Source organism: Schistocerca piceifrons, chromosome 2 (assembly GCF_021461385.2).
Source record: "Schistocerca piceifrons isolate TAMUIC-IGC-003096 chromosome 2, iqSchPice1.1, whole genome shotgun sequence".
NCBI lineage: Eukaryota > Metazoa > Arthropoda > Insecta > Orthoptera > Acrididae > Schistocerca > Schistocerca piceifrons.
Window position 1 is genome coordinate 619,873,485 of NC_060139.1, and position 546,660 is coordinate 620,420,144.

At 43.1% G+C, this 546,660-nt stretch overlaps 3 protein-coding genes, 1 non-coding gene and 2 pseudogenes across 6 annotated transcripts; 1 reads left to right on the forward strand and 5 right to left on the reverse strand.

Moving 5' to 3' along the window:
* Positions 1-1,076: 1,076 nt before the first annotated feature.
* LOC124776425 (UPF0047 protein YjbQ) lies at positions 1,077-74,238 on the forward strand. Its single transcript, XM_047251419.1, has 5 exons — positions 1,077-1,635; positions 4,670-4,724; positions 39,268-39,307; positions 71,912-71,953; positions 72,278-74,238. Exons 1-5 carry the CDS (start codon positions 1,470-1,472, stop codon positions 72,491-72,493), a joined length of 519 nt encoding a protein of 172 aa, XP_047107375.1. The 5' UTR covers positions 1,077-1,469; the 3' UTR covers positions 72,494-74,238.
* A 35,315-nt stretch (positions 74,239-109,553) lies between these two features.
* Positions 109,554-409,497, reverse strand: LOC124776340 (myosin-7B). Of its 3 annotated transcripts, XM_047251287.1 has the most exons (8): positions 409,412-409,462; positions 274,492-274,545; positions 197,403-197,521; positions 175,549-175,780; positions 172,686-172,895; positions 163,553-163,870; positions 156,674-156,865; positions 109,554-110,705 (listed from the first exon to the last, which is right to left on the reverse strand). In XM_047251287.1, exons 3-8 carry the CDS (start codon positions 197,507-197,509, stop codon positions 110,199-110,201), a joined length of 1,566 nt encoding a protein of 521 aa, XP_047107243.1. In that variant the 5' UTR covers positions 197,510-197,521; positions 274,492-274,545; positions 409,412-409,462; the 3' UTR covers positions 109,554-110,198. The 3 variants fall into 3 exon arrangements, with proteins under 3 accessions (XP_047107243.1, XP_047107242.1, XP_047107244.1); XM_047251286.1 differs by lacking the exon at positions 274,492-274,545 and having other exon boundaries at positions 409,412-409,497; XM_047251288.1 differs by lacking the exon at positions 409,412-409,462 and having other exon boundaries at positions 274,507-274,525.
* Positions 261,555-261,672, reverse strand: LOC124778616 (annotated as a pseudogene).
* Trnas-gcu lies at positions 313,536-313,617 on the reverse strand. Its single transcript has one exon. It is a non-coding gene; the product is annotated as a tRNA-Ser (tRNA).
* On the reverse strand, positions 395,186-395,303 carry LOC124778303 (annotated as a pseudogene).
* A 37,160-nt stretch (positions 409,498-446,657) lies between the features above and the next one.
* On the reverse strand, positions 446,658-481,397 carry LOC124777756. Its single transcript, XM_047253258.1, has 4 exons — positions 481,296-481,397; positions 477,494-477,646; positions 465,258-465,369; positions 446,658-447,346 (listed from the first exon to the last, which is right to left on the reverse strand). Exons 1-4 carry the CDS (start codon positions 481,321-481,323, stop codon positions 447,295-447,297), a joined length of 345 nt encoding a protein of 114 aa, XP_047109214.1. The 5' UTR covers positions 481,324-481,397; the 3' UTR covers positions 446,658-447,294.
* Positions 481,398-546,660: the final 65,263 nt, after the last annotated feature.

Genomic DNA, 546,660 nt, shown 5'->3' on the forward strand with positions numbered 1-546,660 from the left:
TGTGGAGCGGCGGTCGAACCTCCCTGCGAGGGGTCTCCCGGCCACCAATGCCATACGCTCATTATTATACAAATTTATTTTAAGGATTACTGGACACATACACTGTATTTGACATGTCCGATACTATTGTACTGAATGTTTTGAGAACAATGAATAAGTAAATAACTAATCACCTAGGTCTCGTGTGAAAAGCGTGAGGCACACCCTGGTGCATTGCTAGGATACTGCAAAAATGCAGTTAGGTAGTCTACAAAGGGGATTGCTTGCGAAACACTACTGTGACATACTGTTCATCTGAGTGGATCCATAAGAAATAGGACTATCAGAATCAGAGGATACTGAAGAGTACAACGAAGGGCGGCGTAATGGTCATGTACTGGTTTGACTCACGGGAGGACGCCACCAAAATGCTGATGAAACTGAGCTGTCAGACGCTTGAAGACAGATGTAAACACTTTTGTTACTAGCGATTACAATAAGATGTATCACTTCCCGTTCTAATTCCTTTCCGGCTGACAATATCGCCTTTGAGAGCTTGAATTTAAGTACCGCTTCGGAATATCCTTACTAGCAATTACAGTCAAGCAATGAACAATGTTGCACTATTATCTCATTATGAAAGCTCCGTAGCGCCCTAAACCACTCTCAGTTCAAAGTCTTATTTCCGACGAGATGTAGAACAGTTAATATTCAAGTATTTTCTCATTGTCAGAGTTAAAAATAAAACCAATTTAGCTCAGGACCAGTGTACTTGGCAAACGTGGGTGACATGTGTGGGTTCTACATTAAGCATTTCATGAACAATACTTGGAAGGTAATGCAGTCCTGGTCAGCATATCGGTTATAGAAATGAAGAAAAGTTGTCTACATTTGCCTTTTCTCCTCCTCCAGCAAGCCTGAATGTAAACTTTCTCGGGGGGTTTTGACAGCTATTCTTGGAGAAATACCTCGCCGTAAACGTAGACTCTTTTTTTATTCTAGCGGAGATAAAATTCACTGACCGGCCACATAAATATGTAATAAACCAATATCTTTTGAGGAGACTCGCAGCACCAGAAGCTATTCTTTCTCGTACTTCAGCGATGAAATGGTTAGGGGATCGAATCAAAACAGATGGCAGCTCTAGTGCAAGTATGTGGGAGGTTTACTGACAAGCAAGGTTTCGATACCTATTTTAATGAAACGTAAACGATAAAAATGTGTTCTTGAGTGAAACGAGCTGATTGCCCACTGATGGAATAGTTATGAATCTAATACCTTGCAACGCGTGCTGCTTGGACTTTGATCTGCAGTAGTAGTGGGAGTTGGTGGGTTGTTGCGTCAGTGTAATGGTTAGAGCATGCAAGAAGTTGGTGGAAGTATGATGAAGAATCTGAAATGAATCTAAAAGAGAGCTGGAACATGCTGTCGACTTCATAGTATTCGTGATTGAAGTTACAGCGGCAAGTGTATGTAGTAGTGTGCTCAACATGGCTTCATCGAACAGAGGAATAGGATTGCAGATAGGTTCGGCTTGGTTTCAGAGAAAAATTAATCTCAGGCCACAACATAGAGGTGTACATCTAGTGACGGAAGAAATTTTAAGGCAAATGCCAGAAATATGTCAATTCTCAGTTGGACTGTTTCATGTACAGAGTAAGTGTAAAGCAAATTTCCAAACCAATTTACGTAATGTATGCTATTTCATTGTTACGGACTTGCGTAAATATTAGTGAAGCTGTAGCAAAGAAGTATGGGAACTGTGCGAGTGAACAAGAGCTGTGTTACAGACTGTAGTTATTGTTCGCGTTGGTCAGATAACCTCTGCAGTTGTGAAGGGCGCGCGAGTTGGTTGGCATTATTTCACTACTAGACGTATTTCTGTTTTACTGCTGGAGGCAATCGCCTGTAGCAGAATTAGAACGTCCTAATGTGATTGTTAGGTGTTACCTACAGTAGATCTCGTCGGTGAATGGAAAATGTGTAGTGTAAAATAGTCTTATATGATTGGGAACGTAATGTAAACATAACAGGTTTTGTTTTTACCTCAGTTTCCTGAGTTCTGTTGCACTGGCATGATTCTAATCATTGACTTGTTCATCCCAGATCAGTAGACTTTTGCAGTTGTATAGGACAATGTATCATAAATTGAAAGTACGATAAAAGTGACTCGTTTTTCTTATGTTCCCAGGACTTCATAAATTATCTGAAAAGCGTTTAGTGTTAGTGTCCTCCATTTAAGCTTGTTAAAACGTGGGCATAATTTTGCCAAATAAAGTCACCAGTTTTGTTCACTGATGTGTGTTAATTTGCTAATTAATAATTTTACTCTGTTGAGTTGATGACCCCTTCTTTTAAAGTTTCTTAGTAAGTCAGTAATGAGTTGTAAGCCATCAGGCAACATATTATGTAGTCAGTAACACAACTCCATACCAAAATAACATTTTTGTTGCTATAACAAATTTACACATGGAAAGTTGTATGTCTTATAACTTTTGATACTGTATTTACTTTAGTCATATTATTTCTTACCTACTTGTGAATTACTGTTTAATAATAGAACTGCAAATCAGTTTACCTTTATAATTTCAATCTATAATTATGTAAAGGAAAAAATTTATCCTGTCATCATTGACAGATTGATTGTCTAAAGATGTATTGGGGGGGGGGGGGGGGGGACTAGCAATTGGGCAACTGCAGCACACAGGGCCTGTCATAATATTGCACAAATTCATATCAGTTCAGAGTCATGTTTTCATTTTCTGGTTCATAATGGGTCAAAGATAGGCAAGTGACTGTTTAATTACTTCTTCTGTTATTGCTGATAATTCATCAAAATTTTCGTTTTCCTTTTATGTGTGTGGCTCAGTCACATTACTTAGTTTGGTGTAAACATTGGGAAATCAGCATTTCATGTAAATAAATGTTACTGGTTACTTTGGAGAAATTTTCTGTTTTTGTTATGAAGTCAACATTAAGATCTTTTTTGGGCTCAATTGGATATTTACTTGTGATTTTTTTTTTTATTTTGTTCAGGGAACATCAATAAGAATAATATTTCATGTCCTTGATTTTCTAATGGGATTTTCCTTCTTTGGTCCAATTGCATAAGAATCAATAAACTTTAGTGTAATAAATGACAGTTGCCATTATTTAAGTTAGACTTAAATATGACAGTTGATATTTAAAACAGTTTAAACATTTGCTTTATCTATATTTGATGTCGAATGTCGAATTTTTCCCATAGAATGTGTTACAAAAAGTTGAGAGGAAGTTGTCATTGTGTGTTGGAGCACAGTGTCAAATCTGCCTTGTGTTAATAATCTTGAACAGTTACCATTCTTACTGAACATCATTTGTCTTTAAAATTCTTCACCACAGAATGACTGTCATTTAGAGTTGTTGTATTTAAAATTACAATGAAAACTGTGATAACTTCCCCTTTCTATGCCTTTAAACTATGTTGACACTTGGTACAGTGCTTGGTGGGAGTGACTGTAAAGGCATTCCCAATTTGCAGTCACTCCCATAAGCCACCACCCGAATGTGAACATAGTTTGTGTATATAATGTATTCTTTTAGCTTGTCACATGATACTTCAGAGTTGTTCTGCCAAAAATAAATTCTAATTAAGGCCACAAAGTTAATTTTGAGTTAGGAAATAAATTTCCGAAGAACTACTTGTATGAAAATAAGTCATTACTAAGATATTGTCACTGCTTCTGTATGAAGTAGTTGACTTGTGCATTATTTCTACTGTCAAAACATTTTGAAAGTTGTTTTTTTATCATGGATTTAGATGAATTTAATTATTGATAAAGGATAATCTGACTATGCTACTATGTTTCAAATATGTTTGTGTAATATCAGTAAAATAGAAAAATTGGTCTGAGTATGGGTGTTATACTTGAACTATAAAGTTAATGCTTTCGTATTAGTAAGAAGTACAAAATATCAGCATAGTATTATCTACCTTTCTTTCTGAAACACTGAAATTTTTTAGCCAAGACAGTTACGCAATGCACTTCAGCTGGGACATTTTCTCTTTTAATGTGTGTCCGTTTCCATTACACTTCAGAACTCATGTCTGGTAGGTGGTTTAACTGTACTAATGATATTACCTGAAAAAATACACAGAAATACATAAGAGAGAAAACCGTATGCTTCTTTCTGCTCATAGTGCGGCTGGGTGCTACAGACCCTCCAGCTTCATCTCATCATTATAACAGAGCAGTTCAAAACACACACACACACACACACACACACACACACACACACACACAGAGAGAGAGAGAGAGAGAGAGAGAGAGAGAGAGAGAGAGAGAGAGTCAAAACTTTCACACACTTGATACTTTGTGATTGAGAGAAACATCTATCCCTGTTTTACTTTATTGTAAAAATAAGATCTAACTTATAAATTACCGTAAGGATTCTGATGGCAACTCACAAACAATTAAAAACTCAATTCCCAAAATGTAAACAGTGCAGGAAAGCAAGTACTAAATTTAAGTTTTTTTAAGGTCACTTTGGAGTACTCCGATCTTGCAATTAATTTCGTTTGAGGAGATTATTTTTACCAGGAGTTACAGGATGAAGTGCATTGCTACTTATGAAATGTTTTTCTTGGTTTTAATATGTAATTTTTGAGAATATTTCCTTGTTATGACTTTTTAATTTTAATTTGTTGCAGTTCTTCATACATCAGCTAGCTTAGCTCTTAATGAAAGTTGGGACCCTGATGTAAGGTAAGTATATAGAATAGCTGTAGTATATGGTATGAGAATGCTTATGTTTAGATCATTAAGTAGGAATGCTATGATATGGGTAATATTTTTTTGTAAAATCCAGGTCTCAAAACTCCAGATAAGAGACTAGAGTTAAAAGTTTATTAATGTTTCAATAAGATACTTTTGTGTATATCTATCATAAGTCTGAATTTAGAGCAGCTGCGTATCCATGCCAGTTCCAGAATTAGTACTTGTCACAAGTATTCATTAAATGATGACCTAAAAACATTTAATATTCAGAAACTGTGGGTTTTTGATACAAGTGATTCACTTGAGGGTTGTACCATTTTTTCCAAATTTTTTTTACCATTCTAATGTGTCAACTCTTATGCTGCAGAAGACAGACAAACTGCTATCACCTTCTTCTAGAGGAATTGCGTGTACCTTGACTTATTTTAATGACATGTAACTTATGACATCTTAGACTGTAAGTAGTTGACAGTGGTTTGTGTAAATTATTATGGTATTGCTTTGGGATCTCAGCACTCTGTCTGTCTGTCTGTCTTGTCTGTCTGTCTCTTCTGTACAATTAAGGGCAATAACAGTGCTTCATTGCTCATAACGGAAGGAACAAATATCTTTCTCAGTATCAGTATTTTGAAGAGCCATTTCATGATCATCACCTGTTACAGTGATTAATTCAATAAAAGTGCACTTACAGTGTTAGGGGCTCTTGTGTTGCGTGGCAGTGTTGGTAACACTTCACGTGATGAACGAAGGGAACTGAATGATGATTGATGAGTTGGTTGTCAGTAACCACTCAGAATACCTTTTCCTAATTTCCTATAGTTCATAAATAAAGTTAGCTGGTATTTTAATAATGTAGCAAAAGATAGATTGTTATTTACCTTAAAGATGACACTTAATGTTTCAGACAGAAACATTTAAAAGACACTTAGATAAGTTTTGGCCACAGCCTTCATCAGAAAAATAAACACACACACACACACACACACACACACACACACACATATGTGACCGCCAACTCGGGCAGCTCAGATCAGCTGTGGCCAAATGCTTGTGCGTACGTGTCTTGTAATTGTGCTTGTCTGCAACTTAACACGTCATCTTTATGGTAAGCAGTATCTTTTCCTACATTGTTGGTATTCCAGCCTGGACTTCCCATTGTTTGATTTAGCTGGTATTTCGTTATATTAGATTAGAATTTGACCACATCATCAGAATGTTCGGCAAAATAGGAAACAAGACACATAAATTGATCTTGCAATGACATACATATATCTTGGGCAATGCTGCACATCAATTTGTTGTGGCAGTCATGTTGTTGTGTTGAGATTTGGGCATTAGCTTCACCAACTCTCAAGCAGATTGTCACATTCCAACCTACAGGTCAATTAAGCACATCTGTTTTTATTTCCATTAATGTCAAAAACAAATGCAGTCGAGAAACATTAGATTCTGAAATCATTAGCCGCAGCAATTCTTATTGACTACTGCTTGCTATCGCCAGATTGGCTCTCATAGTCAACGAATTGCAAATACCAGTATGTAACACAAGAACTGTGGACACTGTAAGATCACTTTAGCAATTAATTGTTCAGGTACATTTATTGTTTTTTTTTAATTAAGTAATGGAAATAAAATAATTCAGCCAGTTAGGAGACATAGAGTATATTTTAAATGTGGCATTGTAAATAAGAAATGAATTTAGGTCCTGCCCTCTGACAAAATCAGATTCTTTTCACAATCTGCAGTCACTGACCTCATTCCACACCAAGTTTTTGCAGTTTTATATAGTGGTTTAGTGTTGTGATAGTCAGTAATGAATTTGGCAATGTAGTGTTTCATATGTGATGCTCTGCTCAACTTGCAAAAAATAGTTTATTTATAAAAGTAAGAATGCAAGTTGGTTGAAATGTGAAGTGAGGAACTTTGATTAATCAGAATATTATCACAATAAAACTGAAGAATTGCAACAAAGTTTCATGAAGGCAGTGTTTCTACACTTGCAGGAAGTCTAGGCTTTATTTGTGCTTACCATAAGAAGGATAAGTTTAAATTTTGTGAAATGTCGAAGTAAATAACACAGTGAAGCAGTGTTTCAGCCATCAGCTTTTGAGGCTTTTGGCATGATACACATTATGACATAACCACAAGAAAAAAGCTTCGGAATATTCTTTAGTTTATACACTTAGGAGTAGAAAAAAAAATTGCTTTTTATTGAGAGAACATTAAGGGTAGTATTTTGCATTAGAAAGGTAAAATGGTTAAATGTACTTCTAATCAGATTCTTTAAAAGAACTAGTCATTAATAACAGTTGCTCATATAGTATATATACATATAAGCTAAAATTTAGTTTATGAAGTCTGTTTTATAAAAAAAGATGAATATTACTGCTTTTCAGCATCACCCTTATAGACCACTAAAAGATCCTACCTGGGAAAAGGAAAATTGCTGGTAATGTTCTTACCGTATTTAAGTGTTAACTTGTTTCCCAGGCATGGTCTTATTTATGTTCTTGTTGAAGATGTATTGAAAGTTAAAAGTAGGGATACTAATTCATTGTTGTTACATAGAGTGCAGTTGCAGACACAATTAAAAAAATGTGGTAGGCCATACTGATTTTTTCATAGTGTTGGGAGTAGTTTGTCTACTAAACAATTGTTCACAAAATTTAAAGTGAATGTTACTGTTTGCGACTGGACTTCTCGGTTAGAACTAGCTATATTTTTGTAGGTAGCTATTTAACCAGTGTGTTTTTAAACCTCACTAAACATGATAGTTATTCTTTAAAAATAAACAAATTTTTATGTAGCATGTTGTGAAAAGCATAGGGTTCTCAAATATACATTCAGGAAACTGAGATGAAATTTCACTCATCTGATATGATAATTTGTGACAGTTTGGTAAGTGCTCATTAAGAAACAGAAGACTTTACACCTCATCACAAATGTCAAGTGCTCTTAAAAAACTGAACTTATGTATGTTGTGGAAAAAATTTATCGTAGATATAGAGCCTTTAAATGTCAGATAATGGAGTGATTTATCTTACAGAACCTGCTCTAAAATGCAAATTTCCTCCCAAATTTCACTAGAAATTAAGATGATGCAAAACATGTTTGTATGAGGCATCGTTATGAGTGAGTGTGTGAAGTATCAGTTGAAATGCTCGGAGGTATTGAGTATTGGAAAAGTGAGTTTTGTTCTTAAAAACTTGTCCATTATTATGCTATCACATCAAACTATGTCAGCATCGATAGAATGTAGACATAGACATATCTTCCTTCTTGTTAAGAATTAGGTAACCAATCATAAAGGACAAAAAGTGGTTTTGTTGAGGTTAACATTCCACCATTGTCATCATTGATGACCTCAGGAAATTAGTTTCTCTTCTGTTAATGAATACTCCTGTTTTGCTACAGCAAAGTGAGACATGTACTTCCACATCTACATGGCTGCTCTGCAGATCACACGTCTCTGTTATTCCACTCTCAAACAGTATGTGGGTGAAACTGACACCTATATCTTCCCATGCAAGCTCTAATTTCTCGTATTTTATTATGGTGATTGTTTCTACCTATGTAGGTCAGTGGCAACTAAATATTTTCACATTCGGAGGAGAAAGTTATTGACTGAAATTTTATGAGAGGATCCCACTGTAACGAAAAACACATTTGTTTTAATGATTTCCACACTGAATCCTGTATCATGTCCGTGGCACTTTCTCCCCAATTTCTCAATAAAACAAAATGTACTCCCCTTCTTTGAACCTTACAGTAGTGAATTAGTAAAACTTATTGTTTAGGATATATTTATTTATTATTTATTTGTCCTGTGGCCATTTGACACAGCAGTATAGAACATGTTGTATACAGGGCAGAAATAAAATATGTACTGCATATATAAACATGAAGTAGGATAGAATTAGGTGAGGAAAGAACAGAAAGTAGGTCATTACCTTATCAAGAAAACCACCCTAGCATTCACCTTAGCAACTTCCAGATACCATGAAAAACTTGGGTCAGGATGGCCTGACAGGGTACAAACCCCACTCCATCCAAATGTGCATCCAGTGCAATAACCATGATATAGCTATCTTTATCAGAATGTGATTTGCAAAGAAAACCACATGCACCTAGTTTACAAGGAACTTAAATCATACAGAAGTTATAAAATCAGTGATGAAGTAGAACATGAAACTTGGTTACACGTTTCTGAAAAATGTAGACACATGAACACATGTCAGTGTTGTATCCATCATAAATTTTCTTGCAACTGATTCCCTGCTCTGAGGAAATGTATTTTGCTGCATCTGAAATGGAAAACTGGAAACCAACGGCAGAAACATTGTTGTGCAAGGGTGCACAGATCATAGGTGGTACACCCTATAACAGATGACAAAATACTCAGCAGGAAACGAATGCCTAGTATTTCTGCAAGACAATGTATTCACTTACACTGCAGATACATTTCTTAAAATGAAATTTTTTTTAACTATGGCCTGAAAGCTGTTTCCTTCTTCAGCCTCGTCTTGTACATTAGCAGTGCATTATAAATAAATACACCAAGTAAGAGTTGTTTTTATTTGTTCTTCGTGGAAGGACCCACGTTTGCTGTTGGTTTACAGGTCATAAAGTTTAGCTTGTCATCGGCACACATTTATATATAGGGAAGCTACAGTAAGAGCACACAACTTTTCAAATAGGGGCTTGCGGAACTATGTGACAAAATTTGAATTGCCATTTTCTGTAATATAAACATTTCATTTAACTAACTATTAGTGTTACCTCAAAAACACTAGTCTGTAAACTATAAGGGGCTGAAAGCAACCAAAGTAAGCCATTGTAGCACCTTGTGAGGGGCATACTTTTAAAGTGATTTTCAGAGCAAAACATGCTGAACTGAGTCTCTGGGAGAGTTCTGCTAAATGATCTTTCTAGTTTGTCTGGATTAACATACATTTTTTAAAGTTTTATGCATCAAATTCTTTCTAACTCAGTTTCATAGAGTACCAGGTGGTTTTGATTCATTTTCCCAAGTTGAATGTAATGTAATTTGTTTCGTGCATATTAATGATTGGGGCATTGAACTATGAGTGTATGGCTTGAGAACTCGATCAGTTGTTGTAGGTGTTGACTTCTGAACATTGCTCATTATTTCAATAGTGTCACCTATAACCAACATGATTTTACTTGCAGTTTCTGAGGACTCAATATCATTTATATAAATAAGGAACAGAAGGCGGGCCTAACACACTGCCCTGAGGTACCCAGTATCTACTTTCTTTGCGTTTGATACAAATCTGATTTTCTGATTAGAATGAACCAGTGTGAGTTCTGCAACCTATGATCTATTGTACAAATAAAACTGAAACCACTTGTTTCTTATCCCTTTGACACCCATTGCTACCAGTTTTTTAGTAAGCATTTTGTGACTAACATAGTGTAAAGCTTTCCCATGACATGGTCTGTCATCATTTAAATCTGCTAGTGTTCCCCTAAATTACTCCCTGCAGATATCAGGCTTTCTATTTTTCTTCCAGTAAGGTCACATCTGATTTTCTGTTTGTGGCCTTGTCAAAACATACTCTCTAATTGATTAGCTGTTGATTATATATAAAAGTCTTTAGAAAATGTGACCACCTGTCAAAGGCGTGAATAACCCTTTTGCAGTGTGGACCATTTTGAGAATTACTGGAAGAGTATCTATGTGGTTGTGCAAGGTACCGATAGCAGTGTGGAGTCGTACCAACTCCAGTGCCGTGGCCAGCTGCTCAAGGTTTCTCGGACGAGTTTCTGCGGAATGAACAGTCCTATAGGGGTTCAGATTCATGATTGGGTTTAAATCTGGGGAGTTTGGTAGCCAGAGGAGTATGCTAAATTCATTGTGGGCTCTTCAAATCACAGACGTACGCTACAAGCTGAGAGACATGTTGCGTTGTCCTGCTGGTAGATGCCATCATGCTGAGGAAAAACACACTGTATGTAGGGGTGGACATGTTTCCCGAGATAGATATATACCTGTGTTGATCCATTGTACATTCCAGAATATTTAGATCACCCAGGGAATGCCACGAAAACATTACCCAAACCATAATGCTCCCTCCTTCAGCCTGGATCCTTCGAACCATCCAGCGGCCATCTGTCTGTTCAGCAGACACTGTTGGCAGCCCCTTAGTTCATCTGGATGGTCAGTTTGTCAACAGTTACTCATCAATTTGCCTGTACATTTCTCTGCAGTCGTTGTGCACCCATCAGCTGTTGCCCATGGTTCTTTCGGCACCAGTTTTGGATAGCACCACTTTGCCATGCATGGTACATTTTACCCACGTCAGCATGCAGCCAGTTTACAAATTTTGCCATTTTGAAAATGCTTCCGTCCTTGGCCCAAAAGCCAATTATTGTGCCCCTTTGAATGCCAGATAAATCACGACATTTCCAAATTACTGCACTGTTTTCAGATTCTCCCCTGACAAACTTTATATACACTCCACTGCTAGTGCTGCCACCTGTAAGTGGTTATGGCATGTTGATGTCAGAACATACATGGTGCTCACATTAAAGTGACTGGACAGTATAGCTTGCTTTTTTGATGTTTGAGGAACTTGAAGCATGGCTTGTGTGTATCAGTAAACTATGGAAGTTCAGTGCAGAATGTTATATGCAGAATTTGTGCCAGCTTTTGAGTTATGTCATTGTTGCCTTTGTTGTGGTCTTCAATCCTAAGACTGGTTTGATGCAGCTGTCCATGCTGCTCTATCTTATGTAAGCCTCTTCATCTCTGAACAAATGCTAAAGTATTCTGGTTGGTTGGTTGGTTGTTTCGGGGAAGGAGACCAGACAGCGATGTCATCGGTCTCATCGGATTAGGGAAGGACGGGGAAGGAAGTCGGCCATGCCCTTTGAAAGGAACCATCCCGGCATTTGCCTGGAGCGATTTAGGGAAATCACGGAAAACCTAAATCAGGATGGCCGGACGCGGGATTGAACCATCGTCCTCCCGAATGCGAGTCCAGTGTCTAACCACTGCGCCACCTCGTTCGGTACATTCTTCTGAATTTGCTTACTGTAGTCATGTCTACCTCTATGATTTATACCCCCACACTTCGCTCCGGTACTAAATTGGTGATCCCTTGATGTCTCAAGATTGTGACCAATAAATCTATCCCTTCTCCTAGTCAGGTTGTGCCACAAATTTCTTTTCTCCCCAATTCTATCCGGTAATTCCTCATTACTTTCATGATCTACCCATCTAATCTTCAGCATTCTTACATAGCACCACATTTCGAAAGCTTCTGTTCCCTTCTTGTCTAAACTGTTTATTGTCCATGTTTCACTTCCATTCATAGCTATACTCCATACAAATATTGTCAAAAAGGACAGCCGAACATGTAAATCTGTATTTGACCTCAACAAATCTCTCTTCCTCAGAAATGCTTTTCTAGCCGTTACCAGTCTCCTTTTTATACCCTTTCTACTTTGACCATAGTTATTTTGCTGTCCGAACAGCAGAACTCGTCTACTACTTTACGTGTCATTTCCTAATCTAATTCCTTCGACATCACCTGATTTAACTAGACTACATTCCATTATCCTCATTTCGCTTTTGTTGATGTTCATCTTATATCCTCCTTTCAAGACACTGGGCATTCCATTCAACTGTTCTTCCAAGTCCTTTGCTGTCTCTGGCAGAATTACAATGTCACTGGCAAAGCTCAAAATTTTTATTTCTTCTTTCTGGACTTTAATTCCTACTCCAAATTTTTTTTTTGGTTTCCTTTACTGCTTGCTCAATGTACAGATTGAATAGCATCGGGGATAGGGTACAATCCTGTCTCACTCCCTACTCAAACATCACTTCCCTTTGATGTCCCTCGACCCCTTACAACTGCCATCTGGTTCCTGTAGAAGCCATAAATAGCCTTTCACTCCATGTATTTTACACCTACTACCTTCAGAATTTGAGAGAGAGTATTCCAGTCAACTTTGTCAAAAGTTTTCTGTAAGCCTACAGATGCTATAAATGTAGGTTTGCCTTCCTTAAACGATATCCTAAGAGAGGTTGTAGGGTCATTGTTGTCTTGTGTGTTCCTACATTTGTCCAGAATCCAAATTGATGTTCCCTGAGGTTGGCTCCTATCAGTTTTTCCATTCTTCTTTAAAGAATTTGAGTTAGTATTTTGCAACCAGGATTATTAAACTGAAGGTTCGGTAATATTCACACCTGCCAGCACCTATTTTTTTTGGGGGGGATTGGAATTATTGTACTCTCCTTGATGTCTCAGGGTATTTCACCTATTTCATACATATTGCGCATCAGATGGAAGATTTTGCCATGGTTGGCTCTCCCAAGGCTATCAGTAGTTCTGATACAATGTCCTCTACTTTTGGGGCCTCGTTTCAACTTAGGTCTTTCAGTGCTCTGTCAGATTTGTCTCACAGTATCTTGTCTCCCATCTATCTCATCTTGATCTGTGACCTTTTCTGTTTCTATTATATTGCCTAAAAGTTTATCTCCCGTCTATAGACCCTCTGAATACTCCTTCCACCTTCTCAGCTTTTCCTTCTTTGCTTAGGACAGGTTTTCCATCTGGGCTCTTAAAGTTCATACATCTGCTTCTCTACAAAGGCCTATTAGTGAAATATGCTTCTAAATCCTTGCATTTGTCATCGAGCTATTCCTGCTTTGCCATTTTGCACTTCCTGTCAATCAGATTTTTTAGACATTTGTATTCCGTTTCAACTTCTTCGTTTACTGCGTTTTTATATTTTCTCCTGTCATCAGTTAAATTCAGTATCTCCTGTGTTATACAAGGATTTCTGCTTGGCCTCGCCTTTTGACCTATTTGATCTTCTATTGCCTTCAGTATTTCATCTGTCAGAGCTAACCATTCTTCTTCTACTGTATTCCTTTCCCCATGTTCTTGTCAAACACTGCCTATTACACCCTCTGAAATTCCCATAAACATCTGGTTCCTTCAACTTACCCAGGTGCCATCTCCTTAATTTCATACCTTTTTTTGCAATTTCTTCAGTTTTAATCTACAGTAAATAAATTTTGATAGGGGTTCACATCTGCCCCTGGAAACGTCTTAAAATTTAAAATTTTACCATTACATAATCAATTTGAAACCTTCCAATGTCTACAGGTCTCTTCCATGTGTACAACCTTCTTTCATGATTCATAAAATAGGTGTTAGTGATAATTAAACTGTTCTCTTTGCAAAGGTGATTTCCTTTTCATTCTTTTCACCCAGTCTATATTTATCAACTATTTTTTCCCTTCTCTTCCTTTTCCTACTGTTGAAATTCAGCCACCCATTACTATTACATTTTCATTTCCATTAAATAAATCTCTTCTTCATCAGTGGAGCTAGTTGGCATATAAACTTTACTACTGTGATGGCAGCTTACCCGAATTTGTATTTTCTCATTCATTATTAAACCTAGGCCTACTCCTGAATTTTCCCTATTTCACATTGTGTTTGTAACCCTGTATCCACCTGATGGGGAGTCCTGTTCCAGCTGCCACCGAGCTTCACTAATTCCCACAAAATGTAACTGTAACCTATCCTTTCTTTCTTTAAATTTTCTAACCAAGGTGCTTGATTAAGGGATCTGACATTCCACGATCTGTCGAACGCCAGTTTTGTATCTCCTAATGATGACATCCGCCTGAGTAGTCCCCACCCGGAGATCTGAATGGGGGACTATTTTACTTCCGGAATATTTTACCCAGTAGGATGCCTTCATCATATAGCCATACAGTAGAGCTGCATGCCCTCGGGAAAAATTATGGCTGTAGTTTCCCCCTACTTTCAGCTGTTTGCAGTAGCAGTACAGCAGCACCATTTTGGTTATGTTACGAGGCCAGATTAGTCAATCATCCAGACAGTTGTCCCTGCAACTGCTGAAAAGGCTGCTGCCTCTCTACAGGAGCCATGTGTTTGTCTGGCCTCTCAGCAGATAGCCCGCCTTCATGATTGTACCTATGGCACGGCTATCTGTATTGCTGAGACACGCAAGCCTCCCCACCAATGGCAAGAACTCTGAATAATGAATAAAATGAAAACAGACTTCACCTTCGTTGTGTCAGAAGTTTGTGAGAAACTTTTTCTATAAGTAAAGTGGTTCGTAGTAACTAAAGAAGACTCACACCCAGTTAGCTATGTGGCTCAAGTATATGAACTTACAACAGTGTGTATTATGACACTTTGGCAACATGGTGATTGTCCTTCTGCCACCACTCGGCACTTACAGACACTGACACCATTCATAACAACTTTGCAGCATGCTACAAGAAATCTTACGTTGAATGTCTGAGGTTTCACATTTTTTGCATGCAAAAATATAATCATGTCTCTAACTCTATAGTTGATGGAATTTGCAGGTACCATGTCTATTGGTTTGGTATCTTGCATGTTGCATGAAACAGTTGACAATATCAACTCAGCTAGACTTGTTTTACACATCACTGAACAAAGTGAACAAATTACCCTTCTGTTTTAAGCATTTGTATCTGTACACTGATGGCATCATAGGGATAATATGGCCTGTTACAATGCTATTAAGGGGTTGTACAGAGTTTTACATGAATGGGTGTAGAGCTATTCAGATATTTTGTCTGACTTATCTTTGAACTTTTTCAGAATAGACAACTGCGAAATGTTGTTATTGAAGGTTTTTGGCAGTGTGTGTTATACAACCAAGGCTTTTTCATTTGTTCAGTGTGTTTAATGTATTAAAAAGTCCTATAAAAATCTTTACCACAAATCTCCAGGCATAAGATCTTTGCAGAAAATTTTCAACAGTTAGTAGGCTTTTGTGGATTTGTGTTTCCTTATGATATTTCTTCTTTATCATGTCACCACACCTCAGATTAAGAAGTTCAGATCGTATGGCATGGTCTGGTGGATTTTAAAATACTAAACTTACTTCCACCCAGAAAATGCTGGCAGAAATATATTTTGAAAACATGAGACATATTCTCTATTGTCCACAAACTTGTGGCTAGGCCTGTTCCACTTTGTTTTCTACAGAATTAAAAATGCTTGGTACAGTTTTACATGCTTTATGACTTAAGTCACCAGTAGTAGTTGCCAAAATGACTTCACTGGTATATCAGTATCAATTTTATGTATAAACACAGTGTTTGTGGACAGTTAGTCTTCCCACATAGATAGAATGAAGGGTAGGCAATAATGATACCCAAAGTACCATACACAGTAATATGGCTTGTGGGGTATAAGCATTACTTAAGTTAAATCCATTAAGAAATTCTCTGACATCTGCAGAAAGAGATAATATACAAAGCGATTAAGCAGGTGATAATAGCGTTTGCAGCTAGATTATTTCATTAAGAATAATTTCTATTCCTGCTCTAAGACAGTAAGAATTAACGTAACTATGAGAGTTGGAATTTCACTTCAATACGCAGAAAATACAAAATACACAGAAAAAGCCTTTTGAACTGTCAGGATTTCCATGTTCTGACAAAAAAGTGCTTTGCTGACAATGGTTTACTCCAACTAAAAAAGTAAAGTTTGCAGGTAGCGCAAGTTTCACAGAATTTTTAAGTGTGTGAAACTGACCCTTTCTCCATTTTACATGTACTTTTACCACTCACAGTTGTAAAATAGTAGATGATTTTTGTTTTGATTGTTCTTTGTTAAAATTTCCTCAATTTACTTAAACAAAGAAATATTGGCAACTTCTTGGAACATCAGCAGTTTTTCTTCATATAAGAATAAGAAGTCACAGTGTAAGTCATAGTTCCTTATCTTTCTGTTTTTGGTGAGCAGCTTTGATTATCATAACCATTATCTGACAAAAATTAATTTGTCCAGATGATGTGAGGAGATGATGTCTTGAGCCATTGTGTGCCGCTGAAAGATAAGCTGTCACCAGCTGAGCAGTTGGTGATGGCTACATTGTAATCTGCCACCTTCAACAAATGTTTTTAAAAATTTTAAAGGTGTAGGGTGTATAGAAGACAAGTATGTCCAGAGTATTAATAGAGTACTGTACTTGCTGGGAGCAAATTAAGTTAGTGTGATCGGAATTGTGATTTTCTTGGGTGTTCTTTGGGTCTGTGTGATGTCTATTAATTAGTGACATTGAGTGCTTACTTTTTTTTTTGTTGGTTCCATATTAAACACAGTTACATTCTATAAGTCATTCGAGGGTATGGCAATACATTTTTCACACTTGGTAGTGTTACCACTTCGTCATATTTACAGTGCTGCTTCTGCTCTATATGACTTTTCTTTGGTTCCAAAAATGAAGACTTAACTGTAAGAATACGCAAGTAATTTATAATTTTTAAACATTTTTTTAAGTTCATTCACATAACAATTCTTAAACAGCAAATACTGTTACGAGCAGTTGAATAAGCGATTGCTGTTGTATTGAGAATTGTCCATTCCTGTTCCTACGGTGAATGAATAGCGTTGTGTGTCACATGAATGGAATCTATGTCTATTTATGGTACATACTCCACAAGGTACTTTTCAGTTATGGCAGAGCATACTTCATGCCCGTATTAATGATTATCTGTCCTAATACATTTGTATGGACATGAATGACAAAAATGACTCTCTGTGCCCCTGTACAAGCTGTAAACTCTCTTATCTTATTATATTTTCCTTTCATGAGGTAAACTGATCAACAAAAGGGCTGCACCATCCTCATGACTTGCATTGTTTGTGTTTTTGTGGTCAGAAACCCCTTTCTCAACCCTCATGTGACAACATAGCTGCTATGGTGAGAGAAAAACACAGAATTGATCTGCCTCATCATGGTCACCTCAGGTCTACACCACCAACTGATGACCATTGTCTACATATTGTAGCTCACAAATACCTCAAGTAGAATGCAACAGAACTGTGCATTGCCTTCATGGAGCCGAGTGGGAGGGCTGTGTCAATCCATTCAGTAAATAATTGCCTCCATGCAATCGATTTGCTTCTAGGTGCCCATTACGAATAACAGTTCAACCCACCTGTTCCCAGCAGTGTGGTGTGTGACTGTGGGCAAGGAAATGCCTGGAATGGAACCAGGCTCCATGGCTTTGGAATGTCTTCACCAATGAGGGCAGTATTTCTCTGATAGCTTATAATCATTGTAGAAGAGAGTGAAGGTGCCAAGGACCAATGCACATCTCAGGCATGCAGTTTCATGTGCTCACCAGGGAGATGAGTTAGTTATGTTCTGGAACAGTGCCATGTATGGATGATGGGTGCTTCTCAACATTAAGAGAATTTGAGGGCTATGTGGTATCAGGACAGGATCCTCCAATCTACTGGTAAGCCCTGTCATCAAAGGTCGGTTATTCTTCCAAAATAATGCACATGCACAGATCACCCATGTCATGAAAACTTTCCTTCAGGAGGCTGGAATGACCTGCAGTATCTGCTGACATAAATCTGGGTAATCACTCATGAGATATGTTGAAACTTCTGTGTATTGTCACAGGAACTCTCATCACCAACTGAATTATATAAGTAGGGCTGATATTGAAGAGTAAGACAGTTATGACCAGCAATGTCTTGACCATGTTGTGGTGACCATGCAAAGGAGGATCCAAGCATGTTACAGTGCATAGGGTGGAGCAACATGATATTGAATGTTCGCTATCAACAGACTTTGTGTGATAAATGACATTATTTGTATACCTAGACGAGTATAAGGCTGCTTGATTTTTATACTTTTATTTTTCCAGGTTAGCATCGATCTACACTGTGTCAGTGGTGTTTTATTTTCATGCCTTCACAGTATTTTTGCTTAGCCTCATATATACAATTACAAAGATATTCTGGAAACCAGATAAAATTAATAGAACATCTCCATAAACATCTGAAAACATTTTATGTGGGCATGAAAATAAAATAAAAGATCACTGATGATGAGTGTGTAGTTAAGTAATGTCAAAGAAAAATAAAAATATAAAAACAAGCTGCCTTGTCCTTGTTTATGTAGTTAATAAACATTATTTGTATATATAAAGTCTGCAGGATGCTGTGAATTCAAAACAGATTTTAATCCCATAGATGTCCTCTTTTGAACAGAGTGCCTTTATTTTGGCTATTTTTTGCAGTAAAGCTACTTTTTAGCATTGTGGTGATTATTAATGCAGTCTCTGCTACCCGTGACTCTTAAGCTTGCTCACATTCACAGATATGCAGGTGCTACAAAACTTATTTTGAGCAGTTTGCGTTTTTGTGGCATCAGAGTTGTCGCCCAGTCATTCTTAATGCTATTCATCATAAATGTACATGACAGGGTCCTGTAAGAGCTATGTTGTCTTTCTTCCAAATGTTTCCATTTATGTTCAGTCAGCATCTTTATTATACACTCTTAAGATAAAAACATCTTGCAACCATGAAGGAATTATCCTAAGCATATGCAGACAAGCAAATGATTAAATTTCAGAAAAAACTGCTGATTTATTCAAGAGGAAGAACTTCACAAATTGGGCAAGTTAATTATGCGCTGGTCCAACTATGACCCTTAGGCAAGCAGGTATTTGGCTTACCATTGATTGATGAAGTTGTTGGACATCCTCATGAGAGATATTGTGCAAAATTCTGCCCAATTGGAGCATTAAATTTTCAAAATCTCAAGCTGGTTGGTGACCCCTACCCATAATGCCCCAAATGTTCTCAGTTGGGCAGAGATCCAGCGACCTTGCTGGCCAATGTAGGACTTGACAAGCACGAAGACAAGAAGTAGAAACTCAGCTTGTGCTGGAGGTCATTATTTTGCTGAAATGTAAGCCCACAGGGCTTGCCATGTAGAACAACAAAACGGGTGTAGAATATTGTCAGTGTATCACTGGGCTGTACGGATGCTTGCTTTGCCGTAGGGGTGCCGCAGATGACAGCCAAAAGGATTATACTATGAAATGAAATAACACTCCAGACTAGTGGTTGGGCCCTATGGCAGGTGACAGTAGAGTTATTATCTCACCACTGTCCTGGGCATTCCCAGACATGTCTTCAGCTTGGAATTTCATTGACTGGAGTAGAATTGTCTTCAGTGAGTCTCGCTTCAAATTGGGCCTGATGACCAGGAAGAAGTGTCTGGAGATGCCTTGGATAGTGATGGAATGTCTACCTGACTGTCACCCTCTATAAAGTCCTACAATCAGGAATCGTCATCTAGGTGCCATTTCTTTTCATAGTAGTGCACCTTTGGTTGTCACCCGCACCACCCTTACAGCACAGCAGTATATTGACAATATTCTACACTCCATTTTTGTTGCCTTTCATGGCAGTCCATCCTGGGCTTATGCCCACCTGCACGCGACAAGAGTTTCTACAGCTTTTCTTTGTGCTTGCCAATCACTACCTTGGCCATCAAGGATCTCTTCCCAATTGAGAATGTGTGAAGCATTATGGGCAGGGCCCTCCAATCACCTCAGGAATTGATGATCTCACATGCCAGTTGGACAGCATTTCACATGATATCCCTCAGGAGGACATCCAACAACGCTTATCTGTCAATGCAGAGCCGAATAACTAAATGTATATGGGCCAGAGGTGTGTCAGTGCATTATTGACTGACTCAATTTGTGAAGTTAGTTCTCTTCAATAAATTACCCAATTTCTCTGAAATTATAATCATTTGTGTGTCTGTAGATGCATGCCACATCTAACAAGTTTAATGAAATTTGGATAATTCCATTGTGATGTGTCTTTGTTTTGTATCAGCTGTGCTGACATGTTCCCAGTTGTAACAGTGCGTCTCCGAAAACACTACCATTTTGTATGTATATTCCTTCACAGATGTACACACTTTCTCAGAACCCTGTCAACAGATGTAACTCTTCCATTAACTAACCCTACTACAAATTTCAGGGGCTCATCCCTTTACATATTGTTTCTTAGTATTACCTTGAAATATTTAAATGATTTGTCTTGTTAGATATTCACTGCTTATCTTGTAGTTGTATGCTACAAACAAACCTGGCAGTTTGTTGCAATTGCTTAATATATATAGGACTGAATATATGTCCTGATCTCCTCCTTTCCCATGTCTCCAACCATCTCCTCCTCTCCCATCTCTTTATGTCCTCCTCCTCCCTGTCTTCCTTATTAATGCCTCCTGCTGCCTCTCTCTGTGCATCACCTCCCACCTTATGCATCACCTTCCCCACTCCTTCTGTCCATTACCTTACTCTCTCCCTCCCCCCGCCGATCACTCCCCCCGCCGAATCACACTCCCCCCCCCCCCCCCCGTTACTCCCCCCCCCCAGTCACTCCCCTCCAACCTCTCTCCCCACATTCCCCCTCAACCTCTCTCCCCCCCATCGCCCCTCAACCTCCCCCTCCTCAATCTCTCTCTCCCTCCAGCCTATCTCCCCCCAACCTGTCTCTCTCCCCCCTGCCCCCTCCACCTCTCTCTTTCCCATTCCCCCCATCTGACACCCCCATCTCCCCCCCATCACTCACCCCCTGCCCCCTCCACCTCTCTCCATCCCCGCTCTCTCTGTCCCATACCCATTTTCCCTTGCTCCTATCACTGACATTGAGCCTTGTTTGTTGTTTACAGCCAGCGAATCCGTGATAGGGATTTGAAGTTGCTTAAAATAAATGGGTAAATTGGTTGCAATAATTGGTGATCAGGATATGAGAGACCTCTCCTGCTGCTGGATCTTTGAGGATAGTAGCTTCAGTGACAATATTTAACGTAGTTTCTATCTGCAAATGGGTAGAACTACAAATTATTGGACAACTCAGATTCCGTAGTAGTATTATAATCATAAACCCATAAGCCATAAATACAACTTTCAGGTTTTATGGTAAAACAGACTGTGAGGATAGGGATTTGAAGTTGCTTAAAATAAATGGGTAAATTGGTTGCAATAATTGGTGATCAGGATATGAGAGACCTCTCCTGCTGCTGGATTTTTGAGGATAGTAGCTTCAGTGACAATATTTAACGTAGTTTCTATCTGCAAATGGGTAGAACTACAAATTATTGGACAACTCAGATTCCGTAGTAGTATTATAATCATAAACCCATAAGCCATAAATACAACTTTCAGGTTTTATGGTAAAACAGACTGTGAGGATAGGGATTTGAAGTTGCTTAAAATAAATGGGTAAATTGGTTGCAATAATTGGTGATCAGGATATGAGAGACCTCTCCTGCTGCTGGATTTTTGAGGATAGTAGCTTCAGTGACAATATTTAACGTAGTTTCTATCTGCAAATGGGTAGAACTACAAATTATTGGACAACTCAGATTCCGTAGTAGTATTATAATCATAAACCCATAAGCCATAAATACAACTTTCAGGTTTTATGGTAAAACAGACTGTGAGGTAGAAAACAAACTTGTACATAATTTTGTACACAGTTTTTGTTTAAAGTTGTGTATAAGGAGAAAGAATATATGTGGGTGAAACAATTTGTGTAATGTTTTAAACATCCTGCTATCATGGTTAGAGCTGACACTGAGAAAGAAAACATAACCACATATTTTCACAGCACTGTATAGCATTTCTTTCTCACAGTCAGTTTTGACGGAAATATTATGCGTTGTTGTTTAAAAAAGTTTATAGCTTGTGTTCGTATGAATGTTTCTAAGAATGTTGTGTAAATTTTTAAGTAAATTGGTCTAGAATTTTTCAGGGTTTTTGGTAATTATGTTAAACATAGATTTATGTTTCTGATTCCAAAAATATATTTACATACTACATATATTTAAAAACTACTTAGCCTATATGTGTCTGAAGATTTATTAGAATATTTGTAAAAATTTGAAGTAAATCGGTCAAGTAATTTTCGAGATTTTTGCTGACATCATCAGATAACTTGTCTTTATGTAGTAATATAGATTGGGTTCTCTCTGTTTATGGTCATTGCCTTGCTTTTATTCACATTGAAAGAGATCTAACATTCTTAACGCCAAGTTTTACTTCTTTCCAATATTTCCAACATTAATACTTGCCTCGGCACATCACATCAGCAAACAGTATTACACTGCCGTGATCCTATCTGGAAAATTATTTATGTTTATTGAGAATGTTAGGTGATCCTATTGCACTTTCTTATGGCATATCCAATTTTACGTTCATGTCTGTTGCATATACCTCATCTAGAACATCATGTTAGGTTCTTCTAGTAACAAATTCATCAAGCCAGTTGCATATCTGAAGATACTCCATATGATGGTATCTTGGTTATTAATTGACAGTGTGGTAAAATGAAACATGGTGTATGCTTATTTCAGTATCTCCTGTTTATGAGTGTGTGTAGTGATCAAAGACTAATATGATAGTATCTTCGTGCTGCTCTTTAACACAAGAGTCGTGTGCATGGTGGTAAAGATGTATGATATCAGTACATTTAATCCTGCTCAAATTGTAGGTTGCAAATCCATGGGACACTCAATACGTAATGAGGTGGAGACAGAGCTTTTCAAGTCACCTTCTTATCGATGTATGATGATTACTAGGTGAACTGTGACCACGAAAGTGGACTGTTGTGGGGGCAACAGTGTGTTTATGACAGGGATAATCATCACCTGTCTTGGATTGTAACACTGGATTGGTAGAGCACAGTGCAGCAAATCATGTGCACCTATTGATCACTCGCTCATTCACTGCAAAACTGCCATTGAGCCAGCATAGTGCTATGTGTGTAAAAGCAGCTTCCAAACACCTCTTCTGTTCAGCACACATCACTGGGTACAGACATTAGTATGGATTCAGGAACACTGTCAAGGGCTGGTCAGAGTACTAGTAAATGTTGTCTGGACTGATGAGATATGCCTCACCTTGGTACATACTGACAGCAGGTTACCAAATGAAGTGGAATCATTCTGCTTGCCAACAGAGTAACATTTAGGCAGGTGGGTGAAGTATTTTCAAACGGGGCCATTGATACATTGGCAGTTGTATGTTACTGGGAAATGCAATAGAAACATATTGTACCGTAAATTCCATCTACATGTTCATCTAGAAAATGTAGCTGGCCACCTGTACCTTGTCAAGTCTGTGCACCATCTGATCATTTTCCAATTTTGCCTGAATGGTTTTGAGGGACATTCCACAGACATGATCTCAATCATATTGAGCATTGGGCGAGATCTGTGCGCCTTGGATCCAACTCCGACCAGTCTCTGTGAATTTTGGGCAGTGGAGAGTGATCTTGAATAAGCATGGATTTCAAATACTTTTGATATGTTGTAAAGACCATGCCTTGACACCACTCCACAGTTGTCAGAGCAGAAGGAAATGCTACATGTTGCTAGGCAGGTGCCTTAATTCATTTAGTCTGGAATGAATTTTTTTCATGTGTATAAATGCTACTGTTGAGCAACAGAAATGCAGAACATGATTTGTATGTTTAGGTGCTGAAAATGAAGCATTAGTTCTTCAAATTAATGTGAATAGGTAGTTGAGGTGATAAAAGGTAAGTGTGTCTCAGTGAAAGAGAGGGTCTGGGTAAAGAATACTATGAATACTGAAGATTGAAAAGTAGAAAGTTGGCACTATAAATGCCTTCGAAATTGACAGATAATATTTTATCTAATGAAGGAGTTTATTGAAGAATTGTCTTGCATAGATGTTGGAAATGATCATATATTAGAAGTCGATACAAGAAACGAAGTTTAATGTGGAGGTAAATGTTAGATGGTAGACAAACAATAATGAAGTTACTAAAACAGTTCAATAAGAAGAATATTAGAATATAAGTATAGAATATGCATCTTGGCGCTGAAGAAATGGCAGTAGGATTGTCACTTGTATGGGAAGGGTAGAGGAAAAAATTAGTCTGGAAAATGGAAATGTGTAGCTTCAGGAGAGATTCAAACAGATACAATGTTGCTGGGGTGACGTACAGAAAATGTGTAAAATTATTGGGATTGGCAGATGAGATAGACCGATTAAGTTTGATATGAAAGCATTAGAAGGAAGGTCAAGAAACTGAAGATTCTTTTAAGGCCAAGTGGAGAAGCAGGGCCAGGCCGAGAGCATTTTTCCACAGAAGCGAACTACCATTTGGCACCTCCACCTCCCCCCCCCCTTTCTTTCTCTTGTGCAGTTTCTCCTGTGTCAGTTTTTGCCAGTAATTGTGCACTTGGGATGTCCTCTAAACCTGGTGCCCTAAGCAGCCATTACTAATTGTGATACATCCTGTTTAGAAATCTGACACTTGTGTTACCTCTGGTGCCTCAAGTAGCGACTTCTCTGACATATTAGCCGTAAACTGGCCCCGTGAAAAAGAATGTGATGGAAGTCATTAAATGTTAACTACAAAGAGTAATGCATTACATGTGCGATGCTGGATTTGTGGCTTACCATGTAGCTTCTAATACTAGCGTGGGTGTTCATGTCCCATATTGACGTCATATGTTGAAAAAAGGGGGAAGAGGGTTTATACCTGGATTTGTTGCTTTGCCAGTCATGTGATTGTTGCATCTATAAATCTATAATACTGTTGATAGTAAAAATGTTTTCAGGCCTAATGACCACACATAAAAATGCATAATTGTGTAGCGTGTAAAACAAATCTTATAGAATATGTAACCAATGCTAAAGTTCCAAATGCTCATGATGTCATGTGGGATGGCTGTGGAGTGATGTAGCAGTATTTTGACAATTTCAGCATTGATAATGGCTTCAGTTGTGGAGCTTGATATGCAGCACATTTTTGGAAGATGCAAAAAATAATGTGTTCCTCCTCCTATCACATTGGATATGTGAGAGTTGTGTTGGATGTCTTATTTATCGATTGTTGGTGAGTGTAATGGAGAGGTGTATAATGTAGTGCTGTGTTTCCATTGTATTATGATGGTGATGGTGGTGGTGGTGATGATGATGGTGGTGGTGGTGGAAGGGAAAGGGTGAAACCCAGTGCTGGCACATAGTGTATTCTTCTCGATTAGTACCAAGCAGGCTCCGATCTTGATGTCTCCATCAGACAGACAGATCACTGTCAACATGTCACAGGTGCTCATTGTGCAGAGATTTGAAATTTAATCCAGGTAGTTGGTGCACTGATTGCTGGCATCTCTCCTGTCCTTGATGGCGAAATACTGGAAGTGAAAATTTCGTCCGCCACCAGAACTTGGATTGGCTTACCTCCTAGTTGAGCTTCACCACACAAACTTGTGTTAGTGACCTCCACATGGAGGTGAGTTACACAGGTGTATGTGGTTTGCATTAATAAACAAGTAACCCTTTGAGCTTCAAGATTAACAAGTTTATCTATGTTTACATTTGGAATGTAGCATTGGAAAGTTCTTCCCCTGACTTTTAATACTACTGTATTTTCTGTTTCTGAAATATAATCTACAAATTACAACAGTGTGGCTCTGTTAATGAAATTCATTCTTATGTTGTTGTTGAAGTAGAATATTTGGTGTCTTTTTGGGTCCTTTCATTTTTGGATCAAAATGCAGGTGTTCTGCAACTAGTATTTGTGCACTTGGTCCAAGCTCCCATTATACCCATGTGTACAAACTTATGCTAATCCTGTAACAAAATTTAAAGCCAGAACTGTCTGGATTGAAACATAGATGGCATGCAACTTTCATCTCTGTCTCAAATGCTTGCACTGAAAAGCTAAGAGTCTGCAAGTACATAAAGAACCTGAAATGGGTTGCAAGGCGTCATAGCCAAACCTTTGTGGCATATCTCCCCACTTCTATGAAAGGGCAAAGAACCATGTGTAACTCTCCCAAAAAAGAAAAAAAAAGCTTACTAAATATTTTCTGTATTTTTAGGGTATGTTTTTCAATTTTTCCTTTTAATATGCTGAAGAAGACTTCGGAAGTTCAAATTATGTAATATAACTTAGCCTAGAGATTTGAGTTGCATATAGGCACAACAAAAAAGACTGTCAGAAAGTGAGCCTTTGGCCGACAAGGCCTTTGTCGGAAATAGAGAAAACACACACACACACACACACACACACACACACACCTACCTCATGTGCAAGTGCAACTCATAGTATTACATTCCATCATTGTTTGATTTAGCATAGAGATTTAGTGGAAAAACGTGTGCAGAATTAGAATGGCCATTTCTCACAGGGTATTTAAATTAACGTTCAAGACTCGTGAATGAACTGGCCACGTTGTCATGAGCCCAGAGATAGCATAAATGGGAAAATTTGTTTAAAATTGTTACAGACAAGTGAAATCAATAAATATGAGGGAATAAATTGGATTTTATCGGTTGTATTGATTTTGAATTAAAGAGGTGCTTTTACAAAGTTATTTCAGCAGTGTTTCACTTTGCCTGTTGCATCACACTGATTGTTTTACATGTGTTCATTTGTGCGAGAGTGTAGTGGTGCGAGATTATTTCTATTCCCAAGCTTCCCTATTTTAAAGGCTTGCCAAAACGAAGCAGAGCTAGGTGTACATCAAAAGGTATACCATTGATACCTATTGAAAGTGGAAATTCCTTCACTTTGGGGGTACAGACAAAAGGGAAAGAAAAAAAAAAATTTATCGAGGAAGTGAGAATAATACATACTTCGGAGCTACAGTGCTAGGAAAGGCTAAGGTTAGAATGGTGCTTAATAGCTCATCCTGTCTTGTAGCATCTCCCTTGATCCAGAGACATGAATGATTTTTCTATTCAATTCCTGATAACGTCATTTTCCCCTTATTTTGGGAAAACAAACATTCCATTTCAGAAATGTAGTGAATGTGGCATCTTTTTTGTCGTATATTTATTGGCATCAATAAGTGCATAGAAAACTTCACGTAACTGAGTTGCTACCACTGATGTCTGTGTAGATCAGCTTTGACATTTTAAATCTGACACATGGGACACTATAGTGAAAAAAAGTTCTGCATTCCAACTTTGGTGCTCCTAGTTTAACTGTGGGGAAACATGTATCTGCAGTTGCCTCTCTTGCATCATAAACGACATGAAAATATAATTCTAAGATGTATTTCTCTGATTTCCTTATTTTGTGAGAGATTTCAGTGTCACTATTAAATATTTTATTATTTATTTTTTATTCACTATTCAATACTTGGTTTTTAAGGCTAAATGGAAGTATGAATTTAACATTTCTCACAACATTTTTATAATTATCTTATCAAAAACTTTATTCTCTATGATTAAACCAGCAGGCTGACGTTATTTGAGGAAAGAATGATTTCAGTGAAGTTATCTACACGTTCATTTCCAGATATGACAGCTTCTTCGTGAGTTGCATGATACATATCTATAATGATTTTTTTCTATTTGCAGTGAAGTATTTGAGAACCCTGAGCTTAGTAACACTTTAGCAACAGCTTTCATATGTAGAGTTAGGGTAGGAATCATCCCATGAGAGGCTGTGTGTTGTCTGGTTAGAAAACTTGTCATTTTCTTTAGATATAGGTGAAGTAGTGTTAGATGAACGTACTGTTGGAAATAACATTATTGATAGATTCTTTAATTTCAGAGGTCCTGTCAGTCTCAAATAGTGGTGCTGCATGGACAAATCTAATGCATGGATTCATTTAGTAATATACTAGTCCTAAATTTGTCATTATAGGTAATTGTTTGATGTATTTAAAGTACAGAAATACTAAGTTTATTGAAACTGAAAGAAAAATATTTTCAGTGGAGAGTATCTGCTGGGTTCTGTGTGTACAAGTATGTCTGAAGGCAAAAGATTTATCTATGTAATTAACACTTCTGCTTAGATATTTGTAAATTACTCATGGCATTCAGTACTTAAGTTGTAAAAAAGCAAAATGCTGTATGGTTATGCTGAATTCTATAGAGATTTTCAGGTTTCTTCTGTTAATTCATGCCATGTAGAAGAATTATTGAATGTTGTTTTTGTGTAATGTAAAACATCATGGTTTTGGTACTTTTTCACATAATGCTGCTGTGTTAGAATTAGTGCAGTAACAAAATGGAGAATGGAGTTCAGAATTATGTGAATAATTTTACCAAGAAATTTTTCTCTGAGGCAAGGCAGTTGTTATACTTACTGTTGAAGAAGTCGGAAATATCTTTATTTTTCATGTTATGGAAACCATTATTTATTTGTTACGTGAGGTAGCATTGCCAAGATATCTTTTTTCCCACAAGTTATACAGAAAATCACCTTATTAGAATGCAATGAAATATCTATCCATTTTTACCTCAATTGTTTGATTGTCTTATGGTATTGCTTGCCTCCCAGTGCAGTTCTTTTCATTATGCTTGAATCATTTAGATGCATTCTCCATCCTAATTTCATGACAGGAACTTACTTTTTAACTGTTCACATTGAGGAAGAAGAAATAGAGATCTACATTATAGGGAAATAATGACTGATGCACTGGCAAGAGTTTTCAACTTTGTAATTTACCTGTTGTTTATCTGAAACATACATAGAGTTGAAAGTTTGACTCTTTGTCACAATCACACGTTATATGTGTTACATGTGTACATACTAATATGTCAGTGGTTTCCTTAAGAAATTTACTTTTCTCAGTTTCTCTTTGTAGATTGTTGCTTCACTGTAAATTAAAGTTTGTCTTAAATGAAATTGTAATTTTCACAATAGAGCTCCAGTTAAATATGTTGTTAAGCAAAAGCCAGAGAATAATACTACTTTTCAAAGTGTAGTTACATGACATTAGCTTTTCAGTTTGTTAGCTGTCATAAAATTGGTGGTTTTATGGAATACCAAAATTTTGGAATTGTGGTTACATGGAAAATTAATTTACTTTCTTATTAACAGAGCCTGAAACAATACTGCTCAAACAAAATACCAGACACCTTTGTTAAATCAATGATGATAGAACATTTGTCTACTTCATTTTAATCTGAGAAGATATTAGTTTTCTTAAACATCCCAAATTTTGGGTCACTAAGCAGTAGATATAAATTTTGCTACACAGATCACAGATTAGGATCCCGTGTTACATTCTTATGCAGTTTACTTTCTTTTCAAGCCTATGTATCCAAACATCTAGGAAAAGAAAACAGAAAAGAGGATTGTTTTTTTAAATATTAAGATTTCACTGCACACTGCTGTTGATATTCATCCAAAGAACATGTGATTATAATTTAAGCTCTGTTTAAATTAATAATATTCCATCTGCAGTTCTCTCTGTCTTTCTGTTTGTCTAAAACTATGCACGCACACAATAATTGTCAAATAATTATAGAGATGCCAATCACACCTGCAAATACTGATTCACCTTTATAACTTCCCTTGTGGAATGTAGACTTTGAAGCACTGCAAAGATAATTATTTGTAAGGAAGTTCTTTTAATTAGTCTGTCCAGTGGATGTGCCATAGAATACATGTGTGTTCATGGCAGAAAATAATTGTTGCTACTGGATATCACAGGAATACAATTGTATGAACCACAAGCTGTACAGGAATAATTTTTCCATGTTGTAAAACAAAATTTGAAGGGTTTTTGCAGGTTCTCAGTTGCTGGCCATAGCAGAACTGAGCATTTATGCACGAGAGATAGACTTTAAAATGCTTCGTGGTTGGTTGTTTATCAGTTCTCATAGAAGTACATGGCAGTATGATCATCTGTAGATGATATTTGTTGTCTATACTTTGTAAATGTAGGCTAATTTGTACTGCTAGATAAATTCTTAAAGCAGTTCAGTGCATCTCTTGGAATTTCTTTTGAAGGAATGAATGTAGTATTTCATATGATTTTGTATAAAAAAAGGAGTGTATTTGGAGAAGATTACCAATTAGGCTGTGCTTAATAATTTTATGCTTGTTATATTTAACATATCAATGGAGCTGATAGCAATAATTCCACAATATTAATTGTATCATTCAGTAATTAGAGAGAGCTGCATAAAAAAAGTCCGTCTGTACAAAAACGTGTAATTTTTTCCCACCATAAGCTGTGCAATTCTGTTTGTATATTTTTTTTCTTTACTTGGTTCTTGAATATCATTCTGTCATCAGTGTCCATTAGAAAATCCAAACATGGTGAGCATTTGTTAGTAGCTGATTATATAGTTTTTCTAATTGAACTTCAACATGTAACATTTTCTTTTTAGATGCACAGAAATTTGTGAATTATTTTGCTAGCTTAAATGTGACATTATAATTTGTCCTAGAATGGAAAGAATATAACGATGAGGTGTAATAACTTGTCAATCATAAAAAAAGGAGGAGGAAAACATTATTCTAGGAAAATTGTAACTACTCCTTTGTGCTCCGTCATATAATGGAGAGGCACGTTTCCACAGTCCAGAGGAAGGATACAGTTCATGGTTAAAAAAAAGTCCCATCTAACAAGCCACAAAGAGTCATTTCTTGAAAATTCTCACACTAATTGGCCACAATGAATTCTTTGTTATGTAAGCACATATTTTGTAATCAAGATACTATACTGCAATATGTAATGGAATACATGCATAAATCAGAATAAATCAGAAGATATACAACACAAATGTTGCAGTATTTGCAAAAGTGTGGGTTTAGTGCAGTTAAAATATTATTGCAAGGAAACACATCTGATTAGCAGAGAACATAAAAATTAAATGTTAGCCGACCTCGGTAGCTAATGTGCATACAGTGTGAAGACTGATAAATTCATGTGTACATTAAGAAATAAGATTTTCTCTCTCTCTCTCTCTCTCTCTCTCTCTCTCTGCATTTGATAAAATTAGACTATTTTACAAGCGTATCTTGCACTAGTGGGTTTCTAGCTGTACTGACGTGACAAAAATTACATTAAATGTTGGGAGCCGGTTGAATAAATGATGCCAGTTATTTTATGTAATTGTTTTGTTTTCGTTACACCATGGTGACTGGTCATGGTAAGAGAATACAGACTTAAATGTCTGGTAAAGACAATCTTAGCATTTGATTTAGGAGCAGTGGCCTAGGTTACACTTTATTTTCCAACATCTCATGTGAATTTGAAGTGCAGATCTCAAGGATTTATTGTGACTGCTTAACATCCTTATTTGTAGTAATGTGTTGCTCTAATCCCAAGTGCTGGGCACTTCCTGATTTTTTTTTATTTTTTTTATTTTATTTTATTTTTTTTTTTATTCAGATGGTTCCTATTGATGTTTTGCTGGTATCTGTATTCCCAGTATTAAGGCTTTACTCCATCCTCATTCTTCTTAAAAAATGGAATGTTTTTGGTATCTCTCCAAATGTGACATGACAGTTGTGAGCATCGTTCATGAGTTTGGAATCTAAAGTTGGTGTTATATATGTTTTGCTCTAGCTGATTTACTGATACATTGTTAACAGTACTGTTATTGAGATCTTTTCTTTTTATTGTTCATATTGATATAATGTCACAGGCACAATCCATACAGCAATGTTTTATAAGATGCTTAATTCATTTTGGAAGACCATGGTAGACGTCAGTCTATCATTTTTCTTAAAAATGTAATGTGATTGGACAGATAAAAAAATATACTCACCAAGAGGTGTCAGCAGAACAACCACATAAAGATATTAAAGTTTGCAAGCTTTCGGATTCGGTGGCTCCTTCTTCTGGCAGAAGGGTGGAAGTGGGAGGAAGGGGGTGAAGGAAAAGGAAGTGAGGTTCGGGAAAAGTGGCAGAGTTCAGAAAAGTCACCCAAAACTCTGGGTCAGGGGAGACTCACGGGACTCATCCTGTCCAGTAAGTCTCTCCTGATGCGAGATTCTGAGTGACCTTTGCAAATTCTACGCCTTTTTGTAAACCTCACCAGTCCTTTCCCTTCACTCCTCCTCCTTCCCCTTCAACCCTTGTGCCAGGAGGAGGAGGAGGAGCCACTGTCTCCAAAAGCTTGCAAACTTTAATACCTTTACAAGTGTGTTCTCCTGCTGCTGCTTGGTGCGTAGATTTTTTTATCTGTCCAGTTACACTATATTTTCAAAATTTTATTAACTTCATTCCTGTATCATTTTCCTTGGTTTCAGTATTTGTTTTAATTGTATTTTAAATGCATTGTCCAAACAGTTCTTCTTTTTCATGAAAAAGAAAAGGCAGAGCTGTCTTTACATTCTTCACTTTCCTGTAAAAGTGATAATGTCTAACAATTTGCAGTTTAGTGGATGTCTAATAAGTTATTAGATTAACACCTTCTATATTTAATTATTTAATTTTTTGTCCTAGTAAATTGACAAATTTGTACTTGCAACTTGAAGCAATAGTTTTGTATAGTGAGGAACTCTCTAATGCAAGAAATTATATCATATTTCTCAAAACAATTTTACAATAACAGCTGTAATACAGTAGTACTGATCATTGCTGTCTCTTAGTGAAACTAATTTGTAGGATCTGGTGGCTAACTCCACAAAATGTATTACCTTAATGAGCATAATTGTTTTCTGCCTGTGTAGTTCCATTCCACAAGTTTATTACACCAACAGAAATTCTAGGACTTAAAAAATAAACAAAAATTGGTAAAGATAACCGCTCACTTTTGTCTGATTTTATGTCTAAAGCCTCAAACACATAACAGTCATTAAAACATGCCGACCCCTCCCAAATCTCTCTCTCTCTCTCTCTCTCTCTCTCTCTCTCTCTCTCTCTCTCTCTCTCTGTGCTATTGTGTCTTTCCATACATATCAGTTTTATTTATTTTTATACAGTTTCAAAGCTTCAAGGAACTAAGCATATCTTAATTCTTCCACAATTTACATCTGACTCCAGCCCTTGTAATACCTCATCATCTGAAACAAACTAGTTGAACCCAATTAAGTTATGAAGCTTCACTGAAGCTTCATTTCATATGCTCCTAGAGAACGTTTTGCTCTCCAAAGCTAACAGCAATAGCCACTAGTCTCATTTTCTCATCAATTTGACCATTTATCTCATGGCAGATGGTTGTGATGTTGCTTGCTGCTCTTAATTGTAATGTCAGTTCTCTTTCAGTGGAGGGCAGAATGGCAGTGTTCACAGTTGAAAATGTGTTACTTGCATCAGCATACAGTGGCCAATAAATAAGAGCTAGTCCAGGAGTTATTTAAAACTCAATGTATCTTTATGGAATTTAAACCTATTATTGATGTACTTCATGTTGAATTACTGAAAACTCAAGTATATTTTGCTTAATGGGAAAGGTTCTTGTCTTGATATTCTATATGTGTAAAGGTGTATCCAGATAGTATCTCCTTACTTAGTGTAACATATAATAGTCAAAGGCCATTTACATAACAAAACTTTCACAGCAAAACGAGATGAACATGTGCAATTTAAAAACTATACATCCACATTGCTGAAGAGCTAGTACATTGTACGCATATTAGTCACTATGTTAATGACTTTTTCAGGGGTGGATGTAAGTAACGGTTGAATTCGAGATACGTATGACAACCTCAATTTTCTATGTAAAAAACATACTTTTTGTCACATGGAGTTGGAAGCATTGGGTAACATAGTTTTCCTTATAAAGGTGTTGCTTTGTGAGAAGGGATGAATCCTTATAAGTTGACACATAGTGAATTCTGACTGTTTCTGCAGAGATGTGTGTGTGTTCATTTTATATATGCTAAAAAAATTTCAGCTTCTTATCTTGCAGTTGCTCTCTGATGTTTACTTCAGTGGGTAGATATTAGTCAGACCTGCTGTTACACTGCATTCGTGTGTGTACATAGTGGATTTTCATTGGTACAGTTTTGTTGGTTTATGTAACATAACTGTAGTGATTTAAAAATGATATAAGTCAGTGCGAATGCGATCTCACCTATGCCTTGGCATTTTCTGTCACTTGTTTAAATGATCAGCTGTGAACTATTGCACCTCACCTGGTTCTCTTAAACATATACAGAGGACTCATTTCCGGAAAATGGACATTGCTACCTCACACATCTTATGTATGAGTTACCTAGTACTGAATCTCATGATTGTGAACGTAATAGTGGGAAAATTGTTTGTGCAAGGTTATAAGAAAAACATAGAGGAAATTTTTATTTGATTTTTTTATTAGACTATAAAATTGCTGTTGGAAGCAAAAGTTGTACTTCTTATAATATACAAAATGATATCAGGTATTCTCAAAACTTTGTGTATTGTTCATAAATTGCCCATGTAAACATTAATGTATGTTTGCACCACTTTTAACAAATTTCAAAGATGGTACTTGTTAATTCAAGTTGCATTATGTTTTATTCATTAAGTTGAGTGAAGTGGAGCTAACTGCACTTAGTTTACATTGTTTTCAGTTGAATGTTTATGTGATTCATTAATGTTGGCCTTGAACCTTTAAGCATTGTTCCAGAGTATTCTTAACAGAGAGTAGATATAGTTGTGTTGCTGATGCCAACTGCACATATTTTGTGTATAAGTAGGATAACTAGCAGTTCTATTACAGTAGCCATTCTGTTGCCTCTTTTAGAGTAAATCTTAACAAGTTGTGATTTTTCGAATGATTAGTTAGAACAAAAACCAGTGTCATGCTATCTCAGTTTGGTATTAAAATCTATCATGTGATTGTACACCATTAGAACATTGAACACTCTTTATGTGAATTATTCAGCAGCCACTTGTTACAGTTGTTATCTGTGCCACTAAAAGTGAAAGACTTTGAATTTGTAACCATTACTTTGTACACTATTGATATAAAAAAGATAATATGGAATTTTTTATTGTAATTCCAAGTGACTGCTGTGAAATGGACTGATTTTGTTTTGGAAAGTGAAAGCTTCTTTGTCTAGAGAGGTCACACACTATTCCTGTTGCAACAGAAAGAGAGGAAAAATTGGTTAATGTTCTCAAACAGGGAATAAACTATAAATTAGTATTGTTGTTGGTGCATTACAAAGCACATTATATGAATTATCACCTCATTGTTATTTTTGACAGAGTTCTGTAAAAGTGGTGTGGTAGTGCCTTTAATTTCATTATCCTCTCCTGGATTTCAGACTAGTGTTTTATGAAGTATGCATGTCTCATATTTACATGTAAGGAATTGTTAAGACATGAGTGTGCCCTTGAATGTCTTAAAATCTACTTACTATTCCAGAATCAGAAAATTATGCCAAAGTTTTCTGAGTCTCACACTATATGGACTATTTGATCTATAAATTTTTTTTCAATAATTGTAGTGGTACAATTAGCATTGAATGCTTCCTATTTTATACAGAAATGTTGAGTGTAAGATAGTGGAATGCCGCAATATAGCTAAAAGCCTACACTGTGGATTACTTTCACCTCTCTCACAGACAGGAATCAGATTTTCCAAAATTAAGAACATAATTACATTTCATGTAGAATGTGTTTTCCAGGCAAGATTTATGATCTGAAGACAAAGTTTGGCAGCCGGGAAAATCTTGAGGAAATAGGAAATATAAACACTTAACCTCCTAGTTCCCATTCAAATACTTTGTATAAAACATTTATCAGGCTATATACATTACAAAATGTTAGAGAATTTTTGATTTATGTTAAGTAAAATACCTTTATGCCTAAAATTCTTTTATATTTTTCTTCATTAATTGACTTTGGATATAGGATAACACCATTTAGAACATACCTTCAATGAAATGTTTTCCTTTGCCAGTTCTCAATAGTTACACGTCTTAATTTTTAAAACTCACCTTGTACTTATATATTTGTTCACAAGAATTTGACGTCTCTTTTCACCAGGAACACATTATGATTAAATCCCAGTAAGATATTATCTCTGTTAGCCAGTGATACAGTACTTCTTTCAAAAAAAAAAAAAAAAAAAAAAAAACTACTTCAAAAGTATTGGAGTTTTAGAGCATCAGTTCACTGCATGCACACATTGAGCTATTACGGCAAGAAAAGACATAAAATGCAGTATTCAGTCAGAAGTGATACATTGTGCATATCCTACATTACATTTACTTTGTAGCACTATATTTAAATAAACTGCAGATGAAAGAAATTTAATGAAGACATTATGCCTAGGTAGTAAAGAAAGTAGATCACTGCTTATCTTAAGCTTAGAGGGAAACATTCAAAAGAGTAAAACACAGCATTTAGTCTTCTCTATTTAAACAAAAGGGAAAAAGATGTCAGAAATTTACTTGCTGCCACCAAAAATTTTAATTGGAGTTGGTTTGCTGATTTTTAGTATGCACATTAATCAAATTTTCAGGTACCTCATAATGAATTCTGATAAAACAGAATGAAAATTGAATCCTAATTTTGCAAATATTGTCATTTAAAATGTGCTGGAAATAAGGGTAGATCAAATCCCACTTTTGCATACATTGCAGTTTTCAATCTCATGGGAGTAAGTTTAAATCAGAGCCCACTTTTGTATACAATTGCCATTTTGAATGTTATGGAAGTAAGGTTGTCTTGCAGTGTCCCAGCAAACTTGATTATTTTTATTTGTTTAATTAAGTGTTTCTTATTGGCCATACAAAACCAAATAGAGGTATAATAATTGTGATAACTGTGAACTGTAAGACAGTGTTCGCCAACATTCTTTATGCTGTCACAACTTACGAAGTTCTTACAGGCTGTGAACATAACAATACAAGTTTTTATGTGGAAAGATAGTCTGTGAAAAATTTTATTCATTAAATATTTTTGTAGTTCTCGTTTTGTGCTTTGGTATGGAAAAAGATGTGTTCACAGGGCATATGCAGTTAATCTGAAGGAAGGATTGAATTCTTCGAATTATGCTAAGACTGATATTGCCTGAAAGAACTGAATCTGTACCTGCTGTAGTAAAGATGAATGTTTACCTTTTTATTTATAAAAGTGGCATGACCTAAAATATGGAATGAGAAACTTGTTTTCACATGTGTGTTTAATTATTTGATATTTCTGGGATTAATGCACATTAATTAGAGTGGTAAAAACTTCTGGATTCATAAATTTATTAAATAAGAGAAAATATCACCTGTAAGTGTATAACATAGAGTTATAGTTTTTATGTTTACTATGACACGTTATTTCTTACCCATTGGCTTTCCATATCATTCAGATACATTTAGAAAGTTTTTCTTGCGTACTGGTTTGCCACTGAATGTGCAATAGTTTCTGAACGTGACGTCACAGGTGCTACTGTGTGGAAATCTTTTTCCCCTCTTCCCTTTTGAGACACAAATTACATTTATTTCAGTGAAGTACAGCAACATAGTTGGTGATAACTTATCTTACACTCAATATTGTAAATTAAATTTTTTAAAATAATTATTGTGATTCCCACCAGCTACTAAAGTACTAAATAATGAATTTCATAGCAGCTTTGTATCTGATGTATACTAGTACACACAGACACCTAAGGAAGTGCTTTAAGACAAAGTAAGGTAATCGCTACAATGTTATAACTGTACCTCATTTTGAAAGCAAAAAAAAAAAAAAAAAAAAAAAAGCAATTTCTCCTATGTTATTTATTTTTGTATTAGGATTCTCATATAGCTATGGTAACATTGTGATAAGCAGTTTAGTAATACTGTGCCTTTAACTCTGGACTTAGGTATTTTTAATTTGTGGCACTGATAGTATGTTTGTAGTACATCCATATCAAAGTTAAAAAGTATTGTTGTCAACACTGTTTAATGTGTGTAGTAATGGCAGTGTGGTTTCATCTGTACTCAGTAATATGTGGTTTTCTGATATTACTTAGCTTTTAAACGTCAATACATCTGTATGATATAGCTCGTGATCAGTATTCTTAAATGGCTGGTTGTTGTTGCTTAATCTTATATGTAATGCATTACTGGTTGCTTCTGTGTGTCATCTTTACTTTTAGTTATTCTGACAGTGTATCAGAACATAAACTGCTCAGTAAATATTTTGTTATAGTTGATTTCTTAGTTTGACTTCTGATAATACAGAATGTATTTATGTGGACATCCTAGAGTTTTTGTATACATTGCTTAAGGTGCAACATGAAAGTCATATACCACATTGTTCCTAATTAAACTATTATAGTGTATTCTGCAAAGAATACTTCATAATGTCAGATGTTATAAGATACAGCATAATTAAGATTGTAGATCACATGGCGGAAATTCAGGAAAGGAAATACAGAATTTATAGGCATCACTAATGGATGCTATGAAATTCATTGGGAACACAGTGAAATTCATTGGGAACACAGTCTTGTATTTAGTATTACATACCCTAAAATCCAGCATATACCTTCTTTAATTAATAGGTGATTGTACAAAAAATAAAAAGTAGCAAAATAATCAATTTCAGAAAACACAAAAAGAGAGGTGTGTTCTAGTCAAACTTTGGCTTGTTGAAAACAACTGCAGCAATTTTGTACACAATTGGTTTAATTTCTGGTGCCTGTGAAGCATTAATAACAGATTTCTTGATGTTTAATGTGTAACCTAATTATTTATTTTGTTAGCAACTAATTCTTAACATACAAAATTTGGTGCCTAACCTAAATATCTTTTGTGGGGAGCTGAATATAATACAAATTTGTATGGCTCGGAAAATATTTTTGTGAGGAGTCAATATGTAAATATTCTGCTAAAGTTCTTCCATTTATACAGTTAGCTTAATGATAATTTGTTTGTATATTTGAACAGCATTGTGTAGTGAATATTGTCCTCCCTTTTGTAAGTTGTACCTTTGTCAGGAATTCTGTAGTGTGCTTTTGAATGTTAATGTTGACATTATGTACATAGTGATTCGATTTTGCTTTCTTTTCTAGGGATGACATGGAAATGATGCTGAATAAAATTGTGCCTGAGGTAAGTCAGAATGAGTGTACAGCACTGTAAAATATCTTATCATTTGGGTTACTGTCATGTTTCACACAAGAACGTTGGGTTTTGGATTATATGTTTTATTTAGTTATTCATTTGTGTAATATGATATTTAATATAATAATGATTTTTTAGCTACATTAGAATATAATTTTCCATTTGTTTTTAATACTTTAATGAAAACTTATCTTATTAGCAAATAACATATTTGTCAATAGAAAAAATGTAGCAGATAAAGTGGTTTATTCATACCCATTGGTGGTATGGTACACTTACTGAAAGCTGTGGGTTTGATTGCAGATAGCTGGCCACCATGAAAGACAAATGTGAAACTCAAATTAAGCTCACTCATGCCTACTTTGTGGTAATTAGCTTGTCTGATCACAACTCACAGTTAATCACATTATGTAAAGTTGTGTATACAATTTACAAAAAAACACAAAGAAAAGAGTGAGACTGATTAATAATAGAACAAAAGCAAACTTAAGAGAGAGATGTAAAAAAATCTTGACCAGAATGATTTTAAAATGTTTTTAAATAAGGTTCTTTTAAATACAGTTTAAAACAAAAATATTAAATGCCACACTAGGTAGTCATCAAGGATACTCGGATCACTACAGATTCAAGAGGTCTCAAATGAAAAAGTGACATCTACAAATTGTCAGAAGGAGTAATGAACTGGAAGTAGGTTCACAGTATTATTACAGAAAATGCAGGTTTATGAAAGAATTTTCCGTTGTAGAGATATTTTTAAAAAATTACTGTTTAAAACATGCTGAAGAAATTGGTTAAAATTGTTCGGGAGATACAGCAGTGGAGTACAATGAAAAAGCCATACAGAGGAATCAAAATTTTTCACAAGCCTTCTAAAAATGAGATGCCCTATCATTAACATGAAAAAAGTTTATTTGGTGATTCACGGTATTTCCAATAAGATATGTAAAAGATGTGATCCTATTATATGTAACTTTTCCAACCACATGTATAATTACACCATTAATCTGTGCTGATTTCCCAGACAGATCAAAATATACCATTAGTAGGCCTCACTGAGAAGGGTGCTCAGACAGGTGTGGGTGACTACTGGACATTCATTTCCCAGATTATTTTGAGGCAGTAATGTACTAACATACTATCGACAAATTACATTAGTCAGTTCTAGACCTATTTTGAATTCTAAAATGTTTGCTTTACCAATACTGCTATTCATACACTAATTGTGCACAATATAAACATTTTACTTTAAATGGTGTGGAGTACTGAAAGTTGGTATCTTCTTTGACGTATCCAAAGTATATCAGCCATAGCATTGTATTAGAAAATCTACATTTTTGTTGCATTTGTGGTTTGGCATATGCCTAGGTTTGCTCCTGTGTATGAAACAGAATCTAGAAAGTTACAGTAAGGGATACAAGTAATTTGTAAAGACATTAGACAGCAGCCGCCAGGAGTAGGAATTACAATGGATGTTCTGCAGGATCTCCTTATACAGTTACATTTGTCTGGTTGAGTAAAAGGTAAACAACAAAGAAAATTTTTCTCATGTGCCCTTTCAAAATGAAACACACCATTAACCTACAAAGTAAAAGTTACTTTGGTGATTTGGAATATTTGCAGTAAGATGTGAAGTTACGTGACTCTGGTATATGTAACTTTTGCAACTACATTGTATGTTTGTGAAAATTATTAGACTGTTTTACAGAAATTGGCTTATGTTAAACTTGGGGTGGGGGGGGGATGATGTAATCACCAAATTCTATATTTGAAAACAAAAATCAGGTAATTTAGTGTTTCTACAAGAAATAGGAAACAGAGCAGAGAGTTGCTAGTATTTCAGCATGCATACTGATTACAAACAAAAATACCACATAGAGAGTTGCTCAAATGTTTAAAATCATTTGAATAAATCCAAAGAGTTGGAATTCATGTATAATGTTTGGGGGAATTTTCTGAGAAGGCAAAAAATATTTGTTTTCAAAAGATAAAAAATGAATTCTCTCTCTCTCTCTCTCAGCAACTGCACTGATATTGTGCATGTTATAATAGCCAACACTTCATCGGTACAAGGTGACCAGATATGATTGTCATAGTCGTGTAAGACAAAACTATTCTGTTTGCTAGGGGAACTGGATTGCTTTCTCCCTCTCCCCACCTCCCTCGCTCTCTCCCCACCTCCCTCGCTCTCTCCCCACCTCCCTCGCTCTCTCCCCACCTCCCTCGCTCTCTCCCCACCTCCCTCGCTCTCTCCCCACCTCCCTCGCTCTCTCCCCACCTCCCTCGCTCTCCCCCCACCTCCCTCGCTCTCCCCCACCTCCCTCGCTCTCCCCCCACCTCCCTCGCTCTCCCCCCCCTCCCTCGCTCTCCCCCCCCTCCCTCGCTCTCCCCCCCCACCTCCCTCGCTCTCCCCCCCACCTCCCTCGCTCTCCCCCCCCTCCCTCGCTATCCCCCCCTCCACCTCCCTCGCTCTCCCTCCCCTCGCTCAACCCCCCCTCGCTCTCCCCCCACCTCGCTCTCCCCCCCTCGCTCACCCCCCCACACCTCCCTCGCTCTCCCCCCCCCCACCTCCCTCGCTCTCCCCCCCCACCTCCCTCGCTCTCCCCCCCACCTCCCTCGCTCTCCCCCCCCCCACCTCCCTCGCTCTCCCCCCCCCCACCTCCCTCGCTCTCCCCCCCCCCCACCTCCCTCGCTCACCCACCCACCTCCCTCGCTCTCCCCCCCACCTCCCTCACTCTCCCCCCCACCTCCCTCGCTCTCCCCCCCACCTCCCTCGCTCTCCCCCCCCCCCACCTCACTCGCTCTCACCCCACCTCACTCGCTCTCACCCCACCTCACTCGCTCTCACCCCACCTCACTCGCTCTCACCCCACCTCACTCGCTCTCACCCCACCTCACTCGCTCTCACCCCACCTCACTCGCTCTCACCCCACCTCCCTCGCTCTCACCCCACCTCCCTCGCTCTCACCCCACCTCCCTCGCTCTCACCCCACCTCCCTCGCTCTCCCCCCCACCTCCCTCGCTCTCCCCCCACCTCCCTCGCTCTCCCCCCCAACCTCCCTCGCTCTCCCCCCCCACCTCCCTCGCTCTCCCCCCCCACCTCCCTCGCTCTCCCCCCCCACCTCCCTCGCTCTCCCCCCCCACCTCCCTCGCTCTCCCCCCCGCCTCCCTCGCTCTCCCCCCCGCCTCCCTCGCTCTCCCCCCCCGCCTCCCTCGCTCTCCCCCCCGCCTCCCTCGCTCTCCCCCCCGCCTCCCTCGCTCTCCCCCCCGCCTCCCTCGCTCTCCCCCCCGCCTCCCTCGCTCTCCCCACCACCTCCCTCGCTCTCCCCCCCACCTCCCTCGCTCTCCCCCCCACCTCCCTCGCTCTCCCCCCCCACCTCCCTCCCTCTCCCCACCACCTCCCTCGCTCTCCCCCCCCCCACCTCCCTCCCTCTCCCCCCCACCTCCCTCGCTCCCCCCCACCTCCCTCGCTCCCCCCCACCTCCCTCGCTCCCCCCCCCCCGCCCCCTTCCTCGCTCCCCCCTCCCTCGCTCCCCCCACCTCCCTCACTCCCCCCACCTCCCTCGCTCCCCCCACCTCGCTCGCTCCCCCCCTCACCTCCCCCGCTCCCCCCCCCCCACCACCTCCCTCGCTCTCCCCCCCGCCACCTCCCTCGCTCACTCCCCCCCCCCCCCCGCCACCTCCCTCGCTCTTTCCCCCTCCCGCCACCTCCCTCGCTCACTTCCCCCCCGCCACCTCCCTCGCTCTCCCCCGCCACCTCCCTCGCTCTCCCCCGCCACCTCCCTCGCTCTCCCCCGCCACCTCCCTCGCTCTCCCCCGATACCTCCCTCGCTCCCCCCACCTCCCTCGCTCTCCCCCCCCCCCCCCCCCGCCACCTCCCTCGCTCTCCCCCCCACCTCCTTCGCTCCCCTCCCCCCGCCTCCCTCGCTCACCCCCCCCCACCTCCCTCGCTCCCCCCCGCCTCCCTCGCACCCCCCCCCACCTCCCTCGCTCCCTCCCCCCACTCTCACTCGCCATCTCCCCCACCTCACTCGCCCTCTTGCTCCACCTCGACCTGTCCGGCCATCCTGTTTTAAGTTTTCCATGATTTCCCTAAATCGCTTCAGGCAAATGCCAGGATGGTTCCTGTGAAAGGGCATGGCTGACTTCTCCAAGCTTCCCTAATCCAATGAGGCCGATTACCTCGCTGCATCTACCCCTCCCCGAATCCTCTACCCCCCTTCTCCCCTACCCCCTAATCCTCTACCCCCCTTCTCCTCTACCCCATAATCCTCTACCCCCCTTCTCCTCTACCCCCCTTCTCTTCTACACCCCACCACCCCGTCTGCACCCCCATGCCCCGTCTGCACCCCCATGCCCCGTCTGCACCCCCATGCCCCGTCTGCACCCCCATGCCCCGTCTGCACCCCCATGCCCCGTCTGCACCCATGCCCCGACTGCCCTCCCCCCGCCGTGCCCCGTCTGCACCCATGCCCCGACTGCCCTCCCCCCGCAGTGCCCCGTCTGCACCCATGTCCCGCCGTGCCCTCCCCCCGCCGTGCCCCGTCTGCTGCCCCCCACCGTTCCCCGTCTGTCCCCCCCACCGTTCCCCGTCTGCCCTCCCCACCGTCCCCAATTCCCCCCCCCCCCCACCGTGCCCCATTTTCAACAACCCTCCCTGTCCTGCCTACACCTCCACCTGCCCTTCCACACCCTTTACCCTACACCTCCTACACACCCACCCACAATCGCCCACCCCCAATCCCTGACCCCCAACACCTCACCCTGTCTACACCTCCTAAACCCCCTCTCCCCTGCCTCGTCTACACCCCCCTCTCCCCTGCCTCGTCTACACCCCCCTCTCCACTGCCTCGTCTACACCCCCCTCTCCACTGCCTCGTCTACACCCCCCTCTCCACTGCCTCGTCTACACCCCCCTCTCCACTGCCTCGTCTACACCCCCCTCTCCACTGCCTCGTCTACACCCCCCTCTCCACTGCCTCGTCTACACCCCCCTCTCCACTGCCTCGTCTACACCCCCCTCTCCACTGCCTCGTCTACACCCCCCTCTCCACTGCCTCGTCTACACCCCCCTCTCCACTGCCTCGTCTACACCCCCCTCTCCACTGCCTCGTCTACACCCCCCTCTCCACTGCCTCGTCTACACCCCCCTCTCCACTGCCTCGTCTACACCCCCCTCTCCACTGCCTCGTCTACACCCCCCTCTCCACTGCCTCGTCTACACCCCCCTCTCCACTGCCTCGTCTACACCCCCCTCTCCACTGCCTCGTCTACACCCCCCTCTCCACTGCCTCGTCTACACCCCCCTCTCCACTGCCTCGTCTACACCCCCCTCTCCACTGCCTCGTCTACACCCCCCTCTCCACTGCCTCGTCTACACCCCCCTCTCCACTGCCTCGTCTACACCCCCCTCTCCACTGCCTCGTCTACACCCCCCTCTCCACTGCCTCGTCTACACCCCCCTCTCCACTGCCTCGTCTACACCCCCCTCTCCACTGCCTCGTCTACACCCCCCTCTCCACTGCCTCGTCTACACCCCCCTCTCCACTGCCTCGTCTACACCCCCCTCTCCACTGCCTCGTCTACACCCCCCTCTCCACTGCCTCGTCTACACCCCCCTCTCCACTGCCTCGTCTACACCCCCCTCTCCACTGCCTCGTCTACACCCCCCCTCTCCACTGCCTCGTCTACACCCCCCCTCTCCCCTGCCTCGTCTACACCCCCCCTCTCCCCTGCCCCGTCTACACCCCCCTCTCCACTGCCCCGTCTACACCCCCCTCTCCACTGCCCCGTCTACACCCCCCTCTCCACTGCCTCGTCTACACCCCCCTCTCCACTGCCTCGTCTACACCCCCCTCTCCACTGCCTCGTCTACACCCCCCTCTCCACTGCCTCGTCTACACCCCCCTCTCCACTGCCTCGTCTACACCCCCCTCTCCACTGCCTCGTCTACACCCCCCCTCTCCACTGCCTCGTCTACACCCCCCCTCTCCCCTGCCTCGTCTACACCCCCCCTCTCCCCTGCCCCGTCTACACCCCCCCTCTCCCCTGCCCCGTCTACACCCCCCCTCTCCCCTGCCCCGTCTACACCCCCCCTCTCCCCTGCCCCGTCTACACCCCCCCTCTCCCCTGCCCCGTCTACACCCCCCCTCTCCCCTGCCCCGTCTACACCCCCCCTCTCCCCTGCCCCGTCTACACCCCCCCTCTCCCCTGCCCCGTCTACACCCCCCCTCTCCCCTGCCCCGTCTACACCCCCCCTCTCCCCTGCCCCGTCTACACCCCCCCTCTCCCCTGCCCCGTCTACACCCCCCCTCTCCCCTGCCCCGTCTACACCCCCCCTCTCCCCTGCCCCGTCTACACCCCCCCTCTCCCCTGCCCCGTCTACACCCCCCCTCTCCCCTGCCCCGTCTACACCCCCCCTCTCCCCTGCCCCGTCTACACCCCCCCTCTCCCCTGCCCCGTCTACACCCCCCCCTCTCCCCTGCCCCGTCTACACCCCCCCTCTCCCCTGCCCCGTCTACACCCCCCCTCTCCCCTGCCCCCCCTGCGCACCCCCCCCCCCTCTCCCCTGCCCCCCCTGCGCACCCCCCCTCTTTCCTGCCCCGCCTGCGCCCCCCCCCCCTCTCCCCTGCCCCCCCTGCGCACCGCCCCTCTTTCCTGCCCCGCCTGCGCCCCCCTCCCCTCTCCGCTGCCCCCGCCTGCGCCCCCCTCCCCTCTCCGCTGCCCCCGCCTGCGCCCCCTCCCCTCTCCGCTGCCCCCGCCTGCGCCCCCCTCCCCTCTCCGCTGCCCCCGCCTGCGCCCCACTCCCCTCTCCGCTGCCCCCGCCTGCGCCCCCCTCCCCTCTCCGCTGCCCCCGCCTGCGCCCCCCTCCCCTCTCTGCTGCCCCCGCCTGCGCCCCCCTCCCCTCTCTGCTGCCCCCGCCTGCGCCCCCCTCCCCTCTCTGCTGCCCCCGCCTGCGCCCCCCTCCCCTCTCTGCTGCCCCCGCCTGCGCCCCCCTCCCCTCTCCGCTGCCCCCGCCTGCGCCCCCCTCCCCTCTCCGCTGCCCCCGCCTGCGCCCCCCTCCCCTCTCCGCTGCCCCCGCCTGCGCCCCCCTCCCCTCTCCGCTGCCCCCGCCTGCGCCCCCCTCCCCTCTCCGCTGCCCCCGCCTGCGCCCCCCTCCCCTCTCCGCTGCCCCCGCCTGCGCGCCCCTCCCCTCTCCGCTGCCCCCGCCTGCGCGCCCTCCCCTCTCCGCTGCCCCCGCCTGCGCGCCCTCCCCTCTCCGCTGCCCCCGCCTGCGCGCCCCTCCCCTCTCCGCTGCCCCCGCCTGCGCCCCCCTCCCCTCTCTGCTGCCCCCGCCTGCGCCCCCCTCCCCTCTCCGCTGGCCCGGCTGTGCCGCCCTCCGCTGCCCCCGCTGTGCCGCCCTCCGCTGACCCCGCCTGCGCCCCCCCTCCGCCCTCCGCCGCCCCCCCCTCCGCCGCCCCCGCCTGCGCCGCCCCCGCCTGCGCCCTCCCTCCGCCGCCCCCGCCTGCGCCCCCGCCTGCGCCCCCTCCTGCGCCCCCGCCTGCGCCCCCGCCTGTGCCCCCGCCTGTGCCCCCGCGTGCGCCCCCGCCTGCGCCCCCTCCGCCGCCCCCGCCTGCGCCCCCTCCGCCGCCCCCGCCTGCGCCCCCCTCCGCCGCCCCCGCCTGCGACCCCCACCTCCCTCCGCCGCCCCCGCCTGCGCCCCCCACCGCCCTCCGCCGCCCCCGCCTGCGCCCCCCACCGCCCTCCGCCGCCCCCGCCTGCGCCCCCCACCGCCCTCCGCCGCCCCCGCCTGCGCCCCCCACCGCCCTCCGCCGCCCCCGCCTGCGCCCCCCACCGCCCTCCGCCGCCCCCGCCTGCGCCCCCCACCGCCCTCCGCCGCCCCCGCCTGCGCCCCCCACCGCCCTCCGCCGCCCCCGCCTGCGCCCCCCACCGCCCTCCGCCGCCCCCGCCTGCGCCCCCCACCGCCCTCCGCCGCCCCCGCCTGCGCCCCCGCCTGCGCCCCCCACCGCCCTCCGCCGCCCCCGCCTGCGCCCCCCACCGCCCTCCGCCGCCCCCGCCTGCGCCCCCTCCGCCGCCCCCGCCTGCGCCCCCTCCGCCGCCCCCGCCTGCGCCCCCGCCTGCGCCCCCATCCGCCGCCCCCGCCTGCGCCCCCCTCCGCCGCCCCCGCCTGCGCCCCCCTCCGCCGCCCCCGCCTGCGCCCCCCTCCGCCGCCCCCGCCTGCGCCCCCCTCCGCCGCCCCCGCCTGCGCCCCCCTCCGCCGCCCCCGCCTGCGCCCCCCTCCGCCGCCCCCGCCTGCGCCCCCCTCCGCCGCCCCCGCCTGCGCCCCCCTCCGCCGCCCCCGCCTGCGCCCCCCTCCGCCGCCCCCGCCTGGGCCCCCCTCCGCCGCCCCCGCCTGGGCCCCCCTCCGCCGCCCCCGCCTGGGCCCCCCTCCGCCGCCCCCGCCTGGGCCCCCCTCCGCCGCCCCCGCCTGGGCCCCCCTCCGCCGCCCCCGCCTGGGCCCCCCTCCGCCGCCCCCGCCTGGGCCCCCCTCCGCCGCCCCCGCCTGGGCCCCCCTCCGCCGCCCCCGCCTGGGCCCCCCTCCGCCGCCCCCGCCTGGGCCCCCCTCCGGTGCCCCCGCCTGGGCCCCCCTCCGCTGCCCCCGCCTGGGCCCCCCTCCGCCGCCCCCGCCTGCCCCCCCCCCCCCCCCCCCCCCCCGCTGCCCCCCTCCGCCCTCAGCCGCCCCCGCCTGCCCCCCTCCGCCCTCAGCTGCCCCCTCCTGCCCCCTCCGCTGCCCCCCTCCCCCAACCGCTGCCCCCGCCTGCCCCCCCGCCTGCCCCCCCCGCTGCCCCCCCGCCTGCCCCCCCCGCTGCCCCCCCGCCTGCCCCCCCCGCTGCCCCCCTCCCCCCCGCCTGCCCCCCCCCGCTGCCCCCCTCCCCCCCGCTGCCCCCCTCCGCCCCCCGCTGCCCCGCCTGCGCCGCCCTCCGCTGCCCCGCCCTCCGCCTGCGCCGCCCTCCGCTGCGCCGCCCTCCGCTGCGCCGCCCTCCGCTGCGCCGCCCTCCGCTGCGCCACCCTCCGCTGCGCCGCCTGCGTCGTTCTCCGCTGCCCCGCCTGCGACGCCCTCCGCCCTCCGCTGCCCCGCCTGCGACGCCCTCCGCCCTCCGCTGCCCCACCTGTGCCCCCTCCCCCCTCCCCTGCCCCATTACCTACCCCATAACCTACCCCCGCCCCCTCCTCCTCTCCTCCCCCGCCTACAGCCCCCTCTCCCTTTTCCCGTTTACTCCCGCCCTTCACCCATCTCTCTCCCACCCTTACTCCTCCAACCCCAACAGAACGACCATCTATAATTTAATTGCTCATACTGCTCATGAGTATATTTATTTGTTATTCTCTAGTAAAAAGAAAAGAAAACGAATTTCTATGATGTGTGTTATAATTAATTTCTGGAAGTTGAAGATAGATAGCAGGTGGTTATAAAGTGAAGCTGCTCGCAGAGGTGCAGTGTGGGCTGCAATTATCATATCACAACAAAAATTGGTAGATATTCTAGTGTGTTAATGTGGAATTTATTTATGCTGGAAAAAATTAGGTCCAGTTTTGGCCACCTGGTGAAAATCTGGTGCTGTGTATGTCAGCCAGGACATTATGACTTCCTACCTTGTAGCCAGTATGTCCACCTTGGCACAGAAAACAGTGACAACATACCATGACATGGAAGCAGTGAGGCCTTTGTAAGTTACTGGAGGGACTTGACACCACATCTGCAATCACATGTCACCTAATTCCCATATATTAAGAGGGAGGGGTCAATGAACTCTGACACCATATTTTATCACATCCCAGATGTGTTTGATCTGATTCAGATCTGGTGAGTTGGGGCCAGCACAACAGTTTGAACTCGCTACTGTGTTCCTTGAACCACTTCATCACACAGCTGGCCTTGTGACATGGCACATTGCATTGTTGAAAAATTCACGACACATGATCGACATGAAGGAATGTCGTGGTCTGCACCCAAAGTAGGATACTCCTTGACAATTATGGTGTCTTGCATGAGCTCCACTGGACTCGGATGGCCAAGTGAATGTTCCCCAGAGCATAATGGAGCCGGTACCAGCTTGTCCTGTCCCACTGTAAAGGTATCAAGCTGCTGTTACCCTGGAAGATGACGGATTTGTGACCCCCATCGGCATGATGAAGATGGTATTGGGATTCATCTGACCATCAGTGCTCTGCCATTGTGCCGACGTCCAATGCCTATGGCAGCGTGCCCATTTCAGTTGTAGCTGCTGATGTCATGGTGTTAACATTGGCATATGCAAGGGTCATTGGCTGGGGAAGCCCATTGTTTGGAGTGTTCAGTGCACTGTGTGTTCAGACACAGTTGTACTCTGCCCAGCCATAAAGTCTGATGGTAGTTCCGCAAAGTTTGTGGCCTGAACTGTTTTACCAATGAGCCCAGCTACAATGAAGGATGGCCACCCAAACATAAGCTGTCTGGAAGTGGTTTCACTTTTGTTTTGCCATGTGAAGAAAACAATCACAACAGCACTCATCAAACAGCTGACAAGTTGTGCAGTTTCCGAAATGCTCATGCCCAACCTTGGGCCATCACAATCTGCCCTCAGCCAAACCCACATGGATTGCATGTCTTCCACTTTCTTCACACAGCACACTAACTGACACTACATGTGCCATTCGTGTGTCTGACTAGCAGTCATTCCTCACCAGGTGACATTGTCAGGGTGGGCTTATATTGATAGTAGGCTGGTGGTCATAATATTCTGCCTGATGAATGTAGAAATGTTTACATATGTAATAGATTAGGAAAGGGATGTGGACAGTAAAGCACAAATAAGTAAGGAAGGCATAATGTAGATTTTGTTCAGCATGAGCACCGGAGATGTTGTTGTGATGCTGCATTTGTAAGATGACATGATCAACAGTTGCTCACAGCAGTTATGGTGGAATCTGGGTGACATGTTCCTGATTACTGGCCTTCAGATCAGATAGAGACTGAATATATTCCTGCTAAACACGTTCTTTTACATATCCCCAGAGCCAAAAGTCACAGTGATTTAGATCAGGTGATACTGCAGGCCATCCATAGGGAAAACCTATGGAGGAGGAGGGTTGCATTAAGCAGATCATAGGGAGAGCAACATGAGGTGTCACTCAATCTTGCATGAAAACAGTGGTTTCCGCACTGTTGTGCTCTTCCAAAGCAGGAACCACATGCTATGCAAGGAGGTCTCACAAACATGCAGGCATCACAGCACACCTGACAGGCCCTCTGCGTGTATTCTCTACCAAAAAAGAAAGGACTGGGAATATAGGTATGTGAGAATCCACACTACTGTCACCTACAGCAAGTGCAGTGGCTCTTCATGCACATCATCACAACATGCGGTTTAACAGTATCCCAAATTTGATAGTTCTGTGTATTCACTTGACCCTTTGGGGTAAAATGTACCTCATCACCTCATAGAATATTGCCCTGTCACACGTCATCAACTTCGATCCGAACCAGAAACAGAGGAGCAAATTCAGAACATTGCTGCAGATTGTCTGGTTTCACTTGCTGCACCATTTGGATCTTTCACAGGTGCCAGGGTAAAACTGCAAAACTTTCTGTACTGTAGACTGTGGGATGGACAATTCTTGTGACTCTGCAAGTGAACAAGCGCTACCTGGGGTATGTGCTGCATGATCAGTTACAGCAACAGCTACCTCATCAATAACTTTCACTGTAATAGGATGTCTTCCTCTTCGAGATACTACACAAAGTTCACACATGTTTTGAATTTTATGATATCCTTTAAACCTTTTAATGGCATCAGGCCTCTGCTCAGACCTTTCAGTTCGGTGATACTCTCTCGAGGCAGTGCTGTAATTGCTGCCATTCACATAAAACAGTTTCACTAACAGTGCTCAGTCTCTCTTCTTGATAGCCACATGTTCACTCATGTTATCGCTTGTCAAATGTCAGCATGGATGTCCTACTACCATACAGTGTATAAAGCCAGATTTACAGCTCGTGGCCAAAATTAGATATAATTTTTTTGCAGTGTAAATCAGTTCCACGTTAACGGGTTAGTATGTCTACTGAGTTTCGCTTACAGCCCATACTGGACCTCTGTGAGTAACTGCACTTTTATTGCAACCACCAGGTATTTGTTAATCAGATGTATTCAAAAATTAAAATAAATGTATTAAAAATTGATTTATAACATTTCTGTATGTAGTAGGGATGATACCTTCAGCTGTATTTATAGGTCTTATTTGATTTACAATCAAATTTGCTTGCATCACTCTATCTTCAGGCTTATGTACAATACCAGGAGACCATGTGAATACCTGGTAATCATTATACGTCTTGTAGTGGGCACAAAAAAATCAGTGTCCGCTATGCAGAACCTTCTTTCCTGCTTGTGCTGTGTGAGTAGAGTCTGCTCGATTTTTTTGTCTGGTCTGCAAGATGTGTGATGATGATTACCTGGTATCTACATGTTGACCTGGTAACATAAAGTCTCCTGTAGATGGTGTATGTAAAACTGAAATGGATTGCAAATAAAGTGCTGCCTGTGAACACAGCTGAAGGTGTCATCCCTATTACATAAAAATCAGAAAATAGATATCCAGAGTTACACTGCCTGGTCAAAAGCATCTGGACACTCCTATGTAATGTGGCTCTGACCATTAGCTGTCGTGAGAGGTGGGCCCACCAGTATAAAACAAGGTGAGGTGTATTGTGTTGTCAGTGGAGATGCAGTAACAGCAGAAAGGGTAAGTCAGGAGAGCTCAGTGACTTTGAACGTGGACTAGACATTGGATGTCATCTGACATGCAAATGTATTGGGACATTTCAACTCTTCCAAAGATTCCCAAGGTGACTGCTAGTGATGTGATTGTGAAGTGGAAACATGAAGGAACAGTCACGGCTAAACCAAGATCAGACAGACCTCCACGTACTGACGGACAGGGACTGTCAAGCTTTACAGAGGGTTGGTGTATAAAATCACTTGAAATAACCATCAGTTCCAAAGTGCAACCAGCAATGCAGCTGCCACAGTGATTTTGTGTAAAGACTTTAAAAGGAATGGGATACAATGGTCAAGCAGCTCCTTATAAACCACACATTTCTGTGTCATTGCTAAGTGACACCCAAGGTGGTGTAAAGTAGTGATCTGAACAAGAAAATGAAAAGAATCAATTGACTCATTCAGTTGTAACTTTAGGTATCAGTTAATTAATTAATAAATTAATAAATCAATTCTTTTGAGTGAAATCATTCATGGGGCGCAGATGAATGAAAACAATCAATTCTATCAGCTGTAGCTTGTACATATCAGTTCGTCTATACATCCGTTCTTCTGATTGAAACCAATCTGTTGGTGCAACTCAATGAAAACAGTAATTTCGGGGGGGGGGGGGGGGGGGGGGGAGAATGCTTTAAGAAATTTGAATGAAAAGGTATTAATTATTTATTTACGTATAATTTTATAATGCAGCACCAGTACTTAATCTTTTAAAACCAACAAAAAATCTGTATCTGAAGTCAGAAGTGTGAAAAAATCATTTTCATGTAAATAAATACATAAATTTAGAAAATACATAATTTTAAAAAATATAGTTTTTACTCAACTATCCTTGAAATAATATGTGTTGTTTGACTCTAAAAAGATTATGGTTCATGTGTAACTGAAATGGCTGAAAAAGTATGGAAATGAAATCACTCAAATCCATTTGAGTGAAAAACTTATAGCTGACATGGCTGCAGAGACTAGTTCCATTTCATTCTTTCATTCAGCTGAAAAAATCAGCCTGTCAGTTTGTTTTAATTTCCTATCAGTAGTGCAAAGAGTGATGCCACTGGACAGAAGATGACTGGAAACAAGTGGTTTGAAGTGATGAATCACACTAGACCTTCTGACAATCTGATGAATGGTTTTGAGTTTGGTGAATGCCTGGCGAGTATTAGCTACCATAATGTGAAGTGCCAACAGTGAAGTATGGAGGAGGTAGTGTCATGATACGGGGGTGTCTTTAATGGTTAGGTTGTTGCCTACTTTTTGCACTTAAATGCTGTACTTAAAAAAATATGAACACATTACAGCATTGTGTACTGTGTACAGGAGAGGAAGGGTTCAAAGACGATGGTATCAACATGAGAACATGGTGTGTCATAAATTTGCATATGTGAAGCCACGGTTTGTGGACAGTAACATTCCTGAAATGGAATGGCCTGTCCAGAGTCCTGACCTGAACCCAGTGGAACACATTTGCGATGAGTTATAATGATGATTTTGCTCCAGACCCCAGTGTCAAGCATCGCCACCTTCTCTGGTTTTGGCTCTTTAGGAAGAATGAATGGAGAGTTCAAGCCTTCGTAAAGGAGAATGCCCACTTGGTGGTGTTGGGATATATTTGATAAGATAGTATATATACTATTAGCTAATGTAAATGAAATGACCGTGTTGTTTGAGCAATGAAATTTTACTTCACTTCATGTTGGGAACATATAACAGAATTTTTGTGTATTAGTAATCCATCATGGGTTGGGGAATAACATCATGAGTTAGTAGTGGAGGAAGTTGGTAACCAGCAACTTAGACAAGGAACTTGCCAAAATATGTTTACAGGGTTCGTTTATTGCCTCTGCAAACTCAGTTTTTGAGTATAAATTGATTATCTCATTGTAAAGGAGGAGCCAACAACAAGAAGATATGTAGAATGACGCAAGCATACACAATGTCGGTGTAAAGGAACATGGCAATTTCAGTAACACATTTAAACCACTTATGGTTGATGTAATCTGAAAACAATGGCCCAAAAAGGTTTTTAAAATCGGAGAGAATTTAGTGAGTTACACCAGTTAAGATGACTTAATAGGGGATTATGTTGAAGAAAATGTAACTGATTTCATTAGTTGAATAAAACCAGTGATATATTTGTGTTAGATGTCAATACCAATATGAATAAAAGCTGTTCGCATTTGCATGTTATTGGCAGCAAGGCACAGTGAGCGCTTTACCTTCAACAGTAAACTTTATTTCTGTCAAATGCTCACATAAATTTCTTAATGGTTAAACTGGTGTCGACTCAGTTGCCATTGCTGTACACCGATAACAAGTAAGGAATGGTATACAAGTGGACTTAGAGTGATGTTACACTGAAAATCTAAATAAATATTACTGAACTACTAAAATTTAAAAGTGATAACATAAGTACTTTTTGGCTCATGGTTATGTCAGAACATGAGAAGCCAAGATTTACAGTGGCTCATACTAGGGGGTTGACATCTGGTTAGCCATTGTAAGTCCTTACACAGCGAGACTTAGCTGTGGAAGCCATGACACTTTGGTCACGTTCATTAGCTGCCTAAGAATAAGTGATGAGAATAGGAAATTGGTGGCAAAAGTTCAGATTCTGTACTGTTGTTTTTAAATCGCTATTAAAAAAGTCCAAGGAAGTGTTACTTTATGACAGTAAGATGCTTTAGTTAACCTGAAATTGTCACACAACTATTCAGTGGAATTAGACAAGAGATGATACAGAATGATTTGAACTTCACATGAAAATCTGCCATTGACATTTCATTCACATACTGTCAACAAAATAGTTATGAATGCAGAGTTTCTGCAACATCATGTATTGTGTAGGTATTGCTTTAATGAATTTTAAGGTGTGTGTGTGTGTGTGTGTGTGTGTGTGTGTGTGTGTGTGTGTGTGTGTGTGTGTGTGTGTGTGTGTGTTTTCGCCCCTACACATCCTGCTCTGAGGAAGAACAAGAGTTTGAATGTCTACATCAGTGATTCCCGACCTTTGGAGTGTGCCCCACATGGGTGGGTGGGTGAGTGAGGGGGGGTTGTGAGAGATTTTATAGGATGAGGAGGGGGGAGGCAAGCAGAAACTTGTAGTCAGACAAGTCAGAAATTTTATATTCTTATTATTACATATAGTGAGTTCATTTTTTTGTAGTGTTGGCAACAGCAGCTTTGCGTCACGCATCACCAAATTATTGCTGAGACAACAAATTCTTCAGTTTGCATTGTGCATACTTAACCACGTATTATGCGTGTTGTGTTCCGTAGAAGTAAATAGTATTTTTATTGGTTTTGTACATTGAGTGAAAGTGTCTGCTAAATGGAGATTGAATAATGAAGAACATATCAAGTATGAATTCACATTTATTCAAAAAGACAATGTCCAACCACCACAGTGTGTAGTGTGTCATAATGCCCTCAGTAACAACTTGTAGTGGCCTGGAACATCACCTAACAACAGCTCATACGGTGTTGAAAAATAAACCAAAAGATATTTTTTGTTGGAAAAAGACATTCTTTAAGTCACATGAAACTGGACTCTGCTGGGATTACCCTTTGCAATTGATGTGCATGCACTTCCTTATGAATATGCACTTATATGCACTTCCTGATGAAATACTAGAGGATGTGGTTGAAATGAAATGTGATTAGGGTGCTAAAGAAGAGTTTCAACAAATGGGATTGGAAGAATTTTGGGACAGTTTCCTTTCTATTTATCCAGGAGTGGCAAAACAAGCCTTAAACATCCTCATGCAGTTCTCATCTCCATACCTATGTGGGACCAGTTTCTAGACAACAGCTGTTGTGAGGAGGGGGTGAACACTGCAGTTTTAATTTAGCTACCAAGTCTTTTGAAACACTAAAGTTTTGTACTACTCTGTATATGATAACCCTGTTTCTACTGATGTGTCAATTGCAGAGTGTCAAAGAAAATTTTCCGAAAGCAGCAAATAAATAAATAAAATAAATGCATGGGCATGAGATATTCTGGGGTTTTAAAGGTGGGCAGCAGATAGAAATAATTGGGAAACACTGTTCTACATAGTCACCACAACATTTTGTGCCTCTCACCTCTAAGACCTTCACAATAAAAACACATGCAAACAAATATTTTTGCTGGAGGTCTTGGGCTTCATGCCAGCATAAAATAATACAACGTGTAGATAGTTAAGGCACAGTATTTTGATTGTGTCTGGCACTGTATGTTGACTATAAGCAACAGTTTTTTGATTGTCTGATGCATTTATGTTAATAATGGAAAAATGTTTGAATACAGTAGGCAAGAGGAGCTGATACACAAGATGTGTAATAAAGTATCTTCAAACACATTGGTTGCTGCCATCTTCAGTAAAATGGTCACTATCAAAAATAGGTAATGCAGTATTTCTTTAGCATTCGAATTGTACAAGTTCGGTTACCTACTGCTGTAGTGAATGTGTCTCTTGCATAAAAAAATGACAACATTGCAATAATGGGGAAACTACTAGACACTGTATTCTGCTAACATTAAATGTGAGAATGCTTTATGATGATGTCTTTGAGTAGTACACCACAATAGAGCCACATAAAGTCAAGATGAAATCGGTAGCTGTCAGGTATTTCTGAAATTACAGTTTGGGAAACACTGTTATCTTGGGGTGAGGGGAGAGAGTGATCCTGAGCAGTTAGATGGTCAGTGGAGTCATACTGATGAAAGTGTACCAGTATTGCTTCAGCATATTCAGTAGTGTTGGAATTTCATCTCCCTACCTCCCACTGCATGAGAATTTCCATTTGTAAAAGATTTCATACCTTAATCTGGGGGTTCAGTTTTGGGATTCCAAGTGAAAACTAGTGCAAAACACCTTTGAGAGAGGGATATTCCCCTCCCCCCCCCTCCCCCCCCCCGAGAGGGATATTCCCCTCCCCCCCCTCCCCCCCCACTCCTTCTAGGATTCTTGTGTGTGTAGAAAGTTGTCTTGGTTGACTTAGTATTTATCTGTACAAATCGATTACACACTTGTACAGACTGTCTTCCAAACATAATTTTAAACCTTTGGTCAAGGCAGTAAGGTATGTTGTGTAGTATCCAACATCAGTTGGAAGAGCATGAAAAGACTCAAATACTTTCGGTTCCCATCACAGACTGAAATTTTGTTGGAGCACCAGAGGAATGTCCCACCCTAAACTTATCTCCAAATGCTTGTCACAAACTGACATCACTGTACATGTAACACACCCAGCCAATGTGGCATTTGTTCATATTGCATGCACACATTGATTGCTTTGACATAAATTAGGGGTTATTAGGAATGCAACTAGACAGTGTTACATGTTTTGATTTTGACCAGTGTGCACAAACTGTTCACTTGTTTCATAGATACATTGTTTGTTCATACTAGGAGGAAACTGAAAACAAGTTACACAGATGATAGGAATCAATCTTTTTAGAACTTGAGAAAATTAAGTTTGTGGACTATGTGATCTTAGTTCACAATATAAATATTGTGTTGTTTGTAAATTTATACAGACTTTACCTGTAATATATTCTAAGATTTATTGCTGTGCTGCAATTGGCTGAAGAGTGGGATAACAATGACTGCTGCATTTGTTGATTTGTACAAAACGTGTACACCTAAAATTATAAATAAAACACTGAAATAATGACACACTAATAAAGAGGCTAGTTTTTAATTAATATTGTAGTGAACAATTTACTAAATAAATAAGAATTATTTAGGAATAAAGGAGGCGACTCACCGAAAAACAGAAGCAGTGTGTCGTTGATAGTTACACAAACAAAAGGTACAGAATGTTGCTGGATTTCGGAATGGGCTTCCTTTTTCAAGCTGTAGGAAGAACGTGTGTGCATGCACACCCACACTATAGGGGTGGGGGTGGAGGGGGGGAGGAAGCGGTGCAGCGAGGCATCTTAGGTTTAGACCAGGAAGCTTATGGGAGCAGCAGATGTGCTGTAAGGATAGCTACCATCTGCACAGCTCAGAAAAGCTGGTGGTGGTGGTGGGGAGGATTCAGATGGCATGGGTTGCGAAGCAGTCATTGACATCTTGCATTTTGTGCTCTGTTGCCTATTGTGCCACTGGGTGTTCCACCTTGTTTTTGACAACAGCTTAGTGGTGGCCATTCATTCTAGTTGACAACTAGTTGGTTGTTGTACCAATGTAAAATGCTGTGTAGTTATTGAAGCAGAGCTGGCTTATAACATGGCTGCTTTCAGAGGTGGTCTGGTCTCTGGGGTAGGATAGGCCCATCACGGGATTGGAGTAGATGGTGCTGGGTGGGTGGATTGGGAAGGTCTTGCATCTGGGTCTTTCTCAGGGTTATGATCCCTGTGGAAGGGGTTTGAGGGTGGGTGTGGCATAGGGTTGAACTAGGATGTTGTGGAGGTTGGATCGGTGGCAGAACACTACTTTGGGAGGCGTTGGAAGTATTTTGGGTAGGATGTGCCTCATTTCTGGGCACGATGACACATAGTCAAAGCCCTGATGAAGGATGTGGTTCAGTCACTCCAGTAAAGGGTAGTATTGGGTGACAAAGGGGGGGGGGGGGTGCTTTTTGTGGTTGGTTCTTGGGATGGATGTGAAGATCAGGTGTGTGTGTGTGTGTGTGTGTGTGTGTGTGTGTGTGTGTGTGTGTGTGTGTGTGTGTGTATATGAAGTTACGGCATAGAAGATCTGCTTGTGACTTAGGTCTTGAGGTATAGCATGTTTGCAAAGACCACTTTGAGGCTTTCAGCATATTGGGTGAGGGAGTTTTCATCACTGGAGATACGTCTACCACGGGTGGTCAGGCTGTATGGGAGGGATTTTTGGTGTGGAAGGGGCAGCAGCTGTCAAAGTGCAGATGCTGCTGGTAATAGGTGGGTTTTATGTGGACCAAAGTGTAGATGGAGCCATCTGAGAGAAGATCAACACCTAGGAAGGTGGCATGATGGGTGGAGGAGGACCAGATGAAGTGGATGGGAGAGACGGTGTTGAGCTTTTGAAGGAATGAGGATAAGGGGTCCTGGCCTTGGTTCCAGACTATAAAGAGGTCATCAATAAACCTGAACCAGATCAGGGATTTGGGTTTCTGGGAAGCTAGGAATGTTCCTCTAGGTGGCCCTTGATGAGGTTGGCATAGGAGGGTGCCATGCGGGTGCCCATGGTTGTGCCACAAATTTGTTTGCGTACCTTCTCTTCAAAGGTGAAATAGTTATGGATTAGGGTGTAGCTGGTTAGGTGTACAAGGATGAAGTGGGGTCTGGAATCTGCAGAGTGATGCGAGAGGTAGTGTTCAACCATGGCAAGGTCATGTGCATGAGGGATGCTGGTGTATAGGGAGGTTGCGTCAACAGTGATGAGTAGGGATCCAGGAGGTAAGGGTGTGGGGATGGTTGAGAGCCGCTGCAGGAAGTGGTTGATATCTTTAATGTGAGAGGCTAGGTTTTGGACCATTGGTTGGAGATGTTGATGGACAAGGATCAAGATGCTTTTTGGTGGAAGCACTGTAAGCAGACACAATTGGGTGCCCAGGGTTGTTAGGGTTGTGGATTTTGGGGAGCATCTAGAAGATGGATGTGCTAGCTGTTGTTGAGTGATTAGGGAGATTGGATTCAGGGGCGAGTTTCTGGGAAGGGCCTAAGCATTTCAGCAGATTTTGGAGATTATGTTGGATTTCTGGGATATGGGGTCACTTTGGCAGAGCTTGTAGGTGGAGGTGTCGGACAACTGGCAGAAGCCCTCTGCCCAGTAGTCACTCCAGTTCATTGCAACAATGGTGGAATATTCGTCTGCCAGGAGGGTGATCAGGTCAGGATCCGTTTTTAGATTATTTAGAACAGTCCTCTCTTCTGTTGAAAGGTTTTTGTTCTTAGGGAGGGACCTGGGGAAGGATGGTGAGGCCAGGTTAGAAGTTATGATTTCCTGGAAGATGACCAGAGGATGGTTAGGTGGGAGTGTGGGAGGGTCATGTTTGGATGGTGGTATGAATTGGGACAGTCAGGGTTCGATGTTGGGATTGGTTTGGTTTTGGTTGGTGAGGTTCGTTACAAAGAAGTTTTTCCACCGTAGGGAGTGGAGGAAGGAGAGTAGGTCTTTCACAAGTCCAGCATGGTTAAACCTGGGAGTAGGGCTGAATGTGAGGCCTTTGGATATGGCTGAAACTTCTGTGGGACTGAAAACTTTGGTGGAAAGTCTAACAGCAGTTTCTGGGATTGTTTTGGATCTGGGTTTCATGGGGTGTTTGTAGGATTATTTGGAGGATGTGGTAGGTTGGAAAGGGCAGTTAGGCAGCATCTGGATTCTATGAAGGGTTGATGAGGAGGTACACTGTGGGTAGGATGGTGGTTGCACAGTAATAATAATAATAATAATAATAATAATAATAATAATAATAATAAAGATTTTATTGTCTTTAGGCCATTACAGCAATTGACAACGTCAAATGAAGTTACAATTTATAATACAGTGTGATAAGGTATTGACTACTGAAATATTTTAGCTTATATTGCAATAAATGTACAGTGGGTCATCTGTTGGATTACTGCATTTTACAGTTAAAGAATTCATTGATATCATAGAACAGGTGGGCAATAAACCATTCATGCAATCTTTCTTTGAATGTATGTTCAGGAAGATCCTGTATAGCATGTGGCAGCTTATTAAATAGTTTGTGCCCTGTGACTTCATAGCTATTTATTGATTTTGATAGTCTGTGGTAAGGCGTGTATATGTGTTTGATGCTTCTTGTGTTGTAACAATGTACATTTTCTCTACGTTTCACATCTTGTAGCTTCTTCTTTGTAAAGATTAAGACATTGTATATAGAGAGGTTTATTACTGTCATAATTTTTTGTTTAGTAAATAAGGGTTTGTAGTGAGCTTTATGTGAAGAATTTGTAATTATCCTAATGACTTTCTTCTGCAATAATAGGATGTCATGTATATGACTACAGTTACCCCACAAGATAATGCCATAGGATATTATACTTTGGAAAAATGCAAAATAAGATGATCTGATGTATGTTTCAGGTACACAATTTCTAAGTTGTCTTAATAAATAAATTACTCTAGATAGCTTACTACTAATATAGTTTACATGTTGGCCCCAGGATAACTTTTCGTCTAAATAAACTCCCAGGAATTTAACAGAACTAGGGTCATCAGATAGTGGCTTGTCTCTTAGAGTGAAGATTATCTGCTGAGTTTTATTTTCATTTAGCAGGAAACCATTTGCTCTGAACCAATATGCTGCATGAGTGAGTGTATTTTCAGCACAGGTTTTAAGATAATTAAGATTGTTACTGCTATGAAGAAAAGTCGTATCATCTGCATACAATACAGTGGTGGATCTAATAAACGAGGGGAGGTCATTGATCATTATCAGAAACAGGAAGGGCCCCAGTACAGATCCCTGAGGCACACCTACTTTAACATTTTCTATGTTTGACATTTCCTTACCAACACAAACTACCTGTTTACGGTTGTTGAGACTCATTCCTTTGATGCCATAGAATTCTAGTTTCTCTAGTAGTGGCGTGTGCTCAACACAGTCGAAGGCCTTGCTTATGTCACAGAATGAGAACTGAGCAAAGCCTTTGTTCTCAAAAACTTTGAGGATGTAACTGACTACCGTGTTGATTGCATCAATGGTCAGCAGATTCTTCCTAAACCCGTATTGTGTAGCATTAATTAGACCTAGATTCTCAAAGTGAGATGATAATTGTTGGTACATGATGCATTCTATTACCTTGGAGAATGCGGGTACTATTGAAATAGGCCTGTAACTAGTTGGAGAATCTTTATCTCCCTGTTTGTATACTGGGACGATCCTAGACAGTTTTAACTCATAGGAAAATATCCCTCAAGTAAGCACTTGTTTATGCAATGGGTTAAAGGGTACAGAATGCAATCACACACTTTTTTTAGCAGGTTGCAAGCTATCAGATGATTTCAGTTGTTTTATGACCCCTTGTACAAATCTAGGCGATACTTTGGAGAAGGTTAGCATGCTTGTATTTAGTGACTGTCTACCCCAAGGTGTCCCAAGGTGGGAGTTGGATGTCAGCAGGCTGGATGACTTGTGGAGGTGGTGTCTGGAATGTTCTTCTAGGTGTTGAAGTGTCAGAATTTCAATTTGGGTGATGAGGTGTAGGTAGTGAGGATTGCATAGTAACAGTATTTTGCGGTGGTAATGAAGGTGGTTCAGGAATGCCTGTGCCATAGAGATATGTTTGTATTGAATGAGGTGTGTGAGGGAAAGGGACAGGTAGAATCTGGAAAGATGGAGGTCGTTGCGGAAGGACAGGTGGGATTCAGAAATAACGATTTTGGCTAGGAATAGGGAAATTTTTCTGAACTGGTGCACATAAATAGAGCAGGGGTTCATTGTGGAGAGGTGGGAGGAGGGATAGTGCTGACGAAAGAAATTGGCATTGGAAGTGGTGAGTAAAGCTGTGAGGTGGTTGTAGGGAGGGTTGAGTAACTAACATTGATGGGTGTAACGAATAGAAGGAATTGTGTTGGGGGCAGGAGGTAGTATTGTGACTGGAGAACATCTGATCACATCCCCACAAGCTCCTCCCTGCCTGCTGCCTCTCTCCATCCCTCATCCTCATCCTCACCCTCACCCCCACCCCACCCCACCCCACCCCACCCCACCCCACCCCACCCCACCCCAGTACAGTACAGTACAGTACAGTACAGTCTCCATGGGCCAGAAAAGAGCAGTTGACTGAACACAATGTAGGGAAACAGGTATGTAAGTACGTGTGTGTGTGTGTGTGTGTGTGTGTGTGTGTGTGTGTGTGTGTGTGCCTGCCTGCATATTTTTCCTTCAAGCTTGAAAAAGGAAGCACATTCAGAAAGCCAGCCAAGGTGTGTACCTTTTCTTTTTGTACCTATTGACGACGCAGCGCTTCTGCCTTTCAGTGAGTCTTCTCCTTTATTCCTAAATATTATGTAATTCTCAGCCAGAACTGTCTGTACATTACAATTTAATAAACAGTTTGTAGAAATACTAGTTCCATTATTTTGGTTGTTAATATGGCACTAAAGTAAAGTTGTACAGTACTGTTGACTGGGAGACCCCAAAGGGTAGGTTCAGCTGTCTTATTGAAAAAGTTTTTCTTATCCTTTAACAGAGTGGCACCTTTCATTTTTGAAGTATGATAGTTGTTGTTTTAACTGTATTTGATAAGTGTGTGTGACTTACTGGTGTGTGTAGTGTTGTAATGATGATAATACATGGGAGAAGATGAAACTCAGTGCCAGCACATAGCTTTCTACTCTCAAATAGCAGCAAAGGGGGACTGAGCTTAGCATTTCCATCTGACTGATGGTCACCATCAGCGGCGTCACATGCCCTTACATTCAGACAGTGCCGAGAGGTTTGGAATTTAATCTAAGACGTTGGCGCAAAGATGGGGCTCAGCAACTCTATGCCATCACCACTCCTCCCGTTTGCTGCAGAGGCAAAGGCAAAGCAGCCAATAACACATGACATTCATTGGCAATTACCCATCCAAGTACTGCCCATGACTGAAGTTGCTTGACTTCAGTGATCTGATGAGAACTGGTGTATTCAATGAGGCTGCAATATGGCAGTAATAGATTGAGATTATGTGGCAGTTAGACTAGTTATGGTTAGCTTTCCAGCCTGTTCTATTACTGAATATGTAATCAGTCATCCTATTCATGTAAAATGTTTTAGTTTCATGCGAAGTATTGAGAGAAGTATTAGAAATTGTTGATAAGAATCAAATTCATATCCCTTCATTGAAGTGCACTTTTAGGTAGTTTTTTAGAGCACGCAGAGACTGGCAGGAAGAACAGTTTGATATTTTAAATAGTGACTCTTCTGATTGTATTGTCTTCTCTTTCCTTGACCCTTTGCACCCACAAGTGATGAAATTCCTGCTTAAATAATAGTTCATCTGACTGGTATTTAGTTTGAAATGAATAATGGAACAGTCCATATTTGGAAATAACTGAGCTATGGTAGATATGAAACAGTTTACCGATTACCATAAACAGTGCAATGCTGAAAAATAGTTACCACATTCAAATTTTACCTCCTTTTTTTTTTTTGCAAGTAGTTGACGCATGTGACTTCTGTTTCCTAGTACCTTATTTTGTTCATTTGTATTTAGGTCACAGCAATTGAGACTGTGAAATTAAAATTCTGATAACTCGTTACCAAGGGAGTGGTCACAGGAAATATATTTTTATTCTGGTTTCTGGAAGAAAATATTATTTGCCATTCATGAATTGTAATGATGTTGCAGTGCCACAATATACAATGAGGTGACAAAAGTTATGGCAAGAGCTGGTTGTAGGGTTAACAGTGTGACGCAGACCCCATGAAGCCATGGACCAAGTTGTCAACGAGGCAGTGTGCAATCTGGTGGTGGCTCCATAATGGTGTGGGTTATATTGTTGCAAAAGAAGCTGAGTAGTCACCTTGGTGTAGTGGATGTACGGAGGGTCGTGAGTTCAGAACTCACCTGAACTGCAAAATTTTAATTTCTGTATTCGGTTTGAGTACATTCTAAAAGTATCCACAAATGTCAAGAATCATTGTACTGGAATGTTCTGTAACTGTATATATACTGTATGTGTTCTGGCCGGAGGCAGTTCAATCCACACTCTTGTATGTGCAAGTGCTGAACAAACCTTCGTTAAGTGAAGTTAGTGTTTGTCATTCATCTAATTACACCTTCTTCTATGTGACATTATTCTGGTGGAGACGCTGCTTATTGGAACTTGTGATAGCGCACGTTATCGATGACACAGTGGCGAGAAACCTGAGTTCGAGCCATATTCAATAGATCGCAATCTATCGGAGACAGAAGAAGAAGAAGAAGAAGAAGAGGACGAAGAGGACGTTACAATGACAGCTACTGTGTGCCACCACATGAGACATACTTCCGGATTCTCTGGTGGCCAAGATTCAAACAAGTGGCTGAAGGTATATGAGCGTATTGCCAAATTTAACAAACGGGATGACACCATGTGTTTAGCTAACCTGTTTTTCTACTTGGAGGGCACTGCCAAGCAATGGTATGAGAACAACAAGGAGAAGTTCACAAGCTGGAAAGTATTGCAGGCGGAACTGTGCAAGGCTGAAGATAAAGTGTCCAGGAGAAACTACAGCATCCTACATTCAAGGTGTCTTGGAGCTGTGTAAAATAGTGAATCCTAGAATGGAGGAGGAACATAATGTTGCACACCTCATGAAGGGTGTTGCTGAGGACATGTCTCATGCCTTACTCCTGAAGAAGGTTTCGACAGCAGACGACTTCATAAAATGGTGCTACTATATTGAGACAATGCATCAAAAAAGAATTACATGCAAGAAGTTTGAACGCCTTCCAAACATCGTATTGATGTCTGTGATGGAGGAAGGAACTGATTTCACAAGTGTTCATCAGATAGAGAGAGAGGAAGTTCAGAAGGCACTGGGGTTGCACGACGAGCAAAAAACTGAGACTCTTCAGTAGGTCATAAGGGAGGAAGTGGAACAGACACCCAATCTCTTGTCCTTCATTTCCCTTTAAAACGGTGAAATACCAAGACCCAGGCAAAGTTATGTTCCTACAATGCCCCATGAGGAACCTGTTTGGGCAACAAGGAAGACTGCTGTCTGGAGGACCCAGGATAACCAACCAGTATGTTTCCACTGTGGACGACCGGGACATGTGGTGCGCTATTGTTGAGAAAGGCGGCAGATATTTGACGACGCTCGTAACAGAAGACAGCAGACTGATCTTAGCCGATGCCAACTCCAGGACGATGAAGATGAACAAGAAGATGGGGGTGCAGGATGACATAGGTCACCATCGCCGCAAGCTAGTCACTGGAGAGGACGCTCCCCAACACGCCGATTGAGGTCTCCATCGCCGTTTAGAAGCTCCAGCCAATCACCTAGCCGCTGCAACTTGGAAAACCTTCCTTGGAGGTGAGGCCGCTGAAGAGAAAGATCCTCCGCCGTCGATCACTACAAAAATGATAGGAAACTATGTCAATATCCTCAGGGATGGTTGATCAGCCCATGCTCTTGTGGGCTCTGGGGCATCATATTCAGTCATTTTGAAGAAGTACCGTCGCCAGTTGCAGAAAACCATATTTGTCAACAACAACAACATCTCTGCTGAAGGTGGCTAATGGGAAATATGTAAAACCTACAGGAAGATGTGTCATTTGTGTGGGTATAAGTGGCCATACACAGCCCTTAGAATTCATTGTATTACAAGAGTGTAGTCATGACGTCATTCTCAGATGGGACGTTTTGAAAGCTTCTGAGGCAATTATACATTGTAGTCACTGGAAGATTATGCTCGATGAGATGAGATACTGTGGACAGGAAGATGCGCATCCGAGTGTATGGAGACTGTGTGTGCTGGTTGAAGTGATGATTCCTGCAGTCAGCGCTAGAAAGGTAACTGTCATGTGCCATGCCATGCATCAACCCGTGGATCTTGTAGTGGAATGTAAGAGAAGCATAGCACTGAAGTATAACTTGGTCATCCCAGCCTCTGTCGTCTCGTTTAAGAATGGATTCAGTGAATTGTGGATAGTTAACGTTCGCCGAGAACCGCAGATCCTTCCAAGATGCATGTGTGTGGCAAACATTGAGCCACTAATTGCCAAACAGCTGAGTGTCATGGAAACCTCCCATGCTGAGTCTTTGGGCGAAATAGGCACTACTGTCATGAGACAAGATCGTCTAGCTCGACTATCACCAGATCTCACTAAGGAACAACAGAAGAAGCTACTTGTCATTCTTCAAGAGTTCTCTGAATGCTTCAGTCCACAGGTGAAGAGCAAATTAGACAAATTGACAGTGAACCTCCAGATTAGCACTGGAGACCATCAACTAATAAGCCAGAGAGCATACCGTATGTCAGCAATGAAACTTCGAATAATTCGCGACGAGGTAGAGAAAATGATGAAGAATGACATCATTCAGCCTTCGCAGAGTCCATGGGCGTCACCAGTGGTTCTCGTCAGGAAGAAGGATGGCAGTTGGTGCCTTTTGTTGATTACAGTACGATAACTAAAAAGGACGTTTACCCTCTTCCACGAATTGACGATACACTAGATTGTCTGAAGGGGGCTAAGTTTTTCTCAGCTATGGACATGTACTCGGGATACTGGCAAATCGAAGTAGATGAGGCTGATTGTGAGAAAACTGCATTCATCACCCCTGAGAGCCTGTACGAGTTTAAGGTAATGCCGTTTGGTTTGTGTAATGCACCAGCAACTTTTGAATGGATGATGGATAATCTTCTAAGTCACATGAAGTGGATGATGTGTCTTTGTTTGTTGTTGTTAGATGACATTATAGTGTTCTCAGAGACATGAACACGTAAAAAGACGGAGGGCCGTTCCTAAGTGTCTCCAACAAAGTGGACTGAAACTTAATCCAAGAAAGTGTCTCTTTGGAGCAAAAGAAATCAAAATACTTGGGCACCTTGTGTCAAACAAAGATCCTAAAAGTATTATAGATGTGAGAAGCTTTCTCGGATTATGTTCTTATTACTGTTATTTTATCAGACTTTTGTATCAAAGCCAGACCACTCCAAGAGTTGTTAAAAGCCAATGCTAAATTTATCTGGGGTGGTGCTCAACAAGATTCTTTCGATGTGCTGCGAAAAGCTCTAATGACTGACCCTTTACTTGGTCTGTATGATGAGAGAGCACCATTACTACACACAGATGCTGGTGGCTATGGGATCAGTGTTGTTCTGCTGCAAATTTCAGATGGAAAAGGGAAGGTTATAGCGTATGCTTCTAGGACACTTACAAAAGCCGAGAGAAACTACTTGACGACAGAAAGAGAATGTCTTATTGTGATCTGGGCCATGTGCAAATTTTGACAGTATCTCTATGGAAGGCCATTCACAGTTGTTGCAGAAAATCATTCACTCTGTTGGTTGACAGGTCTTGAGAATCCAACAGGACGACTCACCAGGTGGGCACTACGTCTTCAAGAGTATGACATTACCATAGTGGTATGACATTACCATAGTGTACAAAAGTGGAAGAAAACACCATGATGCCGACTGTCTCTCAAGAAACCCTGTGCGAGACCATCAAGACTTTGATTAAGATAGTGACTGTCTCGCAGCACTCCAGGACCTCTCTGCTGAGCACAAGAAGGATGCCAAGCTATCTCAAATGATGCTTGCCTTAAATCGGTCAGAGGATGTGAAAGGACAATTTAAGGTAATTAATGGATTACTTTGCAAGAAAAACTTTGATCCGTTTGGAAAGAGGAGGCTACCAGTGATTCCTGACCACATGCACTTAGATGTTCTACAGAAATTCCGTGTCACACCTCAGGCCGGACATTTGGGATTTATTAAGACATATGATAGAATCTGCAAGAAATTTTTCTGGCCAGGTTTATTTAGGAGTGTCCGTCACTGTGTCGCACTGTTGAGAGTGCCAGAGGAGAAAGGCAGTTCCTCAGAAACCACCTGGTCGACTCATACAAATTCCACCAGCCGAAACACCTTTTCAGTGTATTGGGATTGACCTCCTTGGACAATTTCCAGTGTCTGCTAGTGGCAATAGGTGGATTATTATTTGCACTGATTATCTGACGCACTATGCCATTACAAAAGCCGTGAAAACAGCCAAAGCATTCGAGGTAGCCAAATTCATTGTGGAAGACATTGTATAAAAACATGGTGCCCCAAGGTTGTTAATTACAGATTGAGGGAAAAGTTTTTCAATTGAATCTTGTGACAGAGATAAACCGTCGACACAACATTACTCATAACATGACTGCCTACCATCTGCAAACTAATGGGCTTACTGAATCCCTTAACAAGACCTTGGCCGACATGCTATCAATGTTCATCAGTGTTGAGCAGAGAAAGTGGGATGAGGTGCTACCTTTCATGATGTTTACCTGCACCACCACCAAACAAGACACCACAGGATTTTGCCATTTTTCCTGGTGCATGAGCATGGGGTGACTATGATGATGGACACTGTGTTTCCATTACATCCTGATGACGTGGATGACGACTACATTGGCCAGGTGTTAACCAGAGCTGAGGAAGCTTGGCAGTTAGCTCGACTCTGCACGTTGCAGGCTCAAGAAAACAATTGCCGAAGGTATGACACAAGCCATCACCCTACTGTCTTACCAGCCCAGTGACCTCATCTGGATCTTCACTCCTGTTTGGAAGGTTGGTCTCTCTGAGAAGTTCCTCAGGTGCTACTTTGGATCTTATAAGGTTGTAAAACAATTGTCTGATGTTACTTATGAAGTTGAAGATTTTGACCCCAACACAAGACAACGAAAGACCAGGGATATGGTCCACATCCTTTGAATGAGGCCCTATAAGGATCCTGCAACCCAGGGTAAATTCGAAGCTCTGGTGACAGGCAACAGGCGGAAAGGTGATGAAGAACATAACGGCAAAGGAAGTTCTAAGATCGCCGCCAGGGCAAACGTCAGTCATCGGGAGTCGGAGTATGCAGGAGAGACGACTCGTTCCTGGACTAGGAGGACGTAACACTGAGACTCTGTTCTCTTAAGGAGGGAGCAGTGTCGCAAAAGAAGTCGAGTAGCACAGTCACTGTGGTGTAGTGGTTATGATACTAAACTGTAGCATGGAGGGTCGTGAGTTCAAAACTCACCTGAACTGTAAAATTTTAATTTCTATATTCGGTTCCAATACATTCTAGAAGTACCCACAAATGTCAAGAATCATTGTACTGGAATGTTCTGTAACTGTACACATACATGTGTGTTCTGGCTGGAGGCAGTGCGCTCCGCGCTCTTGTATGTGCAAGTGTTGAATAAACCTTCATTAAGTGAGGTTAGTGTTTGTCATTCGTATAATTACATCTTCTTCTACGTGACATTATTTACATGGGCTGGAACAGATCATTGACTGGCAATGGTTACCTTTGTTTATGAGGAGACCATTTGCAGCTATTCATGGACTTCACGTTCCCAGACAGTAATGGAATTTTTATGGATGACAATGCTCCATGTCACTAGGACACAGTTGTTCGTAATTGGTTTGAAGGACATCCTGAAGAATTGAAGCGAATGATTTGGCCATGCAGATTGCCTGAAATGAATCCCATCAAACATTATGGGACATAATCAAGAGGTGAGTTTATGCATAAAATCTTGCACCGGGGACACTTTCGCAATTCTGGGCGTCTGTAGAGGCAGCATGGCTCAGTATTTCTGCAGAGGACTTCCAATGACTTATTGAGTCCATGCCACACGAGTTGCTGCTCTATGCCAAACAAAAGGTGGTCTGACGTGATGTTAGGAGGTACCCTTGACCTTTGTCACCATTGTGGTATGTTGACCTATGTTAAAACTGCAACATCATGATACAGTTATTTCTTTTATTAATCATTCTAGAGCACCATATAAACACTGTAAAAGTTGGAAATGTTTCTCTCATGGTAGTCTAATTTCATTTGCTTCCAACTTCATTACTACCACAATGTCATTTTTTCTTATTTTTTTCAATGTTACTGCATTGTGTTGAATTTAGCATGTATTGGCTGTATTTGTGGAAGAACTACCTGCTGTGTTGCTTCATTCCAGGCCTGCTTGTTAACTGGTACTGACAGCTGGACATCATTAATTTAGTTGTGAAATAGTTAAACCCTACAAATGTTGAAAGAGAAAGGTATGAAAAATTGCGATTTCGGGAAGCGGGCACTATCAGATGTAATTTGAAGACGACTTCCACATTCAGAGCATCGTAAAGTATAATATCGTATTGAAACGTAATGCCTGGCGGGTGCTGAATGATGAGGATTACTTCAAGTTGTAAACCCATTTTCAGTATAAAAAAGTTGCTTTTATTCACATGCCCATTGTCATAGTGGACATAAGTCAAATAAATAATTTGTAAGTGTGCCGTTTCACGCCGTCCTTAATGTAGCAGACACCTTAAAGTAATGAAAGTTTGAAAGACTCGTTGGTAGGCAACTCCTACTTTGTAGATGAATATCTTAACAGGGACTGTTAGATCAGCTTAATTAAAATTGACTGTTGCTTCATGACTAATATTAACTGAGAATCTTGGGGATAATGACTGTGGAGGCACTGATTGTATAGTGGAGACGAAGGGAGGTTGCAAGGTGTTTAAAACATTGGGCTTGCATTTAGGAGGAGTGGGGTTTAAATCTCTGTCTACCTATCCAAATTTAGGTTATTTCTCTAAATTGTTTAATGTGCTAGTTCCTACAGAAAGGATATGGCTGACTTCCTTTCTCATTCAAATAAAAATTATGCAGAACTCCTGTGGACCATTTGGTGAAATCCTTTTTCAATCTGAAGTACACATACAAATGCGTGTGTGAGAGCCCTCCACCCTCCCCCCCCCCCCCCCCCCCCGTCTCTCTCTCTCTCTCTCTCTCTCTCTCTCTCTCTGTCTGTCTGTCTGTGTGTGTGTGTGTGTGTGTGTGTGTGTGTGTGTGTGTGTGTGGGGGGGGGGGGCGCGCGCGCGCGGCATTTCTCATTAAATGTTGTAAATGTTGCTTAATCGTAATTTGTGGAAATGATTTTCAAAAACTATGCCCAACTTTAAGAGCAGTTGACTACCTTGTTGGAGAGGAACAAGGGATAGTTTAGAGGAGGAGGGCTAGTCCCGCAGACCACAGGTAGGGAGGGACCCACGAGCTTTGAGGATGAACTGTAGACAAGGATGAAGGGAGATGCATCAGAGAGATTTATTTTATGTAGGAGTAAGGGGGAGGAGAGTAGGTGATAGTCACACAAAATTATTGTGGAAATGATACAATTTTCATTTTGTTTACAGGGTTTGCCTTATAGACATTCCTGTGAAGGGCCTGACGACATGGTGAGTATTCCATTTACTTTTTGGCTCTAAATGATTATACTTCTATATAAGTTTATTTACCATTAGCCACATTCCATGTGGTGTATATCCATTATTTTTTCTAGGTTACTGCTATTGGCTTGTTTCATTTTCAAATTGTCAGTTTAGAGTAAATGACCTGTAATTGAACAGCTGTAAAATTTTTACTGTTAAACAGAGGTAAGCCTTGAAGCAATAGACCTAAATGTTGTTTAAAATAAGAATGTACATGTTCATGTAGTATGAAGTTTACTGCAGTTTATATATCATTATGAATATGTTCTGAAATGTATAATTTTGTTACAGCCAGCTCATGTAAAAGCCTGCTTCCTTGGCTCTTCACTTACAATACCAATAACGGATGGTAAATTAAATCTTGGTACATGGCAGGGTATCTGGCTGTGTGAACACCGAGACCACGCAGGCTCTCGCAAAGTGGTAATTACAGTTAATGGTTGCCTCAGAGACTCGAGTCGAAGCCCATTGAGCCCCGTTTCACCGATAGCATCTACAAGTAGTTAAGGGTTCAGGGAGAAGTATATGATGTGTGGGCCGTAGATTTAACATTCCATACTACAGAAGTGATTGATAATAATTTCATACATCTTCATTTATAATGAAGAGTGGTGTGATGGGAAGTTTAGGTGAGACAACGATGTTTCTTAGTTGCAAAACATTGTTAACAGGGAAGCAAGAAGAAAGTTGATAATGGCACAAGTGCAATTCTCTGATATGTTGTGTAAACATATGAAAAAGGCAGTTTTTGTGTGCTCAACTTGCTGCAACATTTCAGTGATCCTACGAATGTCACCCAGTTATCCCTCAGGGTACGAGTGTGTAAAAACACTACACTCACTTCGCCGATGAAGTTGTGAAGTTGAGAGTATTTAGTTAAGGAAACAGAGTTCATTCCTTGTTGTGCAAGGAACACACAGCAGATGGTAGTTTGGAAAGGAAAAAGATTTGGCCTTTCACTGCCACAGCACAAGAAGTATACTTTATTTTGTGAAACACAAATAACCACGTACGTGCTGTACCTGGGCTTTATGATATGACATGTACAGTTATATAGAAATAAACAAACTGGTCACTTATACATACATTAGTATCCTTCCACATATTTGCAAGAAAAAACACACAAATGTAAAAAAAAAAAAATAATCCCTAAATGTTTTCTACACTTGCATTATGGTTTCCTGAGTATTGCATCATACATGAAAATTTTAATTAACATTCCATTTATGATTACTGTTCCTTGTTTTTGTGAAATAATTATTTAAGACTCGTCCTTTAAGGGGCTTACGGTTTGGTATTATTGTTATAATTTGCTCACACTGCGGGTACTTTGAGTCTAAAAGCACATGTGTGACTGATGTTCGAGAGAGTTTCATATACAGGGTTTAGTTTGATTATTGTTAGCTTATTATAAACAAACGAATGATAAGAAATTCCTTCGTACCTGATACTTTATCCCAACGATGAGAAATAGATGTTTTGTAATGTTTTTCCAAGTCAGAATGTTGTTGACATGTATGTAAACCTTGTACACTCAATATTTTTTTAAAGGCCCAGGTGCCAGTGTGTGGAGGATGTAGAACCTCAGTGTGATGTCCCTACGTTTGGAGAACAGTGTGAGGAAAGTGTGGTAACTTCCAGTAAGCTAAATATTTTGTGACAGGTCCATTGAAAATCTTCACTTGTATTAATATGTTACCTTGGTTTATCTTGATGGTGTAATATTTCTCCTAAAAATTGTCACATTTGCTTTTTTTTTTTCTCTTGCAGTCATGTCACAAAGTAGGAGTCTTCCACATGAATGTTAATTATGTGTAGGTTTTATCAGGCTTGTAAAAGTTAAATGAAAATGCTCATGACATATCGAATTTTACTTCAGAATTGGAAATTTCTGTCTGTGCATTTCATTGTCACATGGTAGAGCAAGCACATCAGTATCAATGCTAGAAAGCTGTGTGTATTGGTACAATATTACTGATGTGTACAGAGTTTTGTTAATGTTATCTGAGAGATGTAAGTCTGTTGACTTTTTTTAGTATATGTGTAAGCACAGTTACACATAGAAATTTTCAGTGGTGTGAAAGTTGACTAACACATGGACAGTTCCATTGAGATGTTGTCATTCCTTTTGATGTTCCTTTCTACTTAAATGGCTGCACATAATAACAACCACAAAAATGGGTGGTGATGGAGGGAGCAGTGGATAATGCAGAGGCATTGATATTGGAAAATAAAAATAGTTGGAGCAGTTATAATGAGACTTGGTTTATTTAAACCCCTATTCCCTTCACACTGTGTAGTATTATTGTCTTTCATTTAGTCACTTCCAGAAGTTTATTTATTCATGATTGTGGGACATAGAACAACTTCATTTTTGTGGCAATATGTTAAAACACTAAAGTCTTTTAGATGACTCAACTGAAACAAGGACTGCATCTTTGATCATTAATTGCTATGATTACTTTTTTATAAAATTTTGCAACATTTTTTTCCAAGGAAATGTATCTCAAAGCTTTGACAATGATTTGGTCTTCTTTGGTATGTCATCCCTTAACTTTCTACAGGTTTTATTTACTCTGTGCTAATAATTATTACTAGACTTTGGCCCTGAATTTATCTCCCAGAATTACAAGTCATTATTCTGGTTGTTGCACTTAGTGCTGAATGTCTGATGTGTTTCTGTAATTAAATTATCGTCATAAATGAAATTGCAACAGAGAAAAGGTGTGGCAGCTAAACAAAAACATTCGAATTTGAGCTTGCTACTCACTATGGATGCTAGCTGGTGTTAAAGTGGCACGTGTGCACACACATACATCGATAAAGCAGTTATGAAGAATGAGTGACAGTTAACACAAATGAGTGTGGGCTGGAGCTGAAAAATTAAAAAATTATTATGTTTGAGAGTGTGAAGTTCTTTTGATTGCCTTAATTTGTCAGTTTAATGTGTGACCCTGGAAGTATCTATATTTTCAATTAATACAAGGCGCAATCCTGTGGTTTACTGAGCAACACAAAATTTGGAACCCGGATCATTACTAAAAAATCTTAGAGGTTTGATGGGAGCAATACTTGCATGCAAGCAGCTTGTGATATACCCAACATGTTTCACAAAGCGAGACATAAATATGAGGCAGAATGATGAGGTATTTGAAGTTTTGCAGAGAGAAATAATATTTTTGTATTAGCTAAATTACTTATTTATTTAACTGAAGTGGCGTCCTTTAGAATAACCGACTTCAGGCTATGAACACACAACAAACAAAGAGTAAATGCATGCACATCTCTGAAAACTAGGAACTTTACCTTTATGCACACTGAAACTATATGCAAGCACTTAAATCATTTTCAACACTCCCTGTGCTTTAGTGATTGCATTAAGTTTTGAACACAAATAAATAATTTTTTTGTATAAGATCACCTGCATAATCAGCATCAGAAAAATGCACTAGTTGTAGTTTGCTCATGTTGTTGGAGTGCTCTGTACCATTATCTTCTCTTTCAGTCAGTAATGAAAAAGTCCCTTAACCACTTGCCTACATGCCTTATTATGATCTACCGAAACCTATACTGTTTACTGAAAGTGAAGTATCTGATCACAAGATAATGGATAAAAAGTAAGTGGTCCTACAGCATTTTCTCAACCTCCGAGTCTTTTTCAAAAAAGTAGTAAATGGACATGAGAATCAGCCACAACACTCAAGACCATCTGCGTCACCCATTCCAAACTTTTAAATTTATTCTTCTTGTTTGTATGCACTGATTCATTAATATTTTCTCTTCTGCATGCTCTTTATTTCTGCCCTCATAAAACAATGACCATCTTAGATTGTAATACGAAACAATTCTTATAGTGATGTGACAACTTTACAAATCACTTTCCTCAATTTTGATGAAGCAATAAGTCCATCATCTCCAAATAATGACAACAAAAGAACTTCACCACTTGTTGGGGTAAGGAATATACATGAATCAGACTCATTTACTTCAAAATTAAACTGCAAAAGAAAATCTGTAAACTTCTTGTTTCAGAACTGAGGAACCTGCATGAGCAGCTACAAAGACTTCTCAAGCTTGCAAACAGCAGGATTCTTTGTGTCAGCAACCAATCCCTTAGTTATTTCCATATAGATTTCTTCTTCAAGAAGAATTGCAGTGCAGATTTGAAACTGTATCATCTTTGATTATTCATGTGTGTCAGCTGCCACGAAAGATCTGAAAACGTCATACCATATGACTGGTGAAAAGGTTTCATTACAGAGCGAGGTGGCACAGTGGTTAGCACACTCGACTTGCATTCGGGAGGGTGACGTTTCAAACCTGGGTCCGGCCATCCTGATTTAGGTTTCCCGTGATTTCCCTAAATCACTTCAGTCAAATGTCGGGATGGTTGAGGGCATGGCCGTCTGCCTTCCCCATCCTTTTCTAATCCGATGGGACCGATGACCTCGCTGTTTGGTCCCTCTCCCAAATCTGTCAACCAACCAACCAATCCTAGTGCTCCATATATTAGAGCAATAACAAGGTTTCATTGTAGTTGATGCTGTACTCGTGTTTGAGGCCTCTTGCATGAAGCTGTACTTTGAACCCAGTGATCTTTGCTGTTTGTGTCAAACAAGACCTTGAAGTGAATAACTTGCCAGCTGGTGGTTGGAGGAATGATCTTCCAAGTTTTGTTTCCTCATGAGCTTCCAGTTTCTCTGTGATTGCCTCCCTCAAATATTTAGAGTCTGTACTGGAAACTGCTTCCTTCAAGCTACTGAGAGTTTAATATGGGATGAAATGAGCTTCTTACCTTACTGGTTGATTAGGATGTACTGTCTCTTCCTGTACTTACAATGGCCTGATATGAACTTGCTTGTCATGATCCGCAAATTCTTTGTCATCTTTGATCTTTTAAGTTACATGTCATCATTTTGTTGTATTGCTGGCATTATGCTGCTACTCAGGTCAATGAATGTGACATCTTGTGATATGAAAACCTCTCAGTTTTCAGGGTAAAAAAGCCAATAACTTGTCGAGTGTCCTTGGTATTCAGCAGACATAATTTTTGGCTTTGGCTTTGAGGGTGCTTTGAAATTATGTTGGCACATGAGCAAAACCATTAGATTAAGAGATGTGGTGGTTTACAAGATACGGTTTTCGTAGGTTCTGTAACTCGTATGGAGTTCGCTTCAGTGTGTGCTTCATCAGACTCCTGTTTACTATGTAGAAGGCAGTGTTAATTGCTTATGCCCTTGAAAACTTTGGAAAAGTCTCACTTTTTTACAGGGTGTGTGTGCTTTCAACAATTGGTAGACTGTACCTCTTTAATCAACCATTCTGTTCTAGTGTGTATGGTGCATAGTCTCCAGCTGGAATCCAAGGTTTCTGACATGCTATTTCATGGCACAGTTAATAAACTTAGTTTCATTGTTCATGCACAGTGTTTTGATTCTTCGACCTAACATGTTCAACACAAGAGCACTGCATTTACGAAGTCAGTGACACCAGATTTGTGTATGAGAAAATAAAAAGGCCTGTGTCCTGTTGCATCATCTTTAAATGTGACAAAAAAAGCTTTGCACCACTGACAGATTCAAGTGATATCAGACCACGGACATATGAATGTATAAATTCAATTGATTTCGTAGAACAAATCATGTTTTTGTTGTTGAACTTCAGCAGATGTACCTTGTCTAGCTGACTTGACAGGGTGCCCCCCCCCCCCCCAAAAAAAACCCTACTTCTTTGATGATATTACGCTCAACGTACCCTTGGCGATCATTTGCTGATTTATCAGTTTATTGATGTGCTCCAGTCATTCATGTGACTTATTTCAGCTTATTCACTGCAACATTTACTTCATCTCGCTCTCTTGAGTCACACCTTCTGCTACAGTTTGTCATAAACTAAAGTAACTTGATTGTTTTTGAAGTACAGTAAATAATTTAGTTTGATAGCTGATTAGAATGTTGTTGAGACGTGCCACGCTCGTTTTCCATCTTATTATTTGTTGGGAGTGCCAGTTCCCCTCAAGGTGACATGGTATTCTTTATCATCACTATGTGATAAATGTTCTGCTCTCTGAAGCAAAACGTCCATGCTTTCTGCAGAACCTTTGGTTTTATGAGGTGAAATTACCTTTTTGTTTTGCTTTCTGATCACCATCACTGCAAATGCACCAACTTTTTCACTATCCATGACCAACTGGCACTCTTCTTGATGAGACGTCCATCAGCGTTTCCACATTTTGTTGACCATCTGACACACTGTCTCATGCTTCTTTGAACTTATATTACTTTGATGGCAATGGTGTGATGATTTTTGCCATTATGGCTACACCCAGGACATTTTTCCCAGTATTTTGAATCTGCAGTGCCAGCTTTTCAAGTTTAGCAATGTGTGCAATGACTGAATCATTCACATCCATTCAGTATTCATGAAAACACTGCATCAAGGTTAACTTAGATTACTCTGATCATTGCTCTTGTATAAATCTCAACTTTTTCCATATTCCATGTGCTGTTTCACAAATGAACAGATTTTGCATTTGATTTTGAAGTACTGACATGGAAATCAGGAACATGGGCTTGGTATTTTCACGTATCTCTGCTTGTTATGTCCTCACCATAAATTTTATGTGTTTGAATTCATGCATGTTCCAATTGTACAAGCTCACCATACAGGCCTTCAAGGCCCAAGTAATGTTGACTGGCCACTGGGTCATCTTCTGCGTTGTGATGTCTTGCAATTGCGGTATGGGTGTGCATGTGGTCAGCACAGTGCTGTCTTGGCCAATTTTCTAACTTTTCAGACTGTGGAGCTGTTGCTTTTCATGCAAGTACCTCCTCAACTGGCATCAAATGGCTGAGTGCATCCTGTACCAGGAATCAAACCTGGGTCCTTGGTATGGCAGTGATCTATGCTGGCCTGTCAGCTACGGAGGCACAATTACAACATTAAAAATTCAGTAGGCTTTGAGAATTGCAGGGCATGTAATTTCCAAGCTTGACACTTCATTTCATCTAATTTTGCAGTGTGCATAACAGAAATTTCTTTGGCAGTTGTAGATTAGTTTTAATTTGAGCACAATGTGATTGGGGTACTGAAACTTTGCTTAGTAACAATGGCCGACAACGATTTTTTTAACTTTTCATGGTATAACTTGTCCAGTTCTCTTTGACATATCATTCAGTGCCTGGGCCCATAACCTGATGAGGTATTTGAAGATTTGCAATGAGAAATTACATTTTGTATCAATTAAACACGTGTTTTATTTGAGTGAACTAATGTCCTTTACAGTGACTGACTTAAGCATAGTAATACCAAATACAAACATGTAAAACTTTTTCAACTTAGACTCTTATATGAAGTGTGATGCAAGTTGTCACTTACTGCAAGGCCATCTGAGAAGAAGGCTGTGTCACTACTTCCATGACATACATCAGTGTATGTGACAGAGACATAACCTCTTGCTGCACAGAGGCCATGGTGAGCACATAAAATGTAAAATTATTTCCCCTACTTTTTAACTGCTGTAGTAGGTATATGTAATGGTTTTACTTTGTCACTAAGAGATTTATGTCAGTTAGTATCCGATATGTAAATAGTTTGCTGTACCTCAAGAAACAATTTTTCAGATGCATTTAAAAATAGTACAGCAACTGTCCGATACTACATGGTTTTAACTTTTTCAAGCGCTAGATCTGTTAAAATTCTATAAATAAATTTGAAGCTTGGTAAACACCATTTCATGAAATAAGTTATTAAAGAAGAATGAATTTTGTTGACAGTAGGAATCAAAGGGAATTTTGAGTTTTTATCTCACAGTGTAATGTCATGCAATGTTACGTTTTGAATCTTTTACAGTTGGTAATATTTTTCTTTTGCAAAACATTATTATAGTGCGTATGTTAATTGAAGAATGAGCAGTGTGATGCCTTTCCAAGACAAATACTGCAACTGCCATACAACATGACTAAGAGTCAATGTCCTGCCACAGACTATAACTCTCTTTGAGTAATTATGTTGTAATAATTAGGTTTATGGAGCAATATACAGTGTGATTGACCATGGATTTTACACCGATTGCTTATGCAAGTGTTCCTTTCACTATTTTGTTACAAAAGTAATTGTACCAGTATATCTCTCTCTGCTCAGTCTGTATATTTATATTTCTTGAGACGGTTGCACAGCCTCAGTGAAAAGTGTCAAAAAAAAAAAAAAAATTTGAAGAATTTGTTGTAGTTGGGTCCTGAAACATGTTCCTTAACCTCTGCCCTTCCAGCAAAATTTTTACATTAACAACACTCCACCATTTGCACATAGTTTCAGTGAATAATGGGGCACTCAGTGGTACATGGAGCAATATTCACTAAGGGCAATATTAAAAATTTTGACAGCAAGTTTAACATTCTGTCTCTCCAATGAAGATAGCCATGAAAATATCAATATCAGTCCATTACCACACTTTAATAAGTTCCCTTTTTGGACCATTTGCCATGTTTTCAGAGAACTGGCAGCTACAGTGTCACTGGGATTCAGCTAGTCATTACATATGCATTTTAAGATGTGCATGCTTATACAAAAAAAAAAAAGGTTTGTAACTGAAATTTGCTACTAGCTTCAAGATGGGTGCTAAAAATTAAACTTCATCTCAGGAGGATTATTGAAATATGACACGACCTTTCTGTTAATTCTTCTGCTGTTGAAAATAGCTTCAATACGTCATGTCCTATTGCCTCCAAGTTAATGATGACCTGACTTTGTTTCTGAGTTCAAAAATAAGATGAAAAGACTTATCCTTAGTGCTTTTGTCTGGCAGGATGTGAGCCATGTTGTGGTTCTATACAAGCAAAATATGAATCATGAAGTGAAGCAGCATTGGGTGATCATTTAGCTCCAGAATGTGCTTGGCCAACAATATTACCACCCTTGTAGTGTAGCTGTGACTTAAAGCATATTTCGTCAAAAAGAAACGGCAGTTCCTCATCGTCTCCATTGAGAATTTGGGCTATTTTGTGCTAGTGGGGGGGGGGGGGGGGGGGGGCGGGCAAGGTAGCAAATATATTGGAGTCTTTTTTTCTGATATCACTCTTGTTGAAAGATTACTACACAGCTGTGACAGCTTTACATGACTGGGTCAAACTAACACAATGTAAAAGCCGGCCCCGAGTACTAGCCTGCTTCTTGTCAATCAACTGTTAAGTAATGATATACCTGCGCATTAGCTTAATAGATATTTTTTATTATCTAATTATTATGTGTTTATCTATTTGTTGTTGTATATTCTCAAGGTGGGTAACAATTTATGCATAATTGGCAAGCAGTCCGTACTTGAAGCTGTTTTTTTGGACGCTGCCGTGTAGACTAAAACAATAAACACACAATTGTTCACACACACACACACACACACACACACACACACACACACAAAATATTCTTCTTAACACTACAGCCATTCACCCAGCAAAGGTTATTGTGTGTTACATGAAACACTGAACTTAAATTAGTCAAATACTCAATTTTAACTGGAAGATTTGTACTTCCCACTCTCTTCATTTGCATATTGTTAAACTTAACACTTGGAAACAATCAACTATCAATAACAAAATGGCAGAAAACTTAAAGGTTCTGGACATCTTTCACAAGCAGGGGACCAGTGAGATTGTCATTCGTTTGAAGTAGCCCCTCACAGTGTATTTTACATTTCTATATCATCCCTTTCAGATCACATAATGTGGTGAATTATATATATTGTTCAAATACAAAATTACAGCACTTTTGAACAGGGAGTTCTCCAAGTGTGCCTGTGATCTGTAGCATCTCTCCCAGATGATGATTTAGATAGATCAGTAATGCAGCAAAATATCACAAAGATTTTTAAACTTCTTTGCTGTGAGTGAGTAACAGTAAATGCACTGCATCATGTAGCTCAAAATGTAGTTCACACACTTGTAAACACAACAAAGAAGTTAGAATTCATATTTGGCACACACTACTACTGGACTTTGGGACAATTTATGTTAAAATCCTCAACATCACACAATAAATGTTGTTTTCACACTACTTCCACTGCTAATAAATTGAAAGCCAAAGGAAGAACAAATAAAAATCAAACTTACTATGGACTGTTGTGTTCTGATGAAATTTTATCTGTGCATTTCTCTCATAACTTTTTAAATAATGGAAAGTCTGGATTAGGATATCGACAACATAATGAAAAGGCTCGAGTGCTGTTCACCTTTAAGACGACATGTTGAATTGCAAGCAGGCTCAATGAAAAAAAAGGCTGTTACATTTAAGTTTTCAGCCAAGGTATCTTTCAGAAAAGAGAAATGCACACAAGGAAGCACACCTCACGCTGCATGACTGCTCACTCCAGCCACTCTGGCCAGACTGCAACAAAAATGCGTTGAACGGAAGCGACGATCCGAAGTGGGGTGGATAAGGTGGAGGGACAGCAGGGTACGGGTGGGGGAGGAGGAATTGGTGTGGCCTGGCTAAGCATGGAGGGATTAGAGGGGCAGAGCATGAGTGACAGTCACAGCCTCGAGAGGCTGTGGGGGAGGGAGAGGAGGAGGGGGAACAGGAAGCAGAACTAGAGGAGCAGAGAAGGGGAATAGAATGGTGGATGCACTGGCAGAGAGCAGGGTAGAATGAGGGTGAGGGGAGCTGAATTCAGAGGAGATGACAGGGCAGAGGCTGGAAACAGTTGGGTGGCAGGTGTGGGAACAGAAGGTTACCGTAGGTTGAGGGCTGATGATTTTGGGAGTGGAGAATGCATTATAAGTATAACTCTCATCTGCACAGTTCAGAAAAGCTGGAGATGGAAGGAAGGATCCAGATGCCCCATGTTGTGAATCAAATGTTATGTACAGCTACATGTTGTGCCACAGGGTGGTTCACTTTGCTCTTGGCCACAGTTTGGTGGTTGCCTTTCATCTTCATAGACAGCCGATATAAAAAGCGGAACAATGATTGCAGAAGAGCTGGTATATAACAGGACTGCTTTCACAGGTGGCTCACCTCCTCCAGGGTGTTTTTGTTTACTACTGAATTAGAAAAGTTTGTTTCTTATATACCTGCAGACATGGCTGTTATCTAATTCTGATAGGTTGTTAAGGATGAAAGGGAGGGATGTTAGAAGTCTTTATTGGTGTTTTTATTATTTCTTTTCATTGGTGGAAACCCGACATTTTGATTGGTGTTTGCATTACTACTTGTGATTGGTGGAAATTGGCAAATTGAAAACCAGGCAGCAGTCGTGACGTGGTGGTGTTTCTTGCACCAGCTGAGGTGCACCAGTACTCTATGTACCTGCAGCTGCTGCGGTCCGCTGCATGCCTGTGTGTCTTGCTTCATGTGAGCTGTCGTCCTGTAGCACTGTTATTGCTGGCAGTCAAGTCATCAGAAGTCGTTACTGGTATTTACTGTTGGTGGGTCATTTGGCTATTTCTATTGCCTCTCTGATCTTCCTCCTGGAAGTAAGAGGCTATTTCACCACTACACGAGCTTCACCACTACACGAGCTTCGAATATTGCCCCATCTGTGGCATGCAGGAGCATGTGTGAAGGTGGTACTATGTGCACACCCTCTGCTAGAATGCATATTCGTGGAGTTAAAATTCATATCTCAAATTAATAAAATTAATTGTGGCAGGATGTGTCATTAGGCATAAAATGTTTTCTTTCTGAAGATATTTAAGAAATCACTGGTTCCCATGGCCTTATCCAGTTGAAGGTCATCATCATCATTAATAAGATCTTCTGCCAAATGTATTTCCACAGACTCCTTAATGACTGAATCCCAGAAGGATCTCAAAGCCAAGTTTTCCATGGGAGAATAATCTGTAGACTGTTCTGTTGAGATACATTGCTCAGCTATGGCTAACTTAGTGAGCTGTGAAGGATGAGTGTTGCACTTTTCATATAATGTGAGACTTTAAGGAGAGGGAACTTGACGTGGCAGAACCTAAACCAAAAGTCTTATGGTGGTATATTGATGATACTTTTGTGGTGTGGGCCCACAGTGAAAGAGAACTTCATGATTTTTGTGGTATCTGGATTCAATCCATCAGTATATTCTGTTTATGATGAAAGTGGAGAAAGGTGGCTGTGTGCTGTTTCTGGTTGTCTGGTCAGTCACTTCGTGACTGTGTCATTGCTTTGTTGTGTTTACCTTAAGCCTACACATATGGACCTGTATGTGCAAGCATCTGTCTGTCACAACCCTGCACAAACTAGGCATCCTTTGAACCTTGGTGCAGTGAGCATATGTTGTGTCTGATAGAGGTATCTTTACAAAGGAGCTGAAACACCTCAGTTTGTTTTCAAAGATAATGGATATTCTCCACATTGGACTGGTGTAGTTTTTAGAGGAAGAAACGTGACCACTCTCAAGATGAAGAGAAGAGAAGCTGTTCAAACCCAGGGCAGTACTCCTATTTGTCAGCAATATTTTGTTGAAATTGGGCAGTATCCTAAGGTAACATTATGTTGAAGTGATCATTCAGCCGCCTATGAAGACTTGTGCTCTTCTTGGTTCAGTAAAGGATGATGTGGGATTTTGGAAGACAGGAATCTACAGAATACATTGTTAGTGTGGCAAAGCCTACATTGGTTAGACCAAATTCACAGTATGCGAAAGATGCAATGAATATAATCACCACACTCACCTTTCACAGTCCAGCAAGTCAGCCATAGCTGAGTATTCTACCTCCACAGCACATTCTATGCATTAGTCTTCCTCAGAATCTTGGCCCTGGCCTGATCCTTTTAGGTTTAAGTTATTAAGGAATCGGTGGAAATATGTTTGCCAGAAGATAAGGTGTGAGATGCGGTGATTTCTTTAATAACTTCAGAAAGAAAGCATTTTATGTCTTATGGCATGTGTAGCCAGAATTAATTTTAATGCATTTTAACTCCTTGACACGTGTACCTGCACTCCAAAGATCTCCCATGCTCTTCAAATATAAAGAGGGTGCTACACTCTGCAAAGGGCACACATGTAGTGGCTGTGTATGCTCATACGTGTCTGCGAAAATCCATACATCTTATAAAATGGGTGTATGTATGTGTGTATGTTTCACATCTCCCAAACATCTGGGCCTGTTTCAACCAAACGTGGGACACACATTCCTTACTGTCAGACAACAGTCACTGTGGGGTAAGAACCACCTACTTATCATTATTCTGGAGATATGCTGTCATAAACAATGAGATGCATGAAAAATTGCCGCATCATGCATGATTGTGGAATTTATTACTTCTGGGCTACTAACACTATTCACAATGAATTTCGCAGACATTGCCACATATTCCACTTAATGCATCTACAGAATTATATAACGGTACCACACGCAGTTCAAGAGATAAGATGCCATAAACACTGAGACGTGTGAAAAAATGCAGCAACTTGCATAAAGTTTGAATACATTTATTCTTTACTACTAAGACACTCCTGCAGTTAAGTCAACTGAAGGAAATTCGTGACACCTGTCAGTGCTTTTGACAGCTTTCAACTGTGATGTGCAAATGGCTGTAGGCAAAAACATTAGCTGGTTGTAGAGTTATGAAGAGGTGTTGCCATAGAGATGTTTACAAAATCACGTAGACAGGCAAAGCAGGTGTGGCCAGCATACAGAAACTGTTTCATCATTTCAAAGATGTTTTTCATTTTTGATATTACACTACAAACACAGTTCATTTTTTGTTTTTTGTTTCTAATAGAAAATTGGCAAAATAAATACCCAGGCAATGCAGGGTGTGTGAGCTAGCTTTTAGTATAAAATTAGTGATGTGCACTAAAATACTCATCTAAAAATGGCTGAAGAGTTGTCAGGCAAATTATCATGGCAAGACGTTGATATCGTCTAGATGCAGTCCCGAAACTTCTGCAACACTCTTCACATTGGAACACTTCAAGATTCAAATAATTCAGGTGAGTGTAATGACATTGACCCAATGTAAATTTAATTGACTGTAGATAAAATCTGCAAATTTTGTGTATTGTAGTTTAAATTTTGTTTCTGACTACAGTTTAATAATTTAACAATAGCTGCTCAGCAAATCTAGGCAGTTGATGCTTCCTTTTTCTTTCTTAATATTAAGTGTTACTGCTTAGTTTCTGCATCAGCTTATTTCTTTGAAGATAAAGCTCATCACTGGTGATAGAGAAGTAACAGAATCTTATCGTTTGATCCAATATCTTATTTCCAAAAATAAACATAAGGAAATTGAATATAAATTATTGCTGCATTACTTTTTCAAATAAATCCCAAGTAATGAAAGTTTCACTTGGATTTTTAATTGCTAGACATGCAAGAGTATCATGATGAGGTAAGTGTGCAAGAGCTGACAAACTAAACAAGATAGTCGCAGTGTTATATCAATACAATTAATTACTGACTAACTTTATTTGGATTAGCAAAACCTGGCTGCATTTATGTAGGCAAACTCTGGTAATTATTTTATCCGTCATTAAAACCGCATTACTGTATTCGGAATAGGCGACACAATTATATTAGCAACAAGGTATTAATCATCTGTCATTATTGCAGTAAAAAATTTTATTCATGGCTTGGTACTCAGCACAGTATACATTTAGTAAATGCTGACAAATCATGCCACTGTTGTCTACATCCCAAAATAGTTGTGATTTCTCTGTTTGATGTGATTGCGGCACTAACTCCAGCCCATTGGACACTGGACTTGCATTCTGTAGGATCAGAATTCATTTCACTGTCTGCTCATTCAGTGTTAGGTTTTCTGGGACTTGCTTAAGTCAAATCCCAGAATCAGTCTTTCTTATGGATGGTTTTCTACCTTGCCATTCCTCACCCCCAAACAGGCTCAGTTTGTAATGACCTCTATGGGATGTTAAACCCCAGTCTTCCTTTTTTTCCTTTGAGGCCATTGTTGTGTTTTAAACATTCTTAGAAATCCTAAAGATAGTAGTGCAAAATACTAAAGATGAGCAGTGTGGTCTACATCTCGGTATCAAGCGACTAGTTGCTAGCATTACTGCATACACTTGTAAGTTTTGAACTAAGGGAAACCTCTCTTGAAGCCTGTATAAAATGAATAGAGTTGGACATTTACTAAAACACCATAATATAGTGTTATGTCAAGGCACTCCATTTCCATTTCTCGAAGTCCCTCCGAATAATTTACTATAACACTTTCAACAAGTCCGTTGCAACATGTTTTAGCAATTCCCTGTTAAAAATTAACAAACATGTCTTTGTTCGTGCTACTAATGAATTATAAAATTAAATTTTAATTTTATTAAATGGATAATTAGATCCAAAAAATTGTTAAATTTACAGAAAGATGGATGTGTTGGCCAGTGCTTACCTCAATGAGTTGCAGCTGCTAGTACTGTTAACAGAACCACACAAAACAAGATCTTGTATAGTTTCATTTGGTAAGGCTCAAGTTTTGGCTGGCAAATTCTTACAGTGGTTCCCTGTAAGCCAGCTGGTTTACCTTATCCGATTACATTTAATTTAGTGAATTCTGAAAAGCCCCTTTAACTTCAACCTTTCAATGAAAACATTCAGTAAGAGCAATAAATTCCTTTCCTCCCATATGTTACATTATATAACACATTTGGATGACTACCGGCAGGGTCAGGGATTTTCACCTTCCTCAAGATGATTGGTTGTTTGTATTGTCCTCATCATTTCACCATCATTATTGAAAGTGGCGAGAGTGGACTGACCAAAGGTTGGGAATTTGTACGGGAGCTGATAACCGTGCAGTTGAGCGCCCCACAAACCAAATATCATCATCATCTGGATGACTACACACAAGCAACTGCACACTGCATATTTGAAACTTACAGCAAATGTATTATGGGAAGTATGTCCAGTATCACTGATGCATGCTAGCTTCAACGAATTGCCGCTTTCATGTAATTTAACATTCTGCTCAAACTCTCCTCAAAAACTGAAATGTTTAATTTGGTTCTGAACTGTATTATACTTCAACTTCTTTCGTGAAGGCATTCCGAAAAACTGTATTTAGTAACTCCGTTTTAGTGGCACCATCATCGGTAACATTTTCATCGCTATCGCGCATTGACGGGATTGACTGTTTTTTTGCCACTGGTGTACTTAACATACGACCAGAATCTCTATGGGTTTTCTACCATATTTTGAGACAATATTTCATTGTCGAAACTATTAAAATCATCTCACATTGACGTCCGCACTAAATTTCAAGCTTCCATGAAACTTAGCCAGTCTTGAGGATTTTGCGTTCTTCTGAATTTGGCATGCTTTTTTCGTTGCTTCTGCAACAGTGTTCTGACGTGTTTTGTGTACCGTGGTGGATCAGTCCCGTCTCATATTAACTTATGCGGTATCTATTGCTGTCGACCAGGATTATTTGTGGCTATGAGGTCAAGAGTGTTTTCGCAACCATGAACTAATTGTTCAAAGTAATTCTCAGGCAAAGCATTACATCTTGAGTTATTGCGATACAGGGCAGTGTTTTGTAGTGGTGACATGTTGGAACCATTTTCAATAGTGAAACGACTGTACCGAGGGGCGATTAGAGGACCTGCTAGACAGCTGCGCTATGTGGGTTGCATTCGAATCAGGCGAAATGCAGTTCAGGTCGTTAGGATACTTTTGAGCATGACTGTACAGCGTGTGCAGGCACTATCAGCAGCTGATTGGCCTCCACGGGTACACTTCGGCGAATGGTTCATCCAACAATGTGTCAATCCTCATTTCAGTGCAAATGTTCTCTTTACGGATGAGGCTTCATTCCAACGTGATCAAATTGTAAATTTTCACAATCAACATGTGTGGGCTGACGAGAATCCGCACGCAATTGTGCAATCACGTCATCATCAGAGATTTTCTGTGAACGTTTGGGCAGGCATTGTTGGTGATGTCTTGACTGGGCCCCATGTTCTTCCACCTACGCTCAATGGAGCACGTTACCCACATAACATATTTTCTTTCTTTGTGTGTGAGGAATGTTTCCTGAAAGTTTGGCCGTACCTTTTTGTAACACCCTGTATAAGACGAATTCTGTATGTCAGTAAATTTCTGACAATTTATTTATACAAGGTGTTACAAAAAGATACGGCCAAACTTTCAGGAAACATTCCTCACACACAAAGAAAGAAAATATGTTATGTGGACATGTGTCCGGAAACGCTTACTTTCCATGTTAGAGCTCATTTTATTACTTCTCTTCAAATTACATTAATCATGGAATGGAAACACACAGCAACAGAACGTACCAGCACGACTTCAAACACTTTGTTACAGGAAGTGTTCAAAATGTCCTCCGCTAGCGAGGATGCATGCATCCACCCTCCGTCGCATGGAATCCCTGATGCGCTGATGCAGCCCTGGAGAATGGCGTATTGTATCACAGCCGTCCCCAATACGAGCACGAAGAGTCTCTACATTTGGTACCGGGGTTGCGTAGACAAGAGCTTTCAAATGCCCTCATAAATGAAAGTCAAGAGGGTTGAGGTCAGGAGAGCGTGGAGGCCATGGAATTGGTCCGCCTCTACCAATCCATCGCTCACCGAATCTGTTGTTGAGAAGCATACGAACACTTCGACTGAAATTTGCAGGAGCTCCATCGTGCATGAACCACATGTTGTGTCGTACTTGTAAAGGCACATGTTCTAGCAGCACAGGTAGAGTATCCCGTATGAAATCACGATAACGTGCTCCATTGAGCGTAGGTGGAAGAACATGGGGCCCAATCAAGGTATCACCAACAATGCCTGCCCAAACGTTCACAGAAAATCTGTGTTGATGACGTGATTGCACAATTGCGTGCGGATTCTCGTCAGCCCACACATGTTGATCGTGAAAATTTACAATTTGATCACGTTGGAATGAAGCCTCATCCGTAAAGAGAACATTTGCACTGAAATGAGGATTGACACATTGTTGGATGAACCATTCGCCGAAGTGTACCCGTGGAGGCCAATCAGCTGCTGATAGTGCCTGCACACGCTGTACATGGTACGGAAACAACTGGTTCTCCCGTAGCACTCTCCATACACTGACGTGGTCAACGTTACCTTGTACAGCAGCAACTTCTCTGACGCTGACATTAGTGTTATCGTCAACTGCACGAAGAATTGCCTCGTCCATTGCAGGTGTCCTCCTCGTTCTATGTCTTCCCAAGTCGCGAGTCATAGGCTGGAATGTTCCGTGCTCCCTAAGACGCCGATCAATTGCTTCGAACATCTTCCTGTCGGGACACCTTCGTTCTGGGAATCTGTCTCGATACAAACGTACCGCGCCACGGCTATTGCCCCGTGCTAATCCATACATCAAATGGGCATCTGCCAACTCCGCATTAGTAAACATTGCACTGACTGCAAAACCACGTTCGTGATGAACACTAACCTGTTGATGCTACGTACTGATGTGCTTGATGCTAGTACTATAGAGCAATGAGTCGCATGTCAACAGAAGCACCGAAGTCAACATTACCTTCCTTCAATTGGGCCAACTGGCGGTGAATCGAGGAAGTACAGTACATACTGACGAAACTAAAATGAGCTCTAACATGGAAATTAAGCGTTTCCGGACACATGTCCACATAACATCTTTTCTTTATTTGTGTGTGAGGAATGTTTCCTGAAAGTTTGGCCGTACCTTTTTGTAACACCGTGTACACAGAGGAAGTGACAGGGAGATTCTGGGTATGAAGGCTTAACTACAAAGAGAGAACAGGTAACATGATTTAGAATGTCCTGTGTTAAAAAGGGCGCTAATATGTTCGCATACGAAAAATTTTGGCAAAGAAGGTAAAATAAGGATTGAGGCAACTGGTTCCCCCGTTTTCTGTCAGAATCTTTTAAAGGGGAACATATTCGCCTTTTTTATGCTCTGACAGGACCATTCTTCCTCTTGTTGTTTTGATAGTGTACTAGACAGCTCTTTTATTGTTGCTGCCATCGGTTATCGTATGCACTGTTAGAATAAGTTTGAAGATGTCTCGGCAGAGTCCACCAGAACACGGTTGCATGAGTATCACTCCGTTTGTGGGTATCTTGCGTTATTAGTAAGTTTCTTTTTCGTGTGTGAACCGTGCCAGAGTTTAGGGAATTTTATTTTCTTGTGATTAATTGAAGCATACCACGAGTTCGAAAGCAGTACAATATGAATTCATTGTGCCATTTATTAGGTAAAAATTTGGAACGTGGGGTTAGGATGAAACTGAATGGACTTGGTGCGCCCACACCTGAGCTAAACACCAGTCATCAACAACAACAGGGTAAATCCAGGCAAGGGTATACACGCTATTTTAACAGAGCAATGTACAATTCAGTTGTGTGGTTGTGAATTTAAAAATTCATTACTCTGTTTTTCCTGTCTTGTGACAAAAAATAGCGATAACTTATGGACTGGGAATGGTATCAAAGACTTAAGAAATTTTCGCGCAAAGGTGAAAAAAGACAATTCCAGTGAAAAACATGTAAATGGTTTTATTGAATTTTCAATGCTAGGGAAGTGGGCATTACTTGCCAACTAGGGATTTCTTACTGCCCTAATACGGAGACGTACAATGAAAATGTGTTAAAACCCGATACATATTGAGTTAACTGATAGACTGCATTAAATTTTGCCGCAAATTTGTGCTTGGTTTAAGGGCCATGTCGAAACAGAAAATTCTAAGAATCTGGGAATTTTTCGAGGTCTAGTTGATCTGATATCAGAACTGAACTGCGTCTTGAAACAGCACATTTAAAAGTAGGCTTGTGCAAAACTATTTAAAATGAACTGCTGGAATCAGTTTATGAGGTATGCCTCAGTCTCATTAGGAGTGAACTCTCGAAGACAAATTTCCTCGCAGTCGAAGTTGATGAAACCACTGACTGTAATAATTCGGTATGAGCTACTGGGGAAAATAAACGAAATATTTATTTCCTTTGTCACTGCAGACGAACTAACTGTAACTGTTCTCAGCGATCCAGAGAAAATGAACATAAATGAAACACCTGAAAAACTGATAGGTCCATTGTTTCGACGGTGCTCCTGTTATGGGCAGCTACAAAAGTGAAGTTCAAATCAGAATTAAAGATCTGTATGGAAATGCTCACTTCATTCACTGCTACACACATCAGTAGAATTTAATTGTTGAACGTTGTATGACAGGCAGTAATCAAGCGCGGATCTTCTTCAGCAACTTGGAAGGCTTTTTTGCCTTTCCTTTCCAGTCTGCTAAACGCACAGCCGTCCTTGACGAGATAGTGAAGAAACGTATTCCTGCCTGTGCTCAGTTCATCACATGGAATTTCAAGCCACTATATACAAATATCAAAAGGTAATTGTTGAGTGCATGGAAATAAATATTGATGATGATACTAATGATTGCAGGACTATAAACAAGGCCGTGGGACTGAAGGGTTCTGTGCAAGACGTAATTGTCCTCTTCTGGTTACACCTTTTCTTTTTTTAATAAAGTTATGCCTCATTATGATTCAGCTCAATCAGCTATAGCAAAGAAATGCTGACGCAGTTAAAACTGTTGAATACATACCTCACTTTGCAGCTTCTGTCCAACACGTTAGGGCCTCACCTAACACCTATGATCACTGGAAATAGGAAGAACCAACTGCAAAACTGGGACGTGTCATGGAATCAAGAATGATGTGTGCGCAAGACGTCTGCAGCCGCATCATGACTCAGATCAGTAATCTATTCAGTTTTAATGATCAGTTGTCAAATGCACAATTGTTTGAACCGTTGTTTTTTTCGAAACATAAAATTATTTTCCCTGAAAAAGAAATGATATTAGCTATTAATATATTTAAATTACATTCTTCAGACTGACGTCGTGAACCGATTGTATATATAGCCGAAAGGAGTTTGTGACAGCGTCATGTGCTTTGACCTCGATAAAAACATTTTGGTAAAAGCTTTTTTTGAAAATGTTAAATTCCTACAGATAGTAGTTACTAGCATCAGACTTTAATGTTGGGGAGAGTATAAGCATGTCTGAAGACTCCTAACGATGGGCCTCCATAGCCGACGACCCACGCATGTTCTAATGTTAACACTACGACATCGGCAACTATTTTAGTACTGAAATGGCCACGTGACTATCGGCTTTGGTCGTTGGCGCAGTGGCAGAGCGTTTCATGGTCTGATGAATCCCGATACCTCCTCATCATGCCGACGGGAGGGCGCGAATCCGTCGTCTTCCAGGGTAACAGCTCCTTGACGCTTATACGGCGGAACGGGGACAAGCTGACGGCGGCTCCATTATGCTCTGGGTAGGTCCAGTGGAGCTCGTGCAAGGCACCATGACGGCCAAGGAGTATCGTATACTGGTTGCAGACCACGTATACCCCTTCAGTGGTGTTTTTCATCAAGATAATGCACCATGTCACAAGGCCAGAATTGTCATGGAGTGGTCCGAGGAACACATTGGCGAGTTGCAATTGATGTGCTGCTCTCCTCAACTCGCCAGGTCTGAACCCGATGTAACAAATGGCTCTGAGCACTATGGGACTTAACTTCTGAGGTCATCAGTCCCCTAGAACTTAGAACTACTTAAACCTAACTAACCTAAGGACATCACACACACCCATGCCCGAGGCAGGATTCGAACCTGCGACCGTAGCGGTCGATGTAACACATCTGGGATATGACTGAATGTAGTGTCAGAGCTCATCACCCTCCTCCTCAGAATTTACGGGAATTAGGTGATTTGTGCGTGCAGATATGTGTGCCAACTCCCTACCAGAGCCCATTGCTTGCATGCCACAACCCATCCCCGCTGTTATCCATGCCAAAGGTCGACACATCGGCTATTAGATAGTTGGTCATAATGTTTTGGCTGATCAGTGTAAAGTTCTAATGTTTAAAACCGAAAACACCAAAAAAATTAAGCATGGTACGGAAAGTAGACGTAGTATGTAAACGTTTGGCTGGAGTGTGATATTGCAACCTATCCCTGAAATCTTGGTTGTGGTGACAGACTGATCAGTAGCGTAGCCCGAGGTCTAAGTTACCTTTCCATCGATGTATGTCGCAGCCTTCCCCAGTATGGAAACCATGAGCTTCGCCTGCTCCGTGGCATGCTTTACCTATGCTCCTATGCATTACATACGCCGCTATTATCTGAGTCTCAACACATAGTTTGTTATAGAAGAAACCACTCTGTCTACCAGCAACGTTGTCGAAGACGAAAAAACTATCCTGATTCGTTGTGCTGACCACGTGCAAGCTTGAAAGAGCCAAGGCAGCTTTACTACAGTGGTTGAACAAATCACTGGAGCAGCAAATTTGTGAAGCTATATACCGAGTGATCAAAAAGTCAGTATAAATTTGAAAACTGAATAAATCACGGAACAATGTAGGTAGAGAGTTACAAATTGACACACATGCTTGGAATGACATGGGGTTTTATTAGAACCAAAAAAATACAAAAGTTCAAAAAATGTCCGACAGATGGCGCTTCATCTGATCTGAATAGCAATAATTAGCATAACAAAGTAAGACAAAGCAAAGATGATGTTCTTTACAGGAAATGCTCAACATGTCCACCTTCATTCCTCAACAATAGCTGTAGTCGAGGAATAATGTTGTGAACAGCACTGTAAAGCATGTCCGGAGTTATGGTGAGGCATTGGCGTCGGATGTTGTCTTTCGGCATCCCTAGAGATCACAGTACACTTTCGACTTCAGGTAACCCCAAAGCCAATAATCTCACGGACTGAGGTCTGGGGACCTGGGAGGCCAAGCATGACGAAAATGGCGGCTGAGCACACGATCATCACCAAACGACGCGCGCAAGAGATCTTTCACGCGTCTAGCAGTAGGGGGGGTGGAGCGCCATCCTGCATAAACATCGTACGTTCCAGCAAGTGTTTATCAGCCAGGCTTGGGATGATGCGATTCTGTAACATATCGGCGTACCTCTCACCCGTAGCAGTCACAAAACCAGAATCACGCATTTCCGCGAAGAAAAAAGGCCTGATAACGGTAGATGTGGTAAATTCAACCCATACCGTGACTTTCTCGTCGTGTAATGAAGTTTCCACGACAGTTCTAGGCTTTTTGGTAGCCCAAATTCTGCAGTTGTAGGCGTTGACAGACCCTCGGAGCGTGAAATGAGCTTCGTCGGTCCACAACACGTTTTACTCAACCAATCCTCATCTTCTGCCATCTTTTGAAACGCCCACACCGCAAATGCCCTCCGCTCCATTAAATCGCCAGGTAACAGTTCATGATGCCGATGGATTTTGTACGTATAGCATCGGAGGGTACGCGTCAGTGTCAACCAAACAGTAGTGTATGGAATGCCGGTGCGACGTGCGACTGCACGAGCGCTGACTTTCCCGTGCGTAGACGAACCCGCTACAGTCTCCATTTCTTCCTGAACTGTCTCAGCAGCATACGCCTTGTGCTCGTTCGGCCACTACGGGGTCTATCGTCTAAACAACCCGTGGCTTCGAACTTCGAAATCATTCTCGCCACATCTGCATTTGTCAACGGACCTTTACCCGTTGGAATCCCCTTCCTGTGGCGATAGGATCGTAACGCTGAACTAGCAAATTCCCCATTCTGATAATACAGTTTCACTAAAAGCGCCTTTTCAGGTAACGTCAACATGCTGCGACTGCTGGTGCATCTGATTTTCTCTCTCATTACAGCTCCTTTTATACACGATTGTCATGCGCAGTCACAGACGTTTTGCTGTCCAGTGCCATCTGTCGGACATTTTGTGAACTTTGTTTTTTTTTTTGGTTCTAATAAAACCCCATGTCATTCCAAGCATGTGTGTCAATTTTTACCTCTCTATCTACATTATTCCGTGGTTTATTAAGTTTTGAAATTTATACTGACTTTTTGATCACCCGGTACATAGAAAAATTGAGCAGCAGCATAACTTCCCAGTTCTGGCGTCATCTAAAGGAGTTAGTTGACTCTAAGCTTATGCCTGATGATGCTCTGGGGGTGATATGGATATGAAAGTTGTCCCCTCAAACCCAATTTCTTTGATTACTAACGAGAGCGACACGCACAATAATGATTTACAGATCGCCGACTAGTTTTTTGCACTGCAAGATACACGCCATTATTACCATGAGTAACAGGTGGTCTATGACAGGAACGGCTATATTACACCGCGACACAACAATCAGAAACCGGTAAGAGCCAAAGAAGTCCGGAGAAACATGACGCGTTCAACTGAGATCAACACTACTCGACTCTCAGATTTAACGTAGGGAATAGTTCACAACAGACGTACTGGTGATTCCATTCCTGGTGTTATCAGCCAACCACCAATATCTACTCTATCGATGTTGATAGACTCCTCTGCATCAGCAACTAAAGAACTTCAAGACTCATACCGGTCGCGTACTGAATAAATGGCTACTACAGCCCAGTGTACATAGACATGAAAATGGAACACGAAAAATTAGGGGAAGAAAATTTGGTGTTATACAAAACTTTACATGAGAAATGCCGCAAATTAGCTGAGGTCAAGCACCGACTATCACTATTAACGGTTAATGCAATTACTGACACCGAGCTTCATTTCCTCTTCTCCACACCACGTTACAAACCATTGAGAAATTAAATATTATGACAAGCAACTTTAGTGGATCACTTGAGGAATATGAAGAATATAAATACATGGACGAGAAACTCTCTCAAACCTTATTGGAACCAGATGCTGTGTACACTCGAGATAATGAGGACATAAAACGGTTATGTAAAGACGTAACAGTCACTAATGTATCACCTAGTTAGAATTGTCGGTGACTTCACTACACGTACTCTCCCCAACCATAGAGTCGACGCCGAAGCCACGGAGCAAATACAGGTCAGATTCACAGGTCACAGCCACTGTGACATCGGTGAATCTTCTCACCTTCCCAGTGTTACTTCCATTTCGTCCAGTGTTTATATATTATCAACTCAACGTGGCACTAGGATGGGAACCATCCACAGGATAAACATTTCTGAAGAACCCACAATCTTGCAGAAAGCACGACACCTAACTTCAGCTGAGATAAATGCCTTGAAAGCAGTTGTCACAGAATTATTAAATAAGGGTATCGTGCGACCATCAGATGGTGCATGGGCTCCACACACACACTTGGTGCCTAAGAAATCTGGCACATATACGAAGGATGTGCGGTGACTACATAGTATTGATCGCCAGAATGGTACCAGATGCGTATTCAATCCATTGTTCAGTCTCTGGTTGGCACTTCGACATTAAATGTTGACGACTGTGAAAACGTATACCTCCAGAGCCCAATGGCAACGGAAGACATTTCCAAGACCGCCATAATTACTCCTTTTGGATTAAGTGAATTCTTGTATATGTCATATGGGTTTAAAAAAACGCTGCCAAAACGTGGCAGCACTATTCAGTAGGGCTCTCAGTCACCCTCCAGTCTGTTTTCTGTACCTATACGATATACCGATTTCTTCTTTTTCCCCAAGAAATACCAAAAACTGGTTTTCTGGGCGCTAGGAAAATTTGGTGTTGTGGTAAGCGAGGAAAATTCCAATCACACAAGAAAGAGTTACATTCTTGGAAAACATGATGACATGAGATGGTATCAGACTGACACAAGTTTGCATAGAACTCATCCGTCAGACACCACACAGCTTTAATCGGCCAGGAAGTTGCAGTTACTATTTTGCTTAACGGAAAACCCTCAGTATGAGGACTAGCCCATCCACAAGAGGACCTTACATCCGCGTTTGGTACAGCCAGCTATGGTTTGCTGCCCCACTCCCCATCCCCTGTCAGGGAGACTGTTGTACAGACGTCATCACTTCGACAAAATGCCGACGCCTCTACCCTAGACACAGAGAGTGATTCATTGGCATCATCGCTTCGAGAGGATGCTGTCACCCCTCTTCACTCTTGCTACAACCAGCTCCTCAAGACCCCGCCTTCCTGCACGTACGTTAAGAATTAATGGTGCCTCCACCTTCCCTTTCTTCCGTGCTCTGCATTGAATAGGTGACTCTGTGGGGAGCATGAATTCAAAGGTCGATTCATTGACTGAAATGAAGACCAAGGAACGTAAGGTGCGTTTGTTTGAAAGTCTTTACCTTTGTAGCTCTTTGACCAGTCCGTTGACGGTAGGTGACTTTAATCAATATTCATTTCGGTGTCTCCCATTTTATACAAATGAAATGGACCAATCTTATTGTAACAATATGCGAGTGTTATTGCGTCTACTCACATACACGGAATTTCCAACAAACATTTAAGAACAGTTTTGATTCTGTCCAACAGTTGACAGCAGCCACTAGTTCGGCCATCTACCATCTTGAATACTGTATGTAAACCAAATTTATGCCACTTTATTTTGAGCTACTTTTTGTCACAAAAATGTGTAATTTACTACCGAAAAACTGTTTAAAATTAAGATGCATACCGTTTACTTATGTGTAGAAATTAGCTATTGACTAAACCATACCCACCATTGTAAGCAATACATTATTTATCACTCTGCCGTTGAAAACAGCCTTGTGAGTTATTTTGTGGCAAAACTGGACAACTTTACACCACTAAGAGGTTGGAGTAGAATATTCTTAGCTTATTTTAGAGTTGATTAAGCCTGGGATGAATCTCAATACATTCAAAAAGAATATTGCTCAGAGATTAATGATGTTTTACTTTGATGCAAATGTAAACAAAAGCCAGGAGCTTGCTGATACGCAGTTTATAGCACTGGAAACCTGGAAGACTGCTTAGAATTCATAAGAAATAGAACACTTGCTTGAAATGTTTCAAAATGTATTTGAGTCAGTGCTTGGCACTAGTAAATAACCTAAGAAGAGAAAAATCCAGACAGTGATCGATAATCCTAGTGACGAAGACATGTTCGGTGAACAAATTCTTCAGGAAAGTCGATAATAATCAGGCAAAAAAAAAAAGTCAGGCTGTGTCCCCTCAGAATGGAGAGCCTCAACCAAAACTACAAGAAGAAATAAAATCAACCAGCAAGCCAATTAGTGTGTTTGTGGTTATACATTACACCACTGTTACGGTATTGAAATTTAAATTATGACAATGTAACTAAATACCATGATGACATTCTTAAAAACCGGAAATGGCCTGTAAATGGAGATGTCGAAGGTTTAATGTCCCCCAAAGTTTTGAGCAAAAGAGGCATTTTCTCAATCCCAGAGCTGGTTGATTGTGATGAATATGTGTAAAATACTCGTATTTTCCCGTCACTTACATTTTGACACATGAACTAATTACACATTGGTGTTCTATTTGTTGCCAAAACATTACCAATTTTAGTTACTGTGCTATGCTTTTCTTACATGTCAAATAAAAAATGTTGGACTGTCATCCATTGTTATTATTTTTCGCTTTATTACCCAGAAAACAGCGAACTTACATGAAGTGTTGGGAACCCGTCCATGCATAAGGGATGTGATAAACTTTTTAGTTTCACATATAGTTTAGCTCTGTCATTACTTTATTTGTGAATTCATGTATGGCTTTCTATGTAGAGAATCTTTCTCAAGGCCAAACTGAGATGTGATTAATAAGCTACATCCTCAAAATTTACTCTGTGTTCTGTTGTAGATTGTTGTTGTTGTGCTCTTCAGTCCAGAGATTGGTTTGATGCAGCTCTCCATGCTGCTCTATTCTGTGCAAACTTCTTCATCTCCCAGTACTTACTGCGACCTATATCCTTCTGAATCTGCTTAGTGTATTCATCTCTTGGCCTCCCTCTACGGATTTTACCCTCCACGCTGCCCTCCAATGCTAAATTTGTGATCCCATGATGCCTCAGAACATGTCCTACCAACCGGTCCCTTCTTCTTGTCAAGTTGTGCCACAAACTCCTTTTCTCACCAATTCTGTTCAATACCTCCTCATTAGTTACGTGATCTACCCATCTAATCTTTAGCATTCTTCTGTGGCACCACATTTCGAAGCTTCTATTCTCTTCTTGTCCAAACTACTTATAGTCTATGTTTCACTTCCAGCATGGCTACACTACATACAAATACTTTCAGAAGCGGCTTTCTGACACTTAAATCTATACTCGATGTTAACAAATTTCTCTTTTTCAGAAACGCTTTCCTTGCCATTGCCAGTCTACATTTTGTATCCTCTCTACTTCGACCATCATCAGTTAATTTGCTCCCCTAATAGCAAAACTCCTTTACTACTTTAAGTGTCTCATTTCCTAATCCAGTTTCCTCAGCATCACCCGACTTAATTCAACTACATTCCATTATCCTCGTTTTGCTTTTGCTGATGTTCATCTTATATCATCCTTTCAAGACACTGCCCATTCTGTTCAACTGCTCTACCAAGTCCTTTGCTGTCTCTGACAGAATTACAATGTCATCGGCGAACCTCAAAGTTTATTTCTTCTCCATGGATTTTAATACCGCCTCCGAATTTTTCTTTTGTTTTCTTTACTGCTTGCTCAATATACAGATTTAATAACATCGGGGAGAGGCTACAACCCTGTCTGATTTCCTTCCCAACCACTGCTTCCCTTTCGTGCCCCCCGACTCTTATAACTGCCATCTGGTTTCTGTACAAATTGTAAATAGCCTTTCGCTCCCTGTATTTTACCCCTGCCACCTTTAGAATTTGAAAGAGAGTATTCCAGTCAACATTGTCAAAAGCTTTCTCTACGTCTACAAATTCTAGAAACGTAGGTTTGCCCTTTCTTAATCTTTCTTCTAAGATAAGTCGTAAGGTCAGTATTGCCTCACGTGTTCCAATATTTCTACGGAATCCAAACTGATCTTCCCCGAGATCGGCTTCTACCAGTTTTTCCATTCGTCTATAAAGAATTCGCGTTAGTATTTTGCAGCTGTGACTTATTAAACTGATAGTTCGGTAATTTTCACATCTGTCAACACCTGCTTTCTTTGGGAGTGGAATTATTATATTCTTCTTGAAGTCTGAGGGTATTTCGCCTGTCTCATACATCTTGCCCACCAGATGGTAGAGTTTTGTCAGGACTGGCTCGCCCAAGGCCGTCAGTAGTTCTATGGAATGTTGTCTACCCCCGGGGCCTTGTTTCGACTCAGGTCTTTCAGTGCTCTGTCAGACTCTTCACGCAGTACCGTATCTCCCATTTCATCTTCATCTACATCCTCTTCCATTTCCATAATATTGTCCTCGAGTACATCGCCCTTGTATAGACCCTCTATATACTCCCTCGACCTTTCTGCTTTCTCTTCTTTGCTTAGAACTGGGTTTCCATCTGAGCTCTTGATATTCATACAAGTGGTTCTCTTTTCTCCAAAGGTCTCTTTAACTTTCCGGTAGGCAGTATTCCTTTTTGTCTGCTTCATTTACTGCATTTTTATATTTTCTCCTTTCATCAATTGAATTCAATATTTCTTCTGTTACCCAAGGAGTTCTACTAGCCCTCGTCTTTTTACCTACTTGATCCTGTGCTGCCGTCACTACTTCATCCCTCAGAGCTACCAGTTCTTCTTCTACTGTATTTCTTTTCCCCATTCCTGTCAATTGTGCCCGTATGCTCTCCCTGAAACTGTGTACAACCTCTGGTTTAGTCAGTTTATACAGGTCCCATCTCCTTAAATTCCCATCTGTTTGCAGTTTCTTCAGTTTTAATCTACAGGCTGCTGCTGCCACTCTTCAGGAACCACACGTTTGTCTGGCCTCTCAAAGGCATGCAAGCCTCCACACCAACGGCAAGGTCCATGGTTCATTGGGGTGTGTGGGTGGGGGGGGGGGGGGGGGAGGGGGGTAGATAACTTTCTCAAATTTTTCGGAAAAGACAGGAAGGAATGAAACTGCTTTACAACTACAGGTCTCATTTTCATTAACAGTGTTCCTATTGCATATTTAAGTCTGGCAGGGAATATCAGTTAACACATTGATTGAATACAACGACAGCTCAGTGGTGGTCCTACCAAATCAATGCAAAATTTTGATACGCTTCATAGAAACACAAAACACAGATAACAATAACAGCATTGTGAGAAGGCTTCCGTTCCACTTCCATTTGTAACAGGTCTCCCCTGACATCAGTCTATGGCGACATATTTTCTACCAGCATGAACAACTACTACGTGGAGGTCTTCTGATCGAGGACATGATATACAGCTCTCTCTTCCAAAGAAGAGATAATTTAATCCCACGTGCTACCATCCTTGCCCCTATATCTGTTTATCGAAATTTGTTTACGAAGAAAACAGCATACCAATTCCTATAGAAATATACTTTCAAACAGTTAAAATTTTCAGCTACATTGCCAAATTTGTTCATCTCTTACCATTCTTTTTCCCTCGAGTTGTCCCTGAATTCTGCAATGACTCTGTTATACAAAATTCTGCTTCCATGATGTAAACGCAACTGGCGAGCACGTTTTATTGTTAAAATATGAACTTCTCGAGCAGCTAAGCCATTTACTATCAGTGTGACATTGCATATACTTGGGTTAAAAAAAAATTTTGACTGATTTTTACTTTGTTGTTTGGGTCAGATAATGAATATATCTGACATGGAAACTCAAATATTTATTACTGCAAGTTTTCATTACCGTGGAAATCTAATAGCTTCATACTAACAGGAAATTCCTAAATTAAAACTGAAGTACAGGCCATTAATGGTACATTTGATGTTTAGTGCTACTATATTTTACTTTTCCACTGCAATCATTCTTATAAATAGAGATTTTTCTTTCTTTGTATTTCTAATTACACTAATTATAAAACAGCTGGGAAATGAATTTTTTTTCTTTTGTTACAGGACACACACACATGTATCAAACTTCGGTTTTATAGCGCTGTTGTTAATGCCCTTCATTCTTCTACCTGCAACACGTACATCCTTGTTAAAATTTTCAACGTTTTAGTTAGAGGGTGAAATATTACATTTCAAAAGTATTGTAATCGCATTTATTCTGCTAGTAGAACTACCAAGGTTTATGTGATTTTCTACTGGTTGAACAGTTGCATTTTGAGTGCAATTCACCCTTGAATATGAAATTACTCTTATATGATAGGTCAGAAGAATAATTAAACACAATGAGAATTATATTTGCATGTCCTGGAATGCATTTTTGCAACAGGTTTTGGGCTTAGCGAACGTCAAACACTTTTTATTCAACAATGAGTTTTTGAACAGTCTGAAGACGTCGTGATGAGGAGTCCTTTGACTCCCCAAGAGACCAACCTTTTTATGGAAAATTTTGAGAAGAGGGCACTCAACTTAGAAGCTTTAAAACCAAAAGTATTTTGTTGATACATATATAATTTGATCTCTTGGTTCAGACAGCCTCCAAGAGTTCCACCAGCGCCTTAATTCCATATATGAAAATACAAGATTTGCTGTGGAGATGGAGAAAGAAGGTTGTTTGTAACTTTTTGATGTCTTAGTATATGATAAGAACAATGATGTACTTAGAAATGTGGGGTATCAAAGCCCACTCATACAGACCTGCATTTAGAGTCTGTCATAGACCGAAGCTGATATGCGTTTGTTGTGCCCTACCTTTCACATTGTTTTTGGGGGATATGCCGAAGCTGTAATTTTCATCTTTGGCATACTAGTGTAAAAGGGGAAGCAGCATCGTTAACTGGCAAAATCTATACAGTTCGCACTTCTGTTTACTTATAATTACGTTTATAAGCTGACTCCCAGCATTACCTTTGTCTTCGAATAAAATCACTGCATCACATAAATTTATTTGGAAAGCTTCGTTACAAAAACTTGATGTGTTTTTGTGCTAATTTTATCAAAACTCATGCGAGTACCATGATATTTAGTGTAGTATTGTTGTAATTTGTAAACATAGTATGTGATTTACGGTGAGGTGTTACAGACTGTTGTGTAATACTCGTATATTGTCAGCTGTGAACTCAACTTTGTTATCCAGCGCACAAAATGGGCGTTCTCAACACCTTGGGTCACTTTGTTCATAATGTAAGCTGCTAAAAACTTGCAGGCAGAGTTGGGACACCTCCAGACCATGTTCTTAGAAAATTGATATTCGTCTCGTCTCATCGCACACAGAGAGCACAAAGCGTCTAAATAGAAAAAGAGGAAGAGGATGAGACCTTCAAGACAACAGCTTACCTGCTATATACGGGAAAAGTTTCCGCAAAAATAGGCAGAGTACTAAGAAAATATTCGAATATGCTCCACAGTTTTGTTTCATTATAACTTAATGAATGACCAGTAGAATACCAAATTAAACGATGGCGGATTTACCAATTTGGAGAAGACCAGTATGTCGCTGCTGCTCCACAGTGTGCTCCCAAAGTTTATGCATGCACAGAGTCCTATTAACCGCTACCTTGTGCTGCTCTAAATCACGTTTGACCTATTCCACAAGTGCGGATATTTTTTGCTGGTGGACGAAAGCCAAGGTTAAAGCAGTAAACAGATAACATGACTCAGCACAATCGTCACTTGTAAAGCGAATTTTAGTTTTCCTTGATAGTTTCTCTGAAACAACTGTCTGTAGTTACTGTTCACTCAAATTTGTAACTCATTTATTTGATATCCACCATGATTACCAGCTGCTTTTGCTTTAATTTAAGTGTTAGCAATGCAGATAAAACTGAGTTAATATCCTTCTGTTTAACACTTAATGTTAAGCGATGTGTCACCCTGTTTTGCTTCATAAACTCTAACCATGAACTGTACAAATGGATAAAAGACTCACATGAAGTAATAAACACGTGCCAAAATGAAACTTACAAACCTGTGAAAGAAAAACTACAGAAAGATTTACTGTACAGGATGACAACGAAGTTCAACCCCCCCCCCCCCCCCCGCTATAAATGACATGAACAGTAGTTCTTTAGAGGAGTTTTCATGAGTTATGAACCTTGTAGAGCTGTCCGCGAGAGGCAGTTTACGTTACCGATGGCAACGTAAACTCTACCGCTTGCACAGCTACAGGTTCCGAGTTCGAGTCTCGGTCCGGCACACAGTTTTAATCTGCCAAGAAGTTTCATATCAGCGCACACTTCGCTGCAGAGTGAAAATTTCTTTCTGATAACGATACCTCTGTCTTTCAGGAGGACGAGGGAAAGACTATTGATGCAATTTAGATTTCACACGGAACAACCGAAGTGACTCTAGATAAAGAATTTTTTCGACCATGAAAAGTATTTTTAATAAATTGTCAGACAATATAATTTCCGACAGCTCTGTATCATTTGAGGTTTATCACGAGAACAGTGTTCTCAAATTTCAGTCATTTGTGCCTTATCGGTTTGCATCGGCACGTTTTACGAATTGCCTTGCGGCACAATAAGCAGAGCAACGGCCAGGATCATTTCTTACTCCAGCACAATTCTGTCTAAAAACTAATTACTGTGACGTGCCCGAAACCATTCATTTTTCTTTTGTCAGGTGTGCCTGGTATAAGAAAAATGTTTGTTTTCGTCATTCAAATGACACTTCGCTTTATTGTAATCACTATGGAGAATAAACAAGGAACGGTTTCATTGTATTAAAATACGCGTTACTCAGAAATTATCGTAAGAACTGTGCTACAGGAGTTGTTATAAAATGACGTAAGTGTGAGAAATATTTCATTTCAATAAATTAAAGTCACGATTGATGGAAGTCGTCTGCAACGTAACATCTTTGTAAGAATTACATATGCATCAGTTTAGCTGTCGATACGAATTGCCTCTTGTTCAAAACATAAATAATACGTGATATTCTTTAGGTGGTTTAGGAGTTTCACGTTCGCTTGCGCCGCACTTGCTAGCCGCGCGGTCTTGGGCGCCTTGCCACGGTTCGCCCGGCTCCCCCCGGCGGAGGTTCGAGTCGTGCCTCGGGTATGGGCGTGTGTGTTGTCCTTAGCGTAAGTTAGTTTAAGTTAGATTAAGTAGTGTGTAAGCCTAGGGACCGATGGCCTCAGCAGTTTGGTCCCATAGGAACTTACCACCGGCACATTCGCTTGTGTCATCCCGGATATTAGCACTATGTGGTGCTACGCTCTCTTGTCATTGCCGATCGCTCGCTGGGTAGCAAGGACTGTACAGTCCCCTGTGATAAGCGGTCCTTTGTGCGACAAAAACGAGTAACTAGAACAATTTTCAATACTACCAGTCAACCTTAGCAGCTAAAATTTTACCAGTTTCATTTCTTTCGTTGTATTCTTCCTGCTAAAATTCTGACAGTGCATTTCTTTTGTTGTATTTTTCCTGCATAAAAAATTTGAGCGTGGCTTTAGACATGCCGGACTGGACCATTCCCATGTCAGTGAGTACACCTGGTGCCTCATACAAAACGTTAAAGAGGCCATTCCCTCAGCCTTTGTGGGGACATGGTACATACAACCAACTGCACGTGGAGCACGTTGGAACAGATCATACCTCTTCGTCTGGGGTCTGACCTCACACATGGCTCATACCAGTGACTGGCAGAGAAGGTTGAGAAGACCAGTCTTATTCGTGGAGGATCAGTTACGTTCACATTTTCCAGCATTGTCCCCGGCCCTGAAGCAGAGACTTCGAAGATTCTATGAAAATCTAGCCTGCGTCTTCCTGGACTTGAGCCACTGGGTTGACAACTAGATGGTCCTCCTAAATGGGTCAGATGTGCACTATACATCAGAAGCTGCTTCCTAGGAATGTGTCTATGCCTCAAGCGTTCCGTTTTGGAAGTTTTGACTCTTGAATTCCTTCGTTGTAATATAGTTCACACTCTTTTATTTCTGTGTTTCATTTGTATGAGAGGTCTATGCGGCGTGTCGCCTGCTCAGACTATTCATCACAGAATATGAGTCGTGTGGTAAGAATATATTACGTAAGTAAATGCGATGAATAGTGAGAGCAGGCGAGATGCCGCATAGATCTCTCACAGAAATGAAAACAACAAATAAACGGGTGTGAACTATGTTACAACCAAGGAATTCTCGAGTCAAAAGTTCCAAAACGGAACGCAAAACGTAGCCTATAATATATGGTACCTATGTAGAGCAAATAGGAGATACGTTTATCAGGAGGTCCCTTCGTTACACGTCGCTGTTGCAAACTGACAGTACGCCATGACACATACACAAATTTTAATACAGCGAACAGACACGTCAATGACCTGACGGAAAGTCCATCACAACGACCACACAACCATGACACGACGAACATATACATCCCTTGACACTGCGCATATTTCATATGGACCGTTCACTGTTTCTGCTGTCCTTTTTTCCGCTGTTACAAGCCATTCATGTTTTCATGTTCGATCTGTGTTCAGTTCTGACGGGCTATCCAATGGGCCAACTTACCACTGAATCTGAGGGGAGTGCGATGGGGAGATCCCTTGTTGGAACAGGATGTTTAGAATCCGACTCACGATGTAAATATATCGGATCTAACAGCAAAAAATAGGCCTGACCTCTTGAAGTCTGTCCATAAAGACACTGGACTCAGTGGCCATGAGGCAGTTGTAGCAACAATGACTACCAAAGTACCAACTAAAATAAGTAAATGGATTCATATATTCAGCAAACTAGATAAGGAGGCAGTGGTGTCACATCTCAATAATACGGAAATCGAAACACTTGTCTCTGGAGAGGAACATTTTGAAGAACCGTGGCTCCGGTTTAGCTGGCTCGATAGATATGTTTCTAGTAGAACATTTCATAATGGGAGAGATCCCCCATGACAAACAGTCGCTGTAAAGAAACTTTTAAAGAAACAGGGACCGCTGCCTAATAGGAACAAAACAAAGCATAAGGATAGAGACAGAAGTTTAATGAAACGCGCTTGTCTGTCAAGAGGCAAAAGGTGAATCCTTCAGAGACTACCGTAACAAGGACTATTATAGAAAGATCTTTCACCAAACCCAAAGAAATTCTGGTAATGTGTAAAGGCTGTTAGTGCTACCAAAGAAGACAGGAACTGAAACTGACGGTAGCAAAGCTGAAGCAGAAATGCTGAACTCCGTTCTCAAATTTTCCTTTATAAATGAAAATCCAGAGTATTGCCCCAGTTTGATTGTCATGCCACCGCAAGATGGGTGATATAAATATTAGCGTCGGTGGTTTCGAGAAGAAGTTGACACTGCTAAAATTAAACAAAGCTCCATGAGACGACGGAATCGCTATTAGGTTCTTTACCGAATTTGTCGTTGAGTTAGCCCCTCTTTTAATCATGAACTATCATAGATACTTCGAAAAAATGTGACCAGTAGTTGCAAGAAAGCACACACCACAAGAAGGGTAGCAGGAGTGATCTTCAAAACTACCTTGCAATATCCTTGACATCTGTTTGTTGATGAATCTTAGAACAAGTTCTGGGCACAAACATAACGAGGTATCTTGAAAAGAATGACCTCCTCCATACAAGCCAGCATGGGTTCTGAAGATTTCGATCGTATGAAACCCAATGCGCATTTTTTTCACATGATGATGTGTAGGCTTTGGATCAAAGCAGTCAAATAGGTGCAATGTTTCTCATTTTCCGAAAAGCATTTGATTCAGTGACACACAGATGCTTATTATCAAAAGTACGGTCGTATGGGGTATCAAGCGGAATTTGTGACTTGATTAGAGATTTCTTGGTAGGGAGGACGCAGAATGTTATCTTGTCTGGAGAGTCATCGGCAGATGTAGAAGTAACATCAAGTGGTCCCCAGAGAAGTCTGTTGAGACCTTGCTGTTCGTGCTGTGTAGTAATGGCTTCACAGTCAGTATAGATAGTAATTGCAGAATTTTTGTTGGTGATGTAGTTATCTATAATGAAGTACTGTCTCAAAAAATTTGCACGAATATTCAGCCAGATGTTGATAAGATTTCAAAGTGGTATAGTGTTGCAGTGGCACAATTTGTAGTATGCTGCGTGCTATCTGTTTTTAGCCCATTTTTTGTTCCCACTATCTACTGTATTTGCGACAGGAATCTAAGAATTTCTCATTTCTTTGACAAAACTGCCTTGTAATGTATTCAAAAATGCAATTCAAAATCAGTCTATCTCACTAACACATCAAATGTAATAATTTCTTGTGACTCAGTGGCCTCGACCGGTGAAGGGGGACTTCAGTTCAATGTGGAATACGAACGTCGTGTTGTTTCTGGTGAATCTTCACATCACTGACACTAGAATACTAGTTTAAAAGCAAATTGAAAAACTCTGTGGATCGAGCGGGATTCCATCCCGCGACCTTCCTGTTTCCAGACACGTTCATTATCAGTTTCTTTTTTCTATCTATTTGAGTGTGGCCTGTCCCCTGACGGAAAATGCTGAGCTACCGTGCCGGTGCTGGTAGACCACCGCATAACTGCAAAAAGTGCACCTACAACAATGTCAGCTACTGTTAGTTATGTGTGTCACTTTGACAATTAGTAACAAACTTCTTAAACAATATTGTTATAGGATTTCCTTTTCGTTAATAAAGGTACGAAAACATGCAAGTAAAATGCAAATGCTCTAATTGAATTTTTGAGGACAATTAACTTGAAAGGAAAATCACATGTCAGAATTTTTGCTGGAAGAAGGTCAGTCTGATAACGCTGTGTTTATGAAGATTCATTGTATAGTCATTTTATAACAGGTCCGTTGTAGATCTGTTGGATTAGTTAACATTTTGGAAGATGTTTTTATTTGTTCCATAAATCATTACAAATAAATATGTCCAGTGGAGTTTATTTATCTCAGCTCAAATTGCACTGTACATGAAGTCTTGAAGCACAATTGTGGACAGAATATGTTATACAGATGAGCAGGGCTTTACAAATCACAAGCCATTCACATTTAGGACATCAGATATTATATAACTGCAGTGTTAGAATAATGAAGTCTTCTTCACAGTGCACCTGCACAGTGTTGACTGAGGTTAAGGCATCTCTGAGAGAATACAGAGACTAGAGCTGTTGCATGCTACAAAAAAGCAAAAGTCTTATCTCCTCCGAAATTATATGGTAAGTACAAACCAAAAATGGAATACTTACGGTTATAATAAGTTGCACCTGTTAACTATTTGTGAGTTCAATAAAAATTATTGTAAGAAATCTTGCCTGTTACTCTACATAAAGACAAGTCACATAAATATTTACAAAAATACTACGTTAAAGTTAGATTGCAGTGATACATGTGGCCCTACAGTGGAGTACTAACGTTGATATCTTCACAGGAGCTCCAAAGAGCCATTAATTCTGTGTCTGGTGGTAATTTTTCCTGACTTTGTTTCCGACAGTAAAAACCACCATTCATTCTTCAAGGTTACTACATGAAGTTGACTCAATGTTTGATGTCATAGTCATCATGTAGCAGTGTTACTTGGCATTTTGTTGACCGAGGTTCAGATTCCTATCCGGGATTTCATGGGGGCCTGGACTGAGTTCTTTTATCTTGTTCTGTGCTTCGAGGAAGCTCGACCTGATGTTTTCCAGAGCTTCCCCTAGCCCTTGTTTGACATCGTTGAACTCGGAGCCGACGAAAGCGAGTCTCTTGAGCAGGTAGTTGAGGTTGTCGTCGACGACGCTCATCCGGCTGGTGATCTCCCCGACTTTGCCCTCCATGCTGTCCATGGTGTGGAGGCTGCCGTTGACGTACTGCTCCGTCTGCTGCTGCAGCCGATCCAGCGCCGTGGTGGAGGCGGACAGCTGGTTGTACATGGTGCCGATCTGGCGCCACACCTGGCTGATCTCCTGCTCGATCTTTGAGCTCAGGTTCGCCAAAGCGCCTGTCTGGTTATCCAAGATTGTTGCCGAAATGTCATCGAAACGCCGATTGAAGGTGTTGTTCAGGTCTTTGGAATGGATCTTGACTGTATCTCCTACCTGAAAAATAGAGAGAAAGACTTCAGAATCAAATCGTCGTGGTGCACCAATCTCTCAAGACTGTAGGGAATGATAAGACATTAAGTCAACTGGGTCAATGCCAAAAATCTAAAATTGCCAACATTATTCTCATTGCTAATTTTGTTGCTATGTCTTACAAGGGGAGGCCGCCAATTGTGAAATTCAGATTCAATTCATACTGCGCATAATAAAAGCTCATGGCCAGAGGTGTAATGTGGCAAAGCACCAAGATGCACTTCTGAGCCGTTGTCGAGAAAATCGTCAGTTAAAAGAAACCGTTGCGGTGAAATACCCTCTACGATTAATGACTTTCTACAGCGTCATAGCGCAGCGGTAAGCGCTGGGGTTCGTAATCCGAAGGTCGCCGGATCGAATCTCGCGCCATGCAATATTTTTTTATTATTAGTTTTTTGCAATTCAAATATATATATATATATATATATATATATATATATATATATATATATATATATATATATATATAAACTATTAATGAATTGCTTATGCATGTTGGTGAAGGCGGATCGCTCTCCAATTGTACCGCCTCCATTTTTCCGTTTGTTTAACAGGGTGTACCAAAGCTGTCCGGTCCGCACTGATTTTCGACGATGTTATAAGTTGCGCTAGGGACCGCATCTACCTTCTTTCGAAGTTAGCAGGCAACTACGCTGTTATGGGGCGGCTCGTTTCGGCCCATTCAACATCTGTCCTTCAAGTGTAACGAGCGAGTAACGGAGTTTATATTTCATACCTGCCACAGCAAGTTTGTGTTCCTGGGGTCTCTATTCTAATTCGAACGTTTGACTTACGCTATACGTATTCGTTTCTACGTCTTCCGTTAACTATACGTGGTTAACATTATGAAGACAATTAATAACATTTGTGAAATACAACTTTGTTTGCGGAAAACATAATGATGTTCGAAGTCGCCAGTTTTTCCACGGCAAACGACTTTCAACAACTTCTTATATGCATAATTGTTGCAACTGATTGCCGGGAATATATATATATATATATATATATATATATATATATATATATATATATATATATATATTACAAAAAACAAATACTAAAAAAGTTGCACCGAGCGAGATTCGATCCGGCGACCTTCGGATTATGAGCCCCAGCGCTTACCGCTGCACCACCACGCTGTAGAAAACTACTACTCGTAGAGACTATTTCACCGCAACGGTTTCTTTTAACTGTCGATTTTCTCGACAACGGCTCAGAAGTGCATCTTGGTGCTTTGCCGCATTACACCTCTGGCCATGAGCTTTTATTATGGGCAGTATGAATCGAATCTGAATTTCACAATTGGCGGCCTCCCCTTGTTAATGAAAGTTGTTTGGTATTAGATGTCTCAACAGCGAAACAAGACTGAGGTGTCAGATACATAACTGCAATCAGTGGCTTACTGTGACACGTGTTTTGAAGTTAACGCTGTTTTTACGTCGTCACACTTGACTTTGGCAGCAAAAACGGACACAGCTTGCTTCTCCTGAAGAGCATGAAGGCAACAACAGACCATGTGTTCTCCATATTATAAGCAGTTTATCATCAAATATGTAGGTAAGGAGCGGTTAGAAATATAATTTATTTATTGCAAATTTTGAGATCTGAAAGGCAGCACTTAATGACATTATATTCCGGTTGCAGCATCATCTGAAGGGGCTTTTGATTTGATATGTCTGAATGAAACGTATATGAATCATTTGTGCTCTGCTGGCCGGTGTGGCCGAGCGGTTCTAGGCGCGTCAGTCTGGAACCGCGCGACCGCTACGGTCGCAGGTTCGAATCCTGCCTCGGGCATGGATGTGTGTGATGTCCTTGGGTTAGTTAGGTTTAAGTAGTTCTAAGTTTTAGGGGACTTATGACCTCAGATGTTAGGTCCCATAGTGCTCAGAGCCATTTGAACCATGTGTGCTCTCCAGTGTGTTTATCTCACCCTCTTGATTAGAAAGCACAATCCCAAGCTGAAAAGTGGAACCCGCCTTAGTTTGCTCCCTGACATAGTGAAAACTTGGCAGGGTGATAGGATGAAAATAAAAGGACAACCACTTTGGCTTAGGTACCAACAGGCAACAGTTTCCGAGAAACAGCCCTGCAGCCAAGCGACTAGCGCGAGGTTTGGTGTTCTCGTAAAGATAAGTTATTTTAGATTATAAAACACATAGATTAGTACTGATTACGTGGTAAATAAGTGTATTAGTGTGCCGTTTAAGTGTACCATTAAAGGTTTCATTTCTCTTTACGTAATATAGCAGAAAACGCGAAAAGACCGTACAGTCGTATTTTCTGTTTACGTTCTGCTGCAGCAAATCTATAGAATTTCGTTTAGTTGTTCCTTGCTCTCTCCAGCAATTTAACTCAACGTACCTCTTCATTATTTAACTAGCATTTCCGGAAAGTAGCGTAAAGTTTAACTTGTTGTTTCAGAAACTTTGCACTTTTGTTTTTGTTTACACACAGTTGCGTATAGGCCAAATTTGTGTAACCATATTTTCGTGTTTATCTGTAATTTAACTGACTTATTCTTAATAAATTATTACGTTTATCATGAGTGAAAAGTGCTTGACTTGCCGTAGAATTGTTAGGTCGGGGCTTTGGTGTGATGGGTGCTGTAGTTTTTTCCATGTGGGTGACTGTAATGGCGTGGGAATAGGGGAAGTAAATGAGACTCATCAGTGGTTTTGTAGGATTTGTAGTAGAGATAGGAAGATACTGGAACAGGAGGGGAAAATTGCTGCCCTTCAGGCTGAGTTAGACAAGGCCAGGGGAGATCTTGACAGGTTAAGGAGGGAGAAGGGTAAAGAGAGGTGGGAAGTGGCAACAGGCAACAGGAGGAACAGGCCTAGAACTTTGTCTGACAGCTTTATGGTGAATGTGGAAAATAGATTTGACCTGTTGCTTCAGTTAGAAGCTGGTGAGCCTCAAGCAGTTACAGGTGTAGACAGGGCACAACAAACTTTCAGCAGCAAATTGAAAAGTAAGAATGTAGGGAAATCAGTAAAGAGAAAGAAAGTGTTGTTGTTAGGTAGTTCCCATGGAAGAGGTGTTGGCCAACTCTTGCAGGATGAACTAGGATCAGAATACCAGGTCACCAATTTTTTTAAACCTAGTGCTGGTCTGGAGCAGGTGACAGAGGATTTAGGATCACTTTGCAAAGATTTCACTAAGGAAGACACCGTGGTTATAGTGGGTGGGGCAGGTAACAGTATTGACAGAGATCCTGGGTACAGCATAGAGTGTGACCTGGCGAAGATTGCATCAGCATCGAGGCATACCAGTGTTGAGTTTGTATCTGTTCTTGGGCGCCATGACCGACCTCATTTGAACTCTTCTGTCAAGAGAGTTAATTTGGAGCTGGAACGGCTGCTCATGTCGGGTGCGGGGTCACACATTGGTGTGGTTCATGTTGATTCTATCAGTAGGTGGGATTATACTAGGCATGGCCTTCACCTCAACAGGAAGGGGAAGGGTAAATTGGCTGGGGAAATAGCAAGAAAGTTAAAGGGGGGAGGCACTGTCATGAGTGGTAAAATACCAGTGGTTATAGGTTTCAGAAAAGACCCTTTTTTAGGGTAGGGAGGACAGAAAGAAAACAAATTTTAAGAGAGGTTAGAACTGAGACAAACCTTCAGTTTGAGAAAGAAATCAAAAAACATAATTCCAGCTTATTACATCAACATAAACAGCCATTGGTTAAGAATTTTCAACTGTCAGCAGATATTTTAACTCCACCCAATTTTAAGTCAGTCAATGTGAAATGTCAGCTATCTTTATTGCATCAAAATATTCGAGGACTGAGAAATAAAATTAATGAATTAACTATCTGCATAGATGAATTAGAGTCTTCAAACCCAGCTGACATAATCTGCCTCTCTGAACATCATGTGACCACTGGTATAGAACTTTTAAGTGTTACAGGGTTTAGGTTAGCATCTCACTTTTGTAGATCAGAAATGGAGAAAGGAGGAGTTGCCACATTCATCAGGAACTGTCATAAATTTAAGAACATAGACATTCATAAATTTTGCCTAGAACAGCATATGGAAGCATGTGCAACAGAATTAGATTTTCACAAAAAATCTTTCATAATATTAAGTGTATATCGAGCACCTGCAGGTAACTTTAATCTGTTTGTAAACCACCTTGAAGCTGTACTGGCCCATTTAACAACCAAAAACAAAGAAATAGTGGTTGCTGGTGATTTCAATGTAGATTTCCTTAAAGACTCTCCCAATAAGAACCTATTTGAGTTAGTAACACTATCATTCAACTTAATTCCCACAGTAAAGTTCCCCACTAGGATAACCACTTGCTCACAAACAGCCATTGATAATATCTTTATAGTAAAGTCAAATGAACAAAATTATATTACAAAACCAATAGTCAATGGCCTCTCAGACCATGACATGCAGTTCCTTCTGTTAAATGTTAATACTGAACAGGATATAAAATCTGTTAAATCTGAGCTCAAGAGGGTAATCAGTAAGCCAAAAATTGATTATTTTAGGACACTCCTCAGAGACATTCACTGGACTGATGTTTACAGTGCTCATGGCATGAATGAAAAATATAACATTTTTGCTAATAAAGTGCTTACCTTATTTGAACACTGCTTTCCCCCAAAACTTACCAAGGTTAGAGCAATGTCTACAAAGAAGCCATGGATTACTCGAGGAATAGGGGTATCTTGTAAAACAAAAAGAAAACTGTATCTGTCAATCCGAAACATTTCCAATGTTGATGCTATAGCACATTATAAGACATACTGCAAAATATTAAAGACTGTAATACGGATGTCAAAGCAAATATATTACAAGGAAAAGATAGTCATATCAGATAACAAAATAAAGACAATATGGGATATAGTGAAGGAGGAGACCGGTAGAACCAGACATGAAGAGGAACAAATAGCATTAAGAGTAAATGATGCATTGGTGACAGATGTGTATAGTGTTGCAGAACTTTTTAACAAACATTTTATAACTGTTACTGAAAAGATGGGGTTGTCAGGTTCGGTAGATGCTGCTATGGATTACCTTAGACCAGACATTTCAAGTAACTTCCATAATATGAATTTGACCCTCACTACCCCAACAGAAATAACGTCCATCATAAAATCTTTAAAATCAAAAACATCTAGTGGGTATGATGAAATATCAACAAAGTTAATTAAAGAATGTGATTCTGAGCTAAGTAACATATTAAGCTATCTGTGTAACCAGTCGTTTATCAGTGGAATATTTCCCGAATGGCTGAAATATGCTGAAGTTAAGCCACTGTTTAAGAAGGGAGATAAAGAAATAGCATCAAATTTCCGTCCAATTTCACTGTTGCCAGCATTCTCAAAAATTTTCGAAAAAGTAATGTACAGTCGTCTTTATAACCATCTTATCTCAAATAACATACTGTCAAAGTCACAGTTTGGATTTCTAAAAGGTTCTGATATTGAGAAGGCTATCTACACTTACAGTGAAAATGTACTTAATTCATTAGACAAAAAATTGCAGGCAACTGGTATATTTTGTGATCTGTCAAAGGCATTTGACTGTGTAAATCACAATATCCTTTTAAGTAAACTAGAATATTATAGTGTAACAGGAAATGCTGCAAAATGGTTCAAATCTTATATCTCTGGCAGGAAACAAAGGGTGTTATTAGGAAAGAGACATGTATCAAGCTATCAGGCATCATCCAACTGGGAACTAATTACATGTGGGGTCCCACAAGGTTCCATTTTGGGGCCCTTACTTTTTCTTGTGTATATCAATGACCTTTCATCAGTAACATTACCAGATGCCAAGTTTGTTTTGTTTGCTGATGATACAAACATTGCAATAAATAGCAAATCAAGTGAAGTCTTAGAAAGATCAGCCAATAAAATATTTGTGGACATTAATCACTGGTTCCTAGCCAATTCTTTGTCACTAAACTTTGAAAAAACACACTACATGCAGTTCAGAACTTGTAAGGGGTGTCCCAAGAGTATATGTCTAACATATGATGACAAGAAGATAGAAGAAGTGGACGGTGTTAAATTCTTGGGATTACAGCTTGATAATAAATTCAACTGGGAGGCGCACACCACAGAACTGCTGAAGCGTCTTAACAAATCTCTGTTTGCAATGCGAATTTTGTCAGACATAGGGGATATAAAAATGAAAAAGCTGGCATACTATGCTTACTTTCATTCCATAATGTCATATGGGATTATTTTCTGGGGTAATTCATCAAGCCAAGCTAAAGTTTTCCGGGCACAAAAACGTGCAGTAAGAATTATATGTGGTGTGAACTCAAGAACATCCTGCAGAAGCCTGTTTAGGGAACTAGGGATACTAACTACAGCTTCCCAATATATTTATTCCTTAATGAAATTTGTCATTAAAAATATATCACTTTTTCAAACCAACAGCTCAATTCATGGAATCAATACTAGAAATAAGAATAATCTTCACAAGGATTTAAAGTCACTTAGTCTTGTACAAAAAGGTGTGCATTATTCAGGAACACACATTTTCAATAACTTGCCAGCAGCCATAAAAAGCTTAACAACCAATGAAATTCAGTTTAAGAGAAGCCTAAAGGATTTATTGGTGGCCAACTCCTTCTACTCCATTGATGAATTTCTTAGGAAAACCAACTGATTTGTATATAAGTACAACATAACTTCTGCACAATTTCAGTGCAGTAATGTGTTCACTGAAAATTTGTGTGTGTGTGTGTGTGTGTGTGTGTGTGTGTGTGTGTGTGTGTGTGTGTGTGTGTGTGTGTGCTTGTGTGTGCTTGTGTGTGTGTAAGTATAATCTAACTTCTGCACCATTTCAGTGCAGTAATGTGTTCATTGTAAATAAGTATTACAGTAGTTGTATTACATGTTTCTTACCTTATAAATAAATAAAAAACTTTTTTATTTTAAATTCAGTGCAATAGTATTTGTAAAATGACTCTTAGTGTTCATTAAAAAATGACGATCATTCCACTTGGGACCTGTGGAATGGTACATTAGCTTATTTGTTTTAGTTGTAAATATTTGTCATGTATTGTTCTTTTTCTGACATGTTCCACATCCTGGAGGACCTCCTCACTACGGATCAATTGGAATGAAAGTAAATCTAATCTAATCTAATCTAAAAAATCTAATCAAAGCTTCCACGCGACCTCATCAGGCTACTCGCACGTCGTGAAGTCAGCTGCGTTGGTAGTGCAGTGACTAAGAGCACCGTTTCGAAATTTCACTATGCCTGTCCAAATCCAATCTTACGTTATGTGTTTCTTTTGTTTTGGTGGAAGTAAGTTATCACAATACCTTTTTTTGACATTGTGAAACACAATGACAAAAGAAATAATAGTCTGAAATCTTATTAAAATAGATTTTGTTCTCACAGTTGACACGGATTAACACTTTCTAGAAAACTGATACCATGTTTCCGCTTGTGGCAGGCAACAGTAAGGTTGGTATATCTCCACTTCCCAGGGCGTCTCCAGACACGTTTTCGTTGGTCATCTGGGCTCAGTTCGAAGTGGGACTTATCACTGAAGACAATTCTGCTCCAGTCAATGAGATTGCAGGTCGAAGACTTGTCTGGAAACGCCGTGAACAGCGATGGGATACCAAATTGATGATCGTCCACCATAGGGCCCGACATCCAGGAGTGATGGTCTGGGGTACCGTTTCTTTTCATAGCAGGACCCCCTTGATTGTCATCTGCGGCTTCCTTACAGAACAGTGGTACGATGTTGATACCTCGTTGCGTTTCATGGAAAGCCATCCTGAGCTCACATTTCAGCAAGACAATGCCAACCTGGACACTGCGAAATTTTTTACTGCCTTTCTTCGTGCTTGCCAAGCCCTACCTTGGCCAGCAAGGCTGCCGGATCTCTCCCCAGCTGAGATCGTTTGGAGCCTTACAGGTTCGGGATTTTAACGGTGTATCGCGCCGTTTCGACAGAACATGGCATGATATCCCTCAGGAAAACATCGAACAACTTTATCAACAAACGCCAACCCGAATGACTGCTTGCATAAGGGCCAGAGGTGGACCACTGCGTTATTGAGTTACCCGATTGTGAAGTTCTTCGTTTTGAATAAATCATTCAGTTTTTTCTGAAATTGTAATCATTTGTTTGTCTGGACATGTGCATCGTTTCTACCAGTTTCCGTCGTGTTCGGGTATTTCCTGCATGGTGCTGCGCTTTTCTTTTTTCTTGTTTGTCTTAGGGTGTGTTTACCCTGAAACAACTGATAGAACATAGAGCCTTAAAAACCAAAAGACAGTAGTGAACTTTGCGAAGGCTTATGAGTCCATCGACATATAGACTTTTGGAAGAATTCTGAAGAACACAGAACTAGAAGGCACTATATGAGAATTGACAGCGGGAATTCTAACAGCCGCAAAGGCAAGGGTTAGATCCGGAGGAGCATAATCGGAAGAGTTTGAGATCAAGACAGGCATTAAACAGGGAAATGGACTGTCACCAATTTTGTTCATAGCACTGGATAGAGTGAACAAGTAGTGCAGAGGAATACAAGAGGGACAAAAAGACGATAGAGCCTATAGGCACTGCTTAGTCTTTGTGGATGACACAGCAGAAGTGAGACAGAAGAAGTCGCGAAGATATAACTCGACAACCTAGGAAAGGCTCACCTAGAACAAGACAAAGACATTGTGTACCACTTGAAGTAGGAAAACGCCAGAAGACAAACTTAAATATTTGGTAGAACTTATATAACAGGAAGAACCGGGAGCTATGAGGGCCGCGCGGCCACTACGCCATGTCGCTGACTGAGCGGCCCATCCCGCCGGAGGTTCGAGTCCTCCCTCGGGCATGGATGTGTGTGTGTTGTTATTAGCATAAGTTACTTCAAGTAGTGTGTACGTCTAGGGAACGATGACCTCAGCAGTTTGGTCCTTTAGGAATTCACACACATTTCAACAACATATGAAGCTATGAGGGACTAAAGTCTGATTTAAAGTAGTCAGTCACTTGACGTATGCGCTGCGAAGTTGCGGCGTTTTCACGTCAAGCACAAGCTGGGGGCAGCCGCCTCAGCGCATCACTAGCCCCGGCGATAGAAAATCGTTTTAAAGCCTTTATCTTCTACAAAAAGTAAGTAAAAAATTTCAAACCCACATATGATGTATATCTCTACAATGTCTCTCAATCTGTCAAATATCTATTCTTAATTTAATTAGGACAAGAGTTACGTTAATTTGTTTGAAACCATTTAAATTCTCGTTTTCACAAACAGCTTCTAACTTATCAAGTCATTACTGAAAAACTATTGGTGTCATAGCAAAATATTTTTTTTCCATTCATTACCAAAATAATGCACTCGGCAAAGAATCCTTAAAAGTCTTCGTAGTGCATTACGTTTCCCGTATATAAATTTCTGAAAACAGCGTTTTTAAGCAACCCTATCAGTACTGAACTCGAAACAAGTATGACGTTTAAAATCTCTGTCTCCTATACAAATTATGTAAATATTTTGAAATTTACGTACAGTATCGGTCTCAGTGGTATCGATAAGCATATCAAATATCTTGTCTTAATTTTAATTACGGCCGTTGCTACATTAACTATTGAAGTGTGAGAAATTTTCGCGTCCGGAAAAGTTTTCTTCTTTGGATTGTAAATCTCGAAAACTATTACACACATTGAATAACATCTTGGTGTATATACAAAATGAAATAGAATTAAAATTCAGTCTAACTTACCGTAAGGAGGTGATGAGAGCTGGCCAAACAGTATTTTTTAGTCTCACAACAAGAATAAGAATTAATCGAAATAAATTCACAAACACAATATTTAATGGCAGTAAGTACACTACACACTAATCAGACAATGCGAAAACACCGCTTAATTCAGAGTCAGTGGAACTATCCGTGTCGCTGCTCGTATTGACAGATATAATCAAGTCTTCTACACTTTGTTGTTATTAAGATACCTTCATTCTTCCATGCGTCCTATATCACTCTTTCACGTGATGCACTACCTTTTGCCAGTCTTCCGATGTCACAATTTCAACTGCCTCTTTCAAAAGGAGTTCCACTCCGGTTAATGTGAATTTCTTATTTTCTGCCGTTTAACCCGAGCCCAAATCAGCTCTATTGCGTTGAAAGGGCAATGGTGAGGAGGCAATCTGAGCACTTTATGCCCGTACTTTTTTGCTACTTCATCCACAATGTAAATCGTGTTCTTTGGCTTGTGTTGCGATACAAGTTCTAATACTTCTGCCCTTGTCAGATTACTGTCGAACTTTACCATATGTTTCTGTAGCCAGCTAGCAATATCGTTTTTCCTCGTTGCCTTTGTGGATGCTTTATCTTGTATTACTGAGTGATAAGGAGCGTTATCCATAACAATGATAGGGTTTTTTGTTAAGTTCTGGAGCACACAGTCTTCAAACCATTTCGCAAAAGTATTGTGGTTCATCTCTTCGTGGTAGCCGGAGGTCTGAACTGAATAGCAGCAGATAATATGGAACGAAACCTTTTGAATTTCCGGCATGTGCTACAATTATCCTTTTTCCTCTGCCGATCTGAGCTGCCATACTGCTGCTGATGGTACCGTTTGTCCAGCCTTTTTTAAAACTGCGTCCTGCATTCACCCACGTTTCATCAAGCCAAACGATATCATCAAAATTTGTTCCCACTAATTCTCTAAGAAAGCGGCATCGCCAGGCTGCAATATCTTGGCGCTCCATTAGTAGCTTTCTGCCAGAGATGGATTTATAGCGGAATCCTAACTACCCTGAAACAGGTCAGCCGCTGTGAGGGTAGCATGTAGTTTTTTGAGTGTCAGATACTGCTTCCTCGAATAAAATGCCTATATTTGACGACGAATGGCATCTTCCTGAAAAGAGTCAAGTTTTGTGACCCTCTTCTCTAGTCGCCTCTTTTCCCCAGGTGTCTCCAATTTAGATGATTCACTTGAGCCTTCTTTCGTGAATTTCTCCTTGCAGATTCTTATTACTGATCGTTCGCTAACTTGCAGAGCAGCTGCAGTTCGCTCCACCACCTTATCCAAAGGAACGAGAGGCCCTCCTGCATCCCTCTCTTTCTCAAAATACTCCATTAAGGAACACACGTACTCACGCGCCTGCCTGCGTATAACGACGCCATGTCTTCCATTTTTTGGAGGTTACCGAGGAGTGTGCAACCTCGGCCTTCCTCTCTTGTGACTGCTTTCATCAGACATCGTAAACACGCGAAGCTACAAGTCACCCAAATCTCTCACCCGCACGCCTACAACGGCTCGCTGAGGACTGGCTGGCACAATGCCTTAGTCAGCTCAGCAGAGCGAAGTGGCAACGCATTGGCAGCCGACAGCGCCGGCTGCCATTGGTTTATTGGTGGCGGGAGCCCTGCAGCCCGTTGCCTGTCAAGTGACAACTAGTTTAAATAATAGTATAATACAGGACAACGAACATGAAGTCCGTCTTGTGCATGTCCAAAGATATATTCAATAAAAATAAAATATTAACAGATGCAAGGATAAGACATTAAAAGGCAGCTGTGAGGCATACAGTACTATATGAAGCTGAGGTGATAACACTAGGAAGAAATAATGCAGAACAACTGCAGGAAGAAGAGAGAGAAACACTGAGGAAAATACGAGGTCTTAATAGAGGTGGTGAGGGATGGATGCAAAAACCTAGGGAAGAACTATACCGGAGCGTGAGGACAGTATCAGGAGAATCAGGGGGAAAAGGGCAAGGATTGCTAGACATGTGATCGGGATGAATATGGATAGAATGACAAAAAGAATATGGGAAACTACGGACAGGATAAGAGGAAAGACAGGAACTAAGCGGGTTGTTGAAGAACTGGGCGAAATTGGGGATCAAGGTGCAAGTAAAGGAGAAGTGGAGAAGCAAGTACACACCGACCGATAAGCCAGCAATCGACAACAGAGGACAGATAGTTACCAGTGGAGAAGATAAGTGAAGAAGTTACTGAAGACGTCGAAAAGAGAGTGGGAGAGACGAAGAGAAAGGATAAAGATGTTCTGGGAGGAGAAGATAAAACTGCAACCCTTGAAGGGTCTGCCTGTCGTCCTAAAGCGACCAAAGGCAAGAAGAAGAAGAAGAAGAAGAAGAAGAAGAAGAAGCTGCAGCAAAAGGGGATTTATTGAAAAGTGTTTTAGTGGCAGTACAAGAAGGGAATACAGTAAATCAGTTTAGGGCTGAAATACGTCGAATTGCTCCACTATTGCAGGAACTCGTTTACAGGGAATATGGGAGAGAATAAGGTTCTCATGAGTCAGTTATTAAACACGTGCAGGGAGTCAGAGAAAGCGTATTCCTGTTGTGTTTACCATATCCTCAAAAACAAACTGTATAATACATTGTTAATCTTTTAAGGCTCATAGGTAGACAGAGAACTATTTTTTGTAAATTTCCTAACACTTTGTGCAGTTATATGACTTAGTGCAAAATATTCAAGCAATGAGGAGGGGGGAGGGGGGGGGGGGGGGAGGAAATTGTCATCGAGATAAAGAAAATGGAAGAAGTCTGAGTGGGAAGTGTTTTAGCTGTGGTAATACATATCATCAGTAGAGAGAGGATTGACTCTTATACTCAGAAGAAACGTAAGAAAAAAGTAACGTGCTAGGATTGTCGTGATACAGAATATAAGTAATAACTGCCTGCAGAAGGAATTGGGTCTGGAGTTTTGAGAACCACTGCAAAGAAAGCAGAATGAGGGAAAGGCAGTTTGCGCTGTGAGGACAGGTGAGCTGCAGAATTTAACTTTTGTTCGTTATGCTGTTAATAACGAACCAGTTTGTGCACTACTTCATTCAAACTGATTGTAAATGGGATAAGTTGAGACAAGAAGCAGTGCAGTATAAAGTGGCAAATCAATCTAATATTGGGGTAAAAGGGGTGGTTTTGGTAAAGGTTAGAATAAAAGTATTTATATGGGAAGTTAACATTTGTGGCATAATAATTTGGCAACTAATGGCACTTTGCGGTCCAATCTTATATCCAGAGCCAATCCAGTTACCAGCTGGAGTGATAGTAAGTAAATTTCCCTTTAAATTTAAGCCACGAAAGAGTTTTTGTTTTATAACCACAAATGTTGGGGTGCAGCGGTTATTGCAAGTAGTAAACAAGTACTTCTAATAATTTCCGGGTACGCAGCCGGATCCCGTCGACATTCTGCCACGATATTTCGGCCCAGAGACGTCCGGCCATCATCAAGTGAGTACACAACTACTGAAGAGCCCAGGTGCAGTCGCGGTTTTTATGCCGAATCTCGCGCAAGCGAAACGTACTCTGGGCCGAAATATCGTGGCAGAATGTCGACGGGATCCGGCTGCATACCCGGAAATTATTAGAAGGAGAAATACACCGGGAAAATTTCAGAAGTCACAGTTAACAAGTAGTTCTAACGTAAGGATAGGGAGAAGAAAATGTATTAGAAGAACAATTGGGGCACCTAAATATAGGAACTCAATCGGTATAAAAAGTCGAATGTGTTAACCCCAACCCCCGCCAGCCGCGGTGGCCGAGCGGTTCTAGGCGCTTCAGTCCGGAACCACGCGACTGCTACGGCCGCATGTGCGAATCCTGCCTCGGGCATGGATGTGTGTGATGTCCTTAGGTTAGTTTGGTTTAAGTAGTTCTAAGTTCTAGGGAACTGATGACCTCAGAAGTTAAGTCCCATAGTGCTCAGAGCCATTTGAACCATTTGTTAACCCCCCCCCCCCCCAAGTTAGGGATTACTATAATATTAGAATATAATACTGAACTGACTGATAATATTCCAGTTAAAAGACAACCCTGTAAGTTAGCCCATTCCAGAATGAAGGCATTAGAACAGTTGACTGACAGTATACTACTGCAAGGGATCATTCATCCTTCAAAATCACTATATGCCTCATGCATATTCCTGACACCAAAGCGAAATGGGGAAAATGTAGGCTATTTTATGCTCACGAGTAGAACACGGCAAGTGCCATAACCCAATTTATCAGAAACGTCGCTCAGTGGCTTATCCATAGGTATTCAGCCGTTTCTGAGAAAAAGACGGTCAAAGTTTTCCAAGTAATTTACGTGCCTTTTAACGAGGAATCAGTTCAATAGAAGCGGTGGCGCCGTGGCTTGCGCTTGTGGCTTCACAGCTTCGCGCTCCATGTTCGAAACCAGACTATTATTTTTATTTTTGTTTTTCATTTATCTACTCATATCCATAGAAGAATGTTTTCCAGTATATACCGAACTATCGTTGTTGCCCTTATTCGTCTACTAATTCTATCTCTGGTGAAGGAATTTAAAGAAAAGAGAAGAAGAAATAAAAATAAAGGAACGAAAAAATATTTGAAATTGTTTTCAGTGATATTTCTGTAGCGTATGTTTATTCATAAACAGTAGCAAGCGCCCGTTTTCGGAAAGGTGATACGTTATGCGTGGTGCACCGCAAAATTATTGCCAACGCGTGAAATCTTTGGCAAAGTTAACGAAGTTTCTTTCTCGAGTGAGAATCATACCAAGAAACGTAGCTGTGGCAAACCTGCCACCGCGCGATGCTTGTCGTGTTCATAATTTGTATGGTTCGAATGTTTCTACAATCGATATCATCCAAGGGAATGCAATAAATCTTCCTGACGAATAAACACAAGAAGAAAATTTAGGAATCAAGGATTGAAATATGAATGAAATACAAGAATATGAGAATTTTAAAAGTTTCTAATACATGATACCACACACATATATACTGTATAATAAATGTATGGCATTTATTGTGAAACCCAGTTGTAATTTTGCTATTAATATAATGCCCTTGCATCCGCTAACATGAAAAGGAATTTTCACATAGTAACCTTCTGTGGGCGTAGGTAGCTAAATGAAGAACATAAAATAAAATAAATAAAAACAATTATCGGGTTCCGAACATGGGACGCGAAAGTGAGAGCCCGCAACATTAGCCACCATGTCACCAGCTGGGCTGAACTTGTGGCGCACTAAAAGGCATCAAAATAGCGCCGAAAATCTACGACGGTCGTTTTCGTAGAAACGGTCGAGTATCTGCGGATAAGCTGAGACACAAGTTTGCTTATTTTGGCTCCTCTTCCACTGAGAAAGTTTTCTGGGAAATCGGGTTACGTGACATGCCGTCTTCTCCTCGTCAGTGTCTCTACCGGACCTACATTCCTGCTTCGTGTGGTTTCATGGAGCAAGGATATATACCAAATTGGATTTGGATCAGACTTACAATCAGATCCCCCTTCCTGAAATTTCAAAATCGATTACAGAGTTTGCCAAAACTGGAACATCTTTAAACCCTATAGAGTTCGTTTTGGACTCTCTACGGGCGCGTCTGTACTTTCTCAATTGATGGACAGCATATTTTCCGACATTAAGTTACAGTTTGTTTATCACTATACAGACAATTTAGTGGTTTATAGTCAGGGTGAGAATTTCCACCGTTTGTGTGAGTCTTTTAGAGAGTGAGGAGAGCCAGAATAATTGCGAATCCACGCAAGGTTAAGTCTGACGGCGCCTCTTAGAGCCGGGACTGAGGGCATAACCGTTGATCCAGATCGTGTTAAAGCTTTTTGTGAGTCGCCGGTCCCTAAGGATAGGAAGGCGGTTCCCAGGTTAACTCGTATGGCCAACTTATTTCGTTAATTTGTTCCGAGTTTTGCAGATAAGGCTCCACTATCGAACGAATTGTGCGGAAAAGGATGAACATTTGAACGGTGTCCCTCGAGAGAAGCATCTTTTACGGCGTTAAAGCAGGCATTAATGACAATACCTGTTCTGATTCCTACTGGTTTTAATCCGACATGTATATCCCAGACTGGTGCTCTGGCTGTAAGAATAGGGACTATTTTAAACAAAAAAGCAAAGAGAGAAGACGACCGATTGTTTATGTTTCTAGAATACTGAACGATTTCTATAGTGTTATTCTGTGTATAATTTGGATTTCAAGCGTTTGCAGACTGTTCGGAATCTAGAAATTCAAATACCATCTCGGACACACTCTATTTACTCTTTAAACCGACGACCTGGTTTTAAGTTGGGCCCGAAAGACAAGAAGAATCACGCTTGGTTTTTCAGTTTCAGTTGCATAATACTGAGAGATTGAATAATCTAATAATTGATGGACAGAGCCCAATGTTTGAGCGTGAATTAGATAGATAGTTAGCACACAATGAGCTCACTGTATCCGGGGAAATTCCACCTATCAGTTAAGTAATAACTGAGTTTCCACAATTGCTTAGAGACATTAGATAATATTAAAATATTGTTGAACATTCGGGAAAATCAAAGGTCTCTCGAACGGACACTGTGTGAAGCCTTATTTAATTAAAGATAACGTAGTTTGTTGTTGCATGCAGTGTGACAGATAGTGAATCTACCGGAATTGGTGACCTCTTTATTTATTTTCACGAACCACTGATTGAGGGGCATTTAGTTAGACGTTTACAAAACGAGGGTCAAAATCAGGCAACAATTCATTTGGAAAAGAACAAATAAAGACATTAAGACATGAATAGAGAATCTGAATGTGTCTACGATGTGCAGACCAACTGAAAATATCAGGGTAAGCTTATTTTCTTTGAAGCCAATTGATCGCCAATTCCTAAAGAGCTTTTTTTAACATTTTGTTGGCCCATAGTAGGTCAAGGTAGAGAACGGTTGGTGTGCGTGGACGCTTTGACGAGGTTCACTTGGCCTTTTCCGATCATGGTTGCTACCACACACTCTAAATTTATAATCTACAGAATATTTTTAGTGTTTTTGGGCCTCCCACAGTGAGTTATAAGAGACGATGCTACCTGGCCATTAAAATTGCTACACCAAGGAGAAACGCAGATGATAAACGGGTATTCATTGGACATATATATTATGCTAGAACTGACATGTGATTACATTTTCACGCAATTTGGATGCATAGATCCTGAGAAATCAGTACCCAGAACAACCACCTCTGGCCGTAATAACGGCCTTGATACGCCTGGGCATTGAGTCAAACAGAGCTTGGATGGCGTGTACAGGTACAGCTGTCCATGCAGCTTCAACACGATACCACAATTCATCAATAGTAGTGACTGGCGTATTGTGACGAGCCAGTTGCTCGGCCACCATTGACCAGACGTTTTCAATCGGTGAGAGATCTGGAGAATGTGCTGGCCAGGACAGCAGTCAAACATTTTCTGTATCCAGAAAGGCCCATACAGGACCTGCAACATGCGGGCGTGCATTATCCTGCTGAAATGTAGGGTAGGGCCACGGGTCGTAACACATCTGAAATGTAACGTCTACTGTACAAAGTGCCGTCAATGCGAACAAGACGTGACCGAGACGTGTAACCAATGGCACCCCATACCATCACGCCGGGTGATACGCCAGTATGGCGATGACGAATACTCGCTTCCAATGTGCGTTCACCGCGATGTCGCCAAACACGGATGCGACCATCATGATGCTGTAAACAGAACCTGGATTCATCCGAAAAAATGACGTTTTGCCATTCGTGCACCCAGGTTCGTCGTTGAGTACACCATCGCAGTCGCTCCTGTCTGTGATGCAGCGTCAAGGGTAACCGCAGCCATGGTCTCCGAGCTGATAGTCCATGCTGCTGGAAACGTCGTCGAACTGTTCGTGCAGATGGTTGTTGTCTTGCAAACGTCCCCATCTGTTGACTCAGGGATCGAGACGTCTCTGCACGATCCGTTACATCCATGTGAATAAGATGCCTGTCATCTCGACTGCTAGTGATATGAGGCCGTTGGGAGCCAGCACGGCGTTCCGTATTACGCTCCTGAACCCACCGATTCCACATTCTGCTAACAGTCATTGGATCTCGACCAACGCGAGCACCAATGTCGCGATACGATAAACCGCAATCGCGATAGGCTACAATCCGACCTTTATAAAAGTAGGAAACGTGATGGTACGCAATTCTCCTCCTTACACGAGGCATCACAACAACGTTTCACCAGGCAACGCCGGTCAACTGCTGTTTGTGTACGAGAAATCGGTTGGAAACTTTCCTCATGTCAGCACGTTGTAGGTGCCGCCACCGGCGCCAACCCTATGTGAGTGCTCTGCAAGGCAAATCATTTGCGTATCACAGCATCTTCTTCCCGTCGGTTAAATTTCGCGTCTGTAGCACGTCATCTTCGTGCTGTAGCAATTTTAATGGCCAGTAGTGTAGTTTACTTTCCATGGGTTCAAACAATTTTGTACGGGCATGGGGATTCAGCATCAGAATAAATCAGAACACATTCTGAGTTATAATATAATAAATTTCCTTGAGGCACGAAAGGTACTGTCCACAAATCAACACGGATTTAGTAGGCATCGCTTGTACGAAACGCAGCTTGCTCTTTTTTCACATGGTATCTTACAAATCATTGATGGTGGGCAACAGGTAGAGTCTATATTCTTAGATTTGCGTAAAGCCTTTGACACGGTGCCTCTCTGCAGACAGTTGGCGAAGGTCCAAGCATACTTAATAGATTCCCAGATATGTGGCTCGAAGACTTTTTAAGTCACAGAACCCAGTACGTTTTTCTCCATGACGAGTGTTCATCAGGACAAGGGTATCTGCGGTGTACGGGAAGGTGTCTTTGTTGAGTGACGTAGAGAAAATTTCTAGCTGTTATGATGACGGGCAGCTTGTTCTAAATGTAGAAAAACGTAAGTTAGTGCGGTCGAGAAGGAAAAACAATCCTGTAATGTTCGAATACAGCAATAGTGGTGTGCTACTTGACACACTCACATAGATTTTTTTTAGTTGGCGTAATTTGCAGAGCGATATGAAATGCAATGACCACGTCAGATTGGTAGTATGCTCGGCTTTGTTTTATTGGGAGAATTTTGGGAAAGTGTAACTCGTCCATAAAGGAGACGGCGTATAGAATGCTAGTGCGATCCATTCCTGAGTGCTGTTCTAGTGATTGGGATCCTCACTATTCCGGATTAAGGGGAGACATCGAAGGAATTCGAAGGCGTGTTACTAGACTTGTCACCGGTAGGTTTGATTAGCACGCAAGTATTACAGTGGCGCTTCGTTAACTCAAATGGGAATCTCTGGAGGGAAGATGACGCTCTTTTCGCAAGAAAATATTGCGGAAATTTAGAGAACCGGTGTTTGATGCCGACTGCAGAACGATCCTAATTCTCGCAGCGCACGTTTCACGTAAGGACCATAAAGATAAGACGCGAGAAATTATGGCTCGTGAGGATGCTTTTAGACAGCCGTTTTTCCCTCGCTCTATTTTCGATTGGAAAAGGAAAGGAAATAACTAGTACTAGTACTACAAGTAGTAGTGGTAGTAGTAGTACTAGTACGCGGACCCTCCACCATGCACTGTACGGTGGCATGCGGAGTATGTACGTAGATGTAGATGTACAACTCACTGCTATCCCAATACCTCCCACAGGTAAACATTAATAAGAATTTAAGGGCCACATTGACAGCCAATCATAGTAAGGATCAGAGGGGATGGAATCGTTTACTCCCTTGATAGAAATTAGCCTTTAAAACGCTAAGCATGAAAGCCATAAATCCAAACCTACCGAATTCCTCTTGAATTTTCGAATGACCACACCACTTGGTCTATTAATGATCTGTTGCCGAAGTGGATCGCATTACCTCAACTGACTGCCCAATGGAGGAAAACCAGAAGAAACATTAAAACAGCTCATCAATTTGAAATCAGAAATAATAAAACGCTGTAGCAAAACCCTAAAGTCCATATTACGCGGTGCATCTAAGGAGTACACGTCTGCAGCAACGCCCCAATCTTACATGTTTGGAATTACAGACTGGTCGCCCGATAATACGATACACGCAGGATGTTAACGGCGCGAATCCGCGCATGCGCGCTAGACAGAAATAAGACTTGAAATTCGAATGGGGATGTTTGATTTCTTGCAAAATGGTTCAAATGGCTCTGAGCACTATGGGACTTAACTGCTGAGGTCATCAGTCCCCTAGAACTTAGAACTACTTAAACCTAACTAACGTAAGGACATCACACACACCCACGCCCAAGGCAGGATTCGAACCTGCGACCGTAGCGTCAGCGCGGCTCCAGACTGTAGCGCCTAGAACCGCTCGGCCACTCCGGCCGGCGATTTCTTGTAAAGTCGTTCATTCGAATTAAAAATTTCTGAGCGCTCGAGATTCCTATTTATTACGAATAAATAGCTGTTGGTCTCTTATGTAGGTAGCTATCATGGAATTTCGTTATTACTGTCCTGAATTATGGACACAATTATTCCTTTTATATTATGACACTTTGTTGCACAAGTGTACGTTTAATTTATGTTTATACAAAATTTTGCATATGTAGGACAAGTTGTTTCTGGAACCATTGACCTGGCAATGTCTATAACCCACTGGCCGACCTTTGTGGCCGAGCGGTTCTAGGCGCTTCAGTCCGGAACCGCGCTGCTGCTACGGTCGCAGGTTCGAATCGTGCCTCTGACACGGATGTGTGTGATGTCTTTAGGTTAGTTAGATTTAAGTGGTTTTAAGTCCGGGGGATTGATGATCTCAGACGTTAAGTCCCATAGTGATCAGGGCCATATGATTTTTTCTATAACCCACAGGATTAGAAGGCGACGACGGTGAAGAGCCAGACGTTATTGAGCTCGCCGCTGGCTGGAAAGAAGCGACGAAAGCAGGAGCACATATTCCCTATTAATGATGGAACTCATGCCCAAAGATCCACAGGAATTTCTGAATTTCGTGAGAATGGACGTGGCTTGTTGATGATACAGGAAGGAATTTGCTGAAGTGACACAGTAATGTAGGAGGCAATTTCAACTAGTCGGAAGTAAGAATTAACCCATTCGTTTATTCATTGTATGAAGGAACTCTCTCACCAACTACTGCCACTTTCTCCCTCCTGGCATGCAATCAAATCAAACGTGAACTTTCGTCTATTAAGGCGCTACCTATACAAATTGAAAATCACACATGTAAAGTTTATTTACGTTTACTCAGAAATAAACGACTGCCAGCATGCCTTGTTGTGATAAAGAGGGTCGTGAGGATCAGACACCTATTTTCGACAGCCATAGGACGCTTAACACTTGTTTGGTTCATTCCATTTCTGGAATACGAAGTAATCAGTATTGGTGCTAAGAATGTTTTTTTGCAAACAGCTTGTGTAGAAGAAAGTCTACCGGCAAAAAATGTTGCTTTTCTTTAAATACTGCACTTATGAAAGTTTACTCGCTGAAAAACAAGTAAAAGCACCAATATGAGCACCTGAAGGTACGTGCTGGCCACAGATGTCAATAAGGACAGTAAAATGTGCACGCGCGGATTCAAGGCAGTTTAGAACTGCTGTCTCCTATCGCCAGATGGCTATCGCGGTGGACCTGTAACGTTTGTCCTATAATACTCCCTCTGATAGGTTGGAGATAAGGTGTTTGAAAAAAAAACAGATCTTTAGCTGATAAAATTACTAAAAACCTTATGTCTTTCTAAACTTTTATAAAACCGATTTTTTTAACTTTGTCAGGTCTGCAAAAAGTAAGGGGGATCCCTGGTCACCTCTCGCAGATTAACCCAGGCACCAATCCAGTAAGTAAAGAAGTCATGATCAGGAATTGAGGCGTGTGTGTGTGTGTGTGGGGGGGGGGGGGGGGCATATGTGCCATGGTTGACATTATCATACCTACACCCTTCATAACTTTCATAAGCATTATGTCAAAGATTCGAGCGAGATATTTGTCCTGGTTTGGGATACAGCGATATAGCGGCCAGTTGGAAAGGCAAGAAGTGGCGGTTCTTCCCCGCCAGTCATGATAGGTGCCCGGGATTCTAGTGTATGAAGTAGTAGTCATAATGTGTGCAAAGAAAAAAGAGCTATGTGCACATAGTGGTGTTCGACCCATCTGTCTGCGAGAAACAGTTTGTAATGGAGTCACGTAGCAACAGACGCAGGTATGTTGGTGTCTGCAGACAGTGCCTGATACTACATAGAACGGTAGGTGCCATTCTGCCTCTATTTATGGCTCTATTGTGCTGGTGTACGCTGGCGCCAGCACGCCATGTGGCATAGAGGTTACGAGAGTGTCGACAGAGGCCAACGACAAGACTCGCTGGAAATGCGATGCCAACGTCATCTCCGCCGCCAGTATTTAAGATAGCCGCTGTGGACCGAAGGGCCAGTTCGTTCGAGTTAGTCAGTTAGTTCGTTCCAGTTAGTTCAGTTAATTCGAGGCTGTATGCTGTATGAATTCCAGCGTGTCACCGAGACGGAGCCGCAGACTTGGCCTCTAGCACACAGACAGGCAGCACATAGCAAACTTATAGTGAACACAGCGGGCTCCTACTTCAACAGTATTGAGGCTACGTGGTCTATACAGAAGAGAGCTTGTACCACAGCACATGGAAACTCTCTTTTTTATGAATAAAGAACCCAGTTATTAATTGCATGCAGTTTGTGTTATGGAACGAGGATACCGGCCACCAACCAACATCCTCTCCTTGCTTCCCATGGTACAGCTCTACAGAGAATACAACATCTACACCATGCGTGAAGCATAGTATGTACTGCTGAATACTGAACTGCTCATTGACAGTAGAGTATACCCTCATTAAGCAATGAGGCTCCAGGTTGTGGCAAGCATATGCTTTCCCATGTTGAGTTAGATAATCTTGATTGAATTTTCTCATTCTGAGAGCATTGAAGGGCGATCTGTTTTAATTGTTAAAAACCATTCAAAAGCCATGATCGCACAAAATATTTTTTATTCAAGACAATCGGTTTCAACAGTCTTAGTTGTCTTCTTCAAGTTTTAAACATTTTTTGTTGCAAAACATGTTCATTTTACGCTGAACCTCATGCACAAGATTCAAGAGGATAAACTCAGCACATTATAAACGTTTGTCATCGGTAAAATATTTAAAAACTCACAGCACCTTGTCCAAAAGGCCATGTCTATATAGAGGATGACTATAATTAAAGTTAAACTTTCAAAACACTGTAGAAATAACACCACTGGTCAGAATGACGTCAAATTGCAACGGAATGTTATTGGAGAAGAGGGAAAACGTATGCCAGAAGAAAAAATATAGTGCGAAAATTGATCAATAGATGGCGCTGTATGTGTCAGAATACGTAAATGAAAACACCTGTCATGCGCACGATCCATTGATATTGCTATAAACACGCCGGGTTGTAAAGCTGGAAATGCATATCCTCCTATTTCCATCTATTGTACTATAAATTTTTTCCTTATTTTGTTACTTGAAGATATGACATTTCTGTGTCTTTATATATTGTAATTGTTTTACTATTTGTATATATATATTTATGCATTTATGTCGATGTATAATTGGTTTGTTTTGTAAATATTATTTGTAATTTTACGCTGGGTCTTGCCTAGGGAAAGCTATGCTATCGAACGATTACATCGATAGGTCGTGTGGAGAACCAAAGTGTTTAGGATCTTTGGTAGTGTTAACTCTGCCGTATGGAGCGCGGGCAGAGAGAGTCTGGCTGGAGTAGGGCAGTGGAGCAGGTGTGTTGTGTGACGCTCCCGCGAGTTGCCGCGCTTTCGGGGTTTGGCAGCATGTAATTGCGCTCGACTTACTAAGATAGTTTCTGACACGGTGTCGCGGACGGGAAGCATTAGCTGGCGCTCATCAAGAGCCCGTTTCGCCTGGTGACCGTGTCGAGAAGAAGGCGCGCCAACATCCAGCTTCTGCAACAGTGACGGCCGACAATGAGTGACTGTCGCCACCTCCTCGACCGACGACTTCAAACCTTCAATCAACCAACAAGGAAGACTGGAAGCACGTAAAGTTTTAGAACTGTATGGCAGACCTCAGCTTTTAAAATTGTTCCATTTGCCTCACATAATTACAGCAACTTAGCATGAACCTTTGTTGCTCATTGTCCCAATTGGATTACCAAGCATGGTCTCTTCCTTTTCCGGAATGAACCCGAGTGTCGTTGAAATTCAAACGCCAGCATTAAAGTAATATCATTCGATTTCACTGCTTTAATTTCAAAGTTCAGTTAAGGTATTCATAGCTGGCTACAATATTTAGATTACACAAGCACAAATTAAGAGTGCGAGTTTTGTTACCATATTTTAGCTTACCTGTGACTGCAGCTCAGCTTGGTATGTACTAAATTTTACTATTGTTAATTGTTCAGAATCATTTAATTCAAGTTCAAAGTTAAATCTCTTATTTCTAAATTGCGTAGATTCAAGTAGCTTTTGAAATGATTGTTGAGGTAGCCCAAGACCAACCTTATTTTACTGAATTTCGTAGTGCTTCAGAAACAAAGCTCACTATTAATTTCAGTCACTAAATTAACTTTCAATTTTCCGGTTTTATTAATTCTTTTGCTAAATTAAGTCAGAGTGTAGCGAAATTTATTACTTCTGACAAACATCCAGTTTTCACACAACATGTGTCAACCTTCAGTTCCCACGCTTTTAGTGCTAATTATATGTTCAATAACCTTTGGTTGGTTCAAATGGCTCTGAGCACTATGGGACTTAACGTCTGAGGTCATCAGTCCCCTAGAACTTAGAACTACTTAAACCTAACTAACCTAAGGACATCACACACATCCATGCCCGAGGCAGGATTCAAACCTGCGACCGTAGCGGTCGCGCGGTTCCAGGCTCTAGCGCCTAGAACCGCTCGGCCACCCGGGCCGGCTCAATAACCTTTCTTTTTCAGTTATTATAGTAGTTGTCCATAGGACTGGCGACCGTAATTTCCCCCAAAACTCAAATATCAAATTAACGCCAGTTAATTGTTAACGTAACGACCGCACATTTACTTTCTTTATTAATTTTACCCTCTTCTCAAAATTAATTTTTACCAATTTCATTTGCATTTTTCCTTTCATTTAGATGTAACCCTTTCCTCCCTCTTTACCGACAAATTAACTTCGGTGACGATTGCTTTTCCCAAATTTGCATTAGGTGGACGCGGTTTAATTTTTCACTGTCATTAAGGTCGATAAGTGAGGGGGAGGTTACAGGGTACGCGGCTTTTCCTCCTTACGCGTCTCCGGCGTTTGCCATGACTGTCTCAATGCAGGATCGCGCTCTGTTTGTAAAGCTGTATTACAAGAATGATGACTGTGCACACGTCACTCAGCAGAAGTTCCGGACACTGAAGGGGTTGAAAAAAGGCGTTGGTCCGATGACTGCCGTGGGTCTGGAGAAAATGATTCGGGAATTTGAAAACACAGTTTCTTTTGGTGTGCAACCTGGTAGAGGGGGGAAACAAATTGATTCGATGTCAGTGGAAATAGTGGCCACAGCAATGGAGGAAGAGGCGAGTAGTGGTGTGCAAAAGAGGTAGTGCGTGGAAAATTGCCCGAACATTGGACATATCCGTGATTACGGTGCGAAAAATCCCACGAAACATCCTTCTTTGCTACCTATTCAAAATTGCCGAGCGGTCTAGGCGCTGCAGTCATGGACTGTGCGGCTGGTCCCGGCGGAGGTTCGAGTCCTCCCTCGGGCATGTGTGTGTGTGTGTGTTTGTCCTTAGGATAATTTAGGTTAAGTAGTGTGTAAGCTTAGGGACTGATGACCTTAACAGTCCAGTCCCATAAGATTTCACACACATTTTAGCATTTTTTTTGCACGAGTTGCTTCCTATTGACCTGCCAGCAAGAGAGACCTTTGCTTTAGAATTTCTTGCTCGCATGGAAGTGGACAATGATTAACTGTGGAAGGTTTTGTGGGCAGACAAAGCCCACTTCCATCTGACAGGATATGTCAATACACAGAACTGTCGAATATGGGTAACGGAAAGTCCACAAGCAAATCAAACAGTATCACTTCATCCTGAAAAGGCCACTGTGTGGTGCGGGTTTACGGGCTTATTTATCATAGGGCCATATTTTTTCGAAGAGACAGGTGCTTCCGGTCCCATTACCTGTAGCATCACTGATAAGCGCTATGAGTGTCTTTTGCGCAACCACGTCAATCCGGCTCTTCAACAGCGTGTATGTGTGAATGGAATCATTTTTATGCAAGATGACGCACCTCCGCACGTTGCAAATCCAGTTAAGCAGCTGCTGAAGCGCCATTTCGGAAATGCTAGAGTTATCAGCCGCTATTTCCCTACAGCCTGGCCGTCCCGATCACCTGATCTTAATCAGTGTGACTTCTGGCCGTGGGACTATCTGAAAGCTGTTGCGTTCAGTGTTCTGACTGCAAACTTAGATGCATTGAAGGCACGCATTGCACAACACATTCTGAACGTGACCGCGGAAACACTTCAATCAGTTGTGGAACATGCTGTTTCTCGATTTCAACTTATTGCAAAAAACGGTGGACAGCCTACTGAACATGTTTTGCGCCAGTCACACGGAAATTAATAACCCAATTTGATTTTTATTTATGCTTTTTATGCGGTTTTTGGCCTCAGTACAATTAAAAACAGATTTTTCCCATCCGATGTTGTATGACCTTTCCGTGGTGGATGGGCTTACGGAACTAACAGTAACACACCTGTACACCAATGCACACTGAGTAGTACAGTTTGTTTAACGTCAAACGTTCACTTTAGGCATTGTTGTACGATTCATTTGTCATTTGCAGTCGACCACCATTAAATTATGATGCTTACAGCGCCATCTATCGCTACATTTTGTAACTATTTATTTTTCTTCTGCCATACGTTTTCCCCCTTCTCCGATAATATTCCGTTGCAATTTCACGTCATTCTGACCAGTGGTGTTATTTCTACAGCGTTCTGAGAGTTTAACTTTAATTATAATCACCCTTTACATATTGCTGACGGATGCTTGTTACATGGTACAAATACAGTACACAATAGCACATCTGTTTACCTATATTGGACACTTAATAAACAATCGTTTAGTCGGTTAACATCTGACGCTTCAAGGATCAGCTAGAGCAGCAACCATTTAAAACCATTCTTAAAATTAAGCAATTCTTTAGCAATATAAAAAACAGCTTAGAATAGGACAACTTTTCAAATTTATTATTGCTACTTAATAAATATTTTGGAAAAACTGTATCAAGTTTTTAAAAAGTTTCAATTTTGCGCTGTATGAATGTAGAGTTTTATTACTAAAATCAAATGTATTTATTGATATAAGCAGATTAAATAGTAGTTATACTCTTTTTCCGTCACAGTCAACTTGGATCACTAAGGAAAAGGTCCACTAGCGCCACCCTATAGCGCCAGCTATTTGTTACTATTTCTGCTGACACCTCGTTTATACTTGGTGCCTTTCCTCCTTTCATACTGCACAGTGCTGATTCTACTTCTTTTCCTTGTCGTTACTTATCTCCTCATTGGGCCTCTCCTCCTCACCTATCCAATCTAGATTTAAAACTGATTTGAAGTGATCTTTCCACATGACTTTCAATTTCTTCTTAACATTTACATCCGGAATAGTGAGATTGTCATTCACAACTTTCCTGTTTCCCGCCACTATCCCATGTAGTATTTCCTGTTGCTTTTGCTGTATTACTCCATCATCTCTGTCCATTTCCTCCTCTCCTCTGCCAATATCTTCGTGGCAGCCTCTGAGTCGTAAACATCCATTCAAACAGTCTATTACCCGCTTCGAGTGGTTGATGTGTATGCTAGGCTACTAGTTAAGTGACTTCCCCTCACTAAAAGGCGTCATGTGGCAGGGAAAATTTGTTTTCTAGCAATCTGTCATTGAATTCTGGGTGAATACGGTAGAGTACAGTACTGCGGCGAGCCGCAGTGCAACTGGGAGAGTGACTATATCAGTCTGTTCATCTGCGGCTCTCAAAGGACACGTCACAAGACAGAAAGTCTTTTGGGTAAAAAGGCCGATTTGGTTGCAGCTGTTCTCATCTACGGGTGTATCATGTTAGGAACACGTAGAAGTTCCCTAGGAGTACTGTGACAGATGCAATTTTTGGGAATGGTCTCTCACAACAGTATGTATTCTCTTTACATGATGCAAGTGGAACTGGTCTCCATCTGACTCTTGCTAATGCCCACCACACTGTGTTGCTTTATTGACACTCTTTCTCTCTCTCTCTCTCTCTCTCTCTCTCTCTCTCTCTGTGTGTGTGTGTGTGTGTGTGTGTGTGTGTGTGCGCGCGCGCGTGTTGAAAGGTGGCTACACTGAGCCACTGCGCCAGAGATTGCGCCAAAGAGTATTATTAAGCCGCCTACACAGTGCTTGGAAAGAACTCGTAGCAGTCAGTGCCTGTCGAGGACTCGGGGTAGTTTGTGGTGAGATGTTGTAGCAGAGAGTGTTTGTTGAGATGTGCTATTAGGCAGTGCTTGCTGAGATGTGATATTGGAGAGTTCTGGTTGAAATGTGATAGTAGAGAGTCAGTGTGACATATAATGTAAGGATTAGAGTGATTTTCATCAATATAAATGAGGTAATAAACTCCGTTTCTTTTTATTTCAGTATCCTAAATAATGCGTCATTACAGGTTCAGTCAACAAGCATCTGGCGTGTGTTCTTGTATTAGAGTTTCATTCTGCTTTCCTTACGCAATTGTAGTATTTGTAATTTTCTTTTATCACGTCAGTAAAATTGGTATTTAAAAATTCTTGTCTTGTTGAAGAAGAACCGTGCCAGATGTGCGTTGAGTCACACTCCCACATACAGAACAGTTATACTTGTGCTTTGGTTTAGTAGGTTTTATAGTTGCTGGGGACTTAATTAATTACCTGTGTTTACGAAAAATTTCATTTCATTCTTCGTTGTTGTTCTTTGCAGTCAGATAGCGTAATAATACTAGTCAGGGCCAACCGATTACGAGACACAGCGTAATCGGAGTTACAGCTACTAAAAACTAAAAATATGTTCAATCATATTTAATTAAGCCCCCATGCACGTGGCGACCGCTGCTTCGGATCGTCCCTTGGAATCTTCTGATTGTAAAAATAGTAGACAGTAGTATTGTTGTAGTAATTTGTAGTTTAGTAATTGTAGTCTATTTTGCATGTGTAGATTTGGTAATTGTCATTCTTCTAATGGAATTTTTTCTCAGAATTTGATTTGTTGTCTTGTATACGCGTTTGACAATTTAGTGCAATTATTTCAATTGTTCGTTTAATCGTGTTTGAGGGAAACATTTCATGTAAATGGGATTGTTGGAGATAGAGAGTCATTGTGTGTAATTTTCGTACAGTGACGAATTTTTTTATGTTTTGTAAATGATTACGCGGTCGAGGAAAAAGGCGAAAATGATGAATAGTGAGAATGACGAAATTGTTAACATGGCGAACTCGCCAACAGAGGAAAACAGTATGATGGATAATGAAGTGGAAAACAATGTAATAAGTCGGGAAAATAGTCCGGAACCATTTCAAAATTTTTCACAATCAAAAAATTTTGAGGATCCGAGATTAACGACAGAAGAATCTGGAATAGTATCGAACTCAGATAGCTTTGCAGCTATGACGAAGGAAAGTGGTTTCGTGGGAAATGTTAGGGGTGAAAAGAATTTTGAAACAGTTACCATGGAGCAGTTGATGAGTGCTATATTAAATGTGGGATCACAGTTACGATCTGAATTTAAAACAGAGATAGGAACAATTAAAACTGAGATAGGAACAATTAAAACTGAGATGGGAACAATTAAAACTGATATGGGAACAATGGAAGCACGGTTAGACTCATTGGGATCACAGTTAGGATCTGAATTAAAAACAGAGATAGGGACAATTAAAACTGAGATGGGAACAATGGAAACACGGTTAGACTCACGAATAGGGACATGTTTCAAAAACATGAAAGATGAATTAAAGAAAGAAATCAGAGAAGAAGTGCAACCAATTTTGAATGCTCACAATAATAGATTAATTGCAGTAGAAATCAGACAAAGGGAACAGGATAGAGAACAGGAAGAAAGAGCTCGCGTGATAGTACAGAAATTTTCAGAGTTAAATTTACAACGTGCAAAAGATAAGGAAGAAATATTTGAGAGAATCGAAGAATCCGTACCAAATGACAGATTAAATAATCTAACACAACAATATGAACAGTTAACTACCAAATGTGTCAATACTGAAACCCGAGTCACGACACTTACGGAAGACGTAAATAAACAGAAAGAACAATTAGGTGACTTATCGGAAAGAATTGAGGAAATTTCAGATAAATTGACAAATCTTAGTTTACATGGGGACAGAGATTCGGATGATACAGCTCCATTACCATTTGCAGAAACCGAATAGTACCAGAACATAAATAAGCATGTTGAAAATCAGGGAAAATTTAATGAACGCGTTAAAAGGGAAGTTGAGGCATTACGAAAGCAAGTCAAACAGATCGAAGGCGAAATTGTAGGAAAAGACAGCAAAAGAAATTTAGAATCACAGATATCAGAGGGGTTTGAAGAAAATAATCTGTTTCATTTACGGGATGAGACAAGAGAGCGCCAGGCGCGCGAATTTAACAATAATCGTCATTGGGACTGGGACAGACGCGGTAGGTCTTTGTCGCCACGAGGCGAAAACTTTGACTATAAACACTTTTTGACTGTTCGGAAATTTAAGATCTCCCGCAATTCTAAGAATGACATACATCCATGTGCATGGTTAGATCAATTTATGTACGCACTTCCACCAAATTGGCCACTAAGTCACAAACTGGAATTTATGTGTGGATATTTAGAAAACGAACCGGCGACGCGGATGCGCGCACTCATTAGAGATTGTAATAATCTAAATGATTTTTATCATGCATTTCTATCGGCATATTGGTCCGAAAACACACAAGACAGAGTCAAACATAGTCTGATTATGCAGCGTAATTTTAAACAGTCTGAGTTCCGCACGCCGGCAGAGTACTTTGAAGACATGATTCGAAAGAATCAGTTCCTGTCCAACCCTTATAGCCCGACTGAATTAATTCGCATTTGTTTAACTAAGCTGCCACAATCCATAAGACAAATTGCTTTAGCCGGAAGATGTAAAGACGACATTGAGACTTTTAAGACCTTGCTACAAGAACTCGAGTATGACAACGACGATGGGACTTCCTGTAATTTTTTCAGTAACAGTAATTACAATAGATTTTCAGAGAAAAGGGATAGTGATCGGAACGGGCGTTATATGGGTAATGTTGAGAATGACAGACGTAACAGACAGGACAATAGATACCAGCCCTATGACAATAAGAGACGTTCTAACAGAAATTACACAGACAATTATAATAGCGGTAATTCGTACCGGAATGATCAATCATACGGAAACAGTAATCGGTATCATCAGGACAGAAATTATTCATACAGTAATAGAAATTCTTACTACAGAAATAACCAGGGTAGTAGATACAACAATAATTTCAGAAGTGACAGTCGAAATTACACAAGAAGTAGTTATGCAGATAGACAGGAAAACAGAAATTTTAATAACAGACACAGCCAAGAATTTGCATCTAACAGACAGGAAGGACCTAATTGGCATCCTCCACGTGACAGAACTTCAGAGAGACAAGTGCAAATCGTAGAAATTGATCCGCGAAATGACACGAATACTCAAAGACGTGACGCAAACAATCGACAATGACTTGTAGCTTCGGCTTCTGGCAGCAATGTAGACGGTTCAGAAAGTAATGACACTACGACTTTACACTACGTACGCCTGGAAGACATGAGAGACATTTTGCTAGACGAAAAGGAAAATAATGTAGACGCGTTTTTACATCCTGTTATTGAAGTATGTGTGGGTAAGAATAAGTTCACTGCAGTTTTAGATTCTGGGAGCCCATTGAATGTCATTAGTGAATCAGTTTTTCGTATATGTGAAAGAACTATTGCCTGTCCTGTGTTGCCTATTTCTAAAACTACAATTCGAGGAGCGATTTCTGGAAAAAGTGTGGAGGTCAAACAACAGACCAATTTAAATTTCATTTGTCAAGGATACGAATTTTCTGCTGATTTTATTATTGTTCCATTACTCAGTACACAAATTATATTAGGTATGGAGTTTCTTAACGCACATAAGGCAATTTTGAACTTTAAAGAAGGAGGTGTGAATTTCACTGTTGCCGGAATGCCGATATGTTTGAAATTTTTCGAGTGTTAGGAAGATCTGAATCAGATACAAAATGTTTAAGGTTTCTTACTTCTGATGTTTTCGTTGAGCATTATGACGACAGTGTGTTTATTCATGACAATGACAATAGATACAGAGACACGATGGATGATATAATTAATAGCGAAGAATTAATTAATGAAAGCTGAAGTGCCAGATGACGTTGCAAGAGAAGAGCTGCACCACATTTTGACTTCACATGCTACGGTATTTAGTCATCATACAGGAACTATACAAGGCCTACAATATTTATTTAAAGTAAAAGAACATACACCATTTCGGGGGAAAACGTACGCTATTCCTTTGGCTTACAGAGACAAGGTTAAGAATGAACTTCAGTACATGTTAGATCAGGGCATTATTGAGCCTGCAGTCAGTCCTTATACCAGTCCATTACACGTTGTTCTTAAAAAGGATGGGTCAATTCGTTTGGTTCTGGATTCCAGACAGATAAATAATATCATCATTCCTGAAACTGACCGCCCACAAAATTTAGATGAACTTCTTCAACATTTCCATGGAATTAAAGTCTTATCCACGATTGATATGCGCGCAAGTTTTTGGCAAATAGAACTCCACCCTGATTGTAGAAAATACACGGCCTTTTTAGCCTTTGGTAACTGTTACCAGTTTCGGAAATTACCGTTTGGACTTACTGTATCTTCAGCAGCATTCATTCGTAGCTTAAATGAAATTTTACCTGTTTATCTTCGTGACAATATTACTTCATATGTTGCCGATATTCTTATTGCTAAACGTTCTTGGAGTGAGCACAACAAAATTTTGGATTCATTATTACGTATTTTTGCAAGAGTTGGCACTACAGTAAACTTAGAAAAATCTGAATTTGGTCGTTCACAGGTGAAATTTCTCGGTCACATTATTTGTACAGAAGGTATTCTTCCAGATCAAAAAAAAAAAATTATACGCTATTCGAAATTATGCTGTTCCTACTACAAAACGTGATGTTCGTAGTTTTCTTGGTGTATGTAATTTTCTTAGACGCTTTGTTAAATTGGACGATTTGGCCACACCTCGTTTATGTGAACTATCTGGAAAGAAATCTAATTGGTGTTGGGATGAGGAAGCTCAGTCAGAATTTGAACAGCTTCGTGATGCTTTAGTTGCTGCTCCACTTCTTTCACATCCGGATTTATCTAAAGATTTTTGTTTGGCGACGGACTCATCATACAAGGGCCTAGGTGCACATTTATTTCAAGAGATAGAAGAAAACGGCGTTGTAGTACAGAAGACTATTGCATTTGGAAGTCGTGTTCTTTCTAAATCAGAAAAGAATTATTCGATTACGGAACTTGAAGCTTTGGCTGTTGTTTGGGCTTTCACAAAATTTCGGACATTTTTGTTTGGCAGGCATACTAAGGTTTATACCGATCATCGAGCTCTGGAATTTCTTATGTCAACAAAATTAACTCACGGCAGATTGTCACGATGGGCGTTGTACCTACAGGAGTTTGGCTTTAGTATTGTTTACATACAGGGTTCTTCAAATATTGTTGCTGATGCTTTATCACGTGCACCTGTGGGTTTGAAACAAAGTGCTGAATAGGACTGCAAGGAAAACAATTATTGTTTGATGTATATTCAAGGTGTTGCGTTTGAGAACTTTATTTCGTCTTCGCTCCAGGACATCGCTAAGGAGCAAAATAAGGATCCAATCTGGAAGGACATTAAGGAGAAGTGGAGGAGAAAGGAAAGTGTAGCGATTAGACAGCATTATTTAGTCCGCAATGACATTCTTTTTAAACGAAAATCGGTCGACAACTCTGGTTAGTATGTATTCCTGATGAGTGGGTTAATAAGCTGATTTGGTATACGCATTTCAGTTATGCACACTTTGGTCCCAGAAAATGCTTTCATAAATTACTTCAGTAATATGGAAAAACGTATTCGATTTGTTCTGGCCAAATGCAAATTATGTCAAAAGGCTAAGCCGCCAACAGTTTCTCACAGAGCACCGTTGTTTCCTATCATTCCAGCGAAATTAAAGGAGATGGCTGCAGTCGATTTGTTCGGTCCAGTGGTTCGTTCTACTAATGGTTTTGCGTACATTTTCGTAGCAGTGGAGTTGACATCAAAATATGTGTGTTTTACACCTTTACGCAAAGCAAGAGCTCATTCAGTATCTAACGCTTTTATCAAACATTTTCTTAAAGAAGTTGGTCATGTTGATAAGGTTATATCAGATAATGGATCACAATTTCGTTCTAAAATTTGGCTTCATACTCTACAGCGTCGTAAAATTACACCAATTTTCATTTCACTTTTTCACCCTCAATCTAACGCTTCAGAGAGATGGATGAAGGAAATCAATAAATTGTGTCGACTTTATTGTCATCAGAATCACAGAACTTGGGATCAGTATCTTCATATTTTTCAAAACATTCTGAATGAACTCCCTAATGATTCAACTTCTTTACCGCCATTACTGATATTAAAAAACAAAGCTCCGACAAATCGCATATCTGAAATCGTTCCTTTTCCGCCTTCACGGAAACTGCGGCATTCTGAAGTTGTCAACCTGGCTCTGCAAAATATTGCATCTGCGGCTGCTAGAAGAGAGAAATCAGCTAAGCGTCCTGGTCGTTCAAAAATCTTGTCAGTTGGTCAAAAAGTGTTAATTAAGTCTCATCGTTTGTCGCACAAAGGAAAAGGCTTGTGTCGCAAATTTTTTCTCCTTTATAACGGTCCATATAGAATTCGTAAAATTATTCTGTCGAAGTAGAAACTCTTAAATCTCGACGCTCTAAAGGAATACATCATATATCTAACGTAAAAATTTTTGTGGAATGATATACTTTTAAAAAAAATTGTGGAATGACATACTTTAGAGAAACTCATAGCTACATGTAAACATGCGGAGAGTACAAGGATACCGCGCTGTGTTTTGGCGGCGGCACATACTCAAAGCAACAGTCAAGTCTGCGCGCCGCACAAAGCAGTCGTTGACCGCGAACAATTGCTTCCTACGTCACGCGCCTACAGCTGATTGAGCGCTCAGTGTGAATGCACTGACAGCCGTAAACAAATACACAGTTTAATTTCTCCGACTAAATTCAGTATACAGCTATAGTGACTTGATGAATTATGTTATTAACATTCAGTATTTTTCAGGATACGGTTCTATAAAATATTTAAGAACTTCAGGTAAATTCTGTGCGTGTCCGACGTTAAGACGACTTGCTATCGAGAAATTTTCAGGAAGAATGTAATTTCCAAGAAGAAACTAATAAACTAAAAAGGTAACTATTAATTGAGTTTATTTTTCAGGTAACATATTTCCACTTAGGTACGTACTTTAGATGCAGTTTGCTGCTCGCGATTACGTGATTCATACTTTGTGCTAAATTTCATGTTCTATGAAATTACTTGTGAAGCAACGTGCTTGCGTACGTTAACTGATTTTGACAATGATTATTAATGAACTGAGTTGTAACTTGTGTATATTATGCATCGCTTGGCTGCACTGCTTTTTCACTGATGTCATATTTTTTTTAATTATGTGCCTGCTGTGCTTATTTATTTAAATTATAATTGTCACCTGATTAATTGTGCTGTTGTGGTTAGGTATGTAAGTTATACTTTGTGATTTATCTGCTTGCGCCTTCATGTTTACTTATTAGGATGACATATGAACATTTATTTGCTTATGCTGATATGATGCTAATGACCTGTTTGCTGCTATGCGTATGGAGTGCATATTTATACATTTCTGTTTGTTGTCATAACTACTCTTTGATTTGGTGTATAGAAATGCTGATATACTGTGTATGAACATAGAGTTTAGGTCACACTATTGTATTAATTATAGATTGTTCGCTTGGCAGAGCCTCGTTGTAAGAATTGTGCTGCGTACACTTGTTGCATTCTGTTCTCTACTGGTATATTTATTCGCTATTGCTTGTTTTGCTTACGCTCAGTGCCTTATATTTTTAAGATAAGAAAATGAACTGCTATAATTCGACGAACGACATTGGTACAAAGAACTTCGTTGAGGTCACATGAGCTGGAGGTTTTATGGCAGCTGTATAATTTTATGCTAATAGGAAGGAAGCTAACGACATGACATACCATTACTAGGTTTAGACCATTAACAATTATTACACTGCATTTTTCGCGAGCAATTGAAATAGGAAGTGACACTTGACACAAGAAATACTCCACATGTTTGCTTTTGCCATAATTCTTGAAGTGGTGTACACACTGTGAAATATTATGATCATTCACATTCCGTAATCGTACTTAATTACTGAGAGTTATTCGAACTAAGTCTGTTAGAGGTCATGTATGCATTTATTTTGTTTATAATTCATAATGAGTAGAAGATTTGGGTCAGATGGATCACACAGAGGTTGTGTGTTGACAATGTGTCTTCGGATTGTATGGGATGATGAACTGAAGTTTGCACTAGGATTTTATCTGTACTTGTTCGAGGAGACTGACTAGAGGAAAGAGTTGTTATGAAAGTGAAATGATATTGGTAATAAGGTTTATATGTATCGACGCATTGAAGAGGTATTATTGAGATTGTGTGAAGTTGATGATTATTGGAGTTTTGGTGGATAAGAGGTAAAGTAAGTAAGGAGCATATATTGGCAATAAGGTTTATATGTATCGACGTATTGAAGAGGTATTATTGAGGTATTATTGAGATTGTGTGAAGTTGATTATTATTGGAGTTTTGGTGGATAAGAGGTAAAGTAAGTGAGATGCATATTTTTTTGTTGGTCTTATGGAACAAGGAGGATGAAGATAGCAGACTAGAACACTAAAGTAGAAGGAAGATAGTCTATACATACACTTTGTTAAATCACTAAGCAGTATATACTTTTTTTTGAAGAGAGGAAGTATTTGCATATCTTGGCTCACTGACAGTTGTTCAACAACAGTACATTTGATCTGGCTTGGCAAACATTGGTCTTGACATGATGACTATGACGTTGACTAACTATTATTGACTGTTATACATTGCTGCCACTACTACTTGATACACATGATGAACATCAGATTTTGGCAGAATTGCATTTACACAGTTAACACTATTCAATTACACAGTAGTACTTAATGTGGATGAAAGATGAGTGAGTGTGTTTTGTGTGTTTTCCTTTACTAATCCTACCCACCTATCTCGTAAATATTATTTTATTTGTTTGTAGTGGCTTGCACTGACACCCATAAATATTATAGGTTTACTGATATTTGAGTATTTGTAATAGTTAATATGACAATTATCTGACATCATTTGTGTGTTTGTTATGATTTGTATGTTTAGTGTAAAAGCATTTGTATGTGCATTCAAACTATTGTTCATGCCTGAACTGTCTGATTAGTGAAGGTAAATATTGTGAACCGTTACCTGCACTTTTTCAACATAATGTGTGACACTTAGGAATGATTAATTTCTGCTGATGAACTGTGTGATCAGGGATAGTGAATATTATGGACTGTTACTTGTACTTTTTCTACATGATTGGTGCCACTAGGACATGTTTAATTTGTGCTTATATACTCTGATGAACAGTGTGATCGGTGATAGTGAATATCATGGACTGCTCTCTGGACCTGCTCATCATTGCTAGGTGCAACTGATGGACTACTTGTATGGAAATGAAGTCACTTGTTGCTGTCTGCACCTACTCAACATTGCTGGGTGCCACTGATGGACTGCTTCTACTGAACTAATGTGACTTGTTGCTGTGTGTACCTCTTCAACTTTACTGGGTGCCACATATGGAAATGCTTCTACTGAAATGATGTCACTTGTCGGTGTCTGCACCTGCATTGCAGGGTGCAACTGATGGACTGCTTCTACTGAAATGAAGTCACTTGTTGCTGTCTGCACCTACTCAACATTGCTGGGTGCCACTGATGGACTGCTTCTACTGAACTAATGTGACTTGTTGCTGTGTGTACCTCTTCAACTTTACTGGGTGCCACAGATGGAAATGCTTCTACTGAAATGATGTCACTTGTCGGTGTCTGCACCTGCTCAACATTGCTGGGTTCAACTGATGCACTGCTTCTACTGAAATGATGTCACTTGTTGGTGTCTGCACTTGCTCAACATTGCTGGGTGCAACTGATGGACTGCTTCTACTGAAATGATGTCACTTGTAGGTGTCTGCACCTGCTCAACTTTACTGGGTGCCACAGATGGAACTGCTTCTACTGAAATGATGTCACTTGTTGGTGTCTGCACCTGCTCAACATTGCTGGGTGCAACTGATGGACTGCTTCTACTGAAATGATGTCACTTGTTGGTGTCTGCACCTGCTCAACATTGCAGGGTGCAACTGATGGACTGCTTCTACTGAAATGATGTCACTTGTCGGTGTCTGCACCTGCTCAACATTGCAGGGTGCAACTGATGGACTGCTTCTACTGAAATGATGTCACTTGTTGGTGTCTGCACCTGCTCAACATTGCAGGGTGCAACAGATGGAACTGCTTCTACTGAAATGATGTCACTTGTTGGTGTCTGCACCTGCTCAACATTGCTGGGTGCAACTGATGGACTGCTTCTACTGAAATGATGTCACTTGTTGGTGTCTGCACCTGCTCAACATTGCTGGGTGCAACTGATGAACTGTTTCTACTGAAATGAAGTCACTTGTTGCTGTCTGCACCTACTCAACATTGCTGGGTGCCTCTGATGGATTGCTTCTACTGAACTAATGTGACTTGTTGCTGGGTGTACCTGCTAAACTTTACTGGGTGCCACTGATGGACTGCTTCTACTGAAAAGATGTCACCTGTGTCTTTTTTTTGTATAAACTAATCATTGAAAGCATTTTATGTGAACATTTGCATAAACTGATTTTTTGTGTATTGTGTGAACTCTTATGTAAAGTCACATGTATGAAAAGAAGTTGTATTGCCTACTGTATTTTATATATTAGGTTATTGAAAGGTCAGTGCAAAGCCAAAATTTTAACTAATTATGTGATATTTAGGTATTAATATTATCTTTTATTTTTGTCTGTATTTTTGTGGACGAATTTGGTGGTATTTTCACCACCAATGCTGGCAAAAATACCATCTAATTCTGGCCTGTGGAGGAGGGGCATATGAAAGGTGGCTACAATGAGCCACTGCGCCAGAGATTGCGCCAAAGAGTATTATTAAGCCGCCTACACAGTGCTTGGAAAGAACTCGTAGCAGTCAGTGCCTGTTAAGAACTCGTAGCAGTCAGTGCCTGTCGAGGACTCGGGGTAGTTTGTGCTGAGATGTTGTAGCAGAGAGTGTTTGTTGAGATGTGCTATTAGGCAGTGCTTGCTGAGATGTGATATTGGAGAGTTCTGGTTGAAATGTGATAGTAGAGAGTCGGTGTGACATACAATGTAAGGATTAGAGTGATTTTCATCAATATAAATGAGGTAATAAACTCCGTTTCTTTTTATTTCAGTATCCTAAATAATGCGTCATTACAGGTTCAGTCAACAAGCATCTGGCGTGTGTTCTTGTATTAGAGTTTAATTCTGCTTTCCTTACGCAATTGTAGTATTTGTAATTTTCTTTTATCACGTCAGTAAAATTGGTATTTAAAAATTCTTGTCTTGTTGAAGAAGAACCGTGCCAGATGTGCGTTGAGTCACACTCCCACATACAGAACAGTTATACTTGTGCTTTGGTTTAGTAGGTTTTATAGTTGCTGGGGACTTAATTAATTAACTGTGTTTACGAAAAATTTCATTTCATTCTTTGTTGTTGTTCTTTGCAGTCAGATAGCGTAATAATACTAGTCAGGGCCAACCGATTACGAGACACAGCGTAATCGGAGTTACAGCTACTAAAAACTAAAAATATTTTCAATCATATTTAATTAAGCCCCCATGCAGTGTGTTTTGAGGACGAGTAGATGAACGTGAGAAACACGCGTCTTGAGGGCCTAGCAAGCTCTAGGATCTACATTCGATTGAAGAGGCATGGTCTATCAAAGAACCATTGCTGACCTCTAGAAGGTGTCTGTCCAGCAATGGTTAGCAGTACTGCAAGACGTGCTGGACGACTTCTTCTATGTTATGGGGAACCTTTGTGCATCCCGTACAGCCACGTGAAGATGTCAAGACTGTTATTGACATTATCTACGTTTTTGGCGAAAGGACTGCACACAATATAAACCCTACCCGAGAGGCACGACCAGTTTTCTGATAACTCTTGTATCCATATCACTATGTCACGTGTCGGAATGTTACGTAGGTACCTATTACTGACCAAATGCTCTCTACGGTTATGGACATGAATGTGGATTAATTCAACAAACGCCTGACATCGCTTTCATTAGCAGAATGATGCAAATTTAATCAAGGAATTTAATAACAACGAAGTTTTTCACGATGATGGCATCCTTATATAAAATCTTCTCGTAGTTGAGACTGCGTCAGATAGGAGGCAAAACTCGAGCTTTCAAAGATCACCACCATCTTTTTCGTCAGAAGATGAATGTCTGCTGGGAGCGAAGCGTTCAAGCTTCTTATTGGTTGGGTGACGCCGCCAGGAATTCGAATTTCTATTGGCTGTGTGACGTCGCCTGTAGGGTAGGATCTGTATGGGCAAATACAGGATATAGGCAATGTGGCAGAGAGCCCTCCCCCATTCACCGGGTCCCAACTGAAGAACGGAGGGGGAACTGAGACCAACCCCAGCATCACCTCTCCCCTTAAAAGCTACGATTTTGAGTGTATTTCTCTAAAGACTATCTCTTTTAACGGCTGGTCTCCAGGTAAAATTCAGTTTAAAACCTCCATCTCTGTTAAAGTTGTTATTGCACATTTTAATTTCAATCGGTCCTATTATTATTCTGGCAGTTGTCCCTGAAAGTAAATAAATTTAACATATGGCGCATTTGTAGAAAAAGAAACTCTACTATCAACGTAAAATCGCCGGAAACAGTAGCTACCGTAAAATATCTAGGAGTAGCTACCGAGAACGACTTTAAGTGGAATGATCACATAAAACAAATAGTAGGAAAAACAGATGCTAGACTGAGAGTCATAGGAAGAATCTTAAGAAAATTTAACTCATAAACGAAAGAAACGGCTTACAAGGAACTTGTTTGACCGATTCCTGACTACTGTTCACCAGTCTATTGATTACTTCCACATACATCTCATGAAATAACCACGATGAGAAAACTCGAGAAATTGAAGTTAAAACAGAGACTTAGCGACAATCGTTCTTCCGACGCGCCATTCACATGTGGAACAGGGAAGGGGGGATAAGTTAGTGATAACAGGAATATCCTCCACCAAATACCGTCAGGTGGCTTGCAGAGTATTGGTCTAGATGTAAATTACGGAATGCTAGTAAGTCGATACCTAACGCGCCCGGCTAGCCGCGCGGTCTAACGCACTGCTTCCCGAGCGGGAAGGCATGCCGGTCCCCGGCACGGGTCCGCCCGGCGGATTTGTGTCGAGGTCCGGTGTGCCGGCCAGCCTGTGGATGGTTTTTAAGGCGGTTTTCCATCTACCTCGGCGAATGCGGGCTGGTTCCCCTGAGTTACACTAAGTCGGTCGGTGATTGCTGCGCAAACACTGTCTCCACGTACGCGTACACCATAATTACTCTTCCACGCGAACATTTGGGGTTACACTCGTCTGGTATGAGACGTTCCTGGGGCGGGTCCACTGGAGGCCGAACCGCACAATAACCCTGGTGGGTTCGGCATGGGGCGGCAGTGGGGTGGGTTGACTGCTGTGGCCTATTATGGGGTTGTGAACCACTGAGGCCTACGGCGGGACGAAGCCTCTCCGTCGTTTCTAGGTCCCCAGTTTGCTACACAGTACACAAGTCGATACCTGGGAGAGGACTTTCGTTTCCTCAAAGTTTATCTTGTGCTCTTCTGTGAGGCTGTTCTGCTATCGCTGGAATCTCAATATTTCTGTTCTTGGTGTGCCATCTATTTTGATTGTGGGCTGTCCATTGACAATCAACACTCAGGACAGCAGGTACACTCGAATCCAGGCCGTCTTTCACTGGACGCATTAAGTCCTTTATTTTCAATGGAGGTCGGCATACTTGTCTAATACCACATAAACGAATATACTCCCAATCTTGCTTGAGGTGGCCCTGCAGAATGTTGTGGGTTTGCTTCCTTTCGTTGCTACCTAATGAGTTGTATAGACTTGTAAGCTCCAACTATCGCAGCAGATGCCGTTTTCAAAACTTCCGTAATGACAGAAGGCACCGTGCTGTTTCGAATAATATGAGCCCGTTTCATGCCTACTTATACCAGAGGGACGTGGCATCACATCTGAAACTCTAACTCCTCCATAATGCCCACCTGCAGTAGAGACAAAAAATATTTTGAAAAACACATTTTCATAAGAAAAACACCTTACTCAGCGGAAAATCTTTACAACTGTTATGTAGCTTGATTTACAGCGCAATTGCGCTAACATCACAAAACAAGGACCACTGTGTTCCATAACTGGCGACATCACAATAATTTCACAAAATTACAGTAGATTGTCAAAGTCATATTACATCTTACAAGACTTGCGGAAGTCAAATTGGTATACACAGCCATTAGTGCATGATTGCGTAACCTTTCGCTTTAATTACAACCGCTTAGCGCTACGATACGGAGTCATAGCGAGCAGCCAAATGACGCAGGGGGATTTTCTACGGTCTTTAACCAAAAATTGCTACAGCTGGTCGTGGCTGGGGAATTTTCGTTCCTTAGCCTTCGTTCGAATTCATCTCACAGATTCGGCGGAATACTGGCGTAGCCATTTGTTTCCCGACAATAAACCACAGTGTCAAAATACGTTTGGATGGACTACAACAGCACTGTCAGTGTTGTACTTACCGCCACTACGCTGAATCCTGATGCAAGTGTTTGTATGGATGCTTGCCATTGCACAGCCAGCCAAGACGGGCTGGATAGGCAGGAAAGCGCACGGCGCACACCCTTGCGGCGAAAATACTTATTGTCGCTACTGTAGATCTATAAACTCTTGGCCCAGTTCTTTGAAGCCTTCACCTAAAACGGCATTAAAAGCTCTCATATCTTTACCTCTCTTTGTAGCACATTTTGCTTTAATACTATTTCTCGTTACTGCCAGTAGATCGTTATTGCCGGTAGACCTGAAGGAGCTGTGTCAGTGTGGGATTTCTTACAACTAGTTTTCTTCAAACGAGTTGTTCACGACTGAAAACCCAAAAATGTTGAGCAGTTTATGCACGACACCTACCCAGTAGACTTGCGGTTTTCATTTAAAACCAACGGAAATATATATTTTTAATGCAGCTGCTTCCTCACAATTCGTGATTACAGTTAGAAGCGCTACGAATGGGGAATCTGTGCTGTTTGTAGCCACCTCTTTGCAGTCAAACATTACCAAGCCTCCGTTCATGTTTCCTATCCCGAGCCACTAGACCTGGTGCGGGTATCACATCCATTTCGGCTGTGCTCTCCCCGTCTCGCTTACTCGGTAATGCGAGACTCTAGCACGCGCCAAAAAGAGCCCCGCACCGCAAAAATTCGACAATTTCTTTAAAATGCTATTTTTGCATTTAGTTGTCGCAAAATTTCCTCTGGTAGGGCTCACAGCACGATCTTAGCCTAGGCATCTGCTCTCACTAAACGTACAAATAGGGTGAAGTCCATTAATTACTTGAGAGGTGTTCTTTAAAATTTGGACCGCGCCTCTCCTTTTGGTGAGATTTGGTTAGGTGTGGTAGGACACCCCTCCCCCCCCCCCCCCCCCAACACCCTCCTCGCTCCACCCCCACGTGAGAATAACACAGCAGTTGCTTAAAAATATGTAAAAATGAAATTTTCTTATTTATTTTAAATATTGATTAAAACCTTTAATAAAACGTTATTCTTATAAACGTGCCAATCAAGAGTAGTATTCGGACGGACAGACAGACAGCCAGAGACAGACAGGCAAAAAGGCTCTGTGTAAATAGTGTTAACCATTTGAATGGTCTCTAAAAAACTGTCCATTTACTAGCGTATTACATACATCAAATGTCACTGAACCTTGTTTGTACCTTCCTTTGATCGCTGTGTGTACGTGACTTTTCAGTTTCCTGATTTACACGACCAGTACGAGAATTCTGTCAATGAGCTTCAGCATAGCTTCCTACCACAAACAATTAAATTTCTGCTAACACGTGTTATTCAACTTGTCGGCTTGCCGCTTAACGTACGCTTCTAAAAGTTTTGATACAAATTGATGTCGAATGCAGTAATATCGAATTTATATGTGTTACAAGAATATCGCGACTGACTTACTGACTGGGACGTAGAGTTTTAGAGTGGCACGGCAGAGAAGTCCTCGAATTAAATCTGCCACTTGTGCGGCACTTGTTTCAAATCGGGGTATCCTGGGGACGAACATGTATAAGGCCCTCAATCCAGTACAGAGTGGCCATAAAGATTGCGGGCGCTTAATATTTTCTACGCTTGGGATTAATTTTATGAAACAAAATTTTAACCATTTTAGTAATGTATATTCTCTGAATGAAAAAGTTGATGTGAGATGATCATTGCTGCCCCCCCCCCCCCCCTCCCCGTGCCACACATTTAAATGAAGTTTGGTGAGAGTTTGCCGGGCACATCTCCCCTTCCGTACCCCCATTTTGAGCTAACGTATTTAATGGACGTCTCCTAACTTAACGCCTTTAGGCCTTTGAAACCGAATGAACACATCTTCAGCAACTTTGAGCACCTTTCAGCCCAGCATAAACATTACAATATTTTCACAAGCTGTGACATGGTCGCGAATTGAACATTGACCCGAATATAGAACACATTTCCTTTACCTGACGTTTATGGTCACAACTACTGGACAATTAATCATTCAAGAATGTGTGTACGCCTACGCTAACGACATCTGGCGAACTTGCAACACAAACATTTTGTGGCTACTGTACGGCAGTTTGTTTCGAACAGTAGTGTTGCTGACAAGATGACTATTGTATATACTATTATTTATAAATATATTTGACGATGCTGGGGCTGATTTTGTGTTTAGAATTTGACGATGACACTATGGTTCCAGCGCGTTAGGAAATGTTTTTATAAAACAGGTATGCCTCTTCATATTTAAAGCGCACACATGCACATATATATCAATAATACTTCTCATTGTGGTCTATTTTATTGTTTTAAGCTGTAGACAAACTGCTAGTGTATTTGTGTTTTTCCCAAGTTTTTCTGCAGATCTGAAGATGGTCATTATAGACCGAAACCGGTAGTCTGATGACACGAAATTTGTGACCATAGACGTGAAGTAAAGGAAACATTACAATAATTTGGGACATCTCTGTAGAACTGTACGAGCACTTAGGATATTTTACAAGAAATGTATTCGCAATTGCGTATATGGACAACCGTCAGCTGTATAAGGGATTGAGGACTCGAACCCGGATTTCCCGCTTATCGAGAGCGGTCGCGCTACCAGTTGGTTATCTGGGCGAGGCTCACGGCCATGCGTCGTGCTCCGATAACCAAAAGGTGAGGCGACAATTCTCGATAAAAGGGGAAACCCGGGTTCGAGTCCGGTCTGGCACAAATTTTCATCGTCCTCAATGCATTATACAGATGAAGGTTGTCCTTATTTGCAACTGCGAATACATTCATTGTATTTCATAACGGCTGTAGTCACCGCAGTGTGCATGTCCGAAGAAATTTTGCAGCGTAATTCGGAATAACACAGGCACTCAATATCGGTAGGGTATTTTGTATGACATGCAACAAAACGAAGTGTTGAAAAAACAGAGGTCTGGTTAGGTGGAGGTTAAGGTGAGGTAAGGTGTGATTCATGTAAAGCTTCAGAATAAAGAGTCCAGGTGAGATATGTTAGGTTAAACGGATGAGTAAAGGTAAGGTAACGTAAGGTAAGGGGGAGGTAGGTCTGGGAGCGGAGCACCCACCTGCAGCAGGATCTGATGGACGCCGTACTCAATGCGGCGCTTGGTGTCGAGCACGTTGTCGGCCGTCTGAATGAGCACCCTCTCCACCTTGGCGAGCGCCTGCACTTCGGAACGCAGCTGCTCGTAGCTGGCCGTCACGCCCGAGAAGAGCGTCTCAGCCGCCTGGTTGCCTTCGGACACGGCGCGCACCACCTGCACAGTAGCACGCTGTTCAGAGCCCCCCTGTCAAACTGTTGTCACCCAGGCAGCAGTAACTGCTACTCTCTGCTACTGCGTCACCTGGTGCATCTTCCTAACGTACTCACTAGAGCTGGACAAGATAATTTATGGACTTCTACATAGAGCAAGGCCACCTTTGACATCGAAGTCTGTCAGTGTCTTTCTGGAGATCATTGCATATAAATCCTGATTGGTAGTCAATAGGATCTTGTACCATTGCTGAAAAAAATGTGATTAGGACTCACGAACTGAGGGTTCCATACAAACTTAATCATGTATACAGACAGTTCTTCCAACCCGGGAATCGAGAATCTCAACGACTTTTTCCTGTCGGAATAGACAGGCCCCCTGGCTCAGCAGCTGTTGTGGCAGAACACCTGAAGGAAAATTTGGAAAATATTTCGAGTAGATTTCCTGACCATGTTATAGTTCTGGGTGGAGATTTTAATTTACCAGATACAGGCTGAGAGAATCAAACGTTTATAACGGGTGGCAGGGACAAAGATTGCAGTTGTGTCGCAGGGGAGTGTTGTAGGACCATTGCTATTCAAAATAAATGATCTTGTGGATAACGTCGGAAGTTCACTGAGGCTTTCTGCGGATGATGCTGTAGTATATCTAGAGGTTGTAACAATGGAAAATTATACTGAAATGCAGAAGGATCTGCAACGAATTGGCGCATGGTGCAGGGAATGGCAATTGAATCTCAATGTAGACAAGTGTAATGTGCTGCGAATACACAGAAAGAAGGATCCTTTATCATTTAGCTACAATATAGCAGGTCAGTAACTGGAAGCAGTTAATTCCATAAATTATCTGGAAGTAGGCATTAGGAGTGATTTAAAATGGAATGACCATATAAAATTAATCGTCGGTAAAGCAGATGCCAGACAGATTCATTGGAGAAATCCTAAGGAAATGCAGTCCGAAAACAAAGGAAGTAGGTTACAGTACATTTGTCCACCCACTGCTTGAATACTGCTCACCGGTGTGGGATCCGTACCAGACAGGGTTGATAGAAGAGATAGAGAAGATCCAATGGAGAGCAGCGCGCTTCGTTACAGAATCATTTAGTAATCTCGAAAGTGTTGCAGAGATGACAGATAAACTCCAGTGGAAGACTCTGCAAGAGAGACGCTCAGTAGATCGGTACGGGCTTTTGTTGAAGTTTCGAGAACATACCTTCACTGAGGAGTCAAGCAGTATATTGCTCCCTCCTACGTATATTTCGCGAAGAGACCACGAGGATAAAATCAGAGAGATTGGAGCCCACACAGGGGCATAGCGACAATCTTTCTTTCCACGAACAATACGAGACTGGAACAGAAGGGAGAAACAATAGAGGTACTCAAGGTACCCGCCGCCACACAACGTCAGGTGGCTTGCGGAGTATGGATGTAGATGTAGAAGATATTAATCCTGGAAATTCCAAGATCGTTTCGAAATATGTACAATAGGTCCTGAGACTAGCCCGTACATACAAAAGAAGCGACCTGGGATTCAGTTTCTATATTTAACGAAGTATTTTGTTTACTTACTAAAACATGACTACAACTAACAGTTAATGTTTGAATGAAGTAGTGTTTTTCTGTCATGCTTTTGACCGATGATGAATGCAGTATAAATTCCAATGGTAAAAACATATTTTTTATGTAATATAATTAAAATGTAACAATTTTTTATTTTATACCTTTACTTGTACTGTGAAACATTGTTTCTTGCCAAATCTCGTGATTCTAGATCACCGGGAAGTTGATGAGTGATTCTGCGAGTATCAAAACATGTGGCATAAACGACCGCATCTTTTGACTGCACTGATTTAAAAGTTTAAATGTTTTACCCCACCAAGGTGTCTTAGACTTTAGTGAGTGTCATAAATCAGAACTTGGTACTCCTTTCCGTTACTCAGAAAAAGGAGTCTTCAGACGGACCGTGAAATAGACGAAAAAATGACAATTTTTTTCACGTTATGACTGTTTGGAGCGCCATATTTTCGCCTGGTGGCAGAGAGTGGAACTGTCATTTTTTCAGCATACTTTGCGAATGCTTGGATTAATGAACGTACCTTCGATTCTTGGATTACCCATTAGTAAAGGTGTCAGTGTCTCATAAAGGAGTTCAATCCATATCAACAAAATTTTTCGATTTATTGCCCAGTAACATGAAATGTCTGAAAGGTAGCAAAGTAAGGTTTAAATTCAGCTTAAAAGCTTTTGTTCTGACAACTCCTCATTCCCACAGACGAAATTTTACCTAATTACCTGCAAGAGAAACCTGATTTTTAAATATCATAGCAAAAGTAGGTCAGTAAAATATTACATTCATTATTGTTAAAACTAATAACGTTTGTAAACTGACTTGTTCCACTTTATTTCGACAGAGAAATCGTCCAACTGTTCCATCGAACGTGTAATTAACTACTGTACGTAACTTTTCCCATTCACTTACTGTACTTGCTGCCCACTTAAGTCTTTGCCATCACACTTGAGTTCTATGCTGCTCGATTCTGTCTCGGGTTTGCTTTTTCGGCCGTGTTAGTTGCTTGCTGACAGTGATACACAGCACTGCGGACAGGTTTATTGATGTACAATACATCTAAGAGAACAATTCTGGCGCGACCCCTCCCGCCGGTGGTTCGAGTCCTCCCTCGGGCATGGGTCTGTGTGTTATTTTCACCGTAAGTTAGTTTAAGTAGTGTGTAAGTCTAGTGACCGATGACCTCAGCAGTTTGGTCCCTTAGAAATTCACACACATTTGAACATTTGAACAGAACACTTCTATATTTACTCATCATATAGTTTTGCAGCTATTGCAGTACCCATGTATCGGTGTTTGTAGACAAAATTACTGGATATCAGGTCTGCCTGTTATGAAAACAACTGTTTTTTGCGTTAATTCAAACATGTTTCAGTATCCTTGTGACATCGTCAGTGGATATTCTTTATTCAGTTCTTTAAAGTGTAAACATGTTTAAATAATAATTATTTAACGAAATGAAAACGAAAAAGAGTTTTTGTCTGTTGTTGTCATTTTGTATGTTACTTTTTCTACATTACTGGGTTGTTTAGGACCTTTGTACATCAATGGATATTGTTAACTTGGCAACCAAACTCACAATATTATCATTTAATTACAGATGACGAGCTAACCAATATCCAGTGTCTTATAGAAGGTCCGACATAATGTGATGATGATGTTTGGTTTGTGGAGCGCTCAACTGTGCGGTCATCAGCGCCCGACCGAATAATGTAGAAGAATAAACGTAATGTCAACAACAGACAAAAACTGTTTATAGGCCTAATGTCGTTAGAATAATTACAACTTAGAATATGTTTACATTTTACAGAACTGGGTAAAGAATATCCACTCACGGTGGCACAAAGATGCTGAAACGTGTTTCGATTTGTATAAAACACAGCTCTTCGTATGAGAGGCGGGCCTGATATTCAGTAATTAAATTCTGCATTTGTTATATAATGTACTGTACATCGACAGTACATTACGTATTTCCTGCATCACCCTTTGTTTTGTGTTGTACGCTTTGGTGATTGCTTATATAGGCATCTTCACTGTCGCAAAGGTATATTCAAAAAAACAAGGGCGATCGCCGTAACAAACCGAATAAATTATAATTACATTATTACCGTAACGATCCACTGAAGAGCACCAGTCCATTATGGCAAAACATTCCAGAGCAACCATCGCAATTTTGTCGGAGGAGTCTGCTTTCACTCATTATACAGCGTGGTTACAATTGAAATACAGCTATTCGCGGAGGTCCAAAGCGAGCTGTAATTATCGTGTGACAGCGAAACTTGGTAGATATGCTAATGCCGTAACGCGGATTCGATTTACGCTGGAAAAATGAGTTCCAATTTTGGTCACCAGGTGCAAATCTGGCGCTGTACACAGTTTGTTTGACGGTATGACACCCACTTTGTGATTTGACAGGCCACAGCGTGAGTGAACAGTATGGCTGTCGAGAAGAGAGACCGTGTGCTTTTAGTGAAATTGTTTTTAGCAAACGAGGTTGCTGTTGCTGTAACTGCCCATGCAGCAAGTGTCCCAGTCAGTGCTAGCGCTCGTGTAGTGTCACGAGAATTGTCCATCCCATGGTCAACAGTACGAAAAGTTTTGCGGTCCATTTTACGCTGATACCCGTATGAGATCCAGACGGTGCAACAACTGAAACCTCGTGATCCGCAGCAACGCGTTGAATTTGCTTTTCGGTTTCTGGCACGGATCGAAGTTGATGACATGTGGCCGGGCAATATTCTGTGGAGTGACGAGGCACATTTTACACTACAGGGTGGAGTGAATGCACAGAACTGCCCAATCTGGAGTACTGCTAAACAGCGTATTGTGCACGAACGGGCACTGCACTTGCCGTTTGTGACCGTGTGGTGTGGATTCACAGGCAGCTTTTTTTCACTATCATTTCTTCTTTGAAGAGAATATATCCAGAGGGCCTGCCAGTTGTACCGTGACGTCTGCACGTTATAGAGACCTCCTTGTGCAGCATGTGATTCCTGCTTTGGAAGACAGTAAGTGTGTGGAAACCACTGTTCTCATGCAAGATGAGGCGTCACCTCTTGTTGTTTACCCCGTAAAATTTCTGCTTAATGCAACCTTCCACGAACGTATTATCTCCCCAGATTTCTCAGGAGGTCTGCAAGATCATCTGATTTGAAGCCACGTGAAATTTGACTCTGCGCATTTCCAAAGGAACGCATTTACCAGGGATATGCTTGGGTTCTATATGATCTGACGGCCAGTTGCTCAGATTCCACGGGAACTGCTGTGAGCAACTGTTGATCGCGTCGTTTTACGTACGGATGAAGTAACTTGTCAATGTCTCTGGTGCTCATACTGAACAAACTGTATAAGCGGTGGTTAATAATAAAATCAACATCATGCCTTTCTCATTTGTTTGGCCTTTTCTGTGCACGTCCCGTTCCTAATCTAGTACATATGGAAAGATTTCCACGTGCCTTGTTTGAATTCACAGCGCCAGATTAGACCTAGTGGCCAAAACTGGAACTAATTTTTATTCAGCCCAAGCTGGTTCCACATTAACGCATTAGAATATCTACCAAGTTTCGCTGCTGTACGATAATTACAGTGAACACTAGAACTCTGTGAGTAGCTGCACTTTAAACATAACAATCTTGTACTATCACTGCTCTAGGAGAATTCGCAGCAGCTAGCACGTGGCGCCGACACTACAGTCTGATCAACATTTGGCCATTTACTACGCTGGTAATGAGGGATCCACTACTCGTGTTGGGCAGATTGTAAGTAGGCTGTTTAGGTTTTTACGTTGGTAACGCCACGTAGCGCTCTGTATGAAAATCACTGACTGTGCTGTGTGCAGTCTGTGGCTGGTTTGGATTGTTGGAATATTTGCTATTGTAGTGTTGGGCAGTTGGATGTGAACAGCGCGTAGCGTTGCGCAGTTCGAGGTGAGCCGCCAGCAGTGGTGGATGTGGGGAGAGAGATGGCGGAGTTTTGAGATGTTAATATGAGCAGACGATCTGGAAGTGTGTCCGTCAGAAAAAGGAAATTTGCCAAACTGGATGTCACAAATTATACATATATATTATGACTTTTGAACCCTATTAAGGTAAATACATTGTTTGTTCTCTATCAAAATCTTTCATTTGCTAACCATGTGCCTATCAGTAGTTAGTGCCTTCAGTAGTTAGAATCTTTTATTTAGCTGGCAGTATTGGCGCTCGCTGTATTGCAGCAGTTCGAGTAACGAGGATTTTTGTGAGGTAAGTGATTCATGAATGGTATAGGTTATTGTTGTTGTGGTCTTCAGTCCTGAGACTGGTTTGATGCACCTCTCCATGCTACTCTATCCTGTGCAAGCTTCTTCAACTCCCAGTACCTACTGCAGCCTACATCCTTCTGAATCTGCTTAGTGTTTTCATCTCTTGGCCTCCCTCTACAATTTTTACCCTCCACGCTGCGCTCCAGTACTAAATTGGTGATCCCTTGATGCCTCAGAACATGTCCTACCAACCGGTCCCTTCTCCTTGTCAAGTTGTGCTACAAACTCCTTTTCTCCCCAATTGCATTCAATAGCTCCTCATTAGTTATGTGATCTACCCATCTTCAGCATTCTTCTGTAGCACCACATTTCGAAAGCTTCTATTCTCTTCTTGTCCAAACTATTTGTCGTCCATGTTTCACTTCCTTACATGGCTATACTCAATACAAATACTTTCAGAAACGACTTCCTGACATTTAAATCTATACTCGATGTTAAGAAATTTTTCTTCTTCAGAAACGCTTTTCTTGCCATTGCCAGTCGACATTTTATATCCTCTCTACTTCGACCATCATCAGTTATTTTGCTCCCCAAATAGTTAGTCAGGGCAACTCTTTTGTAGGGATTATTGAAAGTCAGACTGCGTTGCGCTAAAAATATTGTGTGTCAGTTTAGTGAGATCAGAATAAGCAAAGAGAGAAATGTCTGAGTACGTTCAGTTTTGCTCAGCTGTTTGAAAATCAAATAACGTCAGAGGTTTATCAGCACAGTCATTTATAAAATTTTCTAAGGACGCGTTTCAACTTTCGTTCTGCCATGCTCATCGCCCCTCTGACCACAGTACAAAAGCTAGTCGAGCGGGAGTTCGTGGCTGCAGCACCTACCTCCTCGTGGTCCTGCGCGGCGGCGGCGCGCACGTCGGCCAGCTTGCCCTCCAGCACGCCGGCGGTCTTGTAGGTGACGGCGGCCAGCTCGCGGCGCACGTCCTCCAGGCGCTCCAGCGTCGCGTTGGCGGTCTTCTCCAGCTCGCGGTGGACGGCGTGCCGCGCCTCGCGCGCGCCTTCTGCCGCCGCGCCCGCCAGCCGCCGCGTCTCCTCCAGCGACGACCGCTGAGACTCCAGCGCCTGCAGCACCTCGGACCGCCACTCGGCGGGCACGGCCGCCGCCGCCGGCGCGCACGGGCGCTCCGTGGCCGCCTGCTCCTGCAACCGCCGCAGTCTTCACTCACTAACATGTACGGAGCGTCCCAAAATAACGATTCATTTTCATATAACGCATGTTTAATATACACAGTGTTTCAGATAAACTGTATTCCCCCTGTAACTTACAAAACAATAAGTGACTGGAATATTTATTGAGATAGGTCCATATAACAAAAATTATACTTCCTGTGGTGCTATGAACATAGTTTACCGACTTATTTTCCGGAGAGTTACAGTAACGAGATACAATTTTTTTAAATATGTGAGCGTGGGGTTGATCTGAGATTCTGTTATTCTGCGCAACGGATTAATCTGAGATGTACCCTTTACCCTGTGGCTCCTGCAAGATGCAATTTCCACCCCCACACTACTACAGAAGTCAGACAGGCGCTCCCAACGTTCTAAAGAGAAATGCCTGAAAAACTTTCAGCAATAAATATCTTCTGGAGTCGTCCGCTGTAAGGAAATGACACAAAAAATTCACAAAATTTCTTAAGTAACTAGTGGGATACTTGGGTACTGGAGTAGTGCTGCTTAGTGTAAGAAAAACATGAAACTAACGAAAGTTATTATTTATTTTGGAAAAATTCTGAGAAATCACAATGGCACTTTTAGTTATGAATTGAACAAGTTATATCCTGGTTCTTTTCGGTATGTGAAGTTACCTCTTAAGGGTAGGATTCATTAATGAAATTTCTATACAAAGTTTGACATTGTTATTGACTTGGCAGAATGGTTGAGAGGCGCGCCTACTCAACTTGAATAATTACCCTTTAGAATGTTGCTAGGTACAGTCGAGACTGTCACGTGTGAAATGCAGTGAAGTGTACTGTTGTGGAGGAAGTATGGGGCTCGCAATAGCTGTAGCGCACAATACCTTAAGCTGCGATGACTGCTGTCTGCGCCGCTCGCTGCTGACAAATAAGATAACTCTCGTTCTATCTGGATTGACCTTCGCCAATCAAACTCTCCCTACGCCTTGATGAAGTCAAGGATTCCTATTCGCCCCTAGTCTAACTATTGGCGTGGTACACCGGTCAGATAACCAGTCCAATGCAATGCCACTCAAAAATTCGCTCGCAGGCGTTTAACTATAGCTCTCTCCGTTCACACCGCACAATAAGTGTGTCGGCCAATACAGTGAACAACACTTAATCGCAAGGACTCAATATAGAGAGTCGCACTTCGATTCGCTCCCGACAGAGGTGCTCTCCCAGTGAAGTAGTGAGGAGAGACTTGTTCCTCGCTCCAAGAGTGACAACGGAATGGCGCCTCTCCATGCCAGACGTGAAGGGGTATATCTTTCGGTCTCTTCCATTACTCCTTCAGCTCAAGGCGTCAGAAATATCGTTTGCCAATCATCATTGCTCTTCTAAAACTGGAGAATGACGTTTCGTTTAAGGCGACCAATCCGGAAATCTGTAGTGTCAGTGTTTGGCGATTGCTGTCTCCCTGTGAAAATCTCTGAATCTGTGTGCTATGTGTAAAGAATGCGTAGGCTGGTCGCTCCCACACATCATCATCATCATCATAATCATTATCATCATCATCAGTGTTCTGCCTAAAGGCAGGTTTTCACATGGTAGTTCTCCGGGCTGTCCGGTCTTCTGCCATCCTCTTCAGATCTGCATAATTTCCTCTTCCCTTTATGTCGTCTATCACCTTGTATCTCCTTCTTCCTCTCAGTCTTCTCCCACAAACCAATCCTTCCAAAGCATACACAATGTAACGGAATTTGCTTTTAAGCCGAACACGGGGTCGTTCCTCCTTTCCCTCGAGCGAACGCTGTCCGCTCCACGGGCGGCCACTGGCCGACATAGATGGGTTGGGACTGGCCTGCTGGCGTGCGGTTGCCTCTCTCGAACTAAAAGTTCCTGTGACCGTCGTGTCTGGAATGTATGTGTGTACGCCAGCCTCGAGTATTTCAACCACGGTGTGCACTTGCGATTTATTAGTTATTTGCATATCGTTTACATGAATTCATACAACATTGACTTTATCTTATCGAGTTTGGGTTCGAATGAAGCGTCTTGATGTGCGGAATATGATTGTGAGGGCGGAATATGTAAGCAATGAAGGTCAGGAGACCCCAACGTCTTACAAATACAACATTAGTTTTTTACTCTGAAGCGCAAAGAAACTGGTATAGGCATGCGTATTCAAATACAGAGATGCGTAAACAGGCAGAATACGGCGCTGCGGTCGGCAACGCCTGTATATGGCAAGTGTCTGTTGCAGTTGTTAGATCGGTTACTGTTGCTATAATTGCAGGTTATCAAGATTTAAGTGAGTTCGAACGTGGAGTTATACTCGGCGCATGAGCGATGGGACACAGCAGCTCCGAGGTAGCGATGAAGTGGGGATTTTCCCGTACGATCGTTTCACGAGTGTACCGTGAATATCAGGAATCCGGTAAAAAATCAAATCTCATCGCTGCGACCAGAAAAAGATCCTGCGAAAATTGGACCAACGACGACCAAAGAGAATTGTTTAACGTAACAGAAGCGCAACACTTTCGCAAATTGTTGAAGATTTCAGTGGTGGGCCATCAACTAGCGTCAACGTGCGAACCATTCAACGAAACATCATCGATACGGGCTTTCGCAGCCGAAAACCCACTCGAGTACCCTTGATGACTGCACGACACTAAACTTTACGCCTCACCTGGACTCTTGATTAGTGGAAACATGTTGCCTGGTCGGACGAGTCTCGTTTCAAATTGTATCGAACAGGTGGACGTTTAGAGGTATGGAGAAAATCTGATGAATCCATGGACCCTGCATGTGAGCCGGGGACTGTTAAAGCTGGTCAAGCTCTGTAATGTTGTGGGGCGTGTACCGTTGGAGTGATATGGGACCCCTGATACGTCTAGATACGACTCTGACAGATAAGCATCCTGTTTGATCACCTTCATCCATTCATGTCCATTGTGCATTCCGACGGACTTTGGCAATTCCAGCGACACCCCACACGTCCAGAATTGCTACAGAGTGGGTCCAGGAACACTCTTCTGGGTTTAAACACTCCCGCTGGTCACCAAACTCCCCAGACATGAACATTATTGAGCATATCTGGGATGCCTTGCAAAGTGCTGTTCAGAAGAGATCTCCACCCCCTCGTACTCTTACGGATTTATGGACAGCCCTGTAGGATTCTTGGTGACAATACCCTCCAGCGCTACTTCAGACATTATTCGAGTCCATGCTGTCGTGTTGCGGTACTTCTGCGTGCTCATGGGGGCCCTACACGATATTAGGCAGGTGTACCAGTTTGTTTGTCTCTTCAGTGTATATCATGTAGCTGTGTAAAAATCAGTTCAGTACTTAAAAAAATTGTTCAAATCACTTTGGAAGCTAGAAACCCTCAAAATGTTAGGGGTGGATTCAACATATTGTGCATAATACTTGGATGCTTGCAGATGAATAGTCTGGTGGCGGAATTGTTAATGTAACTGAAGTGTTCAAATGTGTATCCATGTTCCTGATGCACAACGCAATGCGCCTTCTAAATAATCTGCAGACGTCGTCGGTGTCACAGAGCGACATGCTTCCTCGATGCCCTGTCTGAAGTCATCTAGTGTTTTGGGTTGACATAAACACGATTCTTTAGACATCCCCACAAAAATAATTCTACTGTGTTAAATCGGGAGACAATAACAACCATTCCGCAAGACCATAACGCTCTAATCGTCTTCCCAGAGGACCTCAATTTTCGACGATAAAAGCTCCATACGTCTTACTGGTCGGTGTACCTGCGAAGTAGTATGGACCGACCATTTTATCTCCAAAGATTCACACACACATTAATGGACTATCTCCGTTGACGAGCGACAGGATGTACCAACATAGAATTTTCTGTGACCCAGTAAAGATTATTATGACGGTCACTGACCATGATTTGTTAACGTCGGTTCGGAGAAGGCGTGCAGAGTGAAATTATGCACGGCCCACTCGCAGAAAGTAACTCTCCAATTGAAATCGTTCCCATTGAGCTCCCGTATCTGTGACAGGTGGTACGCCTGAAACCTGTAAGCCTGACTATACGCCACACAGATGAAAGGCTGATACCAGTAACTGCAGCAAACGTCTCGTAAGCTGACATGGGCATCGCGATGTGCTGCAGCTAAAACAAATTCCTTCATCTCTTCACTTCTTGCTGGTCTTCGTCTCGTACTTCCACGCCTACTGAAACTACTTGTTTTCGAAGTACTTGTTGAGCACGCAAGAACGTAATGGCTGTCAGAGAGAGCTCTTCAGCCAGGATATCTCGTGGCATACGCCATGGTTGCTTCATTGGCATCGTGTCGCCACTCGCCGAGCATCAGAAACATATCAGCGTACCCGTTGGATGTGTATGTCATGTTTATTCGACGTCAGTATCGCGGCACACCTCGTTTGTTTGTGAGGTCTGATCTTCCATGTATTTGGCGGTGTATGACAACGGTTGGCAGTCTAACGAAAGTGACATACACCGATGAGCTAAAACATTATGACCACCTGTTTAATAGCCTGTTTGTCCGTCTTTTGGCGAAATACCTCACTGATTATGCTTATCAGGGATCAGACAGTTTGTTGTTTGCTGGTAGATAAGTGGCATATGATGTCTACGCACAGGTCATGTAAATCGCGCAAATAACGGGACGCTGATTTTCGTACGCGGTGATGGCGTCCGATAGCGACGCAGATGGGTCCCATAGGATTCACATCAGGCGAGTTTGGTCGCCTAGACATCAATTCGAGTTCACTACACACATACCATCATACAGGGAGACATTCAGAGGTAGTGGTCCAGATTGCTGTAAACACGGTACCTCTAATACCCAGTAACACGTCCTCTTACATTGATGCATGCCTACATTCATCGTGGCATACTATCCACAAGTTCATCAAGCCACTGTTGGTCCAGATTGTCCCACTCCTCAGCGTTGATTCGCCGTAGATCCCTCAGAGTGGTTGGTGGGTCACGTCGTTCATAAACAGTCCTTTTCAATCTATCCCAGGCATGTTCGATAGGGTCCATGCTCGCCACTCTAGTCGAGCGATGTCGTTATCCTGAAAGAAGTCATACGCAAGATGTGCACGATCGGGGCGCGAATTGTCGTCCAAGAAGACTAATGCCTCACCAATATGCTGTCGATATGGTTGCACTATCGGTCGGAGGATGACATTCACGTCTCGTACAGCCTTTACGGCGCCTTCCATGACTACTAGCGACGTACCTTGGCCCCACATAATGCCACTTCAAAACAGCAGAGAACGTCCACCTTGCTGCACTCGCTGGACAGTGTGTGTAAGGCGTTCAGCACGGCCGGGTTGCCTCCAAACACGTCGCCGACGATTGTCTGGTTGAAGGCATATGCGACACTCATCGGTGAAGAGAACATGACGCCATTCCTGAGCGGTCCATTCGGAATACTGTAAGGCTCATCTGTACCGCACTGCGTGATGTCGTGGTTGCGAAGATGGACCTCGCCATGGACGTCGGGAGTGAAGTTGCGCATCACGCAGCCTATTTTGCACACAGTTTGAGTCGTAACACGGCGTCCTGTGGCTGCACGAAAAGCATTATTCAACACGTTGGCGTTGCTGTCAGGATTCCTCCGAGCCATAATCCGTAGGTAGCGGTCATCCACTGCAGTAGAAGCCCTTGGGCGGCCTGAGTGAAGCATGTCATCGACAGTTCCTTTCTCTCTGTATCTCCTCCATGTCCGAACAACATCGCTTTGGTTCATTCCGAGACGCATGGACTCTTCCCTTGTTGAGAGCCCTTCCTGGCACAAGGTAACAATGTGGACGCGATTGAACCGTGGTACTGACCGTCTAGGCTTGGTTGAACTACAGACAACACAACCTCCTTCCTGGTGGAATGACTGGAATTAATCGAGTGTTGGACCCTCTCCGTCTAATAGGCGCTACTCATGCATGGTTGTTTATATCATTTCGGTGGGTTTAGTGACATCTCTGAATGAAAGGGACTGTGTCTGTGATAGAATATCCAGTCAACGTCTATCTTCAGGAGTTCTGGGAACCGGAGTGATGTAAAACTTTTTTTATGTGTGTATAAATGTTCACCATTTTGATGGTAACGAAGACATCGAACATGTTGCAGCGAGCTTGTTGGAGCATCTGTCAGACGATTTCTTGACAGATGGACTAGAAAAACTGCAACATCAATGTTTAAGTGTATCAACCTGGCGTGGGGAGAATGTTGAATAGATGTGTACTGTCATAATACTGACACTATTCTGCTTTTCAGCAACCCAGTGTAGTGTAAGAAGTGGCTACTCAGCTGAAAATGATTGTTTATGATGGTAAACTATTTGATCAAAAGTAACCGCACACCCCTATGTGATGCAGAACTGACCACTAGAGCTCACGAGATGCGGATCCACCATACAAAATGAGGTGGGGAGTACTTTATCGTCAGCAGAGATGTAGTAACAGCAGAATAGCTCGGCCAGGAGACCTCAATAAGTACGAATGTGGAATCTTGAATTTCAGCTGAGTGACAAATCCATCACGGACACTTCAACCCGTATACAACTGCTCAATCGACTGTTGTTGATGTGACTGTGAAGCGGAAAAATTGAGGAACAGCCACACCTAAACTAAGAACGCGCAGACCTATCATGTACTGACGGACAGGGATCGTCGAGCACTGCAGCAGGTGTTTACAAAAATCGCATGAAATCAGCGGGAGGAACCACCAGAGAATTTCAAAGTGCTGCCAGTATTCCAGCCAGTACAATGACTGCCCAAAAGGCGTTAAAAAAAAGGGGGTACAATAGTGGGGCAGTAAGCCACACATTTTCGTAGTCAATGCTAAGCCACGCATATGGTGGCGCCAATAACAACGCCACTGGATTGTGGATGATAGAGACGAGTGATCTGGAGTGATGAATCACGCTACACCCTGTAGCAATCCGATGGAAGGGTTCGGGTTTGGCGAACGACTGGAGGACGTTACCCGTCATCATGTGTAGTGCCAAAAGTGAAATCCAAAGGAGGTGATGTTACAGTATGAGAGTATGTTTTCGTGGTTGGGGTTTGGTCCCCTTATTACGGTCAAAAAAACGCTAAATGCGGAAGCATGTGAACACGTTTGTGGTATCGATAGCTACGATGCCACAACATAGGTGCGCTCTGCTAGATTGGCACTACGACACCGACACCGGCGACAGTGCCCTCTAGCCGGTGCTGTGCAGCTCTACGAACGCTGCTCCGGATTCAGCCCATTTGATCCCGAGCAGACGACCAAGCAACATTGTTTTCTATTTCATAGTGGGCGAGCCACTACAGACTTTGCCTTTGTAACTTGATGTACGGCTTCGCACCTACGTGCTCATCTATAAGCCAAAGTTAAGTAAAATAGTAAAACCACTTTTAAATGCAGTACCGAAGCATTTCGCCTTTTCCTGCTCCTAATCACTTCCTACATTCGGCCTACCCTTCACTTTACAGGGGCAGGCTCACGCGCCGCCTTCCAGGCGGGATACAAAGCATTTTACAGCATTGTATACTACGATCGTTTGTGTGAGCATAACAATGCACCCTGTCATAAAGTAGCATCTTTGAGGCAACGGTTTGTGGTCAATAACATTTCTGAAATTGACTCACCTTTTCAGAGTCCCGACCTACATCCAATGGACAGCCTTTGAGACGAGTTGGAACGGCGACTCCTCTCCAGATCCTAGCATCCGACATCACTGTCTCCTCTGGTTTCAGCTCTTGAGGAAGGATGGGCTGTATTTATTCCTCGGCAGACTTTCAGATACCACTCTGAAAGTGTCCCCCTCATAAAGATGAAGGGTCGACACACGCCATGTAAATGTGCACTAACTGGTGTTGTTGTTGTCGTCTTCAGTCCTGAGACTCGTTTGATGCAGCTCTCCATGCTACTCTATCCTGTGCAAGCTTCTTCATCTCCCAGTACCTACTGCAGCCTACATCCTTCTGAATCTGCTTAGTGTATTCATCTCTTGGTCTCCCTCTACGATTTTTACCTTCCACGCTGCCCTCCAATACTAAATTGGTGATCCCTCGATGTCTCAGAACATTTACCACCAACCGATCCCTTCTTCTAGTCAAGTTGTGCCACAAGCTCCTCTTCTCTCCAATTCTATTCAATACCTCCTCATTAGTTACGTGATCTACCTATCTAATCTTCAGCATTCTTCTGTAGCACCACATTTCGAAAGCTTCTATTCTCTTCTTGTCCAAACTATTTATCGTCCACGTTTCACTTCCATACATGGCTACACTCCATACAAAAACTTTCAGAAACGACTTCCTGACATTTAAATCTATACTCGATGTTAACAAATTTTTCTTCTTCAGAAACGCTTTCGTTGCCATTGCCAGTCTACATTTTATATCCTCTCTACTTCGACCATCATCAGTTATTTTGTTCCCCAAATAGCAAAACTCCTTTATACTTTAAGTGTCTCATTTCCCAACCTAATTCCCTCAGCATCACCCGACTTAATTCGACTACATTCCATTATCCTCGTTTTGCTTTTGTTGATGTTCATCTTATACCATCCTTTCAAGACACTGTCCATTCCGTTCAACTGCTCTTCCAAGTCCTTTGCTGTCTCTGACAGAATTACAATGTCATCGGCGAACCTCAAAGTTTTTATTTCTTCTCCATGGATTTTAATACCTACTCCGAACTTTTCTTTTGTTTCCTTTATTGCTTGCTCACTAACTGGTGTCAGGATATATTCGTTCAGAAAGTACGTCTGCCTTGAGGAGAGGCAAAACGGGAAGCACAAAAGAAGAACACAATAAGGCGTGCAGTAAGAATGGAGAGTTACCATGGCGATGCGGGCCTCGAGACGGTCGACGGAGTGCGCGAGCCGCGCGGCGGCCTCCGCGGCTTTGGCGGCGGCCGGGCCGTCCTCCTCGGAAGAGGCCTGCACCTTGTTCTGAGAGCGCAGCGCCTCCTCCGCCACCTTCTGCCACGACTCCAGGCGCTCCAGGCCCGCCTGCAGCCGCCGCAGCTGCTCAGCCTGCCGCTCCTCGCGCTGGAACACGCCAACAGCCGTCTCTCTCTCTCTCCCACTCATACAAAACATGCGAGTATACATATATCGGACAAAACGTTATTTAAATTCAAGGAGGGATTACGCTTCACCGTGTAGCACAGTGTCTACTGTTGGTGACGTCCTCAATTCGGTGCAGATGTGAATGCACAAGTTTCTTCGAGTTTGAGTATCTAGTTGAAGTCACTCACTGATGATTACACCCTGTGGAATTACCAAACTGCGGGGATATTGACTGCTACGTTTCACCCACTACTCCGAGTAGATCTAAACATTTTCAATGGGATTATGACCGATCGATTTAGGGTGCCAGGTGAGACGCGATATGGTGTCTGAGTGTTCGTCAAACCAGGAACCTATACAAGCAGCCCTGTGAACACGGCTGTTGTCATCTTGACAAGCGGGAGTGTCCACGGCACATTCACCACAAAAATTTAGAAGAAAGGGCAAAACTTGTTGACCGAGCATTTGAAAAGAAACAAACTGGAGATTAATCGGTTCAGACCACGGCTGCTGTCCAGTTTCTGTTTTGTTCGACCGGCTGAAGAGGTGCAGCGCTATGAACCCCTCTGAGCAGTGGTCTATTGCCAGTTAGGAGACTCCCCCCTATGTGCCGTTCTCTTCGCAGTATTCGCTCGGAAACTGGTTGGCGTGCACTTACATTCACTGGAAATAACAATTCATGTCGGGATTGGAAGAGAGTGGCATTGACAATGCATCTTCTTTCAGCCACTGTTGTTACGCCCTGTTAGCTGGGAGCGACTGGTACATCATTTCTTGTGGACACGTTGTAACATCCCAACAAAAAATTCCGTAACCTACCAATAATACAATGCGACTAATTTCTCAATAAAATTGTGACTCACTTATAACCTTTCAATAATTGACTGTGAATTTAAACTGGTAAATTCTGGACGTCAGCAGTGCTGCGTCATGGCCCTGAAAGATCATACTGAATAGATTGAAATTCTTACCTCGATAAGGTCGCCGGATAACGCGTATGTATCTGCTCCTATAAGAAATTTTTCTGGCACAGCCCTGTGCAATGCTGGCCGATAGATTTGTCATGTATAAAAAGAAACAACTGATTTTTCTTTACAATAATCGGGATGATCATGGATTAGAGAAATTAGTAAGTTCTTTAAATTGAGATGAATGATTATCAAAAGTTTATTTTTTATAAGAAAGATTATTATTAAGAGATTTTTTTAAAAATATTTACATGGGGCTTGACATAACAATAGTACATATGCGCGAGGCTGCTTTTACCTTATACTACAACGCTCAGGTTCCGCCATCGCTCCCAACGACCGGCCCAGCCAACACGATACACCAGACTGATCGCTTGCAACAACTTACTCCTACTGCTGACAACACTGCTCTCTGGTCTGAGATTCTCTTATACCTCACATATCGCAGGCAGCGCGTGAGCAATCCATCGAAATTACATCTGCTCGAGTGCACTAGCAACAAATTCCTTAATCATGGACCTCTTACAACGCAGGATCCTCCCTGCTGATACCCAACAAATCAGACAACTTCATTCACAGTTTCGTAATAGGCACGTCCTAAAACCATCGCTCCTTTCCACCATTTTGCCACGTCTCCGCTTCGGGCCATTCTACTGCGTTGATTCTATACTTTGCACCACTGCCTGCCATTCCTTGTGTCAGCGACTGAGGGTCACAAGACTGCCTGGTACCAGGTCTACACCATCTATAGCGTTCTAAAGCGACCAGTGTGCTCTTTTGAGGAAGTGACCAGTATCTTGTTTAGTGAGTTTATTTTAACCCTGATTTGTGGGCGAAAGCGGGGCAGGTCACCCTTAAAAAGACAATGTGAGGGAGGCAAAATTTTGAGGAAAATTTTCGGAGCAAAAAGGGATGACATTAGCAGAGAGTGGCGAAAACTGCACAACGAAGAGGTTCACGAGCTCTATTCAAGCCCTGACTTAATCAGTATTATTAAATCACGTAGGCTGCGATGGGCGGGTCACGTAGCTCTCGAATGGATGAGGGCAGGGCAGCGCGCAGAGTACTGGTAGGGCACCTAGAAGGAAAACGTCCTGTGGGGAAACCGAGGCGTAGATGGGAGGACAATGTGAAGGCTGATTTGAGGAGCCTAGGTATTCAAGGTGAATGGAAGGAAATAGCCCAAGAGAGGGACAGATGGAGAAAATACGTTGCTGCGGTAATGGACTCTCGAGTCCAGTATGACCAGTGAGTAAGTAAGAGGGAGGCAGAAGTGCTGAGAATTGATACCGTCAGCCTACAAACGTTCTCTTGTTAACCGGGTGTGTAATATGTTGCATAATTACCGCACGTGGCTAGGAGGGCTTATATTATGACCACCAGCAATGTCGAGATTTCGTGCGACACTACGGCGTGTCTCAGGACGAGTCGAATGAACGTCTCACAGAATTTTTGACGTGCTACAGGTAACACATGCTCTGCTCTTACTCACCGCAAGTGCGCGAGAATCTTCGTGTGTCGCTTCCTGCCGCCAGGGCCGTATGAAGGCTGGCAGAACCGCTGTGTAATACCAACACGTGCGCGTGCACGCGACACACACACACACACACACACACACACACACACACACACACACACACACACACACACAGAGTGGTGCTCACCAGCCTGTCCTCCTGCTCCGACCTGCGCATGCGGTCGTCCAGGATGGCGATGGCTGAGGCGAGCGAGTCGAGCGCCGCGTCGGTGGAGACGGCGCGCTTGCCCAGGTTGGCCAGCGACTTCTTGAGCTGCTCGCCCAGCTGCCGCTCGCGGTACTCGTGCCGCTCCAGCTTGTCCCCCGTGTCGTGCATCACGCGCACCAGCGACACGATCGCGTCGCGCACGTAGTCCAACCTGCGGAAGACGACGGCGGTCACTCGACTACTATCTTTTGCGTAATATTTTTATTCCTTCTCCAACAGAAATGTCCATTATGTGAAGGTTCTTTGTGGTCTAGTTCAGAGTCTGTGCAGTATAAATGTTCCCAGAATGAGATTTTCACTCTGCAGCGGGGTGTGCGCTGATATGAAACTTTCCTGGCAGATTAAAACAGTGTGCCGGACCGAGACTCGAACTCGGGACCTTTGCCTTTCGCGTGCAAGTGCTCTACCATCTGAGCTACCCAAGCACGACTCACGAAGTTAGGAAAGTAGGAGACGAGGTACTGGCGGAAGTAAAGCTGTCAGGACGGCGCGTGAGTCGTGCTTGGGTAGCTCAGATGGCGCCGGCACGGTAGCTCAGCGTGTTCGGTCAGTGAGCTGGATGGCCTCTGTAATAAAATAACTGAGTGGAAGGATCAACAAACGAACTTAAACGGATGTCATGTGACGTCCGCAATGATCAAACCCAACGATCAACAACGAACAAAAATGCAAAAAAAAAAAAAAAAAAAAATGGTAGAGCACTAGCCCGCGAAAGGCAAAGGTCCCGAGTTCGAGTCTCGGTCCGGCACACTGTTTTAATATGCCAGGAAAGTTTCAGTAAAAATGTATTTATTATTTCTTTTCTTCATGACTGATGAGTCATAAGTGAAGTTCTTGATTCTGATACTAAAAGTGATGTTAAAACACAATAAAAACATTGAAATTTATTCTATCACTAAGAATAGGTCCTAAATGATAAAACCATTTTAAATATGGACCATAACCTGTCATAATCTTTATACGGGATGACCTTCATTGCGTCGTGTATTATCTTACGCCAGCCAGTGTGGCCGAGCGGTTATAGGCGCTTCAGGCTGGAACCGCGCGTCCGCTACGGTCGCAGGTTCGAATCCTGCTTCGGGCATGGATATGTGTGATGTCCTTAGGTTAGTTAGGTTTAAGTGGTTCTAAGTTCTAGGGGACTGATGACCTCAGATGTTAAGTCCCATAGTGCTCAGAGCCATTTGAACCATTTTTATTATCTTACGTTACTGACCGGTAGTGGCCTGCAGTCATTTTCGAATGCAGTTGTGTGGGTGATAAGTGCATCAGATTTAAATACTATTTAGCGCTACGTCCTTAAAGTTGTAAATAGTTTTTAAATACAACAAACTTAGAACGGAAACAACAGCATTCGAAAATGGCCACATGACGAAACTATCCAGTAATATAAGGTAATACACGATGCAGTTAAGGTCATCTTGTATGAAGAATGTGATAGCCTACGGTGAATAGTTAAAATGGTTCCATCATGCAGGAATTACGTTAAGCTGTGGATCCACACGTGAAGAAACTAAGAAAAGCACTTAAACGTATCAGAGAACTATTTGTGCCCGGATAATCAGACACACATGCAATTCACATCGCACACATTCATACTTCTACAAAGTTGGAGACAACTGAACTATTTTTTCGATACATTCATTGCTTTAGAAGTCTAACAATGTCGCTGGAAATACTATATTACTATGAATTACAAACCCTTCGAAAATGATAAAGGCACACCGAAAGAAATGAAAGATTCAGTTACATTAAAGGGATCATATACAAAACTCTGAATAACAAGGTGAGGAAATGAACCTTAATAAAGTCCTACAAAATAGTACCAGTCGCGTCTATACTTTTCGACATTGAGACCTAGCCAATAGCAGCTAGAAATTATCGGAAATAGAAGCTGCGGAAACATGGTTTTTGAGAAGAGTAGTATCAGATATGATAAGGGATACAATAATTAGAGAAGAATTAGCACTTACAACCATAACTGAACAGAACAAGGGCTATAGATACAATGCAGAGACCACGTCACAAAAATGAATGAAAATAGAATGCCCAAAATAATAATGAATTATTGGCCATAGGGAAAACATCAATAGGCAGATTAGGAAAGAGGCGGAGAAATAAACTGAAGCTAACCACATACAGTAAGAAGACGTAACATGCAAATGCCTAACACTTACAGCAAGAAGAATAAGAATAAGAAGTTATAATTTTCGTGTCAGTAAACTCTCAAGTTGTTGACAATATTTGCATTTCTACACATCGTAAACTCGAACTCAGTTGATGGCTAAGAATAAAGGGATCATTACCGTTATCAACAAGTTCTGTGAGTGACTCAAATATGTTAATTTCTAGGCTGGACACATGGCGCATTCCGTCGACATTTATAAAGTCGTGCAGCATGTTCAGAACAATATATTAACAAGGTAAGTGAGGGTAAAAACTCAGACGAAGTTATGAAATTCTATAACTATGCATCGGAGAGCACTTCATACTAAAGTATAAGGGGCGAGCAAAAAGTTTACGTTAAAAGGCCACACTATCTCCTTGCCTACCTGTCGGTGCTTATATACCAGCGTTGCATATACGCTGAAGCAAAGTCTTTAACGGAAAAATTTTGATTACCGCTTAGGTAATATTCCTGAAGAACACAAGAAACATTGTCGACGGAGTTAGTGTTCACCCAATTTACATTATTAACCTAGATCACCAGTTCAAGTACGAAACAAAAATTCTAAGGAACAGTTTTGGATCATGAGGAGAAGAAAACAGTCTTGGTTGTGACGTTGAAAATAATGTTTATTTATTCATCAATTTCGCGCGTTTCGGCCAATTCAAGGCATCTTCAGATTGGCTGATAAATGTTGATAAGCAAGTTATGGATATCGTTGATAAAAAATCGGCACAAATAAATTAGTCGAGGCGAATATACGCTCCCGTCATGTATTAAAATCAAAACACCCGATAATCTTGCCGGGACGCGTAATGTTTCATTCAATGAAAAAAATGTTTTTGCTGATTAATCTTCGACGGGGAAATGCTGCGCATTGTTGTGGCACGGTGCAGTGTCGTCTGTAGAATGACCAAATAAGGAAATGTTTCAGGGAACCTGCTGGTTGGTGGAGACAGTGCGAAGACCGATTTGAACTTTTGAAATAAAAGTGCCTTACACAGGGTGATTCAAAAGTAACTATTGACGTAATGTATACATAAAAAGTGGTTCAAATGGCTCTGAGCACTATGAGACTTAACATCTGAGCTCATCAGTCCCCTAGAACTTGGAACTACTTAAACCTAACTATCCTAAGGACATCACACACATCCATGCCAGACTGAAGAGCCTAGAACCGCTCGTCCACAGTGGTCGGCCTAATGTATGTATCAAAATGAGATTAAAATGTTAAGTAAAGTTTTGTCTGAAATTACTTTATTTCAGAGTTATGTAGTAGAGTAGGGACAAGTGCAATACAAACACTAAATAAATTATTTGCGGAAACAACAACGCGGAAGGATCCGAAATTTAATATAAGTGCGTACTGTACATTTGCCGCAGAATGTGTTCAAAAGGATGTCCACACAGACGAAGAACGTGACGTGCTCGACGTGTTGCTACTCTCGTAATGTAGCAGGCTCCGTTCACCTCACTGTGCACAGTTGCACAGCCATTTTCAATTTGCTGTTGTAGCTACGCTACTTCCTCATTGCAACACTATACGTTAGCTCCTTGAAACGATCCCAAAGACAGAAGTCCAAGTATTTAAGATCCGGAGATCTGGCTGGCCAAGCAATTTGTCCAGCACAACCTATCCGCTTATTTGGATAAACAATATTGAGATACTCTCCTGCCTCCCGACTGAAATGCGCAGCGGAACCGTCTTGCATAAACCATAAGTTGTTTTGTATATCGAGTGGGACATTATGAAGTAGACGAACCAGTTCATGTTCCAGAAACGGTCGATACACTCTGCCTCTCAGGCTCTGTAGAAGAACATGTGCGCAGAGTAACTAATTGTCTATTATACCACATCAAATGGTCACTGCAAAAGTATGATGATATCCTAGTATTGTAATTATGCGAGGGTTGACATGCGCCATCACGTACATGTTAAAAGCTTTCACGATAACCACACGGGTAAACAGGCTCCTGTGCCTTCTTCAGGTGAAATGGGTGGAATCGCTGTCTCCAAAGCAGGCGCCATGCAGTTGATTGCGAAACCCCTACAGCGGAGCGGGTGCATATGGTTGGATCTTCATCTACCAATTACAGAACCCATTCCATTCAAATTAGGTTGACATAACAGTGGAGCAACATGAATGCTATATTCACCGTCTGAGTGCCGTACACAACGACTGCAGTCTATAAACTACCGACAGAATGAATTTACGTAGTACCTCTGGTTCTGCTATAGCACAACAGCACGATAGATTACAACAGATAACACCGTAGTCAATACGTGCCATAAGGAACCAAACAGTACAGAGTGGTGTACTAAGCAACATCAGTCGACATGCTGACGAACGCGATACGCCAGAAGCCTGTACTGGCCCAGGATGTGATGCCTATCACAAATGACGTAATGCAGCACAACTCGGAAAAAAGCAATTTCAAACAGAACTTTGTTTAACGTTTTACTCTTTTTTGGATGTGTACATTACACCCACTAAGTGTTACTTTTGATTCACTCGGCATATTAAAATGGAAAGAAATTAACTAAACTAAAACGTAAAGTAAATGGAGTCAATGAAGATCTGTATATCATGTGTATGTCAGAAAAGATACAGATTATTAGAACATTTTCTGTTGAAAAGATATGTGTAGATGTCAGCCAGGGAAGGTAAGTGGAACAGCCATACGCCCTCTTTCGTCGTAGCGAGATAGGCAGGAGGACGGACAATGCGACTCCAGACGTGGGGTAGCCGACGTGGATGGCGGAAGCATTGGGTCGCAAGAACGGGTGCGGTGGCGGCGTAGCACAAACTTTTTTCGCAGTTAATGCGGTGATGTGGTCGTACCTGTGATCTGAGCATGAGTGAAGATGACTGGCTGTCTGGGATGAGGGCCGGAGGAGGGGCTACAAAATTCTGCCTCATCCGACTTAAATGCAGGCGATCTTGGCTAGGCGTACAGGGAAGGACTGAAACGTAGGCGTCTGAAATATCAAACGTAGACGTCCAGCAAAGGGACATACATAAACAACAATATCATTAAACCTGTGAACCAAATCGATTATAGAATCAATAGTATTCATACTATTTACCGTTTACATCTCAACAAAGTCTACAACTGCGTACGAGATCTATGTGGAAAGAGTGCTGGAATCTCGGATCAATAATAGCAATATTAATCATATTTGAAGTCTGAATTATTGTGACTGATCACCTGAGGGACTTATCCTCTTAGAATGAAAATAGAGGAAGATATTGCAAGCTATATTGGGTCTAAAATATCACAATAACATAAGACTGAATGACTCCAAATCAACGAAACGCATCTGCAGCATCTTCGACTCGAATCCAATAAAAAGATTACCCTGATGCCTACATGAACTTCAAAATAGCTCTAGAGGAAATAGACGTACAGGCAAAAGAAGCACAAAAGCGGAACATCTTTAGGACAGCAGTACTAACATTTGGGACTTTTCGGCGCCAGAACCGACCAAGAAATGAGTATTTTGGTATACTCAATAAATTAATAAAAAAACATCTAGCTTAAGAGAGAGCGTAATAACTGGGAACTGTCATGTTGGTATCAACAGCCACTATTCCGTCAATCGACCTACATCACTGTTTAAATACAATATTTGAACTAACTTCTCTACTACTAAATTCTCAGGTGAAATACTTTTTAGAAAGACATAACTATGCCTCACTGACTGTTCTAAAATTTGTTTCTGCTTATTTTTAACAGTAACTGATAGTTTCTATACTTTTGCGCTTGTTGACAGGTATGCACTCTAAGCGTTTGAAAATGACGTAAATTAAGATACTGTAACTCAGTTGGTAATATTGCCGTACGGTAAAATTGTAACTTCGTAAAGACAGCAGGCATGAAACGTTAAACTAAGATGAAGTGTATGACGTGGATGGATATGGCAATGATTGGCCTTTCAGAACAACTGCTCGAAGAAGGAAGGAATAATACCATCCAAATTCTGTACGTAAGGAAAGTTTAACATTTGAATGTACTTTGCTTGTGAGAAGACGGTGTTATACCTCGTATAAGAAATTTCTAGTTGCACCTGTCAGAATTTGAGAACGGCAGGATCATGACCCGCGTCTGTGAAAACTGCTTCTCACTTTGGCCGGAATCCCTCGTTTGTCACAGGAGGATCAGACTCAACGCCATGCAAGAGTTATATGGCACCGCGTTACTAGCGCCCAGGAGGACAGAATACTGTTCGCTCGGCTGTGAAATGTCGTACAGGCACGCCACATACCTGAGTCAATGAAGTTTTTTTTTCAGCAAGAATGATTTCAATACCGACAGTGTGGCGACGTCTGGGCTGGTAGCGCGCCGACCATAGTTGCGGTTCCCTTGACGTGGCAGGAGAGAGTAATGTATGGACAGTTATAAACCCAACAACGCAGGACACAGGAGTGGCGCCACGTCGTCTTTTCAGACGGTTCTGCATACATAGTCATGTTAGGCGCATCCTTGTGTGGAGGCTCTGAGGAGAATGAAAGTTGCCAAATTGAATTCGTGATCGTCTTACAGGCCCATGAGCTGGTGTGATGGTATGGGGTGCCACTGCGTGTACAACACGATCACCCCCGGTTCGCATAGCCTGTAGTTTGGACAGTAGATGCTACATTTATGACGTGTTAAGGCTGGTGGCTGCGCATTATCTTTGAAGTCGCTGTGACGTTACCTTTCTACAAGATAACTCGAGACTTCATGTTGCCTGTGCTGTTCTGACCTACCTCAAAGCAAGATCGTTCAACTGTTGCCCTTGTCAGCACATTATCAGAACTCTCACCACTGTTTTCCTTTGTGCTTGCGAAGATTAACTCTCGTCGCCACATAAACCATAGTCAGATGCGTCTTTGCTAGGGCTTACCGCAAAAGCAACTGTAACCAGTTACAAACACGGGGTGATCTGTTGGTGACGTTAGGAAAGTAAAACACTGTATACAAGAAATTATGCAAATTCATTGCTTTTTAACGGTATATACGCGTGTAGGAGAGTCTGCCGTTTGTGTCACAGCCAATTAGCACTCAACGTGTCCGCGATTGAGAATGCGGTATGTATCATACGTCGCGTCTATGTTGCGCCATGTGGTCCCTCAGCTTTTTTTGGAGTGATTTGCTGAAAGGCAGCTGTAATCTGCCTCCGTAGGTCGACTTGATTCTGTGGTTTTTGCACAAACATGGTTGACTTGACATATGCTCACCCAAAAAATCTGTAGGCGTTAGGTCGGGGCTATTAGGAGGCCATGGGATAGATCCAACACGGCTGCGCCAACGATAGTTGAGTATCTGGTTTAATCGTTCCGGCGCTATGACACCCCAATGTGGTGCAGCGCCGTCCTGTTGACAATGGTGCCTAGTACCCCATCTTGTAATTATTGGACCACATACTGCTCGATCATATCAAGGTAAGTGACGACACGAACAGTCTCCTCCGCAAAAAGGAATGGGCCGATAACATTGTAACGACGTCTGAGAGCTGTCTCGGTCCCCACTACACACGAAAACTTCGCATGCCCGAAGACACATTTAACATGAGCGCCTTGTTGCTGAACGTACTAACGTATGCCACCTACGAACATTAATTTAATAAATATAGCATTATACTTTTCTGACACCTCAAACGGAACACCCAGTAGTTCGCACTTTTGGTTTGAGTGATTAATTAAAATGAAGACGACAGTTAGATTTCACACTGAAGGATGTTTCAAAAGTTCTACGTTTTAATCTGGCGATTGCAGTAGCTGAACGACGTTATAAATAAAGTAATATATGAAGCGATCTAGACGGTTTCATTTACAAAATAACCACAATGGTCGTAGACTCCTTCTGGAAATTTGTTTCCTTTATCCATTTTCACGTACTGGAAACAGAAATTAAGTCGCCCACTTTATTCCATCTCTGCTTCATAATACTTCTTCTGCTACCTACCAGAACAAGATGAAAGAAACATTATATTTAAGAATAAATTTATATCTGATGCTGATCAGTCGATAGTAGTTGGGAACATTCTACTTAGACTGGGCAGAAAAAGAACTTGTTCCGAAGTACGAGTAATAGCAATTAGCTTTAGTTTAATCATAAACTGTTCATTCTTCCCTCTTTAGCGATGTGTCCGCAATTTGTCGTAATTTACCTGCCAGGCACGAAGCTGCTGCGCCGTGGGCAGTTCGGTGCCTAATGGCGCAACGCTGGAGGTACAGCGGCGGCTGCAGCCGTTTCTAATTACCGGCGACCGTCCCAATTGGACGCAAAGTGCTGCCGGCGATCGTTAGCCTGATGACTCTCCCGGGTGTTCGCGACTCTACGAAGCGTTTCCGCGTGGGGCGGTGTTTCGCGCTCGGCTCACGATTAGAGAAGGCTGCGACTCAAGCGTTCCATAGGTTGTGGAACATTATTTTCGTTCCGGTGTTCAAAAATAAACAACTCACTAATATTACTCTCAAATAATCTGTTACAATGCTTTTACTATAGCGGAGCGGGTGTCAACATTATTCGTCCCACTCTAATAATGTAGTGTTGGCAGAAGAGCCAACACTGTTTTCTAGAGGAGGCCGAAATGCACGCGTTTAATTACACGCTGACTGGCGTGAGGTCTGGAACAGGACAATATCTTGAGAATTGTAAATAAAGTACGTAGATGATGTAATACTTAACTTTAATCCACAGTTGTAGAACATCTCTCGTTACGGTACATGCTTCATAAAATTAATTATCAATTGAATACGGCGCCTTGCTAGGTCGTAGCAAATGTAGCTGAAGGCTATGCTAACTATCGTCTCGGCAAATGAGAGCGTATTTGTCAGTGAACCATTGCTATGAACGTCAGCTGTACAACTGGGGCGAGTGCCAGGACGTCTCTCTAGACCTGCCGTGTGGTGGCGGTCGGTCTGCAATTACTGACAGTGGCGACACGCGGGTCCGGCGTATACTAATGGACCGCGGCCGATTTAAAGGCTACCACCTAGCAAGTGTGGTGTCTGACGGTGACACCACAAATAACATTTTGTGTGTTATAATGACAGAGGGAAAGAGAATGTATCAAGGACAATACAAAGGGACTGAAGGCAATGTCGTAGAAAGGGAAGAGGAAGTAAATGAAGATAAGCTGGGAGATATAATAGTGCGGGAAGAATTTGACAAGACACTCAAAGACAAAAGTCGAAACAAGGGCCTTGGAGTACATGACATTCCATCAGAATTATCGAGATCCTTGGGAGAGCTAGCAACAACAAAATTGTTCCATCTGATGTGCAACACGTGTGAAACACGCGAGACACCCTCAGATATCAAAAAGAAAGTAATAACTCCAGTTCCAAAGAAGGCAGCTGCTGATAGGTGAGAATGTTACTCAAATATCAGTTTAATATGTTAATATTGGAAAATACTGACACCCATTATCTATAGAAAACTGGTAGAGACCGACCGCGGGGAAGATTAATTTGGGTTCCAGAAACATAGGAAGACTTCAAGCAAAACTAACTCGGCGAATTAGAAGATAGGTTAAAGAAATGCAAACCTATGTTTACAGCATTTGTTGATCTAGAGAAAGCTGTTGACATTGTTGACCGGAATACACTAAATTTATGAAGGTAGCTGGGATAAAGTACAAGAAGCGAAAGGTTGTTTAGGACTTGGCAGAAATCAAGACAGCAATAATAGTCGAAGGACACGAAAAGGAAGCAATGGTTGAGAAGGGAGTGAGACAGGGTCGTAGCCTGTCCGCGATGTTATTGGCTCTAGGCACTATGAGATCTGAGGTCATCAGTCCTCTAGAACTTAGAACTACTTAAACCTAACTAACCTAAGGGCATCACACACATCCATGGCCGAAGCAGGATTCGAACCTGCGACCGTAGCGGTCGCGCTGTTACAGACTGAAGGGCCTAAAACCGCTCGGCCACTAAGGCCAGCGCGATGTTATTCAATCTGTATACTGAGCAAGCAATAAATAAGATCAATAAAAAATATAAAAAGAGAATTAACGTTCAGAGGGAAGAAGTGAAACTTTGAGATTTCCCGATGACGCTGCAATTCTGTCAGAGACGGCAAAGGACCTGGAGGAGCAATTGAACGGAATGTTCAGTGTCTCGAAGAGGTTATAAGTTGAACATCAATAAAAGTAAAACAAGACTAATGGGATGCGTTCGAAGAAAAACAGTGATGCTGAGGGACTTAGATTGAAAAATGAGACACTAAACGTAGTAGATGAATTTTACAAAATAAGTTACGATTTTCAAAGAAGAGAGGATGTTAAATTCAGTATGTCTCTGGCAAGGAAAGCAATTCTGAAAATGACGAAGTTGTTAAGAATACAAATCTAGGAGTTAGGAAGTCTTTTCTGAAGGTATTTGTTTGGAGTGTAGCCTCGTACAGTAGTGAAAGTTACACAATAAGCAGTTCAGAAAAGAAGAGATTAGGAACTTTTGAAATGTGGTGCTGCAAAAGAATGCTGAAGATTAGGTGGATAGATCGAGTAACTAATGAGAATGAACTGAGTTAAGCTGGAGAAAAAATAATGATGCAACTTGATTAAAAGAAGTGATTAAGAGGAGACATACTGAGGTATGAAGGAATCGTCAATTTGCTAATGGAGGGAAGTGTGTGACGGTAAAACTGCAAAATGGTTCAAATGGCTCTGAGCACTATGGGACTCAACTGCTGAGGTCATTAGTCGCCCTAGAACTTAGAACTAGTTAAACCTAACTAACCTAAGGACATCACAAACATCCATGCCCGAGGCAGGATTCGAACCTGCGACCGTAGCGGTCTTGCGGTTCCAGACTGCAGCGCCTTTAACCGCACGACCACTTCGGCCGGCGGTAAAACTGCAGAGGGAGTCGAAGGAATGGAAACAATAAGCAGGTTCAATAGTTATTCGGATACAAAGAGGCTTCACATAGAAGATCACAACAACAACAGCGTTGAAAATCGGGTATTTCAGGATAATTTGTGTCTACCCTACCCAATGCGTAACAGGAGGTTCTTTCAGGACAAGTCTCTTTTTCTATGCGAAATATTTTAATATCTGAAAGGGTCCTCTACAGTTCATGTTCTTAAAATCACATTATTGTTCCCGTTGGAAAAATGTGAGTTGATGCGGATGAGTAGGAAGATCAAACCTATATGTTCGGTTACAGTATTACTTGTGTCCTGCTCGACACAGTCACGTCGTTTATATATCTGGGCGTAACGTTGCAAAGCGATATGGGATGGAACGAGCATGTGACAACTGTGATCGGGAAGAAGAATTGTCGTCTTCGGTTTATTGGGAGAATTTTAGGAGAGTGGTTCACCTGTAAAGGAGACTGCATATACGGCGCGGGTGCGACCTGTTATTGAGTACTGCTCTAGTGTTTGGATCTGTATCAGGTTGGATTGAAGGAAGACAACGAATCAATTCAGAGGCGGGCTGCTAGATTTGTTACCCGTAGATTCGAACAACACGTAAGTGTTGCGGAGATACTTCGGGCACTCATATGGGAATCCCTGGGGGAGGGGGGGAGGGGGGGAGAGAGGGGGGAAGGCGACGTTCTTCTCGAGAAACACTATTGAGAAAATTTAAAGAAACAGCATTTGAAGCTGAATGCCGAACGATTCTGCTGCCGCCAACATATTGAGCGTAAGGACCACGAGGATAAGATACAAGAAATTAGGGCTCATACGGAGGCATATAGATAGTCGTTTTTCCCTCGCTCTATTTGCGAGTGGAACAGGAAAGGAAATGACTAGTAGTGCTACAGGGTACGCCACGCACCGTACGGTGGCTTGCGGAGTATGTAATATATATTATGTTGATGTAGATGTAGATGTAAATATAGATGGAGATGTAGAAAATCGCAGTCATTGACTCGTTAGAAAGGGCTGCCTTTGTTATTATAACTACCACTAAGTATGAGTGAATATTTCCCGTGCTTTGGAGCGACGCTCTCATTCGGGAAGCGAATATTCCTTACTATATTGTTTAAACTTTACGCTACTGGGACATGATGCAAGCAAATAAAAAATTTTGGGAGGGTGAGGGATATGTCATCACTGTGATTTGATGCGGTCTACCATGATTTTCTATCCTGCGCCAATCTCTTCATTTCATTTTAGCACTTACATTCAGTCCATTCAGTTATATGTTCTATGTACTGTATTGCCAATCTCTGTCTTGCCTTACAATCTTTGCTCCCTACGTCTCCGTCTAGTTCCATGGAGGTTATTTATTAACGTCTTAACACATGTCCTATCATCTTGTCCCTTCTATTAATGTTTGCGACACATCCCTTTCGTCCTCAAATCGGCGGAGAACCTCCTCACACTCATCATGTCAGTCCACTTAAATTTCAGTATTCCTCTGTTGCTACTACATCTCAGACGCTTCGATTGTTTTTATTTTCCGGCTTTCTCACAGCCCATTATTCAATTCCAGCCGGCCGAAGTGGCCGTGCGGTTAAAGGCGCTACGGTCGCAGGTTCGAATCCTGCCTCGGGCATGGATGTTTGTGATGTCCTTAGGTTAGTTAGGTTTAACTAGTTCTAAGTTCTAGGGGACTAATGACCTCAGCAGTTGAGTCCCATAGTGCTCAGAACCATTTTGAACCATTTCAATTCCATACAAATCTGTGACCCAGATGTACATACAAATTTACGTCTATGTTTGAAGCTAGTAGACTTCTTTTAGACAGGAATGCCCTCTTTGCTAATGGTAGACTGCTTGTCATATCCTCCTTGCCTTGTCCATAATGCAGACAACTTTCTTCACTTCTTCTAATAAGATGTCAGTAATTTTAATGAGAAGTTCGTCACTAATTCCATTCTCGCTACTCCTCAATTCATTCACCTTTTTTTAGTTTACTCTCAGTCTATGTTCTGTACTCAGTAGAATGTCCACTCCGTTCAGCAGATCCTATAATTCTTACTCTGGTTCGCAGAGAATAGCAGTGCATTAATTTACCAGAAAAAGATGATTATTTTCATGCAGCAACTGATTTAGAACAATGGAGCCTCTTCTTGTTGACAGCTCTTTGTAGGGAAACAATCTAAGAAAGTGCTTTTCAAAGTTTGAGCGAGGCTGTGAACATTTTCTTAGCGATTCACAGCAGGACAGCGCAGTAATACGAACGTGGTGTCGTTATCAAGGCCACCATTTATTTTTGTACGGTTCGTCATGCTCCTGAAAAAAAGTGTCAGTGTATTTGTAAAGGTCACATTAGTCTAGTCAAATATAAACCTTAGGTAACCGCAACCACCGTAAAGCTGTGTGTACCTCTAGTCAAAACTGCACCCTGCGCAGACTCCATACCAGCACCATCCATTATACGGTCACTTGGGCAAGGAGACGGCCATCCTAGGCTGAAATCAAATTTGCGCGCTCCAATATCCGCAACAGCTAAGCCCGACCGTCTTGTAACAACTGGTTCCACTTACACATTCCCTGGACGAGTCCAAATATTGGAGTATCACAGACCCATTTCCCAGTGGCCACTTCTTCTACTTGTTCGGACTCACATGAAGATGATTTCGCGCCGACGATCTAGATTTCCATTAACTTTCACATTTCCACTTCGTCTGGCTACTCAATACGTGCCCATCTTGGCGCAACAATGATCTTTTCGGTCACTGGAGACTGCTGCTTCACTGTTTCCATTTTAATCGCTTAATACTAATACATTGTCCTACAGGTCATTCTTTCAGGATGCTGCAATTTTCAAGAAAGTAAGTGTAGAAAGAAAACAAACAGTTACAACTTGTAGCTACTTCTCGTGTTTCATAACAGCGTAAAAATATTTTGGGGCATTAAAGTGATGGTGTACCACCACGCTGCCCAGGGTCACCCTTCGGCATTATAGTGACTCTACCCCCCACCTCCCCCCTCCCCTCGCAACGTCTACTCAAGTAATGAACTGTTCGATACCATCTGAATTTTAGCCAGACTTGAGTTGACTTTATTACGTGAATTATTTATTTCTCATCTATGTACGGTTATAAACTTTTCTGTCAAACACAACTTTACCGTAAATATATTTGCCACTTGTATTTTGATATCACACCATGAAAATTAGTAGATACAATTCTAAAAGTATATAATATGAAAAGAAGTCTATCTTAACTACAATAATTTGTAATTTTCAGTGTTAACTTTAAACAAAATATCTGTTTCCATTTATAATTTCGTTAATTTTGCCATCGATAACGAAACTGATATAATGAAATGAGAGGAAGCTTCTATTTTTAATACGTTTGTTATTAACCATTCGGTCTATAAATCTTTACATAGGCCGGCCGAAGTGGCCGAGTGGTTCTAGGCGCTGCAGTCAGGAACCGCGCGACCGCTACGGTCGCGGGTTCGAATCCTGCCTCGGGCATGGATGTGTGTTATGTCCTTAGGTTAGTTAGATTTAAGTAGTTCTAAGTTCTAGGGGACTGATGACCACAGCAGTTATGTCCCATAGTGCTCAGTGCCATTTGAACCATTTGAACCAATCTTTACATAAATAATTATTTTCAGAAGACAATTTATAAATCAAAACCGACAAATAATGAAAGCCACCTTAATGTGAAATTTATTTTCGGTTCTAGAAGATTCTGGAACCTGAATGTATAATACACTCGTATACACAATTTTATACGGCAAGTGCGTCAGAGTGGGATTAGCATTTTTAGAATTTTGTTCACGTTGCTCTCAGCTTATGATCGGAAGGTTTTTCGGTGAAAGTCTTTGTGTTGTATGACTAAGGTACCTGTTGTTTCCGAAAAATATTTGTACAGTATTTGTGAGAATATGGGTGCTCAATTGAGAAGATAAAAAAGGAAACAGCTGTGGTAAACTGAAATTCTGAGTGAACGTAAAGCAACCGCCTCAGCTGCTGTAATGTTACACTTGGGTGGACAAGCCCCAGTCAACACACGACAAGCTTCCCTCCTAACCTCTTCCGCAGCCTCGGAAGGTGGTTTATGAATAGCCTGTTCAATAGAACTAACAAAATCAACGACTGATAAACTCTTAGGCGACGGTGTGAAATTCAAACCTTTCCCCAGCACAGACAAAGCTGCGTCGTCAAACGATTTCTCCGTGAGATTGATCACAGAACGTCGAGAATTAAAATTATTGTAATTCCCAGTCCAAGAGGCACCGTCCACCTAACTTCCAAGAAAATTCAGAAACATTAGACGCCATCATTAAATGAAGCTGAAATAATTCCTTAGAAACAAAATCTAATTGATGGCGAGTATAGTGGGTCCTTTCACGAACAAGAGCTAAACCAGCACGTTGCTTGATGCGATTGGCGGCAGGAGAATTAATATGATGCACAACCTTAGCAAACGTTGGAACCACACTATGATTTCGACACTTCAATAAAAACGATAATGCACATTCCAGCTTAACTCTACTGCTGCGAAGTTTATCTAACCTCCGCAAGCAACGATACATTTCCTCTCCGTAGAGGTAAACAATGTGAGACCTTAACTTTTCCCGGCGAATTGAATGTTCAAATAATTTACGGGTTTGCTGCCGGGTGACGTTGTCGACCACCGCCGATATTTCGGCAGGAGCACTGTGGAAGACCGGTGTATTGAACATAAGCGTCACGCTCGCTTACAACAGCCGAGCAAATCCGCTATTGCAGAACATTGCCTTGACACCGGTCATCCTATGGAATACAACACGAAGATTCTGGCTTGCACGTCCAGCTATTGGGATAGTGTCATTAAGGAAGCTGTTGAAATCAAACTATCAAGCAACCTTATAAACAGAGATGGTGGTTTTTGACTAAATTCTGCTTGGAATTCGGCTCTATCTCTCATCAAAAAACAGAGGGACAGAATTAGGGCTACCTCACCTGTTGACTAATAGTCACTATCGATATTTCTGATGTTGGTTATCTTTGGTTGTGTGTTGACTTTGCGGTTACTTGTTCTGTATGTGGTATCTTCCTTGTTTCTCCTCTGTGAACCACGGTATTAAATTCCCTTGCACATTACTTCATCCTTGCAGTTGTGACTTGAGAATGGCAAGGTGTGCTCCTTCCGAAATATCGGCGGTGGTCGACGACGTCACCCGGCAGCAAACCCGTAATCATTTGAACATTAAATTCGCCGGGAAAAGTTAAGGTCTCACATAGCTTACTTATTATTTCTTTACTGCCTAATTATTACATGTTTATCTCGTCTGCTCGTAGCGGTCATCAAATCGTGCGTAATTGGCATGCAGTCTGTACTCGGGGCCGGTTTTTCGTGCGCCACTTTTCACTGCGATCAGTTGGCTAAACGAAAAGTTTTGCAGAATCACGAAAATTACAAGTGTGTGATAATTCTGTTATGAATAAAAACTCAGTACTCGAGAGGGGGGGGGGGGGAATACCTTCCATCTTCAGTCACCTATACTACTAATTTTCAATTTTTCATAGGCACGACATACCAAGTAAAATGAACGGTGAATGAATAAAAATGAACTGTTCCCAAAAAAGAGCGATCACCAGTGAACTAGCGCCCAAGGATGAACGACTTTGCCCATCTGTAACCAAGACCGCTTGCACGCAGCGTAACATGGCCGTGGCGCGAGAATGAAGTGTTTGTTTGCTGTTGCTCTATATTGTTCATTTTAACTAAAGACATTGAAATATCGCGAAAACTACTCATCGGATTAAAAAAAAGGTTATAATTTATAATTCCAGTTTCTCTGTCTCGGAGGGGGACATCCAATGATACCACACTCGACCCGCCACCACACCTCGTGTGTGGGTGGCGGGGGACAACTTTGAAATCTTCAATGGGAACCCTGTTTTAATTTATTTAGTTTTTTGCAGATTACGATTCTACGGCAAAATTTACATGTTTTGTCTGAAGCATTTTCTTCGTTTCGCCACAGATGGTGCTGCAATCGGATGAATGGAAATGGGTAGGCAATCATAATTTATGTCATGCTACTCAATGGCCCCCTCTCTGCATTCTGCAAGGGTAGGACAGGCAAGAATTTCATAAATTCTCATTGGAAACCCCATTTGCGACATTGTATTCCTCCGACATGTCGGACAGGGGACTGACTACTGGACGCGCACTGTGACCGAGGCTCCAGGCGAACGCCACTCTACTCTTCCAATTAGAGAGAGTGTTCAAAAGTAGTACCACCAACTTAGTGATCTCCGTTTCAAATGACGGCCTGTTGGCACTTGTCGGTACATCTTTTCTTTTAAATACCCCACAGAAAGAAATCCGGCGGCGTCAAATACGACGACATAGCGAACCAATTAATAGGGCCCCCTTTGCCTATCCACTGACCAATGTAAATACGACCTAATACCTCCAGTATTTCAATCGCGTGACGCGCTTCGCAACCGTCATGCTGAAACAACATACTATGTCGAACGTCCACGGCAACATCCTGCAGCAGTACCGGTAGTTCCTGTTCCAAAGACGTTCGATATTTGCTTCCCTTCACTGTGCCGCCGATAAATACAGGGCAGTGAGTTTGTTCCCCACAATGCCACACCATACGTTAAACAACCAAGGACGTTGTTTCTCAACTTACCGCAAGCAATGGGGTGTGTTTACACTCGAGTAATACATGTTATCCCGGTTAACGCTACCATGATATGTAAAAGTAGACTCATCGGAAAATAGTACCTCGGCGAAGAACGTGGAGGGTAGTTTGCATTTGTTAATGTGCACGTTGACAAGACACTACCCAGTGTTGGCAGTCGGCGACGTGAAGTTCTCGAAGCGCTGTCGCGTGGTATGGATGATACTTATGACGATGCAGTATTGTGATTACACTACCTGCGGACAAACCGGATTTGCGGTGTAATTGCCAGGCGCTTGGCCGTACGGAGTGGTGCACTGCCGCTAGTACACCTATTTTACTATATTCTCCAGTAACTCGTTTGCTTCGTTTCCTTTTGCTGGTCTGTGCGCTGCCATCAAACATAAAGGAGCTCACAACGTTGTAAAAGAACGAACGAGAGCGAGATTTTTCTGGAAAACAGCAGCCTCAGCATTTCTTCTACATTCTCCGTAAATCAGGATAATTTCAGTTGTTTTTTCTGTGGTTACAATATTCATCATCCTCTTTCACGTCTGTTCTCCGGATGTTTAGAGCCAACATCTGTACTACGTCTGTACGGTACATGAGCTTCGGTCGCAGTGCACTGCCTGTTACGAGACTTCATATTTCGCTACACGGCCACAGTGACGCGTTGAGTAGTCCCCTGTTCGATATGTGGGAGGAATACAACGTTGCGAATGGGATTTACAATTAGAAGCAATGAAATACAGGGCTCTCCTACCCTCACACCATGGAGGTGATGTCCCACGTGCCATTGGATATTCAAGGGCCATTGAGTAAAATGTTGTAAATTACCATTGTGTACCCATTTCTATTCTTCCAATTACAGCACCACCTGTGGTGAAACGAAGAAAATGATTCAGACAAAACGTATGTAGATTTTGCCATAGAATCTCAATCTGCAATAAAAAAGAGGGTTCCCATTGAAGAATTTACAGTTGCTCCCACCACCCACGCACAGGATGGGGTGGCGGATCGAAGTGTGGTATCGGTGGATGCCTCCTTCCGAGACAAGCAAATTGGAATTATAGCTCTTTTGATGCAATGTGTTGTTTTCGACATATTTCAATGTCTCCAGTTAAAATGATCACCCTGTATGTTCATGAATATTTTGCCAAGAAATAAATGTCACCTCAACACGGCGGATTGTATATCGAGTTTGGATAGATCAACGAACTGTGCTCAGGTCCCAGTCTGGCAGACATTTAACCGGCTACGAACTTTCCAAATAACGCACACATCGCTATAGAGGAAAATGTTTATTCGGCGAAACCTTCCCAGGACGTCTTTTTTTCGTACACCTTTCTATCGCTTCTCCGTGAGAGGGGTATCACCGAAAGTGAAACGTTATAGTTTCTGCTCCATTTTCCATTTGCGCTGAGTGCCTGAATTCCTACCTCCCCCAGAACGGTGACAGAAGTGCCCTCATTGCCAGGCACTCCGTTCACTGGGCCACGCTTTAACAGGCAAGCTCGTTGTGTCACAATCTGTCGAGTGTCATTTGAACAGTGTTTTCTCTTCGTGATACAGAAAACAACCGAGTAAGAGAGGCAAATAGCAGAATTTTGCACTGAGCGTACAAACACTTGTTTTAAAATGTGTGAAACAAGGTTGTATATCAATAAAAGATATGAAGACAGCAGACGGTTTCAGATAGGCCAGATAATGGCAGTTCAGATTTCGAAAATAGCTGTTAAACTATAAAAACATTCCCAGGGGCAGGTGGGAACCCCAGCCATAAATTATTGGTTACGAAATGCAATTGAAAACTAAAAGATTTGGAGAAATGAAAGAGTTGAAAGATGTGAGATCTGAATAAATTGAAAGAACCGTTGGTAGTGGACAGTTTCAAACAGAGCGTTAGACAAAGATTGAAGCAACGGAAAACACTAGGACACAAACGGATGGCCTGGAGAGATGATGTGGAGAAGGAAACAGATGGAAAACAGGCAAAAAGATTAGGTGCAATGGGTATCCTTGGGCAGTTTAATTGCGAAAGAGAAAATATTAAGAAAAAGAATGGTTCAAATGGCTCTGAGCACAATGGGACTTAACTTCTGAGGTCATCAGTCCTCTAGAACTTAGAACTACTTAAACCTAACTAACCTTAGAACATCACACACGTCCATGCCCGAGGCAGGATTCGAACCTGCGACCGTAGCGGTCGCGCGGTTCCAGACTGTAGCGCCTAGAACCGCTCGTCCACCTCGGCCGGCTATTTTTAAAATGCAGCAAATTACGCAAACAAAAGGGCATACAGACGTTTAAAAATGAGAGCGACGGAAAGAAGAAAATGTCAAATCAGTAAAGGCTAGAGCAGAAATTCGAAGCTGTAGAACGTGCATGACTACGGAAAGGACAGGCGCGTCTGAATGAAAAGAAGGGCAGGTGTATGAGTACCATGAACTCTTATGCGAAACCAGCACTAAGTAAAGAAGTGAAGGCTGGGAGGAGCACATAGAAAAAAATAAACAACGGAAACGAACTTCAAGACAATATTATTGAGAGAGGCGAGGAAGTAGATGAAGATGAGATTGGAGACACGATAGTACGATAAGAATTTGACACAGCGCTGAAACATCGAAGTCTAAACAAGGCGGTGCAATAGACGACATTCCATCAGAATTACAGAAATCATTGGGAAAACATACCATGACACAAGTAGTCGTCCTGCTATGTGAGATACATGAAACAGGCAAAATGCCTACAGACTTCAAGAATAATAATTGCAAATTCAAAAAAATGCAGGTGGTGGAAGATGTGACTATTGCAGAAGTGTCAGTCATGGCTGTAAAATACTGACACGAATTACTTGCAGAAGATTGGAAAGACTGGTAGAAGTCGACCACAGGGAAGGTCAATTTGGGTTTCGAAGAAATGTAAGAACCCGCGAGGCGCTACTGACCCTACGACTAATATCAACAGACTGAAGAAAAGCACACCTGCTGTATAGCATCTACATATTTAGAGTAAGTTTTGGATCATGTTTACTGGAGGTGATAGGTGTAAAATACACAGCGTGAATGGTTATCTATAACTTGTCTGCACAAGACGTAGATAACCATTCGCTCCCTGTATTTTGTCCCTCTACCTCCAACGAAGGAAATGAAAGGGAGGCACTAGTGGAGAAGGGTGTCATAAAGAGTTGTAACCGTCCCCAGTATTATCCAATCTGTGTGGTGAGCAAGAAGTAAAGGAAACTACGGACGAAATTATAAATGAAATTATAGTTCAGGGAGCAGAAATAAAACTCTAAGGTTTGCTAATGACATTGTAATTCTGTCAGACATGGCAAGGAATTGCGAGATCATTTGAACAGAATGGAAAGAGGATGCAAGACGAATATAAAAAAAAAGGAAAACGAAGGAAAAGGAGTGTAGTCGAATTAGATCAGGCCATGCTGAGGGAATTAGATCAACAATCGAGTCACTAAAAGTAGTAGACGAGTTTTACTGTTTGGGCAGCAGAATAACTGACGATGGTCAAAATAGAGAGGATATAAAACGTAGACTGGCAACTGCAAGAAAATGTTACTTAAAACGAGAAATTTGTTGACATCGAATACAAATTTAATTGCTAGGAAGTATTTTCTGAATACATCTGGAGTGTAGACTTGTACAGAAGTGAAACATGGTGATGGACAGTTAAGGCAAGCAGAGTACAAAAGAGTTTGAAATTTGGTGCCACAGCGGAATGCAGTAGATTGGCTGAGCAGATGTGATAACTAATGAAGAGGCACTAAATTGAAAATAAATTTATTGCAATTCATTGAAAGAAGGGATCGGTTGACAGGGCGCATCCTGAAGCATCAAAAAATCGTCAGTTTGGTAGCTGAATGAAATTTTGGGATGGGGAGTAAAAATTGTAGAGGAAGACCAAGGCAGGTTCAAATGGATTGTAGGCTGTAGAAAGTATACAGATACGTGGAAGTGTAGACACGACAGAGTAGTGTGGAGGGCTGCATAAACGAGGACTACTAGAGCAACGGAATGAGAGTGTGGAGAGTGTACGATGGAAGGAGCGTGTTGTGAGTACTCACGTGTTGGCCGGGCCCCTCTGCGGCGGCGCGGCGTGCGCCCCCAAGCAGAGGAGTCCCACCCCCAGCCACAGCAACAGCAGACACGGCGCGCCCCCTGCGGTCTTCATGGCTCCACTCGCCTGCAACACAAGAAGCGCCTTGCCAAAGCTCTTTCGTCTCTTCACCATGGCTGACTTGGCTTATTAACGGAAAGACGAGACTTAGGGAAAAAACAATGACAGTTCTAATGAACTGAGTCATTATTTTGAATGAAATTATATCCTGTCAGAGGAGACACATGAATGACTTAATATAAACTTTAAATGTAGGAAACATAAAAACTATATATAAAAGCTACAATGAAACGCAAGAATGCAACAGTGACATTCATCAGTGAAGCCCTTGACTTATAGAATTCGAGGAAAATTTTAAAATCTACTTCAGTCCAACGTTTGTCTTTAAATTTAAAGATCTGGCGTGTTCTGCTTTGGTGTAAAGGGGACGCGCGCGTCTATGTACAGGGTGACTCACTTAAAACTTGCACCGCATATATTGCGGAAATTGAGTGCTATTGATGTGTAGTTTTCACAGAATAGATTGGTAGTCAGGGGTCCGTATTTTTAGTCAACAGATTATAATAATACTTACAAAGTTTATTTTTTGTGTACATATAGACTGTTTTAAATGGAACAATGACTATTGACATTAATATACTAAAATGCGGGTAACTAGAACGTCAGTGGTGTTTGTTAGACGAGTCTAGTGCGAGTCGTTTACGAGATAACGTATTACGAAAAATTTCCACACCGGCACTTGTTTGCGTCATTCAACATTCGTAGTTGCTAGATACGATGTTGTTATGTTTGTTTATAGTATGCTTTTATGTTCCTTGAGGGCACTGTCACTTGCTAGTTTGTTAGTGTGTGACAGTCTTAGCACTAGGTCGTCAACGGACGATGCGATTTACTATTTCAGAAAAAGCCGACATGCTCATGGTGTACGGAGAGTGTAGGAAGAATTCAATTTGTTATTGTACGGTGTATGTGGCAAGATATCCCAATAGACATCAACCATCTCGATAAATTTTTATCACCCTCTTCAGCCATTTACGTGAAAGTGGTAGTGCAACACCTAGACAAAGTAGCAGCAGAAAGCAAGTGACGAGACAAGAGGGGAACATTAATACTCTTGCTCATGTTCTAGTTGATCCGCACGCTAGCTGCCGCGCAGTCGCACGAGAAAGTGACGTGAGTCAGGTAAGTTTCCTACGCAATCCCCATCGACAGCTGCATCCCTGTCACATCTCTCGTCATATAGAGCTTCACAGAAACCATTATGAGAATCGGGTTTATTTGTGTACATGAGCATTAAGACACAATTGCTTATTGATGAAGCAATGGCCAGGTAAACCGCCGAAAAATGCACTGTTGGTCTGTTGAAAATCCCCGTTGGATTCATTAGGTAGAACGTCAGCTTCTATGTAGTGTAAACGTGTGGTGTGCGACATTGAACCATCAGCTTATAGGCCTGTTTTTCAAAGACGAAGCACTGAACGCGCACAAGTATCACGGCCTCGTAACCGACCATCTACCACGAATGCTAGAAGACTTTCCTGTGCAGATTACGGGACACCAGTGGCACCAGCATGATGGCTGTCCAGCCCATAATGCACCAAGTACTACAGCATGTCTTCACGAATTGTTTCCAAATCGTTGGACTAAAGTCAGAGGACCCGTACCTTGGCCCGCCTGTTCGCAGGATTTGACACCTATAGACTTTTTTCTGTGGGGAAAGCTGAAAGACGCTGTCTATAAGAACGCACCAACGACGAATTACTGCAGCCTGCTCGGACACCTCCACTGACATGCTAACACATGTGCCGCATTCGTTCAATACTAGAGTGGAAGCGTGTATTTGCGCTGCCGTTGTCATTTTGTAATAACATGTGATGGTCGATTGTCTCGTTACTGGTCAGAATCTATATAACTGGTGTGTGCAGTTACGTTGCAGGAAACGTACAAGTATCGGTGTTGGGGTTTTTCAAGACACGATGTCTCTTAAACGACCCACATTAGAATCCTGCAACAAACAGCACTGACATTGTAACTGACCCTACTTTGAGTTTGTTAATCTAAATAGGCATCGCTCCATTTAAAAAGTGCAGGTTTGCACAAAAAATATACTTTCCGAGTCTTATTACAATCTGTTTATTAGCTAACAAAACGAGGCCCTCACAAGCAGTCCGTTCTGCGAAAACCGCACATCGATAGCGCTTTTCATTTCCGCAATGTTTGCGGTGCTGGTGCTACTTTTAGGCGATTCGTTCTATATATATGGATATAAGTGCAGATATTTTTATATGTGGTGTCTTAATACGTACACACATCAGTGTGCTGGTTGTTTTTTCCTGCGTGTCTTCCCACAACACGCAAACTTTACGACCTGATGTTTCTGCACTGTTATAGCTCCCCCTCTCAGTGGACTACGCCAGTCGGTATAGACTTCAACAGCTGATCTGCTACCCAGGGGAAAAAGCATTAATGGCTTGCTTGTACCACGCATATATGGAGGTACTACTGAACCTAAAAACATACGTCTTGTAGTAACTGTAATTATTAACCTGCAAATGACATAAATACATCGTCCTCAGTGACCAATAGAAAAATCTATACTTATACCTGTTACACCATATATTAAAAAAAGGAAAGGAAAGAAGATTAGGTTTTGGCGTCCCATATATATAGTGCTTGCTTTGTAACAGTACGCACTGGTACCAAATACCGGTACTTCAACAAGAAAGTCAGAACCGCAGATTTTGTGGTGTGCTACGATAGAACATCCTTTTTTAAATTGTTTACTAGTACTAATTTTGTACTCACACTTTATGTATGTGTGCGTGTGTGCGTGTGCTTGAAAAAGAGGGGGAGAGAGAGAGAGAGGGAGAGAGAGAAGTGACGTAATTCACATATGAATACCGTTGGCATTTAATAGTTCGATGAAAGAGTCATGTTAAGGTGCAGTCAGCCGACAGTGCGCACCAAAACACCTATCGTCAGATCATGCAACGGCTCTTCAGAGTACTGATGGAGATTTTCTAATGCGTAATGACGGTAAAAATAAAATTCGTACGATAATATTTATACGGTTGATGCGTAATTGACCCTTGTTAACGAAGCTGCATTTGTATTCTTATAATTTTACTTTCGTGCAGGAGTTGAAGCGTCCAGATGAACTTTCGCGTGTTAAGTTATCCCGGTGATCTCTGACTCAAGTCGAATCAGAATTTTTGGGTCCTCAGTGTTTCTGCAGATGAGGTCTGGTTCAGCCTGTCATGGATGCGAACTCACTGAACATGCGCAATTACGAATTAGAAGATCACCTTCATTAATTCGAAGTGCCGTTGCATGATATCAAGATTGGTGTTCGCTGCGCAGTGTCTAGTGTGTCAGAAACTGTGTAATCCATGTGTGGATCAACTCACAGACATATCCGGCAATACGGAACAGCAGCACATGCCGCCCTGCCACTGAGCAGAGGCGGTGCAGACTCCTGGCCACCGTGAAAACCTGAACTCTCTCCCTTTTGACTTTTAGATTTGGAGCACATAGGAGGATCTGGCGTACTCAAATAATCCTCACAGGTTGCAAGAGCTACAGCAGAATACTGAAAACGCTATTGCTGCCATCTGTCCGGCAGGACTGCTGGTACGTCACATAGTGTAATTACTCGATAACAATGGTCTATCGACGTGGACAGTGCCCATGTGACCATGAAATTCATTAGCAATGGTCAATCCGAAACAGTGTTATCGAATTTATTTTCTGGATCTGCTTTATTTTGCACACACAATACTCATATAACATACAAATAGAAGTATTTTTAGATTCTAACGTATAAATATACGCTTTTCCTTCTTTTTGATTTGTAGATTCTGTAAATGGACAACGTATTACCAAAACTAGTAATCATATTCTGGAACTATTTCTAAAATTTGAAAGGTCTATCATTATTTTGCGCTTATTAAAAAAAAACTGTTACATACCATAACCTAATTTGTGGACACACGATAATAGCGCACCAGGCGTATCCTCCATGTGAGGTTCGCTTATGAATAAAAGTATTTTCCTGGGTTGCTTGAAGTAAGAAGATGTGCTTCACGATTTAGAGCTTGTATTCAGTCTCTTCTCCCCAATTCTATTCAGTTGGGGAGAAGAGAAATTTGTGACATAACTTGACTAGAAGAAGGGATCGGTTGGTAGGACATATTTTGAGGCATCAAGGGATCACCAATTTAGTACTGGAGGGTAGCGTGGAGGCCAAAAAAACGTAGAGGGAGACCAAGAGATGAATACACTAAGCAGATTCAGATGGATGTAGGTTATAGTAGGTACTGGGAGATGAAGAATCTTGCACAGGATAGAGTAGCTTGGAAAGCTGCATCAAACCAGTCTCTGGACAGAAGACCACAACAACAACAACAATGCAGTCTCTAAAAACATCTTCATGGACGGGAATTTAAATATTAATGTTCCTTCCTTCCTTCCTGCCACGATAACCTAACCTAGGCCTGTACATGTTATAAGGTGCAGTCAAATGAAAACGAGACAGCTGGCAAAAAGTAGGTAACCGTTTCTCGCTTCAGTGGTTCACGGGGGTGACTTCGGATGACATTATGAACTACTGAAGCAGTTAACGCAAAAGTCCCAAACAACACAAACTATTCAGTTTTTTCAAAAGTAATCGCCATAACTGTTAATACTCGTACATTTATCCTACTGTGAACCAATACAGTCGGTACCTTCATGTAAGAAAGCTTGCCGTCGCATGATTGCACCCGGACGTGCACCTCTTCCTCCGAAGCAAATCGACTGCCATGAATGTCTTTCTTCAGCGCTCAAAAACTATGGAAATCACACTGGGAGAGAAAGGGACTTACGGAGGATGTGTAAGGGCTTCACACAGAATCTTCTACAGCGTAATCACAACAAACTTGGCAACACGTGATCCCGCCCACATGTTTCGATTACGCTGCGGATGTTTCGCTGGGAAGCCCTTATACAAACTCCATACAGTTCCGATCTGTCCACATGCGATTTGAGTATTTTTGGAGCCCTGAAGAAGGACAACCGCGCCGTCGATTTGCTTTAGACGAAGGTCTGAGTACGATCATGGTTCCGCAGGCAACTACAAACTTTTTTCCATAAAAGCGTTGATCGTCTTGTCACACAATGGGATAAATGTGTAACAGTTACGTCAATAAATTTGGAATAATGAACAGTTTGTATTGTACTGTATTAAACCGGGGATCTAGAAACGACGGAGAGGCTTCGTTCCGCCAGAGCCCTCAGTTGTTCACAAGCCCTCAACAGGCCACAGCACTCTGCCCGCCCCACCGCCGCCCCACACCGCAGCCAGGGTTATTGTGCGGTTCGGCCCCCAGTGGACACCCCAGGATATTATTTTACAAGACGAATGTAGAATAATTATGGTGTACGCTCACGTGGAAATGGTGTTTGCGCAGCAATCGTCGACACAGTGTAACTTAGGCGGAATAAGGGGACCCAGCCCCCGAGGTAGATGGAAAACCATCCACAGGCTGGCCAGTGCACCGGACCTCGACACTAATCCGCCGGGCGGATCCGTGACGGGGACCAGCACGCCTTCCCGCTCGGGAAGCAGGGTATTAGACCGAACTGTTTACTTACATTTTCTTCCATACGTCTCGTTTTCATTTGACTCTATATACCGAATTAAACTACTGGCCGTTAAAACTGCAGCAACAGCAAGAATAGCAAGAAAAGAAATTTTACTTATTGTGCGTATGTATACGAAGAATACATTATTAAATATTTAGATGATTTCCGTGTACACAGGATGCCAAATTTATTACACAGAGCTCTCAATTCTGGTAGCACAACGTCTCTCACCATGCTGGGCATAATCTGAGCCTGGCTGAGAGATACTGGTTCGTCATTCCACGCTGCTTAACCTCTGCGCCAGAGTTCTTCAACTATAATGACCGGCGAATGACGGCATGCCGGTCTCACGGCAAACTGAGATAACCACATGTACCCTAGGAAACACAACTAAAGAGTCACTTTTTCAAGCCCATGCAAATGTCTCCTATTGCAAAGCAGGCGTTTGAAATTTGGCTTAAAGGTGCCTACATACTTCCTCTATAATAGTGCAGAAGCGTGGCGTCCTGAGATGTCACCCTCGGCTTGGCGACGCTTCAAACTCCGTGTGGACACGTACGAAGAAAACACCAGAGATCAGAAGCTTATGTGAGGTGTAATGTGGGAAAATGACGTCACATTGGCGCCAAATTTCACCACAATTCTGCCCGACGGCACCGTGGACATGTCACACGTCGGAGAGGTCGCCACAGCCCTCCTGTTGACACCTCTGTGATGGAAGTCAGAACCGTGACGTCCAGCGTTGAACTCAAGCAGTTTTCTTATTTCTTATGGGTGGCAGAGGAAAACATTTCAGACACGCTGCCTCTCAGATTAGACACTAAAAGGCCTCAGGGGGTGGCGTAAAAGGTGTAAATGAAACAACCCCTTCCTTTGGAACGTTGATTCCCACACATTACGAAATAGAAAACGACAGTTCGCAGTGCGATGAGCAACAGGACAACACTCTTGACAACCATTGACACTGCTGACACCCTCCGGATGATCCTATGCCCCTCTAAGAGCAATGAGCTCCTACTACCCACTGAATGTGATAGCATCCCTTTGGAACGTAGCACGATCGCAATATTTGCCCTGGTGTACAAAGTGGAACCACTCGGGACCGTGCAAAATCATTCGACGAAATTCGAACGTGGTTAGAAGCAACAGAGGGTGTTCATGCTTTTTCAGTCCCCCTGTTTCGCGCCTTCCTGTGGCGCGATCACGGGGGCGTGCGACATTGGTACGGAAAACGGTCCCACTAACATCACCGAGTTTGGCATCACCGTCGGTGCCACACGCGCACATTTGTTGGACACTTTAAACATATTCTTGTATACAGACAACTATCCACTGATTCCTAGGTACTGGCGTGACAGGCGCCGTATCAGCACACCTCAGCTGAATGGCTCTGTGTCACTGAAATAGCGCCTGCCGGTGGCATGCGAAATCTAACGGGACGAAATGGACGTCTATCTCACCGGCGCCTAGGAATCGCTGAGAAGTTGTCACTGCACAGGGCCATTGTTAAAGTGCCCAACAAAAGTGCGCAGTTGGCGCAGAGGGTGTTGCCGAACTCGGTGAGTCTTAGAGGGATCCTTTGCCACACCTGTATCAATGTAACACCTCGCCATGATCACGCCACATGAGGGCGCGATGCAGGAGGGCTGAAAAAGCATAAACACCCTTTGTTGCTTCTGATCATGTTCAAATTTCGTCGAAAGATTTTGAACGATCCCTAGCCGTTCCATTCCGTACACCTGAGGAGAATCTGCGGTCGTGTTTAACTCCAGTGGGGTGTGATCCCGTTCAGTGTGGTTGGAAGCCCGCGGTTTACGTTGAGAAGAGATGAATTGTCTGGGTGATGTCAGCAGTGTCAAAGGTTGTCAAGAATGTCGTCCTGTTGCCCATCGCAATGCGAACTATAGTTTTAGACTGCGAAATGTGTGGGCACGAACGCCCCAATGGAAGGCAAGGTCTCACTGACGCCCTTTACGCCACCCCCTGAGGCCTTATCGTGTCGATTCTCAGTGGCAGTGTGTTTGAAATGTTTTCCTCTGCCATTTATAAGAAAACTGCGTGCTGCAACGCTGGGCGTCACGGTTCTAACCTTCATTGCAGAGGCGTCAACAGAAGGGGTGAAAAATGAGTAAGAGCGATGTGGCCACTTTCTGTCCACGGTGCCATTGGGCAGAATTGTGGGGAAATTTGGTGCCGATGTGACATAACTAACCCACCTTACAGCTCACATGAACTTATAAGCGCAGGCCTTTTATTTCGCATGTGTGCATACCTTGTCGGCCGGAGTGGCCGAGCGGTTCTAGGCGCTACAGTCTGGAACCGCGCGACCGCTGCGGTCGCAGGTTCGAATCCTGCCTCGGGCATGGATGTGTGTGATGTCCTTAGGTTAGTTAGGTTTAAGTAGTTTTAAGTTCTAGAGGACTGATGACCTCAGAAGTTGAGTCCCATAGTGCTCAGAGCCATTTGAACCATTTGTGCATACATTGATGTCTGAAGCGTCGTCCAATTGGAAGGTGACCTTGCAAGACGCCACGCTTTTGCATCATTACAGGAAGGTTGTAGGCACCTTTGGGTCAAATTTCAAACTTCCACGTCACAATGGGAGACAGTTACGGGGTTTCGAAAAACTGACCCTTTAATTGTGTTGCACGGCGTAGATGTTTACAATGGGTACGTGGTCTAGAAAACTGGCTGATGTTGGCAGCAGTCTAATACCCTATGTATCGAGTGAGGTTAGAACAGCATGGACACTACACGATTTTGCGTTATCTTGTTGAGGGATAACATCATGAAGATCTCGAAGACAGGGCACGAGCACCGACCTTAACACGGCAAAAATTTAACGGCTGTTTTCCAAATTACCGGCTACGGGAGCAGAGATAATGATAATGTGCAACCAGGGGCACCATGGTGAGGCGACATGACGTTAACAAATGGTATCTGGCAAGGTTCATTATCTCATAGCCTTCATACAAACTTACATCCATTCAGAGGCCGTACACAGAAGCGGCACTCGTCTGAATATACACTACTGGCCATTAAAATTGCTACACCAAGAAGAAATGTAGACGATTAACGGGTATTCATTGGACAGATATATTATACTAGAACTGACATGTGATTACATTTTCACGCAAAAAAAATGGTTCAAATGGCTCTGAGCACTATGCGACTTCTGAGGTCATCAATCGCCTAGAACTTGGAACTAATTAAACCTAACTAACCTAAGGACATCACACACATCCATGCGTATTGTGATGAGCCAGTTGTTCGGTCACCATTGACCAAACGTTTTCAATTGCTGAGAGATCTGAATAATGTGCTGGCCAGGGCAGCAGTCGAACATTTTCTGTATCCAGAAAGACCCGTACAGGACCTGCAACATGCGGTCGTGCATTGCCCTACTGAAATGTAGGGTTTCGCAGGGATCGAATGAAGGGTAGAGCCACGGGTCGTAACACATCTGAAATGTAACGTCCACTGTTCAAAGTGTCGTCAATGCGACCAAGAGGTGACCGAGACGTGTAACTAATGGGACGTGTAACTAATGGCAACCCATACCATCACGCCGGGTGGTACGCCAGTGTGGCGATGAAGAATGCACGCTTCCAATGTGCGTTCACTGCGATGTCACCAAACGGGGATGGACCATCATGATGCTGTAAACAGAACCTGGATTCATCCGAAAAAAAAAAAAAAATACGTTTTGCCATTCGTGCACCCAGGTTCGTCGTTGAGTACACCATCGCAGGTGCTCCTGTCTGTGATGAAGCGTCAAGGGTAACCGTAGCCATGATCTCCGAGCTGATCGTCCATGCTGCTGCAAACGTCGTCGAACTATTCGTGCAGATGGTTGTTGTCTTGCAAACGTCCCCATCTGTTGACTCAGGGATCGAGACGTGACTGTACGATCCGTTACAGCCACGTGGATAAAATGCCTGTCATCTCGACTGCTAGTGATACGAGGCCGTTGGGATCCAGCACGGCATTCCGTATTACCCTCCTGAACCCACCCAGTCCATACTCTGCTTACAGTCATTGGATCTCGACCAACGCGTGCAGCAATGTCGCACCGCAATCGCGGTTTATCAAAGTCGGAAACGTGATGGTACGCATTTCTCCTCCTTTCGCGAGGCATCACAACAACGTTTCACCAGGCAACGCCGGTCAACTGCTGTTTGTGTTTGAGAAATCGGTTGGAAATTTTCCTCATGTCAGCACGGTCTAGGTTTCGCCACCGGCGCCAACATTGTGTGAATGCTCTGAAAAGCTAATCATTTGCGTATCACAGCATCTTCTTCCTGTCGGTTAAAGTTCACGTCTGTAGCACGTCATCTTCGTGGTGTAGCAGTTTTAATGGCCAGTACTGTACGACATAGTGTCGTCTATGGGAGCATCACTGTCATGGCGTAATTGCTGCCGCATCCAGGGAAGCTGCAATAATGGTCGCCGTGCCGACACTGCGTGGTGTCCCAGATATCGTGGCACTGTCCGTGTTAGTGCTTGCCTTGCTGTAAACAAGCCAGTTCCCTGACTGAACGTAGTTGGATCGTTTGTGCGACTGAATCTCTGTCCTCTCGAGCGCCAGTTAAGGCGAATCAGCCCCTCCTAAGCTCAATGATTTCACATTCGCACGACACTCGTGGGATCCTGACTAACGAAAGCAGCGATATCACTAGACAATAAATCGTAGTCTCGACAGGCCACGACCCTGCCACTGTCGAATGCCTACACTTTTTTCTCCATCTCACACGAGGCTTCACACGACCTTTTCACAAATATAAGGATATATATCTCAACTGGCGTAGCTTTCATCATCCAGCTCATAAGAGAGTTACGCTGAACATTCTAATACACAGTGCCAGGGCTATTTCGGACTAGGACCACTTCGACTCCGAAATTAATCACCTGACGACATCTTACGACAATCTTAAGAAGGGACGGGTATCATTCCGTGACATCAGATCTACTCTGTCGAGGAAATCAAGAGGCCATGTCGTTCAGCCAAGAGGTCCAGCACATAGCGTGGCTCCCATTCTGCAGCGCAATGTGAGTAAGACAAGTAAAGTCCTAAACAGGCGGCGAATCAGACCAGTGTTCCAGCCACCCATAAACATTAAAGAAATGTTACGACCCGCTAAATGGAATCTCGGCCTGAGAATACCAGGGATTTGTAGTATTTCTGATCTGGCAGTCGTTAGTGTAGAGTATGAACAACACAGACGCCAACAGACTTTCCTGGTGCACACATGAAGTTCTTCCACACCTGTAGATGACTCTCCATTCAAGGTAAAATGCTACACCATCCCTGCAAAGAAAACCTCAGTCCAGTCACAAATTTTGTTGATAGACGATGTAAGCGTACCCTTGTTACCAATCATTGATGTAATACAGAGTAAGTTGCATATGCCTCTACACTCACACCCTGTAAACCACTGTAATGAGCGTCTCAGAAGGCATTTCCCTTTGAACCAGTGGCTAGGGGTCTTTTCCCCCTTCCATTCATGTTTGGAACGCGGGAGAAAGATTGCTTAAACACCTCTGTACACACTGTTGTTAGTGTTATCTTCGCAATCCTTGTGGGAGAAATACGAAGGAGACTGTAGTATATTCCTCCATTCATCAGTTACAACTGGTTCTTCACACTTACGAAGTATGCTTTCGTGGGATACTTTTCGTCTATCTTTACGTGTTTACCAATTCTCTCAGTGCGTCCGTGATGCTCACACATGGGTCAAGTAGACCTGCTGCGATGCGTGCTGCCCTTCTTTGTATTCCCTGTTCATCATGTTTGGTACGCACGAGCAGTTGTAAGTAATCTCCTCTGTGGACTGCATTTCCCTGTTATTCTACCAATGAACCAAAGTCTGCCTTCTGATTTACCTACAACTGATCCAAAGAGATCGGTCCATTTCATATGCCTTCAAATTGTTACACCGAGTTTTTCCTATGAGTTGTTCATCGGTGTTGTTGTCATAGGATGCTAAGGTTTTCCTTTTGGTGAAGTGCTAGATTTTACATTTCTGAACTGTTGTGCAGCAGAATCATTTTATTGTACGTTTAAATCTTTTAAAAGTTCTACCAGGCGACGTCAGAGCAAAGCAAAGCAGAGCTCAGAGCGTGGCCGGTTTGCCAATCGGAATGTGAACAAGACGTACCGCCAGTGTAACAGACGTCAGGGAAAGAGGGGAGCACTGCCACACGATCTCAGAGTGAGGCCGGGAGCAACGAGAACGTTGCATTGTACATAACAAGGCAATGTGAGGTAACACTACGCAATTCAAAGCCCGAGTACCACCTCAAAATCCATAAAAAACACGTGAATAGGCCACGAATTAACGTGCTGCAACAGAAACTGTTTTGCAGAAGAAACGTTTTGCTGAGCTGCTCAAACAGCTAAGTTCAATAACATTTGGTTTTCGTACAATTGCTAGTTTGCGAACAACCATATCAACAAACTAACATATTTTGCACATTGCAGCATAGTACATATACCCACACAGTGTCCGTTGGAACAGCGATCAATACAACGAGAAAAAAAATTATTTGCTGTAGTCTATCGCCACACTTTTATTCTGCGTAATGCGATCGTAAATAATGGGCTCACTGTGTCCTCGTGGCAATATTGATTGCACTGTACCTCGCAGCCATGCATTATGAGACATTGTCAGAAAACAATGCAGATGTAGTACTTAAACACATATTGGACGGAAGACTACATATGCAGTTCAGACTCCATTCTAAAACTTGGAGAAATGCATAAATACACACTGTGCTGTCTTACAATACTCTTACTCAATACTAGTTTCGTTCATGGACCATCTTCACAGTAGAAAACTGTCTACTGCAACAACTTCACATGGCAGACATGCTATTTAACCAGGAAAGAATACACCATTTCTGACTTGAAAACGTAAGAAAACGCCCTAATACAAGCTTAACCACACAGGAAACAATGTTGAACACATGAAAATGTTGTCCATGATCGAAACCAGTAGTGAATAAATATATTTGTAAGACAATACATTATGTATCATGCATTTGTCCAAGTATATCGATCCTGTTAGATGCAGGAAAAAAAAATTGATCCATTCTAAAAGGTTCACAAATCTCATCCACGTAAGACAAGAATGCTAAGAATGCTCCTCCAGTTTATACACCCGCAGAGCTGAATCTGTCTGTAAGTTATTACAGTCGCGCATATGAACGGTTTAGCCTGACCATCAACATCCCAAACACTAAAGTACCCGCACAGAGAGACTGGTCCTGCCTATCCGGATTTCAATACCTCTATTTCCAGCGTAACATTGGAACAAGTAGATCACGCAGGTATTCGACTTGGCATTGATTGATACAGTTGTTACCGGCCGCGGTGGCCGTGCGGTTCTAGGCACTGCAGTCCGGAACCGCGTGACTGCTACGGTCGCAGGTTCGAATCCTTCCTCGGGCATGGACGTGTGTGATGTCCTTAGGTTAGTTAGGTTTAAGTAGTTCTAAGTTCTAGGGGACTGATGACCTCAGATGTTGAGTCCCATAGTGCTCAGACCCATTTGAACCATTTGATACAGTTGTTGGATGTCCCCTGAGGGATAACGAATCAACTTCTGTCCGTTTGGCGCGCTAGTTCGTAAAAATCCGGAGCTGTTTGGAGGGCCCTGCTCATAATGCTCCAAACGTTCTCAACTGAGGAGAGATCCCGCTAACTTGCTGGCCAAGGCAGGGCCAGCAAGCACGAAGACAGGCAGCAGAAACTCTCATCATGTGCGGGTCGGCATTATCTTGCTGATACGTAAGCTTAGGATGGCTTGCCATGAAGGACAACAAAACCGGGCGTACCGACGTACCGCTGTGTTGTAAGCGTGCCACAGATGACCACCAAAGTGGCCCTGCTATGAAAAAAAATGGCACACCAGACCATCAGTCCTGGATGTCGGGCTGTACGGCGGCTGACAATCTGGTTGGTATCCCACTGCTGTCCCGGGAGTATCCAGATACGTCTGCGCTGGTCATCGGTTCAAAACGGGACTCATCACTGAAGGTAATTCTAGTCCACTCAATGACATTACGGGCCTGAGGTGGTCCAATTCCGGTTTTTAAGGCTTTCGTTGTCGGACATCACAGAACCTATGTGAACCAGAGCGTTTAGTAACCCATCCCTTTCTGATGAGTGAAGACAGCTAGAGAAGTGAAGGTTACTTATAATCTGTCTTGATTGCAGAAATGTTTATTCACATGACCGGATTCGGTTCCTCTAGAACCATCTTCAGATCTGCAATTTCGGTTACAGAAGTAACCTGTCCATACACAGCAACCTTCACATGCTGCTGTGAAGGTTGCTGTGTGTGGATGGGTTACTCCTGTAACCGAAATTGCAGATCTGAAGATGGTTCTAGAGGAACCGAAACCGGTCATGCAAATAAACATTTTTGCAATCAAGACGGATTATAAGTAACATTGTATAACCAGTAATTGCGGTATCCCTTCAAACATTATGTCTATTTTTACAAAAAGTGAAGGTACTGTTCTGTGTGTGTGTGTGTGTGTTTTTTTTTTTTTCGATAGACACTGCGGCCCAATATTCCATACGGTTTTATCCGTGTGAGAACCTCCAAGAATGGCAGCTGACTACCCGTGGTGAACTGAATTTGATTGTGCGTAGAGTTCAGGTGTTGCAAGAAAACCTGAAGCTCATCGTTCCTGTGAGACCAAACGACGAACGTATAGTAAACATATCGGTAGAAAACTGCCGATTTTAATGGTGCTGCCTTGTTCTCAGAGTTCTCCATGTACATATTGATCATCACAGGTGAGGGAGGACCATCCATATGGACGCCATTAGTCTGTTCATAGTAATGTCCGTCAAAATGAAAATGTGTGGACGTGAGCACGAAACTGAAAATTTCGGAGAACGAGGGCTTAATTTCCTTTCCAATTGTTCCAGCAACTCCTTGAGTGAATATCTGGTGAAAAGTGACAACGTCGAAACTGACCATGAGATCTGAGATTGCCAGTCTGAGTTTCCCTAGACGTACCACGAAGTGAGCCGAGCTCTTGGTGTGGTGTTTACATTTGCCAACCAACGGACTCAAAAAGAACGTTAAGTATTTCGCAAGCTGGTTCGTTGACACTCCTGTTGTGCTCACTATTGCTCTAAGAGGTGTGCCCTCTTTGTGTACTTTTGGAAACCCGTAGAGCCTAGATGGTGTGGCATCACGTGGCCGAAGTTTCTTCGCTGTCTCTTTGTAAAAGTACTTCGAAGAAGTTCAATCGTCTTGTCGTGCATCTGGCCCGTTGGACCAGTTGCCATTATCTTGAAAGTCGCGTCGTGTAGGAGTTCGCACATTTTCTCTTTGCATTCGGTGACTCTTCCCCTTATCCACTGGGAGGACGACTACGTTTGGGTCGTCACGCAGAGAACGCAGCGCGGCTCTTTCCCGTCAGGACGCGCTGTGCTTCGGCGGCACGGACCTGGCGAGAGTGCGGCACGTTTCCCGCCGTATCTTCTCTGCCGTATCGGTAGTGGTGCTGCTGGTTTTGAGGCAAAGTGTAAACTTTTTTTCAAGGACAGACAACGAAGTGCCGTCGATGGTTTTCCCTCTAGGATTCATGACAGTTCGTGTGGTTTCTTGTTTTGACTGTTTTGATGTTAGTCACTGGAATTTTCAAGACTGTTTCACAGATGCATTTCGTTATGCAAGCTCTGCTTGCCCCGAAGATGAACATTCAGCCCACTCCCAGGTAATGGGGGCGAGCAAGGACGTCAGTTGTAGAAGTTGGGCAAGGAGCTTGTGTCCTACGGAGTCAAACTGGTGGCGTGTGACTCTGATCGGCTCAGGCACCCTTTCTAAAAGGCAAGTTCACTCAGAAGGCGTCGTTTCTTGTTTCGGAGCTTATCAAACTTAGTGCTTGCTGTAGCATTCCCTCCCCACAGAGGGAACTAATGTCCATTGGTAGGTTTTCCTGGCGAATATTCTGCTTGAAAGTTTCTTGGGCTTGTAGCCAGACTGATTGATCGCTGTAGAACGAATTTTTGACGGCGAACGTACCATCATCATCAGTTCTCTCCTTCTGACATCCTGGACCAGTGGGTACGATATATGTACCGGTCGTCTCCCCATCAACTGACACCGTATATGGACCGTCCGATGTGCTGCAGTGCCAGCATCGGTGTTGGGGGCTGCTTGTACTCAGTAGTCGAGTGACGGTCTCCAGTAAAAAATTAAGTGTTGCAAACCTCGCCGGAAAAATGACGATCGTTATACTAACGCCGAATAAGTTTTGTCTCCTTGAAACCCCGTGGTGGGAATCGAAGCAATGTTGCGAGCCATCGGGTCGTAGACAGTATGACATACAGAAGTTTGATTCGGTTCTGGAAGTGTGCTCGGATAGCTGACGTTGTTAAGGCAACCGCTCGCAACAAGCGGGAAATCCGTGCCTGACTCCTGGTACGGCACATGTTTTCAGGTGTCACCAATAGGTACTAACTTAATGCGTCTAACTTCAGAAAGATTCCGCAATTGCGAATAAATATCATAAATTTAGTACAGCTGCAAAATCGTCACCAATATCTGTTTCTTCAGACATTTACAAAAATAAGCTCAACGAATGGCTACAAGTCATAGGTGCGATAAACACCCCCCCCCCCCCTCTCCCAAACATCACAGAATCACCCTCTAACCTGAACGACAACTTCCACACACTGCAGGTTAAAGGCCTGATCGGGCCGTAGCAGCACTCAGTACCTCGCGTTATTTGAGAAGATGTCAGGTCTCAACTCGTCGGACCACATTACACGCCTCCAGTCAACTATTGCCTTGTTTCTGAGTTGTTTGGACACACAAGTTCGTTCCTTTCTGCTACTCTGTCAGCTAGCCACATCTACTTACCCTACTGCACTGATTCCATATAACTGACTGACACATACTCGTTTCTTCACTGCTCTGACATCGGTCACATGACTGCCTGTTGTGTCGCTGTCGAGCTGTTGCGTCGCTACTCAGTCTTTTAACAAAGGTGATAAGCCTTGTAAGAGAAGTAATAACAAGTAGTGGCAGGGATACTGTGAAGTACTGCATTAGCAGCCGCAGGCCGACAGCCACAGTGTTAGTGGAAGTTAGCGTCTGCAGACGGGAATTTGATTCGTCAATTTTATTGGAACAATAGGAATTTAAAGGACTGTATAATGGTTCGGATCCATTTGGATTGCAATCAATTACGACATATGTAGAGAAGCACTTACTATTGACAACAATCACACACAAGGAAAATATACATATTTCCCTTTTAGCAAACGAGACGCCGCCTGATCGAGTGTCCATTCACAACTGTCTCTCACTCTCGCCGTGGCGAGTGTCCCGTTAGCCGCCCTGGAGGGGTGGCGTCCACGCCAATGTCCTTCACGTACAAATAACTCCTGGAGAGTGGGCAACTCACCCACTTTCACTACGATTCCAGATGCCCACCAGATCTGTCTCCACAAAAACATACCTCTGGCCGCAACAACTGAAGTGGTGAACGCCCTTGACTCTGACCATAACCCTATTATCCTAAGATTCGAAGACGACCGAGATGGAGCAGAGGCGAGAAAGAGAGTTACGTATCATACCAACTGGGAGCGCTACAAGACGCTCATAGGTCAACACATACCCGATTTTGCCCCAGAGATGCCCCGAAAAAAGGACATAGACCGCGCTATACAGGAATTAACCCATATAGTGTCTTCCTGCAGCAAAATCTGAACGATTAAAATCACCCACGACCAAGGAAGAAGCGATTTACCACCCGACCTTGCCCAGCTCATTGAGGATAAGAAGGGAACCCGAAGAAGAGTTTGTCGCTACCTCACCAGGAAACTTCGGCAGAGGCATGTCACCTCCTTCGCCCTAGTCAGCGAACGTGCAGTTGGTGCTCTTTATCAGGCGAATCGGCAATTCCAAGCCCCTGGTCCCGATAGTAACAAACCTCCCTTCCTCAAAAACCTTCCCCAACCTGCCATATCACACCTCACAGCCATACTCAACAACTGCCTAAAAACAAATTATTTCCCTTCAGCCTGGAAGGTTGCTAAAATCATCTCAATCCCTAAACCCAACAAAAACCATCTATTCCCACAAAACCAACGGCATATCTCCCTACTAATGGTTTCAAATGGCTCTGAGCACTATGCGACTTAACTTCTGAGGTCATCAGTCGCCTAGAACTTAGAACTAATTAAACCTAACTAACCTAAGGACATCACACACATCCATGCCCGAGGCAGGATTCGAACCTGCGACCGTAGCGGTCGCTCGGCTCCAGACTGTAGCGCCTAGAACCGCACGGTCACTCCGGCCGGCTATCTCCCTACTAAACCACCTCTCTCAAATCCTGCAAATCCTAACACAGATCCCGCTGCTACACCAACTCCAAACAAACAACATCCTCTTCCCCGAGCAATTCGGATTTCGTGCAGGCCACAGCACCATATATCAGGCCATTCGCCTGATAGACCACATCTGTATGGAGAAATCCCAGGGACATAGCACGGCTGCAATATTTCTAGATATTGAAAAGGCGTTCGATCCTGTTTGGCATGGCGGCCTGCTCTACAGAATGTTCAAATTAAACATCCCAACCCACGTAGTACAAATTATTAAATCCTTCCTCACAAAAAGGAAGTTTTACTCCGCAATAGACGGTGCCGAAAGCACACTGAAAAAGACAGAGGTTGGGGTACCACAAGGCCTTGTGATTGGTCCCCTCCTATATCTCTTACGTACAAACGACATACCAAAAGCGCCAAGGGGAAATATAGCGCTGTACGCAGATGATACAGCGCTATACCACAGCGGCAGAAATCTGAACTACATTGTGACCAGCCTGCAACGCCATTTGGAAGATGTCATCAAATGGTGCAACGTCTGGAAGACAAAGATCAACCCAGACAAATGTCAGACGATAATATTTACAACAAAACGTAAGCCACCTCTCAGAAACTTAACAGTAAACAACGAACATATGCAGTGTAAAGAGGCAATCCAATACCTATGCTTAAAACTAGATAAACACCTGACGTTCAAACAACATATAAGCGAGGCATGCAACAAGGGATCCGCACGCCTCTACCAGCTGTACCCCCTGCTAAAAGGCAGGGGCCTCACAACTGCAACAAAAATCAAGACGTGGAAAACAATCATTCTGCCGGTCATACTATAGGGATCAAAGTTATGGAGTATGGCCGCAGATACAAATTTAACAAAAATCGAAACACTACAAAATAAAGCATTTCGATTCATAGCTGGTATAAATAGGTATACCAGCAACGAAGAAATCCGAACTATGTTAGGACACCCGACCATCTATCACATCATCCAACAAAAATCCATCAACTTCTACGAGTCTTCAAGGACACCACGCTATCATCTGATTAACACCCTTGGCAGGGAAATCCACCCCGAATAAAAACACCTTAAACAACCATCGACCGAATCTTTAGAATTTACGTACAAGTGCCACCTCCTTACAAACAACCTCATCAAAATCCCTTGCAAACAAATCCTACCTACATCACTCCCTAGGAATGGAGACCCCAAAACAATTGTCAAATAAATCCCAAGTTCCAAAACCCTAAGATAAAAAGAGGAGAAGACAGAGTGCAACTGGCACTGGTTCTTCTAAAACATGGGGTAACCCAGCTAATTCGAGTCGTGGCAGCACCATCCAGTGACTCAGCCGAGTGTAACGACTGAACACACTGTATGGTGACATGTGGATCAGAGTAACATACAGGTAAGGGGATTGGGAGATGAGGCTAGTCGCGCTCAGCGAAAAACTGCGCCACACAGCGGTAATGACTGCAGCAGGTGGGCTGATCTCACCATATCAGGGCGATTCCTACGTTACGGGCGACGTGACTAGGTGCCGGGGTTTAGTGACACAAAAACGCCTCTGAGCTGTATAAATATATCTAAATCTTGAGGCAGAGGCATTCTCGTCGTCAGGGCCATCCCAGAGAGCGAGATGACTGGGCACCACCAGCAGCAGCCGTGGGTTCGAGACCGGGCAGCGCCTACCTCCAGCAGTGAGTACCTCACGGGACCTAGTGCCACAGCCTACCAATCTGCCGTCCGCACCTGTGGCTGCCAGTACTGAGTGCGCTCCCCGCGACTTAGTACCGTAGTGGCAGGAGCTGTACAACTCCTGCCAGAGAGCAGCAGCTCGAGTTCTAAGCACGGCAGTCTGCACGTGCCACCGCGATGGCGACGTGCGGAACTGGGGGGTCGTTCCAGGGACCGTCACCGACTGAGCAGTAGCGCACCGATGACGGTGGTTTACAGAGGCCACCAATCGTCCACGGGCTCGCCGACATCACTGCGGATGGGACTACTGATATTTCTAAAAGTATCGGGAATCCGATATATCGATACTTAAGAAAGGTATGATTATCGGCCCTCGATATATGGAAAAAGTATTGATATCTCGATGTGTGACGGAAAAATATCGACGTATCGACCTACAAAAACATCAGCTGCACATTGTAAACATGCTGTCGGTTTTGGAAGATTATATACATGTATACATGTATAGGAGTATACATGTATAGGTGTTATGTACATCAACAAGTTAGCACCCTGCTGAAACACAGAGCAAGAATCGAAAGGAAATGATGCAGGTTCACGGTTGGCGATAACCACTTTGCTAACAATGGTAACTGCATGTAAGTGGCACAGTCAAAGGTGCCCGATGGGTCCGTCGTTCGATTTCGTCACATATTGGATTTGACTGGAACATTTCATGTCGACCCCTGTTTTTTCCATTTCTGCAAACGCCAGAAACCTAGCAGTTGCAGTATCAAAACTGCGCGGCGAAGTTAAACATTACTGTTTCTGTTAGCAGCGGCGATTACGTCCGCAATTCCCTTCACACGTCTCCGCCCACCGCAAGGACCAAGCCTGTCAATTCCATTTTTGTTCGTCATTTTATGCAAGTATTTTTGAAGAGTTACGATGTGAAGAAATAGCACACTAGTTACATAAAAGATTATTTGGTGTGCTATTTCTTCACATCGGAAATCTTGTGTTATTCTATTTCTATTCACTCCCCCCTCTCCACCTGCCAATGCAGTCGGGCTTCTTCTTTGTGCCACCTGTACTTGCTTCACACAATCAAAGAGAAAGACTGGACGTGATGAAAGCTCAAATACCAGTAACGCTCCTTCACACAGTGAAAATAAAATTATGTTCTACTACAATTTCAAAAGACCAGTTTCAAATATTAAACGAAAATTGTGAAAAAATATAACATAGAATAAAAATATCGGCTCTTGATATTGCGGTTTCGATCGCGATATATAGGAGAACAGGATATCACCAATATGTGTCGATGTTTGTAGCGTAAACGTCGACATATAGATGTTGTTGTTGTTGTGGTGTTCAGTCCTGAGACTGGTTTGATGGAGCTCTCCATGCTACTCTATCCGGTGCCAGCTTCTTCATCTCACAGTACCTACTGTAGCCTACATCCTTCTGAAACTGCTTAGTGTATTCATCTCATGGTCTCCCTCTACGATTTTTACCCTCCACGCTGCCCTCCAATACTAAATTGGTGATCCCTCGATGTCTCAGAACATGTCCTACCAACCGATCCCTTATTCTAGTCAAATTGTGTCACAAGCTCCTCTTCTCCCCAATTCTATTCAATAGTTCCTTATTAGTTATGTGATCTACCTATCTAATCTTCAGCATTCTTCTGTAGCAGCACATTTAGAAAGCTTCTATTCTCTTCTTGTCTAAACTATTTATCGTCCACGTTTCACTTCCATACATGGCTACACTCCATCCATATACTTTCCGAAACGACCTCCTGACATTTAAATGTATACTCGATGTTAACAAATTTTTCTTCTTCAGAAACGTTTCCTTGCCATTGCCATTCTACATTTTATATCCTCTCTACTTCGACCATCCTCAGTTATTTTGCTCCCCAAATAGCAAAACTCCTTTACTACTTTAAGCGTCTCATTTCCTAATCTAATTCCCCTCACCATCACCCGACTTAATTCGACTACATTCCATTATCCTTGTTTTGCTTTTGTTGATGTTCATCTTATACCCTCCTTTCAAGACACTGTCCATTCCGTTCAGCTGCTCTTCCAAGTCCTTTGCTGTCTCTGACAGAATTACAATGTCATCGGTGAACCTCAAAGTTTTTATTTCTTCTCCATGGATTTTAATACCTACTCCGAACTTTTCTTTTGTTTCCTTTATTCCCGGCTCAAAATACAGATTGAATAACATCGGGGAGAGGCTACAACCCTGTCTCACTCCTTTCCCAACCACTGCTTCCCTTTCATACCCCTCGACTCTTATAACTGCCATCTGGTTTCCGTACAAATTGTAAATAGCCTTTCGTTCCCTGTATTTTACCCCTGCCACCTTCAGAATTTGAAAGAGAGTATTCCAATCAACATTGCCAATAGCTTTCTCTAAGTCTACAAATGCTAGAAACGTAGGTTTGCCTTTCCTTAATCTTTCTTCTAAGATAAGTCGTAGGGTCAGTATTGCCTCACGTGTTCCAACATTTCTACGGAATCCAAACTGATCTGCCCCGAGGTCGGCTTCTATCAGTTTTTCCATTCGTCTGTAAAGAATTCGCGTTAGTATTTTGCAGCCGTGACTTATTAAACTGATAGTTCGGTAATTTTCAAATCTGTCAACACCTGCTTGCTTTGGGATTGGAATTATTATATTCTTCTTGAAGTCCGAGGGTATTTCGCCTGTCTCATACATCTTGCTCACCAGATGGTAGAGTTTTGTCAGGACTGGCTCTCCCAAGGCCATCAGTAGTTCTAATGGAATGTTGTCTACTCCGGGGGCCTTGTTTCGACTCAGGTCTTTCAGAGCTCTGTCAAACTCTTCACGCAGTGTCATATCTCCCATTTCATCTTCATCTACATCCTCTTCGATTTCTATAATATTGTCCTCAAGAACATCGCCCCTGTATAGACCCTCTATATACTCCATCCACCTTTCTGCTTTCCCTTCTTTGCTTAGAACTGGGTTTCCATCTGAGCTCTTGATATTCATACAAGTGGTTCTCTTTTCTCCAAAGGTCTCTTTAATTTTCCTGTAGGCAGTATCTATCTTGCCCCTAGTGAGATAAGCCTTTACATCCTTACATTTGTCCTCTAGCCATTCCTGCTTAGCCATTTTGCACTTCCTGTTGATCTCATTTTTGAGACGTTTGTATTCCTTTTTGCCTGTTTCATTTACTGCATTTTTATATTTTCTCCTTTCATCAATTAAATTCAATATTTCTTCTGTTACCCAAGGATTTCTACTAGCCCTCGTCTTTTTACCTACTTGATCCTCTGCTGCCTTCACTATTTCATCCCTCAAAGCTTCCCATTCTTCTTCTACAGTATTTCTTCCCCCATTCCTGTCAATTGTTCCCTTATGCTCTCCCTGAAACTCTGTACAACCTCTGGTTCTTTCAATTTATCCAGGTCCCATCTCCTTAAAGTCCCACCTTTTTACAGTTTCTTCAGTTTTAATCTACAGTTCATAACCAGTAGATTGTGGTCAGAGTCCACATCTACCCCTGGAAATGTCTTACAATTTAAAACCTGGTTCCTAAATCTCTGTTTTACCATTATATAATCTATCTGATACCTTTTAGTATATAGATGTATCGACATTTTATAAACATCCGTAATTGCGGAGCAGCAACGCAGCATGCTCTCACAAAGGCTGCAGCCTTTGTCAGCGCCGGCCAGGGTCAACCGCATGAGACGTGTTTTGCCTCACCAAGACACGGCAAATTTTGTACTTATACTGAACAAAAGCCTCTTTGTCAGCAGTTTTACCTCTGGACCCTCTGGCCCGTCACAGCCGCCTCTCACCGCTCCAAGTGCAACTGCAATCTGCAGAGTGCTACGCCATCAACAGCGCCCCACAGCGACCAGCGTGTTATTTTAAGGACGTGAAAAACATTTTGTTAGGTCGGTTCGGTTTACCGTAGGAAAACCGCGAATGCAGGTATTCTATAGTGTCTGTTAGTATGATAAGGCACTCTTCACACTCAAGAGCTGCTCAAGATAAACGATGCCAGACCATCAATTGTTGTCGTTTGTGACACAAGGAGAAAAAAACAAAAACAAAAAGAGGGGAAGCAGCCCGAGCGGGCCTGGCGAGGCCACGGCTGCAGGGCCCCGCGCTCATTTGGCCGCCTAGTCGAGCCGCCTACCTGTTGTCGCTAATGAGCACCGCTACGCGACAACGCGCTGCTGGCGCTCTTAATGAAGGGGTCGGCCCACTGTCCGGTGACGGGCGGCATCGCTTCAAATGCTAATAAACAAATGTTAATGCACCTACCGAAGGTACGGCACAAAGGGGCACTTTGGAAACCATTATTTCTGCATTTTGTCGCCACTGAACTGCGCGACTTTTGCTCGAGTATCTCTTGTTTTAAAGTTGAACGTATTTAAACAAGTGGTCTTAATGATCGTGGCAAGTGAAAGAAGAGGGTCTATAAAGAGGTTATTATCTACATCTACACTCCACGAACCAGTGTGAAGTGCATAACAGAAGCTATGTACCACTGTACCAGTTATTAGGACTTTTGCCCGTTCCACTCACGTATGGAGCGCGGGAAGAATTATTGTTTTATTGCCTGAATGCGCACTGCAACTAATCTAAGCTTGTCCTGGCTATCCATGTGGGAGCAATACATACAGGGTCATAGTATACGCGGTGATTCAAGAAGATACGCAAATATTTTAATATATTATTCTGCAAGTAAAACTAAAGAAAAAAGTTCGTATAAACATAAATCCGCAAATGTTTAGTTGCGGAGTTAGGGATAGTAAAAGATTTTACAGGAAATATAGCAACTTCGCTAATATGAAGCCATCGCAAAACAGTACGAGGTTGAAGTAAAGCAGGATTTCGATTTATTTTGTTGTTAGTGATCTGGTGACTCTAATAAAATATGTCTCAGGCGTGTATCTGCAGTAGTTTTCTAGATCATTCAGAGAAGTAAAGCAGAAATTTCGCAAAATTTTTAATTTATTAACTACTTGGTCCAATTTGTTTTTTTTTTTCTTTTTTTAAAATTACAGACAACAGCACAAAGCTTTCAACAGAAGTTGTAGAGAATTTAATTTTGGAAAAATGATGGTAATAACGTTAATTGAAACTGTGTGAATGTGTCAGATAATCTGCTTTTATTAATACGATAGCATACGTGAATTCATGTTAAACCGGAAAAAAACAAAACTCAGTGTTAAGCAAGTTGTACAGTGTAAATACAATTTCACTGAACAATGCAGAAAACTAACTTGTTTCAAGGTTAGGAAACGACTAAACAACTCACTAACGGTTGCCAACAATGACATAAACGTTTCTACATTCTTAATGGAAAGTAAACAAATTTACTTGTGTAATGACATCTTGGGTTGTCGGGTGTTCTGCCGGATATCAGCGTCGTACTTGCACGATATTTCGGTAGCGTAGCTCTTTACCTTCATCAGGTGCGACCTGAGACAGTCTCAGGTCACACCTGATGAAGGTAAAGAGCTACGCTACCGAAATATCGTGCAAGTACGATGCTGATATCCGGCAGATCACCCGACAACCCAAGATGTCATTAGATCGCCGGGAAAGCCTGAAGAATTATACTTGTATAATCTTTGCTTCTCTGAATGTTCTGGAAAACTACTGCAGATACGCGTATGGGACATGTTTTATTAGAGTCACTAGACCAATAACAACAAAATAAATGGAAATTGTGCTTTACTTCAACCTCGCACTGTTTTTCGATGGCTTCATATTAGCGAAGTTGCTAAATTTCAGGCAAAATCTTTTATTAGCCTAACTACGTAACCAATCATTTGCGGACCTATGTTTACATGATTTTTTTGTACTATTACTTGTAGAATAACATATTAGAATATTTTCATGTCTTCGTGAATCAGTCAGTATTCCTAGAGTCATCATTTAGAGGTGGTTTTTAAAATTTCCTTATCAGACTTTCTCGGGATGGCAGATTAGTTCTTTCATCATCTCTGGGACACACTCCCGCCGCGGTTCAAGCAAACCTGTGACCATTCGTGCCACCAATCTCTGTATAAGTTCAACATCCCCTGCTAGTACTATTTGGTCCCCCATGTCTGAGCATTATTCTATGATGGGTCGCACGAGTGATTTGTAAGCAATCTAATTTGTAGAGTCATTGCATTTCCCTAGTATTCTACTAATAACCCGAATTCTGCTACCTGTTTTACCCAAGACCGAGCCTATATGTTCGTTCCATTTCTTATCCCTACTGTAACACCCGGGAATTGGTGTGAGTTGACAGATTCCAGATGTGACTCACTAATATATTCATAGCACACTATGCTTTTTCGTTTTGTCAACTGCACAATTATAAATTTAAGAACATTTAAAGCATGATGTCAACTTTCGTACCACTTTGAAATATTATGAAGGTTTGACTCAATATTTGCATAATTTCGTTCAAACAGTACTTCGTTGTCGATAATTGCATCATCTGCGACTGGGAAAAGACATCAGTCCACCTGAGTGCATTTTAAAATCGTACCTTATTCAGCACTACTAGTTTCAAGCATGATCCATTTTCAAGTGCATCTATAAAAGATGTGGAACCATCGTCCCTGTCCCGTCATACAAAAGTCGAGTACCATGTGTAACTGTGCATAGCACGGTCGTCAAAGTGCATCATCTCGTGATTTAAAGCTATAAAACATACCAACAAATATTTCTTTACCATAAACAGATCCACAACCGTTACTAAATGTAATGCCAGAACCGCCGTTTATGCCAGCTCAGTATATGCAGGCTGTAAGGTGGATATAATTTCGCACCTTACAAGAACTCATCCATATACTGTGCCGTGATCTACAAACACAATTAGGTATCATATGACAGGTTGTACATCGTATATATGAATATATAAAGGAGATTGACATTGTCACTTACGTCTCGTAAATAATTGTTAACGCTTATTGGATGAAAGGTGACGGAGTGGCTTTATTATAAAAACGGTGTAATGAATTACTGCCTATACTAGAACGCCAGTGGCGATGAAATTGCAGGCAGAATTCATGCCCTGGGTGGAAGGCCCGCACAGGTGTTGGTCCTGCTTAAACACAGGAAGTAGCTAGGCAGACGTCGTGGCACCTGAGCTCTGGAGCACAATAGGGTGACGGCCGGCCGCTGTTGTAGTAAGGGCCGGAAGGATAACCGGATAACGCTGAAAATCTTGGAAGCGGTGAGAGGAACGAAGAAGCGGCACCTCGGAAACCACGCAGGCTGCGTTATTTCCAAGGATTTTTACTCAGAAGCGTACGATTGTACGAGTATAGGTTTTTCCTCGCAAACATTCCGCGCTGGACGATAAAAGACTATAATATGGTTGGTCGGCGTTCGGAAGAATCTGTAGAGAGGGAGAATATTCCGTGGTTTCGGGAATATGATTCGTTTCGGAATTAAGATGGTGGGGAGCCGAGCCTTGCTGGGAAGCCAGTGGTAGAGAGACGAGGTCTTCCGTTGTGAGCGCCCTTGTGTGACGGTCGCTCGATATCAGCTTTTGTTGGTACAGATGGACTTGCTGTCTTTGCTCTCAGTAGAGTTTATAGTAAGAACAGTTAGGAACTGTACTGGTGCGAACCTATACGATTCTGCACTTCACCTCCGGGTTGGAAATCGTCGTTTAGTATGCAGCCTATACCTACGTTGAGACGTTACCTGAACTCCGTTCTTGTGGTTGGGAGTTCGCGTTTCTCGTCTGTAGAAGACAGAGAGGAGAAGACAGTATTAGAGTATATTAGTCAGAGGACCGCCTTCTGCCGTCCTAGTGTTTGAAAGAGTTTATTTGTGGCTGGAGTTCTTCCATCGTCGCAGACGAGTACGAGAACCATCGCTTCGACGCACCGGACGCAGTACATACGGTGATATCGCAAATTGCTTAGGCTTATTAGGGCTATAAAAGCTAAACAGCTGTGATCGCGTTAGTTTATTTCCACTGAGGTTCTACACCACCTTCGATCATCTTTGAAAGTAGTGTCTTCTAGTGTTTGTTATGTAGATGATGTCAGTCATTACGCATTATTGATAGTAGACCGCGCAGTCATAATAAGGGGTAGAGTTGGGCAACTGATCAGTAATTTTACTTAGGAAATGTAAACTTTGTAGTATAAAGGTTTATTTTTAAATCTACAATTATTATATAAGCAGGAACAACGTTTATCATTTAGTAGGATTAGTTGCCTTCATCATTCATTTATGTTTAGATTGTAATTTATATGTTAAAGTCCGTTAAGAGATCCTAAGATCTGCTTCAGAGGGTAGTGAGACAGGGCCAAATCTTCATTTTAGCCTTTATTATTTACCGTTGCGCACATTCGTTTTACACCCGCCTGGAGTAGCATCTTGGAAGATAATAGCTCACTGTCTGTTACAGAAATGGAAGACAAACTCCACCTAGACCGTTAGAGAAGAAATGCTATTAGACGACCACAAGCCCCGGTATCGATCACGTCTTTTCTGAAGGACCCGTCTCGAAAAAGTTCTCTCTTTTCCCGAATGTGACTCAAATGTTTTAACCACTGCCGCACCTCGCTGAGTTACTTCAAAGAATAACATGGTGGAAATCTTTCGAAAATCATTTTCCATAGTACAGTTACTTCTGCACAATACGGTAAAAGAACTGTGTACACAAATTCTGCACTATACGGAATTAAGGTATTTCCCAAAAATTCTTATTTGACATCATACCGCTTCAAACAACGAAAGGAGTCCGCAATGAAAGTGTACTACATTTAAGGGGCAGTCAAATGACAACCGAACACCCGTCACAACGGAACGATGGAATGATTCCATTGAAAAGTAACTGCCACACGCGTTAAGATATTCATCCCACTGAAAGACGAAACGGCCAATTAATGTTTCACAGAACGCGGTCGGCCGCTGACGGATCCACAACCGCACCACTCTTGCAGTTCCTCGTCTGACTGACACAGACGTCCACGCATGTCTTTCTTCAGGTCGCCAAAGATGAGAAAATCACATGGTGAAACATCCGGGTTGTACGGAGGATGTTGCAGTGTATACCAACCAAATTACTGAAGCGCGGAGTGGCCTTCGTCCGTTTGTTAGTGTGGGGGCGGGCGTTATCTTGCAACAGGGTGATTTCGTCTGACAGCGTTCTTGGGCCTTTCGACTTAGAGGCGCAGTCTCTGCAAAGCGTCTTGTGGCGCTGCGTATCGATTCTGATTCAACGTTCGAGGAACTCGAAGAGCAGAGAGCCCCTGGAGTTGAAGAAAGATGTCATAATGAACTTGTGTGAAAAGATCTGTATTAGTTTGACGAGTGGGATGTTTCCACTATTGGCTTTGCCGTTTGCCCTCGGGCTCGCAGTGGTGGTGACCTGAAGAAGGACAGACGCGCACGTCGGTTGCAGTCGGACGAGGAAGGGCGAGAGCGGGTACAGTTGTGGATATGTCAGCGGCCGACCGCGTTCTATGAAACAAGGATTGATCATCTCGTTTCCCCGTGGGATAAATTTCTATATGCTCTAGTGATTACTGTTGAATGAAACCATTTCATGGTCCCCTTGTAACGGGTGTTCGGTTTTCTTTTGACTGTCCCTCATAGTATCTCTGACGTTTGTATGGAAAAGACTGAAACAAAATATAGACAGAAATAAATAAGCAACATTGCTACCAACATAAAGTATTGTCTTGTTTTGGTTACACTGGAACTATCCTAAGAAACACCTCGTCGATGGGTCTACAGAGAGGTAGAAAACTGATTGTGATATGGGAGCAAACCTGCTATTTCGTTCTTATGTCAGTCCTGCGACAAAGTACTGTAATTATTTCCTCTATTTTCGATATCCTCATTCAAATTGTGTCTAGTCCAATTTAATTTTTCCCTCTTAGATTTTTTTCTGCTACAGTTATGTAATATTTCATTGGTTTAAGATTTTAATAAAATTGTGTCCACAACCATACAAATATTGCGAATGATAACAGTCATTCATACTAGGAGTCAGTCATTCCATGCCAGGCTTTGGATATCGTACCTTTACTACAGTCTGCTCATACACGTCCCTGATTTTATGAGCTCCATTTCTAGTAGATAAGAATTTAATTGCTGAAACGTGTGATCCTATCCTATCAATAAATTTATATCAGAAGATTTCTTTTATTACCTACAGTCCGTCACATCCTCATTCATGTTCATCACTCTTTGATGCTATCTACATTTGATATCCATACTGTTGTATTATTAATCGGCTATATTATTTTTTGAGAAGAAACCTACGAATGAAAAACCTTAGGCGATGGGTGCAAAGTTACATCACTTTGATATCGGCAATAGGTTGTAACAGTAATGATTATACCTGACCAGAATAACGAAGTGGTTTATTGTTGAACATGGGAGCAACGGTGTTGTCGTTTCACGTTTGTCTGCGAACACAATATGGCTGCGGCAGCAATGGCGGGACGTTTTTGTTCTGGAGACATCCGTTGTTGGTGAGCAATATCAGGTACACTATGTGAGCAGAAGTATCCGGATACCCGGCTGAAAATGACTTACAAGTTCGTGGCGCCCTCCTCCGGTAATGCTGGAATTCAATGTGGTGTTGGCCCACCCTTATTCTTGATGACAGCTTCCACTCTCGCAGGCATACGTTCAATCAGGTGCTCGAAGGTTTCTTGGGAAATGGCTACCAATTCTTCACGGAGTGCTGCTCTGAGGAGAGGTATCGATGTCGGTCGGTGAGGCCTGGCACCAAGTCGGCGTGCCAAAACATCTCAAAGGAATTCTATAGGTTTCAGGTCAGGACTCTGTGCAGGCCAGTCCATTACAGGTATGTTATTATCGTGTAACCACTCCGCCACAGGCCGTGCATAATGAACAGGTGCTCGATCGTGTTGAAAGGTGCAATCGCCATCCCCGAATTGCTCTTCAACAGTGGGATGCAAGAAGGTGCTTAAAACATCAATGTAGGCCTATGCTGTGATAGTGCCACACGAAACATTAAGGAGTGCAGGCCCCCTCCATGAAAAACACGACCACAACATAACACCACCGTCTCCGAATTTTCTAATGGTTCAAATGGCTCTAAGCACTATAGGACTTAACATCTGAGGTCATCAGTCCCCTAGACTTAGAACTACTTAGACCTAACGACATCACACACATGCATGCCTGAGGCAGGATTCGAACCTGCGACCGTAGCAGCTGCGTGGTTCCGGACTGAAGCGCCTAGAACCGCTCGGTCACAGCGGCCGGCTCTCCGAATTTTACTGTTGGCACTACACACGCTGGCAGATGCCGTTCACCGGGCATTTGCCATACCCACACCCTGTCATCGGGTCGCCACATTGTGTACCGTGATTTTTAGGGCAGTGTGTTACGTAAAATAAACACACCGCCCAGAGAAACTATGCAGATAACGAAAACGAAACACAGTTGTTACGTCAGTGGATGCAAGTGTTTTCTGCAACTAACTGGCGACTGGGGCCTGAGATACCTAGTAGTGCGACTTAACAATGGTGAACGTAAAGAGCCCTACATATCCACTAACCAACCTACCGACAGACCGAGGAATTGGTCGTGTGCAGATGTTTTGGTCAGCTGACCGACCGACTTCTGTTCGTCTGATCCTGTTATACATATCTATCCGATATTAACAAGCAACTCTGATTATTTCAGTGAGTCTACAAGATGAACTATCGGCTGAAGTGAAACGCAGGTTAAGGTGTGACCAGATGAACAGATAACGTCACTTTAATAAAATGTATGCGCTTCACTTGCTGGCGCGAGCATTTCCACTGAACTTACCTCTGCTGCAGGCAACCCGCACACCTGTACAGTTCTCCAGGTTGCAGGCCGACAAGTGGTACCGAAACTAGAGTGCTGGAGAACGCGTTCCTGATATCGTAGTCTACAGGTAATTAGACATGAAATTATGCAATTTCAACATTTTGAAGTGGTTCAGTTTGATTTTGACTTACATAGTGGGCATGTGCATATTATGACATTATCTACCGTCACTGTGTGGTGCACGTGTTGCCAATTTTAGATCGTTGTCATTAAGATGAGGCACTTTCACTGCAGTCTCAGTAGATTAGGCCTGAGAATGAACCAGTCGCTTCGAAACTAGTCGCCAAAATATGTGTATGCTACTGCAATTGTGGCAGATTTGTAATAAAGTCTTCAGACGTAATATTATCAAAATTTTGCTTCGATACAGATGCCATGAGTTCTGCTTCCGAAATAATTTAATGCTCTTTTCTATTATAAGCAAATTGCCTGTGATTTACGTAATTGCAAGAGATAGGAACCAGTGGAGGACATTGGTTTGGCATGATATACTCCTTATTAATTAATAGTTTCACCTTATTAATTAATAGTTTCAAATTATTAACTACAGATAAAAGAAAAAGGTTTGTAATTAAGAGATGAGAACAGGCATTGTGTCTGTTATACAATTTTTATGTCATTCAACTGAAGTTTAACAGCTTGAGCAACGTAGCAGATTACCAATGGCAGTTACAGATTTGTTTAAACGTGGGTTCGCTTTAGATGAAGATAGTTAAGATGTCAATTGGCAAAACGATGAACAACTCTCGTAACATTATTAATCAGCCACAGAAGGCTTAGTAATGAATTCTTTCCTAGTTGCACAGCAGTTCGTACCAACCCAAAGTTGGCAGCAGAAAAAGTACAGACAAGGTAATTCCAAGTCCCATCCACCGTTTTTGCGCAATCGCTCGCCGACCTGTAATATCCTACAGTTCCATAGCGTGCTAGCTGCTACAATTCCTTTATTGGACCTAAACGACCTGTGTAGGCGGCAGTTGTATGAACCAATGGCACGCTAATGCCGCGTAAACCATCTTAGACGTGCGTTCGGTAGCGGTAGGTTCTTCATTATGCTACTTGGACGAAATGACGCTGTAGAAATGAGATGCTTTACCTACTACCCTTGCATCGATACTCTGCGGTTAGCTTTAGGTGTGTGCTCGATCTGTAATGACCTCGACGTCGACGATACGATAAGCCCTAAAGTTTCCTTACAGGAATTTATTTTAATAGTAACTAATTCTTATTATTTAGTCTAGTCACACAGTTTTGCTGTCACGGAAAGGCTTCTCGTATGTGGAAGATGGGAATACAAGGAGAAGAGGAACTTATGTACCTCTTCCAGTTTTTTATTTTTGACCTGGTTTTGCGCTTCCTCTGTGGCTACACCCTTGACGGGGGCCTACCTCGTCACCTTTGGTACGGCCATGCGCATGCAACATTCATACTACAGCGTAGAATTCATCCATTTGTAGTTTCTTATTCTTGATCCGTATGAGAATACACTTTTCACAGGCAAAACAAGGTACAATATCGTTGATTTTTTTCCTTGACATTAAAATCTAAACCCAATTACGCTCTAGCTGTCGACTTCAATCTGACTTCCTGCATTAGTGGAGAAGAAACTTAAGTCAGACGAGATAACCCACTGACTCAGGCCGCCGTCGCGTTCTCTCCAGGCGTCAAGCGTTGTCACATCAGCTGTTGATGTGACGCAGCGGGCAGGCGTTTCTTGCGATCCCCGCGTGACACATGGGGAGTTTGACCTTGACCGTTTGAGCTTCCTGCTGTGGAGACGGGGGCGGAGGTGGAGCAGGGCGTGAAGCAGAGCGCAGCAGAGCAGAGAGGCGGCGGCCGTGGGTTTTTTGTGGCGACCCCTGCCGGCTGTGTCGGTCGGGGCTGTTTGCACTGCGCCTCCCGTCTGGAGACACAACAGACGCCGACGCCATACGAGGCACGAATCCATCTGCCGCGGCACACCGCCTCCGAGCAAGGCTCAACCAGACCGCTGGCGAAACTCTTCCTGTCGTGTTAGTTGTTTTACGCTTCCGCTCATGCGTCAATGAAGAAATTTCCACTGCATGCAGAAAGCTGCATTCACCTTGTGACTCTGGACCACACCAACGATTATTAACGAAACTACGATCATGTGGTGTATCAAACGAAATTTATGATTTTGTTTACGATTTTTTAGCACGGAGGACGCAGCATGTTATCTTCGATGGAGGGACATTGACAGATGAACTGACTTCAAGGCGAAGTGTGTAGGGGCCAGAGTTGTAAAACTACCTTAGTGTACAGTAGACTATCATAAGTAAGCGGAGACTACTGTGGATTACCTAGTAGCTTTGGTCAGTAAGATCGTACCCGCGTTACCTGTTCGTTAAGTGTGTTGCATACGTATTGGGCGTTACCTCACATGACTTTGTTTGAGTATGCGACCAGTGTTTTCCTAGATTCCCCTAGAAACCGGAAGAAATGAAACGTCTAGAAACTGAATTACGATATATAAAGGGCCGCGTAACTTAGGGAACATCTTTATTCTATATAGTTTTCTTCCTGTCTATTACTTAAAAATAAACAGTATTTATAGCAACACTGAAACTGTCAATGATTAACTCAGGTTTTATTCGAAAATTGTTGATTAGTAACAAGAAATAGACAGATGTTGTGGTAAAAACAAAAAATACTGATTTATCACATAGCTCTCGAATATCAATTTCATGAAAAAAAACGTACAAATAAAAAAAGATGCATAACAAAACCACAGCAGACATCGCTTCCGTGCTTCGGGGAGCTTACATAAAACATATTTATGTTATTCATAAATTCATAACAACTTTCGTGTATAGTAACAGGAAACTCCTGTCTTTGGTCATGATGAAACCTTCTATTGAGTACAAAATAACAACAGTAATTATATAGATTTTTTATGATTGTGTATGTAAACTGTACTTTCATCAAAAGTAATTACTTTGGTTGCATAGAAAGCGCAGAATTTACGGATCAACTAATTTTTACCACCTGTGAAATGAAATTTATACACTGCAGCGCCAAAGAAAATGGTATAGGCAAGTGTATTCAAATACAATGTAAACAGGCAGAATAAGGCGCTGCGGTCGGGCTGGTGGAGGGGCGTGTGCCTGTATAAGACAAGTGTCTGGCGCAGTTGTTAGTTCGGTTACCGCTGCTGCAATGGCAGAGTATCAAGAATTAAGCGAGTTTGAACGTGGTGTTACCAGTTCCCGTGTTCACCACGTGAATATCAGGAATCCACTAAAACATTAAATCTCCGACATCGCTGCGGCCGGGAAAAGATCCTGCAAGAACGGGACCAACGACGACTGAAGAGAATCGTTCAACGTGACGGAAGTGCAACCCTTCCGCAAATTGTTGCAGCTTTCAATGCTGGGCCATCAACAAGTGTCAGCGTGCGAACCATTCAACGAAACATCACCGACACGGGCTTTCGGAGCCGAAGGTCCACTCGTGTACGCTTGATTACTGCACGACACAAAGCTATGTGTCTCGCCTGGGCCCGTCAACACCAACATTGGACTGTTGATGGCTGGAAACATGTTGTCTGGTCGGACGAGTCTTATTTCAAATTATATCGAGCGGGTGGTCGTGTACGGGTATGGAGACAACCTTATGAATCCATGGACCCTGCACGCTAGCAGGGGATTGTTCGAGCTGGTGGAGGGGCGTGTACAGTTGGAGTGATATGTGATCCCTGATACGTCTAGATACGACTCTGACGGGTGACACGTACATAAGCATCCTGTCTGATCACCTGCGTCCGTTCATGTCCATTGTGCATTCCAACGGACTTGGACAATTCCAGCGGTACAGTGCGACACCCCACACGTCCAGAACTGCTACAGTGCGGCTCCAGGAACAGTCTTCTGAGTTTAAACACTTCCGCTGTCCACCAAACTCCCCAGACATGAACATTATTGAGCATATCTGGGATACCTTGTAATCTTACGGATTTATGGACAGTCCTGCAGGTTTCATGGTGTCAATTCCCTCCAGCACCACTTCTGATATTAGTCGACTCCATGCTACATCGTGTTGCGGCACTTCTGCGTTGTCGCGGGGCCCTACACGATATTAGGCAGATGTACCAGTTTCTTTGGCTCTATAGTGTATTTTGTGTTCATATAAAAGTGGACAGTGGACTAACACTAAACGATGTGTGGTGCTAGTTACACGAAAAACAAACAAAAAACAGAGAGAAGTTGTTGGTTCCCAGTTTACCTCTCACACATTCATTTATGTTTCTTTGCGTACCAATGCTGTCAGTAATACCGGTAATCCTACCATTTACTGCTTCATTTATGTGTTATACCACAAATACATAACTGTAGTTTTGGTAGAGTGCAGCTCTAGTAGGGACCTACGCTGCTCATGTTGCATGTCAGTGACTTGGCAGATGATACTGATAGTAAACACATAGCTTTTGTAAACAGTGCAATCTACAGGATGTTCCAAAATGAACACAGGTTTCAAGGCTTTGTAGAATTTATTGCATTCAACTTGTAATTATAAATAATACATCAAATGAAAGAGCGGCTCAAACAGTTTTGTTTGTACATATTTCCGCAAAGGGAAGAGTATGGAACGACCAAGAGTGACGGAAGAATGTGTTGAACGAGTAAGAGTCTTTCCGCGAAGCCCCAAGTAATCAGTTCGGATACCTAATCGTGAAAAAGCAATTTCAGGGACGTCTATCTGGAGTCTTAAAAAGGTGCTTACTACTAGTCCTTATTGTTTGCAGTTGTTACAAGCTCTAAAGCATACAGACTACGGTTTAGTGCCATCTTTGTAAACGAAATGTTGCTGCACAACAACCAAGATTTTCGGGATCGTGTCGTCTTCAATGATGCATCGACATTTCACCCATGTGGAAACGTGAGCACAGATATCGGGGAGTCAGAAAATCCTCACGAGATAGTACAGCTGCCACGAGACCACCCCCCCCCCCCAAAAAAATTGAATCTTTTACCATATCCCGGCGCAAATTTATGGGCCTTTCTTCTTCGTTGAAGCAACTGGTGTGTGTTATCTTGATGCATTAGAACTACGTCCGCCCTTGGTAGCTGAATGGTCAGCGCGACGGAATGTCATACGTAACGGCCCGTGTTCGATTCCCGGCTGAGTCGGAGATTTTCTCCGCTCAGGGACTGGGTGTTGTGTTGTCTTTATCATCATAATTTCATTCCCATCGACACGCAAGTCGCCGAAGTGGCGTCTACTAGAAAGACTTGCGCCAGACGAACGGTCTACCCGACGGGCGGCCCTAGCCATACGGCATTTCCATTAGAACTACAGCTCTTTCCTCAATTGGAAGAAGCTGTACAACAGAACTTCATTTGGTAGCCAGATGGTGCGCCGCCTCAATGGCATAACTCAATGTGCGATTGGTTAACGACGTTTTACCCGACCGCTGGATTGGCCGCATAGCTTATTTTGCGTGACCCCCACATTAACATCCGAAGTGACACAAAGCGATTTTCACCTTTGGGGGTTCATAAAGGTTCATGTGCATGTGCTTCCGCTACCTGACTTCAGAAACAGCATTTTTGCAACAATTATTTCAGACACCCTGATCAAGGTCTGGGAAGAACTCGCCTATCGACTCGACGCGTGAGGAGCTGTGCTCACAATGAACACTTGTAATGTAACGGACTTACCTGTCTTATGTTACTATATGGTACACCTACTACTACTGATCGTTGTCGTTCTGTAAAATATTAATGAAGTCTGTATGTGCTTCCTCCTGTACTTTTTTTCCTTTTCTGCGTTAACGTAGCTTATCTTGGATTATAACCATTTTATACATACGGATGAAATGTAATGTATTATGATGTAGAATCAATATTATTTACGATGTAATGTTGTTCCCATATATTATGCAATTTCGTTGTAATTCGAGGAGCTTCGACACGTTAGAAAAGTTAATGTCTACAGAGAATGCTAAAAAGAGCAGCTGGGGAGCAATAGTGAGTGATCTTATGCTACAGTTGCGAGTAAAGCTGAACACTACGAGTGAGATAGACTGTCGTCATTTCAGACTGTCAGCCGTGTATGGTCAGATTCCGTACGCTCAAAACTGTATCTGAATATTATGTGAGGCTGAGTTGCTAAACAATTTAATTCTGACGTCGTGAAACATAAACGGGCGGACTGCACGCCAGGGTGAATATTCAGCCAGCCATCCACTGTTGTTTACTGGAAATCATCTTGTGTTCTTAATAAATTTACTCCATCTGCCTGCCCCGTCCTTCTGAAAAGGGAAAGGTTTATTATGAAGTATTTCGGCGGGTCAGTGAACGACGAGAAACGGACCATGGACGCCAGAGATCCTACAGCACTCGTCTCAGGTAGGAAGCTGCAGCATGCACAACTCTGCAATCACATTGCCGATTGTCAACCGATATTACACTGCTAAGAGTTGTCAACAGGAATGCCTTGTGATAAACATTATTAAAGTGCGTTAATAAATTCAAATCGATTCTCAATTTACCGTTCAACATTTCGTCTGCAGTAACATCTCGGATTAAATTTTCGTTATGTGCTGTAAAAGGCTATTTAAAATGCCAGAACTTTACGTAGTCGTCTTATAAAAAAGTGTGTTGATATGATTGTTCATGCTGAGCTCTTGATAATCAGTTTACTACTTTACATAATCAGTTCACTACTTTACATAATGTGTCTGTAAGGATTTATCAAAAATCCTTACAGACACATTATGTAAAGCCAGGTCATCACTCATTTTTTAGTGCTGACACTAACTTTATTCCTATCAGGGATCATATATTTGTTTGTTGATTGGTCTGCTTAATAATTAAGAAGTGACGTTCTGAATTCTAATAAATACAAATTGCTAATACACATTGCAATACAATTCATATTAACTGGCTTGGTGAAAATGTCCAGTCAGACGTTGAGCTCTGAATGCGGTACAATCATAGACAATTTGTTTTAAATGGTCAGAAATGTAAAACTGGGCACTTTACAAAAAGAAAAAAAGTAGTTTCCTTTTTTTGGTCATCAGTCTACTGACTGGTTTGATGCGGCCCGCCACGAATTCCTTTCCTGTGCTAACCTCTTCATCTCAGAGTAGCACTTGCAACCTACGTCCTCAATTATTTGCTTGACGTATTCCAATCTCTGTCTTCCTCTACAGTTTTTGCCCTCTACAGCTCCCTCTAGTACCATGGAAGTCATTCCCTCATGTCTTAGCAGATGTCCTATCATCCTGTCCCTTCTCCTTATCAGTGTTTTCCACATATTCCTTTCCTCTCCGATTCTGCGTAGAACCTCCTCATTCCTTACCTTATCAGTCCACCTAATTTTCAACATTCGTCTATAGCACCACATCTCAAATGCTTCGATTCTCTTCTGTTCCGGTTTTCCCACAGTCCATGCTGTACTCCAGACGTACATCCTCAGAAATTTCTTCCTCAAATTAAGGCCAGTATTTGATATTAGTAGACTTCTCTTGGCCAGAAATGCCTTTTTTGCCATAGCGAGTCTGCTTTTGATGTCCTCCTTGCTCCGTCCGTCATTGGTTATTTTACTGCCTAGGTAGCAGAATTCCTTAACTTCTTTGACTTCGTGACCATCAATCCTCATGTTAAGTTTCTCGCTGTTCTCATTTCTACTACTTCTCATTACCTTCGTCTTTCTCCGATTTACTCTCAAACCATACTGTGTACTCACATTAGACTGTTCATTCCGTTCAGCAGATCATTTAATTCTTCTTCACTTTCACTCAGGATAGCAATGTCATCAGCGAATGGTATCATTGATATCCTTTCACCTTGTATTTTAATTCCACTCCTGAACCTTTCTTTTATTTCCATCATTGCTTCCTCGATGTACAGATTGAAGAGTAGGGGCGAAAGGCTACCAGCCTTGTCTTACACCCTTCTTAATACGAGCACTTCGTTCTTGATCGTCCACTGTTATTATTCCCTCTTGGTTGTTGTACATATTGTATATGACCCGTCTCTCCCTATAGCTTACCCCTACTTTTTTCAGAATCTCGAACAGCTTGCACCATTTTATATTGTCGAACGCTTTTTCCAGGTCGACAAATCCTATGAAAGTGTCTTGATTTTTCTTTAGCCTTGCTTCCATTATTAGCTGTAACGTCAGAATTGCCTCCCTCGTCCCTTTACTTTTCCTAAAGCCAAACTGGTCGTCACCTAGCGCATTCTCAATTTTCTTTTCCATTCTTCTGTATATTATTCTTGTAAGCAGCTTCGATGCATGAGCTGTTAAGCTGATTGTGCGATAATTCTCGCACTTGTCAGCTCTTGCCGTCTTCGGAATTGTGTGGATGATGCTTTTCCGAAAGTCAGATGGTATGTCGCCAGACTCATCTATTCTACCCACCAACGTGAATAGTCGTTTTGTTGCCACTTCCCCCAATGATTTTAGAAATTCTGATGGAATGTTATCTATCCCTTCTGCCTTATTTGACCGCAAGTCCTCCAAAGCTCTTTTAAATTCCGATTCTAATACTGGTTCCCCTATCTCTTCTAAATCGACTCCTGTTTCTTCTTCTATCACATCAGACAAATCTTCACCCTCATAGAGGCTTTCAATGTATTCTTTCCACCTATCTGCTCTCTCCTCTGCATTTAACAGTGGAATTCCCGTTACACTCTTAATGTTACCACCGTTGCTTTTAATGTCACCAAAGGTTGTTTTGACTTTCCTGTATGCTGAGTCTGTCCTTCCGACAATCATATCTTTTTCGATGTCTTCACATTTTATCTGCGGCCATTTCGTCTTAGCTTCCCTGCACTTCCTATTTATTTTATTCCTCAGCGACTTGTATTTCTGTATTCCTGATTTTCCCGGAACATGTTTGTACTTCCTCCTTTCATCAATCAACTGAAGTATTTCTTCTGTTACCCATGGTTTCTTAGAAGCTACCTTCTTTGTACCTATGTTTTCCTTCCCAACTTCTGTGATGGCCCTTTTTAGAGATGTCCATTCCTCTTCAACTGTACTGCCTACTGCGCTATTCCTTATTGCTGTATCTATAGCGTTAGAGAACTTCAAACGTATCTCGTCATTCCTTAGTACTTCCGTATCCCACTTCTTTGCGTATTGATTCTTCCTGACTAATGTCTTGAACTTCAGCCTACTCTTCATCATTACTATATTGTGATTTGAGTCTATATCTGCTCCTGGGTACGCCTTACAATCCAGTATCTGATTTCGGAATCTCTGTCTGACCATGATGTAATCTAATTGAAATCTTCCCGTATCTCCCGGCCTTTTCCAAGTATACCTCCTCCTCTTGTGATTCTTGAACAGGGTATTCGCTATTACTAGCTGAAACTTGTTACAGAACTCAATTAGTCTTTCTCCTCTTTCATTCCTTGTCCCAAGCCCATATTCTCCTGTAACTTTTTCTTCTACTCCTTCCCCTACAACTGCATTCCAGTCGCCCATGACTATTAGATTTTCGTCCCCCTTTACATACTGCATTACCCTTTCAATATCCTCATACACTTCCTCTATCTGTTCATCTTCAGCTTGCGACGTCGGCATGTATACCTGAACTATCGTTGTCGGTGTTGGTCTGCTGTCGATTCTGATTAGAACAACCCGGTCACTGAACTGTTCACAGTAACACACCCGCTGCCCTACCTTCCTATTCATAACGAATCCTACACCTGTTATACCATTTTCTGCTGCTTTTGATATTACCCGATACTCATCTGACCAGAAATCCTTGTCTTCTTTCCACTTCAGTTCCTATGATTACACAATTGAAATCAGTCAAATCATGCAAAACTGGGTGTGACAATTTGCCAAGATATTAAAGCGAATGGTGACAAAGGCTAAATCGTACGTAAAGCAGGTGTCAGGTGTAAATTCATTGATAAAATAATGGTACAATGCAGTCCTTCTATAAAGGGAAGTAGTTCCAAAACACTCTTGTGCCCCGTCCAACAATATAGTTCAAGTATGTGATCGTAAAGGATGAGTCATGAAACTACTCGGAATGTAAACACTCTTCCGACGTCACAGTTATGTGGCACTCCGAGTGTGTGTAATCCAAGACTTTTCTATGATATATAACAGTGTAGTGCACTCCGGTTGCGTGAAAAGAAAGAATGTTTAACCACGTAAGGAACTTTATACATTAACATCAATTTTCCTCAGTCATTTGCTCCCACTGAAGTGTTGCTTAGGTAAAGGACCGCCAGAATGGTCATGTTTAATATCCCAAATTACACAGCATAAAATCGAAGAGCTTGTTCATCATTAGCTGTATTTCTCTTAGAATTGGGCCTGTGAGCACAGCTCTATAGACAATGGTATGCAGCCGGGATATGTTGTTTATTCCTGTAGTTTCCACCTACGTTTGGGAGCGCCAGCCTTCCTGTTACTGTTTTCTTAGTAAAAGTCTTGCTGTCGTTTCCCATCTCTACCAACAGACTTATGAATTGTGTCGGATTTGTTGCTGACAACAAGTAACCTAGGATGTGGGCCTTTCGTGGCTGGTATCTCCTCTTCTAGTGGTCAGGTCGCAAGCCCATCCATGTGAGGACCCAACAGAGAAATACCTTGTGTTAACTATAGCTTGTAATTTTTAGAATAGCTCGCCATTTCTGAGCCTTCCAATTTTCCTGCCACTATATTCTCCGGAAGTTAGCAGAGAAGTTTGGAAATTTATGTACATAAAAACGTAAAAGCTTTAGTTAAGTGTTCTTCTGAGGTGGGTCATGGTCCAACGATGCACCCTCGCCCCAACGCCTCTCCCTCCAGATCCCTTTCTGCACGATAGTTCCTCTTGGTAACAGGTGTGTCCACTTTACTATTCGCCTTCAAGCTTGCATTCAGTACTGTTAAGCTCATTCTTGGGTTTGTTTTACAAGAGTCTTACAAGGAACCCCTTGAGTGCGAGGTTGCTGGTTCAGTCTTTACTAAGGCTCATTTGAAAATCTTGTGTTGATAATTATGACACGAAAAATTTTAGCTGCTAATGACCCACCATGTGTATCAGGAGGGTGACAGAAAATCAGCGTCTGGAAGATGCAGAGATCAACCTTCTATGGGATGTATCTATTACACTTCACAATACAGACATGGTCGACATCCAAGAAATGTTCAAATCAAACCATTAACTTGCACCATGAAAACCGAATTAAAAATGGCGCGCCATAGTGATCGCAAAGATTCGCACCATCAAGATCGAAGGCGAACTCCTTGGGAGTTACAAAACGAGGAGGATTTTCAGCTAGTTATACAATCTTAAGGAATGTTTATAGAATCATATTGATGTATTGCAGGTGATGTGACGGCATGCGACCAAATGCGAAGCAGTCTGTCGTGGAGCTTATCGTGAAACTGGCTCTTCTTTAAGGTGTTGCTGCAGACAGGGCGATATGTTTTATAAGCACGGAAAAGACAAACATTCAAAAGCTGAATCTGTCCAGAGGTTCCAGGTGGTATAAATTGCAATGTCACACACTTTTCAGGAGGGATAGTTGAGCAAACTATCCCTAAAGGAGTATGCTATTTATATGCAGACCAGGGATCAAGCAAACGCAAGTTTTTTTGATCAGCTATTGGCCAAAAGCTGTGCTCATATCATAGTTACTATTTTCTAGCTCCCATTTTCCCAATCTTGCTTGCTATGACGTAAATATTTTCTAGTGCCTTTGCAGAGCACGTCCAGCTTCTCGGAGCACAGTAAATAACTTTACAGGCAGTTAACCATCAATCTAACATCCAGGTCAATAGTCGGCATAATTGTAAACAAATGTTGCGTTTGGTGTTTTATTATCGTTAGAGATGTAGCTTTCGCTCGGATTTGTGGTCATTGGAGGCGGAGGAAGCAACCATGGCCTCTTTAAGGAATCATCCCAGCATTTGCATGAAATGATCTGAGAAACAAAGGAAAACTAAATTTGCTATGGCCACAGAATTGAGCCCAAGTTTTCAAAACAATCAGATTTATCCAGGCTTTGGACAGGCTAAATGGCAAAAGTAAATTATTGACATTTAGGTGTGTTTAAAATCACCGTATAAGCAAAATCCATACATCTATTTTCAGTTTTTTATTTACAAGTTGCTATTCACATTTTGTACATTTTTCTATCTATATGCAGCTTCTGATAAATTTAGTCAGGTTTTTGTAGGTAGGAGATAGCTTCTAAGCAGGCCCTGATCTCACCACCCTCTTCGTACATTTTTACTACTTATTTCCAACCTTTTATCCCGTTTCATGTAGACTGTTTATTTTTCGTTTACGTTCCATACTCAGCTCTGCCCTCATTAACGCGCAAGATGAATTTTGATACACCTAATTATCTCATTGAGTTTAGGATTTGGTTTAGCAAGCATGTTATTAATTTTGTGGTGCCAGCCTTCTATAGCGTTGGTCGTTCGATAGCACCGTTTGTAGCAATTCCAAAGTCTGATAGGGTTTTCTTCATTTTCCAACCATCTATCTACAAAGTAGTAAAAAAATTCAGAAAGCCTGGGGATATCTGGTGTTTGTGAATGTATGTCGAGGCAGCCATCACATATATCTTCAGCCCGTAGAAACGCCAATGCATCACTTCCCTGTTTTCTTTGCATTCATGAGTAACTCCTAGATCTTGTATTTTTCTCCAGAGACACTTTTTCATGTGGGAATAACATCCATGCTCTTCCGTTGTCGATAGTTTAACTTTAAATGCAGAAATCGCTGCTGATTAGAAACCTACGGTCACGTTTGCTGGTTTCCACTCTGGAATAATTTCCACCAAATTTCGGAAAAGACGGATGTAAGTCTCCTTCGTTTTGTTTGGCAACAATGCGAAGGCAACTGGATAGATGTTTGTCTCTTTATCTGTGCTCCCAAAGACGGTCGTGAGTGCTGTATATTTGGGAATACTGTTTCTGCAGCACTTGAACTTGCCACCCGCAAAAGAGTTTTGTATACTTCTTCGAGTCTCTGTCTCTAATCTTCCGCTAAAATCTGTTATCCTTTCTCCTAATTTGTCGTTGCTTAACAGAAAACTGCTGCCATCATTCATTGCTACTAACTCTGCCTTGAAGCCAGTTTCGTCTCCTGTCTGCGGGTGTCTCTCATTTCCCCGTCGTTTTTCCCGCTGCTAGCATAAAGTTGTCTTCGTTGCTTGCTGCTCTGGCATTTCAGTGACAAAATCATACCCTCGATTACGCAGGCATCCCAGCTCCTCTGGATACATTTTTGAAATAGAAGTCTCTTCCCTCGAGGCCTTTTCTTCACCTGGTTCAAAGTCTTCTTTACTTCCAACCGAGCGTCATTCGGAGCTTCACACTGATGCTCTAGTGAAAAAAGCTTTCTGTCTTGAACAGCACCACGTCACAGACGCGTATTCTTTCGTTCTCTTCACCGTATAAGAATAACCTTCATAGCGGTAACATGGCTTACAGCGAATAGTCGTTGAAACTTCCATATCGAAAATGTGACAGGAATACACAAGTAGCACGATAGCAACTCTACGACAGCTAGTGCGGTACTAGGGTTGTTTGTGCAGATAGTCAGCTGCTGTGGTAGATGAGGTCTATCGGGTGGCGTTTTGGCCGTGTCTAGGAAGTGGGTAGTTTACGTAATTACTACAGTCCGGGCGCAGGTAGGCCGTGACACACAGGGACCAGGTGTTGGGCGCAGATTTCACAGGTTTCTGGTTGGGCTCAAATTTCACTGGGCGCAGTTTTCATGCATTCTTAGTGATCTCGCACTCAAGGGGTTCCTTGTTAAATGTTAATATGCAGTGATACACAACAGTGTGATAGGTTTACTGGTGTGAGGGCCAGTATTCGCCTCTTGGGTGGGTTCACTGAATACAATGGAAGAGCGGCGCAAGGACGCTACCCTGTGCTGTTCCCGCAGCCACGGCAGCTGCATCGCAGTGCTTCGGCATCTGCCCGAGGGTTGTTACATTATTTAGTGTTTCGTGTTCTACATTTTGGTGGTTGCATATTACAAGCCTTTAAGCTGTCGTGAACGTATTTTCGTAGAAACAAGGGTAACTGGGGTAACAAACAGAAAAAATCACGATTATACTAGCGACCTGCCCTGGCTTCGCGCGGCAAACGCTAACAAGGAGAGGGTGTGATATGTGGGCCACCGATTTTTATCAAGTTTTACAAGGACGTTCTTGTTTGAAAATAAAGAGACACATGTTTCGTCTTTTTGCTAGACACTCCCCAGATTTTGAAAAACATCTAGGTCAAAATTCATGGCGGAAAATTGTATTTTCTATTGTGTATATCGAATGATCGCCTGAAAACAAACATTTTTATTAATATAGTTTAGGGTCCAAAGTTAGTAATATTTGAGTTATTAACAGTTTAGTGTTTTCACGGTGCAGGTCGGTTGAACATCATCATCTACGAAAGTCCTATCTAGAGCGTCATGTATCGTGACGAAAATAACTATTAATACATTGTATATATTATTTGATTATTAATGACACACCTCCCAATGATTTACTTTTAAAAACGGCAAAGAAAAGTGTTCCGATTTTCAGAATATTATCATAAACACCTAAAAAAATGTAATAAAAGATTCTACGACCAAGAATCGAATACGATGTCGCTATGATAGACACCTTGAATGACGGTTACCCAAGCTACAGCATGAAAACACAAAAATGTTAATAACTCGAACGTTATTAACTTTGGATCCTAAATTATGTTAACAAAAAAATGTTAGTTTTTAGACGATCCTTCGATGTATAGCATCGAAAATACCGTTTTCCTTCATCATCTTCGACGTCAATTTTTTTCAAAACCTAGAAACGTGTAGCAAAACGCCGTAACTCGTGTCGCTTTATTTTCCGTACAGAACGTCCTTGCAAAACTTGATCAAAATCGATGACCCACTTGTCAAACCTTCCCCTTGTAAGTAACAACGGTCGAAACAGTTATCTGGCGTAAGGTATTAAATTATGTACACAAGTCCTCATCGTGAATCAGTCTTTCAATCCGCGAAAACCATATCAAAATCCTGAACAAACAGACAGAAACCACTGTGGGGGATGTTAATTTATAATACAATATATATATATATAGATTATTACTCTCTAACTAGCCATTGGACACCACAGATCCCTCATACAAAAATATTTAGTTTATATTCCTCAGAATTTCCGAAATTTCACCGGCAAGATTTCAGGTTCATCCTTTATATCAAATCCTTCAAGTGATGTTACACAAATTAGTTCACTATCGACAAATATGGTGTTTTTGGCGGTACTAGCACTCAGAAAATTAATTGTTGCCTGTACTTTGACGTCTAAGCTTACGTGTAGTGTATACTCTATCATCCCTGTTATAATGTCACGAGTTGTATCTCCGAAATATCCTTTCTTCTATGAGTGCTAGTCTCGTAAGTTTCGCAGGAGAACTTCTGTGAAGTTTGGAAGGTAAGAGACAAGGTGCTGTCGGAAGTAAAACTGAGGAGACTGCCTGAGGTGTACTTTGATAGTTTAGTCAGTAGAGCGCTTGTCTCAGAAAGGCAAAGGTCCCAAGATCGAGTCTCGGTCCGGCACATAGTTTTAATTTGCAAGGAAGTTTCATATCAGCGTCCACTCCGATGCAGAGTGAAAATTTCGTACTTGTATCAAGTAGTTCACTCGTCTTGAGTGGTATGGGCGATCGGTATTGATTACTCGAGCGTAGGTGAACTTCTTAGCCAAGATCGCTTGTAAACAACATTTATTGTCGATTACCGGTTTCTGTAAGCATGGTTACCATCTTCAGACCTCGATAAAAGATTATTACATGTCTCCTATATCAGCTGCACAAGTACTGTTTTTAAGACATTGCCAGGTATGTGAGGGACGAAATGGACGACGCACTGGCAAGTCAAGGTTAGAACCACGGTATACAGAGTAATTCGCCAAATGATGGTGTCCCATACCACAAGCTACCATGTACTTCATTGCAGCCAGGGCACCGCTGGAAAAAATGGCTCTGAGCACTATGGGACTTAACATCTGAGGTCATCAGTCCCCTGGACTTAGAACTACTTAAACTTAACAATCCTAAGGACATCATACACATCCACGGCCGGCCGGTGTGGCCGAGAGGTTCTAGGCGCTTCAGTCTGGAACCGCGCGACCGCTACGGTCGCAGGTTCGAATCCTGCCTCGGGCATGGATGTGTGTGATGTCCTTAGGTTAGTTAGGCTTAAGTAGTTCTAAGTTCTAGGGGACTGAAGACCTCTGATGTTAAGTCCCATAGTGCTCAGAGCCATATGAACCATTTGAACACACATCCATGCCCGAGGCAGGATTCGAACCTGCGACCGTAGCAGTCGCGCGGTTCCGGACTGAACCGCTCGGTCACAACGGCCGGCGCACCGCTACACAGTTCAGCTAGTATAAGAGACTTTTACTTAGATCTGAAGATGGTAACCATACTTACCGAAACCGATAATCGCCAGTGAAGGTTGTTTACAAGCGATCTTCACTAAGAAATGCACCTTCTCTCAAGTTGTATCAGATCCTTCAGCTGGTCTCTCCAATTCGGCAAGCAACCAGTTACAAAGAAAAATTAAAAAAATAAAGGGAGACTGTCGTCGTTATTACATACAGAAACTGGTTCATTTGCGAAAAAGGAGTAAATGGAAGTAGCCGGTTGAAGAAACTGCACCTCAAATAATTTCATCGAAGTGCAGAAAAGTAAATCGGTACTCCCGGACTGCATTTGATATCGCTGCTGCGTCACGATAAATTTACTTGCTGTTATTTCATTGATACTCATTGTTCGTGCTGCTTTCCCGGTGTGAAGCTTGGCGGCTAAATTGCGCCTCTTGCAGACGCTCCTGCAGCCACCGTGCTACAGGTGTCGGGTTCCCCGGTGCGGCTGCGACCCTCGCCGTCGCCATGGCAACGTGCAGTTCCCAGTCCCCTGCTGCCCAGGCTCGGCGCCTTACGCTGCAACCTCTGAGCTGCCACAACAAGTGATAGAGTACGCTGTGGTGGATCATTCACGAAATTGGAATTTGACGTAAACATTTACGAACAGAGGGTTCAGTATTTATTTATTATAAACCAAAACCCCAGGCCTATAACGTGACCCACTGAAATCCATCACGATCTTACGATTTGGACTGTTCGCAGTTTGTACGAAGCACTCAGAAAGCAGAAACTATGATACGTCTCGGCTGTGTGGCGGTTGTTACGTTTATCTGGAGCAACATGATTTCAGCCTTTAAGCACGCTGGGATATGAAGTGGAGTTCCTCTCTAGCCCACCTCCTCTAGCTCAGCCTGTGAGATCCTCCTGCAGTCGACCCCTTGATTCCTGTCACAAGTAAAAATTTGACTGATTAACCATGTGCCTATGTTTAATCTATATGTTGCATCACGGTGCGCTACCAAGCTCTTACTCAGGCTCCACCACTACTATCGATGCCCTCTGCAATTCTGTACCTGCAGACAGCTGTTTAACATACGGCTGGGTGCACTCTTAAATCATAGTGTCAGATCTCTGATAAATACTGCATTCTAAGCTCGTTAGGCATATATTAGTCGTTCCCATAAAAGAGCGAGTAGGTCGTTTAGGAGCAACTTTAACAGGTCTGGAACCGGTACCAGGCGGTCATGTGTCTCTTCACCATTGACTTAACTCATGGCAGTGAGGCGGTGTGTGTCCTCAGTCAGTTGTACGGAATCAGTGCAATAAGATGGGTCCACATGAGGACGTGGCACAATGACAGAAGCATTACATTTAGAGGTGTCCGTGACTACACTGTGTATGAAGTTGCCCGATTTGTTGGTATATCAACGTCGAATGTCCAATGTGTCTGCAAGCAATGGTGTACCACTTGCAGCCATGTAACACGTCGTAAGAACAGTGGTTGCGAAAACATCCTAATCGAGACGGACAAAAGACGAATGTCACGCCTGACCAAAGACACCCGGTTTCCAACTCGACAGGAACTGCAGCTGTTAATGAATGCAGGTCTGTCTAAAGCAGTTTCCGAGCATGTAATGGACTTTTTGAGTAACGTACCCCGCAAGAAGTCATTGGTCGCAATGGTACGTAAAGCTGCAAGTCTATAAAGGGTCACACGACACATAAACTGGATTGTAGCTGGATGGAGGCGTGTAGTATGGTGGAAAGAGTCGCGATTTTGCCTCTTTTTCAGTATCTGGAGTGTGTAGCTCCGGCAACATGTCCAATGTGCCTATGTTTCGATAAAAAAAGCACTGTTCATCAACGTTTTTCACAATATTTTACACTTTGTAAATGTCAATCCTCTGGGTGTCAAGATGTTCCGTTTTGACTAATTACGTCATGCGACGAACAAGTAATTGAGCAAACTGCGCAAATGGCTTGTCAAACACGTAGTAAGCGCTGGAAAACTTGCAGTGAGCGTCGGGATGATTATGTAGGAAATCGATACCGCTTTTTTCCGTGTGTGCCCTATAAATAATTTTTTTAATGTATATAGATTTCATTTGTTTCACTTAATCCTGTTCTGACTTACGACAACTTTCTTCAAAACAAGGTAATTGTCTTCGAGCCATCTTGGAACTTGGTGAGGAAGGAAACCGTTCCCTTCTCTTCAGCTTCCGAGGTCGTTCTGTGCGGTGAGCCAGACCGCAGGCTGGACCGGTAGCTTGGGACATCGACACCTGGCCGGACACCGGATACCGCCATTAACACTGCAGCAGCAGCGGCAGCCACGCGGGCTGCTTGCTCACTGGTCAGTCGGCCACCTCACCCACAGCCGGTGCCACCACGTTCTGGCCGGGCTGGTCCGGCGCGGCAGTCTACCACGTAACGAAGCCCGAACGCTGTTTCTACATCTAAACTCTCAACATAATTTTGAAGTGCGTGGCAGAGGGTGCTTTTTAATGAATGACACAGCAAGGTTTTTTTCCCATTCCCTTCTCGAGCGAACGTGATAAGATTGTTTGTTTATCTCCGTTTGTGTTGTTACTAGGCTGACCTTCTGTCCACTGTCCTACGAGCACATGGCAGGTGCAGTCCGTACTACTGTATTTCCAAAAGGCGCTCGACAGTGTACCACATTCTCGACAAATGGTTCAAATGGCTCTGAGCACTATGCGACTTAACTTCTGAGGTCATCAGTCGCCTAGAACTTAGAACTAATTAAACCTAACTAACCTAAGGACATCACACACATCCATGCCCGAGGCAGGATTCGAACCTGCGACCGCAGCGGTCGCTCGGGTGCAGACTGTAGCGCCTAGAACCGCACGGCCACTCCGGCCGGCTCATTCTCGACAGATGACAGATTTAATCGTACGCAATATTATGACAAGTATTTGCTTGCTTCCAAAATTTATTCTCTAACAGAACCCAGGATGCGCTACTGAGAGGGGCAAGTTCAGTCTAAACGACAATAACGTTAGGTATGCCCCAAGAAAGTATAACAGGACAGCAAATATTCACAGTATACAATAATAGTAAGTGCTGCTCTGAGATGAAGAGGTTAGAGAACGAGAGGAAATTACGGGAGGGTACGCATCAAACCACTACCAAGATTAAAAAAAGAAAAATTAAAGAAGGTCTCTAGTGATGTTCTATAGGGGAAGGCATCATCATTCTATTATCGTAACTGAATACGGAGCAACATTGGCTGCATTTCCACTTGATGTAGCGAAAATCAGCTCTTTTTAAATGTGGATAAATACTTGATAACGCTCAAAACAAGGAGAAGAACCCGACAGTATCTGATTAGAATATTAATGATACATTACACATACTGCCAGATCTGTCAAATATCTAGGACAGCGTGTAAAAAAAGATTTATCGCATATCTTAGGACTATATTTTGGCTTCTGGAGTGCATATGTAGACGCTGCTGCCTGTGCGCGCTTCGTACCGCTCACTCTGTCGAGAACGAAAACTACAGCAGAGTGGGACTCTGCAAGACATACTGTGGCCAGCCCAAAGTAACCCAGATTAAAAAAAAAAATGTTCGTTGATGGGATGAACTTCTCACAGAGAGACAGAGTAAAGCTTAGTTCGGCTCCGCAACACTTAAATCAAACTAAAAATAAAGATCGCATCCGTAAAACATAGTCCGTGAAGATGTTGCTATCCGTATCCTTCATCTAGGAGTATTGAGTTGATGAGAAACAAAGCGTCACTGCACCCTTTCGGACGTCCAAAGGCAATGTAGAGTAGTTTTTAATAGGGATTCACAACACAAGAGGACTATAATAAAAATGTGAAAACGTACAACCGGCATTTCATCATACGGTTTCATTCCTGGAATACATTCAAGTATCTGTATCGAAGTACAAGCATAACTGGTAATGCAGTTAGGTTATAACACTACAGAACTAATAACATCGCTTGAAAATATAATTAGTGTAGTGTTTGTTAGCGTGCTGGTTGAATGCAGCGGTGATGGTGAATACGAAAAAGACGGTTTCATCAAATAATTATACTTTTATTACCTGTTTACTTAGCTCCCAGTTTCACACTAAAATTTTGTAAATTTGTAAAAATAAATCTATAATTTATAAATGGGCCCAGTTTTCATAAGCAAGTGAATATGTAATTATGGCTTCATATACTATGAGATCAAAAGTATCCGGACACCCCCCAAAAAATACGTCTTTCATATTAGGTGCATAGTGCTGCCACCTGCTGCCAGGTACTCCATATTAGCGACCTCAGTAACTATTAGACATCGTGAGTGAGCAGAATGGGGCGGTCCGCAGCTCGTGGTCGTGCGGTAGCGTTCTCGCTTCACACGCCCGGGTTCCCGGGTTCGATTCCCGGCGGGGTCAGGGATTTTCTCTGCCTCGCGATGACTGGGTGTTGTGTGATGTCCTTAGGTTAGTTAGGTTTAAGTAGTTCTAAGTTCTAGGGGACTGATGACCATAGCTGTTAAGTCCCATAGTGCTCAGAGCCATCTGAACCAGAATGGGGCGCTCCGCGGAACTCACGGACTTCGAACGTGGTCAGGTGATTGGGTGTCACTTGTGGCATACGTTTGTACGCGAGATTTCCACACTCCTAAACAACCCTAGGTCCACTGTTTCCGATGCAGTAGTGAAGTGGAAACGTGAAGGGACACGTATCCAGACCATCACACAGGAAGTCCAAACTACATCAGGATCCACTGCAAGTACTATGGCAGTTAGGCGAGAGGTGAGAAAACTTGGATTTCATAGTCGAGTGGCTGTTCAGAAGCCACACATCAGGCAGGTAAATAACAAATGACGCCGCGCTTGGTGTAAGGAGCGTAAACAATGGATGACTGAACAGTGGAAAAACGTTGTGTGGAGTGACGAATCACGGTACAGAATGTGGCGATGCAATGGCAGGGTGAGGGTATAGCGAATGCCCGGTGAACGTCATCTGCCAGCGTGTGTAGCGGTGTTATGGTGCGGTCGTGTTTTTCCCGGAGGAGGCTTACATATCTTATTGTTATGCGTGGCACTATCACAGCACAGGCCTACATTGATGATTCAAATTCAAATGGCTCCAAGCACTATGGGACTTAATATCTGAGGACAGCAGTGCCCTAGACTTAGAACTACTTAAACCTAACTAACCTAAGGACTTCACACACATCCATGCCCGAGGCAGGATTCGAACCTGCGACCGTTGCGGTCGCGCGGTCCCATACTGTAGCGCATAGAACCGCTCGACGACAGCGGCCGGCACATTGATGTTTTAAGCACCTTCTTGTTTCCCACTGTTGAAGAGGAATTCGAGGCTGGCGATTGCATCTTACAACACGATCGAGCACCTGTTCATAATGCACGGCCTGTGGCGAAGTGGTTGCACGACAATAACATCCCTGCAATTGACTGGCCTGCACAGAGTCCGGACCTGAATCCTATAGAACACTTTTGGGATGTTTGGAAAGCCGACTTCGTGCCAGGCCTCGTCGACCGGCATCGATACCTCTCCTCAGCGCAGCACTGCTTCAAGAATGGGCTGACATTCCCCAAGAAACCTTCCAGCACCTGACTGAACGTATGCCTGCGAGAGTGGAAGCTGTCATTAAGCCTAAGGGTGGGCCAACACCATTTTGAATTCCAGCAATACCGTTGGAGGCCGCCACTAACTTGTAACCCATTTTCAGGCAGGTGTCCGGATACTTTTGATCACATAGTGTATATGGATGTTTCAAGAGGGAAAGTGCATAGGATGAGGTAGTCAAGACTAAATCGAATAAAACATTCCACATGAAACATCTAGAATGTCTATTGCTTACAAATTTGCTAGAACAAACTCATGGAAAGTGTTAAAGCAAAAGCAAATGACTATGTTCTAAGTTGGTTCTCATAAATTTATACTCCGACATGAATGTGATTTCGAATTATCTTGAGAACATTGCATGTAGCTCTTCTGAAGTCGTTTTGGAATTCTTTTATGAGGGCAGCATTGTTCATAAACCGAACGATCAATTCATCTCGTGTATTTCCTTATTGTACGTAGGCTTCGTCTTTCAACCATACTTACAGGCAAAAATCTAAAGGGGGTAAGGAACCGGGACCTGGGTGGCCAAAAAACGTAACCACTTCTGCCTATCCATCTTCCGCTTACATTTATACTCCTGGCCATTAAAATAACTACACCTCGAAGATGACGTGCTACAGACGCAAAAATTACCAGACAGGAAGAAGATGCTGTGATATGCAAATGATTAGTTTTTCAGACCATTCACACAAGGTTGGTGCCGGTGGCGACACCTACAACGTGCTGAAATGAGGAAAGTTTCCAACCGATTTCTCATACGCAAACAGCAGTTGACCGGCGTTGCCTGGTGAAACGTTGTTGTGGTGCCTCGTGTAAGGAGGAGAATTGCGTACCATCACGTTTCCGACTTTGGTAATGGTCGGATTGTAGCCTATCGCGATTGCGGTTTATCGTATCGCGACATTGCTGCTCGCGTTGCTCGAGATCCAATGACTGTTAGCAGAATATGGAATCGGTGGCTTCAGGAGGGTAATACGGAACGCAGTGTTGTATCCCAACGGCCTCGTATCACTAGCAGTCGAGATGACAGGCATCTTATCCGCATGGCTGTAACGGATCGTTCAGTCACGTCTCGATTCCTGAGTCAACAGATGGGGACGTTTGCAAGTCAACAACCGTCTGCACGAACAGTTCGACGACGTTTGCAACAGCATGGACTATCAGCTCGGAGACCATGGCTGCGGTTACCCTTGATGCTGCATCACAGACAGGAGCGCCTGTGATGGTGTACTCAACGACGAATCTGGGTGCACGAATGGCAAAACGTCATGTTTTCGGATGAATCCAGGTTCCGTTTACAGCGTCATGATGGTCTCATCCGTGTTTGGTGACATCGCGGTGGACGCACATTGGAAGCGTGTATTCGTCATCGTCATACTGGCGTATCACCCGGCGTGATGGTATGGGGTGCCATTGGTTACACGTCTCGGTCACCTCTTGTTTGCATTGACGGTACTTTCAATAGTGGACGTTACATTTCAGATGTGTTACGACCCGTGGCTCTACCCTTCATTCGATCCCTACATTTCAGCAGGATAATGCACGACCACATGTTGCAGGTCCTGTACGGGTCTTTCTGGATACAGAAAATGTTCGACTGCTGCCCTGGCCAGCACATTCTCCAGATCTCTCACCAATTTAAAACGTCTGGTCAATGGTGGCCGAGCAACTGGCTTGTCACAATACGCCAGTCACTGCTCTTGATGATCTGTGGTATCGTGTTGAAGCTGCAAGGGCAACTGTACCTGTACGCGCCATCCAATCCCTGTAAGACTCAATGCCCAGGCGTATCAAGGCCGTTATTACGGCCAGATGTGGTTGTTCTGGGTACTGATTTCTCAGGATCTATGCACCAAAATTGCGTGAAAATGTAATCACATGTCAGTTCTAGTATAATATATTTGTCTAATGAATATCCGTTTATCATCGGCATTTCTTCTTGGTGTAGCAATTTTAATGGCCAGTAGGGTAGATGATGTGTCACCTTACGACTAGACTGTCCAGGGGCCCATTCCTGCAGGTAGGACATACATATCATTAAAGTGAAAGCAACCTCTTCCATTAACGGTGTGTGCTCGTTTAAAAGGAAGTCTATTTAATGTGTCCCTGTAAGATGATGCGGTAACACAAAACACCGAAACAGACATGTACATAGAAGCATTGTTGCAAATGTATCTACAGAGAGGCATGTGAGCTTCCGTCGGCATACCGATGTGAGCTACGAGTGTTACTGATAGCATCACAAGTGAAACTGGCTTGATGAGTAAACAGTATTAATGGAACTACTCGGAAATTTGTAATCAGTCAATGAGAAAATTTCAATCGTCTACCTTTATTTCCATTTCGAAGGTGTTCGCCGAAAGTGGTAAGAATAGAGGCCGTGCATACCACATTCTTGTACGAGGGACGTTCAACAAGTAATGCAATAGATTTTTTTCTCGGCCAATTTCGGAGGAATAAATTCGGAATTTTTTGTGTGATATCGTGTAATATTCCAGCTTCAGCCCCTACAGTTTCACGAAGTTCCGGTTGGTCACGGCACTATACACCGATGAGTCAAAACATGACCACTGCCCACCGCGACGTTGAATGCCGCTTGGTGGCGTACGATCACGTGACGCGGTAACAAAAGTACGTAAGCGGAGCAGACGCGGACGGGGGCTTTACACTAGCGAAAATGTGGGTTTGCAAATGGGGAAATCCACTGAGATAAGTGACTTTGATAAAGGAGAGGTTATTATTACGCAGAGCCGGTGAACGAGTATCTCGGAAACGGCGAAGCTGGTCGGTCACGTGCGCCTCTACGGAAAGAGGTAGAAGGGCAGTGAAGCTACCATTAGGTGCTAAATGGTTGGACGTCCACGACCTTACACAGAACGTGGGGTTCGGAGGCTTATCTGCTCTGTAAATTAGGACAGGTGGTGATCTCTAACATCTGTGCCGAAAGAGCACAGTGCCGGTGCAAATGCAAGTGTATCGTAGCACACCGTTCCTCGCACACTGTTGAACAAGGATTCAGCAGCAGACCACCCCTACGTGTTCACGTGTTGAACCAACGAGGTCGTCAGTTACCATTGCAGTGGGCACGGGACCATCGGGACTCGACGGTCTATCGGAAACGTGTCGGCTCTTCGGGTGAATCACATTTTTGCAACGCTTGGCCATCGATGTGATCGGTGGCTCGGAACACGCGGTGCGCCACTGACGCAGGCTGGTGGGAGCAGTATTGTGCTGCGGTAGACATGCTCCTGCGCTTGCACGGGACCTGACAGCTGCGAACTACTCGCATCCCTTCGTGTTTGATGTCTTCCCCGACGGCGATGACGTCTTTCACCTGTTTAATTGTCCGTATCTTAGAGCCAGAACCGTGCTACTGTGCTTTGAGAAGCATTATAGTGAACTGACGTTGATGTTTCGGCGACCAAATTCGCCTGATGTAAATTCTATGGGACCCATTTGGGTCGCTACCATGCTACATCACGGCGTGCGTAAATCAGCGGCCTGTTATTTACGCGAATTACATGACCTTTGCGTAGACATCTAATGCCACATACTTCTACAAACCTACCAACAAATTGTCATATCATTGATGTGCAGAATCAGTGATGAATTTCGTTCCAAAAACGGACAAACGAGTTATTAAGCAGATGTTCATAATGCTTTGGCTCATCAGTGTACGTACAGTTCAAAAACACTTATCTCTGTAACCAAATGTTTCTCTGTAAACATAAAATCTGGATACAAGCTATATGGAATGTTTTATTTAAATTAGTCGTACCAACACCTACCAAAATATCTGCTATTCCTCCTAGAACAACCTACATAACGTAAAATACCTTGTAGATGCCACCACACAGAACTCTTTTATGACTGCTGATAGTAAAACTCATCATGTACTAACTTCTCAGTTTTATCTCGTACCAGCTAACCATCTGCAACGGCCTCGGTCCTAATTTTTCCCAGAACAAAAATACCCCGAGAAAATGATTTCCCACATGTTTAGTTCTTGTAGAAATTCCTAGAAAGTTCTGTTCGTTTCTAAAATTACTCAGCTTTATGTTCTATGTGTCATTTTGTATGATTAATCATAATGATATGGAGCGAGTCACTTTACATTCATGTTACACATTCATATATAAATATGACAACAAGCTATACACTTTCCTGTTTTTTACAGTTTTCTAGTAGATTAATCTCAGACTTAAATATCATCTGAACTACACCCCATCAGCCTAGTGATTCCGCAAACTGTACATTTCTTACTCGTATTGGCGTGTTTCGAGTACTCTTGCCCACCCCAACCGCCACATCTTAACGGTAAAATGTCATTGTGTCCGTCATCAATCACCTCAGAGATTTAATATAGGATATTATGAAATGTCTTCTTGTCACCTTCTTCTCACGCCCACTGCCTCTTATATGCCGCTAAATGTGCCTTATATCCTCAGAGCGTATGTACCAAGTTTGGTTGTAATTATATAGGCATTCTATAATTATGCCGCAAAATACACACATCTAGCGATAGGCGTTAAACAGAATTGTTACTGTTGTATATTACTGTTGCAACATGATATGCTGGCACTGAACTGGTTTAAGCTCATAGTTTTGTTTTCAGTTTACTACTTTGTAACGACAACAGTTATCTACTTGGCACTATTTATATTCGCATTGTGTCAGTGATAAATTGTGTCTTTGTTTATTCTGTTGTTAAAATGAACGGCTGCAATGATGTTTTGTTTATCTTTGCATATCAGTGGTGTAGAAATCCATATTCCTATTAACTATGGAGTGATGTTAATATAACCATAGCTATTGTTTTACTTACTTATGCATCGTAATTTTAGTACTTCTTGTAAAAAAAACAACTTCGCTCAGAAAAAACACAAAGGTGGAAAAGATACATACTTGATGTTGAAGTATGAAGCTTCGATAGAGATATTAGGTTAAATTATTTCGTGCTATGATGCAAAATTTTTTGCTTTTTACAATTGGGTTACATAGAAGTGGAAGGGCGAAGACACAGTTGATGTAGGAGAGTTGTAGCAGAAAGGTTAAAAGCAGCGTACAGCGAGGTCGTGATTGAAAACTTATCAATGAAGTTTATGTGCTTCCACAAGAGACATTGGACACAAATTATGCGCGGGGGACTTAGAAATCACTTAATGTTCCTGAATCACTGAGGTTAAACGTTTGTGACTAAAAACCATAATAAAAATTCAGTTGCAGAAGGCGAGTACAAACAGTCATTCTAACCTAAAAGATTGAGAGCAATCCTGAAGAGATTATCTTAATTGGAAGCGTGGTGAGCGTGTTTAAAAAAGGAATGAAAGACTAGAACTCTTATAGCAAAGCAATGATACAGATTTTTTTATCTTAATGTTTTTAATAAACTCTAACACAAAACAAAAATGACTCGCCACAAACAAATTAGACAGGACCTACATCTTCAGACAAACAAATAGTTCCAATTTCAGAAGAATTGGATGATTCATTCAAAAGAAAGAGGTTCACAGATTGAGCAAGTCAATAACGCCTTGGACCACCATTGGGCCTTATACAAGCAGTTATTCGGCTTGGCATTGATTAAAGAGTTGTTAGATGTCCACTCGAGAGATATCGGTCCACATCCTGTCCGATCAGAGCGTTAGATCGACACAATCCTGAATTGGTTGGAAGGCCCTGCCCATAATGCTCCAAACCATCTCAACTGCCAGACATCCGGCGACCCTGTTGGCCAACGTAGGGACTGGCAAGCACGAAGATAAGCAATGGAAACTCTCACCGTGTTCGGGCTTGTACTATCGTGCCCAAGATCACCATGAAGAGAGACATAAATGGGATAGAATGTCGTCGACGTACCGCTGTGTTGTTAAGGGCGCCGCGACTGACGACAAAAGGAGTTCTGCTATAAAATGGAGTGGCACCCCAGACCATCTCTCGTGGTTGTCGGGGCGTATGGCGAGCGAGAGACAATTGGATCTCCCACAACTGTCTGCGGCGTCTCAGACAGTTTTTAGCTGGTCATCGGGGCTTATTTCCAAGTGGGTCTCATCACTGAAGACTATTCTACTTCAGCAAATGAGATTCCAAGCCGAGTGTGCCCGACAACACTGCAAACTGGATTCTTGGTCTGCAGAGATGAATAGTAGTCGGCGAGAGGGGCGCCGTGAATCCAACCTCCATTCTTTACAGACGAATGGAAAAACTGGTAGAAGCCAACCTCGGGGAAGATCATTTTGGATTCTGTAGAAATATTGGAACACGTGAGGCAATACTGACTTAACGACTTATCTTAGAAGAAAGATTAAGGAAAGGCAAAACTACGTTTCTAGCATTTGTAGACTTACAGAAAGCTTTTGACAATGTTGACTGGAATACTCTCTTTCAAATTATAAAGGTGACATGGGTAAAATACAGGGAGCAAAATGCCATTTACAATTTTTGCAGAAACCAGATGGCAGTTATAAGAGTCATGGGCCATGAAGGGGAAGCAATGGCTGGGGAGAGAGTGAGATAGGGTTGTAGCCTATCCCCGATGTTATTCAATCTGTATATTTAGCAAGCAGTAATGAAAACAAAAGAAAAATTCGGAGTAGGAATTAAAATCCACGGAGAAGAAATAAAGACTTTGAGGTTCACCGATGACATTGTAATTCTGTCAAGAGACAGCAAAGGACCTGGAAGAGCAGCTGAACGGAATGGACAGTGTCTTGAAAGGAGGCTATAAGATGGACATCAACAGAAGCAATTCGAGGATAATAGAATGTAGTCGAATTTAGTCGGGTGATGCTGTGGAAATTAGATTAGGAAATGAGACGCTTAAAGTAATAAATGAGTTTTGCTATTTGGGGAGCAAAATAACAGATGATGGTCGAAGTAGAGAGGATGTAAAATGTAGACTGGCGATGGCAAGGAAAGCGTTTCTGAAGAAGAGAAATTTGTTAACATCGAGTATAGATATAAGTGTCAATAAGTCGTTTCTAAAATTATTTGTGTGGAGTGTAGCCATGTATGGAAGTGAAACATGGACGATAAATAGTTTAGACAAGAAGAGAATAGAAGCTTTCGAAATGTGGTGCTACAGAAGAATGCTGAAGATTGGATGGGTAGATCACATAACTAATGAGGAGGTACTGAATAGGATTGGGGAGAAGAGGAGGTTGTGGCACAACTTGACTAGAAGAAGGGATCGGTTGGTAGAACATGTTCTGAGGCATCAACGGATCACCAATTTAGTATTGTAGGGTAGCGTGGAGGGTAAAAATCGTAGAGAGAGACCAAGAGATGAATACACTAAGCAGATTCAGAAGGATGTAGGTTGCAGTGGGTACTGTGAGATGAAGAAGCCTGCACAGGATAGAGTAGCATGGAGAGCTGCATCAAACCAGTCTCAGGACTGAAGACCACAACAACAACAACATCCTGTGATCCATCTATTAATGATCCTTCTGGTCACTGAAGCACCAGTTGCATACCAGGTCAATGACAATGATGAATCCAGCACTCCGAGTGCTTCTCTGACGATTGCTCAGTCGTCATGCTCTACCGTCTCTCTAGGTCGACAGCTTCGGTATTCACCCTGTGTTGGCTATGGTTCACCAATCCCTGCCAACATCATTGAATTGTGGTATCGCTCCTCTTCAGATGTCGAGCGATTCGCCAATTACTCCAACTGTCTTCTTTGAGCCCAAGTATATGTCAGATGTCGAGCGATTCGCCAATTACTCCAACTTTCTTTGAGCCTATCTACATGTCCTCTTCCAAATGCTGACATCTGTGAATATTGTTGACGCATCTTTCTACGAGGTATGGTTATTGTCCACCTGAGTACACGGATAGATATTCGCAAAGACTTTATGGCCTGGTATCGACATGTCTTCTGTTTACTCTCCCTACCAGTTGCGCCGAGAAAAAGCGCTGCACCTTCACACGTTTAGACTATCCATCGGCAGCAAAAGCTAACAGTTTTGCATTTTTCGTCGATTCCTGTATGAATTTGCATGACTCCTTCGTGGTTTGCTTCTGGTTTTTTCCATTGGAGTGTACATTTCTCCTGTATGGTATCTAGATGCTTGTCTTCGATCACAAACAGTTGATAATTCAAACATCAGTTACGATAAGATGTTTATTTAGAATGGCAATTGTTTTGCAAGCAACAGTTAATGCCCTTAGTCTGTCTTGGTGTAGATGGGAGATGATGATGATGAGGCCCCATACCCCGAGGAGCGTAGGTGACGATGCGAGAGCCCCTCACCGCCCGGTCCTGGCGGAGGTGGTTTGCCATTGCGTTCCTTAAACCGTAATGGGGATGAATGATGAGGGTGAAGACGACACGATAACACCCAGTCATCTCGTGACAGGGAAAATCCCTGACTCCGCCGGGAATCGAACCTGGGACCCCGTGTGCAGGAAGCGAGAACGCTACCGCAAGACCACGAGCTGCAGCCGTACATGGGGTTCGAGGTTAATTACATTCATCGCCAGGACTGCTATTTGTGACTCAGACGTAAAGAAAATCTCGTTTAATGTCGTTTTCGAGGACAACTTGGTTATCAAAATTGCAAATGAGACGAATGTTCTCTGAGAAGTCGTACAAATATAAGTACGATTAAAATTCTGTGAGTGTTCGTGAAGCCACGACTGCGCCCGGCGTCGAATCTGGAAGAGACTTGGGGAGTCGCTCATTGTTTCTTTCGGCCCCGCGTCGCCGTAACTGTCCCGTGCAGTAATTTGTCGCGCTGTGGCCGAAATCCCAGCAAGACAGCGACTTAGTAACCGCGCTCACTAGTCAATGAGGCACTTTGTATGAAGTGGGCCGGAGCGCCACGGTACGCGAACAGTAAAAAGTCGCCGTATTCGCCAAGGCGACGGCGCCACAAAGGCAGCGTAATGTGCCAGCGACGCGGACGGCATCGCTGAGACGGCCGGCGCCCACGTGTAAATGCACCGGCCACAACTTTCTTCTGCCGTCCCGTTTCGGGGACACCCGGCCGCCCTTCTGTCAAGGCGAAGCTGTTCCCACGTTGTCACTCCCACAAAGAGCGAATTCCCACGTATGCTTCGACACTATCATACTGCTAATTTTGTATATTTTCTAGTTAAGCTGTCGTAGCCGGCCGCTGTGGCCGAGCGGTTCTAGGCGCTTCAGTTCGGAACCGCGCTGCTGCTGCGGTCACAGTTTCGAATTCTGCCTCCTTCACCGATGTGTGTGATGTTCTTAGGTTAGTTAGGTTTAAGTAGTTCTAAGTTCTAGGGGACTGATGACTCCCATAGTGCTTAGAGCTATTTGAACCATTTTTTAAGGCATCGTAGCAGAAATTACACTGACACAAATAAAAATTTCCAAGAAATAATGTGAAGTAATAAAATTTCGTAAATGCATTCGTCTAGGTAGAATATTTAAATGATTAACGTTGCAAGACCACACGTTAATGTAAGTGTGAAATAAGACATTGCAAATGTGAAATGCTGGTGCATTAATAACCGGTCTGACCCAAGAATGTTGAATGCAAGCGTGCAAACATGCATGCATTGTATCGTTCAGGTGCCGGATATCAGTTTGTGGGATGGAGTTCCACACCTGTTGCTTCTAGTCGGTCAATACAGGAACAGTTGATGCTGGTTGTGGATGATGCTGGCTAGAGTTATCGTCCGTAATGTCCCATACGTGCTCGTTTGGGGACAGGTCTGGTAACTGAGCAGGCCAAGACAACACGCCTTGGGCTACAGCAATGGAACGTGGGCGACTGGTATCCTATTGGAAAACACTCGTAGGAATGGGAGCACAACAAGCCGAATTACCAGACTGGCCTACAAATTTACAGTCAGAGTGCGTGGAGTAACAACGAGAGTGGTCCTGCTGTCATACGAAATCGCACCCCAGACCATAACAAGAGGTGTAGGGTCAGCGGGTCTAGGCTACAGACAGGTTGGGAGCAGGCCATCAAGTGGCCTGCTTCTAACCAACACACGGCCATCACTGGCCCGGAGGTGTGACCAGATTTCATCATAAAACTCAACAGACTTCCGCTCTGCCCTCCAGCGAGCTCTCACTTGACACCGCAGAGATCGCAAACGGCGGTGGTTTGGCGTCGGTGGAATGTACGCCATAGTGCGTCTGGCTCAGAGCTGTCCTCTAGGTAATCAATTTGTAACAGTTCGTTGTGTCACTGTGGTGCCAACTGCTACTCAGACTGCTGCTGCAGATGCAGTGCCCCAGAGCCATACGCCGAACACGATGGTTTTCCCTCTCGATATTGCAACGTACCCATCCGGAACCCGGTCTTCTTGCGATTGTGCATTCTCATGTCCACTGCTGCCATCAATCATGACAGTGGCTACATTCCTGCCAAGTCTTTCTGCAGTATCGCAAATGGAGCATCCAGTTTCTCGTAGCCCTATTACACGCACTCTGTCTTCAGGCCACAAGTAGCCCATCGGGACCATCCGACCGCCGTGTCATCCTCAGTGGAGAATGCGGATAGGAGGGGCGTGTGGTGAGCACACCGCTCTCCCGGTCGTTATGATGGTTTTCTTTGACCGGAGCCGCTACTGTTCGGTCGAGTAGCTCCTCAATTGGCATCACGAGGCTGAGTGTACCCCGAAAAATGACAACAGCACATGGCGGCCCGGATGGTCACCCATCCAAGTGCCGGCCACGCCCGACTGCGCTTAACTTCGGTGATCTGACGGGAACCGGTGTATCCACTGCGGCAAGGCCGTTGCTTTCCTATTACACGACCTCATACAAATTCAGTGAGGTGCTGATAATGGCATTTTTGACTGACATTGGACTAACCTCCAATGTCAAAGCTATTAACGCTCACGACCGTTGAAACGTGTATTTAAAGCAAACCTGGTTTTCATCGTCATAGAGGTGCTAGTAGCGTGACAAACACGGAATTTGAATAGAGATCATCTCCCAAATGTAGCTCGCTTCTACTGACTTTCGTTTACGTCGCACAACTTCTTCTTCGTGTTGCGATCTTCATCTGTCAGTGTATTTGTCATAATGTAGCTTAAATTACACAATTTCCGCTCCATAGGCCTCCAACGAATAGAGTCAAGTACGTATGAAACATATCGCACAAACAAAATTACTTATTAGACTTTTACATATGCTAATGCTCTTGTCAGAGATCCTAAATGAAATGCTCCCCAAGGAAGTGGAAAAAGTAAATACATACATACATACATATATATATATATATATATATATATATATATATATATATATATATATATAATTTAATGAATGAAAAATTAAAAGTTTGTGGCAGACTGAGATTCAGATCTGGATTTCCTACTTATGACAAACAATCTCTTTAGTCATTACGGCATCTTTCTTTTTCATTAAATTATATTTTCAGTTTTTACACAGAATAACATTAAAGTCATAAATAATAAATGCATACCGTCTTCATTAAGCTTTAAGAATTTTCTTGAGAGCCTAAATTACTCTTCCAAACACTGAGATCTTCTTGAGTACTAGATTTTCTTGAAAAATAAAATTTCTTCTGAGGACCTAAGTCGCCTTTGGAGGCTAAAAGTCGTCTTTTGAATAGAAAGTCTCTAAAGTAATGGTCGTCTTGAAATCTAACTGTCGTTCTGGTGATAGTGCTATGTGTAGGTAAGCCAAAAGTTTGTTTGTGCAGCTGTCTCCATTTCGTCGCTTCAACATCTAATCTTGCAGAAGAAGGAAGTATGGGAACTCTTCCAAGGTTGGGCTGTATTTTTGGTCTTCACAACGTAATTCGTAAAATGTCCGGGTGGCCAATTGTAATAATTGTATCTGACGTTGGGAGAGAGCTTCCAAGATATTTCATATTGATTTTAATTATTTGAGGTAGAGGTATGGCCTTCGTGATTAAGGCTTTCTCTTTTCTGGTCAAATTCTAAACTAAAATGGTTTCCTTGCATAGGAAGATATGAGGTACAGTAGCCTCCAAACTGAAAAAAAAATGAACTCGGAATCAGATGAAGCTTGTGGTTGTTGCCGGTACCGGAACTGTCTCAGTGACTACTTTGTAAAGAGAGCTCTGATATTTGTGGCCAGGATCGGAGATTGGAAAAAGATTCCTACTTGAGGTCAGTTTGTTCGTGGATACTTGACATGCATCATTAAACTTTTTTTAAACTAGATTTTAGATAGAAAGATCGCGACACGTGGGCACTCCACTGGTTGACATGTATTAGCTCTCTGGTCTCTGCCTCTAACTTTTGTAATAATTGATGTTTCCACTTAGGAGTTGAGAACAAAACTACGAGAGGCTGTCTCACGAGGCGTGTGGAAACAGAACGGGGAAATAGGGGGAACTCAGTCGGTCCAGGCCCTTGACGTATTTTACAAGTTAATTGAAAGCTTACCATAAATGCTTTCAAGTACTCACACTCCGAAGGCTTTTGAAGCCAAGCATCGTCAAAAACAGTTTCATAGATCACATTATTGCACTGAACCTGTGCCGCAGTCACGCATTACGTATGATGCATATCATGAGATATAGTTAAAGATACAATGTGTTAACTGCAAGCATGGCGATACCAAAGGAAATTGCGTGGAGCGGAGGAAGAAAGTCTGTTCGCCACATAGATCGCCACGGGATTGCTACGTTGTAAGTACATCATTTAGTTCTACTAAGAAATTCATCAGTGACTTAGGAGGAACAGATCAGTAACAAATCCCTTGGGCTCCTCTTAAAACTTTACCGAATGATACAAAGAGAAAGAACAGGTTTCAGTTTTTATTGCAAACTGTAATAGATAGATACATATTGTGCATCCCACTGTATAGAGGAAGGTCCAAAGCTTTGACACAGCTGCGCTTTTATTTGTTTGTAGCAACACGGCGACTACACCACAAGAGAAATAATTTCGTGTGTTGGAATTTGCTCGAAGTCAATCCATTGTTCAAGTGCAGCGCACATGGCGTCGTTGATTCACAAGAAGCCGCCTCAGTACAAGCACATTTATGAGTGGCACGTAAAATTCTTGGAAGTTGATTGCATACGAAAAGGGAAGAGTACTGGACGCTTACGCACGTCTGATGAAAATGTCGAGCGTATCCAATATGCGTCCACACAGAACCCTCGGATGTCCATAAGAAGGGCTGGCCATGAACTTCAGTTTCCTCAAACAACGGTGTGGCGTGTTCTGTAACAACGCCTGCATATGAAGCCTTACAAGCTGCAGTTAGTGGAATTGCGTCCCGGTGACCTTAACAGAAGGTACGAATTTTGCATCTCATTTCTCCTGGATGTGGCAGAGGACACTGTTTCCGAATGACTCTTTTTTCGGACGAATCGACGTTTCATCTACTGGGTAAAGCAAACCGCCCTAATGTAGGATTTTGGGAGTCACAAAATTCTGGCGTCATCGTAGAACTTGAAAGAGACTCGCTGAAAACGAATGTGTTTTGTTCCGTTTCTGTTCACAAAGTTTACGGACATTTCCTTTTTGAGGAGGAAACTGTGGCAGGAATGTCATACCTGGACGTGCAGCTAAATTGGTTGTTTCCTCAACTTCACGAAGAGCCCAATGATTTCGTTTTTATGCACGACAGCGGCGCGCCTCACTTTCACCATGAGATGCGGCGTTATCATAACAACACCATCCGAGAACTTTGGATTGGAAGAGGTGGAAAACATGATCTTTTTCATTGCTTTTGGCCAGCCAGGTCACCGGACTTCATACCCTGCGATATTTTTCTGTGGGTGTACATAAGAGAAAGGGTCTCTTCAAGAGCTGAGAAATCGGATCTGAAGCTGTCGATCAATAAACAGGGACCTGTTGGTTCGAGTGTGGAATGAAATGGACTACCGTTTCGATGTTTTTCCAGAGATACATGGTGCTGATGTTGAGTGCATGGTGTAGTGTCTGACCAGGGACAAAACTTTCCACCTTCATTCATCCAGTGACATGCGCAATGTGTTTCTATCTTTCATAGATTGTCTGCAACAGACAACTGAAATTTGTTCTTTCTTTTTGAATCACTCTGCACTTTATTAACAGCAAAACTATTTATGGTTGAAACTTCGCGACGGATTAAAACTGTGCGCTGGACCGACAGTCGAACACGAAACTTTGTCTTTCGCGAGCGATGTTCTTACTGACTGACCTATCCAGGCACAAATAAATCCATTTTCCTCATCGATTAAAGTACAATTTTAGGCCTATTGCTATGCCATCGGAGTTTGCAAAAGTTTTTGAACATGCTGCTTTCCAAGGGCAATTAATCATTTCAGTACACATAGTTTCCCGTCAAACGACTAGTTTGGTTTCAAAGGCTCAACAACTGAAAACGCTATATTCTCTTCTCTCAGTGAGGTACTGGATAGATTAAACAAAAATTTGCGAATACTAGGCATCTTCTTTTATTTAGGTAAGGCGTTTGATTGTGTGGATCACAAAACATTACTACAGAAATTGGCCCATGGTGGAATAAGAGGAGTAGTTCACAGTTTCTGTCTAGAAAAGGTCATTTTCACAGTAATGAGAACGGCTATGAAGGGGTGTCTGCCTCTTGGGGTAGCCGTGCGGTCTAGGGCGCCTCGTCACGGTCCGCTCGGTTCCCTCCGTCGGAGGTTCATGGGTGCGTGTATTGTCCTTAGCGTAAGTTAGTTTAAGTTAGATTAAATAGTGTGTAAGCTCAGGGATCGATGGCATCAGCAGTTTGGTCCCGTAAGATCTTACCACAAACTTCCAATTTCCAAGGGGCGTCTGATCGTGAGAAGGGTAAGTGGGGGGTGGGGGGTGGGATGGCGGGGAGGGGGGAAGAGTGCTTCAGGTGTCATTGTTGTGACCACTACTGTTTCTCATATACCGGGGATCTCTCTTAAGAGACGTCAGGAGAATTTTTTCTAGTGCTCTGGCAGATATTTGCAATTTTGTTTTTGCAACGTGCAGCTAGCGTCAGCCCAAACAAATGCTGCTCAGCACATGTTTGATGCGACGCTCAGCGTCGACGGAATGCATCGGTTTGTTTCCTGCTTCAAACAATATTTTTTAATCTGAATTTTAGATGCCCAATCGATAGAGCGCAACCAGATGAGTCTAGCACCAAATTCGTTTTACCGGTATGTATTAGCAGAAACAGTTAAATAAGAGGAATAACAAGTACTCCAGCAGCGACTGAGCAGCGCGCCTCTCCGAGGCGGCAGCAGTCAGGGCGGGCCAGGGCAGTGCTGTGGCTGCTGAATTACTCGTTATTCCTAATGTTTTACTGTGTCTGCTAATACATACCGGTAAAACGAATATCTCAGTACACTAATTTGAAGGTTCTCTGTAGAATGGACAAGTAACCTCCACCTTAAAAATCATTTTGTTTTGTAAAGGGAAACAAACCGACGCTCTTCATCGACGCTGGGCATCGCATGTAAAAGGAACGTGCTGAGCAGTATTTGTTTGGGCTGACTCCAGCTACGCGGGGTAAAAATTAATTTGCAAATACCTGCCGAAACACCAGAGAAAATCCACCTGACGACTCTAAACAGAGACCCGGTATATAATGATATTTCTTCTAAAATTGCAGACGATTCTAAAATATTTCTGTTTTCTGATGATTCCAGCTGCTGAATGGTGCAAAGGCAATGTATCAAATACTACAGTTGTAAGTTGATGTCTTCTAGGAAATAAATTGATGCTAAATCGCAGTAAGACTCACTTTTTGCAGTTTCTAACACACAATCTAACTAAAATTGGCATTTGGATTATACATGATGGTCATATGATCGGTGAGTCTGAACAATTAAAATTTCTGGGTGTTCAGATAATAAACTGTCATGGACTGCCCATGTTCAGGACCTTGTTCAAAAACTGAAAGTCGCTTTGTTCATCAATAGAACAGTAACTACAATAAGTGAGGGCCCAACACGAAAATTGGACTACTTTGCTTACTTTGATTCGCTTATAACATATGGCGTTATATTCTGACGTACCTCTTCCCATTCAGAAACGGTATTTTTAACTGGTGATCGTGCATTCGAGCAGTATGTGGTCTAAGCTCGCAGTTCGCTCGTTGAGCCCTGTTCAGGAGTCCGAGAATTCTGACATTGGCCATTGGATATCTACTTTCTTTAACGTCGCTTGTTGTTAATAATGTGACCTTATTGCCAAGAACAAGCAGCTTTCACTCAGTTAATACTAGGCAGAAGTATAGTCGTGGACAAAACGAGCGAGACCCCTCGCCTTTTCGTTATGCTGATCTGCACAGCTTTAGAATCTGCTACGCAGCATAACAGGCAAGACGACGAAGTGCTACCAACATACTATGCAGGTTCGCTGAGCGGATGTGCTGAGATAGCTAGCGCTGGAGAAACTCGCGCTTCGAAGACGCCACAGCATCGTCTGCCACCACTTCGTGGGAAATGAAATACCTCGAGTATAATCCAATGTGTTGTATTCGCATATCTGTGACTATGACTTGGATCTAAAGTGTGGTAATGGATAGTACGTAAGCTCAGATTGCGAATCTAACACCATGAATAAAGGCAAGGGGAAATGAATTAGGCGTCCTTCCTCTTCCGTAACATCAAATATATTTTAGTTATTCTTTTTTAAATGAACTGCACAGAAAATCATTCACCAGAAGTGAATAACTTTAGTAACACCAGATGATATTAACAACTTGCCGGCGCGGGTTAGTCGTGCGCTCAACGGCGTCATATCGCGAACCGCGCGGCTCCTTGCGCCGTCAGTTCGAATCCTGCCCCAGGCATGGATGTGTGTTAGGTTCGGTAGGTTGAAGTAGATCTAGGTCTAGGGGACTGATGACCTAAGCAGTTTGGTGGCTTAGTTCTTAGAGTCATTTTTTGACCTTTCGCGTAAATTTTCTTTACATAAACGGTCGTATCTTTAGATTGCGTTGACATAGCTCACTTTTTACACCACCAAGGGACCATATACCGCAGGAAGTGCGATACGTTTCCGCTTATTATGTCCACACGTACTCGAGGTAAACGGGTTTTAAGGGTTGGGTGGACAGATAGACGGTTAAGAAAGTGAGACTAGTTCCATTTTTACCGATTTTCGTGACGAAATCCTAACAACGAAAATAGTAACCACAGTTACCGAAGATGAGGGCCGCACAATAATTTCCCCTACTCTTTATTCGAAATGTTCCAGTTGCAGTCGATACATCAGTATACTAACCGTAGCTACGCTTTCTATCCAAATAACGTTTAAAGGAATGCAAATGAAATCCATTTGCCTATACACGTGGTAATTCAGATCCCACTATTAATGCCACCGCGTTTTAAATGTGCGAGCATTCCCATTATTAGCTACCTTAAGGAACACTTCGGCTAATGAACGTTTTCTGGCTGTGGCACGTCTAATTGAGAAATCGAAACATTGTAGAATACGTTTGGCAGCTACGTCGCCGTTTATTTCCTGGGGCGGTGCAGAATTATCTTACTAAATTTACTCGCTAATAACAGTTTTTTGTTCAAAATGGTTCAAATGGCTCTGAGCACTATGGGACTTAACTTCTGAGGTCATCAGTCCCCTAGAACTTAGTACTACTTAAACCTAACCAACCTAAGGACAGCACACACATCCATGCCCGAGGCAGGATTCGAGCCTGCGACAGTAGCGGTCGCGCGGCTCCAGACTGTAGCGCCTACAACCGCTCGGCCACTCCGGCCGGCACAGTTTTTTGATATTTCGGTATACATCCCGAATTATTTTCACATAAGCGGTGACATAAAGGTAGGCAATTCATGTTTTTGAGTCCAGAAAACTCTGTGCAACAGAAAATGCAGATCATTTTGCCATTGTCATTTCGAAATTGCCGGCTTATTCATGTCTGGGGCAATAATAGAGGGCCGTTTGCCTGGGTTGTCTGCTAGCGAAGTGAAAGGTGTTTGCTACTGCAAGGGAGGTCTGGTTTGTTTAGATTTCAATTTCGATGGAGGCAGATAGACTATCAGTAAAGGAATTTTAAGAGCCGGCCGAAGTGGCCGTGCGGTTAAAGGCGCTGCAGTCTGGAACCGAAAGACCGCTACGGTCGCAGGTTCGAATCCTGCCTCGGGCATGGATGTTTGTGATGTCCTTAGGTTAGTTAGGTTTAACTAGTTCTAAGTTCTAGGGGACTAATGACCTCAGCAGTTGAGTCCCATAGTGCTCAGAGCCATTTGAGCCATTTTTGAATTTTAAGAAAGTCTCGCGCCCCCCAATACGTTTTATTGCTACCTTTATTCTGTACTGGCGCTCTGTGGATGTCGACATGAAACTCTTGTAGAATTTCATACTTTTTACTGCCTACTTTTTCCGCTTCTTTCAATAATTGAATTGACTTATGTGTGGCACTGAATGATTTTTAACTAAATTTCGTTATGAATCTTCACGCATTGCTAAATTTGCACACTTTCATGGTAGGTCAGCAACGGTAATCCAGTATGATTGGTCTGAACGTTGACGCAGACCATTTCGGGGCCGAATGCGCGTAATATTTTGCTAATTCGTAACGATCTGGGGTACTTTGTCTTACCAAAACAGTTATGTTATCTCGATAAGCTGAAATTCATTTTTATTAGTACAGTTCATACTAATTAGCGTTTCTTCTTTCGTTTATATCTCATATTTAGATGTTGTGGTTAACATACTAATTAGTATTAATATAGTCTTACACATGATTGAAAACAGTCTGATAAATTTCGGATAGTTTTTCAATTTTGCGCCTGTGCATAGTATGTTGGTAGCACTTCGTCGCCTTGCCTGTTATGCTGTGTAGCAGACTTTAAAGCTGTGTGGATCAGCATAATGAAAAGGCGAGGGGTCTCGCTCGTTTTGTCCACGACTGTACATTATGCATTTGAATCGCACCCACTTGACTTTTGTGCAGAAAGGCGTGCAGTATACTGCTGCATCCATTTTCAACATACTCTCACAAGAATGTAAACGTCTTTGTAGAATACCTTATACATTCAAGTCTAGACTGAAGAATTTCTTCATGGATCACTCCTTCTGTTCTGTCGGGGAGCTCATGAAAAAAAAAAAGTTTATTCCTGTGCTATTTCGATGATTGTGGTAAAATGTACTCGCAGCTTGTCATATGCATGGAATTTGTCTACATTTTATTTTATCTGCGTTAGTTTCAAGTACTGACTCGTTCAGTGACCATAGAGATTTGCTGAATCTGTAGAACAAAAAAATAAATTTAAAAATCCTAAGACTAACCGAGGATCGAATCCAAGTCTTTTTGATCCACACTTTAGGACCTAACGAGTGATCTACCAAGACACACCGAGCGGCTCACGTATCCACATCCAACCATCCTGAATCTGTAAAACACAACAGGTGAATGGTAGGATGACGATTTCGCATTGTAGAACTGAAAATGAGCTCCATCCCGAGGTCAGAGTGTCATTAGACCATATCCCGCCGTCCTCTTTTTCTCGTGCAAAGGGCGATGAGTGTATTATTTGTTGGGGACGTTTTAATGATGGTACACGTTTCCTCATGAGGTGCCAGATACCTGAAATGGAACGGTTGTGTCGAAATATTGAACAACTATTTTTTGCCGTTACCCCAACTTCTTACTGAGACCCCAATATTACTAGCCCCCACTTCCAAGAACAGAGTTCCTAAGCCTACCGCCGCGCGGGATTAGCCGAGCGGTCAGGCGCTGCAGTCATGAACTGTGCGACTAGTCCCAGCGTAGGTTCGAGTCCTCCCTCGGGCATGGGTGTATGTGTGTGTCTGTCTTTAGGATAATTTAGGTTAAGTAGTGTGTAAGCTTAAGGACTGATGACCTTAGCAGTTAAGTCCCATAAGATATTACACACATTTGAACATTTTTAGTCTACCATACTCAGTATTAACTCTGTCACTGTCGTATTCACGAGTAACGATGTATTCTGGGTGGCTGGCGATGTCCCAGGATTAGAACCCAATGAAAATCACTGTGGTCGCGTCGATCAAGTGTACGACCAATTCCATTTCTGATTCGCGGTTGAACGCCTCTTGTTCCGCCTTCAGGCGGTATCAGCGTGACGGCGTCTGCGTAATACGCTTCATTCGTGCCTCTGATAAGGCTGGTCGGAGGCCGGCTGCATCTTTTTAATTGATTTGCCTTTTCACGTGCACTGCGAGGCGCGACCTCTCACGCTGCTGCTGTGTGCTCACCAGCGGGCTTTCGGCTGGACGAGCAAGTGAAATTGAAGAAACTTTTAATAGGCAAGATCACATTCGAAACTGTTTATTCCCAATGACCGGTTTCAACAGTTAAGTTTGTCGTCTCCTGATCTTCAAAAAACTTTTTATACGTCCTGTTCCGTTATGGTTCAAATGGCTCTGAGCACTATGGGACTTAACATCTGAGGTCATCAGTCCCCTAGAACTTAGAACTACTTAAACCTAACTAACCTAAGGACATCACACACACCCATGTCCGAGACAGGATTCGAACCTGCGACCGTAGCGGTCGTGCGGTTCCAGACTGAAGCGCCTAGAACCGCTTGGCCACCACGGCCGGCTGTTCCGTTATGACTGTATCCTACATGCCATGGTGGCATTAAAGTGGACTGTATGTAGCATACTCGACACAGGTTGCTAAACTATGGATGTACACATACACACACACACACACACACACACACACACACATACACACAAACACCTAACATTCCAGTGGTACTTGTTAGATGTTGAATTGTTAACAGTGCATATTTGTGCTTATGTTTACCTTTATATCATAAGTGAAATGCATCATAAAACCACATCGTTTGAAGTACACAGTCAGAAGCATTAATCGGCGACAATATTATTGCACCTGTGAGTGAGGGTGCTTTGGTCGGTTATCGTGATATTTCACGAGGACACACTGAACGCCGGCCGATGTGGCCGAGCGGTTCTAGGCGCTTCAGTCCGCTGCGGTCGCAGGTTCGAATCCTGCTTCGGGCATGGATGTGTGTGATGCCCATAGCTTGGTTAGGTTTAAGTATTTCTAAGTCTAGGGGACCGATGACCTCAGATGTCAAGTCCCATAGTGCCTAGAGCCATTAGAACCAATTGAACACGCTGAACCAGTTGGCTATCCTGAAAGCATTCACGGTGCAATGCGTTTTCCTTAGAGTCACCACTGTACTTGTTCACTGTAAGGTCATAGCGTGTTTCTGACTGCGGCGACGAAAGGCCAAGTGCAGTAATATCATGGTCGGGCAGAACTGTGAGTCGGCTATACTGTGTACTTTAAAAAATCTTGATCCGTGTTGTATTTAACTCGTCAACTAAAGGCAAAAATTGTGCACAAATGTTCAGTGTTACATATTTCAACATTTAACAGGTGTCAATCGAACGCTATTTTGTGGGAACCGTAGCTAGACAAGGCGCTTTTTAACTGCAATGTTTTTATTTGTACTGAGCGAGGTGGCGCACAGTGCTTAGCACACTGGACTCGCATTCGGGAGGGCGACGGTTCAAACCTGCCTCCAGCCATCCAGCTTTAGGTTTCCCGTGATTTCTCTAAATCGCTTCAGGCAAATGCCTGGATGGTACGCCGATTTTCTTCCCCATCCTTCTCTCATCCGCGCTTGTACTCTGTCTCTAATGACCTCGTTGTCGACGGGACGTTAAACACTAATCCCTCCTACACCTCCCCCTGTTTTTATTTGTAGCAAACCTGTTTTTGTTTGTAACAAACCTGTGTGAAATGTCCTACATACTACCCACTATTTCAGCATTGCATGTATGATAGTCATTATGGAACAGGACGTATAACACAAAGTTTTTTGAAGATCAGTAGATGACAGTCTTACCTGCTGCAAGCGGTCATCAGGAATAAATAGTGTTGAATGCGATCTTGGCTAATAAAATTTGCTTCAAAGCAAGTACAGATCGCTCCTTCCAATCTCTAATTATGAGAAACTGCAAACAACTGAAATGAATACAGTACAAGTGGCACTCGGCTGAAATCGGCTCATTAAAATATGGCGCAAAGTAAATATTAGGCTAAGCTTCAAGCCAATGTTACCACAACATTTTCCTTGAAATTTCATTGTTGTGCTCCTCAGTAAAGTATATGTTGTTACAAACATTTGTGGAAAGTTAAAACTGCGTAAATAATAATGTTTGGCGGATGATATATTCCACTAAACAGTAAAAACCCTGAGGCTATAGTTAAGTCTTGACTCTGAAACTTTCCCTTAGAAAAATTAATGAATTACTGTGCTGGTAAACATCTTACGTTATTTGATTTTCAAACAGCTGAGCAGAACTGAACGTACTCAGACATATCTCTCTTTACTTATTCTGTTCAACACTAAACTGACACACAATATTTTTAGCGCAACGCAATCTGACTTTCAATAATCCCTACAAAAGAATGGCCCTGACTAACAATAACCTATACCTTTCATGAATCACTTACCTCACAAAAATCTTCGTTATGCGAACTACTGCAATACAGCGACCGCCAATACTGCCAGCTAAATAAAAGATTCTAACTAGTGAAGGCACTAACTACTGATAGGCATAGTTAGCAAATGAAAGATTTTGATAGAGAACAAACAATGTATTTACCTTAATAGTGTTCAAAAGCCATAATATATGTATCAGTTCATGACATCCAGTCTTACAAATTTACTCTCTCTGATGGACACACGTCCAGATTGTGGTGTCACCGCCAGACACCACACTTGCTAGGTGGTAGCCTTTAAATCGGCCGCGGTCCGTTAGTATACGTCGGACCCGCGTGTCGCCACTGTCAGTAATTGCAGACCGAGTGCCGCCACACGGCAGGTCTAGAGAGACTTACTAGCACTCGCCCCAGTTGTACAACCGACATTGCTAGCGAAGCTACACTGACAAATACGCTCTCATTTGCCGAGACGATAGTTAGCATAGCCTTCAGCTACGTCATTTGCTACGACCTAGCAAGGCGCCATTACCAGTGTATATTGAAATGGAGATTATATCTGTACAAGAGCGATGTACACCGATTATGGATTAAAGTTAAGTATTACAAGATTTTCGTACTTTATTGCAATTCTCAAGACATTGTCCTGTTCCAGACCTCACGCCGGTCTGCGTGTATTGAAACGCGTGCATTTCGGCCTCCTCTAGCAACACGGTGTTGGCTCTTCTGCCAACACTTCACAGATCATCCGCTCTCAAAGCTCTGCCATCTCTCTCCCCACATCCACCACTGCTGGTGGCTCACCTCCAACTGCGCAACGCTACGCGCTCTTCACATCCAACTGCCCAACACTACAATAGCGACTATTCCAACAATGCCAGCCAGCCACAGACTTCACACAGCACAGTCAGTGATTTTCATACACAGCGCTACGTGGCGTTACCAACATAAAAACCTAAACAGCCTACTTCACTGTAGCCTTTCTACCAGAGATGTTTGCGCTGCCGCTCGCTTGGGCAGTCTCTTTTGAGTGACGGAGGCAAGGAGAGTGACTAGTGACATACAGTTTTAACTTATCACAAATGTTTTAAGAAACTACTTAGGTCTTAACGATGCATCCTCCTGAATCAACAGATATATTAAACCAGATGCATGAAAGTGCAGAAATGCTCACTACAAGTAAGGCGTTCATACTTTTTGTTGCTTGACCTGTATTGCTTCCTGCCGTAGAATCCGGACGTTTTCTTACTGCAAAAAAAGAAATAAGTGCTAAGTTTTCTTTAGATGATAGCAAACGAGTAAACTTATCAACAGGAAACAGAGTATGGAAGCTATGTTTTAGTCTATATATCTTCCATCACCATAGCATGACGCACATCAGCCTTTATAGTTTCTTGGTCCCAGGGCATAGCGCAGAACGCATTGCACGTCAATGAATGAAATACTGACTGACTTAATAACATGCGCCAATTGTATGGAATGAATTAGGGAGTTACCTGATTCTGTTCAAATATTAGAAATCAACTGAGACGACGAGATGCATCCCGTATTATCGTTTGACCTGCTTCATATGGCCTCCTACAACATGTGTGCAGTATTCGACAAGCGTTACTGTTGTGTATGACGACGGTATTTGGTGGCAGTTCAGAGTAGCGTCAGGTCTTTGTTTGTGAGAATTGTACGAGAAGAGGACAAAGGATGAAAGAACACACAGCCTACTTATTGCGGAGAACATCGGGAGAGATACCGATCTGAATGCTTCTTTCCATCTGAGGCAGCTATCGCCTTCACTTCTGTCTCTCATTAGTTTTCGGACTGGCTTCTTGTTATTAAAATATCCACTAAAACTTGAAGTCTTGCAGTACCTGACCGCACGCGCAGGCGTTCTAATGTTCTGGTACAAAAGGTAGCCGTATAATAATGCGAATATTATCTAGTCTTTCTTCTTTTGTTGCCATGTTATACCGGGTAGACAATGACTGACCTTGCCTTTCAATTCCTTCCTTCCCAATTAAGCGTGCTTCTGTTCTGAAACCATGTGCCGTTCACTTACGTACTCCTTTCCACGACATTCCAACATAATATGTCATCAAAAGAATTTTGGAATTGGTGTGTCCCAAACTACTGCAGACTTTGTTACCGCTTTGACAAAGATTTTATAAATTTCAGTAACGGCAGCTACAGTGGCCAGTGAATACGAACGATTTCAAAAAGCTGCACAGAAGACTGACGGGACATTAAATATCACTATTTTGACAAATCTGCTGTTGCCTAACACAGCATCATAAACATACGAAAGTGTTTAACGAAATTAATGTCTTAGCTCACGCATCTACGTGATAGGATTCTGTCATCAAGAAAGTTGTGGGAACAAGAGACCGACCAGTGAAGTGCATTGTTTATTCCTAGGGAGAGTAACTAATTATGACAGTTGGGTGTTTATTCTTTGTTTTTTATTTCTTTAGAGCTGGTACTTCCAACTGTAAGCTAACTAAATAAATTTCTCGAGTTACATGTGAGTTTGATCTTTGACATACATAACTGGTGAGCCCGAAATCAAGAACGGTTTAAGTCACAATAACATTTTTCGGGTTACATCTGTTAAGCATGGAAGACGCAATAAATTTTTTACAAACTTCTGGTGACGAGATCCGGCAGACTGTCTCATAACGGCATCACTATCACCTCAAACGGAGCTACCACTACTGGTAAAGGCATTCGTGACCATTGGCAAGGATGAGAGGACCACCAGCGTCCCGCCATGGGGAACATCAGGTTTTCGGGCAAAAAGCGTTGGCGGATTGCTCGAACGTCAGGTTGCGCACAGATGCCTTACGGGCTCCTCTAGAACCTCCTTATACCGGATCCTACCAGGTACTGCGATGTGATGCCGATACCACAAACAACTTGCAAAATCGAAAAACTGTCAGTGTGTCCAGTGAAAAAGTGAAACCAGCATGGATCTTACCAACGCCGATGCACGAAAGCACTACTACAGTTCAGGGTGACCTCGGGGCAGTCGAGCCAACACCCAGTCGAACGGAAGAAACAACGCCAAGATGCCAGACGACTGCGGAACAACCATTCACACGTGTGCTCATGCTGACACAACAACCGGTCGTCCGTATAAGAGCTAGACGACAAGTCAAATTCAAGTACCCCTGCATCTCAGGTGCTCCGCACATTTTAAGCGTGAGACCAACCAGTGAAGTGCACTGTTTATTCCTTGGAAGAGTAACTGATTTTGAGTGTTGGAATTTTATTCTTTGTTTTTTTTTGTGTAAAGCTGTTACTTCCGATTGCAAGCTAACTAAAATGACTCTGACCTACGAAGCTGCTGAAATCAGAATGTACAACAGCAACTACTTCAACTGGCTTATCAAAACTAGACATGGTTGTCTCACTGGCAATTCCGCGATCGTTCATTAAGTAAAATATGGCGTTTCAGTCTTCGATTGCTGTTCTTTATTTTCAATTACCGGTTTCGGGCTAGCTGCCCATCTTCAGATCTGTTAGACAATGTTAAAAATGTAATTAATAAGAGAGATACAGTTAGTGATAAAAATATCTTAGTTTACAAAAAGAAATTTTGGAACGTATGAAATGCCAACATACTATATGTTGTAGTTACAGAGTAACTTGTCCGTACAGAACACACAGTTCACTGTCATAAGTAAAGTAAATTTCAATCTGTTAAAACATTATATCGCAGTATTTAAGAGTAACCTGATTGGTAACAGTAAAAAGTGTCCTCTACCTATAACAATTGTGCATCTGTTATTATTTCGCCGTATATATTAATGGCGAATATTCTTTTTAATAAAACAATTTTTAAGGTAATAACATATGAATAAGCTTTTTGAGTGGACCATGAAAAAAATTTTTACATTAATTTAAAATTTCTTTATAAAGAAACATAAAATATAATTAAAATGTAGATATTCTTCCGAAAATGTGCGTTTGCTCTTCTTTGTTTTTGATTGGTGGTGGAGTGGATTTCCCTACGTCAGAACGTATACAACGCCACGCCGAGTCGTCTTGCGCCGCGCCCAATTCACCTCGCCGCCAGTACGCTGAGGGCCGTTCCGCTGCAGCTGGTTCTTACTGGGGCGTGCTGTTGCATTCAAGAGTAAGCCTAAAACAGGTCTTTAAAAATCTCATAATAATTCCTGTGCATAAAATCACTTTGCTCATTAAGTAGTAGGCCTGGGGTTTTTCTTCGATGTGCGTATATTTCAATCTCTTCGAGCACGTTGAGATAGCGACTTTTTGGAGCTTTATGTAGAACCTCCATTTGTTCATTTATATTACTCACTTCATGTCTGCTCTCTTTTACATGTGTTCCAAATGCTGTTAGATTGCTATGACTGCAATGTTCCCTGTATCGAATTTCAAAATTCCGCCCTGTTTGTCCTATATAATAACTGTCACATTCAGCACCTTTAATCTTATATACTCCGGAATTATTGTATTTCATTTGTTTCGTCGTTGCTGGTTTATGTCTTAATCTATGTGCCATTTGCCCTTCGTTCTGAAATGCCACTGCGATGTTTTTTGGAAAGCATTTAGCAGTTCTTTCCGACACACGCCCTTTGTGTGTCAGGGTGACAAACTTCTTCTTAACTTTAATTTTACTAGAATCGCTACTGATGCCCGCGGATTTGTTTTTGATCTTGTTAAACATACGTGTAACATCTTGTGTCCTGTATCCGTTAGCTGCTGCTACTTGCTTAATAATACCTAGTTCTTTCTGCAACTCATCTTCCTGTAGTGGCAATCTGAGGGCTCTGTTGCACATTGCATGAAAGTATGCTCTTTTATGCTGTGCCGGGTGGTGCGACGTCGCCACTATGATGTTGTCGGAGCAAGTGTCTTTTCTATAGACGCCGAAAACGTGCCTGCCTCCCTCCTTTCTGACGGTCAAATCTAAATAGTTAATCGCCCCATTGTTTTCCATTTCTAGTGTGAATTGAATTTTTGGATGCTGCTCGTTTAAAACTTTAGTCATTTCCTCTACGTCTTCTTTTTCCCCTTTGAATAATAAAATAGTGTCGTCAACATACCGTCTGTAATAAATTAACTTCTCCTTAATTTCTGGAAAAGAGCTAAAAACTTTGTTCTCAAAGTCATTCATAAAAATTTCAGCTAAAATGCCTGATAGACTGTTACCCATAGCTAAACCTTCATCTTGAATAAAAACTTTATCGTTTTTAGCTCTTTTCCAGAAATTAAGGAGAAGTTAATTTATTACAGACGGTATGTTGACGACACTATTTTATTATTCAAAGGGGAAAAAGACGACGTAGAGGAAATGACTAAAGTTTTAAACGAGCAGCATCCAAAAATTCAATTCACACTAGAAATGGAAAACAATGGGGCGATTAACTATTTAGATTTCACCGTCAGAAAGGAGGGAGGCAGGCACGTTTTTGGCGTCTATAGAAACGTGACGCGAAGCCATAAAACATTGAGTAAGGAGGAATGGAAGAAAATCATTTGGTCGAATGAGTTTCGTCTCACACTGTCTCTAACTTCAGGCCGAGTCAACGTCCCAAGCATGAAATATTGCGGAGGTTCGGTGATGATTTCGGCAGCCTTATTATGGTATACCATGAGTCCCGTGGATAATGCGGAAGGTTGCATTACTGTGAAGGATTATGTGACCATTCTGGTGGATCAGGTCCACCCCACTGTTCAATGTTTGTTCCCCAGTGGTGATGACGTGTTCCAAGACAACCAAGCCCCTGTTCACGCAGGTTCCTTCGTCAGGACTATAGTAGCTTCCTGAGCACGAGGATGAACTGGTCATCACAGTCACCAGATCTCAACGTTATTGAGCCTTTGTCGTCTACTTTGGGGACAGGGTGGGATGGCTGTCCACCTTCACTTGCCATTATTTTGCAGGAAGAGTGGAATAAGGTTCTCTTGAAAATCATTCAGGACCTGTATTTATCCATTCCGAGACCACTGGATATTGCTTTGAATGCCAACGTTTTTTCCTATACAATGTTAGACATGGCTACTCGTTGTCTTATTTGTGTTTCCATTTTTTGTCAAATCCCAATTTGTTCGACTAGCACTGTAGTGCTCAAGAGGACTGATATTAAACTTTGATATAACAGCGAAGTTTCCATCGGAATAGTAATCGATTCACACACTCGCTAACGACTCTTCTCCAACTCCATGTTATCAGTTTGTCCACAACAGTAGGCAGCATCAAGAATCAGATGGGGGATACACTGCTATGCATGTAGAGCAAAACATCGACTTCACCATGCTGTACACGCTTATACACAAACTATCTGAGGCAAATGCCCGTTCTGGCCAAGGTTTTCAGCAGGTGGCAAGGCAGATGCCGGGACTGGAAGTTGCGTTCCAAACATTTACGGTTGGGAAACCCAGCTGCCTCACTGCCAGCTCGTTGGGATGTACTTGAAAAGAACGAACCACTCTGCCAGGGAACGAAATGTACACTGCTGGTCGTCAAAATTGCAACGCCTGCAACACTAGCAAATAACGTTATATTACTTATTTTGCATAAACCATGTAAGGTAACAGATAATTAAATTTATTGGCGATTGGGGTTTCCAAGGTGCGGAATTTACTACACAGAGCTCATACATCTGGCACCAACAACGGCAAAAATCAGAGTGGGCTTCGATTCCAAATGAGCTTGGTTGAGAGATACGGATCCGTCATTTCATGCTGCTTCAACTCTAAGCAAGAATTTATAAATGGTAATAGCTGACGGCATGTGGCGGGCCACTGTTTTGCCAGCCGACGACCGGACAGTTTTAATGGGCGAGAGATCTGAAAACGCGCTGGCCACGTCAACAGTCGAACGCACTCTTTGTATCGATGTGAGTCTTTACAGCACGGCCAGCATCACAATCTCGTGTCGTATTGTTGGAAGATAACATACCGCAGACCTCGAAGGCAGTGCACAGCTACCGGCCTTAGTAGGTCAGAGAAATAGCGACTGCTGCCCAAATTACCGATTATGTGAAGCATAAGTGCTCGTGTTGCCTAACCAAAGATACCCCATAACACGCTAAGTGCAGAGCTCGTAGGGCGATGACGAATGCAATCTGGCACGTTCGTTCACCTCGTTGCCTCCAAACACTGATACCTCCATCGTGGCGCAGTGTGCGCAGATCAGGGACTCGCCTGAGAAGATGATGCGGTGCCGCTCCTGTCTGGAATGTTGTCGTTGGGAGCACCAGTTTTGGCGATCCTCTTCGCTGCTGCGTCAAGGGATATTGCAATGACGATTGCTTTGGTGACGGTACGTGGAGCTCCAGACGTTGTCGCACTGTCCATGTGGTTACTTGTCAAGCTTCTATAGCCCATTCCCTGACTGGAAGTAGGTGACATGGCTGTGCGATCTCACACGTCCTCTCAGGGGCTAGTCGCTTGGAGTCGTTGAGATGCCAACGCCTGCTTCGCGTTGAGTGCGGCTTTCCTCAACTCCTGAGTTCCATATTTTCACGACAGGCTTCCTGCTGAACGCGAGCGGCAATATCACAGAAAGTTAAAGCGAAGTCTCTTTAGGTCACAGTCCTGCTGTTTTCGAATTCCAACTCGGACTGTTTGTCGTGTCTCCTTCTTACGCGAGGCGGAAAACGATCATCTCGCAGCCAACATTCAAATGTGATTTCTAAATGAGGAACACACTGTGTACCTTTTCTTCATGCACAGAATGTATACAACATTACTCCTATCTACTTTGTTCAGTTGAGTAGAAATGTTTATTTTCGTGTCCGAGAATGTAGTACACTTCGTGCTAATTTTTCTTTTGTTGAATGCCGCCTTCGTGGAGAAATAACCCGCTCATATAGGATAACGCGTACTGGGGAGATGAGACACATCCGGATCATATATGCTCTGCTGATTAGCGACCGAGGGCTGATGCTCAGACCAGCCTGATTGTGCTTTCTAAGTAGTTTTCCACGTCCTTTGAGGCATATGCTGGTCTGGTGTCTAATCTTCAATCTCACAGGATACGATACACAAACATATGTTAACACACAGGACAAAAATTTACACGATCGCGGAAAGACGGCACACACAGCTGTGTGTTTAGTAAGGCATCCGGCTGCAAAGTTAAATCCATACATATCATAAAAATCGAAGTACGTATATATGTATGTATGTTCGACATCTCCTACTAAAGCAGCGGATCTATTTCAACGAAGCTTCGTAAAGAAGTCACTTACTGCCTGGAAATCATCGCTGTGGTGCTAAGAACCATCTACCTATCAAAGGCGTGAGGATGACGGTGAAAGAGCAGTGTAGCCCACGACACGCAAATTCCCTTACTTTCGTCACCCAGTATTTGAGAATAGGACCACTTAGAGCCACCCAACAATCTTTACACATATTTTCAAATCTTCTCGAAACTTTTTCTCGCTGATAAATGCCGCAAAATGACGAAAGGAAAAAAGTTTATCCCTTACTACATTTTCGTTGTTCGTGCAGTAAAACTGGCTCATGAAGCACGGCATTTCACTTTATTACTCTTGACGACTAACGGTGCTCGTGACACGTTTTGAAGACAGTGTTCATACATGGCACTGAATGTACCAGGAAAATCATATCATTGTACGACACATAGTTCAGGAGATTGACGTCAAACACAGGGATGAGTGAAAAACTGTCAAATCATGAATGACGTTTTAATTTATTAATTCTTTACTATTTACTCTATTCGCAATGAATTTCGCAGAGAGTATACATGTATATTGCTGAATGTACCTACAAAGATAAACAATTGTACGACATAAAAGTTTAGCATATATGACGTTAAATACTGAGATGTGTTTCATCTGTGACATCATCTATGACGTTTTAATTTCATGATTCTTTACTACCAACTCTTTTCACAAAACATTTTGCACGCAGTAGCCGCATCTACCACTGGATGTACCTGAAAAATCATATCATTGTTTAGCACGTAGTTCAGAGATATGGCATCATAAACATTGAGCTGCGTGAAAATGAAATACCCGAGCGAAATTCTCTAGAGATACAGGCGACATATATGTGTGAAATATGTTAAATATATGCAAAATTTATTTAACATTCGCATATGCGGGCAAAGCCACACGTAAAAAGCTAATCCTAAAAGCCTGGAACGATTTCAGCCGAATTTGGTACATGTATTAGTTATAATACTGCGCCTGTAAAAACCACCAGCCTCATATTGGACTGATCGTGATAGCTTGGAGAGAAAAAGATAGAGGAGGAGATGAACAGACAATGGAGGTGAATGGGCAGATTGGCACTGATATGGGTGAGAAGGAGATGGGCAGAGAGAAGTGGTGCGAAAAATGGATAGAGAGAGGAGAAAGGAAAAGATAGACAGAGAAAGGAAAGAGGAGGAGATAAACAGAGAGAGGGGAGGAGGAGGTAGGCAGAGAGAGGGGAGGGGGAAGATGAAGAGACAGAGGGGGAGGATGAAATGGAGAGATGAAGGGAAAAGATGGACAGAGAAAGGAGAGAGGAGGAGAGGACGAAATGGAGAGGTAAAGGGAAGAGGAGAAGATGGACAGAGAAAGAAGAGAGCAGACAGACACAGAAAGGAAAGAGGAGGAGATAAACAGAGACACGGGAGGAAGAGGTAGGCAGAGAGAGGGGAGGAGGAAGATGAAGAGACAGAGGGGGAGGACGATATGGAGAGATAAAGGGAAGGGGAGAAGATAGACAGAGAAAGGAGAGAGGAGGAGAGGACGAAATGCAGAGGTAAAGGGAAGAGGAGAAGATGGACGGAGAAAGGAGAGAGGAGGAGACGGACACGGAAAGGAAAGAGGAGGAGATTAATAGGAAGAGGAGCGAGGAGGAGATGGATAGAGGGAGGGGGAAGGAGGAGAAGGACTAATGGAAGATTGGAATCTGTGCATTTCCGTGAAATGGCAGGCACTCAGCTAGTAGAAAAACAAAATTTGTTATATCCTGATAAAGCTGATGCCTTGTTGGACGGGGTAAACGCTGCGGGGAAGAACGAAAGACAGGAAGAAAGAAAGAAGGTACAAAAGAAGTAGTCAGTTTTTGTAATGGGCAGAATGAAACAAATGGTTTGAAAAGGCAGAAACGCCTATCTGAAAATTACGTGGATTTTCACAGAGTACTTGCGAAACTAAGGAGCCTAATGACAGTGGAGTGTATCGGTGTATTTGCTCATGGCGCCTTTTCCCTACTTTCAAGACGGGTCATTGTGCTCCTGATGGAGCAGAGGCACGTAATAGTAGCACGCCACGTCACTTAGGGCGGCGCGTGTGGCCTGGGAGTCGCAAGTCGCACACGTGCAGGCGGTACGTGCTCCAGTAAGGCGGCAGCAGCCGGCCATCAGGAATGGCCGAGCTGTGCTCCCGTAAGGCGAGCCCAGAGTGCTGCTGAGTGCCGAGCCGCGGGCAGCGTGGCACGTGTCCGTCGGCGACAGAGAGCAGCCCTTATTGAATGGCCCGGCACGCACGCCAGTGACGCGTCGGTTCGCCTTTCATGTCCATAACTCTATATCGGGACATCAAAAGCGGCAGCACTCGTCTTTTCCTTGAGAGCTCTCTCTGCGCTGATGAAACGCGTCTATTTTAAAAGCGAGTGATTCACATGTTTCACTCGAACTTAAAGACGACGGGAACATAGGGTGTAAAGAACACTCACGAAACGCATTCGAGAGCTCTGCACTCTAGACGTCTTTTAGGTGTTGTGTTGGAGCATAGATATACCGGGTGATCAAAAAGTCAGTATAAATTTGAAAACTTAATAAACCACGGAATAATGTAGATAGAGAGGTAAAAATTGACACACATGCTTGGAATGACATGGGGTTTTATTAGAAACACCCCATATTCCTAGACGCGTGAAAGATCTCTTACGCTCGTCGTTCGGTGGTGATAGTTTGCTCAGCCGCCACTTTCGTCATGCTTGGCCTTGGAGGCCCCAGACCTCAGTTCGTGCGAGTATTGGTTTTGGGGTTGCCTGAAGTCGCAAGTGTATCGTGATCGACCGACATCTTTAGGGATGCTGAAAGACAACATCCGACGCCAATGCCTCGCCATAACTCCGGACATGCTTTACAGTGCTGTTCACAACATTATTCCTCGACTACAGCTATTGTTGAGGAATAATGGTGGACATATTGAGCAATTCCTGTAAAGAGCATCATTTTTGCTTTGTCTTACTTTGTTATGCTAGTTATTGCTATTCTGATCAGATGAAGCGCCATCTGTCGGACATTTTTGAACTCTTGTATTTTTTTGGTTCTAATAAAACCCCATGTCATTCCAAGCATGTGTGTCAATTTGTACCTCTCTATCTACATTATTCCGTGATTTATTCAGTTTTCAAATTTATACTGACTTTTTGATCACCCGGTACGTGTTCTTGATCGAAAGAGCTAATGTGTCCATCACTATATACACTGAAGCGCCAAATAAACTGGTTTAGGCATGCGTATTCAGATACAGAGATATGTAAAGGGTCAGAATACTGCGCTGCGGTAGGCAACGCCCACATAAGACAAAAGATGTCTGGCGCAGTTGTTAAACCGGTTGCTCCAGCTGCAATAGCAGATTATCAAGATTTAAATGAGTCTGAACGTGATATTATAGTTGGTGCACGAGCGATGGGACACAGCATCTCCGAGGCGGCGATGATGTGGGGATTTTCCCGTACGACCATTTCACGAGTGTACCGTGAATATCAGGAATCAGGTAAAGCATCAAATCTCCGACATCGCTGCGGCTGGAAAAAGATCCTGCAAGAACGGTACCAACAACGACTGAAGAGAATCGTTCAACGTGACACAAGTGCAGCTCTTCCGCAAACTGCTGCAGATTTCAATGCTGGGCCATCAACAAGTTTCAGCGTGCGAACCATTTAACGAAACATCATCGATATGGGCTTTCGGAGCCGAAGGCCCACGCATGTACCCTTGATAACTACACGAGACAAAGCTTTAAGCTTCGCCTGGACCCGTCAACACCGACATTGGACGGCTGATGACTGGAAACATGTTGCTTCGCCGTTTCAGATTGTATCGAGCGGATAGACGTGTAGGCATGGAGACAACCTCATGAATCCATGGACCCTGCATGTCAGAAGGGGACTTTAAAAAGCTGGTGGCGGCTCTATAATCGTGTGAGGCCTGTGCAGTTGGAGTGATATGAGACCCCTTATACGACTCTGACAGGGGACACGTACATAAGCAACCTGTCTGCTCACCTGGGTCCATTCATATCCATTGTGCATGCAGGATAATGCGACACCCTACACGTCCAGAATTCCTAGAGTGACTCCAGGAACGCTCTTCTGAGTTTAAATACTTCCACTGACCACCTATCTCCTCAGGATTGAATATTATTCAGCATATCTGGATTGTCTTGCAGTGTGCTATTCAGAAGAGATCACCTGCTCGTACGGATTTATGGACAGCCCTGCAGGATTCATGGTGTCGATTCCCTCCAGAACTACTTCAGACATTAGTTGAGTCCATGCCACGTCGTGTTGCGCCACTTCTGCGTGCTCGCGGGGGCCCTACACGATAGGCAGATGTATCAGTTTCTTTGACTCTTCAGTATATTTCAGTTAACTTCATTTCAAGCAATTTTTTTAAGAAATGTAGAAGACATTTGGAAATACCCATCAAACGAGTACACAGCAAGGTTAATTTTAAAACAGGCCGTGGGAAGAGAGCCGATTGATAGATTAGGATAGATTAATCCAAAAATATAATGGTAATGTCTAGAACAGTAGGAGACTACTATGAAAAAAAAAGAAGGAAGTCTAGTTTAACGTTGAGGGCAGTAGCGATGTAGAGTAAGCTCGCATTGGGTGAGAATGAGAAAGAAGTCGGAAATCGTTATTTTTCAGTATGCAATACACGAGCAGTTTTCTATTACTTGGAGGATGTTACCACACTGTTTCGAAACCACGTAAATGTCTCCCATAGCAACACGTAAGTTTGATATTTGGCTCAAAATGCCTACAATCTTCATCTGTAATGATGCAAAAGCGTGGTGGCGCCTTACGACAGCATCCTCGGACTCGGCGATGTTTCAAACAGCAAGGTACCGACACATACATATAAAAAGGGCCACAGCTCAGAAGTTAACACGAGGTGTACGGTGGGTTAATGATGGTTAGGCACCAAATTTCACCATAATTCCGCACAACGCCATCGTGGGCGTGTCTGACGGTGGGGATGTTGTCACACCTCCTCTTACCCAAGTTTCATCCCTTCTTTTGGTACGTCGGTGGTGGAAGTCAGCACTGCGACACCCAGGATTGAAATCAAGCGATTTTCTTATGGGTCGCCGAGGAAAACTATTCAGACACACCGTCACTCAGAATCGACACGAGAAACCCTTAGGAGCTGGCATAAACGCCATCAATGAAACCATCCTTTCCCTGGGAGCGTTGATTCCAACACATTTCGCGGCCGAAAACGACAGTTCACAGTCCGACGAGCTACAGGACGACGTTATTCACCACCTTTTCCACTGTTGCCACCTTCTGGGCGATGCAACGTACTTTACAGAAAATCATGGGACTGCAACCCCGCTGAACGTGATCGGACTCCTTTGGAGTGTAGTGTAACCATAATTTTTGCTCTGTGGAACCACTCGGGGCCATTCGAAAACTTTTTGACGAAATTTGAACATGAGAACTACAAACTAGCACTTGTAACACCAAACCCACTCTTCTATAACTGTCACATCAGAAAGCACATGGCAGCAACCAACTTTTCGCTCGAAGCTTCGCTGTGTTCCCTGAATCTGTGAAGCCAAACACCATACACTACTCAGGTTGGAACGACGCCCCGTGTTGGCAGCTAGTCACCACCAGCCTTAGCTGTCCATCCACCAGGCTGCCTCGTACATCTGCACCATTCGTCTTGCTTCTTTTTCCCAGGTGGCTGTTTATGTTCATCATGTTGCTAGTAATGATGGCTGTTCTGAACTCCTTGCTCCAGCCAAGTTGTCTGTAAACTGGATACCGTCTTAGAGCTTCCAGTGCTGGCCATGACTCAGACATCAACTTGCTCTCTAGCTTAATCACTGTGATTATGGTCAAGCTACAGGAGCGCAGATTGCTCAAATAAACTGATACACAGAACAAAACGCACAAATACACAAACAAGAAACTCATTAATCAGCTGACGTGACAGCCTTGTAATAACTGGCAAAGTGAGCTTAAACTGTTCAACCTGCGCAGGTTTTTCGACGTGCAGTCACGGCTCGATCCACAGAAGGATGTCACATACAACAAATGCTGAAACATGTGAGAAAAAGACGACATAGATTCCGGTTAATAATACTACGGATGCAGCAGAAGTGTTAGCGTCACCTGACAGGCAACTTGGATGACTCCGAGATTCGGTTGCGGTCATACTTTCGAGCTATCATCATAACATTTATTAATCAACTTGTCACGACAATTGAGCAATATGGTGCCTACAGGGTTTGTTCGTTAAAAAACCGGCAAGCTTCAGGGCTCAAACTGCTACAAACTATCATCCAAACTGTTGGCTCATGTGGCTCGGAGGATGACTGCACCTGCCCCAAAAAGTGCGTGATTACTTCTTCACAAAGATTTGAAAAGGGAACATGAGTGAGATACTGTTCGCGGAGGGAAGTGGGGAATTGGAGTGCTATTTAAAATCTCGACTCCCAACGAAAGCATCGGCAGTCCAAAGTCTAACTGCTTTTTATGGTCAACCTAATTATTTTTTGCAGCAGTTCCGAAAGTACTGCTCTTGAACATTAAGTTGGCAGGCACTAGCGTCTCCTAACGACCTGCTCCAACTTGCAGGTGTGTTCTTGTGCGTTAAAGCATTCAAGTTCTTTTAAAATCTTGGTTTTAATGAGAGACCATCTTGCCGAAAGTCAGTAACGTTTTCATACAACTAGGTATCAGGGGATGGCTAGAGGACAAATGTAAGGATTTAGAGGCCTATCTCACTAGGGGTAAGATAGATACCGCCTACAGGAAAATTAAAGAGACCTTTGGAGATAAGAGAACGACTTGTATGAATATCAAGAGCTCAGATGGAAACCCAGTTCTAAGCAAAGAAGGGAAAGCAGAAAGGTGGAAGGAGTATATAGAGGGTCTATACAAGGGCGATGTACTTGAGGACAATATTATGGAAATGGAAGAGGATGTAGATGAAGATGAAATGGGAGATACGATACTGCGTGAAGAGTTTGACAGAGCGCTGAAAGACCTCAGTCGAAACAAGGCCCCCGGAGTAGACAATATTCCATTGGAACTACTGACGGCCGTGGGAGAGCCAGTCCTGACAAAACTCTACCATCTGGTGAGCAAGATGTATGAAACAGGCGAAATACCCTCAGACTTCAAGAAGAATATAATAATTCCAATCCCAAAGAAAGCAGGTGTTGACAGATGTGAAAATTACCGAACTATCAGCTTAATAAGTCACAGCTGCAAAATACTAACACGAATTCTTTACAGACGAATGGAAAAACTAGTAGAAGCCAACCTCGGGGAAGATCAGTTTGGATTCCGTAGAAACACTGGAACACGTGAGGCAATACTGACCTTACGACTTATCTTAGAAGAAAGATTAAGGAAAGGCAAACCTACGTTTCTAGCATTTGTAGACTTAGAGAAAGCTTTTGACAACATTAACTGGAATACTCTCTTTCAAATTCTAAAGGTGGCAGGGGTAAAATACAGGGAGCGAAAGGCTATTTACAATTTGTACAGAAACCAGATGGCAGTTATAAGAGTCGAGGGACATGAAAGGGAAGCAGTGGTTGGGAAGGGAGTAAGACAGGGTTGTAGCCTCTCCCCGATGTTGTTCAATCTGTATATTGAGCAAGCAGTAAAGGAAACAAAAGAAAAATTCGGAGTAGGTATTAAAATTCATGGAGAAGAAATAAAAACTTTGAGGTTCGCCGATGACATTGTAATTCTGTCAGAGACAGCAAAGGACTTGGAAGAGCAGTTGAATGGAATGGACAGTGTCTTGAAAGGAGGATATAAGATGAACATCAACAAAAGCAAACCAAGGATAATGGAATGTAGTCTAATTAAGTCGGGTGATGCTGAGGGAATTAGATTAGGAAATGAGGCACTTAAAGTAGTAAAGGAGTTTTGCTATTTGGGGAGCAAAATAACTGATGATGGTCGAAGTAGAGAGGATATAAAATGTAGGCTGGCAATGGCAAGGAAAGCGATTCTGAAGAAGAGAAATTTGTTAACATCCAGTATAGATTTAAGTGTCAGGAAGTCATTTCTGAAAGTATTCGTATGGAGTGTAGCCATGTATGGAAGTGAAACATGGACGATAAATAGTTTGGACAAGAAGAGAATAGAAGCTTTCGAAATGTGGTGCTACAGAAGAATGCTGAACATTAGATGGGTAGATCACATAACTAATGAGGAGATATTGAATAGGATTGGGGAGAAGAGAAGTTTGTGGCACAACTTGACCAGAAGAAGGGATCGGTTGGTAGGACATGTTCTGAGGCATCAAGGGATCACCAATTTAGTATTGGAGGGCAGCGTGGAGGATAAAAATCGTAGAGGGAGACCAAGAGATGAATACACTAAGCAGATTCAGAAGGATGTAGGTTGCAGTAGGTACTGGGAGATGAAAAAGCTTGCACAGGATAGAGTAGCATGGAGAGCTGCATCAAACCAGTCTCAGGACTGAAGACCACAACAACAACAACAGGTATCAACTCCAAAACATCAGGGGTAAATAAGCTATCCTGGATATAATCATTAGCTATTTATCACCTCTCTGCTGCCCTCGCGTCACACATAATATTGATATTCAAATTTTACAACTTCTTGGTTCTAAAATAATATTTATTTTCAAGAGCGTCATTTCTTTTAAAACAAGTAAAGTTTTGTCACTCTCCATCAAGTTTGTTCCTTACATCTCCAAATAAATTACATTCCATCTAGTTCGTAATAATGGAGCCGGTCTTTGTGGCCGAGCGGTTCTAGGCGCTTCAATCCAGAACCGCACTGATGCTACGGTCGCAGGTTCGAATCCTGCCTCGGGCATGGATGTATGTGATGTCATTAGCTTAGTTAGGTTTAAGTAGTTCTAAGTTCTAGGGGACTGATGACCTCAGAAGTTAAGTCCCATAGTGCTCAGAGCCATTTGAACCATTTGAACCACAATAGCACAAGATATAGCTCACAGATACACTCTAAGACAAAACGCAACACTAAGGAATTATCCGACTGGGACGAGAATCTGTAGATGTGATACACATGTAAATACAAACAAATCAATACAGATTCGGAAAAATCGATGATTCATTCAGGCGAAAGAGCTTCACAAATTGGGCGAGTGAATGAGGTTTTTATCCACTCCTGGCCCTTATGCAAGCAGTTATTCAGCTTAGCATTGATTGTGTTCCTGAGGGATATCTTGCCAAATTCTCCCCAAGTAGAGCGTTAGATCGTCAAAACCCCGAGATGGTTCGAGAGCTCCGCCCGTAATACTCCAAACGTTCTCAGTTGGGCATAGATCTGGCGACCATGCTGGCACGGAGATAAGCGGTAGAAACTCTCGCCGTGTGCGGGCGAGAATTGCCTTGCTGAAATGTAAGCCCAGGATGGCTTACAATGAAGGCAACAAAACGGGGCGTAGAATATCGTCCACTTACCGCCATTCTGTACGGGTGTCGCGGATGGCAATCAAAGGGGTGCTGCTACGAAAAGAAGCGGCACCCCACACCATCACTCGTGGTTGTCGCGCCGTATGGCGGGCGACAGTCGGGTTGGTATCCCACTGCTATCTGAGGCGTCTTCGCTGCTCATAGGGGCTCAGTTCGAAACGGTCTCGTCACTGATGACAATTCTACCCCAGCCAACGATATTCCAGATCGAAGACATGTCTGGAAACGCCCCCGAGAACGCTACATGTATATCACGTCTACCGAGTTTCGTAATTCCTTACTTAAAAGTGTATCCAAACATACCAATAGACCTCGCATCCATCTCAGTCTTACATAAATGCGAATTACCAACAAACAAACAAACAAACAAATAACAAAAATTGCAGTAGGTAAACAGTAATTTCCGTGGAGCGTGACATTCGGTTCACGCTTTGAGGGTGAGCATCTGCAGACATTGCAGAGTGAGCAAAAGAGTTATAGGGTCTTTTGTAACAAATACCGACAAATATAAACTTCACAAACGCATGAGTGGAAATAGTTGCATCACATTCCCATCATGCAATTGCAGGCTCATTATTTACCCTCCCTCAAACTGTGATTCGTTCACATCTTCCTGGTTACTCCTTTACATACGTCACACTTATCCCTTGTTTGACTGTAAACTCACTACACGCAGCATGTCGGTAGCTCGCCCTGCACTTTGTTTGTTCGTCTGGTGATAAGATGTTTGCCCGTATGTACACTAGGAATCGCTCACCTCTGTTCGTGTTTGTTTGTTTGTACACTTAGATATGTAATTCTCCATTTCTTACATCCATATAGTCAAAAGTTTCAGACTACTAAACAAACTGTAATCTCGGTATCTTCAAACAAATAATTCTAAATCACAAACTAATAACCAAAAATTGTAACAATGGAAGACTAACACACTTACTTTGAAACAAACCGAATGTAATGAAGATAGAGAAAACTATCAAAAACGTTTTGGTTGCATAAGGAGCACTTAAGGCCGCCATACAAGCTGCCATCGACCATAAAAGGAAGGGATTGAAAAGTGCAAATAAATATATAGTCTACATACATACACAAAGAACTCCTAGAACACTTATAATTTCGTAGCGGTACTACCTACACTGATTCTGTACAAAGATTATTTTTGTGGGCGGACCAAAGAACTTAGGAGGAAATGACAGATATCTCAAAACATAATACCCCCAAAGTATGCTGAAATAGTACACACGTAAAATGGTCAGAATTTATTTATCACGACATTCAGCAGCTACAGAAGACTTCAAAAAGTGGAGCAGGGGTTCCGAGTGAGGTGAACAGCTTGCTGAGAGAGCAAGTGTGGATGTAAACGAGGCAGGAGATGGTGCAGATTAAATATCGGGCACTTGTTGAAGACTGTGGGCGACGCTTGACAAAGAAGCGCTGCGGCCGGCTAATTCATTGCTTGACGATAAAGAGAGATGACTATAACAAAACAGTAAAGGCCATCAGAAGCGTATTTGTAAGAATCTTATGGTAACGATATTGAGCTTTTGGGCTTCATTCCCGTGACGTGCTGGTACAGCCACCGTATCAGATAACAAGGCGGGCTGGCGCGCACTTCACCGTGGAGAGGAACAGAAGCCCTTTGATTAGTGCGTGTGTCGACGGCCAGCACGGGAGCTGGCGCCGGCGGCAGGCCTGTCAGCCAGGGGTCACGCCCCGCGGCCGGCAAGTTCATTAGCCCCGCGCAAAAACACGCGGCTGACAGGGCGCCTCTGTCGGGCGCCGGCCCTCGCCCGCACCGCCCGGTTCAAGGGTGGCCGCGGCAGCCGCCTACACGCACGCCAGCAGAGTCGCTTCTGATATTACATCAACAGCGATGCAGTCATCGATGCCGTTACATTAGGAAAAGGAACGCTCGACTGCCGGGAAGCAGCAACGTGACTTTACTTCGTTCAACGACGTGTTTCGATAGCTTCGAAATCACCATCGTCATATTGTCAGTGTAATTGAGTCATACTGGCTAACTATGGCGAGCTATTGTCATCATGTGCAATAAATCACTAAACGTTTCAAACATTACTGTATGTACGGGAGAGGCGGGCAAAGTGGACGGACTAACGTAATCCTGTTTTTAAGCGTAGTAGCAATAGAGGTAAATGCATAGAAATCACCGATTATAATCCATAACAATTGAAGCACAATATAGAATAGGTTAATCACCTTAAAATAAAATGAAGTACTTTAAACAATTCACAAAGTGACAAAACAGTCACTCTGCCATACATGAGCAGTGAAAAGTGACCATTAGGCTGTACACTCAAAAACAAGGGATAAAAACCTGTATTAACAAGGATCTAAACGTATCTTATTTGCGAAAGGTGATTCGAATTACAGTTTTCACAAGTAAAACTCAAACAGTGTTCCTCAACTCCTGTAGAGCTCTTGTTACCAGAGGGAGCACAGTCGACACTTAATCCACTGTTCTTATAGTCTTGAATTTGAAAATTTTTCTTCACAGTCGTCGTCGTCGTCGTCAAAAAGACTTCTTCTAGGATGCAGTTTCCTGCTCTCGGCAACTTTCTTTGTAATGCCTTTCTTCTCTTCGGCTGCTTTCCATTTTTCCTTCTTGTTACTTTCTTTTTCTTATCTTTCTTTATTTACTTCTTCTAGGTCTCTGTTATAACGACTTGCTGTACGTATCGCAGCGGAGGCTTCTTTCTGTCGTTGCCTTTACGTTTTATCCATACACAGAGTGGCCAGAAGACACCGCCGATATGGTTACCTTGCCCGCACTGACTCCTTTACACAAAAGCTGCGTACCCTCTAATGACCGAACTTCCAGTAACTAAGGTCAACATATTTGCAACACAATTTCATTAAAAACACGGTAAGTGACATTCACTCTCAATAATAAATACACAGTGTGTCCCCTTGAGTTACATCAGGATAACTAAAATCCACAAATATTGTTATAACTCCGAGAAACGGCACAGCAGACAGCTCAGGCTTGACGGGGTGACTGGGCTTCCAGGGACAATAAGTTGAGAGATTTTTCGCTCGATGTCAGCTCCCAGGCCCCCAATAGCCACTTTGCCAGGCATGGCCACTTTACCCGGTTCTCCTCTACCTACATAATTAGCATATTTTATAAAAATAGTTGAGAGTTTAGTGGCCGTTTGTTGACGTACTTGCCTGTTGGCTTTTGACTAGGGATCTTCTGCCGAAGTTTAGTTAATGGTGTGCTAGACTTGACACCATGCAAACTTTAGGTGTGGTACAGGTACGCTGACGACAGCTTAGCCACGTAGAGCCGGGGTGAGGAACAGCTCGGTGGCTATCTAGGACGTCTCAACAGTATCCATGCCAACAGCAGATTTAGTGTGGAAGTAATAAGCATCAACAGCCAATCTATCTAGATGTGCTAATTACGAGTAATAGTGAGAAACCCAACACACACAGACCTATGCTTGTGTGAACTTTCAGATTATCGCCAGAACAGAGGAATGATTAATACGCTTGTAATGAGCGCAGGACGAATGTGTGAGCGGCAGCAGCTGGGACGCGACGTGCAACATCTGGGGTGCCTTCTCAGGAGTTGTGTAAAAAAAATCACGAAATCTAAAATCCGGCGAAGTGACTCGCTGGAAGAAGAAATGTGCGCTATGGCCTTTTTTCCGAGAAGGACTGACACTCCCGCTTGTCGGGAGAAACCATAGAAATTCACAAAAATGAAAACATTTTCAACAAGCAAGGAGAACGCTCCAAAGTAAAAACATCGTGGATTGTTGTACTGCAGCAGCCGTCCATTGCCGGTAATAAGGGGAGAATCACAGTGGTAACGATCAGGGAAAGGTCCTCACACGTTGACACAGCAAGTGTGCGCGGTTCCATTCCAGTCCGCCATCAGAATGGAGAGTGAATCTTCGACAATGCTAGACACCAGTGCTGGCAAAAGTCAGAAAAATCTTTCACCAAAGACGGCCGAAGATCCCAAAACGAAAGCGAACAGGCTGTAAGAAAGTCTATCAAATATGTAAACTTTATAAAAGACAGGTTAACGTTTAAAAAATCAAAATACGTTTGATTATATTCTCACTATCAGGTGTCACAGTCATGTAGAATTGTCAAAATCATAACGTTTTCGTCATGTAACAATCATTTTTAGTTCCATTTGGACGCTACAACGATTTCAGCTCTGTTACTATTTTAAAATGTTTCATTATTCTTTTGAAATTGGTTACTGCATGTCGTATCATATGTCGAGAGCATTCTGTTCCTTATTTGAACATACAGGAATAGTCATGTAAACACCAGTTACATTACCTGATTAAAAGTATCTGGTCACTGCTACATAATGTGGAACTGACTGCTAGGTTTCACGAGAGAAGGACCCGTCAGTGTAAAAGGAGGCGGAAAGTGTTGTTAGTAGAGAAGCACTAAGAGCAGAGAGGGCCAACCCGGAGTGCTCATTAACTTCGAATGTGTACTAGCCACTGCACATCACCTGAGGTACAACCCTGTCAGGGCAATTCAACCCTACTAAAGCTCCCCACGTCGACTGTTGGTGACGTGATTGTGAGGTGGCAATCTGAAGGAACAACCACAGCTAAACCAAGACCACGCAGAACTTGCGTACTGGCGGACAGTGACTGTTGAGGACTGCGGAGGGAGGTTGTAAATCGCACGAAATCAGCGGAAGGAATCACTCGTGAGCACCAGAGTGCTATCAGCTGTCCAGCAAGTACAATAACAGTGCTTTGGGAGTTACGAAGAATGGAATGCAACAATCAAGTCGCTTCTCATAAGCCACACATTTCTGTACTCGAAGCTAAGGGACACTTGAGATAACGCCGCTGGATAAATCTCGACGTACCCTGTGGCAATTCAACGGAAGGGTTCGGGTTTGCCGAATCCCTGGAGAAAGCTACCTACCATCATGTGTAGTGTCAATAGTAAAGTACTGAGGACGTGGTGTTACGGTATGGGGGTGTTTTTCGTGGCTAGTGCGTGTCCCCTTGTTACGGTTACGAAAACGCTAAATGTGGAAGGACAGGAAGACATTTTACAACACTGTGTACTGAGTACAGAAGAGAAACAGTCCGGAGACGATGCCTGTTTGTATCCCGTATGACAATGCAACCTGTCATGAAGCAGCATCTGTGGGGCAGTGGTATGTGCTCAATAACTTTCCTGAAATGGACTGGCCTGTCCAGAGTCCCGACTTGAACCCAATGGAAAACCTCTGGGAGGAGTTAGAACGTTGGCTTCGCCCTACATCTCAGCATCCAACAAGACCATCTCCTTTAGTTTCGGCTCTTGAGGAAGCAAGGGCTGCCAATCCTCCATAGACATCCAGGCACCTCACTGAAAGTGCTCCCAACAGTTTCAACCTGTCATAATGGCGTCGGATGGGCACAGTCATTTTTAATATCCACTAGTAGATCTTAAAGCAGTGTTTGTCGTACGTAAAACATCAAAATGCGTCGGGTACGACAGTACCAAGCTACTGTGTTAACGCGGCCCAGCTATACATGTATAACTCTGCTGCGGAATGTGTGCAACCTTTTTTTTTAGATTTGTTTGCTGTCAACATTCGCGTAAGTTTTTAAATTTCAATTTTTTCGTTGCAAGGCAGTAAATATGCCCCGTTGTAAATCGAATGTGAGATGCTAGACTCATCGCTCTTCCGTACTAATGCGGAAGCAAATTATCCTGTGACTTCTTGCAGTGAAATTTTTGTTCGCAGTTTTACATGAGATGATACGTCGTTAGCAATGCAAAAGTAAATCATATGGGCTACAGCAACGGTGATGGAGAGTTCTTTCCAGTGCTTCAGTGTGTGAAATGTTTAAGTATGAATTCAGGGGATAAACTTCCGGTGCTAATGTTGTACTCTCGGGGGGCTGTTACACTCACAGAAAGCTGTCTATACTGACATACATTGACTGTTGATAGGTCCTACGGCAAATCAACACTTGGGAGGGTATCGAGTTGCAGAGAGGCTTTGATGAACAGCCGAAGGTGGCGCTGACCTGTTAAGCATACGTCGTTGTACACTTCCAAATAAACAAGCGGGCCGTTTGTTGTTGCTGCTCTGTATGAAACACTGGGCTAACGCGATTTCAGTACACACAGAATTATCAGCAGTTATTGCACGTCTTTGTAACTGGCTCTCCAAAATTATTTACTTCTGCTGGATGGTTTCTACTCTTTCAAGAATTCGCTGGTTATGACTGAAATCTGTGACTCCGTGCTGGCGGATGGTTCTCTAGTATGCATTCGTTTTTAAAAATAAGGTAATAATGAACCTCAGATGTTGAGTAAGTTTAGGTAGTCTCGTACACCCACCATAGCCTTTTTTATTAAGAAAATATTCCGCCAAACCTCGAGCGATTTAGGGAAATTACGGAAAATTAAATCAGAATAGCTAGAAGGGAGCATGAACCCCACTCCAGCCGAATGCGAGTCAAATGTCTTATTCCTGCGTCACTCTGTGCGTTTTTTTAACTTTGATTTCGTTGTTTATTAGTCGAAATATGCTTACCTATTTATACGTGTCAGTTCGTTTAGTGAAGGTCAAGAGAAACATCAATCTTTTCTCTAGCACAAAGTGACAAATAGTTCTTTCATCCTGTTGAACCCGGAATGACAATATATTTGTCTCCATTTTTCCAGTCTATGTTCTCTGACGACACAGGTATAAGTCACCAAACGATACCTCGATTAAATATTAGTGATTAAAGCCATGTACCAATCACATTCGTTACGGAATAGTGTTAGGAGATAATACTTAGCTCTCAGCACGGAACGTTTGTTACTCATCAGGTAAAGCACCTGCTACATTGCTGTAAACGGAACTTTATGTACTGGAGTTACGCTGGATTTACGACTAGTTATTATGTAAGTTATGATACACCTTAATTGGCTAATACCGAGCTGTTAGATACATGTCTTACATCACGATGTCAGTATGCAGTGCGTCCATTGAATAAAAATATATGACCTTCATCACTGAAAGGTAGCGTTGACAGGTAATGAGGGCTTTTATCAGGAGAATAGATATTGGCTGGGAGCTGGTCGTCTTTATTGGACAATTTAGAAAGCAATTTGGCTTCGTTACAACTGAACTGGGCGCAGCAGTGAGGAAAATGATACAGACTTAGAAATGAGTCAGTGGCAGACGCCTTCGAGCTAATATTCAGCTTTTACTGTTCTTTTGCTATATCTGAGAAGTACAGTTCTAGAAACAAGAGCATTTGCTTTAGTGAAGGTGACAGTTAAACGGAATTAAAGATACGAAAAATTTCTGTGAGTAAAGGATTATTTTATCAGAATTATCATATTTATCTTTGTACAAAAATAGAAAAATTCTCTTTACAGATATGCTAGTAACATATTTCATAAACGGTTACATTCCTAAGGATGTTTAATACTAAATAATTTCATTTGAGGGAGTTATGTGCTTATTTACAGTAAATTTGGGAATCCTGATAGCTACGAGATGTATCTTTCTAGTGCAACATAACGTAATGTGATCATCAATGCACGCCTTTATCTACGAATCACAGTGATGACATTTATGCATTCTTGCGGATCGTACTCTTTAAAACCATGGATGTTTAAAACTTACAACACATGCTAAATAACAATGTGCGTTTGAAATTACTAAGGCAACGAAACTGTAAATAAGATGAAAAAAAAAACACAAATGATATTTTTAAAATGTCCAGAAAAAATCCACGGTTAATAATGTGCTTTCAGAACATTGACAGTGATTTTTGGGAGATGAACGAGAAACTCACGTGTCGTGAGACAGCCATTTTTGTTTTTACCTGTCCTTCAGAAATGACATCTTAGAACAGCTAAAATCTGCTCTGTAAATAATATATTACTTACAACTATTTTCGGATGTTACGATCAGGTCCGCTATACAACAAAACATATGAAAGTACACGGAATATGCACATGAACATAGTAATAAAAGGACGTCGACTCTCGTGATACATAGAATAATGCGAATACTCAGTGTCATAATTAATATGACATGGAGGGGAAGTTCACTGATATCAGACACTGAAGGGAGATATATGAACCTCCTTATTGAGCATCATGAGTCCAGAAATTCTTCAGTTCGTTGATATTACATGTACAAACAGATTATGAATGACCACTTTATTAAACATAACGGTTCTAAAATGAACGATAAATACAAAATAAAGAGTTTGCATAATCACGAATGACAAAGCCATAAAAGCCAACCACAACTCCTCATCTGGATGAAGGTGGGAATACCACTGAAGTCACTAGACTTCAGTTAGGTGAGCTAGAGTCTTGAATAGACAGCAACACGAAACTAGTCGTAGATAAAACAACGTTGATACAGCAGCTTTTAGCAGTTGAAAATGTGATCCCTGAGTAATTTCAGAACTAATGAACACTGCTTGCAAAAATTATTTTAGTATGTCTGTTTTTAAGTTGTAGTATTATCTGTAACAGGTACCGGAAATGTGTATGTATCTTTCCTGGTACATTATTGTAACGGTCCGTCTCCATTGGACGTCCTTACGCCTCTATTATTTCCTCCATCAGGTAATAAGGCAAGGAAGATGGTGTAAAGAGAAATGTTCCTGAGCGACAATTCAAGGTACGAGTGGGGGATTAAACATGTATTCATTGTTTTAAGAACTGTCGTAATAAAAATGATACGCCGCCACACAGCAGCCTGGAGCGCTAGCGCTGGGGAATGAAGCACCTGGTCTCACCAGCACGTGCAGTGACACCAAGGCGGCAGTGGACCTGCCGCCAAGGAGCGTGACAAAAATGATAACGAGAGGTTGTAACCGTCAGTCATATTATTTAATTATCTGACTGACGTATACTTTTATGTTCCGCCAGGCCATACTATTTAATGAAGTGTATTGTAAATGCTAAATGAGAAGCTCCACGTTATAGACAAAGTTACGTTTTAACAGTATTCATTGGTTCTGGTTGGTAGTTCGAAGTTATTGGAGAGATAGTAATGAACTGTGATAACCGCTTTGAAGAATAATATACAGTACAACTTTTATTTCATGTGAGTAATAGTTACGAGAACTGATCAGAACATTTATTCTCTGGAATTTATAGAAATACCTAGGATTTTTAACTTTAGAACTGTGTAGGGAAGGACTTGTTTCAGTACGCAGTTAGATGTATATCCAGGGCCAAAAATAAAAATATTATTATTCACTTATTCAGTATTTAACACGAGCATCTGCAAATCGTGTGGTTTTTTACTACAAATTTCTGAGGTGTTTTAAAGGCATGCCATTCGCAGTCGTCAATTGTTTGTGATTAGTTAAGGTATGTAAAACTGTCACAGGATGAAATTTAGAAAATGGAATGCTTCCACATACAACAGAGCGTTTACTAGGGCCTGTAAAACCCCAAGAATATGCAAACCTCTTTGTTCGTCTGGTAGGAGTGTAGTATTCTGCAATACAACTACATCTTAGCTTGTCATCTTGTCTGTGTGGAAAATGCCCTGCTCTTTATTCAAATAGGTTTACAACATATGAAAATGAAACAATATAATTTAAAACTTGATATATTGAAAATGAGTTTAAGATAATTATTTCGCTGAGAGTATTAAAGAAATGAAATGTTGACCTTCTCCCTTTCTAAATTAAACAATAAAAGAAATTTAAAAAGATACAGAGAAAGATGAAAGATATTTAAAGAGAAGCGCTACACATTTACTTAAATTGGAAGGACATGCACTGGGAAGACGTATATTTAGGACGGCAAGGATTAGAGGGATTCTGTAGGGTCATAACGCGTGTATACAAACAAACAGACCAGGTGAGTTGAAATGTGGAAGTGAGGGAAGATGGGCGCGTGACTAGTAGGGGACAAAAATAGAGTAGTAGTCATGATATGAAAAGGAAAGGAACAGGAAAATGTGATGGAGAAGTCCTAATGTCGTATAGGATAGCAATGGCAGCATACCGTTCCTGTCGCCACCTCGTTACCCTCCGGAACGGAATATATGTACCCCAACTGTCTGTTTGTAGTGTTATTTATGTGCAAAGTTTTCTAAATGTTTGCAAATCGTGTAAGTAACGTGGGACTGGGGTACCAGCCCGGTATTCACCTAACGGGATACGGGAAACAGCCTAGAAAGCACGTCCAGGCTCGCCGGCACACACATCCATGCCCGAGTCAGGATTCAAACCTGCGACCGTAACGGTCGCGCCGTTCCAGACTGTTGCACCCAGAACCGCTCGGCCACTCCGGCCGGCTAAATATCGGTACCTGTTTGCGCTCTAAATAGTCGAGTACATTCCTACCAACGAACTTAGTATAAATTACAAAGTCGAAAGTCCGTCAGTTCGCCGTGACGTCGGAGTATCGCTTACGCAGCGGACAGTAAAGCCTCACGTGCGCTGTCCATTGGTTGCCAGCGAGTAAGTCGACAGCAGTCAGGAGGTAGTAAAGAAGATGTGTGCGCTTAAACGCCCGGTCAGCAGAACCAACGAGTCGCCCGAGATTGGTATGCACTCTCATCTCGTCTGACCACTGGATTTCAAATCGGTAAATGAATATTTGTGGTTCTAAACTGGATGACGAAGGAGACAGGAAAACAGTGAAGTATCGATTTTAGCTTAGATATCAATTTTTATTCAGTTTCCACATCCACATTCTTCTCATACCTCTCCTCGAAAATTTTTTATGTAATTACCTTTTACCTGAAATAGTTATTAACATTTTTTCGCTGTTTTGTAACAGCATAGTTCTTGGAGTAATGTTTCACTTGTTTCCAACAGTATTCAAGAATACAACAAATTAAAATTGCTGAATGATTCAGTTCCGACACTTTAAAACTTAAAATATAGTATACACTCAAGCGCCAAATAAACTGGTATACAAGACAAGTGTCTGGCGCACTTGTTGGATCGGTTACTGCTATCAAGATTTCAGTGAGTTTGAACGTGGTGTTACAGTTGGCGCACGAGTGATGGGACACAGCATCTCCGAGGAGTCCTATAAAACATCGAATCTCCGACATTCCCGCTGCCGGAAAAAGATCCTGCGAGAACGGGACCATCGACGACTGAAGAGAATCGTTCAACGTGACAGAAGTGCAGCCCTCCCGCAAATTTCAGAATTTTTCAATGCCGGGCCATCAAAAACTAAAAAAAAAGCGTGAGAAGCATTCAATGAAACATCATCGATATGGGCTTTCGGAGCCAAAGGCCCACTCGTGTACGCTTGATGACTGCACGACACTTAGGTTTACTTCTCGCCTGGACCCATCAGCACCGACACTGGACTGTTGATGACTGGAAACATGTTATCTGGTCAGACGAGTCTCGTTTCAAATTGCATCTAGCGGACGGGCATGTAGTGGGATGGAGACAGCCTCATGATTTCGTGGAACCTGTTTGTCAAGCTTTTGGAGGCTCTGTAATGGTGTGGGGCGTGTGCAGTTGGAGTGATATGGAACTCCTGATATGTCTAGATACGACTCTGACAGGGGACACGTGCGTGAGCATCCTGTGTGATCACCTGAATCCATTCATGTCCATTGTGCATTCCGACGGACTTGAGCAATTCCAGCAGGACAATGCGACACACTACACATCCAGGATTGCTACAGAATGGCTCTAGGAGCACTCTTCTGAGTTTAAACAATTTCGCTGGCCACCAGACTCCCCAGACATAAACATTATTGAGCATTGGAATGCCTTGCAACGTGCTGTTCAGAAGAGATCTCCACCCCCTTGTACTCTTACAGGTTTATGGGCAGCCCTGCAGGATTCATGGTGTCAATTTTCTCCAGCACTGCTTCTCACATTAATCGAGTCCATGCCACATCGTGTTGCTGCTCTTCAGCGTGCTCGCGGGGCCCTACACGATATTAGGCAGATGTACCTGTTTCTTTGGTTCTTCAGTGTATTATAATGAATCAATAAGATAAGTTCAATATAATTGTTTTATGTAGCATTCTCCTACCGCTCTAGCCCCCCTTATTTTTGAAAAGAATTACGAAAAAATCTATCCTGAAACTATCTTTGCTGGAATTCTCGAGTAATTAGAAAGTTTGCTGCCATATTTTCTCCATTCATCACAGAAAGTAGTAAATGAGACATTGAAAGTAGTAGACTAGTTTTGTTATTTTGGCAGCAAAACAACTCATGATGGTCGAAGTACGAAAGACATTAAATGTAGACTGTCAGTAACAATAAAAGCTTTACTGAAAAAGAGGACTTTGCTAACACCAACGTAATTTTAAGTGTTAGGAAGTCTTTTCTGAAGATATTTATATCGAATTAAGTGCTGTAGGCAACGCGAAAAAAAACATAGAAGCTTTTGACAAGTGATGTTGCAGAAGAACGCTTAAAATTGGATGGTAGATCGAATAACAAATTCGGAGGTACTGAATAGAACTGGGGAAAAAAGAACTTTATGGCACAATTTGACTAAAAGAAGCTATCGGTTGAGAGGTCACACCCTGGCGCATCAACGAACTGTCCATTTGGTAATGGAAAAAAATATGTGTGTGTGTGTGTGTGGGCCGGCCGGGGTGGCCAAGCGGTTAAAGGCGCTACAGTCTGGAACCGCGCGACCGCTACGGTCGCAGGTTCGAATCCTGCCTCGGGCATGGATGTGTGTGATGTCCTTAGGTTAGTTAGGTTTAAGTAGTTCTAAGTTCTAGGGGACTGATGACCTTAGAAGTTAAGTCCCATAGTGCTCAGAGCCATTTTGTGTGTGTGTGTGTGTGGGGGGGAATTGAAGACCGAGACTTGAATGGACTGCGGTAGTTATGCAGAGATGGAGAGGCTTGCACAGGGTAGTCTAGATTGGAGAGCTGCATCAAACCATTCTTATGACTGAAGACAACGACAACAGCAATCATAGAAAACTGTAACATTACCCTTACTTCTTCGTTCTATTTTTCTCCGTTTTCTTGGCTTTTTTTTCTAAGCAATCGCAAGAATTCCTACGACTGCGTATGCTGCGTCCTTCTCACTGCACACCGAAAGCGAAGAACCCAGATTGGTTGTTCTCTGATCTTCTCCTAGTAGTTGCTTAATTCTTTTCGTTACCAGCAATCATGAAAGAAATATCGTGGTTTGTTATACTTATCGTTTTCAGGCTCAGGAAGTAGTTCGTTTCGTTTTTGTTATTGTCGTTCCATCCTTCTCGTTCCATGGACAAACAGTCCGTTGTCATAGGCATAACTGACATACTGCTCTTGGTCAAATGGGTGAGAAATTGATAAAGACGAAGCAATATAATTAAAAACGTGAAATATTAACAATTTTTTGTAAATTATTAAAAAAAACTCCGGAGAATTTCAAAACACAAACTATCGGTTTTTCCCGTTTTTAAATTCGACAACACGTATGATAAAAATAAAATACAAGAAGCGTATCATATAAAAACTAGTTTTGGACATTCACTGAAATTAGAAGCAACTGCTCCGAGAAGGGACATATCTAGGAAAGCAAGGAATAGAGATTATGAAGTATCTACATCTTCATATACTACTGGACAAGCTACTGTATATTGCATGCTGGAGGGTACCGTGTACTAGTCATTTTTTTCCTCTCCCACTCGCAAATAGAGCGAAGGAAAAACGGCTGTCTATAAGTCTCCGTACAAGCCCTAATTTCTCTAATCGTATCTTCGTGGTCCTTACTCGAAATGTACGTTCGCGGCAGTAGAATCGTTCTGTAGTCGGCCTCAAATGCCGATTCACTAAATTCCCGCAATAGCGTCTTACGAAAGAAGCATCGTTCTCCATCCAGAGAAGCGTACTAATCGGATCTACCGCTAACAATCCTAGCAGCCTGCCTCTGAATTGTTTCGAAGTCTTCCTTTAATCTGACCTGGTCGCGAACCGAAACATTCGAGCAGTACTCAAGATTGGGTCGCACTAACGTTCTATGCGCAGCCCTCTCCATTATAAATGAGCTAATCTTTCCCATAATCCTCCCAATAATACGATGTCGAGCATTCGCCTTCACTACTGGCAACCTGACATGCTCATTCATTTATTATCGCTCTGCAACATCACTCCTAGATTTTTAATAGATTTGACTGTATCAAGCAGCACACGAACAATGCTGTAGTCGAACGTTACAGTGTTGTTTTTGCTACTCATCCGCATTAACTTACATTTAGAGCAAGCTGTCATTCGTGACACCAAACAGAAATTCTGTCTAAGTCATCTTGCATCTTCCGACAGTGACTCAAAGACAACACATTCCCGTACACTGCAGCGTCATCAGTAAACAGCCGTAAATTACTGCTCACCCTGTACGTCAGATCACTTATGTACGCTCTAAGACAAAAAAGACGCACCATGAAGGAGTTATGTTCACACAGGTACCGACAAAAAATGCAAAACTGTAAACTCTGGTGGCTGATAGATGAATGTGTGATACTTGAGCGCAGTTTCACCGCATAGCGGCAGGGATAGTAAAGAGGGGACATGTCGATACCTGATTATAAAGTTTTTGCGTATTTCATTCCGTGTACCCAGATGGACAGTAACTATACCTCGCAGAGAGATGCGTGAATAATATACGTAGGTATCAGCTTCTGAGAGAAGTCGTATATTTAAGCTTAAAGTAGCCGGTAGGAGTGACTGGCAATTCGCTCGACAATGGAATACGATCTATGCTACTCTTCGACGATGGTGGCAGGAATGGGTCAGTCATGACAGAATACAGCGTCGAGAAGGAAGCAGTCGATCTAGAGAAACGACAGAAAGTGAGGAAAGTCCGATCATGAGAAAGATACTCAGCGCCTATGATGTATCATCATCATCGATCTGATGTGCAACTGATACTTCAGGCGGCTCACAGAAAGGGGGCTGAGCTCACGAAGCCCCTTGCGTCGACTACCATTGATCTCTGTACCCCAACAAGCCGATCTGCAGGGGTGTTGGATGCATTTGTCCTGGAATCTACTTGACTGGAGTAGAATTGTCTTCAGTGATGAACTGAATTCCGATGATCACCGAAAACGTGTCTGGAGACGTCCTGGACAGCGATGGGGTAACGACCTGATTGTCGCCTGCCATACGGCCCGAGAACCAGGACTGATCGTCTGGGGTGCCACTTCTTTTCGTAGCCGTTTGGCTGTCATCCATGGTACCCTTACACCACAGCGGTACGTCTTCGATATTCTACGCTCCGTTTTGTTGCCCTTTATGGCAAGCTACTCTGGGCTTATATTTCAGCAAGGAAATGCTCACCCGCACGCTGCGAGAGTTTCTACTGCTTGTCTTTGTGATTGCCAAACTCTATCTTGGCCAGTATGGTCAACGGATTTCTTCCCAATTGAGAACTTTTGAAACCTTATGGAAAGAGCCTTCCAACCAGTTCGGGATTCTGACGATCTAACGCGCCAATAGGACAAAATCTGGCATGTTATTCCTCAAGAGGATATCTAACACTCTATGAATCAAAGACAAGCCAAATAATAGCTTGTACAGGGCCTACAGGTTGACCAGTGCGTTACTGACGTGCTCAGTTTTTGAAGCTCTTTCCATTGAATAAATTATCCAGTTGTTCTGATATTTTAATAATTTGTTTGTCTGTACATGTACACCACATCCACCGACTACCGCCCCCGTGTATATAAACAGACGAAACACGTGGGTTGTAGTGTGGAGATGAGGATAGGTAAGAGGATGGGTCGTAGAAGACATCAAGAAATGGAATAGGACAATGAGGTGCGTTCCCGATTATGGTGGGAAGAGGAAAGGGACGGGGACAGATGGAGAGGAATGTGGACAGCCTGCGTATGGTGCGGGATGGAGAGGAAAGAGCTGATGTGATAGGTAAGTATGGGAATGTGCAGTATTGTCTTGAGGAGGTAATCTGTTGAAATTTCGTCGGGAGGGAGTGTGGAGAGTTTGCAGGTGTTTGGTGTACAGTGCGCAAGAGACCTCATTAGGTCTCCCGCACAGTGTCGGTATCGGTGTGGATAGCTCGCTGCGTCGCTGAAATCCGTTGCAGTGTCACAAGTGCTTCCTTGAGGGACGTCGGTGTCAGCTTTCGCTAGCCATCACGTGCCGCAGCTGGCGCTGTTGCGCAGAGACGAAGCAATAGGCGACGGCGATTTGCTGGGAAGTCGTGGGCGGCGACGGCCGCGGCACAGCCACTTGTTTGCAAGCAGACGCAGCTGCGTGCGGTGCGTAGGCTGCGCGCCGCGGCCAGCATACTGTTCAACCCGCTACAGTTAGCCACGCACATTCACTGGCAGGCCGGGTCTCCAGATTCTCCGCCGTGTTAAGTGTCTCACACACTATCGCGAAAAAAAAGTTGTCGTTTTCAGTTCGAACACTGGTTTGATGCATCTCTCCAAGCTAGTGTATCCTTTGCAAGCCTCTTCAACTAACTACCCCTACCTACATCTACTTAACCTGCTTATGGGGTGGTGAAGCTTTGTCTCCTTCTACAATTTTCACTCCCTACACTATCCTAAATTACAAAATTGGCAGTTTCTTGACGCCTTAGGATATGACCTATCAAACGAACCCTTCTTTTAGTCATGTTGTACTATATTTTTTTTCTTCCCAATTCTTTTCAGTAACTCGTCATTGGTTGTACCCATTTAATCCTCGGCATTCTTCTGTAGCACCATATTTCCGAAATTTTTATTGTCTTCTTCTATTGACTATTTATCGTCGACATTTCACTTGGATTCAAGGCTAAAATACTTTCAGAAAATACTTCTTAAACTTAAATTTGCGTTAGAAATGCTTTTCTTGCTATTGCCGGTCTGCATTTTATATCCTCTCTAGATCGTCAATCGTCAGTTATTTTGCAGCTCCTAACAGAACTCTTCTATAATTTTAGCGTCTCATATCCTGATTTAATTCCCTCAGCATCGCCTAATTTAATTCGACTGCTTTACTTTTGTTCATACTCATCTTACACAGTCCAGTCACGTTAATGTGACCATCGTCTGTGTTCGACATCAGCGTGCAATAACCACTCACAGACAGTAGGCGGCAGCTATTTGAAGAGGGTATATGAAGCGTGTCGGGGAGATGGTGGTGGGGGTGGAGGAGGAGGACGTTGATAACACTGCAGCCATTGTCGTAATGCGGAAACGGAGCCATTTATCAGATGTCCAAAAGGGCTTGATCGTTGGCGTTCGGGCCAAGGATGGAAGCAGTTTCTAAACGGATAAGTCTGTAAACTGTTCGCTTGCCGCCATTGTTAAAGTATACAGTGCATAGCAAAATAGCGCTATCCAAAACTGGCGACAAGGCAACTGTGGTGCACCACGGGGCCATAGATGACACGGACGAACGACAGCTGCGGAGATGCGTACTGGCGAATATACATGCAATTGTCGAATAGCTGACTGCCCAGATGAACCAAGGGGCTATCAACAGTGTCTCCCAACGACCGTTCAGGTAACGTTGTTTAGTATGGACTTCCGCAGCAGGCGCCTGGTTCCTGCACTGATGCCAACTGCTTTTCATCAGCGACGAAGGCTGGAATTTGCACGCCAGTACCGCAAGTGGACTTCCACTGAGTGCCGACGGGAGGCCTCTCGATATGATTCACTTTTTATGCTCCATACCGCGTGGAACGTCTGAAAGCAAACACCCTGCAACAATCGTCGGAAGGTTCCAGGCAACAGGAGGGAGCGGAATGTCTGCGGAATGTTTTCGTGGCATTCGCTGGGTAATCTCTGTTGTGTACACAGTTCTGCGTAGTCAGCACGTACACAACTCTCCCACTAGAGCGCGCCCCGCTAAGCACAACAGCGCAGGCCCAGCGCTCGTCCGTCTCTGCACTACGAGATGGCGCTGCCATAGAGACGGACCAAATTCTGCTTCCGCCGATCCGCGTATTAATATGTAACGCAGTCAATGAGATTGCTGCTAACGTAGAACCTTTTCTCCTGGCGGATCACACTCGCGCAGTGATACATGAATGCACGAGGTATTATAACGAGTGTACAAACCTCCTATTAGTCAGTCTGCATTTGTCTGCACCCGTCTGTACCAGTCTGCATTTGTATGTACCAGTCTGTACGAGTTCTACTTTTGTCTGTACCAGTCTATAGTCAAGTTTCAGTCTGCGCCTAATAAGATTACCATATACCTGTACATAGCCATGAAGATAAATGTATAGACACTTTTGTCAAGTATCAGAGATATATCTGAGAATAAGATTAACGTCCCAATACCAAAGGAACTTCAGATTGTCAATTGTAAATAGCATCCAGAACCAAGTTAAGTAATTTTTATACTTGTTATTACTTTAATAAATGTGTGTGAAAATTAATCAAGTTCTGTTTAAAGTTGGTCACCGTCAATCTGCTACTCTAAGCATGCAAGTGGCATTTGTATCGTCTGACCTAACGGCAGAAGATAAACGCGCCACAATAAAACCACGAGACATATTTCTGACACTCGCCTACTTCGTTAGAGCGACGGGTCAAATAATCTGATGGTGTGTGTACTGAAGGTCTTACAGTACGCACACCACAATCTTGTTATGCTGAAAGGCACAGTGGTTCGACAGAAGTATCCATCTAGCCTAGGGGACCGTGTCCACACCTATATGCAGTCTGTTTTCCTCAGCACGATGGCATCTACCAGCAGTACAATGCAATTTATCACACAGTTCGCAGCGCGCGTGCATGGTTCGGAGAGCACCACGATGAGTTTAGCGTACGTCCCCAGCCATCAAAGTTCTCGGATTTAAACCCAGTCGAGAATATGTGGGACTACCTTGATCAGGCTGTTCGCGCAATGGATCTTGAATCGAGAAAGCTAACGCAACTTGGCAACGACATTGGAGTTGTCTCCCATCCTGTTGGAGCCTTCCAGAACCTCATCTTCCCGCATGTCTCGCAGCGGTCCGAGCTTGAAAATTTCGTTATTCAGGCTTTTGACAGGTGGTCACATTATTATGATCGGACACTGTATAACCTCTTTTCAAGATAATATCCATTGCATTCAACTTATTTTCCAAGTTGTTTGCCTTCTCTGACAGAATTATATCGTCGCCAAACCTTAAAATTTTTCCCATCTGCTTTATAAAAAGAAGCAGTAAATAAAAAAAGATGGAATAAAAACAAAAGCATCCGTTCAGACGCTGTTTAGCATTGTGGAGTAATATTGAAATGCTGCCACTGAAACCACCAGTTTTGTAGGCTCTGTGATGATCTGTTAACAAATGCGCCAGATAATAATCCACCACGATTTAGGAACTGGTTCTGCTAGAAAATTTCTAATTTTTGTGGACGAGTGTCCCATCTCGATCTTTCACTCATGTCTTAGTAGTGTAAGAGGTCCATGATTAAAGAATTTGTTGCTAGCGCACTCGAGCAGATGTAATTTCGATGGATTGCTCACGCGCTGCCTGCGATATGTAAGCTATAAGAGAATTTCAGACCAAAGAGCAGTGTTGGCTGCAGTAGGAACTGTGTAGCAGTAGGAGTAAGGAGTTGCTAGTGAGCTGTAGTGTGTATCGAGTTGGCTGGGCCGGTCGTGTGGAGAGCGATGGCGGTGCCTGAGCGTTGTAGTATAGCCTCGCGCATATTTAGATTGTTATATCAAGTCCCATGCAAATGCTTTTACAAAGAAATCTCTTAATACTAATCTTTCTCATAAAAAGTAACTTTTGACAATCATTCATTTCAATTTAAAGAATTTACTAATTTCTCCAATCCTTGGTCATCACGATTATTGAAAAGAAAAATCAGTTGTTTCTTTTTATACATGACAAATCTATCGGCCAGCAATGAACTCGGCTGTGCCAGAAAAATTTCTTATAGGAGCAGATATATATGCGTTATCCGGCGATCTTATTGAGGTAAGAATTTTCAATTTATTCAGAATGATCTTTCAGGGCCATGACGCAGCACTGCTGACGTCCAAAATTTACCAGTTTAAATTCACAGTCAACTATTGAAGTTTTGCACAAAACAATTATTTTGTGTCTACAGAATTCCTTTATGTAGTGTCAAAACATTCTGCATTTGAAGTGTATTTACTTTCTCATTTTAGAAGATAATTTTCCCAACCAATGTTCTATCCGGTGATGGTGTTACTGGTTGGAATGGAAACTCTTCGTCATCGTTTTCAATTCTTGACCTGTCTTGAGAATCAAACACAGACAGCCATGTAATTATGGTCCATACATGACCCATAGATGAGATTTTAGACTCCACTGTCGCAATGATTAGAAAATGGATAAATTCCTGTATGTATCTACGGTTGAGTCTGACAAGAAAAAATAACAGATGACTGACATTCTAGCCAAATGCATTGTCTTGACAACCCGGGAGAAATTACTAATCCGGCAGCAAAATTTGATCGTCGTCTATCATATTTCTAGCAGTTCTCGTGGTGATACAGAGATTTTTCGTTCGCCCTATTCCAAATGTTTACAGTTTAGATCTAAACCCACATAAATCTAGGGATGGCTCCACTCTCCTGAAGGACAGAAATTTAATTAACACACAATGGAAAGACCATTTTCACGAACTCCTGGAAAAAGACCCAGCAGTGAAAAAAAGCTTTACACCCGTAAAACCTCATCCTGGCGAAGTTCCAACTCTACAAGAATTTGAGACAGCTATTAAATAACTCAAAAAAACAAAGCTGCTGGATCAGATGGAATCTCTGCTGAATTTTTCAAGGAGGGCAGAGGAATCATCGTTGACCATATACTAACGTTCAGTGTCAAAATATGGAGCACTGAAACAATTCCTCCTGATTTCAAAGATATACTGACAGTGACAATCTTCAAAAAAGGAGCAGAAATGACTGTGGTAACTACCGTGGATTATATCTTCTATCTGCTGCTGGAAAAATACTTGCTCGAATTCTACCCAACCTGATGATACCTTTCGCTTAAGATTGTCTGAAAAACAGTAAGGATTTCGCCCTAATGGCACTGCCACAGACATGACTTTCTGTGCCACACAAACACAGGATAAGTGCAACGAACCACAACATCCTCTATACATGATATCCGTAGATATCGACAAGGTCTTCAGCTCAGTCAAAAGAGAAGCCTTCTGGAAGATCTTAGCTGAAATAGGCTGTCCTGTGCCGGACATTAACATTGTTAGACTGCTGCAGAATTACATGAATGGCATGGTTCTGGTCAACAATAGCGCTGGAGAGAATTTCGGAATGACGATGGGTGTGACGCAAGGTTGTATAATAGCTTCTACTTTGTTTTTAACATTTGTTAGAACTGTGCATCATATTGTCGATGAGAAACTGCTAAGGGGCATAGAAATAGAACGTAGGACTGATGGTGGATTGTTCAGTATTAGTAGACTATGCGCGAATACTAAAGTATCCACTGCAACCATCATTAAATTTCAATACGCAGATGATAATGTCGTTCTTGTCAACTGAGAAGAAGATCTACAAGCAATCCTAAATGCATTTGATGAAGCCTACGGGCGCATTGGACTAAGCCTTAACGTTCAGAAGACGCAGGTCGTACGTCAATTTGCATCTAACTCTATCATCACACTACCAACAATCACAGTCCAAGGCAAAGTGCTAAAGAACACCGAACAATTCCCATTCCATGGGCAACCATCTTTCAACAAATGCAAATATTGATGAAATCCAACACCGCTTCAGATGTACCAGTACGGCTTTTTGTCGTTTTCGTGTAAGAGCCTCCTAAACCATAACGTCAGCATTAAGACCGAGGTCTATGTCTGTTATAACATCTCTTACAGAAGGCCCATGCATTGTCTGGAAAAGAAACATTAGCGCTGCCTGACAAGGATCGTAAGGGTGAACATTGACGCGCTAGCATCAGTGTTCTGGAAGAAACAAACTCTATCAGCTTTGAAACCATGATCATCAATCATCAGCTCGATTGGACGGGCTACATTGTTTGCATGCCTGAATCCCAGCTACCAAAACAAATTATGCATTCCCAGCTAAAGATCGGTTTAAGGAGACCACAAAGACGATACAAAGATCTATTAAAGGACAACGTGAAAATATGTCCGGCTCAAACTGGCAACTCGAAAACCACTGCACTTAATCGCCCAGTACGGTGTCGTAATGCTTGGGAGAAATTCAGCGCTTCGAGAAATGAGGCGAAAAAAAGAAACTGACAAGCGCAATGCTAGGAAACATCGGGAGCTCGTAAAGGTAAGCAACATTAAACAGCCAGTCCGCACCAGAAAAAATGTATATTAAAAATGTGCGAAAATCAGCAGCTCCAGGATCGTCCTGTACAGTAACTTAAGATCCCATAGCAACTGAGTTTCGAAGAAGATAATCATACTCGTCAGCGAGTGGCAGGCAGTCTGATCTGAATAGTTTTGCTGTAAAGTTGAGTGGTCACTTCAGTTTTATATTTCTTTGTGACAGTTGGGTAGATTTCGCCACTTATGTTTTGCCAAATAGGTCTAATGTTCGTTATAACACTAATTCGGACATTTCTTCAAACTTCTATTTACGTGAGGATATTTGATTGTCACCGAATGGTTTGCGTATTGCAACGTACCGATGACCTACGTAACGCTTAGTACTCGACGTTGCATAATCGCAAGACATTAGCGAATAAAAACGTTCGACGAGGATGGGATTCGAACCCACGCGTGCAGAGCACATTGGATTAGCAGTCCAACGCCTTAACCACTCGGCCACCTCGTCCTACGGCAGCAGGAGCTTACGTAAGTGTGTGAGACTGTGTGCAGGCTGCTGCTATTGAGCGCAGTTGAGCGGCCGTAGCCCTCTACAGCAGGAGGGTCTGTGTCGCCAGAATGTGCTCTGTCGCTGCCCCTGCAGCTGCGCTCACCCCGCCACGCCCCTTCCCCTTTCTCTCCCTTTCCCCTTCCTCTACCGCTTTAACGAGGCACCGTAAAAGGCCACACTGCCCACAGGAACCGCGCTCCCCTTCTGGAGAAACGCTGCACAGCTGTGGTCGCCTGCACCGTTACACACACACACACACACACACACACACACACACACGCTTCTTCCTCGTCTCCTTCTTTTTCTTCCTTTTTTTTTCTATTTTCTTTCGCGATGTGAAAGACGAGCTTTTCTGTGGCACAAGTAAAGTCGCAACGCTTATCTTTTCAGCAGGGGGTTCCGTCGGGATGGTTGGCGTTTAGTGTCAACGTCGGGAACATTAGCGATGGAACACGACTTTGACCTGGCCAAAGCCGTGGCTTTGTTCGAAGGTCCATTACGACACAAGTAATTCATGGAACAATAAAACATAAAACTGAAACTTGCTGTCAGATTAGATCTCATACCTCACATAAATTATTTATTCACTACGCCGCTTTCGACTATGCAGCGATTTTATTAATAGTGCATAACGTTTAGACGCAGCCATCGGCCAGAGTCCTCTCACCTCAATGAAATGTTGACTTCTAGCATGCTTTGAAGCTGCTATCAGCCAAGCCATATTTGCGAAACCTCTGATAAAGATCAGACTGTCGATACCGAATGGTCTTAAACGGTTACGCCAGCACTCACTGAAGTAAACCTTATAAGAGAAAGTAATAAACCGACTGATGCTCCCAGCCAATAACGTGGTAATTACGAACAATCAACTCCCGTCGTTAAGCGTATTATCAGCGAAAGGCGAGGCTTCGGATTCGAGTCTGATACGCGGTTTTAACATATTATTTTAAAAGTGTGCCAAGAGCAGCCAAAATTCCACATGGTGAATAAACTCTTCTGCATAGCTGTTAAAATACTTTTATTAAAAAGTCACTACCTGTTTCACATCCATAGAGATGCATCTTCAGTTGATAGGTTGTTTGTTTCAACAATCATAGTGCGACAAAGTGATCACTTACAACCAAATCCTATCGTCTTGAAAGATGAACGATAAATTTACACATTGTCCTCTATACATGACCCCTCAGAACGCAATAGCTGCATATAGGGAGAATAAACAAATTCGGATCGAGACAACAACCACTCGAATGTTACATTCGGTAGCCTGGATTTTCTTTATAGGTGCTTCGCTCACAACAGTTTAGTGGAATGCTGGGCTGGTTCCACACCTACACTTCAGTGCCACTTTAGCAGTCAGTTTTACAACAAAACGTACTGAACAGAGTTTGAACTGGGCTCATACATGCGGAAAACATTGCATTCCGCCTATTACGTTACGGTAAAGATGGGCATATGGTCTCAGATCTAGATCCACGGTGAGAAGATATTCATTCCCCACGGAATCTGAATGGAAACATAACTATATAGGCGTAAACAACAATGAAATCTCAAAGCAGCCGAAATTACTGAAAATTTAAAAGATTAAGCTGTGTAGAATACCTTTATGATTTAACATCTCTTGAACAATACTTAGCGTGGGTCCGTTGATCGGACATTTAGCTCAAAAAACTGGAAATGTACAAGAATATACCTATGTGCGAGGGCATGGTGAAGAGTAAAGCCTCCGAATTTTTGTATGTGGAAACTCCAAAACCTTTTTAAATAAAACGAACGCTATAAAATTCTGCGTCTTTATTCTTCATGTCTACATACGAGGGTTGGAACTTAAATAGTGGAAACTATTTATTCACAACCAATACAAATGAGTTACATGTTTGAACGTATTACTGACCTTCAAAGTAGTGACCAGCGTTGTGTATAACCCGTTGCCAGCGATGTGGAAGGCGTAGTATACGGTTAGCAGAGTCTTTTCTGTTGATTGTGCGAATGGAGCGGTCTATTGCCTGTCGAATCTCTGGAACAGTTCTGAAGCGCATGCCACGAAGTGGTTCCTTCATTTTCGGAATCAAATCAAAGTCACAGGGACTTAAGTCCGGGGAGTATGGCGGATGGAACAGTACTTCCCAGTCCCATCGACCGATCAGAGCAGCCACAGCTTGCGCTGTATGCGCCCGCGCATTGTTGTGCAAAAAGATGGTTGAGTTGCGTAGATAGCGTCGCCGCTTCTTTCGCAAAGCTGGTCGCAGGTGAATCTCCAAAAACGAACAGTAATACTGTGCCTTGGCGGTCAATCTTGGAGGAACGTAATGCGCTAGGATATCACCATATCACCATCACAGTCGTACACGAGGATCACCATACCTTTAGACCGCTCCATTCGCACCATCAACAGAACAGGCTCTGCCAACGGTATACTACGTCTTCCACGTAGCTGGCAACGGGTTCTACACAACGCTGGTGACTACTTTGAAGGACAGTAAAAGGTGCAAACACGTAACTTTTTAGTGTCTGTTGTGAAATAAATAGTTGCCGCTATTTAAGTTCCAAACCTCGCATATGCAGCCCCCTGCCGCTAGAGGGCACCGACTTGTAACGTGCAACGTGGCTGTGTGTAACTTAACTGTGTCGGTACTTTAGGTACAGCGTTTTGTAATCGAGTTTCGAATTCGAAGAGTTCGTTCGCACATGGAGCGCCCTCTCCTGCAGCATGACACTGAGAGACCACTCTCGAGCGCTGCGACATCTACAATAATCCGATTCTCCGTACAATCACGACTTGGTCTCATCCGATTTTCGTTTGTATCCAAAACTTAAAGAACACCTTCGAGGTCCTCACTTTGATAGTGGTGAAGCAGTACATGCAGAGGTGAGGCTGTCGTTCCGTCAATAAATTCAAACATTCTACAGTGACGGTATCAACAAACTGGTCTCTCGTTGGAAGAAATTTGTTCGACGCCAGGGTGACTACGGGCATGGATGTGTGTGATGTCCTTAGGTTAGTTAGGTTTAATTAGTTCTAGGTTCTAGGCGACTGATGACCTCAGAAGTTAAGTCGCATAGTGCTCAGAGCCATTTGAACCATTTTTGAACCAGGGTGACTATATTGAGAAACAAATACATAGACATGAAGAATAAAGAAGTACAATGTTAATAACGATTGTTTTATTTTAAAAGATTTAAGAGTTTTTCACATCAACAGTTGGGAGGCGTTACTTTTTACCACGCCCTCGTGATAAGAGAGTACTGTCTTTTTCACTAGAATATCGTCCCATGTACACCATTACATAATTTTACAAGATATTTGTAAATATGTGCATAATAATATGTGCTACGTAAAATCATCAGTCGTGTAAAATCCATATGATGCTTTAAGTAATCTCATACAAAGAACTGTCGATCATTGTAACAAGTGAGCAATTTTCTAACAGTATTACGTTTGGTAGCAAGATGACGTCTACAAGGAAAATACACAGCTATACAGCATTCTTTTCAGATTTTCAACTAAGTTGACATTTTAGTAACTATGTATAGTGTTTTGGGATGTAAGTTCTACTGTGAGACGGTAAGATTGGTACTACAGGAAAAAGAAATTGTGGTGCGCTGCGTCAAACAGTTACACTGACGAACCCCTCCCAATAAATAAACAATAATAAAAATAGATAAAAGCCTCTAACTCAGTCATTCTCTTCAGTTACGTTATTCGAATTCCTGTGTTGAATGGTCCTTGCAAAAATTCAAGGCTGAACATTTAATTTAAGTGCAGTACAGTGAAACGACATACCATTAGTGTTTTACATTGCTAATTCTAATTACACATTAACCTAAAAAATAAATTTAAGAGTTTCTATGAAGATATTCTTAAATGAAATACACTCCTGGAAATTGAAATAAGAACACCGTGAATTCATTGTCCCAGGAAGGGGAAACTTTATTGACACATTCCTGGGGTCAGATACATCACATGATCACACTGACAGAACCACAGGCACATAGACACAACCAACAGAGCATGCACAATGTCGGCACTAGTACAGTGTAAATCCACCTTTCGCAGCAATGCAGGCTGCTATTCTCCCATGGAGACGATGGTAGAGATGCTGGATGTAGTCCTGTGGAACGGCTTGCCATGCCATTTCCACCTGGCGCCTCAGTTGGACCAGCGTTCGTGCTGGATATGCAGACCGCGTGAGACGACGCTTCATCCAGTCCCAAACATGCTCAATGGGGGACAGATCCGGAGATCTTGCTGGCCAGGGTAGTTGACTTACACCTTCTAGAGCACGTTGGGTGGCACGGGATACATGCGGACGTGCATTGTCCTGTTGGAACAGCAAGTTCCCTTGCCGGTCTAGAAATGGTAGAACGATGGGTTCGATGACGGTTTGGATGTACCGTGCACTATTCAGTGTCCCCTCGACGATCACCAGTGGTGTACGGCCAGTGTAGGAGATCGCTCCCCCCACCATGATGCCGGGTGTTGGCCCTGTGTGCCTCGGTCGTATGCAGTCCTGATTGTGGCGCTTACCTGCACGGCGCCAAACACGCATACGACCATCATTGGCACCAAGGCAGAAGCGACTCTCATCGCTGAAGACGACACGTCTCCATTCGTCCCTCCATTCACGCCTGTCGCGACACCACTGGAGGCGGGCTGCACGATGTTGGGGCGTGAGCGGAAGACGGCCTAACGGTGTGTGGGACCGTAGCTCAGCTTCATGGAGACGGTTGCGAATGGTCCTCGCCGATACCCCAGGAGCAACAGTGTCCCTAATTTGCTGGGAAGTGGCGGTGCGGTCCCCTACGGCACTGCGTAGGATCCTACGGTCTTGGCGTGCATCCGTGCGTCGCTGCGGTCCGGTCCCTGGTCGACAGGAACGTGCACCTTCCGCCGACCACTGGCGACAACATCGATGTACTGTGGAGACCTCACGCCCCACGTGTTGAGCAATTCGGCGGTACGTCCACCCGGCCTCCCGCATGCCCACTATACGCCCTCGCTCAAAGTCCGTCAACTGCACATACGGTTCACGTCCACGCTGTCGCGGCATGCTACCAGTGTTAAAGACTGCGATGGAGCTCCGTATGCCACGGCAAACTGGCTGACACTGACGGCGGCGGTGCACAAATGCTGCGCAGCTAGCGCCATTCGACGGCCAACACCGCGGTTCCTGGTGTGTCCGCTGTGCCGTGCGTGTGATCATTGCTTGTACAGCCCTCTCGCAGTGTCCGGAGCAAGTATGGTGGGTCTGACACGCCGGTGTCAATGTGTTCTTTTTTCCATTTCCAGGAGTGTAGAATGAGTTACCAAACAGAAAGTTCATTTATTCAGTCTCAATCTCCACTGCATTATCTGCTTGGAATTTAATTTGCCATGGCATGTTATTGAATAAATGTGTACCCAAGTACCTGAATCCTCTGTGCACTAATCTTAATCCCATGAAGTCTTAACAAAAGTTGTTTTTGGTCCTAGTGTTATGTTAATCGTTTTTATGAAGAGAGAAACTATTGGTAATGAGAACGGACATTAATGAATATATGTATTTTGAAGTAGTTGACAAAATACCCTATTGCCGCACACCGCTGGCCGAATTCAAGATATCCTCCCACAGCCTGAAGAAGTCAACTAAAGCAGTTGTCGAAATGTTGTGCAGAAACATAAACTCACTCAAACACACCGAAAAGCCTCAAAAATCAAACATGCACCCGTGGGTGTTGATTCAGTTGTGAGAATAGCTCTATGTCTAATAGATCAGAATTTTGAGTTGACAGTTATCAACACTCACAAATCATTTAAAAGAGTCACATATCACAGTAATCAGTTTCTACGTAAATGATTATAAATAACTTCACTTGTTATGAACTACTTTGTCCACATAGCAATAAGACGCATGACCGTTATCTGACAGAAATGCTTGGATTTAGATGCAGGGGAATGGAAATTGTGACCCTTTCTGAATATAAAAATATAAGGAAATTGTAGTAGTAGTGTTACGATTCGTACCTAATATGAATTGTGCGACAGAGAAAGATAAGAGTAACGATGGGACGCTACGTTGGTTGAATCGATCACTCAAGGTCAATAGCGGGAGTAGGCGCTTACGCAACGTTTGATCGATTTATTCGCAAGTACAGCCCAAACGTATGAGACATCGGTGAGGCTAGGCTAAGGGGGAAATTTAAATACTTCAAGGGATATGCTACGGATAAAAGTTGCATTATCCTCACGTGACAACAGTATGGGGCTTTGTGCGCCATCAATAAGTAGACACAAACAACGACGCTGATTATTTCATGCAATTTAGAGAATGCAACGTAAGAATCTACTGTAGCCCTATTTGTATTACTCGAAGAAAGATATAGTTCGTGTCCACGTATCACAACGAGAATAGAATGAGGGGAATTTAACATAGGCGCTGCGCGGAGTGAGCGCGCGATTTGAGGCGCCATGTCACGGATTGCGCGTCCCCTCCCGCCGGAGGTTCGAGTCCTCCCTCGGGCATGGGTGTGTGTGTTGTTCTTAGCGTAAGTGAGTTTAAGTAGTGTGTCAGCCTAGGGACCGATGGCCTTAGCAATTTGACCCCTTAGGAATTCACACACATTTGAACATTTAACTTAGGCCTACTGCTTATAAAAACAAATCAGCTGTCCCATTAACTTCCATGTTTCCCAGAAACGCAAATATCGTCTCAGCTGATCCCAAAATTATTTAAGAACGGATCTACAAGTTATGTGTTGGCTCATTTCACAGTAACATCACTCACTGACAGTAAGTCATTGATAAAAAGGAGAAATGATGCTTTTAGTTCATACTACACAATCCGAAGAACTGCGTTTTGCCATTTTACTGAATAGTGAACAGTCTATACGTCTTAAAAATTGAAGTCCCTCTATATGTATTATAAATTAAGGTCCCTCTGTATGTATTATAAATTAAAATCCCTCGTCGCTTCTTTCTGCTTGTATGTGAAGGTTAATCTCAGGAACTACTGTAGGAATTTTGACATGGTTTTCACTAATAGACTTCTTCTTTTAAGAGGAGAGTTTTTATATATCTGTAACTATTATAAACAAGTCGTCGGGTCAGTACTTATTGCTACTCGTGCGGAATTGCGGCGGGTCGTTAGTTAAGCATAAAACATTTAGCAAAAGTCCCTATTTCAAAACATTGAGTTCTGTAACTCTCATAGAACTTCACAAGCTATGTCGATAGTCTATTCAAACAATGAAACACAGGAAACAGGTACCGATAAGATTTTAGGTCTACAGATAGACCGCAACACGAATTGAAAAACCCACTTGAATTAATGAAGGGACTTCATTCAGGTAAAGCTACAGTATGCGTGAGTATATCTGTATGTGATTTCAAAATAAAAAACTTTGAAACTAGGCAGAAGAGAGTAAGCTCAGAAATTACGTTTTTGTGAAAACCAGCTTACAGGGTAATATTTTCTCAAAACGAAACCGTGTTATATGAATAGTTAATATTACACTGTATGAAATACTGCAACCAGCTACAAATTTTCTCGAATGATTTTACTCTACCATTACTAATTTCGGGTCTGAGCTCATCGTCAGATGGCAGGGTTGACTTCTTCGCCTGCTTTACATTTGTGTCCTAAAATGAAACAAAATTTTTGTGACGCATAATTTACAAAAGAGCTTTCATTTTACACTTGCGTCCTAAAATGAAAAGTCTTCAGTAAGCTATGAATCACAAAAACTGTATCATATTTTAGGACGAAAATGTAAAACAGGCAAGAAGTTGACGCTACAATCTGACGATGAGCTCAAGCCTGAAATTAGTAATGGTAGAGTAAAATCATTTCAAGAAAACTTGTAGCTGGTTGCAGTATTGCATACAGTGTAAATTACGATAACAGCCTCGGTGTTCTCCAACCACAATGGATAATATAGGTGGTATTAGTTATAGAGCATGGTGAAGACTGTTCTTCAAAAATTTGGTATTTTGGCAACATCTTTGCTATCTGAATACGTCATATATTCAGCAGTGTACCTTACCGTTACCAACTCTCTTTTGTTAAAAAAAAAATAATGGGTTGCATCAATGTAATTCGTTCTCAGTGGCAGAATGCGTCAGGTTGTAGAAATGATGTATCGACGTTTCAGCCATGATTGCCAGTAGCCTTCATGCAACGTTATTGGGGGAACGCAAGTATACCTCACTATGGAAGCGTTGGAGGAATCACCACTCCATTCCGCATAGCTGAAGCTAAAGTGCTGGTTTCTCTGTCTCGACGATACTTTCGCAATCTGGCCGCATGGTGGAATGGTACTCTGCCCCCCCCCCCCCTTCCCGCCAGAAAAATGGTAAATTTCTTTACGCTAAGACGCGGGGAAACCTAGCTTTTGCTTAAAGTAACGCCCAAATTGCCCAAACCCTACTCATCCAGTATTTTATAATGGAAGCACTTAGTGACTTCCAAAGAACTTTAAGAACAGGTACTTTGAAATATGTCCTAATTTTTTCTCGATTACGTGCATAAGTCAGATACTTAAGACATTAACTCACTTCTAAGGTAGTCAGGCGTTTAAAGCTGTTTTACATATGGGAGTTCGGCTCTTTAAAGAATCGGGGACTACAGTGGGAATACTCTCAGCCTCTTCTTTAATCAGATAACAACATCTTGCCAGTCTAATATTTGGCAAGAATGTAAGTAAATTTGTCCTTAGCCAACCATTTTTAATTTATTTTATTTATTTCATGTCTTAGTGTAGTGTAGATGAGAATGTAAGGCTCAAATGGCTCTGAGCACTATGGGACTCAACATCTGAGGTCATCAGTCTCCTAGAACTTAGAACTACTTAAACCTAACTAACCTAAGGACATCACACACATCCATGCCCGAGGCAGGATTCGAACCTACGACCGTAGCAGTCACGCAGTTCCGGACTGAAGTGATAATGTAAGGTAAAAAGTTTTAATACTATTCCGTCAATGCAATTACATGCATATTCTGAAGCGTCGAGCCGGTAGGGAACGTTTTATCTGTGAAAAAATTTGACTCGGATGTGCGAGGACGGATGGGTGGCAGAGCGGAGTTAATGAGTGAAAAATTAATTATTTTTGTGAATGGTAGAGTGGTTTTAGTGGCGCTTGAATGTGAAGAAGCTCAAGGTCACAGAGATTGTGTAAGAAGACAGAGAACGCAGTAATAACACAGGGAGGCAAGAAGAACTCAGAACTTTATAGAACACGACTGCTTCGCTATTGTTGCAATAGTTTACCGGAATTTTTTGAGTGGAGAACTAGTTCTGAAAATCGCAGAAGAGAAAATTGGAAGAAGTGAAAGCTTTAAAGAAAAAGAAGAGAAGCGAAGATAAAGGATTACAAGAAAGAAAATGTTTCAAGATTCAACGCAAAAGACATCGGGAGACAGAGCCGATGAATACATCAAGCAGCATAAAACCAGAAGCAGATTCGTCAAGAGAATTCTTAGCAGTATACCAAGCTGTTTTTCGTGTTACTTTTGACAGAAATATCGACTCTGTTACGAATGGAAGGCGACAGTTATTGTTTGTGTATTGAATTGTGGAACGTTTCAAAAGTTAGCTTAATCAGGGGAAGGACCAAACCATGAAATAATTAGTGAAGGCCTATAAAAGACACGTTTCGCCATTTGAAAACATATAGTTAGCAGTCGTCCACTGTTATACTATAAAATCGTATCTACAAAATTAAAGACGGCATAATCCAGTTGTGCATCCGATTCAGAAATAGTTTCCAAGATTGGATTCAACCACGAGACGGTGTGTCGGAGCAGCAGCAGAAATTGTGCTTTTTCTAATTAGCTTTACTATTGACAAGATAACAACCACCATATTTCTGTGGTCCATCGACTGTCAAAAACAGATGCAGAATGCTGGGATAAAAGTACATTTAATTCCGCCAGTATGACGACAGGTGAGACAGATGAATATTCCAGCGTTTTCTACGCAGTGAACAACTGTGTTTGGCAACAGGTAAAAACTGCATTTTATATAAGACGCAGGCGTTGGAAAAGACTACAGAACTGCGTTCTGTATTACTTAAGAAAAGAAACGAACATAATTTAATTGCGTAGCAATTCATAATCAGCATAAAACTTTCGCAGTTAGAATTTGTAATCATACCACATAACAGGGTCTGTCTAAGCATTAGAGCTTGCGTGTAACGTTACGTTTAGTTGAAATGATTAACAATCATATTAATTACTCTTTGAATATATTTACCTCCATTAGAAGAAAGTATCACTTTTGTTTAGAAACAACAAGATTTAACGTGTAACATCACGAAAATATCCCATTATAACGTTCACTCTCTATCCACTTCGAATCTCATTTTAACTCGTTAATGCTTTTTTTCAATCATTGCTAGAAGTTTCGTTTTGATACTACGATAACTCGGTTCATGCCTAACTTCGCATTTTGATACACAACAGATTTTTAAGAGGCAATGTTTATTATAAACTTGATTCAGGATATCTTACTAAGTACGAATCTACCGATGTACACTGATAATTCAGATAATTGTCGGATTCTATTGGACACTAGAACTGACCCTATATTTCTCAGTGGTTTACTCGCTCTTAGTCCCACAACATACCTGACATAACCATCGTTAGTATCAACACAGACGTCTCCTATAGCAAACAGTTGACCTTTTAAATAGTTGTTGTTACGGAAGAAATTCAGATGCGTTATTTTGAAAGAGTGTGTGTGTGTATTATTTTGCCCATCTCAAACAGAAGTAGGTGGAAAGCTAACCACAAGCCAGTTGTGTAGCTATATTCACTTAGCATCCTGTGTTAAGCAGAATCTGGTTTAAGGGGCGTGGCACATTGAGGATATTTTAAGTAGGAAGATTCAATTGCAGCCTCGGTCTGGTTGGTCACTGGTGCACTAAATATTTGCAGCAGTGCATCGAAGTCTTGCCATTGGTGTTTTATACTCAGTGAGTTCACAGAAATGAATCTGATTGTCTTAGTCAGTTTTAGTAGGAAACATTTTGGTTCTTATCAAAATAATTTAAACTTATTAAAATTCGTGAAAAATGTCTCAATTAATCTATTTCAGCTTAGTGTCTCAATAAAGGATTTCTTTTTTTTAAAAAATTTTTTTTATGAGGTCAGGGTCATTATATGGTTAAAAAAAACATTACAAGTATTTCAGGATTTAACATTGGTGCCCAAAGGAGTCAGATACATGGGTACATGGGTACACCTGTATTCAACAAGCAGTCATGCATTGGATCTTCATATTGAATTGCAGAATTTGCTTGCACAACTCTTTCTGTTCAGTGAAGATTTTCTTCAAAAAACATTAAAGTTAATGTATTATGTCTAAATTAATGTTTGTTCTAAATATTGTAATCTTTCTTAAATTTAAGTCATTTCATTCCATTCCCCACGTTTCAGAGACCAGTCTTCACGGTTTGGATAGAATACGATGTCTGTAGTATGATGTAAAAAGAACCGTGGATAGTAAGAGATTAATTTTCGTTTTTGTATACAAAAATAAAGAGTAAGTTTACGTTTCATAAGACATTTGTAACATGTAAGACGATGGCTTATTCAAACAGAAACGGGAGTATTCGTTTCTTTGGATGGCAGTCTCCTGCAGTAGGGGACGAGCCGGCCGGAGTGGCCGAGCGGTTCTAGGCGCTACAGCCTGGAACCGCGCAACCGCTACGGTCGCAGGTTCGAATCCTGCCTCGGGAATGGATGTATGTGATGTCCTTAGCTTAGTTAGGTTTAAGTAGTTCTAAGTTCTACTGATGACCTCAGAAGTTAAGTCCCACAGTGCTAAAAAAAAAAAAAAAAGAAAAAAAAAGTAGGTGACGAAAGTCATGCGCTAGCGATATGCACACTCACAAATGACGGTACCCAAGGTCTAAAAGGGGCAGTGCATTGGACAGGCTGTCATTTGTTCTCCGGTGATTCATGTGGAAAGGTGTTCGACTTGATCTTGCGCGCACGACCAGAATTAACATACTATAAACGCGGAACGGTACTTTTTGGAAATCGTTAAGGAATTCAGTATTCCAAGATCCACAGTGTCAAGAGTGTGCCGAGAATACCACATTTCAGGCATTACCTAACACCACGGACAATGCAATGGCCGACGGCCTTCACTTAGCGACGGAGAGCAGCTGCGTTTGCATGGAGTTGTAATACTAACAGACAAGCATCACTGTGTGAAATAACCACAGAAAGCAATGTGGAACGTACGATGAACGTATCCTTCAGGACAGAGCGGCAAAATTTGGAGCTAATGGGCTGTGGCACCAGATGACCGAAGCGATTGCCTTTGCTAACAGCACGAAATCGCTTGCAGCGCCTCTTCTGGGCTCTTGACGATATCGGTTGGACCGTAGATGACTCGAAAACCGTGGTCTTGTAAAATGAGTCGCGAGTGTGGCGCAGACCCATCGAAGTCATGGACCCAAGATGCCAAAAGAGGCACTATGCAAACTGATGGTGGCTCCATTGTGGGGTGGGCTGTGTTTACATGGACAGGACTGGATCCTCTGGTCATGAACCGATCATTGACTGGGAATGTTTATATTCGGCTACTTGGAGGCCATCTGTAGCCATACAAGGACTTTATTTTTCCAAACATATGACCGGGCCACAATCGTTCGCTGTTAAATTGAAGAACATTCTGGGCAATTCGAACGAATGATTTGGCCACCCATATCGCCTGACATGAATCCTGTCGAACATGTATGGGCCGAGAGATCAGTTCGTTCACAAAATCCTGCACCGGCAACACTTTCGCAATTATGAATCGCTATAGCGGCAGCATGGCTCAATATTTCTGCAGGGGACTTCCAACGACTTGTTGAGTCCATAACACGTCGAGTTGCTGAATTACGCTGGGCAAAACGAGGTCCGACGCGATAATAGGAGGTATCCCATGACCTTTTTTACCTTAGTGTATATCAGTAAGAATAATTTTTCTGTCTTAAACTTACTATAATTTAAGCCAGAGTGCGCCAGTGGAGTATCATTCTCTTAAATTTAAATATACCTAAGAAAAAATAATAGTAGTTGTAAATGTGTGATTTCTACACTGAAAATATGAGTGTATCGGGCGAAGTGGCGTAGCTACCAAATATTGTAGCCGGCCGCTGTGACCGAGCGGTTCTAGGCGCTTCAGTCTGGAACCGCTCGACTTCTACGGTCGCAGGTTCGAATCCTGCCTCGGGCATGGATGTATGTGATGTCCTCAGGTTAGTTAGGTTTAAGTAGTTCTAAGTTCTAGGGGACTGATGACCTCAGATGTTAAGTCCCATAGTGCTCAGAGCCATTTGAACCACATATTGTACTCCTCCGTAAGGACCTCGACCTCAGTCTTGATGTAGCGTTCCTGAACCTGTACTAAATCACTGCCATTAAATGGTGGAGTGGTTCTTTCAATGAAGCAACATGCGAAACCTGTGTTTTCTTATCGTCTACAGTGATCTAGCTGGATGTGACTTATAGTAAATCTCCCATACGATGAGAAATAATTACAACAAAAATTGAAAGAAACCTGAAATAAGATAAGACTTAAAGACAACGGAAATATAAGTTGGATATTATCTGTTTACTGAATGACATACACTTCGTCTGCGTATCTGCGTATCGAACCAATATCTTTAGTTGGTGAGACATATACATTTCTTAGTACTCAATAACATAAAATCAGACTCTGGTGTAAAATAAAATTTCTTCACTACAACTTCTAAGTTTAAAGTAATATTTTCCGTGGGTTGAACAAATCCTCCATATTCATAGCTCTGTTCCAACCCTCCTGTTTCAGTGGGTGGTTTGACATACTGAGCAGTAGCGTGGGAGATGAGTTGTTCTGAGGCTAGTGGGAATTAAAGTAATGTTCGTTAAATATGCAAATAAGAGGGGTTTATGGACTGTGTGGTTGCTGGAGGTTTATCTACATCCACTTATACGCCGCGCGGGCTAGCCGCGCGGTCTAGGGCGTCTTGTCACGGTCCGCGCGGTTACCGCCGTCGGAGGCTCGAGTCCTTCCTCGGACATGGGTGTGTGTGTCGTCCTTAGCGTAAGTTAGTTTAGTTAGATTAAGTAGTGTGTAAGCTTAGGTACCGATGACCTCAGCAGTTTGGCCCCATAAGACCTTACCACAAATTTCAAATTTTTCCATTTATACTCTCCACAAGACGCGGTAGAGGGCACAGCGGAAAGTACAAGGAGCGATCAAAAAATTTCGGTCTGAGAGCGTTGCTGAAGCGAATATTCGACGTAACGAAACCACGCTGTGGATATGTAAGCACCGACGTGTAGCCAAGGGATCAGTGTGGTAGTCTGTCTTTCCGACGTGCGCGCGGTAAATACGGAAACGTGAGCTGTAGTTACGTCATTACTAAATGTATTCAAACAGGACCAATGACCAGTTATTCTTTTCTTGTCTGCCAAAGGACAAACGCCGGTAGGTATCCATCGGAGAAAGAAGAATCTGTATGAGGCAGCATACACATCTACATATACTCTCCGCAATCCACCGTACTGTGCGTGGCGGACGGTAGCCCCCACTACTGCTAGTCGTTTCCTTTCCCGTTCCATTCGCAAACATAACGAGGGAAAAATGACTGTCTCTATGCCTCCATATGAGCCCTAATTTCTCATACCTTCGTGATCGTTATGTGCAATGTATGTTGGAGGCAACAGAATGGTTCTGCATTCAGTTTCAAATGCCGGTTCTCTCCCACTTGAGTTCCGAAGCACCTCCGTAACACTTGCGTGTTGTTCGAACCTTCCAGTAACAAATCCAACACCCCGCCTCTGAACTGCGTCTTACTTCCATCCGACCTGGCGCAGTACTCAAGAATAGATCGCACCAGTGTCCTATATGCTGTCTCTTTTACAGGTGAACCACACTTTCCTATAATTCTCTCAATAAACTGAAGTTGACCATTTGCCTTTCCTACCACAATCGTCACTCGCTCATTCTGTTTCATATCGCTTTGCAACTCTACGCCCATATGTTTAAAAGGCGTGACTGTATCAAGCAGGACACTACTAGTACTGTATCTGAACATTACAGGTTTGTTCTTCCTTCTATCCGCATTAACTTACGTTTTTCTACATTTAGAGGTAGCTGTCATTCATCACATTAATTAGAAATTCTGTCTAAGTAATCTTGTATTTTCCTACAGTCACGTAACTTCGACACTTTCCTATACACCACAGTATCATCAGGAAACAACCGCCAAATCATTTATAGAGAATAATAGCGGTCCTTGCACACTTCCCTGGGACACTCCTCACGATGCCTTGGTCTCTGGCGACCACTCGCCGTCGAGGACAGCGTTCAAAAATGGCTCTGAGCACTATGGATTTTTGTGAGGTCATCAGTCCCCCAGAACTCAGAACTACTTAAACCTAACTAACCTAAGGAAATCACACACATCCATGCCCGAGGCAGGATTCGAACCTGCTACGTAGCGCCTAGAACCGCTCGGCCACCCCGGCCGGCAGGACAACGTACTGGGTTCTATAACTCAGGAGGGGTTCGAGCCACTCACACATCTGTAAACCTATTCCATATGCTTGTACCTTCTTTAATAGCCTGCACTAGCGCACCTTATCAAACGCTTTCCGTAAATCGAGAAAATGGAATGTGCCTTTTGCTCTTCATCCATAGTTCGCAGTATATCATGTGAGAAAAGGGTAAGCTGAGTTTCGCACCAGCGATGCCTTCTAAAACCATGCTTCGGGAACATTAACTTCTCGTTCTCAAGAAAATTTATTTATTCGAACTGAGAAATGTTTAAGGATTCTGCAAAAAACCGATATTACGGATATTGATCTGTAATTTTGCGGCTCTCTTCTTTTGCCGTTTTTATACGAAGGAGTCATTTGCGCTTTTTTCCAATGTCTTGGGACTTTGCGATTGGCGAGAGATTTGCGATAAGAGCAAGCTAAGTAAGGTGCTAAAGCTGTAGAGTACGCTTTGAAAGACCGAACTGGGATTCCTTCCAGACCTGCTGACTTATTTTTCTTAATTCCTTCAGTTGTTTCTCTATGCCACGGATGCTTATTATTATGTCATCCAAAGGAAAGTCCGTACGATGGTCAGACAACGGTAAGTTTTTACGATTGACCTGTGTGAAGGATTTCTTGAACGTGAAATTTAAAATTTCGGCTTTCGTATTGGTATCTTCAACGGACACACCGGACTGCTCAACAAGTAACTGAACGGAAACCTTAGACCCACTTAGCGACTATATGTAAGACCAAAATTTTCTCGGGTTCTGTGCCAGATCCTTTGCTAAGGCATGTGTGGTGTGCGTACTGTAAGACGTTCAGTACACACACCATCAGATTATTTGACTTGTCGCTCTAACGAAGTACGCGAGTGTCAGCAATATGTCTCGTGGTCTCATCGTGGCGTGTTTATCTTCTACCGTTAGGTCAGACGATAGAAATGCCACTTGTATGCTTAGAGTAGCAGGTTGACGGTAACCAACTTTAAACAGAACTTGATTAATTTTCACACACACTTATTAAAATAATAACAAGCATAAAAATTACTTAACTTGGTTCTGGATGCTATTTACAAGTGACAATCTGAAGTTCCTTTGGTATTAGTACGTTAGTCTTATTCTCACATGTATCTCTGATACTTGACAAAAGTGTCTAATGTATCTTCATGGCTATGGACAGGAATATGGTAATCTTATTAGGCGCAGACTGAAACTTGACTATAGACTGGTACAGACAAATGTAGAACTCGTACAGACTAGTACAGACTAATGCAGTCTGGTACAGACAAATGCAGACTGGTACAGACTGGTGGAGATAAATGTGGACTGACTAATCGGAGGTCTGTACACTCTTTATATTACCTCGCGCGTTCATGTATCACTGCGCGAGTGTGATCCGCGCGGAGAAAAGGTTCTACGTTAGCAGCAATCTCATTGGCTGCGTTACATATTAATACGCGGATCGGTGGAAGCAGAATTTGGTCCGTCTCTATGGCAGCACCATCTCGAAGTGTGGAGACGGACGAGCGCTGGGCCTGTGCTGTTGTGCTTAGCGGGGCGCGCTCTAGTGGGAAAGTTGTATAAGCGCTGACTACGCAGAACTATGTGCACAACAGTATGACAGTGGTAGCTGTAGTATCCTTCGTGCATAGATCTTTCCACATACGCATGAATCTCTACTGACCTATGCTTGTCGTCATTTGCGCGTTCTTTTTTGAACTGAGAGCGCAATAGTCTTCGCTTCCTCAGCAGTTTCCGAATCTCGTTATCTAACTTATTTGTGTCTTTCCCGTCCTTAATCCACTTGCTAGCCACATCATTCTCCAGACTACTACTTATACTCTGGTAAAACTTTGCCCACAATTCCTCTACGTATATCCTATTGCAACTAAGTGATTTCGATTCACTGTCTAAGTGAGATACTAACAACTGTTTATGTGTTCTCAATAGCAGAAACACTCTCCTAGCTTTCTTAACTGATTTATTAACTTAACCAAAGTTGCTATAATAACATCATGATCTCTAATACCTATTTCTATACTGACGTTGACGATAAGGTCCGACCTATTTGTAGCTACGAGGTCTAATAATTTTCCATTGCGTGTGGGCTGCCGAACTAGCTGCTCAAGACAGTTTTCAGAAAACGGTTTCAAAAGCACTTCGCATGTCTGTCTGTCTGTATACCCTGCAATGAATTCACAGATATTAAAGTCGTCTCCAACTAGCAATACAAGATCTGGGTATTTACACGCTTCTGAACGTAGACATTCTTTGAATGACTCTAGAACTGTCACAGCAGAGTCGGGTTGCCGGTTAAAAATCCAACAATTAACTTAGTTTTACCTAGACAATTATACGCGACCAGATAACTTCCTACACTCCTCTCCTATGGCCTCTTATCTGTCTTTCAAATATACGTTGCATGACTCACTAAATATCTCAGAGTTTTCCATTTCGGGGGTTTGAGTCAGCTCTCGGTCCCGAGAATAATTCAAGCGTGAGAACTTTTCTGGAAGGCAGTACATTCGGGACCTGTCGAATACCGTGATTGCGACCGGGAGTGCTGCTGGATCATGATAACGCACTCCCATATCGCAAATGTCCTAACGCAGAAGTTTCTCCAATTCAATTGGGAGATACTCGATCACTCTCCCCCCCCCCCCCCTCTCCCTCTCCCCGACCATATAGTCCTGATCTCCCTTCATGTCATTATCAAGCCTACGAGTCCTTAAAACATGCCCTGAAGGATCAACGATACCTGTCGGGCGAGTGAGTGCAGCAGGCAGTTACGGACTTCTTCATGCAGCAGGACACGGCGTACATACAAACAGGTATTTTTAACCTGATACGTTCAAAAATGGTCCAAATAGCTCTAAGCACTATGGGATTTAACATCTGAGGTCAGCAGTCCGCTATACTTAGAACTACTTAAACCTAACTAACCTAAGGACATCACACACATCCATGCCCGAGGCAGGATTCGAACCTGCGACCGTAGCAGCAGCGCGGTTTCGGACTGAAGCACCTAGAACCGCTCGGCCACAACGGCCGGCAACCTGGTGCGTCACTGGGATGATTACTTCAATGCTCAGGGCGATTTTTGCTGATTAGCATATCGATTCTCGGCTGTATGACCTAAGAGCGGTAACTTTCTGATGGCCCCTAATACCTCCAACCAACATGAGCCACTTCCTCTCTAGTCGTCAACGGAGAGAGTATAAAAATGGCGCCCTGTTTGTCTCCTATATGTGCAATAACAACTCCGAATCGATTATGATTATCCTTATGACAGAAATGTGACGGTAACTGCAGGACTGTTACATCACTTACCTCGAATACTGTTTTCTAGATTTACCCGACAGCTTTTCAGAAGAAAACAATGTCTTTCTCCCAACGGTTCCCGGCGTTTCAGTTACAGGTTTTTATGCGCCGTATATATATGTTACGATCTGAGCAGCATGCTTCGGAATTCCTTCCACGCTTCCGTCTGGGTCACGTGAAGAAGTTGCCAAATACTAAAGCAGCGCTCCAGGAAAACATACTGCCTACTATGTCTCTGCAATAGCTGCGATGCGCTTCCCCTGGATTCGTCAAAAATTTTGTCTTCCGACAACCTAGTCTCCTACTTCTTTCAAGTGTGTTTTCAAAAAATGGTTCAAATGGCTCTAAGCACTACGGGACCTAACATCTGAGGTCATCAATCCCCTAGATTTAGAACTACTTAAACCTAACTAACCTGTTACTGCAAGACTGTCGCTGTTCAGTATGGAAAAAAACTAAAAAAAAAGCTCAGAAACCCCAAAATAGTAATTAATACGACGTGTGGGGATAGAAGATCCCCACAACGAAGAGATTTTGATAAAGCCATTTACAAAACATACAATAAAGAAGATTTACTTTAATAAACTTAAGTAAATATTTAAGAACCCACTTATATTACCAATAAACTACAACACAAAAAATAAAATCTACAAAATACAGGGTGATTATAATTAAACCTTCAAACCGCTTTAGAAATAACAACACTGGTCAGAATGACGTCAAACTGCAACGGAATATTATCGGAGAAGGGGTAAAACGTATGGCAGAAGAAAAATAAATAGTTACAAAATGTAGCAATAGATTGCGCTGTAATCATCATAATTTAGTAGTGGTGGACTACAAATGACAAAGCAATCATACAATACCTAAGGTGTACTTTTGACGTTAAGCAAACTGCACTACTCAGTGTGCATGGGTGTTCAGGTGTGATACTGTTAGTTACGTTGGTCACATCACATCGGATGGGAAAAGTCTGTTTTTAATTGGCTTTAGGCCAAAAACCGCTTAAAAAGCATCCATCAAAATCAGATCGGATTATTAATTTCCCTGTGACTGGCGCAAAACATGTTCAGTATGCTGTCCATCGATTTTTGCAATAAGTTGAAATAGATAAACAGCGTGTTCCACAACTGATTGAAGTGTTTCCGCGGTCACGTTCAGAATGTGTTGTGCAATGCGTGCCTTCAATGTAGCTAAGTTTGCAATTGGAACAATGAACACAACAGTTCTCAGATAGCCCCACAGCCAGAAGTCAAACGGATTAAGATCAGGTGATCGGGACGGCCAGACTGTAGGGAAATGGCGGCTGACAATTCTAGCATTTCCGAAATGGCGCTTCAGCAGCAGCTTAACTGGATTTTCAATGTGCTGAGGTGCGCCATTTTCCATAAAAATGTTCCCATCCACACATCCACGCTATTGGAGATCTGGAATGACGTGGATGCGCAAAAGACACTCATGGTGCTTACCATGCATACTAACCTTACGACTTATCTTAGAAGAAAGATTAAGAAAAGGCAAACCTACGTTTCTAGCATTCGCAGACTTAGAGAAAGCTTTTGACAACATTAACTGGAATACTCTCTTTCAAATTCTGAAGGTGGCAGGGGTAAAATGCAGGGAGCGAAAGGCTATTTACAATTTGTACAGAAACCAGATGGCAGTTATAAGAGTCGAGGGGCATGAAAGGGAAGCAGTGGTTGGGAAAGGAGTGAGACAGGGTTATAGCCTCTCCCCGATGTTATTCAATCTGTATATTGAGCAAGCAGCAAAGGAAACAAAAGAAAAATTCGGAGTAGGTATTAAAATTCATGGAGAAGAAGTAAAAACTTTGAGGTTCGCCGATGACATTGTAATTCTGTCAGAGACAGCAAAGGACTTGGAAGAGCAGTTGAACGGAATGGACAGTGTCTTGAAAGGAGGATATAAGATGAACATCAACAAAAGCAAAACGAGGATAATGGAATGTAGTCAAATTAAATCGGGTGATGCTGAGGGGATTAGATTAGGAAATGAGACACTTAAAGTAGTAAAGGAGTTTTGCTATTTAGGGAGCAAAATAACTGATGATGGTCGAAGTAGAGAGGATATAAAATGTAGACTGACAATGGCAAGGAAAGCGTTTCTGAAGAAGAGAAATTTGTTAACATCGAGTATAGATTTAAGTGTTAGGAAGTCGTTTCTGAAAGTATTTGTATGGAGTGTAGCCATGTATGGAAGTGAAACATGGACAATAACCAGTTTGGACAAGAAGAGAATAGAAGCTTTCGAAATGTGGTGCTACAGAAGAATGCTGAAGATAAGGTGGGTAGATCACGTAAGTAATGAGGACGTATTGAATAGGATTGGGGAGAAGAGAAGTTTGTGGCACAACTTGACTAGAAGAAGGGATCGGTTGGTAGGACATGTTTTGAGGCATAAAGGGATCACAAATTTAGCATTGGGGGGCAGCGTGGAGGGTAAAAATCGTAGAGGGAGACCAAGAGATGAATACACTAAGCAGATTCAGAAGGATGTAGGTTGCAGTGGGTACTGGGAGATGAAGAAGCTTGCACAGGATAGAGTAGCATGGAGAGCTGCATCAAACCAGTCTCAGGACTGAAGACCACAACAACAACAACTGCTTACCAGTGACGATACAGGTAACAGGACCAGAAGCACCTGTCTCTTCGAAAAAATATGGCCCTATGATAAATGATGCCGTAAATCCGCACCACACAGTGACCTTTTCAGGATGAAGTGGTACTGGCTGATTTGCGTGTGAATTTTCCGTTGCCTATATTCGACAATTCTGTGCATTGATATATCCTGTCACATGGAAGTGGGCTTCGTTTGTCCACAACATCTTCCATGGCCAATCATTGTCCACTTCCAAGCGAGCAAGAAATTCTAAAGCAAAGGTCTCTCTTGTTGGCAGGCCAACAGGAAGCAACTTGTGCACATGGGTAATTGTGAATGGATAGCAAAGAAGAATGTTTCGTTGGATTTTACGCACCGTGCTCTCGGGGATGTCCAATGTTCGGGCAATTCTTCGTACACTACACGTTTGCTCACCACCACTCGCCTCTTCGTGCATCGCTGTGGCCACTGCTCTTACTGACGTCGACTCAATTCGTTTCCTCCCAGTACCAGGTTGCACACCAAAAGAACACGTCTTTTATAATTTTCGAATCATTTTCCGCAGACCCATGGCACTCATCGGACCAATGCCTTTTTTTCAAACCCTTCAGTGTCCGGAACTTCTGCAGAGCAACGTGCGCACAGTCATCATTCATGTAATACAGCTTTACAAGTAGAGCGCGATCCTTCATAGAGACAGTTATGGCGAACGTCGAAGAGGCGAAGGGAGGCTCTGAGCACTATGGGACTTAACTGCTGTGGTCATCAGTCCCCTAGAACTTAGAACTACTTAAACCTATCTAACCTAAGGACATCACACACATCCATGCCCGAGGCAGGATTCGAATCTGCGACCGTAGCAGTCGCGCGGTTCCAGACTGTAGCGCCTAGAACCGCTCGGCCACTCCGGCCGGCGCGAAGGGAGGAAAAGACACGTACCCGGAATGTGTATACCAACTTCAATGGGTCGTACGCATGACAGGTGTTTTCATTTATGTATTCTGACACATATAGCGCCATCTATTGATCAGTTTTCACACTATTTTTTTCTTTTACCATACGTTTTCCCCCTTCTCCGATAATATTCTGATGCAATTTGACGTCATTCTACAGCGTTTTGGAAGTTTAACGTTAATTATAATCACCCTGAATATTAAGATAATAAATACAATAAAATTATTTATATTAAATAATGAAATAAATAAAGAGTTAATATAATGGAATCAATTATAATCAGGATATCCAGATTCGCACAGAACGCTTTTCAGCGTAAGTGAAATGCTTCCTTGATAAGTTATATCCTGAACTCACAAACCCAAGCTCGCGAAACTGGCGGAAGTCTGCTATGAGCTGCCCGAGCGAACGGACGTGGAAGTCAGAGTCTCTGATGTCGCAGCGTTATGCAGACTTACAGCAAAGTCCACTGGAAGTCTGGCGGTAAGGGATCGCGATAAAATCGACTTAACGTCTTCAGTAACGATATTCATCAGCTGGCAGTCTTCAGCCAAAGACTACCATCTGAGCACTATTTGCACTTGCTACACTACAGTACCAGTGCCACAAATCAGGACTGTCTGAACCTTGTCTTCAGTATACCAAGGTAGTGTATACGTTTCCAGTAGTGATTCATTGGGACGTGGATCAGCGAAAATATTATGTTAATATACGTTCAAATTTACCTAGAATCACTGTAGTGTTACTATTCTGCACCTGTTCCCTAAAATTCCAAAGTTGTATCACTAAACTAACTAACGCACTCGAATAATATTTCAACACCTCTCATTAATATAATCTGCAAATTACAATTTCATTTAGTAATATTTCAGACGTTTTGCTGGGTACTTACTGCTCAATTGTGATTTATTACTGTGTTTACTATCATGTATACATATTCGTGTTTTTTACTTCAATGTTTCACTGTAATGGCGTTGTGACAGCGTTGATGGGTTTTAACTTTTCAGAAATGTCAGTACTGAAATCACGGTTAGTGAAGTTTATTATAAAGGCTTGCATGGTTCCGAACAATTATAATTAAAGTTTAAAACCAGGTACACCTTGCATGTTTCTGCTTAATTGTAATTAAAGTGTGAAATATATGTATATACTTGAAGTACACATTGATATGAGGTAACATAATGAGATCATTCTATCTAAATTTCACATGTTTGATTTCTACTCATTGACTAACTGTTGTCACATAAACATCAGAAACGATTTAAAACCTTAGCGGTTTTAACAAATATTACTGTAGTGAATAAATGTTGAAGTTTCGTGTTTCTTTGTTTATTGCTTATAGTATTTCAAACCATTATCGTTTCTTAATAAGTAAGCAAAATTTGCGGAGATGACGAGCTCTAACCAGCGTGTTGGGACCGTTTTTATCCAATGTGATTTGAAATAATGAAGAGTTTTATGGATGCATCATTTCAATACACTGCTTTCTATCCTTATGTATGTGAGAACACTAGATCTTATCAGTCCGATTAGACAAAATGCAATCACCGTCAGTCCAAGTTAAATACAGTATGTGATCAAAAGTATCCGGACAACCCTAAAAACATACGGTTTTCATATTAGGTTCATTGTGCTACCACCTACAGCTAGGTACTTCATATCAGCGACGTCAGTAGTCATTAGACATCGTGAGAGAGCAGAATGGGGCGCTTCGCGAAACTCACGGACATCGAACATGGTCGGGTGATTGGATGTCACTTGTGTCATACCTGTGTACGCGAGGTTTCCACAATCCTAAACGTCCCTAGGTCTACTGTTTCTGATGTGGTAGTGAAGTGGAAACATGAAGGGACTCGTACAGCACAAAAGTGTATAAGCCGACCTAGTCTGCTGACTGACAGAGACCACCGACAGTTGAAGACGGTCGTAATGTGTAATAAACAGACATCTATCCAGACCATCACGCAGGAATTCCAAACTGCATCAGGATCCAGTGCAAGTACTGACAGTTAGGCGGGAGGTGAGAAAACTTGGATTTCCTGGTCGAGAGGCTGCGCATAAGCCACGCATCACTCCGGTAAATGCCAAACGACGCCTAGCTTGGTGTTAGGAGCGTAAACATTGGACGATTGAACAGTGGAAAAACGTTGTGTGGAGTGTCGAATCACGGTGCACAATGTGGCGATCTGATAACAGGGTGTGGGTATGGCGAATGCCCGGTGAACGTCATCTGCCAGCGTGTGTAGTGCCAATTCGGAGGCGGTGGTATTATGGTGTGGTCGTGTTTTTCATGGAAAGGGGGCTTGCACCCTTTGTTGTTTTGCGTGGCACTATCACGGCACAGGCCTACATTGTTGTTTTAAGCATCTTCTTGCTTCCCACTGTTGAAGAGCAATTCGGGGATGGTGATTGCATCTTTTAACACGATTGAGCACCCGTGGCGGAGTGGTTACACGACAATAGCATCCCTGTAATGGACTGGCTTGCACAGAGTCCTGACCTGAATGCTATAGAACACCTTAGGGATGTTTTGGAATGCCGACTTCGTCCCCGGCCCCACCGGCCGACATAGATCCCTCTCCTTAGTGCGGCATTCGGTGAAGAATGGGCTGCCATTCCCAAAGAAACCTTCCAGCACCTGATTGAACGTATGCCTGCGAGAGTGGAAGCTGTCATCAAGGATAAGGGTAGGCCAACGCCATACTGAATTCCAGCATTACCGATGGAGGGCACCACGAGCTTGTAAGTCATTTTCAGCCAGATGTCCGGATACTTTTGACCACATAGTGTAGGAACGTATGACGACGCTTGGTTACATTACTGCGGGATATTGCACACGTGTTGTCCATATTCCACACCAATTGTGACAGCGGCCAGTTCCTTACGGAAAAGGAAAACTGTCTTGGCTGACGAATGAGGTCTTCATAATTGTACAAAAATCACAATAGGACGAAGAATACAGGGTGATGAAATGGTAGTCAGAAACCTGTGATGATTTGAAACCCAGGAACTGGTCACTCACAGATCCTGCTTTATTTTCACTTTTTTATTTCACCGTGGGGGTTCGTGTAATGACCAGATATCAGTTGTGTGACAGTACCAGTCGCCTCGATCTGTAAGGCAAAGTTCAAGCACAGCCGGTACGATACGTCACGCATAAACAAGTTCTCGCGCGTACAAACGCAGAAATACAAACACGAAGGGAGAAAAAACCGATGTTTGTTATTAATACCTAGCGTGTCAGAAGCGCGGAGCGCGTCGAGTGTGTAATTTGAGTTCAACGTCCGCAGCTGGTGCAGTCAACATGCGCGAAAGCGCATGACTCAGAGAGTGGAGCAGTGTTTACACACGTGTCCGCTGGAGTCCCTGAACCTTGTTTATGTTTCTATTACGGTGTAATTACAGGAAGGTTTCAGTTTCCAAGAACAGGAGTGTTCCTTCCTCAGAGCCTACGTGAAATGGACCTCATGGACGCCGAATAAATAAAAAATCTTAAACATTTTCATTTAAGCGGTAATAACAACCATGTCAAAGAACATGTAAGTTTATAATACACTCAGGTACATATCACAAATGGTTCTGAGCACCATGGGACTTAACATCTTAGGTCATCAGTCCCCTAGAACTTAGAACTACTTAAACCTAACTAACCTAAGGACATCACACACATCCATGCCCCCGGCAGGATTCGAACCTGCTACCGTAGCAGTCCCGCGGTTCCAGACTGTAGCGCCTAGAACCGCAAGACCACCGCGGCCGGCTACATATCACACCCCGGCAAGAACCATAATACAACTAAAAAATAGAATACTTGAGAGTGTTTTTCTTAGGAGGTCCCATGGAATACTTTTGCCACTTTCCACCCAAGGTAATTTTAACTTACCGTATTATTATACGATAATCGATCTTCCATCAGGCAAAATTAGTACTTAGGATTAAAAATGAAAAACCAGTTGAAATGGTTTAATTAGAAAAATACAAATTTATGAAAATTAATACAGTTTACTAAGGAACCTCAATTAGGTACAATTAAAGAAACACAATTTACGAAAAAAGGTCTCATAAATGGGTCTTTATGGTGTAGGAATACATTTCGCAGAGAAATGGATTCTATATGAGTTTCCTTTATGGTAGAAATTTTCATCTTTTCCTTGAACGCTGCAACACATTACATTACAGAATCATATTTTTTTTTCTCCTGGTGCTGCTGATGATGATCAGTGCATATTCTTTTTGCTCCTATGTGATTTTCATAAAAAAGAATGCTTGGGTCACACTTCTTCACTTTGAGTACTTTTATGTCACTGCTTTTGTTCATTTAATTGTTTGGCGTTTCGTTATAGTTTGACCCTACCATCTGTGAGTGTGTTTTCAAGTCCACATAGTTCTGATGACTCAGATTTGTTACTTTTTACGGATTTCCTGTTTTTCTTGTAGGTTAAAGTAATTCGACTTAATCATTGGGAATATAGATGGTACCTGCTTTTAGGCACTTGCTTAATTGATTTCTCTATGGCGGACGGAACATTGTCCTTCGTTTTGGGTGTTTCCGTAATCAAAAACTTGTGTGAGTTCGATTCGGTCTTAAATTTGTGCACAGCAAAGAAGTACATTCCCATTATGAATTTTTTCTTCTGTTGTCTATGTCAATTATTATTACAATGTTTGTGTTCAGACTGTTTCTGTAACTCACATTACAATGTTCCTCAGAAATGCAAGCATGTTTTAAAGACATTGTAATTCAAGGTAAAGAAAATGTATAAACATAGAAATTGTAATGCTCAATTATTTTAAAAATTATATTCAACGTACCTTATACATGAAAAGTGTCACAACTCAGAATCAGCGCTATTACTGAATGACCCATGCACACCTGGTTCAGATGGCTCAAAGCACTACGGGACTTAACATCTGTGGTCATCAGTCCCGTAGACATAGAACTACTTAAACCTAACTAACTTAAGGACATCACACGCATCCATGCCCAAGGCAGGATTCGAACCTGCGACCGTAGCAGCAGCGCGGTTCTGGACTGAAGCACCTAGAACCGCTCGGCCACAGCGGCCGGCCATGCACACCTGGTAGTAGCAATGCCGAAGCGACACTATTCTTGCCATTGTGGATCATGAAACAGCCTGCAACAACACAAACACAACTTCTCTCAAGTTGACAAACTGTGAGATAGAAATGCGACGCTTTTCGTGTACGTTGGGGCATTTCACAAGCATTTTCCAGTGACATAAACTAAAAATTGCCGTTTTTCGACTTCAGTCACTTTTCTTGAGGGGTGTAACATCATCTACATCTGTACTCTGCAAATCACATTTAAGTGCCTAGCAGAGGGTTCATCGAACCACCTTCACAATTCTCTGTTATTCCAATCTCGTATAGCGTGCGGAAAGCACGAACACCTGTATCTTTCCGTACGAGCTCTGATTTCCCTTATTATATCGTGGTGATCGTTTCTCCCTAAGTGGGTGGGTGTCAACAAAATATTCTCGCATTCGGAGGAGAAAGTTCGTGATTGGAATTTCGTGAGAAGATTCCATCGAAACGGAAAACGCCTTTCTTTTAATGATATCCAGCCCAAACCTTGTATCATTTCAGTGACACTCTCACCCATATTTCGCGATAATACAAAACGTGCTGCCCTTCTTTGTACTTTTTTGATGTACTCCGTCAGTCCTATCTAGTAAGGATCCCACACCGCGCAGCAGTATTCTAAAAGAGGACGGACAAGCGTAGTATAGGCATTCTCCTTAGCAGATCTGTTACATTTTCTAAGTGTCCTGCCACTACAACGTAGTCTTTGGCACATTTTCTATGTGTTCCTTCCAATTTAAGTTGTTCGTAATTGTAATTCCTAGGTATTTAGTTGAATTTACGGCCTTTAGATTTGACTGATTTATCGTGTAACCGAAGTTTAACGAATTCCTTTTATCACTCATGTGGATGACCTCACACTTTTCGTTATTTAGGGTTAACTGCCAATTTTCGCACCATTCAGATATTTCTTCTAAATCGTTTTGCAATTTGGTTTGATCTTCTGATGACTTTATTAGTCTGTAAACGACAGCGTCATCTGCAAACATCCTAATCCGGCAGCTCAGATTATATAGATAATATAGATAAGGAACAGCAAAGGGCCTATAACACTACCTTGCGGAATGCCAGAAATCACTTCTGTTTTACTCGATGACTTTTCGTCAATTACTACGAACTGTGACTTCTCTGACATGAAATCACAAATCCAGTCACATAACTGAGACTATATCCATACGCACGCAATTTCACTACAAGCCGCTTGTGTGGTTCAGTGTCAAAAGCCTTCCCGAAATCCAGAAATACGGAACCGATCTGAAATCCCTTGTCAATAGCACTCAATACTTCATGCGAATACGATAATTCTTAGGCTATTATAGCCATGCAACATCAAACGGAAAATCTGTTTACAACACTTATTTACATTTATCACACTACTGCACTGAAGATGTGCAGAATTAACATTTTACTTAATACTCACATTAGTTGATATTATTAATAATGTATGTGCATTAATTGGTTCTACTAGGGAATTCGTCAATGGAGTAAAAGGAGTTGGCCTCAGTAAATCCTCCACGCTCCACTTAAATTGAAGAGTTTTAGTACTTCAGCTTTTTTATGGATATAATAACATTTTTATTGCAGTCTATTGTCGGATTTGTCCTGATAATAATTGCCGGCTTCGCTCAAATTTCGGACCTCTGTAGACCAATTGTAGTTGCACAGCAACCCGTCAGTTCTATGTGTTGTGAGCTGATTCCCTAAGTCACTGATGTGGTTTGTTGGTGAGTTACTTAAAACGTGCGTTCTTGAATTATGGACACCTTTATGGCTCAAAGTAAGCGATGATTGTTTTTTATTTCTTATATTGATTCCATGAGCTTTGTTGTTGTTTCATACTTTTAAAATATCCCTTCATCTTCGTTCCATATTGTGTCCATTATTCTCCCAGCGACGTTGTTCCTGATTCTTTATTTTCCTGCTTTGTAAGTCTTTTGAATGTAGTATTTTAGTCTTAAACTGTTTCTTTCTGTTATTTCCAGTTCTTTGACATTTTTCTTTCTAGGTCTATTCTTATTTCTGTAATCCATGCTACTGCTGATTTCTTTTCGCGCAACCACAGGTATGCTAGTTCTGGCTGAGGTGTCTAAAGAAGATTAAGCTATGGCTTGCCACTGCTTCTGCTGTTTTCTGTTCTTTTTGGTAGTTCTCGTCACATCTTATTTTCCATACGTCTGTTGTTTGTTCTACAGTCATTATTTTTCTAATGACCTCTCTTTCGAGAATGTCTATTCTGTAAAGTAACAGTTAATTGTTCAGCATTCACATTGTAAGGTGCCAACTGAGCAGTTTATCGTACTCCTCGTGCAACAGATGACGGCTTATCTGATGAAATTTCCGCGGGTGTCCCAATTAAGCATAGAAGTATGGGTACCGCACCTCACATAAGCATATTTACAGCGGGATACATCAAATTTCGAAAGAAAGCTAGCAGTCACTATAACAATCTGATTTATTGGTAAAAGACATCAAAAATATTTTTTCCACTGACTCAAGAATATAATCAATTATTAAGCACACAAGGGAGACATGACAGAAACGATATACAGTGCGAAAAAAAAAAATTCTCGCACTCGGACTTCGCAGCATAATTCCTCACTTACTAGCAATACAGAAATGTCTGTCTCAAAATTTCGTCCTGCGCGTGTTTCCAGCAATAAATGGATGTTAAAGATTGGCAATGTGGCAACACTAAATCACATGTACGCCAGTTACCTCTGTCAGCAAGTAAAGTCAGTGCTATGCCGTTAGTGCAGTGGATAGCACTGTGGGTTAGCATGCAGGAGGTTGCAGATTCTGGATCGAGGCGTAATTGTTTTTATTTGCCAGTTTCATCTTGCCCTATAATACACCGTTTCTTAAACCACATGATCCGACTTTTGCATAGTACATGTTTGGAAATTATTTGCAAAGCACGTTGCTAGCCCTACTGGTGACGTATGGCCATAACGAACTGTAACGGACCTGAACGTGGCAAGAATAATAGTTGGTACTAATCGATGGGATGCAGAAAACAGGTTTGAAATCTAGTGGGTGCAGTGATGTGAAATATTTCCGTCCATGACGTGTAAAAGGCTTTTTTAAAAGCTGCCAGTGAAAACGATTGTGCTTCGATTTCTGTTTCCGTAGTACGCATGTGCAAATGTTTTGTAGAAGACCCACTGTAAACGCTATATGGCTATTAAGACACTAGATACCGTACCATGTAGACTACATTTATCGACTAAAAATAAAAATGCCTCGAAACAGAATCGAGCCCTTGACCTCCTGCACGCTAACGCAAAAGGATATCCATGGCGCCAACTACTATAAGCTGTATGCTGAGTGAAGTAGATTGCTAATCTTTAACGTCCATTTACTGCCGGAAATGTACGAAGGGCGAAATTTTGTGAGAGACATTTTGTATTGATAGTATGTGAGGAATCGCACTGCACAGTCCGAGTGCGCGAATTTTTCTTCACCCTGTATAACTGTGCACAAATATCACCAACGATTGCAGAAAATGTTAATGAATTAAGAAAAGTCCCAGAAAAGCAAGAACAAACACAAGTCCTCTCGCCTAAGTGAGTGGTTGGTGCCGCTAGCTGGCTGTGAAACTTACATCAACAAAAGGAAACCCTAATGCAAAATAGATGACTTCGCACTCGCCTCATCTCAGTGGATGAAAATACAGTCCATGCTTACCACTCTAACGATGTATGAGAGTAGAAGATGGCTGCAGTAGGAGCTGAGAATCTAAGTTCAGCCGCCGGCCGCGGTGGTCTAGCGGTTCTAGGCGCTCAGTCCGGAACCGCGCGACTGCTACAGTAGCAGGTTCGAATCCTGCCTCGGGCATGGATGTGTTTGATGTCCTTAGGTTAGTTAGGTTGAAGTAGGTCTAAGTTCTAGGGGACTGATGACCACAGATGTTAAGTCCCATAGTGCTCAGAGCCATTTGAACCATTTTAAGTTCAGCCGTGGAATCTGAATTCTGCTCTAAGTTGAAGACATCTTGCTCTGCTGCTCTCTACAATGACCTATGGAGAAATCTGTGATGCCCGGAGAGAAAATGCCTTCTACAGCCTTCTTACCCTCCTGCACAAAATGTAGCTGGTTCGGCCGGAAGCAGAATCTCCCCGGCCCGTTGCAGCAGACATTGCGTGTACCGACCAACGATAATTTAATAAAAAAATTTCTTGGTGCGGGGGAGAAGACGAGAATCTCCTACTATGTAACAGATTTCTAGTGTCAACCAAAGGCGATGTATTCATAGAGATACACACACACACACACACACACACACACACACACACACACACAAGAACTCTCCCTCAAACTAGCAATATAATTATTAAGAACCAATCACAGATCTCCTAACCTTTGAACATTGCAGCTGGACTGTGATCTAACAGCTGGTCCCACATTCGAGGTCTCATGTTTTATCGCGTCCTCCAAATCTCTATCTTTGCTCAAATGGTTTCTTTACACTTCAAGCACAATAAATCTATATAAAGGGCTGGCCATCCTTGGTGGTCCCTCTTACCGTCCTTGGTCGGCAGAAGGCTCTCACCTGCTTTATCTGCACGAGGCTGTGGTTTTCAGTGGACACATCTTTACAACTTGTGCGGTTCCACCAAGTGACTCTTCCCTTTCACCAGCCAGCTAACCCCAAAGTTGCCACAATTACATGACTCCTTCACCATACCAAAAGGAAAAGACAGAGTTAATTGAAATTGCAATCTTTGGTATTTTTTACTATTGCTTACAGCTTTTATGCAGCGTAAGTGTTTTGATTTGATTTATTAGTCAGATACGCATACTGGATTATTAAACAGGTTACGTGACAGTTTTTGGAAAATAACACAGTGGAAATAATTTATTCAGAAGATAATTCTGGTTGTTAATTACTGTGGTTTTCTCAACACTAGTGGGGAACTGCCTAGCATTATCGTGTTTGCGTTCAACAACTTCATACAAGGTAGTTTATCTGTTCCTCCAGGTCGTTAATTTAAACTGCGGGAATTTATGTCTATAAAATATGCAGTTATTTATTTATTTATTTAGCGTATGGCATCTACAGAGTAAAACTGCACACATATTATTAATTAATATAATAAACGAATTACAAATATATTATTAAATGATTGATTGAAAACAACAATAATCCGAAAGATTAGGGAGGCAGCCATTGCAGCTATTACAAGTCCACATCTAAGCAGGTCACTCACTGAACAGCACGTGAAGTAGCATTCATGATCTCCATCCAGTCTCCTTCAAACCTCCTCGCAGGACATTCGAAGATCAGGTGAGGGATTGTTTGTTCTTATGCACCACAGTCGCGTCGTTGGTCACCATTGAGTTTCCATTTGTGGAGAGTGGCCTTACACCTGCCGTGGTTGGTCCTCACACGATTAAGTCTGCACCAAGTTCTTCTGGGCATTTGCATTCCTTCCACCGGTATCGAAGGATCAAAATCAGTGATGAGAGGATGGTGATTATTCAGCAGCCAGTATTGCCTCCATTCCCTTGCTGTGTCGTACCGGAGACCGGTCCGTGACGACGAAACGGCAGTCTACACACTAGGCGACCGAACTAGGATGAATTTCTCTCACGGTCAAGAAAATCTGCAGAGGAAAATATGCAGTTGATGCAGCAGAACATTAAATACCTGTTGTTCTACTGCGTTCTTAACTGCTGCTAAAACACTATGATTTAAAAGTTCTTAAGCAGGACCAGCTTTCATTCATCGCAATGCCCTGGCCTTATTACATTTCCTGGTAGGTTCCAAGCAGTAATCAATCTTTCTGTTTGTCGAAATCGTAACAGGCTCAATGGAGACAGTTGAAGGTGGCCAAATTATGTCTCTACGACTGATTTGAGAAGAATAATGTGGTCGGAAATTGTTAAATGGTTTCTCAGACATGAAATACAGATTCTTAACGCCACTCTTGTGATTCATCTCAGACTGATCGGGCGTAAAATAAAGCTAATAAATGATTATTAAAATGTAATGTAATAAAGGATTTAAAGCTACTACATAACTGTATTACGGATAAAATAAATTGGAGAAAAACAGTAGTATTAAGCGAAAAATAGCACCTAATGGGGCTCAATTTTAGGAACATTGCATTAGTAGGTCAGCATGCTGCATATTACGCTATAAGCGATAACGCGCTCGTATGGAGTATTTACTTACATAAAAATGATCGTTACAAAAATAAACAGCGTCCCATTTGGATCTCTACGAACAAGTTACAACCGTATTTCACCCGTCTTTTCATTCTTTGTAACACTCAAAAACAATTTTTCAGGCCTTTTTGTAGATGTATTTGTACAAAGTGGTACTTCACGCATTTGTAACAAGTTTTTCGAAACAAAATTCCAAAACAAAACTTTTCCTGGATTGAGTTCTACGACAGCAGCAGCAGCTTGCTAACCGGTGACGTCAAAGGCACCACATGGCTCAAATGGAGCGCTTTAGCGGGATTTCAAAGTGTTAGAATTCGATTTCCGTCTTTAAAAAAAAAAAAAAAAAATACTGAAATTCATGGGGTGAAAGAGCGTATTATGTACATAGAATGACATAATTAAGCGTTTAAAACGATTTCCGGAAAACAGTCAGATAGTGTATTCTGTGATCCGTAACGCAGTGATCAAGGCTGTTTCCGGAGACATAGCCGTGTTCCTTACACGCTCCAGAGACGGCCGTGGCAGCGTCAGGGTTAGCGTCTGTCACATGTTCGCTGAGGTGCTACGAAATGCGATGTAGCACCCGATTACCATAATATATGAGAGACCATTATAAAGCATTGCCCGTCCTGCGTATCACAGGAATGTCACTGCAATATTGCCGCTCTTCAGTAATCTACCAAATCAATCGGCCTGACGCCAATAAAACATGTTTTCGATCACCTAACACGAAACGTAGTACCCATCTCGTAGTGTTCAGTATCTCAGGATGCAGTTCCCACTGAATGTGATTGGCCACGCCTCCGTGTCTGTCAGGACCACAGCCTGTACCCACTCACAGTAGCCGCGTTGGGCGACTGGAGGTCCATTAAAAATTAACAGACTTCCAGCAACAGACCGTACGCTTGCTTGGTAGTGTAATAATTTGCTTTTATCTTCATACTACTACGAGGGTTGTCCAGAAAGTAAATTACGATCGGTCGCGAAATGGGAACCACTGGGAAAATCTGGTAAAGATTTGCACGGATGTGTTGGGCAGTGTCTCTAGTATGCCCGTCGATCGTGTCGCGTCGCTCTTTTCAGGTTTGAGTGAATAGTGAGCACGTAAAGATGCATAGGGAATAGCGTCACCCGCCAAGTATGAGGGCCTGGTTAGAGATTTCGCCTGTGTCATGCAGCCCACATAACACAACTGTCTAGCATTTCCTTCTTCATGCCAATTCTTCGCCGCACACTGCAGGGGTAATGAAGACGCTCCTGCAGCGTTTCCGATGAGAAGTGTTTGATACCCACAATACAGTCCGTAATTGGCTCCACCTGAGTATCATCTCTGCTCACAAGAACCGCTGGCTATGAAGACAAAATATTTCCACAGACAACGAGCTGCAGACCAGTGCAGATAACTGGCCGAAAGCACAGGCGGCTGCTTTCTATGACGAGCATATTGGAAAGTTGATACAACACTAGTACAAAACTCGAAGTCGGAGCGGCGACTATATAGAGAAGTAGGTGGAAGGTGTACCTAACTGTTGCAAATGAAACGTTTCTCGTTTTCACTGTGGTTTCCATTTCGCGACCGATCGGAACTTACTTTCTGGACAACCCTCGTATTTCTGCGTAGAGTGCAGGCTGCTAATGTCGACTTTCTGGGTATGTAGTTTTTAATTTGGCAGTTAATGTGTGGAATGCAGTTTTGCATGTAAATGGATAATGGCAATATCGCATCTTTCTTTGTGGCCAGTAAAGCGATTCAGATAAAAGTTGCCAGAAGTGAATGGGTGCAATAGGTGGCGGATATACACTGAAGCTCCAAAGAAACTGGTACAGGCATGCGTATTCAAATACAGAGATATGCAAACAGGCTGAATACGGCCCTGCGGTCGGCAACGCCTACGTAAGACAAGTATCTGCCGCGGTTGTCAGAACGCTTATTGCTGCTACAATGGCAGGTAATCAAAATTTAACTCAGTCTGAACGTGGTTTTATAGTCGGCGCACGAGCGATGGAACACAGCCTCTCCGAGGTAGCGATGAAGTTGGGATTTTCCCGTACGATCATTTCACGAGTGTACCGTGAATATCGGGAATCCGGCAAAACATCAAGTCTCCGACATCGATGCTGCCGAAAAAAGATCCTTCAAGAACGGTACCAACGAAGACTGAAGAGAATCGTTCAGCGTGACAGAAGTGCAAACCATCCACAAATTGCTGTAGATTTCAATGCTGGGCTATCAACAAGTGTCAGCGTGTGAACCATTCAATGAAAATCGATGCAGGCTTTCGGAGCCAAAGGCCCACTCGTGTACCCTGATGACTGCACGAAACAAAGCTATACGCCTCGCCTCGGCCCATCATCGCCGATATTCGACTGCTGATAATTGTAAACATCTACATGGATACTCGGCAAATCACATTTAAGTGCCTGGCAGAGGGATCATCGAACCGCCCTCACAATTCCCTGTTATTCCAATCTCGTATAGCGCTCGGAAAGAATGAACACCTATAGCTTTCCGTACGAGCTCTGATTTTCCTTATTTTATCGTGGTGATCGTTCCTCCTTATGTAGGTCGGTGTCAACACAATATTTACGCATGCGGAGGAGAAAGCTGATGATGGTAATTTCGTGAGAAGATTCCGTCGCAACGAAAAACGCCTTTCTTTTAATGAATCTCTGTACTATTTCAGTGACACTCTCACCCACATTTCGCGATAATACAAAACGTGCTGCCCTTCTTTGTACTGTACGGAGTAGTCAGTCCTATCTGGTAAGGATCCCACAGCGCGCAGCAGTATTCTAAAAGAGGACGGATAAGCGGAGTGTAGGCAGTCTCCTTAGTAGGTCTGTTACATTTTCTAAGTGTCCTGCTAATAAAACGCAGTCTTTGGTTAGCCTTCCCCACAACATTTTCTGTGTGTTCCTTCCAATTTAAGTTGTTCGTATCTGTAACACCTAGGTATTTAGTTGAGTTTACGGCTTTTGGATTAGACTTGTTTATCGTGTAACCGAAGTTTAACGAGTTTCTTTTAGCACTCATGTGGATGACCTCACACTTTTCATTATTTAGGGTCAACTGCCACTTTTCTAAATCGTTTTGCAGCTTGTTTTGATCTTCTGATGACTTTATTAGTCGATAAACGACAGCGTCATCTGCAAACAACCGAAGCCGGTGCTCAGATTGTCTCTCAAATCGTTTATATAGATAAGGAACAGCAAAGGGCCTATAACACTGCCTTGGGGAACGCCAGAAATCACTTTTGTTTTACTCGATGACTTTCCGTCAATTACTACGAACTGTGACCTCTCTCACAGGAAATTGCAAATCCAGTCACATAACTGAGACGATATTCCATAAGTACGCAATTTCACCGTGAGCCGCTTGTGTGGTAGAGTGTCAAAAGCCTTCCGGAAATCCAGAAATACGGAATCGATCTGAAATACCTTGTTAATAGCACTCAACACTTCGTGTGAATAAAAAGCTAGTTTTGTTTCACAGGAACGATGTTTTCTAAACCCATGTTGAGTATGTGTCAATAGACCGTTTTCTTCGAGGTAATTGATAATGTTTGAACACAATATATGTTCTAAAATCCTGCTGCATATCGATGTTAACGATATAGGTCTGTAATTTAGTGGATTGCTCCTACTACCTTTCTTGAATTTTAGTGTGACCTGTGCATCTTCCCAGTCTTTAGGTACGGATCTTTCGTCGAGCGAACGGTTGTATATAATTGTTAAATGTGGAGCTAATGCATCAGCATACTCCGAAAGGAACCTAATTGATATACAGTCTGGACCAGAAGACTTGCTTTTATTAATTAATTTAAGTTGCTTCACTACTCCGAAGATATTTACTTCTACGTTACTCATGTTGGCAGCTGTTCTCGATTCGAATTCTGGAATATTTACTCCGTCTTCTTTTGTGAAGGCATTTCGGAAGGCTGTGTTTAGTAACTCTGCTTTGGCAACACTGTCTTGGATAGTATCTCCATTGCTATCGCGCAGAGAAGGCATTGATTGTTTCTTGCCGCTAACATACTTCACATACGACCAGAATCTCTTTGGATTTTCTGCCAGGTTTCTAGACAAAGTTTCGTTGTGGAAACTGTTATAGGCATCTCGCATTGAAGTTCGCGCTAAATTTCGAGCTTCTGTAAAAGATCACCAATCTTGGGGATTTTGCGTCTGTTTAAATTTGGCATGTTTGTTTCGTTGTTTCTGCAACGGTATTCTAACCCGTTTTGTATACCAAGGAGGATCAGCTCTGTCGTATGTTAATTTATTTGATATAAATCTCTCAATTGCTGCCGATACTATTTCTTTTAATTTAAGCCACATCTGGTCTACACTTATATTATTAATTTGGAATGAGTGGAGATTGTCTCCTAGGAAGGCGTCAAGTGAATTTTTATCTGCTTTTTTGAATAGATATATTTTTCGCTTATTTTTCGAGGATTTGGGGATTACGATATTCAGTCTCGCTACGACAACCCTGTTTTAACTAATCCCTGAATCGGTTTTGATGCTCGTTATTAAATTAGGATTATTTGTTGCTAAGAGGTCAAGTGTGTTTTCACAACCGTTTACTATTCGTATGGGCTCATGAACTAACTGCTCGAAATAATTTTCGCTATCGAACACGGCAAAGCAAGATTCGTAGCACGCAATGGAAACATGACATATAGCCACGTTGTCAAAATTTTACTAAAAAGTGATGACCATACTGTTTATTAGACTCTCTGTGCTACTTTCTGACAAACGGAGAGTATTTCATGTTTGTCGATACTTCGAAATCGTTCGTAGAGATTGTCAGCTGACCCGAACGTTTTACCGATAGAGTCAGTTTGTAACAAGAAAAACCACGACGCGATACAAACGATACAAGAGTCAGTGGAGCCCCAAGTTGCGCAGCGCGCAACTGTCTTCCATACGAGCTATACCTGTCGCCTTGTGACTGAGTAGTGTTTCGGATGGCCAGCTGGTTGCGCTCGAATGAGGCTTTATTGAAGAACTGAAGCTTTAAAGCATTTGAGCCAAAATACTTTTATGAACAAGGTATGTGCTAAAAGTCTTGTCGTGATTGCTTTGAAAAATTAAATTTATCTGTTTGACAAGTACACTGCAGGCCAATTAGAACTGCACATAAGGATATTATTCTTACTGAGTTTACATACTATAGCACGAATAATGAATGATTAAATTTGTCGGTGATTTGAAGGCTATTTGAGGGGGGGGGGGGGGGGGGGGAAGGGGTCGACATCAGTATTCTGACTGCTTTGATGCGGCCCACCAGAAATTCCTCTCCCCTCCGATTCTGCGCAGAACCTCCTCATGCCTTACCTTATCAGTCCACCTAATTTTCCACATTCGTGTATAGCACCACCTCTCAGATGCTTCGATTCTCTTTTGTTTCGGTTTTCACACAGTCCGTGTTTTACTACCATACAACACTGTGCTCCGGACGTACATTCTCAGAAATTTCTTCCTGAAATTAAGACCTATGTTTGATACTAGTAGACTTCACTTGGCCAGGAATGCGCTTATTGCCAGTGCTTGTCTGCTTTTGATGCCCTCCTTCCTCCGTCCGTCATTGGTTATTTTGCTGCCTAGGTAGTAGAATTCCTCAACTTCATCTACTTCGTGACCATCAATCTTGATGTTAAGTTTCTCGCTGTTCTCATTCTCTTACTTCTCATTACTTTCGTCTTTCTTCGAGTTACTCTCAATCTACATTCTGTACTCATTAGATTGTTCATTCCATTCAGCAGATCATGTAATTCTTCTTCACATTCACTCAGGATAGCAATGTCATTAGCGAATCGTATCACTATTTTTTCAAAATGGTTCAAATGGCTCTGAGCACTATGGGACTTAACATCTGAGGTCATCAGTCCACTAGAACTTAGAACTACTTAAACCTAACTAACCTAAGGACATCACACACATCCATGCCCGTTTCAGGGTTCGAACCTGCGACCGTAGCGGTCGCGCGGTTCCAGACTGAAGCGCCTAGAACTGATCGGCCACACCAGCCGGCACTACCTTTTCACCTTGAATTTTAATTCCACACGTGAACCTTTCTTTTATTTCTATTATTGCTTCTTCGATGTACACATTGAACAGTATGGGCGAAAGATTACATTACTGTCTTACACCCTTTTTAATCCGAGCGCTTCATTCTTGGTCGTCCGCTCTTATTATTCCCTCTTTCGCTCTTGTACATGGTGTAAATTATCCGTCTCTCCTTGCAGCTTAACCCTGTTTTTCTGAGAATTTCGAACGTCTTGAAACATTTTATATTGTCGAGCTCTTTTTCAGGTCGACGAATCCTGTGAGTGTGTCTTGATTTCTCTTTAATCTTGCTTCCATTATCAACCACAACGTCAGAATTGCCTCTCTGGTGCCTTTACCTTTTCTAAAGCACATCCTCAATTTTCTTTTCCATTCGTCTGTATAGTACTCTTGTCAGCAACTTGGATGGTTGAGCTGTTGTGCGATAATTCTTTCATTTGTCGGCTCTTGCAGTCTTCGGGAATTGCGTGGATGATATTTTTTCGAAAGTCATGCGGTATGTCACCGGACTTATATCAAACTTTCACCTCCCTTTGCGTACTGTACTACCCTTTCAATATCTTCATATTCTTTCTCTATCTCTTCATCTTGAGCTTGCGACGTCGACATGTATACCTGAAATATCGTTATCGATGTTCGTTTGCTGTCGATTGCGATAAGAACAACCCTACCACTGAACTGTTCACAGTAGCGCACTCTCTGCCCTACCTTCCTATTCATAACGAATCCTACTCCCGTTATACCATTTTCTGCTGCTGTTGATATTACCCTATACTCATGTGATCAGAAATCTTGTCTTCTTGCCACTTCACTTCACTGACCCTACTATATCTAGACTGAGCCTTTGGATTTCCCTTTTCAGATTTCTAGCTTGCCTACCACATTCAAGGTTCTGACATTCCATGCCCCGACTCGTAGAACGTTATCCTTTCGTTAATTATTCAATCTTTTTCTCTAGGTCACCTCCTCCTCTGCAGTCCCCTCCCGCATATCCGAACGGGGGACTATTCCGGAATCTTTTGTCAATGGAGAGATCATCATGACACTTTTTCAGTTAAAGGCCACATGTCCTGTAGATAACAGTATGTGTCTTTAATGCAGTAGTTTCCATTGTCTTCTGCATCCTCATGCCGTCGATCATCGCTGATTCTTCAATTGATCACTGCTGATTCTTCCGCCTTTAGGAGCAGTTTCTCACCCAAAGGACAAGAGAGTGCCCCGAACCTCTGACCGCTCCTCCTCTCTCTTTGATAGACCGTTGGCAGAATGAGGGTGTCTTGTGATGCCGGAAGTCTTCGGCTGCCAATGCTGATTATTAAGCGAAAACTAAACGGTGGCGGGTTTGGAACCCGGGACCGAGAACATTCTGATTACCAAACAAAATCGCTACCAATTTTTTGTGTTTTTTGTTTTGTTTTTGCAAATTGTTCGTTATTGTCCGTTGTATTTGGTCGCAGCGGACGTCACATGACGTCCATCGAAGTACGTTGTTGATTCCTTCACTCAGTTTTTTTTACTACAGAGACCAGCCAGCTCTCTGACCTAACACACTGAGCTATCGTACCGGCATCTCTAGACCGCGGACACTTGGATGCGCAGCACGTGCGAAATTAAGTACTGAATGCTGCCTCCTTTGGCAGCCACAATTGCTCTGACCCAGGTGGGCACAGTGTCGAACTGCACCGGGATGACTTACACGGGTACGTCGTTCCATGCTGTTTCAGATCTTTGCCAGATTTAATCAGTTGTTGGAGATTATCAGTCACTGAAGTAGACGTTGGACTGCGGCTGGTCATAAACTTGTAGAAAAAATAATACCAAGAGTCATACTTTTTATGAAATATATTAATTACGCGACCAGTTTCGACACTAGATTAGTGTCATCTTCAGGTCCCTAAGTATACTGAATGGTGCAACACATCTAGCAAATAATGTTGCTGTGAGATACACACTGTTCCATGAAATCAATGAGAGCAGTGAATATTCTTGGTACCTGTCCGAGGGTTGGATATTACCCTTCAGTTATCACAGGGTCCTGAAGATGACACTAACGTAGAGTCGAAGCTGTTCGCGTAATGAGTATATTCTATAAAAAGTGTGGCTACTGATATTTCTAATTTCTACAGGTTCATCACTTGTAGTGTCTGGCGTGGTGGCGTGAAAGCCTGTTGGCACCACCTGCCCATAGCCGAATGTTTTCACTGGGAACGTTTAGCCCAAGGAAACGGTCGATCACCCATTGTGGCGATGTTGGGCAGGACAGCACAAGGAACATGTGAAGTACCGTTTTCTTATTGAAAGACGAACGGATACCACGAAGATATTACACAGCCACCGACACTAACACGTCAGAAAGCTGTTACCCAAATTACCAGCTATGGGAATCAGAGATGGTCGCGCAGTTTAAACAATAACATCCCACACCACATTTCCAGATGATGGACCCTTATATTGATGACAAACCTAACCCAGCAACTTTCATTCTCCTCGCAGCTTCCGTATGTGCATACTGTGCGCAGAAACGGGACTCGTCTGGAAAGACGACGCGGTGCCACTCTTGTGCCGAATCGGTGTTGTCACTGGGCGCACCCCCGTCGGTGCGGCGCCCAGGGAAGCCGCAGATGTGGTAGCCGTGCCGCTGGCAGCCTGTGCTGCTCCGCAAGTTGTCGCACTGTCCTCCTGCACACCTCTCCTGTTGCAAAGAAGCCCATTTTCTGACGCAAGGTGCTACGGTCGCAGGTTCTAATCCTGCATCGGGCATGGATTTGTGTGATGTCCTTAGGTTAGTTAGGTTTAAGTAGTTCTATGTCTAGGGGACTGATGACCTCAGATGTTAAGTCACATAGTGCTTAGAGCCATTAGAACCATCTGACGCAAGGGGTGTAACAACCGACTTTCAAATTCGATTCTCTCATGAGAAACCCGCTGCGTATTGTTTCCTAAAATGCAGGATGTAAATGTCGTTACTCCCACGTACTTCGTGTGGTAACGCTGAAATATTAATCATTTACATATCTAAGCATTTTGTATACTTAGTGCTCATTTGACGTCTGTTGCAAGTCACCTTCGTGGATTGAAGACTTTAATGACGCCATTGCTGAGTGGCCAGTGTAGATGGCTGCCATGCGGATGACCCCGGTTCGATTCCCCGTGCCAGCCGCTGTGGCCGGGTGATTCTAGGCGCTTCAGTCCGGAACCGCGCTGCTGCTGCGGTCGCAGTTTCCAATCCTGCCTCGCGAATGGATGTGTTTGATGTTCTTAGGTTAATTAGGTTTTAGTACTTCTAAGTCTAGGGAACTGATGACCTAAGATTTGAAATTTCGGTTCCCCGCACTGACAAGGATTTAGCCTCGGTAAATGGAGCAATCAGCTTCGTGATGTCGACTGAGGAGCTAGTTGACCGAGTAGTAGTGACTCCGCGGTATGGAAAGTCCGCCAAATGGTTGGGAGAGCGGTATGCTGATCACTTGCCCCTCCATACCACATCCGCATGACGTGGCCGATGTATAAGCCTTGGATCTTCACGGCCTGGTCGAGGACGTCCTTTAATGGATAAAAAGTATTCTTAGTCGTTTGAACGAGACTCATATTTGAAAGTCAAGGTGTAATACCTCGAAACTTGGGATTCGTAAAGCAGCAGTACGACTGGAAAGGAAATGTTACTAGACCGACCTATTTTCGTAGTTGTTGTAATTCTTTGAGTGTGTTACGGAATATTTTATGGCAAAGATGTGGGAGACATTTTGGTGGATTATTGGTGATTTTTGTCGTACGCGCATTTGGCTGTGGCTCAGAGAGTCATCAGATTCGTTTCTTTGAGACTACAGGATGATTCAAAATTCCTATTACAGGCTTCTAGGGGTTGCAGGCAGAACTTAGTACATATAGTCTTGATAAAGAAGCCAAGTCTGAAAAATGTACCATTTGGATTTAAGATCAGTTTCAAATCTCCCGCTGACTTACATGCTATACTTGTCCTCGGGTTCTCTTCTACGCGACGAAGGACGTCCTCTTCAAAGTCGAGAGTGCACCACTTCAGCGTCTCGAACGCACCATCTTCTCGCAGCTGTTGTTGTAGTCAGACGAAGGCGTTACGTGATGTCATAGTAACGACAGGAATTGACAACGACGCCCTCTTCTCAACTTGTGTGCATACCGTGAAGTGGGAGCTATGAAAGTGATCCGATCCTCACACATATTTTATATCCAAACGGAACGTTTTTGAACATCGCTTCCTCATCAAAATTTCATGTACTAAATCCCCTCTACAACCTTTAGAAGGATGTAATAGGAATTTTGAATGACCCTTTGCAGTCTTTTGGTCAAATGTTCGAACATAAATAAAACAAGCCAATCGAACAATGGGTAACGGACAAATGAGGTATCAAATTGAACGACCTGACGTCTAGATTTGCAGAGAAAGATTTAATTGCTTGAAAGTAATCAGGGTAATTAAGTAAAATTTAATTAGTGATCTGAGCGAAAATTGAAATATTTCATGAACACCTGCTGCTAGCTGTGTGAAGTATCAAAAAGTATGAAATGACAGCATAAATTTAAACCTTTCTGCTTTCTCTTGATATATATTCTCTTAGTAATAACAGAATACCGATTCATATTTAAGTACATTATATTTCATTCTTTCTGAACAAAACTTGATAACAAAAAAATAAATAACTAAAAAAAGCGATCGAATATACTGTGAAATGATTTCTCTAGAAGTGATAAATAAAAACACATTAGCGAAACAGTCGACGTGTCTTTGAATGTTGCTCGAAAACATGTACAGTTACTAAGAAGCTCGTACGTTAATGGCTTAAGGACACTAGTGAGTACAATTCCACAAGACAAATATTCTCTAGAACTCTGTAAAATTCTAAGATGCTAAGTTAAATGTAAATGTCGAATGACTAGGGCCTCCCGTCGGGGCAAGTCTTTCGATTTGACGCCACTTCGTCGATGGGGATGAAATGACGATGATTAGGACAACACAAAACCCAGTCCCTGAGCGTAGAAAATCTCCGACCCAGCCGGAAATCGAACCCGGGCCCTTAGGATTGACATTCTGTCGCGCTGACCACTCAGCTACCGGGTGCGGACAGATGCTAAGTTAAACAATGAATTTTAAATTCTCAGTCGCTACCTCATTTGCTGTACATTATTCCGACCACCAGTTAAAGGCGCATCAAATGTTTCTCTAATCCGTTTTATTTCTTAGTTTTAGACAAATCATTTCACTACACATGCGCCTGGTTTTATTTCACTTCTTTTTATCAATGTCCAATCATTACTATGCTAGGACATACACAGACAACAGAAATTCAAAAGCACAAAAACAACTTTAACAGAAGAAGGACTCAAATTGAATAAATTGTGGGCCTTGCTGCTACATGAAGAAACAGCGCCAACTCTGTCGCACTACAAGCTCCATAACACCGGTCGGCGCGACTACGCCATCTTACAAGGAAACCTCCCCATCGCAGCCCCCTCAGATTTAGTTATATGTTGGCACAGTGGATAGGCCTTGAAAAACTGAACACAGATCAATAGAGAAAACAGGAAGAAGTTGTGTGGAACTATGAAAAAAAAGCAAATTAGACAAACTGAGTAGTCCATGCGCAAGATAGGCAACATCAAGGATATTCTAAGCTCAAGAGTGCCGTGGTCCCGTGGTTAGCGTGAGCAGCTGCCGAACGAGAGGTATTTGGTTCAAGTCTTCCCTCGAGTGAAAAGTTTACATTCTTTATTTTCGCAAAGTTATGATCTGTCCGTTCGTTCATTGACGTCTCTGTTCACTGTAATAAGTTTAGTGTCTGTGTTTTGCGACCGCACCGCAAAACCGATTAGTAGACAAAAGGACGTGCCTCTCCAATGGGAACCGAAAACATTTGATCGCAGGGTCATAGGTCAACCGATTCCTCCACAGGAAAACACGTCTGATATATTCTATACGGCATGTGCGCTACATGACAGGAATATGTTGTCGATCCACCTAACTTGTACACTTGGCGAACGGGTAAAAAGATTCTTGTACCTTGCCCGATTTAGGTTTTCTTGTGGATGTGATAATCACTCCCAAAAAAGTGATGAAAACATAAGAGTTTGTCACATAAACTGCAACAAATGAATTGTCTGAAAGTAAAAAAATCGAACTTTTCACTCGAAGGAAGATTTGAACCAAGGACCTCTCGTTCCTCAGCTGCTCACGCTAACCACGGGACCATGGCGCTCTTGAGCTGACGCTATCCTTGATGTTACCTATCTTGCCCATGGACTACTCAGTTTGTATATTTTGCTTATTTTTTTCATGGTTCCACACAACTTCTTCCTGTTTTCTCGATTGACCTGTGTTCAGTCTTTCAAGGCCTATCCACTGTACCAACTTATTACTAAATCTGAGGGGGGTGCGATGGGGAGGTTCCCTTGTTAGGAAGCGGTCCTGTGACGTCACGACCCGACTCTTGCGTGGATATGTCCCAACAGTTAGGCTGGCTGAGCTTATTTTAGTTTGAAAGTACTGACTCTTTTCAGCACCTGATGATGTCGTTAGCATTAGGAGACGAAACGATATATGCAGAAACATGCCTTACATCACGGCGTCATGCCCGAGTAACAAAATTCTCCCGAAGATGCAAACACTGGCCATGAGAGCCTTCGTGTATTACACTCTTTTGGCCGAGCACCCTTCTGAACTTGGTGCTTGCGTTGTGAAATGACGGTATATCAATGCTGTCGCTCGCGTGACATTTGCCATGACGGGTTAGATAACAGGGGTTTTAACAGGCGAACCGAGTCTGGCGGAGGTCAAGGCGGCGCCGGCCTATCGCTTGTTTACGAGGGCGCTTTCAATTAGTGCCTCGCCCAGCGCTCGCGGGCTGCCGCTCTTCAATGGTCGCCCCCGGCGAAATAATGAATGCGCTGCAAATCGTGACGCGGTGCGGTCACTGAACGCCAAAGGCTTCCGTCTCCGATAGAATTTCATCGATAACGCGAGGCACAGGGTACTGGATTTCCAGTTTGCTGTGGCACCTAACAAGCCAATGTGTGATCTCTCGGGTTTCCTAGGCGGGCTTCATTAGTTGTGTGCTTTTCGTGATTAGCCGAGTTGTCGATTCCATTTTGCTGCGCAGTATTTCGGTTACTGACCCATCCGTCTTCTTCAGGCACTGCCGCGGGTAGTTTATCACCTGTCGTGGCGAAGCTGAACGTGGAAAACTTTGAAGCAAACACGCTAAAATCCACGAGGTTCAACTCAAAGTGTTTCTACCGATACGTGGACGACTCGCTTGTGGCGTGGCCACAAGGAACACTCAAACTCTGTCCACCGCAACAACAAATTCACGATGGAATTAAGTGTTAGTTAAGAGAATAACGTAAGTTCCACGAGTCGTAATGCATATAGAAAACTCGCAAACCGTGACGTTTGTTCAGCGTCTCGAGCCATCACCTTCCGATCCGCAGAAATACCGTGCCATACACTCTGGTCCACCGAGCTCGAACGCTTTGAGACAAGGAGAACTTAATTAAACAAATAATGTTTCGAAGGAATGGGTACTCAGATCGTCAAATCGAGAGACCGTTGCAAGCAGTATTAATAACGCCTTGTGCTGAGAAAGAAAAAGCCAAGAATCATTTACATAAGTTAAGCCCATCCAGTCTCCAGAAAGATCGGTAGATTTCTATATAAACGTGATATCCACTGTATTTCGCTCCAAAGATAAAAAGTCCTTTTTTAATGTGAAAGACGAGTTAAGTCCCAGAAAGCCTAAGAAGTACTGCAATCCAGGCATATGTGGCATGACATGTGCGGGGCAGATTATTACAAAAGTCGAGGAGAGGTTCAAACAAGATCAACGACACACGTAACTAAAACAGCTGAGGGAATCAACTGTTGCGGAGCTCTGTTTCGAGTATAATCATCAAATGAAGTACGATGAGACCAGTTTCGTGGACAAAACGTAACATTTTATCGGGAAGGGTAATTCAGGAGTCTATCGAAAGACAGATATCGGAAAACCGAACGGAAATTTCTATTCAAGCAGGTCTTGGTATCTGACACTCAATTTCTTAAGTGGCCGCAGACTATTCCATAAGAGCTGGAAAATGCTGAGACGATGAGTGTTTCATGGCATAATAATGCGGGCTCCGAAAAACAAATGAGTATCGTAGAGCTAGAGGGTGCAGGCAGTAGAACAACAAATGGTAGCGAGACACCAACGATACTTCAGTGTCTGGTTGGTGTCTCAGCGGCGAGTACACGAAACAAAAGAACTCAAAGTACCTGCAGAAGACGACTGTCAAGGTCGTCGAAATATTTTGCAAAAAAATGGAATCAACAACGACTGATCACTCGCAAGCACATCATAAGTGCACCCTGAAGGGGCAGCCATATCGTAAATGGTCCAAATGGCTCTGAGCACTAAGGGACTTAACATCTGAGGTCATCAGTCCCCTAGAACCTAGAACTACTTAAACTTAACTAACCTAAGGACATCACGCACATCCATGCCCGAGGCAGGATTCGAACCTGCGACCGTAGCGGTCGTGCGGTTCCAGACTGAAGCGCCTTTAACCGCTCAGCCACACTGGCCGGCGGGCATATCATGCATTTAATTAAATTACACGTAGAAACAAGGAGAAGAAGTAACAAAAATTTAAAGTTAAATCGGAAAACAATATTATCGTGTTAAATATTGAAATTATAGTATTTTATATTTGTTCCGGAGGGGGCAGAGTGGTGACGATAATTCGGGTATCGGGGAACTTTTCCCCTGCAGCTCAATAACTACTGGCATTACTAAGCTATAAATTACCGCCAGGATGGCGAGCTCCGTTGAAACTAAAGTTTTGTGAGAAGTAACTCACCTTCACAAGGAGGAATTTGCGCTGAAAGGTGAAATTCGTAGTAAAATACCGCCAGAACCTAGCAACCTAATATTACAGAAGAGTACCTTAAGAACTTACCGGAAAAAGAATCAGTTCGTCATTCAGCTTTCGTCATCAACTGTTTTCCTTGAGATGCCAGTCTTTAAACAGGACTCACAGAGACCAGCCACCCTCACGTTTTTAACTGCTGCTGCTATCGGTATGGCCACACGGACCTGCGAGTTAGGCACCATGTTAGTGGAAGTTTCAGGAAGTACTGAAACTTTAGAAGAATATGGAAAACAACCGATAAGCATCAATTCCACTCATTTTATTATTCGTGAGTCCAAAAACATGTTGGCTGATTTAACGACGGTAACACGTTCGCACGGTCATCTCCGAGCCTCGAAACCGACCAACAGTGCTGCTCAGGTAACGCCACAATACTCTGCTGCCGCTTCATCATTACTTGTCCGTTTCTCTCTCATATTCTCTTCATTATCTAACGATTATTGTTACCTGTAAACTCCTTTTTATTCAATTATCAGAGTAATGTCTGCCTGATTTCTTCTCGTATTCATTTTTGACGATTTAAGACGCCTTTGTCGCCTTTTAAGTTCGATTATCATTATTATTCAGTTGTTGTACTTTAATTGTACATATATTTGAAGACCTGAGTATATCTGTTTTATTCGAGTCTATGTATGACTCTCCTCTGAACAATGTTCGTGAAGCTGTTCTATAACTTTATAAGTAGCTCCAACCATGCAAAATGTGATTGAGCAGAAAGAGTGGACGCAACTTAACCTCGAAAGTAGATAAAAAAACCTGATGCTTTAGTTATCACGGTATTTTTTCTGGCATTTTCGGGCCTTTGTAGGACTGCACTGTGGGCAGGAGATACTGGAGTCGTTATTCCACCTAAATAGAAACAGTATTTTTACAACCACGAACAGTGACCATATCCTCAGGAACTCAGATATTGCCTCACATTTTTACTGATGCACAAATGATCAAAAATTCTCTATATGTAAATGTCTGAATCTGCTCCTGAACTCATTGCCTCTCTGATCTAGCTGTTTAGTTATAAAGGTACCATAAAGAAAAGGTGTTGTTCCAAAGAGTATTGCATTCCTCCAATGATTACGTGAAAGACGGATGATTTGTTACTGTCAACATCTGCATGCTGTTCACGTCATCACAGAGTGGAATGCAACTAGAGGCACGCGGCTGAAGGGGTATCATGCCAGTGTGATTCAGACGGTAGCATTGAGAGGGCACAGATGGATATTTACCAAAGAAGCATACCAAACAGACGTATATTTACAGAATTTTTTATTTATTTACACGACCAGTTTAGGCATGTCATTAGTGTCATCTTCAGGCCCCTATGCACACGATGTATAGATAATCATATACATCGATGCTGCTTGACCGGAGCCATAAATAGTTGGATTCCGTCAATTTTTGGTGGATTGTTTTCTTCGAAGATTTGGCAGCAATCCAAGTTGTTGTCAATTCTTCGAAGAACACACTCTACGAAAAATTCACGGAATCCAGCTATTGATGGCTCCGGTTATGCAAGCATCGATATATCTGATTCTCTATACATGGTGTGCATAGGGGCCTGAAGATGGAATTAATGAGATGCCGAACCTGGTTGTGTAAACAAATAACAACTGAAAACATACTAGTCGACATCGGACCTACGTCTTGCTGCATCAGTAACCTCCGCTTCATCCACGTACTTCTTCCCGCGGAGAACATCCTTCACTGGGCCAAACGGATAGAAATCGGAAGGTGCAAGATCCGAACTGCTGGGCAGATGAGAAAGTTTTGCAGGACCTTGTTGCCACGCTCAAAGACTCACCGTGCTTTTGTTCACTGCTAGGTCTCCATAGACATTCTGCAAGCGCCTGTGAATATCTGCGTTGCTCTGGTTTTCCGCCAAAAGAAACTCAAAGACAGCTCTCAGCTTGGAACGCACTTCCATTACAGATGCCATTTTGAAGGCTACGTATAGCGCTGCCACTTATCAGAACTTCATGAAACTATAGGGGCTGATGTGGGGATGTTATTGATGCCCCACAGCAAAGTCGGAATTTTTTCACCGAAATTGGTCGAGAAATAAATGTGTTACTTTACTTATTAAACGCTCCGCATGTATGGCCTCCTGTGCCAGGATATTAGAGCGCAAATTTTATTTTTAAAGTACCAGCTGCATTGCTTAAATGATTGTTGACTAGTTTCGTTCATATACAATGTTCATCTTCAGATCAATAATCAAGATGCACCAGAGTACTTTTTAGACAGCTTGAATGAAGAAGTTGCTCTTTTCCTTCTTTCACATCACGGCTGACAAAGATGGGGCTTGGGGCTGCAGATCTAATCACACTGTTGGAGCCGCTACCATTTGCAATAGGAGTGTTGGTATGTTCCTTCTTACTATCTGGTATCATTAGCTAGACAAACTATGCCACTTCATTTACAGCTCACATTATACACACATCAAAAACAGTTTTGCATCACCCGGTTCTCAGAACTCCTGAAGATAGATGTTGACTGTGGATATTGAAAAGGGCTGTTTATGGACGTGACCCACTAACCACGCTGAGGGATCTAGGCCGAATCGCCGTTGAGGAGTGGGACAATCTGGACCAACAGTGCCTTGATGAACTTGTGGATAGTATGCCACGACGAATACAGGCACGCATCAATGCAAGAGGACGTGTTACTGGGTATTAGAGGTACCGGTGTGTACAGCAGTCTGGAGCATCACCTCTGAAGGTCTCGCTGCATGTTGTACAACACGCAATGTGTGGTTTTCATTATAAATAAAAAGGGCGGAAATGATGTTTATGTTGATCTCTATTCCAATTTTCTGTACAGGTTCTGGAACTCTCGAAACCGAGGTGATGCAAAACTTTTTTTGATGTATGTAGTATCAACGATGGTATTGTCCGCTTATGAATGTTTATGTTTGCTAACATGGGCTGTAAATGAAATGGTGTAGTTTGTAGAGTTGTTGATAACGCATGGAGAGGAGGAAGCACGCCAACACACCGTTTTCAGTACGACAGTGCCGCCTACAGAGTGTGAATCTGATGTCTCAAGTGCCGGCACTGGCAGTCATGAGGTTGTAGGAGGAAGAAAAGAGCATAAAAAGCCTTGTATTTTGAAACATCAAAATTTACAGCACTCTAGCAAATGCAGCACCAAGATATCCATTACTCTACTTGATATGTACGACCTTCACTGAAGCGAGATGGATATTGCTAATGTCAAGACGATTATTATAAATAATCTAAAATGGTCGTCAAGGATTTATGTTGTGCAACTGAAACTACAAAAATAAAATTTTCGTAAAATGTTAAGTTGTTATACTGAGCAGAGATATCCGTACGATATAGGATAAAAGCTGTGGTCGATCAGCGAGAAGAGAGCTTTGAGCCCCGTCGCTGAGTGAGCTGCTTTACTGCAGCCTATCGGAAACCTTAACTGGTAGTCTGAAAACAAGGATGTGATTTGTGTAAGCGGGAGGGAAAGCCATCTCGAAAATGTGTTATAGATCGCGAATTGTTAATGTGGTGGACGTGTATGGTCCAGGTCAGGCTGAAGTCCCTGTCTCGTAAGATATCGATCTGTACTTTGGGATTCACGGATAGTTCGTTCATTGAGTTTGTTGGGTGGTAAAAAAAATCTTCACAAGTAAACAAACGTCATTTTCAACACAAAGTTAGGTTTTTTAAGTGATACATGTAAGTTTTTTTCAACCGAAATGAAAACTAGAGGTAGAATTAGTGATGGCAGACTTGGTTTCACTGCCGTAATCCTTATGCCGTCTGGAGTACTTACACTTTAAATAAAGGAAATGGTGCTACAGTTTCTGCCGAAATGCCGTAATGCGGATTGCCTGCGCTGTTCTGAAGCCTGGTATAGGCAACCCTTGATCTGCGCATATGGCAGAAACTTTGGAGCCGTAGGCATCATTTACAGTCTACGTATTTCAGAAGATATGGGGTTTACAACAGTGAAAACAAATCTACCGTCACTAATTGAGCTTCAAGTTTTCATTTCCGTAGAAAAAAATATACATGTGGCACTTAAGAAAACGTACCTTTGTGTTGAAATTGATGTTTGTTTACATTTATGGCTGCTCAGATCTGCCTATTGTGTGAGCCCCTGAGATAGGTGCATCCCTGGACAACCGCATTTTTCACATTTTTTATCGTTTCAGAAACATGTGAGGTGGCAGATTTAGGCAATACGATATGTATGTGTGAATGTAACACTTTGATGTCTTTTTCTATGTGTCCCTTACGGCAAACACTACATTTATAACCAAACGACACTAAATCGAACTGCCGGCCTAGGTGGCCGAGCGGTTCTAGGTGCTTCAGTCTGGAACCGTGCGACCGCTACGGTAGCAGGTTCGAATCCTGCCTCGGGCATGGATGTGTGTGATGTCCTTAGGTTAGTTAGGTTTAAGTAGTTCTAAGCTCTAGGGGACTGATGACCTCAGATGTTAAGCCCCATAGTGCTCAGAGCCATTTGAACCAACTAATACGAACTGTTCGCGCTTAATTTTCAGTTCCTCACTTTTTTAACACCATGTTCAATAACACTTTGTTCTTAACAAACGCAATCATTAGATATAGTAGCACCTTCTGGCTTTCTCCGAAGAGTGCTGTAGGACCGCTAATATTCGCGACATATATAAATGATCTGGGGCATATTATCGGAGGTTACAAGATACTATTCGCGAATAATGCCACTGCATACAGGAAAGTCGCAATGACAGAAAACTGTAGCGAAATGCAGGAAGACCTGGAGAGGATCGACGTTTTGTGCAGGGACTGGCCACTGATACTCAGAATTAATAAGTGTGAGGTACTACACACACATAGGCGAAAAAGTCAACTACTGTTCTACTACACGACTAACGGCCCGTCTCTGGGAACAGTATCAACCGTAAATATCTATGAATATACATCTAGACCGATCTAAAGCGAAAGGAACACATAGTGCTAGTTGTGGGAAAAGCAGATGACAGACTGGGATTCAGGGAAGAAAAGAAAACGTAAATCACCCACAAAACAGGTAGGTTACCAAATCCCAAATCCTCGTTCGAGCATTTCTTGAGTATTGGTTGTCAGCTTGAATCCCATAACGGAAAAGAGTAATAGAAGAGACAGAAGAGAGGAACGAGGTTCGTGATGGATTCGGTTAGCAAGTACGAGATCTTCTCGTACGTAAATTCTCTTGTAACTCTAGGCACAGGCTGAACAAGCACATCACGAAGAGATTTACTATTGAAATTTCAAGAGCGTATCTCCCAAGGAGATTCAAGCGACATGTTACCTCCTCTGATCAAAATTATCTGTACACCTATTAGTGGGCATCAACATAAGGTGTGTCTAAGCGTTGCCTTTATGGCGGCTTGAACTCAGATGGGTACGCTTCAATGAGATGTCTATGGAGGAATGGCAGGCCATTCATCCTCAGGAGCCGAAACGAGATAAGTTAGAGATATTGGACGCTGGAGTCTGAAGCCGACGTTCTAACTCATGCTTGAGGTATTGCATTGGTTCAGATCCAGACTCTAGGCAAGCCATTCCGTTTCAGAAATGTTGTTTTGCACAATCCACTGCTTCACAGATGCTGCTGTCTGACAGGGGACGTTGCCACGCTCATACAAACATCGTCGTCTCCGAACTGTTCCTCTGCTGTACGCAGTACACAGTGCTGTAAAATGTGTTCTTATCCTTCTGGGTTTAGCGTTTTTCATTAAGCCCAATAAGGGGACCACACCCTAACCACGACAAATACACTCATGCTGTAATCCACCCACTCCATATTTCACCGTTGGCACTACAAATGATGGCGCGTAACGTCCTTCCGACATTCGTTAAATCTAAACCTTCCCATTTTGTTTCCATGTGGTACAGGGTGATTCATCACTTCACATCATTGCAATCCTCTGCAACGCATGACGGTTCCTTTCCGTCTGCCTGGCCTGGTCTGGTACAGTTCCATCGCATTTCACTTCACAATCACATCACCAACAGTAAGTCTTGGCAGGTTCAGAAAGGTTTCAGTTCGCAAGATTATTTGTTACTCATGTGACAACCAATGACTAGTTCACGTTGGAAGTCAATGAGCTCTACTCATCGAGTCATTCTGCTGTTACTGCTTCTGTATTGTCAACACAATACTGTCCGTCTCTTTTCATACTGGCGGGCCGCCTGTAGTAACATCTAGTGGCTAGGTTTAGTAATATAACCCATGCTAATGTACAAGGAGCGTTCAATAAACAATGCAACGCTTTTTTTTCTTAAACCGGGTTGGTTTTGTTCGGGGCTCGACGTACACCATATTATTCCCCACTCTTTTGGCTAGGAAACCCTGTTTGTCAATATGAGCTCCGTTCAAAGCTACAGTCTCACGCCACCTCAGCAATGCCTCTCCGACGCGGTTATCGTCGTCGCTGGCGGGATAGTGCTCCAGTCTGCAAGACTCTAAGAGCAATAGACAATGATTTGAGTGGACAGTTTAATAAGCAACAGCCTATGGGTGCCCCTAATGTTTTTCGTGGACTACGAATGGAGTTAACCTGTGATGTACAAGCTGTATTTGGAGGCAGTACATGGCTGACCTTGGCTGTTGTTTGGGGCAATCATGCAGATTATGATGGCCTTGAAGCTTTCCCTGATGCTAATGGTACCACTCTACTGGTGAGATTCGGAGCCAAAGTCTTGCTGCGTCAATAACTTCCCCATAATCGACGTACTGCTTCCCGTGGAGTGCATCCTCCATTGGGCCAAGCAAATGGAAGTCGGAAGATTCGAGATCCGAATCAATTCCGCATTATACTTTTCATTACAGGGTCTGTTCATATTAATGTGACCACCGCCAATATTCGAGCCAACAAGCAACAATCATTCACAGACGGGTGGTGGCACCGCTAGAAATGGGGGGTGTATCAAGTGTTTCGAGGGAAAGGGGGTAAGGGGGTGGCGCAGACGACATCCAAGGATGGAAGCATTTCCGAAACGTCAAAGTTAGTAAACTGTTCGCGTGCCACCATGGTTAAAGTATGCCGTACATGACAAATGGGACTATTCAAAACCGGCGCCTAGGCAACTGTATGTAGTGCACTGCGGTCCATAGACGATAGGGGTGAGAGCGTCAGCTGCAGAGATGTACACGGGCAGGTAGATGTGCAACTCTTGAGCCATTGACCACCCAGGTGAACCTAGGGGCTACAAACAGTCACTCTTCAATGAGCGTGCAATAAACGTTCCTGCATATTGGCACCTGTGCTGACTGCTGTTCAACTACGACGAAGGCAGGAATTTGCGTGCCAATATCGCAACTGGACGTCTGCTGAGAGGTGATAGGTGATCTCTTCGGGTGCAGCGCGGTTTATACTCCGGCAGAGAGATGGTAGTTGGTGTGTATGGCCCTGGAACAATCATCGTGAAGGTTCAAGCCGTAGGAGGGAGCTTTATGGTGTGGGAAATATTTTCATGGCATTACCTGGCTTGTCTTGTTATTCTGGTAGGCACATTCGGTCAACACAAATACGCATCTGTCTTTGAGGACCATGTCCACCCCTACATGCAGTTTGTTGTTTTCTCAGCCCAATGCCATCTACAAGCAGGACAATGCGACGTGTCTCACAGATTGCAATCTAAGAGTGTAGTTTCAAGAGCACCAGGATAATAATAATAATAATGGCGTGTGACGAGGGCCTCCCGTCGGGTAGACCGCTCGCCTGGTGCAAGTCTTTCGATTTGACGCCACTTCGGCGACTTGCGCGTCGATGGGGATGACGCGATGATGATTAGAACAACACAACACCCAGCCCCTGAGCGGAGAAAATGTCCGACCCAGCCGGGAATCGAACACGGGCCCTTAGGATTGACAGTCTGTCGCGCTGACCACTCAGCTACCGGAGACGGACAGCACCAGCATCAATTTACCGTACACCCCTGTCCACAAAATAACACAGATTTATACCCAATAGAGAATCTGTGGGATCAGCTCGGCTGGGCTGTTCGCGCAATGGATCCTGAACCGAGTACATATCGCAGATGGCCACGGCACTGGAGTTGGCATGGCTCCACATCCCTGTCCGCACCTCGCTGACAGCTGGCCGTTGTGGCCGAGAGGTTCTAGGCGCTTCAGTCCGGAGCCAAGCTGCTGCTACAGTCGCAGGTTCGAATCCTGCCTCAGGCATGGTTCTGTATGATGTCCTTAGGTTAGTTAGGTTTAAGAAGTTCTAAGTTCTAGGGGACTGATGACCTCAGATGTTAAGTCCCATAGTGCTCAGAGCGATTTGAACCAACGTCGCTGACTCTCTTCCTTCACTTCCGCGCTTCGAAAGATGGTTATTCAGGCTTTTGACAGATGGTCACATTAAGTGGCTGGACAGTGTAGATAGCGAATCTCTCGAGAAAGGAATATGATAGAAAATCTGTAATATTAGACCTCGTACGGTATCTTACCAACAGTTTAGCTTCCCGTGCACCTTTCGCAGATGGAACAGGGAAAGGGGGCTGTATGATAGTGACACCCAAAATACCCTCCGCCACATACCCTAACGTGGCTTGCGGAGTATAAAATAATACACTCCTGGAAATGGAAAAAAGAACACATTGACACCGGTGTGTCAGACCCACCATACTTGCTCCGGACACTGCGAGAGGGCTGTACAAGCAATGGTCACACGCACGGCACAGCGGACACACCAGGAACCGCGGTGTTGGCCGTCGAATGGCGCTAGCTGCGCAGCATTTGTGCACCGCCGCCGTCAGTGTCAGCCAGTTTGCCGTGGCATACGGAGCTCCATCGCAGTCTTTAACACTGGTAGCATGCCGCGACAGCGTGGACGTGAACCGTATGTGCAGTTGACGGACTTTGAGCGAGGGCGTATAGTGGGCATGCGGGAGGCCGGGTGGACGTACCGCCGAATTGCTCAACACGTGGGGCGTGAGGTCTCCACAGTACATCGATGTTGTCGCCAGTGGTCGGCGGAAGGTGCGCGTGCCCGTCGACCTGGGACCGGACCGCAGCGACTCACGGATGCACGCCAAGACCGTAGGATCCTACGCAGTGCCGTAGGGGACCGCACCGCCACTTCCCAGCAAATTAGGGACACTGTTGCTCCTGGGGTATCGGCGAGGACCATTCGCAACCGTCTCCATGAAGCTGGGCTACGGTCCCGCACACCGTTAGGCCGTCTTCCGCTCACGCCCCAACATCGTGCAGCCCGCCTCCAGTGGTGTCGCGACAGGCGTGAATGGAGGGACGAATGGAGACGTGTCGTCTTCAGCGATGAGAGTCGCTTCTGCCTTGGTGCCAATGATGGTCGTATGCGTGTTTGGCGCCGTGCAGGTGAGCGCCACAATCAGGACTGCATACGACCGAGGCACACAGGGCCAACACCCGGCATCATGGTGTGGGGAGCGATCTCCTACACTGACCGTACACCACTGGTGATCGTCGAGGGGACACTGAATAGTGCACGGTACATCCAAACCGTCATCGAACCCATCGTTCTACCATTCCTAGACCGGCAAGGGAACTTGCTGTTCCAACAGAACAATGCACGTCCGCATGTATCCCGTGCCACCCAACGTGCTCTAGAAGGTGTAAGTCAACTACCCTGGCCAGCAAGATCCCCGGATCTGTCCCCCATTGAGCATGTTTGGGACTGGATTAAGCGTCGTCTCACGCGGTCTGCACGTCCAGCACGAACGCTGGTCCAGCTGAGGCGCCAGGTGGAAATGGCATGGCAAGCCGTTCCACAGGACTACATCCAGCATCTCTACGATCGTCTCCATGGGAGAATAGCAGCCTACATTGCTGCGAAAGGTGGATATACACTGTACTAGTGCCGACATTGTGCATGCTATGTTGCCTGTGTCTATGTGCCTGTGGTTCTGTCAGTGTGATCATGTGATGTATCTGACCCCAGGAATGTGTCAATAAAGTTTCCCCTTCCTGGGACAATGAATTCACGGTGTTCTTATTTCAATTTCCAGGAGTGTATATGTATGAATGCGCAGTAACACTTGAGCGCCGCGCGCATGCGTGCGGCTGTTGCACATGCAGCGCACACGCGCGCGGGCGAGAGTTACGGATCGCGAGTACACGGCTACTATCAGCCGGCGAGGCGCGGGCCGAAGGCAAAGATGAACCGCGCGCCGCCCCGCCGCCTTATCGCGCGCTTTGACTGCTGCGACGGCTCCGTTGCAGTACTGGCTGCTCCTGCGACAGCAAAATGTGGCGCACGCACCTCAGTGCACACATAGCAACTGGCTTCCGAAATATGTTATTCAACAGCTAAGCTAAGTTACTACAAAATACATTCACCGCTATTCTAGCACCATCGGCAACAGAAACTTCCGACTACCAAGGACGTGTAAGAGATAGGCTCAGACTGATAGCTGTACGATTAATGTTATGCTGAGATTTCTCTCGTTCATCAATCTTTACAGTCAGCGTAAGATCGTTGGATTCTTTCGAACGTAATGAAATACAGCTTATTTGACACACAATATTGATTCTAATATGTCATATGCTGAGTGCCGTGTACAAATTTGTGGTACTTCCTGAAAAGCTTTACTAAGCCACATTCGCAAGAGGTATGTTGCGAGGGGCGTTCAGGAAGTAATGCAACACATTTTTTCGGGATAATTTAAGCTGAAAAACTACGAAATATGTTGTTGGTCATCGTAGAATATTCCCATTTCAGCCAATATAGTTTCATGAGATTCCTATATGTGGTGGCGCTATACATACCTTTCAACATGGCGTCTGTAACGAAGGTGCGTTCCAAGCAGAGAACTGAGTTTCTCTGGGAGGAGAACGAGAGCATCGCAGATATTGATAGACACTTTTAGGTTGTCTACGGAGACCTGACAGTGAACAAAAACACGGTGGGTCGTTGGGAAAGCCATCTGTCATCATCGCAACAAGGGCGCACAAACCTCTCAGATCTACCGCGTGCCGGCCGACCCCACACTGCTGTGGCTCCAGCAGTGATGGAACGTGTAAAGTGTCCACTCGAGGTTATCCTGTGTAAGGGTTCTTTAGCTGAAATGGTGAGCAGTGTCCTGGTCCGTAAGCGTGATTTGCTTGAGCTCCACTCCATGATCCTTCAGCTCGGGTCTTACGAGTACATTAGGTTGGGGAACCCCTTATTGATTACATGTGGGAAGAGGGTACTGGCGCCCTTGCATTCGACGTGCAACTTTCGGAGGCAGCGGTAGTGTCTACCACTGTGCACAGCATCAATGAAGATGACCGCTCCCGGGTTTTGTTTCCAGAAAGGCCTGCCACGTATTAACACTTAGAGCGTCTGGTCTCTAATGTCATTGGGATTGCTCAGGCGAACCCTAGACGTGAACGTGTGAGGGAAGCCGGGCGTTCTCCCCGTGATAGGACTATAGCTCCTAATAACGTCACTCACAGTAAGGGATGATCTTTCCATTGTGAGGAGCCGGGGCATTTTGCCCTCTCATGTCACATGAAATCTAAATCGGCGCAAAACAGCTGACGCCACAGGACAAATAGACGCCGCGGCCCAGCCTCTTTTCCTCGCGTTTGTATCCCCTCCCTTGCGCTCGCGCGTTTATTAATCACGAACCTGTGTGTTTTCTTGATTCTGGTGATTCGGTGTCCATGTTGAGCTCAGACATCATGCTATCTGTAAGTTTGGGCAGTTCACACGTGCTAACCGCTTGTTGCACAGATAGCATGCATCAACTACCACCCTCGGCTCATTGCGTGTTTATTGTTGCTTGGGTGATTTTTGCTGGCTTCTTCCAGCAATGATCATCAATGGTCTGAATGTCGATTTCCTGAGGATTGTGATTTTATTAGGAGGATCGGCGTTGTCTTGGATTATGACCAAGGGCAGTTTCGTTTTAAGATCGCGTTCTCCGTAAGATTTACCTTTTGCCGACATGCCCATTGGTCCATTCGGCGGCTAGGTATGGGAAGTTTCTCGGTTGAGCAGGCACATCAAGTGTGGGCGCTGACGAATACGATCGAATACAGGATCGAATTGACGGATCAGGTTCCAGTTAGCCAAACTCCCTGCCGCCTGCCACCACCGAAAATGAAGGCGTTGCACCAGGCAATAGTGAAAATGTTGGCCGAAGAAGTTATCCTACTAATCATTTCATCTAATGATTCACCCCATTTTTCTTGTGAAGAAAGCCCATTGGAGGAGGGGTAGACCCGTTGTTGATTTTAGTGTATTGAATGACAAGGTGGTACTATAATCAGTACCGATGCCCGATCTGTACCATTGTTTCATAAGATTTGCCGGGGCAAGATATTTTACCGTCCAGGACCTCAACCAAGCCTATTCATTCTCATTTAGCCAGTGTTCGTTAATAATTAGATTTTTGCTTTGTCCTAGTAGAACGCCAAGATCATCTACCTTATATCTTAAGGATCTGATGTTAACACGCAATTCACTTTGAACTTTGTCAGCACAGTTAGTCCCCACACATAAACTAAAAAAGAATTGTAGAGAGAGTATTGATACCATCCTAAAGTTATTTTCTGTGCATTTAATACGTTTGTTTGCTATTATACAAAGCACTTTCTTGGTTAGTAGATGTTCATTTAAAAGCAAACTGTGGCGGGTGTGAAATACACGTCCAATTCCATTTACATTTATCATAGTATTTTGGAGTGTATACATATGCTTTCCTACTGTTCATTTGCTACAGTTATTTCCTAGTTAATATAGGACAACCATGGCAGATTATAGATGTGCAGAGTGTTGAAAACTATGAGTTAGTATATGTCAGTAGAGCCAAACATTTCTTCAACTCCCAGATGGCTAACAACATTTCGTTCTTATACCAGCCTCTGATGAGCACAACGAAATTGTTAGAAAACAGCTCATCTGTTTCTGACTGACCAGTTGCTCCCCAAGAAGCATGTATGCTCATCCAGATACCATTACCACCCCGCCAGCTTCGGCCTCCTCTGTCTCGCTCGCTCCACTCCTTTCTTCCTACCACTCAGAGAGACCAAAGACGTTGAACCGGCAAAGAAAGTGATCGACTAGCCGGGCGCTAGCTATCGACCTCGCAGCACGGCTCAGCCTTCCCCCTGTTAACTGAACTCTCAGGGAGAAGGGCCAGTAAGGGAAAACAAAAACATATCAGTTAATATTAGCAGGTTTAACCTGACATATGTACCCTTTGCACATGGTCAGATGCCTCGTTTTTCACTCTTAGCGTGACTGGAGCAGAGACCTCAAGGGTGCCCCACAGACCCACACAACCCGGCATAAATTTATCCAATACCTTGACCCTTTTGTCACGGGATCCTAGGCTGCGAATGTAAACCATGTCTCATACCTTGAAACTGGCAGGCCGTCGCCCACGGTCGTAGAGTGTCACTTCCCTTTGATGGAATCTCGCAATGTTCACTCTCGCCATCCGCCAGTTGTCCTTAAGAGCTTCAGGAGTCACCTGATCAGGAAGCAAGTCCGCTATTTCCCATGGGTTGGACAGTTCAAGTTTACAAGATGGGTGGATACTAAGGACGCCGGAACAGCTCGATGAACTTAATGCCACACTGTGTTAAAAGCAAAGTCCAATCATGGTAGGGAACGGTCCCTCTTCGACTGCGCCTCCGAGTCGTAAGTAAAAAGTGCAGCTCTCAAGTTCCTATTAACCCTCTCCTCGAAAGACGGTTAAGGGTAATAGGGGGTAATAGGTTGATGGATCCCATGCCAAAAACAAAACCTACGGAATTCCCGGAACGCTGGAGCGTTATCGCTAGCGGGAGTTACTAAGATGTTTAGTTCTGGCCCCCGTAATTACCCCTCCGCTCGGCATCAACCACACACAACGCAAAAAGCGATCCGCTACAACAAAAATGTAGCGGTAACCCACCAGAATCTGGGTAAAGGAGCTGACAGAATCAATCAAAAGACATTCTATGGGACATTTGGAATGGGTGGAATGCAGCAATCTGCCCTTACAGCCTGAACTTGCTTCTCGGCACTGGCCAACCATCCTGCTTATATCTTTACAGAGTGAGGATCAGGTCACATGTCGCTTGATCTGGTGTTTGATTTTATAAATGCCTAAATTTACATCTAACAGCAACTGATGGCAATGTTTAAAGACAGAGGGAAAGAGATCTCCAGGCAAATTTTCCACTGACCATCACCCTTGGTTTTCAAACACAAAATTCCTTTTTTAAACTGGTATCCGAGCACTTCCTCCCCAGACTGAATACGCTGTTTAATATGTGACAACCTAGAGTCGGGATCTTGTTGCTGACTAAGTTCACCAAACAACTCCGGCACATCAAGCCAAGGGTGCACTAATAGTGCCTCCTTGGTCGGACACTCTAGGAAATGAAATTTTCTCATCACCCAACTCAAACATACAGCTTAGTGCGGCAGCAACGACGTTTTCGCTGTCCCTTATATGCTTTACTGAGAACATGAATGCAAAAAGACGCTCCGTCCACCTCACAGCCGGCCGTGGTGGCCGAGCGATTCTAGGCGCTCAGTTCGGAACCGCGCGACTGCTACGGTCGCAGGTTCGAATCCTGCCTCGGGCATGGATGTGTGTGATGTCCTTAGGTTAGTTAGGTTTAAGTAGTTCTAAGTTCTAGGGGACTGATGACCACAGCTGATAGGTCCCATAGTGCTCAGAGCCATTTGAGCCATTTTGAACCACCTCGCAATTTTCCCCGTCACGAAGTAGCGCTCTAGGACCCATGAGAGATCCTGGTTGCCAGTTTCTAAACTAAACGGTGCTCCAAATAAATTTCACAGTTTTTCTGTCCCGAATAGGACTGTGGGGGCCTCAAGCTCGTACCTCGAATACCTGACCCCTGCGGTCGTTATAGCGTCTGACGCACAAACAGTAGGGCTACGCTCTCTGTCCTGTTGCTGCAGCAACACGGCTGCTATTCCCGAAACACACAAACCATATGAGCCGAAATTAAATGACCCAAAAAAGAGATCTCTGACCGCACTAATTTAACTTGTGAGTGTTTCACAGTTAACCCCGCCTTCCCCAACCTCGACAGTACCTGGAGGAGGTGCTCCAGATACTGGGAAAAAGTCTTGCTGTAATTGACGACGTCATCCAGGTAATTATAAACAAATTGGAACTTGATATCTCTTAAAACAGAATCGAGCAAACGGGAAAGGATCGTACCTCCAGTGGACAACCCGAAAGGGACTCGAATAAATTCATACATGTTCCAGTCCGTATCAAACACCGTCATAGCTTTCGATTCCTCTGCCAGGGAAATGAGAATCAACTATATTTGTGTGAGCCATCACGCTGTTGTTTAGTATCAAGTTTTTGTAGAAGTCTGAACAACTATGGAGGTATTTTGACATACGTCAGCAATAATCTTTGGGCAAAATGCACTAATTTTCGAAGTGCAGCTGCAGTGTTACTGTTGTTTCGATAACAGAGCTTCACCAATAATGCCCTACTCCTTTTGTCCAAGCTCATGTTGCCTCGTTAACAAGACTATGATTCGCAGTGACTGATCACGGTACATGGTGGCCATAATTGGAACTGGACAGTGGCGCTGTGACGCATGGAAATCATTCACACCATATTCTGGAGATTAATGCTACCAAGTTTGGTACTCGTACAGTAATTAGTTTCTGTTTTATGAATGTTAAATAGGTAAAGTTTAATTATAACCACCCGGACATGTTGTAGCGGTCAATTTACTCCACTTGCCTCTTTGACGCTAGGAGCTGGTAGCCGTGGTCTACGCCTGGAGTCTGTTGTGTTGCCAGTGGACTTGAGTCCCGATCTGACGTCCGCATGGTCAGTAGTAATTTATTAATGTTTAATACGTTTGCTCTTCTGTAATCCTTTTAGAAGTGTGAAGCATGTTGAAACTGTTTAACATCTGGCATTTGGAGTTTAATAATTTTTCTTAAAACTGATCTTTAATATTTTTTCTTTTTTGATAGAAAAGAAAACATTGATGGTTGTACCTTGTTCTGTTTTAGAAAATAATTTCTTGTAGGTTCACAAATAACAAATTATGGTCAATGGTTACCCTCTCCTTTCTATAAGACCTGACTGCTTGTGTCCTGTAACACATACACGTCCTTGTTGCGAGTTCCACCCACTTCATTACGGTTTCTTTTACTGGCAGTATTAGTTGTATGTTAACAATGACACCCAGCAGTAAGCCTAAGTTTAGTCATAGAATATTCATTACATTACTACGAAAATTCTCCAGAAAATATCCCTGAATAATCTGAACAACAATTTTGTCGGTGGATTTCTGGATCAGTCTGTACAGTCTCAGCACACTGAGTTCATGCCGTATTTGGTGGCTATCTACCTTTTAGGTAGACCTCGCATGGTCGTCATCGCCAAGTTGTGGTCTACCTGTGGCATACACAGCAATCGTATTCTGCCATAGTCTTTAGTAGCTCTACACTTGGTCAGCGTTCCTAACGATATTTGTACGGAACGGGAGGTACATCTGCCCTTGATTACAGTGACAAAGGTGAGCGCAAGCAGTACTCAAACGAGGCAACGCAGTGTGTAATCCAGTGGATTCAGCTTCGTGAGGGGCGGGGTCAAATCTGTCCGAGTTTCCATAACTGGCTTAAGGAGGCTACGGAGATGATTTCTTTTCAGAAGACATGGCCGATTTCTTTACCACCTTTCCTCAGTGAGAGCTTATCGTCCATCCCCAACAATCTCTTCCTCAGCGGAATTTTAAGCCCTAATCTTCTCTTCATTATTTTATATTCCTTTGTAGATGTAGCTTGACGTGACAGGCAATGTGAGACTGCTGAAGTTAAACGTTCCAAGTCCAACTGATCATTACTTTAAAGGACATTGTTGCTTCTCCATCAATTAGACTGAAGCCTAGGAAATGCTCAAAAAAATTGTGTTTTTACTTGGTTGGACTCTTCATTCAGAATAGTATTTTGACCACAACAAACTGCTGTGTAGTGAAGGTAAAAGTGAAGTTACACTATCAGTGCAGTTCAGTATATTACGTTGTATGTCCACTTGTGAACATAATAACCATAATAATCTGTTAACAGACTCAAGGGTAATTTCAAGTTTAGGTGGCGTGCCTTTGTCATTTTACGGCAACAGGGACTGTCCCCACGGTAAATTCCCTTTTCATCTGGGTGCGCTTCATGCGAAGATTCAACCGCTGTCAGTGGCTCCGGGTTCTGTTCAGCGAAAACTGCATGCGTTCTCTGACGTCTGATTTTCACGGAGGCAGCGAGGCGCCAACGTACGCTTTAGAAGGCACTCCCTTGGGTTGAGCAGGGAGATGGCTCAGTCGCATTTTGGTCCGATACTGTTAAGAATGTCAGACATCTCGCATATCTACAGAGGGTAATTTGAGGGCCGAGCCTCCTCGCAACAGGATCCTCCATCCTAGCGTCCAGTCGTACGGTCAACATTTCTGAAGTGAGTTCGTTCCTCAAGACGATAATGTACGAACAACTTCCTGTCCTCGCAAGCATAGAGGCAGGGACCGAATAGAATGGCCTGCAGTCTCTACTGTCGTGAACCAGACTGAGCGTGACCGGGATCAGCTGGAACTTGCCGTGCATGGTCGTAGCAGCCCTCCTCACACATTGGGTACCACCTTCGAACAGTGGGGCAGACTCGTAGGGTCCGCGCAGGATACGGTGGCTGATGTTCAGTGACAAATTTTTGTCCCAAGCGTTGAGCGAGCTCATTCATTTGTTCAGAAGGGGAGGCCAGCAGTGTCTGACATCTTTAGGCCGGTCAGCGACGACAGAATTGAGGCGCACGCCCTGCAGTCTTTCTCAAACGATTTTACAGAAACTATTCGGTAAACGAAACTTCTTTTTTGCTTTACTTGTAGCTTTACATATCAGATTCATGATGGTGTGCCCATCACTTCGTTAATGGTCATAGTTATTGCGATATTTACATGGAAGTAAGACACTGCGTGAAATTCAAATAGTTTTCAGTGAAAAGTAAGTGTCGCAGTGATTTTGCATTCGGTGCATATCACTTAATATATTGCTGCATATGAAATTTAGCTAACATATTGAAGTTTTCTTTAGACTTGGGTGGAGGTCCCTATCTGTTAACAATGTCGAGAAAACTGATCTGTCGTAGCATACTCATTTGCGATCCCGCCGCACCAGCGATAAAAGCCAGTGTGAAATATGCACAACATTCCTTATATTTCATAAACGGTTTGAGATATCGAAATAAGATTCTGGCAGATGATAGCAGACAAAGAGGGGAGTATTTTGCCGTATGGCTATTATGCAAAACTTCATTATCTACCGTGATATTCCAATAACGATAGACTTTTTCGATGCTGGTGAAACAAGAAGTGCTATAGGTTTTGGAACAACAAAAGTGACGACATTGCACATTTATTTTGTTCCGTTGATGTTCCTTTTTATAAGATACTGACCTTTATTTTCCTCAGTTCCTCCACTGTTTCAGAATTCTCTCGCAATTGCGCATACACAACATGTTAGCGAGATGAGACTGTGTAAACTCCACTGTGTTTTGGCAAAAGAAGCAAATTTTAACGTGGTAACAAGAGAAATGTGTAGATTTTACTCAAAATTCGTCACTCACGTCTCTTCTCTGAAAGTTTCAAATGGTTCCCAACGCAGACGATATTAAATCGCTGCATTTTCGGCGGAATTCATTTTAGGTGTTAACCAAAATAGATCATTTTGAATGATCACCTGCAAGTGTGGGTGTATAGGTGCCCCACTTAATATTTACAAATAAGTGTAGACTTCAGTTTAGAACGGCACTTCCCTCCAGCATTTGGCATTTTCCGTACAGCACCTTCCTGCCACCCTCACCACTACCACTCTCCCCACAAATGCCGTACCGTCTGCGCATCTATTGGCCACGGTATTCTGCACGGGCTGTAGAGCAATGTGTCGACCATCATAGCAGGCAAGGGAGATCCAAACGTTTTACAGTGTACCAACGCACAGCATGTAGCAACACAGTACTGAACATTACCCAGCAGCAGATTTTGATATTACAAATATATAAAGAAGCTCTTTTCATAGCAGACTGTCTCTGTTTTCATTAGTGACTTGTTCTGATTTCACAGTAAAGCGTTTTTTATTAAATGTATTCTTTCATTCCCTGCTTCCCTAGACACTAAGCCCATATGTCACAGACAGTCCCACCGTGCAAAACTTTCTCTGAGCACTTTATTTGAGAATTACACGTTCTAGTGGTGCTTCATAACACAAAACAAAAAAATGATATCCGAATAACCTAACAGGAGTTCCATCGGCCACCACTCCATCAGCTATCAAAGCCTTCCCTCTGTTCCAGTGATAAATCCCTCTATAATAAATCACATACTTTTCAGAACAGGGTTATGGTGATGATATGCAGAATGACTCCAGGCAAGATAAGAAGACTACAGTGGCTTACTGTGACGCGATAATTCTTTTATGACTGTAAGGTAAGTACCAATGGACGGTGGCTACCTCACAAGCAGTATTCCAGTAACACATCGACACTTGCCAGATTCTACTTTCTGATACGCAAAAAGCACTGCCTGATTTAAAAGTGAAGCACCCAGAAGCCGTAGTCGAATGTACACATACACACCATCGGTGAATACACATTAGAATAGCAAGTCACTGCTGTAGATAGAATGCCCAACACAGTGCATTAATGTTGTTCGCATTAATGTTGTTGTCAGATCTGATAGCGCATGTAAAGGTCACTTAGCATCAGATGTCGAGTGATCGCTGTGAAGGACGTGGAGATGACGCGTCTCGTGTGTGACAGCGTTATCAACAGCTTACAGAACTGAAGGGGATCTCACTGTGGGTCGTCGCATTGTGTCTAGTGATGAAACGTGATTTTGTACGAACCCAGATGGCCATCATCCGAGAGCAAGGCGGCGACCTGGGGAGAGGCGCCATCTTTTCAGCATTTTGGAGAGGCACAGCGCTGCTACTCCCTGGGGTCATGGTGTTGGGAGCCATTTAGTATGGCTTGAGGTCACGGCTGGCTGTAATTGATGAAACTGTCAAGGCACAATGGTACAGACATCCTGTCTCCTCATGCATTGCCTCTCATGTGACGGTACCGTGGGGTCACGGAACGTGCTTCTATGATCTGTCTCCGTGATTCTGAGGAAGTCTAGTGGCCAACAAGATCCCCAGATTTGTCCCTGATAGGACATGTGTGTGACAGATGACCGGAAGCATCGTCCTATTACCAGTACCCAGAACTTCAAGATGGAATGGACAGTGTCTTGAAAGGAGGATATAAGATGAATATTAACAAAAGCAAAACGAGGATAATGGAATGTAGTCGAATTAAGTCGGGTGATGCTGAGGGAATTAGATTAGGAAATGACACTTAAAGTAGTAAAGGAGTTATGCTATTTGGGGAGCAAAATAACTGATGATGGTCGAAGTAGAGAGGATATAAAATGTAGACTGGCAATGGCAAGGAAAGCGTTTCTGAAGAAGAGAAATTTGTTAACATCGAGTATAGATTTAAGTGTCAGGAAGTCATTTCTGAAAGTATTTGTATTTAGTGTAGCCATGTATGGAAGTGAAATATGGACGATAAATAGTTTGGACAAGAAGAGAATAGAAGCTTTCGAAATGTGGTGCTACAGAAGAATGCTGAAGATTAGATGGGTAGATCACATAACTAATGAGGAAGTATTGAATAGGATTGGGGAGAAGAGAAGTTTGTGGCACAACTTGACCAGAAGAAGGGATCGGTTGGTAGGACATGTTCTGAGGCATCAAGGGATCACCAATTTAGTATTGGAGGGCAGCGTGGAGGGTAAAAATCGTAGAGGGAGACCAAGAGATGAATACACTAAGCAGATTCAGATGGATGTAGGTTGCAGTAGGTACTGGGAGATGAAGAAGCTTGCACAGGATAGAGTAGCATGGAGAGCTGCATCAAACCAGTCTCAGGACTGAAGATCACAACAACAACAGGACTTCAAGAACCAGTTACAACAGTTGTGGGCCACTTCGCCTTAGGGGAGCACATAACAACTTTATGAGACACTTCCGGACCGAGTCCGCAGGTCGTGGTCTAGTGGTTGGCATTGCTGCCTCTTGATCGTGGGGTCCCAGGTTCGATTCATAGCCGGGTCCGGCATTTTTATAGCCTGGGGACAGGATATTTGTGTTCTCCTCATAATTTCATCATAATTCGGGAAAAAGGCCAGACTGGGCAGTGAAAAGATTGGGAATTTGTATGGGAGCGTCGTTGAACGCTCCACAACCCAAACGTCATTATCATCTTCCGAACCGAATTAGCGCTTGTTTGCAGGTAACAGGGGGAGCAACATCATACTTATTAGTCAGCCCTACTGGCAAGTTCTTTGTAAACTTAAGTATTCTTTAATTACTGACATAATTTACTCTGTTAGTCCGTGAAGTTTCATTCCGTTTCCTCGTGCCCTTTGGAGCGCCTTTCTTTTTTGTCAAGTAGTTTACCTTATTCTAGCTGATGGCAGCCTCCTAGTGTGTTCTGTTGTGTCGGTTTATACTACCATGGTTTAATTTTACAGCTCTTAATCATTTGCAGAGGCAGCTTAACTCCCCAAGAAGAATTTTCTCATCGTGTTGAATTCTTTTGTGAAGCTGCGCATTTCTAAGACAGTACTGGAAATACGGATCCAGTGGTCTGGAATTCGATCCCTGGGAAGTTATAGTGTCACTTACCACTTCTTCCGCCTGTGACATCATTTCTTGATGTAAAAAATTCCTAGCTGTACAGTGGTTTGGAACTCATGTTCAGCTGTAGGATGGATAAGTCAACTCAGAAAGCAGGGGCGTATCATCTTCAGCAGGATCACACATACCACGTTCGCACTGATCACCCACACAGCAAAAGATAGAATTTAGAAGAAAGTTTCCCCACTCCACCTGGCTTTAATGGTCAACTTCAGAGAACAAAAACTTTCGAAATTCCATACAACTCAGTAATTTTGTAAATAAATTTACCAACGTGAGTGCATCTACTCCCCAATGAAAATGAAGATTCAGTTCGAACACTAGAGGTGTTCACGTCGAATTGGAGCCTCGTGGTTTACATAGGAACAGACCTGGCGCTGCACAGTACAAACTGAAAGCTAAAGTAAACAAAATTTAACACAGTATTCCACAAAGCACACGACACATTCTTACATGATGTACACGAAACTGGATAAAACTTTACACCGCGTGACGGCACCACTCTTCCACCCCAAGTTGCAATTGCACAAAAGATCTCATCGAACAAACTGAATACTAATGAAACTAATACCGTTCCCTGACTGAAAGAGTGGGTGCGGCATGATTATCAATGCCACACACCAGGGTGACTACTAGAAACTGAAACAAAGCTGTTACATATTTCAACTTAGCAACTAGAGATACTACTCACATCACCCTTACTCACCGGCGTCCTATGGAAGAGTGAAACTAACCTGCCCTCGTGGTCTACGCAGCAACCCGGAAGGGCTCAGAGAGCATAAGCGTTTTCTACCTGTAGCAGCCTCGCACTGGATGCTGACCAGTGACCAGTAATGCCACTCTGGCCGAACGTAGCCGTATTCAAAGCTGTACACAAAGGTTGGCTAAATTGTCCTTAATATTCAATGAAACCTCCTGGCAACTAGGAAAACCGGTAGTGCCAGCAAAAGACAAACCACACGTTCATAATAGCAGACGACAGTGGGGACAGGAAAGAAGTGACATGAATGCATGGTAATGGATTACACAGATACATACAGAACATATTTATGAATTTGGAATTAAAAAAAGACAATCTCCTTTGACGTTGAGATGCCACTGAGAAAGACCACTGAATATCACGCACTCTCTTGTTTACCTTTCTCTCCAAGCGTCATACAGAATATTTGAGTCGTTAAGAATCGTAGCGAAACCGAAGGCTACTTTCCAAGATCAATGGAACAGCTCACATGGAGAAGTTTGATAGCCTTGCCTTCACCAGAAAAAAAGTGAGCAAGGAGCGTCCCTGCCATGTAAGCGCATTTCAGTCATTTTTTTTTTATCAAACGAAAAATTGACGCAATATAGAGATAAGAAAAACATGTGTCAATCAGAAACCATTTATGATAAACCAAACATTATGTATATATACTTACGTATTGTTGAAGCAAACACGGACAAAAGAGCTTCAGCCGCAAGATGACTAAACATTTTATCTTATGCAGAATGTAAGACAGGTGAGTGCAAAATATAGAATTTGAATGAACTCACGAGCATGATCATTTACAAAATTGTCAAAGAAATCAAATGAATGAAATATATAAAATTAAGGTAAAATCACATAAGGACATCAATAAAAACTAAGGATCAGCTACAAAAAAATTCAAGCAAAAACCACAGAAATGTGCAAAATCGCCATAGAAAGAAAATACAGATAAAAATGCAAGTTACAGAGAAATAAATATACAAAGCACTGTGGTGTTGAAACCAACGATAAAGTTTGTAAAGGTTTTTTAAATTACCGGTACCAGTCACAAACTTTGTTAACTATTGTATTACTTATTTATTTAGCGACATGTTTAGAGGAACTACGTCATCTTCAGGCTAAATGGCATTACAAAAACAATTTTACAGTAAGGTCATACTGACGTTACATAGTCTTTTCATAAATGTTGGGCCGGCCGATGTGGCTGAGCGGTTCTAGGCGCTTTAGTCCGAAACCGCGCTGCTGCTACGGTCGCAGGTTCGAATCCTGCCTCGGGCATGGATGTGTGTGCTGTCCTTAGGTTACTTAGGTTTAAGTAGTTCTAGATCCAGGGGACTGATGACCTCAGATGTTAAGTCCCATAGTGCTTAGAGCCACTTGAACCATAAATGCTGTGGTTTGTTCTTCTGGCGTGGCAGTCTCGTTGTGATGCGCTGAGGTGTTTCCATTTCCGTTGCTCTCTTGGCTTTCTTGATCACTGTTCACAAATTTTCACTATCGTAACAGTAACTTGGAAACACGATCACAAAAACAAATCTGTAGTGTCAAAATGGTTTTTGTAACGTCATTTAGCCTGAAGATGAGGTAGTTCCTGGAAACATGTCGCTAAATAAATAAGTAATACAATAGTTGAATTCAAAATGGTTCAAATGGCTCTGAGCACTATGGGACTTAATATCTGAGGTCATCAGTCCCCTCCAACTTAGAACTACTTAAACCTAACTAACCTAAGGACATCACACACATCCATGCCCGAGGCAGGATTCGAACCTGCGACAGTAGCGGCCGCGCGGTTCCAGACTGTAGCCCCTAGAACCGTTCGGCCAACAATAGTTGACAAAGTTCGTGACTGGTAGCAGTAATTTAAAAAGCCTTACCATATTTCTTGAGACAGCGACTGTCGAAAAATAGTCAAAATGGCTTCAAAAACCGTAAATATGATGACAGCTTTACATTTTACATTAAATAACGTTTTCAGGTTGTGTTTCCTTTGGATAAAGTTCAATAGATGTCTTCTGGCAGTTTTTACACACAACATCAGCATCGATGGATCGACTTTCTTTGTGTGCCTTTGCGCCAGCGTGTTAAGCACTTCATGCGTTAACGGTCAACCACTAGGAGCAAGACAACTAGATCAACTGGAGTTACGTGAGACGCAAGTCGATGCCCCCATCACGAACATGAATTAAGCAGATCAATATGTGTGTCGTGTGCGTTTGTGTGCGAGCCGGCAGTGCGCTTCCGGCAAGCCTCATTACGGAGGCACGGCCGCCCCTGTCCTGCTTTAATATCTCCGGCCGTCGGCTCGACTGAGCATCTGTTTTTCCCTTCAGCAGGATGAGGAAGCTGAACATAAGCGCCGCACCGCCTCATGTAACTGTAATCTGAAATTCCTGGCGCAGAGGAATTGCTGCGCTTCGCTTTACCATACAGCCCACCAGTTAACAACTGCGTTCCAAGTAAAAGGCCGCAGTGTTGTATAATGAGGCAAGAAGCGACCGACTGCTTTAATAGTTCATACGCACGTCGGGGAACAACAGGTTTTCTCTCAGTAACAATAATGTATTTATGTCTCTGTATACATCTTCTAACAATACCACCACTTGCAAAGTAGGTTAGAAATCAGATTAATAATGTTTCTCACGCAGCGTATGTTCGCTTTATCGGGCAACAACAAAGTTATTGACTGTGGATGGTATAGTCAGAATGGAAATAATGAAGTCACTGTAAAAAAGTCATTAATTTTGGCACTTTTCTTGAATGGATTCACACGTAGATTTCGTGGAAGTTGTTATGGCTCATCTTGTTGATTCTAGGGTGATTCCACTTTGACTGATAGAAGGTCCAGATTTGTATTTTAGCAATATTTCAAGACCTAACAAATGCATTTTTCAGGAAATTCTTAATGATCAAACAATCCCAGATCAGAACAATGATATGGTAGAAATAATTTTTGACTTGGTGTTCACGATCCACATTTTTATTATTGTAAATTCACATATGCTTCTTCTTAATTGTCACATCATCAAGAAAACAGTTTTGTATCAATCTTCATATATTTAATTTTCACTTTAACCAAACACAAGACTTGACTGTTCTTTTACAAAGCGAAATAACAACTTAACTTCTGCAAAGTGAAACAAAGACTGCTCTGTGCGCATTCGCACCAAAACGGTTACAAGTAAGTCAAAGATTATGACAGTCTCACAGAAATGAATACACACAAGAATCATAGCACTGTAATATATCGATACATCGGAGTACCTATACATTAATAAAACCAAATGTGAATATTGTCACAAAAATATGTTTGTTACTTCGCAGAAAAGTAGTACTATATTACTGGTATCGAGAACTGGGGTCGGAGTGCCGTAATGGTCACGTAAATAAAGAACCATTACAATCTCCAGCTACTCTGTGCAATTCATCATTAACCGCTGAAGAGTGGTTTTTTGTTGCTACGAGGGGCGTTCGGTGAGTAATGCAACACATTTTTTTTTTCTGAAAGCATGTTGGTGTTATTCAGGATTTCAACACACCATATTTTTCCCCACTCTTTTGGCTACAAAAACCTATTTTTCAACACATATCGTTTCAAAGCGACTGCCTTACGCCACCTTATTGGGAGGGCCCGAATAACTGCATGGTATCACCCTAGTGGTCGACGTCGGAGCCAAAGTCTTGCTTCATCAATAACCTCAGCATCATCCACGTACTGCTTCCCGCTGAGTGCAGCCTTCACTGGGCCAAACAGATGGAAGTCGGAAAGTGCGAGATTCGGATTGCAAGGTGGGTGGGGGAGAAGAGTCCAGTGAAGTTTTGTGAGATCCTCTCTGCCGGCCGAAGTGGCCGTGCGGTTAAAGGCGCTGCAGTTTGGAACCGCAAGACCGCTACGGTCGCAGGTTCGAATCCTGCCTCGGGCATGGATGTTTGTGATGTCCTTAGGTTAGTTATGTTTAACTAGTTCTAAGTTCTAGGGGACTAATGACCTCAGCAGTTGAGTCCCATAGTGCTCAGAGCCATTTGAACCATTTTTTTGAGATCCTCTCTGGTGCACACAGGCTTGTGTGAGGCCTTTCGTTCGCATGGAGGATGAGAAGTTCGTTTGCATTTTTGTGTCGACGAACACACTGAAGCAGCTTCTTCATTTTCCTGAGGGTAGCAGGATACGCTTCAGAGTTATCGTTGCACCATGAGGTAGGACATCACACAGGATAACCCCTTCAGAGTCCCAGAAGACACTCATCATGACTTTACCGGCGAGGTTGTGGCTTTGAACTTTTTCTTCGGAGGAGAAGTGGTGTGGCGCCACTCCGTGGATTACGGTTTTGTTTCCGATTCAAAGAGATGAACTCATGTTCGTGAAGATGTTCGACAAAAAAATTGTCACTATCTGCATCGCAACGCGCAATCAATTCCGTACAGATGATCTTCCGCTGCTCTTTATGGACGTCTGTTAGGCAGCGGGGAATCCGGTGGGCACACACCTTTGAGTACCCCAACCGGTGGACGAGTGTGTCAGCGCCGCCAGCAGACAAAGTCGCGCAAACCTGTCTGACCTCCTGCGTGCCAGCCAGCCGCACATAGCTGTCACTCCTGCGATGTTCGAACGTGCGGACATTCTCATTCGAGGTGGTCGACGGATCCCAAACACCTAGGTGCACAGCTGGGGTGGGACCGTGAAGGGGTTATTCTGTTTGACGTACCCCATCATGATGCAACGATCAACTCTTCTGTGCTTCCCTCAGGAAACTGAAGAAACAACTTCAGTATGATGGTCGCGGCAAAAATGCAACCGAACTTCTCATCCTCCATGATAACGCAAGCCTCACATAAGTGTGTGCGTGCGAGAGGAGTTCACAAAACTTCATTGGACTGTTCCTTTTGATCCATCTTACATCCCGAATCTCGCATTTTCCTACTTCCATCTGTTTGGTCCAATGAAGAATGCACTCGGTGAGAAGCAGTACGTGGATGATGGGGAGGTTATTGATGCGGCAAGACGTTGGCTCCGTTCCGACGTCGACCCGTGGAGTGGCACCATGTGGGGGCATACAGGCCCACCCAGTAAAGGTCGTGGCATTGAATGTGTTGAGAAATAGGGTTTGCAGCCGAAAGAGTGGGGAATGCTATGCTTTACTGAAATCCTGAATAAAACCAACCTGCTTTCATAAAAAAAAGTATTGCATTACTTAGTGAACTCCCGTCGTAGGCTATCACGGTGCTTACTTCAGTTAAAACTGCCGGGCTGAGAGACCGTGGTAGATGTGTATAGTTAGCTCCTGTCCCTTTACCTCCGAAGATGTCTACCGCAGTCGGAGACAAAGTATCAGGGAATAGTTTTATACACAGTTCACGGCATCTCAGCAGGGAAGTTTTAACTGAAGTGTTCACAAGAATGCACAAACACTCAGGCACCCTATCGCACATTGACGTGTCTGGTATATTGTCCGATCGTAAGAGCGCAGAAATTTCTGGGATTGCCCAGGACAGCGGCTGAAACGTAGCAATCAACATCCTTGCAATTTGGTAGGTCTTCTGGACGTGACAGACCTGAAGAACGTTGTGGACTCCCTTCTTCGCCGAATGATGTCCGTTTATCAAGTCTAGAGGTGGTGCCACACTGTTTTAGGGTGGTATCTCCTGGGGCTGACTAATTTCTTCGTTTGGCGTGCATAACTTTAAAATCGTGTGTAGGTTACTAGCCGACATTGACTGATGCGACCATGACATATAAACGTTGAAGGAAAAGAAGCTTGTGTTCTGTTACGTTCAGTGACTGATGATTCGAAGATGACTGCCTGGATGCACTGTCAGATCTACTATTCGCCTCCTTATATATCGAAGTGACAAATATTTTTTGATAAGTATTTTTCTGATCGCAAGATATATATTTTTGTCTATAAAAATGTTTCTTGAAATTCTTCCAGTCCAACTGTGGCATACAGCAAACCAGTGCTTAACAGTATTGGTTGAAAACAGTCTTGGTTGCAATTTTAGTTTTTTTATTTTTCAGCTACGGGCTTCCCCTTGTTTAGGCATCTTCAGGTTGATCTTAATTTGGCATTTCTTAGAACGATCCTTTAGACAGTGTAGCCAAAGGGCATCGTCAAATACATCGCCTTCGTTAAACTCAGTATAAACTCTCTAAATGGACGTGAGTGACTCCAAGACCTGCATAACGCGTTCCCGTTCTATTACTCGCTCCTGTGAACGGGAACGCGGTATGCAGGTCTTGGAGTCACTCATGTCCATCTAGACAGTTTTTACTGAGTTTAACGAAGGCGATGTTGGCCAAATGTATTTGACGATGCCCTTTGGCTACGCTGTCTAAGGGATCGTTCTAAGAAATACCAAATTAAGATCGACCTGAAGATGCCTAAATAAGGTGATACCCGTAGTTGAAAAATAAAAAACTAAAATTGCAAGCAAGGCTGTTTTCAACCAATAATGTTTCTTGAAAGTTCGTTTTACCTCGTGCATTCCTTGCTAGTGTGTATTTCTTGCCTTTTCTAAATTTAATTATTTTGAAATTATTCACAGAACCCTGACACATTTGCAGGAAGGAAAACAAACTGGTGTAGGCAATACAATATCAGTACCGGTTTCTTTTCTTCTCGCTTTTAAGTACCGTCGCGGACAGAGCCTGATACACCCCATGCGAGCTGCACAGTGCGCCGCTGCCCCGACTGTCGCAGGTGGGGGCGTGCGCAGTCTGTGGCTGCAAGCGAGTTGTGGCTGTACACACAAAGGCGGCGCACGCACGCTCGGCAGGAAATGCGTTGACCGGCGCTTTTGAGCGGTGAGGTACGGCGGCATCTTTGAGCCAGTCTTCTCCACGCAAGTACAAGCTCTGTCCAGACAATGGGTGGTCCAGGACCCCACCGAAGCTCACATGACATGCGCATAACTTCCAAACCATCGGCAAGAGGAGTACTTAATCCTCTCACTCTGCTACGACCGTGTCGGCATCGCGCAGCCCTCAAAATACATTACTGTCGAAACTCGTAATGAACCCCGTGATAACGCGCTGAGGACCCAGCGACGCCGGTTCTCCGCGGTGTCGTATTCTGCCGTAAGGCGTCACGCGGGTGCGGTTGGAGATGCACGGGGTCAGCGCACTCCTCTCCTGGCCGGTTGTCGACTTTTCAGACCTTCGAGCCGCTGCTTCTCATTCAAGTAACTTCTCACTTGGCATCGCGAGCCTCACTGCACGCCGTTACAGCCCTCCCACCAAACGAAAATGCCTATCAGTACCGGGATTCTAACTCGCGTGCTCTGCATGAGAATCAGGCATACTGATCACTCAGCTACTTTTTGTCTTTCGATCTGTTTCTTCGTCACTGGTTCTTTGCGTTTGTCGCATAACATCTTTCACATTCGGTCTTTCAAAACAACACTTCGTTTTTTAATACACAGAATGGCCAGCTCACTAATCGAACACGCGGAGATACCGTGCCGGCAACTACGGAGGAGAACTTTTATAAATGGTTTTCAGAAAAAAAAGCCCCATATCGTTACCGGAGAGAGTACTGGTCAAAACTAGAAAAATAGTTCAGTAAGCATATATCAAGATAAAAGGCGGTTGTGGATACAGTATTGAACTTCATCACTGCTGTATTTATTTTAAAATAAAAAATATTAGGTTGCTGCATAAGTTCGTAAAATGTTTGTTTTCATGTTCGTATTCCGGTTCCTATGAGTTTATTTATCGATTTTCATTTTTTATTTGTAGTTCACTGTTGTTACTTGAGTTAACATATTGTCATTTCATCATTTACAGATATCCTTCTGACTGGGTTCTGTAGAGGTGTGACAGCATCGGAGGCAATCAGTAACATTTGCGCTGCGTATGGCATAATACCACAGGACAGAGTACGGCAACAAAATGATTTTCTCGTTTTAAGCAGGATCGTTTTGACACTAGTGGCTCTCCACGTTCAGGAAGACATTCGGGGATTGGATGAAGATCGTTCAAAAGCATTAATCCACAATGATACACGTCAGTGTACTCGAGAACTGGCACATGTGATGAACTGTGGTCATTCCAGCGTCGAAGATCGAGAAATAGAATGTATGGGTACCTCATGCTCCAAGTCAAAATCATAGAAATCAACGGGTGGCTGCATGTGCGTCTCTGCTCGCTCGTCATCAGTTGGCTCGTGAATAACACCGACTATTCCTACCCTGTATCGTTACTGGTGACAAGAAATGATGTCTTCATGCTAACTTAAGGAAAAGAAGTGATTGGCTGAGCCCAAACAAAGCAGCAGCTCTCCATATAAAGACCTGTGCGCATCCACAAAACATAATGTTATGTATCTGGTGGAACAGCGACGGTATGGTGTACTACGAATCGCTTTCCCGAGGTGTGACCATCACTGTTGACATTTATTGTCAACAGCTGAGACGTCTTACAGATGCAATCCAACAACAACGACCACGAAGTGAAGTGATGCTACCCGACGACAACGCCTGCGTGCGTTCTTGTAGACTGACAAAAAACACCATACAGCACTTGGATTGGGAAGTCATGCCGCAACCACTTTACTCAACTGATCTTGCGCCCTCAGACTTTCACCTTTTCCTCTCTCTTTCGAACAACCTTCAAAGAACTTCCTTTCCGGATGAGAATGCGCTCCGGACATGCCCCGAGGAATTCTGAGCCATTAAACCACGTGATTTCTACAGTCGCGGAATCAAAACGTTACCTCAGAGGTAGCAAACTGTTGTAAACTGAGAAGGGAAATATATTATTGATGACTTAAGTCTCTGTTATGTCTCTCTTATGTGTCTCTGTTACGTTTATTAAACTCATGGAAAAACACTACGAACTGATGCATCACGTACAAGGTGTTTCAAAAGTACACCGAGAAACTTCCAGGGGATGTAGAAGACGTGTCGATAAACAAAATGCGGATTGGAACCCGTCCAGAAACATCATCCAACGACCCTACAGAGCGCCGAAGCTACTGGAGTCGGCATCTGTATATGTATGTGTATACTGGGTGATAAGGTGATGATACTACAAGGGATCATCGAGAAAAGTAATGTGCTAATTTGAGGTGAGGGACACTAGCCCGGAAATCAACGAGTCGAAATTTGCAAGCGAAAATCGTTCTGATACCTCCGATAGTGAAACACATTTACAAGTACTGTTGTTGCTAAGATTTTATTGTAAGTAACTTTCAAGGTTTTAGTATGCACCCAAACAAGAAAACGAATGTGCAGTAAATATGAACTCTAAAATGCATACGTTAAGAGCTACGAAAATTTGTTCATCTTAGCTACTGTGAAAATACAACTCTTCTACTGAACAACTGCTAATAGCTCTTCAGGTTGTAGAGCCCGTATTTACTGGACATTTTTACTTGTTTTGGTCCTTACTACCACCTCTGAGGGTCGCCTACCCTTCAGTCTTAGCAACAACAGTACTGTTGCATGTGTTCCACTGTCAGAGGTATCAGAACGACTTTCACTTATAATTTTCGACTCGTTCGTTTACGAACGAGGGTTTCTTATCTCACATTGAAACACTTACCCTTCTCCTTCATCAACGAAAATTTGTAACATCATCACCGAATCACCCTATATATAAATCCACACACAGGCAATGGCACCTACAACTTCGACGCTCTATAGCGTTGTTGGGTGACGTTTCCAGGTACAGGTTCCTATCCTCATTTTGCTCCCCAAGACACCTTGTATATCCCCTAGAGGTTTGTCGATGTAATTATGAAACATCCTGCATATATCGCTGCTTTTACAGCTCTAGAAAACGATGTCTCCAAAATGCAGAGACATGTCCTACACCACCGCCACACATGAATCTGGAAGATGTTTGGGACTGGGCCGTGCGCATTCGACTTCACTTCGCCCAATTAAGATGGTCGAGACGAGTCTTTAGCTTTCTCTGACTCAGTGGCAGGTAAATACTTTGTGCTTTAGATTCGGCGTCCGAAGGAGGAGGATGTGTTCGTTGTTTAGGTGCTGTCGACTGCGTCGCATGTATTTGAATTTGTAAAAAGATTCTCAGTATCATTAAGCTCTTTGCAAAACAGCCTTCAGCCAAATTTTCGTGCAAGAAGGCGAGAATTTCTGTGTTTGACGGCGCCATAACTTTTCATGTCTGCTGTTATCTTTTGTTAACCACTACCAGAAAATAACTTGACAATCTGATAAAATTCCCAGCTTAGATACGATGGTTGGAACTTAAATGAGGCAGAGGCACTCCGTCATCAGGCCACAAGTGGCCCATCGGGCCCATCCGACTGCCGTGTCATCCTCAGATGAGGATGCGGATAGGAGGGGCGTGTGGTCAGCACACCGCTCTCCCGGTCGTTAAGATGGTTTTCTTTGACCGGAGCTGCTACTATTCGGTCGAGTAGCTCCTCAATTGGCATCACGAGGCTGAGTGCACCCCGAAAAATGGCAACAGCACATGGCGGCCCGGATGGTCACCCATCCAAGTGTCGGCTGCGCCCGACAGCGCTTAACTTCGGTGATCTGACTGGAACCGGTGTATCCACTGCGGCAAGGCCGTTGCCTTTGGAACTTAAATAGTGGCAACTATTTATTCACAACCGATACAAAAGAGTTACATGTTTGTAACTGTTACTGTCCTTCAAAGTAGTCACCAGCGTTGTGTACAACCAATTGCTGGCAATGTGGAAGGCATAGTATACCGTTAGCAGAGCCTGTTCTGTTGATGGTGCGAATGGAGCGGTCTGCTGCCTATCGAATTTCTGAAACAGTTCTGAAGCGAATGCCACGAAGTGGTTCCTTCATCTGCGGAATCAAATCAAAGTCACAAGGACTTAAGTCCGGGGAGTACATTGGATGGTACAGTACTTCCCAGTCCCATCGACCGAACAGAGCAGCTACAGTTTGCGCTGAATGCGCCCGCGCATTGTCGTGCAAAGTGATGGGTGGGTTGCGCAGAAAGTGGCGCCGCTTCTTTCGCAAAGCTGGTCGCAGGTGATGCTCCAAAAACGAACAGTAATACTGTACATTGACGGTCTGTCGTGGAAGAACGCAATACGTTAGGATAACACCATCACAGTCGTATACGAGAATCACCATAACTTTAGACCGCTCCATTCGCACCATCAATAGAACAGGCTTTTCTAACGGTATACTATGCCTTCCACATCGCTGGCAACGGGTTCTACACAACGCTGGTGACTACTTTGAACGACAGTAACAGGTGCAAACGTGTAACTCTTTTGTATCAGTTGTGATCAAATAGTTGCCACTGTTGAAGTTCCAACCCTCGTAAGTGGATAGTTAGTGATGGCATGCCATGTATTCGTATCAGAATTTACGATATGGTTGGTCGATAATACAAATGTTCTTTTTGCTCGTCTTTCTTTCCCACATAGTTCAGATGTTTGCTTAATCTCAATTTTTCATCACCTTGAACACATTATGTTGTAAGTATCACGTGCACACCCATTTGTGAGCCTTCAGCCACTGGTCAAGCATTTTAAGAACGATGAATCCTTTTGCTATTTGTTTTTTGATTATAAAAGTATTCAGAGAAGTTTCTTTATTATTGTGTTCAAACCAAGTAAGAAATTTGCTGCATTTCCTCTCCATAGACTTGATACAATCTCACGTGTTAGCAAAATATTACGCTAGTCACACTACAAGTAACAACAGGAATTGTTTTTTCTTTCACTTAAAAAGGTTAAGTTCACCGCTGAACTGGACCACGAGTTTCAGACGATACAGGGTTTGTTGTGCTAAACATTTGTTTGGACTACAGTGCGAGGTTACTTTCTAGTAACAGTTTCAGGGCATCACATAGCCATTCCACTTTTTGACACAGTTCGAGGTATGTGTAGAGAATAGAACACTTTCTTTACAGTTGTTCATGATTTTTCAGTCTATGCCGTTCTATGCATTAGATAACTTGTACAGCATTCGCTCTTTTAGATAATTTTAAAAAAATGCAATAATTGTTGAGATATTGGCTATTCCTGTTGAGATATCGGCCATTCTATAGTATGCAAGCTGCCTGCTTACTAACACTACAGGAAATACTCATCAAAGTTATTAATCACTATGAAAAATCATTCAGCTCTCTTCCTCAAAGAATCACTCGAGCGAACGTACGTGGTGCACTCATATTTGTTCACCGGCAAGGGACACGCGCTCCTATAACGTGTACAATTTGTCGATGGTCGTGGAATACACCACTGGCCCCAGAGGCAGAAATCTTAGGCTTAAGGTCAGCTGGTCGGAAAGGCTGTGCTAGTGGTTCTCCCCGTACAATCCACCCGTCATTGAACGAGTATATTAGGTATTGTCTCGTACGAGGCGTAGAAAATGGAGTGGTACGTACAGAATAGCTGATGTAGGAGACTGTTTTGAGACTGTTTTGTGACATCTGGCGACACAACCAGAAGACTAAAGTGCCGCACAGCCAAAAAGAAATGAGCCACAAACGCCATAAGGAAGGCAATCACAACATTGGGTATTGATTGTTCTCATCATAATTAAAATTGTCCATACCTTGACAACTTTTTGATAGCTGAAATTTTTTGTTATTTATTTATTTTTGGTTTTGACTAGTACTACCAACTATAACATTGTGGGACATTATTTCTCTTTTAACAAAAATGTCCGGTTTATGGTACCAATCACACCCAGTGCAGACTGTACGCACGTTTCTCGCTGTCGTCGAAAACGGTGGGAACATCCGAGTTGCTAAGGTCCATACTATTGGTTCTGTGGAAAATATTTGTAAAATATCCCTTTGGGACGCTTCGTTTCAGATAGGCTGAGTTTCTCCTATTTCAAGACGCCACTAGTTATTTTGATGTAAATATCACTCCCTGACTGCTCGGCACGGATCTTAACCTAGTTGGTCGCAACAATAAGCATACTTGACGATCATCAGCAGTCTGTGGAAGCGCTTTAGATTCTGTCTCTCTTTATAGCCTTGATTGTCTTTGTGACCTACATTCCACTGTACCTGGAGAAATAATAATGACACGGTTGAACAGACCTTCACTGGACGTGATGGCATGCATGCGAACGAGCTGTTGATGAGGCAGACAATAGGGAACCTCTAGATTCTTCAGCTATACTGCAGCAACCAAGGTCGTCTTCGTCACGGGTAGATCTGTCACACTTAACCGGCACATTACTACATAACTGCTGTGCTCGAGAATCATACAGTAGACTTCCTCTTGCACCCTGATGAAAAAAGTTATGTTGAGATATGATCGCGCAACTGCGCGAGAGTGTGTTTGTGTTATCTACCCAGCTGTGTTAAGTTGCTCCGGCCTGTATCCTGAACGAAAAAAAAAAAAAAGCCTCGAATGGCACCTCCCGAGGGCCCCCTGCTCAGGCTGCCATAAGCAACAAAAGTTACCATCATCATACGCTGTGTTTTAGTCGGCCGACGAGAATTCGTTGTCCTTGGTATCCGCCAGTCACTAGCAGACGTACTGGAGACTAGCATATTCGCAGCTTCAGGTTAGCTCCAGAAAGGAAGTCCCAGACCATGAAGAGTGTAGACGTTCTCGCTTAAATGTACTTCTACATTTACATGCATACTGTGAGGTTCAGAGGGCATTTACCGTTGTACCACGTGATAGGATTCCTTCCCGCTCCAGTTGCGTACGCAGCGACGGATTGTAGACTACTGAAACGCCTCTGTGCAGCCTGTAATTGCTCTCGTCTCGTGTCCGCTACCCTTACGGGAACGCTACATAGGGGATTGTCACATACTGCTGGTTCGCGAAACTTTGTAAGCAGGCTTTTGACTGAACCCCAAGCGTTTGTCAGTTGATGTTTCGCAGTATCTTGTCACCCTCTCACTTTGGTCAAAATAATGTGACCATATACTTTTAATTATGTTGGATAGATGTCCCACACACAACATTCTAGCGTGGGACGCACAAGTGTTTTTTTAGCTGTCTCCTTTGTAGACAGCTTGTAGTTGTTCAGTATCTTCCCATTAAACCCGAGTCTGCCACGTGTCGTACCTACAACTGTTCTTATGCTATTATTCCATTTCATATCAAACGAAATTGTTACACCCACACATTCGTATGATCGTCATTTCTTTATGTTTTCTATCACTAGTTGTTCTATATGGTTGGACATATGGTTCGTCTAATGCAACTAAATGAAATGTTTGTATTGTGCCATACACGTTTCACTTCTTTTTATTTGTGAAGCATCCCCAGTTGCGGTTTGTGACCATATTAGTGCACATGTGCCGTCCTACAGTTGTATCACGTTGGTCCGCTTACACAGGATGTCCGATTTTCGGCGTTTTACTAACACATTTCGACTTGTCAGAAATGGAATCCCAAAGAACATTTGCAGGAATTGACTGATTTTCGTGCGGGTTGTGAGATACACAATTTTACATTTTGTACATTTAAAGCATGTTGCCAAATTGCACCACTTTGAAATCTTATCAAAGGCCGGCCGCTGTGGCCGAGCTGTTCCAGGCGCTTCAGTCTGGAACCGCGTGACCGCTACTGTCGTAGGTTCGAATCCTGCCTCGGGCATGGATGTGTGTAATGTCCGTAGGTTAGTTAGGTTTAACTAGTTCTATGTTCTAGGGGTCTCATGACCTCAGATGTTCAGTCCCATAGTGTTCAGAGCCATTTGAACCATGTTATCAAGGTCTGCCTGCATATTTGCGCAATTTCCTTGCACGAAGTACTTCAGTATAGATAACTGATGTTACTGTTAATATTGTCTGCCAGGTCATTAACTTACAATATAAAGAGCAAGGCCCCCAACACCCAACCCTGGGGCGCATCGCAAGTTAGGACTGCCTCTTTCGACAATTCTCCGTCGAAAATAACACTCTCCGTTCTCACAACCAACAAATCCTCAGCCCTGTCACAAATTCTTTTTGATGCCCCTTATGGCCTCGCTAAACAAACATGACATACCACACCGTTGCATCAAGAAGTCTCTTAGTTTTCTCCGGTATCTCTGGATCCTGCTTTCAAAAGATGAATTCAAAAGGAAAATTTTATTATTGAACCGTAATTTGAAGACATTCAGATTGCAGTAACGACCAGTACACTATTTACTGACTTCCTTAGTCAATTGGACACAACTGGACAAGTTTGACATGTGAAAGTGACATCTCACTTTGTAAGAGAGAGAGAGAGGGAGGGAGGGAAGATAGAAGTTTTCTGTTACACTCTAAGTGAACGTAAGTAGTCCAGATCTATGGTGCTGTCTGTGATAAGCTGTAGACATATGTCTAGGCTTCAATGACAAGCTCAACGTCCTCAGAAGAATTCAGCATGTTCGGATGGACTCCCTGATTTCCCATAACGGTTAGTGTCACAACACAGCAATGACGAATCTGGATTTGACCAAATTTCACTGGATATTCGTCAGAAATTAAATTAGCTAATATATTATTATTCTGAGAAGTAAGATAGTACTTGAGGTGCCATTTCATTGTTTCCATATCCTACCACCAAAGAGCTGTGGGGTATACACGGAACTGCAAAAGATGATTTCTGTAGCGGCTTTCGATGTATGACCTTGTAAGTTAAAAAAGACATGTTGAAAGTTAGACATAGATTCCTCACTTCTTACACGCAAATTCATTTTTATCGTCCCGTTTTTATACTTAGTATACGTTTTTGTAGTATCTGGCGAGTAAAGAAAAAGCAGAATTCGGAGCAGCAGAAGACCTTGAAGGAAAAGTCACGCAAAACCGTGCGACAGGAGCGGTCTGGACCAACCAGAAGGTTTGCACCTCGTACATGCCTCTTGCTTGTATTATTTTCTATGGTACACAATTGAGAGCAAGCCTTGCACTGGACACCACTTTGTGGGCTGCGTGTCCTTCCTGTATGGACTATCCCAAGTGCTTTTAGAGTCTAATGTTGCGCCTGTATTGTTGAAGAAAGGGATAGGTGAATGGAATGTATTCGTCATCGCCATACTGGCGTATCACCCGGCGTGACGGTATGGGATGCCATTGGTTACACGTCCTGGTCACCTCTTGTTCGCGTTGACGGCACTTTGAACAGTGTACGTTACATTTCAGATGTGTTACGACCCGTGGCTCTACCCTTCATTCGATCCCTGCGAAACCCTACATTTCAGCTGGATAATGCACGATCGCATGTTGCAGGTTCTGTACGGGCCTTTCTGGATACAGAAAATGTTCGACTGCTTTCCTGGCCAGCACATTCTCCAGATCTCTCACCAATTGAAAACGTCTCGTCAATGGTGGCCGAGAAACTGTCTCGTCACAATACGCCAGTCACTACTCTTGATGAGCTGTGGTATCGTGTTGAAGCTGCATGGGCAGCTATACCTGTACACGCCATCCAAGTTCTGTTTGACTCAATGTCCAGCCGTATCAAGGCCGTTATTACAGCCAGAGGTGGTTGTTCTGGGTACTGATTTCTCAGGATCTATGCACCCAAATTGCGTGAAAATTTAATCACATGTCAGTTCTAGCATAATATATTTGTCCAATGAATACCCGTTTATCATCTGCATTTCTTCTTGGTGTAGCAATTTTAATGGCCAGTAGTGTAGAAGACCTATATACATTTTTTGCTATCCAGAATAATAATTCGGAATATAAAGTTATAATTAATATGTAAGAAGATTTGTTAGGGGACAAGTCCTGTTTTTTGTATTTTATTCTTTACGTGAGGTATTCCGCCTGGTCCAAGAGAGTTGAAGTACTTGGATTCTTGACCGGAAAAGCAGTCAAAGGCGGCAAAGAGTCGTCTGCGCCAGCCACGCATTCAAGGAATAACAATGCGCAGAAGTTTACATCAATGACCTATATATGTATGTATTTAAAAAAAATGGTTCAAATGGCTCTGAGCACTATGGGACTTAAGATCTGTGGTCATCAGTCCCCTAGAACTTAGAACTACTTAAACCTAACTAACCTAAGGACGTCACAAACATCCATGCCCGAGGCAGGATTCGAACCTGCGACCGTATCGGTCACGCGGTTCCAGACTGAAGCGCCTAGAACCGCACGGCCACACCGGCCGGCATGTATTTAAAAGACGCTTATTATTCGTTATCCAAAAGGTCTCCTGTAACAAGATACTTATCATATAATGTGCGTTATATTTACCTTAAAAGATCTGAATTGTAAACCTCTCGTTTTAGAAAAAATTAAGTTATTCTACAGATAAAAAGAATATTTAACAAGTCGGAGAGGGGGGGGGGGGGGGAGGGGAGTGGTTCCAAACTACTCCTAGCTGAAAATAACAATGAGGCAACTTAAAATAAAAACAAACTCTCGGGGGCGGGGCGGGGGGGGCGTTCGCATACTACTCTGAGCTGGAAATGGGAAATGAGGCAACTTAAAATAAAAATAAACTCTCGCAATGTCTCCGATTAAAGAAAAACAATGTATAACTATACTGCACAAGAAACTGAAGAAACATTTTTTTCCTGAGCCCCGTAATTGTGTCCCAATGCAACGCATAATTTGGAAATTTGGTTTAAAATTTGCAACAACCTTCCTCTGTAGTGGTGCAAAAGCGTGGTGCTCTGCGACGTCATCCTCGGTGTTGGCGACGCTTCAGACAGCAAGGTGTTTACACGCGCGGAAAAAAGGCCAGAGCCCACAGTTCATGTGGAGTGTAATATGGATTAATGAAGTCACACTGACACAAAATTTCATCAAAATCCTGTCCGACGCCACCTTGGAGTTCTCACTCGATGGGAATGTCGTCACACTCACTCTTACCCACATTTCACCACTTCTTACCACGCACCTGCGATGGAGAGCAGAACCGCGACACCCAGCATTCAAATCAAGCGGTTTTCTTATGGGTAGCCGCGGAAAACATTTCAGACACAATGCCGCTCCGAATCGACACGAAAAGCTCTAAGGAGGTGGCATAAATGGCGTGAATGAAAATGCCCTTCCACTTGGGGCCTTGATTCGAAAGATGGTTCAAATGGCTCTGAGCACTATGGGACTTAACTTCTGAGGTCATCAGTCCCCTAGAACTTAGAACTACTTAAACCTAACTAACCTAAGGACATCACACACATCCATGCCCGAGGCAGGATTCGAACCTGCGACCGTAGCGGTCGCGCGGCTCCAGACTGTAGCGCCTGGAACCGCTCGGCCACCCCGGCCGGCCCTTGATTCGACGCTGGACAATTTAACCCTTCTATAAAGATAAGATGGGCTACAACCGCCGTGAACGTGGTCGCACCCATTTAGAGTGTACCGCACCCCAGCTTTTTCTCTAGTGTACAGCATGGAACCGGAAGAGACTATTCAAAACCATGCGACGAAATTAGAACGTGATCCGAAGCAACAAGGCTGCTTTCCTTTTGCAGTCCTCCTGTGGTGTGTCCCCCGTCATTACGCCACACGAGTGTGCTGAACGGGGGCTGAAAAAGCATAAACATCCTTTACTTCTTCGGATCATGTTCAAAGTTGGTCGAATCGTTTTGAACAACCTCTAGTGGTTCGACGATATACATCATACTAAAAATTGCGGTTCTAGGGTCAGAACATGTTCAATGGGGTTGCAACCTCCCAATGTCCTTTGAGTAAGGTTGAATCGTCCGGGGGATCAGCAGTGTGCACACCGAATTGCAACTTAAATTTTCTTCTGCAAAATGGCAGGAATCAACGCCCCAAGCGAAGGGGTTGTTTCACTGATGTCTTTTAAGCCACCTCCTGAGGGATTCTCACGTCGAGTATGACCGGCGGTGTGTCCGAAATGTTCTCCTCGGCCATACATAAAAACTCGGCATGATTTCAATGCTAGTGCCGCCGTTGTGACTTCCATTGCAGAGCCATCACAAGAAGGGGCTAAATATGGTTAAGAGAGCGTATGACGACCTTCCCATAGTGTGACACATCCATGATGTAATTGGACAGAATTGTGGTGATATTTGATGCCAATGTGACAGGAACGTTTGAGAATGTGTCGACACCTTGCTGTCTGAAGCGTCGCTGAGCGCGAGGGTAACGTCGCAGACCGCCATTCTTTTGTACCGTTACAGAGGAACGTGGTAGCCACCTTTGAACTATATTTCAAGCATGCGTCGCAGTTGGAGACACATACGAGATTTCGATAAGTTATCCTTTAATTTTGTTGTGCATTGTATTTTCGAACATTATATAAGACTACCCGACAAAGTTGGCATTGCCCACGTATTCATTTGGCATATTTCTACTAGAAACGAGAAACAAGAAAATGAAATGTATTTGTAGTGTAATATCGAAAAAAATTCATCTTCGTGTATTCGTGGAAACACCTTTGAAATTATGCATTAAGCTCGATGTGAAATGATCCCGGACAGTTTCTGTATCATGTGCACAGCTGTTTCTCGTGTGTACAACGCGAGTTTGTAAACGTGTCCATGGCAATGCTTCTTCATAGCTCTATATACGGTCGTCTGCGCTTCGATGGTTGAAAGTTGTCACTGCCAGCTGACAGGGGTGTCCTTAAGTTGTCTCGACTGGAGTGTCTCAGCAGTAAAGAATAAATGCTTACTAAACTTCATGCATGATCGGGCATTTTTTCACACATTTTTATAGCATCATATCTCTTGAACAATGTGCATACAATGATATATTGCATAGGTAAATTCAGCGGCATAAATGGATACTGTCTGAGAAATATATTGTGAATAGAGTTAATACCAAAGAAGTAATCAATTTAAACATCACGAATGATGGCGCTGTTTTTCACGCACCTCATTGTTTACAACGTCAGAAACTATGACAGATAGATAATTCTTACCCCTCTCCTCCCCCCCCCCCCCCCCATCACCCCCTCGGCTTCGTCCAGCGATTGTTGCCTGACAGTAGGGATAAGTGTAGCAAGTTGGGTTGAAATCGGTCCAGTGATTAAGAAGGAGATGTATTTGCAATATGTATGTATTTTTAGTTGTATGACTTGGTCACAATTAATCGGTTTAAATGTAGATTAGAAGTACCAACAGAAATACAAACCACTGGTTTTTATGGTCAACAAGTACACATAACCACCGTAAGCGTGTGCTATTTTTGTATATCAGCTGTCACATTCCACATCATACCAAGATATCACGAATATGATCCAGGGATCACGAAAACTGATTAACTAGGAGTAACGGGACCTCAGAGCTCGACGTCCTTCTTCGAGGCACGAGTACAGGCATCACTATGCTGTAGGTTCATTCCATGTGGAAACTGTGGGGAGATGTGGAACTCATCGCAAGACAGTGTGACACTTACTGGGGAGCAGAAACTTCACATCGCCATCTGTATTCCCATATTCCCATTGTTAGTGAAATATGGAAACGAATTTTTTTCCACCAACAAGACATTGCTGGCTATGCATTATCAAGCCACGAAAACTAGTTTGTGGCGTTATGGTACAATCAATCGTTGAGTAATTACATTGTGCCACTCTAAAAGATAGGCTGTGCATCAAGTGAATATGGTCAGTTTTGTTATGTTTTGTTTTGCACTTACTTTTCACTTGTATTCCAGGATAAAACATTAATTCTGCTTTTTTGAGACAAACTCACAGACTTTTGAAGGTAAAAACTCTGTTTCTACATGATCCATACGGGAAGTACCCCTCTCTCAAAATATTTTATCCATTTCGAGCGATTGCTTGCAGATTTAGTTCATCGTTAAATAAGAAGCACCTGTTGGAAGGGGAATAATTCATCATCTTCAACCATTTCACGCCGGAAGGACATCCTCTGAACAGGAAGGTCAGTACTATGTCTCCTGCCTACCTGTTACATGCTGCCTTGAAACGCTGTCTCACCAGCTCTCTGTATCAAATATCACACTATAACGATAAATTACACTCTCTCTTCATGACCTCCTCCCGCTCTGCACCACCTCTGATGAGTCCTTCACGACAGAATGATGCGTCTCAGAGGCGAAACACTGATCACCGTACGAAAGCGCGAAGTTCGAATTGTGTTACATGTTCCCATGTTCTTCCTAAATCTGCTCACGAGAGTACAAGCACGAATTCTCGCTAAAGGCTAGGTTCTTTTCCTTTGCACACCCTGTTGCAATTTGAAATGACTTCCCGTTTGCAATGTTCTATATGGAAAGCTACATTACACCCAGATCTGCTCCACTATCAAAATAAGTTACTGCGTCGAGCAATATTTTTGGCTTTTGTATTTCATTTAGCTCGCATGAGTGTGCTGGAGGCTTTGTCACTTACTGGACTTCTGGTTACTAGCTATTTTCTCAGGCATACACAACAAAGGTAATCAGTTGCCTGCAGCTCCTCTGAAATGGTACAATTTTGTTTCTAAACGAATACTTATGTATTGTAGAAGTGTTATTCTTCGTTACTTTTCCAACGTTTTCGTGCTAGATGCACAACGTGAAGAAGAGATCTTTGACAAACGAACCGATGTTGTGGTTAAGTAAAACCTGTTTCAAGTGACGAAGGAAGAAGAAAGACTAGAATTTAACGCTCGTCTAGGAAGAGATAATTAAAGACAGAGGATCTCTAAATATAAAATGAAATGTCCTGACTGGCTCACTCATCATCGCCCAGGCGAAACACAGAAACCTTAAATTTGGAGATTCTGTTGATATTACACTGTAGGCACCGTTTAAGAAGGAATATTTCGACATCCCATCCCTGAGAGGGGGAAAAAGGGGATAAAGGTTTTTTGAAAGTATGTCGCCATTAAGGCAATTCTGAAGCAAGAACTACGAAAATTGTTATATGGTTTCTCGGTCAAAAATAAAACAATATGTGCTTCACCATTTTTGGAAATTCAACTACTAAGAGGATAAAATAGTGGGAGAAAGTGTTTTTTGCAAATAAATCATTATTAAAGGGGTACTACTAAAACATTTTTAAAGCTACGTCTATGAAAACTGATTATTGACTTCTCGCTCAGAAATTTAAAAAATACATTTTTCAGTGTTTTTGGAAATTCAACCCCTAATCTACTGAAGTAGGGGATGAAAATTTTCATGAAAAATTTCGTTGAATTACAATGGTATTTGACTTCTAAAGAAATACCTGTTACGAGATGCAAGTTTCTGTGGAAGTGTCACCACAAGAAGTCATAGAGCAAGATTAACAAAAACTGCCGGCTCCAGCGATAGGAATCGCTTCTTTGGTCGGAAATAAAATCTGCGAAGTCCACGCTTCTGGCGGCTTTAATTAGCGTGCAAAGTTTAGCAGACTTTGTATTTTGTGAACAATATGCAAATTCGATTAAACAAAAACAAAAATAATTGTGCAGGTTACACGGTCTACGCGAGCGAAGCAGTGGACGATATGCTAGTATGCTCTAATACAAAGATAGGGACGGAAATTCGCCCCGTTCTTTCCAAAGCAGCTCTTCCGGCTTTTGCACTGATCAGTGTAGGGAAACAACAGGACACTTAAACTGTACAGATATTTGAACCCTGCTCCTCCCGCTAGTGAATTCAGTCCCTTGAACGCAAAGCCACGCTGCTCGGTTATATGTTTCAAATAAGGGTGCTTGGAAAAGGAGAGAAGCAGGAAAAAAGTGTTTCCAGTGCCGTAATATTTATCAATGCATTGTCAAAAAACGCAATAATTTACTTGAAGGATAACAACAATCACTGAGTTGTTACTCGTTCGGAATTAGAAGACAAGAAAAAAATTCTGATCAGCATCTCGGGTTTACTAACATCGAAAAAATTTAATTTTTCAATCTTCTTAATGGGGTATCAACTATTTCCTATCCTAAACACTAAAAGCTAGGAAAACCATTACACTGTATAGACAACAAAATGGAACTCCTGATTGAATATAATGCTCGTGTATCTGAGAACGTCACTGACAGACAATAGACACTGAGTTCTGGATTGTCTTATAATACTCACATGTGATAAGAGATGGGCCAAACAGAAGTGTAGTTTGAATTGTACATCATTTAAAAAAAACCATCAAAAACTCTGGTCTAGAGCAGCCGCTATGTATTTGTAGCAGAAGAATAAATTAATAGATTAATTAAGTTTGTGTGACGAATATGCATATGTTTGCTCTTTTCCACTTTCAAAGTATGTCTTCTATCTAGTCGAGCCGTCGTCCTCTTGCATAGCTCCTAATTCTTTGTCCCGGCTACTACTGCAACAAACAGCAAGAGGCACGATACGATATCTCCTTAATTTTTCAGCTGTTCCTTTGACTGCAACTCATTCCAAAGGTCTTAACCCAAACACTCGAGCGTGTTGTCTCGTCTGATAATGAGGTGCTTACAAGTCAACTAACTTTTACAAAATACAAGGTTTCAGAGTCAACATTCGGAAAACATAATGAATACATCTGGAACAAAGAAACCCGGTACTATACCAAATCTGTCCACTGATTAAAGGAAATACACTCAACTTTTAGAGTAAACTGAAAATTCTCACGAAGTATTTATTTTTCCAATATCACGAGTCTGATATTTAGTTGTTAGTTGCAAACAGGAGCTTCTACAAGATGGGAGTAATCCGGAATAAATTATTACGTGTTCCTACTGCTGTTGCCCGTTATCTGTCAAACTCAAAAATACACAAAGGCTTTTAAATCAGTAAAAAATATTCAATATCAAGTCCATAGTTTCCATACCACGGAAGATTGTCTCGTGCAAACCATAGGTAATATCCCCCCTGGCAGTAGATACAGATTTTTCTGAGTGGTTCTGAATCGTCAGTTCAATATTCAAATTATTCTATCCCTAAATCCGCAAAAAAGCAAGAAAGTGACACTCAGAAAGGGGTGAAATCTTAGTGAAGTAGCCCGGCTTCCTTCAGTTCGGACACAAGAGACCCTTACTATCCAGAACATTGAATCTCAACGGGTCCTGATCCCTTCAGATTGTTCGTCGGTTGGATAGGGTTCGGTTGTTACATACATCAGAGATACACAATAATAAAACGCTTTTCTTACAAGTTTAACATATTTTTTGTTTTGTGGAGGAAACACCAATCAATACTTGTGTAAAAATTTGTATCGTCCGTCTAGATTGTATATATTTCTAATGTTATTGCCCCTTTTATTTCAATGGAACCATCTTCAGGTCTTAGTTTGTCGTCTACGTCTTTACACACATGTTGCTTATAGAAATTGGCGGGTTGTTCTTGTAGCCGACATGCCGCTTCCAACACGCTACATTGACGGATACTCAGACATTTCCTATAGAAATTGATAGATTACTCTAGTAGGTGACACTTCGTATTCGAAGATGATTTGATGGAACTGAAACTGCTCACATCAAAAATATATGCAGTCTACATGGTCAATACAATTTACCATGTCTTTATTTTGTATACTCGAAATATCATAGTTCCTGTCTTATTCTATTATTGGTGATATGCCAGTGTTGCCATGTATGAAACTACTACAGACGAATTGTTCCAGTTTAATGTTTCCATTTCATTGTAAATCCCGACCGTCATTAATAAAAGTATACAGCTACCACATGCTGTGGTATTTTTACCGGTCCCAACCGTACTAAGAGGCTCCTGCGGCGAACACACTCCGAATGTTAAAGGCATGTAACTTGCGTTCATGGAGCCCCAATCGTTGTTCTTATTGAATAGTTGCAAGAACATCAGCTCTACAATGATAGGATAGTGCGTGTTTGACAGTCGGGAGGCTCCGATGTTTGCTATGAGAGGTGGGGCGGCGCTAGGCGGCACGCAGCGCGCACGTACCTGGCGTGCCGTCGCGAGGTCTCGAACTCGGAACCGTGGGAGTGTCGACTGCTGAGCTCCACCCGCCTTCGCCGGCCGCCGACAGACGTCTGTCTGCCTCGGCCCCGGTCGCCGCCGCCGCCGCTGCCGTCGTTCCGCCGCTTCCGACGTACGCCACCAGAGCGCTCTGTCAACGCTCACCCTGCGTCCTTACGGGGCGCGTTTTTGTAGACGGAGCGTCTCCCTCAACCCTCGACAGCAGGAAAAGCTACAGGCGTTGAGCAAAACGCTCTTTTAATACGGCGACATCATAAACATCCCGATCGAAGCAGATCTATGTCTACATCTGCATGTACAGGTTGGTCAGTGTTCGGTATTGCGACAGGAACGATCATTCGAAGCAAAATAGTCTAAAATGCACACCTGAAGAGCTATGAGCACTTCTTCATCTTCGCTACTGTGCAACACTTCTCTTCTGCTGTAGGGAAAGCGGTTATCGCTGAAACAACCAGTCTTCGGTCATACCCGTTTTTTCGTCTCTAATCTGTTAAAAGATCTCAAAATAACTGATTTCTGAAATAACCTATTTTCGGTTTTCATTGCTATTATAGTGGTAATAAAAGTGACTCTGAACAAAGACTGAAAAATTCTAATGATGGTGAAAGAATGAGATCTCAATCGATATGGTGTGTAGACTGTGACAGAAATCCGTCTCATTGTCTCCGGCTAAGATGGCGAAGGTGTAAGAGAAGCGCGTGGCAACAACGAGAGCGAAATGTCACAAATTAATGACTTATCTGAATCGTCACTTCTGGACGGTATAAATTTTTTGCCCTGAAGCAACCACAAAATAAAGGATTCAGTTATTATCCCAAGTTTATGCATGTCAGTAAAACTATGGATATATTTATCGCATTTACCTTCTCTTCCAGCGGAGACTGTGGATTTTTCCTCCTTATATGATATCGCAAGTTTGATGTGTCTCCTCTCATTTTTATTTTTTTGAGGCAAATAGAGCACTGAACTAAAATACCGGTATAGCTGTAACTCTTCAGGCTTTACCGGCGATCTAATGACCTCTTGGGTTGTCGGGTGTTCTGCCGGATATCAGCGTCGTACTTGCACGATATTTCGGTAGCGGAACTCGTTACCTTCATCAGGTGCGACCTGAGACTACTCCTCGAGTGGACCTGGTCCTGCATTTATGCCTGTGGCCTTACGCTACCGAAATATCGTGCAAGTACGACGCTGATATCCGGCAGAACACCCAACATCCCAAGAGGTCACCGGTATAGGTGTTTTCCATCCCTCTTCTACTCAACAAGTGCTCATAGCTCTTAAGGATTGGATTTTAGAGCCCATGTTTACTTGATTTTTCTGCTTCGAATGATCGTTTCTTTAATACTGATTCCGAATTTTCCAAACTAGGGTTGATGCCATTCTGCAATATAACTATCACTGTGTGAGGACGACAATGAGAAACAAATATTTAGACCAGGTGGGAGCAAGTCTTGCACACTGCCCGTACACACATGCCATGTAGTAGGATACTCCACATGGCTACAGGTCGTCATTGCCGCAGCCATGTTATAGAGATATGTCATGCCTTTGTTGTTAGTTCCTAACTGTGGTAGTTGTTATTGAAATAGCGCTGATCGCTTTTCCCAATATTTCAAAGCAATGGAAATTTTACGAATAAACAATACCCGCTTGTTAAAGAAGTTTCATTTAATAACCAAAAATGTTGCCTTTGCTGTTACAGTAAATTGATGTGCCAGTTCTTTTTCTCAGTTATTAGTCAAAAATGAAAAAAAAACTGTAAAAACCTAGTCCAAAAGACACCGGTTATTCAGAATGGTTCAGAATGGCTATGAGCACTATGAGACTTAACATCGGAGGTCATCAGTCCCCTAGAACTTAGAACTACTTAAACCTAACTAACCTAAGGACATCACACACATCCATGCCCGAGGCAGGATTCGAACCGGTTATTCAGAACTAAAATACCGGTATGGGTTTTAACAAGTCGGTGTCTGCCTTGCCTGTTCTACTGAACAAGTGCTCGTAGCTCTTAACGTATGTACTTCAGAGCCCATGTTTACGAGACTTTTCTGCCTCGAATGATCGTTCCTGTTATATCCTTGAATACTGACCATTCCTCCTGGGACTCCCCTGTATCGCATAGTCCACTGTACACTGCTTGGCGGAGGATACATAGAACCAATATTATCGATTTTTTCCTATTCCATTCGCATATAAAATGAGGGGAAAATGTTTTCATGGATCTGCGCGTGCCCTAATCTCTCTTATCTCATTTCCATCATACCTATACGTGATATACGATGATGACAGCATGAAGGTCGTATGGTATTCTTAGAACACAGGTTCTCTAAATCTACCCAACAACTTCACACGAGAACTACGCCGTCTTTCTTCCAGCGACTACCACTGCAATTTCCCGAACATTAGAGGCTCGCTTTATAGTGCCTATCTTAAACAGTCAGATGTCTGTTGTCACGCTTTCTTCGCTTCTTGACTGGAACTCCCTAACAATGAAACAGTAAATACTCTAGAACTGGTTGCGCTAGCGTCTTGAAAGCGACCCTCTTGATAGGTGCTCTGCATTTACCCAGGATCCTTTCAACAGAATAGGTCCATACAATGTGACGTGTGCAAGATTTTCACCACTAACGTTGTGTCAGGTATTATCCAGTTCTTTCTCTTTGTTCGAGTCACACATTCCTCGAACTAATCACATATTTGGGAAAGCACTCCGTAAGTTGGTATCATGGGTAGAAGTCAACGATTCGATACGATGTCGAAAGCCTTTCGGAAATCCGGGAAGACGGAATCTACCTATCCTATTCGAAAATGGTTTAAATGGCTCTGAGCATTATGGGACTTAACATCTGAGGTCATCAGTCCCCTAGAGTTAGAACTACTTAAACCTAACTAACCTAAGGACAGCACACACATCCATGCCCGTGGCAGGATTCGAACCTACGACCGTAGCATATCCTATTCGCTTGCATCTGTTATTTGCACGAGGTCGACTACATCGAGTGCCGGACGTTCCCTCATATGGCAGGAGCCCTAACGCACCCAGCAACGTTGTCGAACCTGATCGTTTGGTGGCCCAGGTGCTATACTGCAGGGAGGCATAACGTTGTATGGGCGTACTGACCTCAATTTGAGCACGATACTCTCGCCGATCAACGTTATTGTGACACTCCAGGTCTTTCCCCTGTCCGGCTTTTCAGAGGTGCGTTCGACCCTGACCTCATTTTTATCGACGTCAGGGCGCCACCGCATCCAAGAGCGCTAGAGGAGGTCTTGAATGAGTCTGGTCTGACCGTTCCCCCTACTTAAATCCCATCGCGCTCGTGCGGGATACGTTGGGAGCAAGTACTACAGTTCGTCCACATGCAGTAACGGCCATCCAGCTTTTGTCAGCCGCACTGCTGGAGGAATGGAACGCTCTATCACAAGAACTCGTTATCAACCATGTGGCCAGCATGGAAGTACGTTGCAGAGCATGCGCTGCTGTCCACGGTGATCACACACCCCATTAAGAACCACGTCGCGCCCTTTGTAATGTCCAGGGGCCATCATAAATCACGTTGACATCAGCGTAATATTACTGTCTTTGTACAAAAATTTCATTTCCGTTCATCTCATTGCGTACTTATTTCAGTTACCTTCTTAACTAGACTCTATCAATTCTTTCTATGTATAGTCCCAATTTCATCGAGCTATGTACTTGGCAGTAACACTTCAAGTGAAAATTAATTTCCTCCTTACGTTTTGCATACTAGCGTATGAGCTAGGAAAGAGGCTAATTCACAGGGTATTCGATGTTAAATCTAACTGGAATTCGTCAGAGCCTTATAAATACCGGTATTGCTAATACTGGTACTCTCCTTCGTGGGCCTGTGTGGCAGTCAAAAACTGGTACAGAAAATACGTTTTTTAATGCAGAATTTAAAATGTCCGCTTTCTGTCTGCTGTTGTCTAAATTTTCAACACCAGAGGGATCCGCTACAGATTGAAAGTAAGGTTTGGACCCATTCGTTGTCTTATGTACGAAGCAAACTCTCTACGATTTTCTGATAGATCTTTCGCTAGGATCCTGAGTAGAGTTCAGTGCTGTTTCAGTTCCCTTTCAAAGAGATATGTACCACCAAACGACTAACCCGGTGCGTGGTTCATACACTGAAGAGCCAAAGAAACTGGTACACTTGCCTAACATCGTGTAGGGCCCCCGCGAGAACGCGGAAGTGCGCAACACGACGTGGCTTGGACTCGACTAATGTCTGAAGCAGTGCTGGAGGGAAATGACACCATGAATCCTACAGGGGTGTCCATAAATCCGTAACAGTACAAGGGGACAGAGATCTCTTCTGAACAGCACATTGCAAGGCATCCCAGATATGCTCAATAATGTTCGTGTCTGGGGAGTTTGGTGGGCAGTGGAAGCGTTTAAACTCATAAGACTGTTCCTGGAGCTACTTTGTAACAATTATGGACATGAGGGATGTCACAATGTCCTGCTGGAATTGCCCAAGTCCGTTGGAATGCATAATAGACATGAATGGATGCAAGTGATCAGACAGGACGCTTATGTACGTGTCACGTGTCACAGTCGTATGTGGACGTGTCAGGGGTCCCATATCACTCCAACTGCACACGCCCCACACTATTACAGAGCATCCACCAGCTTGCTGACATGCAGGATCCATGCATTAACGAGGTTGTCTCCATACCCATACACGTCCATCCGCTCGATACAATCTGAAACGAGACTCGTCCGACTAGGCAACATGTCTCCAGTCATCAATAGTCCAATGTCGGTGTTGACGGGCCGAGGCGAGGCGTAAAGCTTTGTGTAGTGCAGTCATCAAGGGTGCACTAGTAGACCTTCGGCTCCGAAAGCCCATATCGATGATGTTTCGTTGAATGGTTCACACGCTGATACTCTTTTATGGCCCAGAATTGAAACCTGTAGCAATTTGCGGAAGGTTTGCGCTTCTGTCACGTTGAACGATTCTCTTCAGTCGTCGTTGGTCCAGATCTTGCAGGATCTTTTTCCAGCGCAGCGATGTCGGAGATTTAATGTTTTACTGGAATCCTGATATTCGTGGTACATCGTGAAATGGCCGTACGGGAAAATCCCCATTTAATCGAAACCTTGGAGATGCCGTGTCCCATCGCTCTTTTGCCGACCATAACACCACGTTCAACCTCAAATTTTGATATTGTAGCGGCAGTAACCTCTAACTACTACGCCATACACTTTTTGTCTTATATAGATATTGCTTACCGCAGCGCCGTATTCTGCCGTATTACATATCTCTGTATTTGAATACTCATGCATATACCAGTTTCTTTGGCTCTTCAGTGTAGTACACGTCCCAATTGCAGGTTGACTATCTAACGGCTTCCTAGGCAACAAAATTTGATTTTCAATTTTCCATATAATTAGTGACATAATTAAAAAATTTAAAATGTTGTCATAACCTACTAATTAAGAGGTATAATCTTATGTAGTAGGATTAACACAGTAAGACAAATACTACTGTTGGAAACTGTCTATATAATGTGTCTTATGGCAGAGTCACACACGACGCGCGCATTACCCGGCTGTTATTATCCAGTATCTGAGAATGAGAACACTTAATGACTTAGAACATACTTCATACGTAATTTCAAACCTTTGCGACACTTTTTCTCGTTGATTCTCACAACAAAACGATGAAAGGCAAAACATCTGTCGCTTACATTTTCTCTGCTCACGCAGTAAAACTTCAGTATCCGGCATGACGTTTTAATTTACATCTTCTATGCTGTTAACTTTATTCGCAAGATATTTTACAGACGATATCCATATATGCCACTGAATGTACCCGCAAAATTTATCATTGTATGACACGTAGGTCATGAGATGCTACGTCATAAACATTTAAGCCCATGAAAAACTAGGCTTTGCTTAAAATGAAGCGCAAATTGCTGAGAAAGTCATCCGGTGTTTGGTAATGAGAACACTAGCGACTTCCAATCAATTTTAAGTATAATTTCAAATCTTCTCTAAAGTTGTTCTAGCTAGCATTCTCAATATCAGATACTTTAACAGATTAACTCATTTGTAAAGCAGACGTTTGAAGCTGTTTTACACACGGGATTTCGACCCTTTAACGAATCGGGTGTGTACTGGTTATTACTAAAATTAAGGTTTTCTAGTGAAGGATAAAGGCCCTTTCTTGTTTTTGCCGATACATACTACACTAGCTACACGATTGCGCTTGTGGCATAAAGGGAAGTTCGATTTTATCTTCGTCCACAACAAATATATCTAAAATATTTTCGACCGAGTGGGTGCGGGGTGTAGTACTCCTAGAAGAGATCCGTTTTGGAAACAACGCATCATTGAATGATGATGATAAACGAAAGTGGTTTCGTAGAACTTACTTCTCATCTTTCCTTTCTGTGTGGACACATCACCTACAGAAAAACACAGCATGACAGCCAAATAAATTACAGAACATCCACCATACTTGACGGATGGAAGGGGACTCACTGTCGCACACTTCTGCTCTTCTCCAAATGTAACACTTCTCTAATAGTGAACGACATTAATTAGACTCGTCGGGCCATATCGCAGGTACTTCACTGTCGGCAGTCCAAGTTACGTGCTTGCTGAACTGTCTTCTTGACATTCTCGATGTTCACAGTGGTTTTGTGTTATTAACTCTATCATGACTATTTTGATTATGTATTTTCCCTCACAATGTTATGGCGGACTCGGTGTTTTCTATACACGTATAAACTGCAGCTGTCATCTTTGTGGTTATTAGGATGAACAGTCCTCGAAAAATTAAACTTATGTTTTTGTTTGTTTGCCGATACAGGCCTGTAGTCCCAGTAAACATTGAAATCTCTGCGCCACAGTATCGTAGCACGCCACCAGAGATCCAAAACAAAATGACACGGTCCACTGACAAAGGACAGACAGACTGTGCATTTCTAGAGGGTGTCCGGGAAGTGGGGACGAATATTAAAGTGCTATGGAACATACAAAGTTTAATGAAAGTGTAATGTTGCTTTATATACACATTAAGTAACTTGTTCCATTTATGTATGAAAAATTATATCCTCCTTATGACCACTCAAGGCCGCACGGCAACGAGCAACGCGTTCATTGAAGTTCTCGATGACGCTTTCACAAACATTTGGTGGGATGCCGTTAATAACCCTTTTAATTTCATCCTTCAGTCGGTGGATTGTTTGTCGTTTGTTCACGTATACTTTTGATTTCACAAATCCCTACAAAAAAGTCCCAAGGCATAAGATCGCATGATCTGGCAGGCCATTCCTGATTGCCAAGCAAAACGTTTTGGGGAAATTTTTCATTCAGCACAGCAATCGTTTCACTGGATGTATGACATGTCGCGTCATCTTGTTAAACCTCGTCATTTTCATCAATAAGAAGGAAAATCCAAGCAGAAAGCATGTTTCGGTAAACGTCGCCGTTCACAGTGACGGCAGCTCCCTCATCATTTTCAAAAAAAGTACAGGCCGATCACTTCTTCTGCCCAGAAGTCATACCATACAGTGGTGCGTTGTGGATGCATCGAATCTTCCACAGTCACTGCGGATTTTTCTTAACCCAAATTCTGCAGTTCTTGTTATTGACGTACCCCCTGAGGTGGAAGTGCGCCTTATCTGAGAAAATTATTCTTTTTGTGAAGTTCTCGTTCTCCGCTTGTCGAGCCAAGTTCCATTGAACAAATCGATGTCTCTTTCCATGATCTGTAGGCTTCAACTCTTATGTTAGTTGAATCTTGTACGCATGCATTTTCAGATCTTTTGAAAGAACTTCATGCAGTGAACTTGGTGACAAATTCAATTGTTGAGCTCGTCGGGGTTTACGGTCACGTTGTCACGCACGAGAGCAATGTTTTCCTGTGTTCGAACAGAACGCGGTCGTCCTGTTTTCTTAAAGTTTGAAACCGAATCCGTGGTCTCAAACTCCCGGATCAACTTCCGAACTGATGATTCGTTTGGGGCAGCATTACATCTGAGTATCATGAACGGTTGCCATAGGACTTTCACTGATTTTTCGTAATAATTTTTTATCACTTGGATACGTTGTTTGGTTGTCATTTGCTCCACGACTAAAATAAACATCAAACAACAACGCTCACCACACTTCCCGGACTCCTGGGAACCTATCTGGCGGTGTACTACAGTACTGTGGCACGGAAAGGTCAATGCTTACCTGAACTACGGGCATGTACTTGCAAACAAACACGAAATTATTTACCTGAGTTTATTTTTTCGAGGCGTTCATTAAAACTTTATGACTATCTCTCTTAGCCCCCCCCCCCCCCCCACCCTCATGTCTGTCAGCAACCTTTTCATTTTTGCAGTTTACCTCTGAACTTCGTACGCAGTGATGACACAGGGAACAACAGCTCTCGATGACCAAAGTACTTTTGCTACAATGTTCACAAATACACCAATAAAGCGGGCAGCGTTAGTTTGCCTTGTTTCAAGTGCCTCTTTTTTCAAAAATATTGCTTACCGTGCTGTTAGTGTGAGCTTTGTGGAGTTTCAGCTTCAAGACTTTTGTGAGAATCTATAAATGAACTTTCAGGGTTACATGCAGCAGAAAGTATATGTTCCCCAGAGGCGAGATGCCGAACGAATTATTCTAAAGAATATAATACAACAACGACGTCGCGTTCTGTCCGTAGCTGCCTCCATTGCTACGTATATAAAGTCTGCGACAGTTAACACATTATACTTGTTTCACTTAGATAAGAATTGTTTTGTTATTGCTGTTTGTGACAAAGTCTCATCAAACTAATTGAAGACTGTGTCGTGTAAAATGCATTGATTCAGTGTCCTGACACTCAGCAAACCATTGTACTGCGATGTCTTCTTTCTTTGATAGCTAAACCTTGTGAACTTCTGTAATTACCAGTTAACAACAGAAAACAGTAGGTATGGAACCGACATATATTTAGGAAATGTGGGTCACTGGTAAGGTAAAGAACGTTTGCAAATTGACCCTTGTATAGTTGTTTCATGGTGTTCGGCCATATTTCTTTATGGCTCGTAAAAAGGAGAGGCCTATCAAGGGCTAATCAATCGTAAAGTTATCCTCATTAGGAGTATGATGACATACGACAAAGGGGCGATTGAAAATCCTATGGATTTTGAAGCACAAGACGTCGTTGATCCATGTGGCATTCATCGCCGACTTGCTGCTGTCTATGGTTGAGATATTGTAGACATAGAGTCTTGCCGAAGCGATGTTTATGTACGGAGAAAACATTTCCAAAACATGTATAGACTGAAATTAGGGGATCCGTGTTGCTAAACAGAATCGCCCGCATGACGATTATTGAAGGAAAATGAAGAAAGCGAGGAATACGAGGGTCCAACCACTCGTTGCTGCTGAAAACTTAAGAGACAGAGAACTGGACAAAGATGGGCAAGGAAATCGTCCGCGCCGTTTACAAAGGAAATAGTCCGGCATTTGTGGTTATGTGCATGAAGGAGATAATGGGAAATCTAAAAAAGGATGACCTGATGAGCAATTTTACCCTGATGTTTCCCCTCGCTCGGTAACTAGGGAAGAGATCAATTTGCATGTCACGAACAGCTGTTTGTTCAAAATGATTCAAATGGCTTTGAGCACTATGGGACTTAACATCTGAAGTCATCAGTCCTCTAGAACTTAGAACCACTTAAACTTAACTAACCTAAGGACATCACACACATCCATGCCCGAGGCAGGATTCGAACCTGCGACCGTAGCGGTCGCGCGGTTACAAAATGAAGCGCCTAGAACCGCTCGGTCACAGCGGCCAGCAGCTAATAGTGAAAGAGTCTTGCAGTGTCAGGACTGCCTCAAAATCTGTGCACAGTGGGCACAGCAAATGTTCACAGCTGGTACCGGATCTGAGGAAATGGCAGCTTCCTTGAAAGTTACGAGGTCGGGCTGTGTGGCCGAGCGGTTCTAGGCGCTTCAGTCTGGAACCACGTGACCGCTGCAGTGGCAGGTTCGAAAATTGCCTCGGGCATGGATGTGTGTGATGTCCTTAGGTTAGTTAGGTTTAAGTAGGTCTAAGTTCTAGGGGACTGATGACCTCAGATGTGTCCCATAGTGCTCAGAGCCATTTGAAAGTTACGAAAATGAGTGCGATTTCTTATCTGCCAGCAGCTATAAAACGTGTATTTCACACTTCACCATAACGGAAATGGTAATCACTGGAGTGTTTTTTTTTTTTTTTTTTTTTGCTTGAAAAAAGACCAGACAGTACAACTACAGCATCACAAATACTGATGATGTTATATTTCTTCAACCGTCATGCGCTCCTAATTCATGACATCACGTGGCGCTAGTCTGTGTCGCTGGCTATGACACTACTTGCATATGCAATCCGTAATGTTGTCACGTTAGTTACACCAAAAAGAAAAGTGTTACAGTATGAACTGTGGGTCAGAAATTTATCTTAGTTCGTGGAAATGTTCATAACAGGTATTGAGTGACTTAACTTCCAATCCAGTCGTAACTGATGTCTATGTCCATCATCAGCACAGGATGACACTCCCAGGGGCACGAATATTGCGTTCATTGTGGCATAGAAGAGAACAGCCTCCGAATGTCATCTTGTCATGCCTGAAACACTTGCTGTGTCATTTCATGAGAATTCTTGCCTGAAGGCTAGTATGTATGTATCCGTCTTCGCATCGCAATCCAGACATGCTACTTCTACAATCTGCAGTCAATCCTCTTGCCCCAAACGTTGATTTCAGGAATTGGAGAAGTATTAGTTTCGAGAATCGCTGTTTCTTCTGATCGCTAACTAGCTCGTCTACTTACTCGACGTTGATCTGATCGACATAAATAGAAAACCATGCAAGCCTCTGCTACCTGTGGTGCGGTAAACGTCGGAGAGAAACTCTAGATCTCCACTCGACTACCAATAAGATTCGTGGTGGCACTCTGCCTTGATTACCTGCCTGGATTAAATGGTTCAAATGGCTCTGAGCACTATGGGGCTTTACATCTGAGGTCATCAGTCCCCTAGAACTTAGAACTACTTAAACCTAAGTAACCTAAGGACATCACACACATCCATGCCCGAGGCAGGATTCGAACCTGCAAGCGTAGCGGTCGCGCGGTTCCAGACTGACGCACCTAGAACCGCTCGGCCACACCGGCCGGCTGCTTGGATTACTCTGCCCTTGTCATTCACTTATTCGTCAGAGCCAATCGAACAGCCTTACGACCTTCTCGTTTCGTAGTCCTTCTGGAATGACCCGTGCTGCTCTTCTTGCCACATTTTTATCCTGAACCCATCTTGTCACCACAGTCACTGTGCAGTCATTGCACTATAGCCAAGTGTCTCCCTCTTGCCAATTATTCTGTCTTTCTCAGTTCGATAGATCGCGATAAATAGTAAGTGTACGTTCCCTGGGCATACGTGCTCCATTCTCCACCTGAAAAGATCCATTAACGTTAGACGAACCCAATAACCATCACGTACTGGGTGGTTATCATTGAAGTGCAGCTACTCACAGACGTCCAGAGTGGGCTGTAATTATCGTATCGCAGCGAAACTTGGCCAGATATTCTAATGCGTTAATGCGAAACCATTTACGCTGGAAAACAAATTAGGTACAATTGTTGCCACCAGATTGAAATCTGCTTCTGTGAATGCAAGAAACACGTATAGAAATGTTTCCATACGTACTGGATTAGGAGCGGAACATGGACAGAAAAGGTCAAACAATTGAGAAAAGCATAATGTTAATTTCATTACTAACCAGCGCTTACACAGTTTGTTCAGTATGAGCACCGGAGACGTCGACGACATGTTGCATCCGTAAAACTACGTCATCGACAATTGTTCGCAAAGGTTCCGATGGAATCTGAGCAACGTGCTCTTGTATACTGCCCTCCAGATCAGGTAGAGGCCGAACGAATCCATAGCAAACGCTTTCATTCAGATATCTCCAGAACCAAAAGTCATATGGAATCTCATCAGGTGATGAAGCAGGCCATGCACCTGGAAAACCTCAGGAGATAATAACCTGTTGGTGGAAGACTGCAATAAGCAGATCTTTCACTGTGGAGCGACATGACGTGCTGCCCCCTATTGCATAAAACAGCTGTGCTCTTCCAAAGCAGGAATCAAACACTTTACAAGGAGGTCTTGACAACGTCCAGACATCACCGTACACCTCACAGGTGTGTACTGGGTGTAATCTCTACAAAGACGAATGTACCGAGACTAAAGCAGCTTGTGAATCCACATCACGCAGTCACATATGACGAGCACAAAACGTGGTTCAACAGTACCCCAAATTCGGCAGTTCTGTGTGTTTAGTGCACCCGGTGATGTAAAATGTGCCTCCTCGCTCCATAGAATATTGCCCAGCTACACGTCGGCAACTTCGATCTGTGCCAGAAACCTAAGAGCAAATTCAAAACGTTGCTGCGGGTCATCAGGTTTCATTCGCTATACTATGTAGAACGCATACGAGTAGTAGTATAATATAAACCGCAAAACTATACGTACTGTTCACCATGGGAAGCACAATTCTCGTGGCATTGCACGAGCTTTGGGACTACACGGGGTACATGCTGCATGCTCAGTTACAGCAACAGTATCTCGTCTGGAGTAATGTTCTACAGTATTTATTATATGTTGCACGAAGTAATTCGTATAACAAATAATAAATACTGTAGAATACTACACCAGTGTTGTGTTTGTTTCATTAATAATGTTTAAAATATTCTATTAAGAACCGACGCAACAGTCAATCAACGCAAGCAGTCTCGTCAGTAACTTCCACAGGGATAGGACGCCTTCCTCTAGCAGGTGCCACACCAAGATCACAGGTGTTTTCGAATTTCATCATCACCTTCTTTAAACCATTTAATTTTATTGGGTCTCTCCTTAGATGTTTCAGTCGGCGATAGTCTCTCAAAGCAGCACTGTAACTGCTGCCGTTCCCACAGTTTCACTAACAGTGCACGGTCTCTCTTCTTGATAGCCGTGCTGTTCAATCACGTTGCGGCATGTCAAATGACAGTGTGGATGTCACACCGTCATACAGTCGGTTTACAGCGCCAGACTTGTATCTAATAGCCACAACTGAAATAAACTTTTTTCCAGGGTAAATCGGATCTGCCTTAAAGTAGTAGCATATCTACCAAGTTTCGCTGCCATACGATAATTACAGCCCACACAGGTCCTCTGTGAAAAGCTGCACTTTAATTATAACATTGCGGTACCACTCTTCATCCGCAGGAATACCTTTTTACTACAACGAAAATCAGTTCGCATAAGGATGAAATTTTTATGGTCGTACTGTAAGTAGGCTGTTTAGGTTTTTTTATTGGTAACGCCACGTAGCGCTCTGTATGAAAATCACTGGCTGTGCTGTGTGCAGTCTGTGGTTGGTTTGCATTGTTGTTTGCTATTGTAGTGTTGGGCAGCTGCATGTGAACAGCGCGTAGCGTTGCGCAGTTGGAGGTGAGCCGCCAGCAGTGGTGGATGTGGGGAGAGAGATGGCGGAGTTTTGAGAGCGGATGATCTGGACGTGTGTCCATCAGAGACAGTAAATTTGTAAGACTGGATGTCATGAACTAATATATATATTATGACTTTGAACACTATTAAGGTAAATACATTGTTTGCTCTTTATCAAAATCTTTCATTTGCTAACTATGCCTATCAGTAGTTAGTCCCTTCAGTAGTTAGAATCTTATATTTAGCTGGCAGTAGTGGCGCTCGCAGTATTGCAGTAGTTCGAGTAACGAAGATTTTTGTGAGGTAAGTGATTCATGAAAGGCGCTCGCTATATTGCAGTAGTTCGAGTAACGAAGATTTTTGTGAGGTAAGTGATTCATGAAAGGTATAGGTTATTGTTAGTCAGGGCAATTCTTTTGTAGGGATTTTTGAAAGTCAGATTGCGTTGCGCTAAAATTATTGTGTGTCAGTTTAGTGTTGATGAGAATAAGTAAAGAGCGAAATGTCTAAGTGTGGTGTCACCGCCAGACACCACACTTGCTAGGTGGTAGCTTAAATCGGCCGCGGTCCATTTAGTACATGTCGGACCCGCGTGTCGCCACTGTGTGATCGCAGACGGAGCGCCACCACAAGGCAGGTCTCGAGATACGATAGAGCACTCGCCCCAGTTGTACGACGACTTTGCTAGCGACTACACTGCCGAAGCCTTTCTCTCAGTTGCCGAGAGACAGTTAGAATAGCCTTCAGCTAAGTCCATGGCTACGACCTAGCAAGGCTCCATTAGCCTTACATAGTTTGATAGTTATCGTATGAAATGTCTCAACAAGAAGAACGTTGTAAACCAACAAAGAATAAAAGTTAAGTATTCGAGGAGCTGCATACTTTTCTTATTAGAATTCACTACTTATCCTGTTCCAGAAATCACGCCAGTCGGCGTGTGTGAGTACGCGTGCCTTTCTTTCGGCTACCCGTCACTGTGGACTGGCTGCTTTGTCAGTCCACAACACTGAGTACGTTCAGTTCTGCTCAGCTGTTTGAAAATCAAATAACGTAAGGGGTTTACCAGCACAGTAACTCGATAATTTTTCTAAGGGACGTTTCAGTACCTCACGTGCATGGAAATACTGGAGCATCAGTCTGGTAGCGAACGGTCAAGTTGCTCATCGTGTAACAATTTACATTTTCGGCAGAGTAGATAACAATACGTGCTCTGATTCTATCAATGAAAATAAAGATTTCGTTGCTAGAAATTAATTTGCTTATTCATCGATCACTCTGCGCGCGTCATGTGATGGCCCAGTAACATGCTGCCATAGATTTGTCCTGCAGCTCCTTAGGATGTATAATGACAACCACAAATGGGGAGGTGAAATACAAAGACGAACATGTCCACTAAATGCAGTTTTCACAATCAACATAAAACTTACTTCAGGCATACATATTAATGAAAATAACGTATTGCAGTTCAAACACCTTAACTGTTGTGGAAGACATGTGGTTCATGTCTTTAAATGTAATCTACAACGAAAATCTTCCTTTAAAAAGTCTATTTAAATGTGGACACGTTCTCAATTACATGAACCGCATAGACACGTTCGCCTTTGAATGATTTTCAAAGCATTTTTTTTTCAGACTAACTTGCATCTTACAATGAAATGAACACCCTTAGCTGCTTACAGGCGTTGACATACGTCAACGGGGACAGATGAAAATGTGTGCCCCGACCGGGATGCGAACCCGGCATCTCCTGCTTACATGGCAGACGCTCTATCCATCTTTCTTTCTTTTTTTTATTTTTATTTTTTTATTTTTAATCTCATTTTGTTCGTTTACGCTCGTTGCATCTGCTACGGGTGGACGTCGTGAGACATCCGTTTCAGTTCGTCGTTGGTCGATTAACTCAGTTTTTTTATTACAGAGGGCAGCTTACCCTCTGACCGAACACGCTGAGCTACCGTGTTGGCCTCCATTTGAGCCACCGAGGACACAGAGGATAGCGCGACTGCACGGATTTATCTTTGGCACGCCTCCCTCGAAACCCACATTCTCAACGTATTGTCCCGCACTACATTCGGAGTGCCCCCGCCCATTATACTCATTACTCGCTGCGCGTTGCCGATTCCCGTAAGAGTTCGGGCACTGTTTGTACATACGCACAGAAGAAGAAGATGGTCAAGTGGCTGGTGAGCCTTATATATATATATATATATATATATATATATATATATATATATATATATATATATATGTGTGTGTGTGTGTGTGTGTGTGTGTGTCCAAAAGAACAAATATCATCTTAGTATATATAACTTACATCTTATTGTATAGTTATTGCTACTCTGTATCATATTACGTATTTGTAACAATTGAGCGCAGTTCTAAAGCATCGACTGCACACCGACCAGCACAGCGCTGCGAAACGGCATTAAGAAGGCGCCGACCCGCGCGAGAATGGAAAGAGCGGCCAGTGCGACACCTCCAGGAAGACAGACCCCGGGGCCCCGTGTGAACACTGACTTAACAAACCGCGCATTGCTGGAGGGGCCCAGTTCGATCGCAGACTTCGATAGCATCAATAATGAGTAATAGGAAGATGATACTTAGTCATAATAGTGTACGTAGTTAATTGCATGTAGGAGGCACAGGACGTCACTTCATAACTAGAAGTTATGTTTCTTCCCTTAATAGAAATAAAATGTTCTATTAATCTATCTTTTATACAAATCATTTTGGTTTGCTACGACCAGCCATCGTAACTTCTCTCCTTCCTCGTTTGTGTCGGTGCTGATTCCCAGTAACTAACACAACAAATTTAGTATATGCTGTCATGGAGAGAACATAAGTTGACAACTATAACGTTCACATTCCTTTTCAGTATTTTACCAAAGGTTCTGATTTTATTGTTGCTTCACAATTATTTAAATTTTTCAAATCGTCATGACAGCATATTGTGATGCACAATGGTGTTACCAATTGTTGGGGAGGTTCTTTGAGGTTCCTGTTCGACTTCAACATAAACAATTACAAGCAATTTGCTTTATCTCTGTGTTGAACATTACGGATATATCGTCAATGATGGATTTATACCAGCTTAACTCCTCTTGATTTCGCCAGTCTCCTCCGAAAATAATTTTGAGCAGTCAACATCCTTCTTCTTGTCATCTGTGCTACATGGTTGAGAAGTACTTCAGTTCGCGACTGAGAGAAGAGCTTCATAGTGGTCCATCCGTGTTTCAGGAGAGACTTCCGCTCCTGTTCATCTCCCTGGGACTATAGAATGCAGTTGTCCCCACGTTAATATGAGCATTTTACTTTAAATGAAAATTCGTTTCATTTCACCTCCGTACTCTCCAATATTCACCAAGGTTCCTTACATCACCCACTGACTGGTAGATGTCATTATATTACCCTTTTTTTTGCAGTTGTTGTCCTGTTGTATAGAAGTTTCTCTACTCTGCCGAAAACACGATCAGCAAGTAAGGGTAATCATATATTTCAAGAAAATACATGGGAGTAGGAAGCACGATATTGTTCTTGATAGTGCCCCAAAATCATAACAGACAAGTTTTACCAGAGGCTTATCGTTAAAATCAACAGATATTAAAAAATGCAATAAGGCTAAAGCCATTTCGGATCAGCACAGGAGCCCAAACTGATGCCAGCAGCTGTCCGTGGCTGGAATGGAAATCACGTGACTTTAATCAGTGCCTATTGGTCGTAACGGACTAGTTCTTCTTTACAAGAAATGTATATCTTAACAGGTTCGTGTTTGCTCTCGACCATTTATTCTCACAGGTTTTTATTACAAGATATGTACGAATTTGCTAAAATTGCGTCATGTGTTTAGATTCTGCTTAACCTATATGTACCGTTTCGTTTTTTATTTCATTTGATGTACAATTTGGATATGTTCAGCTTTGCTTGTCACCCCCCAAATAGTGTCGAAGTACAAAAATACTTCGTTATCGAGGTTAATATATGGTGAAATAGATGAAAATATGTGGAAAATCGTATGTATTCTGTTCTGTAATATCGATAACGTATATTTTAAGTGACGAAACATTCTGTACCTGCCGCATGATAGACGTTAAGTTGATGGGGAGTGGGTAACACACCGAAAGACATGGAAATAGATACGCTTTTCAAACGCCCTTTCCCGTCACATGGGGCACCGTAAAGCGCGTCCCCTGAGCGGTGGCTATGCCAATTGCCTGCATTATCCTTTCTTCCAGCGGTGCTTGTTCCGCAAGGTATGTACGACAACTTCTGTGACGTTTGGGAGCTAGGAGAGAGCTAAGGTGGAAGTTAAGTGCTGAGGGTGGGCCGTGAGTGGTGCCGGCATAGCTCACTGGGCAGAGCGTTTGTCAGCGAATGGTAATGGTGCAAGGTTCGAGTCGCAGCGCGGCACACAGTTTTGATCTGTAAGGAAGTTTCAGATCAGCAGAGTGAAAATATCTGGAAATGATGCCATTTACTGACAACACTTACCTTTCTGACGATAGAGCTGAGACGGCCGCTGCTCTGTCATAATCCGCCATTGCCTGCGACGTTACAGTTCAGTGGATGATCTCGTTGGTGATTCCAAACTATTCAGTTTCACAATTTGACTCATGACGACATCAAAATGACGGGGGAGAACCACTCATTGAAATCCAATATGTATCACATATGCGCCGTAGCAAGATTTCTAGACATTCCGAAGACATCACATTCGTTGGCTTCGTTACCTCACAACCATGCTGTTAGTTTTCATCCTATGTTTATAGACGTCTGTCCACGCAACAGGTAAGTCCGCCGCCACACCCTACATTTCGAAAAATAATATCTACATATAAAAGGAAGTGTCCTAACTGATAGACTCATCATCGGCCAGACAAAATCGCAAAGGATAGAAACTTGAAATTTGGAGATTGTGTTGATCTTACATTCTAGGCATTACTTAGACGGAATTTTTTCGAAATTCCACCCCTAAGCGGGTGAAATAGGGTCTGAATGGTCCATTGTCTCGTCATCGCCCAGTGCAAACCACTAAAGATAAAATGTGAAATTCGGAGAGGTGTTGCTCTTATTCTGTAGGTATCGTATAATAAGGGATTATTCGAAATTCCACACCCAAGGGGTTGAAATAGGGGAGAAAATGTCCTCTGAACGTATGTCACTATTAAGGCAATTTCGTAGCAATAGCTACGAAATTGGTGTTTGGTTTCTCGCTCAGAAATAAAAAAATTACTTCGTTCGACATTTTTGGAAACTGAACCATTAAGGGGTTAAACAGTGGGTGAAAGTTTTTTAAACAAACCATAATTAGAATATTACTAAAGCATTTTTAAAACCACATCTATGGAAGTTGGTATTTGAATTCTCGGTTACAAATAAGAAAAGTAAGTGTTTCAGTGTTTTTGTCAGTTCATCCCCTAAGGGGGTGCAATAAGGGATGAAAATTTTTGTGAAAATACTTCATTATGAAAACATTTTAAAGTTAAATTTATGAAAATTTATATATATTTCTCTGTTAGAAATGAAAAGTACGGGTCTCAGTGTTTTTGTAAATTCAGCCCATAAGGGCCTAAAATAGAGAATGAAGTTTTGTGCAAATATTTCATTAAGAAAGCGTTTTTGATATTAAATCTCTGAATATTTGTATTTGACTTCTCGGTTGGAAATTAAAAAATTCATATTTCAGTGTTTTTTGGGAATTCAACCTCTAAGAGGGTGAAATTTGGGATAACATTTTCATGAAAATGTTTCATTTTATCAAAACATTTTTAAAGCTACATCTTTGAAAACCGGTATTTGACTTCTGAAGAAATACGTGTATGTTAAGGGATGAAAGTTTCTATGGAATTATCACCACTAGAACTGAAAAGGATGGATTAACAAAGACCTCCGACTGGAGCTACCTGAATCGATTTTCGATCAGAAGTACATGCTTCTACACACATCAAAAAAAGTTTTGCAACACCCCGGTTCCCAGAAAACCTGAAAAGAGACTTTGAATGTGAATACTGTATCACAGACATAGTCCCTTTCACTGTTCAGAAATGCAACTAAACCCGTCAAAAGATGTTAACAACCATGCATGAGCAGCGCCTATTAGACGGAGGGGGTCTGTCAGCCGATCAGTTCCAGTCATTCCGCCAGAAAGAAAATACACGGCCCGTGTTGTCCGTAGTTCCACCATGCCTAGACGGTCAACAACGCGATAAGGCATGGTAGGTGGGAACGTCTAATTTCCAGAGATGAACGGAGGGGGGCGTTGCCCCGGCAACGCTAAAGGTCGAGCAGTGCGAGGGGTCGCCTATGCGGCCCGCGCTGTGGGTTTGGTTCCCCCAGTCGCCTGATGAGGGGGTTAATCGAAGACTCCAGCTTAGCATGAAATCGACGGGCGATGACTTGATGGCGCTGCACGACCTCCAACTCGTCGGCGGCGTCATGTAGGTAGCGATGCGGGAAACGCGCAGGAACATGATAAATCCGACGCAGGATATTGTTTTGCAGCGTCTGCAGCCGGTGAAGATACGTGGGGGCTGCACGTCCCAGACCTCACAGGCGTAGTCGAAAATCGGGCGAAGGTAGAGCCGGAAGATAAGGACACCATTCGCTACAGATAAGGCGGAATGCTCATTTAACATAGGGTAGAGAGCACCCAGACGGCAGTTGATTTTAGCCCGGACATCTTCAATATGGAGCCTCCAAGTCAGCTTCCTGTCCAGGAGGACGCCAAGGTATTTCACCGTCACCTGCCATGGGAGGTCGGTATTGCAAAGTCGCAGCTGGCGGCGGGGCATCGACCTCTTCCACGTGAAAATGATGGCCTGCGTCTTAGTGGGATTGAAGCCAATACGCCATTTGGCAGCCCAGTCTTCCAAGGCGTTGCAGGCACTCTGTAGTCGGGGAACTAAGACCTCTGTCCACCGGCTGCGAGAGTAGATCACCGTGTCATCCGCATAGACGGCCTTCTCCACACGAGGCACCGTTGGAAGGTCAGACGTGAAGATGGTGTACAACACGGGCCCAAGGACGGAGCCCTGGGGAACCCCTGCAGCAACGTGGCGTGCCGTGGAGAGCGCGTCACCCACCTTAACACAAAAGGTGCGGTCCCGAAGATAAGTGGCGAGAAGCTTCACCAGGTGGACCGGGAAGCTGAAGCGGTGAAGTTTCCACAGCAGATCCTCATGCCATACGCTGTCGAAGGCTTTCTGAACATCAAGGAAGACAGCCCCACAGAACTCCCGCCGGTTGAAAGCTGTGGCGATGTACTCTACCACACGAAGGACTTGCTGGGCGGTAGAGTGTCCGGGCCGAAAGCCAAATTGCTCTGGCGGCAATAGGGCTTGATGTTGAATGATCCGCTGGAGCCGTCGGAGGAGGAGGCGCTCGAATAATTTGCTCACATGTGGCAGGAGACTAATGGGGCGGTAACTGGGGGGTGACGCCCTGTTTTTCCCCGGCTTAGGCACCGCGACGACAATGGAGTGCTTCCAGGCCCGGGGGTAGACTGCAGAGGTAAGCACCCAGTTGAAGAAGGTCGCCAGGTGGACGACCGCAGACCAGGGGAGGTGCTTCAGGATCCGGCCTGTGATGTCATCCTGGCCAGGAGCTTTTGATGCTGGAAGTTGCCGGACGCCTTCCAGGACTTCCTCCGGGGTGATACGGGGGACTTGTCCGTCATCGTCGACATCGGCGGAGCGAAGGAGGGCAGCGACGTCGCCACAGATGGTGTCAACACGCTGGGGGTCCACCCGATCCTGCAGGGGACGAAGGTTCCGCTCGAACACGTCCGCTATCATGTTGGCTTTGTCTGCCGGGCTATAAGCCGTCCGGCCATCGACTGAGAGGGGCGGCATTCTGGAGCGCCGGTTCGTCAGCTGCCGGAGGGACTGCCAGCCTAAAGGATCCGGCGTGAAAGACCGAAGTTTGCTCGCTCAGAGCAGGTTGCGATGGTCAGCGATCCCCGCCTTTATATCTCGACGTAACTGGTTGATCCGCCTCTTCAAGTTAACATCACGAGTGACCCGCCATTCCCGGTTTAATCTGTTGCGAGTGCGGATCATATCGAGGACATGTTGCGGCAGATCAGGCGTCCGAAGAGCGGGAGGCCTCGGCGGTGGGGTGGAGGCATGCAGCGCATCACGGATGGCAGCCGTAAGGTGGTCAATGGAATCTTCAGCGACGTTCCCGTCGGCGGCCATGACGGAGACGGCGTAGTCCACGTGGTCGCGGAAGCGAGTCCAATTAGTCCGGCGTAAGTTGAGGCGGCCTGGGGTATGGTCCGGGGCGACTTGCAAACGAAAGAAGACAGGCAGATGATTCGAGTTGAGCTCGTGAATCACCTCAGCGTCGAGGAATTGCGGGAGGCCCTTGGTAATGGCGATGTCAAGCACATCCGGCCTGCCAGACGACGGGTAGCACGTAGGCTCCTCGGGGCCGCAGGCATAGGCATTAACTTCCTCGAGAACCTGGAGGAGTCGGCGGCCGCTTTTGTTAGTTTTCAGGGAATTCCAGGCGGCATGCTTGGAATTCAGATCCCCAGCGATGAAGAGTTTCCCAGGATGGCGGAGGAGAGCTCGAGCATCTTCCAGGTCCAAGACGCGGCGCGGACTGCGGTACACGGAGATAAACGTGATCGGTCCTGTGTGGGTGTCGACAAGGACCGCCGTCGCTTCGATGAACTGCGTGGTGGGCGGCCGGACAGCGTAGTGCCGGATGGAGCGCTTGACAAAACGAGCAGTGCCGCCACCCCAAGTTGGTCTGTCCGTGCGATTTGGTATTTACCAAATCAGCACTGCCTGGAATCCAGCGCTGGAGCTTGTGAAAACTCAACGCAGGACACTCCGGGATTCTACAAGAAATAGAAGTGGAGACCGAGAGAACAGCCGTGAGACAAGGTGTCTGGCATTGGTGACCAGATCTGACACACCCCAGATCATGAACTCGACTTCAGAAGACGGCCAGGCCGGGCGCGGACGGCGGAGGGAACACCAGCGACCAGAGAGGGACAGTGTAGCCGCGTCTGGCGGGCGCCGACCTCAGACGGAACACACGACGCGGCGCGGACCGATTAGGGAGCGCCCAGCACGAAACAGAAGTGGAAATCATAGTAACAGTCAGGAGATAGATTACTCAACATCTCAGACCAGGTCTGACACACCTCAGATGATAACCACGTCCGTTGAGGACGGCCAGAACGGGCGCCGACGGCAGTCGGAACATCTGCGACTGGAGGGGTCCATTGAAGCCGAGTCTGGCGGGCGCGGACCACAGATGGAACACTCGACCCGGCGCGGACCGATTAGGGAACGCCCAGCTCCTCCCAGGCATAAATACTGGACTCGATCGACCCAAGGATCAGTCTCAGGTAGCACCTGAAGAAGACAGCGAGGCACGCTGTTGAAATATCGTGCGAGAACGACGCGAACATCCGGCTGGATTTCCGAATATCCAAGATGTCAACAGATCGCCAGGAAAGCATGAAGAATTACAAAGCGATGTTGTTCGGAAATGGAGGAGATAAAAAGAGACAGGAACTGTCGAAGACAAGCCTCGCTCAGGCCGCCCAAGGGCTACTACTGCAGTGGATGACCGCTACCTACTGATTATGGCTCGGAGGAACCCCGTCAGCAACGCCACCATGTTGAATAATGCTTTTCGTGCAGCCACAGGACGTCGTGTTACGACTCAAACAGTGAGCAATAGGCTGCATGATTCGCAACTTCACTTCCGACGTCCATAGAGAGGTCCATCTTTGCAACCAAGACACCGTGCAGTGCGGTACAGATGGGCCCAACAACATGCCGAATGGGCCACTCAGGATTGACATCATGAGTATCGCACATGCCTTCAACCAGACAATCGTCGGAAACGTGTTTGAAGGCAACCCGGTCAGGCTAGAAAGCCTTAGACACACTGTCCAGCGAGTGCAGCAAGGTGGAGGTTCCCTGCTGTTTTGGGGTGGCATTATGTGGGACCGACGTACGCCGCTGGTGATTATGGAAGGCGCCGTAACGGCTGTACGATACGCGAATGCTATCCTCCGACCGAGAGTGCAACCATATCGGCAGCATATTGGCGAGTCATTCGTCTTCATGGACGACAATTCGCGCCCACATAGTGTACATCTTGTGAATGACTTCCTTCAGGATAACGACATCGCTTGACTAGAGTGGCCACCATGTTCTACAGACATGTACTCCATAGAACATGCCTGCGATAGATTGAAATGGGCTGTTAATGGACGAGGTGACCCTACAACTACTCTGAGGGATCCACGCCGAATCGCTGTTGAGGAGTAGGACAACAGTGCCTTGATGGACTTGTGGATGGCATGCTACGACGAATACAGGAATGCATCAATGCACGAGGACGTGCTACTGGTTATTAGAGGTACAGGTGTGTACAGCAATCTGGACCACCACCTATGAAGGTCTCGCTGAATGATGGTACAACATGCAATGTGTGGTTTTCATGAGCAATAAAAAAAGCGGAAATGATGTTTGATTTGATCTCTATTCTAATTTTCTGTACAGGTTCCGGAACTAGCGGAACCGAGGTGATGCAAAACATTTTTTTTGTGTATAACCTTAACCAGTGTGAAAGATTTAGAAGATGTTGCAATTTATGAACAACATGAAAATGCGATTAAAGAAAAAAAATCTGTGCAGACCATACAGTAGACACGAGCGGGGGAGCGGGCGCTAATCTAGTATACAAGTAAAACAAATATTGTCAGTGTTCTGTTCTATTTCTGTTTGTGATTGTACGACGTCACATGCCAAAGTCGACACACTCTACTAGCAGTTTCAACCCGACCGGTCATTCATTACAGTGGGAGATATGTCGGATATGAAGTGTAGGAACACTGGCTACAAATACCAAGATAATATCAGAAACAGTACAGTTGCTACTGCTTTATTAGCAACATTTTCCTCCGGCTACTCCAAGTAGTTACAGCATCTGCATCTAATTAGCTAGGTTCGTAATAAATCATGGTAATAATGACAACGCTGCGGTCGGCGTCTCCTCATACAGTCGGTATGCAAATCCCTCGTAAGATATGGTGAGTTAAAACGTTTCCTTTTGTCTGTCTCACGCCCCTGTGACTGTATACAGTCTCGATGGGCAGACAGAAACACTCGCAACCCGTTGTACAGTAAATGACTACCTCCGTAGCTGTATATTTTTCGACTCTATAACTCAGATCCAGTAGTCTGGTAGAAGCGTATTTGACTAGTGATCAAAACGTCCCGTGTCCCACACGTGGTATCAGCCACTGATTATTTTTAAATAAAAATCATCAGCAACTGCAGCCGAAAACTTCCAGTGCAAAGAGTTGCTCTCGTTCAGGCAACGATCCTATCAAAGAGAGTGACGGGAGAACAGAATTTCAGGGCAACATCATACCCATGATGAGTGGGAAACTGCCCTGATAAGAGGGAAGTATCAGCAATGATCAATGGCATGAGGACGCAGACGGCAGTGGAAACTACTGCATGAAAGGAACATAATGTACACTCACCGGAAAATGTGTCACGTTAATCTTTCCACTCGGATCTCCTAGAGGGACCGCGAAGGATGATTTGACTATGGGGAAAAGATGGAATCGCCAACGTTCTACGAATTGGAGCGTGGAATGTCAGAAGTTTGAACGTGATAGGTAATTCATGACGTTTGAGCATGTATATGTTCCAAAATCCTGCTGCAAAGAGACGTCAGTGATATGGGTCTCTTATTCAGCGGATTACTCCTATTTCCTTTTTTGAGTATTGATGCGATGCGTGCAACTTTCCAATCTTTAGGGACGGATCTTTCGTCGAGGGAGCGATTGTGTATGATTCTAAGCATAGAGCTATTGTATCAGCATACTCTGGAAGGAACCTAACCGGTGTGTTGTTGTTGCGGTCTTCAATACAAAGGTACTACTCTATCCTGTGCGAGCCTATTCATTTCTGAGTAAGTACTGCACCTATATCCTTTCGAATCTGCTTACTGTATTCTTCTCTCGTTTTCCCCCATCTCTTGATGCCTCAGAATGTGTCCTACCAACCGATCCCTTCTTCTAGTCAGGTTGTACCACGAAGTTCTCTTCTCCCTAACTCTATTCAATACCTCTTCATTAGTTACGTGATCCACCTATCTAATCTCCAGCATTCATCTGTAGCACCACATTTCAGAAGCTTCTATTCTCTTCTTGCCCAAACTGTTTATCGTCCATGTTTCACTTCCATATGTGGCTACACTCCATACAAATTCTTTCAGAAAGGACTTCCTGACACTTGAATCTACACTCGATGTTAACAAATTTCACTTCTTCAGAAACGCTTTTTTTTCCATTGCCAGTCTACATTTTATATCCTCCGTACTTCGATCATCACCAGTTATTTTCCTTACCAAATATCAAAACTCATCTACTACATTAAGTGTCTCATTTCCTAATCTAATTTCCTCAGCATAACCTGATTTAATTCGACCTTATGTCATTAACCTCGGTTTGCTTTTGTTGATGTTCATCTTGTATTCTTCTTTCAAGACACTTTCCATTCCGTTCAACTGCTATTCCAAGTCCTTTGCTGTCTCTGACAGAATTACAATGTCACCGGCAAACCTCGAAGTTTTTATTTCTTCTCCCTGGACTTTAATTCCTACTCTAGATTTTTCTTTTGTTTCCTTTCCTGCTTACTCAATATACAGACTTAATAACATGGGGTATAGGTTACAACCGTAGCTCCCTCTCTTTTCAACCACTGCCACTCTTTCGCGCGTCTCGACTCATAACTGCCACCTGGTTTCTGTAAATATTGTAAATAGCCTTTGGCCCTGTATTTTACCGCTGCCACCTTTAGAATTTGAAAGAGAGTATTTCGCTCAAAAGCTTCCTCCAAGTCTACAAATGCTATAAACATAAGTTTGCCTTTCCTTAACGTATCTTCTATGAGAAGTCTTAGGCCCAATATTGCCTAGCGCGTTCCTACATTTCTCCGGAATCCAATCTAGGCAGCAACTATCTGACCCCTACTGATATACGCTTCTACATCCTTGCGTTTGTCCTCTCGCTATTCCTGCTTAGCCATTTTGCACTTCCTGTCGATATCATCTTTTAGACTTTTGTGTTCCCTTTCCCCTGCTTCATTTAATACCTTTTTATATTTTCTCGTTTCATTGATTAAATTCAATACCTATTCTGTTACTCAAGGATTTCTACTAGCCCTCGTCTTTTTGCCTACTTGATCCTTTCCTGCCTTTACTATTTCAACTTTCAAAGCTACCCACTCTTCTTCTACAGTATTCCTTCCTCCTGTCCTTGTCAATCGTTCCCTAACGCTCCCTCTGAAACTCTGTGCAATCTCTGGTTCTTTCAGTTTATCCAAATCCCATCTCCTTAAATTCCTGCCTTTTTGCAGTTTCTTCAGTTTTAATCTTCAATTCATAACCAATAAATTGTGATCTGAGTCCACATCTGCCCCTGGAAATGTTCTACAATCTGGTTCAGGAATCTCTGTCTTACTATTATACAATCAATCTGAAATCTTCCGGTTTCTCCAGGTCTCTTTCACGTATACAGCCTTCTTTCATGATTCTTAAACCAAGTGTCAGTGATTATTAAATTATTCTCTGTGCACAATTCTACCTGCCGGCTTCTTCTATCATTCCTTTCCTCCAGTCCATATTCACCTACTATTTTTCCTTCTCTCCCTTTTCCTACTATCGAATTCCAGTACCGCATGACTATTAAATTTTCGTCTCCCTTAAGTATCGGAATAATTTCTCTTATCTCATTATAAATTTCCTCAATCTCCTCCTCATCTGCACAACTAGTTGGCATATGAACCTGTACTACTGTGGTGGGTGTGGGCTTCGTGTCTATCTTGGCTACAATAATGCGTTCGCTATGCTGTTCATAGTAGCTTATCCACGTTCCTATTTTTTTATTCGTTATTAAACCTACTCCTCATTATGCCTACTTGATTTTGTATTTGTAACCTTATATTCACCTGACCACAAGTCCCGTTCCTCCTGCTACCGAACTTAACTAATTCACACTATATCTAACTTCAACCTATCCAGTCCCCTTTTAAAATTTTCTGACCTAATTGCCCATTTAAGGGATCTGACATTCCACTCTCCCATACGTAGAACGCCAGTTTTGTTTCTCCTGATAACGACATCCTCCTGAGTAGTTCCCGCCCGGAGATCCGACTGTGGGTTATTTTACCTCCGGAATATTTTACCCAAGAGAATAACATCACCATTTAACCATACAGTAGAGCTGCATGCTCTCGGGAAAAATTACGTCTGTAGTTTCGCCTTGCTTTCTGCCGTTCGCAGTACCAACACAGCAAGGCTAGTTTAGTTGGTGTTACAATGCCAGATAATTCAGTGGTCCAGACTGTTGCTTCTGTAACTATTGAAAGGGCTGCTGCCCCTCTTCAGCAACCACACGTTTGTCTGGCCTCTCAACAGATACCTCTCCGTTGTGGTTGCACCGTACCGGCTATCTGTATCGCTGAGGCACGCAAGCCTCCCCACCAACGGCAAGGTCCACGGTTCACGGGGGGAGGGGGGGGGGGTGACCTAACTGAACCGGAAGACTTGCCTTTATTGAGCGATTTAAGCTGCTTCGTAACGCCGAGGAAACCTACCTCTTTGTTACACATATTAGAGACTGTTCTTAATTAGATTTCTGGAATATTTACTTCGTCTTCTTTGGTGAAGGAATTTCGGAAGGCTGTGTTTAGTAACTCCGCTTTAGTGGCCATGTCACAGGTAACATTACCATCGTTAACGCGCAGTGATGACATTGATTGTCTATTACCACGGCTGTACATCATATACGAGAAAAATCTTTTTGTATTTTCTGCCAGACTTTGAGACAGAGTTTCGTTGTGGAACCTATTAAAAGTATCTCGCACTGAATTCCGTGCTAAATTTCGAGCTTCAGGAAAACGTCGCCAATCTAACAGACTACGCGTTCTTTTAAATTTGGCATGCTTTTCCCCGTTACTTCTGCAAACAGTGTTCTGACTTATTTTGTGTACCATGGGAGATCAGTAGCATCATTTATTAAGTGATTCGAAATAAATCTCTTAGTTGCTGTCGATATTATTTCTTTGAATTCAAGCCACATCTGACCTACACTAATATAGTTGGCAAGGAATGGAAACTTTGTCTTAGGAAGGCGTCAAGGGAATTTTTATCTGCTTTTTTAAATAGATATGTCTGCATTTGTTTCTGGTGTATTTGGATGTTACGATGTTCTGATTCGCTACTGCCACCTTGTGGTCATTAGTCCCTTAACCATTTTGATGCTCCCTATTTGCTTAGGATTATCTTTACATAAGAGGTCAAAAAGTGCTTGGGTCAAAATGAGTGTAAGTTATTCTGTCTTTCACTCCTCTTCAATCTACATATAGGAGAACCACTGTCGGAAATATAATACAGGCTCATGAGAGGCAATAAAATTCAGGGTGAAAGGATATCACTGATAAGATTCACTGATTACATTGTTATATCCACTGAAAAAGAATAAGAATTATGAGACATGTTGGAAGGAATGAACAGAGTGATGAGCACAGAGTATCGATTGTCGGTATACAGAATAAAAACGAACGTAATGAAGAGTAGCAGAGATGAGATTAGCGATAAACTTAAATTAGAGATAAACTTAAAATTAAAATAGGGGGCCCCTAAGTACATGAAGTGAAAGATTTCGACAAACTTTGAAGGAACAGTAACTCAAGGTGGACGAAACAAGGAGATATAAAAAGCAGACTAGGACAGGCAAAGAGGCCACCCATCGCCAAAAGAAGTTTACTATTATCAAATATAGGCCTTAATTTGAAGAACAAACTTCTGACAGTGTACGTTTGGAGCACAGCATTGAATGGTGGTGAGTCATGGAGAGTAAAAAAGTCGAAATGAAAGAGGATCGAAGCGATTGAGGTGCGGTATCTTAGAAGGTTGTTGGAAATTGGATGGACTGATAAGATAAAGGAGGTTCTCTGCCGAAGAAAGCGACAAATAGAAAACGTTGACAAGAAGAAGGGAGAGGATGATAGGAAGATGATGTGATAAGACATCAGGGAATAACTCTAATAACTTCTGTGGTACAAGAGGGAGCTGTAGAGGGTAAAAACTGTAGGGGAAGACATATATTGCAACTTATCCAACAAATAATTGAGTATGTTGGAAGCAAGTGCTACTCTGAGATGAAGAGGTTGGCACAGGAGAGGAATTTATTGCAGACCCCATCATCGACACCTAAAGGCCGCCGTTGTGGACACTAAACAAAAAAGTTTACGTTTCACTAATGTTCATTGGAAACTTGTAGATTATAGAACTGAATGTGTGAATTGTATAGGATAAAATTAGTTACATTGGGAATTAGTGAAGTGCTGTTTCAGGAAGAGCGAGACTTCAGGTCGAGCCATTACAGGGTTACAACAGAAAGTCAAATAGGAGTAATAGAGGGCTAGGCGTGATACCGAATAAGAAATACGAAGGCGGTCGAAATACCGAAAACAGAGTAATGAACGGATTATCATATCCAAACTAGAAATGAAACCAACAGTCACCACAATAGTACAATTTCATACGCCAACCAGCTCCATAGACGAGAAGAGTTTGAAGATTAAATAAAATAAATTTTTCTGATATTGAAGAGAGGAATATTTGTTTGTGATGGGGGACTGGAATTCGACAGTAGGGAAAGGACAACACGGAAAAATAGTAGAAGAACATGGGCTGGGGTAAAGGAATGATACAGGAACACACCTGGCAGAATTTTATACAAAGCATAATTTAATCATCGCTAACACTTGGTTTAGGAATCATGTGAGAGGGTTGTTCTCGTGGAAGAGACCTGGAGACGCTGAAATGTGTTTGATTATATAACGGTAAGACACAGATTTCGGTAGCAGATTTTAAACTACAAGAAATATCCAGGGCAGATGTCGAATTAATGTTTTGGCTATGACTGCAGATTAAAACTGAAGAAATTGCAAAAAGATAGGAATTTAGGAAGAGATGGGGCCTAGATAAATTGGAAGAACCAGACGTTTTTGAGAGTTTCAAAGGGAGTATTAGGCAAAGATTGACTGAATCTGGGGAACTAATAGCTTTGAGACAGGAAATAGTCAATGCAGCGCAGGATCAAATAGGTAAAGAGACAAGGCCAACTAGAAATCCTTAGATATCACACGAGATATTGAATTTAACTGACGAAAGGAGAGAGTATAAAATTGGAACAAATGAAACAGGCCAAAGGAAATAAGATGTCTAAAACATGAGATTACAGTAATAGCAAAATGGCTAAGCAAGAATTACTAGAGGACAAATACAAAGCTATAGGAGCAGGTATAACTAGAGGAAAATAGATATCGCCTATAGGAAAATTGTAGAGACCTTCAGAGAAAAGAAAATCAGCTCTACGAATATCAACATTTATTAAATGGTTAAAACATGATGATATTTGTTTATATTATTTACAAGAAAGATGTATTTATATATAGCTTTTATATCTTTGATAGTAACTGTTCCACATTGTCACAGATCAATACTGGGGATCACTGCCAGCGGTTGCCAGGTACAGTCATTTGCTAGTTGTTATCAGATGAGTAGCGTTGTACTAGATCCTTCTGTTGTCACTGAAACTCCTCCGACATGTCCTGGTGGCGGAGCCCGTTGTGCGGCATCTTAAAAAGACGTGCGGAGGGTTACATTTGCATGCAGTGAGTCGAAGCGCAGACGGCGTTTCCCGAGACGTCCGTGGCGTCATCCATTCGAAGGCGGCGAGAGAGCGTGGCTTGCAGTCTTTTTATGTTCCGCGACAATTTGCGCGACTACCGACGCGTCGTGGCCGGTCGGCAAAGCCACCGTCGATACCGCTGAAAATGAGATGGGAGATATGATATTGCGAGAAGAATTTGATGGAGCGCTGAAAGATATAAGTCGAAACAAGGGCCCCGGATTAGACGATATCCCTCAGAACTTTTGATATCACTTCGGAGAGCCAGCCACGAGAGAATTATTCCACCTGGAGTGCAAGATATATTTGAAGAAGAATGTAATAATTCCAGTTGCTAAGAAAGCAGATGCTGAGAGATGTGGATAGTACCGAACTACCAGTTTCATGTCATTTTTGTAAAATACTGACACGAATTATTTACAGAACAATAGAAAAAAATAGGTGGAAGCTCAAGATCCCAATTCAGGAGGAATGTAAGAACACGCCAGAAAACGCTGACCCTACGTATTACCTTGGAAGTGAAGGGTAAAATCCTAGGAGCGAAGACTTTTCCACAACTTGTACAGAAACCAGACTGCAGTTATAGAGATGAAGGACATAGAAGACAAGCTGTAGCTGAGGAGGGAGAGAAAAAAATCCCTAATATTGTTCAGTCTGTACATTGAGCAAGTTGTGGAGGAAACCAAGAAGAAATTCGGAGAAAGAATTAAAGTTCAGACAGAAGAAATAAAAACTTTGAGGTTTGCTGATGACATTGTAATACTGTCACAGAGGGGAAGGGACTTTGAACAGCAGTTGAGAGGAATGTATAATGTCTAAAAAAGGTTATAAAAGTAAAACAATGGTAATGGAACACAGTCGAATTAAATCAGACGATGCCAATGGAATTAGTCTCGGAAATGAGATGCTAAAAGTAGTACATGAATTTTGGTCTTCGGGCAGTAAAATGACCGAAGTAGTAAGGACATAAAATTCAGAACGGCTATAGCAAGAAAATCATCCTGAACAAGAAGAACTTGGTAACATTTATTGTAAATTTAAGTATTAGGAAGTGTTTTCCGAATGTATTTGTCTGGATTGTAACCTCGTACAAAAGTGAAACATAGACGGCCAGCCGTGGTGGCCGTGCGGTTCTAGGCGCTCAGTCCCGAACCGCGTGACTGCTACGGTCGCAGGTTCGAATCCTGCCTCGGGCATGGATGTGTGTGACGTCCTTAGGTTAGTTAGGTTTAAGTAGTTCTAAGTTCTAGGGGACTGATGACCACAGCTGTTAAGTTCCATAGTGCTCAGAGCCATTTGAACCATTTTGAAACATGGACGATAAGTAATTTCGATATGGAGAAAATAGAAGCTTTTGCAAAGTGGTACTACAGAAGAATCCTGAAAATTTGATGGGTAGATCGCGTAACTAGTGAGGAGGTATTGAATATACAGTTGGGGGAGGGGGAAATAAAATTTATGGCACAACTTCTCTGGAAGAAAGGATCGGTTGATAAGACACATGCTGAGGCATCAAGATATCGTCTTTTGGTGTTAGAGGGAAATGTAACGGTAAAAATTGTTGAGGGAGATCAAGAGATGAAAAGTAAACAGGCGCAGGTGTATGCAGGTTGCTGTAGTTATGCAGAGATGAAGAGCCTTACAAAGGACGAACTGGCGTGGAGAGCTGCATCAAGCCAGTCTTCACACATACATCGACAAGCCGACATCTTTCCTGCATTCCAAACAATTAAACTTCTTAACGTCTTTAGTAATATGTCCGTAAAAACCCTTTAAAAGTCTGCGTAGAATTCTTCGGAATTTTACAGCCTCTTGTTATCTCGTTAACCGTAAATATCTCCGATGATTTTCAGCGACTTGTGACACAGTTTTACCCTGAAAGTCACCAACATGAAAATTTAGCTGTGTAAGACACTATATTTTAGGACAAAATATGCTTTTGATGTAGCCCCTTCTATGCACTTTCTCCGACGTTTCTCGCTGAAACGTCTAAAAAACACTCATCTAAGACTGCAATAACCTCTTCGTTGATCTCAAGACTTTTCTGACCACAGTTTTCTGTAAATGTGTTAATAAGTGGAAGTCACAGGCTTCAACTTTTACTCCATATCCTTTAATTTTACCAATACTAAGACGGTATTTTTTTTTTTTTTTTTTTTTTTGGCACATGCGTTATCTTGAAGGAAGGTCATTGTGTATTTTCGAAATTCAGGAGAAATTGTTTCAGAGAACTTTAACTACCGATGATTCAGTGCCATATTGTACATTTTCTCAGTGTTTTTATCAGTGGCTATAGTTCTGAGAGATCCTTCCCGTGGATAATCTTCAAGAAAAATTGGTGACGTTTTAATTTAGTCATCAATTTCTCTACTGTTGAAAGTGAAATATCAGACTCCTCAAAACCATTCATTATCGTTGTACGAAATGTTGACGACCAGTCGTCCAAAAAGACGAATTTTATGGTGACAACCTATTCAAGCTTTTCCTTACACAGGAATTTTATTTTGTATCGTTGTCATATTTCTGCCAGGCTTAGAATTTTGCACCTCATCTCCTGATTTTAAAAGCTTGCTACAGGCAATTTCAAAAGGAACATATGTATTACTAAGTATCATGTTGTCAAATATATCGACTGCTGCGCCATGGGTCGTTTATTGGAGGAATGAACACATTATCTAGTTTGCATTCATTACCTCTAGCTGTTGGTTCTCTTCTGTTTGCTTGGCTACCGTTACATGTTGCAAAATGGCTACTCCGCACCAGAAATCATTTTGAGATCTCGAGTTTGCGAAGTGTAATTCCGTGATAACAGTGCAAAGACGTTTAAGGCTGAGATGCCAAACTGATCCTCCGTATGGATGGAATATTCGCACATGGTATCGACAGTTTGCAGACCCAAATGTGCACTTCCTAGCGTAGTCTTACAAAACCTACTCGTCGTGCCAGTCGGGAATTAAAACTACCTACAACAACAATTTAGTGAGTTGTGAAACCCCGATTGGTTATGGACCCGCACAAGTTACATCTGTTACAGGCTGTCCGTCATAACGACAAACGCAAATGTTCGACATTTCCTAACGAGCTTCGTAATACTATTGTCAACGATAACACTTTGCACGACGCATCGTGTTTAGTGATGATGCGTCTTTCCAACTTAGTGGGAAAGTAATCACAGGGCTCGAATTTGGGGTCCATAGAAGGTTGCTAGTGAAATAACGACATATCGATATTTTTTCCAAATATATCAATCTATATATGCCTTAACTTCCTCCATGTATCGAATTATCGACATTGAAAAGGGGGATATCGAGTGCTCATATTTTTATTTTATATTATTATAGTTTTTCTCTATTTTCTGTAATTATTTGAAATTCTTCTTTTGAAATTGTAGTAGAATATAATTTTACTTTCACTGTGTGAAGCAGTTTTAGTACTTCTTTAGTTTTCATCACGTCCAATCTTTCTCTCTGACTGTGTGAAGCAAGTGCAGGTGGCACAAAGAAGTAGTCCGATTGCACTGGGTGGTGGCGGTGTGAATGGAATAACAAGATTTCCGATGTGAAGAAATAACACACTAGTTACTATTTCTTCACATCGACATTTTTCAAAAACAGTTACTGAAAATGATACCTAGACTGGGCCTTTGCACGTTCGTTTTCAGATTTACTAGCTTCCCTACCACGTGTAAACTTCTGACCTTCCACGCCCCGACTCGTAGAACGTTATCCTCTCGTTAGTTATTCAATCTTTTCCTCAAGATCACCCCTCCCTTGGCCGTCCTCTCCTGGAGACCCGCATGGGGGACTATTCCGGAATCTGCTGCCAATGGAGAGATCATAATGACACCTTTTCACTACAGACTGAAAATATAACAGTAGAAATATTGATTGAGAATCAAGATCTCGTATGCAGGCAGACAGGTAACATTACGTGGACACTAAGGATAAGCTGAAAATCTACACAGAAAACTTTAAGGAGCCGGATAAGTTACTGAATGAACGAGATGAATTCATTATGGGCGCTTGTTTCAGTGCAGATGATGACGACCTGCTGCAAGTAGCAGCCCAGTTCGTGGGGCGCACTTATACACTGAAGTTAAAGAAACTGGTACACCTGTCTAATATCGTGTAGGGCCCCCGCGAGCACGCAAAGACGCCGCAGCACGACGTGGCGTGGACTGGCCTAATGTCTGAAGTAGTGCTGGAGGGAATTAACACCATGAATCCTGCAGTGCTGTCCATAAATCCGCAGGGGTGATCGCTTCTGAACAGCACGTTGCAAGGCATCCCTGATATGCTCAATCATGTTCATGTTTGGAGAGTTTGGTGCCCAGCGGAAGTGTTTAAACTCAGAAGAGTGTTCCTGGAGTCACTCTGTAGCATTTCTGGTCGTATCGGTGTCGCATTGTCCTGCTGGAATTGCCCAAGTCAACCGGAATGACCAATGGACATGAATTAATGCAGGTGATCAAACAGGATGCTTACGTACGTGTTACCTGTCAGAGTCGTATCTAGAAGTATCAGGGGTCCCATATTATCCCAACTCCAGATGCCCCACACCATTACAGAGCCTCCACAAGCTTGAACAGTCCCCTGGTGACATGCAGGTTCCATGGATTCATGAGGTTGTTTCCACGCCCGTAAACGTCAATCCACTCCATACAATTTGAAACAAGACTCGTTCGACCGGGCAACATGTTTCCAGTCGTCGTCAGCCCAATGTCGGTGTAGACAGGCTCAAGCGAGGCGTAAAGCTTTGTGTCGTGCAGTCATCAAGAGTACAAGAATGGGCCTTCGGCTCCGAAAGCCCATATCGATGTTTCGTTGAATGGTTCACACGCTGACACTTGTCGATGGCCCAGCATTGAAATCTGCAGCAATCTGCGGAAGGCTTGCACTTTCGTCACGTTGAACGATTCTCATGAGTCGTCGTTGGCCCCGTTCTTGCAGGATCTTTTTCCGGCCACAGCGATGTCGGAGATGTGATGTTTTACCGGATTGCTGATGTTCACGGTACACTTGTATGTGAAAATCGCCACTTCATCGCTACCTCGGAGTTGCTGTGTTCCATTGCTCGTGCGCCGATTATAACACCACATTCAAACTCGCCATTGTAGCAGCAGTAACCGATCTAACAAGTGCACCAGACACCTGTTGTCTAATATAAGCGCTGCGACCGCAGCGCCGTATTCTGCCTGTTTACCTATCTCTGTGTTTGAATACGCGTGCCTGGAACAGTTTCTTTGGCACTTCTGTGTACCTACGCCACGACGCGTCTTCGATGTGATGTAAGTGAAAGAAGCAGCAGCACTCCGTTACTGCGGGAACGTACGAGACTGACGTACTACAAAGCAAACAAATCGTGAGGAGATTAAAGTGGCAGCGATCTCTAGTGGCTCTTATCCAGTACTGAACCAATATTTTCTAAACTCTTATTATATTTAAAGATTAAGAAGTAATTAACCAAGAAAATGAGGAATGAAAATTTAGATCTGATGTTTTATGTAGTAGTGCAGGACATGATACAACATGTATTTTTGTCGAATATTTTGTCTCTTCTTACCCACTACGAAATGGCTTTTTGTGTGGCTATTACTATTCTTTGCTGTTAGATAATGTCTAGCACAGTACGTTTTAAGGTAACGACAACACGTGGTCTTGCTGTACAGCACATTGTCATAAGTATTTTTATTACGTCATTATTTCATATAAGTGAAAGTATTTTACATGAGATATGCCAAATTACACGAAAGTTTTATTTTTTATTTTTAAATGTGAGGATAATCCTTATCTAAAAAGTTTATGTGACTGCATTTGAAAATAAAAATAATTTTAACAAAATCTCTTGTAACGTGATAGAGTGGAGGCAAATACAAAAAATACTAGACTGTATTTGTAGTTATGAGGATAGTTTTCTAGTTTTTTGCCATCAGTGCATATTTATAGAATAAATATTACAAGATTCAGACATTCTCTTCTTCAGAGTTCGTTTGTGTGTCAATAATTATGAAGTTTATACGTGAGTACATTGTAATGAAATATAATTTGACACAATGCAAATTTTAATGTAGACGTGTAAGTTAGTGTACCAAAGTTTTGTGTTTACATGATAGTGCGAAACTGTAGCAATTTACAGAAAAATCTTCTGCGAAAAAACGTCTGAGAAGTTTAAATTAATATGCCGAAATCAGTCATGTAAATAGCCTGCTGTCGTTGACAGCAGTCTATTAAATCGCCAGTACAAGATAACTGTGTTGGACAGAACATAATCTGTAGGAAAATTCTGTGTTTTTTGGACGATGAGCAGGCATAGGAACTTGCAATGACTGATACGCTCAGCTGCAACGTAATTGCTCTTTTGACAGCTACGAACATCACTTTTCCATTATGACCAATACTGTAAAGATACATGGCTTCACTGTTCAGTTTTAATTTATAACCACATACCTTGGAGAATCTGAGGATGGCACAGTATGTAGTGATTGTTCCTCCAATAGTGCTTATCGGAGTTTATAAGGAAGTGTAATACAAAAACATTTATATACACATATGTACAGTGAGGACTGGAAACACGCGTGTTGTCGAGTCGTTGCCGGTCTGCATGACTGCGATGACTCAGGAATTCTGTTGTGGGTAGTCGGAGCCGGATGCGCCCGTATCGACGCTCCTGAAACAATGTTAACACGGTGATACTAAAATCAGCTTTCTTTGACTTCAGAAACATTGCCCACATGGAGTGGACAAGAACAGATGTTTCCAGATTGTTGCTTTCGTAGTGCAGAAAACGGCTTCTTCGTTACACTGAACTAAGAGCACAGTAAACCTAGTGGAGGTAACGTTAACATTTTTAAGCTCTACCTCAAGTTGTTTATTCTTTTCATTTTCCATTATCACATTTTCTTAAAGCTATTGGTGTAATTCAACACTAGTAGCCACTAAAATTGTGACAGTGTGAAGACGACATGCAACGAACTTCAATTTGGCGTTAAATGTTTTACGAGAAGGGTTCAAAAAGTTTCTGTTTGGGGGCGTTGCTGCAGTGTGTAAGCACCGTAGCGTGACTACGATGCGCGTGTATAAGCACTGACATGTACGCAAGTGTGGCATACAGGTCTTTTCGACCTCCGTGCAGTAAATGTGGAAATGTGAACTATGGTGACTTTATTGCCAACGTGCTGTCATTCTTTTCTTGGCTGCCGGAGGACAAACCGAGAGAGGTAGCGCAGTGGACCTGCAAACGGGACGACGATGATCCAAATCCGCATTTGGCCATCCTGATTTAGGTTTTCCGTGATTCCATAAAACGCTTAAGGCAAATGCACGGGTGGTTCCTTCGAAAGGACATGAACGCTTTCCTTCCCCATCCTTTCCTAATCCGAGCTTGTGCTCCATCTCTAATGACCTTGTCGTCGATGGGACTTTAAACACTAATCTCCTCCTCCTCCTCCTCCTCCTCCTCCTCTAGACAAACACTGGTAGACATCCTTTGGAGAAAATATACGGGCCAGCATGTCTGTCGGAAACCACCTTTGTGGAATGGTGCGCTAAGTTCCGTGCTGGTCACGATAACGCACGTCCTCATATCGCAAAAATGTCATAATGCAGCAGTTAACCTGAATCAAGTGGAATACACTTCAACACCTGCCCTGTAGACCTGATCTCTCCCCATGCGATTTCACCCCTTCGGTCCCTTAAAGAAGGCACTGAAGGGCCGACAATTCCTGTCGGTCGACGATGTGCAGCAGGCCGTTACGTAGTTCTTCATGCAACAGGACACGGTGTTTTATCAAACAGGTACCTTCGACCTGGTACGTCGGTGGAATGGTTGTCTCAATGCTCATGGCGATTTTGCCTGATCAGCATACCGATTTTCGGCTGTACAGCCTGTGAACGGAAAGTTTTTGATCGCCCCTTATACATGCCTAGATAAGAAAATGACTAGCACTCCAGCGAAACTGTTCAAAGTAAGTAGGTGTAAGAAAATGTTTAACAGTTGAGTTCTTTCAATGAACTGTTGTGAGGAAGTTGTGTTATTATGTCTTGTGTGAAAAGGAGAAAGACTATTAGCAAGAGGCGGAATTAGATTGTCTGTCAAGACAGCTCTTTATCGTTCCGCGATACCACTGATCGCGTTGGTTGGAATCCCACGACTGCCACGCGAATGTGGATTCGATGAGTTCAGAATGGCTGTATTCAACGCCTCGCAGGTTCTGAGGCAGGATTCGAACCTGCGACCGTAGCGGTCGCGCGGTTCCAGACTGTGGCACCTAGAACCGCTCGGCCACCCCGGCCGGCACTCTGTCCTGGGCAAGCCTCTTTATCTCTGAGTAACTACTGCAATCTACATCCTTCTGTATCTGCTTGCTGTATTCATCTCTTGGTCTCCCTCTACTACGATTTTTACCTGCCCCCCCCCCCCACACACACACACACTTTTCTGTCCAGTACTAAACTGGTGATCCCTTGATCTCTCAGAATGTGTCCTACCAACCGATCCGTTCTTTTAGTGATGTTGTGCCACAAATCTCTTTTCTCCCCAGTTTTATTCAGTAGCTCCTCTTTTGTTACGTGATCTACACCTGTCTAACCTTCAGCATTCACACCACATTTCAAAAGCTTCCATTCTCTTCTTATCTAAGCTGTTAATCGCCCATGTTTCACTTCCATACATGGCTACACTCTGTGCTGGCACACCGGTCGGAAAAGATGAAGCGCGAAGATCGATATTAGGCGCCGGATCAAGCGCGCCTATGACGGGAGAGGCCAGAGACACACCACAAGAAACACTCCACCAACGCCCTCTCCACAGCATGCATTTAGGCCGCCGCCGCTGACCACGAGGCGTCGCTCAATCGCTTGGACTCAACTCGTTGACTCATTCATCCAGATGGCATCTGTCAGTACACTCGCGGAGTGGACATAGTTCATCACAGGCTTCGACAGTTCATAGCGACCAGATTAGTGACCACAGCAGGACTTGTACTTCACCAGTAGTAAGACTAAAGTTTGTAATAGCAAAATTACTGATATTGTCTGCAAGAGGACTATTACTGATTAGCCTGTGCCAAAACACACAGAATATATTGAAGTTAAGTAAATGTTCATGTAAATAAACAACCATATCAATCCACGTGTGCATTTGTGTTGTAGAAAGAGGATACTGGCCACCCATAACAACATCCTCTCCCTTGCTTCCCTGATGTACAAGACGCTACACACTCCGTACAAATACTTTCAGAAAAGACTTCCTGACACTTAAATGTATATTCTATGTAAACAGACTTCTCTTTTTTAGAAATACTTCTCTTTCCATTGCCAGTCTATATTTTATATCCTCTCTACTTCGACCATCATCAGTAATTTTGCTGCCCAATGGCAAAACTCGTTTACCACTTTAAGTGTCCCATTTCCTAATCCAATTCCCTTAGCATCACCTGATTTAATTCGGCTGCATTCCATTATCTTCGTTTTGCTTTTGTTGATGTTCATCTTATATCCTCCTTTCAAGACACTGTCCACACTGTGGTATGGGGTGCTATTACATACACAACACCATCATCTATTTTTCGCATGGCCGGTAATTTAGACAGTAGCCGTGATATTTCTGACTTATTAAGGTCCGTGGCTGTGCCCTGTATTTGAGGTTTAGATGAAGTCATCTTTCAACAAGGTATGCGAGACCACATATTGCCTGTGCTGCCCTGTTCTACCTCGATGTAAATGGTATTCGACTGTTTCCATGGAAGTCAGGTACTCCAAATTTACCAGCCACTTGGATCGTCTGGTCATGGGCTGCTGAGGTACTGGCCGTCACCACTCGCCACTCACAACTCTGGCACCGAACTGAAACAGTATTCAGTGGCGTACCTTTATGTCATGTAAGGTCAGTTAGACTCGATGGCCAGCCGGGTTAAGGCCACTGTTGCTGCCACAGGTGGTAGCCCCGTGTAATAAAACCCCATATAATCCCACATCACCAACAAATTTAATCATTTGATGTTGCTACTGCACTCTATACTCACTGTAAGCAAAATTTCGTCTATGACGTCCTCCGTGGTATTGCTATTACAATGGTTAGCAGTCTACGTTGTGAAAGTGAAAGTGTTCACAACGCCGAAGGACGTTTCCGTTCTACACTGCAACACAGTTAAGAGTCACTTTTTCTAAGACTCGCAATTATCACACTGAGACGCAGAACTTTGATTTTTGTCTCAAATTTCTCTGCAGTAGTACAGAAGCATGTGGCCATGCGATATCACTCTCGATCTCAACAACGCTTCAGACAGAAGCGTGTCGAAACATGTGAAAGAAAGGCCATAGCTCAGAAGTTCATGTGAGTGTACGGTGGTTTAACACTGTCATATTGGCACCAAATTTCACCTCAATTATGCCCAACGCCACTGTGGACCAGTCACACAATGGGACGTAAATCACAACGTCCACCGTCCTCCCCTGGTAGCTGAGTGGTCAGCAACACAGTCTGCTTTAGGCAGTGGCGCGGCACGGACCTGCTGTCCCGGCCGCGGGCGCGCGTGAACGAGGAAGTGTTTACACCGCCGGTACTCGCGCGTGTTGTTGTCTGACTCGATCGCCATGACACACAATTTTCGAAAGACTACGCTCCAATTTACGTTCGACAACGAATTTGCCAGACCCAAAGCTTTCTAAATAGAGCGTTTTTTGAGGGAAGAAGTTCGTTTACCTGCTGCAGACATAATTGGAATACACCTGTCCATTGTAAGCAGTACAATGTACGTAAAGATGACCGATGAAGCTGCGTGTGAAAGAACTCTCTCCGCTGCTCAAAGAGGATTTAAATTTCGACACTCTGATGGCCATATCAGCGATGTAACAGTAGCTCCTTCAGGATTGGGTGTGAGGGTCATTCGGATCTTTGAATTGCCGTTTGAGGTGCCAGAATCGATGGTTACTGAATCGCAGCGACCATATGGAACGGTACTTAGTCATACGCCTGAACGCTGGGCTAGTTTTAATACCTATCCTGTGCTAAACGGCGTGCGACAGGTGCGGATCGTCCTTACTAAACATATCCCGTCTTATTTATACATTGGCGGATGTCGAGCTATTGTGATCTACGATGGCCAGCCACGCACCTGTGCTGGCTGTGGTGGAGAAGGACATATCCGCTCGGAGTGCATACAACGCCGCGTCGTGCAACTGCCACGTGGAGAAGCGTCACAGCGAGAAGTTCTCACGCAACTGCCGATGACGTACGTGTCGGTGGCCCGCCGGGAAGTGTTGCCAAGTTCGGAGCGTGACAAGGACGTGTTTATGCAAGAGCAGACCGAGTTACGGGAGCATGGAGGTGACTCGGAGAATGTCCCTGCACCCATGTCACGACAGTTGAGGGAGGAACCTTCCGGAAACTCACATGTAGCAAGAGACGTGGAAGTGGAGGTCCAGACGGTGGCGCCGGCAACGGACCAACGAACGACCGACGAACACAGTGAGGCAGCAGAGGGCAGGGCACGCAAACAGCGATCGCCGAAGCGTCGCAAAAAGCGTCGCCATAGTTCGGGTGACACGTCCCCCCCTAGCCTAGGGGACACTGAAGGTATCCTAGCCGAAGAACTGTCTGACACAGAACACGTGTCTTCAGAGGACGCTGACAGGATTCCGTCCGATGGTGACCGGATGTCCTGCCTTTTAGATGGTCCCTCTTCATTGACACCGACTGACCCAGCGCTGCCGACGAAGGAGTCAGGGACACCAATGTCCCGGCAGCCACGTCGAAATACATCAGAGGACGTTTCTCGGATGGATGACCACTGCGACTGGGCGGAACCAGTCGAAGACCTACAGGAATTGCCACCCCCAAATGATGACCACTCACCTACAGGATGCACACCACGGAACGACAACGAAGGAGGGCAGCCCGTTGGCGGGCACCCCTCTGAGCACGAATAGTGGACTAAAGCCCTTGGAGTTCACAATGACGTGACACGAGCATGACAACGACAACGGACCAAGCATATAAGGTGGGCACAGTGAACATTAACACCGCACGTTCGCTTGCAAAGATGCAACTTCTCCGGGACATGATTTACGCCACAGACGTTGATATTCTGCTGATGCAGGAAACCTTCAATGCTGCTTTTCCCGACGTGCATGGATACAACACTTATCTAGCGCCGACTCCAGATGGAGGACGTGGTACAGCGATACTAGTCCGGGAAGGGATTCCGATGTGTGACCTCGATTACCTTCCTTCGGCTCGGGGTTTGGCTATGACCGTGAACGGCATTCGTATCGTCAATATCTATGCACCCTCCGGATCTGACAATCGACAGGCGCGTGCACGTTTCTACTCGGAGGAGATTGCCCCCCTATTCCATGGGAGGTATGACCACATCTTGGTAGGGGGGGATTTTAACTGTGTACTCACACCGAAGGATCAAACTCCTAATTTCAGCTCCTGCCACGCATTGAACACGATCTGCCGGGACATGGCCCTTATGGACACGTGGCAAAAGATCCATGGGCAGCGAGAGGGCTACACGTATTTTACTAGCCACTCGGCGAGCAGGCTGGTTCGGATTTATGTTTCTGACGGATTAAGAGATCACGTGTTGGCTGCTGAACGTTGGCCCACAGCTTTTACGGATCACCTTGCGTATTTATGCACGTTAACCCTCCCACGGCAGCGGGTCTGGCGGAGTCGTAGTTCCTGGAAACTTAATTCCTCCTTATTGGTGGATCTCGAATGTCGCCAGCGGATCGAAGAAACATGGCAGACTTGCACTCGCCGTCTGCCGCTGCACCGTACGGTTCTTTCGTGGTGGCTGCAGTGTGCAAAACCGGCGATACGAAGAGCTCTCATAACGTATGGCAAGGAAAAAGCGAAATGGCTCCGAGATACACTTGACTGTTACTACATGGTGCTCCGCGACCTGTCCTCCAGGGCCCCATCGCCCGAACGTCAAGCGGAAGTCCATCGCATTCAGGCCTGCTTTTTATCGATCACGAGACGTCGACTGGAGGGACTTTCGATCCGTGCTCGGTGCTTGGACAACGTCGATGGAGAACGTATTGGCATGCATCATGTGTCCAAGGGACATGCGCGTAATCGCCGATCCCTAATCACAGACCTCCATGATGACGATGGTCAGCCCTTGACGTCACAACAGGCCATTGCTGCTGAGTTTCTGGAGCATTACCGCCTCCTTTTCACTGGGACGCCGACGGACAATCGGACAGAAGAAGAAATTTTGCGACAGATGCAAACGGAGGTGGATGGTCCGGATGCAGAGGTGCTATTGGCACCCCTAACGGAAGATGACATCCGGGGCGCACTTGTGAAGGGTGCGGTGCATAAATCCCCTGGGCCGGATGGGTTGACACTCGAATTTTACCGCGCATTTGCGGATTTAATGATGTCCCAGTTGGTATTGATGTATAACGAGTTATTGAGCCCTGACACGGATGTTCCGTCGCAGTTCATGGCGGGACTGCTTATACCAATACCGAAATCGACAGCGAGTGACAGCGCCCATCAATTTAGACCGCTCACGATGCTCAATACTGACTATAAGATCTTTGCGCGAATGTTGGCGGCAAAGCTCAAGATTGTAATATCCAAAACAATACCACCAGACCAGGCTTGTCTAGGGGTTCGGAGCAACATACATTCTATCCTCGGCGAATACCGTGACGTAATTTCCCTGACGGAAGCTTGTCGCATGCGAGCGGCGTTCGTATCGGTGGATTTTGATCGTGGCTTTGACAGGATCAACCATGATTTCCTTGACTCGACCATGCGACGCATGGCGATACCACAGTATTTTATTACCGTCCTCATGCGCCTCCTTCGCGGCGCTTCTTCGACGGTGAGAGTCAATGGCAGGGAGGTAGGAATGATTCCTGTTCGCAGCTCAGTTAGGCAAGGATGTCCCTTGTCGATGATAATGTTTACAATAGCGCTCGAACCATTGATGCAGACTCTTAGACGGACTCTAACAGGCGTCCGACTCCGTGCGAGCTCCTTCACGTGTCGTGCATATGCCGACGGCTTGATGATACTCGTCCGGTCGGAGAACGAAGTAAGTCAGGTGGTTACCCTTCTTACTACGTACGGGGTAGCTGCGGGAAGCAGGGTCAACATGAGTAAAACCAAGATCATGCACATCGGTCGAGGGCTGGACGCTCTGCGAAGTCCGTTTACGACGGTGGACATCTTGCGATGCTTAGGTGTCTTGTTCACCCGATCGCTACGGCAATCAGCGGCGGCGAGCTATCGACGTCTCCTCCAGAACGTCCGACTGCACATACGCAACAATTCACTCCGAACGCACGACCTGCTCCAAAGGGTGGACTACACTAATGTTCACCTGGCCTCGCGACTGCCGCACTTGGCACAGGTACTGCCAATGCCACATGGTCTCGCTGACAGATTAATGGCGGCCTTTGGATACTATGTCAGCCAAGGAATGTTGTTTAAGATCAAATACGAGACTTTAACTCTCCCATACCACTCTGGAGGACTTAACCTCACGGATGTGCGGAACAAGGCTCTCGCTCTATACCTGCGAGCGACGCTACGAACTTGGAACCAGCGGCAACACGCCATCACGTCGGCCATCCTGGATGTGCTTCTTCCCACGTCCTTTGAACCACTGGTAGCAGTAGGCACCATCTCGCCCTCGTTTTCTCACGTCGCGCGATTTTTTGTTGATTTTAGTTATGTTCAGTTACAGATACCTTCTACCAGAATCCCCACTACCCGTGAAATATATCGATACTTGCGGCGTCATCATGGCAGCAACGTTGTCGAACTTAAATACCCAACACGAAACTGGCGACAGATTTGGCGAGCTGTCCACACACCTCTCCTCACCACAGCAGCGCGATCGTCATGGTATACACTAATCAACCGCAAGACAGTCAACCGCCAACGATTGTACGACATTCGCATGGTAGATTCCCCGCTCTGCCTTATATGTGGCATGCAGGACACCGACGAACATTCTCTGCAGTGCGGTGAGGCAAAGGATGTTTGGCGGCTGACGCAACGCATCACGGCCCTCCTCCGACGCACCGACGAATCCACGATCACGACGGACGCTATATTTTTCCCTGACCCTGTCTTTTTCCCGTCACCAAAAAACATCGGCAATCCGATGGATTGGAGGACACGCATCGCACTACGTGCTCTCGCGGACCTTGATATCGGGCATGGACTATTGGCATTATCTACTAGAACAACACGAAATCATCAGACGCCACTCTAAATATAAAACGCATTTTGTGAACTTTCTAGGCAGCTTGTTTCATAACCCCCCGAAGCGGTGGGGAGTCCCAGGTTTACGTTGTTTCGAGGGATAGGATTTACTCCCAGTGAAGTGACGAGGATGTCACTTCGGGCCTATATTTATTTCCCTTCTTTTTTATATATGATTTTTCTTTTGGGACATTACAATTAAATGAATAAATAAAATATTATTGTTACTAAAAAAAATATATATTACAATATCAATGTTTCCTTCCTGCTGCCTCTCCCTTATCCTGTCAGGAGACGGGGACACCGTGGCCAGGCCTCCAAGTACGACCCCTGCCCACTCTGCCCCCTGACCTACTAAAAACAAAAACAAAAAAAAACAAAAAAAAAGCGGTCAGCGCGACGGAATGTCATACCTAACGGCCCGGGTTCGATTCCCGGCATGGTCGGAGATTTTCTCCGCTCAGGGACTGGGTGTTGTGTTGTCCGTATCACCATCATTTCATCCCAATCGACACGCAAGTCGCCGAAGTGGCGTCAAATCGAAAGACTTGCACCAGGCGAACGGTCTACCCGACGGGAGGCCCTAGCCACACAGCATTTCCATCACAGCCTCCACCGCTCCTCTTACCCACATTAGACCCCTTCTTTTGACGCCTCTGCGATGGGGGTCAGAAACCGCGACACCCAGCGTTGGAATTACCCTGTTTTCTTTAGGGTCACCGAGGAAAATCTTTCAGTCATATCGTCACTTGGAATCAACACGAAAAAGCTCCAAGAGGTGGCATAAAGAGCGCCAATGAAGCCACCCTTTCCTTTAGGGAGTCCATTTCGACACACTTCGCTGTCGAAAACGACGGTTCGCAGAACCAGTTCGGCAACATCCTTGGTGCCACCCACACATCGATGCTGGGCATTTTCAAAATGTTCGTACACAGCTAGTCGCTGATTTCTAGGAGCTGGCGTGGCAGGCATGCCTGTCAACATCCCTCGCATTTCGCATACGGCCAGCAGGAGTTGTATAGCGACGTAGCGCCACTCATTTGAGGCGTCGAAATGGTTGTCTCTCACACCGGCGCCTAGGAATCAATGGTTGGCTGTCTCTGTACAGGTACATTTTTAACGTGCGTAACAAAGGTATGTGGAGGGCTCCAAGGGTGTTGCCCAATTGGGGGCGCCTTCAAGGACTCTCTGACATTTTATTTTACGCATGTGTCAGTGTCGTGTCCACCCGTAATCATGTCACAGGAGGACGTGAAACAGGATGGCTGAAAAGTCATAAACACCCTTTGCTTCTTTGGATCACGCTGAAATTTTTTTCGAATGCTTTTGAACGATTCCTAGTGGTTCCACACTGTACACCAGAATAAAAGTTCGTTCGAGCTACACTTCAAACGGTTGACGTCATCTTCAGTGGCGTTGCAGGCTCACGATGTCCTTGGAGCAAGGTTGAATCGTCCGCAGAGTTTTAGCAGTGTCAAAGGTGGTCAAGAACGTCGCCCTGTCCCTCATCGCTTTCAACCGCAAAATGTCTAGCAGTCAACACCCGAAGTTGAGGAGTGGTTTCATTGACGCCATTTATGCCACCCCCTGGGGCCTTTTCGTGTCGATACCGAGCGGCGGTGCGTCTCAAACTTTTTCCTCGACCACCCATAAGGAAATAGCATAGTTTCGACGCTGAGCGTCGCGGTTCTGATCTCCATCACAGAGGCGTAAAAAGAAGGGCTGAAATTTGAGTAAGGAGTGTGACGAGCTTCCCATCCTGTAATACGTCCACGGTGGCGCTAGGCAGAATTGTGGTGGAATTTGGCCGCAATGTGATATGTGTCATTAAGCCACCTTACACCTCACAGGAACTTCTGAGTTGTGACCTTTTATCCGCATGTGCCGATGCCTTGCTATTTTAAGAAGCGCAGAGCCCGAGGGAAAAACTGCTACTAGTAACAGGGACGGGCTGTAGCTACCTTTAAGACTAATTTGAAACTTCTGTGTTGCAATTTTGATAAGTAAAGTATGGAGACATGCCGAAACATGCAAGTGTGACGAAATGGGAGAGAACAACGAACTACACCGATAACCTGATTGCAGTGAACAGGTGACAGAGAGGATCAGAGGAAAAATTAGCTGTTGGTTAGAAAACTGAACATTAAAAAGAAAGAAAGATGGGAAGCAAAGAGGTTAGACTGTTTGCAACCACTACAGAACAGGCGTTTGAAGTGGAGTCTAGGCGATCCACGGTGCGCCAGGACGAGAGAAATACACGAGCTGACTGTAGAAAAATATATCACTGAGAAGATAAAAGACCAGGCAACTCGTATTTTTCACAAATTAGACGAGTATCGGGGAAATGTCCGCCAATTTGCGAATGTAGGCCTGGCCCTACCACAACACTGGCACAAATACAAGGTGCCTCGAGCCATTATTGCATCCCCACACGACCATCAAACATGATGCAATCCTCCGTTATTCGGTGTTTTACTTGTAAACAGTTACTGTCAGTTACTCGCACGACGACCTAACCAACATCCTCAAAGGACGTAAGGACCCACAGAGAGCCCAAGCCCTTTGAAAGTGAATACACAATAAAGTAAACCCATTTCTCTATCGACTTGGAGGTCATTAGAAACAGACCGCTAGCGTAACTGGACAAGGTCGAGACAGAAATGGGCTCTGGCCTTTTGGAGGATGATATTCGGACATTTGTCTCAAGTGATTCAGGGTAAACACGAAAAATTTAAACTGCGGTAATGGAACATGGATCTGAAAATATAACGTATTAAATGGGATTCAACAGTGAACATTAATAAGTTTAAATCTAAAAATTCGGGAAACGTAAGATATCCAACAACGCCATTAAGTAATGAAGGGGTCCGAAAAAAGCTTTGAGGTACAGATAAACGGAAAGGACAAGGAAATTGTCATTACTATATGAAACAGTCCTCTGTTCCGTAAAGACACTTTATTAGAGGATGTATCACGGTCCTGTGTGGCTGAAGGATAAAGTAGCATATAAAAGCGCGACGCTTGTGCTATTTTCGCCGCTCATTGTGGGATACAGAAGCCATAAATGGCTAGAGAAGATGAAAGCGGCCACATAAGTTCAAGAAGGGCTGATCATCAATTCACCGTACAGAAATTACCGCCTTTGCAGTACACTCGAGAGAAGTAAGACGTATTGCGCTGATGTTACTGCTGATAACCGCTTCATTGCCTTAGAGAATCTAGGCAACACACCGTCGCCTGAAGATTCGCGCATAACACAAGATGTCTGCAAGGAAGCGGTTTGCGAACAAAAGAGCACAAGGTCATTCCTCTGCACAACTTTCTAGGCAAGCAATGGAAATAAGAGAGACTTGCTGACACATGACTTCGCAGTTAATGAAACATGGAACAAGCGCGATGACCTCAAGAACTAGGACAGCCTTTAGAACGACAGTACATTTTAGTATTGAGGAAGGTCACTATCCGACGTTTAATGGCCAAGTCGTTGAGAAGTTCCCACAAAGTCTACAAACACATCACAGTTCGCAAGGTGTTTCGAGAAAGACGCATTGGATTTAAGCAGCAATGATGATTAAGATTTTGTAAAACTTTTAATTTTGTTGGCGATTCATGAAGTTGCCGATAGCGGTCTGCATGGGTCAGCTGGTTGAATTGCACGCTTGTTCAGGGATCAGGTACCTGAACTTCCTAACCTCTGGAAGGAACATCGAACAACTTGTCAACAGGATGCAGCGACAGCTTGTCGTCACCGAACAATGGGCAGTGAGCAATAAAATCACCCTAAACCCTAAGAAGAGTGCAGCAATACTGTTTACGAAGAAACGGCCGGAACTGAGAACGCGACTTGCCATCAACGGACAGCTAATATCCTGGACTACGATCACGAAATACCTGGGAGTGATATTGGATAAAGGGATGACTTTTACCCCACACATACAAGATAAAAAACTGAATATTATGAAGATGGTCCGAGCACTCACGCCGTTTTTCATGAGCAGGAATCTAAATCCGTCAACGAAATTATAACTTTATAGAGCAACGATACAATCCTCCCTGCTGTAAGGCTTGACGTTGTGGGGAACAACATGTGACTAATATACGCAGTTTGCAACCACTACAGAACAGGCGTTTGAAGTGGAGTCTAGGCGATCCACGGTGCGCCAGGACGAGAGAAATACACGAGCTGACTGTAGAAAAATATATCACTGAGAAGATAAAAGACCAGGCAACTCGTATTTTTCACAAATTAGACGAGTATCGGGGAAATGTCCGCCAATTTGCGAATGTAGGCCTGGCCCTACCACAACACTGGCACAAATACAAGGTGCCTCGAGCCATTATTGCATCCCCACACGACCATCAAACATGATGCAATCCTCCGTTATTCGGTGTTTTACTTGTAAACAGTTACTGTCAGTTACTCGCACGACGACCTAACCAACATCCTCAAAGGACGTAAGGACCCACAGAGAGCCCAAGCCCTTTGAAAGTGAATACACAATAAAGTAAACCCATTTCTCACACCTTGCCACTCCAGAAGAAAAAATAGCCAAAGACGATCCGGTTTTTTGGATACAACATGTCACAAAAAGAAAAAAAGGTACCTGCATATTTTGGCGATCGGGCTTTTTCCACGGCTGCGAGAATATACTGAAAAGTTCATTTTTCAACAATACATGGAGCACCACCGTGCTGTGATCTACATGTAAGAGCATTTCTTAACAACTTGCTGCCTCAACGACGGATAAAACGGAACGATGGACACGGATCTAGCAGTGCCCCATTGGCCACAAAGCTGGCCTGACCTCATGGTGTGCTACTTTGTTTTGTGAAAGACTTCCCTTCCAGCAACTTTGGGTCAGCTGCAACACCTCATAGCAAAAGCAGTGAATGCAATAACTGGAGACATACCCTCAACAGTATGGGATGTGTTTGATTATCAGCTGGAAGTTTTTGATGAGTTTGGTGGAGAGAATATTGAAAAGGTAAATGAAAACTTTGATCCTAAACATAATTGTAAAAGTATCCCAAGGTTATATCTGCATGCGTGTAAGAGATAAGGCCTTTTAAGATCAGATGGTTCTTTTGAAAATAAAAACTTTATAGTGCTATGGGTTAGTTAAAAAATACCGCCAGTTTCTGTCTTCGCTCGTATAGAATTATGGTCTTATGAAATCCGATGAATCATTTTGAAACACCTGTACTTCTATTCGGAGACATTCTTGGGCAATAATTTAGCCATTAGCATCACAAACCGATTGCTGCGCATCCAAAGTGGCTGCGAAAACGCCACATCACATTTTAAACTGTCCTTCACTTATCATGTATTTTGATCTTTAAACCAAATTTCTAGCCAGGGAGGATCCAGTTTTGTCTTTGTTTTTTTTTTTTTATCATGCTAGAAAGACAAATCTGAGAGACAAAATTAAAGTACGAGGGACAGTTTTTTTTAAATATCGTAACTGAAGGATAAAATCTCAAATTATTTAGTTTCTTAACTGATTGAAACATCATTAAATATTACTTTACGAGGTGACGTGGTGTTTGAGGCAATGGGCTCTATTTCCGAAGTGTTGGATGGTGTGTAATTTCCTGCAAAATCTAAAGAAGAGTACCAGAGCAGCTCGTGCAACCAAGTCTCGTGCTTTCTCGTGAGTGTCCTCACGTGAAATAATGACAGTGACCTCGGCTTAGCCGTCACATTAAACTAAGGGTGGACCCATCATTTATTATTTTTTTTATTATTGATTCGCTTATTGATACTGAGAAACGTGTAAAAGCATAATTTCAGTTTGCGATTTGGATAGAGAGGAATACTGCTTTCAAATCAACCTGCGGTGATTTTATTAAGTTGACTTGTTCCACGATAATTGCTCTGTCTACAAACACAATCGTGCGATTTATATCTGGTAAAAACTACACATTCCGCAAAAACTTGATGATACGCAGTTTATTCTTAGAGGCCCGTCTCTTGATGCAGCTACCCGATCTTTATCATGATCTACCAGATCTGGATCATGTTCTCAAAATGCGTTTACGGAATGAATTCACTGTGGAGGAACGAGCAGCGCTGGGGATACTGGAGTGAATGGGTCTTATGTGAGCCATTACATACGCCAAGCACTTTGACTTCTTGAACGCACTTCAAGCTAAACATTAGCCTCACGTAGCCAATAGAGAGACCGTCCCAGTCTGTTCAGAACTTCTTATTCTGCTAACAGAGTCAGCGCAAGGAGGTGATATTCTGATTGCTTGTGGGGCATGTATGTACTCAGGGAAACGGTGGAAGGAAGACTGCGGATTAACATCCTGTCGACGTCGAGGTCATTGGAGACGAACCATAAGTTGTGACTGCTGAAGGATAAGGCAATATTTGATCTTCGACTCAAGATGTCTGTGGGAAAGTACCTCTGGACGGCAGAACGGGCATTTGAGCCACCTACCTCCAAAATGTGTGACCAGTGTCTTACCACCTGGGCCCAGCAGCCGAGGAAACATGCACGTTACCTAGCGCGGTACAATCTGCTGTTCTCTTTAGTCAGTCATACTTGTGGATGAATGGCTGAAAGTGTGGGTCAGCAATCAGGGGTCGGAGAAACTAACTGCGCTTAGTTTGTAATACTAACCTTCGGCGAGTAAGTTCCCACCCAGGTGGAAGGACGGAGCAGACTGCATTGCTTCTGGTGTACAAATACATGTAGCCCACGTACTAATAGGCTTAAGAGTATTCTTTGGTGACACGACAATACACAATTTTACAATGTCCTTGTGTTCTATTTTGGAAGGTGACACTAAATGTAAACGCCTTCCGAATTTTAGTTTGATATACAGTTCCTTCTAAAGGAGGGAAAGTTTACCTAATCCCTCAGGTTTACAACAATATCCTAACCCAAAACGATTATAAATTTTGAACTTTTCAAACGTTTTCCCTCACATTCCTTTAAACTTTCTCTACACTTAATTGCGCCAGACCTTGTCAACATCCAAAACTTCTCAATGCGCCATCTGCAAGAGGTTCTAAAGTGGTGAACGGCACACCACATTTTGCCATTATTACACTCTACCATGACACAAACACTTTCTTCCTAAATGAAGAGTGCCCCAGAGTATACTGGTATAATAAGGCGGTGAACGATAACAAGAGAAGTAAATCAACTTTCTGACATTTTCATCCCTAAAGGTCGCTATTATCCGTCTAGAAAAGTTGCTGAATTTAGACATTTAAGGAGATTTGTAGCTTACGACTTTCAGGTGGGGGGTTCTTCTCAATACAAACAAGTAATCATTTACATTATTTTGTTTCATGTATTGATTTTTCGTTAGCATACATTCTGAACACGCTTTACCCTTTCTGACCTGAATTTATTCTGTAGGAAGAAGAGAATACTCTTAGTTGATTTTTATTAATTTTAGAAGCAAGGTTTATACATATATATGTACCCGTCTTCAGGTTGCCCTAAATCACTTAAGTTCAATGCGAGAATGGTTCCTTTCATAAGTAATCGGCCGATATCCTTACGCATCCTTCCTCTTCCATCCACAATCCGAGCAGATCGTCAAACTCTAATGGCGTCGTCGTTGATGGATCGCTAAACCCTAATGTTCCTCCCTTCATCGCCCTGAATTTATACATGCCTTGGAGCCAACCTGAATACTACCTACTTTGTCTGTCTCTGTAGGCATAGGAGAAGTTCCGAATGGACTCGTACTCTTCTCTTAGTGGCTTCATAAAGCTAGTGGCGAATTCAGGATATCAAAGCGCATGGCGAAACTCATGGTTCGTGTACGTCTCAATCACTCCAGTCTCATCTGGGTCCCAAGAACTTCCAAAAAGGTGGTAAACGAACTTTGAGGAAACGATCGAGGCAAACCACTGAGCAGCGAACCAGGGAAATAGATTTCACAGAATACAGTTAGAACGTCATCAAATAAAATTTTCCATGAGATCTAAATCTATCATTTATCATCAGAAATGTAAGGTACCGTGAAATAATTGGACTAATGAATGAAGTTACCAGGACTGCAATCGAAGAATGTGATGCGTGGCTTAGAGAGCTAAATAAACAGAATTTATTCTGTCTCTCTTACGGGCAGAAAACGAATACATTGCTCGCACACCCTGTAGATGCACAATTCTCTGATTCCAGGGAGGATCAAAGGCACTTTGTATTTACCAGGGCGTTCTGAAAAGTAATGTCTCCGAATTTTTTATTCTTTTCTCAATATCAGTTGAGGTATTATATGTCATGCGTATTATTTGGTCGACTTTCTCGCTTCGGTGGCGCAAATTGCAAACACCTGCCACTAGAAGGCTCTGAAATGTAAAGTGTAACATGACGACGTGCACGTAATTATGTCAGTGCGTGAGAAACAGCTCAGAAAACTGAAAGCACGAATTCGAAAAGTCTGTCCACACATGGAGCACTCTCTCCTTCACCAAGACAATGCCAGAACGTAAAGCGAGCTCTGCAACATCTGCAACAACCACGCGCCTTGGATTCACTGTCATCGGTCATCATCAATACAGTCCCGACTTGGCACCATCCGATTTTCACCTGTTTTCAAAACTTATAAATACCTTCAAGGACTTCACTTTAACAGTGATGAAGGGATATATACAGGGTTGAGGTTGTGGCTCCATCAACAAAATCAAACATGCTACAGTGACGGTATCAACAAACTGGTCTGTCGCTGGGAGAAATGTGTTTGTCGCCAGTGTGTCTATGTAGAGAAGAAAATATGTAGACATGAAGAATAAATATGTAAAATTTTAATAAAGTTTGATTTATTTAAAAAGCTTTAAAAGTTTTCACGTAAAAAATTCAGAGACATCACTTTTCAGTATGCCCTTGTACTAGTTTGTTGTGGTGTTATCAAACTTCATTTTACCTCCCCTAATTAGAGCGAATACAGCAGCTCAAACTGCAAGAAGTGCTTACTGTGGTCGCTCCACGATGTCTCCTCTGTCAGACAGGAGAGAGACACGGTAAGAGAAGTGTGTCTCCTGTGCATGCAAAACATAGATAGCGAAGTCCTTGCGGCTGACATTGGTCACAGCACTGCTAGTGTAGTAAATGAGTCGATGTGTAGATCAGACTGTACTATCAGCACCATGTGACACGAGATGTCCACTGTCAAAGGCACGACGGGCGCAACAAGAGGATAGCGTCCTGCGCGGGTGCACAATATGTGTAGCGAATCCTTGTGGCAAGCACCAGCCGTCGCGTTGTTAACATGGTAAATGGATCAATGTTGGTAACTGAGGCTGTAGCATCGGCGCCATCTGACTTGCCAGTAAGCTGCTCGGAGTTATCCTGGCGCCAGGGCAGTGAGTGCCTACCTGCGCCTGCGGCCGAGTCCTTCGGAGGGAGGCGGCGGCGGGCTGCGGCCAGAGCTGCAAGAGGCGGGACTGTCACACTCGGAGCGGCACTCTGCCTGCACCCGTTCCAGCGCTGCAACACCAACACACACCACACACTGGCGACCCGCCCACACACTCTCTCGTTCTCTCTTCTTCCAAGTAAACAAGTAATTCCAGAATCAATTTTAACTTCCCAGTAAATTAAAACTATGTGCCGGCAACGCTCTACCGACTGAGCTATTCAGACATATTCATGACCTGTCCTCACAAACTCTCATCGCTCAATCCACTGCGGAGTGAAAATTAATTCTGGAAACAATCCGCTAGGCTATGGCTAAACCATTTCTCAAAAATCCTTTCTCCAGGAAGTGCTAGTCCCACGTTATAAAGGAGAACGTTTGGAAAGCAGGGGAGAGGTACCGGCGGAAGTAAAGCTGCGAGGACAGGTCGTCAGTCGTTCCCGTATAGCTGAGTCGCTAGAGCGTTCCCACGAAAAGGCGATGACCTGGACTCGAGTCTCGGTCCAGCACAGTTTTAAGCTGCCAGGAAGTTTCACAGTTGTTTTGGTTGCCTTTGGTATTCGAAAACCCTTCGACGCTGTAGCATATCGTTGACTACTAACCGAGATACAATCGTAGTGAGTACCTAACAGGTATGCCATTGCATATGAGAACATTTGATTAATGGGACCACATACTGGACGACGAATGTTCTACAGAAATTAAAGTAATGATAGGAGTCGCCGGCCGCAGTGGCCGAGCGGTTCTAGGCGCTACAGTCTGGAACCGCGCGACCGCTACGGTCGCAGGTTCGAATCGTGCCTCGGGCATGGATGTGTGTGATGTCCTTAGGTTAGTTAGGTTTAATTCGTTCTAAGTTCTAGGCGACTGATGACCTCAGAAGTTAAGTCGCATAGTGCTCAGAGCCATTGAACCACCACCTATAGCCTTTGGACTTACAAGGATAGTAATCGCAACTACAATGAATATATTAACTTTATATACATAAATTGAACTGTTCAAATATATTTAAATTTTATAATTAATCGTTTAACATTGCAAGAGTAAAATAAAATGGAAAGAAATTGATAGTAGTTGCAGGAATTGAACCCAAATTTACAAAGTACCAGTCAGTGCATTTGACCACTGGGCCACAAAACCGACATGTCAAGTGCTGCTCAAAAATTTCTCATGCTTTACACATAACACCTTAGAGAGGCTTTTACCTTTTCCTACGAAACACTCAGGCAAAATATTCTAGGAACCAAAAGGGACATCTGCATGCTTCTACTCATTACCTCCTCCAAAGGTCTACCGGAAATGGGTCTCTTTAGCAGATCATCTACAGAACTCGCCATTGTCTCGCTGTCATGATGAAAATAAAGAATTCGCCATGTTGCTTGCCCTAAACTTTACACGTGCTTTCAAAGAATAATACTGACCTGGTGCTGTGAGAAACGTAGTACCCACAGTATCGCTAGGGGTGACATCACATCAGAGAATGCGCAGTCGAAAACAGACAGCTGCGCCCCTGCATGGCTTGGCTAACCGTCATTTCAGCACTCGACTCTGGTTTATGGTTATTATGGAGGGAGCACTGCAAAACATGTTCTTGTCCGTTTTACACTCCTGGAAATTGAAATAAGAACACCGTGAATTCATTGTCCCAGGAAGGGGAAACTTTATTGACACATTCCTGGGGTCAGATACATCACATGATCACACTGACAGAACCACAGGCACATAGACACAGGCAACATAGCATGCACAATGTCGGCACTAGTACAGTGTATATCCACCTTTCGCAGCAATGCAGGCTGCTATTCTCCCATGGAGACGATCGTAGAGATGCTGGATGTAGTCCTGTGGAACGGCTTGCCATGCCATTTCCACCTGGCGCCTCAGTTGGACCAGCGTTCGTGCTGGACGTGCAGACCGCGTGAGACGACGCTTCATCCAGTCCCAAACATGCTCAATGGGGGACAGATCCGGAGATCTTGCTGGCCAGGGTAGTTGACTTACACCTTCTAGAGCACGTTGGGTGGCACGGGATACATGCGGACGTGCATTGTCCTGTTGGAACAGCAAGTTCCCTTGCCGGTCTAGGAATGGTAGAACGATGGGTTCGATGACGGTTTGGATGTACCGTGCACTATTCAGTGTCCCCTCGACGATCACCAGTGGTGTACGGCCAGTGTAGGAGATCGCTCCCCACACCATGATGCCGGGTGTTGGCCCTGTGTGCCTCGGTCGTATGCAGTCCTGATTGTGGCGCTCACCTGCACGGCGCCAAACACGCATACGACCATCATTGGCACCAAGGCAGAAGCGACTCTCATCGCTGAAGACGACACGTCTCCATTCGTCCCTCCATTCACGCCTGTCGCGACACCACTGGAGGCGGGCTGCACGATGTTGGGGCGTGAGCGGAAGACGGCCTAACGGTGTGCGGGACCGTAGCCCAGCTTCATGGAGACGGTTGCGAATGGTCCTCGCCGATACCCCAGGAGCAACAGTGTCCCTAATTTGCTGGGAAGTGGCGGTGCGGTCCCCTACGGCACTGCGTAGGATCCTACGGTCTTGGCGTGCATCCGTGCGTCGCTGCGGTCCGGTCCCAGGTCGACGGGCACGTGCACCTTCCGCCGACCACTGGCGACAACATCGATGTACTGTGGAGACCTCACGCCCCACGTGTTGAGCAATTCGGCGGTACGTCCACCCGGCCTCCCGCATGCCCACTATACGCCCTCGCTCAAAGTCCGTCAACTGCACATACGGTTCACGTCCACGCTGTCGCGGCATGCTACCAGTGTTAAAGACTGTGATGGAGCTCCGTATGCCACGGCAAACTGGCTGACACTGACGGCGGCGGTGCACAAATGCTGAGCAGCTAGCGCCATTCGACGGCCAACACCGCGGTTCCTGGTGTGTCCGCTGTGCCGTGCGTGTGATCATTGCTTGTACAGCCCTCTCGCAGTGTCCGGAGCAAGTATGGTGGGTCTGACACACCGGTGTCAATGTGTTCTTTTTTCCATTTCCAGGAGTGACCACAGTGCATATTGCAGCTAATGTTCCCCAACAGTATCATGTAGCAGAATTAGAAACCATATGCTGGAGGTTTGGGTATAAACAAGGGTGCCTCTTGCCAGGTTTCCTCTCGCCTTTGTAACGGCAGAAAGAGATGTGCTCGTCCAGCATCTTAGGTATCTTACGTTACAAAAACTCGAACGTTAATGTGAATTAAAATTCCTTGTTTAGTAATGACAGCATTACGCGAAGACGTAAATTAGGCTACATGTATCTTGACAGATAAGAAGTTCTATGTATTTCAAATGCAAATGTCTCTAAGCACCATGGGACTTAACATCTGAGGTCATCAGTCCCCTCGACTTAGAACTACTTAAACCTAACTAACCTAAGGACATCACACACATCCATGCCCGAGGCAGGATTCGAACCTGCGACCGTAGCAGCCGCGTGGTTCCGGACTGAAGCGCCTATAACCGCTCGGTCACAAGGGCCGGCCTCTACATATTTCATCGTACTTTCCTGACGAGTTATCCAGTTCCATTCAGGCTGATGAGAAAGCAGAAATTTTACAATACTGGTAACATAGAGGCGCTATAGAATTCTTATACATTTTAAGATAAAAAAAGAACACCACTAAGGAATCATCTGAATGGGAAAGAAATCGGTAGATGTCATGTACATGTACAGACAAATAAATGATTACAGTTTCAGAAAAACTGGATAATTTACTCAAGGGAAAGAACCTCGCAAACTGAGCAAGTGAATAACGCGTTGGTCCACCTCTGACCGTTATGCAAGCAGTTGTTCAGCTTGACATCGATTGACAGAGTTGTTGGATGTACTCCTGAAGGATATCGTGCTAAATTCTGTCCAATCCGCACGTTAGATCGTCAAAATCCCGAGCTGGCTGGATGGTGTTGCTCATAATGTTCCAAACGTTCTGAATTTGGGATAGAGCAGACCACCTTGCTGGCCAACGCAGTGTTTGGCCAGCACGAAGACAAGCTGTAGAAAGTCTCGCCGTGTGCGGGCTGGCATTATCTTGCTGAAATAAAAGTCCAAGATGGCAACAGAAACGGGGCGTAGAATATCGTCGACGTACCGCTGTGTTGTAAGCGTTCTGGGAATGACAACCATAGGGGTTCTGAAATGAAAAGAAATGGCATCCGAGAACTATCAGTTATGGTTGTCAGGCCGTATGGAAGGTGACACTAATGCTGTCCGGTGAGTCTCCGGACACGTCTTGGGTCTGGAATCTCATCGGCTGGAGTAGAACTGTCTTCAATGACGAGTCCCGCTTCGAACTGAGACGTGATGATCAGCGAAGATAAGGAAAAAACTTCAAGACTTACAAACATCTCCCACACAATTACAGAAATGCCGTAGAGCCTACATGCAGATGCGGTTCCCAGGTTCGTACTTTCATCTGCACACCATCCGCTAGTAAAATTTGTGATTATTGTAACACACCTCAAGCATTTTCCTTGGTAATATTGCGACTTTCCATGTGCGCCATAGTCTCTTATAGACCATGAAATATACGCTGGAGGTACTAAACAGCGTATTACAATTACTGGTTGTCTAAATGTACTCAACAGCGTTACGGATTTTTCCCAATGATAACCATCAAAATGTTCTGAGAACATCCGCACCATTTTGGCAGCGGTTACAGCACTGGAAGCATGGGTCTGAATTCCTGCGATCTCTTCCTTCACGTATGGTCGATGAGGAACGTAGGCAATTGAGCAGTACTTGCGAACAAGCCGCACGCACAGCAACAATGGCGATGATATTGCCATCCTTGTCTACACTCTTCCACGTGGCAAAACTTTTCGGTGTGTGTGAGTGATGCTTTACGTTATGTGAGTACATATATATAAAAAAAGAGCTTCGCTGCTGCATGAACACAGTCAGCACGGCAACGTAACGGCGCAGAATTTTCGATGACATCACCACCCCAAGAAATTTTCACTATAAGGGGAAATAAAAAGTGAAAAGTAATGTAAACTACAACAAAACTGTTTCTTAACGTGAACGAGCCGTCGGTTCAAAACCGGCAACGGCGCTTTTTATGTATATAAACAGCATTATAAAACGTGGCCGTTTGCTGTTGTCTTCTCTGGAAGAATCATCCCGTATCGACATTTTTTTCGCATCTTCAAAAATGTCTTCACCAGTAGCGGTTCCTTTTAATGACCGTAATCCTAATAATTCTCCCGTTGCATTGTACTCCACATCGGTACCACGAACAAAAATTTGTAACTGAGCTGTGTGACAGGTCAGAACTTTCGTCTCAAGTGATCGGAAATGCCTCGAATGCGGCAGCACCATCACCCACACTGTTTTTAATGTCATCAACGAACACAACATTTTGTCGTTAGTCTCGATAAACTTATTTGTGTGGATTATTTTTCTTTATTGGGACACAGTACATCTGCCATGTCCAAGAGACACGCCTTTACGAATTTTCTCCCGCAAAAGGCTTTAATGATTTGGCAGTTTTGCTATTTATTATAAAACTAACTTTAACCGAATGATCGTACCGTATCCTCTGTTTGGCAAACATTTGCTGTTGCTTGTCCAAATTGGAAAACAATATTTCAGCATTGTCTTTCGGTAACTGCCCTGTTGTTGAGCAACGTGTTTCGTAGAAAAGTGTGTTTTCATATTATTATAGTCTTTCACATCAGATAGTGGTTCGCAACACAACAGCCAAACAGGTTCATCTTTGTACATGATAAAGATACAATCCTCCTTCCATTTCTCCTGGAGATGACGACATTCAGCTGCATCTAGTTTTCTCATCTGAATGCGTTTGAACTCAGTAAAGATATACGAAAACGCACGAAATTAACAAAAAAATAGCACGGAACGTAACACGTAAAATGACAACAGATGCCTAGTTTGTTCACCAAGTTATAGCCTGTGCTGCCGTTATTCAGATCAGCACGTTTCGCGTGCAGTCGCCAGTTACCAACGTTTGTCATCTACTAATGTGATAGCACAGATGTAGACAGAAAGCAGTAAAGGACGAGTGTGTGTGTGTGTGTGTGTGTGTGTGTGTGTGTGTGTGTGCTGTCAGCACTGATACAGAGGCGAAAATACTTCTCCTCGCACCCGTGCAAGGTAGTGAGCGGTTTCCCCCACTCTACGGTCATGGCCCACAACTTCGCACTCATAGTGGAGGGATGTTTCTCTTTGTTGTTAAACTCCAGTGGCGGTAAAACAGCCCTGCACATGCGCTGAATAAGCAGCGCTTTCGCTGGTCTGCTTCATGAGCTGGAAACCCGAAGCGAGTCGAGCCGATCGTCGGTGAAGATATCCGAATATGCGAACCGGCTGGAAATTTTTTCTTGAGCCGCACTGAAACCAGTCGCGGGCCGGATGCGGCTCACGGACCACCGGTTGCCCACCCGTGGTTTAAACGATTAACACCCTATATCTTACACAGTACCAAATGAAAACTGTGTCTAAGTCATTTTTAGATTTTTTTCTTACATATGTTCAGTGATCATACTTTTTCGTAAGCAACAGCGTCGTCAGCGAACAGTCTGAAAATGATACTCGTTCCACTTGACAGATCGCAAAGAGTAAGAGCAGTCATAGCATGCTTTCTTAGGTCACAACCGAAGCTTCCCCTTTACTTCTCGAATGTTCTGTGTTGTTTCCGTGAAGTATTGTTCGTGTAAGTCATTTAGCCAGGGAAGGTGCTTCATATAGTCGGATGTTTTGTAAGTGTCGGCAATGAAATTAACAGTCGTGCACATTTTTAGCACCTAGGAAGACGGAATCTATTGAACTCCAGCGTCCACGATTAGCAATGGCTCTGAGCACTATGGGACTTAACTTCTGAGGTCATCAGTCCCCTAGAACTGAGAACTACTTAAACTTAACTAATGTAAGGACATCACACACATCCATGCCCGAGGCAGGATTTGAACCTGCGACCGTAGCGGTCGCGCGGTTCCAGACTGTAGCGCCTAGAACCACTCGGCCACCACGGCCGGCCACGATTAGCAATGCTGTGTGTGTATGGAAGAGAGCAAGTAGTGTTTCACAAGAGCGATACATTCGTGCTGAGCTACGGAGGGAACCTCTCCTTTTTCAAGGAATGTAATTACATTCTCTCTTAGACTTTTGTCCAGGATCGTGCTACATACACTCGCTAGACATTTTGGTTGCGAGCTTGGTCAGAACGTGATGCGCTCGACATTTTCGAAAAGGCTACCAGCTGCATTGTGTCTCCTCGTCGGGGGGGTTGTCCTTGCCAGACAGAAGGGGCGTTTGATTCGATCCGTATGTCGTGCTCCGCTGAGCCCACACAATGAACTTGTTTCAGGCAGCGTCATAGCGCGCGAGCATTGCTCGCGAGGGGAACCGTCGTGGAACAAGGAGCTCTCGTATTTCGAAGGCCGGCGATCTCGTCTGAATATGGACGCCGTGCTGTCAGCCAAACCGCGCAGGCACCGGTTCTGCTCGGTTTGTCGGAGAGTTTTGTGTTTAAATGCAGTAATAAAACGAATGGGGCACCACGCGGAAGTGAAAAGAGGAGAATAAGACAAACCCCGACGGCAGAACTGCAATAACAAATCAAAACTCTACGTGTAAAAATGTCTCATAAATATTAGAATACAAACCGAAAACTTTGTTGTTTAGTATACAAGTTATCTGCAAGCGTGCGGCGAACAATGTGATAGTGCTGCTATTCTCGTCTTTACCACGAACAAAATTTGTCAGTCATCGTCAGCAACGACCGGCTACTTACTCTTATTTTGTTTCCTCCAAACATTTTGTTCTTTCTATACGGAAATCATTCCCAGTTCACAATCAGTCTAGCAGATCTATTATCGCGGACCTCTTTACCATCTACTGGACATGATAAATAAATTGAGAACCCATTGGCAAGTCTTCGAAACACTGACTCTGTGCGAGTCAAAGAGTTGTACGCAACGCGACTATAGGACAGTCTGTTCGATTTCCTTCTGCACATCAAAGAGAGACTAAAAAAGCACCGTATTAATCCTAGATTAAGAATGACCGATTTTCTAGATGGGAAACGGTAGTACTCCACAATACTTATATAATCCCAGGTGGAGTATCATCAGTTTACGGATGGGCACAATATTTATATGTACGTACTAATGGAAACAAAGTCAGCGGCACTGAACCTGGCTGGCCGATTATAATTTGCTGAGCACTTAATTGTCAGGTGTCCCCAAAGTGACAGAGACTGCACTCATGTTAAGGCAACTCTCAGTGCTTAATCAAGCGTTAAACAGCCTATCCAGACAAGAAGTAAGCAAGTTCGGTTCCAGCAATATCGCGATTAATAGTCACGTGATTGACTTACGTAAGGGGATATGGACACGAGGTTACAATGAACATAAAGGTGAAGGTGAAATTGCGAACCCTAAGTGCTGTGATGGTAGTACAAATAGCTTGTGTTTAAAATGATCTAAGGGCGAGGGCGACAAGATGTTAGTGAATGCGTGGCAGTTTAACCACAAGCACTAACCGTTTGGAACGCCTCTGTGTGATAACGTGTTGTACTGGAAGAGCAACGATTAACCTATGTACACTAAACGGTGGATGAAATTTTGTGTGTAACGTAGGAAATAGCTGGACAGGACTAAGAGGTGCTAATAAAACATCGAAGCTTTTGACTTAAATTCTAATTGTTATATGACATTTTTACGCCTGGAGTTTCGATTTGTTATTGCAGTTCTGGCCTTGGGGTTGGTCTTATTTCTTCTCTTTTCACATCCGTGTAGTGCCCCAATCGTTTTATTACTGCATTTAACACAAAACTCTCTGGCAAAGCAAGCAGAACCGATGCCTGCGCAGTTTGGCTGACAGCCCTACTTTTCCATGTGCTGAGTCACGCATGAAATACAACACAGAATTCTGTTCTGATGTAATACTTTACAAGGATTACTTTGAAGATGCAAACAGTTAATTACATTAGGGTAGGTCCGGTTTCGATGAAAATTCCACCGTGAAGCAGATGCTTCATAATGGAAGGCAATGGACCTGTGGCACCTACTTACTTCTTACTTGAAGGTTAAATAAAAGTAATTCACGCGATCGTGAGCGTCAAGCTCTGAAAAACTTCTGACGAAAGTCTCTGGTATCTCACGGGAGATCTGAAGAAACTCTACAAGATTCATTCATACATCAGTGAGACATCAGCGTAACTTATTTAGAAAATCGTTAACATTGGTGGCTGGTAATTAGGGTTGGGATACCGAATAGCAATATAGTTAAATATCCATACATCGCAATCAACTACACGATGATTTTAATCGCTCTTTGTCCAGCCAGTATATCGGTAACATCGATATTTTGTGACGATATAATCGGGTACAATTATTATCTTCATTTCCATCTAAATCACAGTAGAGAAAACTCCACGAAATAATGAAATATTTACAGCTTAAGAACGAATCTACATTTCTTTACTTCGAAGTTCATAAGGAAATTTTGAATGTTGTAAATGTGTATTTTCATAACTTCCTCTCAATCCAAAGTCATTCTGGCAGTAATACTGAAAATGTGAAAAAAGCTCTAGATTCTGAAAACTTATCCAGAATTGTCAGTGTTTTTACGAATACCACCCTCAGAACGGTTAGAAAATAACCCATTCGCAATCTGGAAGGAAGTATGCTAACAAATTAATTTTTTTAGTTCTTTACAATATAAGTTTTTGGAATTGATAATATTTTCATTTATGTTACCTATATTTTGAGTGACTTTTTTTCTATTTTTCATATTTTTTTCTTTTTTCTAAGATTTTTCTGTTTATATGTATGTTAACGACGTATGTCAACGATGTTTCATCGGTTCTGTCTTCCTGTAAATCCTTCGTGTAATCATAACGTAAACACAAGGTCTTACTTATTTAGTATGCTGGCAGTGCAACAAGAACATTGGCAAACTTCTTTGCTGTCGCTGCTGTCCGCCTCTGGAACAAACTGCCCTGCACTCTTCGCACAGTTCGAAGCCCTGCTACTTTTACGAAAAGACTGAGGAAATTTCTCATATCATCCTCATATCGTTTCCAAGATCGACGCATATGACGAGCTTTCCCTTTGGCAAAAAGAAACGCCAAAGTTTCTGTCTTCTCCCAGATATGCTTCTTTTTCTTTTCCATTCTCTATGAGTCACTGTACCGTCTTCACTCTTATATTGTTTAACTTTGAGTTATTACACTCATCTTTCCGTCCCTCTTCAAACCCTTCTCCGTGCCCATTGATGCTAGCACTCATAATTGAAAACCCACTTCATTTTAATGTTTAGCTATTGTTGTATTTACCACATACGAATGTAAACTGTGTGCACGTTTACCTAAATATTGTAACTTTTATTTTTCTAAATCTAGTATAACATGCTTACTGTAATATACTCAATGTAAAATATATAGAATCTATAGTAATTAAAGGAATTCAAAGAAAATTAAAGAGCGATGACAAATACTTCTCCCAAAATAACACATCCGACAAATGATATTATATGCTTAAAAGGCAGGTGATTAAACCACCAAACAATTAAAAAAAGTTGTATCTTATACGCTTTCTAAAAAAATCACAAAAAAACAGTCTGGATCGCGATGGTTATTTTATTAGAAAGGCCGGTTTCGGTCTGGTCTTAGGCAATCTTCAAAACAGCACCATCGGCTGAAGTTGACTATGTCTAAAACAGCCAGGAGACTTCAGTCGCCGAAATTGTTCGTTTGTTTGAGCAGTTTCAGCGACCGAGGTCTACTGACTGTTCTATACATCGTCAACTTCAGCTGATGGTGCTTTTCTGAAAACGGACGAAGACTAAGACGAAACCGGACATTTTAATAAAATAGCCATTTCGATCTAGAGTGTTTTTTTCACTGATTTTAATAGCTTAAGATCGCTGTTTCCAAAAAGGTTACCAAAAATTTTACATGCTTTCTGATCACGGCACCTCAAAAACAGAATTATGAGTGATGAGTGCAAACCAGTGGGAAGAGAGAGACAGGGCCTCAATAAATTTAAATAAGAAAACAGTTGTTCATTTATTTAAACACAAATTTGTAAAGTAGTTCCAATTATTAACCATATGAAAGCAACCAAAACGTACATTTAATGCCAGTAGTACGAAAAACATTTGCTTCGGTTTTAGATATACTCTTTCTATTCGCCTCTCTTTGACATAAGACACATTATTTGTCTCTAAAAATTGGCAATCCTACTCATCCTTAATTGTAACCTAGAAGGTCGATAAAGTATGTAAATAAAATCACTCGAACCCAGAAACTGAGTCAGAACATCCATATGACTACCGTAACTGTCGGAGACTTGTCTTGGTTGTCTCACATTAAGTGAAACCAGTCACATCAGAAGACTGAGAGAAGACATTCATGTAGGTAACATGGCCGGATAGTAGTTTCATTCAGTTGTTTCATTCGACTGAGAAAACTGACTGAAAGGAAAACAACGGACTACCCAGTCAGTTGTTGAAACCAGTCGGTTGTTCCATCACTGCATTGTATACTTCCAATCTTTGAAGAAGAAAATATAAAACAATCAAGTTTAACTGAATCTGAGATAACAAACAACTGCCTTAATAAAATGATGGATGTACCAGCGCCAAATATGAGGAAGAATGATGGGGGATGTGTTATCAGGAATGAAGGTAGGCACCTGATCTCGAATATAATACGTCTTCGTTTAAGCGTAGATGTGAAATTGAGAGGTATACAAAGGTAATCAACATCTGCAACCTAAATGAATTAATCGTGAAAGCGAAATTTTAATGTGTAACAGGGTGAATGATGAATTTTTGCCACATAAGATTTGAACGGATCAGGATACAGACTATTACAAAAAGAGCGCCAAACGAGAAGACTGACACGCTAAGAGCAGACAGTTAGGTCGTAACAGATGTGAAAGCCTAATGCTTGAAGTCGTTGTTGATAAAATGTTACGTACCAAACCTTACTTACATTAATGATGTGAAAAGAAGCAGGAAAAGACGTTAGAATAAATAGAAACGGGCTGCGGCTTAGAATACTTCACTTAACTTGTTACTAGAAGGAAATAATCGAGACAAAAAGAAGTGATAGTTTACACACACACACACACACACACAGTGCTGACGCTTCTACAAGGAGTGTGCATTCTCGCGTGGTTAGCGAGAGAGATTCGAACCTCGTACCGCGTCTGAGATCCATGTTGTCCATCTCGGTGTTGTGGATGATGTGCAACTTCTTCTGGAACTCGCGGGTGAGCTTCTTCCGCACGTAGTCCGCCTCGATCTCCTGCTTGGTGCGCGGGATCCGAAACCGGATGCAGCAGCACAGCATCACCACTGCAACAGGGAAAGCCGTGTGGTGGCGTATAGCAGGGCACCACTGACCCAGAGCAAAATTCTTCCCTCTGCCCCGTCTATCCTTAGAAATTAACTAGTCACTTCTATGGAAACATTAAGTGAGCATCAGCAGATTTCCCCAGCAAACCTACTCTGCTCAAAATGGCATGATGTCTGCTCAATGAACTCTCCTTGTAGGTAAAGTTTTTCCACAGGCTGGAGCGGGAGAAGAACTCTGACGAAGCCTCAGACACAGTAAATTAACTTCCTGTCTACAACTGAGATAATTAGCGTGTAAAATACTCCAATTATTACAAGAAAAAATGCAGTGTTTTAGAAATAATATTCAGCTTACAAGATAATATTTCTACCACTTCATTCTCACGTAGCAACGACAAATAGATGGCCTAAATCAGTAATCACACGGCACATAACACAGTTTTAAAATATTACAATATTTTTGCCGAATAATATTGAATTCGACTCCAGAGACACACTTAAGAAGCAGTCAGATGATTTGTTGAGAAAACAAAAATTTAATTTTTAATTTATGAAATATGTAGGACTTAGGGAGGTCTTAAAATAAACACTGAAATAGTGTGAAGAATGTCAAGAGCCAGTTCAGGATGTAGGAGACAAGGCAGTTCAGTTGCAGAGGATTGGACGAGTCTATAAAGTGTAATCCCAGAAGAAGGACATAAATATACAATAGGTACTAGGAAGATAACTGCGAAGTAACATCGGATAACAGAAAGAATACTTCACTTGATCGACCAAAGAAGGAAATATAAAAATGTTCAATTAAATGCAGAAATACAGAAATGCATCACTTAGGAATGCAATGAACAGAACTTGCAGAGAAGCCAAGATGGAACGGCTGAAGGAAAAATGCGAATAAATCTAAAAGGAATGGTCGTCGGAAGGACTTATTCAGCAGACAGAGAAGTCAAAGCAATCTTCAACGAAATTAAAAGCGAAGTGCAACAGGAATTACACTGTTAAACGCAGTTAGGCGGAAAGTCTCTGCGACGGAAGGAACTGTCTAAAGACATGGTAGAAGACGAATGCGAAATCGAAATAGAATAGGCAGGGGATCCAATATTAGGCTCAGGGTTTTATAGAGTTTTGGAAGATTTGCTATCAAGTAAGGCTGAAGACATAGATAACATTCCTTCGTAATTTCTGAAATCATTTGAGGAAATGGAAAACAAACCACTATTGAAGTTGGTTTAAAGAATCTGTGGGTCTGAGGAAATTCAATCAGATTTTCAGAAAAATATCATCCACACGATCTCGGAAATGCAATGGCACGTAAGTGCGTGAACTATCGCACAGTCAGCTTAACTGCTCATTCGTCGAAGTTGCGGACGAGAATCATATACAGAAGAATGGAAGATAAAATTGAGGTTAGATGTCTGTCTGAATTTTAAAAAAAAAAAGGTGAAGGCATTAGAGAGGCAGTTCTGACGTTGCGCTTGATGATGAAAGCAACACTTAAAAATATTAAAATCCGTTCATAGGGTTTGTCGACCTGGAACAAGCATCCGACAATGTAAAATGGTCCAAGATATTCGAAGTTCTCAGAAGGTAGGCGTAAGCTATGGAGAAAACCGACTAGTATACAATGTAAACAAGAAACAAGAGGTAAAAATAAGAATGGAAGCCCAGACACGAAACAGCGACGGAAATAAAGGCAAGGTTCAGGAGTGGGAGTAAAATTCATAGTGAAAGGATATCAGCGATAAAATTCGCTTATGGCAACGATATCCTCAGTTCAAGGGAGGAAGAAACGCAGAATCTATTGAGCAAGGAGGATATAAGAAGCAGATTTGCAAAGGCAAAGAGGGCATTCCTCGCAAAAAGAAGTCTACTGGTACCAAACATCGGCCATAATTTGACGAAGAAATTTCCAACACGCACTTGTCGAGCATAGAATTATACGGAAGTGAATCATGGAGTGCGGGAAAACCGAGAAAGAAAAGAATCAAGCGTTTGAGGTTTGCTGTCGTAGGAAGACGCTGACAATTGAGTGGACTGGCAACGTAGATTCGGCGAGGAGGAAACTTCTGGAAGTCACTGACGAGAAGAAGGGAGACGATGATACGCGGCCGGACGATATTTTATAGGGGGGGACGACTAGAACCTGGGGATATGGAGTATTTTTAATATTTTGGAAGACGCGTGGCAACTTTTAAGTAGCCATAAAAAAGTTAAAGTTCCGATACTGTTAAAAATCTACGTAATATCGACTTTTAAGTCATTTTCTTGAAAGAGAAGCACTTAACTACACTGTATTTTTTTCCTTTCTCTGACAGGTGGGAGGGGGGCATGCGAGGGGGGGGGGGGGCTGCTTTGGTCATGGGCGCCCGTGATGATGGCACATGTGTTCAGACATCGGGGACTAACCAGCATGGCTCCAGAGGGAGTTGTGGAGCGTAAAACCGTAGTGGAATATATCCAAAAAATTATTGAGATGCAAGTGCTACTGTGAGATGTAGGGTTAGTCACAGGAGAGGAATTCGTACCAGGCGGCTTCAAAACAGTCAAAACATTGTTGTGGACTCTTAAAACAGAAAATTTTATGTTTCCCTGACGTTCACGGCTCCTATTGCTCAGAGACAATCAAAAGTTTTTAAATTGCTATTTTAAACTTTTTATAGTTATTTGAACTGAGACCATATAAATTTATCTCAGATTAATGAGTGAATAATTATTGCTACTGTAACAAACAATGTGTTTATTTTCATATTTTCCGTTTTCTCCTGCAGCGTTAGCTAGTTTCGTTACATTACATTACCACCAGTGATCAACCGTATTACGTATCTTTTAGCCAATCAAATTAGTTGTTTACGTGTTGTTACACTCTCAAGTTTGACAACCGCTAGGTATGTGTCTTGCTAGTGTTGTAACGTTACTTTCTTTTTTTTATGCAAGTCTGTCACTGCAACGGTATTTGTGTGCTGCTGTGCTTTTGACCGTTATTTGTTTAACTCAAAGCATTGTTGCTATTAATGCATTTGGTTGTCTTACGTGACAGTGACTGCACATGCTTGGATAAGGGAGACAGAACTGTATGAAGTGTTCCACCGAGAGCAGAGATTAATATTTAGGAGTAAAACACAATTATTTTTGCATGTTTCGTTGTGGAATTTCTCGATGAAAAATAAGTTCATTAGTCGCCCTTTTAAAACAGGGTACTGGTCTCTTTGGAGGACTGTAGATCTGGTAATAAGTTGTTATGCTAAAGTAAGTCTCGAAAGTGAGGTGATACATATGTACCTGCCGGTTGTATGGAAGCGGTTCTGAGGTACCAGTTATCGATACGTGCTGAAACACCCACATTAGTACGTCGTGTAGTAAGATAGACGCGGAGAGGTGAGACCGTGACACAAAGCATCTGTCATGTTTCGACGCCACCATGAACACGTTGTCAAAGAAGTTGCCCGATTTGTTGGTGTATCAGTGCGGACTGTTCAACAAGTCTTCCGCTCGGAGCCATGTAACACGTCGTAAGACCATGGATCGTAGGAAGATCCTAAGAGACTGAGATCGGAGGCGTGTTTCACGTGTTGTCACTCAGCGAATTAGGACGGGCGGGTAGAATGGGTGGCCGAGGTGAGGAGAGCGCTCGCGCAGGATGCAGGCTTACCGCACGCCAGGACTCCCGCGATGGCCATGAAGATGATCTGCCAGACGCGGAAGCCGGCGGCCACCTCCTGCTCCAGCCACTCGTCCGTCGGCGTCACAGCCGTCGTCGTCGTCGGCGCGGCCGCCTCAGCGGCGTCGCCGCAGCCCTGTTCAACCGAAACAACCGCTGTAGAAGCATTACGGCGGCTCACTCTCTCCGGCCCATCACCTCCGTTACCAGGACACACAGCGAAAGTTTTCGTGCCGCAAAGCCGCATATCTGCCAAATTACCTTCGTTAAATTGAAGATGAACAGTCGAGATTGCAATAATATTTCTTTATTAACCGATTTCGGCTTATGTACAAGCCATCTTCAGAATTTTACGCCCTGCAAGGGTAGGAACAGCAAAATTACAAACTGTGCTATTATTTATGGCCTTCAGATAAGATACAGAGCCGGCCGGTGTGGCCGTGCTGCTCTAGGCGTTTCAGTCTGGAACCGCGTGACCGCTACGGTCGCAGGTTCGAATCCTGTCTCGGGCATGGATGTGTGTGATGTCCTTAGGTTAGTTAGGTTTAAGTAGTTCTAAGTTCTAGGGGACTGATTACCTTACAAGTTAAGTCCCATAGTGCTCAGAGCCATTTGAACCATTTTAAGGTCCAGAAAAGCTGTAGTATAAAATTACAGTCAGTACTACTGTATATGGAGTTAAAAAATAGAGAAAGGTTATAACGCTTACCACTACGACTGGTGCTGGTGACTCCTTGGATTTCTCGTGATACCAAGATCGTACTCTGACTGATGGCTGTGGAGCCACGGGTTAAGTAGTGCGCGCCGAATAAGGCTTACGTCATCACTAGCCAATGGCAAACGTTTCACAAGAGCTGCATGCAGTTTGCACTGTAAGTTCGCGTAGCCCACGTACGAGTACATAAGATGTTAAAACATTATCAAGCATACGGCAAGTAGTCATTTATGTTGAAATAAACAATCTTACAAAACAACAGAAGAAGCAGTGTAATCTACTGATACTGGTGTGAAAGACAAATACATCCTTCTTAATAATGTTTAATTAATCGAATAAACAGGAGAGTGGTAATTATACACATATACATATTACATAAAGAGATAATGAGAGGTAAAAATACATTAAATGATGCAACCATTAAAATATATACACGCCGTGTGTATTTACTAGTCTGTGCCCTCTGGTAGGAATTCAAAACTGCGCCTTTGCCTAGATAACGTGAAGGTTGAGATGGCCGCCATGATATAATAGAAGTGTGTACTGAGAAAGGAAGCTGTTGTCATGGTAACGTAACGGCCCAAGTGGCAGTCGAGAAACCAGAGAAGTACGCCTACGGACGCCGACTACGATCAAGGTATCGATTCAGGTCGATATCATTTTTGCCGACGACAAAATGAATAAACGCAGTAGGAACGGTACTTAGTACTTTCCAGCGTTATTGTTGAGACCAAGTATGATGTGACATCAACTGCAAGAGCAGTTGCTGTTGTCAAGGTGCCATAGTGACAGAGCGGCAGCTCTGTGTGGACGTTTTCATGGCATAACCTTTCTCTATTTTTTAACTCTATATACAATAGTACTGTCTCTAATTTTATACGATAGCTTTTATGTATCTTATTTTAAGGCCATATGTAATAGCACAGTTTGTAACTTTACTGTTCCTACCTTCGCAGGGCCAAAAATTCTGAAGGTGGCTTGTACACAAGGCGAAACCGGTTAATAAAGAAATATTATTGCGATCTCGACTGTTCATTTTAACTTAAATATAGCATCAGGTCGCTGCTCTCCAAGACTACGATGTCAAAATTTATACCTTCGTTAAACCCGCCTCCGTAAGCGGAGGTCGCTAATGCTCACGCATGTGCGGTGGCACTCCATTCGCACGTAGCCTGGCTCGAATTCTGGTAGCGTAAGAGACGTTCACCGCCAGTAAGTGGGCGGTGAGGGACGAGAGGTGGTGGTGAAAAATTTCCTGACCGCTAGAGTGCGGACATGCACTCATCGAATCTTTACCGTAAGTTCAGCACCCCCTAGGTGCTATCCAGAGAAAACAGGCACCGCGATTAAGTCTCTCCATTCCCTCATCAACACAGAACACAAACATGGCACAACACAATGCACACGCCTATAATAGTCACCTATACTCAACAAGTACAGTTAACACACAGCTCCACACCCCGCGAAGAAATGGGATGTTGCGACTAGACAGGTGAAACTGTCACTCCGATTCATCCAGCCAACAATGCCACACCACTCTTTCTTCCCTTCGTTACTTTACCATGGAAATACACACATGGCATAACCTTTCACACATGGCATAAAAAAAGTTTTACTTCACCTCCGTTCCGAGAGTTCCGGAATGTCCACAGAAAATTGGAATAGAGATCAACATAAACATCATTTCCGCCCTTTTTATTGTTCATGAAAACCATACACTGCATGTTGTGCCACCATACAGCGAGACCTTCAGAGGTGGTGGCCCAGATTGCTGCACACGCCGGTACCTCTAATCTCAATAACACGTCCTCTTGCATTGATGCATGCCTGCCGGCCACGGTGGTCTAGCGGTTCTAGGCGCGCAGTCCGGAACCGCGCGACTGCTACGGTCGCAGGTTCGAATCCTGCCTCGGGCATGGATGTGTGTGATGTCTTTAGGTTAGTTAGGTTTAAGTAGTTCTAAGTTCTAGGGGACTGATGACCTCAGATGTTAAGTCACATAGTGCTCAGAGCCATTTGAACCATTTGATGCATGCCTGTATTCGTCGTGGCATACTATCCGCAAGTTCATCAAGGCAATGTTGGTCCAGATTGTCCCACTCCTGAACGACGATTCGGCGTAGATCCCTCAGATTGGTTGGTGGGTCACGTCGTCCATAAACAGCCCTTTTCAATCAATCCCAGGCATGTTCCATAGGGTTCATGTCTGGAGAACATGCTGGCCACTATAGTCGAGCGATGTCGTTATCCTGAAGGACGTCAATCGCAAGATGTACGCGATGAGGGCGCGAACTGTCGTCCATGAAGACGAGTGCCTCGCCAATATGCTGCCGATATGGTGGCACTATAGGTCGAAAGATAGCTTTCACGTATCGTACAGCAGTTACGGCGCCTTCCACGACCACCAGCGGCGTACGTCACCCTCACAGAATGCCACCCCAAAACAGCACGGAACGTCCACCTTGCTGCACCCGTTGGGCAGTGTATCTAAGGCGTTCAGCCTCACCGAATTGCCTCCGAACACATCTCCGACGATTGTCTGGTTGAAGGCATATGCGACACTTATTGGTGAAGAGAACGTGATTCCAATCTTGGACGGTCCATTCGGCATATTGTTGGGCCCATCTGTACCGCGCTGCATGGTGTCGTGGTTGCAAAGATGTACATCGCCATGGACATCGGGAGTGAAGTTGCGCATCATGCAGCCTATTGCGCACAGTTTGAGTCGTAACACGACGTCCTGTGGCTGCACTAAAAGCATTATTCAACATGTTGGCGTTGCTGTCAGGGTTCCTCCGAGCCATAAGCCGTAGGTAGCGGTCATTCACTGCAGTAGTAGTTAGTAGCCCTTGGGCGGGCTGAGCGAGGCATGTCATCGACAGTTTCAGTCTCTCTGTATCTCCTCCATACAACACGAGCCGTGTACGTAAATTCCTGGTAGAATGACTGGAACTGATCGGCTGTCGGATCCCCTCAGTCTAATACGCTCTGCTCATGCATGGTTATTTACATCTTTGGCGTGATTACTGTCATCTCTTAATAGTCAAAGGGACTGTGTCTGTGATACAGTATCCATAGTCAACGTCTATCTTCAGGAGTTCTGGGAACCGAGATGATGGAAAACTTTTTTTTGATGTGTACATGTAAAACTTTTTTTGATGTGTGTATGTTGCTTCGTGTCTATCTCGGTTAGCCCAACATCTAAAGGTAATGAATTAAATTCACCGTCATGCGGTTACAGAACACGTGAATTTTGGAAATTACACTGCCTGACATAAAAAAGTTATGATCCCAGAAGACAAGATCCACTGTCAGTATAACTCCGTACATGTACAATCCATCGGCGGGCATGTAAATACACTGCCGAAAAAAAAATAGTACACCCTTTAGAGGTTTCCAATTCGGCCAAGAAATATTGTTGCAATAGTCCACATGGAATACATGAAATGATTATATTTACAAGTGAAGAACACCAGCGGTTCTGAGGTACCTTGTACCGACACATGCCGAAACACGCACGTTAGTACGTGGTGTAGCTTCCACGCATGGCAATGCAGCCTCTGACTCTGGCATCTAGTCGTTCGTACAGATGACGACTACTGTCCTGACATACGTTATTTTACGCCTGCTCGACATTTTCACGTAGTTCTTAAGAGCTGTTGGTTGACAAGTCCCGCGAGACACTGCTCGCCCGATCATATTCCACACGTGCTCGCTTGGAGACAAGTCTGGAGATCATGTTGGCCAGGGGAGTTCCTGCATGTATTGAAGAACATATTATTGAGTTTAATGGTTAGTGTGTGGGCGAACATTATCCTGTTGGAACAACACATCTCCTTCCTGTTTCAAGAACGGCAAGAGTGAGAGTCCAACAATATTCTGCACTTACCGAGAGTTGTTTAGCGTTCCCTCCAGAAACACCAAACGTGAACGATAGTTGTGGCTAATCGCATCCGAGACCGTAAGTTCTGAGGTGGGGGGCAATGTGCTTTGGGCGAATGCTCTCTACGGGACAGTGCTCAGTAGGACTATATTGTACGCGCAAACAACCACCACTTATATACAGACAGAATCTACTTCCATCGCTGAAGGCCAAGGTGCGCCGTTCCACCTTCCAAGTTATCCTCTGACAGCACCAGTCAAGCCATGCACGTCAGTGCTGTGGCGTGAGTGGAAGATGAGCTATGGTGTGCATGCTCATAGTCCCACTGCTAATAACCGGTTCGCAACAGTTCGTGTTTACCCGTCTGGGCTCGCAAGTCCTCTTACCTGTGCTGTCGTAGCTGTACTATTTGCCACTGCTGCCCTTACAATACGACGATCGTGGCCGGCGCCTGTGCTGCGTGGACTTCCAGAATCTCGTCTACTGGCGTGGGAATGTTCACGTGACGACTGATACCAGCATCGCTCCACAACTGAAGCAGCACGTCCAATTCGTGTGGCAAATCTCCGAAACGACCACCCCGCCACTTGGAAGTCCGCAATCTGACCCCTTTCAAACTCGCTCAGTTGGCTATAGGAAGCACGAATGCATGTCTGAGGCACGTTTGCACCACACTGGGCCTCCTGGCTGTGAGCATTACCTATTAAAGATTAGATACAGATGGCGCTCTGGTAGCTATGCCACTACACTACCTGTTGGTTGTCCACGCTGAAACCATTACCAGTTCGTCCACTATACACAAGGTGGGATCTAAATAGACGTCGTTTTTTCAGATGAACTAATTTTTTCCGGTAATGTAATTAGAGCAGCAATTCTGTGTGACATATAGAACGGCCACCAGAGAGTATTAACGCTGTTCATTTTTAGTGCTGCTATCGGACCTGATATGGTATATAAGGGACGTGAACAACATCACATGTTGAGTGATCACTGTGAGAAACACGGAGATGCTACGTACTGCTCTGTACTGAAAGTCAGCAGACAAAGTGTGACCATCACAATGGAAGATCGCTGTACTGTGCACCAATAACATCGTAACCTCTTCATATTTGTGGCTGCCATCCGAGAATAAGTAATTGACTTCCTGCAACATTGTCTGTTATCCTCCACCATTGGTTAGAGACTAAAAGCAGCCGGACAAGGGAATTACCGCCCCATGCACCACAACGCAAATGGTTGCATTTGGTGTGGTACCAAGAATGGGAAGCATGGACAGCGTCACATTGTGTTCAGCGATGAATCGCGATTCTTCACTGCCTCGGATGACCATTGTCAGCGTGTATAACCCCATCCTGGGTATTCTTCCAGTGTTTTGCAGAGGTACAGACGTGTTACTCCTGGCGTCATGGCGTGAGGTGTTATCGTGTATGACGTCAGGTCACGGCTGGTAGTTGGTTATTGAGGGAGCGCTGATAGCATAACGGCACTTCAAGGACTCCCTGCGTCCTCACTTGATATTTCTCATTCGACAGTATCGTGGTACCATTTTTCAACAGGGAAATGCTCGGCAACACATGGAATGTGTCTCTATGAACTGTCTGTGTGACGATGAGACACTGCTGTAGCCAGCAAGATACTCAGATCTGTCCCCGACAGAACAGATGGCACCGGTTCGGAAAACTCTGTCCCAGTGCTAGTATACAGGATATTAACGACCAGTTGCAAACAGTTGTGGGGAAGCTTCTCTCAGGAGACCAACCGAATCAGTGCATGCATGCAGGACAAGCATGGTTCAAACTTATGCTGATAAGTGGGCTCATACTACCAAGTTCGTTATAAATTTGACTGACTGTGTAGTCAGGAAAATAATACCATATAGGCTCCCAACCGATAAAGTTTCAATTCGTTTCCTCCTCTCCATCTGGGGGCTTCACTTTCCTTGTCTCTTTGGCCCATTTAGTCACTTGGAATTTACAGGATATTCACAAGGAAGTGTACTGAGTAGGCTCATTCTGATTATACACGGTCCAGGCACATAATGTGACGACCTGTCAAAAGCCCCAGTAACCACCTTTCGCAGCGAGGGCTTGCAGGAAGAGAGTCAATGAGGTTCTGAAAGGTGCCGACCCCAGTGCCGTGGTCAGCTGCGATCTCGGTCGAGGATAGATGTCACGAACAGCCCGATCGAGGTGATTCCACAGATTGTCGACTGGACTTAAATCCAGGAATTTGGTAGCCACGGAATTACGGTAAACTCATCCTGGTGCTCTTGGAACCAACACGTACATTGCGAGCTGTTTGACAAGGTTGCGTTGCCCTACCGGTAGATTCCATCTTGCTGAGGAAAAAACAAACTACATGTAGAGTTGGGCATGATACCCAAGAATAGAAGGATACTTGTGCTGCTTCATTGTGCCTTTCAGAATGACGAAATCACCCAGCGAATGCCACGAAAACATTCCCCAGACCATAACGCTCCGTCCCCCATCTTCGACCCTCCGGTCCAGATTGTACACCAATTAGGTTTCTCTCAGAGTATGTTGATACAATAGCTTCAGATTTAGCAATTATATACAACCACTTCCTCACAGGAAGATCCGTACCTAAAGACTGGAAAATTGCTCAAGTCACACCAATACCCAAAAAGGGAAGTAGGAGTAATCCTCTCAATTACAGGCGTATACCGCTAACGTCGATTTGCTGTATGGTTTTAGAACATATACTGTATTCGAACATTATGAAGTACCTCGAAGAAAACGATTTTTGACACATAGTCAGCACGGTTTTAGAAAATATCGTTCTTGTGAAACACAAATAGCACTTTATATTCATGAAGTAGTGAGAGCTATCGACAGGGGATGTCAAATTGATTCCATATTTTTAGATATCCAAAAGGCTTTCGACACCGTTCCTCGCAAGCGTCTTGTAACCAAATTGCGTGCCTCGGTTGTGCGACTGGATTCGTGATTTCCTGTCATAAAGGTCACAGTTCGTAGTAATGGGCGGAAAGTCATCGAGTGAAACAGAAGTAATATCCGGAGTTCCCCAAGGAAGTGTTATAGGCCCTCTATAGTTCCTGATCTATATTAACGACATAGGAGACAATCTCAGTGGCCGTCTTAGACTGTTTGCAGATGATGCTGTCATTTACCGTCTTGTAAAGTCGTCAGATGACAAAAACTAATTGCAAAATGATTTAGATAAGATACCTGTATGGTGCGAAAAGTGGCAGTTAACCCTGAATAAAGAAAAGTGTGAAGTTATTCACATGAGTACTAAAAGAAATCAGCTAAATTTCGATTACGCGATAAGTCACACAAATCTGAAGGATGTAAATTCAACTAAATACTTAGGGATTACAATTACAATAACCTAAATTGGAACGATCACATAGATAATATTGTGGGCAGAGCAAACCGAAGACTGCGATTCATTGGCAGAATACTTAGAAGGTGCAACAGGTCTACTAAAGAGAGTGCTTACACCACGCTTGCCCGCCCTATTCTGGGGTATTGCTGTGCGTGTGTGGGATCCGCATCAGGTGGGACTGACGGATGACATCGAAAAAGTACAAAGAAGGGCAGCTCGTTTTGTATTATCGCGAAATAGGGGAGATAGTGCCGCAGACATGATACATGAACTGGAGTGGCAATCATTAAAACAAAGGCGTTTTTCGTTACGACAGGATCTTCTCATGAAATTTCAATCACCGGTTTTCTCCTCCGATTGCGAAAACATTCTTTTGGCACCCACCTACATAGGGAGAAATGATCATCACGATAAAATAAGAGAAATCAGTGCTGGCACAGAAAAATTAAAGTGCTCGTTTTTCCCGCTTACCGTTCAAGAGTGGAACGGTAGAGAGACAGCGTAAAGTTGGTTCATTGAACCCTCTGCCAGGTACTTTATTGTGAATAGCAGAGTAATCACGTAGATGTAGATAGATGTAGATGATTGTTGCAGGGCCGTACACGCAAACAGCCATCTGTCTGATTCATCTGGAAACGCCACCAGTCACCACTGAGTGAACGTCCAGCTGCGGCACTGGCGTGCAGTTTCCAGTCTTCGTAGACGATGAACAGCAGTCAGCATGGCTGCATGAACCAGGCGCCAGCTGCGGAGGCCCGTACACAGCTATGTGCGCGGAACGCTCGTTGAGGAGACGCTGTTAATAGTCCCTCGATTTGTCTGGGCGATCAGTTGCTCTACAGTTGCACGTCTGTTCGCCCGCACGTATCTCCACAGCCGTCGTTCACCTTGTCATCTACGGCCCCCGGTGTACCAGAGTATAATTTTGGAATTTCCGAAAAAGACTGCAGTAAATAAAAAGTTAATGCCATCATTTAATAAAAAATATTTTAACTTCTATTACAGAACTGACTAGACGCGAAAATCTGCGTATGTTCTAAAGTACAGCGCTCTCCCCTATCTCTTCATTTGTTTCCCGACCTATTCATCTAATGTTCAGCGTGGCGTTTGACTTCCATACAAGCCCACACTGCAGACAATTACCTTCGGAAAAGAGGTCCTGACATTTAAATTTAGCATGGATGTTAAAATATTTCCTTTTACCACAAACGACTTCCTACTGTTGCCAGGCTTTACTTTATATCTTCTCTAATTCTACCGTCCTCAATGTTCTGCTGTCTGAATACCAAAAAGAGGACTGATCTACTGTACTACTGGCCATTAACATTGATACACCACGAAGATGACGTGCTATAGACGCGAAATTTAACCGACAGGAAGAAGATGCTGTGATATGCAAATGATTACCTTTTCAGAGCATTCACACAAGGTTGGCGCCGGTGGCGACACCTACAACGTGCGGACAAGAGGAAACTTTCCAAACGATTTCTCATACACAAACAACAGTTGACCGGCGTTGCCTGGTGAAACGTTGTTGTGATGCCTCGTGTAAGGAGGAGAAATGCGTACCATCACGTTTCCGACTTTGATAAAGGTCGGATTGTAGCCTATCGTGATTGCGGTTTATCGTATCGCGACATTGCTGCTCGCGTTGACCGAGATCCAATGACTGTTAGCAGAATATGGAATCGGTGGGTTCAGGAGGATAATACGGAACACCGTGCTGGATCCCAACGGCCTCGTATCACTATCAGTCGAGATGACAGGCATTTTATCCGCATGACTGTAACGGATCGTGCAGCTATGTCTCGATCCCTGAGTCAACAGATCGGGACGTTTCCAAGACAAGAACCGTCTGCACGACCAGTTCGACGACGTTTGCGGCAGCATGGACTATCAGCTCGGAGACCATGGCTGCGGTTACTCTTCACGCTGCATCACAGACAGGAGCGCCTGTGATGGTGTACTCAACGACGAACCTGAGTGCACGAATGGCAAAACGTCATTTTTTCGGATGAATCCAGGTTCTGTTTACAGCATCATGATGGTCGCATCCGTGTTTGTCGTCGTAGCGGTGAACGCACATTGGAAGCGTGTATTCGTCATCGTCCTACTGGCGTATCACCCGGCGTCGTGGTATGGGGTACCATTGGTTACAGGTCTCGGTCACCTCTCGTTCGCATTGACGGCACTTTGAACAGTGGACGTTACATTTCAGATGTGTTACGACCCGTGGCTCTACCCTTCATTTGATCCCTGCGAAACCCTACATTTCAGCAGGATAATACACGACCGCATGTTGCAGGTCCTGTACTGGCCTTTCTGGATACAGAAAATGTTCGACTGCTGCTCTGGCCAGCACATTCTCCAGATCTCTCACCAATTCAAAACGTCTGGTCAATTGTGGCCGAGCAACTGGCTCGTCACAATACGCCAGTCACTACTCTTGATGAACTGTGGTATCGTGTTGAAGCTGCATGGGCAGCTGTACCTGTACACGCCATCCAAGCTCTGTTTGACTCAATGCCCAGGCGTATCAAGGCCGTTATTACGGCCAGAGGTAGTTGTTCATGGTACTGATTTCTCAGGATCTATGCACCCAAATTGCGTGAAAATGTAATCACATGTCAGTTCTAGTATAATATATTTGTCCAATGAATACCCGTTTATCATTTGCACTTCTTCTTGGTGTAGCAATTTTAATGGCCAGTAGTCTACTTTGATTGCTCATTTGCCAATCTAGTTTTCTCAGCTGTACCTGATTGAACTTGAATACTCTCCATTAAGCTTGTTTTTATTTTGTTGATGTTAATTTCAGAACCACTAATCCAATCACCACTCACTCACATCATCTGATCTTGCACGTCCTTTGGGGTCTCTCCACTAAACTGCTGTGTCGGTGGCGATAACTAACCGTTTCCTTTTTATGAAGAGATGGATTGAAGAATTTTAACTTTGACGTAGCGTATAAATTTACAGTTCATAAACAAATATTGTAAATCAGTATTGTTGAAATGAGTCGTCAGAGCAAGAAAATATTTGACGAATTAATTTTTCGTGGTGACATTCTTGAATAAATGCTTCACGGAGCTCTTGCCGCTTCAGATTTGAATTCATTTTCGAGCTTTCGATGACTTCCTCCTTCGCCATCGCCAAGAGATTTCAGTAAACATTTAGGTACTTGATTTAGTCGAATTATGTATTGGAGACGTCACGATGTCACGTAACTTCCGTATGGTTCTGGAGATTATGTCGGTGTCCATGACTGAAGAACACGGATACCAAAGCTGATTTCGTTAAATGGGGGACTACTCAGCTGATTTCTCTGTTGTCTTTCAGCATCAAGCGCCCGTTTCCATGCACCACTAAGGGCATGGTTACTGTCCCGGTTACAACTGTTGCTACACCTTCTGATCTCAATGGCTTCTTTGATGTCAGGTATATGCATGGGATAAAATTTCCGTTTGTTCAAATATAATCGTATGTTTGTTTATGAGGTTACGTTCAGCAAAAGCAGATTTGTCCTCGTTGCGGTACTCTGTGCAGCGTTCTGAAATGGTTCATATTGACTCAGCAATGAGGCAGTGTCCTGTAAACAAGTAGCTGTCACTTCGTTATTTTGATTCAGTTATCTACTGGTGTATATGGAGATGCCCGCTATAATAATTATGTGATTGATAATAATAAATATAATTACTGATTTAAGTCGCTATTACTAACGGTTTGGGTCAGGCAGCCGCTACATTAGCTTCAATGCGCAGTGTCCTGGAAAGGGTATATGGGTGGTTGACACTGCAAGGACGAAAGCGGCGGCACGCCCTTCAAGGAGAAAGTAACGACGGAATAGCAGCAAAGAAGGTTTGTGGCGATCTTCAGTGCGTCCAGTGTGCCATCCCCTTGCATGCTGCCATCTCCTTGTTGAGGCACAAAGAGATACTTAGACGAGAAGAAGACAGGCTGGAAGTGACAGACAATAAACAGCGTCTGGTAAAGTTCACAACTCGGCCAAGGCGTACCTCCTTCCAGCCACGCAGAGAGGATGAAGTCCTTCACTCTCGCCTTCGAATGGAACACAACCTCCTGAGGCACAGCTTCTTGATCCAGCGAGAGACCCTACAGTGTATGGTGGTCGTGGTGTACAGATCACTGTGCATCACATTTTAGTAGACTCTATTTTGAATCCTGACAAGAGGATAGCATGTCATTTGTTGATTGATTTGTCCTCTATTTCAGCTGATAATGACACGAATGTGGTACGTATTTTATGGTGCTGTGAAATGTCCGGCTTGTTCCCTAAATTTTATGGTGACGTTTTTAATTTGGTATCAAGGTGTCTGGCTCGTAAGTATTTATTGTAAGTGATCAGCCAGCCATATATTCCTGATAATTTTTTTAGTGTTCATGCTGTCCTCCTTGTGTTTTAACACTGTCTTCCATTGTTTCAGATATTGTGAGTTTGCATGTGATCGTGAGTGAGACTGGAAGAGAGACACTGCGATTTTATCCCAGAGTTCTTCTTACTTCTTAAATCGCATTTTCTTCGTATAACAACATTAGTTTCGACTAATTTTCGCTTGATCGCTGATAATCTCGTCCTTGAATACCCCTCCCCCCCCCCCCCTCAAAGACACACACATATACACTTCGAAGTTTTTCACAACTTTTACACGTGTATCCTGTTTTCGTCGTATCAACAGCTCCATTACGTCTTAGTCATTTCCGTTTCCTTTGCAGTATCATATTCCCTCGTCGTAACACTGAGAACTACTAAAAGAGGCGATCAAAAAGTTTCCGTTCGAGGGCGTTGTTGCAGCGTATATGTGAAGTAGCGCGACTGCCGTGCGGGTACGCAAGGGATTAGAGTGGCTTTCGTGTCTTCCAGACGAGCTTGCGATAATACGGAAACGTGAACTATGGCGAGATTATTATCTGATGCGCCCAAACAGGGCCAACGTAATGTTATTCTTTTCTTGGCTGCAGAATGACAAACACCGATTGACATCCATCGGGGAGCGAGGAATGTGTATAGGGCGGCATGCCTTTCAAAAATCATCCTTTTGGAATGGTGTGCGACATGAGGCGCTGCTGCTTCATGGTTATGCACGTCCACATATCGCAAATGCCTTAACGCAGAATTTACGCCAACTCAAGCGGGAGACGCTGGAGCATCCGTCCAATAGCCCTGATCTCTTCCCACGCGATTATCACGCCTTCGGTCCCTTTAAAAGGGCCATGAAGGGTCGACGATTGCTGTCGGACAAGGATGTTCAGCAGGCACTTCGTCACACAGCGGGACACGGTGTTTTACCAAACTGGTATCTTCAACCTGGTATGTCGGTCGATTTTGCCTCATTGGCGTACCAATTCTGGACTGCATGGCCTTCGAGCGGAAGCTTTTTGATCGCCTCTTGTATAAAGCTGACTCCTGTTTATGTATCATATATAACATCAGTACAGTATAAAATCAGAGAATCTATCAACGGTTCCTATGTGTATAATACGAGTACACAAGGAAACGCCTATTACACAGAGAAGTGTATCACGTTAAAATGATTCAACCGTATGGTGAATTGACATACATTAATAAATTAGCAATATGGGGCGGAAACTTACTATACGGCTTCATTTGGCTTTCCAATTCTGAGGATAGGTTGCTTAGAAAGTATCACATAATCAGTTTCTTTAATTACGTCCGAACGTTGTGACTTATGAAACGTATCAACAATATGACAGCTTAAAATGTGGTGCTGATCACCCTGTAAGTTCTTAGTCTGTAGCATGTAAATTACGAGGTGCAACTTGAACAGACGACGTAGACTTAGACCTAGCCCGGGGGAAATCCTTTCATCTGGACACCGACGGTTCCAAACTGCTTAAAATGGCTTACATACTTTTAATATCCACATATGCAAATAAAAAGATTTGAGCATGCAGATGCTGACGATGCACTTGCGGAGGCAGTGCGAATGTAGCCGTCATGTCTCTCTTCCACGCGGATCTCCAGTTACCCGGCAAAGCGAACTGAGGACATGGTCAGCTCGGAAGCACCGTCGTCTCTACGCTCGAGAAATAGGGAGAGGAAATTGTAATCATGAGCGGACATCCCAGTATTCTTGTAACTGCCCACACGCTACACGTATATACGCTAATACATAACAGTTGAACACTGACGGGTAGTTTGCTTTGACAATACTCCCCGCATACAGTGATGACATTCATTCGCAGTGTAACGTGTATGAATGCACATCTTCTGAAAAATCACTTCGTGCGTTCATTCAAATGCCTCATTTTTGCGTAAAAATATAACTTAGTACGACTTTCTTTTGAAACTACAGTGCATGAAAAAAGTGAAGCACTCAGAAGACGTGATCGGTTGCCGATGTAACTTCGTACCCGTACACACCATAGGCGGGTATATAAATGATTATATAATTATATTGAAATTCTTTGTGACGGAAAATGGCCACTAGGGCGCATCAGTGTTGTTCATGTTTAGTGCTGCTGCCAGGCCTGGTAGGTTATACACACATCAAAAAAACTGTTGCATCACCTCAGTTTCCAGAACTTCTGAAGACAGACGTTGACTGTGGTTATTGTATCACAGACACAGTCCCTTTCACTGTTCAGAGATGTCACTAAACCCGTCCAAAGATATAAACAATTATGCATGAGCAGCGCCTATTAGACGGAGGGGGCCCGACAACCGATCAGTTCCAGTCATTCCACCAGGAAGGAGGTACACGGCTCGTGTTGTCTGTAGTTCAACCATGTCTAGACGGTCAATACCGCGGTTCGATCGCGTTCGGATTGTTCCTGTATGCCAGGAAGGGCTCTCAACAAAGGAAGTGTCCAGGCATCTCGGAGTGAACCAAAGCGATGTTGTTCGGACATGGAGGAGATACAGAGAGACAGGAACTGTCGGCCGGCCGCGGTGGTCGCGCGGTTCTAGGCCCGCAGTCCGGAACCGCGCGACTGCTACGGTCGCAGGTTCGAATCCTGCCTCGAGCATGAATGTGTGTGATGTCCTTAGGTTAGTTAGGTTTAAGTAGTTCTAAGTTCTAGGGGACTGATGACCACAGCTGTTAAGTCCCATAGTGCTCAGAGCCATTTGAACCATTTAAGCCAGGAACTGTCGATGACATGCCTCGCTCAGGCCTCCCAAGGGCTACTACTGCAGTGGATGACCGCTACCTACGGATTATGGCTCGGAAGAACCTCGACAGCAACGCCACCATGTTGAATAATGCATTTCGTGCAGCCACAGGTCGTCGTGTGCGAGTAAACCTGTGCGCAGTAGGCTGCATGATGCGCAACTTCACTTCCAAGGTCCATGGCGAGGTCCATCTTTTAAGCCACGACACCATGCAGTGCGATACAGGTGGGTCCAACCACAAGCCGAATGGGCTGCTCAGGATTGGCATCATGTTCTCTTCACCAATGAGTGTCGCATATGCCATCAACCAGACAATCGTCGGAGACGTGTTTGGAGGCAACCCGGTCAGGCTGAACGTCTTAGACACACTGTCCAGTGAGTGCAGCAAGATAGAGTTTCCCTGCTGTTTTGGGGTAACATTATGTGAGGCCGACGTACGCCGTTGGTGGTCATGGAAGGCGCCGCAACTGCTGTACGATACGCGAATGCCATCCTCCGACCGCTAATGCAACCATATCGGCAGCATATTGGCGAGGCATTCGTCTTCATGGACGACAGTTCGCGCCCCCATCGTGCATATCTTGTAAATGACTTCCTTCAAGATAACCACATTGCTCGGCTAGAGTGGCCAACATGTTCTCCAGACATGAACCCTATCGAACATGCCTGGTATAGATTCAAAACGGCTGTTTTAGAGGACGTGACCCACCAACCACTCTGAGGGATCTACGCCGGATCGCCGTTCAGGAGTGGGACAATCTGGACCAACAGTGTCTTGATGAACTTGTGGATAGTATGTGACAACGAATACAGGCATGCGTCAATGCAAGAGGACGTGCTACTGGGTATTAGAGGTACCGGTATGTACAGCAATCTGGAGCACCATCTCTGAAGGCCTCGCTATATGGTGGTACAACATGCAATGTATGGTTTTCATGAGCAATAAAAAGGACAGAAATGATGTTTATGTTGATCTCTATTCCAGTTCTATGTACAGGTTCCGGAAATCCCCGAACCGAGGTAATGCAAAACTTCTTTTGGATGTGTGTACGTAAGCGGCTTGAGTAGCGTCAGGCGTTAAGTGATCACTGTTAAGGACAAGGAGACACTGCATACTTGTGTGAGGCAGCGTTATCAGCATCTGCCAGAGTTTGAAAGAGGCCTCATTGCAGATCTCCATTTAACCAGCTGCTCGAATGGTGCAATAACCAAATTTGTGGGGGAATTGGCTGTGACAATGGCCCGATGTTGAACTGCTTGGGAACATGAGGGTTGGCCTACTTGCCAAGTTTCTGCTCCATCACATTAGGTTACCACAAAGGAAGCTCACCGTATGGTGCACAAATCACGTCCTAGCCCCTTCACATATGTGCCTGCCAACCGAGAACAGGTAGTTGGCTCCCTGCAACATCCCGTACCACTGGTCGGAGACTAGGAGCAGCCGGAATAGGGAATTACTGTCCCATGACTAGGCTGTTGTTAGTTGCACAACACGAACGGCTGCAGTTCGAGTGGTTCCGTAACAGGGAGTCATGGACTACTGACGAATGGCACCGCATTGTGGTCAACAGTGAATCGTAGTTCTACACTACCACGGTTGACACAACCAGTAGTGTTTAGCACAATGGACTCGCATTCGGGAGGATGACGGTTCAAACCCCTGTCCTGTCATCCTAATTTATATTTTCCGTGATTTCCCTAAATCGCTTCAAGCAAATGCCCGGATGGTTCCTCTGAAAGGGCAAGGCCGATTTCCTTCCCCATCTTTCTCTAGTCTGATGGGACCGATGATCTCGCTGTTTGGTCCCCTGCCCCAGAGCAACCAACCAACCAATCCGGTTGACAACCGTCGGCGAGTACCACGGCGACCTGCGGAGAGGTCCCATTCTTCCAACGTCAGGACCACATCGCTGTTACTGCTGGCGTAATGTTGTGGAGACCAATCGGCAGCTACTTCAGGTATGGCTGGTAGTGACTGAGGGCACTCTGACGGCACAACGGTATGTCAATGGACGTCAACTCTGTCCCAGTGTAATCACCCAGGATATCAAGTACCAGTTTCAACAGCTGTGGGCCGCTTTGCCTCATGATAAGTTAAAACGTATATATAATCCCCTTCCAAACGGAATCAGTGCATGCATCCATGCCAGAGGGTGTGTAGCGTCATACTGAATTAGTTGGCACAACTGACAAGTTCTTTGTAAATTTGATTCGATTTTTTAATCCCTGAAATAGTATCACACACTTTTTCAACCAGTGCTGTTTCATTTCTTTTCCTCATCTCTTTTTAGGTGTTTCGTTTTTCGTGAGGCAGTATATGTCGTCTCGTTCGCCCACATGACGACTAGTGTATTACGGTACGTTTTAAATCCAAAATCTACAGGCAGAATACTTTCCGCAGTGATACTTTAATTGTGTATCGAGCTGCAACTGCTAGAGCGTGCCTTACATATACACTCCTGGAAATGGAAAAAAGAACACATTGACACCGGTGTGTCAGACCCACCATACTTGCTCCGGACACTGCGAGAGGGCTGTACAAGCAATGATCACACGCACGGACAGCGGACACACCAGGAACCGCGGTGTTGGCCGTCGAATGGCGCTAGCTGCGCAGCATTTGTGCACCGCCGCCGTCAGTGTCAGCCAGTTTGCCGTGGCATACGGAGCTCCATCGCAGTCTTTAACACTGGTAGCATGCCGCGACAGCGTGGACGTGAACCGTATGTGCAGTTGACGGACTTTGAGCGAGGGCGTATAGTGGGTATGCGGGAGGCCGGGTGGACGTACCGCCGAATTGCTCAACACGTGGGGCGTGAGGTCTCCACAGTACATCGACGTTGTCGCCAGTGGTCAGCGGAAGGTGCACGTGCCCGTCGACCTGGGACCGGACCGCAGCGACGCACGGATGCACGCCAAGACCGTAGGATCCTACGCAGTGCCGTAGGGGACCGCACCGCCACTTCCCAGCAAATTAGGGACACTGTTGCTCCTGGGGTATCGGCGAAGACCATTCGCAACCGTCTCCATGAAGCTGGGCTACGGTCCCGCACACCGTTAGGCCGTCTTCCGCTCACGCCCCAACATCGTGCAGCCCGCCTCCAGTGGTGTCGCGACAGGCGTGAATGGAGGGACGAATGGAGACGTGTCGTCTTCAGCGATGAGAGTCGCTTCTGCCTTGGTGCCAATGATGGTCGTATGCGTGTTTGGCGCCGTGCAGGTGAGCGCCACAATCAGGACTGCATACGACCGAGGCACACAGGGCCAACACCCGGCATCATGGTGTGGGGAGCGATCTCCTACACTGGCCGTACACCACTGGTGATCGTCGAGGGGACACTGAATAGTGCACGGTACATCCAAACCGTCATCGAACCCATCGTTCTACCATTCCTAGACCGGCAAGGGAACTTGCTGTTCCAACAGGACAATTCACGTCCGCATGTATCCCGTGCCACCCAACGTGCTCTAGAAGGTGTAAGTCAACTACCCTGGCCAGCAAGATCTCCGGATCTGTCCCCCATTGAGCATGTTTGGGACTGGATGAAGCGTCGTCTCACGCGGTCTGCACGTCCAGCACGAACGCTGGTCCAACTGAGGCGCCAGGTGGAAATGGCATGGCAAGCCGTTCCACAGGACTACATCCAGCATCTCTACGATCGTCTCCATGGGAGAATAGCAGCCTGCATTGCTGCGAAAGGTGGATATACACTGTACTAGTGCCGACATTGTGCATGCTCTGTTGCCTGTGTCTATGTGCCTGTGGTTGTGTCAGTGTGATCATGTGATGTATCTGGCCCCAGGAATGTGTCAATAAAGTTTCCCCTTCCTGGGACAATGAATTCACGGTGTTCTTATTTCAATTTCCAGGAGTGTACATTGACACTTTGTGCCTTGCATACCAGAATTAGTACTAGAACGCAAAAGAAAATACTTTCTGATACTCTTTCCCATGAATCTATTGCAGAGGATATTTCAGATTTCTGGAGAAGAACAAAGTGAACTTTTTCAAAAACAGTTGCAAGGTGCAAGGAACGTTGACACTTCTGCTATATGGTTTGAAAACTTGTCTTTGAAGCGGACAGTGGCAGACTGATCAGACAATTGATTCCGCTTTTTTCAATTAGTATTATTCGTGTGTTGTCTTGCTGCGGCATAAGATGCAGCATAAATCGGTAAATGTGTTACTACATTAATCAAAAAAGTAATTGTAATTCGTAAAATCAAGCCTCTGAATTACTTCGATGTCTTCATTTAATCCGACTTGATGGTGATGCCAAACACTCCAGCTGTACTCAAGAATGGCTCGCACTAGTCTTCTACACGCAGTCTCTCTTACTTTGTTTATGAGTTAGACTTTCATAGAATTCTCCAATAAACCGAACACGACGACTACCTTCCCTACTGCCGTCATCACGAGCTCGTTCCATTTCATATCCTTTTGCAACGTTACGTCTAGATATTTAATCAGCCTGACTGCGTCAAGCAATACGTCACTAATAATGTTTCTAACACTGGGGGATTGTTTTTCCTAACCATGATTAACTTACATTTTCATACATTTAGAGTAAGCTGCCATTCTTGACATCAAGTAGAAATTAAGTCCAATGCATCCTGATCTTCCTACAGTCACTCAGGGACACTTTCACGTACACTACAGCTTCATCAGGAAACAGTCACAGATATTAATTTCAATTGCGTTTGGTTTCGCCTTTATGTAAACCAGGAAGCTGAAATAACGTTGAAATTAATGTCAGTCGGAAGTAAGTTAGATGTAAATCAGAATAAAAACTATTGTGGAAATAAAAAAATAAATAAAATGATAATGCAATGGTCAAATAGACTGTGAAATCTCTCAGCGTCTGGCTGGTCGCCTCAAGACTAGGAGAATGGAAAATAAAGCACCTGGTCTTGTAACCTAGTTAGCTCTTTCAGCGGCGGGGGATACGGTTCACTTTGTCGAATAAAGGGGGATGCAAACGTTCAGTATTTAGTCACAACACTGATCTGTCAAACCAACATATTGAAGAAGCAAGCCTCGCGACAGCAATGTCGGCAATGCGATTTCACAAGATTAATCTACACAAATTAAGTGTGCAGGGGACACCCGTGTCAGACGTCAAGTTCTTACAGAGTTACCTATAAGTAGAAAGATTCCACGTGAGGCCCGTGGTCGGCCTCTCCACTCACCGTGTCATCACGAAGTGTTTCCCAGGGCTCTGTTCTCGGCCCGCTGTTGTAAGCGTTCTACACGGCGGACCTGCCTCAGACCGAGCGGGTGCAGCTTGCCTTATACACTAACGACATCGCAGTGTTCACGTGCAGACATGATGCGCCGACGACTTCAACTGATAACTGCGCAGAGTGAGCTAGGAAATGGCAACACTCATATAAAGCCTCAAAAACGTATAATATCGTAGTTACTCAGAACGTGGTGCTCAAAGGCTTACAAAAAACAAATGGTGCGTGGAGAATCCGTCGAATGGTCCCTTTCAGCCGAACATCTTGGCGTCACGTTGGACAGCAAACTGCCGCGACGCCAATACTTTCTCCAGGTCAGAGGAAAGGCATTCGAAAGACTATGTGAACTTTACCCTCTCTTATACTCCACGTCTTCTCTTCGATGTTATCTACGGCTCAAGTTTTTTTAAAAATGTGGGATATGCGGCCGCTGTATGGCGCAACACTGCAGAATGGAAAATAGGGATGCTGCAGACAATACACAACCATGCCTTTTAATGTGTATTAACACAACTCACGAAATGGCCGAGACGCCGCTTCTCCGCGAGCACTTCAAGAAATCGGCGCGAGAGTTCTATGAAAAAACTGCCCACAACAGCAATCGAAAAATTCGCGCTCTGGGCTACAAGAACAGTCAGCGCGAGGTAGCGAAGTGGCCCGACCTGTCGCGCACACAGGGCGTTGCTGCGCTACGGGCCCAGCACGAAATGACGACGGCAGCGACTGAAACGAGGCGCTTGGTATCCGTACAAGCCTGGAAGTTCAGAACTTATAGCAACACGCACCAACAAAAATTTTGCATTACCCCTTTATCTGGAAATTCGTGGCACGAAAAACAAAACTTGGCTCTGCGGCATTTCCATTGTGCCCAGATCACCAAAAAACGAAAAAAATAATTACGTAATTTAAAAAAAAATTTATAACGACAAAGTCGTCGGATTCCCATTTTTTTTTCGCGGCACACCTGAGGAACGTCAATACGTGGTGGAACGCCCCCATCTCAGATGTATCGTGGCGCACCATCAGTGATATTATCAATCCAGCCCTGGTCCAAACTGCCCCACTCTTCAATGGCGATAATGCTTAAGTGGCGCAGAGTACGTAGTCGAATACAGTTCGTTTCAACTGATTCCACACATTTTCGATAGGGTTGACTGTTGGGGAGCATGTAGGCGGCTCCATTTTGTTGATCCTAGCCTGTTGAAGGAACGCGTTCACGACAACAGCACGGTGAGCACGCGAGTTATCATTCATCAACATGAAATTGTCACCAAAATATTGACGACAGTATACCACTATTGGTTCCAGAATCTCGTCCGTGTACTGAAGAGAAGTGAGACTGCTCTCAACAACAACGAGGGTGTGCAGTGGTCCCATGTAATGCCATCCCAGAATATCATCCCACCGCCATCTTATTGGACCTGTGGGAAACAGTGTTCAAGGCGATCGGTATTACAGGGTTTTCTTCAGACATCTTACCTGCTGTTTTCAGAGTGCAAACAGATACTATATTCGTCTGTAAACAACCCCTGACACCAATCCTGGCGCTACGGTCGCAGGTTCGAATCCTGCCTCGGGCTTGGATGTGTGTGATGTCCTTAGGTTAGTTAGGTTTAATTAGTTCTAAGTTCTAGGCGACTTATGACCTCAGAAATTAAGTCGCATAGTGCTCAGAGGCATTTTTGAACCAATCCTGGGGCGTCTATTCTGCACGATTTCTTTCACATCTGTAACGGAGACCATGGTGTTGTGGTGTACAATGTGACGATAGCTATGCCCGTCTGTAATGGAGATTTATGTCACACAATGTTCTCCTAACAGTTTGATACGATTCATGACGTCCTGCAGCCTCTTCAAACACCAAAATGAGTTCTGCAGCACATAGCCCACAGTTTCTTTGACTCAAATGTCGGTTGATATCGATCATCCTGTGCACCTGTCGCCGGCCGCGGTGGTCTAGCGGTTCTAGGCGCTCAGTCCGGAACCGCGCGACTGCTACGGTCGCAGGTTCGAATCCTGCCTCGGGCATGGATTTGTGTGATGTCCTTAGGTTAGTTAGGTTTAAGTAGTTCTAAGTTCTAGGGGACTGATGACCACAGATGTTAAGTCCCATAGTACTCAGAGCCATTTGAACCATTTTTTTGCACCCGTCGACTATGTACAGCCCTCGAGGTGTAAGTGCTCACACCGATTGCATGTCCACACGACATTACTTTGACGCTATCGCAGACGTCGAGCAAGTTCACTGTTTTACAAACCTGCACGTAACGTAGTGATGTTGACCCGATCATTAATGAGACTGTCCCTCGAGGCATGATGGATTTTCACTTTACTGTTCCACAGGCGTCTCTGATGCGTCCGTACTGGTGCTTTACCGTCAACTGAAATGCTGTAGTCCATTCGAGTCCGGCGTTCTGTCCGTACTAGCGCTCATGGTAACTGTGTATTAAACAAAGAATAAATGTCGTGTGACGAGGGCCTCCCGTCGGGTAGACCGTTCGCCGGGTGCAAGTCTTTCTACTTGACGCCACTTCGGCGACTTGCGCGTCGATGGGGATGAAATGATGATGACTACGACAACACAACACCCAGTCCCTGAGCGGAGAAAATCTCCGACCCAGCCGGGAATCGAACCCGGGCCCTTAGGATTGACATTCTGTCGCGCTGACGACTCAGTTACCGGGGGCGGACTATTAAACAAATGAAACTACATGGTTCCAGAGCCCTTTCCACGTCTCAAATATCTATGATGTATGTATGCGCATTGAAGCGACGAATGAAAATTTGTACCACGGCTAGGATTCGAATCCAGGTCTCCTGCTCTCTAGGCAGATGCGCTAATCAGTACGCCACCCTGGCACAGTGTCCGTGCAGTCAGCACTCCTCCCTCCTCAATCCAAATTCCCAGTCTCGCCTCAGCCCACTAGGTGTATGTTTACAAACAACGCCAAGGGTGACCCTCCGATCGGTACAGGAACAGTCACAATAGCAACACACCTGCACAACGTATGGGGGTGATGCAGCACCCTTGTCGGTGTGTGTACGTTAGCAGTGGCCGTGTCGGCGGGGCGCGCAGCGCTGTTTACCTGCGAGCCGGTCTGCGCGCACGCCGGGACGGAGCAGGCGGCGCCGGACATGCTGGCACTGCGCTCGCTCTCGGCACTCACTGGCTGCGCTTGGCGCGCCCGCTCCGCGCTCCGCCGGCCACGCCCTAGCGTGCGGCGCCCCACCCACGCCGCCACCATTAGCTGATCACAGCCCTGCTGCCCCGCACGAACGCCTGCCAGGGCACAATCTGTCATCCCGCTATCACGACTTCTCCGTCTCGGCAGTCAAAAAGGTCCGAAAAAAACGAGGTTTTCCTCACTCACTCTGTTTGCGTAAGGCGCCTTTGCAACGTGTACTAACCGATGAAAAATTTCCAACAGGCCAATATAATGCGTAATTGACCATTAGATGTCACGAGAGACGGACCCGTCAGTATAAAACGAGGCGGGGAGTATGTAGCTGTCAGTAAAGAAAGAGCAGCAGCAGAAAGGGTCCTTCAGCAGTGCTCAGTGAATTCGAAGGTCGATTGCTCATTGGCTCTCACCTAAGTAAGAAATCCACCCAGGGGCTTTCCAACCCTTCTAAGGCTGCCAAGTTAACTGCTGGTGACGCGAAGGTGAAGCGGAAACGTAAATGAACAACCACAGCTTAACCAAGACTTTACTGATGGACAAGGACTCTTGAGCGTTATGTAGCGTGGTTGCAAAAAGATAGCACGAAATCAGACGAAGAAATGACTCGGGAGTTTCATAGTGCTACCAGCAGTCTATCTAGCACCATGATTGTGCTTATGGAATTAAAATAATGGTGTACAATGGTCGAGCAGCTCCTCATAAGCTACGCATTTCTGCAGTCAATGTTCAGCGAGATGGATGACTGGAGACAAGTGATCAGTCACGCTATACCCAATGACAGTCCGTTGGTAGGGTTTCGGTTTAGCGAATTCCTGGATAATACGATCTGTCATCATGTGTAGCGCCAACAGTGAAGTGCACAGAAGGTGGTGGTATGGTATAAGGGTTAGGTTGTGGTCCCCTTACTGCGCTTAAAACACGCTAAATCGGAAGCATATGAACACATTTTGCACCGTTATAATGCGCACAGTAGGCGAAAGTCCGAAGACGATAGTTGTTTTTAGCAGCATGACAATACGCCCTGTCATAAACCAGCATCCGTTAGGCAATGGTTTGTGTCCAGTAACATTCCCGAAACAGGCTGACACGTGCAGAGTCTCGACCTCAACCCAATGGATTACCATTGGGATAAGTTATAACGTCGACTTCGCTCCATATCTCAACGCCAAACATCATTACCTTCAGTGGTTCCGGCTATTGGGGAACTGTGGACTGACATACCTCCACAAACATTCAGAATCCTCTTCAGTTGAAACTTCCGAGCTGAGAGGCCGTGGTCGATGTATAAAATTATCCACCTAACGTTTCGTCTCCATCTGCGGGAGACACCTTCTGAGGTCGTCCTCATTGAAAGCGTCTCCAACAGAGTTGAAGCCGTCTTAAAGATGGACACACCCCGTATTAATATCGATTTATATGTGTCCGGATATTTTTGATCAAATACTGAACTGTCAGTTAACATTTGTTTGTTACAAAGTGTAACACACACCCATCAGTGTATGTTACACCATGTAAAGGACATGAGATAGCAATATGCACGTGTATAGATAGCGGTACTATCGCGTAAACAGTGTATAAAAGGGCCGCGCATTTATACTCAGGTGATTCAAGTGAAAAGGTTTCCGACGTAATTGTGGCCGCAACACGAGAATTAACACACTTTGAACGCGGAATGATACAGCTACAAGCGTTGGACATTCCATTTCGGAAATCGTTACGGAATCCAATATTCCGAGGTCCACAATCTCAGGAGTGTACAGAGAATACCAAATTTCAGCCATTACGTCTCACCACAAACAACGCAGTGGGCGACGGCCTTTACTTAACGACCGACAGCAGTGGGGTTTGCGAAGAGTTGTCAGTGCAAACAGACAAGCAACACTGCGCGCAGTAACCGCAGATATCAACATGCTACGTTAGCACAGTACGGCGAAATTTGGTGTTAATGGGCTATGGCAACAGACGACCCACGTGGATGGATTTGCTAACAGCACGACATCGCTTGCAGCGGCTCTCCTGAGCTAGTGACCATATCGATTGGGCCCTAGATTACTGGAAAAACCGTGGCCTGGTCATATGAATCCAGATTTCAGTTGGTAAGAGCTAACATTATGGTTCGAGTGTGGTGAAGATAGCACGATGACATGGAACCAAGTTGTCAATAAGGCGCTGTGCAAGCTGATAGTGGCTCCATAATGGTGTGGACTGTGTTTACGTGGAATGGACTGGGTCCTCTGGTCCTGTTGAACCGTTCAGTGACTGCAAATGGTCATGTTCGGCTAGTTGGAGACCATTTGCAGCCATTCATGCACTTCATGTTCCCAAACAACGATGGAATTTTTATGAATGACAATGCACCATGTCACCGGGCCACAGTGGTTGGCAATTCATTTAAAGAACATTCTTGACAGTTAGAGCGAACGATCTGGCCACCCAAATCAGCTGACATGAGTCCCATCTTACATTTATGGGACATAGCCGAGAGGTCGGTTCGTGCATAAAATCCTGCACCACCAGTACTTTCGCAATTATGGACGGCTGTAGTGGAACCACGGTTCATGATTTCTACAGGGAACTTCCAATGAATCGTTAGGTCCATGCCACATCGAGTTTCTGCACTACGCCGGTAAAAAGAGGTCCGACAGGATGTTAGGAGATACCCCACGACTTTTGTCACCTCATGTATAATAGACAGCACAGCTGAACTATAGGGCCATAACAAGAAAAGCGCCACGCATTGGGTCAATGAGCACCTTAATATCATGATCAGTGGAACTGTCAGCACTCCCGCTAAGTATGGCATCCACCGTGGGACAAAGAGGTATCATCAAGTTTCTTACACAGACATTCCTCAAGGCGTGTGGTGCACATCAGATTGTGAACAATACGTGGAGCTCATCGTATCAACAAAGCGGAAGACACTATGCAGGTATAGTACCAAGAATTCCTGCAGGAATATGATATTCCCTTTGAACGGTGCTCTCTCCAAACTATGCGCTTTCATGAACTTCGCTGTCTATCTGTGTTTGGTTTCCCGCCTTTGTCGCGGTTACGTCATGGTTCTTCTTCCTTCTACGTGTGGCAGCAGTGATGTGTATCGATATTTGCGCCGCGTACCATCTTTGGTTTGGTGCATATAGTTTCCGACAAGGGGGTCTGGAGTAAGGCGGTCGGTTGTTGCGGACGAGGGAAGTTATCTCCGCATGGTGCAGTAGGCTGAGGCCGCTGGCAGCCCCTGCGCCGTGTCGGAGCGTGTGTGGAGCTGTCCGATCGCCACGAGCTTCGTGGTTCACCTACCCAGGGCGTGGTTTCAACTACCCAAGCCACGTCTATTCATGTTGTGGTAGTACGCATCGGTGGTTTGCTGTTGGGAAGGTTTTCCGGTGAGCAACACCGAATGGTTCTACTGCTGAAATTTAGCTGTCATGCGGTGCAATTAACCATTTTGGTTAACTACGATTTGAGTGCACCAGTGAATTTTTCTGTCTTGTGGCCATTAGTGTTCTGGTTACCTGCCCTGGGCACTGACTTAAATTCAGGCAGTGTTCTTTGAGCGAAGTTAACTATTGCCGTGTTTCAGATGCAAGTGCACCAGTGGAATTTTCTGCCTAGTGGCCGTTAGCGTTCCGGTTACCTGCCCTGGCCACTAACGTAATTTCAGGCAGCGTCCTTTCCTCACATATTGTCTCTGTCCAACATGATGTGTAATTTTGACAGCTAATACATATTCCATTGTGGATTATCACGTTTATAAAAATGTTCAAATGTGTGTGAAATCTTATGGGACTTAACTGCTAAGGTCATCAGTCCCTAAGCTTACACACTACTTAACCTAAATTATCCTAAGGACAAACACACACACCCATGCCCGATGGAGGATTCGAACCTCCGCCGGGACCAGCCGCACAGTCCATGACTGCAGTGCCTCAGACCGCTCGGCTAATCCCGCGCGGCTCACGTTTATAACATTGCCGGTTTGATTACTCATGTACTGATTGACGGGAAGCAAGTCGTTGGTCAGTAGGTCCATGGCTGCCCCCTGGTTGGGTTCCGACGGATCAAGTATAGTTGGTCTCACCACCTGTCTCACCTAAGTGAACGAGGGCAGACCGACCTCCCTGGAGGCCTTCTGAGTGCCACAAGTGTTTTATAATCTGTTTTCAGATATTTTAAATTTTAGGATTATGGTTATTTGTTTTGTTTCTTAAAATTTTGCAAAACTAATTATTAAATTTTTTCAAGCTTAAACACTGCGGCATTTAAATGTTATCGAATATATTTTAAAATTTTGAAGTTTAATTGTGGCCCTCAGCTATTGGTATTGCACCTTGCATATGTTGCTTCTTTAAATTATTTTATTGGTGTCTTAACTGGATTTTTATCTTGTTGATTTTTAAGATTTCTTGTTGTCAAACATGCCGGCCTTCTGCCTTTAAAGGTCTATGGTAATATATTCTGAAGTTTTGGAATTTAATTGTGGCCCTCAGCCATTTGTATTGCACAATGTGAAAGATGCCTGCCGATGAGATTTTTAGCCTTCGTATACTTAAAACGGAATAACACAAACAACTGTGCCAGTTAATGATTTGTATTCTTTAGTTCGCTGTCAGCGCATCTGAGTATTATCAGTCACGACGCATGACTCCCTAAACCTAGTTACAGAAACGCGATCAAAACTCACTGACATATACTTTGGCTATTTCGGCGCTCAGCCGCCACCTCTTTGAGACATAAACTGTAGTCACTTCCTAGAACTCTCAAGGCTTTTGTTCTTCCTGATAGAAGTATAACTGAACGTGGAAACACCGCAGGATATGTTTGGTTACCCTGTGACCAACAAGTTACTTCCTGAACGACACAGAATGAGCTTACAAAATTCATCTGATATATTTGTATCATTTCTATTAAATAACATGAGTGATTTTCACATAAAGTGTGAAATAAAGTTATCAATTTATGGCTTTGAGTCCAGGGTAATCATTCGACGTGGAAATTGCACTTAATCTCGTCTTTTTCATTGCAAGCTCTTCTGTCCTTGCCAACACTGAAGCCATAAGGGAGACAAAAATGCTGCAGTACTGAACTAACTGTGAGGTAAAATTGTCGCTTGTAAAGTCGGGGCTGCTTTTGAACCCCAGGTTCAAGTATCATTGAAGGGTACATTTTAGCCGTTTGGCACAGAGCTACAAGCAATCAGATCGTAAATCAATAAGGAAATTTAATTTTATTTATTTTATTTGTGAAATGCCACATTTCCATACTTCTTCATTGTGACACCATGACAGCAGGTAACCACAGACTGTTTCAAAGTCCAGAATGAGTAATATCTTGCTAACTCACACTCTTGTCACAGGAACTTTGTTTTATTACAGTAGACTTTCATCGTAAGGATATCGTGGTAATTTGAATTGCATTTGAATTAGATCAGTGCATATTTTAATAGCGTTGTCCAATATTTTATTGAACACAACAGTAAGCATCACAGAGAAATTAATCCTCAACAGTATATTCTCTCGCGTTATATAAAACAGTCTGACAAAGCTCAGGCAGTTTACCGATTCCACACCTGTTAAACCCTACTGGATCTGGGATAAACATGCTGTCAAACCAAGTTTTAAGGGCATTTTTGTCCAGAGAGGAATTTTTTGACTGTTTTTTGATAAAGAGCTTGAAAGGTAAACATCAAGGGAATAAGATCAGACGAATAAGTGCGTGAGGGACAACTTTTCAAACTCCTGGATAGTTTTGTTGATGAAATCGGCAGACAGCGTTATCGTGTAGCATCAGCGCGTGATGAAGTATTGTAGGTCGTTTTCCTTACACTGCAACCAATACGTTCTTAAGTATGGGCAAAAACTAATAGCTACGTTATACTCTCCCTTGGGGTGGTTTTGCCGGCCGCGGTGGTCTAGCGGTTCTAGGCGCTCAGTCCGGAACCGCGCGACTGCTACGGTCGCAGGTTCGAATCCTGCCTCGGGCATGGATGTGTGTGATATCCTTAGGTTAGTTAGGTTTAAGTAGTTCTAAGTTCTAGGGGACTGATGACCACAGATGTTAAGTCCCATAGTGCTCAGAGCCATTTGAACCATTATTTTTTGGGGAGGTTTCCGTAATGCACAACATCCTTTTTGGGCCACTAGAGGCAAAATATTATGTTCATACTGCCCTTTGCTCCAGGATACGCCTTTTGTTAGCACTCAGCCAATAATTCTTCTTAATAAATCAATATAAAGACTTTATAAGTAGTCACCAGCACGAATATTGCATTGGAGCTTTCAATGAACCAACTGATGTCGATCAAACAAAAATGCATTAATAGTCACCTCTCTGATGGCCCGCCCAGCTAGCAGTACTGTCTAACGCGCTGCTTCCCGCGCGGGAAGGCGTGCCGGTGGCCTGTGGATGGTTTTTAAGGCGGTTTTCCATCTGCCTCGGCGAATGCGGGCTGGTTCCCCTCATTCCGCCTCAGTCACACTATGTCGACGATTGCTGTCTGCACGAATGTGTACACCATAATCACTCTACCAAGCAAACATTTGGGGTTACACTCGTCTGGTATGAGACGTTCCCGGGAGGAGGGGTGGGGGTTCCACTGGGGGCCGAACCGCACAATAACCCTGGGTTCGATGTGGGGCGGCGGTGGGGTGAGTGGACTACTGTGGCCTGTTGTGGGGTTGTGAACCACTGAGGCCTACGGCGGGGACGAAGCCTCTTCGTCGTTTCTACGTCGCCGGTTGAATACACAACATACACAACTCTTTCATTTTTATTATTTTAAATTAGAGCATGCAGTATTACTGTTCCTGACGTCAGTCTTGCTTATTGAATTCAGATGTCAGAAGACGCTTAAATGGTCGCACTTTATCATATATGTCTGTTATCGAAGCTCCCTGAATGTGCATAATCTTGCATTCCAGAACCCTCTCTCTTGACGCAAAAAATCATTTTCTGATGTGTTTTGCCCAAAAGAACTTGCCCCATACACACAACACAAAGGTTCAGAGCTGTTCCTGCTGCCTCCATCCCTCTACTAAACTAAAAGCGAACAACATGTCGCAAATGTGAGATCTATTTTCACTTGCGACTATATTTTATCACATTCGAACAACATTCATAAGTTTCAGTTATGCAAAATTCATATCTTAACTGCGAGGTAAATGCGAGAACTTCAAATAAGGATTGATTAATACACTCATAGCACCACGCCACATGCACCTAGTCGGAGGCAACTGACGTTGGAGGCGGGAGGCGTATGGCCAGTAGCCAATAGCTGCTGTGGGGCGAGGAAACCCTCGAGTGTAAACGGTACTGATGTTGACGCAGCCACGAGTTGTTTGGCGGAAATGTTTCTGGAATGTTTTAGTCTTACAGATGGATTAGGAAATGAAACAAGTTATGTTAGAGGTTCCATCAGACTGATAACATTAGCAGATATCCGATATGAGATTTACAAAACTAGGGAATGGACTGAACTGGAGCATGCGACTTTATGCTTACAGAGCACAAAACCAACCACTCGATCACGAGCAGATACGCTACCCACATATCTCACATATTACACAAACTGGCTGATAGTGGAGTAGGTAAAGGGGTGAGTTTGTAATCTCTTGTTATCGGGTTCGAATTCTGCCGCTTCTACAAATTTTAATTCTTTGTAAACAAATAATTATTAGTTTAGGAGGACAACTTCAATTGTAACGTTCAAAATACACTTGGAAATGAAGTACCATAGTTCTTGACAGAGCCTACGGGAACGATGCGGGAGACCCGCACCGCCGTACTATGCAAGTTTCTAATGGAGATGGTTTGCCGTTGCCTTCCTCCGACAGTAATAGGGATGAATGATGATGAAGACGACACATCAACGCCCAGTCATCACGGGGCAGGTGAAAATCACTGACTGCGTCCGGAATCGAACCCGGGACCCCGTGCTCGGTAAACAAGAACACTACCGTGAGATCACGAGCTGCGGATAAAGTACTCTTAGTATTGTAAACATTTGTGTACGTAGCTTCCAATGCTCGCTGTAGGAAGACGAGCATAAACCTTCTCCCCGGTTTCCCTATTATAAATATACCTCAGTTTGTGGTTGAACCTAGCCTTCGGTTGTTAATCGTTTTGTGTTTTTAGCAGTACCATACCCTTAGATGTTAAACTCTGTTTCAACCAACGATTTCCACAGCTACGTGAACACAACGTGTGATACCTCTTAGGCAAACTATACTGCAGTGCTATCAGACGAAAGATCGCTCTGGCCCAGACTGCACAGACTTTGTTTTTAAACCTTTTCCACCCTGCATAATAAGCCTTTCTTATTCGGTAAATATGAGACCACTGTTGCTTAAGACGTTTTAAGATTAAACTAAATTCCATCACCTACCACTACAATAAAAGAAATCTTCTTAACAGCGCTAAATAGCGGTTTGTGAAGAGAATACTGGCCGCATTTTGCCGCATTTCGCTGATCAGAAGGGGAAAGCATAGCGACCAGAAGACTAATCTCCCGAATGGAGGGACGAAATGGAACCTCTCATGTTGGGAGATCATGTGACTTTTATTTCAGTGATTACAAAATCAAATGAAACGAACAATGAAGTTGGCAGCACCAGCATACTGTTGGTGTCAGTATGGCGTTGCAGTACCTGGTGCCAGAAATGATGCAGGGCCATTTTAGGACAGGAATACACAAAAGTGGAAGATACGCCATTATTAAATTCTGCAATTCGTGTGCATTGCTTACACAAGAAATTACTGTTGCAGCATAGTTACAGAGCCCAATAAGTCAACTGCATATTTTCCGGTGGGAAAAGAGCAGTGGTAAACAGTCTTTGCTAATCCGTTTACTGAAAATGGTGTTCCAAAGAATTAGAAGGCCTTATAGTGGTAACGCTGAAATATTTTTCTATATTGTGAAGTGGATACAACAGTTAGAGTAATTCCATGAAAATGTGGACCTGGACCACGTAAAATCAGTTTATTTTCTGCAATATTCTCTTCCTTGTATAACTTGAAATAGGTGACGTCGACCAAGTCATCTGGAAGAGAAATGTCTTGACATTTAATAGAAGACATTAACATTCTCTGGCTGAGCAAACAGTGAGTACTGCCAATTTTAGCATTTTACAAGCGTCGTTGCTAAGCGCAAGTAAATAAGTAGTGCAACGCAATTTCTGTTATGAAGTAATGTCTTCATCCGTTAATTTAGTTTTAATGTAATCTACGAATAATTGAAGATATGCTATATTAATTTGAAAAGTACACCCTAGACATGGAAATAACTAAATAACTTCTTGTTTTGGTCCATCTGCCACAGAACGCAGCAACGATTTGCTGGGAACTAAAATTTACCATTTTTTGGACAACTGCTTCTAAAAATGACCAAGAAGCATTGAAAGCTTCCTTCAAGCACGCGTGTAGCAGCAGCAGAATGAAGAATTAATAGCGATAATAGCAATATTAATCAAAGCATTTGGTAACTTCATGCTCTGCGATGGTATTTCTCCATGTAATTTTTTTTTAAATAACGAAAATTTCAAAAAGCTTTCGAATCGGCGGTGGCTAAAAGCGTCTTTACATCACGCTGACATGAGAGCAGCATAATTTCCTAGTCATAAATCTGCTGACAATTAACCAGTTAATAAAGAACTGAATCTTTTTTCCCTGTGTATAATCTGTAAGCTAAGCGCATCATAAGTTACGACACAGTCATGAATGTAGCAAATGTGGGCTTGAGTCACCTCGTGGATTCATCCTAGTTTCTTGTGTGCGAGGTATGTGTTCGATTCCCACATCCACCATGTGTTTGAAGCACACAAGAAACGATCTCCTTCACCTCTAGTACTGCCAAGTGAAGCACGTCAAGTTCCACAGTAGTTCAGATTCCGCGTTATAAACATCATATCCCTTCCTATCAACTGGGGCAGTGCCGATTTAGTTTGGACCATAGCAGAGGCGTAACTCGCAGCAAAAAGATCCTCTGTCGCCAATGAGCTCCCTTACACAGGAAACTTTATTTTATATAATGAGACAATTATCACTTCAGGCCACAGGCCTATTATTTTATTTGAACTTGAGTCGTTGAAAAAATTAGTGCCGGGCTGAGATTCGACGTATCTCACCCACACGGAACGATATAGCTCGATGATTTTGTTGTTTTGTTCAAGACTGCAAACTCCCCTAGGTCTCCACAAAAGGCACGGATGTGGGTTCAAATCCTCGGCAGCATAAAAATATTCATGGTTTCATTTCGAGCTTCAGCATATGCACAACAAACTACTAGTGATAAATAATTTTCATTTTAATGTCTCTTCATGTTCTGTCGACAGCAACGATAGATGCCGTTATATCTAGTCAAACGTGCACACATCTCACTACTGGTTAACAAACAATTTGTGGATAGAAAACAACGGCGACAGATGCCAGGACTCGATGCTCCGTCAGGCAAAAAAATTGTATCATTTCAAATTCTAATATCTCGCTACTGGTGAAAAAATCCGATATCTTACATCTGATTTTACTTTGGTAATAATCCGATTACGGGCTGGGTTCGAGACCCCATCACATAAACTTACATCATGCCACTTAGTTTTGAGCACGTGCACAATTTCTTACTTGAAATCATATTAAACGTTTTTTGTGGTTGCTTAACAGAGAGATAAGGATCTGAGGCAAAGCACAAAAATTTTCGAGTTCAGATTTGCTAACTGATACTGGTGAAAACTTCGATATTTCACGACTCTGCATGCCTAGTCACCAATGACGAACTTCGATGTGATCGAGTCTCGCTCAGGCAAGGAAGTTTTCCTTAGTCACAGTTGCTATAGGTCCGTGTCTTCAATCCGGATCCTGTACAGAAAAGGTCGTCATATCATTTAAAGTTCAAACAGGTGGACAAGTAATTGCTCAGTCATGAATAGAGAGAAATTACTGGCGGTTCGATGTTGATTTTGAGGTCTCCATAAAGCGCCTTCCGCTGTTAATCACATTGCTTTCAACTGCTCAGTTCAACATACAGTTTATGACAAACCACTCGTATCTGGAACAACGTTTCACAGGTGTGGTAAAACCATTTAAAGAACAAAAATACTTCGAATGGTCAGAGAACTTTATGGGTCCAGATATTGTCTCAGAATATCTTGCGCATAAAAATATTTAGTTTTACTTGAAGACAGCTGGAATGGCTTCTGTGACGGGGTTACTTAACTTAAATTCTGATGAATGTGGTAGTGATTTTAAAGTGTCTCTTACTGTACTTAAAATTGAGTTTACAAGCTTTATGGGCTGCCTGATCTCTAATGACACATTTTCCTTGTGTTTTCAACATCGTGGTGTTGCTTTACATCTGGACTGATTTCCTTAAAGAACAGTGTTCTCTAGTGATCTGTTGTGGTACCCATTTTGTATAGTCAAACGACTGTACTGCAAAGAGATCTTCAATTTATCAACTTTATGTGGGCTGCGAAATGCAATTCAGGTCGTTCGCATAATTCTGATTGTGATTTATCGATTTCTGTCCCATTCCTTCGTGGTACGTTGTCTTTCTTTTCCTTAGAATGTAATTTCAGACAACTTATGGAAATACAGCTGATTAATGCCTTCAATAACCGCTGATATTTCGACAGGTGCACTCCCTGTTATTTTCAAAGTACAAATGCAACAAGAGAGCGCTGCGTAAGTAAATTTAAAACCTCGGTATGCGGAGCTACCCAACCAGGAACCGTAATGCAGCATACGCAGAAAGACAAAAATGGCTCTGAGCACTATGGTACTTAACATCTGAGGTCATCAGTCCCCTAGAACTTAGAACTACTTAAACCCAACTAACCTAAGGACATCACACACATCCATGCCCGAGGCAGGTTTCGAACCTGCGACCGTAGCGGTCGCGCGGTTCCAAACTGTAGCGCCTAGAACCGCTCGGCCACACCGGCCGGCTTCGCAGAAAGACAACATGCACACTGTAAACGCTACCGTCTCTACACAACCAAAGATGACCGACGTTCGAAGTTACCAATAGCGAATAGTAATTATGAACGGGTGAGCAAGTAGCATTAACACTGTCTCTCTCTAATGTTTAACCAGAGAGAGAGCAGATTTCCAAGCAGAATTTATGAGGTCCCTTGCTGCTTTAATATCAACTGGTTCCTTAACAGAGCGTGCAGCTGTCGAAATATTCGCCGTTGTCGAAGTCGTCATCAGGTTTCATTCCCTTAAGTTGTTTGAACATTTTATATGCAGCGAGAAACTAAATTTTCACTTTGCCTCCTTGGAGGGGAACTGTCTCTTTAATTGCGAAGTCAGATAAACTTGGCAATAGGCGAGTGAAACAGCAACGTGCAATTTCGTTTTTGTTACGCTGTCGGGTCCATAATATTGTTTCAACGTTTGCCAAAGTTGTGCATCGTATTGATTCTCCTGTCGCTAACCGCATCAGGCAACGCGCTAGTTCAGATTTTGTTCTTGAAAGGTTTCATTATAGTCGCCGACAGTTGGATTTTCTTTCTAAGGAATTATTTCACCTTTATTTAATGATATTTTCGGCAACTTCGGAATTTTCTTGGGATTGGCTGCACACTGATTCTTGGACACAGTAAGACTGAAAAGTTCTGCAGTTGCCCGGCATTAGGCTAAATTTTAGTTTTGGCGTGCCTCGGAGCGTAGTACTAAATCTCAAAGTTCTGTGATAAGTCGCATGGAGAGAGCTCTGGATGATCCGTGCCAGGGTAAGGTGTAAATTTTGCACCGACGACCAAGCATTTACCATTTACTGAGTTCATAAGTTCTGTCGAGCAGGCTGTTTTTATAGTGCCTCCTGATGTTGCCAAGGATGTTAGAAAGGAAGCATGACTTACGCTGAAAGGGCACGGTATTCCAAAAGTATCATTACAGCAGCTGGAAAAGCTACTTTTTGTTCAGTCACGGTGGATCCTGATATTGTTATCTTACCATGGACAAGGGAGATCCAGCGGTTGTGTTGGACAAGCAGCATTATGTTCAAAAGATGCAGTCTTTTCTGTCTGATCCAGCGTGTCGTAGACTCAGTGCTGATCCTACAGAAAGGATCGAGAGAAAGGCTAACAATGTTCTGAAGAAAAGTTCGCCTTTGCAAGAGGCTATTAGGTGTTTGAACGGTTATTGCTCTGTCCCCCCTAGATTTATGGCGTTCCAAGGATCCAAAAGGAAGGGGTTCCTCTTCGACCTAATGTCAGTAACTTTGGTGCTCAAATATACCGCGTTGCGAAACACCTTGCTACTCTGTTAAGCCCACTGATAGACCGACGTGTGCTTGACAGTAACAATTCACCAGATTTCGTACATCCACTATAAGGTCTGTGTTTGAATAACTGTGATATTTTAAGAGGTTTTGATGTATTTTCTCTCTTCACTCACGTTCCTCAGTCTGATTCGTTTTGGTCAACTGAAGTTAGGATTGGTTTTGAATTAACCAACCTCTTTCGACAGGTATTGATTTCCACTTACGTTTTATCCAATGACTATGCCTTTGAAAAGACAGGTGGAGGTTCGACGGGGAGCCGTTTGTCACCTAATATTGCTAGCCTCTTTATGGAAGATTTCGAGGAAAGTGTCCTGCATATGACGGCACTAAAACGTGCGTGATTTTTTATTTTAGATATCTAGACGATACTTTAGTTACTTAGCCTCATGGAAGTGGCAGTTTAAACAGCTTTTTAGAAAATCTGGATTCAGTTCATATCAGTATGCACTTCACGATGGAAGTGAAACAGGATGGCTGCCTTCCCTTCCTTGATGTATTTGTCAGGAAGAACGAAGATTATACGTTAGAAATTGCCGTTTATAGAGAGCCGCCTCACAACGACTTGTGCTTCAGGCTGACAGTTGTCACCATCCTGCTCAGCGTGAAGGAGTACTTTGGTTCATGAGGTCCATGTTCCTCAGACCCTGAAAGTTTATCAGATGAGTTAGCCCATCTCGAAGTCACCCGTCAGCAAGAGGTTATAGAGAAAGATAGCAGGCATGCGTTGTTTTATCGATCAACCTTTAATCGAGTGACTGGTGAAAATAACGAATTGGCATCTAAGGTTATGACCTTTTTGTCTTCCTCAGGTAGCATTTGCAACAGGATTCATTGTATTCTGGCGAAGCCCGGTTTGAAGTGTTTTTAGACAACCAATTAAGATTAGGGCCGTTTTAGATTCTGCAAAGGATGACCTTGGTTTGCTAAAGCGGGTGTCTATGGTATCGCTTGCGATTGTGGCAGACCAGACTTAGGTGCCAATCCTTTATTTTCATCAACCACCGGATTCACTGTTGGTCGATTGCACAACGTATGGCTGAACTGTCTTCCTCTATAACCATTTTGACGACAAGTGGGTTGAGGCCGGCCGGCCGAAGTGGCCGTGCGGTTAAAGGCGCTGCAGTCTGGAACCGCGCGACCGCTACGGTCGCAGGTTCGAATCCTGCCTCGGGTATGGATGTTTGTGATGTCCTTGGGTTAGTTAGGTTTAACTAGTTCTAAGTTCTAGGGGACTAATGACCTCAGCAGTTGAGTCCCATAGTGCTCAGAGCCATTTGAACCATTTGGGTTGAGGCGTACCTTCAGCACCGCCAGAGTGGGTCTCACATTGTCGTACAAACTACTGAAATAATAAAGAGGTTGTACTTTTGATTCGCTCTGGCCCACCGCTCTCCACCAGGGCACATAAACACCCATTAAGGAGCAAATACAGTGCAATCTAGGAGCAATTTATCGCTTATAAGGAGGCATAGAAATTATATTGTCTGTTATTCAAGGATGCAGAACAAAACTGGTTTGGTTGTGGTGATCTTCTGACTCGCAGAAATATGAGAGCTCTCATCAGGAGACAAAGTTAATGACAAAGATAAACAAAAAAACTGCCAATTATTTCCCAAAAGCGAACTGTAAACAAGTGATACGAAATATAGTGTACTTTAAGACATTTTTTCCTATTGTAAACAGACAGAAAAGGCTCGATAGGTCAGTGAAGACATTTCTGTATGGGAGGAAACCTCCATTAAAAATACTGCAAGGTCTGGTATCAGTAAGGTGGCAGCTCCACTATCAGACTGTGCTTGTATAGTGCCCGTAACTCTATCAGTCAACATTCTCTTATTAAAGAGCTACATAAAAATAAGTCGGATGGACAAAAACTAAGATGATTGAACAAGAAAAAGGATAAGTCTTTGGAATTTGGGACAAACAACTTTTAACAACAATGAATGTTCGTGGTCTAGCCGACAAGCAAATAGAACTTATTAAAGAACTAGAAGAAAAAAACACGAAGGTACTCAATATGTAGGAGACTGCGCCTTGGTTTATAGTGGAAACAGTAAACAACAAAGAGCAGCTAGTGTATTTTTAGAAATTATTGATAAGAACTAGGCTAGTAAGCTAGAATTTACACTTACGTAAATGTCAGAATACAGACTGATAGATTGAAAAAAAAACTAAAAGTCACTTGACCATAATTGGAGTATATGCCCCTGAAGAAGACAGAAAGAAAGAAAATGGAATATTATGTGACGAAATAAATAAAGAAATGAGTAACTAACAAAAAGAGATTATCTTATATATCTTATAACATCAGGAGATTTGAACGCCCCGAGTCAGCAAAACACCGATTGAAGATGTTACATGCACTTTTTGTGAACATACTTTGAACGATTACGGAGAGAATCTGTGATAGTTTGCAGCATTTAACAGATTAAGGAAAACAAACAATTTCTTTAGAATAAAGACATCCATACGCGTACTTGGTGTGCAAGGGCCATAAATAGCTAATTGCATGACATTACGAGTAAAAAATTTTCATCACAAGTAAAATATGCAAGAGTCTATCGCAGAAGCGATATATCAACGGATCACTATTTGCTAAGATCAAAAATACATCTTCTAACAAGGTGGAACAAAATGAAAAGCCATGAACGAGCGAATGGAGGAGTGCTTAAAATATACCTATTACAAGGAGAGAGTACAAAAACTGCATGAGTGAAGGTTATCTGCTTACCTATAAGAACAAGAAAGTAGCTAAGATATTAATGAGTAACGGGACAATACTATACAAGATGTGGGGACTATAGCTAACTAAGCGTTAGGTGAAAAAGAAAAAGAAAATACCGAAAGAAAGATGGCAGAAGGATATTGAATGAAGAAATTTCAAACGCAATAATAGACACGAAATTAGATCTTCTACGTGTGTTACAACAACAAACGGACGAAGCAGGGGAAATACATAGGGAAAAACGAAATGAAGAGAAAAATATTGTAAGAAAAACTCATCAAGAGCCTTGAGATACATTTATAAGCATCTTTGAATTCGATATATATATGGGAGACGAATAATAGGGTATAAAGTGCTCAACATCAAGATTGCTAAGAATGATAGGTAGCAAATGTAAATGTGATCTGAGAAAAGCAATGCATAGAATATTATAGAGAGTGGTGTCTATTCTTTCGGACATGTCCAAAAGAACAGACACCATGCAAATATGGAATTGAAGCGTGCTCAGATAGCCGAGGCGCTTAAGGCAGTTGCTTCGTTAATCACGAAATATGGGTTCGAGTCCAGATCCGACACAAATTTTCATCTGTTGTAGCCCCAATACTAAAGCAAAAGTTTCTGCATCTAATTAACAGATGTTGGAATGTAATTTTGCAACATCCTGGTCGCGTGCTCAAGTTATGGCTATATTTAAAAAAGGTGCCACAAACAGGTGTGAAAATTATAGGGGAATAACTGTTTTGAACCCAGGATGTAAAACATATGCAAGGATGTTAAGTAAAAGAGTAGAAGCCATTACAGACATTTTATTATTAGAAGAACAAAACGGTTCTACAACTTTCACTTTCAAATTTAAGCAGATTACAGAAAACAAAAGCGAATATAACCTTGAAACTCATACAGCTTTCATTGATTACGTAAAAGCATTCTGTCGGGTAGGTAGTGAAAAATTGTGGGAAATCGTGACTCATAGAGAATATCCAAATTATCTAATTGAAGTATTATAATGTGTGTGTAACGACACAACAGTGACAGTAAAAGTCGGAAACGGAAAGTATAGTAAAAAGTTACGTATAAACCAAGATGTAGGGCAGGATTGTAGCTTCTCTCCTACTTTGTTTACAATTTATATAGATGATCTGATTAGAGAATGTATGTATTAAGTTAACGGAGACATTTGTATTGCACCAAATTTTAACTTACATCGTTGCTATTTGCTGATGACCAGATAATTGTAAGTAAAACTGAAGACGTCCTGGAAAGAGCAGTATATATCGTATAAAGTGGAAGTTAAGTGAGAATTGTAATTTTAAAATTTCCAAAAATAACACAAAGACAATGGCCGTCTAAGATAAATGTACTGCTAGAACCAAAATTGTAATCATCGACACTGTATTAGCACAAGTTACGGGTTTCAAGTACTTAGGAACACATCTGAGCCATAAATACGAAAATGATTTTAAAAACAACTTGCCCGTGATCCAGCAAGCATGTGGTACAGCAAATAGAAGCCTACAATCTAAAACCAGAAAATAACCACGAATGATATTCAACAAAGTAAAGGATGTGCCTGCTTTTCTATGTGCATCTGAAACATGGATGTTGTCACAAGCTCATAAAAACAAGATAGAGGCTACCGAAATCAAATTCTTAAGCATTTTTCAGAAAAAATTTCAAACAAAAAATAAGGGAAAAACTACAATTAAACTCTTTTGAAGAAGAAATGAAAACGAAAAAATAAGGGAAAAACTAGAATAAGCTCCTTGGAAGAACAAATTGTAAACTAAAGAAATGACTTAAGAAAGCATGTTAATAGGATGCCGAAAGAGAGGATCCCACGAAGAATGTTGTACTATAGTCTTAAGGAAACAAGAGATCTGGAAAGTTCAAGGAAACGATGTTCTGACATGTATTGGAGCCAGAAAAGGCGACTTTGCCTAATATGTACAGGGCGCAGAAAAAAATGTCTGCTTCGAACGAGCAGTGACTAAGTAACGTGGTAGGCTTTCATATGTCACATGTAGTTTGGTATTGCCTCCAGCCGACACATATATGGATACAGATGAGCTTGCAAGGATCTCACGGCAGAATAGTGCGGAAAGCTTACAAGGACCGTTCGTGAAGCATCTTATGGGCAGAGTAGCTGACTTACGTGTTTACTTGGCAGGGGAGATAGACCGGGCCAGTCAGTTCTTACACTGAGATGGACTAACACGGACCTGACTCTTTGTTCCGCATGCTAGTCGTTTCAGTCATTCGAATTGGTCGTATTTAATGGTCTTCCCCATGCCAATATCTACGCAGTGTTCGGACTCTCTGTTTCCCCATAGACTGTCCTGCCCATTGTGGTGCTCCAAATTTTAGAGAACAGCGCCTTCCTTAGTTTCCGCTTGAGCGACACAGGTAGGCCATAAAAAGACATGATTTTATTATGTATTCTTTATATGATGTGCGTACTGAAATGTTTTTCTTCCGTTTGTTCCATGTCGCACGGGGAGATCATGGTAGGTAATCCAGCGGTGTTCTACCTACGCAGAAATCGGCAATGAGTGTCATTTACCACAAGAGCGCCGACCTTCTGCGACGTCGAGAACATAGTGTCACAATTGTCAGAATATTCTATCCATATTATTAAACATTGATATTTGAGATGAATATGTGTGAACGCATCAGTTTCTGAGGAGGAATTGAGCATGTAATGATGTTTGTATGTTGAGTTAGGTAAATAGTGTTATTTAAATGTGTGATAACTACATCTCTTGAGTAGTGTAGTAAAAGTACAAAGAACACGACAGAAGTTATCGCAACATGGAGTACTTCGAGATAACATTTAAAAGTCAATGATTGGTGCATTTAATGGAAGGATAGGTCTTCAATAGTAACCTTTTGTTGATCAATAAACACTGCTTTGAAGTTATTCGTGAGCTAGTTAATTTTGAAATACGATGTACCTCAGAACATATGTTGAAAGTGAATAAGAGGCTGAAAGTGAATAAGAGGCTGAAGTGGAGTTTGGAAGGTTAGGGTACTCAAAATCTTATCATGTCTACAACGACTAACTGTGAACAATAAAGTGAAATAGTTTATTTAATTGCAGGATTAAAATTTTGATTATGGTAGTAACTCAATAGTAATGTCAGAACCTTACGGCTACGCGGACTATACTTCCAGTAATAGAATCTGTATGTTCAACCTTAAAAAATGGCTCTGAGCACTATGGGACTTAACTTCTAAGGTCATCAGCCCCTAGAACTTAGAACTACTTAAACCTGACTAACCTAAGGACATCACACACAGCCATGCCCGAGGCAGGATTCGAACCTGCGCCCGTAGCGGTCGCGCGGTTCCAGACTGTAGCGCCTAGAATCGCTCGGCCATCCCGGCCGGCTTCAACCTTAAAGTGAGCATACAAGTTTTAAAGCGTAACAAATCTTACGTTCTGATTGAAGATACTAAATTACATTTTAAGAGGGAGTGATACACTCGTATTAAGATGTTACTCAGCCTTGCTGTCAAACAGTATCTGTGGCTGGCAGAGATTTCACGAAGTGATGTGTCATTCTTTTCGTGAAACGGAAAAAGCAATTCTTGCACGACGCCTACGATTTATTTGAAGTTAAAAGGCAGTCTCTTCTCAACTAGGCAGCCTAAACAATCTTGCCACATTTACGCAGAAACTGGAATCCATTTTCCATTAAGGAACATATAAATGAATTACAAAGAAATTTTCGTATGAGACGTGATCCTGCTGATTAACACAGTTATTCACATCAACGAAAGAAGCTATTGGAATAATATTAATTAATTTATAATATATCTGAAGAAAGAGTACAACGTCTTATCATATCCAGAATACACAGGCCTGACTCTGTGGATTGCTGGAGACAGAAAGGCATTCAGTTATCCATGTTATTTGAAGCAAAAGACTACGCAGTCTTTGGCGGCTGTCATTGTGCCCAGTATCGGGACGGAACACCCCAACATCGACATTTTTCCTCTTCCAGGGTCCAGCTCCCCGGCTTCCACGTCGAGCAACCACCGTCGGCTAGAATAGTGACGTTTATGCCGACGGGACGGTTTCACGGGCGACTGTGAACCTTTTTACGAATTGAAGGCTTTTATTTTTTCACATTGTTAATTTGCACCCACCATAAACCCGTATATTTGCAACACCTGCAAGAACAGTTGTACCTCAAGAAGTAACTACATCCGCAGCAGGGCAGGTGCAGGAGTTGCTCATATGGAATGTGAAAGTGATCTGTTCTCTCACTACGCCAATGGCGGGCCAAACACTTGCAAAGAAGCCTTCTTCCCTGCCGCCCCCAACACCGTTCGCCGGTTTCAACGAATCTACAGAATGCTGAGAGAATTAGTTGCGCCGGTTCTTGCTAAACTTCCAGGTAAGATGTAGCATCGATTTAGCCGATAAGGCCACGTTGTTATTGTCCAGCAGAGATGAGTTGTACGAAATTGTGCAAAATCTGAAATCCTTCATCAAGCCTGAGAAACTTATCTCTGAGGAACTCTGCCAGTTGATCAAGCAGTATTCTGGACATCAAACCCAGGTCTTGGTAGTATGGTTGGAGTTTAACCAGCATCACAAGCGCATTGGACAGTTTTGTGTGACCTGGATCGTCCGCCTGCAAGGCTTCTCACTCAAGTGTTGGTTTGAGTGTCACCATCGCTATACCTTATATGCGGACTCATTCCGTTAGCACCCACCACTAAGGTCCAAACTAGGGCATTGGCCTTGTCAGTCCCTTCGTTTTACTGCCGCCAACTTACATTTTGCGGAAAGACCACAAAGATAGGATAAGAGAGATTAGGGCTCGTACAGAGGCATATAGGCAGTCATTTTTCCCTCATTCTGTTTGGGAGTGGAACAGGTAGAGAAGATGCTATTTGTGGTACGAGGTACCCTCCGCCACGCACCGTATGGTGGATTGTGGGATATGTATGTAGATGTAGATGTAGAAGTTACTCAGATTCCCGAATCACATACACCTACAGCAGCTGCCAGGGACGACCTTTGCGACAACTGGCAGACGGGAAGTTAGATACGAATGGTAAGCAGCCCGCGCTGCTCCATGGACTTCGCCAGGCGACCCCACCTTCTATTGAACCGCCGTATAACGAAGCCATTGATAATTCCCATGCAATGACGCCATGGCGCTAGTCAACAAACATTGAGAGTGGGGATCATGACTCTTCGACTTACCTGTACTCGCCGAGCTCTCGATGTTGTTCTTCTTCTGCATCTGTTTCCGTTCAGTGAGCAAGCTGACAGTCCTGCACCGACAGGAATGCCACCACATAGACGCCATGTATGGCATATCCGAAAAGTAGGCCATTTGGCACCAGTTTGTGACAATCAGCGAAACACGTGATGGTCGTCAGAGGCCCTAGTGTTTACTCAACAATAGTGTTAACAGCTGACGTTCGTCATGGACGAGGGACCGACTGAGTTCCAGGTAGACATGAGAGGAAATCGGTCAGCCTAATTCGCTTAGACATGCACAGGTTCTTGAACTGCTTTGAGTTGGAACTACATCTATGTCATGCAGTACCTTAGTAACCAGTGTATTCCACTGTGTGGACGGTACTCCGTCTCAGCAAGTTATAAGATGTAAAATGGCAACTTATACGCTGTTAGTGGTAAGTTCATTGTTGGCGCAAAATATTTTTGGATAGGCGTCTATTCAGTTTTTGAATTCCAGCTCACTGATACAACCAGTTTAGCTTCCCAACCAGTCCCTTTCAAAAATATAGACTCTCTATTAAGGCTGTACAACCATGTGTTTGAGAAAGCTAAAGGCGGTCCAAAACTTCCGGGATCATACCTCTCTTCAGCAGTCGGCAGTACCTAAATTTTGTGGCCACCGTCCCATTCTCTTCACCATGCATGACAAGGCTAAGGCCGAGTTAAAACATTGGCAGGAACTCGTTTCTCCTATTTCGTCTAGTCAGTGTGCCACCCCTTTGGTGAATTCAAATAGCATTTTGCGTCGTTGCAGCGATTTCACACAGTTTGTGTAAGTGTGTCACAGACTCATATCCCATCCTGCGTCCGGAGGAGTTTGTATTGGTAAATGTAGCAAAACGGTCAGTACTTTCCCTGCATCGACTTGCATGAATATACGAGTACCTGCAGTTGCCATTGGACGCCGTTTCTCAGTATTTCTTACAACGAGGGCAACTCCCCGTAATACGCCCCTCCCCCCTCATATTTAGTGGTAAAATAGCCCTGTGGATAGCCCTTCAAAAAATGAACACAGATAAAGCTTGAAAATAGGAAGGAGGTGTACTGGACTGTGAAAAAAGAAGTTAAATAGAGTTTCCCTTTGAGGCTAACAAATTTCCTTTGGGGTATCATCTACCCCATTGATTTATCAAAGACATTTGGAGCATTTGATTAAGGAATTCCCTGTTGTGTCACTTACATTGATGAAATTTAAGTCATCTACTGACAGTCTTCCAACGCTTTCTGGAAAATGGTCTTCGTTGCAAATTGTAAGAAATGTTGTTTTTTACCTTAAATGTGGATTTTTGGGAGATGTGCTTAATAAAGATGGCCTTGAACCTACGGAATAAGACGTCAATGCCATTGTCAATCTTCCGGTATCCCAGAACCTGAAAGAGCTCCAGTCCTTTTTTGCCAAGATTTCCTATTATGCTAAGCTTACTCCTAGGCCACACACACCTGCCATTTTCTTAACTTGTCTTTGCTACAAGGGCATCAGATTCATGTGGTGTATGGAGTGTCAACGGTTCTGAAGCAGAGTTTGGGCTCCGATTCCTGTCTGGCTTCCTTTACTCTGGGTAAGCCGTTAACCTTGGCTTTGACATGCCCCAATATGGCACTGTCACATCGGAACCAAGATGGCACCGAGCAGCCCATCGACTATGTACCGAAAAAGCTTTCAGCAGCACAAAGTAATTACTTGCAAATGGAGAAGGAGGCACTGGATAGCAGTTTCAGCTCCGATAAGTTTCATGTTTTTTTCTATGGAACAAAGCTCCTGCTCATCACCGTCCACAGAGAACTGACTTCATTGTTTGACGCTTATTCAAAGTTACTGAATAGGTCAGTGCACCAATGGCAGAGATAGGCACTCTTCCTGAGCAATTATTGTCACACCTGACATTTTGCAGCGATCTTATGTTGTCATTCGCCATTAAAGGATGCCATTCGTGGAAGACATTTTGAGGACGATGAGATGGTGATTCACACAGTGAAGGACAAGGATTGGTACCGAGAGCGCATACACCCCCTTGTTTCGCCCAGGAGGAAGACCACAGAACGGGACGGAGTATAATATCCCTTGGCCCGTAGCGGGTAGGGGTCGTTAATCGATCAGCTGATCGATATTTGTTACTGGTCCATCACTCAGCATGCTGACAATGCACTATTGTAGTTACCACTGGGACCCTACCTGGAGTTGGATCAACAGGAACCTCACGCACTGGACGATACCTTCCAACAAACATTCCTGCACATAGCAGTCCTGATGAGATGGCCCGAGCACGATCTTTCAAGAGAAGATTCGGTGTGGCATACATTCTCCCTACTACGAGATCAACATTGCCCAGGGGCCTCATGATGTCCACAGAGTATCAAAGCCGTTAAGTAGTCATCCATCTGGTGTTGCTTCCACACGTACTCCATCTGTTGTACGCTTCTCAATGGGGGATGACCCTTATGAAGGGTTTGGCACGTGATACGTCTATTGGCCAGCGTCTGACTTCAACACCGAAAATTTTGTGTGTGCTTGCGCTGCCTGTGCACAGAACCACGCTGCACCACTGCGTCAGTTTTCTCCTTGTCCAGACCTGGAGCACCCTTGGGACAGGGTGCACTTTGACTTCGCAGGCCCATTTTTGGGAGTCATGTAATTATTGCTTGTGATGCATTTTCCAATTTTCTGTACGTAGCCAAACAGTCCTCCACGATGTTGACTGTAACTATTCATGCAATGTCAGTCATTTTTTCTATCGATGGCCAGCCCCAGGCCTACCTGTCTCATAACCGTCGCCAATTTGTGTCACGAGAGTTTGAAGATTTCTGCATTCGCAACAGTATCGTGCATCTGACTCCCGCCCTGCTTCACCCAGCTTCTAACTCAGAGGTGGAGAAATTCGCGCGAACTTCCAAGCTCCACAATAGGGAGTCTGTGTCTGCCCTGTCCCACATTGATGCACTGTGTAGCTTTCTAACCACGTTCGAGGCATCACCGGTTAATGGGTGCAGTCCAGCGCAATTTTTGCTTGGCCATCATATTGGGGCCTCTTGGATTTGTTACATCCCGAGCCATATTCCCTGGAATGTTGCAGTTTGTCACGTTTTCCTTGGACGGCTCCTGTTTGGGCTCTGTCTTTCAGCCTGCATCGGGGGTGAATACTGGGTGTAGTAATGGGTCACAAAGGTCAGCATTTGTTTGTAGTGAACGTTGCGTTGCGATCTGAACATCCTCCTACCTCGTGCTCAAGTCGTCTCGGACGCCGAAAGCCTGCCACTAGGACAAAGCCGCCCCGAAGAGTCTTCCGGGAAGACGTTTACAATCACCGCTAGGCATCACAGGCCATTTTTGGTGGGATGCGCAGGAGAAACACCACAGAAGAAGAGAGCAAGAAACTTGCGTTTTTGCCTTTCGGTGGGGGAGTGTCGGCAAATATTACCCGGTTCCTGAAGACACACAACATTTCATCAGTGTTCAGACCCTCAGGAAAAATACAACAGTTTATGAGGCCTGTGAAGGATAATCTAGGGCTCAGAACGTCTGGAGTGTACAAGAGACACGTCAGTGTGGCTGCTACTACGTCGGGCAAACATTACGCCATGTGGAGCAACTCCAGACGTAACACGAGAGGCGCTTACGCCTAGGCTATCTGGAAATATCAGCCATGGCAGAACATGCTTCAAAAAACCGACTCCGGATTGCGATCGACGAAACATCTGTCATTATGAAGATGAGAGGTCATTATGAAGATGAGAGGATTTTCGGACAGCGCTATAAAAGAAGCCGTAGAAATAAAAATATTTGAAAACACCATCGATAAGGGCGGCATGTTGCAGCCGAACACAGCCTGGAACCAGCTATCGCGAGGTCGAAGTCGGCGCGTCGGACGCGGGAGGAAAGTATTACGATATTAGGCGAGGAAGCGCGCATCAGTGACGTCATAGCCAGCGGCGCGGTTACGTAACGGCGAGCCACGGCGATATGGCAGTCATTTACCAATTGTGAATGAAATAGGAAAACTCGGTCAAAAGCACGTGGGATTTTAACTACTTGATGTGGCTGGATGCCCGAATTTATTTATTATTTATTTACTTATTTTGAAAACTAGTTATGTAACATGTGTTCGATTAAGCCAGGGCCGGCCAAATGCTACATACTGTGCAAAAGTACGGAAGTGCGGTACTGGTGCACACATCTCAGCCGGCGGGCAAAGTGGAACAGCTACATCTGTGACTATACACGTATACCAAATGAGCGGCCACGGTTCCGTTTCCTTGTTTACGCGCTGCCGGGAGGACGAGGACCGAAGCACATCCAGATTTGCTTCTCTCTGGCGACTGTAGCCTTGCGTGAGACGTACTGAGTGAGTGTTGCGAAGAAAGCAAAGAACGGGAGATAAGTATTTTTAGTCGTTTAAATACGACTGGGAACTGCAATTCTTCTTTACAGCAGTAAGTGAAACCTCACGGTGTTTGCTGTGCCGCCGAATAATAGGTGGCCAGCGCAGGTTCAAGACTGAAACACTTCACAAGTTATTTCATAAACACGAGTTTAGTGCACTGAATAGTGAAGAAAGTCAAGCCAATTTAAGTGCGCTTAAGAAAATGGATGGGCATTTCAGCAAGTTTTCATTGTAAGTTATAATAAGTGATACTCCTTGAACTCTTCGTTTCTTGTGTTACATTCCTATCTATTTTACTGTACAAAGTACTGTTTTCAATTTCCCAGAATGACAGTCATAGTACACCTGCAAAAAATTGCATTAATAGTAGCAAGATCCGGGAAACCTTTTTCCCAAGGGGAGTTTGTAAAAGGTTGTCACTTAATGCTGCAGGTCTTTTGTGTTCCACGAACGTTAGCAGGTTTCAAGAAATCGCCCTTTTCAAACAAACAGTGACACGACACAGTGTTATGGCTGGCCGGACTGGCCGAGTGGCTCCAGGCGCTACAGTCCGGAACCGCGCGACCGCCACGGTCGCAGGTTCGAATCCTGCCTCGGGCATGGATGTGTGTGATGTCCTTAGGATAGTTAGGTTTAAGCAGTTTTAAGTTCTAGGGGACTGATGACCTCAGAAGTTAAGTCCCATAGTGCTCAGAGCCATTTGAACCATTTTTATAAGTGTTATGGCCGGCGATGTGCATAGGCAGTTGATAAATAAGGCTAAGGACTTTGTTGCTTTCTCTGTTGCGTTGGATAAAGCAACAGATACAGCTCAGGTCGTGATGGTATCGGTATGTATTGCACTCTGTTAACGTCAGGGACCACGGATGGAGCACGGGCAATGCAAAGCTGTCAGAGAGGACTCATAGCACTGATGCGCAAAAAGCTAGGACGCAGAGAAGAGACGTTGTATTTAATTTACTGCGTTGTGCATCGAGAGGCACTTTGCGCAAAATCAGTAACTTCAGGAAACGTCATGCAAATTATTACGCATACTGTAAACTATCTGAAAACACATGTGCTTAAGCATCAGCATTTTCGGCACTTTTTTGAGAAATCAGTTGTACAGCCACATAGTATACTATACCGAAGTTCCGCAGGTTCGAATCCTGCCTCGTGAATGGATGTGTGTGATGTCCTTAGGTCCTTAGGTTAGTTAGGTTTAAGTAGTTCTAAGTTCTAGGGGACTGATGATCTCAGTCCCATAGTGCTCAGAGCCATTTACCGAAGTTCGCTGGCTCAGTCGAGGTAAAATGTTGACAAGATATTTTTATTTACTTTTGGCCGTAGTACATTTCTTATACGAGCAGAGAAAGAGTAAATCGAAATTAGAAGATCCGCGCTGGATATCAGACCTTGCATTTCTCTTGAACATTATGTCTCATACGAACAGCCTGGAAGTCAGTTTGCAAGGTTAAAATAATTTCACTTCTGACATGTTGGAAAAAGTAAATGCTTTTGAAAGGAAGCATGCTCTTTGGGAGAGTCAACTATTGTCTGAAAACACTGCACATTTCCTTACCCTTGCTTTGGTTCACGGAAGTGCTAGATTTAAAGAATACGTGTCAATAATTGTAAAAATTAAGGAGCAATGTCGAGCACGATTTGCAGATGTTACGAGTGATTTTGCTATCATTCGTTGCTTTGCACGGCTGTTTTCAGCATCAGTTGAAGATGCTCCGAATCATCTACAGATGGAATCGATCGACCTGCAGTGCAGTTCATAGCTAAAGGACAAGTTCTTTGCAGTACAAAGGGCAAAAGAGCTACACGGAAACTTTCCACAGCAAGAATTTCCACGCCTGCATCACAAAGCTATAAGAGTTATGCCCATGTTCGGATCTACTTATATGTGTGAAATATTTTTCTCCACAATGAAAATGAATAAAGTTTCGGTCGAGTATTGGTGACGAAAACCTTCGCGACTGCTTGCGTATGCCGGCCGGTGTGACCGAGCGGTTCTAGGCGCTTCAGTCCGGAACCGCGCGACCGCTGCGGTCGGAGGTTCGAATCCCGCCTCGGGCATGGATGTGTGTGATGTCCTTAGGTTAGTTAGGTTTAAGTAGTTCTAAGTTCTAGGGAACTGATGATGACCTTAGATGTTAAGTCCCATAGTGCTCAGAGGCATTTGAACCATTTTTTGCTTGCGTATATCAGTGTGCCGTGCTTCTGTGCCCGACATTAGCTTTATCGTTTCTCTTCACAAATGATAAACATGTTTCGGATTTATTTCTTTTTCCGATTTAAAATTTTTGTTTACTAACAGTACTTCATCCTGCTCCGTGTTACATAAGTAACCATTGTCATCTAAAAAGATTTGGTATTAAGACGGTTATTCAAGGTATACTTAACATGCTTAAAAATTATCCTTCAATTACTGAGAGACATGTTTGATACCTTTGTTACGAAGGGTATTTAGGTACCTAACGTAGGCGTGAAACCAGTCCTGCATGTTTACGCACCATTTGTATATTATGTTCTGTTTTAGAGGGGTGACACTTGTTGATATGACGATGGAATAGCATGATACCTCCCATTGGTTGCATTGCACACTGTGAAAAGAGCACGAGATTGCCCCAGGTACAGTGTATCCCAGCTAGTGGATAAAGGGAAGCGGAGACATTTGTGCTTTGAGAGGTACACTAAATAAGCGATGACGGTTCCGCTTCCCTGTTTACGCTTTTGGTAAGTGTGCACATTGTGACCAGAAAGTTGCACATATGCAGCGCCCCGCACGTGTGCAGAATTTCTGGCCGGTCCTGGGTTAATCCATTCGTTAGTCGTGCACCGTCTTGTACCTTTAATCAGAAGACGGTTTCTTTCGTGAAACATGCGATGTTGGTGTGTAGCAGAGTAATAGTGTAGCTGATAGACTACATACAGTACTGACAACATTTTCTCGATTGCAACGCTTTTAAATTTCAGTAGGGTATTTGTGCCTAGGTATATGACCATGTTGTAGCCTAGAACATGTTCTCACATTTGCAAAAAAAAAGAAACCTTAATTTTATAGAGTAATTATTGTAATTTCAGAAAAAGTCTTCAGCGTGTAAAAATTGAATGGCATCATTACAAAATGGAATAAGAAAATACATCAAAATTCTATTCCAGGGCTGACTAGAGGCAAAAGCCTGAAAACTGCCCCATCGTACAACAGCTTGCTTTACCAATGCCTCATCCACTCACTGTTTCATGGTTTAATAAGACACCTAATATCATTTATTTTTTGTTATTTCAAAAGTGAAAGTATCCACAGAAAATTCTTTCTGGTTCTGAAGTTTAGTTTAGCGCCAACGTTGATGATGGCAGAGGGAGGGAAGAGGGAGTACTAGCTAATATCTAATCGCACTTAGGGATAATAGTCTCAGAGAAGCTGGGAACCATTGACCTAGCGGCTTTCATTGTGGGTTGTCTGGCGCACAGGTTCTTATCTACAGTCTATAGCGTCCCCAGTGCTATATTACGAAAAGACTTAAAAAAACAGTATTTATAAAGAAGACATTTAAAAATTGAATAATATATTTTTATCATGTAGCCGTAAAATAATAATTTCTCTGGGTAGGTTTCGATTGCAAATGAATAATTTATAACAAAATGATCTAAAGAGATGACAAGATACGCTCTTTTGTTAATTTTTTTAGTCGTCTTCACTTCTTCTCTTGTCTTGATTGTGTATAGACGGACATCTTGCGAGTGCTGGCAAATGTAAGCATATTTGTATGAGTAAAGCATATAATATATTCATTTAATATTATTGTGCACTTTTAATTTGTAAGAGGTGATCCCGATTTCATGTCCGCCTTCCTTGAATTAACCCGCATTCAAGTAATTTACAGTTCAACAATCGCAGCGGCCGATGCAGCCAACGACGCCATTACGTGGCGATATTGACTTATGAAAAATTAGCGGAAGCGAAATACTCGCCCGCTATTAACATAATATTAATTTTTCTCCACAGCCGCCCGACGATGCAGAAATACGTAGCTTTAAGATTCTTATTTTCAGTACCGTAGCCGACAGCCAGAGCCAGGACTCCGACCACGTGGCAATGATTAACGGTGGTAAGAAAAATACTCTCGCGCGTGTGTGGGCCGCAATTGTAATTAATAACTAAAGATCTGTTGCTTTAAAGTGAGCTGACTAGCCGAGGAAATTAAGATGAAAAGTTTATTACATTGTTCAACTTATATGCTCATGTTTTAAGATTCAGCGAGTCTAACATTCATTAACGTAACAAATAATTTGAAATTAATATTGTTAAAAAGGAGAACTTCAGGAAAGCATTTAATCGTTAAATCAAAATTAAATGAAATATCATTTTTATTAAGGCCCACCACGTAAGTCGGCAACAATCAAAAAATAATAATAACAATAATAATATATTAAATTACGACGGCCGACGGACGCGAGAAGTCACTGGTATTCCAGCTGGTTAGTGATCACTAGACCACGGATTTTTAGGTCGTAGAAAAGTGTGTTTTAGGCACCTAAAATAGGCTCCTTCAGTAGTTCATTTAGGCTATATAAAACCTAAAATAGGCTCTAATAAAAGTAATGCAGAGAAAATAAAATAAATTAAAAAAAAACATTGTTGACAGTATGAACATCTTATTAGTCATTAAAACAAGGAGAACGAATATTTACAGAGCACAGCAATCTACAACCTTAATGGTGAACATAACTCCAAATATTTTTGAGTTCCTGCAAGATAAAGATCTCCGTAAAAAAGATGTGGCAATGGTTTAATTAATACATTCGTAGTTTCACATGTTCTGACCATAGTTGGCTTCACAATAAATAACCAAAATCTTTTCTAGGTTTTCTAGTGAAAATCTGTGGCGCTTGTCAGTCAGAATCAATTTATACGCTGAAAAAGAACGTTCTAAATCAACAGATGTGACAGAGACGTACTTCATTTTCGGCACATGTTGGACAGCAATGCTGCAGTCAGGAGTTCTGGATTTTCCAGTAAGTATGTCGGCAACTGCACACAACTACTTCAGGTCAGTGTTCTTCTGCAAAACCGTTTGCATTTTTGCCCGTATTTTTTTCCCCTACTTCACCTGGAGCTTCATTAATTATCATTTTGACTTCTTCGAGCAGAGAAAAAAAATGGTTCAATTGGCTCTGAGCACTATGGGACTTAACATCTGTGGTCATCAGTCCCCTAGAACTTAGAACTACTTAAACCTACCTAACCTAAGGACATCACACACATCCATGCCCGAGGCAGGATTCGAACCTGCGACCGTAGCAGTCGCGCGGTTCCGGACTGAGCGCCTAGAACCGCTAGACCACCGCGGCCGGCGAGCAAAGAAATATTGTCGTAGATAGGTCTCCCTGAGCCTTCTAATTGTGAAATTATTCTTGCCATAAATGTGTAGTGAGCCCTAATGTAAGATAAGTCCCATTGTAAAGAAGAATCTTTGAGTAACTCCATTGCTGCAGTTGCGGATGCAGCATCCTCCGGTATATTTTCAACCACCTTCTGGACAGCTGAGAGATGCGTACTATAGTATTCTGCTGCTATCAGCCACGTGCACCAGCAGGTGACAACAGGCTCTGGCGGCAACGGGACATCTGGAAGCTGTTCTTTGAATGCCTGTATTCTTGATGGTGCCTTAACAAAAATTTTCTTCACCATAGATATTACTTTATTTACTTTAGGAAATTGTAGACTGACTTGCTCTGTTATGCGGTTGACCCCATGCACTACACAATTTACGTGCAGCATCAGTGGGTAGAATACTTTTAGTAGTTGAAACGCTGCTGTCATACATGCAGCAGCATCAGTGACGGCCAGAAGCACCTTATTCTCGTCCACTCCGTTTGGGTATAGCACCTTAAGCCCATTGTTCACAAACTGTGATATTGTTTGTTGGTTAGTTTTTGCAAACTGTTTTGAGTAAATCAAATGAGCCCTGGATGGAGCATCTGGACCTAGCTTGCCAATAATCAGGTTTGCAATGTAACGGCCAAGACTGTCAGTAGTTTCATCCACAGAAATCCATATACAAGATTCTCAAACATGTTCTCGGATTCTGTGCAATGCAGCATTGTAAGCTGAATCCACATAATTTTTACGTAAAGTTGACTCTGCAGGAATAGACTGATGGCAGTACTTCTCAAGAAAACCTCTGAAAATAGGGTTTTCTAGTTTCCGAAAGGGGATGTTTGCTGCCACAAGTGCATGACACAAATCACTGCAGAACTTGTTTTTTTTTCGGAGGATTCACCAGATTAATTGGTTAAAAGAGTTTGCTTCAATTTTGACTTTCGTTAAACATTAGCTTTATGTGCAATTCCATCTGCATGCTGAGTGAGATTTCTTAACACTCGAAACCTAATACGAGAGAAAAGGGAAATGCAGTTTAGAATCGCATATAAAGAGTATTTCGTATTACTAAAGGATAGCGATAAAAAAGAATCCTAAGTGACAGGAAAATATTAAGTCTAAGAAAAACATCAACTAACCTCCATGTTGCATGCTTGGCAGAAAATAATTTTCCCACCTGTTGTATAATGCGGAAAATCTTGCAGCCACTGCCTTACATGAGTAGACTTTGAACTAGCTGTTTTCGGCGTGGCGTAGTATTCTCACACAGAAACTAGAATTTATTTTGCACTTAGAATGTCGGTAACACTTAACACGTCGGTCGCTACATAATGTACTGATTTGTTTTCGCTGGGAAAAAGTGAACGATGACCTGTCTTTTTTCCCTTTTACTGCGGTGCATGGTAGCGGTAGGGGGTGTACCGTACTCGTTGCTGGACATATGGCAACTGACAGATGGCCGCCCCTTCTGAACAAGCGAATGGAATCTACCGGTGCTTCAGATGAAAACATCTCACTACTGGCAAATTATTTTTCGAACCGGAAAATTCACGTATAATACCTTTCACGAAACAGAGTAGTTTGATAGGAGTGCCTGTAGACAGCAGCGAGAAAATGCGCGAAGGGCAGTAATTTAGCTATAGAGGGCGTCTACGATTAACATTGTGATTTTTTAATCCGTGCTCAGCTTAAGGCCTATGAAACCGTTTCTTTGCGAAAATACACAGCTGGCCAGAATCTTACGAACGAAATATTTTCAAACACAACATTTAGTACTCCCACGTTCGATTCTAATGTGTAACTCAAATCTTTGACCGGTATCATTCGCTCACCGAAGTTAAGCACTGTCGCGCTCGGAGCGTGCTTGGATGGATGACCATTCAACCGTGCCGAGTGCTGTTGGTAGTAAGGCAAGCAAAGGAATTGTAAACAGTCTCTAACGACCTTCGCCTTTGGCGAGACGTAAAGCCCTAAGTTTACTTCCTTTTTCTAATCTTTGAAAACACAAGAACTCTATGTCAGAATGACGAAATAGGTACTTTTCAGGATTTTGATGCCGAAATAGGCAAAATTAGGCGTCAACGTTGAAATACGCAATTTTAGGTCCTATAGAACTAACGGTATTCAGTTTAGTTAGTCATGAAACGCATAAGAACCAACTCATATGCAAATTGGAGCTTAGGAAAAAAAATAGGTTTTAACCTAAAGATCCGTGATCTGTTTTTTACATATGAATAATAAAACACCTATAAAGAGTATTTGGTATTAACAGGGATAGCGATATAAAAAAATAAAAAAAGACCGAAGTGTTAGGCAAATACGAAGCATGAGCGCATATCAACCAGCCACCTTGCTGCACGCTGGGCAGAAAATATTCTTTTCCATCTGTCGTATAGTGTGGTAAAACTTGGAGCCACTGTCTTATATGATGAAATAGGCACTTTAGGATATTAAAGCCGAAATAGGCAAAAATAGGCACTAACGCCGAAATAGGCTTTTTAGGTCCTACAGAAGTAACGCATGAAACGCATAAGTACAAATTTTTATGCAGATCGGAACTCAGGAACAAAATAGGTTTTTACCTAAAATCAGCGGTCTAGTGATCACGTTTGGAACTAACATAGCAATATGTCTCACAAGTGACTACGCCATTTGGAAACGCACACGATGTGGGCCGAAGGTCAGTCCATACCAGTAGGAGAAGCAAGTTTTCGCTCCGAATATTAGAAAGGCGGTAGATTATATTTTGGTTTTAGGCTTACAAGAAACTATATTCCAGATTATACTATTAGCACAGTATTTCAGTATCTGAAGTTAACACTGCCACTGTACCCCTCTACACTGATGAGTCTAAACAGAGTTAACAGCCCTGAGTGCTTTATTGTTTGCCCCGAACTTGTCCTCGAGAAAGAAGTGTCATATATGCACGACTCATGCTTTACACGGGGCAACGATGGATGACGTAAGATTCTGCAGCGTATGAAGCCCTGGGAGAATTCATGGTAATGCCTTGGTAAATTCAGCAGTCGAGGAGATCAGATCGATATTTGCCACAGCATGTTGTAAAATTGCACTTGATGCACTTACGTTGCTGTTAAAGTACAAGATCTAGGATCGTTGAGAGGAAGGTCGATTGATTAATTGATTCTCATATACCAGTGTCTACTACCTCAACCACCGAATTGGAAAGATTTTTATTTTCTTCATGCACAATGGTACATTTAGATCGCGAAGTGTGAAATTGAGTGTTAAGTATATCTTAAAATTAAGTAAAACAGTCTTGATCGTATCAAATGTTTATTTTGGTCGGCGACCGGTTTCGGTCTACTGTTTAGACCATTTTCAGACCGTAGGCATCATGGTGGCTGTTGATGGCGGCGTACGGAGCAACATCGGTAAGAACACGTGCTAAGTAAATATCTTTTGCGATCAAATGTTCAATTGTGTGTAAAATCGTATGGGACTTAACTGCTAAGGTCATCAGTCCCTAAGCTTACACACTACTTAACCTAAATTATCCTAAGGACAAACACACACACCCATGCCCGAGGGGGGACTCGAACCTCCGCCGGGACCAGCCGCACAGTCCGACTGTAGCGCCCTAGACCGCTCGGCTAATCCCGCGCGGCAATTTTGCGATCAACACTGTTTTACTAAATTTTAATATTTGACACCGATCGCTGTTCAGTTTCCACCGAAAGAAGCGTTCTAAAGCTTTTATTTGTTGAATTTTGGTGACTGTAATCTGTGTGTGTGTGTGTGTGTGTGTGTGTGTGTGTGTGTGTGTGTGTGTGTGCCATGTTTGTGTGGTATGATAGTGATGAGCGAAGAAGGTGAAACGTGTTGCCGTCAAATGCCACACTCCTCTCGAATAGCACCAAGAACTTGTCAGGCTGAACGTCCGCATTCGACGGACGGGGCAGCATCAACAGTGTCTCAAGCCCGCAGTTGATGAGACACTGCTGAGACCTTTGGAATTTGATGCAGAATGTTGGGGTAAAGTCTGGTGAAGAGAAGTGTTACGCCATTACCTCTCCTCCCCTAATCACCCAAACACTGGAGGTGAAAATTGCTTCCACCACCAGGCGTCTAATCGGCTTACCTTCGGCCCGAGCGACACCCCACAACTGTGTGTTAGCGTTCTCAACTGTGAAGGTGTGTGAGAGGAAGAGTCAAAAAGGGTGAATGAGCACAAGCTATGGCTGGTGAAGGCAACGAGACAAGTTCGTGACGTAGCTCTTTCCAGCAACGAAGGCAGAATTAAATCTCTTGTTTGAGGAGGCACCAGCGCGCGGTGCATGTGGTCTGTAGACTTTCTCACATTTTAGCTGACTGTGTGTTACAACACTTCTGTAACCAATCAAGGTCTTGCGGAGGGCAGGCTTTGTGCAGAGGACCCACCATGATGGGCAGACTTATCAGACAGGCGTCACGGCATCGACGACAAGCTGCCCACGTTGTCTCGATGAGTTTTCAGCAGTCAGGTGAAGTAAGATGGATTGTGTTTTCAGTTCCCAGGGTCCCTGGCTGCGCCACACCCTTTGGCGGCAGAGACTGATGGCACCGATATATGCGTCTTGGTCGGAGAACGCAACAGACCCGACTTCAGCAGCCTGCACCCCACCGAGAATATCACGGGAAATATATAAACACGATTGAGGTGACCAGAAGAATGGCTAGTGAAATGCGTGAACCCAGGATGGTCACCATGAACATGCTCCCTAAGGTCCATAAGGCTGAGGTGCTAAGGAACTGCCGCTAGCGCCGCGCACGGAGACTGACTCCGCAGTTGGTCACTGGGCGCTTGGGTGGAGCTGAATTCGCCTTCCATGATCAATGCATCCTGCCGACCCTGGAAGAGAGGTGTGACTGTCTCAGAGAAGGAAGTGGAATGTTAGCAGTGGCGCGTAGACGTTAATGACACTAACGCCACTAAATGTGAGAGCCGTACCTCTGGGATCAGGGAGATAGGCAACTTTCAGCTAGGATACCGTCACATAGGTGGATCACCACCCCACTACCATTAGGGGAAACATGGGAGACGTGTGCTGAAACCATGGAGAGCACAAAAAGACTGCAACATATGCCTCCTGAAGGAGGGAAACGACAACGTTCGCAGCATACAGCATTTATGGAGTAAAGCCAGCTTGCAGCATGCGCAATGGTATTGACATTGGCCGTGGATATGCGATAAGGTTGAAAAGCTGGCATCACCAGGAAGATGGGCGACTCAAACACCAGGAAAGCACAAGGGTGCACAGGAGACCCTGTTAGGCCCCCATGGTAGGGCACATCACTGTGATGGGGTGGCAGCTGATCCCACAAAGGGGGTTACATTGCTCTGTGTATCTCGAGGACGTCCATCTTCAGCATTGACGTCGTCCACTTGGCAGACAGCAAGGTCGAACACAGAAAGATGCAGGTTGAGGAAAATAGATGTCCGTAGGAGGATGCTGACTGGAGATGGAGGTAGAGAGAGACGTCTCTCCATCCAGTGCCAGGATTTCACAGGACAGCGCATCATCAGCAGGAGGGTTGCCATCCCGTGCACATATCCGAGGGTGGCAGTCATCAGAAAGGGTTTGGCGTTGTCTCTTGCCTTTCCTCGGCAGCCATCGCTTCCTAACATGTTGTTCCGTGTCGGATGGCGAGCGGTGGTCGTCCGACATGCGGCCATACAGCAGAAAAGTGGATGTCGGTATAGTTTCATGATCAACCACTGTGACGTCGGGACAGACGGCTTGCGACGGCCATCGTCCGTTGGTATTGCCTTAGGCGGTGGAGTTGGAGACACAGGGAAAACGACTGACGACGTTGCCATAAGGTTTAAAGGCGGCCACTACAACGTCTGGCGCCACCTCAAACGGGAGTTCGAAGGTCCTCAACATTTGGAGGCCAAAACCAGCGTGATCAACCACGACAGTCCCTATGTGGCCATCATAGTATTGGAACTCGTAATCATCATCATGGCACTGCACAAAGCCGGCGCATAGCTGTTCATTTGCCAGCTTTATGTACACGTTAGTACTGAGGATCGAAAAATGAATTTCGAGAACATGTTGGGGTGGGGGACGCATTTCATCCGGTATAAAACGTTCTATTTCATATGCGTTTGGCCGTTCATGATCCAAAGGAAATGTTAATTTAATCGTGCCTTGGCGATAAAAAAAAGCCATGATGGTCGATGAAGTCGGACTCTAAGACAAGCCGCTACTTGGAAGTAATCAGTCTCTGCCGCCAAAGGGTGTGGCGCAACCGAGGACCCTGCGAACTGAACACACAATCCATCTTACTTCACCCGACTGCTGGCAGCTCATCGAGACAACGTGGACAGCTTGTCGTCGATGCCGTGACGCCTGTCTGATAAATCTGCCCATCGTAGTGGGTCCTCTGCATAAAGCCTGCCCTTCGCAAGGCCTTGATTGGTTATGGAAGGGAGGTCGCAGCTTGACGGCGACGAACGCACGATTTCCACTTCACCATTCTCTGAGAATGTACTATGATGCTGCATTCGCCAGAGCGTCAGGCGATGGTGAATCGTGTCAAGGCACAGCTCGCGTACCTCTCTCTACGTCATTTTGAAGGTGCTATGGTCAGGGTGCACACACACAATGGGTTAGTGCAGGAATTTCCGCCTATGTACCATGAGATCACAGTTTGGCACCACAGTCGGAGGACTTTGATTAATGTTCTTTTGAAAGTTGATGGGCAGCACTTAGTTACCAAAGCGATATAGGGTCTGCCTTTCAAGCACAAAGCTTCGGGGTACATCATGGATGTATGATTACCGTCCCTTGACGCTGCTCAACAGTCAAACGAAGATCTTTGCCCAGCTGTTAGCTGCATAGCTTAAATGGTCTGCCCAGTATATGGTTTCCCTTCATCCAACTTCTTTGGGAGGTGCCAATAATATCTACTGTCCTCTGTCGTTATCGGGACTTAGTCGCTCCTGCTCACGCTCGTCGTGTGTCTGGACGTTTTGCAGCTCTTGATTTCAACCAGGCAGTCGATCGGGTTGGTCACGACTACCTGGAAGGGATGCTCGGCAGTATGGGATAGCCTGATACTACCGTCGACGTCTAATGGTCTCCTTCGTGGAGCTACCTCCCGTGTACTCTACAATGGCCGTCTCACTCCTCCCATTTTGATCCATCGTTCAGTGCACAAGGCTCCCCACTCTCTGCACTGTTGTACGTTTTTGCCATGCAACAGTTGCTCTACAGCCTCAGTCAAAGGCTGTCTAGGATATCTCTGTGACCATGTATTCAACCGCACTGCTTATGCAGTAGGGTGCTGAGATCAGGGTATGGGTTACCTACAGCAAAGTTTCTGGTAGCTGCCTTAACGTCAGCAAATCGAGCGCCAAGGCTACAGGTGCATGGCTTCCTGCGGACAGAGCTGCTCCTTTGCGTGTAGCTGCTATATCCGACACTTAGGACTAGACGTCGCAAGTGATCTGCAGTGTACGATTGCCCCCCAACTGGCGGCACCTACTGTCCCAACAAGGAGCTGGGCTCCTAGATCATTGTTTATGAGCCCTCGATCTTCTGCAGCGGCCACAATATGTAAATGTATATTTGGCGTCATGCATCACCCAAGTGACAGATACTTCTTTCTATTCCGCCGTCCATCGCCCACCACATGCTGGAGCCATTGGGTTCATATGTTCCTCACGGCTTGCTGTTCAAGGTAAGGTACGATACCATCACCCACTCGCGGTGCAGAAGCGGTTTAGGTCTGTATCACGTCCGTGAGAGAGCGACACCACTTTTTGTCATATCTCAAACGGCGCTGTGGCGTCGTTGTTCTACGTGCCTTACCAGCCTGTTGCTGGACGCCCTTGCCCCCACGCTCTCTCCCCTATCCAGATTTCGGACGTTTCGCCGTCCTTCTGTCACTTCCGCCATATTTTCCTCGAGCTGAGCCACGTCCGTACTGCGATACTGCCAATAAGCTCGACATCTACGAAGGCGACCTATGTCGACTGGCGAGCCGTCTGGTAACCGGTGTTCGCTCCTTATCTTGCCACTAACGTCCAGTCTGCATGGTACCTTACAGTCAGTGGGAGCAGGTCTGCCGGTCACGTCTTCATGGACTTTATCCTGCCGACAGTCGTTGTGTGTCGGTCGCCTGATCGCCTGGTGTGCGAGTCGGCGACAGGTGTCTAGTTCTTGGTGCGACAGATGCCGGCCCCTATTACCCGTACGATTCCTCATCAGATACCTTCTCACTTGCTCCTCTTTCTACTCACTAACTTTCCATAAACGAAGACGAACTCTTTGAAGCGGATTTGTGAACACGCAGTACATTACTTTCTTGACGGCGGTGAGAAAAAGTCCTTAATTTTTGGCACCTTCTTAATGAACGCCACTGTGCAATTGTCCGTAGTCTAAAATATACACTAATGGACATTAAAATTGCTCCACCAAGAAGAAACGCAGATGACAAACGGGTCTTCATTGGACAAATATATCATACTAGAAATGACATGTAATTACATTTTCACGCAATTTGGGTGCATAGATCCTGAGAAATCAGTACCCACAACAACCAGCTCTGGCCGTAATAACGGCCTTGATACGCCTGGGCATTGAGTCAAACAGAGCTTGGATGGCGTGTACAGGTACAGCTGCCCATGCAGCTTCAACACGATACCACAGTTCATCGAGAGTAGTGACTGGCGTATTGTGACGAGCCAGTTGCTCGGCCACCATGGACCAAACGTTTTCAGTTGGTGAGAGATCTGGAGAATGTGCTGGCCAGGGCAGCAGTCGAACATTTTCTGTATCCAGAAAGGCCCGTACAAAACCTGCAACATGCGGTCGTTCATTATCCTGTTGAAATGTGGGGTTTTGCAGGGATCGAATGAAGGGTAGAGCCACGGTTCGTAACACATCTGAAATGCAACGTCCACTGTTCAAAGTGCTGTCAATGCGAACAAGAGGTGACCGAGACGCGTAATCAATGGCACCCCATACAATCACGCATGGTGATACGCCAGTATGGCGATGACGAATACACGCTTCCAATGTGCGTTCACCGCGATGTCGCCGAACATGGCTGCGACCATCGTGATGCTGTAAACAGAACCTGGATTCATCCGAAAAAATGACGTTTTGCCATTCGTGCACCAAGGTTCGTCGTTGAGTACACCATCGCAGGCACTCCTTCTGTGATGCAGCGTCAAGGGTAACCGCAGCCATGGTCTCCGTGCTGATAGTCCATGTTGCTGCAAACGTCGTCTAACTCTTCGTGCAGATGGTTGTCTTGCAAACGACCCCATCTGTTGATTCAGGGATCGAGACATGGCTGCGCGATCCGTTACAGCCATGAGGATAAGATGTCTGTCATCTCGACTTCTAGTGATACGAGGTCGTTGGGATCCAGCACGGCGTTCCGTATTACCCTCTTGAACCCAGCGATTCCATTTTCTGCTAACAGTTATTGGATCTCGAACAACGCGAGCAGCAATGTCGCGATAAGGTAAACCGCAATCGCGATAGGCTACAATCCGACCTTTATCAAAGTCGTAAACGTGATGGTACGCATTTCTCCCCCTTACACGAGGCATCACAACAATGTTTCACCAGGCAACGGCGGTCAACTGTTTGTGTATGAGAAATCGGTTGGAAACTTTCCTCATGTCAGCACGTTGTAGGGGTCGCCACCGGCGCCAACCTTGTTTGAATGCTCTGAAAAGGTAATCAATTGCATATCACAGCATCTTCTTCCTGTCGGTTAAATTTCGTGTCTGTAGCACGTCATCTTCGTGGTGTAGCAATTTTAATGGCCAGTAGTGTAGATAACTATTCTCCAGTTTCCTTTATAATGTCTTTCTTAACCCATCCTAGAGTTGGGATAATACTGCAACGAGGAGTTGACCCGTGACTACTTCACTCTTAAACCTTGATTTTCTGATCATCGGAATGTTCTTCTCCATGAAACTAATGCGTCGATCGTCTCACCGAGTCTGGCGACTTGCTGCTCTCTCCTCCTCGTGACACAGGTTTTCTACTATCCTCGGTAGTATTAATAATAATTAAAAAGAGGAAAAATAAATGAGAGTTGCGACACCTGCCCCTACAACTCCCTTTGAGTGCCAGGAAGGTTCCTTCAAAAAAAAATGTTAAAAATAAAAAATATTAGAGTCCTGGCCCAGCACAATTTTTCATTGACGTCATTTCATTATACAGGTGGGGGTGGTTCATATTCGAACTGCGAATACATTTCATATCTTAAATGTTTGGTGAACAGTCTAGTCTGCTATCTAAATTATGAGGGAAGAAATTAACGTGTTGGTAGAGCGGCTGGCTCTTGCTTATTTTCGTTTTAAGCTGGCCATACTGCCACCGTTATTCTTTAGTCTAGTCCTGTCATTTTATCTCAGGACCTGCAATAACTTTTAAAATATTAGAACACAGGTCATATTTAGGGTTTTATGTACTGAATGGCAGTTCGTAGTTGCGTTGGTGAATGGGAATGAAAACAGAGGAACAGAGTATGTGTCATTGTGACTAAGCATGCATCACATGCGATTTTTTGTACTTTTACACATTTCAAAACATTCGTCTTTAAAAAATTAAACAAATGTGATAACCATGCCAATGAACACCAAAAGACATAAAAATACATACAAGTACTTATTAACTACGTGATTAATGATTATTACTTTGCTACGTTTTGTGAAGTGCTCAACTTCACACTTCTCTGCATTAGCAGCTTGTTGCCAGTGTTCGCATTTGACAGACCCGGTTCGACTTTACTCTCTCTTTTTTTTTTTTTTTTTTTTTTTTTTTTTT

Coding starts and splice junctions, on each gene's coding strand:
- LOC124776425 (XM_047251419.1), top strand. CDS start 1,470: ATGGCTTCATCGAACAGAGGAATAGGATTGCAGATAGGTTCGGCTTGG. Junction 4,725..39,267: donor AGTTGGGACCCTGATGTAAG/GTAAGTATATAG, acceptor TTTCTTTTCTAG/GGATGACATGGAAATGATGC. Junction 39,308..71,911: donor TGAATAAAATTGTGCCTGAG/GTAAGTCAGAAT, acceptor TTTTGTTTACAG/GGTTTGCCTTATAGACATTC.
- LOC124776340 (XM_047251286.1), bottom strand. CDS start 197,509: ATGAAGACCGCAGGGGGCGCGCCGTGTCTGCTGTTGCTGTGGCTGGGG. Junction 156,866..163,552: donor CCGCGCAGGACCACGAGGAG/GTAGGTGCTGCA, acceptor GCTACTGTGCAG/GTGGTGCGCGCCGTGTCCGA. Junction 110,706..156,673: donor TCCATCAGATCCTGCTGCAG/GTGGGTGCTCCG, acceptor TCTATTTTTCAG/GTAGGAGATACAGTCAAGAT.
- LOC124777756 (XM_047253258.1), bottom strand. CDS start 481,323: ATGGCCATCGCGGGAGTCCTGGCGTGCG. Junction 477,647..481,295: donor CGCGGGAGTCCTGGCGTGCG/GTAAGCCTGCAT, acceptor TCCCTGTTGCAG/TGGTGATGCTGTGCTGCTGC. Junction 465,370..477,493: donor CAACATGGATCTCAGACGCG/GTACGAGGTTCG, acceptor TTGGTGTTGCAG/CGCTGGAACGGGTGCAGGCA.